Source organism: Tetrao urogallus, assembly GCF_951394365.1.
Source record: "Tetrao urogallus genome assembly, chromosome: 8".
Classification (NCBI taxonomy): Eukaryota; Metazoa; Chordata; class Aves; order Galliformes; family Phasianidae; genus Tetrao; species Tetrao urogallus.
In genome coordinates this window covers 34,582,188-35,158,903 of record NC_136821.1, presented here as the reverse complement: position 1 = coordinate 35,158,903, position 576,716 = coordinate 34,582,188, and the positions used below count along the sequence as shown (strand labels likewise).

General features: G+C 44.4%; 7 protein-coding genes across 9 annotated transcripts; 2 read left to right on the top strand and 5 right to left on the bottom strand.

Annotated features, from left to right (window-relative positions):
- Positions 1-5,028: 5,028 nt before the first annotated feature.
- On the bottom strand, positions 5,029-9,870 carry SPP2 (secreted phosphoprotein 2; the record flags this gene model as incomplete). The annotated part of the gene is made up of 6 exons (XM_079538972.1): positions 5,029-5,108; positions 5,484-5,538; positions 7,271-7,381; positions 8,916-9,038; positions 9,573-9,697; positions 9,786-9,870. 6 exons carry the CDS (start codon positions 9,868-9,870, stop codon positions 5,029-5,031), a joined length of 579 nt encoding a protein of 192 aa, XP_079395098.1.
- Positions 9,871-18,322: 8,452 nt separating this feature from the next.
- TRPM8 (transient receptor potential cation channel subfamily M member 8) lies at positions 18,323-46,945 on the bottom strand (the record flags this gene model as incomplete). Of its 2 annotated transcripts, none has more annotated exons than XM_079539335.1 (24): positions 18,323-18,373; positions 19,645-19,678; positions 20,533-20,632; positions 22,899-23,089; positions 24,276-24,453; positions 24,927-25,098; positions 25,889-26,030; positions 27,022-27,113; positions 29,907-30,123; positions 30,812-30,924; positions 31,541-31,686; positions 33,655-33,784; positions 34,551-34,646; positions 35,112-35,402; positions 35,718-35,836; positions 36,423-36,525; positions 37,531-37,728; positions 39,025-39,092; positions 40,009-40,183; positions 41,364-41,536; positions 41,878-42,055; positions 44,979-45,135; positions 46,180-46,253; positions 46,829-46,945. In XM_079539335.1, the coding sequence occupies 24 exons, from the start codon at positions 46,943-46,945 to the stop codon at positions 18,323-18,325; spliced, it is 3,315 nt and encodes a 1,104-aa protein (XP_079395461.1). The 2 variants fall into 2 exon arrangements, with proteins under 2 accessions (XP_079395461.1, XP_079395462.1); XM_079539336.1 differs by having other exon boundaries at positions 29,916-30,123; positions 46,829-46,918.
- Positions 46,946-127,372: 80,427 nt separating this feature from the next.
- On the top strand, positions 127,373-408,778 carry AGAP1 (ArfGAP with GTPase domain, ankyrin repeat and PH domain 1; the record flags this gene model as incomplete). Of its 2 annotated transcripts, XM_079538940.1 has the most annotated exons (18): positions 127,373-127,535; positions 206,043-206,101; positions 211,525-211,612; positions 222,219-222,304; positions 224,900-225,041; positions 227,073-227,207; positions 242,981-243,108; positions 253,648-253,803; positions 258,506-258,598; positions 293,038-293,142; positions 305,488-305,656; positions 319,993-320,154; positions 335,187-335,348; positions 370,220-370,374; positions 371,379-371,469; positions 376,663-376,885; positions 407,969-408,224; positions 408,575-408,778. In XM_079538940.1, 18 exons carry the CDS (start codon positions 127,373-127,375, stop codon positions 408,776-408,778), a joined length of 2,577 nt encoding a protein of 858 aa, XP_079395066.1. The 2 variants fall into 2 exon arrangements, with proteins under 2 accessions (XP_079395066.1, XP_079395067.1); XM_079538941.1 differs by lacking the exon at positions 319,993-320,154.
- Positions 408,779-423,076: 14,298 nt separating this feature from the next.
- Positions 423,077-424,549, bottom strand: GBX2 (gastrulation brain homeobox 2; the record flags this gene model as incomplete). The annotated part of the gene is made up of 2 exons (XM_079539451.1): positions 423,077-423,603; positions 424,060-424,549. The coding sequence occupies 2 exons, from the start codon at positions 424,547-424,549 to the stop codon at positions 423,077-423,079; spliced, it is 1,017 nt and encodes a 338-aa protein (XP_079395577.1).
- Positions 424,550-430,337: 5,788 nt separating this feature from the next.
- Positions 430,338-440,076, bottom strand: ASB18 (ankyrin repeat and SOCS box containing 18; the record flags this gene model as incomplete). Its single annotated transcript, XM_079538965.1, has 5 exons — positions 430,338-430,523; positions 431,234-431,347; positions 432,044-432,542; positions 438,855-439,122; positions 439,842-440,076. 5 exons carry the CDS (start codon positions 440,074-440,076, stop codon positions 430,338-430,340), a joined length of 1,302 nt encoding a protein of 433 aa, XP_079395091.1.
- A 9,728-nt stretch (positions 440,077-449,804) lies between these two features.
- Positions 449,805-572,021, bottom strand: DRC11 (dynein regulatory complex subunit 11; the record flags this gene model as incomplete). The annotated part of the gene is made up of 19 exons (XM_079538896.1): positions 449,805-449,897; positions 453,031-453,269; positions 455,057-455,234; positions 457,765-457,851; positions 463,696-463,895; positions 466,689-466,796; positions 468,919-469,001; positions 470,520-470,578; positions 474,595-474,690; positions 474,888-474,994; positions 479,918-479,993; positions 484,520-484,648; positions 490,845-490,929; positions 511,563-511,753; positions 522,112-522,183; positions 522,878-523,066; positions 525,281-525,394; positions 527,245-527,569; positions 571,534-572,021. 19 exons carry the CDS (start codon positions 572,019-572,021, stop codon positions 449,805-449,807), a joined length of 2,919 nt encoding a protein of 972 aa, XP_079395022.1.
- Positions 572,022-574,836: 2,815 nt separating this feature from the next.
- Positions 574,837-575,931, top strand: ACKR3 (atypical chemokine receptor 3; the record flags this gene model as incomplete). Its single annotated transcript, XM_079539123.1, has 1 exon — positions 574,837-575,931. One exon carries the CDS (start codon positions 574,837-574,839, stop codon positions 575,929-575,931), a length of 1,095 nt encoding a protein of 364 aa, XP_079395249.1.
- Between the last annotated feature and the right edge of the window lie 785 nt (positions 575,932-576,716).

Below are 576,716 nucleotides of genomic sequence, written 5' to 3'. Positions count from 1 at the left end.
GAAGACTTGAGTAATGCAGACAAAATATTACTCCGCAGCCCCAGAGCAACATTTGCACAGCAGATGTCACATCAGCTTCTGGCTGTGAAGGTATTTGTGTACATACAGCAAGGAGATTAAAGTACCTGTAATCCATTTTTCTGGGGAAAATAAAAAAAGTGTTTGCTTTGCAAACTTTGCAGCGAGGTGCACGTAGATGATTAGCATACGGGTGACCCATGTGCAGTGGAGAGGGGTGGCCTTTCATTGCAGTTTATAATCAGTCAAGAAGAAATATTACAGCCCCTGCATGTGCTACCATGATGCCTGACTGCAGATCCTGCCCTCGTGACCAAGAGACATGACTACAGAATCCTCCCTTCGGAGAACTTCTTGCTCACAGTGAGGTCATCGTCCCTGGAGGTGTTCAAGAACCATGGAGATGTGGCACTGAGGGATGTGGTCAGTGGGCATGGTGGGGGTGGACTGGTGGTTGGACTGGGTGATCCTTTTCCAACCTTAATGGCTTTATGACTCTATGACACCCATAACATCAATGCTAACGGATCAGAAGACCTTTCCTACTCCTTCATCATGAGGGTCACATCTGGAGGTCAAAGGCAACCCTACTTTTCATTCTTGAACATCTTGAAGGATTTTTTAGCTCAGACAATAACTGTGTATTTATAATCTAAATATCCTATGCATCGCAGTAACAGTGTACTGGCAGTATATCCCATGAGTGATGGACAAATCCCTGCCATTGATGTTTTTGTCCTAATTGTAACCAGAGAGCAAACTAGATTTTCATTCTTCATGGCAAAGACTGAAAAAAAAAAAAGAAAAAAAAAAAGCCAAGATGCACAGTCCCTTCCTAAAGGACTGCAGATGGGAGACACATGCACGGAGTGCAGAGAAAGGGACAAGACTGAAAAGACTTGTTTTCCAGAAGAGAGATACACTGGAATAATCCATGATAAGCTGCAAGCATTGCAGAAAATTATAAGTACCTGGAGAGCAATGCAGAACACAAAGATGCAACAGCGATCCTTTGATCCTTTAATATCATTGCTATGAGATAGTACAACACATACTGGACAGAGTTATATTAGGTGTCTGAGACAGTCCTTCTGATGAGCTGCAATATGTCAGAACGTTACTGACTGAGCACCCATTCAGCACCTGACGAACTCATCCAATGGCCAGTTGGCTGTAAAGGAGAAGGAGGTTTTAAGGAAAGACCCACTTCATCACAGAATAGTTTTTCCTGAAAAAGAGAAGGAAATTGCATCAGGTTTGCGTTTCACATGTTGCATCCTAGCAGGAGTTGCATTTAGCAGGGGGTCAAAACTAGATGATCATTGTGGTACTTTTCAATCCAAGCCATTCTATGATTCGTTCCATGATCCTTGAATCTTGATATTCCTCATCCTCCAATCTCATCCAAGAAAAGGAGGTGGGGGAGAAAAGTCATAGCTCAAAATTTGCTTGCTTAGCAGAATTAACCAAACAGCCCAGGAAAAAAGGATATTCAACTTTACTGAATTGCTTATTATTTATCATCACAATCACATAATGAGGAATCTGTTTTGCATACGCAAAACACCACGTGTCCAAAAAAGTCACGTTAATTGCTAATTAGCGTTTTAAAAAAAAAAGAGAGAGAGAGAGCGATAAACCCAGGCTCTGGGGTCTAGAAAAAGCACAAGCAACATAGTGGATACAAACCAACTCAGACTGGAGAGTCTCAAAAGCAGAGGTGGTTGAGGTTATAAGCAGGTGTATGGTCTTCTGAGAAATGCATTTGAATTAAACATGCACAAAGGAATCTGAGATCCGTTTTCCTAAGAGGACACATGAGCGCCTGCACTGTATCTCCATCATGTTTGTAACCATGGCAATGTGAAAATTCTCTGGAAGTCAATTCTACAGGTCAGATTGGTGCCAGAAACAAATGTTCACACATGTGATAGTGACAAAGGGTCAGAACATATGAGGGCATGCTGTCTTCTCTCCTACCGCCTGTCATAAATGCCAGATAACACCCAGAGCTCTGCAATCACAGGCTCCAAGGCAAAAGGAATACAATGGCTGCCTGTCATTGGGAGGTAAATGGGCTCTAGCTTTTGCTCTCAGAGCTGATTGGGATGTGGAGCTCATGCATTACACAAAAGATTCCCTTCTGCAGGGATTTCCCTTCCCTCTGATGGCTTTGTAATAACACGGGGCATAAAAGCTTCTAGTTTTGTGCCCCAGTAGAGCTATGCATGCTGCTGCACTGCTGCTTTTCTGGAAGTAGGAGAAACAAGGATCCAGTTCACTCTGAGACTGGGAGCCTGGATTTCTTGGGTATGAGTGGAAGAGGCCCAATATTACCAGTCATTCTTTCACTGAAAGAGCCCTAACAGCCAAGGATGACAGTCTATTGACTTTGGCTTCTGCCAGGCCAACTGCCACCATCACATTCCAGCCAGCTATGTCACATGAGAACTCAGCCAGAGGATCATTTTAAGAACATGCAGAAAACTCCAGGAAGAAATCACAGCCCTTTGTCTTTGTGCAGAAGGAATCCCGCTGTATGTTAAAACAAACAAAACACTTTCCCTGTGTGGTTAACGACAGCAAGAGAACTCTTCACAACCCACACATCTAATGCAAGCAATGACATGCTTTATTTTTCTGCTCAAGGAAACCAAGCACTGCTGGTGACTGCAGGTATAAGGCACAGGTTGGACTGCACCTTGCACTAAAGGCTCATGGCTGGCAGAGCTAGATGTGTGCTATATCTAATCAGCGACTTTAACACTTGTTGCAGGCTCGGGTTATTAAGCTGCAATAGCTTTGCACAGCAGCTGGCTCTCCTGCTGTCCCTTGCTCACGTGCCCGAGTTATTTGTTGGAGAGGCCAGTCCACAGCACGACAAGTAATATTCACAGCCTCCCCAGTTCCAGAGATGCACTAGGAAATTAATCCAGAAAATCTGATTAGCACTTGTCAATGAAATAAGCTCTTTAGTCATTGGTGTGGTTCTTTCATATGCAATTTGATAACTCCTGGCTGGCAGCAGCAGGTCGGTAGGTCTGAACACTGCAGACCTGAAAACGTCCTTTATATAACAGTTGCATTGATTTTTTTTCCTCTTGAATATTTGGCACATTCAAATAAATAGAAACAGAGACAGAAAGCACCTGTGAGACCATTACAGCCTAGCTTGCTGCGTACAATCTGACACAGGATTCTCCTGAAATAATTCCTGTAGCCAAAAAGAAGAGACGATGTACTTCAGAAAATGATAACTCCAGCTTGAAATGTTCTTTCAGCAGCTTGCCTTAGCAATTCTTGCAGCGGTCAGTTACCCACACCATTGCATAAAAAAGAATCACATTTCATTTCTTACCTGAACTTGTCTAGCTTTGCCTGTCAACAGCAGGTTTATTGAGCTAGAGATGAAAGCCTTCTATTATTAAATCCATTTCCCCAGCCTCCTCCAAAATATTCTCATCTGAGAGAACACGCCAGATGAGCTACTGCTATCTCACAGCACAGCACGTATTTCCTATGACCTAGCAAACATGGCCATCATAGATGTGCTTGCAATATTGCCTGCCATGTTCACACAGTTACTGAAACACAAGGAAAAAAGAAAAGTCATGAATAACTTCCCTTGACCTCAAACACGTGAAATAATTTTGATATGTGTTGGATGCAGAGCGTGTGCCAGAACACCACTGCATATCATCGAGGAAGTTCAAAAGCATTCAGAAAAGTCAGAGATCCCTCTAAGAGGAATAAAACCAGCACCTTTGCAGGCTCACGGCTAAACCAAAATAGCATACAGATTTAATGAAAGCATTTTTACAAAGACCTGACTTAACAAAATGACTGTGTTTTCCTTTCATGTCTATTTTCTATGAGAGTAGAGAGACGTGCCCCACGTCTCCTTCAGCACACACAGATTTGCCACAGATATGTTTATGAATAACATGCTGTTGGTGAGTCACCACTGCTAAATAACATCTAAAACTGTTGTTTCAAAGGCAGAGGGCCTGAATTGAGCTCCACACATGCAGCATTCCATTCTGTAGTCAGTTTCTACAGGGACAAACACCTGCTAGTGAGTGTGTGAAACCCTTTTGATTGCACAGACATAGTGTCCAATAATTCCTCTCCCTTTTCCAACTATTTTAAATCACCTTAGCATGCCTGAGCATGACATTCATTCTCTACTGCTAAAATGCTTTCAAAGACACTTGCCTTTTTTTTTCACTCCATAAAATGGTCGGTAACACACCAGCAGAAATGAGAGCTTCTCCCACACAGAGCTTCAGAAGTAGGTCAGCTAAAGTGGTTTCTGTAGGTTAAGCTTTGCCAGCTCCACTGAATCTAGTGTACCTTTCACTATTATTCCATTACCTGAGCTCCAAACACCTCCATCACAGCTTTTCTACAACAAACACTTGCCCTGGGCAAACTGCTTCTCTGTTCTTTTGGATACCTTACTACTAATTTTTTTTTCTTCTTTTTTTTTCTGAACTATGCAGCCTCAAGGCCCTGTTAAGTTAGTTTCAGCTCAAAGACATTTGAAGCTGGGAACAAGCTGTAGGTGGGAAGATAGTACTGGCACAAAGATGGCAAGTGACTTGCTCATCTCTATCTGTGTTAATGCCCTGTTCAAGTTCCCACTGCCAAGTGACACACCATGATTTCCCCCATAAGCAAGCCTCTGGTGCAATGGCTTTTAACATGCTCCCAGTCAAGAAGTATGTTCCCAAAGGAGTCTTTTATCCTGAGCAGTCTCCTTCCCACTCTGCCTCAAAACCTGCAAACTTAGCGTGCATAAAGTCTTCACTTGGAGCTGTACTCCAAGTGTACTGTTTTGTGGATGCCCCATCCCTGGAGGCATTCAAGGCCAGGCTGGATGTGGCTCTGGTCAGCCTGGTCTGGTGGTTGGTGACCCTGCCCGTGGCAGGGGGCTTGAAACTAGATGATCTTTGTGGTCCTTTTCTACCCAGGCCATTCTGTGATTATATGATACTCACCTAAATTGCATTATTCGATCTTGCCAGGGCTAACACGATCAGGTTTATTCCAGTCGCCATTGATGCGGCCTCTTCCCCTGGATGAGAAGGCTTCAGAAACAAAAATGGAAAGAACATGGAGACATGCATGAGTGCTGCATGCTGTCAAGCAAGTTTCTTCAGCATTCTGCACATCAAGGCAACCGTAAGTTGGCACACAAGTACAGGTTATGAAAACACAAATCCATCAATTCTGAAAACGGCTGCAAGCTTATACCTTCAGCATTGCCCTGTCTTGCAGCCCCATGCCTTCACCACTTTCTCAGTGAGAAGCACCCCTCCACAGTAACAGAAGCTGGATGTGACCTGAGCAAACAGCTGGCCTTTTGTATTTTCCTCTTTCTCAGACAGATGACCTCCACGTGGCCAATGCAAATGGCAAACCAACCTGTGCCAGGAGTGTCCAGCATGGCAGAAAGGGCTTACCTTCAGAGCGACTGCTGCCTCGCTTGCTTGGGCCCGTCATCAGCATATGCATCATCTGTAAATTAAAGCAGTTTCTTCAAAAAGAAATTGGTACCCAATACCTTACCTGACCTTTAGTGCAGATACAGCCAAGAGAACAGGACTCAGAGAGCCGAATTAGTTTGTTCTAGCTACACAAGGCATCTCTTTGACTCATCAAATTACTGTTTTTAAAGCTCTTTATATTCTTTTTGTATAGGTTCCTATCGCAGTAGTATGACCTCAACCTCAATCACAGCTCCTCTCCTGCCCAAATACCACCAGCACTACATCAACATCATTCACAGTGAGCCAACCTGAGATCTCTTCAACTGAGTTACAACCCACAGACCAAGAGCTGCAGTGCAGCCCTGTTCAGAAAGGCTTTCTTTTTCATGTGCAATAATTCTCCTTAGCATTTATTCCTTATTAAATTTGTAGGAAATACATCCCCCAGCAGGAATATTGGCAGCAGCACTGAATTTTAAGTGACAGTTAAAGAAGACTTGCAGGAAGAGCTCTGCTTATATAAGCAAGTGTTTATAGTTAGTGCCCAATTAAATGAGAGTTACGCTTAACACAGAGGACAGACTGAACATGTAAAACTGCTGTACATATTTCAGTACTTCACACACTGCCTTTCTGCTCAGCAAATCAAGAATTCCTGTGGTGCATTTACTATCTCCGTCTGAGAAGAGATTCTGAACAAAAGCTGGCAGTTCAAATAAAGAGAACATGATATGGAATCCTTCGCCACGTGCAGCTTCCAAAACTGAAAATGCTGCCCACAGATCCTCTACCACCTTGCTTGTGAAACTAGCTTCACTCCTTGAATATAATCCTCAAGCACAGTATTCATTGCAGGCCTATGTTGTAAGTGCAGGCATACAATTTCAAGAATAAGTTCAAGGAAAAATTGGATACTAGTACAATCTGAAAGCAGCTAGCAAGGATTTAGTGATTGGGTCAGCATTTAATCATATCTTAGAAACTGGATGAGAGCTCAAAAGTAAAGATGAGTGGATCATCAATCTCAGAGGAGCAAACTCTCTTCACCTATACTATGATTACATGCTCAGCTGAGTGATTTGATAACAGAGCCAGAATTTGTTTCTGTCTGTAAGATGTGCCAATCACTATTTTCCAGGCACAGGCATGGTGTATATTTCAATGGAGAAAGAGTGTCACGTTTGGTGGATGTGCCAGACTGTCACAGAGATTCATACTCCATTCAGGCATCCATCGAGCAAGGTCAAGCCTCTCACAGGAAGGAACATGAAGCATTAGAGGAGGCAGTTGGATTTCAAATGACAAACAGCTTTATGCTGTAAACTTCCAGTTGCCTCTAAATAGATGTCAGAAGCTTCCACAGCACAGAAAGCACAGAACAAGGAGGTTACCAGACATCTGAGTAAGGACAGAATAAAGACTCCGTGGCACATGCCACCATTGGGATGGAGTGTCCTCTGGCAACGTGACAGCACACAGAAAAAATACTCAAGACTTAAATGACTGCTACATTTTGGGTGGGACACAGTGATGAACTATGGGCAAATTCCATGCTCCCTCACGCCTCAGTTTTTCCACTGTCAACGTGGGAACACTGCTAAGTGATATGACATGTGAAAGTCCTTGAATTGCTGCTTCAGAGTGTCAAAGCCAGTTGTAAAGATTCACTTGACACTTAAATACCTGACTTCTCCTTGAAAGAGGATAAGCAGAATTTTTATGTTCCCAGGTAGCAAAAAAGCAGTTTTTCACTTCCTTACCTCCTCGCTGCTCATCGATTCAGAGCTGAATGTGCTCTGATGGCATCGCACAATAACATTCACAATCTGCTCACTGGAGACTTCCACAACACTTTTGCAGACTGCAGTTGGCTGTAACAGATAAAAATAGAGTGAATCTGGTGGAACAAAGCTACAGTGCAAAGCACTCCACAGGAGTTTAAGTGGGAAATCTTCACAGGGGGTTATTAATCAAATTCCAAGAAGACAAAATTGAAGCAACATGCCTAACAAATTCTGTCAGCCAGGTCAATATATTCTAGCGGTGTATAACTTCACACAATTTACTGATCCATAATTGCATATTACCTGCATGAAGCTTTGAACCTGGTAGTGTTAGGAAAAATGTTCTCCCAAACCTTTTCATGGCTGTAGCATCACCTATCACGAACAGAAAATCTACCCAGGGCGATGCTGATGGCAGCTCCACCTCTAGAAGGTGAACAACCATTAAAGAAGCTGTCTCTCTGATTTGACAGAAACTCTGGCAGAGCCTGCACCCAAGCATGGAAATCTGACATCCTCACATCTTTCATGCTGCATTGCACCAACAAGAAGAGAAACAGGACGTGTCTTCTCAATCACCCAACCGTCGTGCCTAAGGTGGGGCCACCTCCCTTTACATTCAATCTTTATGAATATGTTCAGCATACACATCAAGATGAACCAATTCCAGGCCTTCACTCAAATTTAATCTAATCTAAAACAGGTAGATCTAATCAGGTGCCCTCTGATTGGGATTTGAGGGAGCTATGGGATAGTGTCCGTTTAGGACGCAGTAATAACTTCACAGCCACCAATCCCTCTGATTTGGAAGAAAACTTAATAACATTCATCGGTTTTGTGTTGTTCCTTCTATGTACACAAAAGCCACTCAACTCAAGAGTAGTAATACCCAAAGAGACACCTGCCTCTCTCTCTGGTGCATAAACTGCCTCCAATTGCTGGTAGCACAACTCATTCTTTACCACAAAAGCCTTTATTCCACCTTTTTAGTGCCTTCCCAAAATCCTTCCTCTTCCCTAAACTCTGTGCCCAGGAAGAATAGGTGAACTTGGCAGTCATTCATAAAGTAAAAGAGACAAGAATTTGGAGAGTAAAAGAACTGTGGTTAGTCGCCAAGCCCTTCCTTGTTGCAACCTTCCAAACAGCATAACATCCCTACCTCACATCAACATGCCTTACTACATGCTGCAGCACAAAGCTGTGAGGATGCTGCACACCATCCTATACAGACTGCCAACTCTGTTCTCATCTCCTTGTTCCTGACTTCTTGCCTACATGCATGGTAGAAAATAAATCAGGTCAAGTACCAGTTTTACCATCCTCTAACTTGTAAAAGCAGCTATGCTTTCCTTACAGGATTTGTTTGCAAAGCACACAGACGCTTTTATCTCATGCCATTCTAAGGCAAGCATCCTCTTGTTTCAGCTCAGAGCAGCTCATGTATTCCTCACTGGTCAGAAATAAGAGTTTCTCAACATGGCCCTTCCCATGTAATATCCACTCTATTCTGCAGGTTGTATTTGAGCTTTTTTTTTTCTGAGAGCCAATCAGTAGTGTTTCAACCTGTCCAGAGATCACCCTGCACTGAGGGGAGTTTCCCACTTACACCAGAGACACTTACCACAAAAGGCCCTACTTTGAAGCCACATGTAAACGGGTCTCTTCCTGAAGCTTTTGTGCATTCTGTTTCACGAATACTGAGCTGCAGCTCTAGTCTATAATCATTGCTGTTCCACATGTCAACCTGGTAAGAGAAAGGCCAAATCAAGCAGAGCCTGGAAAGCAAATCACAAAACTGCAGAACATTGAGTTGGTGCAGCTTGTAGAGTCACTATTTGTCAGCTCCTTATGCAGAGTGCTCGCCCAGAGGGCAGATGTTCAGTTGCACTGAATACCTCCATCAGATGGAATCCACATTATTTTATGCCCAAAGCAAAACAGTCAGCTGGAGGTATTTGAGAAACACCAGCTCTTTTCTAAATTAATTTTTGTGCTAAATCTTTAAGGATATCCATCAAAGTCTTCTATTGTAGGGGTGGTCAATTTGAGCTCCAAACATGCTTTTGATTAAAACTGCACGTACAAAGAATATTTAAAGCCATAGCTTTGTACAGTGCCTCAGACCACACTCTTCCAAGACGCATCAGAGAACTCCAGCTAAATGTGCATTTCCAAGATTAGGCAAAAAAAAAAACAAACAAAAAACAAACCACCAACCAGTTTTCCAAGTCAGCAAAGCATATTTAAGGTAAAGGATCTCTGTTGCCTGTGCACTCACATGTCTAACGTGGCTCCTGACAACACCATACAGGTTTGGCCCCCAAGACTGAGAATTGATCCTTGCAATAGAAGCATTGAGAGCCTCTTCTGTGACAGGGAGTTCATAATCGTACACTGGAAACCCTGAGGCAGACACACAGTTCCATTAGAATTCACTGTTTTTCTTAACTAAGCCATATGAAAAAGGACTGAAAAATTCTGAACAGCTTACCTGAACATGAGAAAACGCTCAGAGTGAGGACAAAAATCAAGCTCCTCATAGTGTGCCTCTCAAAATCCTCTCGCGTTTTCCCCATCTAAGCAAGAGTGTCCACTGCATATTCCTGTCTTTATATGCATGCAGCCTTGATACTATATCTGACCTTCCTGTGTTCAAGCTCTGCTACAAACATTGCACTTTAAACAGAATTGATCTGAGAGTAAATATTTGTTGTCAGCTTTTCTCCATTTAGCAGTAGTTCTCTGATAAGAGATGGACTGCAGTATTTTTCCTTAGCACTGTGGTTAAAAAGAAGCGCTAGATACCTGATAGCTCCACAGGCAGTGGCAGATGTAGTCATTTTTTTCCACTTTTAGCCATGAGTTTTAGCCTGAAAGCGGGTGAGACAACACCTTCCTTAGTCCATTACCAACACTTTTGTGTCCCAGGCACAACAGAAAGCACTTTGGAACTGGAACCCCCTGATTTCCTAGGAACAGAATGGGAATCCACACACCAGGACATGGCTGATGCCATGACCCATCAGGACTAAGCACTGAATACATCCTCCAGTCACAAGGCACAGAGCAGACTCCAGGCCCATTTACCTTATAAGCCCTTTGCTAATTAGCACACACCTGAAGAAGTCCCACATTGCCCTGACCTCTTTTGCCAAACCAGAGCCCAGCTAACCAAACAAGTGCCTGAGACCACTTGGTTTCCCCCATCAGATCCTCCTAATGCTCAGCACTCACTCTCTGCACATAGATGAATGGGATTTTTGAAAAATCACAAAGTTTCTTCAGTGTGGAAAGCTTTGTAAAGAATCACAGGGACAGGGCAGACTTGACACCTTAGCATTTAGCTAACTAATGCCGAGCTGCAAGTTGTTCTCTGTATCCTCTCCAACACAAGGCATTCAGCACTTGCTGGTCTCACTTTCCAAGTGCAGGCAACATATCTAATGGCTCTACCAGACATTCTGTCCTCCACTGCCAACACCAATGAGAAGACTGGACAAGGCTGCTTTGGGAGCCCCACATTGGGCACCAAGAATTGTTCTTCCCAGTGGGGTTCAGGCCCAATGCACACAGTCAATAAGAAGATTCAGAATCCATGCAAAGCCTCTATTTTAATTCTGAGTGGAGTCAGGCCCTTGGTGATCCTTAACAAAGCAAGCACACCCCAAACAGAAGTGCAGTTATTTATATAGTGCTGTTTACAGAACAATTTCCCTTTTCTAATTGCTTCCTCTACTGCAACTTTGCTGCATGTGTGTATTATGGGGCTCAAAGATTCTAGATTTAGGATGAGGTTGCTGCTGTCTCATTTTAGCCTCACCTCAATACTGATGAGTGCGTTTTTTAATACGCAGTCAGGCCTTAATGAACCAAAATATCACTTATAGGGCCATTCCTCATCCTCCCTTGTTTGCTTTTTTGCTCAATTTTTCCCATATTTGTGATTGATTGCTTATACTTTCTTGACTACAGGTTGCCCCTTTGAGACTACTGCGTCTGCTTGCTTGTCCTTGGTGGACTACGTTAGGATTAAGGTAGCCTTCAGCATCCTATCAATACTCAGCAATGCCAATATCACACCTCCCTGCCATTCCTCATTGCTGCATTCATAACTTGTGCTGTAGTGGTGGCTACATATTCTTATTTTGGGGAAAAACCTCCAAGCACTTGCAGTCAAAAAAGGAAAGCTACTCCCATCTTTATTCAAAGCAAGTCATGTTCCAAGCAATGCTGAAAGAACAAGCAATTCATCTCTTCCTCAGTCTGGGCTTTGCACTCCAAAAGTGATAAATAATGATGTTGCAAAACTAAGCCAAGCAAAGTCATCAGAAGAGTTCCTCCTGTCCCTGGCTCTCACCAGGGATATCTTCCAGATGAGCCAAATGCAGTTCACAGCTGTGACAGTTCAACAGTGCTCATAATCCAACACCAGCTCTTACTTCAGAGCATTGCCACAGTTTATTCATCTTTCCTGGACGAAGGACACAGTTGTCAGGAGCTCCTTCCTTCTCACAAGAGGCCAGATTGCAGGATGGCAGACAACCGCAAGGCTGCACGCTGGAGGAATCTGACTGTTTGCATGGCAGATGGGTGGATTCTGGTAGGCAGCACTAATACTGAAAGTACTTTTGGACAAAGACCCGTAAAGGCCATGTAGTTGTAAGACATGATAATAAACAGCTGCCCACGTGTGGGCCTTGAATGTCACCGGATTCAAAAGTCATGCTACAAACAAGGAAAGGGCTCATGTGGCACTTGCTAAAAGTGCACATGAAAACAGAGACTGTGCTAGAAAAAAAAGCCATGCCTGCGTGGGGGGGGGATAAGCAGAGAGTGTAAAAAGGGAAGCTTATCAGAGCCACGTTACGGGGTAGTGCCACACCAGACGTGTGTGCCATCCCACCCAAGCTGTGATGTGAGTGCATCTTCCAAAATGAAGTTGACTTTTTTTTTGCCAGCCAACTTAAATTTCAGCATTGGGAACATGATCAAAATACTGACTGAAACTTCATCAGAAGTCAGAGCCTCCTCTGTACATCCATTCTCGTTGTTCACTGCAGCTACAGAGATTCCCTCCAAGCTCTTGGACACACTCACCTGTAGCAAAGCCTGTCCTTCCTCTTTTTCAGATCTCCTTAACTGCTCTCTGTGCCATGGGAAGGCCAATAATATTCCTCCCCCTACAGCCAGGACAAGGTACCACAATGCTGAAGATTTAAACTGAGCTGGAGATTCAAGATTCTTAAGAGAGCCTGCTGTGTCCTGTCCAACTGGGCAGAGAGTGTTGAAAACAAACTGGGCAGGGGGGTTGAAAACAGGCTGGACATATCTCCAGAGAGTAGAGATCAGTGGATGATCAGGATGATGGGATTGAGTGCACCCTCAGAAAGTTTGCAGGTGACACCAGGCTGGGAGTAATTGCCGCTCTGCCAGAAGGTAGAAAGGCCAAACAGAAGGACCTGGATAAGCTGGATTGCTGGGATGAGGTCAGCTGTGTAAGTTTCAACAAGACCAAGTGCCAGGTCCTGCACTTTGGTCACAACAACACCAGGCAATGCTACAGGCTTGCCAAGCACCTTAAGGCAGGGAGATACATCCAACTTAGCGCACACTGAAAACAGTTACGCACCATTTAAGAAAAGAGAACATCAGAGTTATTAAACTTCTCCTACACGACTGTTTTCAGACCACTTTCACTCCCAGCTGTTCCCAGACTACTGGGAGAACAATCATTCCGAAATTCTGATCATTGCAATATACATTTTCATTAAAAATGTAAATTGTGCAGCGCTGCTACATCTGTACTCTTGAAAACAGTCCAAACACCATATCAGCCACCCAGAAACTACTCCCCATGGCTTGTTTCCTGGCAGATAAAAGTTAATGATGTCTCTCTAGGTAAAAGAAAAGCTGGCTATTTGCATTTTTTTTTTTTTCCTTTCCTAGCTCTGGCATTGGCAAAATCAAAAGGCTCCCTAAAAGTTCTTCTCTGTGGTTAACTTGTTTCTCATTATGCAGAAGCCTAATTGCTGTATTGACTATAGGCGATAGCAACAGGAAAAAGTCTTCCAGATTTTGCTCAAACTAACAAAGACTTTGAGACCTGAGCCATTGTTCACAGACACCAACAGAGACTCAACTTCAACTCCCTTTGGATCTTGTTTGTCCCTGGAGAAACTAGGAGGCAATGGTACACCAGTGCACAGTCCATGGGTTGTCAGAAGTCATTCAGCTCTTGCCCACTTGGGTCAGCTGGGATGGAGGAGAACAAGTCTTTCTTTTTTCCAATTTCTCTAATTGCCCACATACTCTCCTGAAATGGTACCCTATGCCACGCTGGCTGCATTTCTCTGTGCCATTCTCAGCTTTCTCTTAAAGCACTAGCAAGACTGAAAGATTTGATGGCCAAAAGGACAGTGAAGTGAAAACAAATGAACATATTGACACCTCAGCTTCCCATACCCACAGTGGGAACGGAAAGGATGGAAACAGATCCATCTTGTATGTTCAGATTTTGCACTCTGGAAGTTTCATGTTTTGCAATATCTGCTGTAGTTCCAGGGAACTCATTGAGCTGTTCTGTCTCAGGACTGAAAGCTGTAGGAAACTGAGCTCATCACAACAATTTACAAAGATTAAATTCAATGAGCGTGTAGAGGCAGTGCCCAAACCCCTTTGCACTGTAATGCTAAGGTGCACCATCCATGCTGGTCTAAGAAATGCAGCATAAACCTGCGTGGTTCTTACTGTCGTTGCTGTGGACTTTGAGAGTGAAGCAATAGAAAGCACACATTGCAGCAAACAAAATCTCAACACTGCACACTGGGCGGCTGCTCTTAAACATCACAGCCTGCAGCAGAACTTCAGAGGTCTCTCTCTTCGTTCCCTTGAGCCTTTGAAACATTAAATATTTATATTTCCTGTTTCTGCCAGCTCAGCAGTAATAGTTCTTATGGGGTCACTGGTAAAATGCTGTAGTTGATGCAAGACAAACTTTACCTCCAGCCTCAAAGACCATTACCTGGAAAGCCAAAGAAAGAGAGATACATCTTCCTAGTTTTTGTTTTGTTTTTTACATTTTGCTGACCATACTGATAATTTTCAAGGCTTTTTTCCTTATCCCAAACATTGTACATAAGCGTTCATCTGCAAATATCTGCCCATCAGTTCACCATCAGCTTCCAGCAGAGCTGAGTAAATATTTCCAAATGAACTCTGTGTTTCATCGCTTGCAAGCTCTTCTAGGTGCATGACTATCTCATCAAGTTTATTTAAATGTGCAGCACGCTGTTCCAAATCACATCTTGCTGTACTGGGACTGTCTGAGATAGAGTTGGTGTTCTTCACTGCAGCCCACATGGTACTGTGTGTTAGTGCATTAAGTTTTGCAGTTTCACTTGAGCACAAATGCTAGGGCTTACTAAACAAGCTGTCACAGCAATTGTTTCATCCTGTGTAGGGGGGGAGACTGAAGTTTGCTTGCACTGGTCCTGTGCTGTTGTGTCCATTGAATGTATTCTCAGAAGACAACCTGCTGTTGTCACAGCAGCTGTCCCAGCTGAATCCTGGACTCTGCAGGAGAACCTTGATTTGCTGTTAATCCCTGCTCTCTCTCTTAACACTCCACAAAAAAAAACACAACCAAATGACCAACAACATAAAAAACACCAAGCCAACCCCCCCCTCTTTCTTTTCTGGAGAAGTTTAACCAGCAAGGAAGTCTACTGGGCACTGTGGCAGCCCCATTCTTGCTGCAGGGCTCCATCCATCCATGCAAAGCCCACAGACCTCTTTCAGCCACATCCATCTCCTTTCTACAAGGCAGCAGGGAGCCAGGCGGGCTCCTTCCTTCCTTCCCCTCCTGTCTCTGGAGGAGATCCCCACTCCTCCCAGTCCTCAGCTGGTGGCCATAGCTGAAGGAAGCCAAGCTCAAGGCTTGAGTTGTCCAAGGATTCATTGCCACAAAGGAAAGGCACGCACACACACAAGGTGGAGAAGCAGGAATAGGTATCCCAAGCATTTTGTTCTTTCAGACTTCATCTCGATGTTACATTCACCATTTCACAAAGGAATTATTCACTATGAGTCCTGGCATGTATCCTGCAGGTTTTATAAATTAAAGTTATGTACAGAAAGCATATTTTTCACATCCTAGATATGCAAACATCACACAAGAAATAATTTCTAGAAAGTAAATCGATGTTAATTATTTATAATGTGATTCTACATACCACAGAGTACTATGAAGGTCTTGCTAAGTTCTTCCTAATCCTTTTTACAGGAAAATACTGAAATTTCCATATATATAAAAATCAGGAACACTACTATTTGTAATGCTCTACACCCCGGGACAAAGCAGGCTGTACAGTAACATCAGGAAAGGTCAAGCAGCAAGAAATAATTAGTAACCCTTCTGTCAAGGCGTCATCAGTTTTCCCTGGAAAACTATTGCTTTTACAGAAGAAAACAGAGCAGCTTCTGCAAACAATGAAGCAGGACGATCTGGAGTGTTTTCTGATATGTAAGAAAAAGGGGTCAGATTTAAAGGTCTACCTGCAGAATGCATGCGTGTACTGGCCTCTTTGATCAGCTTGCTGTACCTCAGTCAGCTGCATCTCAGAGGTAGAAACATTCCCCCAAAACATCCATGCTTTGTATCCTTCTGTTGCCCTGTTGTGCTTTTTAGCCGGGCAGTAAATGGTTCTCTTTGCACTAGATGGGTTGATTTGCCATAGGAAATGTTCTGCTTCCAGAGAAATTCTCTCTCCACCTACCTAGCTGTTTATGTCCTGCCTTCATACATCCTGCCTGATGCCCCTCAAACCAGCTGTATGCCATGGTAAAGCACATGGACTAAAGGTGCCATAGTGAGATAAGGAAAACTAAGTCTTCAGAATCAAACGTACTGGGTGATTGCTCCTAGATGCTGGAGATGAAGATGGATACATATTGCGAGGTAAATGAGGGGCATTTGGAGTGGTTTCCCTACAGCTGGTAATGCGCCCAGTTTTATCACACAAATGCCACACAAATCAGCTGCTATTTCAGAAAGACAACAGCAAGAGCAGCCAGAGCATAGCAACTATAACAAAATTTGAAGCTAGCCAACAACCTCTTCGCAACTCGAAATCCACAATGCAGACATCTGCAAACAGATGCTTGAAAGAAAAAACAAATTACAATGCTCCAATCCCACCCATAGAAACAAGTAAGGATTATACATGAGGCGTTTCCAAAGTACTTCTGTATGAATTACATCCTTTTCACGCAGGATTGTAACAGTTGATTTTCTGCATTGCTAGCTACACATTTACAGGTAGAAGAGGGAAGTTCATCTGCAGTCCAAGGTAAGGCTGTTGGACCTGAGATGCCAGCATTACAGACTTCAGCGGATAGGCTGTACATGAAGAGATGGCTACTACATGAAGGAGAGGAAAGGGAGATTTATTCAGACAAGCAATTAGTCGCTAAAGGAAACCCATGAATAGATTCCTTCAAGTGAAATTCAAAAGCAGAGTGATTACAGCAGCAGCAGTACACTTGGAAGTAAGAGTGAATTTTAACAGAAGCTGATAAGAACTATCTTCTGTCACTGAGTTTCTGGGAAAGCAAGGGAAAATGAGCTTGAGTAATGCAGGAGTTCTGACAGGAGAGAAACAGTCTTAACGTTTTACCATCGTCATCCAACAAGGTGAAAAGGTTGTCTTGTTAAAAACAGAACTGAGACACTGACACTCTGGTGAGTTGGTGACTGTTTGCGTGGTGGTTTCTGCCAGCTTTGAGATTCTTGGTGAATCGGAACCTGTGTGAGCAAAAGGAAAATTTTAGAGTTGAGATCGTAGATTTGCTTTCACCCTCATTCTATCCACTTGGAACCTTGGATGTCTTGCAAAACACTTTGAATCAGTGAACTCTCTGCATCACCTCACATCATAGAATCATTCGATGGAAGGCACCCCTAAAGGCCACCTGGTCCAGCTCTCCTGCAGTGAACAGAAACACCCACAGCTCCATCGGGTGCTCAGAGCCCCATCCAGCCTGACCTTGGTCGTCTCCAGGGACAGGGCATCCACCAGCTCTCTGAGCAACCTGTGCCAGTGCCTCACTTGTTATGTCTTTGCAGATGCTCACATCCAGGATGTCACGTAGACATTTTAGTGGGCATGAGCTGGAAAGGGACTCCATCTTTTCAACACACTGATTAGTAACAACCAGAGGTCACTCCCATGAGGTCTGACATAAACAGGTTGGAAGGGCCTCCACAGAGACCGGTTCTGTCCACCATTCTGAAGACAAGACTAAATATACCTAAAACACTGTAGGCAGCTTTTAGCCAAACTGGGTTTCCAAAGCTCCCAAAGCAGACTGCTTCATGGCATCACAAGTGCTACTGCTCAAAAACATTTCCTGTCACTTAACTTAGAAATGCCCCGCTGTGAATTAAGCCTGTTGTGTGTATGAAGAATGTATGGTTTCCTTCCTCCTGAAACTTTGATCTGAGCTAGCCCAGTTTTAAGCAGGGTTTGGATCAAAGTGTTCCTTCCAACCACAACTATCCTATGATACTACAGCAGCTGAAGATAATGGTCATCTTCTCAGTTCTTTCCTAGGCTAATTGATTCTCTCCTTTCTAGATTATGCTGTTAAGACTTCCAGTCACTCATCACTCTTTCAAACACTCTCCCAGCCACTCTATCATCATCCTTGAAGCTTAGTGCTAGCCCTGGATGTTGTATGTATCTAATGTCCCAAACTGCAGCTAACTTTGATCTGAGCTGGTGCTGTTTGAGCAGCTTGGATGAGATGATCTCCAAAAGTCTGCTATTCTACAACCAAGAAAGCAGAATAACTACTCTAAACCTTCCCAAAAATTGTTAGAAACCATGGTAGAAAGTTATGTTTTTAATTGATTAATTCTAGTTGGACTTCCAAAAGCACATTAGTTTAATATCACAGATAAATCATTCAAGTCAGAGAATGGATTTAAAGAGGGCTTACCCTGCTCAGATAGCTGCTTTTCAGTCACGTTCATTTGATTTTGCTGGAAATCTCTTTTAGGAGGCCTTTCAAATCAGAGAGCTTAAGAATTAAAAAAACAAGTCAGTCTAATTCATTCCAGCAGATGACTGCAGCTCAGGTTGGTAGAAAGTGAACAGGAAAAGCAAGCAGTTTTAAGTACCTTTAAACAACATACAACAAACATGCCCGAGAAAATGCCATACAACATCAGCAACAACCAGCATAAAACCCCTAATCTGAACTCCTGCCTACCTGGCTACCCTGCAGGTGCCAGCCACTAGTTAGATAGCAGTAACTGACTGCTCTTCGTATTCAGTAGTCACACCATGGCAGCAAATGAAGCACTGTTAATATTGCTTTTCACACAAAAGTAATGCTAATAAGTAATATGAGATACAAGCAATTGCCTTGCAAAATATTATCTCAAATACAATAGTACTTGAAAAGACTCTTCCAATTACAGTTTTCAGCTATTCAGTTAATGCAGTGAGCCCTAATACATATGTAATTTAGTTATTTAACAAGCAGGCATCAAGCAGCTAAAAGCTCCAAACTATCTCCCATCTCCTTTTGCTCCTCCAAAGCAGAGATGGCTGATCAGTGTATTTTTGTGGACCCCAAATGGTTGTGTTTTTTTTAATATCCCTTTCCTTTAACACCTGCAATATAAATTTGCAGAGATGTCAAGCCAAGGAATAGTATCTAGCACCACAATTTAGGGAGAGTGAGATCTTATTCCTTTGGGAAGTCATTGGGATGTTTCATGGGAAAAAAAAAGTCACTTTGGAGAAAACATTCTCACACATGCAGCTGCCTTCAAATTCTACAGCAATGCAGATGCACTGTCAGAGAAACAACAGCATAAAGGCCATCTTGAACAGCCCCGGAATTGGTATTCATTAGATAACCCTGACCAAGGCCTTTGGCAGAGATCCCTGCTGCAATCTGGCCTAGAGGCTGAACTTGACAGAAGATGTATTTGAGAAGGATGTATTCTGTGTAATGCTGCTTCTTCCCATCAGTGTTTCAAGGGTCATATAAACAGCTGAATGCTGCAGTTTTGTGGACAGTTGGCTTTACTGCTGCCCATCCAATCAAAGGTACTGCAAAACACTTCTCCAACGCTATTGTAAGCATCTTTCTACTTCATTCTCCAGCACAATATGAAGCTACTACAGAATCAAGGGTAAAGGAGCAGGTTAAAAAAGCACCATGAAAATGGGATCCTGGTGGTAGCAACAAAGACGACAAATGATTCATTTTCCAAGTGAGCCGCTATCTGCTTTATCAGACACAGGCACATCCCCCAGAGCAGAATGAAAAACAAGTACCTTTGCATCCAGTTGTCTGAATCGATGCACCATCCTGAGAACAGAAAGAGACACAGAAGAGAGGGCTGAATCCAGATACTAAAGAAGTCTTGGCTAACCACCCCATCTACTCCTCACTGGCCAAAAAGTGTTTACCTACCCTTAGTAAGCGTTTACTGCAAATTATTTTACTACATTACTACTACTACTACTAAATTACTACATACAAATTATTCTTAACGCTGCACTTTTACATCTTTCTTGTCAAGACTCTTCAAATTTAAAACATGACCTGTTGTTTTTAACACATTATCCAGTGCTGAGTCTTTCTGTGTAGACTTAACATGTTCATAAATGGCAACATCCACAGCAGGGATAGAGTATGGAAGGCTCCATTTTTTCCCCATCTATTCTGTTTTTTCCCCATCTATTCTTATCAGCTCTTCTCTTACATTTGATTTGGAGAAATTCTGAAGCTCTTGGAAGCTGGCTACAAAATTAAGCCATCACACATAGCAGGTAATGTTTTCTAGCTGTTTTCTAGCTTTATCTTTCCTCTTATACTATTAGTCTGAAAATGCTGGGATTGATCCCAAAGATAATCAGTGCATCACAATTTGGTAGTCTAAGCATTTTACCAACCAGCCCAATCAACTATTTCTGAAGCCAACGTGCAGCAACTAATAGAGAGGACAAAAAAAAAAAAAAGAAAACGAAAAAGAAAAAAAAAGAATCATCTTATTAAAAAAACCAAAAGGCAGCTTCATACTGGGTTTATTTATCAAGTTCATACTGGGTTTATTCATATACACAATAGTTTGTAAAAATGTAGAGCTGCTGAAAACTTGGGATCACTAAAAATACTCAACAGAACGTTAACGGAATGAAGACAAAGGCAGCTAGACATACTCTTCTGAGGTATCGCTGGCTTTGGTATTGATTTTGACCAGGTAATTTTCCTTCATGACAGCTTCCCATGACAGAGTTTCATTGTCTTCATTTTTTGAGCCTGGGGAATGTATGTAAAAAAACAAAAATACAGAGAAAACATCAGATTCGGTCAATTTGTGTCCCTACTGGCAAGATGCACAAAGACTGGCTTAGTGCTTGCTATTACCTCCCCTGCATAGAGAACATTCACAGCCCTGTTTCCACCTCTGAGAACGTTCTGATCAACATGACCCTAATGCATTATAGTGCATGCTCCTGGCAATCACAATTGGTTAAAAACAGCAACAGCAACAAAAACAAACAAAAGTCTCTCTTATTTTTTTTTTGACTCTTTGTTAGGGCTTTGTGAAACTGCAGCCATTCCACCAGGCATAGGAAAGTTCCTACGTGGGTGTCAACTTTCTCTTTGTATTCACTGCTTCTGCATTTTCCTATAGTGGATTGTTCAGAAAACATCTGTTAGGAATGTGTATAACCTACCATTCAATTCAAACATTTCAAAATGCTGTAATACTGACTTCTCTTAAAAAGCATCTCCTGCTGATGCTGTAAATTAAACAGTGACAAAGAGCAAGACAAACTTGGAGGCATCAAAGTCCTCTAGGATAATATTTCTGCACTTTATCTTGCTCCAACTGGATTAGCCCAAACCATATGGGTCCTAATAACGACAAAATTCAGCTAAGTTTTCCCCTTCAAAAGCCAGCATAAGGCGTGTACATCAATTACAGACACCCTTATCTGTTTGCAACTCCAGACCAACTGCAGCTCTCTAAAGAAGCACCAAGGTTGATGTAACCTCAGGAGCAATTAATTCAGTCACAGAGGTGCGCAGCCAAGAGCCAACAAATGATTTCAGCCCTGATTCCTCTACACAGCGCAAGTCAATTCAGTGCTTTCTCCGTGCAGTTCTCAGTTCCCATCAACATGTCAACTAAAGTGACATTCTGGCTTTAATTAATTCTTATATTTGCTGTCACTACAAGATGCACAACTGTGCATCATCTGTGCAGAAATATCTGTTAAACAACCTTCCCAGAAAGGGAAGTGGACAGCCAAGACCATTTTAGTCAGCACTAAGGAATTTTATAGCCCTAAGATATATAGCCTTTGTCCTAATGAAGTAACAAATCCTGCCTGTGCTGCACGGCAAAAGTCAGGATGCTGATGGAGGGAAATAAGTCTGTCAATTAGCTCAACTTATCTCTCCTCTGCTTCTAAATGGCACTTAATAATTGAAGACATTCCACTAGTTGGGGGAAAAAAGCTTGTTAAAACAATTCATATCTGTGTTCTCTGATAAAGGAAATAAGGGGATTGCTAGGGGACTAAACCATTCCTCTGCTTTTGAGGTGGTTTGTCCACTTGCCAGAGGGCCAGGAAAGTCTCCGTAGTTCATTCAATCACATGCTAGCAGATGGAAGAGCCCATGAAGAAAACAGCTGTCAGGCTGCCCTTGCAGCTAGTAGCTGTTTCAGCTGGTAGATAGTAAGGGAAAAAGAAATTCCAGGAGGCAGAGTAGTAATCAGAGACTAAGGCCACCTCCTGTACAAGTTACCTCAACATTTAGAGCATACCAAGCCAGGCATCAGTGCACTTGGGAACCGTGCAGGAGGAATGCCCTACCAGAAGCTGATCAGAAAAAGTTTATTTTAATTTCTTTGTGCAGAACATGCAGATGACTTTCAGCAGCTGCAGCCTCTGAATGAATTTATTCAGTGCTCTAATACACACACACACACACACACACACAACTTTCGAAGCTAGCAAGTATCACAAGCAGTCCTAAAATGATACAAATAATTCGAAGACTTAATTGATCTTAATTGATGCACATTAAGTAATTCTGCCCCAGAAGACAGGAAAGCACTAGATAACTGCGCAGTACTCAAGCGGAGCAGGTATCATGGTAGAACTCAAAAGCTCTCTAACCAGACCAAACCCAAAGCTATTGAGGGACAGAGACTAAGAATCACAACAAAAGCAACATTTTTGAAACCTCCTGTTAGAATTTTAGCATGTTAGCAGTATAATTTCCCATATCCTAAACAGAGCACAACTTTGGGCTGAATGAAGATCAGAGTTGAGAAGAAGCTGAGGCTTTGATTTGTATCTTGGCAAAAAGATCTCCAGTGGCTTTGCATTTGATGGAGAACACAAATGAGCTGCTCTCCATTTCCACCCATCCACCTCCTCGAGGTTCTACACTGCCCTTGAGTATGTCCTGCCCAAAGTATGTGGCTTAAACACAGCACATCATGAAAGAATTGCAACGCATCTGCCCCTGAGCTGACTTTCAAGGAGGAAGAAACCGTCCTACTCACAACAAATAGATGGCTCTTTACTTTCATTCTTACAGCAGCATTTAAAACATTTCCTCATCACCATGAATATGTAGGCAAAGATGACAAAAGGGAAGGGGATGGTCAAGCGACTGCAGTACTCCTGGACCAAGAAGTAACGCTGGAACTTCCACACCTGGTCGTTGTTCTCTTGCACTGATCCAACAGTGTAACTGACAGGCAAAAGAGGAGAAAACACAGGTATCATTAGCTATTCAGCAAGGAACTCAGAGGCAAGTTACAATATTTCTCTTTATCGTACTAGGACGTGTTTTTGTAAGGTCATCCTGGAGCCAGTCATTTTCCCTGGTTACAAGTTTGTGTAATTCTTTGTTGTGTCGGCGTCCCACATTTCATTTTTCTCTCTGATATGATGTGAGAGTAGACAGCATGTATCAGAGAAGTCTACGAGGTTAGCATCATTTTCATGCAATCCTTTGTTGTGTAATCCTTCAAACGTTTAGAACTAAGAAAGTAGAGGAGGAAAAAAAAAAAGATAAAGTAAAAAATAAACTCAAAAATTAGAAAAAGGGAGAAAATACTCCATGTGTTTTCACTATCTTAGCTCCAGGCAATTTTCTTTCAGTCTAAACACATGAAACACATGAGAACAGAATGCTTCACTACAAGATACTATATCTCATCAATTCACCAGCTAACGTATTTCTAAGCAAAAAAGAAACCCCAAAAATAGGCCACTTAAAAAAAAAAAAAAAAGCTATTGAAGTTTTTGTTAGAGATATTAGAGTTTTTGGCATGGATCAGACCTACTGTACTCAAGTACTGCATAATCCCAACACAGCCAAATCCATGAGAGCAAACAATTCACAGAGTGCCTGAACTTCTATTGCTGTCATTAAATGTTAAGTGGGTGTTTTCAGAATGCCTGTGTTGAGATCCTCATGGACCCTTCCACGAGATAATGTAGGACCTTAACTGGCAAGTGTGCTGCTGAAAATTATCTGTTGTTTTACATCATAAGTGCAATCCCAAATTTCCAAACTATCAGTCGCGTTAGACCAAATTGATGACTTATTACAGCAATCTTTTTATGATAATAAAGATGTGGTTTTATTAACTGGAACTGCTGTATGATGTATGAGGAGTGCCTGAGGTCCCTTGGTTTGTTCAGCCTGGAGCAGAGGAGGCTGAGGGGAGGCTTCATGGTGACCCCTTCCAGCTGGTGATTACTAAGAGCTGTTTAATAGTTTGCAGATGACACCAAGTTATTAGGAAGGGTTGATCTGCCTGGGGGTTGCAAGGCCCTACAGAGGGATCTGGACAGGCTGGATCACTGGTCTGAAACCAGTGAGATGAGGTTCAACAAGAATGCTGGATGATCACTCCTTTATTACGTACCCAAACATGGCCACGAGTAGGTTCACAAGGAGGATGTTAGTTGAGAGCATGTATATGCACACAAGGGGAATAGTAATCCACTCTGGGAAGCGGGGTTGGTTGTTGGCATCCAGTTCCACGCACAAAGGCTTGGACTCATTCCCAGAAAAGGTGCAGCGGTCAAAGTTGTAGGTGGTACCTCAAAGGGCAAGAGAGGAGAGCAAACAGTGAAACTTCTCCCTCTGTTTCTGTTGGTTCAGTCCCAGATAGTGCAACAGAACACAACATGTGTTGCGTCCTCTTCCCCCCCCCCCAATCAAACATAAAACCTTCCTTATTGCTCTGGAGAAAAGGGGACAAAAGGGCAGATGCTGTGCCCCAAATATTACAGCTCAGCTACTATTACAGTTACTTTGGCTATCTAGGCAGAAAAGAAGGCTGGCACCTAGAGACAAAAGCGGTAGCAGAGGAGAACTGAACAGCTGGAAACTATTAGACATGGAATTAATTTCTCATATTAGGCCTTGCTTCAAAGGCCTCAGCCTGGGAAATGAGTCAGCTGCTGACCCCCTGAAGACCACAGATGACAGAATTATTCCTCTCCCACTCAAACAACGGACTGGGCAACCACTGAAAGGACAGAACCTTCCACCAATCAGAGAAGATAGCTACCATCAACATCATCAGGGTACTGGCCAAACATAGCCAGGTATGGCTCATAGATGACTGATCGAAATATCCACTCCCAGCGGTGCTCATTCTTCCTCAGGATGCCTTGCCTGGCCACACCAAAGGCCACCATCCACACAGCAAAGAGGAAGAGGAAGAAGAAGACATCTATCATCTGAAAAAGGACAACAAGCAAATGTGTCAGCGTCCCACATTTCATTTTTCTCCCTGATATGACGTGAGAGTGGAGAGCACGTATCAGAAAACTCTATGAAGTTAGCATCATTTTCATGCAAATTCACAGCCACCAACATGCACGTACAGAAATAACTGACTATTCCCACGAGGGAACTTCAAAAACATTTACAGAACCATAAAAACAAGAAATTTCTGAATACAGATTGGCCCACCATCATCAGACAGGCTCCATTACACAAGAAAACAGATCCACACATAAAAGCTATTTGTGGCACAATTACACCAGTAAGCCTTGCAGCCAAGTGCCAGGTGAAAGCAGCCACCACTTCTGTAAACGCCATGTCAGGTGGCTTAAGGCTGGCATTAATATTCCCAGCACTCAGCTAGTGGTTTCATACATTTCCAGCTTTCAGTGGCAGACAGATATGTGAAGACTAGCAATATCCTAGTTAAGCCTTCCTGTTGTTGCAGACCAACCTTCCTCCAGTGACCGAAATATGCCACTGAAACATTTGAAACACATAAGACAAAAGGCTACGAGGAAGAAAGATTTCTCTTCTGTTCTTTAATCTTTTTTTAGTCTGAAATTCAATCTTGCACAGAGGAAAAGGCCTTGCTCTTAATTAGGTCCTATTCAAATCTTAATTAATTCTGTTTAGCAGATTTAACAGAAGGAGTGAACTTGCTGCCATCAGCAGAACAGTGCTGATATGACACCTTGTCATATCATTTATTTAAACGCTCTTGAACAGCTGCCAGAATCTTACCATCCTCTGCAGCATAATAATTTTGGGTCCTAGATTCCTGCTAACGGTGAAAATATGGATCAGTCTCAGAGTAAAAACTATGTAGTCCAAACAGAAAATGACTCTCCCAGAATACCAACAGCTTTCATCAGATGAGTGAAGCCTGATGGAGACAGCAAAAGAAAGCGAAGAAGAGCATTGGCTAAAGCATACAGAAGTCAACATAAAAACACACTGGAACAACTGAAATGGGAAGTGAAAAGTGAATCACTGGAAAACAACACAGCTACCCGGAGTCTCAAGCCCACTCTGACCCAGTCCCACTTGATATTTATCATCAAACTTGTTAACTCCTGCTATGTTTACACACATTCTCTCTTGGCTATACCACTGCCTTCTCCTGTCTCTTTCTAATATTAACAGCAAGGCACCTTTAGGTAATCCTTAAGCCTCATCACAGTGCAACAACCACTCTGCTGCACTGAGGTAACAAGAACTAAGTTATAGCTGACTAAACAATTACAATACCATCATATCTTTGTCATGGTTGTTAACCCACCCATTCGTGTAAAGCAGCTTATGTGAACTGAGGACATTCTGTTACACTACTGTAAGTAAAATTACAGTTCACTCAAACACAACACACTACAGGTCAGAGTCCAGTTTACCATACTGAATAGTCAATAACAGAAGCCAGGAAAAATCCCAAAGTACTTCTGACTATCTGGGACATTCGTCATTTTATCCTGAAAGCTTACTATGCTTTGTATTGCCAGACTTGAAGGCACTGTCTTTAAATCTATGTCCATTTAAGCCATCTTCTTGTAAACATGCTTATGCAAATCCAGACTAAGAATGGTTGTCCCAACAGCCCAGAAAGATCTGAGTTTAGGGAGGTTGACTTTGATTCAAGGGAAAGACTCAACCTCCATTAAACAAAAGAGAAAATGTTTCATGCAGGTGCTCCTCCAATCACCTTATTATTTCTTTAATTGATTTTAACAATTTATAGTCAAGACGTCGTTGTATTTGTTGCCTTTGTAAAGAACAGGGAGTTTCAGGAACATGTTTGCCAAAATCTTGTGACAAGTTACAGTCAAAAGTTGGAAAGAAAGGGATGTCACAGAATGGCCACAAGAGAAGACGCCACTCACCTGAGCACAATCCCTGCTACGAAGTAGAAGATTGCTAGGGTATCCATAACATTCCACAGATCTGAGAGGTACTTACTGCCATTCATATACCACTAGAATGGAAAAAGAGCAGAAAGCAACAGTCACACAGCACTGGCCAGTTACCTGAGGTGCTCATACACGAGTACTTGCTCCCCCCATCTCTCCAACTGGATGGGTAAATCTTCTGCCAATGCAACAGTAAGGTTTGTTTCCTTGCTCAGGTAATACTTTCTAAGACACAATACATACACCAGATTGTTTCCAATTTACCCAAAGAGTTTTTTAGGAACCCAGCAATGCCAGAAGTTACTGGCAACACGTTTTTCACTGCTTACACGTCAGGATTTTCTATGTCTAGAGCTCACTGACTTAATGCTCTTGCAGTGGACCGCAGACACTGCACCACAATGTGGGTTCCTGTGCTCAGAGGACACAACCCTATCACATGGATGCTGCTACAATGAATGCTCCTGATGAAGGCTGAGACCAATGTGCTTAGGGATCACACGAATGAACACAAATGCTCCTCGGGGAGCTTTTGAGTAGATCATAGTATGCTCCAGCAGGCTGCTGCCAGTTGGGTCAAAGGAGTCTTGCTTTGACCTACCAGGAGCAGCTGAAACAATGTGGGGAGGCAGGGTCACTGCTTCAGGGCAACTGAAGTATTCAGGCTTCCCTTTCATCAGAGCCCATTCAAGTAACCTGTCCCTAGCTACATGCATGTGCTTTAGAACAAAGATGCTGATGTAATTAATTCTTCTAACTACCAGACTCTCTAATTCTAAATTACCATGCTAGTAAGAATCTCTACTGTTTCCCAGACTGAATGACTGGTAGTGCATCCTGGATTGAAAATGTGTGCAACCAACTTCTGGATTCAAATCAGAGATAGTTTGAGCCACTAGACCTGAGCTCTGATTATTAAAAAAATTCCATTACAAAGGCTCCACAGAATGTTAGCTCCATAACCTTATTCATGTTTAGAGTGATCTGACTTGTGTAATCAACAAAATCAACTCCAACCCCCTAATTCACATACAGTTGTTGAAAGTAATTCCATGCAGTGGCAGATAACTGGAGGTTCAACAAGTGCTTACAGTGCTGCAGCCTATGTGGAGCATAGTCTCCTGACTCCCGGAGGACCATCAGCCCTTCACAAGGCAGAATTCTGACACTTGGTGGCTCATGCATTGCTAAAGATAGACAAGTATTTGGCAGCTAGCAGGTTGCAAGGCTCAAGATGTTACCAGATACTATTTCAGCATCTCGGGACCCATACACACCCCTTTCTTACTATTTAAGGTACCAAAGGTTGAGTGCAGAGGGAAGACAGCAATCCTGTGACACTGGGTTGACTCTAAGAATTTCCTACACCAAACATGAGTTGCCTTGCTTTCAGTAAGGCAAAAAAAAACAACTAGAAATGACAGTGAACTGATGTTTTACATGATGCATAGGGTCCAAATGTCTTTCACAAAGAAATGAGCACAGCGCTGCCCTATAGCTGTATTAAATGTAGCAGGCTGCAGCCTGACGCCTCCATCTGCCCACTCATCTGGATGGAGGCTACATCCAGGAGGCAAAGAAGACAGCAGGAAGGGAATGTTTCTAGTAGTTGGTAACTCCATGGTCACATTACTTATCAAAGGACCAATTTTCTCCTCCATATAGTTATCTGACTGCAGCATCTACATTTGGACCACGTGCAACATTACTCTGACTTTTCCTTTGATATGAAAGCAAAATATGACACAAAACTATTTTGTAATTATTAAGGACAAAGATAATATTTTGATAGCAGAATTGGACCCATACTTGTCCACTCAATCTCAGAGGAAGCTAGGGAGAAAGTATCCCAAGAAGCCAGTAGGGCTGGGACTCTGTTCTGCCTTCTGCTCTTTAGCAAAATAGCTTTGAAGTGAGGATATGAGCTTCAAGTTTAAATCCTCAGTAAAGTCTCTGTTTTAGCTGCCTCCACTCCCATAATCAAGCTGATACAGTCTGGCTGCTAGCTATTAAAGAAATCACTGGGATCTGAAGCTGTTCTATCTGCTCAGGTTAGTGAGAAATAGTGGCATCGGGAGGAAGAAAGGTTTCTACCCCTAAGCCTTTCCCCTGGATTTTTGCTGGGTCCACACAGGAAATGCATTGACAGGTCCAGAGACACCAGAACCTAAACCAGCAGAAACAAACACCATTGGTGTTTTCATTGTGACAGTCTTTTACTTTCATCCCATTTTCCTTAGCAAGTAAAGCTGGCTTAAATAAGGTACTACCATGAGTATTAAAAAGGAAAAAGACTACATAGAAATTTAAGCATTGTAGCATCAACACTAAGTCAAGTCATTTAGGTTCATGGGAGAGATCTGGTTGGAGAGTGGTCTGATTCACACATCACTCAGAAGCTCTTGTTTGCTTCATAGGGCAAGCAGAAGGCAGCTGTACACTGAAACCACACTGACGTTTCCAGCACCTTGTGATTCAGGTCCCCACAATATTGAATTTGCTTGAAAACCAGTGTTTGTTGGTGTGTATCTAGGTCAATCTTCTGTTAAATCTAGTCTCCAAGTTCTCAACTGCTTTGGCAACCTCAATCAAGCAGCCCTTAAGAAGTATCTCCAGTGGCACCAACGTACCCACACAGCCCCAAAGCTGTGTGTAAAATAGCTCAACAGCCCCAAAGCCTGCAGCCATTGGGACGTAAACAGGAACCAGACATTGGACAGAATGCACAACCCAGGAAGCAGTTACTCTCTAACTTTAAAGCAGACTGCACTGCCTTAAGCTATGAGCGAGGGAGGAAACCGACAAGACAAGGCTTTAAATCTAGCATTAAACATTTTTGGTTTTCAAGAGCTGCCTACTTGTCTCACTTCATCACAAAGCAGGATGAAGACCAGCACATAAAGGATGATCTCCAGGATGGTAGGTTCCTTCTGAAAATCCATGAGCAACACGTAGGCGAAGAGCAACAGGAAAACGATGTAGAAGATAACATTCCATGAGAAGACTACAAAGGGCGAGGTGAAGAACGACACGTAATACAAGAAGAGTTTCTTACTCTTCTCCACAGGTTTTTTCCTGAGGAATTAAAAGAAGGAAAAGGTCTCAAAGCACAGCTTTTATGCCTGGAAATATTTGCGCTCTTTATCAAAGTGAAAATTAGAAAGCTTGCAAAGTCTAGCACAGGATAGCAGCGTCAAGGTAATCACAGAATCGCTCAGGTTGGAAAAGGCCTCTAAAATCCCCAAGTCCAACCTCAACCCACCCCACCATTCCCACTGACCACATCCCTCAGTGCCACATTTCCACGGTTTGTGAACACGTCCAGGAACGGTGACCCCCCACCCCCTGGGCAGCTGTGCCACTGCAGCACTGCTCTTTCTGAGAATAAATTGCTCCTAACATCCAACCTGAACCTCCCCTGGTGCAACTTCAGGCCATTACTTCTCGTCCTATTGCTGTTATCCAGCAGAAGAGGCCGAGCCCACCTCACCACAACCTCTTTGCAGGCAGTTGCAGAGCGATGAGGTCTCCCCTGAGCCTCCTCTCCTCCACACTGAACAACCCCAGTTCCCTCAGCCGCTCCCCATCAGACCCATGCTGCAGACCATCACAGCTCCTATTCAGTACTCAACTGGACACAATCCTGGGCAATTTGCTGTAGCAAGGGGATGATCTTGAGAGATCTCTACCAGCCTGAATTGCCCTGTGATTCTATGATCAATTGACTTGCTTTAATTCTGTTAATGAGAATCCAATTGATTACCTGAATGAAATGAAACCACAGCCTATTAAAGGGAAAAAGAATAGGCACAGTATAATCTTCCAATTCTTAGTATCTCTTGAAATCTCTCCATACCACTGCTTGGAAAGGAAATTCTGCAGGGAAAAGGAAAATACTCTCGTTTGTTTCAAGAACAACAAAATAACTTAGGAATGCTATCACAGCAAGTTTGATTTAGAAGAAAAAAACCTTCAGATTTAAAACAAAATAACAATTATTCCTATATCAACAATACAGCAGCATCAGTAACAGCGTGCTGGTTCCTTAATCCAGTCATCCTTTAGTTTATCTGACAAGGAATTGAATGTGAGCCTAAACAGGCCTTGAACTGATTTATGAGGCACTTTACACTAGGCAGTATATCCACACTGTGTGAACACAGAAGTTGTGCCAAAGAAGAAGCCACTTTGGGCAGTCTTTATCATCAGGGTTCTTTTCTTATTTTATTTTATGACCTACTGCTCTAAATAATCTTCCCCTCTCGACAATTCAGCCATTTCCAGGAGGGATGGAAGCCACAAGAAGGGATGCATTTCACAGCACTCCCGTAGGATCTGACTTGCATGAGGACAGTGCCTGAGCGGTGGAGTTTACACTGGCTATTCATGTGGATGCAGCATTTTGACAGCAAGAATATTTGCTTTTCTTCCTAAAGTCAACCAGATCACAAGAGTTACAGTGATACGTGCACCACCTTTGCACTGATACTACCTGCACCCCTGGCTGTGCAATGAATTGCTGGTCTTTTGCTTCCACTGCTAGTTCCAGGCAATTGCTCCCTCCCCAGGCTTCACAGGAATAGGTCAGCAGCTGCTCAGCTAGGTTTTCATCATTGCTGTAGCACTCGGTGAACAGCTCTGGAGGAAACAGGCAGGTCCATAAGGAGAGAAGGAACCTCTTCCAAGCCTCTTCCCCATTTGGAAACAGTTGTAAAGCTCAAAGAGCAGGAATTATCCTGTCCTGCAGCATTAACACTTGTTCATACAGCACTTGCTGCATACTTGTACATAGACTTTCCAGCACAATCACACACTGAGCTCCAACTTCAGACTCAGTATTCCACCAAATGGGATGCAATTTCCCTCACTGACTTACAAAATGGAACATTAAACCATGCAGACCGAAGACTTCTTTCCAAATTTTCAGCATGATAAAACAACATATGCATACACTTTACACATAACAGACTTGCACGCATTAAGCTTTCATGCAGAATTCGGGTTGGGATGAAAAACTGTAATATAAAAGTCACCTTACACAGGGATGGTGTTAAGGTGCATTCTACACTAAGAACTGAGGAAGTGCTCCTCTCCAGCAACATATTTCCCTAGGTGTTATTCAAACAGCTTTTAACCATAACTGCAAGGATGCATACATACAGCAATACCTTCAGCTGGTATTACCAGGCCAGTCCTGAAAACAGACTTCAGTGGTCATTTCTCTGTATCAGACCCAAGAGACCTGGATACCTTTAAGAAAGTCTAAGTGGTTTTCACCTTGTGAAGCAGAAGATACTTTCTGGTAACAAGCAAGATATTTTCAGATCTGATCTCCAGATCTGATGCACAGCAATGTTTGCATAACATGGGCTGTTACACGTTAACCATTATCTAATCTGATTTGTGGATATGACAGCAAATTGCTTGACAATGCAATTACAGACTTGCCATTTGTATAAGCAGATCAGTCAAGAGAACAAGGCCATAACCTGTAATGAAGTCTTTAAAGGCAACAGTGTATTGTATTTTGCTCCAAGTTATGGGATGATGGGCCCTACCCCAACTATCTGACACCAATTAGCCTCTTTAAATAAGAAATACTCGTTACTCCAGCTCATGAGATGCAGAACTCAATTCTGAACCACTGACAACCCTTTTAACAGGAGAAACCAAAGGTCATAAAAAGAAAAATGACTGACCTAGAATGCATGATCTAGATCTGCATTCTCAATGAGTGGCAGCAGTGCTTTTCTTCTCAGAATAACAAAGGCTTAGGATGTTGTTGTTTAGAATTCAGGAATTCAATATACTTTTTATCTGCAATTTAGTCTCACTCCTACTTTGCAGTACTACTGCAAAATGGAAGGATGACTCCTCTCAACCCAAACATTACCAGCTCTCATGAAGAAAGTTTCTCTTACTCTATATTGTCCTTGCTATTTCAGCCTTGCCATTACAGCCAGGTAACTCTTCTTCCTAAGGAAAGAAATTCTCCACCAAAAAAAAAAAAAAAGAAAAAGAAAAAATCCCTGAACACTCATATTTGGAGGCAAGCTGTTCAGACAGAACAGTTTCTAATGGGAACAGATGGTGTGGAAAACAGTTCTAAGCAGTGAAAATCACAATGCTAATGGAACAGGTGGCCCAGAGAAGTTGTGGGTGCCTCATCATTAGAAGTGTTCAAAGCCAGGTTGGGCAGGGCTCTGAGCAACCTGATCTAGTGAAAGATAGTGTGGGATGGCTCGGGCTATATGATCTTCAAAGGTCCCTTCTCCAACCCAAATCATTCTATATTTCTATGATTTCATGCTGGATAACTAGTTTTCTAAATAAAGGGTTTTTCTACTTCTTCCTGAAACGTCATACTCCTCTTTACAAATCAGGCCAGCCTTCTGGGAAGTATTGCAGCAAACTGAATGAACTACATTCCTTGCATTCTGCTTTCATTTTGCATTATGTGCACAAAATAAAAACACTGTTAGGCAAGCACTGCTGTACATCAGATCTGGAGATCGCTAAAGCCAGTAACATTCAAAGAAACGGAACAGTTTCCTGATCTCTGACCCTTCTATTAAATTTCTAAAGGGCTTAAAAGAAGGCACTTACCTACTGCTCTTGTCTCATACTCATTAGCAAGTTCCTCAGACTCACCAGCAGCATTTATATCATTCTTCACTTTCGCCATGCTTTTCAAGAGCTTGCTGGCCCCAAGAGCTGCCAAAGTACAACCTCTGGTCTGTGGAGAGAGAGTTAAGTCACGCAAACCCCTCTGAAGAGGGAAAGTGATATATTCTTTAAACATTACCCCCTTTTTTGCAGCTGCTGTGCTCCCAGTCAAGACTGGCAAATGAAGATCTAGTTCCATGACACAAATGGTAACTATCTCTGTAGTGGGTTGGTTACAACTTTGTGACCAGTCTGAAAAGTTTCTTTTGTTTTTCAGTCAGATATCAGCTTTGCATGTCTGGCTGAAGATGCACAGAAGAGGGTCTGCTCTGCCAGGAACTACAATCCTGTATTCACAGTACAGCCATCTGGACCAGTTGACTATGTTAGTATATTCCAGGGAGGAAGCGCTCTGCTTTGGAGACACAGACCAATGTGAGCAGGAGCATCCATCACCTTTGCATGCATTAGCATCACAGTTGCAGTCTGTGAATTATGCATTTGATGCAATTATATCTAAATGTCTAATCAAATTTAGAAACGGATTTCAATCAAATACTTGGGATCACAACAATTTCATATTGCAGAATGGGGGGCACTTAGCATTCAAGATTGAAAACAGACAAGAAAATGTAGCTATGTGTAAGTACTAGTTTGGACTGCTGACATGTATCCAGCATTATGGAAGGAAAGTATGAAATCCAGGCCCAAACACAAAATGGATAACAGTAAACCTACTTACTGAATCACCTTGCAATTGTCTACGGCCAACAACCTGAAGACGAGGAGCATCACTGTGCTGTTTACAAACAGGAGCTAAGAACAACTCAACTCACTTGTTCCCAGATGACTTTGGATAACTCTTTCTTATTCTGAAGAACAGACCAGATAAACAGAGCTTGCAGTGGATGTCTTGTGATAGGACACTCAGTCTGAAGGAAAAAAAAGCAACAATTCTTCAGACCAAAGTTCAACTAAACTGCTTTCTGGAACAAGTCCTTAAAGTTCTACACCATCAACTTCTTTGCTCTAGAGCAGATTGGTACAAAATACCACAGTCTGTACCAGGTTATAAGTTCTGATTACTCATGCCCAGCTAGCACCTCTGTACTGGACTCTGCATTTATGTTGGTTTCAATTATAAGCATAATTATGACATTGATATGTCATGATTATGATTGCAATAGAAATTATTTTAACTCAACATTCAAATACATCCACCCATTTTGCTCATAGCTAAACAATCCCTACATGTATTGGTAAAATGGGACCACATGTTAAGTTAAAAATAAGGCTGAGATTGTTAAAAGTAAATCCTGCTATACTAGAAATAAAACATAGCTTTTCCTTTTTCTTTTTCCCCTCCTTTTCAGGGATGCAAAATGGAAATCACTCACTGAAAGATGTATCTCCAGCTCATGCTTGTTATTTTTATCATCTCTTTTGAGACCTCTCCGAAAGTCTTCAACCATCTTCCACACAAACGTGAGGAGTGCATCATTATAGGAGTTCTTGGCGATTTGCAGGTTCTTGAACACCAAGCTGCTGAAGTTGTTGGTGTACAGCTCTCTAAGAACCTCTGTGGTAAGGAATTTCCTCAGATTCAGACCATTTTCCAGAAAGAGACGAACAAATTTGGGCCTGTCTTTCACTAGGGCTGTGAACATGACATCCTGCAGGTCAGCAGACTGGGAAGAAATGGAAGAGTAAATATCAGCAGTCGTATGGGATGTGAAAAGCTTACCTAAGGGGACTGATACCTGTAGCTAACTGCCACATTTTCCTTCAGGCTGGCACACTTTCATGAGAAACAGTTTTTCACATATGTAATTGCACTTGTTGGATGGCCTCCAATACTTCTGGCATGACCTGACTACGATACCAGTGCAAGGAGGAAAAGGTGGTCTTAAGTATCACCACAGAGGGTGGGACGCTGAGACACTGGCTGCTGTTACCATGTCTCTCTTCCCCCTTCTCCCCTGGCCCATATCACTGTACTGTACCTCCCAGTTTCGGTCATTGGTGAAGATCTCATCACTGGCCAGGTCCAACTGGTTCCACTCCAGCAGCAGCTTCAGCTGCCCATTCCAGTTATCTCTGTTATGTTCATTGGTGCTGAAAGCTGCTGAGGAGGAACAATCCTCTAGGTAAAAGACCAGAGACAGAAGAGCTTCTTGGCATACTTATTCATCTCTGATTTCACGCTCTGCTCAACAAGAGCCCTGTATCAGGCATCTTTCCCCAGACTCATCTATATCTTCCTGATTGGGTTTTAGAGGATTCTCAAAGCTTACAGACACACCTAGTGCCTCATGCATACACATCACACCTTCAGTTTCACATACCATGCAGAAAATGGTACTATTTTGTTATTTTTATTATTTGTTTTAAACTCATTTATGTCTTCAATACTAATTTCAATAGGGAATTTTGCAGGAGAAAATTAAACGAGCACAAGTAAAACCAAATGCTAAACCAAACCCATCTCCCACTGGGACAGTTACTTCAAGTTTAAGAAAATGTTGCACGCAAAAGGACTGATGGTTTCCAGGTTCAGCAGAACACTCAGTTTATGAAAATACGTTTGCACAGGGCAAAACCCCACTATTCAGAATCCCAGAGTAACCCATCTTTGTCCGCCTGTTTAAAAAGCAGCACACAAAAATACCACACACACAGAATGACAGAACAGAAAGACAATTACTTGCCTTTGTACAGAGCAAAAGAAATGGCATTGCTCACAATTTCATCTCCAGCTTCTTCTGTTTTGATAACTGTCAGTAAATGAGGGTTCTCAAGGACTTCTTTGATCTACAAAAAGAAGTTTCAACTCAAAGCAATATAGAATGTTTAGCAGCTGATCTCCTAGAGCCTCTTTAAAAGAAATCTTCCATCACACTGTAGTCAACTTCCTTCTCATCAGTCCTGTTTCCAAGTAGAGTTGTTAAATTTACACAAGTCCAGACAGGAGCAGATGAGATTTAAGCTGCCAAAGTATAAGATTAGTTCTCCTCTGAATACAGCAAACATCCCAAAAGACACAGTATCAGTAATAAGGAACTACTCTTAAAGTATGACCGACTGAATCTCTATCTGGAGCTTGCAAACAACTTACAATGGTACATACATAAAAAGTAACTAATATTAAATAAAGAGGGGGAAAAAGTGAGTGAAGGGGACTTACAAGAAGCAACCCATCATTTTCCACCCCCATTACGAACATGCAATCACTTCCCACCTTCTGCTCCCTCCCATGAAGGCAGGAGATAATTAAACAGAAAACTGAGTCAGACCCTATGATAAAGCACTGGCTTTTAATTGAGGAAGTCAATTAACCTAAGTTAACGGACTACAGGGCAGAAGTGTTGTTGGAACAAAGACTTCAGAAAAACATCAAGATTTTCCTAGAGCTCCATTTTTTCGTCCCTATTTAGGAGGGCAAAAGTATATCTAAAACCAGGTCAGTCAGAAGATCAGGTAAATGGAAAGTCAAAACAGTTTCCTGAATTTGGCCTGAGCAATATAGGAGATGCTCTCCTTAGTTCTCCAGTCTCCCCAGTCTCCAAAAAAAGCTCTTATAATAAACAGTCAGCATGGCAGCTGAATTCTGAGGGTTCCATCTGTGGTCAAAGATTTAAAAAAAAAAAAAGGCAAATGAATTTGCTGGTGTATGTGCACTGTTACATCTTCAGCTGCATTACATGTATGCAGCACATGCTGCTCCCCCAAAACCTGGCTGCTCCTAACCTTGTTTCCTTTCTACCTTTCTGCTACTTTCAGCTTCACCAGCTCTCTACAACAGCACATACTACTTACCCATTTGATCCAGCTTTCAGTCTCCTCTTCTGAGAGCCTTGAAATGGTGCGAGGCAGGTGCCTCAGCAAGCTCTCCTTGACACACGAGGAAGTAAGAGTGTCTTCTGGTTCCATCAAGCTAGCTATAACATCAGCTATCCGTCCAGAGCCTTCCACAACAACACAGGGAATTTTACTTTTGATGGCCACATGGATAGACTAGGGAGCAAAGAGGAAAGATGACGACTTGCAGCACCACTGTGCTATTCGAGAATACTATTTATTCAAGAATACTGTTCAGGAAGAAAGCCTGGTAATTTTAGTATAGACCACCCCTTCTGTGAAGATGTTTTTCTCAACATCTGACTTAAACCGACAGTCACTACTCTTCTATGGACAAGTGTTGCTTAAGTAACACTAAAGGTGAGTACAAGGGCTCCAGCTTTATTTGTTAGAGAAAAAGCCAATATTATTACACAACAGACTTCTGCAGCATGAAACCTGCTGATCACTTTGAGCTGGTCAGAGACTCAGTTTACTCCTGCAGAAGATAGGTTTTGATTTTATCTACAAATGAGCAAGAAGGCAGACAAAGATGTCTGAATGTATTATTAACACTAATGAGTAAACCCTATGGTTGGCATGAACCCATCCTTGAAGCATCATCCAGTAACATTTCAGAGGATCCTCCTTCCATGAACGAAGCATTTAATTTGACGTGGCTTTTATCATACCGATTAGATAGCTAGTAAATATGTTATGCATCATGGTGGTTTGATGTCTCTCCATACAGGCAATCACAATGCTTCTCAACCAGCTGTTCTTACACAGCATTCAGTACAACTCCTTCAGTTGTAGTAAAATCCTCTCTTAAAAGTTGGCTGTTTGAAACTAAAAGAAGATAGCAGTTACAGCAAAGCTTCACTCTAAAACTTGAATGGATGCTTTCATCTCGTCTTTATCTTTGGACTTCTGATTAGCATATTGAACTCTGCATCTGCATTCATCTACAATATGCTTGTGGGCAAAACTGAATTAATCACACAAGTAGAATCAAACACCAGGAAACTTACAGAAAGGCTAGGGTAACGATTTCACAGAGTGATACAGACTACTTGATTAATGTTAGCAATGAAATGGTAACAGAGACTGTGCTTAGAATTATTAGGAACATTTTTTGTCACCCAATTTGACTAGCCTCAGTATTAGCTCACTTGTTCAGCTCTCTAGGTTTAAACTAGATGTGGCCCATGGTTCACAGGATCAGCAATAAGGTCAGCTTTTGCAGGCTTTAAACTGGAGTATTTCCAACATAAGCTGATCTTCTCAGTGTATGAAATGAAAATACTAATCTCCACTGAACAAGTGCAAGGCAAATTTTGGCAAACCAAACCATCAGATAAACTAAAGGTCAATAGTGACATGGCTGACAAAGACTCTTCTGATATACAAGAGCAACGTTCCTATGTCACTCCTGGAAAAAGTGAAAGAAACAAATGAAAGAAGTAAACTCACTTTCAAAGTCTCTTTCCCTCCTCCTTGAGCAAAACACACAATTGGAATCTTCCCACCGTAATTTGATTCTGTGGAACAGGCCAAAAGAAAAAAAGATTCAACTTGTTAGTGCAGTTTGACCAACCTGTTTTCCTCAGTTCAACGACATCATTTCTGAGTTGTTCGTGCACTCATTTTGATACCAGTTTACTGTTGATTTTGGTAAATCTATCAATAACAACTTATTTTTAATGAAAACTCAGTTGTGCTTAACATTCTGCTAAGCTGGCATCAGCCTTCTCCAGCTTTTTTTTGTTCCTAGCAAACATAATTTTAGTAGCTCTGAAGCCCCCAAAACATCTGATTTCTCTCTATTTACCTATCGCTTTGATTATTTGGAGTCTAGATGCAAGGTTCTTATCAAAAGTTGAAGATTCAGAACTGCTGATTCCACGTTTTCAGTGGTAAAGGAAAGCTAAGAACCACATGACTCCAGCTGGTTTTTAAGAGACACAAAGTCAAGAGCAGCTGCCAAGGCCTTTGTCTTTTTCCTTCTTAGCAAAGAAGGGACAAAGAAGAAACTGTTTATAAGCAGGATGCAGATGGATCATCACTGATATTTTTTTAAAAAGCATAATATCAGCTCCTGTGTAGCTGTGCTTCAGCAACCTGGAACTCAGTGCCAGTTGGGCCACATGCAGAAGTCAGTAGTCAGCTTCCAAGAGAAGGAAGAGTAAGAAGGGCTGCATTGCTAAAGCAGATTATTTGTTGTGTCTTACAGAGGACTACTGTCACATAAAAAATGGCAGTGAGGGGAAAGAGATGGCTCTGAAGAAGACTGCTTGTTCTTGAAAGCGCTCGATATGAAATGCAGATAGCACACTCCTCCCACTTATCATTCAAGGGATGATTCTACTGCTTTTTCATTCCTTGGAATGAGCACTGAGCCCCAGAGCAAGCAAGTTCCAAGGAGGAGGAGGTCTGCAACCTGACATCCACACCTACCTGGGATGACTCGCTCCGAAATGTACTTTTCTAACTGAGTTCGTACTTCTGTCTCTATCGTTGGGTGCCCGTGGGTGCCATTGTCAACCAGTAAGAGATGGGTGTGATTATTATCCAGGCAATAGAGGGGATCTCTCTTGAGATCATCCATTATGTAATGAGCCAAGTTGTACCCCTAGAAACATAAGCACAGTGTTTAACAGAAAAGCAAGAACAAAGCATGCACAAATTTTGAAGGTCAAACCAGTGGCAGCTGAACCTCCAAACACCAGTTATTCTTTATCATTTAGGAGTCCTGACTCCAGACACTAACAGTCCCAACAGCAACAAAAGATTGTGAGAGAAACATCATAGAAGAGCACAGCAGAAATATCTTGTTTTCTTTACAAGTACAGATTTGAGATGATCTTCCCATAACTTCATTTCAGGTAATGGAACAGAAAGAAATTAGTTCAAACAGCTTAGTCCTTTCAGAAGTTCTGTCAAGCAATGCAGGAGGCAAGTATGCTTCCTTCAGCCACTGGAAACATTAAATCTGCAGAAAACTTACTTTCAACACATCAGGGAATTGCAGAATTTGAGGGACTCGAAAATTCTGGGAGGGTCCTGTTGAGATCATCTAGTCCAATCCCCAAATCATCTCGGAGCCCTCAGTATACTCATCAGTTTTCTTATCTAGCTGGATGGATTTTAGATATGCTTGTAAGAGCTAGCTTATACAAGATATAAAAGGAGATGTGCCAGTGTATCTGACTGATGGGACTGCCTCAACAGGGACAGGTGGCACAAGGTGTCTTAGTTAATGGGAATCCCCACTGTGGGCAACTACGCAAGGATTTCACAGCTAGAGTAAGTGTGGAAGAGGTATTCCATAACTGTCAGACATGAAGTTAGAGCAGCTGAATTTGCATGCAGGCATGCTAAGCCCACAGCTGGAATCACTAGATGATCCTCCCCCCCACCAGACCTGATATTTGAGACCATCTTGCATAAGAGAACACCTTAGCACCCTTCTGATTTGGAAAGAGCACTTGGTATTTCATCTCCGTGCAACGCGTGCTGAAGAAAAGCTGGACCCAAGTTGAATTGTTTCAGGTACACAAAAGCTAACTGTTGTGTTGTTAAGTTTGTTGTTGTGTTTCTACACAAACATTTCATTGGAAAAAAAAGTCCAGCAAGCTCAGGTCTACTATAACATAATAAGACTTCTTTGCTAATCGCTCAAGTCAGTCATCACATAACTGATAGCATCAGCTGAGCCCATCACTGCTCAGAGCAGCAGTCAAGGATGTAATTTGCATAATTTAGAGCAGAGCCCTGTCATTATTTCCCCACTGACTGTTCATGCTTCTTACCTCATTATCACCGCTGCGAATCAGGCTTTCTCGGTTGGAAATCATGCCCCAGGCTGCTATGCCAATAGCCACCACATTCTCCTCGGAGCTCAGACTGATGGTGTTATCTCTGACCACTTCCCCAATGTACTTCATCAGCCCGTAATGTGTGCCTCCTGTGAAAATCCAGGCCCCTGGGGACAATGTGGAGGGATAACATGGGAGGATACAGTGGAATACCTTCCCTTTCAAAGACCACAATCCCACTCCCATTCAAAACTTGACACTTTGAGGCATTTATCCTTCAGTTAAATATAAAATACATGCCACACAGCCTACCTTACGTTGCCATGGGCATCCGAAGGACTAGTTCTCAACTCTGTAACTTACAAACTGATAGATAACATTTGTCCCACATGCACCAGCCAAGCAGAAACAACACGAACACTCTGCTTCCCTGCTGACCCTCTTAGCTGCTTTCTCTCCATCAACCTTATGCAGGTGTAGCAATGCAAATCCATGTGCAGGTCTTTACCTTTGGACTGGGCAATGTAGATCAGCCTGCTGAATATCTTGCGCATTCGGGGCTTGAGCGCGAAGTTCTTTGCCCCTCCAGTGACAGAGATGACAAGGTTAGGGGTTTTCAGGTGCCAGTGCTGTGTCATGAGGTCATAGAGTGTTTCAGGGTCTGTGTCACATGACAAACGGATGTACTTCAGTGAGAAAAAATAAGAGAAAAATAACAAGAGATAAACACTGATAGCTGGAAACAGACCAGGAACTGTATTTTCTTCTCTATCGTACACTCTCATTGCAACAGCTGGTGGGCAGCGAGTGAACTGATGAAGAATCGGAGCTTAAGTATTTATTTCTTCCTCTAAGGCATCCTTATATTCTCCCTACAACCTACAGCATGGTATTTCTGAGGTACTTTCCTCTACTTGTAGATCAGGTCTAGAGATAAGGGATGGTCTTAAAGTGGAGCACTGAGTGGTAGCTTACAACCAGCAGCATAGTGAAGAACACTGCTCATCTCAAGTCTCCCAGCTCTGCCTTTTCAGTCCCAAAACTGCAACTTGGGTGAGCTGCAGTGCCGTGACTGTACCCTGTGTTCTGCCACATACATCTTCAACTGCACAGAAGATAAACTGCATGACACAGGAAACATATTTGCCACTACTAGTGAAAGTCATCGAGTTATAGAATCACCAAGGTTGGAAAAGACCTCCATGATCACCCAGTCCAACCATTCACCTACCACCAGTATTTCCCACTAAAACACCTCTGTTAGTACAACATCTAAAAGTTTCTTGAACACCTCCGGGGTTGGTGACTCCAGCACCTCCCTAGGCAGCCCATTCCAGCACCTAACCACTCTTCCAGAGAAGAAATTTCTCTAACATCCAACCTGAAGTTCACTGTCTCTGTAACGAATCGACATCCTAAGAATCAGTTTGGTGTGAACTGATTACAGCCGTGACAGCAGCCGTCTGGCAATCTGGCAAGCACTGTCTGTGTTTGTCTTAGCTTTAGCTCATAATGATGACAAGTAGCTATTCTGTGGAGACTGAACGATGTATGACCAGAATGAGGGTGGTGTGGAAGAATGCTGACACCAGATGGCACAGGTAGCAGTCTGTAAGAAGAAATCAATGGGCAATAACAATCAATGTTTGAGTGTAAATGCGTGAGGCAGGTAAAAATAGTTTTAGAAGTGAGAAACCCAATGGAAATAACTGCATAATTCAGAAGCATTGAGAAGAAAGAGCACAAGCACAAGTCTTGAAAAAGATCTACCGAAACAACTCCTAGCATCTCACGCCCAAGGAGGAAAGGATCCCCCTGACCAATACTGAAATCCTCCCTTCAGAGGCCTGAAGAGTCACTGTAAGGCTTCCCAAACCTTCCACTCATAGACCTTGGATCCACAGGATGAACACCAAGCAAGTCTGTGGTACAGCAGTTCTAACTGTAACAAAACTACATCAAACTCACAGCAAAGTCTGAACAGTCTATCAGGATGCCATAAAGAACATAGATAACTGGTTTCAGATAGTCCTACCATCTCTCCATTTATGTAAAAAAAGCTCACTGTTCTATTTTTTCTATGCTAAAAAAAAACAACTTGAAAGGCATTCAAATTGAATCAAACAACACACTCCTATGTTCTAGGAAGGTTCCCAAGCCTAGTTCCTGCAAATGGTTCAGAACAGCCAATGCAAGCTCTGCAGTAGAAGGCATTTCTCCTGTACAAGGCTCTGCACCCCACCATCCACCTGGCTCTTTCCACCTCTAGTCCATGCCAGGCTGTAACCCGCTCAGCTGAACGCAGCTTGCAATTTCCAAAATCCAACAGTGCCATCTGCCTGATGCACCCAGCTAGTGCATGCCCACAGACTCGAGGACCATCACACACAGGCAATAACAGGCATCTCTGCAGCTGAATTCAGACAGGTATTCAGCAAAGCAAGCTTTCATCCAGGCTGAAGGCCGCCAGAACATTAAATACAGAAACTGCATGTTCTTGGATGGCACAGCTTCTGAGCAATACTGCAGAAATAAACGAGCTGAAGGAGGACTTAGTAAAGGTAGACTTTTTATTGGCCTGTTCACATCTGGCATCTCTACCACAATAATGGTGTGACCTTGGGAGCGGGATGCAGAGCGTAAATCTTCCTGCCCCTCACTGAAGAGGGTCTTCAATTACCTTGGATTTGGGGGATAGGGGCAAGGAGAAAAAGGTGCAGGGGAGGAGGAAAAAAAGGAAGGGGGGGGGGGGGGGGAGAAAAAGGTGAGTGGTCAGAAAGCTCTGCAGGCAGCAACGACATGCCATGCAATGATAACGCCATTAAAAACACAAGTGATGATTTTGGAGAACACCAACCAGGTACGTGCATGCAGCTTCTGTACTGAAAAGCACAGATCCTCAGAAAAAAGGTCTTACGTCCTTCCAGATGTGAAATCTCTATATTATCTCCCGAATCCTGTTGCAGCTTCAACAGCAAAGCATGTTAGCCATGCTCCTGCCCCAGGAGTCACACTGGTGCGCAGTCTCCCACCATTTTCTTTCTAAAGTATAAGTTTATCCACACTGAAAAGGAGCAGCATTCTAAGAAACAACCCTGCCTTAATGTTAAAGTCAGAAAGTCAGGAAAAAAAGCACCTTTATCAGGAGCTCAGTCATTCAGGCACTTAAGCTTACTGTGCTGGGTTCACTAGTAAAGATGGGTAAAAGGGTGCTAAGTCGTGCCTCAACACCATCATGTTTCAGTAGCAGTGAGAAGCACAGAGTGGGCAGTGCAACAGCATGCAGATACACTCATCACAGACATCACAGGTCAAGCTGAAACTATTTCCTCCAGACCCCAAACAAATTCTTCTGTCACACCTGGAAACACCTTCACACACACATGCACACACCAGTCTATAAAGCAAATAACACAGAAGAAATTGTTCCCTGTTCCAGCTATCACAGCTAAAGAGACCATCTCAGCTCCTTTCTAGCCTAACTCTTCCAATTTCTTTATGAATAAAATCTACTTCAGCTTCACCTTCCCTGTTTTTAGGAACCCCCACTGGCACTGGATTCAGGACTCCCATGGGGCCTGACATTTGCCCTTCAAGAAGATGACTTACCTTTCCTCTCCTTTCTATATTTTCGAAGTGAACGTCCCCAAAGGCATCGGTAGGAAGTTCCTTGGTGTGCTGCTTATAATTCCACTTTTCATCATCATTGATCTGAGTGCCCTCTATATGTTGACTTTCAGGGTATCCGCACTTACACAAATTGCCCCTGGAAGAAGAGTGAATGGGCCTATGTGACTTCTTTCCTTACCTTAACCCAAGTTAAAACATCAGCAGCTTAATTTGAAAGCCTACAGGACGCTCAGAGTCAGAGCAGGTTTCAGCATCAGACACCACCAGGTGACCTCATCAGCCACTAAACTTAAGGGTACAAATAGTTTCTTCTCCTTTCTGCACTCTCAACCAGGTAGGAAAAGTAAAAAGTTACTGTTCTGTCCATTATAATCATTTTCAACGTAAATCCAGGGTCTGACTGGTCTAATATGTGGTCAAATCGAGAGGGAAAGGACATCTGCTTCTGCTCTTGCATTGCTGAGTAGCAACAAGGCAACTCAGAATCACCAACATATCCCTCCACACAATGATGAAAGTTTGGAAGCACAGGTAATACACTTCTTACTCCTCTCAGTCAAAGGTAGCACAAAAAGGAAAAGTATAGACATGGAGGCAGGGACATAAATAATAGGGGGCAGATTACAGGGATATGGGCCAGGTGTGGTCAAACACTGGAACACACTTCCTAGCAAGGTGGTGGATGCCCTGTGCCTGCCAGTGTTCAAAAGGCATTTGGATAATGCCCTCAATGACGTGCTTTCAATTTCTGATAACCCAGAAGCGGGCAGGCAGTTGGATCTGATCTTCTTTGTAGATTCCTTTCATAAAAATGAATCTTATAATGTATGTTATATTAGCACAGCATTAAATTTATGTAATTTATAAATTACAATATAGAGAGTGTGTGATCAAAACACTTTGTAGGGCTGGGAGAAGCACCCCAGGGTACCTATCCTACCATTAGAATTCCAGTTCTTCTGACCACGACTGAACAATATCCCAGACATATGCTAACAGACCAAACAAGCAATGACAACCAGAGGACTTGTACAAGCAAGACTGAGGTGAGGTTGCACTGCTAGATTCAGACTCCTGAGTCTGCTTCCCAAATAACCCCTGCCACATGGCTTAGCAAGAAGCAATACCCTCAGCTCCTGACACGCAACATCTGCAACACCAGAGGAAAATGGCTGCTTACACTGACTTGCTGTCTTTTGTAAAGAAGACACATTCTCTCTTCTTAAAGTTTTCTCGAATGAAGTTGACCAAATCCTTGGGGGGAAAAAAGAATTACTTTCAGCAGGTTATAAAACAGCACAGACTTCAGTAACAGCACAGTCAGTTCAAGCACAAAGTGAAATTGGTGTGATTTTCAAGTCTGCCTTCTCAAAGTGGTTGGCAGGGAGGAAAGAGAAAGCATTGAGGGAAACAGACAAAACACAAAAGACAGCTAAACATCACAGACAGGCACTCAAATAAAAGAGTGATATCAATACTTCTCTATCAAGCACAATATAACAGAACGTGGGGCTTCCCCCCATGAAAAACTTGAACACCAAAGCAGAATTTAAACCCTACGAATTGCTAGAGAGCTTACTTGAATTTCAGCAGTTGTAATCCAGAAGACCCACATAGAAAACATCTTACTTGAATTCAGTGGCACCATGCAGTCAGCTGTAGACTAGAGAACATCTCCATTTGCATGGATGGTTACAGAGGTTAAACCTGATGATACTTTCCAAACTCTGGTTAACTGTGGTCCGTCTGACTGGGAAACCTCCATGAAAGCAAAGCTGACACATCGATGAAACATCTCCCAAGTTTATCAGCCATGTCCTGATACTCACGCTGTCATTGCACGACACATCTATGCTGCGAGACATGCTGGAATTGAGGAGTCTGGAACTCTCAAAATTGCCATTTCTTCGGTGCCTCATGGTGCCTGCAGAAACCTGGAATGGCATGGCAGAGGGGAAAGGCTCACTGCCATGGTCATTTCCTTCAACAGATAGGATCAGCAAGGACAAGGTGTCCTGGGAGGGGGTAAAGGGAGGGCTTATTCAAATTCAACATAAAAACTTCACATTGAATTGATTGCTAAAATGTGAAACTAGCACTCAGAGGAAATCTTTTCTCCTATTTCATTCCACAAGAAGACTTTCATCTTTCTTTCCCCACTCAGAAAGAATTCCAAGTCAACATGCTTTGAGAAAGGAATGTATATTCCATCACATACATCTCACTTCATCCCAACATTTCTCTCTTTCCCTGCCATCTCAGATGGGCACGCTATGCTATTGAGTGCTCATATACAATGAGCAGCTTCTTAGTTTGGTGTGTGATACTAATAAGTAACACTTCCAATCACAGAAAATGAGCCATCATGTAAAAAAGAAGTTGGACCGGGAGGACACCAGAAACTTAGAGCAGATGCAGCACCACAGCACCTCAATTCAGAGCCCTCACATCTGTCACCTGCTCCACTAATGACAGCCAAAGGATGCAACCATAAGGACAGTAAGTAATTTAAAGTTCATTAACACGTCAGTCTCAGTACCAAACACACTGCAGTTACCCTCTAGAGCATGTAAGGGTGCTGGCTTCCCTCTGTGGAGCAGCCTCAGCTAAGGCACAGAGCTGAAATCTCACTGCTTTCAATGCTGCCTTTTCTCCTGCCTCTCCTCCCACTGTGTACACTGGGTTTGTGTCTCAGGTGATACCACACGGAGAAAAACTGCCTCCCAGGTGCAGCAGCGCTCATCCTCCAGCTCTAAAAAATCACCCCTGAGTGAGAATAGTTATTTCTGAGCACCAGAAACAACCCAGTGGAAAATAAACCATTTACTCACAGATTTTATCTAAAAGCAGAACTACCTTGACTACCAGTCAAGGACAGCTGGAAGCAGCAGTCATCATAAGAGCAACTCCCAAAGCAAGAAAAAGGCAAGTTTTCACAGAAACATTTGTACTTCACTATCATTATAAAAAAGCAGATAACCCAAAACTGGATTGTCTAAAGCAACTGCAAATGCACACCACCTCACTTATTTAGCTGTGTGCCTGAGGATTGCATTGGGAGGCATAGTTATAAAGAATCCACCGTGCAATTCTCGTTACTGCACGTGATTTATTTTTGATGAAAAATGTTTATAAGGGCAAAATTCAAGACAAAAGATCCACGGGGAGAAATGAGTGTTGGTCTGGATTTGTGAAGCATTTATTGGCCGAGCTTTACTTCACTTGTTGATTTGCCTTGTAAGTTAACATTGAAAATGGACCATGGGCATAACTGTAAGCAGAGAAGATTAAATAGAAACAAGGGCATTAAATTATTCATTCGGAGCACTAAAGAATTTCAAGTTTGTCTCGCTGCATTTGTAAATAATTGACAAGAAGGAACGCGCTGCAAACAAAGTGAGAAAAGTTAGCGATGGTGCAAAAGAACCCTGAAAACCAGAGACAAGCAAAAAGGATTTGCTTGTAAGTTTATGTACTGAAGAGCTGTGCTGATAGCACTGTGTTCAGCTGATATTTGGGAGAGAGACCTGTTAACTCCACGAGTGTCAGAAATAACAGCAGTTGTACATACTGTAAGAGATGTGACAGCTATAGCCTCTGCAACAGGCAAACACAATTCACTTTTCATCATGCTTCTAATCCACTAAATAGATAGGAAGACATTTTTTTTACAGCACAGACTACTGCATCAAAGTGTAACTGTTTGGAACCAGCACGTTCCAGAGAGTAATAGCCCTTAGATAAAAATCAGAATCATCTTCTAAGCTGTACAGCTAAGTATACGGCTTCCTTAGCACGTAAAGGAGCATTATCGAAGGAAATCTCTAGCCTGGAAGCAACCAATGGAAAAAATAGAACAGAAGTGGTAAACAATAAATTTTAATAGAGGTTTTAATAAACAGGCTTTTAAAAATATTGCCTGCAATTGAAAACACTCGCTTCCATTTTCAGAAAGGTTTCAGATCAATCTAACCACTATTTGCAGCAACAGAATCCTAACAGCAGGCTTTAAGCAAAGTCTTCCAAACAGGTAAGAGTAGTGCTGAACTTCAGAGGTGCAGCAACCTCAGTTTCAGCATACAAAAATCACACGCTCTTAAGCAAAGGAAAAACAAAGCCTCACCATGTGCAGAGTGCAGAGCACTTACCAGAGTCTCCAGAATGTGCCCCAGCAATTCTACTGAAATCATTACTCAAAGAGGAAGGTTTTGATATACTTCAGCTTGCAAAGCCCCACCTTTTTTAATCTGTGTCATGCTTTCCTTTTAAGGGAGAGCACAGACAACAAGAAAATGCATAGGAATAATCAATGGCAGGATTACTTACCTATTCATTCACCAATAAATAATGAAGAAAGGCATACTTGCAGCAGGATGCAGGAAATAAATAACTGCTGCAGGTTATTTGCAGGAAGTGGAGAGCTGTTTCTGTTCCACCTGCTGCCAATGTACTCTAGAAACTGATAACAGTACTGCAGCTGATTTATCCTACCAACAGCACTACTACAAAGCCAGAGGTGTAAGAATAAATAATCAGATGTTAGTGCATCAAAAGATAAAACACAGTTCTAAAAATCAACATCCATGAAACCATCCACTTTGGTAGAAGTCATTTCTACTGGCATGAAATTCACAGCAACTGCTTGGAAAGCCAGGATGCTCCCGATCTGCTCCCTCTGCAGAAGGCAGAGCTCCCCAGTGTGCCCATTTAACCACCCACTTAGGACAGATGTAATGGTGGGGAGCGGTCGTGTGGTGACGATGAGGATGTGCAGCAGGAGGAAGCAAACTGACTGGCAGGAGGCAGCAGCAGAAGAGGGAATGAATCTGGCTTTTCCATTCTGCTGCCTGGCCCCAGAGCAATCTGCGATGGAGATTTGTTTATCCAAAATTTCGTGTTACTTCGGCACATTTGCAGAGGTCTTCATTTAGAGGCTTAACCTCACTCTGCAGCTCCATAGAATCGTATCACAGAACAGCTTGGCTTGGAAGGGATGATCTCAAAGATGATCTCTTTCCAATCCCCCTACCATGGGCAGCATAGCTAACCACAAAATCAGGTATAGATCAGGTTTGTCCAGAGCCCCATCCAACCTGGCCTCAAACAGGCAGCTACCATGGACTTCACTGCACCATTTTCTTTCCTTCTTGACTTGGTATCCAATCAGTTCACCCACAAAACAAGGAACAAAAGAGAAGGAGAAACTAAACATTTAGACACTAAAAGCTGCTAGGATCACAAAATGATGACCACGTGGAACTCCAGGCCCTCACCAAAGCCATACAGCCTGTAATCATGACATATGCATGCTACTTCACCTCTTTTAAGACCTGTTACCCCATGAAGTCTATCCAAACCTGGTAGTAAAAAAATGATTAAGAGTTCAAACCATTGGAAGCAACTACAGTTTGCAGTTTTCTTTCTGAGCAATGTCAGACTGAAGGAAAAAGTTCCCTTTGTTTCATTTCCTCCCAGAAATGTAGGATGCAGTTTCACCATCCATGAGAGAAACTTCCCTTAGAATAGCACTGGCCACTGACCTTCTGTTCAAGTCAGGAGGGAGTTAAGGCTGCTTGCTCTATGTGTGCACTCAGCTCAAAGGCATAATTCATCATGATCCACTACCCTTCAGAAGCATAAGAAAACAAATCAAAGACTTGCAGCTAACTCTCAGAGGGAGCTACAACACTTCTGTACATCTTCTGCCTGGGAAGAATGGCTCTCAAAGCAATTCCTGGTGATGTTCTGTATCAACAATCACATTTCACAGGAACACAGTTTTCAGAGGCAAGCAGAAGCAACGTGGTCATGCACCCATAATAGGGTAGCACTGAAGATGCATCTTGACCTGTGGCTTATGCCTGCATTGAGTCCCTTAGCCACAGCCCTGAGAAAGCAGCCCAGCTGACTGATAGCTCTCGAGATGAAGAACGAATGAGCAGATAAATGGGGAGCTCAATCCTTTGTTTTAAAAAGCAACTTCAGAATTGGGAAACAAACTCTTTGGTCTGGTCCTAGGTATAGGAAAATTGGTGAAGAGGTTTTAGGAAAACTTTATGGTTCTCAAATGTAGTAAATTTATCTGTACCTTAAGTAAGGGAGCAGGCCCCAAGCATAAGACAGACAGTATTAAGCAAAGACAAGAACTACTTCCCTGACAACAATTTGTGCTTCCCAGTATTTCTGCATTCTTTATCCAAGAATACACCTCTAAATAATCTAAACCCACATCAATTATTTCAAGTGGTAGCAAATACATTAATATTTACTGTATTCCAGTAAAACAGGTCTCTATTTCCACCAGAGACTTCAATGGAAGCATGCTAAACTCCATAGAGTTTGCTGTCCTTCCCACTCCACAGAACGTACCGAGGAGTATTTCAAGATAACTCCTATTTTGGACTAAATTAAGGTATTTCTGAGCAACAAAAGAGGTGCTACTATGGATTCTTCTTCAGACCCTGGCTAAAGAACTGTGCTCCTATGACCAAAGATATAAAATCTCTCATCCTCAGGATCAGCATTTAAAGACTACCTATGCCACTATGTATGAAGGAGGCAAGCACTTAAATCACTAAAACACAAAAAGAAACAGAAGTATAAAAGTATTTTCCATTGTTCCAAAGACTGTAAAGAAGAAAGATCTCTGTACACAAATGAACCTTCTGATTCTTTAAAACAGAAAAAAAAAAGAGCAAAGTGTAAAGCAAGGAGCAGATCTAAGGCAAATGGTGCCTGAAGTGCTACAGGGATTTCTGAACCCTGCAGTCTCTATTGTGCAGAAAGTCTGGTGCTATGAGGTTCAGTAGCTCAACAGTAAATCATCTTCCAACCCAGGACCTATCAGAGCTTCATGGGGCTTTTTACTGCCCAAAGGCAGAATTGGCAATGCACCTGTGAAGCTGACCAAAATATTAATCCTATTTCTGTAGGTTTTAACACAGTTAGCCTCATTTCACCGCACAGAGTTCAATTTTTTATGTCAACAAGTATCACAGGCTGACAGCATTAAAATTACCAAGCATTGGCCATGAAAGCCACATTAGGGACAAGATTGTTTCAGCTAAGCTCTGAGCCACATGCAATCAGCACTGTTTAAGAACAATATCTCTGGAGGTTTTGACACTGGTGCTGCAGCATTCAGTGGCTACACAGACTGAGGTCACCTGTTCTCACCCAAAACTCACAGTAGAGCTCACACAACCATACAGATGGGCTTTGCAGCACTATCCAAGCACGATGGATCAAATGGACAAAAAGGTTCTATGCCATCGTCATGCTTTCCTCATCTAAATTATCCCCACGGATCAGCAGAGAGAACAAGGTGCCAGCCACTCTTGTGGAACAGCCAGGTCACTTTCTAATTACAGAAACAAAAACAAAGGGTTACATGGAGATTCACAAAATATACATCCATATATTTCTATCACAGAAATCCCCTTTGGATTTATTTTGCCTTGGCTAACGCATTTCTGCTGATACAGTTTCACATAGAAGCTCATTTACTGCGCGTGACTTGCCCTCTGCATCCCTCCCTCTTTGATGGCTTTCTATAATGACCTGCTTCTTCCCTTTTTATCCAAACAGCAGAAATTCACCTTCAGCAGGGGTAACAGCCTGCATGACTCTACCCTTTTAATAGCATGAGCCTGGAGGAGAAAACAGCCCAGTCTCCTCTGGGGAAAACAAATCTGTTTCATCACGTCTCCAATTCAGACACAGCATTTCTGAAGTGTTGTGAGAGAGGGAGAGAAAGCAATTAAAATTGTTTAATGTAAAGTATGAGACAGGACTTGAGCACTTTCTCAAAAGCATGCTGGATATAATTGGCACGAACTACACGACAGACCCGAGGAGAAAGAAGGATAAACTGTCATTTCAGTTTCATCCCCTGCACCTCTCCTACTGGTGGCTAAGGAGAACTTCTTAAGATTCTGAAAGGAGAAAGATCAATATAACAGCAACAAGTATCCCACAAATGCTTTGAAATAAAGTCAACTCTTCAGATTAAACAAATGGACAAGGATGGATTTCCCCAAAACCACGTCCCACTTGTGACCAAGAGAGATCTGAATCCTTCCTGTGTGCATGGATTGCACTTCTCTTGGCCACCAGTGCTATATAAGAGCTACAAACCTTAAGCTTCTGGATAGGAAGTCAAAACAAGTCGTGTGGAAATGAGGCACCTCCAAGCTAAGCACTTAGATGCTCTGCGCACCTACCAACCACAACCATAACTCTTTGCTTTTGGACACTGCAGGCAATTTGTTGGCTTCAATTCTTATTTATAACCAGAAATTATACTTAACTGGGTCTTACAGTCTAATTATGTTTCTTGAGGTTAAGCTTTAATTATTAAGGTTTAATATATATTAAGGCTCAGTAAAATGAGCAGCAGCAGAAGGTGGTTTTGTTCCAAGAAAAGTCAGTTAAACTATTCGAACTATCACAGGTTGGAGTCTTTACGGATCTTGGAAAGCGTAAAGAGCTGAAGCTGCCCCTGCAGAGACCATTGCTCTAGAGATACAGAATCACAGATTGGCCAGGGTTGGAAGGGACCTTAAGGATCATGAACCTCCAACCCCCCTGCCACATGCAGGGCCACCAACCTCCACATTTACTACCAGACTAGGCTGCCCAGGGCCCCATCCAAGCTGACTTTGAACACCTCCAGGGAACTGGGCATCCACAGCCTCTCTGGGCAGCTGTTCCAGCACCTCACCACTCTCATAGCAAAGAAGAAGTAGATATAGTAAAGATACAGCTCTGTGAACGAACTTGCTCATTCCTCCCTGCGTTCAGGAAGGCAAGTGCACTGTTGGAGATCACTCAAAGCTGTATAAAGGATTCGAAGCTCCAGTGATTCTTATTTCTTTCCAGCGGAAAGTCATATATCCAGCTGGCTGCTCAAGTCACTAGGATTTCATATTAATTACCAAAAACAATTTTGTTATTTTTAACCCACTGTTTTACCCAGATGCAACACAGTGGTTCATCAAGTTTACAGTGACATAAATGACACACCAGTGCAAAATTACAGTGCTGTGACAATCACAGATACTAGAGCAGCTCAAAAAGGGATTACTAATAGTGCCCAACATTATTAGAATCCCTCTTCCAAGCGTGCTGCTGGGATCACCAAAACGGGGCAGCTCTCCTGGATAACTCCAGGTGTTCCTGTGCAAGGATACAAAGACTTCTTGACAGCAGAATATGAAAATGGGGCTATGACAAAACAGAAAGCTGTAGATCTACCCTCTCTCATTACTTATTCTGTTGTTCTACAAGCATTTAAAATCCTTTTTAACAATTCCTAAATGCAGACATTGATATTTATTTATAGTGTGAGAGCGCGGCGCATTTGGAGAAAAAAATGGGTGAAATCACTGATGTGCATGCTAGCCCAGAAAGCTTTAAAAGCACATTTTTGTGTGAAATATTAATAGGTATGAACAGAACACTATCAGATTCTTTCTGTAAAAGCCTTACAAATGAAATAAATCCACAAAAAAATAATGTCATTTTCAGCTTATGAACATTCAGAGTGATTGGTGATTGTGCACCTCAGGCTTTTAGGCACTTAATTGGATAGAAATGTTGAGAAGAGGGAAAGGAGAGATTTTGCATGAGATCACATACATACAATTATACGGCATAAAGGCAAGGGGTATCACAACCTCTCTAGACTCCCTTTCCAGCATCTGAGCTCACTCACGCTGAAATTTGTTTCCTAATATCTAACTGCGACTTTGTGACTTCCAGGTTTTGTCCATTGCATTTTGCCCTGTTCCTACACACCTCGGAGAACAGCCTGGGTATGTTTCCCATTCATTCTTTCCGTGTTGGGCAGTTACAGACACTTTCAAGTGGCTCCATCACCAAGAACTAACTCTACACAGGTTTATTCAATCAATAAAAATAATCGATTCCAAGGGCAGAAGAGGCAATGTACACATTTTCCCAGGTCTAAGCACAGTTCTCGCAAGCAAAGTTTCCACAAGTCTAATGAGAAGTGATCTCTTTCTGTTGTACCAACTAATATCTACATCCCAACTGCCATCAACAAAATACAATTGTCTCTCCTACTGCCAGCTCCTAGTCAGATACAGCTAATGACACTTTCATTAACCTAGAATAAGATTTACTAGAGAAGGAGTCACAGAATCACTAAGGTTGGAAAAGACTACTAAAGATCATCTAGTCCAACCATCAACCCATGCCCACTAAACCATGACCCAGGGCAAGGACACCTTTACCTCTTGTAATATAGAAGCTGGGTTCAATCAGACCTGGTGAAATAGAAAGTCACAGAAACTCAGGTGGCACGGAACACAGAGGATGCAGGAGCTCTTGCCAAGTTCATGGAAAAAAAAGGAATAATAATAACAGCCACACTCCAGAATTGAGGTGGGAAAATCTGACTGAATTATCTGTGGCCACACGGAGGATCTGACTCCTGGAGCCCTGTAAAATACTAAAATCCTTCATTCTCTACTGTCACTGGAAAGTCAGTTTGAGAAAAGTAGGACCAATTCCTTCTCCCCACTGATGGGAGGAAACTTTTCAAGAAAATGTAGCTGAGGTCAAGCTGAGCGAGAACTGCCATCCTAGATGAGACTGCTCAGAAAAGTTTTGAGCTAAGGACGGTCATAAAATATGAAGCATTAAAGGCAGCATTAATAGAGAGAGCAACCAGCTGCGCCAAGAATTTGAGCACGCAGAGAGAGAGGCAAGGAGACAGAGACAGTTAAAGGAATGCAACTCCTTGGGGATGGTCAGACTGATCAGGACACAGTTTCAGTCATTATCCACTGAAAACCATAGCTGAAAGCAAGCAAACCCTAAAAACCCTTTTTCAGACTCCTCCAAGGAAAAGACACTCATGGAAAATATATGCAGAAGTTACCAAGTCATTATAAATTAGCAAAGATATATTTCTTTCATTGACCATAATTTTCTGTTAATTATTCATCAGCTGCCACTACCAAGCCTATGTGCTTAAAAACACCACACTGCCATCAATCCTGACAACAAATGACTCTCTAGAACATACTGGTCTTGCATACAGAATTCAAACTTCTGTTAGGTTTTGTAATCTCCCCACGACTGGGCACACTTGCATCACAACTGGTATATCTTCAGCAGTTCAGCAGCACAAGGCATGCACTCATTCTTTCCTCCAAGATGCCATATCCACAAGCTTAAAAAATGACTCAGCCCCAGAACCAGAAGCCTCTTCCTAAGAGCAGCAAGTGATGTAGTTGGGTGCTACACTTATTCTGCACTGTATCTATGTTGGATACCTTCTCCCTGGGAATGCCACGAGTCCCTGGTCCATCATTCAGCTGCAGTAATGTCAGGAACAGTTCTCCAGCTTCTGAACTCTGCCAATCTTGGTGCCAGCTGGAAGCATTCCCTACAGAAAACAGTTTCACCATACAGTCACAGTGCTGAAGGAGGTATCATTTTCTGGTAAAGAACAAGGCTAACGAAAGGCAAACATTATCTTCACACCCACTATTAAAATAACAGTCATTTCTGTCAACTACAACCTTAAAGATAACACTGTTCCCTTCATTGCCTCCTTGATGTTTCTTACCTCTGTGCCTGGAATAGACTCCAACAGAAGTTGACCACCCTCCAAGTTGAAGATATACCATTGTTTCAAGGACCTGAGCCACCTGACTGACTGCAAACCACGGAGAGTGTAGTGAGGGCATGGGGAGGTTCTCAATCCAGAAGCTGAGGGGGAAACGTGTGAGGAGGGCACTGGTGAGGAAGGTCAGCAACTGTTTGATGAGATGGCACAGAGCTCAACAGGGCTTCTAAAACTGTTTGGTTTCTCCTATTTGCAGATCAGCATCTGCCTGGGAGAGATAAGATCCACCAAAACCTGTTTTGGGAAGCCAGTATGACGGTGTCTCTTTGAACTGCACGTTCCCCAATGAACACTGCAGAGTTACGATGTTTTAAAGTGGCTGTTGTGGATTTTATGTTTTACAGAGGGTACGGGCATGGTCTTCCCTTCTTTTTCTGCAGGGAGCCAAGCATTTCAAATACAGTTTCCTCCTTGTGGAACAAGCTCTGTTTCAAACACTGCGCTCTTGGGCATTCTTTGAGAGGCTGTCATTACTCTTCCCACTGTAACACCTATTTCTTCTAAGATTTCAGTAAATGCTACAAATAAACGATGCTCTAAGAATTACAGAAGACCAGCAGCAAAGTAGTTATACAAATCAATCCCTTCCACCTGGTCCAGCCCCACAAGCCTCAAGCACAGGCTTAAGTAAAACAATTAACTGCCTCCTCATCCAAGACTTCAGCCATTCACTGACCCAGAAATGCCATATAAGAGATGAGGGAACAGATGGATCCTAACACAATCTTACCTCTCCACAACTGACTTAAAGGTCTGTAAAAGTGGAATACTTTCCCAAATAAAGAAAAGCACACAGACCAAAATGGACATAAAGACAACTTCAAACATCTAGCTTACAAATGCAGCTGCCAGCAAATTATTTTGCATCTCAAAAGAGCCTCAATCAAGCCAGCATCATTCAACCTTTCATACTGCAAATGCAAGCTTCAGAAAGATCCGTTCTAAACTTTCACATCAGCTTCAATTTTCCAGCTTCTCTGGTCTACCAGAAAGCTGAAGCCACAAAAATAAGGCATGTGTTAGGAGCTGCCACTCCCTGCTCTGTGAGAGAACACATTCTTGATCAATCGAAAAAAATCATGAAAGCATTTATGATTTCCAGCTTCTCTGGAACTGCTGAGAAAGTTTTTCACCATTAACAGTTTGTATTAGCTAGCCTGGAATCTGCAACCAACAGCATTTAAAAAGTAATTTGAAACTGAAAGCATACTTTTAGGGAAAGTGTCTCAAGTGTCAGACAGATCTATTAAAACAGCCCTTGACAGACTAATTGATAAACCCTTCTTTTTTTAGTGTGATACTCGTATCGATTTTTTAAAATAGCAATCCCATTACCACACATTATCAGCACAGAGAAGCAGCTCTCAGAGTATTTAGCATTGCAACAGAACAAAGCAAGAATAAGAGGGCAATCATTTTCCACCTCATAGAAAGCAGGGTTAAATGCGAAGGAGCTAGATCAACACTCGGTGTCAGAAAATGAAATCCATTTCTACAGCAGCAGCAGCGCTGACCTCTGTTACTCAAATCCCTTCCATGCTCTCTGCCCTCTTCCCAGCAGCCAGCTCTAAGCATCACCCTGCCCCTGGGCTGCCAGTCCTGGAAATTCCCTTTCTAATCTAACTCTAAACCAGTTCCTATTGTCACAGTGCTAAGGACAAGGGAGGAGAACCAAGAGCAAACAGACATACCCATGCGGAGCTGATTCACCATAAACACAGGGAAAGACACACCAGAAGATAGATAGGAGAGGCAGGCATTTGTCTTCGCAGGAGTTTGGATTTCCAGGACCAGAAAGACTGCTTCCTCCTCTCCCAGAGCCCTTAAGCTGCTCTACAAACCTGTCCCGTTATCAGAACTGTAGGGCTGAACAGATTTTCAACAGGGCTGTTTTTACAGTTAAAATAAATTGACTCTATTGCATCAAGTCCAACAGTTCTCCAGCCCAGGGTTTGCTCCAGCAGTTCTGAGCACGCTGCTTCATGGTTGTGTCAGAAGATAACACCTTTTCCTTCACCAGTTGCTAGAGGTGTACAAGGACAGTTGTAGGCTCAAAAGCTTTAAGGATGGGAAAAAAGAATTGTACATCAAGCCAGTCTGCAATGATTCTTCTCTATAGAAAGATGGCTATTGAAAGACATGAAGCCTTGGAAATTACACATATTTATAGGCATTACCTAGTAGATACTTTTGCAGAAAAGGAGGTGTGTAGAGGAGCAAAGATTCTTTATCCAGGCAGCGGTGTGACATTTGCTTCTGAAACATTAAAGGAGAAGACAGCCTACTCCCCTCAGAGAGGCAGAAAGCTGCTTTTATCCTAGTTTTCCTATGGACAACAGAGAGGAACAGTTCACCACAGGCTTATGAAAGGAAGAAATGCTCACTGTGAAAGTCTCAATGAAAAGAAGTGTCTCCTCTAATTCGAAGATCACTGAACCACAGCAATAAAGAATGGTTTGTGTCGGAAGGAGCCCTTAAAGCTCACCTGTGCAACCCCGAAGCCACAGGCAGGGACATCTTCAACTAGACCAGGTTGTCCCAGACAACACAGTTTAGAACACTTGGAATGATAGGACATTCCCATCTTGGCTGGGCAACCCATTCCAGGGTCTCATCATCATCCTCATCATGAAAACTTCTGCATTCTCTCCAATATGAATCTACTTTCCAACTATTGTCCCTTGTCCTGCCCCCATAGACCCTAGCAAAAAGTCTGCGAGTTGTCGTGGTTTTTTTTTTTGTTTTTAATTAGCCCTTCTTTACGTATCAGAAGACCACAGTGAGGTCTCCCCAGAGCCCTCTATTCTCTAGGCTGAACAACCCAACTGTTTCAGCTTTCCTTCATAGGAAAGGTGTTCCAGTTTTTCATATACCAGTACTGCCAACTGCTCTTGATCCACTCATCACCCCCTGTATGCTGATATTTGGAATTGCCCCAGAACCTTGCACTCGGTCCTGCTGAACTTCATGAAGTTCATGAAGTCCAACTGCTAGCTTGACCAGAAGGGCAACCCAGCTCTCTAAATATTGACAGCACTGCTCTTCCTGGTGTCATCTGCAAATTTGCTGAGGGTGCACTCAATCCCTATCCAAATTTGCTGAGGGTGCACTATCCCATGCCATAAAAAAAGAACATAAGAGAATACCCAGAAAACTACAGAGATGTTAGCTTGAGCTCTGTTCCTGGAAAAGTAATGAAGAAAACTTTCCTGAGGGATATTGAAAGATGCTTAAAGCATAAAGCTGTTATCTGGCACAGTCAATATGAGAAAGTGCCTAGTAATGTGATCTCCTTCCACAACGAGGTCACCCACTTGGCAGGTGAAGGGAAGGCAGTGGATGTAATCATTCTGGGTTTCAGCAAGGCCTTTGATACCGTCCTCCATGGCATCCACCTGGAAAAACTATCCAACTGTAATTTGAACAAATTTGTGCTGCACTGGGTGATAAACTGACTCCACAGCAGCACTCCAAGGGTTGTAGTGCATGGCTGGTGACCAGCAGCGTTCCCCAGAGGTCGATTCTAGGGCCAGTTCTGCTCAACATCTTTATCAATGATCTGGATGCAGGACTGGAGAGGTACCTCAGCAAGATTGCTGATGATACTAAACTAGAACGTGCTGCTGACTCCCTCAGAAGCCTATTCCAGTGTTTGACCATCCCCGTGATAAAAAAAAAAACAGTTCAAGTACCAGGAAGACACCTACTGAAGTAGAAATGCATTGCATAGTTCCCACATGGCCTCAAACAATTCCTTCTCTTGTGAGCCTGCTCTTTCCCCAACACACATCTTTCCTACATGCGATTTCCCCCTTTTCCCCTCAGACAACTTCCGTTCACCTCCTACAATTGCTTTCTCTAACCCCCATCTTTCAGTACAGGAATAAGGCAAGAAGAATGGACGGGCACGTAATTGTTGCTCCAACTTGTTTTGCCCATGTTCTGTCGTGTTTTGAATTTGTGTTTATAACAAACGCAGTGGTGTTGTGGCTGTCACTAAGCAGCGCTCACACAGAGTTGAGGTTTTCTCTTTTTCTGACTCCCAAGAGTACATTTGGAGCATGTAAGAGATAAGGAGGGAACACATCCAGGCCAACTGAGCTAAACTGACCCAAGGGATATACCATGCTGTGGAGTGTTGTGCTCAGTAATACAGGGGGTAGGGGTATTGGTGGGGAAAGTTATCCCTGTTGGAGACTGGCTGGGCATCTGCCTGCTTGTGGGAGATAGAGAGCGATCATTCTGAAGAGACTGCCCAGCATCTAAGTGCACATCAGCCCATGTTTAGTGGTGCTTCAGTGCTGCACGTGCTGGTTCCAAGGGGAAGAACCATAAGCTTCTTCACAGTTTGCAGTAGTGCAGACACCTACTGTGTCTGTACTTCAGCTAATCTTTCCATTACAGGATCCTATTACCTAAACCCCCAAACCTTGGGGTCAAAGGGATATCAATGTACTTTCTAAATGGATTCTGTGCTGTTAATGGAGAGGAAAAAAAAAGCACAGTGAAACAACTTGAAAGGTCATGTATCAGAAAGGTGATATAAAGCACATCATTAAAGCAGAGATTTAAAGCCAGACACATCATTCTAGAAACCTAATTCTGCTATAGAGCTGAAAACTCAGATTAGTCCTTCCAACTCCATCACAGAAGACTACCTGCATAGGGCTTCTACTCATTTAAGTAAAATAAAATTAAAAAAAAAAAAAAAAAAAAGATAAAACATCCCACTGTTGTCACAATCCTTACATAGAAAAGAAGAAGCCAAATGATGCCCAGAAACTTCTTGTTGTGCAAGACTACCATTACACCAAGCAGCTGGCTGCCAGGTCACAAACTCAGGCACACGTATCCAGGGACAGAAGCCTAATTTGGGGGGGAAAAAACTATATTCACACTGAAAACTAAAAAAGTACAATGTTTTTAAATGGCCACAAGGAGGAGCGAGGGTAGAGCTGATACTACAACTGGAGTTGCAAAAGGAGCAGATTGCCTATGTTACAAACTCCCCATCTGCACAAGGCACAAGCCTGAATTTGTTTCTGCAATAGAATCCTCAGCTGACAGCCCTAGTCACAGTGCATTAAAACAAAACACACACACACAAACCCCACCATTCAAAAGCATCTTCAATTAAGCAGCTTAGCCCTCAGAAGACCACCTATTGCTAAAACAGCAGTTTAGATCAGAGCAATCATAGATTTCACTGCTGACCTATGTGAGGAACAGAAAAGGCTGCCTGGCGTATTTTGTCTCTGCTTTTCAAAGTGATACTGGGAACTTTGCTTGAACGTGAATAGTCAGAAACCAGGACTTCGAGACCCAGTCAATATCTGCCTCTGAAAACATTTCCCGCTCTTACGAAGCTATTGCAGCAGCAAGCTTTCCAGGTAGCATCAGCATGGCGAAAAAAATCGATAAAGACACTGAGTGAAAAACAAGAAATACTAACCACAAAGTACTCGACCACAAAGACCATCATAATAAGGGCTACCAGGGCCCTGAACAGCCCTGAGCAGACCTACCAGGAGCATCCAGCTGCAGTCTCCCCCAGGGCTACGGACCCATCCTTGGACCTTGCCTATAGCCTCAAGCCTTCCAAATACTGAAATCCCTAAGGGAATCCCATCGTACCCTGTCCACAGCCAGCACAGCACCCTCCTCCTTTGCTGACATGCAAATACACTCACTGTCATCACCAAAATGCTCTCCTGAGAGCTATCTGCCAGTGTCATCGGAAGCAGCTTTGCTCATGGTTCATGCATGCCTGTTTAACTTTGCCATGTGCAGACTCTGCCTTGCCTAATGGGCAGCCATGTGCTGTATCCAGAGTTGACTGCACGTACACCACCTATGTCTGACATGACTTGCAGGTGCACTTTTCCCCCTGAAGCACAACATGAACCAGCTCACAGACCTCAACCAGCCCACAGGAGAAAGGCACAGCAGGAGGACCTCTGTATTTGTTATGCCAAAGCAGCTGCATCTGTGACAAGCATCACCTCAAGCACTTGTTAGATCATTGCCTGCCTTACAGACAAAAAAAAGTATTTAGAAAGGGGAACAGACTGAATATATATTTTGGCTTCTCTTGCCAGCTCTACAAAGTGTAAAGAGTTAGGCAATGCATATTTGGACAAATACTTGAGAGACTGTCCCAGCACAATCTGATGAAGCATTTAAACAGGAAAAAGAACTTTCCTTTATCACTTCCTTATGAATTAAAATAAGAATACAAATTGGCTTGTTGAATTATTCTGCATAGTGTTATTCAAATTAAGTACTTTGGCTAAAGTTCCAAAAGTCTTGCGTGCATTTCTCACTTCCACACACACAGACATTGTATTATAACAAAAAAATGTAATGCCTTCGGTGGATTAGTTTCCCTCCATTGATAAGAGCTGTGTGTGTCCATGTTCATTGCAGGGAGTTGGACTAGATGATCAGGGATTCTGTGATAGCACTGTGTGCTGGGGAAGGTCACCGACTTGGCAGTCCTTAAGCGTAATTCAGTTGAACCCATAAGGCCCAAATCTGTTTTTTTCTGATTTGCCCAACACCTGACTTGGCTGAGAGTCAAATTAATTTGGGGACGAGCGCTAACTTACCAGCACAGTAATTGCAAAACCTTCTACTCTGCCACCTTCAGGCAAAACACGTGCTTGCAATGCAGCTTTGGAGAATTCACACGGGGCCCCTCGATTGCCTGCTGTTTTGACTTTGGCTCGTAGTGCCATTCCTCTACTGCCATCCCACCAGCATTCACCTCTGATGTCGCGGGCTGATATCATAAAATAGGAGGCATTACTTTGGGAGCAGCCCCTCATATACACGACTGCCCTGCCTGGGGTTCTCTGTCATGCACAGCTCTGTTAGAACCTCCCTGAATTGGCTCTAGACATTATGATGAGATCCTGCAGGCAGGTGGCAATTGCTGGCTGAAGTCACTCGCTGCAATCCACGTCCCAGCAGAAATGCTAGCAGGTCTCACCTCCATAGGAAACAAGCAGAGCATTTCCACACTCACAGGTAATTAAGCAGCGGGGTTTTCTGTCCAGCAAACACGCGCTAAGCAATGCTACACGACCACTCAACTCCTAATAAACCCAAACAAGTGCTTCAGTACGTGAACCAGCAGAGGAGGGAACAGCTGACAAACAGCACAGAACAGACGTTATGTCAGCAGAATAGCAGCCTTCCTCAGGGTAAGCAAAGCAGGAGAGGGAGACCAGCCATTTATTTCACTAAAAAGAGGAAATGCACAGTTTTGCCAAAGCATTTCAGCACAGATGCAGAGATGTCAGTGTCCTCCTTAACACCTCATCCAGTGCCACAGAGAAACACTCGTGCTGATGTAGCAGCAGCAGTGACAAACATACCCTCCAGGTGGGGAAAAGAGGCAATGCAACAGATGGAGAAGTGCCAAAGAGAGCAGCATTTTGTTTTTTCTAGAAAACTCAGACTACAGCAAGATGTAATTTTGTCCATTCGGAGGCAGCTACAGCTCGAGCAATAAGAGCTCTGCGTCCATACGGAGCCAGCATCAGATTCTTTTAACTCTCCCATCTCACTCTACAGGGAGCTAATAAATAATCAAAATACCAGCGCTTAGGATGGTCACGTATAAGGCTCTGAGAGCACAACTAAGTCCTTTCCGAGCCGTTCAAGCTTGACATGGACACGTTCCAAAGCACAAAGAAGTAGTTTGACAACTGCCTCCCATCTACGTTTCTTAAATATAAGGGAATTTTCATGCATGTACGGCACCGAAAACCAAAACTAGAAGGAAAAAAAATACATGCAAAGAAGCGTAGTAGTAACCATGTCTTTGTTAGTGCTCTCCCTCTAAATCCAAAACTAAAAGCCTTCCCATCTGCTTCCATCTCTGAATGGCCAAAGGGATTTATGTAGAGCTTTCTCCTTCCATGCAGCAAGGAGTTTTTCTGCTTTGTAATTTTTTATTCCCTTTGTCTGGGATTAGGGAATAAGAAAATGTAGGTCCATACAGCCATACCCTTTCCTTAGGAGTTGCTTAAAAATCCAGTAGTAACATGACATTAGTGGAGACCAAAATAGATGCCATCACACCCGTTTTCTTTGAAGCCCATGTTACAGCTGCTCACATCAGGAGCCTGACAGTCTGAGATGAAATGAAACCAGAGCTCAGAGCTGGAAGCTCACACCCAGTGTTAGGGGATACTTCAGGCACACAGAATACAGCGAGCTGACCCTGTGGAAACAGGCACAGCTGATTTCAGCCACCCAGCACCGTATCACTTAATCTGGTCTCCTTGAGTCAGCATTCCTGGCCAGCCGTGGAGGAATTGGGCAGGTGTACAGTTACCTTCTGCCAGACCACAGGAGTCTCCATCTCAAAGAGGGAGATTTAAGAAACACAGCATTTCCAATGCTAAAAATAAGGCTTGCTTTCCACAGAGGAAATCCTCCCCTGCATACCTGGTGGCAGAGCTCCTCCATCTGTTAGAGGAGCTTTGTGCAATCAGTGCTGAATGATCCAATGCCCCATGCAGTAAGTACAAACCAAGTGCGCCATGCTCAGGACTGAACCCACCGTAACTAATGCCCACAGGGGTCTGCAATTATACACATGCCTTGGTACATAAAGAATAGCAAGCAGGGCATTCAGCATTATCACAGCTATGGTCTTCAAATGACAACAAGACGCTTTGTGGTTTCCATTCAAAACATCTTGGTTCCTGTTTTGTTGCAATGCCCAGCGACATAGAAGAGACGTATGTGCCTCAATTCTAATTATGCTACTACTTTGCCCTGGGACACTTTAGCATTTCAATTAAAGTCTTATTTAATCCATACCTTAAGTCTCATTACAGATACATAATGAAGAATGTACATTCTACTGTGGAACCTCATGCTAAGAAATCCTGGCAAGCACCACTGCAATGAGAATAAATTTCCTCCAGGACCTTGTCCAGGCAGTACTCTGCTACAGATCTCAGCCACAAAATGAAAACAGAGCCCACAGTGCTGAATGAGAAAATGTGTGCCATGGCTGTACAGAGAAAATAGAAGAAGTGGCTGCTGTAGTGCCATAGCCAAGTAATCCTTGACACAGAGCAGCAAGGACGCATTGAGCCCTCGCTCTGGGATTGAAAGCTTTCACACCTACTAGGCTTTAAGGGATATGTACTAACCATAGAAGTGTAGAACCATGAAGGCTGGAAAAGAACTCCATCCAGCCCAACTGCCAACCCATCATCATCATCACTAAGTATTAACCTAAGTGTTACAGGAGGAAGAAACATATCAATCAGAAATGATACAACCCCAACAGCTCGTGCAAAGATGCTGTGCAGTGATTGCTTTCTCCTAAACTCCTGGGTCTCTCACACACTACAAAAATTCAGGAGCACTTTGCTGGCACTCCCCTCAGCTCCCAACATTTCTGAGCTGCAAACCTTGGAAATTGCACTGGCAAGGAGCAATCCCTAGGGCTTGGGCCAATCTAAAGCTGCAAGAAGTACAGTTCAGTAAGCTGGAGTCACAATGCAGCTGTAATACAGAGAAAAAGAAACTCAAGAGGATAAGTCATAGAATGGCCTGGGTTGAAAAGGACAACAATGATTATCTGGTTCCAACCCCCTGCTATGTGCAGGTCACCAACCAGCAGACCAGGCTGCTCAGAGCCACATCCAGCCTGGCCTTGAATGCCTGCAGGGATGGGGCATCCACAGCCTCCTTGGGCAACCTGTTCCAGTGCCTCACCACCCTCTGGGTGAAAGATTTCCTCCTCATATCCAACCCAAACCTCCCCTGTCTCAGTTTAAATCCTGGCTTTTGTTGTCTAGCAGTACTTGAAGAGCAAGGAACATGTTTTCTCATGGGAAAAATAAAGATGCCACACAGAATCACCAAGGTTGGAAAAGACCTACAAGATCACTCAGTTCAACCCACCCACATCCAAACGTTTCTTGAGCTCCTCGACTTGATCCTAAAAAGGATTTGTAGCACAGATGTGTAGCAACCAGCAATGGCATGCCATTTCAGACTGCAGACATAGAACTAAGCAAACGGAATGTGAATTTGAGCTTATTTTTGTGTGCTAACAGCAACCTCAAAACTGTCCTTCTGCGTGTCCTACAGGCTGACACTTCTGCGCAGGTCTGACACAGCAGGAGCAGTCCACCTCTTCCATGGGGAGGACAGTAATCCAGAAGCGTGCCACCAAATCTCATCAACATGCAAATTTAGTTACAATGAAGAGCTGAGACCTTAATTTGGCAGTTAGCAGCCTGCTGCATTTGCTTTGGTAGTTTTCCTGTTACTGTTTTGACTGTTGTCTGTGCTTCCACATAATTAGGAGCAGCATATTGTCTACTGAGTGCTTCTAATTTATGAGGCTGCTTTTTCATGCAAGTGGAAAAAATGTAAGCAGGCATTAGCAAGCAAGGCAAATCAACACAGTGCTGGCGCGGGTAAACTTCGCTTTCTGCTCTGAGCAAAGACCTGAAATGATGAGCAAAGACCTGAAAAGACGAGCAAAACACTTTGCCATTCAGCTGTGAAGCACCTTCAGTAACCTCAAACTACACTTCGTGCCTTATCCATTTCTAATACATCATCTAGCAAAGGCCAACTAGCAGAGTCAGCAAACAAGATGTGTTGATAACATGCACACCCCACTCTCCACCAAAATATTCCAGGAAGCAAGAATTAACTGATATCAAGTTCAGCCAAATACCTACATGGAAGTATGTAATTTCTACAGTAAGTGAACTTGTTTAAATAAGATATTTCTTTGCGCTGAAAGGTGAGTCCATTCCCCATGGCCAAAGACCATCACTGCACACCACTGAAGAATCTGGTCTCATTCACTTGACTCTCATCCATTAGAAATTTATGAACAGTGATAGGACTCCACCTAATCCTTCTCTTCTCCAGACTGAACAGTCCCAGGTCACTCAGTCTTTCTTCGTTAAGAGAGATGCTCCAAGCCCTTAATCACCTTTGTGAACCTCTGCTGGGATTCTTCTAGGAAATCCCTGTCTTTTTTGAACTGGAAAGCCCAGAACTGAGCCCAGTGCTCCAGATGTGGCCTCACCAGGGCAAAGCAGAGTGGGAGGACCACCTCTCTCAATCTGCTGGCCACCCTCTTTGTAATGTGCTTCAGGATGCCATTGGCCTTCCTGGCCACAACAGCACACTGATGGCTCATGGCCAACCCGTTACCCAGCAGAACTCCAGCGCCCTTGCTCTTGGATTTCCCTATTTCACTCCCTAACCTTACATAGGGCTGCCAGGGACCTGCTAGCTCCTCAGTAGTGCTGTTAACAGGTGCGTTTGCAGATGTGCCATGTGCAGGGATTGTGGGACTCCAGCCTGCGGCTTAGGGCACAGCCTCTTTGGAGTGTTCCTTGTCTCCCAGTTCATCTCCTGCTCTCACTGAACAAACCTTTCAACCTCAGTGAGCTTCAGGCAGAATTTCTACAGTTTAAGATGCAGTTTAGTAGAACAGGCACTGCCTCACACCATCTCTAAATGAAACACTTCTGTTTGCTGCACAGAGTCATGCACAGACTAAAGCACCCATCTGAAAAATGCTAGGCTCTACTGTCAGCATCACCAAACATTTCCCCCACATGCTGGTGGGGCCAAAGTTCAGGACGGCTGCTTGAGGAACTCTTCCCAGGAAGCATTTTAGCACCTGAAGCAGAGCGTGGCTGCGTTAGCACACCTTCATGGACGCCCTTTCAGGATGAACTGCTGAACTCTGCAGCTCAATATGATCGATGTTGCCTGACAACCACTGTGGTGCCACACACAATTGAAATCCCCAAGACAGCGTTCCTTCAGGCTGGGGTCAGCTGCCAGACAAGCTGCCTGTCCAACAGGGATTTGCTGTAATATCTTGCCATCCCATTAATATGATGGCTGTGGAGCAAGAGGCACCAGTGCCAGGCTGGCTCTGATAGGCTAAGGACAAAGAAAGTGGATGTGACAGCAGACACCAGAAGAAGGGCTTTCCATCACTAAAGTGAAATAAAGCTCACTTCAATTTGGTTTCTGTAACCCCCCCACCAAACCTTTTAATAAGTTCTTTACTATACAGCACCACAAACTAAACTTAGGCAAAATTAAATCATGTTAAAGTGAAAGTAGCCACAAAACCGTCCTCCTTCTGTAACAGCAGCACCATTCAGTGTGCCCAGCACGGCTACGTCTACGGATAAAACATGCACTTCCTTAAGCTCCCTGTCTTTACACACTTAAAGCATGCACTCACCCCTGGGAAAAAGATGACAGAACAAACAGCACGTGACAGACATTCCCCACGTCACCTAACATACCGCTGGACAGTGCTGGGATACTGCAGAAGCAAGCACAGGCCAGGAATGTGTGAAACAAACAGTTTTGCTTTTCATTTCCTTCCCACGCTGTGGAAAAGATGTTTTGATCTCCAGGACTCGAATGTTTCCCTGCAGCAAAAGGTGATGAGATCAGGCACTTTGCTGGCCAAGCAATTGTGATGACTCTCCCAAAGGGAACTATTCTGTCTTCAGCCACTGCATTCAGGCACTCAGCATGCATGACAGCAATGTTCAACCAGGTAATTAGGAATCAATCTTTTAAATTACAGAGAAAACAACCTCCCTCCCCTGCCAAGCTAATAATCTTCCTTAGTCAAACATGCCTGAACTCTTATTTATGGCTTGAAAGTGCTGAGGGCACGGCTTTAGATACCACTCTTCAGGCTCTAAAGGGATGGTTTACTATTTTTCACCATTAAGTCTCTACATCTGCAAACAATTCCAGTGCAGATCTTAGGAGCCTGCTGTTTTAAGCCTTTCCTGTGCAGCCAAACAGATAAATGAAAGGGTCGCAGTGCCTTGGCTTATTGAAGCCTGACTGCAAGCCAGCTGACAACGCTGCTGTCAGCAGAGTCATCCAACTCATCAGACCTAAGACTGGAGGAAGCAAGCCTATTTCTGTAGAACACAGCAACATACAACAGACAGGCCTGAGTGAGGACTGAAGAAAGATAAAGGGAGGATTGCAACTTCAGGGAAACTGCCACTGCAGCTAGAGAGCAGCCCGGTACTTCCCACAGAACACAATATATTTGCACGGATGATCTTATCTCTTCTTTGGAAACGTGAGAAGTCAAGACCTCCTGTTTTAACACATTCCAAAAGTAAATGCAGTTTGTGGAAAATACATATTTAAGCCCAGTGCCAGGTGCATGTTTGTAGAGATTGAAATTTTATCTGTAGCATTCTGTTATTCTTCCAGAGAGCATCCTCTACAGGGCAAAGCACATCACAAGGCAGTGGCACCTCAGAAGCCCAGACCCCTCCAGGTGCATCTGCCCTCTGAGTCATATCCTCATTTGTAATTCATATCCTCATTTGCTACCTGCAATGTCATTGGCATCCTCCTACTAATGGGCTCGGTAGCTTAGACCTGATTTAAAAGAGCCTACATCTACAGAGCACTTGCACTTTCCTGGCATCACAAGGCTTCCTATGCCACTTACCTCACCGAGCTGGGCGTAGGATGGTAATTGCAGAGGATGTTACTGGCAGAGAATGGTCTTTCAGTCCAAAAAGGAGAAATCTTAGGCTCTGAGCTATTCAACACTCCGTGAGTGGATCACAACTTCAGAGCCTGCTCTGAGGCAGCAAGGGAGCCCAAAATATTTTGGATTGATATCTGCTCACATACCATCACACTGTAATGACAGGCAGCCATTAGGAAAGCCTAAATTCCCTTTCACACAGTTGCCATTCTTTGCTTTCCTTCACTGAGTTGCTGATATTTTAGCCAGTCAACATTTTGGACGAAGCACGTGCCACACATCTGCCTTAAGGAATGAGTAGCTGCCACCTATATCAATGTGCTTACAGCTTGAATTGAGAACCTGCTTACGAAGCATTGCCAGAGGCAACTTCTGAACATTCTTAAGATATTTTCTTCTCCACTGTGAGCCTTTAGGTCCAGAGTATTTACCAACAGGAAAGATGCTTACTTCGTAAATGCCAAATCCTGAATCGAGGTCTTAGAAGAGAACTTACCCCCTTGTGCCTTCACCCAGACTGCCTCCAGTTCCCCTAGCAATATAACACTCCCAGACAGGCTTTTCCTGCTTGCCTTATCCTCTGCCTTCTTTGGAAATCCAATTACATTTTTCCTCTATAAATCTTGCCAGGAACACCACACAAGCAAGCCACAATAAATCGGGATGAAAGTCCACTTGCATTTCTTTCTAATCCTCCATCTTACCCTTAGCCTTTTGGAGGACCCACTCAGCAGATGGGCAGACGTTTCATCAGATGCACACCAAACAGCACAGATTACCTAGTTGGCAGCAAGCTTGCAGTTCACCAAGACTGAACCATGCCAGCTTTATTATGACATGATTTATTGATGGTGTAGCCTTCCAGCTGCTTAGGATTCACACTCCGAGGATGGCATTCGTGGAAGCATTTGCCCGTGAGGCATCAAACCTATCGACTCTGAGTCCAGCTCACACAGCAATTACTCAGCAAAGTTGCTACATTAAAAGCAGTAAATCGTGCTTAGCCATGCCACTAGAGAGTGTGCCAAAGCTGATTAAAAACCTTGATACAACCATCCTATTCAATGCGCCCTGGTTGAAACGAGGAATTGAACTCTGCTTCTCCTACTGTAGAGACGTACACAAGGCCATTCACATTTGAAGGAAAAGAAAACTCACAAACACCCACCTTAAATCGCATGTAATTAAGTCATAGAGGACACAGTAGTCCCCATTAACCTAGCACCTATTTTATTTCAAAGCCCCCATCCCTGCAGGCATTCAAGGCCAGGCTGGATGTGGCTCTGGGCAGCCTGGTCTGCTGGTTGGTGACCTGCACACAGCAGGGGTTGGAACTGGATGAGCATTGTGGTCCTTTTCAACCCAGGCCATTCTAAGATTCTATGATCAGTCATACTGAACACTCCAGAGCTGCAGGCTGAAGGATCAAGCGTCCAATGCATACCAGGGAAAGAAGGTTAGCAACTGGTTCTTTGTTGTTTTGTTGTTTTCTTTTTATCTCTGGAACTGAACAGCCAAAAAGCAGGTTAAATGTTTTAGTTTCTCCCTGGTTTGGGCATAGCAATATTGAGTATTGCTCACTTCCCCCAGCCTGCTTTATATTATCTATTAGTGCAAGTACAAGAAAAAACTGCTCAGCTTGATCACCATTATTTATAACTATTGAAGCCCATAAAAGATAAGGAAGTGGATTTATGCTCGCCTGGGTCCAGAAGTGATGCAGTATGGAGCCCCACTCGAAGCATGTCTGACACAGCACTTAGAATCTGATTTCTTACTGCTGCACTCCAAACAAGAGCTGAGCAGTGCTGTCACAATCTTTCTGAGCCAGCTGACCCTTAGGGAAAGTCGGTCTCCAGGTTCAGCACAGGGGAGGAAGACCCAGTGAGGAATTTCAGACCCACTGAGCCACAGAAGTACCTTTGTCTGACCTAGCCCAGACATCGTTCAATACAAAAGCTGATCAAATAGCAGATGTAATATAAATCCCCAAGCAATTCTGCACAGAAAGACATGAGCTAAGGTTAGTCAGTGCCATTACCTCTGCAATCCCAGGCACAGTCTGCTTTGTTTGGCATTATAACAAGCATCCTAACCTCAAACTCCAAATATTCTCATCTCAACATTTATATGCTGATCTCATCGCAGCTCCTTCTTCAAAGCATGGCTCTCCCTGTAGGTTCTCATCTTAGCTATCCAACAAGCTATGTCTTTCCTCATGAGAAAACATAAACAAAATCCCCAAAGAACATTCAGACCATAAAAGTGAACTCACGACCACAAGTTTAAATGAAACAGCCATGTGGATTTAAAAAACAGAAGTACATCCCAACAGGGAAAGGTGACAGAGGTTAGAGCTATTTGCGTTGCCGAACGATGGGGACTCAGCTCTTCCTACTGAACTGCTGATGCTCATTTAAAATGCACTGAAACCGAGGTGATTTGGAGACCACTCGGAAGGTCTGAGTGGCTTAATCCATATTTGCAACCTGCATTTAAATCAAATTCTCACATCCATTTGCCCAAATAGCCTGTTTGAGCCAACCACACTAACTACATCGCGATGGCTGCTTTATAAAGCCACCAGTTGGCAGCCATTTGGGGTGCAGTACAGTGGAACAGCTTCTCCTGTTGGGTTCATATGGCTCATTGTAGAGTTCTGGCATCTAGCCCTAATGGCATAAAGGCCTGTTCAGAGCACACTGATGGTTATGCATCAATCCCTGGTCCAGCACCAGGAAGAGAGTGCTGTACAATCTGATTAAAGCACAGCTACTTCTATTTACAAACACCATACATCAGAACACAAGTACAGTAGATTTATTTTAATTTTTTATACCACTCTTCTAGATAGACAACTCAAGGATAATGCTTTTCGTTAAAGGATCTGTTTTGATCTCATCTTTCCTATTCTCAGGTAAAGAAAAAAAATATTTCCAGAAGTCTAACTGAGCTGCATTAACCTCAGATTTCAGACTGGTCTAGGACACTCGAGAGAACCAGGCCTCCCATGTTCTTTCTTTGCTGCCAGATTCTACATGGAGTCTTATTCTCCCCAATTATTTCACTGCAAGGCAACTACCCTCACGGTTTCCCAAAGTTAAGTATTTAAGTTATGCCAACACAGATAATATGAAATCACTAGCAACATTCTAGAAGGCTATTACAGGAACTTTTGGATACTAAGAAAGCAACCTCAGCCAGGTAAGGTACCTTGCCACTGTGGAGATAAAACTGCCTATCACCTATCATACAGAAGACAGCACCTAAGGGTAATTTCACAAGTCAAAAACGTGCTTTGAGATCCTAAATTCTACACTAAATTCTATACTTAATAGTATAAACTACAAGATTCAGAAACTGCAACTTGCAATTCTGCAAGAGGAGTAAAAGACTTCAGTTTTATAGGCTCATTCCAACATCCACAAATATTTGCAAACTACAGGGGGAATCTATTGAAATAATCTGCATGTGTGAGTCTGAGAAAGCCTGATACTTGTTTGGGAGGGGTGGGATCATGAAGAACAGCAGGATACAAGGATCAAAACGAGCACGAAAGGGCAAGTGCAAAGCCAACAGCTGTTTCTTTCCTGCTCCTCTCAACTCTATTTTTATTTCTGTGACAGATGATTGAGCTCATACTGTAAACAGAAGATTAAGACTGTTAGCAAGGAGCAGCATAGACTGCAGCCTCAATTCAAGACAGCTGACCAGAACAGTCAAGGTCCTGCAATCACAATAGCATTAGCGACCATCTCTGAAGGCATAAGATTTCATGGCATAGTATTTACTACTGCAAATATGTTGTGGGAGGGATGCTATTTAAGCCAAGTGTTCAGTTTCTAAAAGGGAACAGACAAATGATTATTTGGAAAATGCTATTTACCCCCCACCTTCCTACCCATTTCATCTCTCTGTGAAAACCTCCTTTTTCATCAACTTGAGCCCACCACTAAGACTTCTTGACACTGCAGCTGAATGGATCATCTCATGTTAAATAGCTGTTATTTTCTGCTACTCCTACACAAGCTGACATAATTGCAGCACAGAAAACAGTCATTAGGGAAGCCATGACTGTCCCAGCATTGGCAAAACATCCGCTTTACAGAAATAGAGATGACTGTAGAAGAGACAATCATCTCAGATAGAAGAACATAGAGGCATAGCATGAGGTGTTTGTGCCTGTGGGGGCTCAAAGTGGTCCTTCCTAGCAGGAAAGAATTTAAGAAACTGTTTCCATACCTTCTGACCAAGGACACGAAAAACATCCCTACCAGGATGCTACATTAATACTAAGATCAGATAGGTTAACATGGCAAGATTTTGGTGGCAAGGGAGACGCGGGGGAGATATCAGAGGATCAGAGGAGACATGCAGACCAAAGCATGATGGTAAGTGGTGAGGGATCTCCCTGTTTTTACCTTGACCAGCAAGCTTTTCCATCTTGTTTCCTCCACCTGTTCTGCTGGGGGGGAGTGAGACAGCAGGTTGGTGGCTCCTGGCAGCCAGCAGTGGTTAATGCTCCCCAAGGGAAAACAACGCTCTAGTCAGAAACAGAGAAGGCAAATATTTTAGAAGATGAATGGCTTGAAAGAAAGCAGTTTTCCCCAGGGAAGAAGGATCGCTAAAGGATTTTAAGGTTTGCTCTATTTTTAAGGATTGCCTTAATAATAAGGCACCAAATAAACAGAAGCTCAGATGGTTTTATTCTGTACTCTGCCCAGGAGGAAAGTCATGATACTGTGTACATGTAATCATAGAATGGCTTAGGTTAGAAAATACCTTAAACATCATCTAGGTACAACTCGTTGCCATGGGCAGGGTTGCCACGCACCGGATTAAGCTGCTCAGGGCCCCATCCTGGATGTAGTACTCCAGATGGGGCCTCACAAGAGCAGAGTAGAGGACAATCTTCTCCCACTCTCTGCTGTCACCCCCTCTGTTGATGCTGTTGGCCTTCTGGGCTGCAAGAGCACACACTGCTGGCTATGTCCAGCTTACTGTCCACCAGAACCCCTAAATCCTTGTCTGCAGGGCTCTCAAGGAGTTCTCCCACTCAGTGCATATATTTGGGATTGCCCCGAATCAAGTGCAACAACTTGCTCATCCAGACCCTGAATGATGTCCTTCCTTTAGTTGTATCAGCTGCACCACTCAGTTAGACGTCATCTAGCAAACTTGCTGAAGGTGCACTCAATCCCACTGCTTAGGTCATTGATAAGGATATTGAAATGCATCAATCCTAAGATGGAGCCCCGAGGGACACCATTTGTAACCTGTCTCCACCTGGACACAGAGCCATTGACAACAACCCTTTGGCTGCGACCATCCAACCAACTCCTTATTCACCTAACAGTCCAGCCTTCAAACCCATCTCTTTCCCATTAATAGAAGTCAAAAGCCTTGCACCAATCCAGGCAGAGAACATCTCCCCTGCCCTGCCTATGTAGGCTGATGCTGTTACAGCATCGTAGAAGGCACCAGATTGGCCAGGCACAATCTGCTCTCCGTGAAGCTGTGCAGACTGTCTCACCTCCTTATCTCACATGTGCACTGACATCTCTTCCAGGAGGATCTGCTCCATGATCTTCCCAAGCAAAGAATTCGTTGAGTATCTCAGTCTTCTCCATGTCTGTAGAAGCGTTTTCTCCCTTCTCATTTATCAGAGGGAATACATTTCCCTGTCTCTTCTCAACATACCCATAGAATATTTTCTTGTTATTTTTCACATAACTCACCAAGTTCAGTTCCATTTGCACTCTGGCTTTCCTGCATCCATCTCTGTACATACAGACGGCATCCCTGTATTCTTACCAGGCACCACATCCCTGTATCCACTGCCTCTACATTTCCTTCTTATCCCCCAGTCTGACCAGCAGGACTTTGTTCAGCCTCGCTGGTTTCCCAGCAAGGGAAGCCTCTTCTATGTGATTTCTTTGGTGGAAGATGGAGAGTTGCTGTGCTCTCAGAAGCATGTCCTTTAAAGAACTGCCAGCTCAATTCTGTTCCTGTGTCCCTAAGGACAGTTTTCCAAGAGATCTAAGACTAAAAGATATTAATTAACCAATCTTTGCAGTCTTATGAGAGATGAAATTGGTACAGAGAAGATGCAAGACAGACAGTAGCTGGCCTTACAGGACTAAGAGGCAGGAAAATAGTGACAATGCTGCCAAGGATCCCTTGCTATATTCTGCCCAGCTCCAAACAGGCACACAGCTGTGTGCAGCCAGCAAGACAATGAATGTCTGACTTGCATCTGCCTGGTGCCTGAACTGTGACTAGAACAGTATAAAAACAGCAGTGCAACCACACAGAAGCTTGTAATGATGTTATGACATTAATGATATTAGCTGCATGTTTGCAGAAAAGCAACTGACGCAGCTGTCTGGCCCAGGGTCAGCAAAGCCATTGCCCTTGCTGTGCAGCATCACAAAACAATCACACGTGTTTGTGACAAGCTCTTTGTCCTCTTCACAGCCAGTTTCATTCTGTCTGCATAGCGCTGAGCCAAAGCCACATACAGATGTTTAAATTCATGATAGAAATGCACTTTCTGCATGGCTCAGTCCTACTCAGTTTCATCTTCTTTGGCTCTGCACAGCTCAGAAGCAGATGAGGTTGTTTTGTCCAGTCACTTCAGTTTGGCTAAATTCAGGAATATATGGCAAGAGTAGCATTTTTTCATTAGCACAAAGACATAACTAGAGATTTATTTTTCCTAGAACATCTTCATTTACACAAGATGTGCCATGGAAATCTGGAAGGATGAAAATAAGACAGTGCAGTTCTAAATTCCAGGAACTGTGCTGCTCAGAAAGCCCTTCCCAGGCAATGCACTATCAGTCATCACATAGTAGTTGCTGCAAAAGGTCTTGGCAAATCTCCACCTCTCTTTGCAACTTATTTCTTCAGCCATGGATCTCTGGGACTCAGAGAGGACAGGACAGCAAAAGCTAGCACTGCTATCTCAATGAGCAGCACTTAGACACGCTACAGTACAGTTTCTAGTTATCTCTACAGTGCAGTGGTCCAGCAAGTCAAAAAGCACATTAAAAAGAAATGCAAATCCTCTAATGAATTAGAGGTTCTGTTTTCTGTAATACTTTTCTTTCTGTGTTACATTAAAATTCATCGCCTTCTTCACTGTAGAATCTTGCTGGTACTGCATTGCCACTATGTTCTTCTCCCAGACGCAGAGAGGCAAAGGAATTCAGCACAGAACTGTACTGAAATATGAGCATACAGAAGATGACAATACATAAGCACCTAAGCTGAATCAAGTAAGGATCACACCTGGCTCCACACCTGCACCAAAGCAGGCAGTGACACACTGCTGAGAGATAAAGCACAGAGGAAAAAAGCAATCTGCTCACCAGGAAAAGGGGCTGATATGCAACATGTTAAGAGCAGGGAAATCACATAGCAGGTTAAGCATCATGGAGGAGGGAAAAAAAAAAAAAAAAAGACAAAACTCTCCTTTAAGTCTGGCACCAAGATTAGCAATGCAAAAATTACACGTAAGGGTTTTAGTGCCACACATTTTCATCACAGCAGAGGACTGAAGAGCTCCTCCCATTGCCCCTCTGGGGTCACTGCCTATTTAGGAAAGTAATCCACACAAAGGTAATCTCCAGAGGTGCTTCATCCTTTTAGGCTAGATTTAATTTTGAGAAGTGCCCTGGCAAACCTCTCATGTAAGCCTAACAGAAGAAGCAGATTACATAAAGAGCTGCTGCTCCTGCGTGCACCGGTGGAGCTCTAACATATTTAATTGAACCTGTATCAGCTCAGTAATGGGATTACTGACAATTTCTTCTTTTAACCAACATATAGCAAACACCTTGAAGCACATTTAAGTACCAGAATGCCACTGAAGTTTTTCAGCTGGTTATTAGCGTTAGCCTTGCTTGTGCACCAGCACAATTTTATTTTGCAAGCGTGATGACAATCATTAGACACCTCACCTCAACCAGCAGTGCAATTTCCAGAAAATTAACAAGATGATTGAAGGAGTATTATGGACCTTAAGTGTATGAGAATCAAAGTAATGAATAGCTGTAAAAGACTGCTGTCATTAAAGGGATTGCTGATTCTCTGTGGAGAACATACATAACACTTACAAAATATACTGACATTACCCAAATCACAGCCCCATAATAATACATGCACGTTATATTAGAGTGTAATTACATGGCAATTTTCATACAACAGTGAAGAGGAAACCCAGTATGTCAACCAACACAGTTCCTTTGAAATCGACTTAAGTATACTTGGAAAACATAATTAAGCAACAGAAGGTGAGCTGTTTCCAGATGGTAATTATATTACTCAGTGTATATTCAAGTAGGTCACTTCTACAACAAGGAAACTGAACTCAGCCAGAATTGGGATGCCTGTGTAAATCCTATTGCACGGTGTTTGCAGCAGTGGAAACCCAATCTTTATGGGTGTACCTCCCAAGGTCATTTGTTAAAAAGCTGTAACGGCAAGAAGGAGGCTTCGCCCCTCGGCAAACCTTTGGACAGCCTAAGTTTAATATTAGACTAATACACATCAGAGTTACTACTGTAAGTAGGACTCACTCCACATTTCTCAAGAAAATACGTGGCTCCAGAGAGCTAAAGAGTAAATGCTGCTTTTGCAACTGAAGCAGAGCTGAACCTGCAGCAGAGGGTGAGCTTCAAAGCTGAGCTGTGTTCGGGGCCAGGCTTCCAAAAAGCCATACTTTCACAAACATGCTCAACTACAGAAAGCACTGTGTACTCTTTTGCTACTCCCTCTGAAGACATACACCTTCCACGATGCTCCCAAAGCAAAGCACAGCAGTATGAGCTCGGATTTACCATTTCCCAGGCTCTCTGAGACAATAAGCTGTCAAATACTGGTTGCCCTTTTCACTATATTACCTAACGTGCCACAGATGGCACAAAACATCGTTACTGCTTCTTAAATTTTGTGTCCAATCACACTGCAGTTTTATTTCCAAACTGCTTTTGTGGGGAACCAGGATCACCTTGTCACCACCTGCTTTTTGAGATCTCACGGCAAAGAACTGCAAGGCTCAGTCTCAGCTGCACACTGTATGTACCCATATTTCACAGGTCTGTACCCTCTGCCCACCTCCCATAAAGCCTCTAGTGGAATCTACCACAATCTGCTACCAACCAAGCCTGCTAACATCCGTTATCACCCACTTTCTCCATCCCAGTGTTCTATTTTGGTTGGGATTGAGCTCGTTTTCTCTGCAGTAGCTCATACAGCACCATGATTTTGATTTGTAGCGAGAACAGCGCTGCTAACACAGAAATGGTTCAGCTTTGCTGAGCAGTGCTTACACCATGCCAGTGACTTTGCTGCTTCTCATGCTGCTTTGCTAGCAAGGGGCTGGGGGTGTAAAATGGGCTGGGAAGGGACATGGCCGTGACATGGCATCGTACTGAGCAATAAAACCGGGGGAAAGAAGGAGGGAGCTGTGAGCTGCCAAAGCAAACCAAGAGATGACGCAAACCCACCTATGGCACATATTTGCAGAAACAAGAAGTCACAGGAGAGAGAACACCTCACCCAGACAATCCAGTGACTCCTGAATCCTTTTCAGTCAAATTGAATTATTGCTTTTCCCGTTCAGTACCTCTGCCTTAAAATCAGTTATTTCAGGCCCCCACAACTTCAAGAATCCACAAGGTTTCACAGATTGTTTGGGTGTGAGACTGTTTTTGCACATTAAATAAACAGAAGAAGGGGTGTAAGAGGTCAGAGTCCAGATTTCAGCAAAGGACGCGGCCTTTTCTGAACAAAAAGCCCAGATAAAACCAAAAATCTGATTATGCAGATTATTCTCTCACGTCACACTTTGATACTCTTATGGGGGCGTTTTAAGGCTTCTAACATGCCTTTCAGAGAGCAGAGTTTTCAGGAGTTCCCCAAGGAAGAGCTGGAAAGGAAAAATGGAGATTTATTCTGTAATTCCAAAAGCCACCACAACCACAGTCAGAATCCGGGAGGGCCTGGAGTCCTGCCACTAGACAAGGCAGAAAGAAAACTGTGCTGCTTTTAAGCCAGCCACATTAAAAGTAAGCCTACAGTTTCAGTATGTTGAAAGCAGATCTTACAGCTTAGTTACTCTGCTCCCAGAGACTGTAATACACAGGCTCCAGGAGGCGAGAAGAAAGCAATACGTTTCGGTTTATTGTGTCTACCACCTACCAAACAGATAAACCACAAGGGACAGCAAGCCTTTCTGAAAATAGAACTCACTGCTAAAAAGGGGAAAATATACAGCTGTACCTAGACGAAGGAACGGCTTTGCTTCCTTCTGCTCGTGCAGACATCCATCCACATTCCTCACACTCTCCAGCTGGCACCTTTGCAGTCTGGAGTCCAACCTCCCAGGACCAGCTCATAGAATCAGAGGATCACCAAGGGTGGAAAAGACCTCCAAGATCACCCAGTCCAACAATCTACCTATCACCAATATTCTCCTACTAAACCATGTCCCTCAGTACAACATCTAAACGTTTCTTAAACACCTCCAGGCAACTCCAGCACATCCCCAGGCAGTGCCACCCAACACCTGACCACTTTTTGAGAGAAGAAATTCCTCCCAGCGTCCAGCCTGAATCTCCCCTGGTGTAACTTGAGGCTATTCGTGCTCCTATTCAGATCTCCCCAGGCTCTCCCACCCCACTACCAATCTAGTAAAAAGCTAACCTTCTTCCAAAAGGATGCTCATGGCTTCGCTAGCACTGTGCACCTTAAAATCCCATTATCTTTGACTTCTCAACACTAACCTTGTCTCTCTCTACTCCTCAGTTAAAACACTAAAATAATAAGAGAGAGGTTTAGCCCCTTCCTATTAACACCTCAGGAGTACCTGCCTGACAGAACAAAATAATCCAGAGGCACATTAAATCCTCAAAATCCTTAAAGAAACATCGGTATTTTCTTTCAGTGAGTCACTGGTCTGTTGCCATTGCCAAAGGAAAGAAAGGGTAAGCAGAGCACCGTGGTTACCCAGAATTACCAAAGCAGTCATGGGCTTGGTAACCCCAGCTTGATACAGCTGGACTGGAGGGGCTGCATTCATGGCTGCTCCACAGCATGACAAGAGAATGGCCCCAGCCCCCTGAGCACTCACTTCCAACAACCACTCAACCCCAAACCTACTACTAGCCTTACAAGCATCAGATAAAAATGTCTTCGTGGTAAGATGCTGGCTGAGGCACAGGACCCCACACTGAGTGCTTGCTTCACCACCATGGAAAAGCTGAGCCAGCTGCTTCTGTGTTCCCCAGTTCCCACGGGGGCAAATACTGCTCTATGAAAAAGTAGGAGCAGGGGAGCAGTTGCCTGTATCACAGCAGCACTTCTGACAGAATGGGATTGCAGACTGGCTATGGCATTACCCTAAGAGGTAACAAGATTGCTCCTTAATTTCCATCCCCTCTGGGACTTCAGGACAAGAAGCAATCCAGTCATTTGCAGCATCTCAAAGGGAACTGACGGTTTTTACTCCGTGTATTTAAGAGATGGTTCTGATTTGTTTGCCTCAAGCTTCAACCTGAATCTCTTAAACCTAGCTAAAAGCCACATTTCTCAGCAGAAGCCAGCAGTGCTATCAAAGGTAAATGCCATCCTCTTGTCTCCAGGTTTTTGCTAAACCCATGTTCCAAAAAAAAAAAAAAAAGTAAAAAAAAGTTGTATTTGCCAGCTAGTTTCATCCTCTGAAAGACCATAATGCTTGACACTGCACTAATAGCTGCATTAGGGGTTAAGAGAAGTATTGCCAGTGAGAGCTGCACAGAGCTACACAACCAGGTTGTCACAAAATGGGACTATCGTGCCTACCATACTCTAATGTACCTCTTTATTTTTCCTTACTTCCTGCATTACGCTGGAAGATGTCAGCATTTCTTCCCACTTCACAGTCCTTGTTTGTTAAAGGTTCATATTGTAACTGGAATTTGGCACCGATTTCACTCGCTTCCTCCTTGTCCCCCTTACCTTTTGCCTTCGATTGATCCTCCAGAAAGAGAAAGGAACACAATCCCTGCCTTTGCACTGAGTGTGTTCACTCTTTAAACTCCTTGGCCCTCCCCTCTATTCAGACCTTGCTCCTCAGAGCTCACCCACACAGAGATTCAAGCATCTGTCTCTTTGCTTCTGCTTTCTCATCTTCCCATGCTGCAGGCTGCTGTTGCTAACTCCACCTCTCCTCTTCTCTCTTTCCTCTTTAGATTCACTTCAAGGCCAAACTCTCTTCCTTGCTGCTGGGCTCACACAGCTGGTAGTGTAGAAAAGCAGGGGGAGGGTAGCAGAGCAGGGAGCTTTTATTCAGCAGCACTTCCTCAGCTGAGCAGCTGCTTTGAAGCTCTGGGGTCCAATTTCAGCTGCTGAAGTTGCTAGTAATAAAAAAACAGCTACATATAACGCTGCTTTCAAACTGCAGTTTGGAAATAGCCGACTCTACCTTTAAAGCTCTGTCTCTGAGACATGATTAGAAGCCGTAAGTACATAAAAGCACTTGGCTGGGACAGGATAGCAAGAATTCAGGCTACAGCCCTCAGCCTTCAGGCCTAGCCCCTTTCTGCTGCCTTCCAGGCCGTGAGCAAGGTGCTGCCCACACCTGGCTGCAGGCAGCAAGCAGCTCTGCAAAAGGAGAGGAGCGAGGCTTTGCTCAGGAAAGCCTGCTCAACATTGCATGGTGCACATATGCCCTCCTAAGGGCTAGCACAGTGTGATTTAAGCTTCAATCCTAGCACAAATGTGTTAGTCATTGAGGCAGCCCTGTACTAACATCACTGTCTGGTACTTTCAGTGACATTACAGGTCATTAGATGTTCCATCATGCTTTTCCTCTGTGTTTTCTAGTGCCATCTGGTAGTTAACAAAGGGAAAACTGATGGGCAAGTTAAACCCCAGGAACCCACCTGTCAATGTAGGACTTGAAAGAGTTCATCAGAAGCCACCAGCTTCACAAGGAGCACAACATTTGTCACTGCACGGCAATGTCAAAACACAGTAGCTAAACAGAAATTAAAGCCTGGAGGGCTGCCAATTTACAGGCTAAGCTGATGAGAGAGCAGAGCAGGAAAGGAGAGCCTTGTCAACCAGGCAAGCAATGTTTCCTTCCCCCGCATAAAAAATATCATGGCCATCCATTGATCTTGTTTGCTGGGGAGCATAACACTTTCTTGTAGGAAAAGGCACTGGTGAGAAAGCCATTAAAAGAGGAAACAGAATGAGGAGGACACACAGAAAACCACTCTAGCGTTATCATCCTCCCAGTGACGAGACTTCCAGGTTCCTGGAGGAGGATGTTAGATCTGCAGACACAGCCCTTAAACCAACCTCATGATTTTGTCAGGTTTAATATGGAGATAAAACAGGGAAGGTTGGCTGGTTTGCAGTGCTGGGCTTTGATGCCAGGAAGGTGCATCCCAAGGGCCTTCTGCCTTATATTGACAGGATCAGCACTGTTTAGTGACCACACACAAAGATGACCATTTTTAGCAGACAGAGAAGGGTTTTGCTTTGTGCTACAGAAGCACTGCTCTCCCTTGCTGCTGCATTTCCCTGAAGCACAACCATGTTCATTACCAACTGTGTGTTTAACGTTAGCAGAACCTCGTTGCTCGTATGCTGCTACATATCAGATTTCAGATGCAAGCCCAAGTTGTGGCAAACTGTCAGGCAAAGTCCTTCTCACCCCAAAGACCTGCCTGCCGTCCCTATGAACTGCAGCTCTGCACTGCAAAGAAAGGCACTGCTCTCACAGTAGGTGCATCCTTCCCATCACTGCTCAGGGATGCACCTTTTTGTAATACAACAAGATGCACAGCAAACATCTGCATTGCTATGTGGCATCTTAATGAGCCTGCCATGTGAAATGCATAAATGCCACCAGCCACAGCCCCATTCACCTATCAAGAGGCCTTTTTTGAGGCTGCAAGCAGTAGCCAGTCTTAAAGCCTTGAGCCAAGAAATAGTCAGCTTGTCTTCTATTCTGCCCCTGTTTCTGCAGAGAGCTGTGGAGATGTATTCAATGCAAAAACAAATACAAACACAGTCCTCACTTCCTACTTGGCACCTTTATCAAAGCATTACATCGCTTCATTAGGCTGAATAATTTCACTTCAAGTTCTACATAAACCCTAAGATAAGTCAATTTTTTACGTAGATGTTTTTATACTACATTGGGTGAAATGTTTTCTAATGTCTAAACATGACTGAAGTTAATAGTTCATTGCTCTTTGCCTCTGGAAAACAGCCTTGTGACCCCCAGGAGGTGTCTGTATTTAGAAATCTAAAAAGCTATGTTATAAGGTTTATTTCTAAAATATTATTGGACAAATACAGTGACAGCTTCCCAAATTGGCTGTTCTCAGCTAAGCCCTGTCCCCTATTCAGCCTTACCCAGCTCTACTATGGGCTGCACAGCATCACTCCACCCTGTAGAAAGGCATGCCAAATGTCTCAAAGTACCCAATTGAGAGAAGATGGGATATTCCCAGTTCTTAAGGCTCTACCTCCCATGCTGGTGTATGAACCCAGTGTCAACTGAGAAAGATAAGAAACTACCTCACATTTTCCCTGCTCCCTCTTTCAGACTCAGCTGACTTCTGAACCTTCCATTGCTTCGTCTCCAGTGAAGCACACCATTTCACCAGCAGTCCAGCCTTTGAACAAGGCACCTCTCACCTGGGTCTGTGTCTAGGACTTCCATCCCCATCCATGGAGCTTTGCCATGGAGCTTACCTATTACCCGACGCCCAACCAAGTGTTCAGGTCCTCCCACACAGAATCAGAATCAGAATCAGAATCACAGAATCACAGAATCACAGAATCACCCGGGTTGGAAGGGACCTCAAGGATCATGTAGTTCCAACCCCCCTGCCTAGCAGGGCCACCAAACATACACATTTAGATCAGGTTGCCCAGGACCCCGTCCAACCTGGCCTTGAACACGTCCAAGGACGGGGCATCCACAGCCTCCCTGGGCAGCCCGTTCCAGGGCCCAACCACTCTCCTTGTAAAGAACTTCCCCTAACATCCAACCTAAATCTTCCCTCCTTCTTCCCAACTTTTTAGCCTCAAGAATATCCTGGAATATATTCATAGACTGATTTTAACTGCCTATTGCTTGAGCTTCTATCTGGTTATTTTACAAGCCACTGTAAAAGAGGCACGTGCAAGCTATTCACACACAGCAGCAATGACAAAAAGACAAACAAGCAGCAGTAATTCTCAAAAAATCAAACAGGAGGTCCAGACTCAGTATGAGGAAATTACTTGTTTTCGTAAGCAGGTTTGAGGGTATACATCACTACTTGCAAGCATCTTTTTCCTCACTCTGAAATACTCTCTGCTGTTCAGAAGCTGACGTTGCGCTTGCACAGCTTGCATATGCCTCCCCTCAGAACTTTTGAGGATACTCTAAACATGCCAAGATTTTACCTCTTGGAAATTACAAGTGAAAAACATCGGTTAAAGACACACCTGAAATTCTACTGAGAAAATAGTCTTACAACAAGGGCAGCAATAACCACAAAAATAAGTCAGTGATTAAGTTAATCTGAAGACAAAGGAGTACTGTTAAGCATTTTTGCATCTTCCAGAGCAAGAAATGCAGGGCCATATGTTGATACACTCTCACTGAAGGAAGTAAGCAGAATACACACAAATGAGATTGAAGCCCCTGTCGCATCATTTCCAAACTGCCCACAGCCTCAATAGCATGCTCTCAACATACAGTCAGAGGTGGAAAAATCACAAGGAGAGGACATCACAGCTTCTGGTGCTATGGCTGATCTCCTCAGATTCAGGTGCTGCTGGAAGCATGGTGCCTCTCCCAAGGGCAGGTTTCTGGCCAAAACATATCCCTGGCTTCAAAAAGAAACACAAGCTAAAGCCTTGAAAGGCATTTAGTAGTCTTACAGCTGTTTATTATGTCTTTAGTAGGAAAGTATCAGGAGATAAGGAGGGCTTAATGATCACTGCACCCATCACAACCACAGCAAGGACCTGTTGTAGCCTTGGGCTGGTCGCTTCATTGGAGCCTGTAGTCCCCAGCCATGAAACAGTCGAGCAGCACTGATATGTGAGCTTTGTGAATATGGCAAAGATCAGTGCTCGGCTCCCAAATCCCTTCATAAAAAAGATTATTCTGCCTCTCAGATCTAATGTGTTATTCACACAACAACTTCCTAGCTTAACTTCTTTGACAGCTTAGTTTCCAAGAAGAGTACATGAAGAGATATCCTTGGGATTATACTGAGCCATAGTAATAACTTTTCTTTATTAAATTTCCAATAGGCAGCCCTACTGCAAGCTACTTTTTATAGCTGTTCAAATTAAACATGTATGACCTGTCTCTTCAGCAGTCAGCATCCACGTTATCTCCTCGCAGAGAAATACAATGCAAGAACAACAATATTCTCTCTTCTGCAGCCAAATATTTTTTAATCACATTAGACATAGGAACCCTATTGGCAATCTTTCCTCTGGGTCCTCCCAGTTCTTAAAGCAGAGGCTGACAGAGAATTCAATTAATATTCCCCTCAAGGATAACTCGTTCAATAACAGTAAGTGACGAAAAACACGCTCGGATGAAAAACAAATCCCAGCTCCATAGTAGAAAGCTTTTGTCCCAGTAGGGAGAGTACCATTAGTTTCTGGCAGTAAGGAAAGGCTTTGTGTCTTCACCTTGTCAATAGAACAGCTGGGTTTGCAAGCTCTGTTGTTGCTGAGGGCTTTTCCCTTCTAGGATGAGTTACCATCCTAATCCAAGGAAGCTCAAAGGAGTTCCCAGGGTCAAACCTTCAGAAAATCAGTGTTTGGTCTGTTGCACTGCCTCACTTTCCACCGTCTGTAACAGCTAACGGCTGATGACTGTAAATCCTGTGCATCTCCAGTTCTACCACTCAGATTGTCAGAGTCTAGAATGTTAGTTAATTAGAATGAAACAAGTGTGGATTAAATTCTGATCCTTCCTGAAGGGCACTTCAAGATGTTCTCAAAGGAAAATGGTTTTCAGACTAAGGCTAACCTTAACCCTAACCTACTGCAATTAGAGACTTAGCTCAGCTTCACCATGTCATCTTCAGATGGAAAATGAAATCCAAGTTGTAAGCACTGTAAGAGTCAGCATCTGCCAAGACCTAGCCAGGCAGACCTCGAGCAAAAATGACCACTAGTTCACTCCCATAGCGGAAAGCGCCCATCAGCTGGCCTTAACTAAGTATTGCACAGGCACAACATCAGAGAAATGCTAACACCCAACAGCTGGTGTTTGCTTTGCATTCTTATCTGAAGGAAAACTAGCCAAGTGCTGACTACCTTGTGGAAAATGAATGGCAATACACACGGAGCCAGGAGAAACAACCCTACTCCAGGCATGGTCAGCTGTTCTCTGAAGTTGTTGCAGCCTCCAAAGCACCAGCAGCACTTGGTCCTGTGATGCCATGGCACGTTTTGCAGGGATGTCTCCCTTCAGAGCTGACCTTTACTGAAGAATTTACAACACACTTCCATCTCTCACTCCTCACACATATTCAAAACCAACTTGGAGATCACATCTACAGCTTTTAATTCGTTTGCTCTCCACATCACAGCAGCCTTATCTCTTTGTTTCCATTAGAGCAGAAGTTACTCTGTGGCTGAGAAGACTCCAGCTTTAATAACACGCATTTAAAGTAAGTTTTCCACATATCCTGTCACAGCAAGCTGAAATATGCTGGCACTGCATAGAGACGCAGCTTCCTAAACCACTGCACTCCACTGTCAGCAGCTTGAATGCTGCACAAACACATCAGCAGCAGCTGCTGAGTCACAGCAGCAGCAGTTCCCTGCTGCACGAGATTATCCGAAGTCTGAGAAATCCAATTTCAGAACAGAAACCACTGCCATTCCCATCAGCTAGCAGTGAAACAGAACACAGCGCTGGGGAGAATAAAAAAGGAAAACAAAGCTAAACTGTTGGCTGTGTTGGGTAACTTTCCTAGTCTTACCAGCTTGTGACAGTGGCAGATGGCCCAGTCTGTAAATTAGCAACTAGCAGATGGGCCCACTAAGTAGCTTACTGCAGCAAATTGATTTGTTCGTGGATTTGGTATTAAAATGTCCTTCACCGTCTGGGTACCATTTGACCACAGAGTGGCAACTCCTAGTTGACTGCCAGGGAAAGCCAAAACCCCAAGTGCTCTGGCAGGGCAGCTACTTCTGCAACACACAGGACTACAGAGGCACCTCCCCATTCCCAAGTCCCATAGGCACGCAGGAGATATTTGGCTCTGACAGCCAGCAGTAGGTAAGCACTGAGAACAGATGATGGAAATTAATTCTGGCAACGGACGCTAAATACAAGAAAAACTTTCCAATGAGCAGCTAGGGAAGGGCACCATGACCTAGGGAAATATCCTTCTGGCTCCTCAAGGACAAGGCACTCAACATTGTGGCTGAAGATATCAGCAGGGAAGGGGTGGCAGCTGACCTCTGCTGACATCCCTCTGCTGCTCTTTCTTTCCTTTTCAACTTTGTCCTTTCTTTCAACCAATTTGGCCCCAGCTCGCTCTTCTGCAGAAATTTCTTATGCTTTGCAGTTGCAGTTTGGTCCCTTTTTTGTATATTTTGCCATTGACCATCTGTAGAAAAGATTCTGTGGCACTGTACATTATCTCGGGGTTTAGGGTGAGGTTTGGACTATGAAAGGCTAAGTCACCTTTATCTTATACTACTAACCAGTTTATCTCAAAGATGATGGAATTTCTAGGAAGAAAAAACAACACATAACATCATGACAGAGGCTGAGAGCCAACATTTGCTAGTTTGGTTGCTATCCTGCCAGACTTCTGCTCAGGTTGGAGGAAATTGTTGGGAGCTGGCAGCTGGAGACTGACATTAATCGAAGCGAAATACTCCACATTCCTTACGTTTCTTCATGAAACCACAAGTATTTTCATCTTTCTTAGAGCTCCTTTGTCCTGGCATGACACCCTTTAAGCCTCAATCCCAAAAGTCATACATTTTAGGTTGGGTCCAAAGATTGGCAAATCAAGATGCAGTCCTCCCAGTGTCACACCATGACTGCAAAGGCTATAAAGTCACCAAAACTGACCGGCAAAGAGAAATGACTCAACATTTCTGTAAGTCACACAATGTTTTGCATCTGTAATATACAGATAGCTGGCAAAGCAGAACAAACAGCCCTCTGTCTAAAGGGCAGATAGTTAAATCATTTGTCAGCCTGGGAGTTCAAGTGTCCTTATTTTACATTAGTGACAACAACCAAATGGGTAAAGGAGGCTTGACCCACTACGTGAGTCGCTCCCTTTCTCCAGAAGCAAATCTTGAAACAAAAAGGAGTCACCTACCAGCAAGTATATCAACCTTGTCAAGGCAAAGCTTGACTTGGCAAAGCTTTCAGAGCCTTTAAGTCTTGCCATGACCATATTACATAGTATGAATTACTGGTTCTACTTCTTATTAAATCCACCAGAACATCTTCGCACACAAACCTCAGTCCCTAATCCAACACTGTGATCAAAATGTAATCCTTACAACTCATGGGAAGACCATCAAAGCCCATGCTAAGACATCAGTTGTCTCAGTCCCTTTGAATGAAAGAAAGCATTTAGCACGAAGCCAGGCAGTGTCTAAAAACACTGCTGTGCTATAAATCATTACTGCTGAATCTTGTGTTTTTCCTGCTGTAAGTGAGGTAACAAGGTCATTTCTGAAAAGTTCTTAGAATTGGAATGTGGAGTTTAAAGGGCTTTGTGCTCCAGCTGACAAGGCTGTTAAAATCCACTGAGCCGTTACTATTGTGTTATACACAAACTAACACATAACTATTTATTCCCCAGAAAGGCATATGTTGCACCAAAACCAGCCCAAGGAAACCACAGGGCTGCTACATCAAGACAGGAAGCAAGTAAACCTCAGTCTCAAGAGAGCTGTGGGAACTACCAGCAGTTCTCTCACTCTTCAGCTTCATGACTGTATTCCTCTAGCAAGTATTTTCCTTCTGAGTGCACACAGGGATAGTTCTTGCTACGAGATGCACATCTGGGGGAAGCAAATGCTGTTCTCTGTATAACCGAGCCTGCAGAACAGTGCGTGCAAAGGGGGCTGGGCTCCAGCCTATCCAGCTTCACAGGCATAGGGCAGTGACTAGCATATCCTTTTGTCTGCAGAAATCATTTATTACCTCAGATCTTTAGTCCCAGAAATCTAACTTTCACGTATGCTAAATCTGACTTCAGCAGGATGAGCACAGCACTTCACCAGCATCTGGACATCTGGCACGTCTCATTTTCCCCAGTGAACTAGCTGTTTTCTCTACTATCCCACCAAATGAAGTCCTACCCTGAGAACGGAGACAGATATTCTTTCTGGAATGAAAAACAATCTGGCATTTTTCAGGATAAGGTTTATTGTTGTAGCTTCATTTCCTGTTGGTTGTTCTCTTTTCCCCGGCTCTCCTCTGCTCAGTCTCAGTCGGTCTGCAGATTTTACCCATGACCTGCTCTGACCTGCCTTCCATCCTCTGTCCCTCAAACTGCTTTACAGTCATCTCCTCCTCCTGTCCAGAAAAAAAAGCCTGTAACAACCAAACTGATCTCTCAGCAGCAAAGCATGCAAATTTGCATTTAGCAAAGCCACATAAGTCCGCAGTTCAGGAAACCCATCTCTGCTGCTTGTCTGCCATCCTCATACCGATGATTCTCTGCCTGCCCTTATCCTCCAGCTACACCTCTGCCTTCTGCTACCTCCCATACCATGGAAATCTTTTTCACAGAAGCCTAAATTGATTTTTCTAGATACATCTTCTGTCACTCAGGAGGCTAATTAGTGTGCTCTTACCAACCCACGCACTGGCCCTGGGGTCACTTAGGGCAAGCAGCATGGGGACATGTTCCAGCCACTCCTCATTGCAACTGAACTGGTTTTTAGTGCAATCAACTGATATATACAGTTAAAATAACCATTTCTGTTCAAAAAGGAAAATTTCCCCTCTAAACCTGATCTGCTCACTGCAAGGCTACTTAGCTCACTACTAATAACTACCTATTTTTGCCTCCCCAGACACAAAAAGCACAGTGTGCCCTTCCTAGATCTGTTTTCTGAGTTGTTGATATATCTGGACTAGAAGACAAAAGCAAAAACTTGGACCACAGCCCAACCTGGACAACTCTGTTTAGTTTCATTTGGGGTTTTTCCCTCCATTTACTGTCCATTCCAGTTTAAAGAGTTGGTGGCTTCACTTTAGCAAGTTCCATTCCTGGTTCACACTTGAGATCCCAGCTAGCCTTCTTTGAGAACAAGCAGAAGAATCTCATGCTTCTGTTCTGGCATTTTTTCTTGCCATCCCAGCTGCAGCACACACTGTTGATTCCATATTATCTTATGGAAGCCATGCAGGCTAGTTACCTTCCATTTCAGAGGACAATAGTTACCTAACATTTCCTTTTCCCCATTTGCTGTCATCATCCTTTACTACACTTCTTCTTTTGTCTTTCTTTCCTTCTTTCCCTTATTTTCCTTTTTAAAACCTAACGCCCACAGATGGGAAAAGATTCACAATGCAAGCTGTACCATAGGCAGTGCAGACTCATGCAGTGGATGCACTCAACTGATGGAATGCATCACCAGAGCACATCATCCAAGGACAGCCAGAAAGTCACACACATTGCATGGATGGAGAACGAGACAGAAGCAGGTCAGATGTTGGGACTATGAGCTGTGGCACTTTCTCATCCTAGGGTCACCTTAACCTGTGTTGTTCATGGCTCAGCAGCTTCTTTGAAGCCCAGAGAGAGGGAGCTGCCCTGAGAGCCTGAGCTGTAACAAGAGCCTCTTTATGAGGCAGGGGAAGGCAGCAGCTCTGTGTGTGCAGTGAGTGCTTTCTTACAACACAGATCATGACAGCCCCATGTATTATTTTCACTACAAAAATTTTATAGCTTCTCTTCCGCACTCTGAACTGACAATAAAAGTCTTGCTCCCCTTCCCTGGCCATAGATCAAAGCCAGGATAAGTGTTTTTATTTGCTTGTGCTTCTACCTGGCTGCTGGGAGCCATAGAGACCCACAGAGACCCTACACCTGTATGAAGTCCAACTGCACTCAGGGGCCCGGCCATTGGCACAGCAGTGCCCTGTGTGCCCCATTGGTGCCAGCTGCCATGCTGAAGTCTATGCAGATTCGATCAAATTTAGACATGGAGCAAGAACCCAGAGTATCCGGGGATCTCTTGCTGCCAAGGTGTTTGGCAATAAAGAACAATAACTGAGCTACTGATTCTTTTCCCACCCAGTCCACAAATTGCTCGATTCCATTCTCTGAATGCCAAAAAAAGAGAATACACCAGCTTAACCTCTTCTGAGAGAAGAGACAAAACACAAGTTAGGAAATGAGCCAGGCTTGAACTTTGTTGAGCCATAGACTGAGCACTGCAGCTCAATGGTCCCACTGTCTATAGCTACACTTCTGCACAGTTTAGCTCACTTCTTTTTTTAAATAGCGAGGCAGCAAAGTCTTGAAGAAGGCCTATGAACTGATTCCCATAGCAGTACAATGTAACCTCACTCTTCAGCAAGGCCTGAATTGGCCTTCATCTTGTGACAGGGCACTGGTGCTACCTCTCAGATTTATGGATGCTGCCCCAGCTGCCCCTCTGACACGGCCTCTCTGCTTGCCTGCTCTGCCACCAGCAGGCTCAGGCCACAGCCCTGAGAATCTCCTCACCCAGCAGCAGCACATTTAACACCATTCTGTCGTGGCAGCAAAGAAGCACCGACGCTCACCCTACAGCCATGCCCCTCTGCCAGCTGGTAGGACTAATGCAAAATAAAAAAGCATGTTGTGTATTTATACATGAACAAGAAATACCACATTGCAATAAGCGGGTGTGGGAAATTCCTGAAGCATATTGGAGAGTATTTCCTGTCACAAGTACTGAGCAAGACAACTAGGAAAGGTGCTCTCCTAGTACTGTTGTTTGAGAACTGGGATGGCCTTGTGGGACAGGTGGTGGTCCCAGGCACAGTGATTGTGAAATAGTGGAGCTCAAAATTTCAGCTGTGAAAGCAGAAAAGGTCAGCAGAGTAAACATGTTGGACTTTGAGAGCAAACAGGGAGCTGGTTAGCAGTGTCCCTTGGGAATCAGGTTTAGAGGTCCCTGAGAGCTGGTCACTTCAAGAACTACCTTCTGAATAGGAAATTCCTGGTAGAAGTAGGGCTGAAAGAGAAAATATGATCTCCAGAAGCAAGGTCAGACTTGACAGGAAGAATACAGAGCTGCAGTTTGCACCTGCTGTGAGAAAACCAGAAAAGCCAGAGCTCAGCTGGCAAGGAATGTATGTAATGACATAGGATGTCCACGACGAGTAGAGCAGTGACTTTCCATCACTGGTTGCTGTTGTGAGAGAGCAGCTGTATTGTACACATTATTTAAGAAGCCCACAGGGCATTCATGCCACAGTACTAAAGGATTTCATAGATGTTATAGCTGGACACCTCTCAACAATTTACCAAGTATTTTAGGAGTTATTGGAGGTCCTTGCTGACTAGAAGCTAGGCAGCATTACTCTCATCCACAAGAAGGGCACGTAGACAACCCAAGAAACAACAAACACGTCAGTTTAATCTCAGTCCCTGGACACATCACAGAAATTATCCTGAGGAATACTAAAAGCTTTGTTCTCTGCGTGCCTTTTATCAGGGTTCATGAAATGAAAGTCTTGCCTTAGTAAGGTTATCTCCTTCTGTGATAAGGGCACCATCTAGGTGGATAAAGGGCAAGAGGTGGGTGTAATCATTTTGGATTTCAGGGAGGCCTTTGGTACAATCCCTCACAGCATCCCTCTTGCCAAATTGACCAACTGTGAGATAAATAGGCCCACACTATACTGGCTCAACAGTAGCCCTCAAAAGCTTGTAGTCTGCAGGGCTACATCTAGTTAGCAATGTTCCCCAGGCTCTATCCTAGAGCCAGTTCTGTTCAACACCGTTATAAAATATCTGGATACAGGACCAGAGTGCTTCCTTCAGAAGTTTGCCAATGATACTGAACTGCGATGTGCTGCCCAGACCGTGGAGGGAAGAGAGCTTGCAGAGACCTTGATTAGATGATTACCTACAGAAGCATTGGGTAATCACCAATGGTATGAAGTTCCAACAGGGGTAAATGTCAGGGTCCACATCTGGAACCAATGCCAGATGAGAGATATTTGGGTAATGTCCTTAATAATATGCTTTCCACTTTTGGTTAGCCCTAAAGACATCAGGCAGCTGAACTTGATGATCCTTGCAGGTCCTCTCCAACTGAATATATTCTAAACGTTGAAATCCTTGGAAATTTAGAGCAAAGCAAGTGCAAATCCTCAGCCACAAACACATAGTGAGTCCTGCTCAAAGTGCCTCTACAAAGTAGGCCTGGGGCTTAGTTCTCAGCTGGCTCACAGGAAAGCATACCTTTATGTAAGGATCAGAGAATGCGAGACAGGAGGTTGGTCTTTAAGAACTTCAAGATAACAGTCCTGCAGTTAAATCAGCACTTCCAAGATTGGTATATTGATAGTCTCTTCTGTCAAGGAAATTATTCAAGTAAAGTAGTGCAGTAGAGTCAGCACTACTCTGAGGGACAATCACACGCTGTAGGGGTTCATATGACATCATGTTGAAATACCACCTCCATTTCCTGTTATCCCTTTCTCTAATGTTTTCTTCCAGCCTACAAACAGTTAAAGGCCTGCCTTTACTTGGTTGCCTTTACCACCTGAAGCATTACTTTGGCTTTTGGAGAGACCAGTTCCATTCCTCAAGCTGTCAGCTAAGCAAACAATTACCCCGCTTCCTTGAATTATTTGGAACAGTTCTATGTGGCAGCGTAGACTATTTTTCTTCTGTACCAATTAAAAGCTCAACAATCTCTGCAGGGGAACAAAAAAAAAAAAAAAAAAAAAAAAAAGACAATCCCCTAATTAAGTTTCCAGTTCCAACCAAAAAAGAGGCAAAAAGCACAAGAATATTGGAATAACACAGAAGAATACTTTTTCCTTTCTGATAACATTTGGACAAGTACAATGTCACTGTCTGTTTCTGGAGGCAGCTAATTGTCCCTAATATGAACCATTCAACATCATAGAGCTGATAAGTTACTTAACCTCTCAGGCATTTACAAGCAGCTTTAATTTGTCATTGGTAATGGTTAGGAAACATCAGCTGCTAGTACAAGCCTTCTCCTTTCCATCAAGTGATAACTTAACAGCATGGGCTGGATAGATTACAGATAACCACTTTCACTTTAATTCACTTACATTTCCGCTGGAAAACAGAACTATGAGTTGTCTGATGATGCCTGCCCCGGGCTCCTCCACACATCTTCAGTGTGATTCAGAAAGGGAACATTTCATAGCTTCCTCTTCAGAGGGAATAAACAAGTTGCAGTCCTCTTGCATGTTTATGCAGTCCAAACCAATTCAGACTGGGGTTAAACAGGGCAAATAACAGTAGTTATCTAAAGCTGACACTGAGATGCTTCTCCTCCGCAGAAGACAGCTAAAGTTCGGATTTATATTTAGCAGCATTCTGGTTTCCACTGAAACCAGAATGAGCCTTAATTTTCTCCTGTCAGATTGGGTAAGAAAGACCCACTGCTTCTTGAACAAGGCATTCATGCTGCCAGATTTAAGCTTTTCTTAATCTCCTCGGAGAAGTAATTATACAGAGGAACCACTTGAACTCCTCTGAAACCATGAGGTCCTTCGGTGGCACACAGCCAAATTCTATAAAACCTATCACTACAAAGACAAATGTATTTGGTGAAGGCTCCCGCTGATATCAACATGAGACACCAGAGAGGCTGGGGGGCAAAAACTGCATGTGCAGCTAGAATTAAAGCCAGCTCCATGTGGGAGGAGTGTAATAAAGCATGAAATACTGCCAGCTCCTGTGTCCTGTTTGCATCACTGTACGTTTCCACATAACACACTGACATGGTTAGCTCCAAAGCAGTTTACATCAGCATTACAAATTTGTCACTGCCTTGTTTTGTTTGGAGCTGTTAGCTCCTCGCTCTCAGGACTGACACAGCATCGCTTGGTGTGGATTGACAGACATCTCCCAGCACTTCGGGTAAGGGAAGTTTGAGTACCATTTATGTGGTACCAACTTTCTTCTGGTCTTGAAAGAAGGAAATACCTAGTAGATAAATGGGGATTAGAAGCCTTACTTCTCATGCTGACCATCAGAGCAATGGCTTCGCAGATCAAGCTTTGTCTGGAGTCAGGGATTCATCAGTGCAGACATCACAAGTAAGGTCTGCTTATGACAGGGTTTGTCTACAGCAGCCAGTGCTTCCCAGTGGCTTTTTAGCAATGAAGACATCTACAGCTCCAGTTCTTCTTGCTGAAATAAGGCTGAATCATGTCCTCAAAGAGGCTTAAGAGACCACATAGCCCCCAGTCTACATCAAAACCAAAATAAATCACAGCGTTGATGCTTTACAGCCCAACAATCTGGCAGCAGGGTTTGCAGGCTCTTGTGAACATTTCAGTCGGGCTCATTCAAATGGGAGATAATAGCACAGGGTTCTCAGGTTCATGAATCACATCTCTTTTTGAGAGATACGCTGACACAAACCTTAGGCACTGTAGTGCATGTTTAGGTGAACTGCTGTGGTTACATGAATCACAGTGCTGCATCACCAGCAAAGAACTCGAGTTAACCTCAGCTTCCTTAAGGGCTCCCTAGAATGCCAGTTAGCATATGCAATAGAAGAAAAATGCACCCTCCAGAGTCCTGAGCAGCAGTTAACACTAACCAGTGACAGTAAATGAGTGGCATTCTAGAGGTTTTGGTAAGGGAGCCCAACTAATGACTTTAACCACAGCAAACAGAGATTGCTATGAGCTGAACTGGAGGAGAGCCTGCTGTGACATCGCACCTTCTGGAAGGGCTAATTGGATTCTTCTGTTCAGTACAATTCAGCACAACAGCTGGTGCCCAGTACAGGATTCCTGGTGCCCTCAATACAACCTCATCTTTCTGGTTATAGAGGTACTGAAACCCTGAGGCATGTCCTCCCCGAGAGGGTTGCACTGTTTGGAGCCCAGGACTTGGTGCTGAAGCATGCACTGCTGTTCTGGAAGCCAGGCTTTGCTGCCAGGTGTTGACTTTTCTTGCTTAGCACAGCAGTTGCTTGCCCACACAGAGCTGAGCAGCTGCAGTATCCGTCAGACTGGTTAGCAAATCAAAAGCCACATGTAATATAGCATTCCAAATACCACTCTATTTCTCCTGTTTTAGTTCCTAGAACTGCTAGGCTGCTTTTCTACTGCTAGCTGGCAGTGCCCGGCAAGCCTCCTGAGACCAGGCTTCCTTCTGAATTACATCTGGTATTTACAAACAGTAGCAAAATGGCTCCAAAGCTTTGGTGCATTGGAGGCTAAGTAGCCAGACGTGCAGCCAACTGTGACAGCTTTGGGGACCCAGACTACAAGTGTTCCTCCTTGGTAACTGGAAATCTACGCGTGGTTCCAGCCTTACCTATCAGGCACACCCTCAGGGTTAGGAGGTCTCACCTATCTGTGCCTGCATCTGCCACTGCATTTAGCAGGGAGGCACTGATACCTCTTTTCAGGAGATGCTGGAGGAAGGCAGATATCACTGACCTAAGGCCTTCCTCTAAGTCAAGCCTCACCAGGATACCTAAAGGAGCCAGCAGATAGGAAGTTGAAGCAGAGCTCTAAAGCTAGAATTAGGATGGAAGAATCAAGTTTTTGCAAGATGCTTCCGAAAAACAAGCTAAGGATTCAGGAAGGAGGTTCTGCATGCACAGAAACCCACCAAAATCCATCTAGGCCTAAATTCACATTTGTGAACATACACAGTCACAATTGTATTTTATTTCCTCTGTGACTACAGGCTTGCTGCATGTCACTGATGCATAAGCAGGCTTTCCGCTGCTATTACAAAACAAATTATTTCATGCATGAACAGCCTTAAATATCAGTTTATGCTCTGAGCCATTCTCCTCTGCTGACATATGGACAGCCCAGTCATTCTGCATTGCAAAAGGAATATCTGCTCCACCAACCACCAATCAGATAAAGCAGTAAATGGATGAGAAAATAACATACACAACATCAGCACTGATAGATTTCCCATTACCCTGCACCCTTTGCCATGGGAACCCCCTGCTTTGCTGCTCAGTGTAAATATAGGGTTACTGGGCAAGCAAGAGGGCTTCAATCTCTCTCTTCACTTGCATCCCAGCCTCACAGGGCACGTGTTTCTCCACCTGGCATAGCCATGGAGCTCTTTCCCCATTAAGACAGTTATGTAAAAAGGAATGAATTTTGACCTGAGCTGTGCTGGCCACCTCGACTAGTAAATATCCATAGAAGCATCATCTACTGACATAAGAATATTATAAATAGAAATATTCCCTATAAGCAGCTTGTGACTAAGCTCACTTTTGAGCTAATAACTTCCCATGGAGATAAACTCGGCAGGAAAGCTTGCAGAGCTATAAATACCCAGAATTCATTAACAGATCTTTTTTGCTGCAAAAATTCTTTTCCGGCTGTGCCTCATGACACTGGTGCTCCCAACCCATTCTATTTTCAAAAGCTGCAATTGTTTTATGTCCAGATCCAGCTGCTCTCAGAAATCCACAGGAAGAAAACATTGGGGCAGTTTTGGAGAATAAGACATTATTTCAGTGCCAAAAGAAAATACCACAAGGAACATATACTATGTTGTGAACATTACTTAAGTTTCATACTCTGGAAGCTTTAACGTTTCAGTAATCAACCACTGAAAAATACAGTGAAAAATAAAATATTTTAAGGACCTATGAATTTGTTCTGTGGGTATTGCTGTAATGAGAATCAAGGTTTTATACTCAATTCCTAGTATCCTTGTATCTGCTCTGCCCAGATCTGTTTCCCCACATTGCTCTGCTGAAATGGATGAATACTGACCGATGGGGATCACTGCAACAGCACACCTATGCAGATGTGTGTTTGCTTCCCAGTGCTGACCCTACACCAGAGCTGCACGCCACAGTTTTATTTTTCAGGAGTTTGCAACACACAGCATTGTTTGCAAGAAAACAATCTCTCACTTAAAGGTATTCTCCTGTTCATGCACTGTGATGATCCCTTGAGCAAAAGTTTATCACATCTAGTCCAGCTCGAATTCTTTTTCCTACATAGGCACAACCCACAGGAACCCAAAACATTTTATTATGTTGAAAGCCAAAACCAGAGCCGATCATTATGCTTTCACCTAACCATCTGCACTGGTTTGGCCTGGGATGGAATACATTTTCTTCATAATAACTGTATGGTGCTGTGCTTTGCATTTGTGAATAAAGCAGTGCTGCTAATACACGGATGGTTTCGTTGGTGCTGAGTACGCACTGACAGATGTCCAACTGTTGCCTTGGGTAGATCTCATGCTGAGTTCCTATCACTAGTTCAGAGCTACAAGGGCAGCAAGTTAGCCCAGGTGACTCACACTCAACTTCTAGTAATCCATCTTGTTCACTATTCTCTTTAGTCCTTAGTTGAGGTTATTAAAGCACCATTACCCAAATACTGAATTCACTACAAGCCAGCTGCCCACAGCCCTTTGGTTTAGGGCTGGCAACTTTTCTACATTAAATTCACTATTGCAATGCCTTTCAGACACTCAAGATTTCACTTCACAAGTCACGCTTAGCAACAAGGATTTACAAATATTTTGTGGTGAAGGTTTAACAAAAGCCTCAACTCTATCCATCCCTAATAAGGTTTTGATAAGGTTTACAGGAGAACTGTATTTCAGGAGTTAGAAGCAGCTTTTGAATTACCTTTTTACAGCATAAAGAAAGCCCAAAACATTCCCACTTATTTCACTACAGAGGACTTCATTTACATTCCATGTAGCTGAATCATCTCCAAGCCTTCCACCCACACCGGGCATGCAGCCTACACAATTTACATGTGTGGTGGTAAAAGGTGAAAAAACGCTTTGCCAGACGAGTTTCCTAATTCATTGCTCATAATCTCTTCCCCATGTGCCCAATTTTATTATGACATGCTGAAGATAAAAAGGCATGTTTAGAACTACATCTCATGAAGACTTAGCTAAATGCAGTCAAACCATGTTTTTGTTGATTTTTTTTTTTTTTTTTATTTTCCCCCTGGAAAAATGAGTATCTTTACTCATTATGGTTTGACTGAGTACAGAAGCACTTTGCAAAAGTGCTCATCTACTAACTGCATGCATTTATTCATTTAATTCTCTTCCAGTGACAATCATTCCAACAGGGCAATGGTTACTTGCTGCATTTTTCCTATCTAATTGAAGCACCTGAGTTGCAAGCATACAGAGCTGTGTATATGTCAGACCCCAATATTAAAGATGCAGCAGTTGTCTCCAAGTCCTGTTCTGCAAAAGGCCCTCAGCGATCATACAAAAGCAGTTGTCTGATAGCACAAGTGAAATCAAGTTATTTCTTTCTGGCCTCTGACTATCTTCCATCAATGCCTCCTGTGTGAGGCTTAGGAGATGAGCTTATCAGTAAGACCAAAGAATGACATTTTATTTTACCTGCAGTGCTTGCTGTACAAGTACCTAAAGCCAATGGCTTTAACAGCTGCAAGAAACCCATAACACAAATGAATTCATTGTTAGGTTCCAAAGAACAGCATCCTTTTTCCAGCAAGATATCTAAGAATATAGCAAGGCATTTGTTCACAGCAGCCCAGCTGATAATTTGCATGCTACCTGCTTTGCATTCACATTTGCTGATGGCTGAGTAAGCGTTTCCAGAGCTCTGCTCACACTAGTTCTCTGAAGGGTTAAACACATTACTCTTCATCCTAACCAACCCCCTCCTTTCCACATTATTTCCCCTACCAGCAGTCTATTCACAGCCTAGAGTAATTCTGCATGCCACGTCTAGGCTGGTGCCATTCTTTGGCATTTAGAGTCACTTAACTCTCCATCTATATTCAAAAACACTCATTTCATCAACACAAAACAGTACTGCAAGACAGGCACTGGGACAAGGCGAAAGAGGCAGGTACTCTTTAGAAAGCAAGTTCTGTTACCAACTCATATTCTTTACCTCTAAGTTGACAATCTTAAAAGCATTTGTAGCCAAGCACTGGCAATTAACTTCCCAAAGCAGTCATATCTACTTCAGCATTTTGTAATTATGGTTAGTTTCACATTGCCACTCTAGCTTTTATCTGTCATCTCACAGGAAACCGAAAGGTCAGACCCATCTGCTTCTTTCGATTTTTTTTTTTCCTGTCTCTTATAAGGGAAGGAGTGAATATTCAAGTTGCCCCATGCTGTGCTACTCATGGCATACCCACCTCTTGTAACACTCCCACTTGCTTCAGTTTCACACTTCACTTGTTCTCCTGGCTGTTGTCCTATGCTCACGGGCACTTTCACAGCTGAGCTGCGTCCGCACTGAAATCACTCACTGCTCTCAGCTGCTGCACAGGACCAGGATCACTTCCACAGTCTCCTACAATTACAGAAGCTTAAGTTGAAGTAGCAAGTCAAACAGCTGCGCTACAGAAGGAAGTTCTGGATACCTGGTAATCTTGAAGAATGGTATCTATCATATTCTGAACACCTACTGCATGAGTTGCCAAGAGGCAGCAATGCAGCCAGCACCCCGTTCACTCCCACTCCCAGATCTACCTCCCTAAACCACTGTGGTTTAAAGGAGGACCTTAAAAAAAAAAAAAGTCATCAAGCTCAAGTCAGCAAACAAATGGTCTAGAATAGTTGGATTCCATTTCAACTAAGTGTTGCAGCAGTATTAGTCCTTCAGACAGTTGTCAGAAAATTCACATCAACCACTGCAAGGCAGATTGCTTTCTAACAGCGCTGCTATAAAGGAAATATATTTGAAATCTTCATAGTTTGTTTTTTGACCCCAAACTTCTACCACAAAGCTGGAAGTGAGTGATGCAACTGAGCTGACAAGGATAGCAGCCCACTGCACCATTATACAGACAGTAGTTGAAGTGAGCTAGCTGAAAGCCGTACCAGCTGCAGCATGCTCCAGGTGAAGTCTTTAGAGATATATCTAGAGGTTTTGTTCTCACTTAAAGTAAGAAGCATATCCAGAGAGAGATCTGTCAGGAAAACAGGCTGGACTTTTAGAGACCATCAAGGATCTATTCCCGAATCAGGACTAGAAACACATGCTTGTCATGTTACTTTGCACCCCATACTTAACTCACAACTGGATGACCCTCCTGCCATGTCAAATGAGGAAATAAAGCAACCTATGGTTAACAGCTCCTACAAATACCCTCCATCATCCCAAGTTAACAACCACTGCACTAAAGAGCCTCAAGAGTCAGCTGCCAGCTAAGGTTCAAAGCTTCGCCCAGGTTATGCAGCAAGACCTCCTACCCCAGGTCTGGGAAGCCCTCTCTCTCAGTCAGGGCTTGCTCTCCACACCACTCCTTACTTACAAGCAACCAGTGCCTCATGGAGAAGTTACTAAAGGCCATCTGTCTAAAGAATTCTTGTTTACATCCCTCTCACTTTATCCTTAGGAAAAAAACAGTTGCATAAAGGCAGAGGTATTTAAAGCCTGACCCATCTTCCATCATCCTGCTGGAAGCTATAATCTGCCCGTGCTATCTCAACTGATATTTGTGCAACTGATTACGTTGTCCAAACAAGGGATTATGATCCTGGTTTGGGGGATAAGCAGCGTGAACAGAGGATGTCTGAACAGATGAGGCTTTTTTTTTATTCTTCAAGTAAGATTCCTCGAACAGAAGGGGAAGAGAAGAAATGTGTCTTACATAAAGGGCAGTTGTTTCCAAATGGAACATTTCATGTTTTCCCATTAAGTATGAGCTGCTCTAGCTGTTACAGAATATTTTATTGACAGGTTTGTTAATGCAAAGCCCAGTTCCAGCAATGACCGCATGAGGAAAATAAGGCCAGCACAAACCACCCTTTTGTCTTTTGATTTTCTCCTTCCACACACATAGGATGAATCAGAATATTCTCTTCCAGTTTTTATGAATATTGGATGAATATTCCTGTGTCTCTCACATAAAAGACAATTCCTCTTACTAACTTCTCCATTTCTTCATCCAAATTAAGGGCAGGATGTGCCAGACTTGGCTTCCTGGGCACTGACCCAAGAAATACATTTGGTCCATGACATAACCTTTGTCACACAGTTTTAGAGCCTTCAGAAGACCAGACAGAATCAGGAAAACAACTGCACAATGCGTCTCACAGGGCAATTAAGATAAAAGATTAACAAGCTCTGGCCATTTTACCTGAGGGTCTGGCCAACTGAAGAGAGCTATCATCATCGATGGCAAGTTTTAAACCATTCAGTGCAAGCGAGGACAAGCTGTGCTGTTCAGATAGCCAAGAACACCAAGTTACTTTGGGATGCACAACCCGAGCAAGTTGTCTGCTTATTTACAGTGTGCCAGGCCTCTGAGGACAGTAAGAAGGATTACACAGCTCTGCCCGAGGCCCAGCTTTCTCATTCTATCAAGTCGCAGAGTTTCAGCTCCAGAAACCCAAACCAAGAGCAAAGATTGCTAAGCTCTCAGACTGCTTTGTATTTTTCACTTATTTATCTGGCCCATCCTTGTCCTGTCCGGACAGCAAAAATACACCTTCTCACCCCTTTCTGAAATATACTTCTAAAGTTGGATCGTGGACTGCATTATATTTTGAAGTGTGGAAGAAACATAACTACTATAGAAAAGTGACTAAGAAATCCTGTTGACACAGATAAGGAGGAAGTTGAATGCCACAATTTAACAGATTTTTAAAAGGTCTCTCTGAACACAGCTGGAACACAAGAAGATTATTTGAGAGCAGCATCTGATCTCAGGTTTAGATGGTAGCAGAACGCTGAGAAAGGTTAGATTCCATTTCCCTTTTCTATATGGGGTGGTTTAATGCCAATGGGTGGCCAAGCTCCACCACACCACACTCTTACTTCCCATCCTCAAAAGGATAAGGAAAAAACAGAATGAAAAAGGCTCGTAGATTAAGAATAGAGAAATCACTCATCAGTTGCCATCACGAGGCAACAGACTCAGCACAGGGAGATTAATGTAATTTATTGCCTATTACTACCAGGCTAGAGCAGTAAGAGCTAAAAGCAGACTACAACACCTTCACACCACCCACCAGCAAAAAAGACTTGTTACTAAAGCTGATTAAGCAGTTTCCTGGGAAAGAAAGGTCATGAAAAGTCTAGTTTTTCAATGATTGCATCAGAAGATACAAAAATAAACATATCGTGAACAACTGCCACAAATTCATTGTTAATGATCTATGTTTAAGCTGTGGTTTTCTGCAGATCCACCCACAAGGGTAGTTATAAATACTTTTGAAATCTGCACAGCAGTAATGGAGGTACTCAACAACTGAGATGGCAGTCTTATAATTTTTGTTTAAAGACTTGGATTACTTGAGGACTTCCTAACATGACCAATTCAAAGCACGAACACGTGAACCATTATTCATAATTCCAAGCCTGATGGACAAAGTCTTTTGCTCACACTCTAAGGCCAAATAAGGTTTGAACACCTCGAGCACACGGAAGTTGCAGAACAGACTTGCCAGATATGGCCATCTTAAGCTTCCAATCTGCCCACCACAGCAGGAAAGTGAGAAGTATCCTGAGAGCATCACAGCTGGGACTGAAAAACAGCTTGAGGTGTCCAATTGCTTCACCCACACCAGCACACCGTGTTTGCAGAGGCAGTTCTGGCCCGGCCCACGGGCACACCGAGTTATGAGTGTGCCTCATGCATCTACATGACCAGATCATGTATCTGTATCACAGCAATAGCATAAGGGCAGATGGAAAAAAACATTGTCAGGAGGAGCTAAGAGCAACATCTCACAGGGATCATCTCCCATCCAGAAGGCAACAGGAAGGAGTGGGCAGAGGAATTTCTTTGCAGCGACCGACTACACTGAACTACTTATTGTAGATACGCTTTCCAAGCCCATGAACTGCGGCTGCACCTCCTGCAGCTCAGCTCCACAGGGCTACGAAGGCAAGAATCACGAGTTATCATGAACAGTGCTGATTTCTTATAGCAATTTGTATTGTGTCACACCTAACTACTTCAGCCTTTTAAGTGACAATCAAAGCAAAGCCAACAGATCTTTCTAGCATACCTTTACTTTCCTATGAAGATGGACAGTATAATTCTGCTTAATTAAGTCTCAAGAGAAAAGCTAGTGAGGAACACCAAGAGCAGCTGAAGAGTAGCACTACTATTTCAAATCTGAAAATTATTTATCATGCTGTTCCCTTGTGTAAAATACTATGCTTACACACATCTGAAGTCAAATTTTCTAATGAAGGCAACACAAAATGGGTGCTCAGATGATTTCTTTTTCAATCTAACCAGTGTTGTTTGGTTATTCTTAAATTTAAGTTTCAATAACACATTTATTCTGTCCTGAATCCTAGTTGTGATTCAGTTCCCAACTGATATTATAGTTGACATTGGTTTTGTAGAATTGGTATGGTTCAAAAAGCCAATTGCAAAGAATTCGGAGCCATAAAGGAGAAGTTTTCATTATTATCTTGCAACACTGGAACCCATGTTAATTAGCAAAGATTGAATTCAAGTTATAATTAGCAGCAAGCTTCTTGATGTGAGATAGTAACAAAGAGAAAAATAGCCCAGGGAAGCTGAGCTGCTCTATTTCCTCTAAGGCAGAGTCTTAGGTGTTCTGCTACATCTTCTGATAGAATTTGCCTTCTTAATAAGTATGGTGCAATTCAGTGGGCCATCTCTACTTCGACCTTCCTAGTCCATATCTTACATACCATTTTCTCTGCAAGTGGCAGATCCTGCTGTACAGCACAAGTACCAACAAGCAGCTCTTTCCAGCATTCGCTTGACTTTGAACAAAGTCAACACGAAATCACTTGAAGCAGGTCCCCAGCACAGTAGCAACAGGAGTCACGTGTCACTATCAAAAAATAAATGTGCACAAACATACACTTATACACACATAGGGGAACCCCAACAGGGAAAATAATTTCCAACACAAGAAAGAAATTACTAGAACAAACTCAAGCATTACTTCATCTTTGTCTCTGCAAAAGCGCTGTGGAAAGCTTAAAAAACAGAACAATTAAGTGCTGTTGAATAGTACAGCTTTCCTACATCAAGTGCCTTCTGGATAGTTGCTTTCTTGCCTTGACAGTTGCATGTGGCTGTATATCATGCTTGCTCTTGTCTTGGACAATAAAATTTAAACTGCAGGAAGTCACTGGTAAAAGCTTGGCCTGCTCTTCTTGCTGCTAGCCTCTGGTGTGACATCTAGGATCATCTCACACTCAAGGCTACCATTTGATCAGTAAATAACTTGTGTTATCAGTAAATACGCAGTGAGCAAACACCACAGTTGATAGGTAACATATGGCATTCTCCACTCACATGCTGCTCTCACTCCTCCCAGCCCATATAAGTGATGCAGACAAAGCAGAACGCTGTTGTGTTATACAGTGCCAGCACTTAGCTGGGTTCCGCCTGAACCTAAACCCAAAGTTGTGTGGCTTCTTTTACAGCACAGCTACGTGGCAACAACGATAGCTGCAAAATGACTCAGAAACTTCTTACAACTCACTGACTTCCAACACTAAGGAAAACCTGCTACATAAAACCTAGATTAGTGCTGCCTTTCCTTAAGCAGTACTAGCCTTGTAGCATTCTGTACCAGTGCAGTTCACTAATTACAGAGCTCTCAGAGGTATGACACCCCTACTTGGCAGTACACTCAAAGCCTCCTGCTGTACTACAGCCCCAAACAGAGGGAAGAATATTCCTTAGTGCCATCCCAGCGTGAGGGTTACCTAACAAACATATGCCTGAAGAGTTAAAGGTATAAAACGACTTATCTCTGCCTCAAGCCCCCACTACAGTGGCTAAAGCTCAGCTATCAGCATGCAGAGTTGTACCGTGATAATGCTCTTTAAAAATGATATGGAACTGTAAGAAACTAGATAGCAGCAGATCCAGGGTACTACGATGCATTTGACTTCATACATTGGAGCCACTCGTTACAGTAGTTACTGACCAGTATTTCCACCACTGATTGAAAAGCCTCATTGCTCTTGCCAAGAGATGCATTTCAGTTTTCTTCTGAAACCTTTTGCTGTTTTCCACAAGCTGTAGTTAGTCTTTTAGTCAGCTCATTTCTGAGAAATCAGCCTGCACCTTCTCTGATATTAGGAAGATGTGGTTGTTTTGTTGGCCTGCATAGCAGACAGCAAGCTTCTCTTCAGCCCGTGGAAGTGAAAGCGCAACTGAGTACAGAGCTTAAAGCCTCCAGACAGCCATATGGTTGTGGGAAGTGAGTTAGAAGCATTTCAAGAGCACTGAAGAGATAGCACAGGCAGGGCTGTCAGCTGGGATGGTTCCATTCGGAGAAGAATCGTTGATTCAAAGATGATGTCAGGGGAAAGAAAGCTGGAAAAGGAAGAGTTTTGTGCTCAGATTCCTAAGTGCACCAAAACTTAGAACCAATCCATTTTGTTCACTGTCTTTTTAATGCAGTAAAAAAAGGGTCCAAATGAAGCTGTGAGTAGATGCTGATAACTGTGAAATACTTTCAGCATTCAGTTAGACTGAAGTTGACATGCCCACTGCAAGCAAAGTTGGTTAAAAATAGGTACAGCCAAAGAAAAGGCAACTTCAGTCAGGCAGACTGGCCAACCAATGTGGATAACAGATGTATTCTTTAGACACAGACATTTCTCAGACAGTTTTGAGCATTTTATAAACCCTTAGTAGTTTCACTTACTAATCCCTCTTGAAAGGAAACTCGTGATGCGGTTATGAGACAGGCCTGCCAGCCAGATTTAAGCTATGCTACCACCATAGCATTCCTATACAGGAGATTAGATTCTCTGCTCACATCACTCAAGCATCTTTATGGGAGATTAAGTTGTTTCCTGACTGAGTAATAAACATTACTTCCCTTAGTGTAAGTGAACCCCTATAAGCCACGGCAGAATCCTACTTAGAATAGCCTCTATTCAATGATTATGAAAATGAATGGAAGAAGTTAATTTCTTGGGTGCCCCCAAGCAAGAAAATTCCCTCTGCCAAAAGCATACAGCTCCACTACAAGTCAGCCTATCCAGAACACAGCTATTATTAACAGTTCAGGGAATACAGCTGGAACACAAAACTCAAGCTGAAGTGGAGCTAGGCTCACTGAAAATAGTGGAAGCAATTAATGGGGGCAGAGGCTGAAGGAACCCATAGCTGAGTATCAAGTAATATAACATGTTAACACCTACAAGTGAGGTCAGTTGGCATCTCGCATGACAGATCCTTAATACAGAGCCCATGCAAGGAAATGGACAGAAAGTTTCAATGAGAGATACAGAACAGACAACATGACAAGCTTCTCAGCTCAGCATGTCATTTCATTTAGGTCAGGCTGCTGCATTCCTGTGCCTGTATTGCACTATGGCAATAACTAAAGTTATTGTTTAGGTTTACTTTCTCTGTACTCAAGTAGTAGTTTTCTTTTTGGGTAAGGATAGTGGAATGCTCTTAGTAGAACACTTTTTAGTTGTGTATGAAACCTGATCATCTACTTGCAGCGCACAGTATCTGGTGCCATCTTCCAATTGAATGCTTCAGCAAGCCAAGCTGTCCCCTACACCAACTCTGCATTCAGCCATCATTTATGCTAACGCTGGCAGAGTCTGTCAGGGGCAGAAACTAAGACCTAAATAGGATTGTTGCCTTAGCTAGCTGTAAGCAGGGCATCAAAGCAATAGACGTAAGGCATGGCAAAACATATTGGTGAAGTCTGGTGTTTGCTCTCACACCTACAAAACACTTCATGCACCAGATTGGAGAAGGCTGACACAAACAGTGGAACTGAGAGGGAAAAGAGCAAGACAGCTGCACAGCTATGAGACTATGCTCGTGTTTGTGCTGTCACCCCAACGCAGTATGTGTACCTTAATGCCGGGTATCACATTTTTCTGAACTCTCCTTCTGTTTTGTTTCCAAGTTAAGTCCAAGAACATTTACAGTAATAGAAGTAGAATCCGCACTTAGAGCAGTCATTCAAACAAATATGTTCAAGGGATCCACTGTGCTTTTATTTTGAAAACTTTAGTTACCTCCCCATGTAGTGCACCGCTTTAGAAGCATACCAAGCCTGCTGTAATCTTGGACATCTTTACCTTTTATCAAATGACACAACCTTGTAAAACCTTCAAGTGTGTTGGATGTAGAACTCTTAACTACAAGGCAGTCTGGGAAAAAAATCACACACATGCTGCAAGAAGAGTTAGAACATCTCACAGCCAGTGCCTTGAGAATACCTTAGCATTTGCCTAGCTGTCTAGACAGCTAGAAACAAAAACAAGCTATTTACATACAGTAACCCTTTGGTCATCCTTCTTCTATTTTGCCTTCCTGTGCCAGCAAATAAGGTTTGGGTGCTGGATGAATTTTGACCTCTGTATTATCACACTACTTGGAGTGTTCAGCTTCCATAAACACCAGCATAATGAAACCTTCAACATCCCTGCACTACAGTTAAAGCTACTTAGGAGCTGCATTAAGGGCTCGGTGCCTCAATCTGGTCTGCATATCTGAGACAGCGAGGTGACAGGGACATGCAACTAGATCTATTAATTACTGACTAGGCTGCTGCTCACTTGATGCTATGCTCATTTAGAAGTCACTGGAAACTCCATCTGAAGCAAGAAGCACCTATCTAACCTTACAGGGCAAAGGTGACTTAGTTTCTAGGCTAGAATTTGTAAAAAGACTTTTTGTTACAAAAAGATTTGTACCATGCTTACATTCTTGTCAGTCTCTTGCAACCCTGTGCTATTATATCACACTTCTCATCCAAGCGATGAGTGGCTGATTGCATTTACGAACATCACTTTATTGCATTCATTTACCTGGATTAGATCATCATTAGCAGTCCCAGTCAGGAAGAAAAAGATAATTTGAAAGCAGAAACCCAGTTTTTAAAGAGAAAAGGCAACTATGCTTCTCTGAAGGACTCTAAGTTAGTTAGTACAACTAAATACTAATTAAACTCCTACAGAGATCTACATCCACAACTTACTTTTTCCTCAGGGTCCTTTCTCAGAAGCAGGTTATTACACTGAGGCATGCTTTCAGTGAGAGTTGATTACTGTTTCTCCTCAGTTTGTTCTTACCTGGGTAGCACTACACCTGCACTGAGCCCGCTACCTTCCTCAAGCCTAGCATCAGGCAGTCTCATTCAATCAGATGCAGTGTTTGATTATGCACAACAGCTGCATGCCACTGCCCACATTCAGAGCATTGTCATTTAGCTAAGGAGCAGGTTACAGTACCTTCAAGACAGCAACTGTACGATTGGGATGCAGAACCCAGACAGGGATGATCTTGAGCTGCAGCAATCCATGGCACGTTAAGGAATGCCATCAGCTACTGGCCATAACATACAGGGGAAATCCTTGCTCTGTAGGGACCCACATTACTTGCACTGCATCACATTCTGAAACTGACAGAAAGAGGCAGCCCTTTGGAAAGGAGCTTTAAGTGGATTCAAATAACAAGAATCATTGCATCTCCTGAAACCCTCAGAGGGATGGATATTTCTCTACAGAGACCAAGTCATCCAGCAAATGGAAAGGATGACTGATACTGACTTCCAATCCAATGTATTAAATATGTTCAGTTCAGAGACTTAAATCTCCTTTATTCTATCCACTCACCCCTCCAGCAGACAAGGTCAGTCAAATGTTTCTGTATGCTTAATCAGCCTGGATGAGTTTATCAGGGCATTACTAAGTACATACATTTTCATACAGGGCATGTTTCTCTTGGTGCATGGCTGTAGTGCCACCCCCTTCTCCCAAGTCTGCAGAGAATGAGCATGTCCTTTTAGCTAGTGATGGCAAGCTGCATCTTGCTTGGTTTTAAATAGGCATGACTGCTATTCCTTTAGCCAACCCAATTTAGTCAATACCCAACCTAACACCAACACCAAAGAGTTATTGTTTTAAACCCTTAGATGTGCACTCAAGAATATATCATTGCATCACTGTCCACACCTGCCAGGCCACAGAAAAGGTCACTGTTTCTAACATCCAAGTTCATTGATGCCAAAAGCAGTTGCCTAGGGAAGAACACAAAGAAATTACATCACGACTCCCCCATCATCCAGTTTCAGTTCAGATATGGTTTTCTGTATTTAGTAACTTACATAAGTCCCAACTTAAAAAAAAAAACAAACAAACTCATATTGAAGTAGATTAACAGCTCCATTCATTGAGCAACTTCTCTTCCTGTCTCAAGATGCAGTACTGAAGTGCACACACACAATGATTTATGCAAAGCAGTATGATTCTCCATTCAGTTCCTTTTTGCTTGGTTGCCAGAGAGCTAGTGTTTCCATAGAACTAACCATAAGCTCAATTCAGAATGCTAAATCATCTGAAGAGAGCTCCTTGCACATGGAAACTAAAACTGAGTGAAGTAGGTAACCACACTGCATTGCTTTGTCTGTTTTCCTGTTCATGCAGCATGGCTGCAAACCTGGCTCTTCAGCTGTTAACCTCAGTTCTCACACTCCCAATCTCATAAGTGATCTGAAGCAAGTAGAAAAAAAATACAGTGATAAACTTCACTAACAGAACTGCAAATTCGTCACTCTGGCTTCTTGATTTACACGTGTCAAGAATCTTTAAGCAGGAAGGACATCAAGCCAGATTTGAAAAGCAAAATAACTGCAGTAGAATATGGCAATCTCCACACTGGGGTCAAAGCTCTGTGATCAGCACTGTACCAGCTCAGCTCAGCAGGCTCCTGGCCTGATGGCTGCTGAATGCCTTCAGTATCAACCAGTGCCACTGAGGCCTAACAGCAGTACAGTTGCCAGGGACAGGCACAGAATAATGCCTAAACTAAAACCAGTGAGGACCTCCTCCAAGGTTCTGCTATATTCAGAGAGCTTCCTGACAAAGCTTTGGTATTCTCCAAATCTGCTCCTTCCAGTTGTAAAGTTATATCCTCACAACAGACTTACTGGCAATAAAATCTACCCATAGAAAACATCAAAACACGTTGAACTCCAAACTGACTTTTCCAAGTAACTCTATTCTTCTGGTCTTTGCAAAGATGTTTATCATTAGAAAGCAGAAAGTCTCAAAGCAAGAGCTCAGGTAAAGTATAGAGATGCTTTCTTTCAATTGAATCAAGTGTAAACTACTTCAGGGGGATAAGTACTCTCTTGAAAGATCTCATCAGCTCACCTAGAAGTGGCCCCATCACCTTTTAACACACTTATACCCTTCACTCCAAAGAAACAAGCACTGAATTGAATATCACTGCCAGAACTCCGCAGAAGGCAGCCCACTGACCAGACACCCTACTGAAGCTTGTACCACACAGTGACAGCTGACACTCCTTACTTAGAGCCACACAAGGAGTTTGACAAGACACAAAAGCTGCTCTTCTCTCACACACATTATGGCAACTCATTACAATTGCACAGTTGATTAATCTGCAGTCTCAAATATCTGACAAACTCATAGTTTTGTTAAAGCTCATTGGGTCACGAATAAAAGAGTTGGCCATTACCTTAACATCAGCCTTAACTTGAGTCACAGAAGACCCCACACAGTCTCTTAAGGCCAATTGTCAGGAGGCCAGTAACCTCTTGGAGCAGAATTAATTTCTTCAGGGTGAAGAGGTCATGTGGATGCTATTCCCCACTTTGCACCTTTTTTTATATATATTCTTCTCGTTACCAGCCATGTTTTGGTCACTGCTGGGGAGATTTCCTCCACAACAAAGCCATGTTTCTATCGCTACTACACACATACTTTGAAGCAGCTGAGAGCAGCTTTCAACACTTCTGGCTGGTTTACAGGTTATTCTTTCACATTGTGTCAATTTATAACACCCAGGTGCCACACAACTTGGACATTGAGCCCTTTATACACCTCCAAAAAGCATTTCATTAACCATTTCCAGACAATTGTCCTAGTAGACAGGTGAAAGCTGGAAGCAAGCTTGTTGGTGTTCGCCCTTGGATAACACTCCAGTTTGTTTCATGCCTTATATTGCCCATTCCCATGCCACGTTTCTATATATATATATCAAATATGATAGGTGCTATTAAAACCATACCTGCAAACTACATTGTACAGCAAGAAGTCAGGTGCACTTTAAAACACTCTGTAAGCATTTCAACATCCCCTGTGTTGAAAGGAAATAACAGCAATTCACTTGCTGCCACTCAGCTGTCCAGTGACAGAAGTCACCTTCCCCTCCAAAGGTAAACACCATCCAGAGCTCCGTCCAAGGGACCACGGCAGCTCAGACTTCTTTCCCAGCACACTTGTGCCAGGGGATCCATGAGACATGCATTGCAGTTGAGGATTCATAGTCACAAGAACACTGCCATGCTTTTTTATGGACCAAGCTTTTTCCTTACAGAGCCAGCACAGATCCATGTATTACACAGCTGTCACTTCGTTTTGTGAGTGATGCCCACAAATACCTAAACACAGAACCAGAAGTCTGGATCAAATTTTGATCGTCTCTCCAGACCTGGTAGAGTCTCAACCAAAAAGCAGTTACAGTTACACACAGCCCCATGCTACCAGTTACCACAATTAGCTCCAGATCCCAAATACCACACTTCCAACTTGATTCTAACTTTGCTTATAAGGTCAGAGATAGCAGGGATTCCCCTACTGCAACACAATGGAAAAATGCCTTTGAAAGGTTTCTAAGCAGACTATTTAGAGGAAGCAGAAACACTACTTTATCTTAGCTTTGGTTACTTTGACAGGGGAAGCTTCAAGTCAATCTAAGATTACGCACTCCTGTAAAAGGCCTGACTGCCTCAAAGGGAATTCCTTTCTGGGAAGTGGCTTCCCACTTCCCTTTATTTCTTCACAACGCTGCCATTTTGAAGTTGCTTTGCTCTGCTTTGTCTTCCCCCAGCTATTTCCCTATTTTCATTTAGAGGCATGTTTCACAGAATTGAAGGGGCTGGAAAGGACTTTTTGGTACCTTTTCAAAAGACTTAAGATGCAGAGTTGGTGCATCATGCTTTCTTCTTGAGGTTTGGCACCTGAAAAACAGTGTGCTGCCATGAGTTCTGTAACAGATGATGAATCCCAGCAACAAACCTACAGATAATACTCATGCAGGAACAGTTGATTCAGTCTAAGAACCCAGGATACCATGCATCTGTAACCGCCACTGAAGAAGTGCTCTTCATTTTCCTTCACTTTAGCACACCTTGACATCTTGCAGAGATCCTTGCTGAGCAATCATACTCCTGAAGCAGTAACTCAGAAATCAGTGTATTTGCAGCACAGTGTGCCCCCTAGGCTTTATAACACAAGGGGTCTCTGATTCACACCATATGCCCACTCCAATCAGTCACACTTCTACTGAAGCTAAGGAACGCTAGAAAATAGCAACCTTCTTGTCCTTCTGAGCAGTATACTACTAACAAAAGCATTTACTTCCAATAAAGCTATTTATCTTAAAACTGAAATTAAGTTTTGAGACTTCAATCAAGTATCTTACATAAGATTACCATTCACCATCCAGATTAAACATTCTCAAGACAACAGCAATTTCAGGTCTGTTTAGCATGCACAGTTCCTGCAAACGTGCAAGTGTTTACCAGCTCTAAGACTGGGTTTCCAATCCCATCTTCCAGTCTTAAAAACTAGAAGAATTACTGCATTATCTAATCTCATATTTAATGACTTTGTCCCAGGTTTCTTACATATGGCTTAACATTACAGTCATCTCTAAAAAAAAATATTGGCTCAGGGAATACCAAAAGGTCCCCCCCACCTTTGAAAATCAAATATTGACTAGATAAATTAAGTGTTTACAGTTCTTATGACAGTACACCTGAAGCTATTAGACACCACAAGAGATATTTTTCTCTTTAAGTTTTATGGTGGCTGATTTGACTTCAAGCCTTTCTGATCCAGGACTTGCAGCCTTGTTAGGAGCTTTGAGGAGCCCGCAGTGATAGCTTCAAACTTTCCCTATGGAGGTCATCAGAATTCAACTGTTATCACATTGCCGTCCTTGGGCTATCTGTAAGTTAAGATGACTGAAAAAAGTAATAATCCACAACATACTTTTCTCTTACTTCATCCCATCTACTGTCCTGAGAACTACTACCAGAATTCCACTGGTTTTCAGCCTTAAGATCTGAGTCAATAGAAGCCTGATGCATTCTACTTTGAAGTAAGGGCAAATGGCACAGACACATCTGTCCTGAGCCCCTCACCTACAAAATACAACTCCATTTTGTCAGTAGTTTCCTGAAGCCAGTTGAGTTCAAGGAGACCGGGTCTACACTTGATCTTTCATTTCAGAGTAGTAGCACAAATTAAAACTGTAGACAAGACGACGCTAAGAAAGCTAGGAAGCCAGGATAAGACACAGCTAGGAAGTTTCATAAGAAATATCAGGAGAGACTTCACATCAGATGGGAATAGCCAGAAGGCTTCAGAAGCACAGGAAGCATTCTCCTCAGCCTCTCTGGAAACTGGGATCCAGGCAGAAGCAGAACAGATCAGTTAAATGAATGGCTGCATTAGTAGTGTTACACCTGGAGCTTTGGCTTCTACGATCCAAAACACAACAGATAACATAGGAAGGCTAACACAGGATGGGGCAGAACTGAACAGGAGGAGCAGGAATATACTGGGCAGCAAGCTGGCAGGGCTCATCACTAGGGCTTTGAGGTAGATTTGGTGGGGGATGGGGATATACTGCTAAGGAACAGAAAAGAGCCAGGGAACACTGGTACTTTAGGAAAGCTTCAGATTTGTCCCAGAGGTTTTTGTGAGGGCTCCTCCAAGAAGACAGCGAGGCTGAAAGCCCACCAATGCACGCAGCACAGGTAAGCAGGAAGAACTGGAAACTGTGGTGCACTTGGAAAACTATGATCCTAAGCTACCACAGAAACATGGTGGGATGACATTCATAACTAGAAGACCATGATTAAAGGCTAGGAGATATTTGGAAGAGACAGACAAGGCAGAAAGGGTGAGGGAGTTGTCCTCTATGTTAAGAAGGGAGTAAATTGCAAGGAGCTACCTTTAAGAAACAGTTGTGAAAGGCTAGGAGCACCTAGGTTGAAATTAGGAACTGGAACAATAAAGGACATCTGGCAGTTTGGGTCTACTACAGCCCACCTGATATCAAGGGACACTGTTGCAAGGGACACTGTTGATGAGCTTCAGCTGCAAGAGGAGATACAATCAGGCTCTCATCCTAGCAGGGGGTTTCCAGCCACACACATACCTGCCAGGAAAGCAAGAAAACAATCTGTAAATAATCTAGGAGACTCCTAGAATCCCCTGATGACTGGTTCAGGTGTTGGACAGACCACTAGACTGATAGTTTGCTGGACCTTGTTCTCACCAACACAGAAAAGATCATAGAAGAGGTTAAGATTAGAAACAGCCTAGGCTGCAGCAGCACCTTGGTTGAGTTTGTGACCTCAAGGAACATACACCTAGCAAAGAATATTGTCAGGACCCTGAACTTCAGGCTGTTTAAGGAATAGGTGAATGAGAGCCCCCAGGAAACCATCCTCAAAGAAGAAGGAACTGAACAGAGCTAGTAATTCTCCAAGGATAGTTTTCTGAAAGCACAAGAGTTCTCTACCCCCAGAATAAGAAATTAGACAGATAAAGCATGAAACTGCTGCAATTAAGTGGTAGCTAAAAGAAGAAAAGGAAAAGCAAAACAGTGGAAACAAGGAAGGTGGCCTAGAAAGGATACAGCGATAGCATCATGGTAGGCAAGAACAGAATCAAGAAAGCTAACCCTCTAAGTGCATTGTACTTGCAAAGAAACAAAATTGCTTCTAACAAATTCTTAGCAGCCCTAAAGCATTCATAAACCAATAACTACATACAGAAACAAAAGTTAAACTCAGCCAGCTGGTGAAGAAGTTCCTAAGCCACAAAACACTCCCTCACAAGAAGCAGCCCAGCTCTACAAGATACTCTTCCTTCAGTGGCTGGCTCTTATATGAGCTCAGGGTAGCTTCCCTCTGGGTCCACCCCTTGTGGTCAGGTGGGGAGCACAGGTGCAAATAATTTGCCTGTACTCCCTGGGCCAGCCACTCCCCTTCAGCAGGTGTTTCATCACCAGTTCTAGCCATGGCCTAACAGTTCCCCAACAAGCTGGATAAAGAATCGATTGGATGGTTGCAGCTTGAGGGTGGTTTTCAATGGCTTTACGTTCAGGTGGAAGCTGGTGATGAATGATGTCCCTCAAGGGTCTGTCTTGGGACCAGTGCTCTTCAATATATTTATCAACAACCAAGTTGTTAGGATCAAGTGTACCCTCAGCAGTTTTGCTGATGACACCAGTCTGAGTGGTGCAGTTGACAAAACAGAAAGAAGGGATGCCATCCAAAAGGACCTGGATGTGCTTGAAAAGTGGGCACGTGAGAATCTAAGGCTTAACAAGGCTAAGTTTAACAAGGTTGGATGGGGTCCTGGTCAGCCTGATCCGGTGGGTGGCAGCCCAGTCCATGGCAGCAGTTTGGAACTAGGTGATCTTTCAGGTCCCCTCCAAATTAAGCTTTGAGGTCTTTCAGCTTTGTATTGCCTTAAAACCATTTCACTCTGTGGTTATGTAGTAGTTTTGTCACCTTAGGAACACTTTGAAGACCATAGAGCCACGGGAGCTGCTCTAAAATTAACAACTCTGCTTTCTTTGAAGGCTGTAACACATGTTTTTTGACTTTAACTGAAGCATTGTGCCCAAAATACCTAAGACCTCTTTCGGCAGCTACTGGACTACAGTTGAGCTCTCTTTTTAATTCACCAGCCACCTTCAGATGCAGACAAAGGAGACAAGTCCTTCCTTCTCTAAGTGTCAGGAAACTAAGGCAGTCCTTGCAAACAACTGAAGGGCAGCTAAAATGACCGAGTCAGCCCCTACAAAGGAGTGGAAACGTTTATCAGCACAGAGAATACATCTGAATCTGTACATCCGAATTCTGACAAATTACTGTATTTGATTATTGTAGCATTTACAGAAACTCCCTGTGAGCAACGTTCATCTTTTGGGAGATTTCTTTTTCAAATTCAGAGTGTTAGTAGTTTTTTCAATTGCTAACAGTTCTTTAAGTACCTAATTCTGTTTATTTTTCAAACTTTTCTATTCCTCTTTACTTCTGGAGTGGCAATGCTAAGTCACAGCCTGAATCAGTGATTGAGCACCTGGTGGGAAGGCAGGGCCAACCCAAGGGAGCTCAGGTGCATGCAGTGTACCTGTGTGATCAGAAGGGGTAGAACCAGGATCCACCTCTTCCTAGCCCTCATTTAAGGGTTAGCATTGGAGATGAGGGTATCTTGCTAGAGATCCCTGTGTTCCTGTAGCCTTCTAAGGGTAAGCAGGTTGTTTTGGTTTGTTTGTTTAACTTTGTTTTTGTGCCTATAGGTGCTGTACTTGAGCTCATCCTCACTTGCTGCAGCCTGGGGCTCTGCTATTCTACCGTTGTTGCTGTCCTTACCACTGCATTATTGTGTTACAACTTCTAACAAGTTTGTTTCTCTTAACACATGTTCAATCCAAGTAGAAGATCCTTCTGAGTACTCTGTTAGGTCATTTGTATTTTTTGCCTTTCTGTTAGGAGCTAGCTAGCAGTACAACTCCATTTTACACAGGACCTCTCTGGTGAAGGATGTCTGGTGCCCCTTGGCACAATGAGGCAGAGCTCTGACCTTCTCAAAAAAAAAAAAAAAAGCTGTCTTATAGCTAATGCTGTCTTTTATAACACTAGGCTTTAAAATTTCATTTTGAAGCTTACTGCTTTGATTCTACACAAGCAAACAATTGGGAAGGAAATAATTTGGTTTCTGAGAGGCTAGGCCAGGGCATTAAGGAAATTAAGCTGTTTGATTCCAAGAAAGGGATGTAAACTATGAAGGGAAGGATTTATTGTGACTTCTTAAGCAAATAATTATCTCAGTCCTGGTCTCTTCGCAGATAAAGAAGCACTCGTTACACAGGTTTTCTGGCATTTGCTGTGAAGCCAGGCACTGCACTGATTGAGTTGCTCTTCCATTATACCAAACACACATCTCAGGTTGTGCACCTCAGCTAGGAGCAACTGACCTTCCTCAAAATGCAAGTGTCAGAAAATCAACCCTCACCAGGGCAGGTAACCAGCAGCTCCAGTCTGAACGCTGTGCCAGCTTGTGGTATTGGCTCTGTGGTTGTTAGTAAGTTGGAACCAAGGACAGCTGATGCAGTTCGGGTCCAGGAAAGTCTCCAAGGAACCATCAGGGGACCTACAGAGCCAAGAGGAGTTCCCCTGTGGTTCAGTTCTCTGGTAGCTAATTTAAGCATACATGCTCCAGTAGAATTTCATTGGCAAACCTCTAGCTATTTATAATGCAGTAGAATCAATAGGTGTTAGAGTAGCATCCTGCTGTCTGTTAAGGATGTGTGTAATAAATGGCATACTGAGATGGTTCACCTATTAAGAGGAATCGCAGAACGTTTTAAATTGCAGGTTGAATATTCTTAACAGCAAGAGCAATGTGAAAACCTGGGTTGTAAACTGTAAGAGCAAGGGACTGTCAAAGTTTAGGACCTGAGGTCCCTTGTGTAGTTTGAACTTACTGAAAGTTGTATGGGTCTGGATAAAGCCAACGCTACGTCGAAAACAGGGCATTTCTGTAGTACATCCTTTACGTGATTTAGATCTAATGATTGTGATTTAGGTACCCTTAGTTCCAAGCAAAGTTTCCTTCTTTGCTAGTTGTTTCGTACTGATGAACCTTCTTATCTGTAATAATTGCTAAGCACTCTGCAGGAGTGTCATGGTTTTTAAGTTATTACTGTGTATGTGTTTCAATTCATTTTATTTTTTCCCAAATAATTTTGCTGTAAATGATGGCAAGTTACACTAGAATGAAAAATCTTGCCCAGCTGATGAAAAACGATGTGAGGCTTCCTTCTATCCTGTGATAACGTTCAGTAATGGGTACACAGGAAACAGATTTTTCCAGTTCACTATGTACTTAGTGGGAAGAAACCAACAACCAGGGTCCAATGGTGCCATTGTGAATCTAAGTCCTGCTGCCATAAGGAGCTTGCTCAAATGTAGGATGCTCAAATCTTAGAATCACAGAGAACGTGTTTTTTATGTTAATGTTATGATACATGGCTGGTGAAGGACTTTTGAACTGCAATTAATTACTGCTGAAGGAATAGCTTGACTTGAGCAGCTGGGAACGTTTCCAGGACTCCACTGTTAAGCCCAGAACTAGGTCAGACAAACCTGCTCAAACCATAAGCAAAATGTGACGGTGAAAACGTGCCAACAGCCCTTCCTTGTATCTAGATAAATAGCCAAGACATTTTTATTGTGTCTTTCTGAGAAAAAGATAGGTACTGAAAGGGGGGCACGTAAGGTGGTGCACACAAGCAGTGAATACCAGCCCCCTCTCAGGGAATTCTTCCCAGGATCTTTGCACAGACCGCACTGCAGTGCAAACAAGCCACAGGAGCCCTGTCTCTGCTAAGACACTCTTTCACAGCCAAAATGTGAGTAGTTACCACTGAGCCGTTAATCAGCTCAGAGAACTTAGACAGACACACAGTAAATCCCATCAGTTTTTGTGGCAACTGCATCCTAGATTACAGCTGATGGCCCTGGAGGGACCGCTCTGTGATTCTGATTCCCAGTTGAGTGCTGGGAAGGAGGTGCCGCTTGCAGAGCATTGCAGGTCATTCCATGAAGGAGTTTCTCAAGTTTAAAAGCTAGAAAACTGGAATTATTTTGCCAGGGTAGATTTCGAAGGGCAAGTTCCACATAAAGACTATTGCAAGTTATGCTGATGTCAAATACATACATCAAGTACAGGAATAAATACCATCAAAAGAATTAAAAGGCTGAGGGATGTGGGCTTTTTTTTTAAACTTGTAGAAGAGAAGATTCCAGGAGAGACCTCTCTACAACATTCCAGTGCTTGAAGGGAGCTTATAGGCAGGAGGAAGGCTGACCAGTAGTGATAGGACAAAGGAATTGCTTTAAACTAAAAGAGGGGCAATTTAGGTTAGATGTTAGGAAGAAATTCTTTACTCAGAGAGCAGCAAGGCCCTGGCATTGCTGCGCAGAGCTGTTGGTGCTCCATCCCTGGAGGTGTTCAAAGCTGGATGGGGCTCTGGGTAACCTGATCTGGTGGGGGGCAACCAGCCCACAGCTGGAATTGAATGAGCTTTAAGGTCCCTTCCAACCTAAGCCATTCTATAAATTACTGCTTTTCATACAGGGCCAAACCCATCTGTGACAAGCAGCAGGGTGGACTTCTGGTGTTGTTGCTCAGAGTCCATAGCCACCCTGAGAGCACAAGCACCAAGGTGGGTGTCTCTGCTCATCTATCGTGATTTCCCATGGAACCTGGGGTTGCCTGACACAGAGCTCTTCTTGGCCAGGCAGCCCGTTGTACAGCTGCAGCCAAGTGCCTGATAATTTCAGTTCATTGCTGGCTGTTTTTCTGGTATTAATATTGATGAGCAGCACACGCAAGTATCTAGGGCAGAAAGAAAATGACAAATGCTGAGAGGCATAGCTGTGTTCTGCAGCTGTATGTTTCAAGTTAGTATCTAAAATGTGCAATCTGTCACCTGGGCTTCACATTAAGCAATACTGAGTTAGCCACTTTCGTAGCGTCATGCTCTATAGGCTAAATCACATGTGATCTTCACTGGCAAGAAAGCACGCGGTTCTGAGTTCTCTCATGTCCTCAGACCAAAATAAATACTTGTGGTAGCAGAAAGACTGCGAAGACTCTTGTGCTACTGTCCTTTCTGGAAAGGGATGGGAGCACGGGGGTAGATAGCCAGGGAGACCTTATCACATGATGTTACAGCCCTACGCACGTACATGCTACTCAAAATCAAGGAAAGCTTTCTAATAGATCATAGGGAGTGACCTCCCTCCTGTTGGCTCTGCATGAAGTCAGTAGCGTGTTTGAAAGTTCAAAGGTAACAGCTGAGCCTACAGTTTCCCTAACATTTAAAGCCCTGTCAGCATATACACCACTGAAGTGAGATCTGAGCGTAACATGGAATTATGCGGTGAATCAAATATTGATTGTCTGTCAAGAAATGTGACAGCAGGAACAAACTCGGACACTTCCAGAGTAATCATATTTAGCCACGATAAGAGCTCAATAAAGTGATGAAAGCTCTATGGTGTGCTGAGTATCCTGGAACTGGGACGTGAGGCTGTCACTGAAACCATCCTAGTATAAAACTCAGGACATTGATGGAGCCCTGACTAAAAGGTATCAATAGCATTTGATACATAACCTGCAATTGAACAAGTCTTTTGCTGCGTGCGATTTAAGTCTTTGCTAAAATGAAGCTGTCTATGCTTTAGATAGCATGGGTAGAACTTAGCTCTTATAAACATCTTTCTTTATCTGAAGACATCATTTATTTTCACCGTGAACGCTTTAAGTCCTTGCTTTAAGACAGAGATCATCAGCCTGAGCGAAGCTACAGCACAGTTCCAGATCAGATTAATGTCTTTGATTTGTTGCAGATAATAGTTGTGTAAACTTGTAAATACTGCAGCTAATTTTACAATGAAACTTAGGTTAACGAGAATCATAGTCACAACCTCATGACGAACAACATGAGGTTGGTAGGAACCTCTGGATCCATCTGGCCAGCAGAGAATCCCAGAGCAGGGTGCCCAGCACCACATCCAGGTGGCTCTTGAACATGTCCAAGGAGGAGACTGCATAGATCTCTGGGCAGCCAGAGATCGATCTGGCTCTGCCACTGCTCTGTCACCAGCACAGAAGTGCTGGCTGATGGTCAGATGGAACCTTCTGCACTCCAATTTGTGCCCAGTGCCTCTGGTACTGGCACTGAGCACATCTGACAGGAGCCTGGCTCTGTCCTGTCTGATTTGATTCCTGCTCCAACTTTCAGAAATGCAGGTTACGTTTGCCATCCCATCTTTATTTTTATTTTTTCCAAGCAGATTTAGTGTAGAATAGCATTTTCCCCTTTATGACAGGAACATTGAGGAATGAGCTACTGCTTTGAAACATGCTTGTTGTTGCTACCCCATAATTAGTATTGTTTGAACTAGTTGGCAATTATCCTAGAATAGATTTTGCACGCTGAATGAGGTTAATTCATTAGTTACATTTGTTTCAAAGCCTCCTGAGCAATCTAATCACTCTGTAATAGTAACTGACTAACCCAAATCTTCACCCAGTAAAATAACATAATTTACTACCAGAGGATGCTTAACCTATTTAAGTTTCATACTGACATTTCACTGTGGAATATGACAAAAATAATTCTGGAAAACTTGACGTTTCCATATTTGCTTTCTGTTTGGTTTTGATTTCAGTCTTTGTGGCAGCATCAGTGTTAGCAGGCACAATGATGCATCTCTAACACCCTATCTCCCATACTTTTCCTGACACACCCTGCATACTGAAAACAACACTGCTCATGCCTATGGTCATCACGTGAATGGTGAGGGTGTATGACCGTGAGCCAGCTGTGAAACTGTCCAAATTAACTGAAATGTTGCTTCTGACTGCCAGCTAGGATCTCTTACAGCCACTCTCCCTCAGATGATCTGGGAGTTCTCATGTTCTCCATTTATCAGTAAATCCCCTTCAGCTGGGTCTGCAAACAGCCCTGTCTCTATTTATTTGTGATTTTTGAGTGTATGTACTTTAAATCCTGTTACAGACCAGATCAGGATGCTTCAACTCTTTTCAGTTAACATGTAACAGTGTGCCATAAGAAATGCCATGAGAATTCTTCATTACATGTACATAAATATCAGCTTCATGGATTGTGAGCCCAATTTGTAACTTCTCTACAGAGGCTTCCTACAGCCATACTTTCATTAAGGTCCCACTGCTGCTTTTTTTTACTAACATGTTTGGGCTCCTTTCCAAAAGCCAAATTTAATTGTGCACAAGTTTTAAGACCAGGTTTACTAATTGCATCTCCTCAACATTTTTCCTATATTTTTTGTAGAGTTAGACTGCAGGGAATAGAATGAGGTGGGTAAACAAAATCATCTGAGAGGAGTGAGATCTGTTTGAGATGTTGATTCAATGCTGCTTTCCGCTTATTGTTATTCTTTGAAGGTATTCAGCACTGAAATCATAACGAAACCATGCAATTTAGCCTTCTGTAGTCACGGCAATGACTGGATTTGTCAGATAGGGAGGAGGAGTAGGAGGTTGGCACAGATGGCACTTGCTTATGTATCTAACCACAAAGCCAGCTCTGTGGGAGCATGGTGCAATGGGAAGACCATCCTTGGGAAGCTTTCACGCTCAGAGAGGAAAGCTGGGCCCTGCCCCACCTCCAGCACGTAGTACTGATCTGCCTTGGAAGTGTACCCTGTACTCTTTACACAAAGCCCATTGGCCTTTCTACACGTGTAAGAAAAAAAACTATTTGGGTTTCACGATCTCCACAGATTAAGAGATGAGCCCCAGTTTCAGTGGTTATATTGCCTTTGGCAAAAGCAGGGAAGGAAAAGCTGTCAAGTACCCAAGCTAGCCTTGGCCCAGACCAAAGGAAAACATCTAGATTTATTAATGTTCACACAGTGTTGCCAAAGCCCAGCCCACATTGAAGGATGATGGAGAACTTCTAATGCCAGACTCCCTAAAGCAGAGTTTTATGGCTAAGGAAAGTATCCAGCATCACTCTGCGCAACACAAGCAGCATTTAAAGCTAAACAAGCTACAAGCATAGGAAAATATCACTTACTGTCATGGCATTCTTACCGAGTAAACTGCAGTAGTAGCTTGATTGCTTTAATTTTACACAGACTATATGCAAGCTATTATTCTGCAGCAAAAAAGAAAAAATCAGGATAAATAAAACTTTGTAGAAGGTCTATGAATCAGGTTGGATATTAGGAACAATTTCTTCCCAGAAAGAGCAGTGATGCAGTGGCACAGCTGCCCAGGGAGGTGGTAGGGCCACCTTGGAGGTGTTCCAGAACAGTGGAGAGGTGGCACTGACAGACGTGGTCAGAGGGAACAGTGGGATGGGTTGACAGTTGGACTAGGTGATCTTAGAGGTCTTTTCCAACCTGAATGATTCTATGACCTTCGTAGTACCCACTGCTTTATACAATTAGAAAACTGATATTAACACAGGATTCTCATGTTTCAATTATTTGTGTGTAATCGTTGCATTTGTTTATAGTCAAGTCTTAGACTATCATACACTTTAGAGCTGTTAGAACACATATATGGTCGCGGTGGAAATGGTCAGCCTCACATGCAATGGAAGCTGCTGTCTCTGCTCTCTGGCATTTTCTCTGCTCTCTGGCATTTCTGGAAGCACCAGGAGATAAGAGGTAATGCTTCTGCTCCAGAACTGGACAGAGGGAAGCAAATGAGTGTTACAGCTTGCATTTAGTAGCTTTTTGCAAACCATTAACTGATTGAAATAGTGGGAGTTTCCTACCAGGATTAGAAAACAGAGCCAAGAAAGCTAACAAGAATTATACTAATCTCTATTGAGAAAGAAGAGGGAAGAGAACACAGATAGCTATGAACATATGCTCTCTCTCCCCCAGTTATTCAAATGAGCAGAAGACAACTCATGCAGCAGCGAACACACCCTCATCTTGAATTTAAGACTTCCCTATTTGGGTATCAGAATGAGAAAACTGGCAGTATATAATGGTTTGAGGGAAACCAAGTTTTCTTTGGTAACGAAAACATTGGTTTAAATTACCAAACCAGCTTGCTGGTTGCTGCTTCCTCACCCACCGTGTACCAGGGACAAGGCCTCTCCTCTCTGTCCCCAACCCTGTCCTCTTCACTGGTTGCTGACATAAGGGCAGTTTGTGTCGTATTCATGCAAGGGAGACACCAAAGACACTAGCAATTCTCAGTGTTTCATTGCACTACATCCAGAGCGGTTTCAGAAGTACCAGGTTCAGCCCAAATTCACAGATGGTTCCAAAGACAAAAAACTCTTCTTGAAAACCTGAACAGCTCTGCAAGGCTGTTGTTACAGAGTCGTGTCTGCAAATAATTTGCTCAAGCACTTGGAGTAAAACAAGTCTGTTATAGATGTTACTCAGTTAACTGCTGGTGAAACAGGCGGATAGTTGTACTTTCCATTTTTACAGCTTTGGGACTGAAATCCATCAAATATTGATTGCAGAAATGAACTCCCTGAGGTGTGTTCCCAACTGCGCGTACAGCCTGTGTGAAAGTAATACTGCTTGTTTTACTTAAAGCTCGTTAGCGCTAATGACAGCAGTGTTTTGTTACCTCGGAATTGATCCTGACTGGATATTTATTACTATTACAGGGCGATTTTGACTGAGCGCACTGTTGTTTTGAACATCGCTCTCTCTTTTGCTGGGGCCGAGACGAAGCTTTTGGTGCAATATAGCATCTTGTGTGAGGATAATTTTGCAAGCGCGTCAATTAGCGCCTCGCCAGCGGGGAAACAATTACTGTAACTATCAGTAATTAGGCCAACGCGCTTTTTGGGCCAACTTTGACGCTTCTCAGGGCGGCCCCGCGGCAGAGGGGGGGAGGCCAAGATGGCGGCTGCCGCCTACATTTCCCAGAGCCACCTACCTTCACTCCGCGCGCGCGGGGCGGTGCGGCCAGCGCGGTGAGGTAAGGCGAGGGGTGCGGCTTGCGTGAGCGTGAGGCAGGCGGAGGAGAAAGACGTAGGGGGCGGCGGAGCGAGAGCGGGGGGGGTGGGGGAACCGGTCCCGGAGAGAGAGCGCGCCGTTGCCGCCGTTCTCCGGCGCCGCGCACGAAGGCGAGGCTGGGAGGGGAGTTGGAGGAGGAGGCGGCCGGCCCGGAGCCGCGAGGCGCCCCACCCCGCCGCCGCCGTCGTCCATGGGGCCGGGGGCTGCCGGCTCGCCCTGCCCCGCCGCCGCCGTGAAGTGACAGGGGGCGGGGCGCGGCGGCGCGCGCGGCCCCGGAGCCCCTCGGCGGGGCGCGAGGCGGAGGGCGCAGCCCGAGCGGAGGTCTGGCGCGGGGAGGGGAGGGAAAAAAGAAAGGAAAGGAAGGGAAGGGGGGACCATGAACTACCAGCAGCAGCTGGCCAACTCGGCAGCCATCCGCGCCGAGATCCAGCGCTTCGAATCGGTGCACCCCAACATCTACTCCATCTACGAGCTGCTGGAGCGCGTCGAGGAGCCCGTGCTGCAGAACCAGATCCGCGAGCACGTCATCGCCATCGAGGGTGAGTCGGGGGGCGGCCGGGCCGTGCGCCCTCCTGCCGCCTTCCCTCGGGGCCCTCGGCCTGCTGGGGATGGGCAGCGCGAAGTTGTTGGGATGGTGCGGAAGGCGCTGAGAAAACGGGGGCCGTCGGGTGCTGGGCTCTGAGCCGCGCGCCGCGGTTCGGTCGGTTGGGTAAACGAGGTGTGCGGCTGCTTTGCAGAGCGCAAAACGGCGGCTGTGGAAGCGGGAGGCAGACAACAGCCTCGTGAGCTCAGGTCTGCGTGCGTCTGTCCCCAAAGAACTGCTCAGCGTGTGCGAAATAAATCGCCTGCGTTGTGCAGTGTGCGGGTGTCTTCCTGAACTACAGCTGCAGGTAAAAAGAGTGGACGAGGTTGGCTAGGAGCACGTGTTTTAAAAAGGGATTGGAGTTGTTTTGCATAGTAATGTAAAGCTGCGCGTTGTGTGTGGAGGTAGCCTGCCGCTGCTTGGAAGGGATTCACAGAACTAAGAATGGCCTGGGTTGGAAGGGACCACAAGGATCGTGAATCTCCAACCCCCCTGCCATAGGCAGGGCCACCAACCTCCACATTTAATACCAGACCAGCTTGCCCAGCTCTGGTGTTCGAGCTAGCAGGCGTCGTTCAAGATGCACAGCATCTGAAATGGAGAGCCGGTTAAAGCGATCTTGGTTTGTTGGCCTGTCTTGTCCTTAGAGCATATGTCACGAAAAAGTGGCTGAGATTGTTGCTTGAAAGACTGCTTTATTCATCCTGGTGGTAAGCAGCGCAGCACGAACAAACAGACAGCGTGGTATTAAACATTAATACCATCAACAACGTTTTGTGGAGGGGGGAGGGGGGCTGAAATCCTCTTTAGCATCGCACACAGCGGGTCAGCAGGGCTGGCAGTGCCTGTCACACATTGAACAGCAGCGCTGGAGGCACGCTGCGCTGGGACTGAATGGGCATTGGAGGCTTATGCAGGTTGCCTATGTACTTTTACTTCCTCGAAACGATGGTGAGCGGCTGTCAGCTCCTGGGAGCCATTCCTGCCCCTCTCCTCTTTCACTGAGGAGCTGGAAACTTTATATTGTGGGAAGTACAACACAGGTACTGCTGTTCCTTTCTTAGCATCCCTGGTGTTTGGGTTTCTGTAGGCTAAAGGATGTCCTTCAGCAAAAAACCAAAACTGTTTAGTGGTAATTAATGCCTGTTCTTGTGCTTGTAGATGTGCTGGTGCATGGGATATAGTGGTGCAGCCAGGTTTGTGTTGAAGTGGGAGGAGAATGTGAAGCATTGTGTGTAGTTATCTTCACAGCATGTGACTGCTGTCAGCCTTGTCATGTATTGCTGATTTGTTACCTAACCGTAACTTGGTTCCTTTGTCAGTTTCAGAGGCTGTAAAACCAAAATAGCAGCCTGTAAATGTGTTTCAAAGGCAAAGCTGATGAGTAAAATTTCTGTAGACAATTTGCTGTCAAACTTGCGTTGTACACTGAGTCATGGAACCAGTAGATCTGATTCATGGGAAAGATTTATCTAGAAAAAGTGTCTATTTTAGATCTCTTTTTTTTTGTTTTGTTTTGTTCTGAGAGCTCTTCAAGTAACTCTGTATACGTGAAAATTGCGTATATTCAACAACAAGCGCCCAGAAATCCTCTTCGCTCCTGGGTTGTAACTCCACCAAGTTGAACGCTGTGCTAAACCTCTTTGTTATTGCATGTGAGAAGAACTTGGGAGTTAGGGTTTGTTTTGCCTGGGAAGTCCTTGCTGATTTGCAGAGTTTGATGTTGCAGTGATGGTTCCCAAGCAGTGCAAAGCCCTTTAAGCTCAGGGCATTGCTCTTTTTTCACTGATAGTGAGGAGTTGCGGTGTAGTTGGCACAGGCTGAGATGAGAAAATACGAAGTGCTGAAGCAGTTTTTTCCAGTGGGGAAAAAAACCCGTACCCTTTAAAGAATGTAGCCTCATTAGTTCAGGCTGCTTTAAGCTGTAACTCCGACCAACATATGCTCCTTGATCAGCTCATGTAATAGTTCGGTGCTTGAGAGACGTTTTACAGATCTGGAAGAGTACATGCTTGGAATCTAAAGCAGTTTGAGACTTCTGGTGAAGGAAAGACATTACTTATTTACTGCCTTTCTTTTTCATTATGGTGTCATCGACTTATTTGGCCTTCCATTAAAAAAAGAAAAGAAGTTTCATTGGCAGTGCAAACTCCTTTCTAGGATTTGAGCTCTGTCAGAGAAGTGTTTGGGCACGCTGGCTGGATCAGTGGCAGTTGAAATACTACAACATTAAATGGGTCTTACAACAGCAGTGGTTCTTTCTGTTCAAATACAGGAGTTGTAGGTAATAATCTTAAAAGAGCAGCTGCTGCCAACTGTTCCTAAATTGGGTCCTGAATGGACACCTGAGTATTTTTTATTTGTTATTTTTTGCGCAGAGGTTTCTTTCCTTGTGTTATTCTGACTTAGGTGTGATGATTGGTAAAAGCACATATGAAGTGTGGGGCTGCTTCACTAGTTGTTCCACGTATAAGAATTCTGAAATCAGTTACTTTCAGGCTTTTGCATTTCAGAGCTGCAAAATCAAATAGAAAAACGGGTTCCTTTGTATGAAACGTGTAATAAGTGGTTGAAACATTTTAGATGCTGTCAGTTAGGCTGTTGCCTTTAAGTGAAAACTGCCTTCGTGCGTTCTGTGGCTTGTGAGTTGAATTCCACAAATAGATGCATCAACACTTGATCAGAATTTGATGCTTCTTATATCAAATATGTATTGTACTTAAGAACGGAGAGGAAGAAGAAACCGTGTAAAACAAACACATGAATAGACTTCAGCGGTCTTCAAACTGACAGAAACCTCTTGGGTTTTCAAGATGCTGCATTGTTGGTTTGTGCATATAGATGTGTAAGGGCAGGTTGTAGATAGAGCTGTGCTGTTGTGAGGTTCAAAGAATGATGCAAACCCAGAGAAAGGAAGTGAAGCGCCGCAAAAACTTGATTTCTAATCCTTCACAAGGGGGCTTTAAAACAGTTGAAGTGTCAACATTTTCTTGTCTGAGAGTCCATCAAAATACTTTTGCTGATATACTTGTTACTAACAGATACTGATACCTCGGGCTTTGAGCAAGGATAGTTTGCATCCTTTCACACAGGGGTGAGCCCAGCAAAGCAGATCCTGCTGCAGTGTGGGGTCAGAGCAGATCTCTCTAACTAGAGAGAGGGCAAGTAGTATCTCAGATCTCTACTACTAAAACAAAACCTCAGCAACCAGACTCAGGATAACTCTTTTGAGAGTGCCCTGAAAACGATTTGAAGATCTCCTTTGTGGTCTGTGGGTTGTGGGTTGTTTGGTTTTTCTTTTCTTTTTTTCTTGAGGCTTTTTTGGGGGGATTGTTGCTTTGAAACTTCAGGAAGTCATAGCAAGCAGCATGCAGCCTAGAAGAGCTGTGTTCCAGAGATTTCTGCTAACTTTCCTGTTAAATAAATGATAAATGTTCTGTGAATGGTAATTAGCATCTGCCACTGACTGGCATGGGACTCCAGTCTGGTTTTGTTACCCACCAAGGCCATGCTTTCCTTGCAGCCTTTTGACTTGGTGGTATTTTCTCTGCAGTATGGCTGTGATGGAGTCCTCATTGCCAGAGGTGTCTGAGATGTGTGGATGCGGCACTTGGGGACATGGTTGGGTGGTGGGGTTCAGTAGGTCAGACTGATGGTTGGACTTGTGATCTCTGAGGTCTTTTCCATCCTAGATAATGCTATGATTCTGATTATTTATTGAAAATACGGACTCTCTTCATTAACTTACCAACTTGGTGATAAGGAGAGGTGAATTGCTGCTGTAAAGTCTACTCTCTTTAATAAACTGAGCCTTCCAGCAGGCCTACGAATAGCTGGTGGGAAGCTGCCAAGGCTTGTACTACAATCAGCTTTTGCTAAGAGCTGTAGCAAAGCTGCAGCTTGAAAACAATTATGGTCATGCTCAAAACTAAATACCAGTCACTGCTTTTACTTAGCTATTTTGTTGAAACAGACTTAAGAGATGTTGTATCCATGGATCTCCATGCAAGCAAATAATTAAGCCTGGGGAAGAGAGTATTATGTAAGACAGTGCCACCTTTAAACCTCAGTAGCACTCACAGGGTTGAAGAGTTTTTATTGTTGTGACTTTTCAAACTGTGAATCGCTCCACGGGATTTGAAGTGATAAAAGGAATGCTTCAAACGTTCCAATCAATGATACAAAATCACTTCACTTGGGGTCTGAAACATTTAAGAATGGTTTTGGAGGCTGATGATGACATGAGGGTAACTTCTTGAGACAGTGTCTGGGGAACAGTTTCACAGCACAGCGATCTTTTCTTCAGATTTGTGAGAGCAAGGGCAAGGGCTTTGTTGTTGTGCTGAGGGATTAAATTAATGTGATTAAATCAGATGAATGAGACGTAGGGAATCTGGTGAGACTGCACCTCGAATATTGTGTTCAGTTTTGGCTTTTCACTGCAGGAAGGATGAGTTCAGACTAGGTCTGTGAAGCTGAAGAAGGGACTGGAAAACAACACTTTCTATTTTGGAGAATGATGGAGTTTGGGAACAGTGCCTGAGAAGTAGTAAAATAAAATAAAAATTCTCCAAATCTCAACAATATTCAGTTTTCTATGGCATTGCAACAGAGAATTTCTGTCTTTACCCATGAGAAAAGTACATGACTGTAGTGGAAATAGTAAGCCGCAGCTTGAAGTGGTGATTGAGCACCTGGTGGGAAGGCAGGGCCAACCCAAGGGAGCTCAGGTGCGAGCAATGTACCTGAGTGATTGGAAGGGTTGTAGCCAGGATCCACCCTTCCCAGCCCTCATTTAAGGGTTGGCAGTGGAGGTGAGGGTATCTTTTGCTGGGGGTCCCTGCCTACCTGTGGCCTTCTGAAGGTAAGCAAGCTTTCTTCCTTTGTTTCTGTGTTGATAGCTGCTCTATTTGGGCTTGTTTTCACTTGCTGCAGTGTAGGCCTTTGCTGCTTCACTATTATTGCTGTGCTTTCCATTGCGTTGTAGCATTACGCTGATATCGAGCCTTTTTGCTGTCCTGTAAAATGTGGTGTTTAAATGTGATGAGCAGGTAAAGTTCAGCTGTATTTGTGAACTCTCCAGCCTGTGAGCGGAGTGTGATGAACAGCTTTTAGAGTTAAAAGGTTTAAACTGAATTTAAAGGCTCTTAACATTGAGGATATATATGGAATGACTTTGCCAACAACTTCTTAGGCTTCTGGGTGGCTCTTGAACCAGAGTTGTTGGTAGTGAATGTGTAGTTCTGATTTAATTGTGGTAAGAATATAGATGTAGCGTGAATCTTGTGATGAACGTTAGGAATAAAATAACAACAGGCTCTTACTTTGACACGTTTGGGCTACTGTGGGAATGTGATATACCTGGAGCCTGTCTAATGCCACAAATGAAGGGTTATTAAAATGACAGTGCATTTCTAACACTGAGTAACTTGGTGGGTTTTTCTTCCCTCCCCTGTTGCTTCAGTGCTTGTGGAAGCGAGTATGGAAACGCAGGGTGGGTATGAATGAGCTGTATAAATTGTCCTGTTTAGCAGCTTTATTTGCTTACGTAGTCAGATAATGAATGTAAGCCTAATCATTAGACAGCTATTTTATTTGCTAATTTCTCCTCCTTTACTTAAGAAAGTAAATACAGGCAAGGAAAGTGACTCTTAGCACTACTGGAATTGAATGTGTAGCTTTGGCTGTATTGCAGTATGTCTGTGGGCTTTTTATTTGTTTATGAGAAGCTTCTGACTCATACTGGATGATTGTTTGTTGTGTTTTTTTTTGGTTTTTTTTTTTTTTTTTTTTTTTTTTGCATTATTTTAAGGGCTGTTTACAGCCTGGACCAAATCTGTTTGGTGTAATTTAACAGTAAAACCTGGAGAAAAATCCATTTTGCCTTTAAGTTGGTAGTGCTTATGTTCTGTTAAATTCAACTATTCTTCCTGCTAGGATGTTTTCTATGAATTTTTACCTCTGTCTGTATTTTGCATCCGCACTTGAATGTGCGGCCAAGAAGGCTGATGGCATCTCAGCTTGTATCCAAAACCACACGGCCAGCAGCAAGATGTTTAGGAGATGTATGATATGGTGCTGAGGAATGTGTGTTAGTAATGGGGCTTGGTAAGTCAGATTGATGTTGGACTTGGTGATCTTGAAGTTCTTTTCTGTTTGAAGTCACTCTGATTCTATGTTTCCCAGTAACATAACCAGCAGGAGAGCAGACACAGCAAGATAGTCGTTGTTGCAGAATTTTCTGGTAGCTGGTAGTGTGAGAATGTACAAATCCTGTTATTTCACTGCTTCCGCTTAGCATGCTCAGAAGAAAAGCCAGGAAGCCTGTCTTTTAGGTATCACAGCAACTGTCTTCTCCAGGGGAAATATGCTAAAAGCATGGCACTGGCTGCCAAGGCAGCAGCCATTTAAATCTATGCCACTTATCTTCACAAGTTCTTGTATCTGAGTTAACTAATTGTGAACCTTGGCTGACCGTGAGCCAGCAGTGCCCAGGTGGCCAAGAAGGATGACCAGTGCCGTCCCAGCTTGTATGCTCACTAGTGCAACCAGCAGGAGGTGACCTCCCCTTGTGGAGTGCTGTGCTCAGTGTTGGGCCCCTCGCTGCAAGAAGGATGCTGAGACCTGGAGTGTGTCCAGAGAAAGGCAACAAAGCTGTGATGGTCTGCAGCACGGGTCTGATGGGGAGCGGCTGAGGGAACTGGGGTTGTTCAGTGGGGAGGAGAGGAGGCTCAGGGGAGACCTCATCGCTCTGCAACTGCCTGCAAAGAGGTTGTGGTGAGCTGGGGTTGCATCTTCTCCCATGTAACAAGCAATAGGAAGAGAGGATATGGCCTCGACTTGCACCAGGAGTTGTTCAAGTTGGGTATTGGGAAACATTTCTCAGGATGGGTGGTGATTGGAACAGGTTGCCCAGGGAGGTGGTGGTGTCAGCATCTCTGGAAGTGTTCAGGAGAAGGGCAGATGTTGCTCTGAGTGCTGTGGTGTGGGGGTCACTGGCATGGGTTGACGGTTGGACTAGATGATCTTGTTGGTCTGTCCTACCTTAATGATTCTATGAAAAGCAAGGCATCACCTGGTCAGTAATTCAAAAAAGATGTCCTAGGTTCTTAAATAAGATGAGGACTGACATTTGTACTAATTAATGTTGAAAATAAGTGTAGTGGAAAAACAATGAGACAAATTAGTTAGACTTCAGCTGCCTTATCTGAGTTGTTCATATTATTGTTTATATTTTATATGCAGAATAGTAGTTCTTGGATAACTGGACAGCAGATGTCATCCCTCATTACTGACACATAAAAGTAGTTGCCTTTGAGTGCGAAATTGTTTTTGTTGTCATCAGAGTCTAAAAAGAATGAATCTGGTGATTTTAGGATACTGAAATGATAGTCTGGCACTAGGAATAAATGGTAGTGATGGAAAACAGACCTTGTGGGCAGCAAGGAAGGTAAGGGGATGACAAGTGTAGCGTGGGTGAGTGCTGAAGCAGTTGTGAGATTGGTCATTTGTTGGTAATTGGGTGCCTCCATAGCAAAAGCCTGGAATGGTTGTGTCACCCAGTATGACCTCCTACTACTGCAGTTGCAATGTTCTGTTCTGCTCGCTTAATGTGTTGTTCTTGAGATCCATAATTGATGACACTAAGACTTTCTCTGGGTTTGTAAGTGAGACACAAGGAGACATTTCAGATATTATTTGAAAGTGCTTGGCTCTTGGAAGCATCATTTAATGCAGGGGATTACCCTGGGACAGAGGATAGAAGCTCAGCTCCTTGCAATGCTTGTCCTGAAGGACAGATGGGTGGAACTGGGGACTAAAGATTTGCACTAAGATAGAAAATGATCTAAAAAGGCAATGGATGGTGCTCTCTGGAGATGATACTAACTGAATTTAGCTGTAAAGCAGGGGCTTTGCTGTCTTAATTACTATTGTTCAAACTGCACGAATGCTAAGAATGCAAAATCAGTCATGGAGATGGAAAAAAACAACACAGAAAAGATCTCTTGAAAACAAAACCTTTTAGGTATTCTGAAAGGGTGTGAAGGGGTAGTTCAGCTGATGTGATGTTCTGCTTAAATACTGATAGATCTTCTCTTTAAGCTTAATGTAATGTTATGAGTTAGGTGTGGGTGCTTCACAAAGATGAGATAACTAATATTTCTGTAAGCTCCTGTGGTCTTTGTACTGCTGGGAGCACCAATAGAGCTGGTGGGTGCTTATGGTCAGGCAAAGGTGGGATGCTCTTGGAAAACCCTCCTATCTTAGTCCCGGTAAGAACCGGGTAGGAGCTGTGTGATCACTAGGTGATGCATCCAGCTTTGTAACTTTGGTAGTATTTCCAGGGTACCCTCAAGTCTTACAGTAGGGTTTTTCCTTTTGTTTTGGTTGCAATGAAAGAAGCCTCTGGAGAATTTGTGTGTCTGTTGCTTGAGTTTGGGGTTGAAAGGCTCTGTGGGTTCCTGGGCAAGCATCAGATCCTTTTGCATAGGATGCTAACAGCGCATAGCTGCTTTGCCTTGTGTGAAATGGTCAAAATCAACAATGTTACTGCAGTTCTCAAAGTATCAGGAGAAGCTGATACACACTGAACCTGCATTTACAGCTTTCCTATGGATGTTTATCATCTTCCTGTGGCAGTTCTGTGACTTTGGTGTGAATCTGCAGGCTCACCATTGGAGGTGAGTATGTGAAGGCAGATTGTGGGAAGCTGTTCCTGCACCTTGCTGGCCTCTCATCTGCGTCATTACTTTCTGATGCTACTTCACTGCTACGGGATTGCAGCCTTTAATAGCGTTGAGATGTACAACAATGCACTGGCTTATGGATGGGACTTGTCTTGCTAAACTGTGTTGTAAGGTGGAGCTGACTAAAAGGGCACAACTTGCTTGAGGCTAGAGATGTATTGGGTACACAGGTGCATGACCTTGTGCTCTCTGCCAGGGAAGGGAGGTGGGAAGTGATGTGCATTAATCCACTGAGTAACAGTGCTAGCCTGGGTAGAGGCACAAATATTTACAGGTGACACCTGCTGTGATAAGTGTGTAATGCCATTTCAAGCTGGTATTTAAGCTGACACCAGGAGACCTAGATAAGACTATTTTGCATGTATGAAATGATGAAACTTCTCCGGCTATGTTTTGCTTACTGGAACATCTTGCTTCCTGCATAATGGAGTGAATTCAGTTAGAGGGTTGCTGGTTGCTTTATTATGCTAATTGAGGAGAGAGTTGATGTGAACTGCATGTACGTAATACTCGCTTGCTGGTCAACTCCAAATTATTGTGTAAAAGCTTTTAAAGTGAGGCGTTACCTGTGTTGTAAATCTGGTCAGTGTACAAACATGAGCAAGACAAAAACCACCAGCTGTTAAATGCCGAAATGTGGTCCATTTTAGTCATTGTAGCATTTCAGGGAAAGCAAAGTGGTTTTGCAGCCTCACAGTAGAGGTTGTTTAAACAGCATGAAGAACTGGAAGTCTTTTTGTACCTTTTTTCGACTTGTCTATTTGTGTTCTCCTTACAGTAAAGATAGAATGCACATGGTACACAATTATGCATTTTTGGGTAGCAAGAGACAAGATGTTGTATTTGAATTTGTTTTCAGGCAAATAGGGCAGTCAGTACAGCAGAAACTGCAGTGGGTAAAACATGGGAATAAAACAAGGCTCATTTATTTAGTGGTGTCGAGGCAATCAGAATGTGTTGGCTGTGTCTGATTCTGGTAAAGGAAGTGTGTGCTAACTGTTCACTAGGCAAATCAATCAGCTCTTAAGCTGAAAGGTCTTTGCATTTCTAGGCCAGTGGGGGAATTTGAATGTTCACAGAATGGCTTGGGTTGGAAGGGGCTTCAAGGATCATGAATCTCCAACCCCCTGCTGCATGAAGGGCCACCAACCTCCACATTTAACAGCAGCCCAGGCTGCCCAGGGCCCCATCCAACCTGGCCTTGAACACCTCCAGGGATGGACGGGGCATCCACAGCTCTCTGGGCAGCTGTTCCAGCACCTCACCACTCTCTCTGTAAAGAACTTCCCCCTGACATCCAACCTCAATCTTCCCTCCTTCAACTTAAAACCATTTCCAATGTTAAATTGGTTAGTGGGAGTCTAGAGACAATCTAGAGACAACTCTCACCTAAATAAGGAAAGACCTGGTTGAGGAGAGCAGTGCAGTAGCTGGTTCTTTAGTGTCAAGAGTTGCACACGCTGCTGGCTGTGTGTATGGGATAGCTGGACAGAATCTCCTTTCTTCTGCACCTGTAGTTCTGTCAGATAATGTGGTGCAATCAAAATATCTTGATGTGTTTGCTGAAAATCCCTGACTGATCTGTTTGACAAAACATATCACATCTACCTTGAACTTTAATATTCCAAGGTGATTTAGACACTAATGAGTATGAAGTTTTCTAATTTGAGGCTTGCTGTGGGAACAAGCCAGTAATCACTAAAATGAGACTGCAGACAGCTGAAACTACTTAATTGGAAGGAAAAATAATGCACTTAAATACTGCTGTTTGACTGTAATTTGAATGGGGGCTGTCAGCAGCAAGAGACAAAGCACCTCAGTGACCTAAAAAGTGCAAGTATGCTCCACTAGGGATTACTTGATGTTAGGTAATGGCATGCTACTAGAATTAAAGTACTAATATATGTATCCCTTGATTTGCTCACTAGGCCAGTCCAATAGGTGGTGTCTTTTTTTTTTTTTTTAAAGCACTTTGGTAGGCAAATGGGAGAAATCAGTTTTGCCAGGGTTTGTAAAGAGCCTGGAGCAGCAAGGTAGCCTATGGGCTTTGTGTCAACTTCTTTTTGGGGGAGGAGCAGAATTAGTGTGTGGGTAGGAAGGTTTGCTCAGTGGCTCTTCATTGGAAGCTTGGGTATGGCTATGCTATCATCTTGGGAGGAGGTGGCACTGAGTTTTGGGGAGTCCCTGGCCCTAAGAGCAGTGCTTACAAACAGGTGATAGCACAGCTGTGTACATTTGTAAGGCTCTTCCTGGCTTGTGTATTTTCATTTAGGTTTGTTTAATTCTAGTCAGTGGATGAGGCCAGATGTTGTTTTACTTGCTGTAATAAATCAGAGGTACTCAAACCAGTGTGCTTCACAAATTGCTTTAAAAGATTTGGTGACTTTGGGTGTGATGCAACTTCTGGGGGAAGAAAAACAGCAATTTATGCTGTATTGAAGTGAAAGGTGACAGGCATATTTGCATGAAGAGCTGTGTAAAGTACCTAGCTAATGACAAGCAGCAGGGGAGTCTGCTGCAGCCTGGGTGAAGCGTTGTCCGTGCTGTGGAGCAGTGCACTTTGTAGGCCTGTGCTGTCAGACCAGCCTGAAAGTGAGCAGAGAAGTCGGTGCTTACTTGGATATAAGACTCTTTCGTGGTAACTTATGAAGTTTACCTTAACGTGGTGGCTTTCATGCAGTGGCCAAGCTGACTCGCATAAAAAGGAATTAACCAAATTAACTTAGTCTGTGTTTACTCTTGCAAAGGTTAAAGCTTTAATGTGAAAAATGGTGAGCTTCAGAGCTATTGCAGGTGTGGGATCACATAGCAAGGTTTGGGATAGCATTTTGTGGTGTTGGAGAGCTGCTGGATCTGTTCAGTTTGTTATTAGCCTACACCTATGCCTCGTTTTCCTTAAGCAGCAGTGGGGAAGGAAGCTGAATGCTACACAGAAGCTATTGCCACTGAGCTGATCTACAGGCTACAAAATAACTTGTAATAAATAATTTGTGTGTTTTGTGACTAATCATGTGTTGAACCAGAGTTGCCTGTATAACTAACAGTCTAAAGTTTCAATTTATCTTCCCAAAGGCTAGTATGTTATGTATCATCCTTATGATGATGCTAAGTCATGCAGCTGAACAGTTTTTCTTTCAGCAAGAAGAGCTCTAACATTCAGGAGAGTGCCAAGAAAACAGTAAAACACACACCTAGATACTTAACATATTGAGCTGAACACAATGGGGCATGGCTGAAGTTATTGCTAACTTGAGCATCTGCTGCCTTCATTAAGTATCTGCTAATGTTTGTAAATATTAAGGAACAGTGGTCTTCAGTACTTCTGGGTTGTTGTGAATTCTTGGTGGACCTTGGTGATCTGCAGCTGTTTGTCTGGGATGTGTGAGCTGGGAGCGGGCCCCTTCAGAAGGCAGGGTGTACAAACTTGATGCCTGCTGCAATGAAGAACAGAAGGTCTCTAAAACTTGGTGAATATGTACTGTGTACTCGTGCATTTTGCAAGTACAAGCTTGAATGAAGCAAGAGACGCTTTTCTGAAGTTGAACTGTTATCTTATGAAAACACTGCTTGTTGCTGACTACTTTGTGTAGCATAATGCAGGCTGGCTTCTGTGTGATGGGTGACTGTAGTAAACCATGCAGTGCTTTTAACAGCCATCAGGAGTAACTGTTGGGCAGAGCTTTCAGTTGTAATGCATTGGACTGTTAGCATTTCATGGGAAATGCTTATTTATCCCAAAGTGGGGGAGTGACTGAGTACCAGGTGCGTTAGTCTTGGTCTCCTTGCACACAGCCCCTCCTCTGCCCCCATCTCTTTTTACTACAGAACTAGCTTGCTGTGGAACTGCTGTTTTTTTTTTTTGTTTTTTTTTTTTTTTCCCCTGCAAATTAGCATGGAAGGGCATAGCATGTTTTAGACAAGAGTTCTGCCAACGTATGCATTACGTGCAACAATTTGCCAAAAAAAAACCCACAAAACTTTACTGGCTGAAAAAAGATAAGGGTCCAGCTTAGACCAGCCTTCTTGATGTAATACTTTTTAGTTATCCAGTCAGTGTTTTGGCAGAGTCACATCAAATCAGAACAAGCAAGAAATCAAAGTTCCATCCAATCTAATTTGTGTTGTCTGAAATGATTTCTTATAGACAAAATGCCTGCTTTTCTTCTGAAGTAAGTCGGAAGAGTTCCGAGTGTTCTTATTGGCATCAGTCAGACTGCGTTCATGTGACACACGGTGATTTCAGATGTGGCAGTGATTGTGTTGTGGAAGACCATAGGATGGCCTGGGTTGAAAAGGACCACAATGCTCATCCAGTTCCAACCCCCTGCTGTGTGCAGGGTCACCAATCAGCAGCCCAGGCTGCCCAGAGCCACATCCAGCCTGGCCTTGAATGCCTGCAGGGATGGGGCATCCACAGCCTCCTTGGGCAACCTGTTCCAGTGCATCCAAGATAGTTAAAGGCTGGATAAATTCTAGTTTTGCCTTTCCTTCCACTCCATGAGAAACCTGGGCATGCTGGATCAGCTGGGGAAGGATGGCATCTGTGGGCCTTCTTTAAATGCATGTTATTCACTTCTGCTAATTTTAGAATGTGTGTTCTTGAAATTCCAGCAGTAGCTACATAGTAAACTGAAAATAAATGCACTTTTCACTCCCTGGACGCTTGGTGTGGGGTTGTTTCGGTTTGGTTTTGCGTGTGTATGTGTTGAATTGCTTAATTCTATCTTGGTTGATGCTCAGGAATTCTTGACAGCGTTGCTGTTAGGTTTCTGTGCAGCACGAAGGCAACACAACTGTGTGAATGTGCAGCAGATGCCAGAACTGATCCTGGGAGACAAGGGTTCAGTGTGTCAAACGAGTTTTGTGTCGGCAATCTCAATGAGAATGCAGTAGGAATTAGTATATGTGCATATGTTCTGAAAGATGAGCTAGCATATTGTAAACTTACTTTGATTTCACAACTTGTGTTGTTTGCACTAAAAGAATTGGAATTCTATTTGTCATGAGCAGCAATGGAAAAACTGATGGCAGGTTGCTGCTGTCTTAGTTTGTAAATAAGAGTGATGGTACTGCTGGGTTTCTGTGTGTGCTGGCTGTAGCAGTTCGCCTGTTTTGCTGCCTTTATGGGATTCTGAGGCATTGCAGGAGGTTTGTTTAATATGCCTCACGTGGTGTAAGAGTGAGAGCACCATGAGGTGAGATGAAAACAGTGGTTTTTGTGTGGGTTTTTTTGGTTGCGCTATGCCTGGGAGCTGGTGATGTTTGCAGAATGAACTTGTGTGCTGCTGTCCCACAGTGGGTGAACAGCTGGGCATGCGGTCTATGATCTTGCTATCGAGGGTCAAGAGCAGTTCAGTGAGACCAGAGACAGGTGGCTGTCTGCTCTGGTGTCTGCATGCCGCTGTAAGAGGGAGCTGTAGCACCTTGCATGTGCTCAGCTCCTTGGAAGCCCTGCCCTGAGGCTGGTGCTTCGTGCCGCCGGTTGCAGACACCGTAGTTAGCCCTGGTGGGAGTTTATTGATCTTGGGCTTTAGAACAGTGTGAATTGGTCTCTGCTGTTTTACAGCCCCTTGCTGCTGTTGTGCAGGCTCTGAGCAGTGTTGTTTCCACCAAGCTCTCCCGTCTGCAGTGTGCTGTTGCTACATGCGGGCTTCTGGCTGTGGGAGGAATGAATGGAAGTCCTGCATGCCCTGCTTTGGTTAGGAGCTGGAAGGGTGTAGCAGCTGCTTTCAGGAAGCCTTGGAAATGGGATCGCTTTCGTAATGACACGATCTGAAGGGTAAACAATTCTCCTGGCTTAAATGTGAACTGAGCAGCAGCTAAGCTGTGTGAGAGAATGGCAGGCAGAAGCAGCAGCATTTTCTAGTGGAGGTATTTCATTCAGAGCTGGAACTCTGACTCTGCTTTGGTTCTGGACTGGGCAGATTGGATAGGGAACAGTAGTGAATTATCACCTATCTATAAACTGAAATACCACCACTACAGGCATTCACCAGGTTCTGCCATTCAAAGCCATAACTTACTTGGAAACATTCAGACCCTTTTTAGCCTGTGATTACAGGTCTGTGTGTGGATCACACAAGCAAATCAGAGGCAGCCATCGCTGTGACCCTACTGCTGCCTGCTGCTCAGAGCTATTCTTTTTCATTAGGTTCTGCAAATCCAGAGAACTCCTTTGCTTGTTGAGAGAGAGATGTCTAAGGATGATTGCTTGTGACTGAGCAGCTTGCAGGAGGAGGTTGTAAGCAAAACAGTGATACGTTCTGAGCCTTTGTTAGAGGCACGCTTGGCTGTAACTGCTGGCAATAAAAGCTGCAATAATAAATATCTCAAAGCAACCGGATCCCTTTACGTTCTCTGAGCAGTTGGTATGTGATGTATTGAATTCATAGCGTTCTGGGAGAGGCATGAAGAACAAGTTATTGTGACAGAGCAGGAAGAAGAAGAGTTTTATTATTGGATTAGTAATTGTGCAGTGGAAAGAGCTTACATTGACTTTTAACAGCTCAGTTAGGTTGCTCAAACTCAAGATATCAGGAGACTCCTGTACTGCCATAACTAATGGGAACTTCATGGCTGTGTTATTTTCTTTCAGGAATGACAGAATTGGGCTAATAATTAAGCATTTCCTTAAGTTTAATAATAATAATTGCTGTGGGGGAATGTCAGATTGTTATTTTTAAGCACTGGTAAAGACAACCTAAGAGAAATGCCAATGTACCGAAGCTCCACTTTGAGTTTGTGTTTTCAACTTGTGTTTGGTATTAAAAGCAGTGCACTAATTGGTTCTAAGGTGGTTAGTAAGAATTTGATGTCTTGGGTTATTTTTAGGCTTAGGTATAACCTTGAGACCTTTTCCTAAGGGACTGGTGTGGTGTGCCTTTTTGCTGTTAGTGATTCTTCCTGTTGTGAAGGGTGAAGCAACCAATTGCCATGTTATTGTATTGATCCACCCACCTCTCAGAATGAGTTTCATTTGATGTGGCTTTTTTGTGCTGTAGCTAATGAAGATGGGTGGGCGGAATGGGAAGTATGGAAGCTTGTGAGATCTTAAAAATGGATTATTGAAGACAAATGTTCTGTAGTGGCAATGCTAAGTCATGGTTTGAAGCAGTGATTAAACACCTGGTGGGAAGGCAGAGCCAACCCAGGGGAGCTCAGGTGCATGCAGTGCATTTGAGTGATTGGAAGGGCTTGGGCCAGGTTCCACCCCTTCCCAGACCTCATTTAAGGGTTGGTAGTGGATGCAAGGGCATCTTGCTGGAGATCCTGGTCTACCTCAGGCCTTCTAAAGGTAAGCAAATTTTCTTCCTTTGTTTCTGCATCCATGGCTGCTGCATTTGGGCTTATCTTCATTTGCTGCAGTTTAGGATTGTACCACCCTGCCATTATTGCTCTACTTTCCATCACATTATAGCATTACACGTGCTAAGTGTGTTGTTTTCTATCTGTAGCTCTGCACTAGTAGAAGAGGTAGTGAATTGGTTGTTAGCTAGGGAGCAAATGCAGAAATAAATAACTGAAACTCTAGGAATTGTTGCTGTTAAGAGCAGGTTTCAGTAGGGAATGGAGTAATTGAACAGCTCAACTTAGCCTAAATTGAACAGCCCCCTTGAAGATAGGCTTTGCTTGTCCAGGTCTGGATCCTCTTGTCTACTTTGCCTGATCTGAGATGTGCAAGAGGCCAGGACTGAAAAAAAAAAAAAAACACACACATAAAAGTGGCTCTAAACTTCTCTGTCAAGGATATAGGTGGTGAAACATAAAAGCTAACAGATCAGAACAGGAATTGGCTTGACCTGTATTAAGAAGCTCAAGCAGTGGCGATGAGTGCTTATGAAATATCCCTATTACACTTAGTAAAGACTGGTTAAACAACAGTAAGCCTCGGTGGTGCTGGCTGTATATACCTTTTAACTTTGCTGTTTGTGAAATTGTGAACACCGAGGAACCTGATAGGCTTCAGAAGTTTGAGACTTGGCAGTATCAGTTGCTGTTCCAGAGAGGAAGAAGCTGTAATGACTTGAATGAAGCATAACCAACATCTGAACAAAGTAGATGCTGAAGGCTTATTGCCAAATGTGGATTTCTGCTTAAGCAGATGTAATGACCTGGACTTTGTACTGGATTGTTTGGCAGATTAAATGTGCAAGATAACAGTAGGTCACAGTCCAAATGTAAGGTTCCTAAGACTGTATATTCACAGCTGTGGTGATAAGTCTGGTTAATTGAAAACTAAATTCACAACTTCAGGTTATAGGTGTAAAAACATCAATTTGAGTTGTCAACCAATGATTTTATGTGAAGTCAGTGTGAGGACTGTGCAGCGATGATAACCTTTGGCAGCGATGTGGGTGGTATTTGAGTGGAACCTGCACCTTTTTTAACCTGTGAGGCTGCTTCTGGAAGCCTGACGCAGTTTTCTTCCCTCTGAAGTTTGAGGTAGAGACAAGTGGGATGCAGTGCTGTGCTGAGAAGCGTTTTTCATACCGGTCATCGGGCTGAGTACTACACTGATAGTAGGCAGCTGTTCTCCAAGAGGTATTGACTGCAATGTAAAGCTGGCTTATCACTGGATTAAGTAAATAGGAGGCCTTTTGTGGGGCTTGTGCTCAATACCCAGTGTCGCTGATCATGGATACCAATAGCAGTTTGTGTTCTGTTTTCAAAACCCCCTGGAGAGCCTTGGTCTGAAAGCTGCTGAGCTTTTAGGTCAGTTTGTGTGAGCCACTGTGGGCATGCAGCAAGGCTGCAGAGCACCTGGCTGACTGACTGCATGGGCAGGAACTGTGATAACTTGGAGTTTTTTTCTTATGCAAGAGGAAAATGCGAAAGAAGCTGCATATATTGGGTGGCTGAAGTTGCAATCTAGAAGAGCTCTGTGTTTCTCTGACAGCATCATTTGTAGTCTTTGCAATGTGTTTGAAGCAGCATTGTGTGCATGCGGATAATGAACAAGATGACTTCTGCAGCTCTTATTGGGAAGGATGCAACTCTGTGCAAAGGGATTTCAAGAGGATAGCAAATCAAATACATGCAGTGCATGTAATTTTATGTTTGTATTGAGGCTTTTGGTTATGGAAGTGACAACCTGAAGATGTGGCTGATGTCTAGAGGCCTTCAGGAATGCTTTGTTGGGATACATCTATTGCTTAAGATTGTGCAGAGAGCAGTGGATTTCTGTGAAGCTTGGGTTGAGCTTTTTCTTTTGAAAGTCTGGACAATAAATGCATTGTTAGCAGTTTTAAAAGAGCTCTGAGCTTAAAAACTCAGGAGAAACGCACTTATTTTCAGTTAAAAACATCTGGAGAAAAGTAAATGGAGCGTTTGGAAGCAGTTGATGTAATTTATGTGTCCTTGTTGCTTGTCTGGAAGAAGCTTTTAGAAATGACTGCAGACATCTGCAGTGCCCTTTAATATTTGATGGGCTTGTACAATTCAGTTTACAGAAAACTCATGGCCTGCCCTATTTCTGTGAGCCTGGTTTGAGAGGGCAGGTTAGGGGGATTCCTTATCTTCTTACTACAGTAAAGCTCTGTGTCCAACAGATGATTTTTAGGGATTTGAAATGGAATCGTGTTCTGCCCAGGTGCTTGTTTTGCTCATATTTGGAAGAAAAGAAGCAGAGAGATTTGCTTCTCAATGCTATTGAGATTCTTATTGCCAGAGAAGTTATTTTTACAGCTTTAGGAAGAGCAAGTGCTGAAATGTGTTCAGACCACCTCAGCATGACTTTACATACAAAAAGGCTTTTAGCACAGGCAGATGCCAGCCAAGGTGGGGACCAAAGTAGTTTTCAAAGCATGATACTTTCAGAGGAAATCATGGCATCATGAGCTTGTGTTCAGACTCTGGATGCCTTAAGCTTCCTGTTTGATGCTCCTTAACCTTTTCTCTCCTTATTCTGGCAAAATAAAATTGATGCTTGGCTTCATCGCGTTGTGTGGACAGCTTGGGAAGTACTCAGACCTCTGGTAAGAAAGAGCTGCACAAAGATATGGAAGTCAATTTTCTCATCAAACTTGAGAAAAAGTACAGAATTTGGTGAAATGTTTCAGAAGTGCCATTTGTTCACAGCATTTCTTTCTGAGGTAATGAAAAGAATATTGGTTTTACATGGCAAGATTTCCTCCTCTTAAAGCCCCGTTAAGACGTACCCTGTGCATGCTGTGTCCAGGTAGAGCCAGTTGTAGGGAGGGGTTGATTTTTGGTATTGCAGGTGGCTGTGATGTGTATTAGCTAAACTTTACCCAAACATGGAGTCATGATTGTGTAGCAGAGTCTCTCTGCTGTGGGTAGCTCTGATAACCAGCTGGTTGTCTGTAGTGTGTCGTGCAGAACAGTGGAAGTAGGATGTTTCTGTTCAGGTTGGCAGCTAAAAGGTCCTTGTTCTTCCAAGTTACTGGAAGATGTTACTGAAACCTAGACTGTCAATGATTGCTACCAAAGAAAGAGAACAGTCAGACTCTGATCTGTTGAGGAGCGAGGGGAAATCGCCAGCACTGGATTCCTTGTGAAATGACGTGTGGAAGATTTGTTTGTTTCTACCTGGCTGGCCCAGTCTAATTTAATGCTAAAAAATGGGATGTTTGTAAGGAGTAGTGTGGTAGGAGAGCAGCACTGCAATTAGAGATAAGATTCTCCTGAAAATATTTGAAGGAAAAAACGGAAAGTTGTTTTTGCTGTCCCCTCCCTGGGTCTTCTACATATTTCAGTGGTTGTATCACAAAGGAATGTTTCTGTAAATGAGGTAGAGCAGGTTATGCAACAGTCAGCAGCAGGGTATTTGTACTTGCTGTCAAGAGTTACCCAAGTCAGCGTGTTAGTTTGGTACCTTTTTGGTATCAAAGGACGTGCCCTGTAAGCCTCACGTGCAGAGGTTCTTCACAGCACAGCACTGACTGGTGGGAGTAAATGTAGGGGTAGTAAGGATGGAACAGCACTCCCAGCCTGCTGCAGGACCTGCTAATGCACCACTTCTCGTGGTATTTTCTTCGAGTCATCTCTGTGACAACAAACATGGAAACTTTAGAAATAAGCATGCCAAAGAAATCCAAAACCTGACCTTTCACATTTTTCTGCTGTTGGCAGAAATAAGCACTGATTACCATCCGCACAGCGCGCCCTTGGCCGCATTGGTCAAAACAACATGTTTGTGTGGTACAGTGCGAGAGAAAAAGGGAGATTTGAACCCATCAGTGCTCTAATGCTGTTATCAGTTCTTTGCTGAGCTGTGGATGAATGTAAGTACTTGCTGATGCTATTTACTCTGTTTGGTAGTGTGGCTAGATAATCTGATTGTGTCAGCTGGTGTGTCACTGTGATATGGAATGAAAGATTTTGTTGATTTTTTTTTTTTTTTTTTTTTTTATATCAGTTTTTTGGCGCTGCAGCTCTCAGCAGCATCGCTACCTCCTATCTTGATGATGAATCAGTTCAACAGCCAGAGTTCTTTACACTTCTAAGGAATTTCTTCGCTTTCAGAAGCTTAGATGATGAGACAGCAATATAAAAGTTATATAGTTTTTTTTCATTTGTTTTCTTGTGCAGATTACAAATGCCTGCTAGGATTGAAAGCATGAGGCGGTGTTAAGGGCTGGTCTCAAGTATAAATAGTGGATTTACGAATGAATTTTGAGGTTTGTTGTATCAAAAGGAATATTGTCAAGCTGCTAGAAGCATCCTGTCTCTGGGAACGGGGAGAGGAATTTTGATGAACTTCTGGATGTTCAGGCTATTCAGAAGAATTGGAGCATTTCATTTCTGCAGGAACTTCCGTGATTAATTGGGGGTACTTGTATACTAGTATCTGCACAGTAAACTAAGGGAAGAGGGAGCTCTAATGAGCAGCAGAGCATTACAGTATTGTCAGAGTTTTTTAATGTAGAGCTTTAATGCAATTTTCTATGTTTAATGCTTTAAAAAAACTCATTGCTCGTGTTAATTACAGATGAAATGTGGCACTTAAAGGTGGGATGGAGTTATCTACTGTGATTAGCAATATTTCTAATATTCTTGTTGTAAGGATACTGCTAACAAAATGTCATCCTGCTCTTTTTGTTATTTAATTGGACAATATATAAGTAATGTCTAGTGGTACAACAGAGGCAAGATGTATGATGTGCTGAAGGCAGGTCAGACTGCTTTAATAGATTGTGTGCCTGTGCAGTTAGGAAGGCAGATGTGTCTCGTTATCTTTCATGGTGAAATATTGATTCCTCTTATGTGAGGAAGAGCTACGATAGGGTGAGAATCCTTGTCTAAATAGCAGTTACCACTGCTTCTGTTGGAACATGTGCTAATTATGCAGTTAAGAAAGTGAACAGAAGGGCTCATGCATCTATTTTCAGTTGAACTTTGTGTACTCATATTATTCCAGTATCCTCAGGCATGAACTTCTATAAATAGGGATAATTAGCAGTAATCATTGGTATGTTAGCAAATGCAGAAAGACTGCATCTGGGTTGTCCAAGAGGAGCTGCTGTACCAAGAATACTGATGTCGTTTGGAAGCAGGCGAATGTTCAGGTGAGAGTCTTTCTTTGTTGAATGACTGTAGTAGAGCTCTAAAAGTAACTAGCAGTTGAGGTTAAGGTCTTCTTCCAGCAACATGCTATTGGGGAACATAATCTGCTAATGGGTGTCTGTGGGGTGGGACTCCCCCAGCCCTCTCTGTTGGCTCCAGGCCTCATAATCTTTTTTACAAGTTTTTCTGATCCAGATAGGATCATTAATGTTGGTAAAGATCACTAAGATTATCTAGTTCAGCCGTGATTAAAACACAGTGGATCAAGAATGCCTAGCTACCCACTTCTGAATCATTTCTCAAGGTCATTATTTTCAGTGTACAGATCCATACAGGTGAGAACTCAAAGCACCATGCTGTTCAACCAAGGACTGGCTGTGTGGGGCTGTCGTTGTGCTCATCCTTTCAACCAGGTGTTTGAGGTTGGATGCTCCTACAGGTATTGTGCTGCTAATGACAAAACTGGCACAAAATAACTTAAGAATATTGAGAAAGACAAAACAAGTCATTGTTTAAAGGGAGGTATAGCATAATAAAACCAACATCTATGGTGGCTCTCCTAATCTACGCTCTCCAAAACAGACATTTAAGTTTAGTGATTTCTAGCAGGTTAGATACATATGATGTAGAATAACTTTGCTGCGTTAGTGTAGCATAACCCAGTATGGTAAGAGTATGGCTTTCTTGAGGGGGAGGGCTTTTAAGCATGTACTCCAGGGAGATACTCAGTAGTTAGTGTTCAAGAATGACCTTTCTAAGCTCAGGAGTAGTCTGTCCCTGCGTTAGAGGAGGTCCAACAAAAATACTGGGTGCCATCCTGTTTAAAATGATCATGATGTGGATGGTGAGGCAGATTGTACCCTCAGTCAGTCAGCAGGTGACACCCAAATGAGAGCACAGGAGGTTCTCTTTTACCATCAGGCAGCTCTTTTTTGCTGTACAAATGATGGAGCTTTGGCACAGATTGCCTGGAGACTTGTGCGGTCTCATCCTTGGAGATCTTCCAGAGCCACCTGGATTGGTGCTGGGCACCCTGCTTGGGTTGTCTCTGCTGAAGTGAGTTAGGACAAGGTAGATCAAGAGCCACATCTTGTGTCTGTGCCTGGGAATAACATGGAGCACGTCTTCATGGAATAGATGTTAAGGCACATGTGAGGAGAAGAGATGGTCTGCCCTTGGTAAAGCCATGCTGGCTGACTCAGATCATGTCTGACCCATCTGGTGGCCTTCTGTGATAGGCAACAGACAATCAGTAGACAAAAGAAGAGCAACTGATGTCATCTATTAGGACATGTGTAAGGCCTTTGACATGGTTCTTCACCATGTCCTCGTCTCTGAACTGGACAGATACAGATTTGAGGAGTTGCCAATCTGGTTGATAAAGAATTAGATGGTTGCAGTCAATGGCTCTGCATCCAGATGGAGGCTGCTGATGAGTGATGTTCCCTGGGGTCCGTCTTGGGACCGGTGCTCTTCAAGCATCTTTATCAATGACAAAGATAATGGGATTGAGTGTGCCCTCAGCGAGCTTGCTATTCTGTGATTAAAAGCTGGTTCTGATGACCTCTTAGAGCTTTAGTTTACGCTGTGTTTGGTGGAGCTGGGAACTTCAGCCTTTGAACAGGGTGTTGTGAGCGGTGGTGCTGGGCTTCCAGCAGAGCATCCATTTCTCATCCTGGAGAATTCCTTTGAACTACTGGAGGTGGGTCTCTAGGGAAAAGTTTGTTCCCTCAGAGTGAGTTGTTCAGTGTACTCCAGCATTACTCTCTTTAAGGTTTGTGTGACCAAAAACCTCAATCTAAATTGAATTGCTCACAAACTTCAGGTGTGTATCACAATGCAAACTGATCATATAGCTACAGGATGGCTGGTTCTACAGCTGATGCAAACTGTAGATGCTGAGTTTTTTGGTGAAGCTGAATATTGACGTTCATTTGAATTCATTTTTTTTAGAAAGGAAATTCATTTCTTAGCACTGGTTTTGTAACTTATGGCGGCTACTCTTAGTAGGCTTTTGTTTTACTTTGATGAACTCTCGGCCAAAAGAAGCAGAAGATAATATCAATACTTCAATTAAAAAGGAATAATAATATATAGAACTGGTGGATAGTGAGAACTGCAAAATTCAAATTAGTGGAGGACTCTTTAAGTCAAGATTGATGTCTGACGTAGCAATATTTATGGAACAACTTATTTTATTGTTGACACAGCGCTGTTTGCAGGAGAAAATTGCTGGGGAATGTGGCAGCTGTATGATGAAGCTGTTAGGGAGTGTTGGCTTCATTTCGAACATCCCCTGTGTCTGTCTGACATGCTGCTTGTGCTGAAAATAATGACTGTAGTTTAGCATTCAATATGATAGATATTACATTTATGATAGATGATGCTGTGCTTGATATTTCCTTAACAGTCTCTTGCTGCTCTTGGTTGTAAGTGTATGTGCAGTTTGCAGCAGAACTGCAGCTCTGTCAGAACAGCTGGAAGGGATCATAGAAATACACCACTGTGATGTTCTGATCTTAGTTTTGGTTCGTGATGTTTTTATTCCCTAAAAGAGCTGTCTCCTTATCAGCCTTAAGGGACATCTTATGCAGACACACCGGAAAATGTGAGTTCACGTCCTCAGCTTCTGGTGCTTTTGAACTGGTGTAATGCCAGAAAGGAAGAGGACAGTTTGTATTCTGAATTTCTTAGCGGATCAGTGGGGAGAGATGAAAGTAGGACTAGAGCATCCACACCAGCAGTAGGAAATCGGCGTGGCCTGTTTGCTTCAGCTTCTGACCTCATTTGGTGCCTCCTTCTTTCCCCTGTGCCAGGAGAAGAACTTTGAGCTCTAGAAACATGGATTGCTTCCCTGGCATGTTGGCTTATGTTCTGAGTATGAAATGAAATTCATGTTTTCTTATGATGCACCTTAAAAATAGTTCTTTGGGAAGGGTTAAAACTCAGTATATCTGTTTTCCTTCCTTCTCACACCATTATCAGCTGATGCAAGCATTACTGAATGCATCCAGCCTCTTGCCTAGCACAGGTCCCAATTCCAAATGGTCAGAGTTTCTCCTAGATTGCAGTTATCCCGTGAGCCTTGAGAAACTCACTTCATTCTGCTGCTCTGCTGTGTGCTGTCACAGCTGCCACCAGCTGGGTGGTGCTGGAGTCCTGAAGCTGGGCTCCTCTGCGGCTCTGGCAGAGCCGTAGTTCATGGGCGCAGGTTTGTTCTTAGGCGTGGGGAGTAGCTTGAAACAGTCACTGATTAACATCGGTGTGTGCTGTGGTATTCTTGCCTTCAAAAGTGAACACTGTGCTCCATTGCAAGTTCTCAGTTGCCGTTTATCATGCTTTCTAAAATTGAAGGTGAAAGAGTAAAGCCTGATTAATTTTTTGGGTAAGTGGGGGGGAGGGGGAAGGTACAAGGAACATAACATGATGAACCCTAGCTTAAAGTCTGTGATAGTGTTCAAATTCTTTGTGCCTGTAGATTCTGAAACTCCACTGTCCTTTTGCCGTCACTTCACTTTCCTATTTCAAATCCATGAAACTATTTGCAAACCAGGGCAGCTTCTCACCATTGTTCTCTGCAGTGTTTTGCTGGGCATTTGGGCACCAGGAACATAACCATTGCAGTGTTCTGGTGACCTTTGCAGCTCAGCTGGTGAATCAGCCAAAGGTACCATCCTGAAATGGTTTGGGCAGAGCATGACGTACAAAGATAAATAAGCTGAAGGAGCTGCTCATAAGACAGCAAGGTTCTGCCTTTGTTGGTTTCCATAGGTGGTAGTTTCTGACTTTGCTGTGGAAGTTGAAACACTTCTGCTTGGAAAAATGCACGTTCTGTGAGTGTTCATTGAGAAAATGGGTGTTTTTTCATATACTGTTTGAAATGTTGCCCCCTTCTGGTTAGTGACAGCACTGGGAATTGGTTGTGGATGGGAGGAGGGTGAATTAGGAGTCGGCAATACTGGAAATATAAAGAAATGTTTCAGGTGCACAGGAGGATTGGGTCTGATAGGTCTCATCCTGAGGCTCTGCATGTGTTTTGAATATTTCCATTCAGTTTTGTAGAAAGAAACCACTACAAATGGATATTCTGAGCATAATCTAGCATTTGAATTCAGAGTAAGTAAATATGATAACTGCTTATAACTTAGCACTACTTAACAAAATAATGGTTATGACTTTTTTTTTTTACAGTGGTGAAGTTGTCCATCATTTTAGTATGGTACTGCTGGATTACCAGCACATTAGTGTATTCTGTTGCATTAAATGTGGGCATGAGTTTAAAAAAAAGTAGGATTTGGAGCTGAAGCAATGAAATATGTGTGGGTTATCACAGAAAAATAAGGTGTAAGAATACTGAAGGCTAATGGTACTTTCTTGAGTAAAAAGAACCACGTCATTAGTGGCATTATATGGAGAGGAACACATCTAATGTGTTACTGGTAAAGGCTGCAAAGCTGAATGCTGAATGATATCTCTTAAATCAAGGTGTGCATTAACTGTGGAACAAACAGAATCAGCATCTGGCTGATCCCTGCTGTTAAGCTTCAACTGAGAAATTTCCTGCACTGGTAGCAGTGAGTGGATCCTACGCATCAGAAAGGTGTGTTGTGAGCTGTATCAGCGTGCATCTCATCATATCACAGGATCACAGAACGGCCTGAGTTGCAAAGGAGCACAGTGCTCATCCAGTTCCAACCCCTGCTGTGTGCAGGGTCACCAACCAGCAGCCCAGGCTGCCCAGAGCCACATCCAGCCTGGCCTTGAATGCCTGCAGATGCAGAGGGGCATCCACAACCTCTCTGGGTCTTCATTTTTTTTTATTTCAATTTCTGCCTTCTCCTCTTTTACTACGTTCACTGTCGATTTTTTTTTTCTGAACTTAGAAAGTTTTTTAAAAAAAATGAAATAGCGCTTTTAATTTTTGTTGTTGTTGTTTTCTGTTGTTAGTGCCGCAGTCTTTTTTCTTACTCGAGTGACGAGTCCTACCAGCAGGTGGAGGTAATGAGATATTTAAATCAAACCAGTCCCGTGGGATGGGAGTAGGAGGGAAGCAGTGTATGTGCAGCAGGCATGGGAACTGGCACTCTGCATTTCACTGGACTCGGAGAAGAAATTGAGGCTTGTTTTTAGTAGGGCTTGATCTCGACCCGCTGTGTGTGTGGATTTTTATAGGTTTTCTTCTGCTTCTTTCCTGGTTTATGCAGGTCATTAAGATGCTGTAATTCTGTTTTGGAGCTCTTTGAACTCTGAGTCATGGTGAGAGTTGGTTCTTGTACAGCAATTTTCTAGCATGCCTCTTGGTTTGTAACGTTTTGTCCAGCTGCTTAAAATTAGATAACAGGAAGGAACTGGGTTCAGCAGAGTTGAGGCTCTTAGGCTGCATGTCTGAGTATGAAGAGGCTGAGCTTGTGGGACAAGACTTTGTGACTGGTTTACAGCACAAAATCCTCTCATTTACTTAAAAACCATCAAATTATGGCCCCGTTTCTCTCTGATAGCTGGACATTCTTAATCTCGGGGATGACAGCAGCTGTGCCGCTGTAGTGTTGCTGGTTTTATTTAAAGGGCATCAGGACAATCTTTGTAAGTCATTTTTGCAGATGACCCTGTAAATTAAGCTGGTGTGTTGCAGTTCCGTGGCTGCTTTCTGTCTTGGGGAGATGCTTTCAATTGATTCTGCAAGAACCAATTAACTTGCATAGTTTTGTGAAGGCTTTCAGAGGACTGTAGGATACCTTAATGCATAAAACTCTTTCTTGTGCCACACTGATTTCCTATTTGAAAATCTGAGGTTATTCTGAACTCCCTGTGTGTAATTGTACAGGGTGAGGTTTCAGCTACTGGAAAATGACCAAGAGGTATGAAAAGTAATGGCATTAAGTACAGCACTGATGTCCTGCAACAGATGCTGATTTATGCTTTGGAGGGACATTCCAGTGCCATCTCCAACTATTAAAACTGTTTCCATGAGAGTCGTTATGGAATGTATGACTTACTGTTAGAGGGCAAGGCTTTAGAGGGATTTCAGACAGCAAGTGAGCTGTATGTTTAAGGAATTGAATGTTCCCAGACCAGTTTTAATTAGCGAGATGCTTGTGAGTGTGACTTCAGAGACTTTCTGTGAAGAAAAAGTGCATGCCTGAAAAGGAAATGGTATTTGCCTAAAATTGTCATGGATTACATTGGTCGGTACTAACTCTCGGTATGTAAAAGTAGAACTGTCATCCATCTATCTGGTTTACATGGTCCTGTGACTTGCATGACTTGTACATGGCTTTGTGGAAAGTTCCCATTGGAGATGAGCCATGGTAACAGTGCAAGCAGCATCTGGGTGTGTTTTTGCAAATGAATTTCACTCTACAGGGAAAGATGAGATTCTAACTTAGGGATGCAGCTCTCAGCATGCTGATGTGTGGCAGGGTACACGTGTGTGGATGGGTATCTTGATGTGGAATTCACTTATGTCCTGGCTGTCCCAAGAGGAGTCTCAAGGGAAACACTTCCCATGTTGGCACTTGAGCTATTTAAAATGAGCCTGAATGGTAGAAATAAACGAATGCTGTTGCCATAAAAATACAAGAGATAATTAGTCTTTCTCACCAAGTCTTTTCTCTTTAACGTTGTACCAAATAGTGCACGCAGTAGCAGCTTAATGCATGGAAGTTTCTGAACACTGAACTCAAACTGGCATAGAAATTCCAGTTTCAAACTTCAGTAGCTTTATTAGCTCATTTGTGTTTGTTTTGCCTCTTAGGGCTTGGAGGTTTGCTGGTAAGGGAAAAGTAGTCCCCAGTGATAACAGACACCTGAATGTGGTGTGGGTTTGTGTTGGTGGTCTGATAAGGGGAGCTTCTATGTGGAACCAGCCTGTGTGTGTCTCAGCTGTGGATTTTGATGTGGTCAGAGGAACCTCAAGTTCTACTTCCTGCTTGTGTAAACTTTGTATGGAAAGCAATGGTATTTCTGAGAGTTCTGTTTTAATAGCACTTGTTCAATCTGTTTGTCAACTTGCAGTAATAGATGAGGAAAAACTCTCTGTCCTGGCTTGGCTCAGGAGCTCAGTAACAGAATCATATTTCTCATTAACGTGTAGCAATGCTGAGAAGCTCAATGAAAGTCACTTGAATCACAGGGTGTTCTTAACATTGACCAAGGCTAATAGTTCACTGTGGAAATACAGCTGTTACAGATGCAGTAGCTGAGCTCAGCAGTCTCCTCCTTTCCTGTAGAGCTGGGGCAGAGACAGCCCGTGCCTCACATATGAACAGTTGTGGCAGTGTACCTTCCAGATGTGCTCGAGTGTGAGCTGGCTGCTAATTGAACCTGCTGGGAGGAGGCTTGAAGGAAACAGTTGGTGACTGTAGCAGGAGAGGATGGGATGCCAGCCTCTAAAGGGAAAGTGCTTGACATGGGGCTGTTAGCTGCTGTTCGGGGGGGGGCTTTCAAAAGTGAATGGTAGGAACTAGAAGAGACAAAAATAAAAAAAGATGATTGTTCCTTGTTGTGTTATGGTTGTAAATATCTCAGCTGTGGTAAGGAGCTGTGAGGGAGTAACCAGATGTTCCTTCTGGGGTCCTCCTGGCTCAGCTGTGGTGTGGCCAGTGCTGGCTTCCTTTTTCTCCTCCTGATCTCCTGTGCTACAGCTCTGGGCATTTGCTGAGAAGAGCAAGGGGAATGGATGGATACGCTGGCAAAAAGAAGTCTGAATTCTGTGAAATGCAGGGTTAATCTGCTTCATTTCTTCAAATCTCACATGCTATCTAAACAATATTCTCTTCCTAGGACCAGGTTTTGATGCAGGGAGGTAGAGGTCACCTCTCCTCTACTTGGTTTTGCTTGGTTCTCATTTCTTTTGCTTATTACTATAACTCATGAGACTTTCTTCAGTGAACTCAGTTGTATGGCCATTTAGCTTCTGGTACCTTAAGTCTACGTAACAAAGTAATTGGAACAAGCACCCTGGTATTGATGTGATTGATAATTGTTATCCGTTTCTCACATTGCGTCCGTATATACTTGAGTTGTTTTGGCATCGCAAGTATTCTACCATGCGTTAGGTGAAATTAGTGGCTCTATCTAAGCTGAGGACATGGATTTAATACTAAAATGGAAGATAGGAAATTCATACGCGTTGATCACCTTGATGGCTGTTACAGGCATGAAGGTGCGCTATGAAGACACCCAAAATTGCCCTGTTGGTGTTGCAGTGCTGCAGCCCACGAACTGTCAGTGTCTGTCTGTAACAGGCAGATTTTCTTCTGAAGTCATGCTTTAGTGGGGAGAAGCAGGTGAGCATGATGAGAATGAGTGCATTTTAATGACTGTCTCCCTGCAAGCTGTGACTCAGATAAGTGAAACATTGCCCCATGCTTTGGGTACCTGTGCTTACAACCGTGAATTCTGCTTTCTGTCAATGCATCAAGAGAAAAGGAGAAAGTATGCTGGTATCTTCCAGCCTATTGCTGTTTAACCTCGGGTTGTATTGAAAGCATCTGTTACTATCACACGTAAACTTAGCTTATCAGCCAAGAGCATCATTTTGCTTTGTGGAAGGAATGTTGTATTTTAGTTTGGTTTCTGGCTGTTTTCACATGACTGTTTTAAAACTGGGGCACAGATGCACCTTCAGCATGTAATGCATGTGCATAATCAAAAGCATGGCTTTGCAGTAAATAATTCATGTCAGCTGGGGCACTCAGTCCTGATAATGAGATCTCAGGGGCTTGGCTCTTTCCAGATGATATGCGAAATATTCTTTGCTGTTAGTCATTTAATCTGACAAGTATTTAGTAGGTAATAGGATTTGTGTGCTGAGAGAGAGGACATTCCTTAAGTTTTTTGGTTGCTTCTCTAGTTTCTCAGTGCCTTTCCCAGGTGCCTCGGCTTTGAAACAGCCTTGGCTGTTGCAGCTTGGTAGAGCAAGTGAGTACTGCTCCTGGGTTAGCATTCGTAACCCAGGAACTGACATAGGGAGAGATACACAGCTGAATTGTGGTTTTGGAACAGCTAATGAAAATGAAAATCTTCTTAGAAGGGGAGAGGAAGACTCACAAGTATATGGGAAGTGATGGACTTTCTATGACTTCAGAAGGGTGAGGAAAGTGTTGATGAAAAAGGTCGCATCTGTTTCTGTAGCCATTACATGTTTAGCAGTGCAGTGCTGGTTAGTTTTGGTTCTGCCTTTAGGCAAACTGTGGGAAGAGAAATGAAGTAACCTGTGTTAGGTTCGACAACCAACACGGCGTAGAGGTAAGGAGTTGTGAAGTAAGTTTTGTTTCCACCTGTTGGCATGCTTTTCTTATGAGCTTGTGTGCAGGAGAAGTGATGAGCAACTACTTTTGCTCAAAGTCTGTTGCTGATTGTGAGCTTTCCAGTCAGCAAGGTGAAGTGTTCATAACAGAGAGCAGTACTGCTTGTGTGTAGGCCATGGGAAGTGTTCCATCCTAAAGCAGTGGCGACTGGCTCGAGGGTTTGTGCTGGTGCTGGCATGTCTCTTGGGTAATGTTGTGTTCATGTGTGTGATGATAGGTTTCTGTTGAGAACGGTATGCTTGGGTGCTCTGAAGTTGAGTTCCCAATTACCCTTTCATACAGATGGTTAGAATGCTTTCAGGGATATATAAACACAAACACATCTACACTTACAGCACAGTGTATGTGAAGGGAGGGGAGACCCAGGGAAGTTTCTTTGGTCATCAGTTTAGATGAGGGATGGAGTTTCTGCTCAGTTGTCTGTATGTGTTGAGTCTTCGGGTCAGCAGAGGACAGAACAGGGAAAGCAGTTCTGGCTTTTGACCTTAAAAGAGTCAGGCTTTAAATCTTCTGAGACAGAAGAAAGCTCTGGTACGAATGCAAGGTATTTAAAGGGTGTGTGTGTCTCAGCATCTGTAATCTGAAAGAGCAGAGTAGAATTGTTACTTAGTACTATTAGGTTTTACAAAGATGAAATGTTTGCCTTGAATGCTGAGCTACTTGTTGCTTGTGTCGGTAGCTCCTTGCTGTTGTAATTAAATAAAAACGCTGCAGTTTGTGTTGCTGAAAGAATAAGGACAAAGCTGGATGCAAAGAAAGGGTAAATAGATGTAAGTACCTTGCCTTTCCTATTGTAATTTAGTTAATCTGATAATTTCTTCTGAGAATATGAAAGCTTAGCAGCACTCCATGTGTATGCTGGTGCTTACTCGTGTTACTTCTGCAGCGCAGTAACTCTGGGGATGGCACAGACACTGCTGTTAGCAGGGATTGTACCTACCAGCCTTGACTGAAAGTCAGTTCTGAGTGTTATTATCATTATTCTTCCAGGCTCTTCTAGTAAAACGTGTGGTGGTACTTCTTGTCTGCTCGCACCACTGATCTTAAAGCATTTTGTCAGAACTGACTTCTTTGAGTGTATATGGCGTGTGAGAATTGAAAACCAACTGTGTTCTGCAGAAATGAATTAACAGAACAGGACTGCATTCTGTTTTTGCGAGCCTCAGCCATGGGTTGGCTATATTGGTTTCCACAGAAGTGGGTCAGGGCATTTCCCCTTCTTGCCTCCAGCCATAAAGAGAAGAATGGGATACCTGGCTTTCAAACGTGCCAGGCATTTTCTGTCTGCTTTAGCATCCTTCAGCGTAAAATATATTTCTTCCTGCTTATGTTCTCACTCAAGAATTACACAAAATTGATAAATTTTTTTTAAAGACCTGATTGGTTAATGCTGCAAATAAATCCTACTGCAAAAGAGTAAATGAAGTCTTAATTCTTCCTCCAACAAAACAAAGCCAAACAACAACAGACATCCCAGGGACTTAAAACTGCTCTTTAAATAGAATACACAGCTGTGATTGTGGAACAGGCAGACATGACTTCACATGGAGCTGGGGGAGCCTAAGCCAGCAGTTGACTGATAGAGCATCATTTTGTTGGGATTTTGTTCTGGTAGCTTAAATATATATTAATAATATATATGTTAAAATAAAATATATATATAGGCTTTTTGTTTCTTGCTGTCTGAATGCATTGAAACCACACTTGTTGCTGTGAGAAGCTGTATAGCCCAGCTGCCTTGTGTGCAGCGTGGGGCTGGGGAAGGTGCAAGGTGAGCAGTACCCAGCGTGGCTCAGATGCAGGCTCTGAGGTTGGGCACAGCTGCTCTTAGTGCTTCCTGTAGTTGTGAGTTCAGTATTGCTTCATGAAGTAAGAAGGGATTTATTTTGAAGCCGTTGTTGTGGACTGATTCTGCGCTAGCTTTTTGTACAACCATAGGGTTTTGGTGGTTTTTTTTTTTTTTTTTTTTTTTTTTTTTTTTAAAACCATTTCAGGAAGGAGTTGGCTTGAACCATGTTTCCTCTGTTCTTAGCAAGTACTACTTCATCTGTTTTCCACAGCGGGAAATGCTTAAGTAGTATTAGGCTAAGGAGAGTGTTGTGTTTAAAACCCATCTGGTGCCTGTGAGTGTGGTAGGAGAGGTCATCCCAGGTAACAGTGTGCGCATCCTACTTATGATAAATGCTACTGGTGACATGTTTTTTCCTTGTTGCTAGTACTACATCCTGAAAAGATACTGCTTGTTGGCTGGGAAGTGGAAGCATGCATGTGACTGAGATCCAAAGGCATTGCAGCTGCATAAGCATTCTGGGTTGCCAGGTGAATGTAATGTTAGGAAGTCGTGTGTCTTCTGTGAGGTGATCACGGTTTGCTGCTTTGGGCCATGTATCTGCTCAGTGTTCTTAGTAAAGGCTAGGGGCTGAACGAGAGCCAGGTGTTACATCAGTATTACTTCAGGTTTCGGAAGGACTGGCTTCAGTAAGCCTTCAGCACATCGTGGCTGTCTGTAAGCAGGGATTTTTGCATAGTGCTGCCTGGTAAGATGGAGCCAGGTGTTGTAGTGAAGGCTCAGGCATTGGCATCCTGCTGTTGATGGAGCAGGGGAGGCAGGGTGCGTCAGCTGAGCCTCTGGGAGCTGGCAGAATCTGCACAGCTCTTCGACAGCGGAGGCTGGATGGGGGTGCTTTTTCTCATCTAAAAGACACCGAGAAGTAGTAAAATACAAAGTTGTATGAGGTCAAATGTAGTCTCTCTGAAGCACTGATCCAAATTCTAATAAAACACATTTGCATGGAGATACACAGATGTTCTGTATAATGCACTTGTGACAGTTGTGGCTTGTTTGACCAGCATCTTGCTGAAATGTAACACAAACTGCTGTTATGCGCACGCAGCGCTGTCAGAGAAGCAGCTGTTTAAAGTCAGCCAGCATTATTTGAGAATGGCTTTTGAAATGTGACGCTTTTGTTTCTTATCCTTAAGTAGGCGAGCTTGGTTTGACCATAATGCCTCTAACATTAATGCCTGCTACGTTTGCAGCGTGTTGTTGGGGGATTGTAAATAATTTTGAGGCAGCAGGATTGACCTACTTCTTAGAAGCATTTGCCTTCTGGCTATTTTGTGTGCTCTGTGGATTCCTAGATCCCTTACATGTAAAGGCAATCTTCTTTCATTTTTAATTCTCTATGAAAGTAAACAGAAGTTTAATTTTGAATATGGAGCTAAAATACTACTTGTCTATACAGTAGCTGCTGTACTTGAAGTGTGTTCAGGACTGAAGCAAACACAGTGTGAATAACGATGCTTCACATCCAGGATGATGGGGGGGGGGGGATTCCCATCCCTTCAGTGGTATTTTTGTGCAGTGTTATGGGTATTTGTTGAGTTTGAGATGGTGGAACTTTATTTTTTGCAAAAAAAAAAAAAAAAAAAAAAATGTTATCTACCAAGTTATACGAGTCCAAGGTTTGGAATGAGGGTAAGGGGTGTTGTCTGTCATAAAATGATGCGGATGAGCTAAAAATGTACAGCATGCTAGCGATCTAATTTTACAGAAGGGGAATGGGAAATGTTTCATAGCACGGCATCATCTAGGTTGGAAAAGACTTCAAGAACACGCAGTCCAACCACTGATCTGACCTCCTGACCTCCACCAAAGCACATCCGCACTCCTGTTAAGCAACTGGAATCATAGAATATCCTAATATGTGTAGGAAAGCAAATGCATGCTTTCTGCAACCAGAACTGCCATCTGCTTGATTTTGGGACCGTTGCTGTTGTTGTATGGCCTGAACTTCTGTCAGGCTTTGGGAGCCTACACGTGAGTACAGCAGAGCAGCTGCCTGGCAATGGGCTCCCTTCCAGCACTGTCAGAATCACTAGTGGGCTCTGCTCAGTGGAGATGAGGCCTGCAGAAAGATGAGATGAGTGGCAATTTAATATTTGAAATTATATGTTTCTGTATTTTCTGCTGCCTTAAATGGCTTTTGGGAAATGGAGTGAGTGTATTTACTGCTCGCTGGAATTGCTCTGGGAAAATAAATCCTAAGTGCAACTTGTTATCTCATCAGTGTGCCTCAGCAGGCACCTTTGGTCCTAGCGGTGGGCAGGGGATGAGAGTTAATTTTCCTGCCTCGGTAGCAGAGCTTACAGCCAGCCTTGTAGCACGATCTGTGCTTGTTCTCTCTCCGTAGCCTTCTGAAGGTGTTCCTTGTTGGGCTGAAAGCTGGAGTCACTTCAGATTCTTGAGTGCAGAGCGTGATCTTATCGGCTGCCTGCTTTACTTCCTTCCCTCTGCGCCCCTCCTGCATCCCCTCTGTGCAGGCTGACCCGGCTCCTGCAGCCTTCGCCTTGTTTCCCCCCCCAGTGCTCAGTGCAGAGCTGTGCATTACTCTGCTTTGTATTTGCTCCTCATGCCTCCCTGTGTTTCTGTAGTAAGCAGTGAGAAAATCAATTTGTCAAGTTCTTGGTTTAATGATACAAACTGCATCGTATTGGCAAAGCGAACAAAAAACACAACCCAAAAGCCTGTATTTGGAATTCTGCTGAGCTTGTGCTCTGTCAGCTTTCTTGCTTAGATAGCCTTTGCTATCCAGGAACCTCAAACCCTTTCTTGCCTAAGAAGCAGTTCTCCTCACGATGCAGGAGGACCCAAGGCTGCTACCCATTGTTCAGCATCTGCTGTTGGCATTTGTTCCTCCATGGGCATGCATTAATGTTTATTTTGGCCGATGTCCTCACGTTTGCCTTCCAGCAAGCACGTGGCTTTCAGCAAGCTTTCTCTTCTTGTTCAGTGGTTATCAACGTGCAGCAAAGCGAACTGTGTTTCCTGTAGACAGTGGAAGAGTGTTGCTTTTGTCCCTTGTGGCTGGCGAAAAGAGCCATTGTTTGGCTTAGTAGTATTTCTTCTTTTTTTCTTTTTTCTTTTTTTTTTGCATTTGAATGCTGAGGATTTTTTAATTTCAAGGAAGGTGGAAAAATATCTTTTTTCTTTTTCTTTTTCTTTTTTTTTTTTCCCTCTGGATGCTTTTGAAAGCTTGTTGTGGTGGGGCTGATGGTCTTGGGGGGGGGGGGGGGAAGAAAACCATACTGGGTTAATGTTTCCTTTATCTGCTATCATGGTCAAAATGGGAAATCTTTCCATCAAGCTCCATGAAGGGGAAAAAAAAAAAAATAGCTACAAGGAGGGAAATGTGCAGATGTTCCCATCAGAAATTCAGTGCAGAAGTGCAGTCTTCTGATTTGCTCATGAGAAGGACAGAGAACAGTTAATTTGCTGAAAATAAGATTAATGCTCCCGGACTGCAGAGGGGGATGAAGTGAGGAATTGCTTTCTGGTTGAATAATGGGTAGGGAACTGAGAAAGCAATTTTAGGTAGCTGATGTATTTCTCTGAACTTCATAGCCCTGAATGCTCAGCTGTTGGAATGCAGTTACAAAATGCTACTTTCTTATTCTAGGATGTGTGCACGTCAGTGCATCCTTTTCCCTGATGCTCCGTGTAGCAATGTTAGGACTAAAGGAGAATATCAATTACCTGCAGTGTTCTGGTATGGCAAAAACCTGACTGATAATGCAAAGGGAAATGCAGGTCTTGTCCTGCCTGTGTGAAGTAATTGCATAAGTCTAGAAATATTCTGTTGTGTGCATGGCGTGAAAAAAGTCCTCAGGGTGCTGGGTAATATTGTGATAATGATAAATGAAGGTCGGATGGCTGTAACAAAGTTGAAGATGGCTTAATTGAGTATTGTGACAAACGTGGGGAAATGTATGTGTGGGTGTTGCCACGGTGAGAGAGTGTACAAGACTGGGATCTTGGGAATTAAGCTCTACAGCTTCAAATGGACATATCTAAAAGCTGGGCTGGCGGAGGAGACCATGGTGTCTTCAGTGATAGTGCTATTGGTGGCAATCTTTTAGCTGCATGGACTTGGCATTTTGCTGCAGTAGTGGATTGTTTCAGTGCTTGCAGCTGCCTTAAGCTGATCCCGTGGCTGCAAAACATTCTTGTCTCCTAGTCAGGTCTGCTCATCTTTCCTTATGGCCCTGTCCTCCCGCTGGTGGATTTACAAAGCATAAAACTGTTGTTTAGACTGAAAACTGTCTAGAAATAAACCAAGTCAAGCTTTTGGGTAGGCTTATTACCAACAGTGCTAATACTATTACCAGTGTTAATTTATCCAGAGTCTGTCTAAGGCTGGTGTCTCCAAAATACAGTGTGTTAGCCAAAAAGTCGTATCTGGGAGCTATCCGTGCCACAGGATTCCCCTTCTCTAAGTCCAGAATACCTGAGGTATTAGCTAATGCCAACAGTAAGTATGATGAAAGTGGTTTTTCCTTTTGTGCTTTTGCCTCGAATCTTCTTTATTCCTGAATCCAGAACCTTAAGGCTGACCTTGAGTCTTCCCTGGGGCTTTCTGCCAGAGGCTTTAGGTGGGACCGTTCTCTTCATTCTATCTTGTCCTGCCCATGCAGGCCCAAAGGCTGCTGCATGAGCGGTCTGTTGAGTTTGTTTGAGGGCTTGTTGTTGCTCAGGGCTCCATGTGAGATCGTTCTTCTGGGTCACTTGATAGAGAGGGTTTGCAATCAGACTGCAATCCGGAATATGCGTTTTCCAGAAACCCACGATGTCTAAGAAAGCTTGTTTCATTTTTTCTAGTTGAGAGGGAATGGGAAAGTCTCATCCCCTGTGCTTCCATAGGCTTCCATAGGAGCAAGCTAAAAAGCATACTTGCTTTTAAGAGATGGTTCTCAAAATGCAGGGATGATGGCTGCACTGAGCACAGATGTGAATAGTGCTTCTGTCATGTCCTACACGAGTGTCAAACAGCATGCAGCAAGGGAGTGGAAGCAGAAGCAACCTTTAACCAGCCCCCAAGATGATAAATAGCAAAGCAGGGAGCACACACAGCAAGGAAGGGTCTACCTAAATCAAATCTGAGAGCAAATAAATCAGCTTCATGACAAGCAACTATTAAATGTCATTACTACAAATGATAAACAGCTCTCCCAGTTTTACAGTTCAGTGTGGTGCCATTCAGTATGTGACATCCCTTTGGCCAGTCCGGGTCAGCTGTCATGGTTCTGTCCATTTTTGTTTTACAGTATAGAAGTGAAATACAAAAGAACTTCCAAGCTTACTTGATTCTACTTAAAATTATTCTGCAAATAATTATCCTTTTCAAGGAAATTTTGTGCCACTGGGTACTGCCTGGCTGAGCATCAGGAGTCGAGTATGTGTTGCATAATTAGCCACAAACTTTATATCTCTTGCTCATATATTGTCCTCTTCAACTCTTGTTTTAAGCACCTGAAAACACACTGCTGATAATGCAGCTTGCTGAAGAGCTCTTCTGTTCTGCTGGGTTGCAAAAGATCTTGGAAGCAGGACGTGTTACAGCTGCAGAGGGGTTTAGGACTGTTTGAGCGGGCAGTCCATCTCAGATCAGGCTTTGATCCAAGAAACCCTAGCTGAATTCCTAATGCTCTTAGTTCTGGTGATGTTTTACCTTCATTTTGAAACATAGCTTTCTATTACCACATGTAACTGAAACCACTATTTGCAGCTGCAATTGGATGCTTGCCAAGCAAGATATCCTGATATGTATTTCATTTTGGCGATGGAAAACCACTAAACATGAGCCAGAGATAACTTCCGAGTGTTTACAAGCGAGTAATGTGTGTTACAAGAACGTTATGGTATTGTGGGTTTACCTTACTATTTTATTTCTCATGCTGAATGAAGAAAAGTCTGGCAAGTGTAAGAGATGAAATTTGGCACACAAACGTCCTGCTAGATGTAAAAAAAAAAAAAAAAAGTAGAAAGAAATGCAGTATAGCAGTGCTTGATTTAGCTTTAGCCTTAGGTTATTTTTAATGATTACTGTGGCTGTCAGCATTGAAAGGCCCAAGCTCATTTCTTTCTCTAGGAGGCTGGGAGTGGTGAGCCATCTCTGCTCAGCACTGGTGAGGCCATATCTGGAGTCCTAGTATTAATGCTGGGCAAGAAAGGTAGGAATTCACTTCTGCGGATCCAGAAGATGATTCAGGACCTGGAGCATCTTTTGTAGGGGTAGAGGCTGAGAGAGCTGAGCCTCTTCAGCCTGGAGAAGGGAAGGCTCTTTGGCCCTCCCCAGTATGTCTGAAGTACCTGATGGGTGGAGATTGATAGAGGCACACCCCTTCCATTAGTGCCTGCTGGTGGGACAGCAGGTAGTCTGAACACAAGAAGATACTTCTTGGCCGTGATCAGGTACTGGAATGGGATGCCCAGGTGGTGGAGCCTTCACTGGAAGGGTGCTCAGAACCCAAACAGTCCCAGGCCTGGGATACCTGATTTTAGTCACCTCCTTGGACTAGATCACCTGTGGAGGTTCCTGCTGACCTGAACCATTCTGATGATCTGCAAATGGAGGAAAAGAGGATTCCTGTATCTGATAAATGCAGTGGGAACTTGTGGTGTATTTTATTTGTCTAGGTAATTCAGCTGCAGATGTCTAACTTGCTATCGTGAGGGCCATTTTCCATGCTTCTCCAATGGAATTTAACTTACCAGTGGAAAGTTATGCTGTTTAGAAGCACAGCAGTACTGTGATTGTCATTTCAGTTTGAGAAGTTCAATAGCCTTGATTTTGGACACCCGAAAGCTGGATTTCAAGCTTGTAAATCAAGTTGGTATGCCGAATATAAAGCACTTCCATGAGAATCATAACGTTACGAGTGACAGCGCTGGAGTCCTCAGAGCTGGTATTTCTGTTACATCCAGTTCAGTTGGAGGCTGCTGTAGATTTCCCAGTTGTATAAGCGTGGTGGGAAATTCTGTGGGCTGGAGCATGTTGGAAAGACAAACTTCCTGGGTATCTCCTCTTGAGAAAAATTGCCTTTGGACTGAACATCTGTTTTGCTGTCTTAAGAATAACCTTTAGCATTATATTTGCCTAACAGAGTAAATTGTGAATGCGTGCAAAACTGCTTGGTTGTTTTTCTCTCCATTGTGCGTATAAATATGTAAAGATAGATAAGCAAGACTGTAAAAATCAGAATGTACATATTTGGCAATATTTAAGCTAGGATTGTATTGGAAAAGGCATGAGCTTTTGAAATGAACAACAAACATTTCATCTGTAAGTATCTGCGTGAAACCCTTCATGAGCTGAGATGCTTTGGTGTGTGAAAACAGCAGGTATGAGCATCGGCATCTCACTTTATCAGTGGGTCGTTTTGAGGCCTGTGAGAAGAAGGAAGTGTTTGTAGAATGAAGTGTCTGTGTGTGTTAAAGAGTAGAAAGAATGTAAATATTTAGATCACTTCTTATTTTGCCTCTAGTTCTGTAAGCTCCCTAAAATGTGAATGTACTCGTTTTCACTCCCTGAAATTACACTGCTGAAAGCAAGAATACTTGTTTGCTTGGCAGAGCGAATTGAGGTCAGTTTGGCAGCAGAGGTTCTCTGTCAGCTACGTCTGGCCCAACGAGATGCTTCTGAGAATGCTGAGGAGTGTCCTGTGTAATTGTAGAGCTGTGGTCTGTCTTGGAAGGTCGTGGCAGCTGGGGAAGCTCCTAGTGATGGCTCCTTTGGGAGGTACCCTGCCAGGCTGAGGAAATGTGCAGCAGAAGGGCGAGAGGCAAGAGCAAGCTGGAAAAGGAGAGGTTCTGATCAGATACCAAGAAAAGCTTTGAGCAGCGAATTAGAGTAGGTAATCTTTAGAAGCCATATAGGACCTGAGGTCTTACGTATGACTGGGGAGAGCAGAGGTAAGGTTTATACAACTTCTTCATGTTTCCAATTGGATCCTTGTGCATTCAAATATTTAAGGTAGTAAGCTAGCATGACGTCTTTAATGGTAAGAAGAGAAACATTTGTGCGCAGGCAGAAACTGCTGAGTATCTTGGATGTATTTCTGCTTTGAGAGTCTGCTTGATCACTGTTAGCCTGTTTGTAGAAGGTGAAGTTGCATCTTGGTTTGGGTGGCAATTCCAGTTGCATTCAGCTCTCAAACTCACGTTCCCCACTGGGAAGTCATTACTGGGTTCTTGGCTGCTGTGCTGGATCTGATAACTGAGGCTCAGTGATGAGTGGTAGGATGGCTTTGAGCAACCCGAGCTTCTAGCATGGCTTTTAAGTGTTGTGTATCTTGATGTTAATTGCAGAATACTCTGAAATTATCTCGAAGCTTGTTGCTAGCTCCAGCTTTGAGAATCCTTTTGCTTTTGAAATTACTTGTTTGAATACCAACATGGGGTACTGTGCACATCCATTGCTCTCTACAGCCGTTGTTTTTACTTGGTGCAGTGCATTGAGCCTGTCTCCTCCAACCTCCTCCAAGTAATACAAGATTGCACATGCAACTTTAAGTGGAATCAAGAAGGTGACTTTTTGCTAGCGTGCCTGTGTAAATATTTGAGTGATTAGGAATATGTTGGCAATAGTAGATCGATACTGATTGATTAAGCTTGTAGAAAGAACTGTATTAGTTCATTTCAGAAGCTTTGTGCCTTTTTTGTACTTGGAAGGAGTGCTAACAAGGCTTAGCTTCATATACGTCTGTTTAAGTCAGTGTGCTCTTCTGCTGTACTTAGAAAATAGTAAGAGGAGTGACTTGAAAGTGCTGGAAATCATGTGAAGATGAGTTCTGATGTATGATCATGGGTAAAGAGCACGGTATATGGCATGGGAAGCACCTCCATGCAAACTGGAAAGGCTTCAGGGTGAAACATTGTCTTGGTGTGGGTGTAGTACTGCTGTTCCACTGAGCAGTGCTCTGGCTGGGAAGTAATGGGAACTCAGCCTAGCAGCCTTTCACATGGTGGCCGCGTTACTGAATGACCTCTATTTCCACCCCGTCATATCTGGTGCTTGGTGTAAAGTCCTCGTAGTTCTGATACTGAGCGTTTGTTTGTTTTCACTTCCATAATGTTTGAAAAAGAGTCTTGTAAAGAATGCCAATTTGGACACGGTGCTTCTTCTGTAAATGATATTCCAAAATTAGCTTATTTAGGCTTATTAATTTTTAATTACATCAAGACACAGTATTGCGCTATCAGTGTGACTTCAAAGAGATTTTCTTTTCGCGTTACAGAAATGTTTTAAATAGTCCTCATCGTATTTTCTTGTTTGTAGGCTCTCTGTACTATTGCTTTGCTTCCCAGGAATAACAAGATTTTGCACACGTTCTTTCATTTGAAGTGCAATGAAATGCACGGTAGTTGCAGGTAGCCCCGGTCAGCAATTGGAAATGCTTCAGCATAAGCTACCTGAGACTCAGTCTGAGCTGCCAGGTCTGACAATAAAGGACTTCTAAGGCAGCAGTCTGTTTTCCCAAAGGGAATTGTCACAAGTTCTGTTGCTTTAGTATGGGCAGCCTGGTCTGGTGGTTGGTGACCCTGTATTTTGAAACTAGATGAGCGCTGTGGTCCTTTCCAACCCAGGCCATTCTAGGATTCTAATATATTGAAGGAGTGAGGGCTGTAGTGTGTGCACGTTGTTCGCCTTTGTTGTTCACCAATGTTGCAATGGAACATTGATTTTTGGCGTGGGAAATTTTTCTCCTTGATGGAAGGGAAGCTTATATGATGAGTGTTAATAAAGAGGTCGAGATATCGAATGCTTTCTTAGCCTCAGCTTCACCACCGCCTCTGGAATGCCAGGTTCCAGAAACCAGGCTAGAAGGTGAAGTAAGGAAGATGCATCTTTTGTGGATGAGAATCAAGTTGGAGAGTACGTGTGCAATCTGACATCCAGCAGTCCATGGGTCCTGTTGGAATGCACTGACGAGCTCTGAGGGAGCTGGCAGATGTCGTGGTGAGGCTGCTCTGTAATCTTTGCTTGACCACAGCAATTGGGAGAAGTGCCCCAAGACAATGAAAATGTGATGAAACACATCCTAGGAACCAGGCACATGCGAAAGAAAAATAGCAGGAGCGGTCATACCTGCCCAACCTGATGAGCTCTGTTGGCTAGCCTGGTGAATGAGGAAAGCAGTGGATATTCCCAGGCTGTCACCCTTGAGATCCTCATAGTGAAGCTGTTGAGGTATGGGCTAATATTAGAACTGCTTTGCCAAGTATATTAAGCTTCTACAAATTTTTTTAGAGAAAGAATATAGGAAAGGGGCTGAAAAACAAAATGTACCAGCAGTCTCTAAAAGAAACTCTTGGTTGAAATGAGCATCCATCCTCTGTCTGATGATGTCGTTGACTGCTCTCTTAGTATGAACTGTTCCCTCGGCTAAACTAGTCTCCCTATGGCTGTGAAAGATTCATTTATGGTAGCTGCTGCTCTCTAATAGCAGGTAATGTTTTGATGAAGGAAGGAAGCCTGGAAATAGTATTTTAAAGACAACAAGGCAAAGTGTGGAGATGGCACTTTTCTCACGAATGGGTTTGTCATCAGCTTGGCTTTCTCCTTAGTCAGAGCCAGGACTTAGTGGTCGCAGCATAAATACAGTTCCACCTGTATTTTGGTTTATGTGGCACAATTACAAATTTGATTCATCTGATTTTTCTTACAGTAATGAGCTGTTTCCAACTTGAAATTAAAAAAAAAAAAAAATGGTGCTAACAGTAGATTTTTCTACAGAGTAATGAAAAAACAGATATTGCAAATTACATCTTCCTCTTCCCCACCGCAAGAAAGTACATAGAAAACCACCACCACTAAAAGCAACAGCACCACCAACAAACAAAACAAGTAACTTTTTCTAGAGGGGAATACTTTTAGCTGGTTTTGTCTGCTTCAGTTATTTCCTCTATCTATTAGCAGTACAGAATGTGCTGGTGGGCAGAAGCTCAGCATTGGGATGAGGTGTGACTCGAGGTGCCTACCTGATGGCAGAGGCACTGTGTTGGAGCAGAGAATCTACCCCAAGAGCTGGGGTCTGCTGTCTGGGGAATGTGTTGCACAACTCGTGTGCTTCCTGGATGCTTGACCTTGCTGGATGAACTTGAAAAATTGCAATTGCATCAAGAGAATTAGGTAATAGAATGACTTTTGTTTCTACACGTGCTTTGCTTACAATAACAAAGCTGTTGTAGGACAGAACGTGGCAGGAGTAAAGCCTTGTCATTGGCAAGTGTATTTTTTTTATGTTAGTTGGCAACGAGAGATCCTCATCTGTCCTGAATAAAATCTGAAAATGCACAGTTGATGACATTAGCGAGGAACTCCCCAAAAGCAATGCTGCAGAACTGTCTGTGCATCTGTTGCCCCTTCCTTGTACTGCTGATAAAACGAGCAGTTGTAGACAAAGATGGAGCATGCCAGTGGTTCCGTGGCGTTCTTTCCATTTATGTCATGTTCCACCTCTTGCTTCATGTTCACCTTTGATTCCTAAACACGAATAGCAGGAATAGGTGATGTTTTCTCAGCTTCTCATGCTGTGGAATAATTGGGTATTGCCTGCGTTGACAGAATTATTTGGCGTCCTAGTTTAGGTCTGTTGGGATAGTTGGCATCTCATGAGGCTTTTTAATGGCTGATGTAGAAGGCTGTGCTTTTATGGTGTTTTAAGGGATTCAAATATCTGTATTTAGAGATCATCTTTCTATAAGCTGCTCTTCAAGCACCTGTTAGGTCACAAAGCTCCTGTGATGAGAAAATGGTTATCTGCTTTTAAGCATGGATTCCGTGGAATCAAAAAGCCCACTGACTTGACTTAATTGTTACAGTGGCATTAGTTGAGATTAAGTGAGCAAATGGATGAGATACCAATGTGTGGTGGAGTTTAAAGGCTGGAGGTGTCTGTTTTAACATGAATTTGGTGTGGCAGCTCATCAAAAACAGTTTAAGCAGAGAGTTTGGGGCAACGAGAGAGAAGCAGAGAGCACCAAAGGCTCTCTGGTATATTTTTGGGTTTATGTGAGACTTCCTTTTTTCTTGATGCTGTTGTCAAGCAGGAAGATGAGAGTAAGTACTTGAGGGTGCTTTGTTCAAGTACAGGTGAGTAATTAGCCACACAAGATACACTAAATAAATTAGGCCCCCCAGAAATTGCAAGATTAAATGTTGCAGTACTAGCTTCCATAAGATGATGATGAATTGTAGTTGATCAATAGGATGAAAAATGGAAAAGCGAGTAAAATGTTGTTACTTCAGCTTAGTAATTGAAGAATGTGTAGTCTACAGGGCAAGTTCACTTGCAAAGCATCCTTTGTGTTGCAAGATCTAGGCTGTAGGACATGCCTGGATGGATATGCCATGAAGGACAACAAAATGAAAGCAATAGCAACTCTGAAGATTTGCTTGGGAAAGGAGTTCTGCATCAGTTGTGCTCCATCTGCTCTTGCAAGGAAGCAGAGTCTTGCTGGAGATGTGTTCATCAGAGTGGTACATCACTGTGAAAAGCAAAGCAAAGCCATGAGCTAGCCAGCCTGAAAGCAGGATGTGTGAAATTGGTTATTTTGCGTGCAGAGTGGGAGAAATTGTAATTGGGAGCTCCATGGTGCAGCCCTCATGGCAGGCAGAGCTTCCTCTGCACGTGGAGCACATGGAAGCTTCCCAGTTCTTTCCCTGGTCACATTAGTAGAATCACCCACGTGTGCCTGTTGAAATGGCTGTAATCGAGTTTTTACAGGGCCTTTTTTAAAAGGAATTTGAATCATGTGCCTTAGTCTCGAAAGATGAAGTTGTTAAACATGGCAGCGAATTATTTTGGAAGAGCCATCTGATTTCTGGCCTGTTAGCCGCACGTGAAATTTTTGACAGAAATCTCGATAGGTTCTTCCATGTTCAATAATGTGTTCATTACAATGGTATTTCCTGAGCAGCTGTGCTTGCTTAGCTTTGGAGCTAAAACAGCAAAAGCAAGGAAGTGATTTTTCCAGCCCCCATTCTTTTTTTTTTCTTTTTTGCATGTAAGAAAATTGTTGGATTTTTTTTTTTTATCCTGTTAATGGCATGGAAACTAGTTGACAAATGGTGGAGGGCAGGAGTAGAGGAAGGGGAGGTGGGGGGAAATGACCAGTTGCTGTGGTCTTGTAGAGTGACAGGCTCAGAGAACTTGCTTACCCTTTCAGAACTGGTCTACTCAAAGTCCATAGGCAGAGTGGCATTTCCACGTGGTTAGTAAGAAGTGCTTCTATTTCATGCAGATCTGAAGTGATCAAAGATGAGCCTTTCGTGTTAAAAGTACCTGGTAGATACTGAGCTGGTAGATGGTGTCCATCTTTGTGTTTCCTATCAGTGATGTGGTGTAAGAGTATGTGGAATGGTGCCCATCTCTAGTAGGGGAGTGTTGTACCTTTCTACTGCACTGGAGCACAGCTGCCAACTGCGTTGTGATAGCTCAGCTTTACACACACAGTCACTCCTCTGGCCTCTTTAGATGTTGCAGCAAAATCTGTGTCTCAGTGTAGCTCTGTATGTACTCAGTGCTGGAGACGATTGAAGTGGATGCTTGTGATGACTCAGTTTGCTTCTCACCTCTGTCTTTGCTTTGTTGCTGAGAAAACTGGCCCGATTTTCACACAGCGAGATCTGTGCTTCCGAGAGACAAAGCCTGTAAGTAATTCACAAGGATTCCACTGCATGTTGTGTTCTTGGCTGAAGCCAAAGGGACTGCGGTGCAGCACAGGGGCTCCTGTGCCCCTTCAGGATGCTCTTGAAACAGCAGAACCAGGCTGGAGCTACAGAAAGTGGCCAAGCTGTGGAGGTAGAGTTAGGAGATAGGATGGAGTTGCTGGGTAAATGGAGACTTAGCAAGTTATATATGAATTGAAGTGTTTGGGATTGCTGGCTTTGCATGGTCAGTTTCACCACTTCTAGGCACTTACGTACCTCTTGGCTTGGTCTGGTGCTTTCAATACCTATCACAGACATCTTTGTGTCTGTTAGCCCCAGAGTGGCTTGAAAACCCTACTGTGTTCATTTTCTATTGAATTCTTTTCTACTGCACTAGATTGCTTGAAAATGGGGGCTTTAAACAGCTTCTACAGATGCTGTGATCTGCTCAGTTACAGAACAGCATTAAGCAAGCTTTTAATGCGAGTCCTCTGTAATGCACAGGTGGCTTATTGAATCCAGTAACTGGAGGGCCAGGGGTCTGGGCCATTTCCATCCATCTGCCTTTGTATGGAAGCAGAAGGGGTGCTTGTGTAATTGTGTGCAAATCATAGGCTTAGCATGCAGATGTTTGTGCAGAGTAAACAAAATGTGTGGGTATGTGTTCAGAGTGGACTTGAGTTTGAATCTGAAACAGCACTTTTCTGAAGTTGTGAGAAGATGCATCACAAGCCTCTGTTCCCTGAGTGCCCTTTGGCCTGGGAATATGGAACAGCAGTACTGAGAATGATAGCTGTGCTACAGATGCTGTAGCTGAGAGGTTGCCTATTCCTCATCTTAGTACATTTTCATACCATCTGAAGCCTCTGGATTTATAGGATTTGAAAAAGTCTGTCTAGGCTTCATGCAGAGAGTAAGTTGACCTTTGCCCAGAGAGGCTGTGGATGCCCCAACCTGGAGGTGTTCAAGGCCAGGTTAGATGGGGCCCTGGGCATCCTGGTCCGGTATTAAATGATATGGAGGTTGGTGGCCCTGCATGCAGCAGGGGATTGGAGCTTCAGGATCCTCGAGGTCCCTTCCAACCCAAGCCATTCTATGGTCTTCAGTACTGAATTGGGTTGTGCCATTAATGAACAATTCACATGCTTCCAACCCTTGTTAGCTTAAATTTTAGTTTGAGTTCTGATAGGTTTTTTCCTCACCGCAGTACAATCTCTTCGAAGTATGTAAATGACTGGAGGTGAAAAGTGGCCTGCCTAAAAATGAGTAACACTTGATAGCTAGCAGGAACGTTTTCCCATTTCCTGAGAGATTTTTTTCCTGCTGCTTGCACCAAATGTAACAAGCAGGAGTCGGTCCTGAGTGTGAGCAGTTGGAACTGCGTGTTGATGCTGCCTGTCGGAATATTTTACTGGGTGTGATGAGGGTTAAAGGCACTGAGTGGGCTGAAAAGCACTTGATTTTAACAAAAGCAATATCCAAAATAAGGTAGAAAGGTTTTTGGAACTTACAGAGGTGTGTTTTTGTGTGTGGCTTTTACCTTCACAAACTGTGTACTTAAACTGACGTTTTGAAGTGACATTGTATGTGAACTTTCATTGTTAACAGCCTGATAAGGGAGCACAGGGTGTGTAAAAAAGGTGAGTTATCTTGTTTGTTCATGGAAGCTCTGGAATCTTTGCCTACCTGTGGCTGAAGGGCACCAGACAAACAGGGCAGTCCCTTCAGCCCCTCTTGGATGCTGATAAGACTAGAGGGAATGGCTTTAAACTAAAGCAGGGGAGGTTTAGGTTGGATATCAGGAGGAAATTTTTCACCCAGAGGGTGGTGAGGCACTGGAACAGGTTGCCCAAGGAGGCTGTGGATGCCCCATCCCTGCAGGCATTCAAGGCCAGGCTGGATGTGGCTCTGGGCAGCCTGGCTGCTGGTTGGTGACCCTGCACACAGCAGGGGGTTGGAACTGGATGAGCATTGTGGTCCTTTTCAACCCAGGTCATTCTGTGATTCATGCTGCCCTCCGTGCTTTCTGAGCATCAGTAACAGAGGATGCCTTGCTGTGTTGGTATCTGAGAAGTGTCAGTGCTGACTTGTGTCTTGTCTTAAAGCTGGAAAGAATGGTGAGCAGAATTGTGTAGGTTATGTTGCCAGCATGCGTGGAAGCAAATCATAGAACTCATATTTCTTAAGGGCAGACGATACAGGTTGGCAGCCTTGATTAAAAAACAAAAAACAACATGAAGTGGAAGCCAAATTCTGGGATCATCTCAGAGCAGATAGCAAGGCTGCAGGGAGCCAATAATTTGCTGCTTTTGCAGAAGAGCTGGTGGTACCAGCAGAAGAAGAGCAGGTAACTCAGCATTAGCATTGCAGGGAGAACTGGGAGCAGTTTTCCTTCTCTCCTGGTAACAAAGAGTTGTGTTGCATTTTCAGTGCACATCCCATCAGCCTGTTTCCATTTCCTGCTTGGCACCCAATGTTTTCAGGGCAGGAATGTGATTCCATGGTGCTGACAGTAAGGCTGTTATTGACAGAAGTACTGACATCTCGCTGGTAGCTCCTCTTGTGGGATGCCTCTGTTCTTTGTCTTAGCAAAAAAATTGCCTGCGGTGAATTGGGGCAGATTTTAATGGACAAGTGCGTAGTGACAGAAGAACACAGATCAGTGGTTTAATGTAATAACCCCATGGCCTGAGAGAGACCTGGAGTTTGGTCTCTGTGTTGCCAGTACCCTCCAGCAGAATGCTGTTCTCATCCAGATGCCTCCTCTCATTTCCTCGTTGAGCACTGATCTGTAATGACAAACAGCGGATGGAACGCAATATTTCTAGAAGAGAGAAGTGAAATCACGTTAAAATAGGGGTGAGAATTGTTCAGGTGACCTAATTTCATCTTCCATGAAGAATTTGTTAAAGGAACGCATACTTGGAATCATACTGTGTGTCTAGAGGCGAACTTGCTTTGAAACCCGTGACATTGGGTGGTTGGAAAAGACAGCATGGTGATGATTTGAATGGCTGGAAGTTATCAAAAAAAGAAAGTGAAGTGTGGGCACGTAAGCAAAACAGCATCACAGGAGTTGAGCTTGCAGCGAAACAGGGAAACCCATCACATTGTTTTTGGGACTGAAACTAGGCATCAGGTGCTGCTGCTGCAGAAGCCACATTTTGTCTGGGCTCCCGGTAACGTTACTCGCTGGCAGTAGACTTGCCTTAATGACGCTTTTCCTCCCCTTTGCGTTCTGCTGTAGGTGAGCGGTCAGTGGCCCGGCTGGCAGCCACGTGGAATTGAATTCCAGGGCATCCTCCTGCATGGGGACGGTGGTTGCACACGGCTGCCTCTGCGCTAGAGTTGCAGAGCCTTTCGGGGCACGGCGTGGCTGGGGGGCGGGTCGCTGCGATGGGTGCAGCATGAGGTCCGTGCTGGCAACAGCACAGCGACCAAAGCACAGCCTCGGTAGGAAAAAGGGGGTTTGGGAGAACCGAGGAGGTGCTTTGCTTAACAGGAGCCTGCCCGCCTCCCATCCCACGGCACGTCCATCCTTTCGTTACACCGCGGCCACGAGCGGCAGGACGAGGCTGCGAGCGGAGCTGGAGGAACGTGCCTCTGCGTCCGTGCCTCGGAGCGGCTCCTCACGGCTCTGCCGTGCAGGGCGGCTGAAAAATGGTTGGCTCGGCTGGGAGCGGGGAGCCTGCGCCTGGCTGCTGCAAAACGTGGCGTGGAGCGGGCGGCGGCTCCGCATGCGTCCCAGCCTGTGGTACCCTAAGCGCGGCATCTCCGCTCGGTGAAGGGTCTGGGGTGAGAACGCAGCCACCCGGCCGGCAGTGACCTTGACATCGCCACCCCTTGTGCCGTGTGTGTCTTGCGGTCAGGCTGCTTGGCTGCTTTGCTTGAGGCAAAGCTTTTCTTCTTCTCCTTATTCTGAAGCTCTTCCTGCCTATCATTGCCTTGACAGCATTGGGCTTCGGTTCTGATCAGTTACCTTCTCCCTTTCCTTCATCTTTGTTTTTAGAGCTGGGTTAATTCTGAGTCTTCGGTGTCAAAAAGGCAGTGTTGCTCTCAGTTCGCCCCGCACCTGAGATATCAGGATGTGCATCAGTTCAGCAGCAGTGCAACCCGGCGGGAGGCTCCGGGCAGCATTTGCCTTCTCCTGTGCGGCTCTAGCACAGCAGAATTGCAGCTTAGGGCCGGGCCCGCTGCCTGGCGCTCGGAACGGCCGCTCCGCTCCCGGCAGCGCAACTCCACCCCGGCTCTTGGTGTCGCCCGGCCGGAGGCTGCCGGGGCCGCGGCTTCCTGGGCTGGGGCCGGGCTGCCGCCGCCCGGTGCCGCCGCCGGAGCGGGAACGGCAGCGGTGCGGAGCGGCCGCGTCCCCTGGCAGCGCCCTGCCCGCGCAGCCGGCGCTAAGCGGATTTACTCGGCCGCGAGAAAAGACAAGGCAGCCCAGGGGCGCAAAATACGCAAACGCGCGGTCCGCCGTAAACAATGAAACCGAAGGCTGCCGCCGCTCTAATCCTTTGAAAACCGGACCTGGCTGCTGGCGGCGCGCGTCGCGATCTGCAGGGCGGTGCGTGCGGGCGGTGAACGGCCGTGAGCCGCGCCGCCCCCCGCGCCGAGCCGGCGATGCGGGAACGCCGCGGCTGAGCGCCGGGAGCCTCGCTGCGGCGGGGGCGTGACGCGGGGCTCGCCCCGCAGAGTTCCGATCCGCGCTTCGGTCGGCATGGGGCTGGAGCCGCGCGGCTGAAAGCAGCCATGTATCTGCTGGACAGCAGCGAGCCGCCCGCCGCCGCCGCCGCCTCTCCCGAGAGGATGCAGCGGGGCACCCCGCAGAGGAAGACCGTCTACCGCATCTCCGTGACCATGGTGAAGAAGGAGCTGCTGGGGCCCGACGGCGGCGCGGAGCCGGCTCGGCGCGGACGGCGGGGAGGCGGGCAGCCGGGCTCCCGCAGCCTTCCCCGCGCCGGGCTGCTGCTGGTGGAAGAGGAGGAGGGCGAGGAGCGGGAGGAGGAGGGCGGCGAGGAGAAGGACCGCGTGCCCAGCCCCCGCGGCTTCCGCAACTTCAGGACCCTCAGCACCGGGCAGCTGGAGCTGGGCCGCCTCAAGGTGCCGCGGAGGAGCGCGCGGCCCCCCGCAGAGCCGCCCTTCGGCTGGCCGCGGCACCCCGGCGACCGGCAGGAGGCCGCCGCTGCTCCCGCCGAGGCCGCCGGGCCGGAGGCCGCGGGTCCGGGGCGCAGCCCGCGGAGGCAGCCGGGCGTGCTGCGGCGCAGCTTCAGCTTCAGGCAGTGGAGCGGCTCGGAGCTGCTGCGGGCGCGGGCGCCGGGCCGGGTGCGGAGGCACAGCAGCTCCGGCTGCCTGCCGGCGCCGGCCGCGCGGAGCGAGGAGGCCGCGGCGCCCGGCTCTCTGCCCGCGGAGACGCCCGCCGCCGAGAAGCGTAACACGCTGGACGTGGGTGAGGTGCTGAGCAAGGCCGAGCCGCTCTCCGAGCTGGAGCGTTGGGAGCGGAGCAAGAGCAAGAACCGCACGCTGGATAACAGCGACCTGCAGCGGCTGTCAGAACGCCTGGGGCGGGAGGGCGCGCCCGGTGGGCCCGTGGCACACGAGCACCGCTTGCTGCGCTTCTTCAGCGGCATCTTCGCCCGCAAGGACGGCGCCTCCACGCTCTTCGGCGGCCCCCACGGCCGCTCCCCGCGCGGCAGCTTCTCCAGGTCCAGGGCGTATTTCAGCAGCCTCCGCAGAGCCGCCGCTGACATCGAGTCCAGCTCGGAGAGCATCGATGGGTCCCCCCGCAAAGGTGCCTGCTCCTGAGGCTGGGTGTTAAGGGGCCTTTGTGCGTGAGGACAGGGAAACGCAGCTCTGGGAGCACGGGGCTGCGAGCGGACGGTGCTTTATGCTGTACTGCTCATTTTTAAGTGCTTGGTTGTGTTTTCTCCTTAGATGCGCAGCATGGTTCTGAGGAGAACACGTTAGGTGTGTCTTGCACTTCGTGGATTCCCCGTGTTCGGGGATGGCAGGGTGAGAGAAGCACAGCCTGCTCAATTATGCTGTGGAAGCTGAGCTGCTGGCTGGCAGTATGTAGGTCACTGGGTGACCCAGTGCCATGCTGCGCTGGGCCTCCCTCCTTCTGTATGGACCTCTGGAATCCTAAAGATGAGTGATGGTGGCTAGAAATGTCTGCTGATGTGAGGGAGTAGGTGAACGTTGATGTAAATGCGTTGTAAGTCCTGCACTTCTGTTCCAAAGTATTTCGGTTGAGCTTGGTGTTTTTAAGAGCACGAGCTCAGAAGCTCTTTCAATTATCTTCTTCTTTCCGCTAAGTACTTAACCAGCCAGTTGCTGCTAATGGCAGGTGGAGTCAGGCTGGGGTTTGTGTGTCCCTAGGATGCAGGAAGAACTTGGAAAATTTTCCATCCTGCTTGCTGTAGGATGGAAGTCAGGGTGACTGTCTGCGCTCTGCGAGGCACTGAAGGTATCCTGGTGGTGGTGGCTGGGACGTGTCAGACCAGAAATGCTGGTTGTGGAGCCTGTGACGCTACTTGCGCTTTAAAAATCTTTATAAGGTCTCTGGGATGAAGCATTTAACTATGGTACTTGTACCTTGAGTGCTAAGAGCTGATCAAAGCTGTCAGTGATCTGCAGGTTGCTGCTTCTCTAAGCGTAAAACTATCAGTTCAGCAGGTGGAGCATCCCTTGGAGCACAGGTACAGCAGAGAGCTTCACCTAGGGAACTTCAAAGAATGGCTTGATGGAAGGAACCTTAAAACCCATCCAGTGCCAACCCCCGTGCCGTGGGCTGGGTGCACCCCACCAGCTCGGGCTGCCCAGGGTTCCATCCAGCCTGGCCTTGAAGGTCTCCATGCAGCACTCATGGCTTCTTTGGGCAGCAGTGCCAGGGCTTCACTGCACCCTGAGTACATGGGGTGAGACTGGAGCAAGAGCTGCTTCCCAGCTCTGCCAGCCCACTCAGCCCACTGGTGCTGCTCGGAGCGTGTCCAGGGATGAAGTGTGGGGAGCAAAGCTGTGTATTTAGAGCCAGTAACTGAGGAGTGTAAGGTTTTATTGATGTAGAGGCATTTATGTGGGTTCATAGTAGTCTTGGTGGAAATTGTGGTCTGACCTTGGTTCAAGTTTGAGGTAACCACAAGAGAGAGTTGCTTCATATGGCTGTGCTTGCCTGTCCCGTGCCGTTGCACTTAAACTGTTAAAGGGGAAAACACAGCTATATATCCACAGAACACAGTCCTGTCAGTCTGGGGTAAGTTTAAGACTTGAGTTAACCAGTAACCAGTGATCTTCAGCGCCAAGACGTTCCGGAAGGGTTTTTGTGGATGTGCCAGTGTCATGTCTATCTGCTGGAAGCGAGCTTTCAGTTGTGTTTTCCAGAAGGCATATGTGTGTCCCAGGAGCAGCGATGCAGTCCCATGTGCTGCAGAGGGCAAACAGGGCTCCTGTCTGCCCAGCATCTTCTGCTGCTTTTTTTCCAGACAAGTGCAGCTAAGGCTTCTGCTATTAGAAAAACGTCATCCTGTTGCAGAAGGCAAAATCATGCAGAGCCCTCTGTGCAAAGTTTCAGCTGTTACTTATTGGTGACTTTCCAGAAAGCTTCAGTTATTTTGTCCTTAATTTCCCCTGGTATTTCTTAAGAAGAAAAAGTCTCATGACATGCTATGATTTGCGTGCCAGATGTATTTTAGTGTTTTAAATTTGGAATGAGCTGCTGTTCAGTAAAGTCTTGTTGTGTCAACAGTATGGCTTCTTTTAGCTGAAGCAAAATTGGTGTGTTGCTGGCAGGGTTGTGCCTGGATTTTAAAGTAATGGTGGAGGAATCCTTAATTAAATGTTTTGTTGTCCTGTGTCACCAGTTGTAAAGAGTTTATTACTTGAGACTTGCTTCCCACGTGACGTTGTGTGGTGCTGTGCGAGTTATATGACTTTGTACTTGCTCTCTACCACCTACCCAAGGTCCATAGAGAACGTACAAATTGAAAAGCACGCCTTTGACATTTTCAACTTGAAATAATCGCTCAGATATCCCAGTGCTGCCTGCGTGATGCATGTTGCAAATCTGTTCCTAATTACCTTGGTCATGTAATACTGTTCAGAACAAGCTGAAGCTCCAGATTTGTGAAGCGAGAGCGAGGAATATTTAAATCTGTGCATTTTTTCTTGTTGCTATGAAATGGGTGGAGGTAGATTTGAGGCGAATTATTCTTGATACGGCCATTAAACTGTCTTTAAAAGCGTTGATCAGATTTCTTTCTAAGAGTTACTTTTGGGAAGGAAAGCTCAAGTGTGGGGAAGCATCTTCTGGTGGGAGCAGGAGCGTGGCACAGACCTACCATGTGTTGGGATTAAGCACTTACCTTGTGTTCTCTGCAGTTGATGGTTGTGGGAAGGAGAAGGAAACTGAGGAGTGACCAGCTGGAGGCCTCCAGTCTCGATGCAGAGCTTCATTTGAGAATTCTTGTGAGCTCTGCAACGTCTCCTTGCTGCCCTGCTGTGGTTTTACATGTGCGTGCTGCTGGTGCTTTCTGTGCCAGCCCTGTGAGCTCATGGATGAGCAGGCTGAGCTTCAGCGCGTGTGGAATTTGAACTGTATGGTGGAAACGTGTTGGAATGGGTTCCTTCCAGCTTCCCATGTCGTAGCTGAAGGTTTTTGGTGATGTGCTTCTCTTTTAACGCTGGGAAGGCCTTTCATTAAGTGGTCTGGAAGTCTTCTGGTGCTCATCTTACTTTTTCAGTTACTGTGAATGAGTGCTGTGTAGGTGTTGTTATGAAAGTAAGATCTAGAAGGTGAAGGAATTGCATTTTGGTTAAGCTTTGTCAAGTGCTGGCTGAAGGGGTTTTCATTATAATTTATTGGGCAGGTCCCGTGTCGAGCAGAATGGTTGCCAGCTGCACTGACACAACCAGATGATTAAGATCTGAACTGGTATTAAGGTCACTGGCTGAATTAAAGAATGAGATGGATTGATGTTTGCACAATATTAAGGGGTGTGCCAGATGCTAGCAGTCATTGTGTTAAAATTAAAAAGAAATATGGAATTTCTATGTTAGTCTGTAACAAGTTGTTGGTTGGGTTCCCAATGGCAGTAATGGATGGCTTTCTTGTGTTATATCAATGAATACTTCTGTAAAACTGTTGGAGAGGCATTCATTTCCACTCCCATAACTGGGCTGTGTAAATTAGGTTTCCATATGTATTTATCTCTGCCTGCTGCTTGGGTTACCAGTGTTGGTAAGTTGTATTGGTGTAATGGAGCTCACGTGTAGGTGACTAAAGCACAATTTGTGCAAGGAAAAGGGCAATTAAAACGTGATATTCTTGTAGTCTTCATTGCTGTTATTCGTCCTGAATTTGAGGATGCTCAGCGTGACTGGAAAGGTAAATTTAATCTGAAATTGTTAACTAATGCTAGTGAGCGTCAAGCTAAGGAAGGAATGTTTGATTTTCCTGAAGCAGAGTAGCACATGGGCTCTTTTGAGACCCAGGGAAAGGTTGAAATTACTCATAAGTGCTGCTTACTGAGGGGAGCTCCAGATTTCTCTATTTCAACCATTGGCAATGATGTAGTAGATTTAACAGTTCTTTTGCATGAGAAAAATGGAATTGCTTGTATCAGCTGTCAAACCACTGTACTTTTCAGGAGTTCAGTAGACAGCTCTCAGTGGCTGCATTTGGTTCCATAGCACGATGTTGTCTGTTGCAGAGTGCAAGCTCGTTAGTAGAGTTGCATTCAGATCTTGACTTCGTAGGTCAGCACAGAGGAATGAGCTGGGGGCGTTTGAATGAACGGTTTGGGTCTGCTCTGCAGACCGCAGCCACTCTTGATGTTGCCGTATCAATTAATTTAATGCTGATTACTGAATTTACAACCTCCAGGTTACAAACTGATCTGTGAGAGGGTGCTGAAATAACATAATAGTGTTTTCTTTGGCACGGCTTTTTGGAAAAGGGAGAGTGCAGATCTGCTTCTAGGGTGTATGTGTGTTTGTGTTCACTTTGAGCCACGTAGGGTTAAAAAAAAAAAAAAAAGCCATTAATGCAGGCTGTTAATGTAATAGTGTTGCTTTTGATAATTGGTGTTAGGATTTCCCCTAGGCAACTGCAGTAAACACAGCGAAAGGCGGCTTCTGCCAAAAAAGCAGAATGGGTTTCCAACGTCTGAGGAAAGAGAAATGTCAGTGTATTGAACTTGAGAAATGATAATCTGTTCTGTTCATGAAAAGCATGCAACATAAGCTATTATCTTGATGGAATTTTTAGAATGGAGCATTGAATGATTTTGATGTTTCTGACATATGTAATGACAGTGTTTGACATAATACTTCTGCTTTATTGACAAAACAGTACCAAATGTTTCCTTACAACAACACGGGCAGCGAGTGCCGTTAAAATAACAAGCGTGCAGTGCATTGGAGCTCTGTGCAGTTTTATTTATCTCTGAGTACACCAATAAGACTTAAGCTGTGGCCCTTGTTCTCTGTTGAGGTTCTCCTTGATGGGGAGGTTCTGCTTTCTGGGGCATGCGGCTGCTCCCAGCCTTGCCAGCCTCTGTTCCACCTGCAGCCTGCACAGACTCATTGCTCTGAGAGGGTTTCACACTGGCTTTCTTCTCAATTAAAACTTCAGGTCTTTACTGTGCTGTAAGTGAGCCTTAGTTTGTAGCCCAGCCTGGCTTGCTGTTTCTCCCCAGCCTGGGTTGCAAAGGTGCACAATGATCACCCAGCTCCAACCCCCTGCTATGTGCAGGTCACCAACCAGCAGCCCAGGCTGCCCAGAGCCACATCCAGCCTGGCCTTGAATGCCTGCAGGGATGGGGCATCCACAGCCTCCTTGGGCAACCTGTGCCAGTGCCTCACCACCCTCTGTGTGAAAAACTGCCTCCTCATATCCAACCTAAACCTCCCCTGTCTCAGTTTAAAACCATTCCCCCTTGTCCTATCTCTATCTACCCTCGTAAACAGCCGCTCCCCCTCCTGTTTATAGGCTCCCTTCAAGCACTGGAAGGATCTTCATGGATAGTGTTTGTTTCTGTTTTGACTTCCATCTTGCACAGACAAAGATGTAAAGGTCAGTCATCTGAAGTTATAAAGCAGGGTAAATCTCAATATTAAGACTGTAGAAAAGTCTTTATGAAGTCTTTCCCATGTGATCTGGCTATAATGTCAGCTGTGGAAACTGACGTTTACGAGTTAGGTACATTATTCCTGTGCTTCCTGGTTGTAACTGTTCCACCTGGGGAGTATAGAGTTGTATCTAATGAATACAGGTGCCGTTACTTGTTGATTAACCAAGACCTTTTACCTGTAACTTTATTTTCCAATAGGAAAATATGGATAGAAGGAGCTACTAAGTTAAAGAACATCTGAAGGCAATGTTTAGCTCCCTCAGTTCTAGCTGCACCAAGCAAGACTTTATTTTTGGATAAACGGGTAAACGTGCCCTCACTTCTGGACTTGAACTTAATTTCAGCTTTGTACGTGCTTCCTAACAAGTAATCATCACAATTGTTGGATAGACTTTGCAATTCCTCCTTTTCTAGTGTTAGCAGGGGGTTCTTGTTCTTTGCAATGAAATTTGAATGTCTGTAAGCGAAGCTTTCATTTTTGAGAGAAAACCCCATTGCAGATCTTCCCTTGCTGGAAGCTGTAAATGCCAGTTTTTGCAATCAGATTTGAAGGGGAACTAAAATATTGTGCTGACTGCTGCCAGCTCCTGGCATTTCCAAGTTATTTATAATGGCTCTCTCTTTGTTTGCATGTGTTTGGTAGTAGGCTTGTCTGGCTGGTTGGCTAGAGAATATGGATTCCAGAAATACTGTTATACTTGTGCTGGGCTTCTTGTGTATATACATGCATGCATGTGCATTTTAAGCAGAAGATTGCAATACCATCACGTGATATTTTTTTCCCCTGCCTATTCCCATGTGAGCAGTGTCTTTATGGCAGTGCTTATGCTTAAGGCACAAGGGAGAACTGTTTTGAAACACAGGTACTAAACCACTTAGTGCAGCTGTATTGGAGGGGTGTGTGATGCCTCTGTCAGGGGGCACGGAGCCCTTACACAGCTTCCCTGCATCTTGCTGTGGGTGCACACATTCGGGTCTGAGGAGCACGATGTTTGGCATGGTATGATGTTGTGTTGCCCCTTACTGTCACTATAAAGTGGCACTTCTACTTAGAATGAATGCTGTAAGAATCAGGGACCCTCAGCTCCCCTAGTGCTGCAGAGCACTTTCAGAATGGAGATGCTCTCCCTGTGGCTCCTGAGAACTGAAGCCTTCTTTGGGATGAGCACCAGAATTACCAACTGTCTGAAACATCTGCCTTTCCAGGACTGGGACTGCATTTGTGTCAGGTTAAGCTGCCTGGGAAACTGCAGTGTTGGCCTAACTGTTCCTTATGCAACATCCTCATTCAGAAGCTCTTCTGTGGAGCGATACAGAAATATTTATGTTGGCAAGGCAACAGCTTTTCTGCCTCAATCTCAAAGTCCTGCACTGAAAAATCTTACTTTGCGCTCACGGAGGACAGCAGGTTCAAATGCTCAAGTACTGCTTAAGTAGAAAATAAATGAACTTTTACTAGCCAATCCGTAGTCTTGCACACTGACATCCATGTGCATTCTGTATTGCTTGAAGTTGAAGGTGTTTTTTTTCCCCTGAATAGCTAAAAGGGGTGAAGACTTCTTATGTTGTGGCAGTGCTTAGGTGAGAGACAAATCCATCTGTGTCCTGAATTGTCATGGTGTGAAGGGACAGCAGTCTGTCCTTCCTGTTGCTGGAAGTGCCTTCAGACTTCTATGGCCCCAGATGCAGGGCAGTAAAGATGATAGAATCGTGTGGGTTGGAAGGGACACTTAAAGGTCATCTAGTCCAACTCCCCTGCAAGGAGCAGGAAAAACCTGTATGGGAATGCTTTTCCCCTTTGAAAAAGGTACTCTGCTTTAAGCTTTTTGATTAATTTTAGGGTAAACTGAGTAATAACATATATTTTAAAACATACATGACATCTGTTGTCAAGTAATCCATTAGCTGTATTTGATAGGCTCTTTTGTGTAGTGGGTGCTGTGTTTTAATCGCAGTGAATGTCCACCTGTCACTTTCAAGGTGATTTTTTTCTTAGGGAAATCAAGGTGTTAGGGATGTTAAGTTGGGCATGAATTCAGCATCTGTTAGCTGCTTCTGAACCTCACCAAACCCTTTCCCTGAGACATACCGGTACGTGATGTGACTGTGTTTCAAAATCTGTTTGTATGGTTCTGTTTGCTGAAATGTGTTCCCATCTCCCTTCTTTCTCATGTGGTCTGTGTATCTTGTTAATGTTCTGTGTTACCCATTTCTTTTTTTGCTTCAGAACACACGGTAAGCTGTGCTGCACTGGCTGAGCATCAGTGTTTTGTTCCGTAGGTAAGCCTTCCTTGTGCCATTCTGCAGTGTGACTGCAACGACTGTTGTCTCTGCAAAGGCTGAGATGTGGGAATCCTTCCCTTTCCTTTTCCCTTCTCATCTCGTGGTGTGAACATAATGGGTGGGAAGAACAAAAGCAAAGTTGCTTTGGTTTGCATTATGTTCAGTCTTAGAAGTGTGCCTGAGATCCCTGCAGGAAATGGGTGCTGTGCCTCTCGGCTTGGCGGAGGTCCTCCTGGTGTGTGTGTGTAAGTGCATTACCTGCTAGCCTCCAGCCCTTCATATTTGCCTATTTTTAACCTGAAGCATGGAGGAGACTTTATGATAAGTAGAGGCTTATTACAGGGCGTTGCAGTCATCTTAAGGCTTGTAATTCCGCCAGTAAACAAGGCTGATAAGTAGGTTAAACTTCACGCGGTGCTGAATTTCTTTTCCCTCTTAAGTGATTTCTAAATAAAGATGAACGGAGCAGCGATGGAGCAAATCCTGCGGGCAGCCAGGTATGTGTACCATGCTGTTCTGCAGGGGTTCCCGTGTCAGTGGGCAACGGGCAGGGGTCAGGAGAGGGCGAGTAGGCTGCAGGGAAGAACATGTTAAGAAAAATGGGTATCTGTGTGGTCTCCTCTGTGGAGATTCCCAAAGCCACCTGGACGTGGTGCTGGGCACCTGCTGTGGGAGTCCCTGCAGGAACAGAAGTGGCCCAGGGGGACCTGGAGGTCCTGCCAGCCTCAGCCTCGTTCTGTGAAGCGTTGACTTGGAGGGACACTTTTGTACATCTCAACATCAGAATCAAATCACAAGGTCTGCAAGGAGTGAGCTGATGATTTCTAACCGGAGATTTTAAAGCCTGTTGGTTACTTTTGTGAGTGTTTCATTTTCTACTCCCTTGCTACCAGACAGTTCCATAAATTCCTGTTTGCCTGTGAATCCATGTCGGTGGCAGGAAGCGGGTGATGCTGCCCAGCCAGGTGGTGTAACTGCCTTCCAGCATCTGCCTCCACTGTGCACGAGTGTTGGAACATCTGCAAGCCTTGTGATTGTTGCTCGTGTCCTGAGACCTCCAGGATGCTCCAGGGAAGGAGGTCTTCTCTGGGGTTAGGCTGGTAGGGAAGCAGAAACCTGCATTCGGGTATCCAGAATGAAGAGGGATTTAGTTGCTTTGCTAATTACAGTTTTAAATAATTGCTTGTGTGAGGCCACGTTATCTCCCTGCTGTGCCTGTATGTTTTTTTCCCATTAAAATTGAGGTTCAGTTGTGCTTGTGGACTGTGCTTTCAGACCTGTGTTAGTATTTAATGTGAGCATCTGATACCATTCAAACTTGATTATGAAATCCCTGCTGGTCTTTAATGTGCCTGTGGACACAGTGTGAGCCTTGACCTAGGAATACCTTTATTCAGCTCAGTTAGAAAAGGAATGAGCAACGGAGGAAGCTGTTTTTCCAGTCGCTTCTAGAAATGTTGTCAGAAGTGTAGGCAACATGCCTCAGGGTTTTCTGCAGTAACTGCTGTGCCTTCTATCTGCAGGAAGGTGTTGGGACTGGGCTCCTTTTCTTTATCCTTACAGAACACACGTATCTCAGCTTGCCTTAACCTCTACCCTTGCAAAGTATGCGAGGAATTGACTGATAAGAAATCCTTTTCCATCCCCGAATAAAGAAGCGTAGTGTTTCAAGCAGGCATGCTGGTTTATATTTTTAGGGCCCCAGGCTGAAACACCATCTACAGTGAATTTAATGTTGCCCGTGTATAGCGTGGATGAATTGTGAGCAGGGCAGAACACCTACTTCACGTGGAGCTGCTGCCGATGGAAGCAGTTCCAAGCTGAGGGCTCAGTGTTGCTCAGTGCTGGGTGGTGGAGCTGCTTACTGCATACTGCTGACTTACAGGAACCTTACTTAATCCTGTTTCATGAGCACGAGATGGAACCAAAGCTTGTTTTCTAGCTCCCTTCAAAGCCAGTGCCCTGTCCCTACGTGCCCTGCTTCTAGTGCGTAACTGTGTTCCTAAAATCATTCCCTGTGCCTGGTTCTGGGGGCTGCTGTGTGGGAGCTCCTCCCTGGGTGGGATGTGTTCATTCCCACTGAAACCCAGAACGTGTGAAGCAAGGGTTTGCGGCTCAAATCAGTGGGCTCATTCTTTGTATACAGCTTCTACAAAGGAGCCCTCTGGTAATCCCAACACTCTGCTGGAATTCAGCTTATCTGTCAGCTTGTATCTTTTCCAACCTGGCTGAAGAGTACTTTTAAATTCCCTTCTACCTTTTTTCATGGCTAAGCACTGTCATCTGTCTTTTCTTTATGTATTATATGCTACTTTATGTGCTGTATAAACACGTGTAAAATTAAACTCTAGCTGCAGTGTGTTAATTTCAAGCAAGCCCCTGTGCTTATTAAATAATGTGTGTGTGTCCAGGCTAGCGAGCTGCCCGATGGGATCGTGGAGTCAGGCAGTGCCTTGTCCCTTTGCTCCCGTGCTCTCTTTTTTTTTCTATGCTTTGGAGCTAAGAAAGCTTTGAGTTCTAAAAACCCTTCTGTTATACTCCAGAGCATGAAATCACTTAAGTCAGTTTTACCACCATCATATTTGCTTAGTGGAACATGCACCCAACAGGGTAACGCTAGGAAAATATGATAGTGGGTCCAATAAAATCAGCTGCAGATGCAGAGGTGCTGAAACAAGCAGTCTTTTGGCACTGTGCATTTTTCACTCTTGATGTCTTGTTTTTTCCAGTCAGACGTGCTGGGAGCAGTTGTGAGGCACATCTCAGAGATGCAGACTGGAGCTGAGACAGTTCATGCAGATACACTCTGAACTGCAGTACAGCTGTAGAGGTCTTCAGGTTCTTGGTCAGGTAGAAGCTTCAGGAGTAAGAGGGTCATTTAATTTGTATTTCTCTGTATATTTTAAATGGCTGATGTAGGAGGCAGCCTGCACCGTTTTTTTTTTTTCCCCTTGTCTTTGGTTGTATATATGCTGTAGCTATTTAGAAACTGGTAATACAAACTATTATTGATATGTGTATGGGGTAGAACAGGCAAGGTTGAACATACGTCATCTGTAATGATGAATATCTAATTAATTATCTAATGAGAAGTAGCACAACAAAGCATCTGGCTGGCAGGGAGGCAGAATTCACGGGGCCTGAAGGCATCTGCTGCAGGCTGTCTGTGTGGAGTGATGTGAAAGTTGACAGAGGAGAGCAAGCTGACCTGCATGGTAGGTAATGCTTCAAGTTGTAATCGTCTGATATCCAGTTATTTTGTGTAAACAGTAGGCTGCTGTTCACTAGTCAGTTTTGTAATGCAGCCTAGCAAAGTGACCCAGCATAAGATTGCTACGTGCCTTTTCACCTTTTTTTGTGACTCAGTTTATATCTATCGACTTATTCAGTCAATATCAATGTATTCAGCTTTATATCTATCAGCTTCAACTGGTCCTAGAGGAGGCAGCATTGTCCATAGCCCTGGTGATCTGGCCTGAGCTGAGCAGTGTTCTGCAACGAGTTCCCAGCACCAAGTGGATAGGAGGGCACTTGGTAGATAAGCTCAGCACGTTGAGCCACGTGGACTGGAAGCATGCAATACAGATTATCTGAAAGTCCTTATATTTTGCTGTTTTCATAGTACATTATACTAACTGGGAAAAAAATAAAAAAAAAAAATGGGGTTGTAACACAAGTACAAGCTCCTAGAACTGTTCCTTGTGATTTGATTGTGTAACAGATATTCTGGCGTGTAACTGTATGTATTGCCAAGTCAGTGCTGAATGCTGTCTGCATATATAGAAGAGCACCACCCTTTCCAGCCCGATTTAATACTGGGGTGAGTCAGCAGAGGCATGGGTAATGGGTGGTTCTCAGCCCATAAGGAAATTCTTCTGCAGGTGATAAAGGTGCAGTGCTAATTGGAGCCAGCTGACTGCAGTGCTGCTGCCTTCCAGCGACTTGCCTTTCAAATTTTGTGATTCCCCCACTTGTTACAAAATGGCTTAGGTTTCCTTTGCTAGTTCTGGCGTGTTTTATTTATTTATCCGTCAGCACGGAAGAACATTGCAATTGTGAAGAGTGAGAGATTTCACTAGTGAGAATGCTTTGCTGCTAGGATTATAACTGGAGTTCTGCCCATTTATTCTCCTTCGTGTATGGTCAACAAGCACATCTAGTTAATGAGCTCTGGAGGTGAAAGACATCTGGAATGGAGTTTGAACAACCTTACAGGAATTACTGAGGCAGAGTTTTGAGGTGAAAAGTAAAAGCCCAACCTGTAAGGCTGCAGTTTCACTACATGAGATTGCCACTTCAGGGCTCTAGCTGGGGCAGTTTTTAGGCTCATTTTCCAGTGTGCTTTGGGTGCTAGATTGGAAATTTGGTTGGCTTTGTGGGTTTTTTTTCTTCATCTCCCCCAGGCTGCACTGAGGAATTTGTAGTTGAGTACACTTACATGCAACAGTGGACCGAAAATCTTCAGAACAGATTTGACAAATGGATGTTTCAGAGTTACCTATTAAAAGCACAAACTCCTACGGAACGGCTGTGGCTTCAGTTATGCCCTTAATAAGGTATTTGTACTTGGGTTGTTATCAGGCCTTTGAAAGCTTGGCTTTTGTGTACCTAAGATTGCTTCCTCCAGCTGAAATTGCTTTTTGTTGGTTCAACTTCTGCATGAATGTAGGGAAAAATAGTATCTTATGCAATTTAGGGTTGGTTCCCTTTGTTGCTGTACTGGTCAGGAGTAGCCTGGTGCAGTCAGCTTGCCTTTTCTGTTGCTTGGAGTGTCTTGGAGGTAATTACATTGTGTATGTAAACTTTATTTCCTATTTGGTTTTATTGTATGCTTTTTTCAGTCTTTCTGATCAGGTTTTCTTTCTGCAAATGTGAGTTTGTGTTCTTTGTACCCATAAAGTAGTGTCTGGCAGGTCAGCCTGGAGCTGTGTACTTAGCCCTGTGCAGAATGCTGTGTGATGGCCTAGCATCCTTGCCATGCCTAGCTCCAGCTCCTGGTGGTGTCAGCAACTTTGAGCCTTTCTTACTGAGCTGGCTTCCAGCTAATGCTTAGCAGGTAGCTCTTGCTTGTGAGATGGAATTTCCTTACTCCACACCATAGTGAACACAATTTCCTAGAGCGAGGTGAAGACCTTTAACTTGGAAATACCTTTTCTTCCTTCCGTTCCAAAATCTTTCCCTCCTCGTTCCTGCCCAAGCCTTTCACTGTCAAGACCAGGCTTTGTTTTCTTGTAAATGATGTGATATTACCCTTGTGGTACACCGTGTGCAGTAAGCAATGTTTTCTGTGAGTCTCGTAGTGGCAGAAAGCTAGATTTCATGTAATTTGCATTTCAGATGCATCTCGCTGCTGCCGTGTGGCAGACCCCGCAGTTCACATTCATTATCAGAGTATTAAATCTCCAGCTGAAAATTATGAAGCAGGAACCCTTCTTAGCTGGTGGCTGATACGTTTGTGCCTGTTAAGCTTCTTGTCACGTAGGGTGTCGGCGCCTGACCCAGCACAGCAAGGCAGCCCTGAGACCTGCTCACAGCAAAGGGCGATGCAGTTGAATACAGCTGCGAGCATTTACTGGCAGCAGAACGAGGGATGAAAACCCTGGTACTGGAGAAGAAGAAATCCTGTGTTGTCAAGGTTTAGTGCGTTACACAGCTGCCCCATGGCATTGCAGATGAACTTACATGATGGCCCACTTCCTGGGTGTTTCATGAGGTTGCATGGATGGTCAGGCTCTGGCTTGCTCCTCCTGCCCCTGTGAAATGTTGGAGGAACGGAGCGCTAAAAATACTCCTGTAACCCCACAGCAGTGGTTTATGTCAGCCTTCCTGAGAGAATGGATCCCTCTAATTAGTAAGGCAGTGAAGTTTATTTTGGGGGCTTGCTTTGTGTTTGGTTTGGGATGTGAACTCTTAGGCACTGCAGTTCAAAACTAAAGTTTAAAAAAAGAACCCCAAAGAAGATCTGGTACAGCTGTTGGCAGCAGCTGCAGCGTGCACTGTGGTTGTCCTGTTGTCTGTCCTTGCCTGGGAAAAAAGGAATCCTTTTTTACAGGGAGGAGCCAACAATTTTGATCTGCAACAGTAGCTGACTTGATGTGATAACCGCTTCGGTTGACTCTGCATTTGCTATCATAAAGGCAGTTTCTAGTTTCCCTTTCTTTGTACACATTTCCCTTTCGTAGCACTGTGGAAAGTTGAACTAAAATTGTTTTAACTGCAAAAAATCAGCACACGTAGTCAGGTAAGTGTGTCAAACCCAGTCTCATCACTGCCATCCTTGGGAGCAGGGCTGTCAAAATACTGGGAGCCTGGCAGGCCGGTTCATTGTGTCCTCCAGTTGCCTTTCCTAGACCTGGTTTAGGTCTCGCTCAAATGCTGTGAAATATTGGATGCTAAAAGCATGAGAGCAGGTTTGTAAGTAAGCTACAGGTCCCTGAGGTGTAGCTGAGATGTTTCCTGCTGCAAACTCTGCCTAGGCTTCTTTAAAGGCAGCATTCCTAGTATAGTAACGTGAGTCAAAGTGCATGCCTCAGGTGATGGGACTTGCTAGGCTCAGGAAGCAAGCTGGAGTTTTTTGGCATCGCCCAGGAAACACAAATGAGAACGTAGCCACAGGGGGAGATTTCTCTGAAGACTAAGGAACAGTTTAATTCCTGCTTGAATGTTGTTCTAAGAAAGGAAGTATTGCCACTTACAGGCTAAAATTCAGCTTCATAAACATCGAGTGGAGAAGTACTAGTAAGCTGATGTTTGTGCATAGCCTGGATTTTTTTGATTCCAATGAAAAGCCATAACAGCATCAGAGACCTCTGTGGGTCTGCGCTGACGTAGATCCGGGTGATCCAAGCCGTTGCACTGATTCTTCACACAGGGCGAAGGGGGGTTGTGAGCAGGGTGTGCACAGAGCTGATAAGCAGCGAGGGGATGCTGCTCTCCCTTCCCTTCACAGATCTGATGTGACATGGCAGGCCTTCCGAGCTGCGTGTGCAGCAGCTGCTGAGGCTTGTGAGGAGCTGAATTTAACGTGAGCAAGCGTGATGCTCACAGCAGCGTTTTCCACAGATTTTCCTGCTCCTGTTCCAGACTTGTGAGCAACTCAAGGATGAGACAGGGTGGTGGGGAGGAGGTGGAGTTGCAGCTGCTGGTTGGAGATCCAGGGGTTTGGGCAATTGGTTTGCTTTCTTTGGGTTTCCTACAAACCTGATGTTTGATCCGTGAGTGGAAGATGAAAGGCTTTGTTCCACGAATAGTCACTGAGTCGAACCCTCATCTGACAGATGCTTTGTTTCCAAAATAAATATTTCCTATTTATGTAAGGCTGTTTTCTGAGTGTCCTGTGACAGCAGGTGCATTTAAAGAGGAAGCCGGTTGAGGAAGCCGCTTTTCTAATGGGCTGTTTTAGCTTTAACTTTTTTAACATTTGCTGTATGTACTTCTAAGGCAAAAGATAATGGTAGCCCCGAGTCCTTTTTCCTCTCATCTGCTTTCTGCCTTCAGGACCATTTCTCCTGCTCAGCTGCATGGGGCACTTAAGAGATGCACAGGTCTTTTTAATGATACTTTGATTTTGTGGTGGTTCAGTGTTTCTGGTCTTCTCTTAGGCAGAACAGTAGTGAGATAGACATAAGTGGACGTGATCCTTATTCTGGGGGGGAAAGAAAGCAAAACCTAGTAAGGCATCTGAAGGAGCACCTGAGGTGAGCATTTGCACTGCTTCCCCAAGCTGCTGAAGCTGAGTGCAGCTTCACAATCACTATGCAGGCGATGGAGATCAGAGGGGAGCACTGAGGTGCTGCTTTGTCCCATGAGCATTAGGGTGTCTTTGACCTCACACTGATGTGTTTCAAATACGTGTCCTAACCCCGATTTCCTGCTTTAAGCTCCCTGTAACAGCTCTTGGTAAGTAAACCTTTCTATCTTAGCAGATCTATTTGCAGTTGGGAAGAGGGGCCCCCCTTCAGTGTTTCCTTGTGGCTGAAGCTAAGGCTTGCAAGTTGGTTCCAGCTCAGCATAAATTCCCCTTGAGAGCATGCCTTGGATTGCATTAACATTTTTTTTGACATTTGACAAAAGCCTTGTTTAAACAAGTTAGATGTGCATCAGGCTAATAAATAGAAGAACTTAAGATTGTTCCTGCTATGCTGCTCTCTGGAGAACAGTGTCTCATTTGTGTATTTTCCACTAATCATCTCCAAATCTTGCATGGGTGATATCAAGTTAGGGAAAGTGGACTTAGCATTACATATGGTGGAGTCAGGGAAAAAAATACTCTGTTTTGACAACCAGCATAGCAATCTTTGAGACATGACTCGAGTTCTAAAAAATGTTTTCAGAAATGTGTTGCATAAACAAGTCATAATTTCCCTTGTGGAGAAGGGGAATGTTTTTCTAGATGTACTTCTGTACGAATATGCTATCTGTAGCCACAATTGAAAGAAGTGAGAAGGTGAATCTGAATGCTTCTGTGATTCTGGAGCACAGACTTGAAGTGGTGAGCAGAGAGGTTGGGGTGAGAGAGATTTGGAAGTAATTGAACCTGATACTGTGAGTTTTTGCATCCCAGTGCTGTGATTTCACCAGCTGGTACAGGACAGCACTGGTACTTGGTAGAAGAATGAAGCATCCTAGATTGCACCAGTGCTGGTTGTACAGTTTGTTCCGCTTCCTCGGGGGTGACTTGAAAGGAAGGAGCATTTTGATAAGCAGGCGTGTAGCAGAGTCTTGGTTTGTGGGCTGAGAGGCTGGATCACACCCCTGTAACCACACTGACCTGATTGTGGCTGCATGGGTGTGCCTGTGGTAGGAATTGCCTCGGTGTGCTTTAATCACGCTGAGCATGTGGCCATCAGGTTGGCAGAGGCTGTTCAGAAGCCTGAGTGCTATGGATAAATGATGTAGTGGGGAAGGGCGAGCTTGGCTTCTATAGGGGAAATCACAGCTCACAAATTTGCTGGAGTTCTTGAGAGGAGGACATGGGAAATTTGTTAAGTACGGTTCATTTGAAGACTGGAGGAGCTGCTCTCACTGGAGGCGTGAGTTAAGCTGCCATCAGATAAAAGGGAGGTTTCTCTTGTGTGTATAGTTATGGAAAAAGTGGGAAATCTGGAAATAAGTAGTTCCCTTAGAAAAAATCATCAGCAAACCCATGTTCTACAACAGTTTTGGGTTAAGATACTGGCAAACCTCCTGGGTGAGGTATAGGGGGTGAACCAGGGAGATGGTTTCCTGTTTGTTTGTTTGTTTTTCAAGGTCAAAAAATGAGCTGCGGAAAGACCTTGGGATGGTTAATGGTGGATAAACTGGCAGATTAAACTTAAATGTGGCAGAGTGCAAAGAGCTGCATGGGAATAGAGCAGTCCTAAATAATTCATCAAAGGCTCTGCATCTTTGCATCTGTGAGAGCTTTGTGGGAAGCATGAATGGAGCGCTCTGCAGAGCTGAAAGCAAGTAGTGTTAGGGGCAGAAAACAGAGCACCTTGTCATGCTGCCATTGAAAGAGAGCAGCGTGCCCATGGCTGGGGCTCTGGGGGGTGGTGGTGGTCCTTGCATCTGGAAATGAATATAGGAGAAGGAAGTGCATGAGAACAGCAGGAAGTTCAATCCATGCAAGGGCCAAGCGAGCTGAGTGGAGGAACTGTGCTGTGTAGGAAGGGGAAGACAAAGAGGTTACAGCATCCTGGGAGAGGAGGAGGGCAGAGATGGACTTGCTCTTGGTGAGCCCTTCTTGATGACAACTGGGAAACAGGAGGCAGGTTCAAAACCAGCCAAATGCTGTTCTCTTTTGTTCTGCTATCCAAGAGGTAACTGAGCTGTGAGCCCCTGTAGGACTGTGTGAGATTCAGTACTTAAGGGCTCGGCTATTAGCTGATGGATAAAATATGTGTCGGGTTGCTTTTATTTGAAGAGGGTTCTTTTAGTTGAGCTGCGTGTTGATGCAAGTTGGAGGAGCACGTGGGGAGGAGGTGTGGTAACACCTTGTAATTCCCAGCTGCCAACCTGGGTCAGAATAGGAATGCAGATCATCTGTGAGTTACATTATAGTGTTGGCTGTAATTTAAATAATAATATCTTATTGAAAACTGTTGTTGTTTTACATATAAAAACCTATTTTCTTCTCTACCAAGTAGTCATCGGTTTTCTGTGGTTCCTTTTTTTTTTCTTTTTTGCTTTGTCTTTTATTCTTACCTATTTGGAAAACGTAAAACTGTGCCAAGCAGTTTCTCAGTTGTACTTGGCATCTCCGTGTTGGCTTTCTTTCTGGCTTGCCAAATAAAAGCCTTTTCTATGTTCATTTAAAACCTGCTTCATGTTTCTCCCACTTCATCTTTTTTTAATTTATATTTTGACATTGATTCTTCTTTTGTTTACTGTGTAATCTGTCCCTCTTCAGCTTTGTCACCCGCTGTAAGGAAGTCTCGTTTATATTCAGACACGAAGGTTAATTCCTTGTTTATGTCTTTAGTCACAAAACGTAACCTAGAGTTAACCACCACCCATTTGGGTGCTGTGGGCATCTTTGCTCCTCCAACATGGGTTTATAAAATGCTTATGACTCCCGTGATGTCTCGAGCGTGGCTTTTTGCAGCTTAAAATCTCATCACCGGGTTTTCATTCGTTACAATTGATGTAATCTTTCCTGTGCTGGCGCTGGCTTTCCCCAAAGATACGGTGTAAAACAGAGCTCACCTCTGACACTGACCTGCTTTCTGATGAGCAAAACAAGGCATTTCCCAGGCGTTTCATCTGCATTGGCTTTGTTTGTTTTCCTGGAGTCGAGCTGTGCTCTGGTTAATTGTTCGGCTGCATTCTCTGGGGTTTTGGTGTTTAAAGCAACGCTCTGTATTGCCTGAAAATAGCGATAGAGTTTCATGGCAGGACTCAGACCTACCTTGAGGCACCCCCACAACCCAGAGCCCTACGTGGAGGGGGGAGTGCTGTTTTCTGTCCTGTCGCAGGTAATAAGCATTTGAAGCGATGTAGTTTTTAGCCACGCATGGTGAGGAGGTTGTTCTAGCCACTTAATTGCAGAAATGTTCTTACTTCACCCCACTTCTGATCATTTACACAGCAGCATCGCTTGGTCTGCGCAGCGTGTGCATGGTGGTTGCAGAGGCTCTGCTCTAAATGCCTGCCAGAGGGGTCAGGTAAAAAAGAGAGGCTAAGGACTTTGAAAATAAATAAAAAGACAAGGAGTGCTGCTACGATGTCTTTTGTTTTGAAGCGATCGTTGCCTTTCCTGCTGTTAACGTGCTTGGGACTGGCCTTACTGTGACGTTACTTTAATTTTCTGTTTCTGTCTGCTTTTATGTTCCTTTCAGTTTCTTCTTGTGGTTGTCATTGCCCGTCTCTGAAAGGGACTGCTAGTTTTGTGCCACATTTCCTCAGAGGAACGGTGCTGAGCGTAAAGGAATTTGCATTTCTTTGGAATTTCTGTCTAATCCTGACAGTCTTTGCTCTTCGCTCTCTGAAGTGTGCTGCTGTTATCTGATGGCAGTTACCTCAGGAGAAAACCCTGATTTTAGCGGTGGGATTTTCCTGTTTCCTTAAAGGGGCTGCAGAGCCCTGCCTCTTGAAGCACTTTGTGGTCCTCGTGTTTCCACACTGTGTATGTCATTTAGGGAGGCTGCAAGCTCTTCGTGATGAGAAATATCCTGGCTCTCAGACTGCTAGGAGAAAGGCCTCGGTCAGAGCTGTTCCATCTAAGGACAAAGCAGGCAGAGGAGAGCTGCTCAATTGGTGAGCCCAAAGGTGTATATTAGACAAGGCTGACTTGCTGTCCGCTAGGGTTGCACAGCTCTTTCCATTGCCAGAGCTCCTCTTGTTTCCATGGCAGCACGCAGGCAGTGTGCTGCAGCTGTCGGCTGCTGGGGGAAGATGGATTTGGGCTTTGACCTAAATATCCATTTAATATAGTTCTTAGTTACAGGGCATGTTTTTTCAGATCACTGGGGGCCGAGGTGCCCATCTGATAATTAGTAAGCAGTGGTAAGCCTGACCGCTGTAAAGCATTTGTATTTGTGTTCGTTCCGGCAGATGGAACAGGCGAAGGCTTTGAAATTGACAGTTGGTGAAAACCTCTCATTTTCGGGCTGTAAGTGGATTGGTTTGTTGCAGTTGTCACGACTTCTTCTGCAAGATGCTCATAAGCTGATCAGTGAGGTGTGGGCAGGAGGGTGAGAGCTGGGCTGCTGCCTTGGGCCTGCGCTGTTAAAACACACAGAAAGGAATAAATGACAGCTTGGGAAGGAAGAGGAGCCTGGGGCTTTACGCTGCGGGGAGAGTAATTCACCAGTTGTGTGGGTGCAGTGGTAATTTCTAGTCAGGATACAAAGGCGAGCGATGGAGTGCTGCGGCTGTCGCACTGTCAGGCTGAGAGGGAGGAGCAAAAGCAGCTTCAGCATGCTGGTCTTCAAACATTTCTTACTGCTTCATGTTGCTGTTTGTAGTTTTGTTATAGAATTGAGTGCATAAGCAGAGAGGATCAGTACCAAAAGGAGAGTGGTACTGTGCTGGAGCTGAAGGTGCTTTGACCTGAAGTGCTGGGGGCTGAGCTGGAGAGATTGCCCCGTTCTCAACAATTCGTGTTGCATTAATATCAGAACCCTCATCCCAGAAGTTGTGTGTTTTCTTCTTTGTTGAGAGAATTTGCACGCAAGCTTGGGGAAATACGTTCTAAAAGTGCTCCTTTGATAAGACTCCAGAAAAGAGGTGTGTGGATTCATCTCCATCTCTGCGGGCAAGCAGGAACTTGCATGCATATTCTTTCTACCTGTTTGTTCTCTAATTCTTACACTTCAGTGTAGAAATTAACTCTTAAAATATTGCCTGTGATGCAGGAGCTGTCAGGGGGTAGGATCAGGCCATCACGCAGTCGGTGCTTCGCTCTGTGTTTTTGGCAGCTCCTGTTCTTCTCGAATAGAAAAGGATCTTTTGCTGAGGGTTTCCACAGAAATCCCTCTTTTTTTTTTTTTTTTTTTTTTTTTTGATAGATTTTCCTAATTTAAAAGGAGAGCAAAGGAGCTTTGGGATAGCCTGAGGGAAACTCTTATTAAGAAGCTTTCCAAGAATCATTGCAGATTTGAGTCTTTTTATGTCATACTGTAAAGACTTCTGCCAGCTCTCCGCTCAGCTCTCCTTTTGGATGGGTTTGTCACTAGGTTTTCATCTCGATGAGATGAAAAGAAATCTGTGAGCTTCTCAGGCTTTGGTTTAAATTACCAGTCAAGGGTGAGATGTTTCAGTGATAATAAAGGACAAACCAAGGTTAGCAGAGCAGTGAATGGGGCAGAGACTCCTGTGCTGGTTCTGGGGAGGCAGGCTGCAGGGGATCACGATGGCATTTGGTTTTCCCAAAGTATTAATCAGCAGATCTGGTTGGCTTTTGTTGTTGTTTATTTCATATGTGTCATTGTTGATTTCTGTAATGGGATTGACAAGGATGGTGAGGGTGGTATAAATCTGATCAGCTCCAGCTGTCGTTATTAATAATGTGGTCTATTTGTGGTCTTGATACTGTGTCCTTTAGTAGTAAATGGGATTCACCTAGATTTCCTTGTATCAAATAATTCCTTTGGGTTCTTTTGTAAGTTTGGCTTTGAGTTGTTGCTAACAGGTCTGTCTGACCTGTATCTTATTTTCTTGTTGCACCCCCTGAGGCAGTGTGTCTTCTTCTGGAAGAAAGTTCCCTGGTCTCAGCTTGTCTTACTGGAATACTAGGGAAGCATGGTGTCTGCAGGGAGAAAAAAGGGAGAGGAAAAAAGCCCACCCTTTTTTAGCTTATAGCTATTTCAGATATTAGCCTGGAAGAGCCAAGTAGCTCTTGTGTGTAATGCAGTTCAGGCAGTGAGCTGGAGCCTTCTTACATGTCTAAAGCAGGAAGACAGGCAGTCTGAGCTGGGAACGGCTGACCTCAGTTGACACACTTTTTTCTTGCTCTTTAAGGACACAGTGACTCCTTTCTAAATGGAAATAACTTCAGGTTTGCCGTAGGAGCTGTAATCTTAGTGATATCTGGTCCATGCATTCCAGGCTCCCACGTCCCTGCTGGAATGGAGTGATGACTAGATGAAGTAGTTGAGGACCATGCTTGTCTTCTGTGCAATGAGACTGCAGAGCTCAAGGTTGATTGGTATCAGTGAGCCAAAGTCTGCTGTGGCATTAGTGTGGTGGATTAGAAATGCTGTTATGCTGGAAGAAAGCAAGCAGGCAGCAGAAGTGTGAATGTGGCCAGCTTGCTGTGCAAGAGATTTATCTCATTTTGGTATTGGCAGCTGTATGTTGCAGGTCTGTGGTGCTTGGAGAGGAGTAAGTACCTGCAGGAGGTGGTTTGTTGTCTTCCCTTGCCACCTTCATGGGATGTATTGAGTCGGATCAGTGTTGGGAGGCAATGATGTATGGCTGCTGAAGGAGCTAAGAATTTCGGTAGGAAAAAAAGATAATTTAGAGGTTTTCTTTTATCTCTTTTAATAGATAAAATGCTTGAAAATTGTCTCCCAACCCCTCATGCTGAATCTTTCATCCACAGCCCAAATGTGGCCATCTCCCCATTTATAGCCCCTTCAATCATGGGCCACTGAGTTGTTGATCCTGTCATCTCCTAATATTCATTGTGCCCAATTGCACTTCTTAAATATTTGCAAATAATGGAACGTTTTGTATTTTTACATCAGTTAGGATTGGATGATGCAAGATTCAAACTGCTTGCTTTGGGAGTAAAGTTAACAAACTGAGACTGGATTTTGCTGGTGCTTTGGTTTTTTAGTGATTATTCGTGGCCCTAAAAGCAGAAAGATGTTTCTCTTTTTGAAAGGATATTCTAAGCAGGACTGGAAGTCTGCCGTTGGACTAAGCCATGGAGAACATAAATCTTGCCAAGAATCATCATCAGAGCCCAGTGTTTCTCCACAACGCTGTGTTAATGCAGAAGCAAAATAGCACGTGCACCTGGGTCTGAGTTTTGGGGTCTAGTAGGGAAGGTTCCTCTGGCTGGAGCTGAGTTCCTGCATAGAGGCTTCAAACCAGCTGAGAATATTGCTGTAATTTGTGTTTCAGCACAGTGATGTGTGAGTGGAGCGGAGAACCTGCATGTAGTAGGAATACTCGAAGGTGGGCTAGGGAATAACAAGGGAAAATGAAGGCTATGATGTGGGAAGGAAAGCTTGGCTAAGAAACTGCAACATAAGTTATCTTCTTGGTGCACGTTTTAAAAGTAGCTGATTGGCACCTGTGCATTTTGAAGCTTTTGATCACCGATGCAGCAGTTAAATGAAGGGGACATACAGCTGTGATTAATTATTGACAGAAGTCATTCCTTTTGTATGTACAGCCTGTAGTTGGACGCGAAGGTTGAGTTCACTTCAATTCTTGAGTTGGAAAGCAATGCAAACAAGGCACTTGATCAACTTCATACATGTGGTTCTATTCATTATGCAAATCTGTTCCAGTATACTTAAATCAGCATTTGGTGGTGGGCTTTTATTTAGCAGGATAAGATCGTGAACTACCCAATAAATGCTCTGTGTTGTGCAGTTGGCTGCGTCCAATGGTTCATTCTCATGCTGTAGTTTAGTCTTAGTTAAAAAAAAATAAAAAATAAATTTAAAAAATCCCCCACCCCCAAATAGCCCTTGGAAGGGAAAAAGAGCAAAACCTCAGGCTTGTTTGTCTTGTTCTATCTGCAGGTATTTGACCTTTTCACCTTAACTTCCATGGGTTTGGGGATTAACTCGGAGTAAATCACTACTGTGAGGCATTTGTTCTAGAGGAAAATTCGTTAGCTTGGTTCATCAGCATTCATACAAATATGGCACGTTAATCTCTTTTTTGCTAAAACCAGATACTCCTTCCTGACTCGTTCTTTTTTTAACTGTAATTCATTATTCCTTGTAAAAATGCCACTGTAAATCACTCTTTGTGAGTCTACCCCTCAGCTTGACAGGTCGGCTTATTTGCAGGCCTCTGCAGGAGCAGTTGTGGGGATCTGCTTGCTTTTTCTAATCGTACGTGGAGCTAAAATACAATGCTGCTTTTTGCCAAAGCTTGTTGACGTTTATTCCAGAATCCCCTTTCTCTGTAAAGACAGGCATAATATTTGCCTGAGATAGGTTTTCTCTGATACCTGAGATTCTGGAGGTCACAGAACCCCCTTGTGTTGTACAGGTTTGGCTAGTTCTTCTTGCTGAGCTGCTGCAGTCTTGCACGTGAAATGGTGAACTTTGTGGGTAGGAATGGAGAAAGTAAGAATGCATACTCAGCTATGGGGAAAGGGGCAACAGGCATGTCATCCTTCATCCCTGCCAAAAAGTTGGCTTGCTAAACACAGGGGAAGAAACACACCAATTTCTGTGTGAAGTCCTTTGAATCTATTGGGCCGTGTTACCGTCCAGTACCAGTGGCTATTTGGGGGTGGGGGATTTTTTAAATTTATTTTTTATTTTTTTTTTAACTAAGACTAAACTACAGCATGAGAATGAACCATTGGACACAGCCAACTGCACAACACAGAGCATTTATTGGGTAGTTCACAGTTCCAGTGAACAGTAGTTTGTAGGAGAGATCCTCCTGGTTTGTCAGGCTATCTTATAAACTGCAAACATGAATATATCTTAAGAGGTGGTCTGAGCTTAATTTTTATTTAATCTTAGTTCTAAAAGGTGGAGGTGAATTAGATGTTGAGTGACTCTGAGACCGGTGTGACAAATTAGGTGTGTAGATCTGGAATTGATTGCATCCATCCAGCCTGGCCCTGAGTGCCTCCAGGGATGCAGCACCTTCTCTGGGCAGCAGTGCCAGGCCCTCACAATGTGCTCTATAGAGAGGTCTATGTTGCATCTGGCCTGACAGGAATATTTACTTGTTTCTAGCTTTCAAATTGTGTTCTGTATGCCAGAAAATAGGACTCGAGGCACATACTTCCCCTGACACACATGGAGGGACGCACATGACTCAGGATGTCATCAAACTAAATTGCCAGCAGCCTGCATGAACAACATGTTATTTTCTAAATATCGTAATTCTTACTGCAGTATCTGCTCTTGGGCTGTGCTGCAGTAACAGGATACTGCCAGAGCTGGATCTTTGGCCTGACCCCCTACAGCCTTTTTATATGCTAATGTGGTAGTTTCCAAGCAATGCAGTAAATATGTATTCCAGCTGTACCAAATTACTTAAAAGCGAGGAATGTTTTGGAGTAGGCTGTTTTGTGATGGCTCTTGAGACTTGCATTTATTTCTCTCCATCCAGCCTCTCAAAGCTCTGTTCCCTTGTTACCCTGTCCTCATCTGGGCCTGCAGTTTGGTCTGAGGCTGAGATGAGATCATGTTTGACGAATGCTCACCTACTGCTTGATACAAATAGCTCATTCTGAGTTCAAGATGAGGTGATAACTACAATGTGCTGTTCATTTTTCACCCTGTCATGCTGCTTCAACACATTGCTAACCCGATAATTGAAACCGTTGTGTTTAAACTCAGAAACGCTTGGTTTGCTTAACCAAAATGCACTTGGGAGTTGGACTAGATGACCTTTAAAGGTCCCTTCCAACTTAAATGATTCTGTGATATTTAGTAATAATTGGTGTTCTTTCTTTCGTAACCGAAGCTTTGTTGTCATAAATGATATGAAGGATAAAACAGTAACTATTAAAGCTTGCTTTAATAGTTGAAGCAGTATCTGCAAGCATCGTGTTGCAGTGATCTTGTTGCAGTGATGCATTAAAGATGGGGAAAGCTTCCAAGTTCACGTCAAATGCATCTTTGTCATATTGAGCAAGAGTAACGTGTATAGTGAGCAACGGAGATGTGATGCAAAGTACAAGTTTGCTTTGAGATTACTTCTATTTAAGCAGTGGGAAAGTTTGTTTGCAACTCACGGTTTCTTAAACCAGTAAGGATTCCATTTAGGGTAGAAAGTTGCTTCCAGATACTCCATGTTCTGGATTCAGAGGGAGAATGCAATTGCCTTCTTCTGCAGGTTGGTGTATCAGTCCCAAAATAGCTGTGTTCAAAGCTTTTGCATGCTTATGGGTAATGTAGGCAGGCATAACTTTTCACCTGTTATTTCTTGTAACGCCGAGAATTGCATCTGTTACACTGGTACTTCTTCAGTGCTCTTTAATTACTGTAGAGTTGAATCTAATCTGCTGGGTGGGAGTAGTCTGTGACACACAGTAATGTAATCAGTTTTGCATTGCTTTGGAAAATGTTAACTCATCTTTCAGAATAATGCTGCTTGAATTCCGAACTGAAACGCGTTTGTGTTTTTCCCTTTAGTTGTCTGGGCCTTTACAGAAGGAACGAAATGAGAACAACTTTTGGTTGTTGAAGAGCCTTCTTCCTCTCTTTTGTGTGTGAGAACCTCAGTGCGGTGCAGCGCTGGCTTTCTTTTGGGATCAGTGATGGAACTTCACTTGCTGATTTACCAGAAATCAGTTCTTTCTGCCCTAAGAGATATAGTTAATGTTGTAGCAAATGTCTCTGTGTGTTATTGAAGTCTAGATGGCTGCTCTTTAGTGCAGTCCTTAGTGAATTTTTCAGATCTTTTTCCAATCTTTTGTCTCATGACCACAAGTCGTAATCTAATCACTGATGGTGATTCATCATTCATTTAGCTGCTGTTGATGTAGAACATGACAAGCCATCCAAGGCTTTCCTTGTAGAGGAGAACTTGTAGCATGGTGGATGGGAAGCAGCTGGACTAGGTACACACTGGGAGATCCTTTCTGTAACACAGGACTGGAGTTAGCACTGGTCATCTTCATTCCAACTGAGGTGGTACAGCTGGACTTGCTGCAGGCAGTGCATCCATTCTGCATAACATTTAGTTGCAGATTCTTGAGGTTTTGTATGATTTCTCAAAACTCAATGTGTTGGCCTATCAGTCTTGTGATCTCTGGAATGTCCAAGGCCTTAATGTGGAATTTGGGGTGGCAGACCATTAAATGTCACTGCACTGACTGGGTGACTGTTTTTCTGCTTTTACAGATGCCTTTGTAAATAGCCAGGAATGGACACTAAGCCGATCCGTACCAGAGCTGAAAGTGGTGAGTTTTGTATTTACTTCTTTCTCTGAAAACCATTCTGAAAATGCTGTGCAGGAGTGAAAAGTCTTCTGAGGTTCATTAAATTTACCATAAGCATAGAAGGTGATTTTAAGAAGTGAAGTATTTGCTTCAAAATAAAACTCTGAAGCGAATGTGTTTTTTTGGTTCAGCTAGCATGCTTCAAAGATCCACTTGTGTGTTTTATTTCTGTTTGAACTTATGTGCCTACTAGCACCAGCTTCGTGGTGTGATCTTCTGGACAGGGAGGTCTTACACTTCTACAAGAGGGCGAACTGAATGCTAGCAGGTGATATCTAAAGCTCCTTTTATCTTGCTTGCACAGTTTTTTCAAGGACCAAATGCCTTCTCTCCCTGTCTTAAAGGAACTTAAAAATAAATGTTCTGTCTGGTGGTTTGTTTGCTTATATTTCTCAAAGCTTTTTATTATACTTAATGAAAAGAGAAATATTTGGGACTTTCATTTAAGGAATTAAAAACGTTTTAGTTAAAAGAGTGAAGAATGATTCAATAGCTGCTTAAGATAGTTTTTCCTTTGGCTGAGCAGTTTCACAAATAAATGGAAGTAAAGGTAAAAGAACACAGAAAATTGGGGGGATTTCCCGAATTTCCTTTTTAAAGTTATAAACACGGAGGCTGGAGATGAAGGCTGAAATCATCTACTTGTTGACATCAAACATCACTGTGATGTTTACCCTATGAAAGTCCAGATTTAATTAAATACGATGAATTTCTCAGTCTATAAAAAGTGCTGTGGTATTTCAGATACTGTAGTTGGTAATAACACAGACACCTGTGATCTGCTTCTGATGGTCTTAAGGCTGGATCAGTTTGTGCTTGAATCACTCCTGTCTTGTTTTAAATGCCTGAGCTGCTCCAACTTAAGCATCTGCTTGCCGAGTGGCAAAGTGAATTGGACAAAAACACATCAATTCAAGAATGGACAGCTGGAGCTATGCTTCATTAGTCGAGCTCTCACATGGCAAATTTCTCTTTCCAAATTGGAATTGATGATAATGCTTATGGAGAAAGCTTAGGTTAAAGTTAACATGACAAATGCCCTAGCTTGCAATGGCATTCCAATGGAAACAGCTTCCTCCCGCCTGGAGTTACATTCCTGTTTTAATTCCACTGGTGCACAGGGTGAGCAGAAGAGAATTGGTTGGTGCGTAAAACTCTGCTATTAGAAGACAATTATCTCCTAAAATATCTGGCAGAAGAAAATAAAAAGAATTTAGGACTGAGAAGTGTTGGATGGAGTCCAGCGCACGGTGGTAATAGCTAGTTTATGCTGCGCAGGATCTGCAGAGAGTTTCTTTGTTCATCCCACCCCCTTCCTGGCCCTGCCAATTCCTAACACCTGGAAATAAACTTGTGGCTTGCAGGTGAGTCCAAAGCTGTAGTTCCTGTGCTATAATACAGAATGCAAACAATCTCAGAGCATTAGAGTCTTGGTATCACAAGAACTAACTGTGCCCTAAGGCTGCGTTGTGTGAACGCTTTCATCTTGAATCTCTTGCCCCAACGTTGTGTAAGCAGCCGTATGAAAATAAACTGCTGTGCAGCTGCTGTAGAGAATTGATTTTCAGTGGTCAGCATGCGTGAGCCTCAAGATTGCTGTCTGAGGCTTTAGTTTGTGTAATACTGATAAAAGCAGAACTCTTACCGTTGCAGAGATGATAATTTGATTATACTGCAGCAAATTATTGAAGCTAATTGCACCAACGGGGGCTGTGAACTTGTGCTCTGGCAGAAAGGGCAAACTAGGTCTGAAGTCTGCTCCCCCTTTCCTGTAAATCTGCCCTTGGGAAGGAGGTCTGCGTAGTGAGTCCAGAGTAATCATCAGCTCCTGTCTGTGTGAGAGGAATTAAAAGGTAGTATTGAAGCCTGACTGCTCTCTTCTGCTGCAGCACTGTCACTGTGTTGTGTCTGTGCTGGGCATGTCAGAGAGGTACAAGAAGTGAGAAGTGTTTGCTCCCATCAGCATTGAGTGCAGCAGTGCAGAGTCTTAATGCTGCTGGTTTAAGAAGGAACCCCTGCTGGAGTGGACTGTGCTCTGTAGGAAGAGATGGTCTGGGGCTTGCTGGGAGAGGTTGCTTACTGCAGTGTCTGGGCAGTCCTTACATTGGAGTTGACATTTCATTTCTGTAGCAGGTGGTTATACCTTCAGGATCTACGGACGTTTAAAGGGAGCACAAATTGAGTCTAGAGGGGCAGGGAAAATGCAGGATTGAGGAAAAAAGGCTCGTAAAAATAACACCAGAATATGAACAAAAAAGCGAATGGGTGGATATATTTTGCAACATATTTTTCAGAAAGAATAATGGTCCTCCCTCCTGTCTCCCCTTCCCCTTCTAATGTGTATCGGGCTGGATTTCTTTCATGCGTTATATTTGTTTCTGCTAGCCAAATACTGCAACAGAACTGATTGTGAGACTTCTGTTATTGTCAGCAGTGTGTTAGCTGGCTGGGTGAGACGTGTCAATTTCTGGAGCATCGCTGATGTTCCTGGATCCTGTTTATGGAGCTCTAAAGTAAGCACCCGGGTTTTCTGCAGGCTGTAGCAATCTGCATGGCGTGAGTGGCTGTGCTGCTCAGTGCTGTCAGGCCTCTTCAGCCACTTTAGGGGGAAAAAAAATCCAAACCTGCTGTATTTTTGTTCTGATGTCTGAGGTGAGTTTGTGTGACTCTAACAGTCAAATGGATTCACAGATGCCTTGTGGCTACACTGGCTACAAGGCAGGTCAGAAGTAGCTTCAATATGCCATTTCCAAAGGTCTAGAGCTTCTTGTTCTAAAGTGAAAACACAAAACGCTCCTTGCTATCATGATTTTCCTAGCAAAACCATGCAGAATTTGTGTTCTTTCCAGTTCTTCAGAAGTTGTGTTACTCAGCAAGAGCTTTAGCCTGACTGTTTATCTGCAGAGGAGGCAATGTAAGTGGTATGTCTGATCTGCTGACTTAGAGATGGGGTTTGGGGTTTGATTGCCATTTTTGGTTTGTTCTGTTGTGATACAAAGCTAATGGGGAGGGAGAGGGGGAAGCTTGCATTGAGAATATGAAGTCAGCTTCTTCTAAGAAGTGAAGCTACTGCTTCAGTGAATATAGCATTCTGGTCAGCCACTTGCTGAAGACAACAGACTAACCAGCAATAACAAACTAGCAAGCAGCTTAATTCCTTCTTAGTTTTTGGTGTTGCTCTTTAAGTTGCTTAGGAGACTGAAACTTTCTCATACCCCAAGTCTTGATTTGCTTAAATCAAGAGACCTTCTTTCTAGACTCTTCCACAACCTTTGATTTTAGCAGGTAAGCGTGAGCATCTTGCAGGCTTTGCAGGTCCGACCTGCTTGTGGAGCAGATCATGTGGAGTGTACCAATAATTAGGAATTTTGAGGTATCAGCTGTATCCTTTTCTTGTCGGCATTTATCCTCCCATGTGATGAGATTTACAGGCAGATGAAGTCATGCCCCTGTAGAAGTTAGCCTCCTTCACTAAAGTTTATTGGCCACTTTTTCTTTTCTACGAGGTTTCAAAAGTACATCTTAGGACGAGGGGATCCTCTGTAACGCAGAACAGTGATGTTCCAGGTAAACAATGTTGTTACAGCCTGGATTTAAGCCAGCCTGTGAGTCGGGAGCTTCAGTGAAAATGCTCTTAGCATGTGTACATGCATGAAGTCAGAGTTTCAGGGATTATTTTGGAATTCCAGCAATGAAAGCTGGCAGTGTTGCAGTTGTTCACGTAACGTATAATTCGCTGGAATAAGTTGTTCCTTAGCCTTGAAGGGGAAGGTAGATCTGATAAAAGGCTTTGTCATGGCCAGATGTGAATGCAACTCTGCTTCGTTCCCAGAGAGCGTTGCTCCACGGAAGCAGCGTCTGAGAATGCAGGGTTAGTCATCTGCAGAGGTGGCATTTGCACTGCTTTTTAGATGTAGGCATTTGGCATACGTTTGCATGGCTTGCAATTTCTTAGATGTAAATTAAATTAAAAACATCCAGTCTGCTCATTTAAACGCTCTTCAAAGTCAGCTCAAAGCCCAGCAGGCAGATGTCCGTCGTCCAGGGCTGTGGATTCCTTTTCATTTTGGTGGGGCTGCTCCTTGGTACCAGCTGCACTTACGGTGGGATTCTTGTGCCACATTTCTTCCTGTGCCTCTTTTTTTTTAATTACAGTCCATTTTCTGCCTGTTCAAGCTCTTTTTCTCTAGCTGAGAGTGTGAAGCTTCCTATAGCATTAGGTCAGAATGGGGATCTGGTTCTTCCCTCTCCTTTTCTCACCCCCCAACTTAGATCATGTGTTTCTCTTGTTTGCCATTACTTCTGAAATCCTTTGGGATTCTTGGTTGTTTTTCTTTCACTGTAGCCCATACCATTCATTACATTTAAAGCTTGTGCTATCACAAGTGATGCAAAATTGTCTTCCACTTGCTCTCTGCCTCAGCTCCTGCTTTATCTGAGCTGACCTTTCATGTCAGCTGTAGAGTGATGGACATCCTCCACACTACTCTTTTATTAGTCTTAATTGAAGGTTGATCACAGCAGTAAAGAATAAATGATGGTCTTTGCTGCTCCCTCCCCAACCCACAGACTCTGAGGCTGTCATTGGGTCATTTTAAGGTGACATCGCCCTGTTGGTTTAAGCAGTTTCTAATGAGGAGGATAGCTTCTCACCAATTAGGATTAAGAAAGTGAAACAGAGACTGTGTGTTAATGTGTAACCTGTTCATCCTGCCTGTGTTCAGCAACCACAGGCAGATCAACAGAGAGTTGGTCCTGTCTGCAGGGAGCTTCTTCAGACTTGCTTAGGGTCAAGATAGACAAGTAGGGTAGAGCAGGACTGGGTTTGTTTAAAAGAGGAAATTAGTTCCCTTCTTCTCTCTTAAAAGCTGAGGGTGTGTGATGTCTGCAGAATTCTGTTTCATAGGGAGAGGTGAATAAGTGGGTGGACGATAGCTGAGCAAGAACAAAAGGCACTTCTGAAACACAAAGGAAATGCATTCTGCAGACCCACCTGCCCCCAGCTGCGCAGAGCAGGATGACCAGGCTTGTATCTGCCTTGCTGTGTGTATCACTGCACTTGTGGCTGGTGGTCATATAGGCCAGGGACAAAGCAGCAGCAGTCGTTTTGGTGGGACACGTATGCTTTCAGATGTCCTTACATTAGATGGCCAGGCATTGCCTAAAAGACATTTGATGTGGCACTTGGGGGTATGGCTTAGTGATGGGACTGGGCAGGTCGTGTTGATGGTGGGATTCCATGGTCTTTGATGGTCTTCTCCAACCTAAATAATGCAGTGTCTCCATGCTGTGCTTTGAATTGTAAGCTGTGTTAAGATTTTACTTAAACATACTGCTTTTTCTTGGAGGTGATTGCAGTTGAACTTTTCTCCTTTTTTCCCCAGGGGATCGTAGGAAACCTAGCTAGTGGCAAGTCTGCACTTGTGCACCGCTATCTGACTGGCACGTATGTCCAGGAGGAATCACCCGAAGGTATGTGGATGTGCAAATCCTTTTTCTTCCCAGACTGCATCTTTATTCATTTTTAATCATGCAAAAATGAATCAGTTAAGAATCCAGTTTGCTTTTTTCACTGTTCACTGAGAATATTCCCTTATCGTTCTCCAACCTGAAATAAGTAGGTGAAATAAGTTAACTTTACCTTTTTTTGTAACCTCTTAGTACCCCTCAATGCTTTTGCATCAGTTATTTGTCCATGTGGGAAACTGTAGCCTTGTACTGAGTAGAGTTTACTGCCCTGGGTAGTGCTCTTAGATGCCAGAGTTACTGTATCTGGTGTTTGCTTTCTGCAGACCTGGGCCGGTCGCCTTGGGAAAGTAAAAAATGTAACAAGCTAAATTAAAGATGTAATTTTTCCCTTGTTTAATATATTAAATCTTTGGATTTGAAGGTTTAAAAAGAGGGAAAAAACGAAACCCCTGAAACTTCTTGTTATGCCACAGAATATTAATTAGTTCCTGAAAAGTAGTGTTTAGCAATAATCCTCGTTTGTAGTTTGAAATCATAAATATCGTAATACCTTACAGTAGTGTCGTTCGCTAAATACTTTTAAATTTTTCTTTATTTATTCTCCTTATGAACTTTTAAAATCCATCTCTGAGACACTGAATTTCTGGTTCCTTCTTTTCCTTACTGGCTGTTCCATTCTTTGCAGATATGGATGCAGGTAACTATACATTGTCTTCATGGCAGCTCTTGTTTCGAAGAGACAGAAGGCAGTTTTTGTACCGTAGCATTTTCCCTTTGTTTTGTGTATCATTTTGTTTTCTTTTGATTTCAAGTCTTCAGTACATCTCACTGTTTTTGTCCCTTGCTGTAGTTGTCTTCTCAGCAGTAGTAGGTAGCTTCATGCATCTCTGATAACATCTGTTTTGAATTAACTCTTACCAAAGGTAGCAATTAAGCGTTTTGCTCCATTTTCTAACAGTCTCTAATTGCAGTAAAAATGGGAGAGGGAAAAGGAGTGGCTGACTGACAGGGCTGCTGTTGTGTCATCGCAGGGACAGCGATAGAGGCCGGTCTGTAACCTTGCCTTACACGTTTTTGCTAGGATGGATGAGTGATAATTCAGCCTTGCAGCAGAGCTGCGTTTCGGTGACATTGAGGCTTGCTGCTTTTAGATGCTGATAGAGAGAAACATGCAGCATGTAGTTCTGCTAACAGCAAGCATTCGTAGAATAACGAGCCATCTCTGCTTTTTTTTTTTTTTTTACTCATTTCACAAGCAGAAAGAGAAGAAAATCTTGCAAAATGTAACTGCATTGATTAATCACAGGGGTAGCACTCTTCTCTCGAACTATGAATGTTTTAGGCAGCGTTCCTTGAGAGCATTGCCAGCTGTCCTCTTTGTCTTGAAGGGTTTTTATATGCAGTGCTTGAGTGACGTTGGGGCTGTTTCTCCCGAAAGGATTAGGTTTCAAAAGCACTGTCAAATCATTTCTTTGCTCATAAGTGTAGCTGACAAGCCTCGCTAATGACACCATTTCATTAACAGCAGAAAAACTGAAATAATTAAAGGTCTCTAATTCACCTTGTAAGCAACAGGGTCAAGATTTCAAATCGAGTTAGCATTAAAGAAAAACATACAGTTTCTCCTTTGTAAACATTAAACATTTGTTAAAGTGTTCTATTGCTGTCTTACCTAGTCATAAGTCCATACAATCAGTGCAGTCCTTCTATTTATCCTTCTCTGTGGTCTTTATAACATGTTGGTTTGTTGAATTGGATAAAAAAATATGATGTATACCAGGCATTAAAGTCTCAGCTACCTGACTGGTTATGAGAGGAAGTTAATGACTGGCTGGATTACAAACAGCAAAACATATCAGGCATCATACAAGTGGTATCCAATTAGTGAAGTGAATGATGCGTACTTGGTATGAAAATGATGATTACAGCAAGGGACCTCTATCTCTGCTATCCTTTGCCTTCTCAACTGCTACAATTACTCTGAAACCTGCCCTAAATTAGATGAGTGCCAGGTCTCCCCTAGGCTTTTAAGGTAGCTTCAGCATTCCAGTCAATGGGCATTCAGTATGTAAAGATGGGTTCATGATTCCTTCAGCTCTTTTGCTGCCCCAAACCTCCCCACCAAGAGGAGGAGCGATGCAACATCATGGAGCTGTGTTCTCTCCTTGTTTAGCCTCACTTTTACTTCTGTTTGGAATTGATTTCAGTCTGTAGTGTAACATGAAAACCGTTTTTCTCAAAGTAAATCTTAGGGAGAAATTTGACTTTTAGATTCCTTGTATGTTTAATATGGATGTAACTATGTTGCTGTGAGGCAGCTTTTTAAGTCAGATGTATTTTGTAAGAGAACAAATGATGTGTTGCTCTACAGCATGTTTTTTCAGTGTCCATCTGTTTCTTCCTTCCCGTTTCCTTTAATGGTAGCCTGTTTTAGTTCCTGTTTGTATTGGTAGGATGGGTTGGAAGTTCTTCATTAGGTACTGTGCCAGTTGGCATATGGTGATTGCAGTGACGCTGCAACGCACGTGAGGCGCGGTGCTTTGTTTGGTTTTCTTGTGTAGCTTCTTTATTAATTTAATTAATGATGTTTTTAAAGCTCCAAGCAAGATAGATGGGCTGCAGTGGGACAGGCTGCTCCACCGTAGCTGTAGGAAGTTCTGTTTTGTGCCTGGAGCACCTCCTGCCATCCTTCTCACTGACCTTGGGGGCTGCAGGGCTGCTTCTCTCACATTTCTCACTCCTCCTGTGAGCAATTAGGTTTTGAACTTGACGAATCTCTTTAAGCTCAAATCAATGGCTGTTTTTATCTGGTTAATTTTTTTCCAGCTATGTAGGAATCTGGAGGCCATATTTACTAAACAACCTGATTTATATTCCACATTTAACAGAGGAGGATGCGTCCTAGGCTAAGCTGTGTTTGTTCCTGGTGAGCAAGCCAGCTGAAATGTAAATGAAAAGCCATGTCATTTGCTGTCAGAGTGTGTACTTGCATGCTTTTTGTGAAGAGAAAATGTCGTGCAGTTTGTGAAGAGAAACACTTGCAGTTTACTGGAATTCCTTAAAATCATCATCGTGCTCGTCCTTACACATGTAGCCTATATAGTGAGACTTGGCAGGAATTCCACGTGTGAATTTGATGGCAGAGTCCTGTTCCTTTCAAGTAACTGGGGATTGCATCCATTAGAATTCCCAGGTTGGAAACATAGTGAAGCTGCAGTGTTTTATGTTGAATTCAAATCCTTGTTGCGATGTTTCACAAGGTTTACACAGCACTCAGGGCAGCCAGAGCTATCAGAGTCCTTTTTCATCTCTTCATCACCAACTCTATCACTGACTGTGATAGCTTTAGACGTGGATTTCAAGATTGTCTCCTTTCAGTTCTTTTCCTGTATTTCATTGTATCAGCTAATTATTTTTGTTTGGCGTTTCATGCTGACAGCCAGAGACACAATGACACTTGTCTTTTTTGATGATTTTTAAGTATTGCTGCACATGGCTCTCTTGGGCCTTTGGAGCCTTTCAGGCTTAGCATAAAAGAGTGCATTTATGTATTCTGAGATCTCCGTTCCATAGCCCTCCTCTTCGTCCCCCTGAGACGAGCAGTGTGGTTTAGAGACTCCTTTGAAAGGCTCTGTTCCGGCAGGCTGCTCAGCTGCTGCTTTAAGCGTTACACAAATAAGGAACGATGGTGATTTAAGGAAGAGGTTGGTGTTTGTTCTTTTCCTGGGGAGAAGATGCTGAGGAAGCGGTTTCCTGGAAGGGACTTCCTTTTTAGGCTGTGTGCCTTGAGGACAGGGTGATCTCTGAGATGGTGTCTTTCATGCACTGCAGCCTGACGACTCAAAAGGTTCTGATGACTTATGTCTGAGGGGTTTGTGCCCTTGTAATAACAGGCTTCTCTCAAGGTTCCTTCCCAGGTAAAAACTGGAATTTAGATTTATAGCTGCCGTTGTAACTTCAGGCTCTTAATAACAGTAGAAGTGGCTATTAAGCAGAAGTCAGCTTGAAGTGGCTGCTGCTGGAAAAAGGGGCTGTCTTTCTTCTTCCTTGTTAAATTTGGATTCTGGATGTAATCTTTAAACCACAGCCCAACATTTAGCTCTTAAAGCAAAATACAAACTTTGCAAACTGCTGCTCCTTTTTTCCAGCTTGTATTCTTTTACTTATTTGGAACATTCTGGGAGACAATTAAACAACAAAAACACCCAAACCTTAGACCAGAGATGATGATTGGTGGCTTGGCCAGGTTTCCTTAACACATCTCACTGTTGTGTTTCTTTTTTTGGGTTCAGACATATAGTAGCATGATCTAATTTTAGTTTCAGGGTTTTACTTCTTACTGTTTTTACACATGCACTATTTGCATTGCAGTACTGTAGTGAAAGGACAGCTATCAAGAAAGCTGGCTGTAACCCACGTATAAAAAGCCAAGGAGCACTGAGGAAGGACAGAAACTAAACCAACAACAACAATTAAACTTGCACACAGAAACTTTGAGCAGATGCTGGCTGGAGATAATTTGTTAGATTGAAAAGTAGTGCCCGAATATTTGGTTATTAACGCCTGAATTCAGGCTGGTGTCTGAAAGGTGGAAGGTACAGCAGGCTCGTTTAATTCGTAAGGAATTGCAGTAAAGGAGGGCTAAGTTATTTAAGTTGTGGACTTACATTTGGAAAGCGGTATTTTGGGTGTACTTAAAATGACAAAAAAAAGTGCTTGATGGAAACAGGTAGGTAGGAGTGTGCTAAAGCAGTGTTACATCCTGCTCAAAGAAGTAGATTGCTGCTTTTTGTTATTTGTCTCCAGCAGGCTTGAAAAAACCAGGTTTTTAAAATTAGATTTGCAGCATCTATGCAATTAGTGGGTGTGTTGTGTTCAAGTGACTGTCTGCACCTGCTGTCAATGAAGTAAAACCAAAGAAATCAAAAGCAGAGACTTTCGGAGAAGCCTGCTTTTAAGCAGAAATGGAACCGTTAGCTTAATCATACCCATATAGATGTATAGGTATCTTCTTTGCTTTACATTTTAGTACTCAATTTGGTAGAACTCCTGAAGCCCCTCAGCGCCTTCGTCTGAAGAGTGTTACTGCCTGATTCATCTCGAACACGTGGCAGTCGTGGCTGTGCCTTGTTGGGCTAAGTTCAGAATCCGTGGTGTTGAGAAATGTGGAATACAGGAGCAGCTAGGCAGGAAGCTGTAGTGAGCCAGTCTTAGGGTCCTTCGAGCTGCAATCACAGGGCTTAGCATACAGAGAAAGTGCTGCAGGTGCCGTGGTGGCAGAGGTGTTGCTGACAGCTCTGTTGGCACTTGGGAGCTGGGGGTGAGCACCAGGGATCTGTGTGAGTGCTGGCAGAGGGAGCTCCTTGCAGGTTACTGCTGTTTGTTTTCCCCCGATAAACTGTCAGAAGTGTTTTTTCACTCGGATGAACTGTGAAAAGAGGGCATCCTTACCAAGTAAAATGTATTCAGCTGTTATTTGCTCAGTGCCAAAGTTTTTGTCTGTGCAGTAAATGTTGGATGAAAACATGTTACTTCATCGCGGCAGTCAGATGGGTGTCTGATCTTGCTAGCAATTTTAAAAGTCTGTGTGCTCACTTGCAGCACGCAGGTACTTTTTTACCTCTGTTTCAGAATATTGAATGATGTTAAAATCTCAAGCCTATTTGTTATAATGAACAATCCTATGTAGGTTGGTGGTGTTCCTTCCTTAGGAGGAGAGACAACCATAAGTTCTTCTCAGGCGTGTGTAACGTGGCAGGCGTAGTTCTGGTGGACTAGCTAAGAATTAGTGTTCCAGATACAGACACTTATCTCTGAGGGCTAAAGACTTATATCTATAAGGCAGCAGATAACTAAGATGAAGAAGGGCCAATTAATGTTTTCTCCTTTGGTTCAGCACAGCAGAGGCAGCTAGAGAGTGTTCCCTGTAGCTGCCTAGGATGGATCTTTTCCAGTTCTACCCTGACAGGTGGCTTTTTCTCATTTGGTTAATTTGCAACTTTGCAGTTCAGGACTGCTCTACTCTAATAGTTAAATTCATTGCCTCTTGGGAATGAGACTAGTACCTCTGCAGAGCTGTCTTTCAGCATAAGTGTCTCTGTTTGCTGTCAAGATGAACACACACACCTGGTTTCTATCTAACCGTATTACATAGCATGAATTGCAGTCTCTGACTCTGTGCAACTCGGGTAGTTAATATTGCTTAGAAGCATAAGCTCTATTTTTCTGAATGCTTTAAAATCAGTTCATCTTCACTCACGTTGCTGCCTGCTTTTGTGGACCTGTTAGATAAAGCCTTCTCTACAAGTACTGCAAGTGTGTCAGTGAATGCCTCTCAGAATTACACTGCTGAGTGTCATTGCAGCTACAAAGGCCTCCAAACCTTGCCTTGTGGAAGAGCAAGATGATACATTAGTGCTTCATTGGCAGTTTTTCTGACATTTTTAAATTGTCAGTATAATGTGATAATGCATGCCTTGTGCCCTGTGGGGGTGCCTGGCTTTAACTGTAAAAGTGGGCAAGATGGGATGAAGATCAGCAACAGGAGTTACAAAGGAATCCATCTACGTGAGTCATTACTGCCCACCAAAACAGCTTATTTTGGTGGCAGCGTGCTGCAGTCTGAATTACTTCTCATCTTCCTGGCTACAGCAAGGTATGAGGAGTTGGGCAGCAGCCCTTCTAGGGGCTCTGGTTAGGAAGGAGGGAAAAAAAGGAGTGCTGATGGAAGTAGGAACATTGTTTGGTACTTCAAGGAGAATGCTGATATTCTAGCCAGCAAATGAATCCGTGCGTTTCCTAAATCACATCTGAAATCTGCATTTCAGGAGAAACAGATGGTGGGTTTTGAAAAGCCCAGACTTGGTTGCTTTGCTGTTGTATTTTATTGGAAAGCTCATGCAGTTAACTGCTTGTGGCTCTTGATGTGAGAGAAAGCAATACTTCCAATCTTTGTACTTCTATGGTTATTCGGTCACCCCAGCTCAACCACATTTGGTTTTTTAAGTATTATCTAGCACAATTTTTTGGCACTAAGGAAATTCCCAAAAGCAAACTTCACGTGTGGCTGAATAATGGCTTCTCAGCTGCTAATATGAATCGACATCAATCGCTGAGCTCAACTTGATGCGAATGAAAATTAATTTTAATGCCTTGTGTATGCTTTACTAGCTTAATTGGGAGTTGCAGAGAAAACATCTCTGAAGTATGCCCTTCTTGAAATAATCTGCATTCTTGCTGTGGTCTTTAATCTTCAGAAAAAAGACAATCTCTGCTTATAACACAACCACATTTGTTGGAAGGTGGTGTTATTGGGCATAGGCTGCTGCAGCTGGCTAGGCTGGATGTGGCTCTGGGCAGCCTGGTCTGGTGTTTGTTGACCCTGCACGTAGCAGGGGCATTGAAACTAGATGGTCATTGGGGTCCTTTTCAACCCAGGCCATTCTGTGATTCTGTGCTCTCTCCTCATGCCCCCTGCCCTGCCCCCACGGCTGTGACAGTCAGCTGCTGCATGGGTTTGTCAGACGGCCTGCTCCCCAAGATTTATCTTTCTCATATGGCCAAATAACTCCATTCCTGTGGCAATTTGCTTGAATAAAGAGTCTGGCAACTGAAGTTGAGCCTGGGGACATAGCATGAAAATCAGTGGTTGCTTCAGTGAGCAATTGCTCAGTGAAACGGTTAGCAGCTAGAGGAAGAGGTGCCCAGGCCTTCCAAACGGGGTGAAAACCTGACCCTGTGGAATTCCCCGTGTGGTAGGAAGACTTTACAATGTAGAGCATCTTCCATCACAAACGTGTGCTCTATTTGGAATGAGCATTAATTTCTGCAGAGGGGTGGGTTTTATCCTTGCTGCCAATTCGAACCGTCAGCCTTTGTGGGAGTGACACGCATAGAAATGAGATTAAGGAGCTTTTGTTGATTCCTTGGGCCCAGCCTTCTGCCTAGTGCAAGGTCTCTAGCCATGGCTGCAAATTGCTGATGCACAGACTTTGTTTAGCTTTGCGTACATCAAAGCTGGGTTTTCATCTGGAGCATTTCACGTTTGGAATCTGACCTAATAAGACACGTAGAACACAGCGGGTGTTTTTGTTGCATCCCAAGCGCTGCTCTTGTGTCTTCTAGTAGGTATTTGTGTGCTTCCTATGGAGAAATTGTATTTGCTTCCTGATGCAAAATTGGGAGCACGTCTGAAAATTGGCTTGTATGAATTGATACTGATCTTGCCTGGGAAAACTGAGAACAACACAGCAATTTTTAGTCTAGAGATGTAGAGAGAAAATAAACCACGTAGTAGCATCCTCCCAAATAAAAACCTCTGTGCAGCTTGAGTAATTTCTTTATGTGAATGGCTGTATCTCGTGGAAATATTTCCCAGGATGTAGGGCAGTAGGCATCCTCTTGCTTGGCTTTTCTGTGATTTTAAAGGTGGAACTGGGGGTGTGAGTGGATGTAGTTGAGCTGTTGATGGCCTGTCTTTCACTCTGTGCTTTGCCATGGCTGTTAGGGCATCACAGGAGTGATGGTTGTGTTCCTTGAAGCTGGCCCAGGCTGCTCATCTTTTTATGCCAGTGACCTCTTTTGGCAGGTACATATGGGAGCTGAGAGATTTCCTCATTAAAAAGCTGCACGTGTCATAATACTAATGCAACTGGAACAAAGCTAGCTACCTCCTTTGGGACTACCTGACATGATTTTTCATGGTTTTGAGCCTTATTCATTCATGCATTTATTTATTATTCTTTTTGAAGGTCATTTCTCTGTTTGAATCGCTTTAGATGGTCTCTTCTCCCTGGTGGTAGGGCAGACAGCAACGATGGAATGCTGCACCAGAGGTGTTCGGGCTGAGCATCAGGAAACATTTCTTTCCTGCTGAGTGTGCTCAGACACTGGGACAGGCTCCATGAAGAGCTGTTCGGTGCCCATGGCTGTCAGTGTGCAGGAGGCATTTGGGCAGTGCTGAAGCTCTTGGTTAGCCCCAAAGTGATCAGCTGGACCTGGTGAGCCCTGTGGTCTCCTTCCAACTGAACTTTTCCATTCTAGGGCATCCTTTTAAACACTTGGGAAAGGCCAGGATCAGGTGCAAGCAAGCTAGTCCCCTAAGGTGGGTTCCTACAGGGAGGGAGGCCTTGAATAACTTTGTGCTATCTTAGTTAAACATGGTGTGCTTCTCAGTGCTGCTCCCTTAGAATAAATGAAAATTGTATTGGCCCTGAATTGGCTCTCGAGCAAATTCCGTATCATTGCTCACATGTGATCTGTAAGCATTTTAATGCTACTCCTATGGTTGTTTTTTTCCCCAGTGTTCTATTTAAGCTTTCCGTTTCACTTTTTCTGTACATTCTTAATGCCCCTGTGTTTGAAGATGTAGTGAGATTTGAAAGGCATCCTGTTGGCAAGAGGGGAATAATGAGTTGGTTCTTAAATGCATTTGGTTCACGGTATTTTATAATTAGCTGGGTGAGCTTTCAGTGTTTAGATAGAGGAACCAGGAGATGATGATTATGCAGAGCTTTTCCTCTTCAATCACATATATGCTGCATTTACTTAAAGATTTGAAGTATCCCTCTGCAGGGCTGTGTATTAAGTAATTCGTTTTAACTCTTCGTTATGAAGCCTGTACAATTAATTGACAACATAGAGAAATAACGAACTCTTGGGTGATGGTGGTCTGAAACCTGCTCTGAAGTGCTGGGAATTGGCAGGTCTCAGGCTGCTTACTGCTGTGAGTGCTGCGAGGGTCAGAGTCAGCCTGTGTGTGCTTGCTGAGTTGCTGGAAGGGCTGATGTGTAAAACAGGCGAGTTGTTCACTCACCCATCGAGTATTTAAACAGACCTAGTGTGGCAGGGTGAGAAATTTGATGTGGTTGTTGGGAAATAGAATTGAAACGTGAAGGTAACTCCAATTATAAAGTGACAGCGAGGAAATAATTTTATCGCAGCAGGTATGTTTTACCTTAGCCTGCTAAGTTCAGAAGTACGACAGCTGGGGGAGCGTGGGGGACCTTTGTGGCATAGTGGGTGACCTGAGTCCTTTCAGGAGTCAGAATGCATCCCAGATCCTGAAGCACCCTGAGCTTGCTAATCCTGGCTTAGGCTCTGTCACACCAGAAACCCCAATCCCTGCTAGGAAGGAGCGCATCATTCTCTGTCAGATAGTACGTCTCTATCAGGTACCACCATTGTAGCTTTTTGTCTAACATGTGTCTACTCTTTTCCCCTAACTGTGATCTGTGACAATAGAAGTACCATTTTCATAACACTGTGTGTGTACTGTAAGAACTGGGCTTCTCTTGAGGAAAAGTTAAGACCTATGGGAAACTTATTTGAATGCTAATGGATGGTCTTTCTGCTTACAACCGTGACGAATTTGCCCTTTTTGGAGATGCATTTCTCACAGTTACATAAAAAAGACTACTTTCTTTTACCTGGCTATATCAAAAGCAAGCACATCTAATGTGAGAGTTAACGTTTATAATGCAGTTTTGGCTTTCTTTCCCTATTATCCTTAAAGCACACGACTTAGATATCCTTTTTTCCACAAGCGAAGCCTTTTTCTGTTTTGCTCTCATACCTTTTCTCTTCTGTAATGAGCTGCTTTGTGTAACAGGTGGGAGATTCAAGAAAGAGATAGTAGTTGATGGACAGAGCTATCTGCTGCTGATTAGAGATGAAGGTGGCCCTCCAGAGGCACAGGTGAGCATTGCACATGGAGCTTCATCGTGGCTTCCCATTTCTTCTGTTGCCATCTCCTATAAGAGAGCTTGCTTTACTTTGTCCTTTTCTGTGTCCTGCTCATTTTTCTGCTGCTAAAATGCTTATGTTATTCTCGGGTGAAAAGTACTGTGTTTACAAAGTACTTGTGATTTGAAGAACGGTGTGAAATCCTGTAGCAATATGGGTAAGTTATACTGAATACCTAACCATTATGGTTGCACAAAATTTCGTTTCCATTTCTAGATTCTAATTCAGGATAAATATTCATGAAAGACAGGTAAAATAGGTGCATACTTAGTAGTGTTCATACTTGTGTACAAATCTGTATTCCTTACTGCTTCCACGTTTTCCTCCCTGAGCCACTGTAAGACTCACTTTTCCACATTCTGGGTCACTGTTGAGTTCTCAGGTTTTTACCTGGTTTCTGTATAACTGGGTGTCACCTCCTTGCCCTGTGGAAGGCAGCTGGTTCATCGGAAGAAGGCAGCTGGGGATTTGTGTCCCTAGCACTGTCGTGCTATTGTAACAAAGTCTTTGCTTGTTGCTTGTATCATTCTGAAACCAGAGAAGTTTCTGCCCACCTGGCTGCAGGCAGCATCCTTGCCTTCAGTCATCCTCCAGCTCTCCCCCTACCTTTTCCTAGGTAGGACCAGCAGGGTTTCTCAAGTGCACAGTCTGTGCTGGCCTTGCTTTGCTCAGCTGTTCAGTAGCAGCTCAGCAGCAGGAGCTGCACCACTGCCAAACAGCTGAATGGGAGCCATGCCAGCGGCAGCAGCTTGAATTTCAGAGCTCCACTGTTGCTGATGAACTACAGGAGGATGGGAGCGTGGGGGAAAGTGTCTGGGCAAAGGAGAAGAGAAAGGAGGTATGGGAAACGGAGACCGGAAGGGACATCCTGGAAGGAAGTGTGGCTCATACATCTGCAGCCTCAATGAAGTTCTCTGTTTTAGCCTGTGAATAATTTGGCTGACGTACACAGCAGTTGCCAGGCCTTGATTCTCAGAGAGCATTCACTCATTAAAAAAGACAAAAAAATTAATACTGCGATTGTGTAAGTACACACAGCCATCTAACAGACATTTTGGTACCTGGAGAATTGCTTTCCCAGAGTGTATCTGAACTGTTTGCAGACTCATGAGCAGGCACGGCGTTGCCTTTGATCCCTGCTAGGTAAATTGGGGTGTTTAATTCCCGCTGTGGCTCTTCAGAGAAGTAATGAAAGGCCTGAGGTCTTAGTGCTGGTGTGCTTTTCAGAAGACACGTTTTACTTGTCAGTTCTCTTTATTGTGTCATGGGCATAATTTCAAGTTGCACATATATTTAATATCTTTAATCTCCTTATTAATTCCTACCATAGAAAGTTTACCTTTGGGCTACTGAATATTTATAACAGAAGTGGAACATTATCTGGAGAAAAATGTTTACATCTCAATCTTCCCTTATAATTTAGACAGGACTAGTTATTTTAGCCTCAAGGTTCTGCATTTTGCAACGGTGCAGTATAATTCTGTGGATAATTAGGATAGAATTTTGACCTCAGTAAGTAAAGAGCTGAACTGCAGTCAGCAGAGCAGGAAAAACCTGCACGAGCTGCTGGCGCTGAAGTAAGTGCTTACAAACCCAGAAAGCTTGCTAAATGTACATAAACATTTCCCAAATGAATCTGCTTGCAGCTCTCTGTGTGCTCAGTGTGTCCCTAACCTAACTGGCATGTTGTAGTAGCAATGTAACAAGAGGCATGAGTACTGCTGGCTAAAACTTGTTTCCGTTGGTCTAAATTTGGGTAGGAATGGAATCACTTAGGGAAAAATAAAGGCAGTGAGGTAAGCTGCAGTTTCTTTTCTGTGCTGTACACACTTACTGCTATGTTAAATGTGTCTAGATTGTCTTATTTCACCTGTAAGCTGAAACTTGCATGGTCACTAACCCAGCACCTTGCCTTGAGCTGTGTGTGCATGTCTTCTAGTGGGGTTCTGATGCCAGGAGAGAGCAGTTGGCTTTCACACAGAAAGCTGAATGAGACAGCTGGTTCTGGTTGTCCAATTCATGGGTCTCTACAGAAAGTAATTGGGGGGCTGAAGTTAATATTTTTGGACGCAGAGATGAGAGAATTATTAGCATTGCTTGTAAATCCACAGCCATGTTTGCCCACAGAAACAGCAGCATGAAGCATGCCAAGCACAGAGCGGGGAAAATAACACGCTCCATGGGGCAGTCAGGTGCTTAGGGAGATATAATCCACAAATACAGAAAACTGAGACTGTGATGTTATCTCTGTTAATGAAAATCAGCGTGCACTGATAGCGGTTGTGATCACAAGGGATTCCCTTGTGAGCATCGGGGAAAATCTTTGTGCATCCCAGATACTTGCATATTGATGCGAGTTGTGATGAACGTTGACTCATCATCTTTTAAATACTGCACCACATATTTTTTCTTAAGACCTGATTATAGTCACTGCATTTTTCTACTTCCGGTTTCCTGCTATGTAAGATAAGATTGGGTAAAAATTGGGTTTTTTCCCTCTTTCCACTGCATTGCTCTCAATGTGCTTTTTCCATTTTTATTCTGCAGTTTGCCATGTGGGTGGATGCTGTTATATTTGTCTTCAGCTTGGAAGATGAAGTTAGCTTCCAGACTGTTTACCACTACTACAGCCGTATGGCTAACTATCGTAACACTAGTGAAATTCCAATGGTACTGGTGGGAACACAGGGTAAGTGCATTCTTTATTACATGCAAACACATGCAGGCTGTTCCAAGCTGGTAGTGCCACGTCCTGTCCTTTCCCATCAGTGCTGCCCCACTCATCTGATTGTGAGAGCTTGTGTTGAGCTGACAGGTATTCAGCAAGGTGACTTGCTGACATCTGGCTTTCCTTGGCTGGCTTGCAACAGAGCTTTGGCACTGCAGGGACTGGTTTCAGAGGGGAGGCAAATGGCCACGTGGTGGCCTTGGGATGCAGTAGGTCCCTGTATCTAGTGGGTGTCCTGCAATAAATTCTGATCAAATAGGACTTCCTGCATATGGGTGCTATGCTTCAGACGTCTCACTTCAGAGAGCTGCTGTTTTGGGAGTGTAGCACAAGTTGTTTTTTGAGTTCCTTCATAGTGAAGCATTGCTTGCTGTGTAGTGCAATTTTGGTTTTGGGCTTCTTCCCTTTTAGTGCTGCCAAAGCTTTTCATTGCTTTCTTAGCTTTCTTCTTGTCCATCTTACAGTCAGTGATTTGCTTTCAGCTGCGTGCCTGCAGAGCTGTGAAACCAGCACTGTGCTGCAGGAAGCAAGGGGAAGTGTGGGGAGCAAAGAAGGAAGTAGAGCAGCAAAGCCTTAGGGTGGAAACAGATGATGAAAACACAAAAAGGGAAGTAGGTACAAAAAAATTCCTAGGACAGCAGAAATTACAGACAAAAGCAGAAATGAACTGCTCTAGAGAGCATCATGGTCCTGAAATTGGAGCTGAAAAATAGGAAGGGGAAGCTGAGATATTTTTCCAACACATTTCTGTCACCTGGGGGTGAGGTCTTTCATCTTAGAGCCGCCTGCCAGTTCCTCCTACAGGAAAGCTGGGGAGGGACTTTTTATAAGGGCAGGGAGCGGCAGGACGGGGGAAAATGGCTTTGAACTGGAAGAGGGGAAATTGAGACCGGATTTCAGGAAGAAATTCTTTACAGTGAGGGAGGTGAGACATTGGAACAGGATGCCCCAGTGAGGTTGTGGATGCCCTCCTCCCTGGGAGCGTTGCAGGCCACGCTGGATGGAGCTGTGAGCAACCTGGTCTAGAAGGAGGTGTCCCTGCCTATAGCAGGGGGTTGGGATGAGATGGTCTTAAAGGTCTCTTCCGACCCAAAATGTGTTTGTTTTACAAAGGTCGTTTTTTGTTGCAGCACCGATGCAAGGGGAATTTTTAAAATGTGGCTAAAAATGGAAATGCTGGTATATGGAATAAGCGTGAGAATAAAACAAAGCCTTGTGGCTACACTGACCATCAAACTGTGCAGAGGTTGATTCTGGAATTGACCCGTTTGATACCAGCTTTGTGTTTGAAATGCTCTTTGAAATGAGGGCTCTCCCAAAGAAATCAGCCCAGGCTGCAGCTCAGCCCGGCATTTGCTTTGCAGAGTTGGTGGGTCTCAGTTAATTTCTGCTTAAATGTTGTTAGCGCCCTCTGCTGCCTAAGAAAAGAAGTCTGCGGTTCAGATTTGATTGTAGATCACTTCAGAGATTTCCCCAGCTGTTTGCTAGTGTTTGAAGAACACTGTGTGTGTGTGTGTGTGTGTGTGTGTGTGTGTGTGCAAATCTAACACTCTTTCTAGGTGTTACAGTACTGCATGGTTCTGTTTCTTCCTTCCATTCCATTGATTCCCTGCTGAAAGCATTCTGTTCTTACAAACTTGAGATGCTTCACGCTCCAGGTGAAGTTTACTTGTAAGCCAGTGTTGCTGTTTTAGGAGGCTTAAAAGTCATTTGAGGTGTTTATATTTACCAGCCACTTGTTTTCCTCACTAGTCTTACTTCAAACCTCATGTCTTTTTGTGTGAGAATGTATTTTTTTTTTTTTAACTGGTGGCCCAAATACATTCAAGGTAGTAACAAAGTATAAAGTTAGATTGATGTCCTCTGTTTTCTACAAAAAATTTTGGAAGTTATGTTTATTGTAGTTCAACTGTATTGGCAGTGGTAATTATGAGCCAAAGTCATCAAGTTATAATAAAATCTATTTATCTTCTTCTATTCCTGTTGCTGCAGATGCTATAAGTTCCAGTAACCCACGTGTCATAGATGATTCCAGAGCAAGGAAGTTATCAAACGACCTCAAGAGATGCACTTACTATGAAACCTGTGCCACCTATGGGCTCAACGTGGAGAGAGTCTTTCAAGATGGTAAAGATGACTTTTTCTCATCCGTATCCTGCAGTGTGGTTGACTAATTGTTGACTAATAACTCTTTTAGTCTCAAGCATTTTGAGCTTCTTAATTCAGCCTTGTTTTTCTGTTTGCTTTGGTGCTAGTTTGATATCAGCAAAGTTTTCTTTGCTTTAGTGCTCACGGAGACACTAAGGGCATTTTAGACAAGTAGTTGTAAATTGTGTCTTCCATGATCTAGAAATGAGAAGTAAACCAAGACAATTGATAGGGGCACAGTAGTCATTAGAAGTAATGCATGGCATTCTTGGAGTGTTTAAAGCTGGCAGTTTTGTGTAGGTATTCAGAAGTAAAGTTGGCTGCTTAAGGGTAATTTAACAGGTGAAGAGTGGCAATGTTCTAGTTTGTCTCGTGAAAGGTCTCACTGTGTGCCATCTAAAAAAGGAGTAACAAGTAACCTATTTTGGGCAGTTAACTTAGTGGCAGAACTGTGGCTGGAGAAGCTATGCTAAATCTTTCATTTGTGAAAGTGGTGCACCCTCTAGTGGAAATTCAGCCACGTGTCTTGGGATTTTATTGCCTCCTGTTCCAGTGATGGCAGTGTACTGCCGAGCATATTGCTTCTGCGTTTAGAAACCTAAATTACATTGAACAGCTTCTCCAGAGTCTTTGGTTCTGGAGATGTTGCCGTGTTTAGTTTTGTTGTTCGCCTACAAAGGCCCGCAGCTTTATGAGCATCACATTGGTGTGTATCTGAGCACAGAGGTGTTCTGTATCTGCCAAGATGACTTACGAAAAAAGATACAGAAAATTCTAGTTTTTAAATGGAAAATAATGCCATGCTTAAGTCCAAATAAGAGTGTGTGTAGCCAGCCTACTGCTAGGATCTCAGAGAAGACTATTTAAAGCTGTAGCTGTAATTTGCTTGCTGCTTTCTGTTGAAAGGCTTGCAGGAATTGCTGTTTTCACTGCCAAAACTTTCTGCACTGAATATGACTTTCAAAAATCCATTTGGGATTTTTTGTTGGTATGTTTATTTTTGAGTGCTAGCAATAGTTAAATTTTTATTGGAGTATTCAGAGTGTACGTTCTACTTTTCTTTCTCAAGGAGCTTTTGAGAGAGAACTGTCTTTGGGAAAAGGTGAGGTGATAGATTTGTAAGGTTTTAGGGAGCTTATTTGTGTCTCTACTAAATTTCAGTAGTAAATTCAGTAGTAGAGAGAATCAACAAACCTGTTCAAGAAATTCCAAGTTCTATTCCACTGACATGAAATCAAACTATAAGTTAATATTTACCAACTAGTGGAATTAAGAATGCTTCTGTAGAGATGTGCTACAGTTTCCAGGCACGTCTGGGGTCAAATCTAATTCCTGATCATTATTGCTGTTCATCTCAGCCTTTGACCAGTGAGAATAAGTTGTTTATTGAATAGAAAGTAAGGGCTAGCATCCTGAAATGTATGCCAGTTTTACACACGTCCTCCAGTTTTGTTTCAACCTTGTATGTTCACAGGCATTAACTGCCCGTGTGGAGGTGGCACAGCAGTTAGGCAAAGGTTTAGCTCTTAGTGATTCTTTGTGCAGCCAGTCTGGTGCCCTGCTGGGTTATCTTATCTTCTAGGAAGCTGGTGTGACACTGGAGTGCCTATTCTTCCTTGTAGTCTAAAGGAATCAGGCCTCCTCCTCATCAGGCCGTTGGTACTTGAATGGACAAGACAGGTTTCTAGGTTTGTTCTGCTTTGTTTGCTCATAGCTGAGAAAGAAAAAGCTGTTGATCGCTTTGTTTGTAGTGCCTGCCTATCATCTCCCACAAATATGGCTGTATGAAGACATGGATTTGCTGCCATACTTATGAAGAGCACGTTCTGTGCATTGGAATTATTTCCACGCTTTGCTTGTGTCTGGATGGATATTCATTTGCTCTCGGAATTTGGGTTTAGGATTTAATCACTTTGTATTGCAATTCCAGGTGAGCTCATGCTCAGGGTTGGAGTGCTCCAAGGTGTTTGCTTTGGTAGCTCTGTAAAGGCATTTCACCTGGCAAGGGCCCGCTAATTTTGCTGGCTCACAGTTTTGATGAACTTACTGATGGCAATAGGTGCTTTTCTATTGAATATTGGTGGAGTGGGAGATGAAATGGGAGAGATTGGTTTTGATTTACTCATTTTAGCTTTAGTGTCTCGTTTTGCATAATTTGAGTCCCATTTTAGTCAAGTCCAACACTATGCAATGATTTGTGTCAGCTGTGATTGACGTGTACAGTCGAGACTCCTAATGACCGTACATCCAACACTGCCAACCCCAATTCCAGCTTCTGTTGTTGAGGAAGTTTGAATTGCTGGTAGGGTGTTAAATCTGTGACTAATAAACCTCAGGTGTCCAAACCCTTTTTATAATTTCTAGTTAAAGTAAATTTCTCTCTAAGAGGATTTGCCAGGATGTTTGTTCTTAGTTGTTTGAGATGTATGAAGTGTTCTTTCAGGAGTTTGAATGCTGAAGTCAGAGGAGTTTGGAACATTTCAGAGGGGTCTTTGTAGCCTTTAGAGTTGTCCCATTCAGGTCTCATTTCTGATGCTGTTTGAAGTTGGAGCTGCACGAGCAGGCTTTGAATTTCACTCTTAAAACAAAGGAAATGGAGAATTCCAGCTCAGTAATGTGCTTGTAGCTCTTGGTGTTTGCAACTTGAGACTGTTGGATGGGAGAATTAAGCTTTAAAGATGGGTCTGATTAGTATTTGATCTTGCTTCAGATTGCCTCGTTAAGAATTAGGGGTTTTTCCTGCTTATCAAAACAGATTTTATCAATGACATTGGAAATGATTATCTTAATATTTCTTGTCAGCGCAATACAGCAGTGACTGTACTGCCCCAGGATGCCTTTTTAATGACTTTAGCCTTCTTGAATTAGCTTGATGTACCATTAATGCATAAGAATTGCTTTTATTTTTGTTCACGATGTATTCATAATTGCATGGCTTTCCCTGGTTCATGTTCAGCTTTTTTTGACCCATTTAATTATGTGCTATGCAGCTCTCTTATATTACAGAGGGAAAGGCAAACGTGATTTCAGTTCAATATTGAGTCTGTTACTGAAGCTTAGCAGTTTCCATTTATCCACTTGCGAGTGATGAAAGTGGAAAATAGTTCCTTTTTAGCGTGAAGTTTCAACATGGGGATCTTTGACGTTGCTTTGTCTCACTACTACAACACTGCAAGATGCTGACAATCTGCCAGGTAGTCACACTTGCACTATAACTCCCAAATCTCTTAACATGGGGCAGGAATTGTCATACTGTGCCATTAGTCTGAAGCAGGCCAGTGCTGCTTCAATATTTGGACCATTATTGGTATTGTGCAGTCTTTTATTACCTATTTTCTCTGCGAATTAAGCTACTATTTAAATGGTATGTCTGCTTATGAGCATGATCAGGTATTTCATTCCCAAGTCCTGTGCTTGGGATATTCTGCAACCAACTAGTGTTGGCACTGTTTTGTGGAACAGCTGTGCCTGGAAGGTGTACCTTGAAGTAGAAATTCTCCATTACAGGATGGAAGATGACAAATTAATCCTTGCAGGCCTGGGTTGCGGGGAACGGCTGTCGCTTGTGATCAGTATTAACAAGTCGGTTTTTATGGATGTATTTTCATTAAGAAACATTAATCAGTCTAATGGGAGGTAAGTAAAGCCTGAGTGCTATGAGGCTGACAGATTTTTAGGCAGAGCAGTATTCACTCGTACACTCGATACGGCCCTGGGGGTGCTTCAGTTCTGAAGTCAGAGGCTGAAGCTGTGTGCACCCAAAGTGCTGTGCAGAGCTTGGGAGCAGGTCCTCTGGCTTCTGTAATTACTCTGATTTCAGGAACATCCAGCTGTGACCTTTCTGCAGAGTGCTTATGGCTGCAGCTCGGCATCAGAAGTGACAGGCGGCCCTGATGACTCATTAGTTGGACTTGTCAAAGATGGACTGGATCAGCCTAGTAAAACTTTGAGGTTTTTTCTTGCTTTCACGTGTGCTCACTGCTTGCAGAACAGCAGAAACCTTGTTGTGCCCTCAGCCTTGTTTCTGCTATGGCTGTGCAATGTTCGTAGGCTCACTCTTGAATCTGAACGTCAGTGAAATTTCAACTCTCACTGCTCAAAGTCTCCAAACTTCAGTTATTCTTTATTCCTTATTTTAGCCTTTATTCCTTATTTAGGCCTTGTGTGCATCCTGATTTAAAAATGCCAGCAGCACGTCATGGTTTTGTGATTTTGGGGGATTCTTTTATCTTTTCACAGTAATGGGACTTTGCAGTTCAATGGTGCAACTGTAATTTGTATTGCTAATAAAGTTCCAGAGAAGGTTAGTTCTCAGCTGCAGTGTGTCATCCATTAGGTTATATGGAGTAAACAGCAACCTCTGAAAAACTTCTCGTGTGCTTAATCTTATTGGGCACATATATATGGCTTTTTTTTTTTTTTTTGTAACTCAAATATATGTAGCAAGGCTACTTGAAGCCTTGGATGCTGTGGTGATGCAGAGTTATGATGTTCTGCAGCGGGTAGAATAGATGGACTTAGTTCACCACAAGATCTTCTCTAAATGGAAACAATGTTGGTATATTTCATTAAAGTATGAGAGAACAAGGTTTCTATTAGTGAAGATGGAGGATTGGTCCAGTAGTTTTATATATTTTAATGCAAATATGAGAAGAAGTTCTGGGGCAGGAAGCATGATGGTTGTTTGGTGGTCAATTGCCTTTTATTGGCAATAGACCCGAGGGTGAGAGGCATAAACAGTGTGTTTTATAGGTTCATGTAAATTTTATTTGAGATATAAAACGGTACAAGCAGGTTTGTGTAACGTCTGCAAACAGATCAGGGCTGTTTTCCATTAACATGAGAAAATGACATGAATGCAAATTCTGAAAGGAGGAGAAAGTTTGAAAATTCCTGTTGGGCTACAGCTGAGCGTTTCAATCTTTGCTGTTTTGTTCCTGGATCTGTTCTGTCTCATTTGCTTATCCCTGCACAAATTGGGACTTTTGTTCTTGTCCCTCCATGTTAATTTGTCCTCCAGCACATGTTTAAAAACTACTGTGTGTGTGAGCAATGTCTGTGTCTGATGGGTGGATGGTTGCACTGGGTGATCCTGTGGGTCTTTTCCAGCCTCAGTGCTTCTGTGATTCTGATTCTATGATTCTAAATTCCAGCTGAGGTCAGTTAAGCGTGCTGATGTGGGTTAATCTGCAGCAGTGCCACTGTTCAGAGGTAGGGATTGCATTCTATGAGCACATCTGAAGAAATGACAGCATCTTCTGCTCTCAGTTTTTGTTAACTTCTAATCTGATAGTGATCAACTGCTTCTTAGATTCGTACTGACAAATTTTGAGGCAGTGTATTAACACCTTTTCTGCCATCTGACACCTGGTATTCTGTACAGCTTGACTCTGTACGTTGTCCCTTGGTCATTAGTTTTAACTTTGGTGGATTGAGCTGTAAATTTAGCTGGTACAAAATGACTCTGATGCAGTGCAGCCACAGGACACCCGGAAATGCCATCGGTACCCAGGGCAGAACTGTCAGCTTTGTGAGCAAAGGCAGCACCACGCCTGGGCAGGCTGCTGGGATCTCCCAGAGAATCGCTGTGGTTCTGATGTATTCATCGTTTCTAGCATGTAGCATGCTGAAGCTCTTTCATCTCAAGTTGCAAAACCACAAAAATCTGTCAAAATGCCAATACTGCGTTAATATGGCTCTTAGTTTCTATAGCTTTTGTCTATCCCTGCCTGTATATTTATCTCACTTAATAGCACTTACTGTAGCAATAGTACTTTTTTTTTTTTTTCTCTTGTCAGAGCAATCAAACACTTCAAACTTGTGTAATCAACATCCCTTTGTAATGTTTTCTGTTGTGTAGTAAACATCTTAAACTTCAAAGTTTGTTATTAGCATTGATTGTTCTTCAAAGGGGATTTCTGAAATGCATTGCAAATCATTCCCTTTCAACTAATCCGTATGCATATGCAAATCCTATTGAAACTCTGCTTCTCTGGGCTGAGCACATGTGTAGTCAGAATTTAAAAGCCTGAATGAATACATGGGGGTGGTGTGTGTATGTAGTGAGGCACAATGGTTGTGGCATCAGCCTTTCTGAACTGCCTATGCCAGAGAGCACCAGCACTGCTGCCAGATTGTAAAGCCGCGTGGTTTTTTCGTGTTGTACAGAAAGAGAATTCTCAAGACTGCTTGCCTCTAAATTCAGTCTTGAAATTAGTGTTTGATTGGATGGGATGGCTTGCAGTGGCACGCTGTGGTGTTGCAGGAGGGGACGTGGATTAGTGGTTGGATTTTGGTTGTAGGTGGACAGTTGGTTGGACTGGGTGATCTTGGAGGTCATTTCCAGCTTTGGTGATTCTATGATTCTGTGGCAGTGCAGTACTAAAACCATGCTCCACACGAGTGCTGTTTGCTTATCATACAGACTCGTAGAATGGCCTGGGTTGAAAAGGACCACAATGCTCATCCAGTTCCAACCCCCTGCTGTGTGCAGGGCTGCCAGCCACCAGACCAGGCTGCCCAGAGCCACATCCAGCCTGGCCTTGAATGCCTGCAGGGATGGGGCATCCACAGCCTCCTCGGGCTTATATCAATCTCTTTTGTGTCTTTTCCTTACACCAACAGCATTTTGCTAATAAACACGTAAATGTATTCTTTTCAGTGTCAGTGCAGCAGAATTTGAGGTATCTGGGCACACAGCGTGCTGCTCTGTTCAGTACCTTCTGGGCTATGTCCTCTGGATAGGTTGAAAATGGTTTTCATTGCTGCTAAAACCATTCTGAAGGGAGAGCTTCAAAGCCCCTTGCCTATCTGTAGTTATTGAAGGAATGTTATTGGCAGATGCTGAGAAATTTTTTCCATAGAAGGTTGGATTTGGGGCATAACACTTTTTAATATTAGTAAAGGCACAGATCATTACTGGCTTCAAGTTTGTGTATGCAAGCTCCAGGAGTTGGGAGCATGCAGGTGATGCCTCTGTTGGTGATACTTCTGTATTGAAAAGATAATTATAACTGAGGAGTAAATCAGCTTCAGTTTACCATAGGTACAATTGACTTGCTGCCATCATTTATGTCTCTTCTGATGGCTGGTACGGTTGCTTGTGTCTTAGGCTTCATAATTTACAGTCTCACAGAAATGTATGTTTGTATTTAAGCTGAGCAATAGCGCAACTAATGAGAAATACAGGAAATTTACAGCACTTGGTGACTGATTGGATAAGTATCTAGACATTAATTGAAACCTGAGGACTCCCAGCTGTCTTTCAATTAAAAATAAATAAATAAAAAGGTAGCATTTTGGACAAAGAAAACTCTTTGCTACGTGGTATTTTGTAAGCACTCTTCGTATTTATGAAAAATGTGGTTGTAATGAAGAGGTGGAAGGCTGGAAGTCTTTTTTTAATCTCTATCGAGGATGCCGTTGAGTCGGTCATCTCTAGAGAGATGGCATAGTGTGCTTCTGTGCTGTCACTTTGTAAATGTACCCTTCTTGCCCAAGCTTGGTCTTGTGAAAATGTCTAAATTTTCCCATTATGTGCTTAGAAAGTAATAAAACCAAAGCCATTAGCCTTCACTTGTCAGATCTGTATCAAGAGAAATATTCTTCGGCGCAATAAATCTGATCGAGTGTTCGACGTTTATATCATTTGAATTCATTCTCTGGAAATGGACCTTTGAAGGTAAATTGCGTTAAGTAGGGCAGTTTAAATTTTTAATACAACCTTATTGTAACAGTTAGCAAATGATTAAGGTGCCAAGGGGTGCGGGGGGCAAAGTGCAAAGGCATGTTTTGTGAGATCCGTGCTACGTGCTGCACGATGCCTGTGCTCTGGACTGTTGACTTTGACAGCTGAATGTGCATAACAGCCACAAAGCAAAGTCGTTAGCCTTTGGTATGGAGCATATGGCTTTATATCTCATTTTGGATTGTGGCATTGATTCTGGAAAGGTGTTGCTTCATCTGAGAGTTTAGCAGGCATCTTAGTAACGATATATTTAACTGAGAAAGCAACAAATGCAAGGCAAAAGGTCGTATTTGTGTTTGCCTTAATAAATCTTCAAGCCATATGCTTCTGCTTGCAACACAGTTTGTGTAGTGAGTAAAACTTAAGTTTGTTTTTTAATTTCCTTAGATGCCAGATGCTTTCCAGATTGTCTAGCAGATTTATTGGTGTATTTGCTTACCTAATCCTGAGAGACAGAGATTTGCATCAAAGTTAGGAATAAGAGAGATGCGGTGTAAATCATAGTTACCTATGTAAATAAAAAATGTATGCATTGGTATTGATTAGAGATATTAAATGCTGAGCCTTATTTCTGTGACTGTTTTTAGTCCTGATAAAACAGGAGCGGTTCCTCTGAGAGCCAAAGTAAAAACGTGATTTCAGTGGAAGTATCACAAAAATATCAAAGGTAGCATTAAATTGCAATTTTATTTTTATTTTAATGGGAATTTGATTTAAAATATTGCATAAAAATTAGCACTAAGCTTGCTCATTATAGTGGAGCTTAATTATAACTGAAGCAGTGTTTCATAGTTGAGAATTCATGTGGTTGTATGTATGCATCCTGTTCACTTGCATGATGAAATAGCCCTGTAGTTCTTGAAAACTCTTTGAATCTCCAGTTATAAGATCAGTTTAATAGGGTGAGAGAGTTGTGTTCGTGTGTAATAAGTTATGACTTCAAGATCTCTTGAGGAGTTCTTTCCTATGAGAGCGGTGAGCTGCTGGAACAGCCATCCAGAGAGGCTGTGATGCCCCGTCCATCCCTGGAGGTGTTCAAGGCCAGGTTGGATGGGGCCCTGGGCAGCCTGGGCTGCTATGAAATGTGGAGGTTGGTGGCCGCACGTGTGGCAGGGGGTTGGAGCTTCGTGATCCTTGAGGTCCCTTCCAACCCAGGCCATCCTGTGAGCCAGTGTAATGTATGCAGTGAAACTTTCAACTTTGTGCTGTTTCCCTATGTTTGTGTCATTTCTAAAGAGCCTTGCTCAGTTCCTCCTGGTTTTCTAGCTTCTAGCTCCTTATTGCATGATTTCTTATGGTTGGGGTGTGAAGGATGAGTTTAGGCTGCATGTAGAGCTCTGTAGGGCGCTGAGGCACTGGCTTTTGGGCTATTCCAGCAGTTGGAGTTACTGTGTCCGAAGTTTCTTGGTAAATGCAGACCACTGTGCTTTATCTCATGGCTTTGGTACTAGACAGGTGAGTGCACACACATCTCTGTGATGTGGGTGGCCAGACAAGCTCAGTCATGTTTGAAAAGTCATAGCAGTTAGGTGAAATGCCTGGTGACTGGAAAAAAAAGGCTGTGTTGCATGTGTTTTTGAGGTAGAAAGGATGTCCTAGGGAAATACTGACCTGCCAGCTTCACCTCAGGGCCAGGGAAGATCAGGGAGTGATCCTTCTGGAAGTTATGCTAAGGCACATGGAGGAGAGGGAGATGATGTGGGATAACCAGCATGGCTTCACCAAGGCATGACCTGCCTGACCTAACTGATGGCCTTCAGTGATGGCGTAACTGCATTAGAGGACAAGGGAAGACCACTGAGGCCATCTGCCTGGACTTAGTAAGGCCTTTGACGTTGTCCCCTACAACATCCTTCTCTCCAAATTGGGAAGATGTGGATTTGATGGACTGTTCAGTGGGCGAGGAACTGGTTGTGAGATTGTACCCAGAAAGAGGTGATCAATGACTCCATGTCTGGATGAAGATCAGTGACAAGTGGTGTCCCCCAGAAGTCGGTGCTCTTTAGTGTCTTTATCAGTGACTTTGGCAGTGGGATCGAGCGCGCCCTCAGCAAACCCAAGTTGAGGGGTGAGGTCAGCATGCCTGGGATGGGATGTCATCCAGAGAGACCTGGACAAGCTGAGCAGTGGGCCCAGGAGTGGCTCTGAGGTTCAGCAAATCCAAATGGAAGTTCTTGCACCTGGGTTGTTTGCTTTTATTCAGTAAATAACTTGCATAATTGTTACGTTAAATCCCAATACAAGAACAGCCCCGACGGCTTTAGAAGTGGATGCTTACATTAATGCTTCCCATTGAAAAGCATTTGTGGTTAGTGCTTGCTCCTACAGCTATTACTGCTGTCCTGTTATTGTGGAATAAATTTATTTTTATTGAAGGCAGTTATTACAGGCATGAAATATTAAGCTAAAATACAGCGCTCTGAGTAGGTATGCTGCTTGGTGCCTTAACTTCCCACAGCATGCAGATGGGCAGCACAGCATTCAGCAGGGCAGAAGCAGATCATTTTTTTCATCTGATGAAACGTGAAGTTGTTGATGTATCAGTGGCAGCAGTGTGTTGGGCTTACATGGCAAGGTTTTGGTAGCAGGATGAAGCCAATGAGATGAGACTACCAATGGTTAGTGGGTGATGTGAACGGAGCAGAGACTTTCTGTCAAGGCATTGTGGTGATCCATGAATGTGTGCATGAAGGGGAGGGATTGCATTAAGATGGAGGTAATCTTTGTGTAAACTTGGTTTTTCCCAGTAGTTTAAAAAAAAAAAAAAAAAGAAAAAGCATTGGTGATTTTTGTCTCTTCTGTTGTTTTTCAGTCATCCATGAGCTGAAAGCTAGTTTTTCTGTAAGTGGAACAAAATTTAGTGCACGTCATTTGCACTGTTCAGGTCTGAACTGAATCCAGTGTTTTCTCTTACTCAGATGCAGTGAAAAATAAATAGTTCTTGGATGTGATTTTATGGGAAACCAATTTTTATTTAAATTAGCGGTAATTCGAGAAGGCAGTTTTCATCTCCTTTAAAGCCGTGCTGCTCTCTTAGCAGTAATAAATGAGAAGTATCACCAAATTTCAGAGGGATTGTATGGCCTTCCATTATTTGAAGTGCTCCTCAGTGAAAAGCAGCGTAAAAGGCGCAGCGGTAACCCTATTCATCGCCTTCGGGGAAGGAGAGCAGTGATGAAGTTGTTGGTCACTCTGGACGTTTTCCAGGACATGCCTGAAAAACAGGGAGTGCATTTCTCAGGCGAGGTGAGATTTCCCTAAATGAAGCCGTTGTGCGGCGCAGAGGTACCTTTGGATTTGGGGTTTGGGAAGGTGGATGGAGATGAGGCTGCCTTACCTTGTGCCTCAAACTTCTTGGAAGGAGTGGTTTCCCCTCAGGCCTCTGACTTTCTTGTCAGAGTACAGACTTGAATGAAGCTGCGCTAATGAGATTTTAGAGACCCAGCTGCCCCTGCCAAAGCAGCCTGATGCTTCTGCACCAGAAGTTGACATATGAACAGCCCTTTGAACCGCTGAAAGACAACTCTGTCAGATCAGTTACTCTGGCAACAGCGTTTCTAATGGTGATTAGCTCTGAAATTGCACACAATGAGGAGTTGGTTCATTAGGGAGGCCTTGTTCTTGGTTTCAGGGAGAGGGTTGACCTGATATCCCCACCTCGAGCGCGTTCAGACTTGGGGAAAGGCAGCCCATTTCCTCCGAGCTGCTGAGAGGGGAACAGGAAAGCTTTGTTTGTCATCTGTGGAAATCGGCACAGATTTTCACTGCCAACAGTTAACTGAATGGGTCTGTGAAGAGCCGTGGTGGTTTGCATACAGATCTGACGAGCCATGGGAAGCACTGCAAGGGCAAGCAAGCGCTGCGAGGCCGCTTACAGGCTGCTAGACCACCAAGCCTTCCTGCTTTACTTTGCTTTGTTTTACTTTGCTTCCAATCCAGAGGGAATCAAGTTAGTCGGACCGCATACAAACAGCAGTTTTCTTAACGAAAAGTCATATTATGATGAAAGTGGCAGAGGGTGGGAGATTGGTTTTGTTGTGGTGAGCTGGGTCAGGCGGGGAAGAAGAGACGTTCAAGTGAAGAGCTTCCTATCCCAACGTGCACATTTTATTCGTCCTCCAGAAGAGGAATTTCACACGCTTTTGATTAATGAGACCTTAAAGCAAAACGTATTTTCTCGTTATTGTAGTTTGTGAAATTAAATTTGCACGTACAGCAAAGAGACATCAGTCTTCCCCAAAGACCAAATATTTGCTAAACGTAAATATGCCTGGTTTATAACTCTGAATATTCTTGGCATATTTCCATTTATTTTCAGAAGAGTTCCTAACTTTGGAAATAAGTCGTATTTGCTTTATAACTTTATGTAGATGGCTTATAGTAAAAATCTCTGTTAGTTTGAATGTGAAAGCAGAGAGAATGCAGTTTGTGTTTTTTTCCAGAATAGCTAAAATATCTGTCTCTTGCTTGATTATTTCTGATACTTGCCACACAGATTAAGTTGGCATTCATCTGTTCTAGAAGCATACCTTAGCAAATATATTTATACTAAATTCAGAAGCACAGAATAATGGTTCGGATGAGATGACACCCAGTATCTGCAGGCCTAAAGTATTTCTGCTTTCCTTTCTTTGTTCACTTTATAGAACAGCATTTACTTTGCTTGCATAGCTTTCTCTGGAGTGATGTTTCAATTTCAAACGCACATTAATCTAAAGCTTTTGACTCTAAGCAGTCTTAAATTGGCCAATGAAATACACTGGCTAGCTTTTATTACCAGAAATACAGAAGGATTTGCATGTACCACAGCTCACAAGAGGCATACCTGAACTTACTGATCTGTGTTTGTCACAGAGGTCCCACGCAGCCGCTTGCTTGTCTGAACTGTTCTGTTGTTGCTGCTGCAGTTGGGAAAACAGTATTCATGCTGATCTAGTAAGACTGTGACAGAGATGCTTGTAACTCCAGAGTGAACCTGGATGTGCTGTTTAAGGATTTTTCCTAACGCAGAGTGGTTAACGAGTTGTTGCTTTGAGACATGACAGAGGTGTAATAACAGAAACAGGCTTGGGGGCTGAATGAGAAGTATAGCTGGTCTCTGGTGTTCTTACAATTACGGTGTATTTTTCTTTTGCTACACAACCATTTAACTGTGTATTTTTCCTCCCTAACTACTGCGTCTGAAGATCTCAGCAGCAGGAGTTAGCAGGTCCGTGGGGTTTTTACTGCCAGCCATTTTAAGTTTTGTGTATTTCGGGGCTTTTTTCTCTGGAATAGAAGGTGTAGAAAATGTGATTTTGCAGCAGCACTGCTGAGGAGAGATATGCTGAACCCCTTTTATTGACTTCTGATAGGCAAGATTTAGGTTTCATCTCTTCTCTCAAGGTAGCTTTAGAAAGAGCACAGTGGGTCTTTTGACAGTCCGGCGATTGCCCCGCAGATGATCAGTCACATCTTTCATATGTCGCAAACTTTGAAGGGTCACCGTACTCCTTTAGGCACTTCAGAAGCTCGAATCCCCTTAATATCCAAGGGCAAGTAGCCCCGAGCACTTGAATATTGAATGCAGTCTAATTATGGAGTGAGAGCTCCATGACTGCAATGAAAGAAGCAAAAACTGCTTGGTGTCTGAAAGGAGAGCAGGTCGCCTAATGAAGGAGGGGGAGAGGCAGGAAGGATCGTGCTCTGGTGGGGCTCATTGCCGAAATGGAGGAGGAATTGGGAAGGTTTGGCAGCTCAGATGGGGAGTTCCATTAGGGGGTATGTCATCTTTCTGACTGAGGGAAAGGCTGTGAAATTTGAGGATAGGAATGGTCTCTTTTCAAGTTTGAAACCCAATTTTAAGAAGGTAACGTTAGATCTGCTGTGATTTTTTACCATTTTTGCAGTTGGCAGGATCATTTACCCTTGGTGCTGCTCTGTTATCTTTGGAGTAGAATTTCCAGCTACCTTGTGGCTCACCCTTCACGTTCCTAGCTATGTACGTATTTATATGGATTTATGTGGACATTTTGCTTTATTACAAATCTTGGCTTGGATGTTGAGCTTGTCCTTTGTGGTTGCATCTACAACACTTGCAGTTTGAGCACTGCGGCCGAGCATCCCATCCTCCTCCTGTTCTCATCTCCAAGAAGCAGGAACACCCCTTGGCAGTTAAAGTCTGTGCATTTCTGTGCAAATGGCACTGAAGTGGGCTAATAAAACCATGCCTGCTTTTGTAGTGCTTCAGCTGGTATTCAAGTAATCCATTTGAGTAGCTAAGTTCAGACTGCCTTGGGAATGCTTTTTTTTTTTTGGTGAATTCCTGGAGAGATGTTTGGGCAGGACTGCATGATGTTAGTTAACATAATGTAGGCTACAAGCACCTACACTCAGACTCAAGGAAAGAAATAAGTGTTTTCCTCAACTAATTACCCCTCCTCCCCCCCTCGTGGAGAGTGGAAGATTTTGCTGAGAAGGTAGTGTGGTTTTAATTCAGTTTTGGTCTTAATTTGGGTCTTTACAACGTGATGAAGACAAATCCGTTCACGTATGTTAAAGTCTGACCTTAGGTTTGCTCTCTACGTTCACTAATGTGGCTTAAAATATTTTAATATATGGCTTTCTAGAGTCCAGATCGATAAACCAATGGTTCTGAAATGACAGAGTGCTACGATATTCCTCTGTAATTTAAACATGATTAGCTGATGAAGGTTATGATCAATATGGCAGGGGAAAATAAATTAATTGATATCATCCTTTCAGGATGATAAGGGGCCTATTGGAGGTGGAATGTAAGTAATGAAGCTGCTGCTTCTTATATACAAGCCATTTTTTATACAATATATTCTCACTAAATCATGGTCGTGCCATCATTCATTTACATGAAGAACATAAGCCATGGACCAGTTTGTTATTAAAAATGCATTTGAGGAGAAACTGTATGCTTACTCTGCTAAACAGTACCTGCCTGTTTTGCACTGCGTCGAGGCATTTACATCATTATCTTTTGATGTTCTCTGAATAATACAGATTGAATGCTGTTAGTTTAATCACAGCAAGTTTCTGTGCGACTTCTTAAGTAGATGCCAGTCATCATTGCAGTTCTGACTGGTTTGGCAGAGACAAAGCAAGTGGCTGTAGCCTCCGTTGCAAAGTGTCAGGGCAGTTTCTTGATTTTTGGAGTAAGAAATAAGTATTGATGTGATCCAGCATGAGTTTGTATGCTCAGTGGAGTTTGAAAGCTGGGGTCTGCATTAATTTGTGTATTTGGTTTAAAGTTAAGCTGTGCCTAGTATAAATTGACATTTCAGTAGACTCCAGCATACTTGAAATTCTGTAGTATCTGAAATGGTGTGACTTTTTAAAATGGAAAAGTTGCAGGAGATGTGTGGATGCTGCTGTGTTTCAGATGGGCTCTGTTTCCTTTTAGATATACGCATATAAAATATTTATGTATATATATATTTTTAAACAGTCTGTTAACTTGTAGGTGGAGATATTAATGACAATAATTACATGAACTAGAAATCACACTATAGCTTCTTTTTGCAAATGGAGAGGCTGCTCTGAAAGTAGTGCCTCCTATTTTATTACCTGGGCCCATGATGTCAGAGGCAGATGTTGGTGATACGACTGCAGAGGTTGAACTTCCCTGCCAATATTCTGTTACGTTTTGTTGCTGTGCACCTGATTATTTTGGGTGAATTCCTGGGAGTATTTTTTCTAACTTTTCACACCAGAATTATCCCCTTCTGTTTGAGTCTTACTGGTTTAGGTGTACTTATCTGGTGGGCTGGGACAATTTCATCCACATGGAGAACAGAGCTCTTGGCTCCCGTGAAGCATCTGTCATCTTCATTGGATGCACTGTGCTCAGTTTTTGAAGCAGCCTGCAACAATGGGAAAAATTATGCTGTGCCCTCTTTTGTATTTTGTATATTCTGCATATTTTTGACTTGCCATATTTTTCAGTGTTGTCTGTAGCTTATCTGCCTGTATGTTTTGTTTTTGTTTTGTTTTTTAGTTGCTCAGAAGATCGTTGCAACGAGGAAGAAACAGCAGCTCTCAATCGGACCCTGCAAATCCCTACCAAACTCTCCAAGTCACTCATCTGTGTGTTCTGCCCAGGTTTCTGCTGTACATATCAGCCAGGTACAGCCTAAAATCAGTGCTTGCCTTAAAAATGAGCTAATAGGTTGCTTTTCATCTTGTGTGTGTAATGTCACCGCTCATTTTCCTGCTTGATGTAGGTAGCTGGCACTTCTTGAGAGGTATCAGTGATCTGTAGTTTAAAGCAGTGTTTTTAATTGTCTTTACTTTGTTTCACGTAACTGTGGTGGTGACTTACTTTGGCTTTAAACCACTTTTCATGGTACTGATTATGCCCAGCAGCCTGCTGCTCTGAGCAGACCAGTTGTCACAGTAGCAGGATTTGCTGTATGGCTTTTTAAAATCACCTCACAGTGTTTGTGGTTAATGGTCTCATTCAGTAGTATGAGCAGTAGTACCTGCTGTATCTGAGTGCTTGGCACTAGAATTTTACTATGGTTACCACTGCGTGCAGTTGTAATTGCCTGTCTCTGCTGATGCTCAGTTGAAATGATTCCACCTAACGGCCTGGCAGTGTATATCACTAATGAGATGATAGATAGAGGAAAGCGAAACAGAAAGCTGCCTTTATTTATGGCAGGAAAACACGCTGGCCTTGAAGCCAAAGTGCTGTGTTTTTGGGAACATTTGGCTAATACTAAAATTTTTCAGCGTGCACAATTTTTACCCACGTGCATTAATATTGACTTCTGTATTTCTGCTGTGACATCTTCCCTCATTGTCTTTTTCTACTGACAACTGATAATCTGTGTATATTCACAAGGTGGATAAATACAAGCTCCAGTGTTCACATACAAGGCTTCTGCAGACAGAAGAATTGTTTCCCACTGTGCTCTTTCACTCTTGATAGTTAGATTTATAGGCCATCTTGGTGTATGACCAGAACTGTGCCCTACTGTCCTGATTTTCACTGGAGCAGTTGGAAATGTCTGGTACCTACCATCTCTCCTGGCAGATTTTTAAGTCTTAAATGCCAGTAATGTCTTCTGGTGTTACATAGCAGTCCTGAGCAACCCATTTCACATTTTGTTCTATCAACCCTTCTGCTTTTTAGCAAAACCAGCATAGTAAGAATTACGCTCTCTTTGTGAGAGAGAATTTGTTTCTCTCACTTGCCATGTCAGCGTCTTTTAGAAGCGCTCTTTTAAAATTTGGGCCACTGGATGAAGGTCCTGGTTCTCCTGGTCTCCTTTTGTACCCCAATGGAAGCCTCCACCATCAAGTTAACTCTGCAGGTGTGGATGCCAGTTTAGCTATAGAGTTCTTTGCATTGCCGTGTTCAACCCAAGTACCAGCCTTACATTGTGACTCTTCTGAAGAACTGTTCATGGTGAAATATGTTCCTCATATGGAAGAACTTCTTCAGATTCTTGACGTATCAATGACATTCAGCCACTTTCTGACCGGGTCATTTCCCTTAGCACTTTGAAGTAGCCCACTGTGTAAAATGCTTTTCTCCTGATCCAGTTCCTCCAGACAGTTCTATAAGCTGATACTTTTAGACCAAGATGAATTATGCTGTATAGAACTTCAGTACTGAGACCCATCCTGTTTGGTGGTTGAAGAGGAAAGTTGCTGTAATGGAAGTGTGTTACAATGTATTTGAATGGCACAGATTCCAGTTGTGATCTTATTCTTGTATCTGATCAGGACCTCTTTTCCTCTGCTGGCTGTCGTATAGTTTTCCAAGACATCCTACAGAGGATAGGTGATGATACTTTTTACAGCCCAATTTTAGCCAAATACATCCCTGTTCTGCATTTTCTTAAAACAGTTGTGATTAATCTTCTTGTTGATAAAGCCTGTTTGGTTAAAAACATGAAATATCTCTGTTCTTAACAGTTTCCCACTCAAGGACAGTTTGGACAGTGGCAGCAAATACCAAATTCTAGACAAGTATTTCACCTACTTCTTGGCAGGAATAAGAACTGTTTGGGAAAATCAAGGTAACTTATGTGATAAGGATCCCTGAAATCTATTCCTATGATCTTGAAATAATGTTCTTTACCACATTTGTTGGCTGACATAATTAACAGAAGTAATAGCAGCTCTGCCCAAAGATGCCTGTCTTCTGAGACTATGTTTGGATCATAAACCTGCTTCACATCTTACTGTCTTGATGCGGCACTTAATGGCAGTAGGACCTTGGTTAGAGTGAGTCCTTATCCTAGACTTAAAAGAATATTACAGATGCAGTTCCAAGTTCCAGGTGGTTTTGAGGAGAATTGACCATCTCTGATCCTCACAAGAGGATTGACTCGTGTTCTTTAGAACATCTCTTTGGACGTGATGATGCTTCACTGAGGTTTCCCAGAAATGCTGTCTTTAGAAGGCACTGCCACCCGCATTCTCCACAGGAGTTAAGATCTTCACAAGTAGTGGTTACAGATCACTGCAGATAAGATGATTTTCCTTCTATAGTTAGATTGCTTTGGCAGTCCAACTTTGTCAAACTCTATGATGATTCTGTGTTCAAGAGCTTGACCTTCAGAGGAGAAAGAGTACAGTATCACCATACCCAGGCTAGCCCTTGGGGTAAATTCTAAAGCTTAATTCATGCAAGGACTTCTACACAGAGTAGTTTCTGTTTTCAAAGTGTGGAAAGCTTGTGTGTTTGGATGTGTATCTACACTTATGTTAGTAGTCCTAGTTAGTGAGCATCTAGGTCACATTTCTGGCCAGAAAATACTCTTAGGTATGCCTATGCTTGAGTGCATATGTATTTTCAGACTGCTGTCTCAGGGAATGTGAGATGCTTCCTATCCCAGTGACAGAACTCTGCTTCTATTTGCAGTAGGTACTGCTTTTGTTTTTCTCCAGCTTTTTTTTATATCGTGAAGGTGAGGGTTTTACCTGCAAGCCTTTGATAGCCAGGGTCAGTAACCTTTGGTGCAAGCAATTCACATCCATTCATGGGCTTTCAGGGCAGTACAGAATTCATGCATAGTATTTTTTTTCTCAAATTCAAGGATATCATTCACGATTTTTCACATTCTGGTCTTTCTGAACACTTCAAGGACTAGATTGAGTTGTAAGGCAAGGAAGAGCTGCTATTTGTTGAAGACATTTAGTCTTTGATGTATTCTACCAAGGATCAAGGTGTATCAGAAACTGTCATGTGAAGTGACCCCATACCTGATAACCCATCGAGTGGTTACCCAAAGATGTGTCTGTACTTTCTGCATAGTTTGTTGATAAAACATGTGAAAATCACATGACATTTGATACCCTTCTGTATTTTGTGGACTTTGCCTGTTTAAGCTCTCTGGGAGAGAACTGAAATGACAACGTCCTTGCCATGTGTGCCAGCACTTTTCCACACATGCCTGTAGTACATGACAGAGAGGGGGCCTTAAATGCCGCACTCTCCATGCTCTGAATTTAAGAATATTGCCTGAGAATTGAGTGCTGTCTTGTAGGCCCCCCCCAGCATCATTATTCATGCAGAGTATTCATGCACACTGCTTACTGGTCAGCAGTGTGGCATTCCCAGGAGATCAGCATTGCATCTCTGAAAGGTATGGGGTATATATACATACATACTGCTGAACTGCAGCTCAGGCACGGCTAGCATTTGAGCTTGCTACCTGCTGCAATCTCATAAAGATGCATTACTTATGGCTTACATCAGGCTTCCAAAAAGTTTTTTACAGCAACGGTCTAAATACATAAATTAAACTGTTGCAAGAAAAGTGCAGTCTGCTTAATCGTCCATTATTTTTCTGTTTGTGAGACCTGATTGTGGTAAGTAGTAACTAACAGGGCACCATTATCTTATTTACAGTGGGGATCACTTGGGAGAAATGTTGTGTTATAATTTGCACAATCAAATAGAGAAGTGCAAATTGCATTTAGTGCACTGCAGCATTCATCAGAATGTTTTGTATGTGCAAGATTAATTTTAAGTAATCTCTAATGTTCATTTAAAATAAATGTAAGTAGATGTATTCCCCTTTATTCACATGCACAGAGCACATGTGCAGGGAAGTGTGTTCTGCAGGACTAGGATCAGGTCACATTTCAGTTCATCTATTGGGGCACTTTTTCTTCCTTTCTTTGTCCTCGCAAGACCGTATTCATATTCCTATTAGTTTTTGTAAAGTCTACTTGCCTCTTTTCCTTTCTGAGGTCAGTTTAAATTTCAGGCTCTGACTTGATCTTCTTTTAGTTCATGAAACAGTGCAGTATTGAAGCCTGTTGCCACGTGCTGTTAATTGAAAGTCATTGGTAGTTTCACTGGTAACTTTTTTTGGATGTGCCAGCTTACTTTAGCCAAGCTGTCTTAAGTTCTCTTGGTACTCAGTCTTGAGCTCTATCAGTCTGATAGGTCTGACAGGAGAAATCTAATCTTTCCTCTGCCTTTTCATTACAAGAAAAGGCAAATGCTCCTTGGATTAACAAGTCCTAATATGTCCCAAAGGATAAGGTTGAACTGTACTGATTTCCTGTATTTGGTCTTAGTGCAGAGGGTGAGACGTACTGAAATCTCAGCACTTGTTATCTGTGTGTAGGTTTGAAATCCAGTGTGAAATTCGTATTCCGTGGCAACACAATCAAAGCTTTCTGGCTTTTGCTGAGGCAAGGACTAAACAGTTTCATCATCAATCCATCTTTGGATGTGTCCCTGTGTTTGACCAAAATCCCTTGAATAAATTGGACCCCCACCTATAATGTTGTCAGATAAAAGACAGAGCTAATGGGGCTTTCAAGAGCAACACTGTACACAAGTGTGCAGAGAAAAAATGTCCTGACTAGGGAATTTCCTGTATTTCTGCAGAAATGCACTTTTCCTTCCTCTTCCCCAAGAACAGAAGGTGCAGAAACCAAATGAACACAAATGTGTTCTGTCATAGAGCATGGGATCTCTGCCTTTGATCAAGGTTTGCTTTATTCCAACTGCTTCTAGGCTCCCTGAAGCTCTGGCAATCTTATCTGTTTTAGATGTAGAACCTGCTGCCTTCATGTTCTCCTCGAGCAGTTGAGATGATTTTTCTTTGGTGGGTGTCCCGTTATATTTGGAGAGCAGAAAAACATTGATTGCATTCCTTTGGGGTAATTTGATAAGACGAAAAAGTTCAACTTTATTCTTCCTTTGCTGTCATTCATTGGTTTTGCCTGATGGTTTTTACTGTATGCTTTCTGAATTTCTTGGCACTGCCAGATTTATACAAGTTAGAAGGTGAATATTTTGCAGCCTTTGTGTAGTTGGCTGCATAGGAACGTGTCCCAAAGATAAGTCCAACCTTCTGCTAATGCAAATCTGGCGTGCAAGGTGAACTCACTGGTTTATTTACTGGTGATGCTGAGATAAGTAAAAGCTAACATACGTTTATGAAAGTGTGCCATTTGGATTGGTTTGATCCCTTCTTAGCACAGAACTGTGACAGTGTTCTATTTTTTTTTTTTTTAAAAAAAAAAAAAAAAAAAAAAAGGTGTCACCAGGAATCTCATTTTACAGGTTTTTAAAGTCTAGCAGTCGCTATTGGCAGTGTTTACCTGTGAGGTAACTCAACTGACAGAATTGGGCACATGGATACCAGAGTGAGATTCATCCGAGTTGCTTTTGTCTTGTAACGGTGTAGTGACAAATATCTGCTCAGTATGTGCTCGTTGCCTTGACCTTGAGGTTCTTATAGCATTGGTCCACGTGCTGATAAAGATTTATATGTGTCTAGGTGCTAGAGGTATTCTGTAAATGGAGTATTGGCCATTCATGCAAGATGCATTCTAGAAATAACACATCCATGGAATGAAAGACTTTTAGGCTTTTCTGCAACAACTTGTACAGGCTCATTGGACACCATCAAGCTCTGTGTTTCCTAGCAGGAGAAAAAGATCGTGTTGCATTATGTACATCCAAAAGCCTGGCACATCTGAGAGTGAATGTGCTGCCTTGCTACAGGCAGAAACGTAAAGCCATCAGCCAAGGTAGCTGAAAGGGGAAGATAAATGTTTCTGCTGAGGCTGATAGTTTTCCCACCTAGGTCCATCTGGTTGACCAAGACCAAGTTAAAGCTGCAATGCAGAGCAGTGGCTCTTGTGCTGATTTCTCAGGTATCTTCATGTCTTGAGAGCAGCTTAGTGGAAAAACTCCATTGCAAAGGTAATGTTAAGGTGTGTAACGTCCCCGTGGGCTTTAGAGTACTTACTGGGTTGGTTCTGACTGCCACAAATTTGGCCAGTGTGTCTCCAGTTAGCAGATGTGTTTATATTTGATGCGCGTTGGGTTTCGTGTGTCATAAGCGAGACTGTTCTTCAGATTCACTGACTTTTTTTATGGCTTTGGATGCTAAATTCTGTGAGTTATATTTATTTGCCATGTGTCCTAAATTCAGTGCTCGGCTCCAGTGAAAACATGGTGCATTTTGAACCAGCATCAGAATCTTATTCAGACTGTTGGCAGCCAAGTGGAGGTAGGTGTGCGTGAAGGGAAACGTTGCCAGCAGGACTTTATGGAAGAAGCCTGTGTAGGATTACTGTGTCTGGGTGAACTAGAATGCCCAAAGTATGTTATCATTGAGGATTTATTCCTGGAAAGCAAATCACCTCAAAATCCATGAGACTGTACATCCATGCAGTAAGTATAAAATGATCCTGTAGGATGAGAAAATAGTAAAAAGGTAGCATTCTACAGAATCCTTACTGTGCTTAGGATAGAAATCTTTGCTGTGGCATTTGATTCCTGTGACAAGGTCCTGCTGAGGAGGAGAAATGGGAGAGCTGAGCTGCCCATGGATGTGAAGCTGCCATGCCCAGCTGGGGCACCTGAGGGATTGGAGGCGAGGATGGTGACTGGGAGAGGTAATGGGCAAAACCTGGACTGGATGATGCCAGATGTTGTAGCAGTTGTGGAGAATTTGTGGTGCAGTGAAGGGACAAATGGTGGGGAGTAAGTTATTCTTTGTTGGCATGGAGGTGACGTTGTATGGATCTTTGTGGAGAATTGTCTTTGTTGATGGAAGTAAAGTTTGTGAGGGTTGTGTTGTTAACGTGATGAATATTTATTTTAATCACGATTATTAAATATGTTCCTCATAGAAGTGGGTGGTGTAAGGTGCTGGGGTCAGATGCTGAGGTTTTGGTGGCTGGAATGGCAGAGCCTAGCACTGCTCTGGGTCGGATCAGAAGCAGCTCCAACTGCTCTGGAAGGGACCTGCTGCTGACCAGAGTTGGTCTGTGAGTTATGCTGGGGTGGGCCTCTGTGAGAGCAGGTCTAAAGAAGGGGAAAGTGCTTTGTAACAGCAGCTGGAAGAAAGGAGTGAGAGAAGCAGCCCTGCAGCCACCAAGGAGAGTGCAGGAGGTGCTTCAGGCATGCAGCGGCAGTTCCCTGCAGCCCAGGAGAGACCTGTGATGGAGCAGGCTGTCCCCTGCAGCCCATGGGGACCATCTGGAACACGTCTCCCCATGCAGCTGCGGAGGAACCTGCAGTGCAGCAGGAGGCCCGTGGCTGCTGCTGCCCTTGGAACTGTGCTGGAGCAGTGCCTGAGGGGTGGCCCTATGGTTTGGAGCAGTGTTGGAGCTGTGCTTGGAGAGCTGCAGCCTCTGCATCCCACACAGGATCAGCTGGGGAAGGACAGCATGCATGGGAGAGGCCCGCATGGGGCAGGGGAAGGGAGTGACCACGCAGGAGCAGCAGAGATGGAGCAATATGAGCTGCCCACAGCCGCGTTCTCCCTTGCCACTTGGGGGGAGAAGGCAGGAGAGAGTGAGTGGAGGAAGGTGGTGGTGTTTGCTTCAGTCTGTTAGCAGAAGGCAGTGCATTAAGTTCATCTCCTTGTACTGAGTCTGTTTTGCCCATGACAGCAATTGGTGAGGGATCTCCCTGTCCTTTGATCAACCAGTGAGCCTTGTTCATTGTATTTTCTCTCCCTCTTCTTTTGAAGACAAGGAGTAAGAGCAGTGTAGTGTTGATGAGCTGCTTTGTTAAATTACCACAGTTACCTTGTTTTAGCACAAAAAGGCACAAATGCATTGTTGTCAAGATTTTCAGTAATATGAAGCATGCATAGCATATATAGCTACATCCTTTTGTTTCCAAGAAATTGTGGTTCACATCCTGTGATCACCGTAGAATATTTTAGTCCTTCCTTTGTACTATTGAATGTTCTTTCTCATACAGAAAGAACAGGCTTCTTAATTCTTCAGGCATGATCGTTCTTCTTTTCTTCCACCATCTTCATCACTTGTTCTCATCTTTTTTTCCCTCCTGTGTTGAGCCTTTCAGCTGCATGGTTCTAATCTTAGATGTGTTCTGCACCTTCAGTTCCTGTTATTCATTACTTGCTTAAATTTCCTTCTTTTTCCTCCTCAGTTTGGCAAAAAGGACCAAACAGCAGGTCCTTACCACTGTGGTCCAAAAGCCATTCCTTCAGACCAGTTACTTGTTTCAGCATCTTTGGTCTCCTTTTCTAATTTCTAAGCCATTTCATAGCTGCTGAGTTTTCAGATGTTCTCCTCCTAAACCTTCCTTTGTCTGCCACAGCCCTTCCTGTGATTCTTTGGAGGAGTGATCTCTGATTTTCGCAGGTTTGTTGTGTGTTTTCCTGCAGGTTATTTACTGCCCTGCCCATTTGACCTTTTACTTGCTATCTCAGCAAGGCACCATACAGAAAGGAGAGAGAGGAAAGTGAATGTGGGGTAGATTGAGGTCAGTTCTTCACAGGTAGTTCTTCTCGTTCATTATCGCTTGCTGATAGAACTAAAGTGATCAGGACTAAAAATGATAATTCCAGCTCTTACTCTTGTATCGGCTTTGTTTTAGTCACTTGGGCCACTTCCAAATTCTGCTTGCTACTTTGTCTCTGTACCTGAAAACACTGTAGGAAAACCTCAGTCAGATCCTCTGTTAGTTCCAGTACCCCCGTACCTCTGGCTTCCTGGCAGCAGCCCTTCTCTAACTCAGAAGGAAGGGCAGATAACATCTCATATCCTTTTCTTAAAGGGAAAACAGGACACTTTTCTCCATCAGAAAGTTTGTTTCATGAGTTGTAATTCCTAACCTGTAGGACAGAGTATGAGGAACGTTGGCATGTATTGACTTTTGGAAGCGATACTCCTGGATTTGTGGCTGCATTGATTGACCCTTTAGTGCAAGCAGGAGCTTTGGACTCATGCCTCTTTGTTTTAACCTTTCTCTTCTTGAATTTTGAAAGAAAAGAAAGGAATTAAACACCGAAGAAAAACTTGAAATTTCTGAAAGAAATGTTCAGTGGATGATGCAAAGAATTGTCTCCTGCTTGGTTCTCCTTCAGGGGTTTTCCCTTCCACTTGAGATCCTGATCCTTGCTCTGACCTCTGAGGGTTGTGTTACGGAAGTGCTTGTATTGCTGTGCCTTCCAAGCAGGTTACGGCAGCTCCCTGTGTCACTAGCAAAGGGCAGTGCTGAACAGCAAACACTGGACTGCCTTCTTTACCTCTGAAGCAACCTGGTGAATTCCTAGCTTAAGCAATTAAAATGAATTGCCTCATGTGAAGTGCTGTGGGAAAATCCTGCTTAGGCATCCCATAAGTACCCTATTTTACCTTCTCTCCTTGCTTCTTATAGGAAACTCAATAGCTTCAAAGATATCTTTTCACCTTCTGATGAGCATTGCAGATCATTTCCCCTCCCATAAGTTACCTTGGAGTTGTTGTCCAGTACTTCTGCTTCTCTTCCATTGAGCTTTTCTCCAAAAGCCTCTGGAATTGTCCATCTTTGCCTTGCCTCAGTCCCCACTCACCATACATAGCATGCATGTCCTCAGAGGATGCACGTGTACCTCACAGACAAAAAAAACAAACCTGTAAATTATCTCTGCATCCTTCTTAATGATGTTTTTAATACTCGTTTGTTATGTCTAATAAAAAAATCAAAACATTAATCACATTTTGGTACTTTTCCAGTCTGTTTTCCTTGCCTTTCTGCTATTAGTCACTTGTGGCATCAGTTCATTAATAGCTCTGTGGACTCACTGAGTGACTGAATTTCTTAGGAGTCTATGATGTAACTTTACGTTTGGGCTGCTTTGATTAAATTGGAATGTCTTTTAAGCTCTGTATCCCTGTGCCAATGGTTTTCATGGCTTCAGCAAATGTCTTAAGAGCTACCTATTGCTACAGGAGCCATTTTACAGCCTTGGTGGATTGTTTTTTCATTTCCTTGATTAGCTCTCAGCGGGCTGATGATTCCAGACTAGGATTAAGTCCAGCTATGCAGTTCTGTTGCTCTAGATATTTTTTCTAGGTTTGGAGGCAGAATTGAAGTAGAAAAGTAAAACGTACAGCCTTTCCCCAGTGTTTTGCTTGCTCTTACGCTAATACAACAAATGAAATTGTTTATATCCATCTAGGGGTATATTGTGTAGAATGCCAATGTGCCTGAAATATTCGGGTTTAGAAAAAATAAATAAATGAAGGCACGGAAAAAATATTTAAAGCCTTGCCGTGGAAATGCATGGAAAAGTGGCAGTAGGGGCAGGCCTGCTGTGTTTCTGAGCTTAGGCTGCTATTCTCAGGTGCCAGGACTAAATAAGATGCAGCTGAGGATTGCAATTTCTTGAAAGCAGTGTTACCGCTGTTTAAAACTGACTTTAATCCTTGCAGACCAGTAATGGAGGAGGGAGTTTAAGTGATTATTCCTCCTCTGTCCCATCAACTCCAAGCACCAGCCAGAAGGAGCTACGGATTGATGTTCCTCCCACTGCCAACACACCAACTCCTGTCCGTAAACAGTCCAAGCGCCGATCCAACCTCTTCACGGTGAGTGAGCCAAGGAAGAGACTGTTGCTGTGTTTCTAGTCGTGCTCTGTGACCATGGCCTGAGCTTCAACCCGCTTGACTTGAGCTGGTCTAATCCAGACAGGAGTGGTGAGGTGGATCTTGAAAACAAAAGCACTTTAGAATGACAGTAGGGCTGTTCTCTTTGAGGATGTAAAGCAGTGAAGTCACCACGCTGGGAAATCCAGCGGATGAATTCTGGAGCCTTAGTGTGACTTTGATTATAAGATCTGCCCAGGTTCCTTAGGTTCCCACCTTCAGTGACCGAAGACAAAGCTGAGCCTCTGCTCCTAAACCCTGTCCTTGTTCTGAATAATTCTGCTGGCTCGGGGCTTCTTTGTAAGGTATCCAGTGTTTGTAGAGAGCTGTTGGCCATGGGAATTCTGTGGGGTACTGGAAAGCAGTTGCCCTGTGAGCCCTTTGATTACTGCTTTCCCAGAGTTAAAAGGTATGATGGAGATGAAAATGACTTCTTACTTTCTTCCTTCCTAGAATATCTGGGTTTTGCTTCATTGAGAGACAAAAAAAAAAAAAACACCAACCAAAACACTTCAACTGGTCCATAGTGATTGAACCTTTGCTATGCACAAGTGCTCTGGGAAACAAGAATGAAGCTTTGAGTGATGGTTCCCTTATTTTAGCAGTCTCGCTGTAAGCTTTGGGATTGTGTGTAATTGTGGTTTTATAATCAGTTTTTTGACACTTCTAACCGTGCTTTCTAACAAACACTCTTGTGCAAGCTCTTTGGTGACTGCAGCTATGCAGGAGTTGCATTTGGCAAGCCACGTTCTCCCTGTTCTCATCAAAAGTTTGTATTTTGTATTCCAAAGCTGATGTCCTGCTCACTTCCCAGCGCTGGTCGGCTGCTCGCTCCTATCCAGGGAAGCACTATGGGAAATGCTGGAAACTTCTAAACAAGGTCTGATTCCTCAGCCCTCAGCAAGTCAAAAGTTTTGTCCTGGTTTTGGAGTGCTGAGTGGCAGCACAGTCTCACAGGTCATATTTGATGTGCCCATCTTGCCAGTGGTATTTTGATTTAGATCTTCAGCCTCCTAGAAAGGAATGCAAATGATGAATTTTCGTTGAGGTAGTTTGAAAAATGCAAGTTGAGTGTCTGATGAGAACTTGCCATGTTTTGACACCGAGGTTTTATAGCAAGCGCGTGTGCATCTCCCTGCTGCTCGCAGGGCTTGTGCTGAGGAGCACTCGTGAGTTATTAACTCCACTAGATGTCAGTGTCATCCTGGAAACCGAGAGCGCAGCCATAAATCTGGGAGCCGAGCCGAGACCACCAGAGCTCGGTGGGAGCGTGTGCCGACCATTTCCTGCCTCGAGTGTGCATCAGGCGCTGAGAGGGCTGTTCAGATGCTGTTGACATTTGGAAAACTGTGGGTGATTTATATTGGAGTAGGTGTAAATTTGAGAAAGCGAATGAAGAGAAACATACGCGTCTGCAGTCGAGGAAGAGCTCTGAGAGGAATATGAAATCAGCTGCGTGTTACCAACAGATTGAACAGACAGGTTTGCAGTAACTAACAGCACAGGGAGAACCGTCTTGCCTCGCACAAGAGGATGTTGATAGTTGTCTTAATGCCAGATAACCTGGGGAAGAATCAAGTGCTGTGGGGAAAAAAAAATAATGTCCTTTCAGAATTAGTTTTGTCTTTTATGTTGTGACCATATTGAACACAGTGTAATCCCTGTCCTGGAGTTTGCTGACCCTGCTCCTAACGCTGCTCTCATGCCATGTCAGCCAAGCTGTAATCTGGAATTACCAGACTGAACAAATAGGTGAGATGTCTATAAAGAAATAGATGGCCTGTCTGCTAAGAGCAAAACGTGAAGCTGTGTCAGTTAGCTGTGTTTAGTTTGCTGTGCTTCTTTCCTGGACTGTTACTTGCATACGATTAGTACCGCTTGCATTTGTCTAATTGCAAACTGACCCTTGTTACATCCCGTAGGTAATACGTTTAGTTTCTTCCATTAAGTTCTTGTAGCACTGGAAGAAAATTGGGTTAAGCAGAAAGAAGATGTGATTTTTTTTTTAAAAACCTCTTACAGCTTTTGATTTGGAATAGGACCGAGCATTTTAACCATGTTAACCATTTTAAACATGTGCTTGCTGAAGCACATTATGGTGGTATGTGATCGTTACGACTTGGGTGGATATTAATGTTTTCTGCAATAGGAGGCTACCTACTTCGGCTTCAAAATAAAGCAGAAGGGTAAATGTCTTTTGTTTTTGCACAGTACAACTAGGGGTGATTAAACTACTGTGCAGCACAGGTGAGGATTTACACTTCAGCAAAGCACTGGTTGTTACTTCTTGTTGGATTTCTTGTGGGCTGAATGAGCTTCAGGTACAGTGAGAGGCAGCTCCGTTCACATGTCAGTATTACCTGTCTTACGTGATTGCAGATTTGCAGTCATGACCTTTTAAAAAGTTAAATAAACCTCTAGTTCAGTGTATTAGAGACCAGTACTGGTACTTCTTGGGCTGTGGGTGCAGGATTCTGGTTGTGCCCGAGCTCAGCTGCTGTTTTTTCCTGGGTTGAAAGCAATCTCGTTTCTAGGCTCTGATTTGGGAAAGGTTTAGTGTTGACGTAAGGCTGCATATGACTTCTGGTGCAAAGGGAAAATAGGTCAAATGGCATTCAGGCAGGTTTTGTTTTTGTTTTGTATTTTGATTTTTTGGGACCTTCTCTGGTTTGCTGTAAAGTTTTAAATAGGATTGCTGGAAGCATTAACGTGACGTCAGAGAAAGTCCTAGCAAATGTTGATCCAGTGTGGTTTGGTGTCTGTTTTTTTAATTTATATGATCTAAAATGAAATGGATGCATTATAAATACAAAAGCATGAAAGTCTGGGGTACCTCTCTATTTGGCTACATGGTATAAACAGTGGAGCCTGATAGAATTCTCCCTTTGAAAACTGCGTGTACTCTTATTACCAGTAGCCAGAAGGGATTTGACTAACATCCCTTCCTAGATTTCTATGCTTGAAGCATTTGGCAACGTTTTGCTTTGTAGCATTTCCCTGCTATGTGCAGCGTTCGTTTCTGCTGCAGTCACTTTTCTGCAAGAGAAGATGTGATGATTTAAAAATAAATAAATGAGTGCATAGTATTTAGATTGCTTTTCAGAGACGGGATCCTTTCTTTTAAAACAAGACAAAAAGAAACATTCAAGTTGACAACTTCCCTCCCAAGGATTTGGCTACCTTCATTGAGTTCCTTTAAAATGTCACTTAGGGCCGCTTTGCGCCATTGAAGCATTGTTTTGTGTTTTATTATTGGGAAGTGGCACTTTCAGATTCAGAAATCTGTCTTGAAGGAAGAGGAACAATAGTGATCTTGAACATTGGATTTCATCCCTCCCACTTGTTTTGCTTTCTTTCATTTATTCTTTGTTTAATTCCCTGCCATGTCATTCCATTGCCCCTAACCATAGTAACTAGTGATAGGAGCCTGCTCCCGGCAGAGCCGGGAAAAGCACAGCCTCCCCGCTGGGTAAATGTGCTGCTTAGGATGCTGTTACTTGAAGTCTTCCTCCGTGGGCTTTTTCCCTCCCCTTGCCTCCTTCCCCTCGTCCCCTAAAGCAACGCTTGGGGCATTTTCTTCCTTCCATCCCTCTGCCTGCTGAATGGGGGAATATGGAAAATGGGTATTAAGTCCCGATGTCACTGCCTTTCAGTCATGCCTTTATGCCAAAAATCAAACTCGGTGTCTTGTACTGCTCTGGTTCTCATTGGCTTTCCGTTGTGGCACTGGACACCGCAAATGCACTCGTTTCATACATCATCTGTGATTTGAAAAGCGCATGAAAATGTTTTCCCATTTCCAATATTGTGTGAGTAATGTTCCTATTGAAAAGTAATGGAGTGAAGTTGTCACTTGTCAGATCAGTTATTAAGGAGGATGACTTTCAGCTCTTCCTTTTCTTTCTCTTTCTTTTTTAAAATAAAATAAATCTGTCAAAATGAATATACTTGTGTGTTCTTTCACAGTAATCGACCAGGATCTGAATGACTTCTTAAAACTCCTCTAGTCACGAAGGGAGCTCTGTGAGCTCACTCCATAGGGCAGTTCTCCTCAGAGAAAGCCAGGTCAAGTTTTAAACGTTGATTTAATTTTTCTCTTGTTGATGTTTCTTCCCTCTGTTCACGAGAGTGTTTTTCAACCTCAGCAGGTACCTATTCTTGAAATTCCAACTTTCTCAGTGTGGAAAAGTAGGGGAAGAAGAACTGTAAATTTCAAAGATCAAAGATCAAAGTTAAATGAATGCAATCAGAGGCAGTGTCATGGTTGATGATCTTTCTAAAAACCTACAGATATTAGTTATATTACCCATATGGGTACATATTTATGTATATATGTCAGATTTTCTCAACAAGAAGCTGCAGCCTTCTTCAAGTAGCGCTATAAACTTCAGCAATGTGATCTGCTGGCTGTTCAGGCAGCGAGGCTGGAACTCTTTGAAACCCAAATCCCATTTCAAACAAGTGGAGGGCTGCAAATTGGAAACGGTAATTAGGTATTCAAATTCATTCAAATGTAGGGACTGTCGTGTACTTTTGTAGGTTTTCCCCCTCTTGCTTTGAGTATGTTTATATGTCAAAATACTTCTTTATAAAAAAAAAAAAACAAACAATAATAACTAACACCAACTTTGTTTTTGCTCTGCAGTCTCGGAAAGGGAGCGACCCAGACAAAGAGAAGAAGGTCCTGGAGAGCAGAACGGACAGCATCGGGAGCGGCCGTGCGATCCCAATTAAGCAGGTATGCAACCAGCTTTCTGCTTGCCGTGCTCAGAGATGCACTTCGGGTCTGCAGCGCCGCGAGGCCGGCCCGCGCTCCAAGGCTTGTTTGATGTGCTCCAGTGATGAATGTGGAAGTCACTCACTTGACATCAATTAGGAGAGGTTCCTATGTGTATTAAAATAGGATCATTAGAATAAGAAGAGGGAAAATGTGACAACAGGCCTAATGAAGTGCAGTCTGCCGGCCTGCATATGGAGCGCGTTTCTCGGCTGCGCTGGCTTCAAAGGCTGCCTTTGTAGAGCCGGCTTTGATTGGGCTGTGCACTGCCCATTTGACGGGGGAAAATCAGCGTGCTGCACAAGAGCCCCTTGTGATGGCAGGAATAGCCTGATGTGGCCCTAATTTGCTATCGCAGACGGACATCTGAACACAGTTTCAGGCTGGTTTGTAACAACAAGGCAATTAGTTGTGATAATCATAGCCGGTGTGTCAGCTGTGCACTCTTGTTTGTAATTTGCTAATGAAGGAATTGTAACTTTGATTAGGTTCAGTTTCATTTAGACCTTATTATATAAGAGAACATTTACAGCTGTAATGTGTGGCCTTAATTAAACTTCCTCATTACACAACAGGACTTGAATTCACGGATTTGTTTTGGTCTGTTTTACTAGCCTAGATGCACTTTCATTAGCCCGGAAACTGAATGCTGAATTGTAGCTCAGAACGCACTTTGAAAGGCAAAAGCAATACTGGAATCTAATGCAAAGTGTTTGGGTAAATGAGATCATTTACTTTTCCAAATTAAATTACGCTGAATTCATGCAGTTAAGAACACTGCGCTAAGCATTTGCATGGGGTGCTTTACAAACGGTTTCTGCAGTAGTGTTTGCAAGTATTTGCTTTCATGCGAGCTACCATGCTGCAGGCAGCACCAGTGCCAAGTGAAGCAGCTTATTTTCTTCCCATGCAGTTCTTTTCCAGTTTCTTTTGGTTGCTTTGCTGCTTTTCAGATTCTCCCTTCCCTCTTCCCATGTGCTTCCGAACCTTACCTGGCTCCCGGCTCAGCTTGTGGAGGAGTCCACCATCTCCTGTTTGGTGCTGCTGTTGTGGAGGTTCTTTGTGTATTGTTTTATGCTGGGGTGAGGAAGAGGGGAGATGGCTTTGTACTCACGCTTGTAGTGATTTCCTTTCTCAAAGCAGTTAGACTTGTTGGGGCCATCGGGCCGCAGAAGCCTAGTCGTGTCTGTGAATCTTTAGGAGACAAATTTTAATCAAACACAGCAGTGTGACACCAGATAAGCTCCGTGTTTGGCTCAGTGTTCAGAGGAGGAGATTGCAGGCACCTGAAACAAGCTACGTTTTTTTTCTCCAGCTTTTGTGTGCTATGAGATGGGTTAAACCGACCGGATTCTTTCAGGTAATGCTAATTAAACAAAACAGACTGTGAGTGCAGCTGAGAATAAAAAATGCATTGGGAAACATGCCTCTCCCAGTGTTTATTTGATGGGTGCATACTCTTCTAAATGGCACTGCATGAAATTAATTTGTGTAAAAATACATGTTTAGGACAGGTGAGATAAGATTTTAAGTGGGATCACGCTGCAGCACAATTAAGGCATCCTCTACAATCACTTGGAATTTCTGTATTGAAAATTTCATCCTCCCACCCCTGCTTTATTTGTGAAGTAAAAGAAGATGGAGCAGGGGGAAAAACAAAACTTTTTTTTTAATTAGAAACATAGAACTTCCAGAGGAAATGGAAATGTGTTTGTGTACTGACAGAGTTCAATGGCAGTTGAAATACACGTATTAGTTTGAAGTGGCTTTTGATTACAAATTGTACTGTTCTGAGTTAGTGTAAATCTTTCACCATCAGACAAGGCTCTGAAATGAGGCACTGGGGAAGCTTTCTCCTGTCCACTGTTCAGATAGCTCTTACTTAGAGGTGGTGCTAAGTTACATTGCTGATCTGACTGTTATTGGTGCGTTCTACAGGTGTGAGACACTTGGAGCTCTCTCTGAGGAAGTAGAAATTCCTGCTAGAAAAGATGATCTCTGTTGCATTTAATGCATTAACTGTGAATAAGACAGAGGGATGTGAAAAGGAACATTCAGACCTAAAAACTTCAGTAATATGTCATGCTACTGTGCTGCTTTCAATGAGAAACCCCTTCCATCAGGATGTTTCAGTGACAAATGGTCAGTGAATAGAAAGAGAAATCTCCTTTCAGGAAGCTGAATGCAGATTGTAGTATTCACAGAGTTGCTGTGGAAAAGCTTTCTTATTATATTCTTAAAAGAGTCTTTTTAATCTTTGTCCCCGTGTTTTCCAGTCTTTCCTCCCATTAGCCCAAAAGTCACATTGCTGCACCATCCCAGCCTGCAATTACCAGTCACCTCCAGTTACATTAAACGTCCCACGACTTCTTGAAGCTGCTCTTGAGCAAGGTGCCTTTGCCAGCTTCGTGCACATACCCTCATCTTCCAAGGGAGTCAATGACCAGACCTTTTTAATCCCACTGTCAGTACTTTGTTTTTCCCTTTGGAGGTGCTTTGGGTTTGTGCATGGCAGTAATACTTATGAGCTGTGGCGATGTGCCTCTGGTTGTAGGGAGTAAATCTGAGCTTGCTCTTGCAGCTTGCTGCCTCTCTTCTGTTGATTGAGCTTGTTAGCACATTTAAATAATTATTTTTTAAAAAGCCATGGGAAGGTTCGGGTTGAAATTCAGAGAGCGTTCCGTGTTCCTTGGTACTTGAAAAAAGGGTTATTCAAGAACAGCTAATAGAGAAGTCTTAACGTTGAGATGGTGGACTCAGAGGCTTAGTTATGTGATAGATTTTGTGCTGCCTCACTGTAGGTTCCTCTTATCTACCCAGGGTGTCCCAGAAATCAGAAGCAATGTCTCCCAACTTGAAGGAAAGTTAATTGGAGATTGGAGATGTTCTCTTTTCAAAAAGAAAGAAAGACAGAAAGAAAACTCATCTGAGCTCGAGGGGTATGCAGAAGTGGAGGGGAAGAACTGGTATTGGGCAGGTGTGCTTCTGTGCTTCTTCCAGTCCGAAGAAGCAGAGCTGAACCTGCTCCTTCTTTCCCCTTATGGACCCCTGAGTTCCTGAGGGCCTGGAGGAAGTAGGCACAGTTATAAAAGGAGTTTGCTTCCTTGCAAGGGAACACCTCGCTCCTTACTGACTTTAATTTGAAGCAATGGAGTTGAAAGGAGATGATTTTCTTATTTTTTCTTCTTTTTTTTTTTTTTTTTTCTGAGTGCTATAATTTCCCTATGCTGCTAAACATGGTTTTATTCAGCTAAGCCATTTAAAACTGTTTTGAAGAACCCTACAGTTTTTCAGCAGAAGCCCAAAATGTAAGCAACAAAAAGTTGGCGTGTTGTCAAAATGTGAGTGGTAGCTTTTTGCAAAGCTACTCTAAGGTGAATTACATTTAGGAGGTTCAGTGTAAGGGAGAAATAGAAGAAAACTGCTCAAAAGTGAGAGGCTGGGTTTTGCTTACGTGGCAGCATCAATGTGCCATCCAGTCCCTGCTCCCAGCTTCCTCAGAGGACTTGGGCTGTGCCATAACTTTCCAACAAGAACGCTGAGGTTGCGTTTAACACCTTTTGTGTTAGGGAGAAGATTAGGCTGAATGGTTTCCTCGATATGAAATGTCCTCTGCTCAAAACCACATAGGCTGAAAATGAAGGCTGGTATCTTGATAGCCTGAGTTGAATGCTCTGAGGTGTGTGTTAGGCTCTGTGTCAGAGTGACATACTTTCCAGCATGTTTGGGTTTTTGCAGCGTTTTGGGAAGATTACTTTGTTTTCTGCAGTCTTGCAGTAGAGCATATTCAAATAATAATAATAAAAAAAAAATGACAACAAGAGAAATAAAAGCAAGAAGCTCAGCTCAGCGGTGAGTGGGCTTGTCATGTATTAATTTTTCATTGCTGTGGAGAATTGTACATACATAATCACTTGATTGCAGTGGGAGTTAGCGAGCTCCTATGGTGTCATTTGCATAAATCTTGTTAAGTCAATGGCAGTTAATGAAGTACAAATGAGCCTGGAGAAGGTGACATGCAAATCGTGGGTGGCAGATGGGAGGTCTGTTTTTGGGATGGCAGCTGTGTGCTTTTTCTTTTTTTTTTTTTTTTCCTCCCTCCTCTCCCCCCTCCCTCCCAGACTGGAGCGTAAATAAATACGCAGGAGCTTGCCTCGACTTTCTGCTTCCAGATTCTCATCTTTGGCATTTGCACTTATCACAGGTGCCCATGTTATTGTATAGCTGAACTATGTCACCTCGACTGCTCTTTTACCAAAAGCCATCCCACCAAAGGGGTTTGCATTTTGACAGGTGACCCAAACCTTGCTCACAGTGAGCAGTGCTGTGCTTCTTGTGCCCCCGGATTCCAGCGCAGCTCCCGAGTGCATCGTTTAGGGACAGCAAACATGAAACCCTGGCTTGAGCAGAAATGTTCTCATGTTTCATATTAGCTGATGGCATAGCGAAAAATTTGCCATCCATGACTTGCAAAGGTGAACTTCAGAATCCATTCACTTCTCTGTTTGCAAATGGCTGTGTTAATGGAGAAAGCTGAATATCTTATTCAGTCTTTACTTTTAGGTGATATTTCAGATGACCTTCTTTGCCCACTAGCGTGGCACATTTAAATACATTAAAATAATCCTTGAATGAAATTAAGCATTTTGTCTTTTTTACTCCGAAATAAAAATGGTAAACATTTTTAGGGCTGAGATATTGGTGGGGTTCTACCAGCAAACTGGGTGGGAGTTTTGCTTTTAGGAAGAAGAGCTTTTGATGCCTGAGTGGCACTTTTGTCCTTAAGATGAGCACGGAGAAAAACAGAACTTCCTATTTTATAAAAGGTCACGGTAAACTTGGGAAAAATAATGTTAAAATGCTTTCAACAAATGTCAGAGTTTGTATGAAAAATGTCACCGGTCCCATAACGTCTGCAGTATTTGAGGTGTTGTGTTTTGCAATCCTTTATCAGCAATTCTTTCAAGTGACTTTTAAGTCAAGTTGTGCACTCCCAAGAGTTTCAGCTTTCGTTTGAAGCCTAGCCATTGTATTGTCAATTTTCAGTGCTTTCACGTGTGTCCTTGTCTTTGAGTGTCTCTGAAGCAACGTTCCAAACATTTCCTAACCAGGAAAAAAAATCCGTGTTGTTTCTAAGATGTTCTTAGAAAAGCCATGGTACAGAATTTGTGTTTAATTCAGGTGTTTGCTAGTGAACTCTCCTAGATAATCTGTGTACTACTCCACAGAAAGAGTCGTGGGGCAACCAGGCAGTGCTTCATAGGTGTCTGGAGAGAAACTTTGCTGGTAAACTCCAGCAGCTTGCCTCCTGCAGCCCACCAAGCACACGTCCTGTGGTGAGTGAGTGGTGCAGAGGTAGGAGGGGGCAGCTTCTTGTCACCCTTAAGCACGTTCAGGCTTAGGCAGTGTTTAGTCTGCGTTTCCTTCTGTGTTACTTCTCACTGAATCCCCAGTTATCGGTTTGTAAGCTTTTAGCTCAGGTAGGTGGGACAAACGCCTTTATTCCTTATGATTGTCATTCCGTTGAGGATGGCATTTTTGCCTAGTGTAATTGTTCTGATCTCCTGCCTGTCTGCTGCTCTGTGCCCCTCAGCTCCCTTCCTTTCCTCTCTTCAGCACTCTCAGTCCTGCTGTCTCCTCTCGATTACTATTTTTCCCCTTCCTAACCTCATTTTCCTTTAAGCTTTAGCTCTAGATGGGATGTTTCTGTGTAGAGTCAAGCATGCATGGTTTTCTGCAGAATAACAGCGCTTCAGAGTCCTTTATTTTGGCAAGTCTGGTAGTGACTTTGAAATAGGACTTGAGAAGTGACGGTGTGCCACATCCAGTCAGTCAAACTGATTTGCTTAATCCTTCTCACTAGCCGAAGAGCTCCGCAGTGCTGCAGGCAAGTGTCAGACCTGAGAGCCACCATCGACATGAACAACAAATGCTTTTTGCAGCAGGTTTTGTAAATGTTTACTTTGAGTCGACCAAAAGAGAGTACAAATAAGCAACCTTCTTAGTGTCTCCTCCTGCTGAATTCATCTGACTTGACAGGGTGAAGGAAGCTGGTATAGTGAGAGCAGGGTGCGCCCCCCTGCAGCAGCTTGCATGTAAGCAGGCCTGGGCTGGTGCTGAGCTCCGCAGCTCACCCTATTGCTCTTCCATCTGCATGCAGCATCAAACTCTGTTCTGGAGTAATGCATTTCAAAAGAAAGCCAACAGCAGATGTCTGGAGGACCTGTACTTCTCCAGGATGCTTTAAATGGCACACGTGTCCTCGGTAACCTGACCTGCAGCCTGAGCTCGTGGCTCCTCCACACAGAGCCCCAGGGCACTGCCATGTGCTGCTGCTCTGTTCTCTGCCCCAGAGGACTTACCAGGTTCCCGGAGGCTTTAAAGAGCTCTTTGCCATCCAGGATTGGTGACTCCAGAGGGTGGCTTTCCAAAATTTAGAAATGACACGACTGACAAGGCACTGGCAAATGGCAGACTTTCATTTATTTATGTCTACCGTGAGGTGTAATTTACCCTGTCACGCTTCTGTCTAATCACAGTAATCAGGATCCAGATATGCTTGTACAAACACAAGAGTATGGGTGTTAGCCAAATAACTCTTAGTGCTGAAATCTTCTGTGTAATTCCTCTGCAATTGTTTATAATCAGAACATACACATTTTTGCCGTGTTTTTAATTAGTTGATTACTAGTTATAAAATGTTTTGTGCTCACTGTGGTTCTGTAAATTGTTAACTGGTAGCGACCAGTATAATTAAATATTTCAGAACACTTGGCTATGGTTGCATTGAACTGTGAAGAAATAATGTTATATAGCCAATCAAAAAGAGATACTTGTAAACTCATTTAAAGCGTCAGAGTGTGTTAGGACTATCATGGTGATGCTTATTGCAGGAGAAATTAAAGATACAGTTTTGTGCTAAGAGGCAATACAGAAATTAGTTCCTGAATTAGTTGTTAATTGATTTGGTAATTCCCTCGGGTCTGCATGCTCTTTTTTCCTTTTTCATTGTTGCATTCAGTTAACAGTGACTATTCCCAGTGCACTTGAAATATTTTTTCCAATTAGATCAAATGTGCCCTTACGTCAGAAGAAGAGCTCCAGCTTTGCATTCACCTGCTTGGAACAGCATTTCATTTGATTGTGAAAGCTGTTTCGTTGTGCTGGTGGTGGTTTCCAGACACCGTCCCAAGAAAAGCAGTTGTGCTGACTATGTGAAATGAAATAGCACGTAAAGGTTCCTGGATTTCTTTTAGAATGAAGATCCTGTCATTAATGATTACTTTTTCTTCAATTTTCTTCAATTACCTCAGTTGCAATGGATTTGTCACCCGTAAAGCCCAACGCCTGCTATTTTGTAGGTATCCTCAGTGAATCTGTGCAGTCCAGCTCGGTGCACTGCTCTGCTGAAAACCCAACACAACCCTCAAAGCTCCGAGCGTTAAACCCTCCCTGCCTGAAGTTAAGGTTCCTACCTGTGTCAGTCCAGGGGAGTTTTGCCCCATTGGGTTTTAGCCAAAGGAGGCATGCACAGGTAGGAACCCCAGCACCCCTCAGACTGGGACAGTTTCTCTCCTCCCACCACCCAGTCCCACTGAGGCACCTACTTCTTCCCCCTGTCTGGGTTCTACCGTTTTCCCTTCATGAGTTGTCCAAAGGTTGCAGAAGAAAGCTGGGATTTGGGTGTTTCTGTTATGAGGACTGAATTTCTTCAGTGTTTCTTTTAATTGATGTCCACCTGGTATTTAAGAGGCCCTAAAATGCAAGTTTTCTGTCTCCCATCCTATGAATTGCTCTTGATACAGCTCTTACTCCCTGCGAAATTGTACTGGCAGTCTCAAGCATGCATAGACAAAGTGAGCAGCACGTATAGTTAGTCCTTATTTTATCAGTTTCCAATTAATGTCTGGTAGGGGTTGAGGTGATGTTCGAGAGTTATGGAAGCCTTACAGTAATATTATTTTCCGAAAATTGAATTCTATAGTGATGTGCATATGGCTTTCATACCTCTGAGGATCTATAAATGAGACATTAGTAATACAGTTTTTAGAGAAATTATCTTCCTATCAATGTTTTAACTGCCTCTCACCCTAAGAAGCTACAACTGTCAGTGGGAGCCTCTTGGATTTTCCTAACAGAATCAAGCTGTGGTAGAGAGGCACTGACTTACTCATAACTTTTCCCAGCTTACAAATCTGTCTTTATGGTGCATTACATTATAAACATGATTACTCAGTGTACTTAATAAAGAATTACGTTTGAATGTTTATCACTGTCACTTGTGGCAGTGGACACAATTTCAAAGGTAACATTCAGCTTAGATGACCAAACTTCAAGAAGTGAGCAAAAGTAAGGCAAGGGTAAGAAGAAAAGTAACAAAGAACTTAAGGAAGAAGTGGGGCTGCGTGCCTGCAAAAGGAAAACCAAGCATTGTATTCCAAACCTGTGTGCATTGTGTTCAAAACCTGTGTGCGTTGGAAGCAAGAGCAGAACACGGTGGAGAGGTGTCAGAGTGCTTTGGAGGAGAGGAGGAGGGAATGATCGAAAGCAATATAGGTATAAAAGAGAACATCAATAAAAAAAGCCATAATACGACTTTAAAAAATTTATTAGAATTTTCCAGTGCTGAAATGGTGTCATATATCAAGGTGGCATCTCAATGTGACATGCAGAGATTGGCAGGAAGGAGGTCACTAAGGTATCTTCACTGTTGCCCTTAGGCTAAGAGCTGGCCCTTAGCCAGAAGCCTTGACTGAGCTTGTTGTACATAGAGGCTGCTTTAATAGTTTATCTCCATATCACAGAAATGCTTACAAGAGGCATTCTTCTTTATTTGAGCCATCTGTAGCTCTCCTTGAGAATTAAAAAAAGAAGAAGAATGAAAAAAAAGCAACTTACTGAAACTGTGGAATGACCCAGTGGCTTATTGAGTGCATCATTTTATAAATGGTGGGTGGAAATAATTGACCTTACGTTATTTTTAGTACACGAGATCTGCTGATGCCTTCGTACTAGTGATCTCTCATTGAGTGATAATGGGGATAAAGAAAATTGCTGCAAATCCTTCAGGACCGAGATTTGCTTTCAAAGCCGTGCTCGTTGTGTGTTGGTTCTTCTTTCATGGAAGCTGGTTGACACAAATGTCTTTGTTTCGAGGAGCTGCTCTCTATTGGAGGTGAGCCTGTATGTGTCTGTGCTAACTTGGGTGGCTGCAGCTCTTCCTCTGAGGGCACGAGTGAGGAATTAGGAGGAAGAAGTGACATAACAAGATTAAGTGGAGCGCTTATGACAGTTACCAAGTGAGACTGCCTGATAGACTTTGGTTGACACGATGATTATTAATATGTTGTAAAGATGTTTTGGGGATTCCGCCATATTTGTATGGTTGCCAGCAAAATGTTGACAGTTGCATTGTGGTTAATAAATTCATTTAGATTTATAAGCATTGTTTACAGAACCTGTTCGCCTGCTGAAACTCTAACAGCATCTGTTCCTTCTTACTAATTAACTGCTAATTACGAATGAGCTTTGTGTGTTTGTCAGTATAACTGGCTCATGCATTTTGTAAGGAACATTAACAAATTGATTTACATAGTGGTAAAGCAATCAAAAGAGTAAACTGAACAGCACGCATTTAAAGCCCTTTAGCCTAATTTTTTGAACGAGGCAAACCTTGGGCATCCGAAATATTTTCATAATTCTTTTGCTACCCTTTAATTTTGAGGTAATTGCGTGTAAGTCTGAATCGGGGGCTGTTGGTCCACCATCCCTCGTTGTGTTTTCATTCAAAAAGTAAAAGCTTTGGCACTACTGGTGTTTCACGTTTGTGGACCCATTTATGCAGAGTGTAAATAGCGATGGCTAATGGCAAACGGCAGTGGGGTGAAGAAGGGGCATTGCTGGTGGTGGGGGCAGTAGGCTCTGTGGAACGTAGGTACTCTGTGCAGTCTCTGACATGGCAGCTGTGGTGCTCACTGCCTTTTTGTTAGAATGCCCTTCTCTCTAAACCTACTTCTATTCTTCGAAACCCTTCTGACTCCGGTGATTAGCAGCGCATCTCGGCAGATGGGCCAGATGTTGGCACTTAAATATTTTGAATTTAAATGGAATAATTCAGCAGCGCAACTCTTGAAAATAAAGCTAACCAAAATCATTAATTTATTTTGCTCGGGTTCGGATAAGGAGAAAAATCAGAGAACTGCACCTTGTGTTTGTCAGAATCCTTTTCTTGATGATAAATTTGAGGTCATCAGATGACATGGGGATATTTCAGATACAGTTGTCCCAGAGTTGTAAAGCTGGAAATGAAGACTGCAGTAACACAAACATACAGCTGCAGGACTGAGCTTTCCTGAGTGGCTTAATGTAAGTGTGAGAAATAGCGTGGTGTATATATAGAATAAAACTTGCCAGAAAAGCTTGATTGCTTTTTTGATAGAAATTCAGAATAAGTGGATGAAGCAAACATAACAGATGCAAAATGTTTGGATTTTAGTAAAGCATTTTGAAAATGCCTTGCTGACTCTTAATTGAAAATGTATTCAGATTCATTTGGCTAAAAACTGTGATGTGGATTGAAAACAGTCTGCATGATCGTAAACAAGTTGGAGCTGGAGCACAGTTGGGGCTGGCTGGAAGCAAGACAACAGGGCTTGGTTGAGCACCAGGCCTGCTTCCATGCAGCAGTACCATCAGTGTTGGGGTTGTGAGTGGAAGCAAACAGACAGCAACCGCAGTTGTGATCTGTATTATAAACAGTAGAGAGAGGCACGTCTTGAAGGTTACAAGGACCAGAGATGGTGATAAATTGAACCAGGTTTGATGCAAACAGATGCAGATCTGTTAACAGAAGCGTAATAATCTTATTCTGTCCAAACCGGTTGCATGTCAGACTGTTCTTCTCGTTTCGTTGTTGCTTGTGGTATGTGCCACTGCTGTCTGCCTGCTTGAAGAAGTCTGTTTCTATCCTCCTTTAGACTCACGGTGAAATCAAAAGCAATATGGTAGAGTAATCTCTCTACCATATCTACCAATCTACTCAGGGTGATGGGAGATGAACCGAAACTGCTAATTTGAATTGAAACCCAGCTGCCCTCATTTTTGTTATTTCAACCCAGTTTTGGAGCGTGTTCTGTACGAAGACACTTCTCTAACAACCCTCATTGGCATAGAGCTGTTGATGTGCCTGGAATGGGCACTCCCAGTGCAGTGCTAGTCAGGTTTTGCAGTACAACGCACACAGAAAACCAAGTGGATTAAGTTCTCCAAAGTCAGTAGCTTCTCTTCCAAACATGAACAACTGGGTTTTCAGTCTTGTGCTCCAAACCAGGCCCCGAAGTGACATGTGCGTGGAAGTTCAGTGTGGTTTCAGATTTGGGAATTGAGTGCAAGAAAAGGTGGATGCGCTTTGAGAATAAAACAGCATTGCGTCGCAGGAGAAAAGGGATCTGACTCGAGCATCAGGAATGGCCATTTAAGAAGCATAATCTAAGATGCATGCAGCTTTTTTTTTAATGTTAAGCTGAGTGATGAGGCAAAGTGCTCAAGGTGGTACTGGAGGGAGAATCCCAGCTCTGTGGCTCTGCTGGCAGATGGGTCTGTCCGAAGGTCTCTGGAACTTCCCATGGCAGCACTAATCAGTGTATGTTTGCACTAGTAATGTGGGTTCTTGTATCTCACGACTGCTTAGAAGATGAGAGGGGAAATGACTTCTAATTGTAAAATTATATGTAGGGATTTGGAGTGTTTGCCAGGAAAAGAACTGCAGCTGATCTACTGTGAGACACAAGCACACAGCTGTGGATGGTTATAAGGAGCTTATTTCAGGCTTAATTCTAAGCGAAACTTACTGGGCTTTGGGGGCTGTCAGACTCTAAAATTCTTTTTTTAAAGGAACGGTATGGAAAAAAAAAAGTAATAACATGGACTTTCATGGGGGGGAAAAAAGGGAGTGGGGAGAGCTATTGAGACGTGTAAACAGATTGTGTGAGCCCGATCACAGAGTTCATTTCTTTCCCCTTTGTGGCGAGTATGATTCTTTGTCACAAAAGAAAAATACCAAGACGTACCATTTGCAGAATGGTTTATAGTACAGTATATCACCCTATTATGAGTGACAGTATTTAAATGGTTGGGTAGAGAGCTGGAGAACTGCAAATCAAGCTGCTAGGTTAACGTCTAATGCTCTCTTCTCTTGTGTGAATATTTCAGGAGGGAAAAATTAAGAAATCTTTGAGTGCAGCAGGTATCGGAAGGGAAAATCAATTAAAATAGCAGGGCAAGTGGTTGAATTGTTTAGAAATTCTGAAGGTGAGTTACAGAACAGAAGAGAACAGGGAATGGTTAAGAAGCAGGTATCATCGCTTATAGAATCAATTTTAAAAGCTGCTCCCTGACCAAATTCAAAAAGGACAGTGGGCAAAGTGATGCTCTGAGAATTGTAGGAGAGAGAAAAGGAGAGGAGGGAGCTCTGAGCGTACTGGGTGAGGAAGAAAAGAATTACTGGGATGCAAACTGAGTAAGTATAGAAATACATGGTTGGTGTATTTCCTGTCTGACAAACACTCAGCTCTTGCTATTAAAAATGAAAATGAAGAAAAAAAAACCACCAAAAACCCAGCAGGGCACGTTGTGTGTGTTAGGTCTCCTGAAATATGTATTTTTTTTTTTGGATTTCCAATGCTGTGTGTGGCAGCTGAGCTGCACAAACCCGTTCTGGTGCTGTAAGAGGGCAGTGCATCCCAGTGTTACTGCTGGTACTGAGCAGTACTGAGGTTAATGGCATGGCAAGGAACTTCAGAATGCTTTCTGAATCATCCTTTTGTATGGTAAATGTTGCTCTCTGTTTTTAAGTGTGGATGAGAAACAAAAAGTGCATGATCATAGTTGTTAGTGCTTTAATCTTGCAGCCTAGTGATTCCTGATACAGACTAAGTGACACTTAATTCAGATTCAGTGACGTTTCTTATTGTCAGTGTGATGTGGTGAAGAAATAGGTTTATTGAATCTTACGGAGCACAAAGGTGGCAAACTCTCTGCTTCTGTAGAAGGGGAGGCGGCAGACAAAAGCATTGGGCTATAAAGGTAAGAGGAGGATAGGAGAGCATGCCAATATGATGGATAACAGAAATAGAGAAGCAGAACTCACACGGAAAATAGTGCTGCTGTGAGAGCTCAGGTGAAAATGAAAGGGAAACAAAATCTATAGTAAACAGGTAAGAGGAAGGAGGAGAAATATTGAACGATGGCTGTTGAACAAAGATAGGAAGCAAAAACAAGAAAACAGGTGACGTTCAATAACATCTAAAAATCTTAAGCATCTTTCAGAAAGTAGCACTGCAGTCCCTAGAGGTGCCTGGTTCCTAAGGTGCCTAAGCATGAAGCACGGTGATTGATTGCCAACTTGAAGCAATGCATCGGTGCTCCTGGTGCTCTGCTATTTCGGCACATTGTCAATGCCTCTGAGCTGTTTCCAATTGAACGGTCTTAAGAGCTTTCAGTCTATAGATTTTGGTAACAAACGCATTGGAGTTGATACATGCAAGCTGTCAGAGTGCAAGTTTCCCCACTGTTGAAATCTGAAGGCAAAATATCAGCATCTGTCCGGAACAGTTCTGATGTTGTGAAAATAATTACCTAAAATACGTAAGATGGAGGTTTCTTTTTCTGGAGGAGGAACAAAGTGTCTTAAGAGAGTCTGTCTAGAGCATTATGTGGGCCAGGACTACCTTCCAGAGCAGGATGAGCGTGCAGAAATACTGACCTGCAGTGCTAAGCAGAGGGGTTTGATGAGGTTGGTTATGCCAGGCAAAGGCTTCAAAAAGCAGTCAGTCTTCCCTATGTAATACAGATGTGTTTGGAGAAGGTCTGAGAGAGAAAACTCATTTCTGGATCGTGGCAGATAGAGCCTCCCTTTGTTCAGGGATTGGAATATCATGCTTCTTTTAGTTTTAGTCTCCTGCAGGAATATTTTTTTGTAGGTCATTTCTGTACTGTCAGAATGCTGCTGATGTGCTGCTCCCAGAGAGATCACTGTTGTGGGCTGGGCAGATGTGGCACGAGTTTACTCCTGTGTAACACAGCAGTGCTTGGGCACATGATTTGCTTTCCTTGTTTGTAGCTTTTGGCTTCTCCTACTGCAACTCTGAAACAGACAGCTCCTGTTTTTACTTACCTCTGAGATCCCAAAAGATTAAGCTGACCCAGCTGGTTGAAAACTCATATTTCCAGATAGTTTGCATTTCTGTGCACGTTTTAAGAACAAATTTCAATAGGTGGTGTATATAAAGTAAGGTTCTGTGTGTCCTCAGCAAAGCTGGGTTTTAAGAGCTTGCGATTAATTACTTCCATGATTTTGAATAATTTGTTACCACAGATATTTTTGTGTGCTTTGTATTGTGGGAGAAATAGCAGTGACTGTTGTATCTTTATTTGAAGTAGCAACAATATGATGCAGAAATTCTTGTGGTTTTTCTGACAGCAGGGCATCAATCAATAGGCGAATGCATTCTCCAAAGGATTCTCCTGTGCAGTTATTCATGTTTACTCATAATTGTTTTAATTTTTATCGACATGCTTTGAGATTTTGAATTTTAGATATTTTCTTTGGGAAGACGCACCGATGTCTCTTGGGATTTTGTTTGTTTGTTTTTGTTACAAATAGAACTTGAATTTGAGACACGTACATCCTCAAGGTAGATAATAATCGTAATCATCAAGATAAGCAGTGAAACCCTGACAGGCAAGTGTTTCCCCATGTGATGCATCTCTCTCTCCACCATGTTGATCTGAGCTCCGATGAGCTCAGCCCTCCTCACTCCATCTCCAGCCTTCCCACCATCACACTGCCTAAACCCTCTGTGGCCAGTTAGGTTTATATATCACCTAAGGAGCTATACCTTAAGAACCTGCTGAAAACCTAACTCGAAAAACCATTCTAAAAATGCTTTAATTTGTGTACAGCAGATACGATTGCGGTACATTTCCCAAAATGAGTTAGTAATCAGCCCTTGTAATAACGTGGGATTTCTCTTTCCCTAGGTCCTTTCCTTGCAAATGCCACAGGTATTATAGCAGCCTTAAGTCCGTCCCCAAGAGATGGAGACAGCTATGCTGACACACACCATTCTGTGCTCAGGTCCAGCTGCTCCCCAGCTAACACAATCCCTCACATTGCTCCTTACCTCAGCAGGAAACGTAATCCTTGGGTTACAGAGCCTTAGTTTGAAATGAAGTGTGTATTTACACCTCTGTTTGGACTCTGAGCAGGGGCAGAGGAAGCATAGCCAGGGGTTCTGTGCAGAGAAAATGTGTTGAGAAGTTTAGAAGGACAGATGTAGAAAATGGAACATAAGTAGCTACGGCTTGGTTTTGGTTTTCTTTAATTATCTGTCTGTCCTGTACAAGCACTTTCCAACACCTCATTAATAGGGATTTTGTCTGGTCCTGTCTGTGAAGAGTTGTCACCATTAAGCTAGTTATAATAGTGACAAATTAATGCACATCTGCACTTTTCCCTATGGTGTGCAAAGAATAATGTACTACACAAACTGCTTGGAGAAACCACGGTTTAAATATTTTAGTGATGTGATATCTAACACTGACCTGACAGATCTCTAATAACTTATTGGTAGTGTTCACTTTATAATGTTGCTGCACAATAAATGTGGTTTTTCCCTGGTTATTTAGTTTGGAGGATCCCTGAATTGGTCTCCCTTCATCTGAAAGGTATCCTGGAGATGGTGTTTGCCAGAGCTCTAAGTAAAAATGACTTTGTTCTCTGCTATGTTAAATTGGCTGGTTAATTCTCGTGTTATTTACCCTGTAATTCATTAGTTTTACTCTACCATTGGCAGCTGACAGGCTGTAATTTCATGCCTTGCAATAAAAGATGTCTCATAATCTGCTTCATTTAGCAGCAAGAGAATTTAATGAAATTAACTGCAGCCCTAATTATGCTAGTGAATACTAAAGACTGCTATCAAGTTTCCTCAGAAAAGGACAAGGTCCACCTCATGAAGGATTTAGAATATAATTTCCTGGGAAAAGTTGCAAATGTCTCCTTCTATTGGCCAACAAGGGCCAATTACAAGTGCTGATATGACTTTAATGAACTAGTTTATTCTGAGTATCTCTCAAGGAATTCTTTTACTATTATTTTCTAAATATTTGAGCAAATTTTAGCGGGTTCTCTGCTTTGCAATAACTGATCTGTGAACGTTTGTTTTACTCAGATTTCAAGGAACTTATCTACCTTGTTGTGGGACCTTATTGATGAATGCATCATGAATGTTGGCCTTTTCCAGCCAACAAGGTAGCCCAAATACTGCCTACTTTTTAGAGTTATCTTGGGAGTTCTAAATCCCAGGGAATAACAAATACTCTTTCTGCCATGATTCATTAGAATTTCATAGCTAAATTACACGGAAACAAGAATTGAAAAGAAATATCAAGATTCAAAAGGAAGAGTAGTGCAGTCGTGTGACTGCGAAAGGAGAATAGATGCTGAGGAGTGTTCCTGGGGTGATGGAAGCAAGGAGGTTGTTCTTCACGGTTTTGTCAAGTACGTGATTTTTGTGTCTATTTTCAGCTTCGTATTTGAAAGGCCTTATTTTATTTGTGGCACGATTTTGTTGATTTCCATTTGGAGGCGTTGGTTGATGTATTTTTGCCAAATGCGTGCTAACTGCTCGCTGAGCGCTGCCACGCTTAAACAACACGATGTGAAATGTAACCACCATTTTATGGCTTAAACGATGTTAAATGTAGTTAATTGGAAAAACTTTTAACTGCAGAGAATTTCCCTATGAATAGCCTTCATAATAACCATCTCACTATAAAACGCAAAATGCTTTGCTCACAAGGACAACTGTACTATAAAGGTGAAGTGTATTGATCAAATTACCTGAGATAATAAACTTCGGATGAATAACTTCTATATTGATGAATGGGAGAAGTCTTCCTTTTTGCCTGATACTGTTGGTGTGATGGGAAGGCTATTGAGAGAACAGTGTTATACTGTGTGTGAATGTTTCAATCAATGTTTATATTTTTAAGTTAAATAGCAGTGTGAAATTGTTGGTGGAAAATTGCTTTGGAGTTTTTACTGTTTCTGTTCCAGTTTCTTTTATTCTAATCTTTCACTCGTTGTGAGTACAATTGTCTCCCTTTGGTTAAAAAGTTATAGGACTACATAAAACTGAGTGTTTATGGGGGAAAGACTTAAATTGGTTTGTATTTGCAACAGCTTGTAAAGCTAAATAAAGAAACAATAATGACCTTCTTCATATGCGTTAGGGAAAAGTGAGGGCAGAACACAACTGGACTCGAGTGCTGTCAAAGGGTTTTGGGCCTACAAAAGAGGAAGAAACACTGTGGAGCAGAGCAGAGAAACAAATGGGATGTTCTGTTTTTTGTGAAGAGCTGCTCAGAACGTGCTGTTCCTTTACTTTCTGATGAATGAGGATTTCATAAACTTGTTAGATCCATCTTGCTCTTCTCTCTCATAATTGTATCTACCATTCATAACACCTTGAGTTTCAGATGTGACCACAGGCGTACCTTGATGCCTTCAGGTATATAACTTGCAATAAACCTAATCCAGCCCTTTTTTTTATTTTAGCCTTTCAGAATACAAGAACAAAGCCTTTTGTTTTAATTCAGTCTATAGTAATTGCACATTGTAACGTTTATGGGTGAATAAGTTAAGAGTGCTGCACTGATTGAACATTTCGGAATATCTTCAGAATCCTCGCGTAGAATGGAGGCAATACAGAGTATTTAATATTTCTTTTGATGTCTGCAAAATATATAAAAAACTGACCTGAGATTGAAATGCACCACGATGTAGTTGTATAAATGTACTGCACAACAATTTGAAACAGACATAAAGCGGGATTCCTTTGTTCTACATGTTGGAAGAAATTATTGTTAGGGAAAAGTTTTGAGACAATGTGAAGTAATGTATGGATGTGATCACCTTGTTACATACATGTGCGTATAAATGCGTGTGTTTTCATAAGTACATGAATATGTGTGTATGTAAAATCCCCGTACAAAAAGGTAACAAACATTCTGTAGAAAGGGAAAAGCTGGAGCAGAGGGCAGCCAGAGCGAAGCAGAGATTTGAGAATCGCAGTTTATTCCAAAAAGGTGAGAAAGACAAGTCTGCTGCAGTCTTTGGAAGGAGATTAAGAGGCACTTTCTTTTATTGGCAAGGCTTGATTCTGCAAGGTGTTTGAGCTTGTGTCAAGTGCAACCTGAGGGGGCAAGAACTTCAGCTGGAGGAGAGGCCGCGCACCACAGGAATGGAGACTGGATGGAATGGAATCTGAATAGCAATAAAACAGGAACTTTTAAAGCGTTACATGCAAAATTCAGTTTGGGTTATTGGCAGCCCTTAGCTTGGTTAAGAGATTTTAGAGCTTGTTCCTTAAGCAGGATTCATTTTTGCTGGCTACCTTCGAGCTTTCGGTGAATAATGTTTAGTTGATACCTGTGAGCTACGCTGCCCAACTTTTAGCACCCAAAATTAAAAGCTCCATTTGAAATGTGAAATAGATCAGAAGCCCGTGGAGGCAGAAACTTGGCTGTGAAAGGGGGCTTTGATGTCCGTAATGTCTATTGTTTAATGTCTGGTTTTTGCTTTTAAATGCCAAGGCACAGCATGGAGGCCAGGCCCTCCCATGGTGCCACACAGGGTGCTTTGGGTGGTAGGGGGAAAAAAAGAGAAATGTTCCGTACTGTGAGGACAAGGTTGACAAGTACGAACGCTTTTGGAGATCTTTTTAAAGGAATTGTGCTATAAAGTGTGCAAATTCATGGTGAGCGTGCCGGGTGCGTGCATGTGTGCAAGAGAAAGTTAGCAGTCAGTCAGGTTTTTATCTCTTAATGAATAGAGACTGCTGAAGTAAGGGTTAGGTAATTGAGTTTATAATTAATTAGCCATAACCCTCATCAGATAAAGCAGTTGTCGAGATTTTTTTTTTTTTTTTTTTTTTTTATCTCCTTTCTCTCCCCAGGGCCTGCCCTTCTTTGTCCTTGCTCTGACAGCCAGCACTTATCTTGGGCCTAGGCCAGCCCCGCGCCCGCCATGCCCTCCCCCTGCAGCCGCGCGGTGGTCAGCCGCAGCCCGCATTGTCCTGCGTGGCTCCCAATCAGCCGGCTGTCGGGCGCAGGATGATGAATTAGCAGGAGGAGTGGACGCAGAGGTGAGGTCCAGATTGGGCTCCCGATAGCTGTGTTGGGCAGTCACTGAGAGCGGTCCTGACGTGCTGCTGACACGTCGCGACAAAAAGGGGAAGGAGGGAGACGCGGCGCGTGCCTCCAGAAAGTTAGGGTGCTACAAAGAGCCCTTAATTTCTCCTGCCGTGCAATTCGCCCAAACAATGCGGAGGAAATAAATTAGATTCTTTTGGGCGCCTTATCTCCCTTGCGTAGTGGGCTGACCTGCTCTGCCTGCAGTAGGGGCACACGCTTCAGATCCGTATCTTGAGAGCATCAAGGTGGTGAAAGGTGTCACGTCTCCGCTTGCTGAGCTAGATTAAGGGCATTCCGATGCCGAATTTATCCTCAAAGCGCTCTCCTTTTGTGGATGCGTTGGAGAAAAGGAGCTTTCTTGCTGTGTTTACAGTAGGTTGTGGTGTTCAGCTGGGTTTTTTTTAGATGGGTTTACCTGCTGGAGGAGAAAAAAATTTCAGGAACAAGTCTGTGGGTTTCCTCTTCATCTGGAGTTTTTGAATTAGAGATGAAGACGCTCTGTCTTATATTGATTTTGGGCTTCAAATGAGCACTGTTTCTTCTTAATCTGAGTGGAGAATGTAGCTAAGTCTCTTGATGTAGGATAGGATTGAATCTTTTAGAAACCGTATAAAACGTTTTTCACCTGCAGTCACCTTAATTTTCAAGTAGACTGGTACAGTTTTCCTTTTCCTTCTCATTTTGGTGGCAGTATTTGTTTTCAGTTTGACTGTGTGGATTTGAGCAACGGAAGTTTCCCTGGGCGTATGTATGTAACCCCCTAGGATCTTTTTGAAAGTTAATTTAGTAATATATTAGTTAGCCTCCATTTAAGATGGCAGTTCTAAGTACATGAGAGATGATACCGATGTCAGAACAAACCTGTTCCATCCTGGAATAACAGCAGAGCGGTTGTCCTTGTGTGCCTTGCAGTGCTGCAGTGCTTGTGGTTTGTGAAGCACCGCAGTTTCACAAAATGTGTATTTAATCCAAGCAAGGGAAAGCAAAATTTCATGTACCCCCCTGCTAAATGACTGAACGGAGGAGTAGAGGAAACACTGAATTGTGATTCTTGACGTGTGCTGTCGTGGAAAATTCCAATCAGAAACAGCATTTTTCACCACGATGACATTTGCTAGGACGAGGTGCTGAGATGCCTGACCGAGGTGCTTTGTCCAACATCTCTGGCTCGTTTTTGCTAAATCTGTAAAGAAAAAGTGAAAACTTGCATTGGCATTCAGTTATCTTTCTGCTGGTGATGAGCCATCTTCATGTCTTCTTTCAGTACAGCCAGAGGAACTTCTTAGGACATATATGGGTTTTCCTCTGTGCTGCTCTTAGCGGTTGGTCAACATGGTTGGGTTTGAATCTTGCAGCTTAGAGTGAATTGAATGGAGCTAAGAGCCTTCTCATCCCCCACAAGCGTTCAGTTGTGTTTTATGCTTGTGGAAGACAAAGCACGACTACACTGGAGGAAGGTAATGATCATCAGTAAGAACTGCTCCAATTATTTTTTTTCCCCAAGTTTGAGAACTTGCACTTCAAATGAAGTGCCGATGCAGATACCTTGTATTATGTTATCTCATGCAGAAGGATAACTGAGCTTGCACTACATTTAACTCAAGGGAACCGATGAGGACTGGAGTAAACGACACATTTTGCTTTAAATTTGAGTCTGAAGCATAGGATGTTGGAAAGTATCTCTGAAGAATATTTTTATAACAAAGCTGTGGAAAACAGGTTTGGATTGAAAACATTGGTTCAGTGTAGATGCGTCTAGTGTTTACATAGAATCTGTGTTTTTTGGTAAAATAACATCCTTAATGTTTTTCACATCCTTAACTGGGCTTTTTGTTATCAACTGCTTTTTGTAAAAAATACAGGTATCATGGAATCATAAATACATGTGACTAATAACGATGCTGCATTAATATGCATATCACTACTGGAAGTCTTTGGAGTAGAACACACAGAATAAGGCAATGATTTGGGTTGGATGGGACCTTAAATATCTAGTCCAAACCCTCTGCCATGGGCAGGGGTATCTTTATCACTAGCTCAGGTTGCTCAAAGCTCCATGCAGCGTGTTCTTCTCTACTACTCCTTTACTGTGCAATCAGAGAAGACTGGATGTGTAGGAGATCAGCTCAACTCAAGGGTTCTCAGTTGCTTGTGGTGAGGGAAAACAGCATTCTTTGTTCCTCAGAAAAAGTTTAATGCCACCCCTACCTGAATTCATCTCGTCCTGGTGATGTGGCACTGAACTAATGCACTTACTGCAAAATTAAGCTGCACTTTGGGCTGGTCTGGTCTCACATCCATCTAGAATCCTTACACCTGTTGTGCATCACTCTGCCATTTGTTCACTGTGGTGATACACTCTGGTGAAGCTTCAAAACATTGAGATGCTTGAAGAGCAAAACTGCAAAGAAAGCAGAGAAAACAAGGCCTTGAGGTGGATGGAGTAACTGCTTGTGGCTTTGCTGCTTTCAAACAAGTATTTCCTTTTCTGTTCTAATTCGTGATAGCAGTCTGTGACCATTGTTTCTGTGCTGTGTTTAGCTGCAGTATTTGGCAGATAGGAAAATGTTTCTGCATGACTGGGTAAAACAGTGATGAGTGCGAGCAAACATCTTCGTGGTAACAGCAAACAGGAGGGGAGCAGTTGCCCAGTGCACACAGTCCTGCTGTACTGGAGGGCTGCACTGCCTCTCTGGAAGCAGGCAGGTTTCTGCTATTCTGGAATACTGTTTCTAAAACTCTAGAATTAGGTATCCAGGTATTCTCCTGGACTGTGCAAGAGATAGTGATGGAAGTTTTCAAACACCGAAAGGTTTTCAAAACTTCTTTTAAACAGCAAACTTGAGATAATAAGGCGAAAGTTGGAACGAGTGGAGCCGAGATTTGCCCCTTTGGAGCTGCAGATTGTTCTGAGTGCCTTTGAGGCATTCAGACTTTCAAGGAGGCTGTTTGAGGAAGCCAGCTGTAAGATGGCGAAAGTTTCTCTTTGCGCTAAGCAGTCCAGATAAAGTTGCAAGGATAATTTAATTTGACATACTTGCAAATACGTTCTGTTAGTGGAAAACAAAGGGAGCATTTTCTCCCAGGAGGGTACCTTGCAGAGAAAGCTGTGGTTTCCTGGGGGACTTTGGTGCTTTCTTCCCCACTGGAGGTCTCACAGCATGCATGGAGGGCACTGACGAACTCCTCTCCCTTAACGAGTTTTCTAAACTGATTTGCTCCTTCCTTTTTGTCACTTTTGCAGAACTAGCATTGAAATGCAGAGAAATAGTCCATCTGACATACCGGAGCACGGGGTGTTGGACTTGGTAGTACCAACTATCAGCAGCAGCCATAATTGACAAATAATATCCCTCATAAATACTGCCAGGCTTTTCAATTAGTTTTCATCTCAAATTCGGGATGCAAAATGATGGCCTGTCAACTGACAATGGATGACAAAAATTAATAAATTGTCTTCTAAATAGTATGGACACTTAAGAAAAATTGGGCAGCCAATTTAGCACAGCATGAACCAGGGGGAACCTTTTGTACTGTTGCCGTGCCACTAATGTTGTCTGGGTCTTTATTAATGGTGCTTGGCTGCTGCTGACAGTTTTGTTGCTACTGGCAACTTTCTTCATTAAAATTAAAGCCAGCGTCAAATCCCATTAGCCGCACTCTGTGTACCTTGCATTTTTATTTATACAATCTTTTTCTTTACAAACATACTCTTTATCTATAGGAAGCTGGAAAAGGTGGTTGAAAATTAGTCTTGTCGGTGGCTGATTACTTACCCAAATAACAGACTGTGTTTTGTGAGGGATAACATTTCCAACATGTTTTACTCAGCCTACAGTCCAGTAACCGTGCACAGAAATCCACCAGTGATCTTTATAAATTGCCTTTTGTTAACATGGTCTTCTTCTGTATCACCTGCCAGCTAGCTGGTTTCCAGGTACTCTTCATAAAACAGTGATAGCCTGTGAAGGAGAGCAGTTCAGTTGTATGATCTTCTAGATCTCAGTTGCCTGTGAAACCAAAATATTGATGCATGCTTACATGCTTAAAATTGAGTGATCAACTCGTATTTAATGGCTCTTCTTACAGGAAAAAGATGCTGTGGGCATCTTGACTTTTTTTTTTTTTCTTTTTTTTTTTTTAAGTGAATGTTACTGGTTTTGGAAATATCTTTTGGTTTTCTGTAGGAAATCTTGGATTGGCTCCTGAATTTTCATTGATAGACGTATACAGCACAGGATAAATCTTGTATCTGCTGAGTATTGTAGAACATGGAAATGTTGAGTGTTGCATGAAAGACTTGAGGTATGACAAAGCAGTTTGTACTCTGCATTACAGACTGCACAGAAAGAGTTGGTATCAACTCAAGGCTTTGTATGAAAAATCTGATAGCACCAGGAATGTCTCAACCAGATGGACTCCCAGAAATGTTTGCAGCAGACCATTGGCCTTGTGCTGTTGCTAATAGGATGCTGTTTATGGAGCATTATCCAGCCTTTGTGCATGCCAACTGATTCTAGGTGTGGAAGCTTCCAAAAGAATTTGGTCACTGGCGTCTTTGTTATTATAGCGATCAAGAATATCTTCTGCTGGTTAGAGTTGAGTTGGCCAAAGGGTAAGGCACAGCTGACGAGTGCTTTCAGAATGCTGGTGAAGGGCCCTGCTGCCCTGTTTTCCTATCAGTATAAATTCAGCAAGTGCTGTGTGCAAAAGACCCATTTAAGCATTTTCTTAAATGGTTACGTTTGGAAGTGATCTCATATGGTAAACAAAAATGAAGAACAATTAATGGTTAAAATTGTGTTTTAAACTGATGCGTGTAGGGCAGTTTTGAACTAAAGTATGTGCTGTGTGGCTCAAATGAGAATTTCAATTCAGCTGAAATTAAATGACCCTATCATTCTCGAGGATGGATGTGCCCTACAAAGCAAATAAACTGGCAGCACTGAATTAGCATCGATCTAATAAATCCAAGTTGTGCCTGAGTTTATCTGCTGAATCTTCTTGGTTTAAAAAAGAAAAAAAAAGCGTCAGTAGTTAATTGTTGACTGAAGCTTAATATCTGTTAAAGTAAATGAGGCATGAAATATACTACATAGGAAGTATTATATCCGGAGTGATTTTAACATTAAAACAATATTAAATTTTTTAACTTTGACACAATAACAGAATTCTTTATTTTGAAATTACATTGATTAATGTTAAGCTTGGTTCCTGTGGGAAAGGAGAAGCGATCAAATGAGTCTGCAGCAGCCATGTTATATGGTTGCTCACTTGTGTCTTGGGATATCCTATTTTTATCTGCAGGCTTTTGTCCTCTCTCCTGAGAGAAAACTGAAAGTGCAAGCATTTCAAGATGTTCATGTGAATGCTGGTGTTAGTTGGTAGTTCATAATGTCCATCACATTGGATCATAGAATAGCCTGGGTTGCAAAGGACCATAGTGCTCATCTAGCTTCAACCCCCTGCTATGTGCAGGGTCGCCAACCAGCAGACCAGGCTGCCCAGAGCCACGTCCAGCTTGGCCTTGAATGCCTGCAGGGGTTATCACAAATTGATTCCTTCACTCTTCCTCCCATGTCCTCTTAAACATCAGGACAGCCCCCATGTATCCTGCTTGGACATCTCTATGTGGAGTATGGGTAGGCTTTAAATTTGTTCCTCTTTTCACAAAACATGAAAAATGGTAATAGAGTCCATTCTATGGGGGAAAAAAAAAAAGTTTGCATATGAGTTTCAGTTACGTACAATTATCCTTCCTGAAGCTATCCCTGTGGTAGATCATGCTTCAGATGATCCAGGTTATACAAGAAACGTAGCTGTGACTAAATGGGATTTCCCATTTTCTATTTGTGACCTTTTCAGAATGTGAAATATGGTTTTATGAACTTTAGAAGTAGGATGCAGTTTAAAACCAGCAGCGCTGTGTCTGACCGGAGCATTTTAGTAGGTAACCCTGTTATACCCAGGCCTGTTGGCACGCATACTCTTACGACTGTTCTTTCTGATTTGCCTTTCATTCACTTCTAAATCTCTGCAGGTGTGTACATGCCTCAAATGAGCTATAAAGTTTCTGAAGTAATTTCCTGAGACAGACCTAGCACTTGTGATCCATCTCCAAAGCGAGCAGAATTGCCACCGCTTGATTTTGGGATCTGTTTTGGCAGTTAGCGTGCAAAGACATTGCCAAGCCTTCTCCTCAGAATCCCACCATGCGTGCCAGTTTCTGTGAGGCCAGCATGGAAGCCTGCCTGGTGTGGAGCAGGACATCAGGGATGTGCTTCTGGAATTAGGGGTACGTTCTGTAACTCATCAGTGATCGCAGCAGCTCTGCGTCTGGGAGATGTGAATTCAGTTAGTACAATTTCCATCAGCAGATCAAGTGAGTCACTTGAAGGAATGTTTTCTCACTGGCTTTCGTAGTGTTTTGCCTGCTGCAATGATGAGAGGATACCAATTATCTACCATTCTGGCTGTATCTCTGAAGGAGCCGTCTTCATTCCCGTTTCTCTGAGTGGAACACATGGATGTATACACGTGCGTGCACACATGTGTTTCTCTCTTTGGTTTTAGGAGGCATTTGAGGGGAAAACATTTGGGGTAGGGGGGAGGAAGAGTGATGGAGGATCTCAGTGCCCTTGAACCACCTCACTGAGTCCTGCAGCGATGGCTACATCATGAAGCAGCCCGAGGAGCATCGCTGCCTGCCCAGCGAGCAGTGAGCAATACCAAGGATCCTGTGAGTAAAGGGCAGGGTGTAGAAGCAAGGAAAACTGAGACATCGGGAAATGTTGTTAAGGAGAAGGAAGAAGGTACGCTTCTGCTGTAGGACAAAGAGTATTTTTATCTTACCCAACGAAAGAGTAAGGACCAGAGGTATAGCCACCCCACAAAATTATGTTTTCTAAACGCAGGACACTCCTTTGGATTTAAAAACAAACAAACAAAGCCACAAACAAAACCTCGCCTTGTAGCACAGACTTTCAGAGGGTTGCTCACGAAGACCTTTGTGGTCCCAAAATTTCGCAGTCTAAAGTGCAGATCTTTTCTGCACAATGATATGGAACAAGGTTTAAAAAAAAAAAAAAGAGAGAGAAGAAAAAGCCCACCACTTTTTTTTTTTTTCTGGTGACGTTCTTGGTTTTGTTATTCAGGAGATGCTGCATTAAATTGGATTTTGTGTCCATCATTATTAAAATGTGAAGTGTGTCGGTCACAAAGCATACATTTCAGGGCAGTTAGCTGAATAATTCTTTTCTTTATTATCCCAAATTACTGCTGAGCTCTGGAGAGGTGAGCAGTTTAGCCAATTATTGCCATTTGAGCTGGATTTGTGGGTGATTAGCTCCTGGTCGAATTCAGTCCTGGCAAGGGCTTTGAAGCCTTCGCTTGTGTGATTTTCACAGCGGTGAGGTAGGAATAGACGCGGCTAATGACAGGAAGGTCGCGTGGGTTATGTGACCTGTGAGGGGGGGGCTCGGGTTTAGCAAATAGGGCATCCACAATAACAAGTGTGTCACTAACCCTGCCGTGCATAATCGGAGTTTTATAGGATTGTTGGAGATGCTGACAGCTCAATTAAAGTGTAACCCTTTGTACCATATACCCTGGCAGAATGACAGAAATATTACCAACAAAAAAGGGAGGGTGCCACAAGGGAACTGGTTAAGGATCCAGTATTCTTTTTCTTCCCCCCTTCATCGGAGCCTGCACAGAACAAGCTGCAGAAAGCATCCATTTGTGAAATAATAGGTTGTCCAGGGGAGGGGTATGGTGCCAAACATGGCTACAAAAAAAAAAGCTTCTCTTAAGTGGTCTTCCTGATGTTTCTATGGAAACACTATAGTATCAGGATAGAAAGTTAAAATTGGTTTTTAAGCTTTTCATGGCTTTCTCCCATGGACCCCCCTCCCCCTAACAAAGCTCTACTTTATATAAAATATGGTAAAGAGAATTTCAGGGCTCAGGAGACGAAGCGCTGCTGTAACAAGAGCTGTGCCAGCTACCCAGAAGTTGCACTGTGTGCACAATGAATCCCGTTTTGATTTCATTCCCCTTCGGTGCTGCGTTTGTTTCTTCTGGGAGGAAAAAAAAAAACAACAACAACAAAAATGGAATGTTATTCTGCTTCTTTCTCACGCCTGGCCATGCAGCTGTTTCGTACAGCCGTGAACAGTTCTGCTCTCCGAGCTCCTTCCAAATTAGCCGTGCCATGCTGTAACCTGTGCTCGCATTAAAGGAGGTTCCCAAAATTGTTTTTTTTCCCTTTAATTCTAGCCTAGGTAGCAGCGTTTTCAGCACGCTGATTTGTGTAGATGCTAACTCCATTTGTGTCCAGCGTCGTTAGAGCACAGTGTGTGATGCTGAGCCACAGCAAGAGGTAACAGTTCAAACAGAGCTGCTGGCTGCTGTACTACTGACTCAGACCCCTTGGCATCAGCTGTCGGGATTCTCGCACACTAAGGTAATGATTTGCATCGCAGTGCATTGCACATCAGCACTCTGACGCTGGTGTCAGGATAAACCACAACTGCCAGTGCCAAGGGGTTAATAAACCGACCACTTGAGATTATTAAGGGCTGTGATTTTTTTTTATTATTTTATTTTTTTTATTTTTTTTTTCACAGTCCAGCAAATGGAAGAACCCTTAGAAGGCAACAGAGCTTCTGTGTACTGTAGGGTGGAAAAATATTGTGACTTGTTAAGGAGCATGTCTCATTCAGAGTGATAACTGGGTTTAGAGGAAGTGATGTGCCCTAAATATATAGCTGTCTAAATATAATTGTATGCAGTTTGTACTACTCTCGTGTTTTCTACAAAGTTTAGTATTCCTATCCCTTGTGCAAGCAGGCATTCCTTTGGACCTGCTGTGCTCTGTACTCTGCTTATTACTCTGTACACTGTGCCTATTGCTCCTTCAGGATGCTACAGCAGGGCTGGTTCTTCAGCTTTCCATTCAAATTCTTTGGACACAGGCATGACTGCTCTTCCAAGATCATCTGTTTGCCTCATGAAAGTAGAAAGTTCCTAGTTAGGTGAGTGTGGTGTGCCAGTTGGTGGCTTCCTGTTCTCTAGTCCATGGATTGCAGTGTGATCATCTCTTTTCCATCACTTGCAAGACATGAGTTGCTTCCTGCACTCAGCCAAATCCTCAGGAGTGTTTGGCCATGCCATGTTGGAAATACGTACCCTGCCCTTTAAAAAGCAGCCCTGCAGCTGCAGCCTGCAAGATTGTGCCTTAAAATTATTGGCTGCATATTAGAGGAACTCATCCATTACCTGCAGCTAGCAGATTAAGTCACAGAATCACATAATGGCCCAGGTTAGAAGGGACCTCAAGGATCATGGATCTCTAACCCCCCCGCTGCATGCAGGGCCACCAACCTCCACATTTCATAGCAGCCCAGGCTGCCCAGGGCCCCATCCAACCTGGCCTTGAACACCTCCAGGGATGGATGGGGCATCCACAGCCTCTCTGGGCAGCTGTTCCAGCACCTCACCACTCTCATAGCAAAGAACTTCCCCCTGACATCCAACCTAAATCTTCCCTCCCTCAACTTCAAACCATTTCCCCTTGTCCTGCAGTTATCTGCCCTTTCAAAGAGTTGGTTCCCCTCCTGTTTGCAGGCTCCCTTTAGGTACTGCAGGCTGCAATGAGGTCACCCCGCAGCCTTCTTTTCTCCATGCTGAACAAGCCCAGCTCCCTCAGCCTGTCTTCGTAGGGAGGTGCTCCAGTCCCCTGATCATCTTTGTGGCTCTCCTCTGGACCCTCTCCAGCAGCTCCCTGTCTTTCTTGTACCGGGGGCTCCTTTGGGTTACATTGCTGGACCAGGCATTAGAAGTACAAACACAACGATGGTAAGGGTTGTGCTTTTTCTTCTGATTTGTTGTGTCTTTAGTGCTGAGGAATTCATTCTTTGCTGGCAGTACCACTCCTCACTGCTGGAGCTGCAGTGAACTGTAACACTCGCTTGTCTGCATTTGGATGATTTTCTTAGTGAAGGTTTTTAATTTTTGTTGTAGTAGCCAGTGTACCAGGAGCTTGGAAACTTCTGTGCTGCAGGTTCTTCATATTACAGCAAAAGTAGTGCCTTTTGCTCCAAGTCAGAGCTGTGGCTCCACTGAGCCCTACTGCCCTGTTACTGTTCAGATACATTTACTACAGGTTTCCAATTTTAAAAAGTTTAAGCAGTTTCATAGCTAGTCATTCATAAGACCAACCTCCTTTCCCTGAAATGCCTGGGAAGAGAAGACTTAAATCTGGGAAATCAGGAGAGGAAAAAAGAACAGTTGCTTTCCTACCTAAGGATTCCAAAGGCATTTATATCCCAGAGGTTTGGTTGCATGCCCACGTTGTTGGAGAGAGTAGCAGCTGCTGTGATCTTGCATCTGTAGTGTGCAAGTATTTGAGCTGGTGCCAACTGTATGGTGAAGTTTGAGCTCTAAGACTCTGAAGCTGTTGAAGTTAAATATTCTAGAAGCAAAAATCATCAGGTAGGAAATAATCTCATGTTTTATGACAAGCTACATTGGTCCCATTTCTTCCAGCTGGCTAACAGTGTTGGTTAGTAATGCAAACCTGGATGGTTTGCCAGCATTTGTTTATGATGTTAAGCAATTTAAAAGAAGGGAGTGCTGTATTAACCAGAATTTGTACGTAGCCATTGCTTGTGATCATGACTGTGAATGGTTGCTAACCCAATTATTTGGGTGAGGATGTTGTTTTTTTATGACAAGGATGTTGTTTTTCTTCTGCGAATGCAATGCAAATGATAGAAAATTCATGTAGAAAATTCATAGCACTGAGTGGAAAATGAAGAGTTTATGCTGTTAATGATTAAGAGTAAGATTGCATATTTCATTCTGTCAAAACAGCATCAGGGTAACAGTATGGGGTTGGCTTAAAATTAAGGAGGAAAAAATAGGCTGTGTGATGCTTGTACCTCAGCTGTGGCAGTGCTGTAAGTTCCCACAAGAAAATAGAAGTGTAAGTATTGCTCTTTTTCAGCAGGTACAATCTTGGCTGTGCCTACAGACTTCTAGAGGGTCCTGACGTTACGACTTGGCATGCCAGGAAAAGTCAGATGTACCAAGCCCTCCTTAAAATCACTACACAAAGTCACGTGCTGTGGCTGGAGCCAATGCAGAAGAAACCTGCAGTCAGTTAAACACAACACAAATGTTTGTGAAACGTTTTTCATTTCTTGTGGCCCCTGGGAAATCCAAAATACACGAGAAAGTTAGGGAAACGCAATGGAGCACAGCAGGGAACTCAGAAGAGGTTTTTTGCCAACCAGTGTTGGTTCTGCAGGCTCCCTTGCCAGCATCTTTGATGCAGTGTGTTATACAACCTTCAGAGGTCATTTTTAAATGCTGATAATTTGCTGCTTAGAAAGATATTCCCATGAAACAAATAGCAAATCATTTCCCCATTCGCCTATCCTTTGTAAGCAAGGTTTGCAGCTCGCAGGAGGCGTCTGGGGCACTGAGCTGCTCACCCCACATCCAGGTGATGTGTGTGTGCTACGAGCAGTGGTCCCTTGGCCAGTGGTCTGGTGCCACCAGAGCAAGTGATCCCACGCTGGGGGCCCTTCATTAGCTGCTTGTAGTCCCAGTAATGATCTGGCTGCAGAGCCTGACGGCAGCCTGCAACTTCTGGTGCCCTGAAGCTCAACAACGTGAGCTGATTGACTCAGTTAGGGCCCCAGTCTCTAACAGCAAATGCAATCAATAAATCTTTGTTGGTAAATAATTGCTATTGAACAGAGTTTTAATATAAATTTATGAGTGGTGTTTTATCACAGCTTGAGGCTACAGCAAGCCACTGAGTGATGGATTTCAGATAACACTTACATTCATTACATTAACTTTGTAAGTTATTTAAAGCTTGTACACTTAACATTGCTTTTGGCTTGCAATGACCTCCTGGGACTAGACGTGGCATACACATTACTAATAAAGAGATTGCCATACACACAGGCAGTTCTCTGTTTTCTTTGTAGAGCGGTGCCATTCGCTGGGAAAAGTCAAGGAGTGAAGTTGGTGCTCTCTACTGGAGCGTGTATCTTGTCACTCATTAGAAATACAGCTAGCACTGGCTGTTAGGAGCTGCGTTGCTCTGTTAGAGTCAGAATTGCAGTTTTGGAGAGAAGGTGGTAAGATTTGATTTGAAGTGTTAAATTCTTCTCAGTTTCTGAGCAAATCGGAGGTGTTACATTTGTAGTGTTGAATCTCGAGGGCTGAATGTAGTGATAGAAGCGCAGATGGAGGAACGGAAGCAAAGGTTTTGTACAGATTAGGAGAAATAATGTTATCTGATTGATAATAATATGAGAAGCAACGTAGAATTCTGAACGTGGAGTTGATTCCCTTAATCCCTTTCTGCCTAGCTGTAAGGCAAAATGGGATTTTTGCTGTGTGCTGGGGCTGGGGCTTGCCAAAGGCACCAAGAGTCAGTGTGAACCAAGGTCCCTCTCGCTTCATAGACTTGCAGAATCACTCAGATTGGAAAAGATCTCTAAGATCTCCAAGTCCAACCCCAGCCCACCCCACCGTGCCCTCTGCCCACATCCCCCAGTGCCACATCTCCACAGTTCTGGAACACCTGCAGGGAGCCCCAGCACTCCTTGGGCAGCAGTGCCACTGCAGCACTGCTCTTTCTGGGAAGAAATTGTTTCTAATAGCCAACTCTGCTTCCAGGCAGAGAATCTGATGCAGCTTAAAAGTGGACATAATGTGACAGAAGGTGTTTTTTTGTTGTTGTTTTGTTTTTGTGCTTCTTTTCTATCAGTAGCATTTCTTGTTGTACTTAGGCCATTTTTCTTTCCTTTTTTTTTTTTCTTTTTTTTTTTTAAGTTTAGTGTAAGTGCATTTACAGCAGATCTAAACTCCGATACTAAGAGCATTTCTCCAGACCATTCTATGTAATTATCGCAGACAAAGTGGCAGTTCTGGCCTTGGGGGGATAAAGGAAGAAGTGTGGCTGATGTGCTCCTCTGCTTCATAACACTTTGTTAGCTCCATGTATTCACAGTGCTTTTCTTCACAGATATTGGAAGATATATTTTGGTTCTCAGATAATACAAAAATTATATTATTTTATGCATCCTTAAGAAACAGATCAGGAAGTCTAATTGGTTAGGTTGATACAGATAGTAGATGGTGCATATTTAACAGTGAGTCAGTTTTTACATGAGAGCACCAAACTGCACTTCAGAAGTGAGATGGAAACCCCATTCTGAGTAACTAGCTCCTTATTTAGTTCACAAACCAGAATTTCATAATTCACACCTAGGTACAGAATCACAGAATGGCCAGGGTTGGAAGGGACCTCAAGGATCATGGATCTCCAACCCCCTGCTGCATGCAGGGCCACCAACCTCCAGATGTAATAGCAGCCCAGGCTGCCCAGGACCCCATCCAACCTTCCCTCAAACACCTCCAGGGATGGACGGGGCATCCACAGCTTTCTGGGCAGCTGTTCCAGCACCTCACCACTCTCATAGCAAAGAACATCCCCCTGACATCCAACCTCAATCTTCCCTTCCTCAACTTAAAACCGTTTCCCCTAACAAAATCACCGTGTAGTAAAAATCATTACGAATTTTCTATGTGAATATCCTGTTATTTGCATCCTGTATACAGCTGGAAAAAAAAACGTATTTGTCAAAAAAACATCCTCCTGCAAACAGTGGGGATGGCAGCCATTCATTTAGGTGGTTTCTTCTGCAGTGTGTGGAGTTTGTAATTGGCATGAACTCCAAATTACATAAGTAGTGATATGTTTTCTTTATAGCACTGAGCGGTAAAAAGGTGTGAAATACATTTCTACTTTCTTCAAGACTTCAAAAAAACAACAACAAAAAAAGAAAAGGCAAGGAAAAAGGAAAGACAGTCGTGATTCTTATGGCTTTTTCCCCATTAAAAGGTCTGAAGAACAAACGCGCCAGAACCGGCACAGGGAAGCAGCTTTGGGAGAGTAATTTTTGATCCATATAGCATGGCTATAACTAAAATTGGGTGCCCCTACATGTGAGCGACTGTGCTATAGGTGAGGTTTGAAAGATGGGAAAGGTGAAGTGACAGATCACCTACTATAGACAAACATAGGAGTCAAAGGCAGAAATAAGCTTTCATTTTTAATGGAAGAAAACAACGTCTCCAAGCACGAGAAGGCAGTAATTGGAATGTGTAACTCACACTTGCAGAAGCTTTTGTGAGAAACAGTTTCAGAAGCCCCGCTCTGTTTTTGTAAAAGTTTGAGGTTGAGCCACCTAGATGTAGCAAAGAACGGCACACAAAAAGGAACCTGACCCCCAGATGGCCAGAAAGTTCGGGGTTTGTAATTCAGTCCTCTGACACAAGCTTTTATTTACAGTCCTATCTGCAGATCGCTTTGAGTTGAGAAGGGCTGCTCACTGAAGTTCTGTTCCAAGCCTGTGTCCAGGAAAAGGCGGTTGTGAGCTTTGATTTCCCTTAGGGATCATCTCCGTGGTTGCAGAAGGAGAGTTATTAGTTCCTATGGGCTGTGGCAAGGGACTTCAGCTGAAATTTGCAACAGCTGGCATTGAGGGAGGGAAAAATGTGCTCGGGGAGAGCTCTCATCGTGCGAAGGCACAGAAGTGCCCCTTGTCCACTTGGCCTTGGGACGTGCATTTATGAAACAGATGCAAGCAAACGCTTTTATGCAAACCTGATCTGTCAGAGTGCTTCTTGTGGCAGTACCGTGTGTGCTGAGATGTCCTGGTGCCCACAACACTAGGCTTCCCACAGCAGCTTACTGCATGAGTTCATCAGAGAGCTGCCTTCTCACGTGGTTTTGGAAACACAGATTGTTTGGTTTACCATCACTTTGTGCTGTAAGAAGCTACATTTTGCTTTTCTAAGTGAATTTCTGCTTTTAAGCTGGCAACAGTTTGGTACACACACTAGTCCTTGTCTGTTTAAACACAGTGATGACTTTTACTCTCAAATACTGATGGTTGAAATTCATCACCGATGTGTGGGTTGAATATTATCTATGGAACAGTGAGGCATCTTGTCGTGTTAAAATCTGCCTTCCTGAGGAACGCACAAGGATTTAGCTCTTTTCTGTGTATGAAATAATGGTTAATGGTTTTTTTTTTAATTTTTTCTTGCAACAGGGTATGCTGCTAAAGCGAAGTGGCAAGTCATTGAATAAAGAGTGGAAGAAGAAATACGTGACGTTGTGCGACAACGGCGTGCTGACCTATCATCCTAGTTTACATGTAAGTACTCCGTGCTCTCTGTACCTTCAACAACTGTCCAGCTCAGGTGAAGCAGTGTTAGCAAGTTCATTTGGGTATGTTTTTGTTGAGTCCAGTTTGGTGGAGAGAGTTCTTTCTCTTACTTTATTCCATTCCCATCCCCTCAGAACTGGGTAACTGGAAATCAAATTCTGCGGTGAAACTCTGTGTGCACAGTTCCTCCAAGTGCCCTGTTTAAGCCTTTGTTTTGTGCTGATGTCCTTATGGACTTGCTGTCAATTAAGAAAACTATGGAAGCATTTTATAAGGAAGAATGTTCTAGACATAGTTAAGACTAAGTACGTTTTCTGGTATTTGTCAGTGTGCAATGGTTGTGGTTTATTCAGAAAGTAATCCTGAACAGCCTTTTGAAGGTGACAAAGCTATTAAAATGTGCCATAGAGCGTTTCCACATTAAGGTCTCTGTTGTTGTCTCTGCCCAAGGATCCTGTCTGTGTGTAGAACACCATCTGTGGGTTTGGTCTGGGGGAAAAGGAAGAAGCACAGGTGTCTGACTCAAGACTAGCCCAGCCCGTGAGTCCCAGCCATGTCAGCAGGAGAAGGGATGTGATTTGTCAGAGCTCCTTCCATTCCACAGCAGTTCAGAAGACAGAACGGACAACCAGGATTTTGAGCTGGGGGTTTCCCAGCTCTTTCACTTGCTTGGTATTGCAGGCAAGAGTAGAACTCAGGAAGCATAGGAAGAGCATAGTATGGCCTTCACCAAGATCTTTGGGATTGTCCTGTGTTTTATATTTCATCACCATGTCCCCTATGGAAATCAGAGGGTGACCAGGTGTAACATTTTAGGGCCATTTGACACCAATTGCTGTCATTTTGAGTTCCTAGGCAATTTTACTTTGGTTTTTTTTTTTTTCAGTAAGGAGGTAAATTCAAGGTTTTGGATGGATGTATTTCTGTGGGTACGTTCTTGAGTTTGCATGTGTGGATCTGTCAGAAAGCTGCTTCAGGTAGATGATGTCTCAGGAGCGTGGCTGTGCTGATGCTGTGCTTGCACCAACTTGCTGTTTCCTGAGGGATGAATATTAGGATTTTCTCTGGCTTACCGCAAGAATTCAGTCTCACTTCTTGCCATAATTACAGTTTCTCATGTTATTTCCTTATTTCCTAAAAATTAGTAAGTGATACAACTAGCAATTCAAGCAATTGCTACTTCCCTTCTGAAATGTTGCCCCTCAGCTTGTGTAGTCCAGGGCAAGTTATTGTTGAGTTTCTCTTTTCTCCCTTTCACAAACCTGGACAGGACTGTCTGGCCGTTGTGGCCATCCTTACCCCGTTTAATCTGGGGGAATGCTGCTGAGAAGCAACCCTGAAATACCTGAGTCGCCTATGGGTATTGCTGGCAGCACGGACACCGCGTGCCTTTGAGGCAGCCCACATGGATCCTCCAGATGCGCTCCCTTGAGGCTGTGATGGCCACTCCGGGGCAGAGCAGGGAGCAGGCAGGCTGCCTTGTCTGTGCCCACATCCCCTCTGTGCTCTGTAAGTGCTCTATTGTTCCTGAGCTTCCTGGGAACATATGTTAGTTTTTCATTGCTTCTCGCAGACAATAGAGTACTTCTCTTTAGGCTTTGCTGGAGCTGCTTAGTCTTCCCCTGAGTGAGAATCCATTGAGATTAGAGGTAATTACTTTGAGATTAGAGGTAAATCCATTGGAGATTAGAGAGAATCCATTTAAAGAAGAAGTAATTACTAGCCTGTAATTGTTTCCCTCTATCCCCCACTGTGCCCCCCCCACTCCCAAGAAAAAGGTACACATCTCTGTATTTCCAGTTGCTCAGACCTTTCTTAGATCAGAGGGGTTTGTAACACACTGTTTTTCCCTGGGCTGTATTTTGGTGGGTAGTAGTGGGGGATCGTACAGCTCCTAGCTGACAGGATGCTGCTGCGGACAGCCTAGTGCTTGTTCTGAGTCTTCTGCAGACACCTGTGCTGAACTCACACTCTAGGAATATCTGTGCTTCTGCTCATTCATGTTACAGTCTTCCTGTGATGTGATTTGTATTATAAATGATGCGTCTTAATGTTTTAATTCCATTGATTTTAGCCTTCCAAGAGTCACTGTGCTACTTGAGTGCATTTCATTACTGCCAGTGAACTACTTTGTGTCGGATAGCTGTCGTTAATATACCCTGCAGAGCATTCTTTATGCATTGGGCAATTTGTACATCCATCAGTTACCGTATTTCCCTTTTGCACCTTGCAGTTCCTGATACTGTTGCTGCTTGCTTTGACTTGTCCTTATGAGTTAGAAGCCTCCACCTGAAAAACAGTGTAGGGCTGACCTGGCAATTTTGTCTTAGTATCACCTTATTGCTTCTCTGTCAGCCTCCTCTGCTGGGGCTGGAAGCACGAGTAGCTTTTTCCCTGTCCTGGGCAAACTGCAGTGGAATGAAGATGCTGCAAGTCAGTTGGACTCCCAGTACAACTTGTACAAAGCTTTGTGGGTAAGGGAGCAGGAAAGTCAGGATTTTTGCTTGGAGATTACCCAGCGTTTGGCTTTCCTCAAACAAAGCTCTGATAAGGTGTTTTTGGCTTGATTTTGCTAGGTTTTGCTGAACTCTCTCTACTTGTTACATTTGTTCACACTGAACTCAATAAGCTGATGAATTTCTAATGCTGTGGTTGCATTGCTGTTTGCTTTTTGACAAATAAGACCTTATTCCTACCAACCTTCCATCAGATAGGATGAAATGAAGAGTTAGCCATTCTAGCTTTTGTTAGCCATCCATCTAAACTCATGAAGAGTCGTGGTGCTAATCTCATCCTGTGAGATAGATAGGCGTTATTTCAGGTCTGCAGCTAACGTTGGTTGTTCAACATTTGGCAGCTGTAAATCTGCGAAGTGAGTGGTGGATCTGGCTTCTAGTGGTGGTAGGAAGGAATAAATTTAAAACATAATTTAGTCTTCCCAAATCGTAGCTTGAGTCAGAATGCAGAATTTTACTGAACCCCAACGTTGGAAGAAGCTTTTACAATATTTAATAGCTGTTAGTGGGTACTGTACTTAGATACTGCTTGAGACTTGGCCACCAGCGTGTCAGTTTTCTGTTGGGTGTGTTCCACAGCACGTCACGCACGAAGACAGTGGCTTTTAATACAGCAAATAGTCTGCGTTGCAAAAATCAGTGCTGTTGTCCTCTTAACTCAAGGATTGGCTTCAGAATGAAAGGATTTGGGATGGGGTGTGGAAATCAAACTGGTATCCTACTTACAGAGGAGGTATCTGTGGAAGGGTCAGGCCTGCTTGGCAGCACAGCGTGTAGAAATGAGTGCTGTGTTGTGCCTGCTAAATAAGTACGAGTGCTGCCAGGTTGACGTTTTACACAATAGCTAAATTCGTATTCCTTCTTCTTAAGAAAGCGGGGGAAGAGAAGAATGGGGAAAGAAAATATATGTACATAAGCACCCTACTGTTTCCTGACTTGGTCATGTCGGTTTTTTTCAAGAGCCTTAAACCTTCCCTTCCCTTGGGATGCTGAGGAGCTGTGCCAATAGAAAATGGTGGGGATAATGAGAGAGAACTTTGACCCGCAGGCTTCAAAGTTCACCATAGCTACCTATTCATCATACACTTCTGGAGTATAGCCATTGAGTGGATGACTAAAATTCTGGCTGACAGATTCAGCGTCAGCCTACCCAAAGGGACCCATGGGAATTTGCCTAGGCATCTCTTGGCTTTTAATGGCAGAATGCCATGTGTAAGGGCTCCTGAAATGTATTCGCCAGGATACCTGCTGGGCAGTGCTGCACTCAGCTTCTTTATCTAAGCCTCATCCTGATGAATAGATGGTGTTTCACCACTGTCTGTCTCCCGGACGCTTGCCACCATGCCACAGGTCAGTAGATGACAAAAGCTTTAGCTGTGGACGTCCATTTTCTGCTGCTGCATCCTCATCATCATCGCTGCCCCTTTTTTTATTTGGGGGGGGAACTGCCACTGCCAGGGGGTGTAAATTGGTAGCAGTGATTGAGGGGGAAAATCTGTCCTTCATCTCTGTGAGAAGGATGTGAATTCACACACGTCATTCTGCTCAATTAGTCTGACAGTAGCCACAGTTTTAAAACTCTTCACAGCAGCGCTGACTGGGTGGGCAGCCCAGGTACGCCGCCTCACAGGTCACATTAGTGGCTTTTTGCAGTCAGATAAAGTGAATGTACTTCAACCAAACAAAAGAAATTTCAGCCTGGCAAATAGACTGTACTTTGCACAAGGGCTCCAACAGTATGCAATAAGGACACGTCTTCTTAGAAGTTGATGAAGCCCAGGCCCAGCTCCAGGCTTGCAAAAAGCTTTGGAGCTGTGTGGTGAGGTCTGGCCTTTCAGTAGAGCTTTCTTGCTTGGACACTTCCTTAAAGAAGAGTAACCTTGCTGAGAAATAGAAGGCGGGTTAAAATGCCCTGTGCATAGGTGTCTTGTTGTTTCTCACCGTGTTCAGTCCTTACAATTTTCCTGAACAAATTGAGGGTCGGGAGCTTGCTTGCAAATCGGGTCATACGTGTGACACTTAGAGGTTGGTCCTTTACCTTGTAGCTTCCTGGCAAACTCTTTTCTTTCAAGTTTGAGAGAAGGTTTATAAATATAGATGGGAAAAATACAAGCTAGAATGTGTTTGTGGTCCTTAAGTGAGATGTATAACTGGGGATCGCTGTCAAGGCAAATTATTCTGACCCCCTGGCTTTGTGTCCTCGGACTAGAAACTGTCTTGCTTGGAAGTGCCGTTGCACCACTGGTATTCAGTGGGAATAAAACTAGTTAGGGATGGTCAGCAGTGTGAGGTAATCCTAAAATATGCAATCCCTGTCTGCGCTAAAAGAGAGGAAAACTGGTTGTTCAGAGCGGCTTACAGTCACATCTGTGATTCATTGCAGATGTTCACAGGTCGGTAAATGCAAGGAGAGTGTGAAGCACTTGTCCTTAAGTCCGTTCGATTCAGAGGGCAAGATTTGTCGCATCATCAGCATGGCATATCATAGCAAACAGTGCTGCTGCTTGCAGAGCTGTGCAGACTTGCAGTAGAGCAGCAAGCATGTATTTATTTTGCTCTTGTGCTTCCCTCCCACCTCCAAAAAAGGAGAAAAAAGACAAACAGGGAAAAACTTTGGCATCTGAATGAGCTGCAAACGAATGGCAAAAGCCAAGCTATTAATTAATCACAAGGTTTTATTAAATGAGAGCTTCCTGTCCAGCAGAGCTAACTGCTGTGGATATAAATGCTTCATAAATTACTCACGATGGTAAAACTCCAATTTGTCTTTTACGGCAGTACTTGTTACAAAGTCTGAATGAGGAGTGAAGTGCAGAGTTTTGTTAACGTTTCATAGAAATGAGCACTCCATTAAAAAATAAATAGATTGTTTTGGAGCTGCTTCTGTGTTCAAAGTGTTGCTGCTGCCCCTAGATGGCTGATTGGACTGATTGATATTGTAGTATGCATACAGTCAATGCTTTTTATTACTGAAATGTAATGTTCTTGACTCCCAGTTTGAAGAAAAGAGATTCAAGATGACCTTCTGTTTGTCAGGACAAGTGCTTTAGTGATCAATGTTTCCCAGAATGCATTCTCATTTCTGTGCTCTTCTCAGAAAACGGCATTTTTTGTTGTTTTTCTTAAGCTTAACTATATATTGTGAAGCAGAATGATATTATGCCCGTGTTTATGTGCACGAGGGGAGGAAGGCTACATTAGCAGGAAAATCTGATGAATATATTCCATGGGGCTCATAACCGGATCAGATAGGTTTGTTGCTGCGGTCCGTGCGGGGAAAGGTGGAGAGAGGAGTTGGAGATTTTTGTTTCTTCTTAGGTGTGCCTGTGGCCCCAAATGGAAACCAATCAAGGAGCGATTTATGTTCATTAAGTGCTTGTCAAAACTGAAAAATTTTCTAATCAACAGCAATCTAGCTGAGGCCCCTCAATGGCTGGGAGTGTCGCCTCCGCAGTATCGGCTATTTGCCTGTTACAACTCTAGGCTAGAAATCCACTGATGATTACATTAGGCTAAGCTGCGAAGTAAATGAACCATGTCTTATTTAGGTGCAACTAGCTTCAGTGTAGTCCTGCCCCGCAGGGCACTTTATAGCGTTTTATGGCTTTAAAATTAGTGTAGCTTCCCATTTGCTGCAGGGTGCTGCATGTTATGCCTTTGAACTCAATAAGCAAAGGGAAGGGGGCCTTTTGTTCCCCACCCTTCCCCCCCCCCCCCCCCCCCTTTTCTTCTTTTTGCAGTGTAGCAATTTTGTTTTGCATCTTTTCCAGACAGCATTTTGCAATAAAAATGTCTGACTGCCCTGTACACACACACAAGTGAGGGCTTCAGCCCTCCGCTGGTCTGCCTGTGCTTTGGGGTTGGCTGTGGGCTGCAGGAAGGGCTCGGGTTTTGTTTTCCCAGGCAGTTTGTTGCTGGCGGTGAACAATGGGTTGTGTGGGTCGCTGCTTGCCCTCAGCTCACAAAACAGAAGCTGCGTGCAAAACGCATGCTGCCCTCAGATTTTAGGAGGATTTCCCAAAAGGGTCTCTAGTTTTGTTCTACCTCTGATCAGGAAACACTATGTCAACCACAGCACGCTGAGCCTGGGGGCTGCGTTCTACAACTTGAGGATGGGAACCGGCAGAAAATGCTGTTTTTCTCATGTTGAGGTAAAGCATTGGCAGATCAGAGAAGGAATGTCTAGCTTTCTGTTCAGTTGGACTCGTTCCTAGCATTGCAAAAACAGGCTTGTTATTTTCATAACTCAAAAGGAGAAAAAGTCTCATATTCTTACTTTGGTACCATTAAATACTGTTTGGAAGAGGGTCTCGTTTGGTACATCGTGCACTGGAAAAGTGTGGCAGTGGGACAAGTATGTGAAGGCTCCCTTGGAGGGAGATTCTTTTAGAACAAGTTAATGATGTGACACAAGACAAGCCTGAGATGAGGGGTGAACTTTGAGTCGTATTCACCTGGTGCCAGGATGCAGAAATACAACTCCAGTGGAAGGGATTTCCCTGCAAGATAGCTCCATTTACTGAGCCCAGCCAGAAGAGGTCCTAGTTTCTGCAACTGATCCTTCAGTCTTCTTGGTGAGGTTCCTTGGCCAAGAAGAAGAGTTTGCAGCACTGCATTAGTGTTTTCACTGCAATCCCATGACAAAAGTGTGGTCAGAAAGGGTCAGTCACAGCCTTCACCAGAGTGGAACACAATTTACCTGCTCAAAACCTGACCACGTGGGTGTTTCGGTGCAGGAGAATCCTGCCTGAGTAAAGCGGTTCAGCTCTTACTGTTCAGATGCTTGTTTTGTGGTACCCTGTAGGAGGTGTTTTGTAGTTCTGCACATCCAGAAGATAATACCTACTCTAAAGAACTGGGGGACTTCTACTCCCACTTTATATAGCTCCATAGAAAAACATGGGGGTGTTTAATCCTCAGAGTACTGATTGGTAAGTACTATAGTCAGAAATTCAGTACTCTTGCTCTCAGTGCAATGAAGTGCTTTGGGGTTTAAATACAAGACTAAATGATCTCCAGAGGTCCCTTCTGAACCTAGTGATTGTGTGGTCCGTCTCTTGTATTAGAGCCATCTGAAAATTCTCATACTTTGATATTGAGTGTTACAAACGTAATGTGAGCCCTGTATTTAAAGTGACTTGAGGCTCATTCTGGAGAGGAACTGTGCTGTTGCACTCTCTGATGTCCTTTTGTAAAGTACTGAGGTCAGCGTGGTAGACTTGGATGGGGGTGAGTTTGAGTCCCAGCTTCCCCGTGTTCCATCTGCCTTTCCCTTCATCTGGTCCGTGCAAACTTCCTCCCCTGAGAAAGGGGCCACACATGCATTGAACATAGCTGCGGAAAGGCGGATGTTTGGCTTTTTGGTGGGTGCTGCTGCTCAAACAGCTTTTCCCCTTTCTTAACTGGGAGAAGGAGGGCAGCTAAACGGGCTCATCACGTAGCCAAGGTTTAGCCTGCATTGGTGGTGGAGAGTTGTCTTGGGCAATCAGAAGCCATTGCAATGCCTGGCACCTAGTTTAACAGCTGCTGGCAATGAAAACAGGACAGCTCCACACTAGCAGTGTTTATTTTTGGTATGTCTGTTCAGAAAATGTAATACCTGTTTGCTCCCTATGGATGTCTGAAAGGCTTCTATTCACTGAGTTGGTTAAATCAATTTCTGCTGTTGTAAATGGAAAGCTGTATTAAGACCAGAACTAAAGTACTTTACATTCTTCTGTGTCGTGGCATATCATTCTTTTTTACTCAAGGCAATTCATTTTGTAGTGCCGTCAGATAATATTTTGTGTTATCTTCAGTCAATGCAGCTTTTATGACTTTCAGTGATACTTTAACAGTTTATTTAGTCCTAAAGATAATGGTCAATGGCCTTGAGTAGTCAAATTAACACCTCAGCAAGCCAGTATTTGAGCAAACCGCTAACAGTAACCTCGGGATGAAAAGCAATGAGAATCAATATAGCGAGTGTATTTTTAGGGGTTATTGATTGATTGATGCGTTCTGGCCTTAGTGGAGCAGCAGCATCGCCCCACAGCTGACTAAGATGAAGCTGCCAGTCGCTGATAACTGCAGGCCATCACCTGTGCAGTGTTTCACAGGCTCGGAGATGAGATGGCAGCCTCCTACAGGCCTGGGATAAAGAAACTGTGGTTCGCGATGCCAAGCCGTAGGAAGATGCTGAGTGCTTCCCTGCTGCCAGCCATCGTGGTGAGGGTCAGTGACAACGTGATGCCATGCGGTGCCGCCCTCGCCCCCGTGGGGACACCGAGGCACCCCGCTCCTTCTGCACTGAGCAGCCTGCCATGTTGAGCCGGGTTCTGTCAGCAGCCTGGGTCTCCCCGCCGCAGCTCTCAATTGCTAGCAGGTTTCTCTCATTGCACCTCATTTGCATCTGGGACATCAATTAGCATGTTTGTTGAGGCTAATTGAATGAAACTCAATCATAGCTCTTAATTGCTTGACTATGTGAAAAGAAATCACATTAATGCAGCTAATTAAGTGTATGGCAATAGATGCAACATAATTAGGAGCGAAATGTAAAAAACAAGCGCAGGCGAAGGTGCGGGAGCAGGGCGTGGGGACGCGGCTCGCCGTGCTGCTGCCATGTCTGGGGAGGGTTCCCTCCGTGGTGCTGCTTGCTTTTTTTCTGCCTTGCTGAATGATGAACGTGGACAACTTGAGAAGAAAAATGCAAATGGCTTTGCAATTACTACTTTTTCAAGCTGTTGAGGGGCAGAAGATGGCACTTCTGGGGTGGCCCGCTGTTGAGTAGGCTCTAGGGACTTGTTAAGTGCTGTTTAAAAGTACTTGGCTTTGAATTACCCTCATGCCTTGTTAAAGGGTTTTTTCCCCTTTTTTCTTGGATCAGCATTTTCCACAACTAACATCTAGGGGAGTTATATCTGTAACATTTGCATATCAAAATCAGGCTTGCTGTCTTCTCTTTAACACGGCATATTCCAGATGACAGCAAGACCCTCATCTGTTCTAATCTGATCAAACCATACATTGCACTTCTGAGGCCGCCACATTATTCTGTAGTTTTCACTTCTATTCCCCGAATGCAGATCTGAAGGAGCATGTGCAAGGGTGGATGGTGAGCTGGCTGCAGACTTGGTGCTTTCCTCTGCTCCTCCTCAGGGAACGCAGAGATTATCGCTGTGCATCTTGCACACAATGAGGGAGTCTTTATTGTTTACATTTGATATATCCCTATAAATATTTAAGCTGACGTTAATACCTGCATGGCATCTGCTCTGTTTGGGCACTTCCATATAACAGTGATGTGGCTGCAGCGCGTTTGTTTCCTGCTTGCCAGCACTGACTGACTCTCCTAAATTGTTCATAGCTCACCTAAGCCCGTTTTACTCTCAATTGGAAGTGCTTTAATCACACCCTGTCACATCTCACCGGTTGTAGCAGGGAAATTCATCTGAAGAACTTGGGCAAAAGTCTTCATTATGAAATTTGTATCAAATACAGCGTGGTTGTTGCATGTTAAACAAGAAGTGTCTATTTGAGGAAGTGCACGCTGAGGTTTGGTCACTATCTGATCTTGATCCAGCCTCGTTGTAGAGTCCATAAACCATAAATGCTCAGTTACATTCTGGTCATTGCATTTTAATTTGTAAAGAACTGACAGCGCACTAGAAAGTTCATCAACTTGGTAATTTATAGATGAATCTGCTTTGTTCATTTCTATCTAGCAACTACCTAAAGGGGTTATTTTACTGAGTTGCTTTTGATTCTTGTAGAAGCAGAGCTCTGCTTTCCTCACCCAGTGAACTGCTTGGACTTCCCTTTTTCATTCTTAATTCCCAAACAGCTGGGGAAAAGAAAAAAAAAGAAAAGCTCATTTCTATTTTGTACCACGGATTGATGTTAGGTGTGAAGAAATGAGCACCACTTGAGCAGTAGGTTTTGATTTGTTTTGAACAGAGTTTATAATTTGTATTGTAAAAACTGTCAGAGGTGGAGGGATTTTTATGAGGGAGCTGATTGCTCCCTGTGTTGTGCCAGTAGTGATTTAGATCTGGAGTCTGCTTTTAGTCCATGCTGGTATTTACTTGTAGAATTGGCGCTGTGGTCATACACAGAGGCCTGTAAGCTGCAGATTTGGATCTGTTCTAATTAATATCTGTGATCTTCTGTATAATACTGTGTAGTCTGACTAAATTTTGCCCTGGACACTTAAGGAACTGAAAGAAATATCACTGTCAGCAAGTCTTTGCTTGTGCAGCCACAGAGCATCACCTGGTTCTCTGGAAACCAATCAACTTCTACCTGCAAAGAAACGAGGCTTTTTGCTACAGAACACTGTTCAAGAGGAACATTCCCTCGGTTTCCAGTTCAATTCAAGAGTTTATGCCAATTTCTTTTCCCAGTCATTGGTTCACATTGCCATTTTCTTCTTGGGGCGCATCCACCCACACTGTATTTTGTACCATATTTTTTATGTAGCGTTTGTCCTTCATTTTGGCGTCTTCTATGACCTGTCCTGCATTTCCTCTCAAAGCATGCAGTCTCTTTCTTTCTGTGGTTCTCCTTGTGTTTGTTCCAGCTTCACTTATTTGTCTTCTGAAATGTCAGTAGCCGCAATAGCATGTACTGGGAGGTGAAAATTTTGTGTTCTGGCTTTAAAATTCACCATCTCTACTGGCAGCATCTCTTCTGGTGTACCACAGGATTGCAGATTCAGTGGCTGTCTTACCTTAATGAACTGTCATTTGTCCTCTGATTAAAAAAAAAAAAAAAAAAAAAAAAAAAACAGAGGCTCATTTGCTTCTCTGTGTTCATCTGAAGAAGCCCACAGGCAATTTAGAGTGTGCAGCTGAAGCTGGAATGCAGAATCCTGAGCATATTCTTCCAGTATAGAGATCAGCACGGCTCACTTTCTCCCAGGTTTCTTGGAAAATAGCAGCTGCAGCCAGTTGGCCATTTCCTTGACACGAGTTATTGGATTTGCTTATTCCCTCTTTGTGTGCCTTTCAAACAAGAATTAGGAAAAGCCTTTTCCACTTCTGGCTTCCAACTTTTACTGTGTTTTCTCTAATCAGACCTGATTTACATAATTTTCTTCCTGCTGTGATTTTTTTTTTTTTTTCCATGTACGGAGGAAGGCTCATAATCTAAAGAGACAATGTTGTAATTTCAGAAACCTTACCAGTCAGCCAGTGCCCTTTAATAACTTTGTCAATGTTTGTCAATGAACTTCTGCCAAATTTTATGGAGAAAGAAATAACTGCGTGAAACATTGGTGAAATAGAGAGGATACACAAGCAAACGTGTTCATGAGAGGCAGTCAATCTAATCTTGTCATTGGCTTTGGGCCTGGCAAAGTTGCATGTGTGGCTCAAAAGCAGCCACGCTGTGACTTGCCACTCACCCTGCTAGTTGTTGGAGGGTGCAGCAGCTCAAGGCTTTGAATCACAGAATCATTAAGGTTGGAAAAGAGCAATAAAATTAATCTTGTCCAATCCCAACCCACTCCACCATGCCCACTGCCCACGTCCCTCAGTGCCACATCCCCACTGTTCTGGAACACCTCCAGGGTTGGTGACCCCACCACCTCCCTGGGCAGCTGTGCCACTGCAGCACTGCTCTCTTGAGAAGAAATTCTTCCTAATATCCAGCCTGAATTTTGCGTTACTAATGTGGACTGTATTACCTAGAAGATGGAAGGAAAGAGAAAACAGCGTAGTGGATGATAGCAGATACAGGACTGCATTCTTACTAAGCAGTGTTCTAGTTGATCTAATGCTTACAGAACTACCTGTTTGATTCTGTTTCTTTGTGTTGTTTCTTTCCCTCTTACCAGGACTACATGCAGAACGTTCACGGGAAAGAAATTGACTTGCTGAGAACCACTGTGAAAGTTCCTGGAAAGAGGCCGCCTCGAGCTACGTCAGCTTGTGCCCCCATCTCCAGTCCCAAAACAAATGGCCTTTCCAAGGACATGAGCAGTTTACACATCTCACCGAATTCAGGTAATACCAGCCAAACAAGCGAAGAGCTGTTTTTCCAATTGTGTGTAGGCAGTTGTCATTTATCACTGGGATGGGAATGAGATTAATTAATTAAAAATCTCAGTGACGGCTACTGTGAAGCTTTTTTAGCCTTCTCTGGCTAGTGATCTGGCCTCCACAAGTGATTCTGCATTTTAAAGTAACCTTCAACATCCATCTTCTGTATTTGGTACGTTATACTTGCCAAAAGCTGACGTAATTTCACCAAGGCTAGAACTGATGTGACCTTACTACTGACTCATTAAGTCTAATACTGTGGAAAAGCAGGAGATGTCACTTGAAAGGTCTGCTGTGGCTTCTTGGTGGCACCCGCACTGCTTGCTTCCACCATTAGAAGGATGCATAATTTTTGGACTTTCCAGCAGTGAGATTCTTCTATAGAAGGCCATTTTATTTTCTTTATGGAAGGAGTTTATAGCTCTTTGTGAGCTCTAAACAAAGAATTTTATTGTTCGCTCAAGTACTTGTCCATGCAGCTAAATGGATTTTAAAAATTGCTTTGAGAAAAACCATTTAAGACCATTTTATTTTACAAAGCACACGGCTTATGCAAAACACATAACAGTATAGCGTCGGTATAGAAGTTTTGTCAGCATGTTTGGGATGACGTCCATAAAGAGCCAAGTGCCTTTTCCAGTTACGACTAACATAGGCATCTCCAGCACAGGCTGACAAAGGTGTCCAAGCACACTTCTATCTCTGTACAGTCCATGCTTGTAGGTACAGTGAGCAACTGTAGGAAAGAACGTGGCAAGAGGAGACCCGTTCAAGGATCTGCTCCTGTGTAGTAATGGTTATTTGTGCTTCAGGCCACGGTGTGATCTGCCTTTCTATAGGGCAAATTACCCTACTTCAGGAGCAGGGAGGATTTTCCATCCAACTTCTGATGCTGCTCTTTGAGGTGAAACGTTTAAATAAAAAAGAATAACAATAAAAAAGCCTTTTATCTTTTCTGTGCTGCCACAGAGTAGACATCCCTGTGGATAAACAACAGTTCTTGCATTGCACGTTCTATTAGTCGGGCTTGGGACTTGATATGTCTGAAAGTGATTTCATCAGCCTTTTTCAAGTTGTGGCCTGTGCCTCTAGAGGTGGGGAGCTGGCATTGTCATTGGAAGAGTTCATAGGAGAAAGTAATTCGTGGTTGGTTCATGTTTTACATTTTGTTTTCTAATCAAGATGACTGGGAGAGCAGGTTGTTTTTCAGCATATCCCGTTATTTTGGGAAGAGAAGTGCTGGTCTTAGTCAATATATCAGCAAAAGGACTTCTGTTTTTAAGACAGTTGAATGGCTTGAAACAGGCAGAAATTATTTATTCCTCCAGAGAAGTAAGTTTTAGAAAACATATGCAGGAGTACATGGTAATAGAAGTTTTTAATATGGTATTTACATATTAAAGTTCTAAACTAATTACTGCTTTCCAAGCATATAAGAGTGTAACCAGGGAAAGGAGAACCCGATTCTTTATTGTTACCCACTTGAATACCTTTGCCTCTTGTCTCGTGCAGCTGATCTTCAACCTTAAGCAAGATTCTGTCCTGCTTGTCTTTACATTGCCTTCTTCCCATAGATAAAGCAAATATCAATGCATTAATGATGCTTCCAACCGACTATAGGGGTGGCGTGACTGTCTGGATACATCTTTGTAAGTTCCTGGGGGGAGCAGTGAAGATGGGCTGGATGATGGGTTCCTACCTGCTGCTTTGTGCCCACTTTGGGTGTCAGAGGGCGTGGAGGTTGCTAAGATTTTGGTGAGATGGAAGGATTGGTTCTGGTCTGTCTGGTGGTTGCATTTCTGTGCAGATGATCAGCATCAAGAGAGGAGCTTTATTGAGAAAGCCAAGTCGTGTTTTCCAGGCTGTACTGAAATCAGTCAACAGCTGATGGATCGAAGCAGTGATCACTGGAGGTATTAGAGCAGATCAGGAGTATACCCAGCAGCAGCTCAGCTGTGTGTCAGTCCTTACATCATTCTCAATGCTCTCATATTCAGTTAAGATTGAAGAAAGAGCTGCATTGCACTCAGTGATTTTAGAATATATTTGGAGTGTTAGTATTGTAAAAAGGCAAAGTCACAAGCTGTGCCTGGCTTGGCAGTGTGAACCTTCTTTTTCTCACATGTACTGGCAGTGCTTTGTATGCAGTGGGGTCATGGCTTCTGTTCAGTGGGATGCCCGGGAGTACGGCTCAGCTCCTGGTATGCCAGGAGGAGCCCTGGCATCCGTACTCATCTGTCGTGCAGCTAAAAATATTTGCAAATTATGCCTTGTTCTGTCTGTCATGCTGTCTCAGAGCGTTTTCTCAGTTGCCTAGCACTGGCAAAACGTTGTCTTCATTGTAAGTGATATTTTAAAACTGATGGCAGGACTGAAATTGTCTGGTTTTGCTGTTGACAAGTTTATGTACACAGATGTGCTGTGCCAAGGAGACTCGGGCCAAGCCCAGGAGAAAATCAACATTTGCTCTTTTTATTAGCAAATACGCCATGTTCTCACTGCATCACATTGCACCTCACCCCTGGAACAGTGATGCTTTGTATTCTTATGTGCTTTTGCCAGTGCAGACTTGGGATGTGGAAATATTCTCCATGCTTAGGAGTGAGTTGTTCGATGTGGTCCAGATTTTCCTTCTGCTGTTATGAGATTGTGGATGGGTAAAAAGATGCGATGTTGGAAGAGTACCAGCACTCACTTAGAATGTCTGATGGTCTGGTGGAAATCAAGCTCTTAGCACATAGGCAGTGATAAGCACAGGCCCACTAGGAGCATTTCCCTGATGAAATTCCTCAGTGTTTCAGCCCACTGAGGACCTTTCTCAAGGAGCTTCCCAGCAGTGCTGTGTGACAGGAGCTTGGCCATGCTGTTTGCATCTTGTGAGTGGCAGAACTTCAGCTGAGAACCAAATGTGGAGTAACACGAGGAGGTTTGGATACTCTGCTTTTGAGTCTCAGGTTGACCATTGTATGCAGGAATTCATACAAGACGAATAGTAGACAGAATTAAGCTGATTAGGGAGACATTACCATTGGATTCAAAAGGGATCTACCCATTTTTGAGGCGAAAGGATTTATAATGGTCAAGTAGCAAGGGAAGGTTTGTCTCTTAAATCTGTTAGCATAGCTGTCATGTGCAAAAGCAGTTTAAGAGCATGTCCTTCCTAGCACATGGAGCTTAGTGCTGCTTTGTGGCACCTCTCCGAACAGGATTGTTTTCATGGTTTGAAGACTATTTGATAAACACAGGCATATAACAGCCACCTCAGTGACAGCAGCCTGATCTGTGAGTGTGTTTACATCCCAAACATCTGGAAGCAGCTCTCTCTGGGAGGCAGTCAACAACAAAAGCCAGGTTGCATCCCTTCCTGCAAGTTTCCACTTCAGAGGTGGAAGGGAAAAAAATGCCCATTAGGAGGGTGTATGAAGGAGAAGCCAGGATGAGTGTTTTTCTGCTCTATGCTGGCACAAGAGCTGTGATGAGTATAAATAAGGTGTTCCTGTCACTGCAGAGCCAAGCAACTAGCTCACAAAAAGGTGCATTTACTCTGTCTGAATGTTTGGCCGTGACACAGTGAAAGCAAAAGCTGGCCTCTGGGCTTTCTTGCTTTTTTGTGTTTGGGCTCTGACAGATTTTGGACTCTGAGATTCTGTGTGCCCACTGCTCCTAAGTCAGTACACAGGGGTGGGGGCTGTCCCACGTTTGTTATATGCAAGTTTGAAATAGGGAGTATTGAACTGGGGCTTTATGAAAGGTGCCTGTCTCTGTTAACTTGGGAGAAGTCTGTGAGCTGGGAAAATGAAAGCTTGTTTCCTTTAGTGCATGTTTCTAAATATGTTTTACTTTTAAATCAAAGTTGTTGGATGTTGCTTAAGTAAATTACTATAAATTTAACTTAAATGATTTAGGTGCTGCTGACCATCATTCTGCGGGTGTATCTCTCTTGAAGCACTTTAGAAGGGGATATAAGCAGTGGACTCGCTCAGTTCCAGATGCAGCCAGCAGTTGGCAGTTCATCACGGCCGTATTAGAGCCAGCACCATGCAGTTCAGCCTCTGGGCAATTCCCTGTGCCATGTGGTCACTCCCTTCCCCTGCTCCACATGGGTCCCTCCCGTGGATGCTGTCCTTCCCAACAGATTCTGTGTGTGCTTCCCACAGGCTGCAGCTCTCCAAGCACAGCTCCAAACCGTAGGGCCACCCTCCATCCCATAAGCCCGGTGTACCCAAAGCCAGAGCCACAGCAGGAGCTGCTGGTGTAGAAAGTTCACATCTAAAAATAGCATAGACATAAATTGCTTCCTGATTAACAGTTCGTTTAAATAATTTGCTGCTATTAAACTTACTTACAGTAGCGAGTGTATTTTCAGCATCCTAAAATGTGTTAGCTGCATAGCCATCATTAAAGGTTGTTATCTGCTAAGTATGTGTGGCACCTCAGGCATGCTGAAAGAACCACGTGTTCACATTTTTATAAATGGAGGAATTTCCATTTGTTATTAATTGTGGCCATCTATCAAATCGATACAGCGGTCATTAGGAAATCTTACTGTACACCAAAGTGCTTGGAATCAGGCTGAGTTGGAGTGGACTGCCTTCCAGGTTTTTCATAGAAAACCTGTGATTGTTGGTTGGTGCTTTGTAGTAATTTTTGCAGTATGAGCTTAACCTGAAATGTTTTGTGTGCTTTAAACGGAGCATGAGCTTTTACAGTTCTACCACAGCTCACAAGCACAGGTTCGTGGCTTAGTTTTGGCATTAAGTCATCCAAGTCAGGCTTCCGTTTTGCTTTGCTGTAAGTTCAGTGATATAAGCTGTAGTGAATGGAAGGAGAAATTGTTGCTTGCCGTGTTTGGATGGGGAAAAAAGCCAGACTGTAAGCGTGTTGGAGATTTCCCTCTCATCCCACTAGAGGGTGATCCCTCAAGGTCGTCTTGCCCAGTTTGTTCGTGCCAGGATTTGTGCTTTCCAGAAGCAGAGACAAACTTGCACTTCTAGTTATGTCTGTTCCATCATATGAGGAAAAGGGAGCGGGGCAAACAGTCCTAAGTGAGTATTTGGTAAAAACACCACCTTTGTTAAACCTCAGACACACTGAGTTTGCTTGGGTTTTCAGGGCAGTAGAGAAGGAAGGAGCCAAGGAGCTGTGTTACGATCCCTGCTTTCTGCAGCGGGTGTGTGGTGTCCATCTCCTGGTGATGAGCAGGAACGTGTCGTAAACCTTTGTGAGGATGCCAGCCTGGAGGCAGGCGTTGCTCAGGCCATGCCTGCTCCACTCTGGTTGCTTTTGTGCTTCTGCTGCAGCGGATCTGGAATAAAAACCACAGCCCCGTCTTGTCCATCGGATGCAATCTCGACGAGTTTTGATGGTTACACGTTGTAATGCTAACCAGTTGGATGTTAAGACCTTTGCGAAATTGCTCATTCTTTTTCCTCCAGTGATTTTAAAATATTAAAGCCATCAGGAGGGTTGAAGCTGATTTACCAAAAGGGAAAAAAAATTCACAAATGTGTTTTGAGTATTGAACTGCCGTTGACATCTAAAGTCCCAACCATGCTGTTTTCCTCCACACTCGAGCAATCAGGACATCCAGCAAACCCATAAAAAACCAAACTAATAGCATGAATATTCAGTGACCTAGAATACTAATTATTGTCATGAATATTAATGCGATCGGACTTGCTTTTTCCTCTTCTCTTTCTCTCTGGCTCTTTTTTTTTTTTTTTTTCCCACTCAGCCGGCTCTAAAGATGGGCCATAATGAGAGCATTTAGGAGAGAGAGCGCTCTCCGCCGTGACAGGGACCGGGGTAATAAGGAGAGCTTGATTAACGCCGCGCACTTGGGGGAGAGATGAGAAGATTCACGTGGGCCTGTTGTGGGGGAGGCAATGAGGCACCGGCGGCTGTGTTGCTGCTCCCTCAGATTAATGAGGCCTAAGAGTGCATTAGGAACAGTGACAAAGGTTTGATCTAATGGGCTCAGTCATTTTTCCTTTGAGTGACAGACGCACAGAAGTAATTGGCTGTGCAGAATGGCAGCTCATTGGCAGTACTTAAGGATACATTATCCCCGTTGTGTGGCCCGCAGAGGCTGTTTATCAAAACTGCTCACACTGCAGACATGCATTCACTTAGCTGCTGTTACAGCGGCGAGAGCTGTATGGAAAAAAAAGAGTGATGTCACGTATCTATTGTCTCGTTTCCGAAAACAAAGTTTCTTTGTTCCAGTTTCGTAAGACTCCAGAAGACACTTGGGTACTCCCAGTCTTCCCTCCACCTGAAGGAGGATCCACGTGCTGCTCCCAGGATGAGGGCTGGACCTTCAGCCCTCTGGGAAGGTTCCAGAGTTGCTTGGGTTAATCATACTCAGCTTCCAGGTACATCTGTTGGCAGGCGAGGTCCCCACGCGCTTCCCAATTCCATTATTAACTTCCATGCATAGTCAAAGGTACAGAGAACTGTGGTGTCTCTGCCTCAGGCCCTGTGCATGGTTGGCTTTACATGCAAGCAACATAACATCTCAGAATTCACTGGTGTTCTGTTATTTTTGCAAAGTCAAATTCACAGTTATTAACAGGATATAACAAGCAAATAACAGCAACACAAAGTAAACCATTTATCAACGTGAAATGGTCACCTCTGGGTCTTAAAGTCGCAGTCTTTTAGCAAGCAAGTAACCCCAAGCCAGACCCCGGAAAGTGATACATCTTATTTATTACTCCTATTTGTTGAAAGTGCTGAAAAAAATAGCATTGTGCCTGCTGGGAAGGGGAAACTTCCTGCCTACAAGACAGGTCTGGCACCTTGAGCAGGAGCATTTTGTGGAGATGTTGGGTTTAACTTCTTTTAGAAGAGAGATCTCCTCAGATGACTTAATTTTCCCCACTTGCTGCATTGGCTTGGCGTGCTCTGAGAATAATAGTTTTTCTCGTTATACTCCCAGCACCATTCCCTTCACTGCCAGGATGTTTCTTGGCATCGCCTTGTTTGTTCATTAGTAGTGACCCTTCTCGGTTTGCATGCTACTAATCAAGCCTGCTTCTCAGAGGCTGCCCTGCCGGGCTGTGGCATGGAAGGTCTTCCTGCATTAATAGCTGCTTATCTTTTTGGGGACTCGCAGAGAAAATCAGCACTTCTGAAAAATGGTAACAGTGAGTGAAACCCATAAGCGAGTCATTCGCTGTCAGCGTATTGAAGCTTTCAGTACTGCAACCAGGGAATGTGTTTTGGAAAGATACCATCATCTCACTCTTCTCAGTCACCATGTGAGTTGCCTCAAATTATTTTAGGTCCCCGACGAGCCCAACGCAGAAACAGCGTGCTGTTTGAACACTGCAGTCAGAGGGAAGCAGAAGCCGTGGCAACACTTGAGCAATCTATCCCACATTAATAACCTCACTCAAGAGTATGATTAGAGAAGTTTGATCTCTCTGGCACTCTGCTGCTCTCCTTGAAATCATGGCTTCTTACTTGCCTTTCCATGCTGCTTAGCTCAATGGGAAAAGAAGGATCTGTTGGGAGAGGGAAGTAGTGGTTTAACCATTTCTCAGTGCTGGGCAGGAGAAGAAGGATGTGTGTTCAAGAGATGGATGCTGGGATCTGAGATAGCAAACCCAAAAGAGCCATTCCCAAATTTTCCACAGTAAAAGCAGTTGTTGTTCCAACATTCATATTTGTTGGGAAGCAAAAGGCAGGAAGGTAGAAGTGTCACCTCTTACAGTTTAAGCTACTTCTTGTGAAAGTTTTGTTCGCTGGAAAGATTTCTGCACAGCTTTGGCAATTAATTCAGAAACTTAACACAGAATTGAAGAGGGGGGTAGGGGAATACTCTTCATGTTTCTGCAGCTAGCAAAATGGCCTCTTTCACTTTTCTTTTTTACCCTGATGCCTGAAGAAACTTCAGGGAGCACTGTTGGGTCTGGTTTTCTATCAAGCAACCAACTGCTGGTCTAATCTACTTGCAGGGCCTTTTATGAATTAGAGGGCATTTCAAGAATATGCAGTGTACTTGCAACATAAATTGACCCAACGTGATTTGAAACAATTAACCCTCTGATATCAAGAGTCAGGATTTCCTGACCCACAACTCTAATGTATTTTTCATTAGTTCTAACAGCTGGTGAACAGAGCCCTCTGGCCTTAAGAGGTTTCTTTCTTTTTTGGAAGAGAAGCTCATAGCGAACACGAAGAGCATTACACAAATAAAACGTGGTCACAGTGAAAGCATAGCGATAGCACAGTTCATCCAATCCAGTCTTTTTGTGCTTCTGTGCAGCCATTCTCTGCAGGTCTCATGTGCTGCTGCTTCAAGAAAAAAATACAGTTCTGCCCCACATCTCCTGCGGTGTCGTCTTGTCTCATAAACTCACAAGCATGTTGGTTGCATATCTGAACAAACTTCTTGCAGCTGAGCAGTTTGGTGGGAGTTCACAGGTGGGCATGCAGCAGTGAATGGAGGCAGTGTGCATGTTGTTTCTCTCAGTTGTTGTTGTACAGTTGTACAAGTGGGCAGCATAGTTGGTGATGCGTCCATTAAAATGCCTGCTGCCCGGTGGTGGTTCACTGTATTATTTTTGTTATGTGGAAATACACCGAGAGGATTTGCTGAAATGCTGTTCTCTGTCCTGTTCTGCTACGAGAAGAACATGACAAAAGCCCAGAATGCTTTGTTGTTCTCGTTAAGCAGGTTGCCAAAAATGTTCATCCTGAAAATGTCCCCCACTGTGACGACAGGCTGGTGGAACAGGGCTTGTTCAGCCTGGAAAAGAGAAGGCTGTGGGGACACCTCATTGCGGCCTTCCAGTACTTGAAGGGAGTTTCCAAGCAGGAGGGAGGCTGAGTTTTTATGTGGTCTGATAGTGATAGGAAGAGGGGGTATCAGGTTAGATGTAAGGAGGAAATTACATGCTCAGAATGCAGTGAGGCGCTGGCACTGCTGCCCAGAGCTGGGGATGCCCCATCCCTGGAGGTGCTGAGGGCCATGTGAGATGGGGCCCTGGGCAGCCTGAGCTGGTGGGGGGCAACCAGCCCATTCCAGGGTGTTGGAACTGGATGATCTTTAAGGTCCCTTCCAGCCAAAGCCATTCTACAATTATGTGATTCTGTGATAAGAAAAGCTGAAGTCGTTCCTTCTGTGCACAGGAAATGGAGATATGCTCAGCCCTGTGTGTGTGTTAGCAGAAGCCTCTTGATATATGTGCATGTATGCATTCTTCTACTTAATTCTTCTTATGTTGAATCCATTGGTTTTACTTACTGTTTGTGGCTATTTGCACTGAATAGATGGATTTTTTTTTTTTTTTTTTTTTTTTGTATGAACACCCTGACTTTCTTCAAAGGCTCTTCTATTGCCCAAACCTGGAAATTACCATGGATCTTAATTTGGGTAGTTTTAATAGAGCTTAATTGTTTGAACGTTTTTGTGAGCATGATCATAACAGGGTATTTTATAATATCAGAAAATATAGTTTTAATAAAGCTGTCTAGAGCTAGAAAGAGGAACTCTTCCTTTGATGCTCCTTTGGTAGATGAAAACATTTTTGTTCAATAGGAGACCAGCATCTTTTTTTTTTTGCTCATTTGAGACCAGTTCTGGCAACATACTGATATTCATTCAAATATAAATGCCATATTCACTTTGAAATGCAAATTGTTTAAAGAAAAATAGCATATGGTAGAGGTAAGTACCTTTTCAAATCAGCTCCTACACTTTAGGGATGTGAGTACAGCTAAAATTATTCTTTGGAAAGAATCTGGAGCCTTTGACACATTGAAGCTTGAACTAATCAAGGCCTCCCAGTAAGCATATACACATATCCATATCAAGGAAACAGTGCTGAGAATACATGGATTAGCATAGTAATTTAACTGCCCCCTGCTAATCAACTTAAGCGACCAGCTGATGCATATATGATGTATTTGAAGAGGCACTCTTTCAGAACTCCAGAGTGGGCCAAGTAGCTGGCCGTGGATTTCACGGTAATGTTGACTTATGTATTTATATCTCTCTATCTACATACGGATAGATATTAATAGGCTGGGAGATGTGTGTGTATACAGGTACAGCTGGGGCAGACAGCAGATGCAGGATGCATAGTTACTTGTATTACTGCTTAATAGGAAGGCTTTGTACACCTCCCTGAACGTAGAAGGTTTGCTTTTCATTAAGTGGTGTTGGCTTGCTATTTTTATCTGTCTGGCTTGTCTGCTAAAAGACTGAGATGATTTCTGCTGCTGAGGTTTCATCTTTGAGCAAAAATGAAGTACTGTTGCACTGTGGAGGTGAGGAGGTCACCCAGAGGGTGGTGAGGCACTGGAACAGGTTGCCCAAGGAGACTGTGGATGCCCCGTCCCTGCGGGCATCCAAGGCCAGGCTGGATGTGGCTCTGGGCAGCCTGGGCTGCTGGTTGGAGACTCTGCACACAGCAGGGGGTTGGAACCAGAGGAGCATTATGCTCCTTTTCAACCCAGGCCATTCTACGGTTCATTCTATGACTGGAAAAAACATAGAGCTGTTTGGTAGAAGCAGCAAGTGTGCCAGAGCAGCAGGTGGCTTCCAATTTTACTGTGGCAACACTGCTGCATGCTGTTGCAGTGCGATGCATGTCTTGAGTTTGCTGCAATTAGATTGAGAAGCGGGGAAAAGACAGCAGTGGGTACAGAGATTGAGGTTTTTAAATAAAGCTGTGTCTAACAGCTTTGTGGTGGAGCGTGTCCATTCCTACTACACCAGTGCAGGTCGTACTGTGCGTTGTGTAGGTCAGCCCTTCTGATGTCTACCTGTAGATCATAGAATCATAGAATGGCTTGGGTTGGGAGGGACCTCATGGATCATGAAGCCACATACAGGCCACATGCAGGACCACCAACCTCCCCATTTAATACCAGCCCAGGCTGCCCAGGGCCCCATCCAACCTGGCCTTGAACACCTCCAGGGATGGACGGGGCATCACAGCCTCTCCGGGCAGCTGTTCCACCACTCTCATAGTAAAAAACTTCCCCCTGACTTGCATGCTCTGATGCACTGAGAAAATCATACAGCATCTGAAAAAAAGTGGAATGTAACCTTGAGTTGATGGTATCACAAAGGGGCAAACTGGTAGCAGAGTTATCAAACTGGCAGCAGAAAGAGCTGAGTTGGGTTGCATTGTGGATCAGTAAAGTATAAAAAATGGGACTTGGCAGCTATTTGTTGCTAACAGCCCAGAGCTTTCACAAATATGAATTGGAAGAAGGATTCCTATTTGGTTTACGCTTCCTCAACAGATGAATGTCATAACCTGGGCTGCAGAGCTTCAGAAGACAGCATTAAGCTGACAGCAACGCCTTTGGTGCTGACATGATGATGTCGAAGTCTAGATGTTATGCCTGGTGTCCTATTAAAATTTGGGGTTTCTATCCTGGTTGGAAAGTGACCAGACACCTCTGTTAGAAAATTAAAAAAAAAATAATAATAATTGTGAACTGGACAAAAGCTGTCAACATACAAACATTGGTCTTAGCAATTCAGCCACCCAGCACAGGGTAGTGGGGACACGTCAGGCAGAGATGTCCTGTGATTGTTTTCCATTTTCCCATAATAGCTGGGAAATGCTACGTCTCAGCTTTCACATACCAGGCTTTCTCCTTCGTGATCCTTGTTACAAAGAGTCTCCTGCAGGAATTCATCAGCTGTAGCTTCCCGTTTTACACAGCACAGAGTGAAAGATAGCTACAGGCTGGAAGTGCGTGTTTGTGGCTTTACTCTTGTGTCAGGCAGGGTGGATGCCATTTGTCAGGAGCATGATGGGGGGAGGAGGCTTGTGTGTATTTCCCAATAGGAAACCTAATTGTTTGTGAAAAGTAAGTTGCTTCTGAAGCCATTCACTGGTGATATTCTCAAGGTGCTGCAGCAGAAAGAAAGCAAAGCGAAGAGTTTAGATTGATCTGTCATGTAATTGTCACCTGTGAGTTTGATTTGATAAATTCAGTCAGCTGAGTTAATTGCAAGCTTAAAGGCTAATATACAAATTTGGAAGCAAGACTAGAAAAGGGTTGTTAACTTTTCTGTAAGCTCATTTAAAAAGAAATAAAGGACCTGTAGGGATCTCTTTAGTTTCCATCACAAGCCCATAAGCCATCCGGGTAAGAAAAAGAAGCCATTTTTCTGCTTTAATGTATCAAGGTGTAAATTGTTGAAAATATTTTGAATGGAATGGGAATGCGATGTAGCTTCTCAGCTCAGAAAGCTCAGTGTGATTTTGCTTTGAGATGGAGGAAAAAAAGAAAATACAGTCATCGGCAGCGCTCTAGAAGTGCTGGTTGAAAGGGAGCTCTGGAGGTACATCTGCCATCCTCATGCTTGGAGCAGGGCTATGACCACAGCTGGGTGAGTCAGCCACTGTCCTGCTGCTCACCAGACTGAGCCAGCACTCAGAAACCTTCTGTTAGTAGAACTTGGACCATCTTGGCAGTTCTTCACTGGGTCTTTTCTTGTTCCCCAAAAACCTTAGCACTTTGTGCCGAACCACATGGTGTTTGTGTTGGCCTAAATCCCAAAGTCTTGGGCTCAGGATCTGTCATTCACATCAGCCACTCTCTTCATCAAAATAACGTATTCGTGTTCATGGGTTTTCTGGGCTGTGAGAAGTAGAGGGAAATTCTGTTGCTGAGTATTAGCAGCACCACTGAAATTTGTTTGGTGGGAGGTTTGTCTTAGAAGAGAACTGAAAATATGAAATGTTAGCTTGTGTTTTCGTGTAGCCTATTGCAACTTCAGAATGCTAGGCCACAACTTCAAGCCTCGATTACTTCCTTTGCTTCTGTGGGCCTGATTTCCTTGCTAAACTTCTTAAACTTCTTTTTTGGATAACGTCTTTAGAAAGTGCTAAAACAGCAGCTGGTGCAAATGGCTTTCAGCTGATGGGTCCAGCACACAGCATCGTGAAGGGGAGTGGTGGTTGGAGACAGGGATTTTTTCAGCAGCTTGGAAGGTGATACTCTGATCGTGGACTTCTCATGGACAAAAAGAGTTGCCCAGGGAAAGTGATTAGAGAGGAAAGATGCCAGTGGCTAAAGCCCTGCCTTGGGACTGCCCAGCACAGCTTGTAAAGCATACCTCAGACTTTGTGTAATTGAGCAAATCTACTTAGTTTCTCTGTCTGTTTCACATCTACGAAGCAGAGATTGCCAAACAGAAGTTCATGAGACTGAGTATGTTCAACACCAGGCAGACAGATGCAGTGCGAGATGGATCCGTGTTAAGGACTAAAGATGAGATTCAGTCTTGGGAAAAGAAGGGAGAAAAAGGGACAATTATGCCAACTCTAATAAACACAAAGTAGTTCACTGAGCTCCGCTGTCTTCCCAAAGGCTGCTCTGGGAAAAGACATAATGATAGAACTGGGAGTCAGGAGATCTGGGTTTTATTTTCATGTCTGCCACTATCTTCCTTTGTGGCCCAGGGTCATTTAACCTCTGAAAAATGGGGGAAATGATAGCAGATAATTAACAACCTCACAGGAGCATTGAAAATTAATTCATTAATTTTTCTGAACTCATCACTAGAAGGTACAATGGAAATCCAAAGTGTTATCGTATCTTACAAAATTACGTCTGTTTCTTTGCATATGCTTTTAAAGAGTGTTCTTAAAGCCATGGAAGGCCTCTGGGTTGCCTTTCAAGAGCAGTCAGAAAGTCAGCAGTGCCTGCTGCCCTTAGGAAGAGCCTGCCACGAAGAATGAAACCAGCATTATAAAATATGTTTGTATCATGTGCAAATCCTGTGCCAGGATTGGAGCAAAATATGGTCAGAAACAGAAACTCCAAAGCAGACTCTTTTGGCCCATCTCAAGTTGTGGACGTAATTATTTTAAGTTTTGTTTGGACGTAGATTATTTTAAGCACCTTGGGTTGGCTGTCTCACCTTGGTTGCTCGTGTCAGCAGTATATAAATAAATACATCAAGGATGTATTTATTTTTTTTTCATGCTCAGTTTGTCTTTTGTGTCATAGCTGTAACAGTGCAGAACCTGTACAAAATGTTCCTGGTAGCTGGGTTGTTGAGGCTCAAGCTTTCCAGGAGGCGAATGAACAGGATGAGCTGAAATATGGCAAATTTAGGCTGTTTTGTTGGAAGCCCCTAATGAGGTTGGAGTGGGCTGCTGAAATCTGTAGCCTTTAGGGTTTCAGAGAGGGCTGCGTTGCTTTTTCTGTTGGTCAAATACTTTCTTTTTCTGCTCTGTTAAGATCTTCATGCCATCCATCTTCATGTCAATCAATTTTATCTTCTCTATTGACACAATTTGTTTTCCATTTATGTCTAGGGAACGTGACTACTAGCACATCTGTGTCTCAGATGGCAAGTGGGATCAGTCTAGTCTCCTTCAACAGCCGTCCGGACGGTATGCATCAGCGCTCTTACTCGGTCTCCAGTGCAGATCAGTGGAGTGAGGCAACAGTCATTGCAAACTCTGGCATTAGCAGTGGTAAGAAACTTGGAGCTGGGGGGGGTGACCTGCATTGGGGTGAAAAGGGAATTTGGTGTTGTGTGGTTAAAGTGAAAATACGACTGGATGTTATTCACCCAGATATTCTGTTGGAAGCCAAACTTCCAGCATCCGAGGGAAAAAGGAGGCATCTTATGAAAGAACAGATTAATACAATGTTTTCTCAGTGGGAAGAGCTGATGTATGATACTACTGCTTAATTTGAATGTCAGGTTCATAATGTAGGTTGTTCGCTTTGTATTCTTATTTTCTTATTCTGTGTGGTTGGTATTAGCAGTAAATTGCCCTGCAGACCTATTCAGTGGCGTGCCCTTTCTTCATTGTGGCCTTGCTTTGAAGGATGCACGCTGCTGGCATACCTGTTTTTTTTTCTCTTCTAGTATTTAGACTATTTAACAGTGTTGAAAGGAGCGAAGGCTATTCCAGATGGTGTTTTGTATTGAGAGTAACAGCAAAACAGCTTGTTGCTTTTAAAGGGTGGGCAAGATAGCAGGAAAACATTGCACAGGGGAGGATTATGGCGCATTGGGGCAGCCATGGCGCTCATGGGGGATAAGAGTGGAGGGCTGTGTCATAGTGAGCTGCAGGTCAGGTTGGTACTGGGGAAACATGGGTCTGGGGCATGCAGGTTGTGCCAGCTGACTGGGGAAACCATGGGAAGCTCCTGAAACGGAGGGCAGCAAGTGAAAAGGAGATATGTGTGAAAGAGAGCTCTGCACAGAAGTAAAATAGGATTGTGGATAGCATGAACAAGTATGTGCGTAAGAGAGGAGAAAGGGAGGACTGTTTCTGATGGCTGTTTCAAACAACAGGGAGAATGGCAGGAGCATAAAGACTATTTTGTGTGTCCCACGTGTTTCTGTTCACTGTTCTGAGTCTGGAGTTTTCAGGCAGCTGTGGATAGATTTTCAATGCTACCTTACGGAAAAGGAGAGTTCAAATCAGTCACCTCAGCAGTGGCTGATTCATGCTCAAGTTTATGGTTGCTTAAGCACATCCATTTCTGCAGCTCTGAACTTGCAGGCAGCACCTTCAGCAGTGTGATATTTGCATCAAAATGATGCAGGTTTGGATCAAGAATTTTCTGAAGCAGGCAGAATGGTGAAGTTCTTCAGCACTGTTCTCTTCAGTGTCAGCCCAGCTTACTTGCTTCTTTGGGACCTGGTTAGTCTCTCGGGACAGTCAGCATTCTCCTCCTCCTGCTTGTTTTCCTTCCAGCAAGGAGAGTATTTTCATTCACCCCTTGCATTGCTAATGTAGCGGTTCCTTTGGACCGAACTAGTTTCACAGTTAAGCCTGCATGCTCTTCTCTCTTCTGAGCTGCTCTGTTATTTCCATCCACCCTGATTCTACTTTGCTTTTAAAAGCTTGTACCGGAGCTTCTGCTTTCCAGTGCCCTTCTTTTACACTGTAGCTCTTCAAAGGGAAGTTGGAGAACATTGCGTGTTCTCGCTGGAATGAAGGCAAGTGAAAGTCAAGGCATAGCCAGTGCCTGGTCCCTGCACCTGCCAGACCTGCAGACGGCTGAGCCGTGCCTTTAACAGATGAGAAAACCAAGGCTGCAATGGAACAACATCTTCAAATGCAAAACTCAATGAGTCCCTAAAAGTGGCATGTAATTTATGTGCTGAAAACTAGAAACAGAGCCTAACTTCCTTCTCCTTCCCCTTGACCTTGAGGTGCTGCTTCTGCACTGGAGTTGCGGTGGCTCCTGGTTCTGCACTGCAGCTAGTTCTAAATTATTGGGGAAGGGAACCTTTCCTCCTGCACAACCTCTGTACTCCTTTTTTTGACTTGACATTCACATGTGATTACTTCTGGATCAAAAGAGATGACAGCTAGAATTATCTATGAAATATTTATTAAAGAGCTGAAGTTGACTGGTGGGTGGTTCTGGATCAGCCTGACTTAATTTCTCGCAGAGGTTCTGCTTTTCTGAAACAATAAGAAATCGCTTTAATATGTGAGGAGAATGGATAGTGGCCATTTTTAGCCAACGGAATGTCAGGGTAAACAGAGGTATTGTGATAAAACGGCTGCAAAGCATCAAGAACATTCCTTTCCATCAGCGTATCGTCTTTCGGGAAGCTCATAGATGTGTCCTTTATGCCAGCAAGTTGACGCATGAAAAACCCTTTTTAATTTCAGGGTTTTTTCTCTCCATTAAAAGATTTTGAATTTTAGTCATAAAAAGGTAATACTGTGAAAGCAGCAGGTACGGAGAGAAGCTAAGCATCTTTTGGAATTCAAATGCCAATGTACTGGAGAATATGTCTGCTTATTGTCAAACGGTTTTATTGTAGACAAAATAACATATTGGGATTCAATTTTTCTCTGCACCTTTTTTTCACATTAAATTAATACTTTGTGTGGCTCTGGAGAACTTTTCAAAGTCTTCCGAAGCAGACCTTTGGTTTCCTGGGGCTTCTGTCTTTCAAGCAGCTGTGAACATCTCCTAATTAGATAAATTACTTTGTAGTGGGCAGAGCCACAAAACAGGAGGTGCTGGATAAATTAAAGGGGAAAAATAGAAAAATCCATTCTCTGAAATGGAATGCCCCACTGCTTTATGACTATTACTGTTGTAAGGTTTTACATTTAAGTACCTGAGGTTTAAAATTAAATGTCTAATATAATTTGGCACTGGTAACATGAAGCCTGTGACTGCCCTCAGAGAAAATCCAGACAGCTTAGTTCAGTGTTTCAAATTGCTGTCTGCCAGATAGTGAGCGGCCCGCGCCAATGGCTCACAATTTAGCTAGATACCGCCCGCTGCTCCGTGTGATTTTAAATTCACCAACATATTTGTCTTAAAACTTGGAAATGTAAAGAGGCTGCTCCAGAAGTACATGAAAAATTAATGCTTTTTACATTTTTTCTTACTCTTGTAAGTACTTGACAGGAGTAATTTTAGCAGCAAGCGAGAATAAAAACTGGGGGCAGTAAATCCCTGTCCAGGAACCCCTTGTGTGGATTCTTTATGGACCCAGAATTGATCTACATGTCAGATCCTGATGTAGTTTAAACTGTTTATCATCCTAATGGCAGCGGAGAGACCGTGAACACCAACTTATAATCCTCGGCGAAAGAAATTGGTGTTTGCAGTCAGTGAAGGAGCAGTTCAGTGTTATGGATAGATTTAAAACGATTACTGCCACCACCACTATTGGCTGAGAGGTTCCCCTGGATCGGGTCGGGAGGAAGGCTGCGGGTTGGTTGGGTTCTTGTATTTGGTACATCTTGATGGACAATGCTGTGATGCATCTCAAGCTTGAGTAGGAAGCAGCTTTCCAGTGGAAAGAAGACCCAGCAATTGATATTAACTAGCAGCGTTGCTATCGTTAATGAAAGATAAGGCTGGCTGTTGTGCAGCCCTTACAGTTTGTACATCGCATCGCTTGAGAGGCACCCTCAAGCTTAGCAGCAGTGGTAGAGACTGCAGCCAGCTCTGTGAGGTTACCAAAATCCAGTTTGGGAGTCTTAACCCCAAGAAAATGGAGGGCGTTATTTCCTACCCCACATTGAGGAAGCAGCACATCTGCTTTTACCTCTTCTGTCAATATTAGAGTTTTTGCTTTGCTTCTAAGGCTGTGTCCAGAGGGAAGCATTTCTTTAGTTAGTCCCAGTAATAAGCGTGTCTGACACAGTGCTTCAAACAGTAGTTTGTGTGGGGTGGGGATTTCTTTATTCTTGATTTCCAAACTGTCTTGTGAATTCTGGCTGGATGGAAAATTCCACAGATAGAAAATAAATCAAATATCTGTTTAAATACCATCCACTTAGGTTTTATCGCTGTACGATTGCTTCTACAGGCCATTTGATCCCTGCTGTAATTTATATAAATTGTAATACCTGGTGTCTTTTCAGTTTCTAACGGTTTGATTTTAGGGTTTGTTAATGTGAAATTGAGTTTTCACTGTGCCATGGGGTACGAGAGGTCATCGGGGTGTTTATATTAATGCAGACCTTACAACTTGCCTTACTTTTCTGATCATAAGCACTCGGAATGATTAAACGGCGGAGTCTTGTGCTGTACGTTGTCATAACACTTTCATCTCAGAAACGAAGCCGAAAGCGTGTTTGAGAGGGCTTTGAATTCAATAGGCAGCTCTTGACAAGGATAAATTATGTAATTTCAAATAAATTTACGGAATTTCAGAGTTGTGGTGTAAGTGTATATAAATGGTTTAGGCTGGAAAAGCTATTTCTTCCTTTTTCAAGAAGGAAGTAGTTAACCAAGGAGCAAATATGAAGTCACTTTCTTGTTTTCTAGCCGCTCTTGTGTTTCCTGCAGTTGCCAATGGGTGAACTCCTTTAGTTAGACTGTAAGAATCTCAGGTGAATGGGGGAGCTGATGGCAGCTCTCCCCACCCCAAGTAGTGCCCTTCTCACAGAGCTTCCCATCAGTGTCACAGAATGTAGGCTCTTACTTTGTATTCTCTGGATGTTTATTTGTTGCCCATATGTTGGGGAAAATCTATCCTGACATACAGACGAAGAACACGGTCAGAAGACCTCTGCAATCCCCTACTCATGCAGTAGGGTTCAGACAGGGCTAGCTTACTTCCTGCCCTGACAGAGTGCCTTTTACCACGGGATCCAGGCTGGGGTTGGGGTTATTGTAGTGCCTTGGGCTTGGAGCCGTTGGTGAGACATCGCCATTGGATCCCACCAGGGCTGGCATCTGGCAAGGCATGTATGACCACCAGAGAGAGGATTTAAAAGAACGAAATACGTGGGAGCAGATCTTCAGTTGCTCTGTCTGTGCTGAAGGGGGAGAGATGGTGCTTACGTACTCAGAGCCAATGGCAGTGAGCTGCTGCCTGCAAAAAACTTCAATCTCCGTGCAGCTCAGTTTGAGGTTAAGAAGGGCTTTGGAAGCATGGGCAGCCCTGCCCAACTTTTCTGGTTTTCAGCTAAATATTTCTGTATTTGCTGAGTGCTGCTGTTGAAATACTGAGTTATATGGATTTTTACTGTTCTGCTGTTCTCCAGAAACCCATCTGCTTTTCCTGGTTAAGATCCTCTTCTTTCTGACCCCTCCCAGCCCCTGCTTAAAACTTAAAGAATCGCTGCATTCAGCAATTACATCCCGTGCTTGGTTCCGAAATGGTAAAGAATGTGAGTTTTCATCTCGTGCTAATTTGACATTGGCAACCTCAAACCTCATGCTCATCTTAATCTCATTCACAGTCCCCAGTGCCAAATGTCTGTCAATAAATTGTTTATGTGACTCAGTTAACGTGGTGAGTGGAGCTATGAAGCTTTGCTTTCTGCATTGGCTTACTGACGCTTAAATGTGTTTTGTGCAGTTTAGCTCTGAGTTTAAGCTGAAACAGGACTGTGGATGTCTATTAGGAAAAATAATCTGACTTGACTGTCTGGCTTTGTTTAATAAATGGGTGCTTTGCTGCCTCTGGCCAGGATTGATTGTCACACCTTCTCCTTTTGTCCCCAGTCACTCCCGACCCAAGAGAAAAGAAAAACACCCCAAACCAAAGGGGTTCTTTTTATTCTGGAGCATAAACTTAAGCCTGACAGGATTGTGAGAATAGGAAGGTCATTTCTGACCTTCCAGGTGCAGGGTTAGTGCCTTGCAGTCCCCAGAAATCAGTACTTCCAAAGCAGGGAAAGCAGATCCCTGCCATTGATAGCAGTGGAAGCATGGGGCACTTCTGACTTCAGGTTGGTTTAGTATCTGTCTCTAACAGCAGCTGCAGGCTGCCTCTCTGGAGCACAGATGTTTAACAGGCACAGCACTGAAAAATCTGCAAAATATTCTGTTCTCTGATTCTCTGCATCGGTATCTGGCCAAGTGGAAGGGTTAATATTGCAGATGAGCACACTTACAGGCAGTGAGTTGTTCACCAGGAAGGCAGCCCTGTATTCTCATTTGTATAAAGAGTGCTCAACCTTCCAAAGACTTTTTTTGTTTGTTTCTTGTTTAACGTTGCTTTAATCTTCAATGTTTGTAGTTTTGGAATGAGTTTTGCTGTGATCTTTCTTGGCAGGTGAGTCACCAGATGGTCTGAGAGGTACCATCAGCTGTGATTATTTCTCCCCGTGTCTCAGAAATAAATGTGACCCGTGGCATAGATTGCTGCAAATAGAGGCAGAGGCATCAATGCGTTGCCTAAATTCAGGTGGACTTGGCTTGAGCTATTTGAGCTGCATTTGATTTGAGGATACCTGAAGTGATATTTATCTAAATTTTAATAGTCCTACGTTGATGTAATAACAATAATGAAAATGTTAAACTGAAGTGAAATTTTGGAATGTTGAAAATACAAAGTTGGGAGGGCTGAAAGTTACATATAGTTACCATTGAAGTAATTCCAAGTTTCAGAACTTTTTTGTCCACACTTTTGAAGTCCAAACAGATGCTTGTAGTAATTAAACTCCTCGTTTAATGTATGTTCAGAAGCACGCTGCTTTGTTTGGCCTGTTTCTGGGTGAAGTGTGTGCAAGAAACTCACATGATGCTTTTATTTCTTCTCAGGCTTAATGAAGTTTCTGTTCCAATTAACATGAGTGCTTGCCTCATCAAGCATGTCTGTTTGCAGTCTCGGTTTCTTTCCAGTCCAGATCACAGAGCATTGGGTACGGGGATGTTGTGTATACTTTACCTATGGAATCCAACACTTCAAAGCCTCTTCACAGCATCTGCAGTTCAAGGAGTGAAAGAAGCCTCTGTGTTAAACCCGATCCGCATCTCTTTCACAGCCTGCTGATTGTTGGGGAGCAGTTGAAGCTCGGCGCTCGGCTTCCCACAGGTGGAAGAGCATCTCCTTTCAAGTCCCCGGGCCGTGCATTCGTTACAGTCGATACAGCTCCTTAATTCAGTGGCAGTGTGTGCCACCCACAGCCCAGGCTGGCAAGGAGTATCCAGTTTACACGAGGCCGCACGCGAGTGGCTTTTCCTGATGCATGCATTCAGTGAGAGCAGGAGAAGAAGGGCCCTGACTTCAGCTTTCCCAGACCCTCAGAACAGCTGGGGAAACCTGGAAGGAGTGCTCGGTAACGTTTAAAAAAGACAGCAACAGAGTTTGTCAGTGACATTTGCATTATCTGGTGCCCACATAAGGCACCAGGGCCATTGCTTCATGTGAAGAGCAAGGTGTGTTTTATATTTCAGCTATATGCTGCTGTAGTTTTTGCCTTTCCTTAAGAGTATCGTGGGTGTTGCTTTCACAGTTTGCTTTCCTTTCTGCTGCTGGTGCTCGTGGCAGGCGTTACCAGGAAAGCCTGAGCCTTTTCCTAGTGTGATGTGCATCACTGCCTGTTTAATAAACAGCAGTCATTCATCTTTAATTGGAAAATGTTAAGAGTCTCTTGGTTTCTCCAAAATGCTGATCTTCAGGCTTGCTGCTGAAGTCCTGTGAACTGATTGTTGAGAGTTTCCCAACCTCTTCTCAATTACCGGAGAGTGGGTTTGATGCTTGAAGTTATCCACAGGTTATACAGACTGAAGGTTAAAGTACGAGACTAGAGACAGGCTACATGGCTCTTTTCCTGGCTCTGAGCGTTTCTTTGAAGAGAGTCAGTTCTTCCTTTGTGTCTTATTTTGCTTAAGTTGAAATACAAGGTAAATATTTTAGGAGGAAATGGTTCAGCAAGGCATACATTCATTATTTTCCAAGTGCCTTGAGACCTCAAGGCTGTGTTTCAAAGCGAAATGTTGATGCGTGAGATTTTTTTTTGCAATCAGAAGACAATGCTGATTGTTAGATCAGGGCAGAGCTCTGACCCTCTCCTTGTAGTTGAGTGAGTTTATTATTCACATCGATTTGATTGAGTATATAAATTAGTATATTTCACACGGTCTTGTGTGTACTCGATCATTATCTAGCTCGCTCATCCAGGATGTATTATTTTAGTGGTACTCCAAGTGCTTATTTTCCTGCCAGTCACCATTAATTGGGCTGGTCTTGCTGGGGTTGCTAGGTACCACAAACAGCAGTCGGTAATTATGGCTGGGTGCACAGTTATCTACCTGCCTTCAGTGGTTTCAGGGCCATAGAGGCGCAGGGTGGCAGGCAGCACACGGCTCAAACCAGGAGGTGCTGCCCTGGTTGCCTGTAGTGTTTGTCTTCCATCCATCTTCCTCATTGTGATGGCCAGGAACTAGTTAGCCTGTGTAAATGTAAATAAACTAGTCCCCGTGGCAGTTATCTTCTGCAACACTGTTTGCCTCTTCTTTTTGTGTCAAGGTGACGGACAGGAGAAGCAACACCCATAACATCATCCGTGCCATTCAGAGCAATTCGGGGTGACACCACATAAGAACCACATCTCTCTCCTCAACAGATCCGATGCTGCCCAGCAAAAACATTGCACTGGAGAATCAGACATCCCTTATAGATGTAGACTGTAGATGTGCTCGGTGAGAGCCACGGAGGTAGTTTGCCTTGGGACGTGGTGCCATCCTGCAGCATCCACGACTCGCCTTCTAATTTGTTGTCCTTCCGCATTCGCACAACTTGTCACATTTGATCTTTCCCCAGGGCACATTCAGCATACCATACAGATGAGGGAAGCACGAAGATGCATCAGTGTAGTGGAGGATGAGACAAATTAGAACGCTGTGTTAACTCAGGAAGCAGTTAATGTCTCTGCACCTGACCTCAACCTGCTTCAGGCGGGACGTGCAGGGGAAGGGCTCGCATCCCATTCCCAGGTCAGGATCTGAGACCTGCAGGTCCTCTCATGCAATAGTCTTTGCTGCTTATGCTCATCACCGTGTTGGCAACATAGCAGGAATAGATGCTGTCTGCATCAGATCTTCAGTTTCTGGAGGATACAAGGAGCTTACTTTGTAAGACAGCTTTGAAAGGAAGCTAAATGGAAAGGTTTTTTTTCTTTTCTTCCTAGCAGAGTGTAATGTAAACTTCTAGGGAGCAAATGTGCTTTGCTAGCACAGCAGTACGTTGCTCCTTAGGAGGGAAAATGTAGTGAGCAACATACTTTTCCTTTCTCTTTCATTCTCTCTCTTTTTTTATTTTTTTTCTAAAGTGCTGTGTTGCGTTCCTTGCTTTCATCCTTCCTTTATGCTGGCCAGATACCGTGCGTTAGTAGGAAGTGAACTAGAGGTAACTTTGTCTTTCCTTTAGATGAGAAAGATTGTAACAAGTGTCTTACTATCCTGGAAATTATTGAAGCCAGTCCTTCCGATACATATGCCACAGTGTCATGAGACTAACTTTCCCTCTCAAGTCTCTGGATAATGTCCCTTGCTCGTCACAAAGTGGCTTATTAGGCTTCCAAGTGGAAACGATCCTTTCATGCCAAACATGCCTTCAGGTCTGCTTTGCTTGAAGCACGCTAAGATGTATCAAAAGGCAGAACCTCCAAAAGTCGGGGGATCTTTTTTTGTCGAGAAGGAACCTTTGTTTTTCTTATTTAATTGAAATTGCCATTAGAGGAAAGGAGACGGTAACTTGGGCATTCAGTGGGGCTTTCTGTACATGACAGGATAGCTTTGTGATTTACAGGCTCTAGACATAAGGCTGGAAAAATGGTAGACGCCGTGGAAAGAGAATACTCCTGAGGCTCTTTCATCTCCATCCCACGGTTCGGCTCAGAGCTTCCTTTTAATTTCTTTCAGTGCAGCAGGTTAATTTAAGCCCTCAATAGCTTGAATGTCCAAGCTAAATTCAGCTGATCAATGACCGGATGGGCCCGCTTTCTATCGAAGGGACGAGCTGAGTGTGTGTTGGAAATGTTTGTGCTTTTTTTCCTGCGCGCTGAAGTCTTGTTGCCAGCCCTTCTCCCCACTCACAAATGTTTATCACTGTCGGCAGGCTTCTGCCGAGCTGCGGCTTTGACAGGTTTTTAATGTCTGTCCTGTACATCCATGCCTTACGCAGTCATTGTGCAATTGCAGCATCCCTTTAACTTCAGTTTGAGGCGGAGGAGGAATATAAAGAACTTGATAGAACGTTTATGGTAATAGCTGTAAAGAGAAGCTGCAGAGCATTGGATTTCACAGCCAGAAAAATTTCAGCTCAGGGAAATGGGTCTGAAATACAACTACAGATGGTTTTAGTCTACTGCTTCCCCTGCTTAAATAAAAGGATTGCTTTTCTCGCCTCTATTTAAAACACATGTGTAGAAGATGAAAGTGTCCAGCTATTTTTTTTATTATCCAGTCCACCGGCTACCGACATCTTTGGCTTGTTTCATTTCTCCGCTAATGGCACAGTGAAAGTTCTGAAACGCACCCGTTGGGTTCAGCCTTCCTCGGGCCGTGGCAAAGATTCCTGCTGCAGTTGGAGCTGTTGCTGTTGTTTTCGTCATCGGCTCTTTCTCTTCCCATTGAACCTGGAGGTATTAATTGTGTTGCCGCTTCTGCTCTTTAATTGATCCCGTGCGCCGCTCCTGCTTTTGTGCAGAGTCTGACTTCGTGTCACTTCAGAAAATCAAACACCCAAATTAATCAATCCCTGGGCTCTTGGGAGGAAGGCTGCGTCAGGGAGCTGGGCTCCACAAAAAGTCTAATTTCACTTTGAAAGCCAGTTGGAAAATTTTAACGAGAAGATGCAAGAAAAATGTAAACCAGATCAAGCCCGTCTTTGGTCTGCAGAGAATAGCGTCACCTGTTGAGTTTGTTTCAAGTTTTTGTAAATAGGTGATTTGACAAAAATATAAAATAAATCAAAAGGCACAAAGGTAGAGGAGGTCAGAACGGCCTTGTTTCCGCTTCAAATCGTTACACAGGAGAGAAAGGGTTGTGTGCGTGACAGAGAACAGGAGCTGTGGGCCAAAGAACGGGGCACGTTCTCGGGTTTGTGCATTTCAGCTCAGCCTTTGTGCTGTGCTATTCCCGTGCATCACGTGTTGCTGTCTCCTCCTACTTCAGCCCCCATCTGGGTGTCTTGGCATGGGGCACTCCCTCCTGCTTCTGGGCCCTACTTTTCTTCCCCCCCCCCCCTTGATTCCTATGTTGGTATTTGCAGCTACTCCACGAGGCGTGCGTGGCGAGCAGAGAAGGGAGGATGTCTCAAATGCTTCCACCCAGCTTGCTTTGAGCAGATGCAGGAGTGCTGAGGGTTGGGATGGCATTTTTTACCCTTTTCAAACCCTCTACTTCTCCTGCAACGTTGTTTGTGGGATGTGTTCCAAAAGATGAAACTATGAGGTTGAATATTAAGCTTTATGAACGTGTAATTCTGAGAGAGGATATCAGATGTGTTTCAAGTGGCAAATACGGTGCAGTGCAACAGCACAGCCCTTGAGACTCTTCAGAGGATTGGTTGATTTCTTTCCTCATTTAATGTTCCATCTCAATTCTGGGTGTTGCTTTAGACAATCTGTTTTTCCCCTTCTGCCTCTCGTTTCTCCTATTAATATGCGTCATAATCGAAAGGAGTTTCTTCTATGACTGTAATTATGAAATGCATCTAGGAGCAGGGGCAGCCTTGGAAGTTGGCTTGCATATCAACAGCTGCATTGGCTTTTTTAGGTTCTGTGATTTCTGCCTAATGCACAGGGAGAGGCAGAGAGGAGAAGGGACAGCTGTGTGCTACGAGGAGGCGCGTGCATTCGCAAGGAACTTCCATCCCCTGCCGTCAGCAGCACAGGCTGCAGCCAGCAGTGCTCTCCTGGCAGGAGAAGGCATTTTGCTGCGGTGCTGCTGCACGTCATTGACAAACCTGGCTCTGCAGTTCCAGAGCAGAGCATGTGCTGGGCAGGATAACTCTGTGGCAAGGAGAGAATGGCGTCCTTAATACAGATATACACCCTGCAAATGATGACCGTCATCAAGTAGAGCTTGCCCGTACAGTCCATCAAAAACTGCAAAGCTAATGATGGGCTGGGCAGATAATCGCGGGAGAGTTAATTGTAAGGTTCGATATGCCATCTTGTCAGCAGAGATAAGTTGTCACGTTTTCCACTTGAGCTGAAACTAAATGATTGTAAAATAAGTTATGAGTGTCCTTGGGCCTGTCTGCCAGAATGATGGCTAAGAATACATTCCTGGCCCATCAGTCTCAAGCAGCCTGCTTGATATTTATGCGAACTGAATGTTATTTTATTCCCCCTCTAGTCATGCTTGTCAGCTTCCCGAGTGAAAAGTGAAACTGCTTCTTTGACTCATACTTCAAGTATTGAAGCTCGGAGAGGCTGCAGATTGTTATTATTATTGCTAGTATTATATATTTTTTTGGGTGTGCGTTGAACGTTGATGCCCGATTGGGAAGAACTAATGGCTAACATTGAACGTGCGGGATGGCTGCAAAACAGCCCATCCCAGCCCAGCGAGACGCGTCTTATGAGTTCCCGTGCCTCCGTCAGAGCTGCTTTAGATGTGGAGTAATGAGGCGCTGGCTTTTTTAATTTGGCATGCCTTTTTCTTTGCCTCTTTTTTTTTTTTTTTCTTTCTTTTTTTTTTTTTATATCTATCTAATAGCGCCGGCAGTGGTCGTCTGTTCTCACGCGTGGTAATTGATACCAAATAAAATGCATTATTTGTATTCAGTCAGGAGTATGAAATTGCATTCAGCGGGCTGAAGCCTGAACTCATTTACAGTTTTCTGAAGCAGGGCTTTCAGGAGCCCTCTTTTCAATTTGAAGAATACCTTGTCAGGCACGAGGAGTAGCTGGAAATGGGAAAGCACGGCGCGTGAGCCTGGCGCCCTTCCATCGCTCATATTTTAAAGCAGAGCAATGGTTTACAACTTCCATCTTAAAGGGGTGCTCTCGAAAACCAGAGCATGCCCTATCGCAATAGTCAGGTGCTCTGTCATAACCATAACTGTGCCCTGTGATAACGACGACGACGTGCCCTATAGAAATAACAACGCGCCCTACGACATCAGCATCCTTTTCCAGGAGCCTTGCAGTTCTTTGCTGCTGCAGGGGGAGGGAATCCCTCGGGCTCTCCCCCTGGGAGCAGTGTGACCCCAGGGCAGCTCCTCATTGCCCACAGGGGCCGTGGCTCAGCAGGATTTACCGCAGCAGGTTCATTCTTTGGGGCGAGCGGTGGTGCAGTGCGTTTGTAAGTCTCATCATTTTTCAGAATTCACAAACAGGTTTTGTTTGTGTAATTTACAGCCTAGAAATGGGACTGACCTGCAGCAAGCGTGTAGCTTTGCATTTGTATTTATTTATTTTTTTGACAAGGGAAGGTTTTGGAGAATTCCCCTTTCACTTGCCAAATGGCTTGCAGCTGTTAAGAATTTGCAGTTTTTCATAGAATCATAGAATGGCTCGGGTTGGAAGGGACCTTTCTCTGCTCAGGGCACTGTGTCTGACATCCAGGCAGTGGTGCAGCGATGAGCACAGCTCTCATACTCCAGCCCTGTGGGTTGCAGCAGACTCAGGCGTGCATCACACTTCTTTGCAAGCAGCCTATTGAAGGGCATGGATCAAGCTGGCTGCTTCTGCGTGGTTTTTTTTTTTCCTCCCCTTGAGTAAAATGGAATAATTCTTTTTAGGGTGAAAGCTGAGAGTTAGAGGCCTGCCCACGTGCTACAGCCCTCATATTTTCTGAGGGGAAAAAGTGAAGCATTTTGAGGAATGGCATTGTATGTGAGGAAGCCTTTCTGGCTGGCATGCTTTCTGTGATATTTATGAATTGCAGTTTCCTGGTGAGTGAGCAAACAGAAAGCAACGAGATGCTGTCCTTACCCCATGGCCTCAGTAGCTTGCTCCATTGCAGAGCAGGTGGGCATCTGTCTGGTGCTGCCTGCCCCAGTACAAGGATCTGCATTTCACTGTTCTGTCCAGTTGTTTCATGTTCCCAACGTAGGAAACCTTCCTAAGCCCGTAGCTGGAGGAAAGTATTCAGGAGTGGAAGTGACGGGCTTGCATTCTTGGCCATGCCTCTGCTGTCGTCCTCTTTTTAATCTTCTTTTCTTCCAGTGTCAGAGATTTTAAAAGGCACCAATATCCCCTTTGCCAAGTGCCTGCTGAGCATCAGCTTGGCTTCTTGTCAGGGTTTGCCTTCCTCTGCACATGGAGAGGCAGTAAGCCCTTACAGGATAACTCTCCTGTTCAGATACAGGGAAACCTCCTGTACTCTACACAGTGTGCTAAACGCATTCTTACAGTTCCCTTTGTGGGTTAATGCTTGATCATTGTTTTCAAAATAGGGGGCATAGGAGAAAAAAAAGAACAAAAATCCTTAAAGGTTGCAGTTGGAGTTTGGTTTGGTCTCCACTGGCAGCCAATTAATGCCATAATTGGTCCCTCACCACTAACTTGGGGAACAACTGTGCTTAGCAGGCAATTAGTAAGTAAACTTTATAACAATAAATAAATGTTTCTTTGTCAAATAGGCATTTGTGCAGAAATTGTACTACTCAAAAAGAAATCAAAAGCTCCTTTTTAGATGCTCTCTGACTTGATGTTTTTCTAACATAGCAATTTGTCTTGAGTGCAGCCCTGGGTTGGTATCTAACCAATGTTCTGGACATAGCTTCACTTCTATTTCAGGCACTCCAAATGTAGGAAGTTATTCTGGATTGGGACAAAGAAAAAAAAAGTGCATTTATCATGAATCATAGCCAGAAAAATCGGTTTCTGTTAAACTAAAATCATGTTGGCAACTTTGGGTGAAAATAGTAGCTGAAGATTGCTGGAGTACTTGTATTCGCAACTAAACAGGCAGATAAAATTCAGTGGATGTTAGGCTATCTCTCTGTTCTGTATTAAAACACCCTATGAATAAATTTGAGGATAAGTAAGAATTTTATAAGAGTGAGCAATTGGAAATCATAGTGATTTCCTTTCCTCTTCGGTCGGTTCCAGCTGGCCTGGCTTCTAAAGCTGATGGAGAGTCCTGTCCATTTGGCAGGACCTGAGTCAGAGCTTGATCCCAGTCACTGATTTGCACCCTTTGGAAAATGTAAGTGATGCTGTTAGGAGGCTGTCCCGTATTTCCATGAGCTCAAGAGGCTAGTTGCTAGCAGGCACTGAAGGGTTATATCTTGGATTCTAGCAATCATTAGTTTAAATTATGCAGTGTTTTTATTTTTTTCCCCTTTTTTTTTTTTTTTCCCAAACTACAGATACCGGGTTAGGAGATTCAGTGTGCTCAAGCCCAAGTATATCCAGTACAACCAGCCCCAAACTCGACCCGCCTCCTTCGCCTCATGCCAACAGAAAGAAGCATCGCAGGAAGAAAAGCACCAGCAATTTCAAAGCCGATGGCATCTCAGGCACAGCTGAAGGTAAACCTGCTCCGTGGTGGAGTTTAGAGGCTGTTTTATCGTTGTGAGCTGGTGACTCAACTTCGTTGTTGGCTGTGAACAGAATTGCAGAGAAATTAGAAAGGAGAGAAATTAATGGTGTGATCTTCCTCACGATGGAGCTGAGTGATGCGAGGCATGGCATGACAGCGAATTGTACTGTCTGAAACGTGTTTGGAACCGGTTGTTTAATTAAAATAAGGGTCCCCAAGGTGATACAGAGCGGTGGTAGTGGGGAAGTTAAGGTGCAGGCATACTCATACTTGTTTAAAAAGAAAGGGAAGCTGGGTTCACTCAGTAGCTTGTACATCACATCAGAATTTGTGTGTTTGCTCAGTGTTAATAAATCTAGCACTCTCTCTTCTGCTTAGACTTATCTTCTGCTCTAGAATCATCTGATGCCTGTTATTCTTTGAATATTCAGCTGCTTGGGGAAAGATGCTGTTATCCGAGGACAAAAAGGAAAGGGGAGAGTTTAAATGCTTGGGTTCTTTTGTAAGAACCAGAAAGCAAAAGCCAAAAAGGACTTCTTTTTCTCCTTAGTTTAGCTTACCGTTTCCAACGTGAGCACTGCTGTAGCTGTTCAATGCCTTTCTGAAGGGGTAACAATGTGTACGGTGGCCAGATATGATATAAAACATGCTTGTATCTTTAGAAAAGAAGAAAAGAAACATGCTAGGATTCAGCCAAAAGAGCTCCAGAAAAAAAGATGAACAAGGGTAGTTGGAAAGCTCAGAAACTGGGGAGTCAACATAGAAGGGGAGATGAAAAAAGGAGACAATGGAATAACATTGTTGGGAAAAGGGAGTGTTTAGCAAGAAAAAGATGTGGTTGTAAGCATTGGAGAGTGAAAAAAAAAAACAGCTAATTCAGTATCAAAGAGTGTTGGAACAGGTTCTGAGAAAAGGATGACAATTGCAGACAGCTGAAGAGGCATTAAAAATAGATGTGATAATAGTATACAACTGAGAAAGGGCATGTTAACTACTACTTAGTCATCCTTATTTTCCATTTATTTAATTTCTCAATTGCACTTCTGTCACATACGGAATTTATTTCCTCAGCTATCTATACAAATCCTTTTTAGAAAGCCATCAGCTTTTCTTTTTTTTCATAATAGCTCCTGTTGTGTTCTGTTTCCAGTCATTTAACTATCTTTACTGTTAGTTTCCCCCTAGTTTATGGCCTGCAGCCAAATTTTATTTTAAACTTTCATTTTTAATTTGTCTCTCTCTCTTTTTTTTTTTCTTTTCCCCTTAACAATCCTTTTTACACCACTTATTTTCATACCTCAGTGGGAAGTTACAGAGGGGATTTTTCAGAGAGCTCACCATTTGTCCACAAGCATTTTGTGGAAGTCAATATAAATCAAGACCAGCTGGGTATCAAAAGCCTTTGAAAATCTCTTTGTAAGTAGTTAATACGTGTATGTTTTCTTTCTCCTGGTGAGCTTATTTTCACAAGTCACTGGAGCTGGAGCCTGTGTGGTCCTGGTCTGCAGGGAGACTTTTGAAGTGCAGCAAGCAGGCAGGGATTTGCAGTTGTTGTGCACCTTGCCCTGAAATCTTGCTATTAACTGGAGAGGAGACCGCGTGGCTCCTTTATCCTTCTCTGTTTTCTCTTGCTCTTCTCCTTGTCTTGCAGCATCTTAGCATGCCAGTCCAAAAACCCTTTACAATGACTTAACAAAACTGTCCCACTTCATAGAAATGTGCCTGCAGGAGCATCAGGCCTAACTGTAGAGCAGCACCAAGTGATACCTAGGCAGCCTTAAAAGTAGCAGCGAGTGCTGGCATCTGCTTGCACGGTCTTTGTAGCTCTGCATCAGCAGGCGAGCTTTCTTTGACCTGCCCCTTCTTCCAAGTCTTCTGACACAGGCACCCTTTTCTGCTTTGAGCTTTGAGTGGGCCGGCAGTGGTTGTAAATTCTTGATTTTTAAAACATTTATCTGGGAGCGCAACCCAGTGAAATGCAGCTGTTGGCCGTGAGGCAGATGGAATTGCATCTGTCTGTACTGCGTTGTTGTCATGCTTGAGGAACTCTGGGCTAATCTTAGCGGCCCTTGAGTTCTTAGCAAAGTTAGGAGAGGCACGTGGCTGCCTCACCTCTCTGCAGCGAGGAGGAGCAAGGAAACTTGCTTGACTTTCCCATGCCTTTTAGGAGACAGGTAATGCAGGGGAAAAAAAACTAGAGTTCCTTGGAGATGAGTGTTTTGTAGGTTCTGTGGCTGAGCACACTGGAAGCGTTTATCTTGCTGAGATGCTGAGCACTGGGGATGCTTCCATCCCTGGGACAAGCTCTGTCATAAGTTGGTCTGCTCCAAGTGCAAGGAGTGTCTGAGGTGCTTTGGGTTGTTAAGTGTTTTTCTCCTGTGCCTGGAATTTCAATTTCAAGAGTGTTTTCTGATTTAAAGTAGTTCTTAGCTTAGTAATTTAGACTTTTATCAGGAAAAGTTGAACTCCTGTTCTGTCCAGTGACCCAAAAGATTTCCTTTTTGCTTTTTCCTCCTGACTTGCAATAAGCACAGATCTAAACTCTTACAGGTGTTCAGCTAGATTGCTGCAACTGGAGATTCAGTCCAAATTAAGCAGTCAAAAGCAGAGTATTTCAAGAGATGCACGCTTAGCCTTGGCAGCTTGGACTAGGTGTTTGAGATAAGGCAGGTGACTTAGTGAACCTGGGGTACAGAAGACTGTGTTGATAGCTGTGTGAGAGCTGTATCTTCCTTCTTCCCTTCTTCTGCAAATCTTGAGCTCACTGTGACTAGGAGGAGGAATGTTCTGCTGCAGAAGGTGCAGTGGATCATTAAATGATTTAGGTAAATCTAGACTTTATGTTGGTTTCCTTTGGATCCAGGCATGTCTGAAGTGTCAGCTTTCAAACAGAAATCTTGGCTTCCTGCATTTCTGTCTGTAGAAAAGCTGAGGTGTTCAGTGAGGTTTAAATCTGGTCTTCAACAAACTCTAGCAACTTTACTACATTTTTCAGTCTATTTCTCCTTGAACATGCCTGCTTTGATCATTGACCTCTGCCCAAGTATTCAGACATCACGATGATGGACACCAGTGGGCCCAGGGTGATGCTAGTAACTCCAAGGACTGATGCTCATCTCTTTTATACATTCCAGAAAGATCATGCTGATTCTTCTTTCTCCGCACCATCTGCAGATGCACAGCTCTCTCTTTCTGGGATTGATTCTTTCATGTTGCTGGATTTGTCTTCCTACTGGTTTTCTAAGACAATGGCCGCAGCAACGAAAATGCTAAAGCAGCTGCGCTGCAGTTGGGTGCAAATTAAAATTCAGTTTCTATTTTGGAAGATCAGATTCTTGTGAAATTTTCACAAGTGCAATAATACCCAGAGAGAAGGTTTTTTAGTTCTCTCTCTGTACAGGACTTGTCACTGCAAAAAATTCCCCGGTTTTGAGGGTAAAACAGCAGGAATGCTTACATTAGGCAAGGTGCCAGAAACCAGCAGTGTTTTTCCCACCATGTTATCTGTACTTGCTTGGAGCAGGATGATACGGTGCTGTGTTTCAAAGAGGAGTAGCTGCACACTGCCTGGCCTGGTTTGGTACCCATGTGCTACTGCACGTAGTGGAGCGGCCAGTGATAATTGGAAGGTTTTTCAGCTTGAAAACAAGTAGAAAAATTAAGAAGCTTTCCTGTAAATACCCTTCACAGGGAGGTCTTTCCCAGCGTTTTATTTTTCTCGCTCTTGTTCAGACCTGGCTTTTAGACCTTCAATCCAAGTAGAGCTGCAGAAAGCTCATTTTAAGAAGCTGTAAAAAGCTCAAGGTATGACCGTCCTCTCAGTATCAAATGATCAGTGCTTTGCAGTGTCATTGTTGGAGCACCCTGGCCAACAGGACCAACTCTGCTTTTGATGGTAGGATCAGCATGTGTCCAGGTGGAAGGGCAGATGTGTTCCTTGGGTCACGGATGCGAGTCAGCTGCAGCAGGGTGCTGTTTTATGTTCTCTCCCAGCAGTGCAGGTGAAACCAGTATAGCCCTCATGCTCCTGTCTGTGCCAGTGGGCGCTGAGAAACAGGAGCTGATTATAGGGTAATGGATGCGATTAGCAACTCAGTAAAGTGCATTTTCTCTCCAAATCCGTGTTCCCGTTCTTCTTTATCACTGGTTTCTAAAGAACTTTTGAAGGGCACGGAAGGTTCTTTCATGTTTCTTTTTAGAACTGTCTTCCTGACACAAAGGTAGTTTGTTCTCTTGTTTCTCAGCCAAGTGGGGATGAAGTCCAGGAGGGCAGGACAATGTGCACAGAGTTGGGGGACATAACAGTTTGTTCCTGAGACTGCTTGTCCTGTTCCAGGCATTCCAAAACCAGAATGGCAAAGCAAAATACAGAAACGCAGCTCTTGGTGTTTGTCTCTGGAAACTGTATAATAGCTGAAAGAAATTGACGTTTTGTATAAATTGAAAGCAATATAGCAGTTAACTGGCTGTGTAGTATATGATGCATGAAAAAAAAACTGCATCTTACCTGCAGCTTCTCACCCTAAGCTTTCCTTAGTGAAATCCCTCCCATTTCCCCATGATTTACCTGCTGGTATTGTATGTTGAAATGTATACAGAAGTGTTAGGTAAGAAGTTCAGGAGCACCTCTGCATGGAACAGATGAAAGCAATGAGCTGTAGTGTTGGTGGGAGAGTAGCTCCTTCATTTGACAGCTGGACGTGACGTTGTTAATGCTGATGCTTCTTTGTAATCCACTGAGTTAGGCACCGTGATGAAGGAATTTGTTTTTGCTTGTTGTTTTTTTTAACGGTGGGGCTTTTTATGGTGTGGAAGAAACCTTCTGCCACTGTCAGAGGACAGCGTGTTCAGAAACCTTTCCAGCACAAAAAGTCACTTCCTTTTTTCTGGAAGATGTGAAATATAATATCTTGACCTGCAGCTGCAACGAGGGCAGAGCTACTCACCTGCTAAAGAGTTTGTAACCTTTGGAATCGTATCTGTGGGATGGATTGTGTTGCTTCAAGTAATGCTGCCACCGAAACTTCAAGTTAAAGCTCTTTGGAGTCTGCAAAAAGGTACTTAGGCGTACTGCTGAGGTTGTACAAGTAAACAGACAGTGCCACATAAGAACTACATGGAAGTTATTGCTGATGATCATGTCATCCTTGTTAACTTAGATAGTTCCTAGACATTGGATGTCAATAATTATATCTTACTGCACGGTGCGAGTAGCTGTGGAGGCATTTTGGAACAACGTCTGTTATTTCAGTAGAGGGAAAGGTTTTGATACTTGTCTGGAGGTACTGAGATAGGGAAACCTGGAAATGAAATGAAGCTTTGGTGCTGTGTGGCATTAGGGGAGAGTTTGCATCACTGCAGTGCAGATATTCCAGGAGCCCATGTGAGGAGGTTGCTGGCTGAGCACTTGGCCTGTGATGGGGAGAGTTTGCAAAGTGTTCTGGAGATTTCCAAAACAACACAGTATTTCAAGTGAGATTGGTACAAAAAAGGGCGTTGTGACTGTGGTGTTGGGTAAAGGAAAGTAGCATTTATGTGGAGCTGGACGGGCTTCCCTGATAAGCAGTAATGGAATGAAAAAAACAAACAGATTTTACTTAGCATTCAAATGATGACCAAAAAAAAAAGCCAGCAAAATGAGTAACTGTGTTTTCTTCCTTTGTCTGCGTGGCAACTTAACCTGCAGGATGTGACCAGATTTGTTGTCTGCAGTGCCACGTGCTCCTCTTAAGTGTACTGCACAGGTTAGCACCTATTCACTGTCAGAGCACTCTTCAGTTGTAATTACACTATTCGTCAGTAACTTCATTCACTGCTTTGCAGAAGATACAGTGCTGGACAATTGCTACACACCTGAGAAACAGGAGGGCAGAAATTAATAAAATCTGAACCGAATCTTCAGAGGCTTGCTTTCAACCAAGGCATAAAGGTCACTTGTTGGGAAACCTTCAGCCTCAGTCGTCACAGCCTATTTGACATGAAAGGTTTGCTGCTGAAAGACATTTATGTTGATGCCGAGGAGTGAAAGACAAGGGAGGTGAAGCTCATCTATTGTTTTAACCTACTTCATTGCAGGCTAAACAAGTTGAAAGATCCCTTCTTCTCTTTCAAAGTGCTGCTAGCTCGGGGTCGGAAGAGGCTAGGTGTTCCGCCTACCCGCTTGAAAGAAGTCTCGCAGTGGTGGTCAGCAGCAAAGAGGATTCTGGGCTTAAGGTCCAGAAAGAGTTGGTGGTTGGTGTACACACTGGTACACCTGGATATCTAGAGGAAGATAAAGCTTATTTTTTTCCATACATACTGATGAAAAGCAGTCCCACTCTTAGTGCAGTACGCGTGCTATGTGTTGTGAGTGGGAGCTGTATGCTGTGTATTCTTAGCATGAGTGCTGTGGTGAGATGTGGCTTGATTTCTTTGGAAAAGAAAGACGTTTTAAGTAGCTTTATAAGTGAAAGAAAACAGGTGACACCCTGGTGTCTTTCTGGGTTCAGGTAATGAGCGTCTTCCTTAGAACTGTGCTGTCAGCTTTAGACAGAGACCATGGGTTAGGAAAAAGGTTCACAAAATGGCAAGAAGTACCTGTGAGATACTAATGCTATTACAGAAGTTCCATTCTCTTACTTAGGTGCTTACTTTACATGTTATTTGCCCATTTTTCCAAAGTGCAAGACCACGGGATTTCATGATGAATCTGTACAGCTAACTTAAAATACCCAAAGGATGAACAGAGGTGATTATGCCCTAGGAAGCTGCAGTAAAAATTTAAAAACATAAAGTGAAATGAAGTCATTGTAGATGTAACTTTGTTCTCCTGGTTGCCATGTATATGAAGTCCTGAACCAAGGTGCTCATGCTGGTGCAGTGTGGCATTCTCACCTTAGCCCAAGGAGGCGGCTCCAAATGGCACATATTGGAAAGGTGACAAATTGGTGCTGGACAGTGAGGTTCTGGTAGGTGAAATGCCAGCTGGAGAGTCATGATGCAGGATTTACTTGCTTTAGGTGTACCCTTTTGTGCAATCATAGCAGCCTCATCCATTTAGAAAGCATAGAACTGGAGCAGTTCCACTTTTCATGGTCTGTGGTGTCAGTGGCACGCATTTGCAAGACCATCCTTAATGGTAACGTAGACCTCTGTGTTTCCAACTCTCAACTGGTTAGTCACTTCAATCCTGTGTTGCTTCTTCAGCTTTTAATTAAATATTTGCCTTAAATTAGCTGCCAAACTCAGTGAGCAAATACTTTCTGTCTTTGTAGTCTGTACTGCAGATGCACAAGCTGTGCATGAGATCTTAGTTAGCTTGCTGCATGTTTGTTTTCCATACTCTGGGCTTTAATCTACTGTTTCCAATCCCTTCACTTTTCTCTTTATAGAGATGGGTTACTTCTGAGAGCTGTTATGCATTGCATGTAGTCTGCAACTCCAGTGAAAGGAGTAGGTAAAAAGAAGACTTCAGCAGTCCTCATCATTGACGTTTTCCACCACTCCCACCCCCCCCCCAACACACAAAAAATTGATAAAGGCTTCTTGTGTGAGTGCGAGATGGAGAAAATTGGCCATTTGTCTGTGAGGTAATAGGCTTTGGTGTAGTATGAAAATCTATCAAATGATTAAATTCAATGACATTAAATCACAATTCATGAAAGGATGCCGCACAGTTTAATTCTATTTAATTTTTTGAGAGAGGGGAGAGAGAAAAAAAAAAAAAAAAAAAAGTTTGAGTTTCTCTTAAGCTGATATCTCTGTGCTCTTTCTTAAAAGTGCCTTTCTAGTTGCCACACAGTGATGTGATCATTATCTGTCACCTCGTCGCCTTGCTGCCTCAACACGCAGTAAAATACAAAAAAAAAAGAGAGAGAGAGACCAGAGGAGCTTGTGAAGTATGACTTCCTATCCCAAGACTCATTGCCTGCGATTCGTACCGCTTGACAGTAATGATCTTATTACAGTACTCTGGACCTTGAAGAGATTTCATGAGGAGAGTGAAAGGACGTGCCTCCATGTAATCAAGTGGCGCTGAATATTCCACGCGTTTTTGATCACACACTGATTGGGCACAGTTTTAGCCCATCTTCTAGTCAATTATGCATGGCCCCTTGTGCTCCTGTGATAGTCAGAAACATTGATAGCTGTTGTCTGGGCTTTGGCAGCCAGCCAGAGGTTTGAAGTGCCTTACGCACAGTCATTCCAGGATAAGTGCTTTTTAGTTGGAATTGATTACCTTTCTTTAGGTTTTGCTTAATAGCAAAACGGTATTGGAGAGGGCTTCAGGTGAAAAATGGACATATTAGCCATTTAGAGTATCTGAACTCCTAGTCAATTTTTAGCTTTCCCCCGTTTCCATCTAATTTATATTTAATGATGTAACGTTTGATAATGTTTAAGATATTTCATTTCAGTTGCTGCTGAGCACACATGTTGAGCACATGTTAAATGACGGTGTATCAATTTTCAGGTTTTCTAAATTAATCCAGTTTAACCTTCAGACTGCAGGAACGTGGCTTTTTTGGTGCCTGATCTAGCGAGCATTCGGTTTATCTGCAGATGTTACAAGGATGACATTACGAAGCAGAGCCAGCGCTGTTTCTAATCCCGTAATGAGGATAAATCTGCATCCTTTAAAAGAAGCGAGGGAAAGGGTCAGTAGCTGGCTGCATGGTTTAGATTTTCTCCTCTTAGAAGCTAATGAGGCTTCCGTTAATTTCTCACCTATAAAAATGCCACAGATTTCTTAATTCAAATTTCTATTAAAACGAGGAAAAAGAAGTCACTAAAGACATGTGCATCAAACACACAGCGCTCTATGAGAAAATACATCATCCTAAGTGCTGCTTATTGTTCCAGCACTGCAAATCTTTTCTCTTATTTGAATTTTCTATGGCATATGGAATTTAGGGAATAAAGCATGCTTTTTGCCAGGACTCTTCACCCAGTAGCTTCTGCACATCAACACATGTGTGGCTTGGGGAGATGGGGGAGGACCTCACAGCAGGCTGAACACTGCATTAGCCACGTGCCAGATGAAGAGCTCATGCTTCCCCTTGTTGGTTTTTTTCCTTCCCCCTGTAGAAGACAAATCTGCCCTCTGAATCCATGCGTTTGGTGTCTTCTGATTGCTCGACCCCTGTGCTGTGCACTCATCTCCAGCCTGTGCTGAGAGGGCTCTTTGGGTTGTGTGCTTCCTGCTTGCCGAGGTTCGGATTCCCATCATGAAACCAAGCCTTTAGATCCCCAGCTGTAATAAAACAGAAGGCCCAGTTAGATTAGCTCCTAACTGTAGAACCACAGAGTGGTTTGGGTTGGAAGAGACCTTTAGGATCATTCATGTCCGTCTTCACTGAGGAGATGCCTTTCTCCATCAGGAGACATAGGTCGCAGGGACATCTGTCAGAGCCTGGTAAGCCTCACACTACTTAACAGTTTAGTTATTACCACGGCCACGTACCTAATGCAGCTGTGACTAACTGATTCCCAGCCTCTTGGTGTTTGCTAGTCAGGCTCTGCAAGTCCAGAGGGTCAGCTTGCTTAGATGGATTTAAAACAACACACGTCATGGGGTTTGAGCAGCTTGGCGTGGTGGGAGGCGCCACTGCCCGCTGCAGGAGGCTGGAAATGGATGGGCTTTGAGGTGCCTTTAAACCCAGGTCTTCTCTAATGCTGTGATTGCTGTCTGAATACGGAAAACTCATCCTTCTGTTGTGATATGACAAGATACACCCTCCCTTCTGCTTGATATAACCCCCACAGACAGCAGGCATGGCAGCAGAGGGTTGTTAGTCTACTTAAAGCTTGCTAAAGGATGGAAGCTTCAGAAAGATAAACTTCTTTTCTGGGAAGAAGCTCTGTATCTTTGGCCTTGATGACGTAGAGTTGTAGAATGTCCCAAATTGAAAGGGAACCACGAGGATCAGATGGAACAGGTTCCTCAGTAGTATTTTGCAGGCATCTCATCACATATACAGGATCATGATGAATACAGTAACATCAGCATCCGTGGAAGGCTTCATATTGAACATGATGCTGAAATGTGCAAAAAATCTGTTAAAAAATAAAAGGGAAGGGAGCCATGTGTTGATTCTCTCTGGTAGAGTTGAATTTTCAGGGTACATCCCAGGGGAGGATGTGTTGGACACAAGCAGGCATAAAGCTTGTCAGCTTCTACCGTTGCATGCACGTCGTCTTCATTGGTAATCTCTAACTGATATGGCATTGACTTGACTTTGACTTCCCTTTTACTTCCTTCCCCAGTGCTTTGAATCTGTCTTTTTAATCTGGGGAGGAAGTGCTGCAGTTCATGGTGATGGATTACAAAACCAGGCTGGAGTATTTCTGACTCTGCTTCATTTGACAAAGAATTGGCAGCTCGCTCCGAGCTCCCTCCTTATTTCTTCTTTCCAGAGCTCCTCCTCTTGGGACTTCAGTGCCTGTGCGCATAGAAAGCAATTGTCATGCAAGGTAGTATTTCAAGGGGGAAAAAAAAAAAGATGTTGTAGTTTTTAAATTATTATTGAAAAATTGAGGTGGTGACTGGTTTGTAGTCATCCCAAATTGTCCCAAATGTTTGTGCTTTTCAGCCAAGGTAATACTTTGTAGTGGTAAACAAAACACCGAAGAGAACGTGCCTATTTCCAGACAACTGGAATGCTTTAGCCAACGTGTTTGTACATAAAAGTACAGTTCATGATTTACTTAGCCTTAAAACTGGAAGCTATCCTATTACTTTGGGCTTAATATCATCATTGTCACACACATAATTACTTTGTGGTTGGGTGGCTGCCAGTCAGTAGGCTGTGAATGGTCAGTTGTAAATAACTTTTTTTGAACAACCAGTTCAGGTTTTATGGTGAAACATGCTGTTTATCACATGAATGTTGCAGCTATCTGAGCTTAGAAAGGTGAATTTAGTGGAGGAAACCAGGCAATACTTAGCCAGCAACAAATAAATATTTTTCTGCTCATTGCAGGTTGTAAACATTATTTCTGCAGCCTTTGTAGATGTCTCCCAGCCAGCAGTGTTAATTGGGTGACAACTTCAGTGTTTTTTTCTTGACACACTTGATTTGCATCTTGTTTGGTTAAAGGATACGGAGGGTTCCAACTTATTGAAAATAAATAACTAAATAATTTGAATGAGAAGCTGTCAAGTGGATTTTACATTTCCAGTAACTCGTTACCTTAAGTCTCACAGTGTGTCCTTGCTGTGTATCCAGGAGATGGACTCCTATAGAACTGTTGATCCCACACTGATGAAAAATGATAGCAAAGAAGTATAGAAAATACATAGAAAACAAGATGTGAAGGCAGCTTTGCCTGTAAAGGTTTTTGCATGTTTTCTGTACAGCTCCCCAAGCAGAAGAGTGGGTATGACCTTGACATGCTAAGCATCTTCTACGTGGTGCAACAGGTGAAATGGTCACTGTACAGGGGACTCTTGGTTCATCAGAGGACTAATTAACTCATGATTGATCAAAGGATTTCTCTGTCTGCAATTCTTTATACCAGTGAAGAGGAAGAATTCCCTTGCTTTGCTTCCCCTTGCTTCCCCTTGCTTCCCCTTGCTTCCCCTTGCTTCCCCTTGCTTCCCCTTGCTTCCCCTTGCTTCCCCTTGCTTCCCCTTGCTTCCCCTTGCTTCCCCTTGCTTCCCCTTGCTTTCCCTTGCTTTCCCTTGCTTTCCCTTGCTTTCCCTTGCTTTCCCTTGCTTTCCCTTGCTTTCCCTTGCTTTCCCTTGCTTTCCCTTGCTTTCCCTTGCTTTCCCTTGCTTTCCCTTGCTTTCCCTTGCTTTCCCTTGCTTTCCCTTGCTTTCCCTTGCTTTCCCTTGCTTTCCCTTGCTTTCCCTTGCTTTCCCTTGCTTTCCCTTGCTTTCCCTTGCTTTCCCTTGCTTTCCCTTGCTTTCCCTTGCTTTCCCTTGCTTTCCCTTGCTTTCCCTTGCTTTCCCTTGCTTTCCCTTGCTTTCCCTTGCTTTCCCTTGCTTTCCCTTGCTTTCCCTTGCTTTCCCTTGCTTTCCCTTGCTTTCCCTTGCTTTCCCTTGCTTTCCCTTGCTTTCCCTTGCTTTCCCTTGCTTTCCCTTGCTTTCCCTTGCTTTCCCTTGCTTTCCCCCTTCCAGAAATACTTCTTTTAGGCTTTTATTTTATCTGCAGCCTTTGGCTGGCATAGATTTTCTGGTTACATATCATTGGGTCCCATAATTTGTCATAATGCTATTCAATGGCTTGTCGAAAAAATGTAAAGGGACGTTGTCAAGGTTGTTAGGCCTCAAGTTTAACCTGCAATACTTTTGAGAAAAGAAGAAAAGATGGACATAAACTGTCCCCCAGAGCCCGAACATTCTCACTGCTTCCAAAAAGAAAGAGGCACTTGAGAGAAAGCCCTAAATGTTTTTTTGAGCAACACAGAAGCCCATGTGTTTATCTCTGAGGTTCTGCTTGTGAAAATCCTTCTGTGCTTTAGCCCTGCTTGTAGGAGAGCACTCAAACAGCAGGAAACTCACTGTGAAGTGCACAAGGACAGGATTCGTTCCAGGTATCATGCTGGAACGAAGCAGGCTGCAGAGACCCAGTGGAGTACAGGGAACTGTTATCATTTGAAGGGCACCTGCCCTCTTCAGCTTCTCGGAGTTGTCCCTTCCCAGTTCTTACAACCCCTACCACATATTCATTTCTCAGTGCACTGTAGTTCTGTCCTAATGCATCAACCACTGCAGCACACGGAAGCTCGAGTTCTTGATTAACAAACCCAAAATGAACACTTTCTACCTTTGGGGTAGGAGATGAGGACATTTTATCTGCAAGTAAAAGGGACTGCTAAATGCTGTGCAGTCTCTAGAACAATAATACAAGATGCCCAGCCACTTTTGCAAGAGGATGGAAGGAGTGGACTGGGTTGAAATCAGAACCCGTGGAAAGGATGAGAGATTCATATAGAAAAATTTCACTTTAAATCCTTGTTTATGTCCCTGGGGAATAGGATCCCTTCCTGGTTTTAGGCAAGCAAGCAGTCCTCAACTTGTGTATCCATACACGTAGGCACGGTAGAAGAAAGAATCTGCTAGTCCATCAGCCTTTATTATATTTGATTGCACAGTATTTTGACAGTAATGTTGTACTGCTGTGTGTCATGGTTTTTCTGTTGCTATCAATTACAGAGATTACCTGCATGTTAACTCTGTGTAGAAGGTCAAGAGCCTCTGCTTTCTTTTAGAGGACTGATTGATGGTTTAGAAGAATACAGTTGGGTCATGCTAATACCTTAGGATGCCTGGGAGATGGAGAGTAAATAACAACATTGTTAGTCCCACCCCACCTGGGCAATAAGGATACTGAAGGCAGCAGCAGTGAATGAGTCAGTTGATACAGAAAATCAAAGCTGTTAGAAAGAATAGAAGGTCTGTAGAACGGGATGCCTAAGGATGACAGAAGAGGGATTTCATAAATTCATCAGCAGTGCGTTGTATCTGTGTAATGAACTTACACTTGGGTTGGAGGAGACCTTAAAAGATCTTCTAGCTGAGATGATTGACAAAGGAATGCGATAATAAATCTTGAATTCAGGAAAAAAAAAGCTAAAAATGCCTATTTGTAGGAAATAATTTTACCTTAAATTTGTACTTCTAATCAGCGGTTAAGCGACTGCTAAGAAGCTTCTACAGTGCTTTTAATTTATGTACTTATTTGCACAACCAGTTGGTAGACTCAGGAGTGTTACAGAGTTGGCTTAGATGCTCTCCAATCAGTTGTCATTTAATTTTAGGGGATCTTGTAGCAGTGAGAGTGGTTTAGAGAACTAGAATAAAATGGATGCTGTGCTTACTATGCTGTGCTTAAGAAAGGGATTCTGAAGAATCTGTGTATTATTTAATCTCGCACTGATCCTGGGCAAATCCATGGGAAAGCTGATACGTGATATAATCAGAAAATAATTTCCATTGATGGAGTAAGTAACAGAGTTATCTGAATGCCTCACAGGAGGTTGTGAAGGGGTAACAAGCTCTGAGCAGTTTTTAATGCTGTGCTGTCACAAATATCTTTGAAGAACAAATATATTGAGTTAGTCCTGCGTGATAATAATAAATATAAAACTGATTTATTTTTTTTTTGAAAGTTTTACAATTGCTAGAAAATGACCGATGTAATTTAAATTGAAAGTATTGAAATAGTGAACCTGTAATACTTCACCTCTCTAGGAATCTTTTACAGCTTTCGGAGAAAATATTTGTAGCTGCTTCCCATGCTCTGCATGCAGCCCTTCTCCTCCTCTTGGCTGTGTTCTCTCAGGATGATTCCTGTGATCAGAGTGTGGCTATCAGTGACTACAAGCTGTTCAGAATGGGCAGGCAAGGAAGGAAAGGAGAGGCTGGCAAATCTTGAAGGAAGCTTTCCTCGGAGTGCAAGACCCCTGCGTCCCCAGGTGTAGCAAGTCAGGAGAGGCAGGCAAGAAATCAGCATGGCTGAACTGGGACCTGCTGGTCAAACTGAAGAGCAAGAAGCAGGTGCACAGGCAGTGGAAGCAGGGACAGGTAGCTTACCTAGTGTTGTGGTAGATGTCCCGTCCCTGGACATTTTCAGGGTGAGGTTGGATCAGGCATTGGCAACCTGCTCTAGCTGTGCATGTCCCTGTTTATTGCAGAGGAGCTAGACTGGATGACCTCTGAAGGTCCCTTCCAACTGGAAGGATTCTGTGATTCTGTGCTCCTGCAGTTGAACAGTAGTGGGCATCTTTTTTATTTTTAACTGAAAAGTTAAAACTTCCGGTTGCAAAGTTGAAAAATGACAGAAGGATGGAAGCTCGGCACTTGGAGAGGTTTGATGCTTTTGAAAGACTTGCTCGATGAAGTACATTTGACTTAGGCAGGAAGTAGGATGTCACTAACAGCCAGTGAGATCAAGCTGCTGTTGATGAACTGCTCATAAATACAAAGCTTCATTTGTTTCTCAAGAGAGGGAGAAAGCCCTGTCTCATACTGCCTCAAAAGAAGCCGCATCCCTCTCCTGCCTGAGTGGGGAATGGGATTCACTGTCCCCAGCGGGCAATACAGTATTCCACTGCAACATAACAAGCAGTCTTGACAGCTCCCTGTGATGCCGCAGTTCAGATTTTACCATCAAGCAAATCCATAAACTATACACAGCTTTCTGAAATCATTAACGCCTTAGTTGTATTGATGATTTCATTTCGGTGCCCCAGGAGCGTGGCCTATCTGCCTCGCTGCAAGCTGTGGCTTATCGTTTTTATGATGCGTGGCAAGTAAGCTTGCCACGTGCTCCCTCCCCCCACCAAAAAAAAAAGAAAAAAAAAAAAATCCATTGCGTAAATTGATTTGGGGATCAGCCTTGATAAAATGCCAGCATTCAGCCCCTCGCGACAGCGCGGCTGTATTGTTAGCTGTGCTTGATTATTTGGATGCTCCGGCAGAAGCTGCCACATCAGAGTTGGAGGTGTGCAGAGATTAACTGGTGTCTGTCCAACCATTTGTCATACAAATAACAGTGCCAGTAGAGTGAAATACTATAAATCACTTTTTCCCAGGATTGAAACCTTTTATCAGTTGTGTCAGTTTCATTATTCAATAAGCGATTAGTAACAGCCATTGTCATTTACCCATTTAGTAGTTAACAACTCAGATCTTCAGCTAGTGAGGAGGCATGTGACACCAGCATCTGATGTAAATGCAGGATTTAATATTTATCTTTCTGGACGAAATGCAGTTGTTACTCAGCGCTGCACTGGGGGTGAAAGGCAGTGCCGCTGAGACAGGAGTCTCTTCATTTGGGTCTCTTCGTTTGGTTTTGCTTTATCGTGCTGTCACGCCATCATTGCGTACGCGCTGACAACATGTGCAGTGTTTAAAACATGCAAACACAAAATGGCACCCTCCTTTCTCAGACTTTAAAACTCCAACCGCAGCATCTCGCAGGGGATTGGGAAATTGCAAATACAGCTTCAGGAATAAGTCAAATTACAGAAATGTGGTAACTTGCATGCAAGAGCAGCTGCAGGAGTTAACCTTCCTCTTGCTGGATTTGTTCAAAACAGCATCTGGGCAGTTGTTGGATAATACCACACCAGGAGCATCTCCATTTCATTATCTTTTTCACTTTTAAGTTAAAATGAACAGCTTTCTGTAAATCTGAAGATCCCAATCTAGTACAACTAACAGTAGTGTCCTGCACATCATACCCTTGAAATCCAGATGCCATCCGTGGAGAAGAGACAAAATGATGAATCTTCCACTGGGAAGAATTCTTCTGTTCCCACAGCAAGTTTAAAATGGAAGAATCTTAATAGCTGCCTTCTCCCTAGCAGACCTGGGTTGAGAGACCTGCCCAAAGAGACCTCCGCGTCCCATTGTAGGTCACTGTGGCAACCACTGGTTGCACTATCAGTTCTGAAAGTTAAGTTGGCAGGTGCATGAACTGCTTGTGAAAGGTCCGAGGTTCTTTGTCCCGTTGCTGATTTTGAGCTAGGAGCTTAGAGTTAGCAATTTAATTTTGTATGTTTTGTCCCAGAATACAAATGATGATTAGGTGTCCTGCTAGCACGCCTAGATGCAGGCTTTGAGGTTGTGCTGGAGAGAGGAACTTTGCATGGGATTAACCCTCAGGTCATCCTCCTTGTAGGGCAGGGCCCAGATCTATGGGTCTGTATTTTCTAAATGAAGCCAGGTGAAGGGGGGTGAGTTGAAAGCTGTCTCTCGTGTCAGCGCAGTCAATAGGGGAGCTGGTGACCTTCCTGTTTGAGCACAGGCATTCAGGTTTGTAGAGAAATAATCATTACAGATGGGCTGGTAGTTTGTAGGGAAAGACCTTGACACAATAAATCTCTCCAACTTGAATATCTCTAGTGAGGAATCCCTGTGCTAACGTGGAAGGTTTCACCAGAAGCAGAGTAACGTGCTGAACTATTAAATGCCTAACACAGACTCACATTAGTTTTACTGTGTGGTGGGGTGTACTTCATGGGTACCCTTTTCTAACGTGTTATTTGCACAACTTTGAAGTTGCTTGTGTTGCTGAGCAAGATTTAGATCTCTAGCAAAGTTGTCTTGCCTCTGTTTTACACAGGGTGCATACGTAGAAAATAGCTAGGCTGTGTATCTCATGGCCCGTAGGAACTGATGTGAGCAACGATTGCTTTTCAGAAGAGTGGTCTGCTTGTGAAACCTTATTGCAGACTTACTGTCTTCTATTCACGTTTCTATTTCCATAGTGCCAACTTCTGTTTCATAGCAGTGCGGGTGACACGGATTAAATGCAATGAAAAGTTGTCCAATTGTAGGGGTTTACATTGAGATTTCCATTCAATTCTGCAGTTGCTTTAAATTTCAGAATAGGTAAAAGGTGGAACTCGCACCATGACTCCAATGCCTAATCTGTCTTAATTTTACCTTAAAAGGTTTCTATGGACAGCTTACATTCTTCCTATGATAGCAGTGAGTATAGTGGGAAGTCTCCCTTTATTGTTAAGATCATCTTATTAAACACAGAAGGAAATAAATCCAAGATGAGCCATGAAAATATCGCTCCTTTGAGCAGAAACAGCTCTTCCTCTTGTTTTGTAACTGTTTTCTTGACAGTAATTGCTTGGGCTATCAACAGAAGGGGGCTTCTATGCAGTCAGAGAGGGAGAAGGGTGTAGAGCAGCGCATCTTTGGTTAGTGGATTTAAATGCTGCTTGTTCTCCAGCCCCAGACAGGATTCTCATCTCCCTGTCCATAGATGAAACTGATGGTCCAAAGCAGGAATAAATCCATCCTGCCATAAAACCAGTGGTTCCCTATGGGGTTGGCAGGGGAGCATTTTCTCTTCCCACTGAGTCGATGCTGTGTCTAAGGAGCAGAAAGAGGGTAGGCTGCTTGCAGGCAGCACGTGTTCCCCACATGTCCCACACTACTTACAGGGGATTAATATGGACAATAAACAGAAAACTGTCACGTGTCCTTAAAAATGACACAGATCAATGATGATTTTGACAAATAGCATTTTGTCAGGGTAATATTTTTGCATGCTCTCAGGTGCTTTATGTTCCTCTGCCATTTTTAGCACAAAAACAAATGGAGGCAGAGTGACAAAGTGATTATCTCATCCTGTAATAAGTCAGCCTGCTTTGTGAAGTCAACCCAATTGGAGAAACTAACCTCAGAAATTGGTCGATCAAATGCTACAAGCAAAGTACTTGTTTTCCAGTATTGAGGCTGGTGGTCTAGTGATCACAGCCAAGCAATTATGGCCCTGTTAGATAGCATGAGTAGTAGTCATTAAATAATTATACCTTTGATTAGCTGCTTTAACTGTTCGTTGCCTTTGAAATATGATAGTATAATTTAAAGCTTTTATTAAAAGATAATTTTTCTAGGTGGTTGAAAAGGATTTTGTGTGTGTGTATAAAAGACCCATAATTTTCTGCTCAGATAATGAAAAACTGAGAAAAATGTTTCCAATTAACATTTGCTTTTGTCGATTTGGATCTGGTATATTTATGGTGTATTGGAAATGCACTGAATAGTTTAGTTAGCCTTTGCATGCTGCAGAAGTTTCTGTAGAGCAATGCGGCAGAGTTAAATTAGAGACAAAGGAGAGAGAAGGAATTTAAAACATTTTTTAGAAGCGTTTAATTAAAGTAACTTTCTTCCCTGCCATGAGTAGGAGCATGGATGCGTTTCCATTTTTTTCCTTGGTTTCAAATGTTCCACGCAAAAGCTAAGCCAAATGTGATGAAGTATTAATGTGAATGGAAGTATTGCTGTTGGAATGTTTTGTGGCTTTAAAGCAGAGCGCTGGAAAGGATTTTAATTTGGGAGAGGCCTAAAGTGGGTTAGTGGGATGTGAGCTACTTCAACTTGGCATTTTGAGTCATTTCCATTGATGCCCATCAGCTTCCTTCTCTCAGTATCCTGGTTTCCAATTTAATGCATTATGGGCGATTACTGTCCGATTTTGGCTTCTGTTTTTATGGAATAATAATGCAGTGGTTATACGTTCTGCATTTCAGCTCCATTTTGGTGTCCATAGGGTAACATGTCCTGTTAACATCAGTACAGAGGACAAACATTTGGAAACCTCAGAGTAGCACTGAAGCGTTTAAAGGTGTTTTACTTCAAAAGCCTGATGTGCTCAGAGCTGCATGCAGCAGATCTGTTACTTGTCAATACAGAAGAGCAGCATATATATTGATCCTTATGGCCGTATAGAAACAAAATGAGATTATTTAACATTCTCTATGTTTTGTACACATACCCTTTTTTTTTTTTTTCCTAACCTTTTTTGGGGCGTTTTCCTCATTGCTGCTTCTGTGCTGGGTGAAGGAGGCTGTGTCAGCTTCTATTCTGTGTCAGGCCCCTTCACAGTTGAAGAAACAAGTTTAAGTAGCATAAGAATCTCCTGGGCTGCATCTCAGTGAAGTAATTTCAGCCCTCTTACGAAAGAGCGGCATCTTGTTGAGCAAATTGCCGTTCTGCTGGCCACCAAAAAAAAGGAAAGTCCCCAATCTGCAGCCGATTGACACCACTCGTGGTGCAGAATGAGTTGAAAATGAGCCTGAGGAGGGCTGAAGTGTGGACTCTTTCCCCCAGTGTGGTGGCAACTTTATGTAAATCATCCTAGAGCTTATCCTTAAATACCCCTCTGGGTTTGCCTCTTAATCAGGACTTAAATGCCTCTGGTTTTCTAGGTAGATGTCACACGAGTATTGTATGTAAAAGTTCACCTGGCACAGGCTTTGGGAGAAGGTTTTTCCTCATACATCTTCTCAGTCTTTATTGTTACACAATGAAAATAAACAAATGTCCTTAGGTGAATGAGCAGCGTTATTATTTTGTGCTTATGATGATGAGATATTCTGAGAAATGAGTGGCATGCTGACTCCATCCCCAGCCCCCTTCCTCCAGTGTAGGTGAAAAGATCCTATTATTTCTGATAATTGATGCTGAGGGCTGTGGCGTGCCTCATTTAATCAGCACTGTTCAGCACACTCCAGGGATGTAATTCATGCACACTTTAACATCCAACATGGCTGACAAGGCTTGGACACACAACCTAACGGCTACATCATTTTTTAATCAGCTATCTGAGGACTATTTATCTAATCAACAAAGAGCTCTGTCACGTGGAGACCAGAGGTGACATTAACAAGTCTGTAGTTTCTCAGTACTGCGGTGGAGGAGGATTTGTAGGGTGAGACTGGAGATAGCCAGAGTCTCCTCAGAACAAAAGCATATTCCTACTTAGCAGCGTGCACAAATAATTTAATTTGAGCAACTTGAAGGGGATTAATGTGGTGTTTAGGTGACTGGTATCTGGAGCATCCTTAGAAAATGGTACAGGTATGAAACAGATGGACCATCAGAGACACACATCAGTAATACAGTAGGTGCTTTTAGAAATAATGATGTCTGATCGTAGGGTGGTAAACATATTTACTGCAGTACCTAACTAATCAAAATTAGATGGGAAAAGTAGATTCATTAGCGCAGTACAAATAACATCTCTATTAAAGAAAGCAAACACTGAAATTTTGTCTGCAAGGGGTTGGTCACAGATGTAAAGTTATTGCCTGAACAAATACGAAGATGTGTGGTAATTGGGAGTCATTAAGCTTAATTGATTCCCAGTTACTCCGTATCTTAACAAAAGGCTGTTCCAAAGCCTAATTCTCTTCATCTGCTGGCATGCCAGCTCTCTCTTTCGGATGTGCACACTTAAACATACGTGTTCGAGCTAATTTTGCATGCAGCATGTTTGTTAAGTAAGTGTAATTCAGCTCACGAAATAAAATGCTCAGAGTTGTCAGCAAATGGAGGATTGCCTGTGCCTCCAGGTACAGCTGGATGTCATCCCAGAGCTTTAGCTGAAATGGCAAACTGTTGCCACTATTTCATCATCAGGTTTCACTGTAATGGACGGAGACCCAACACGTCATCATATCCCACTAGTTTAAAGTCTTTTCTGCTTAGAGTCATTTTGTAAAGCTCTATTTCGATGCTGTTTGGATGTTCAAAGGCCTGTTAAGCTATTAAATAGCCTGTACAGCTTCCATTTCAGTGGGTGTGGATTGCAGTATATGCCTTACAAACTGCAGTCGTGAAGATAAGGACCTGGAAGACAAATAACAGTGGGATTGCCTCTGGTCATCCACCCTGAATCCATTCAGTACTTACAGAGTCATAGCAAGGTCATCCTGGCTCCCTTGGTCTCTTACAGGCACAGATACCTTCTGTCCATTAGCAGTTTCCAAGCTGTAGCATTTCTTCACATTAAGCCACAGGTATCCTGTGTTGTGTTTGATTTGTTGAGGCTTTTCATAGAAAACCCAGATTTTTATTGGTTTTGAAGCCCAGGTTGTAGATCTGGAAGCTTTATGTCATTCCTGCAGCTGGTGAAACAGAAAGACGAACTGGTGGAGGTCATTTCTTTTACAAAAGAAGCTGGAAAAGCTTATTTAGAACCAAAAAAAAAAAAAAAAAAGGGGGGGGAGTCTTGCTTGCCAAAATTTTATAAGACTGATCGATGCAGTTGATTCTAGTCTCTTTACTGGTATACTCAAGCTAGATGTGTGAGCGTGCCATCTGAGTGACGCATCAAGTCACAGAGGGGAAATGGAGAGCAGCATCTCTGTAAGAGCTCAAGAAATCATTTTGAGCCTTCATCATAAAACCACACGTCAGCCTCCAAGAGTCAAAGCTTTCCCAGTTTTTTCTTAGTGATTTCTTCCTGTGGTAACTACTGGGAGGAGCTGCCAGGCGATGGCGTGCGCAGTTGGACGTTGCAACAATTAAGGTGTTGTTTTGCAGGGTTGTTAAAAGCAGAGCTCGGAGTCGTTGGGTGTCGGATAATGACTTATTGTGCTAGTCCAGATTGAGAGTTTGGAGCACAAATTAATTTGTCTGGCAAAGGTAAAAGCTTAATCTTGGTGATCTGTATTCTGGAGTTAATGAGCTTGGTGAAGATCAGAAACTGTGCTTCCACTTCATGCCTACACGCTAGTCAGGATGGGGGAACGCTTTGATTGCTGCTAGATGTTGTTTTGCTGTCGATGGTGAAGCCAGAGATCAGGGCAAGTGTCGATGTTAATCAGATTTTTCTCAAAACGTTATTAAAATCCATTAGTCATTCAGATTGTAGGAGTGTAGCATAGCAGGCGTGAGCTGCAATTTCAGGACAAGGTGAATCAGACACCTGGTGTCTTCTGAGGCACAGGCACCTACGTTCCGGGTATTTGACATTTGGGAGAGGTGTTTGGGTTCCTTTGGAACTCTAACTAGGGATGCTTCTTGGTATCTTTGTAAAGAAGATAGGCTTCCAGAAAATGGAATCATAGAACCGTAGAATGGCCTGGGTTGAAAAAGACCACAATGCTCATCTGGTTCCAACCCCCTGCTGTGTGCAGGGTCACCAACCAGCAGACCAGGCTGCCCAGAGCCACATCCAGCCTGGCCTTGAATGCCTGCAGGGCTGGGGCGTCCACAGCCTCCTTGGGCAGCCTGTTCCAGTGCCTCTCCACTCTCTGGGTGAAAAATGCTTCAACAAATCAATCTACCATAAAGATCTTTCTAATTACGAAGCTTTGTTTCTGTTAAATAATGAAGCATTTTTAATAGATTTTTATTGGAATCCAGTTCTGTCTTCCTTGGTTTTGTTTGTATATACACATGTACATGGAACAGAATATTCTGGTATATAAGCCAATGACAGATCAAGCAAATAACAACATCTAGTGCCTGCTTAGGCCTTGTTTGTAGGCAGCAGAAATTTATAGTTAGGCTGTAATTCTGAAGGCAGTCAGGATAGGATGGCTGGGCCAGGCCCTGCTGGTCACACATACATCAATCACCCCACAGAAGCTGCATTTGGCACTGTCCAAGCCCTAATGGTGATAATATTATTGGATTCTCAGAGATAGCAGAGCACCACAAGGAAGCAGGCCGGAGTCTAATCAGTGCTAAAGGACGCACTGGGATGTATCAGGACCTCAGCATCACTGAAAAAAGAGTCCATTCCTTTAAAAAGAGGAAAAAGGCATGACACTTAACACATTAAAATGGATTATTTCATCAATAGGTTAATGGGAAACCAGGCTGCAAGTTCACTTCCTGCTTATATATCCATACCTGAACATGTGATTAAAATATGAAAAATGAAAACAGACTAGGAGGAGGTCTTTGTATACTGGAAACAGTCTTCCTTTTCTAAGCATGCCAAACCTCGATTTTGCCTATTTATATGTAAATTTCTTTTTTTTTTTTTTTTTTTTTTTTTTTTTTTTTCTTTCTTTCTTTTTTTTCAGGAAAAACAAGGTTTCAGCTGGGAAATGGTGCCTCTCTGGTTGCTGGTACCTGCTGGGACTTGTTAAACATTTCTAAAACGGAAGGCTTTTCATATTGAAGAATGCGTATAATGAAAATATTTTTAGATTTGATGAGCCTTAATTTGTAGACAGATCTAATGTAGCCTTTCTTTGATGGGAGCAATGAGGCCCTGGCCCGGGCTGCCTGGATTGCTGTGAATGCCCAGGGCCAGGTTGGATGGGGCTTTGGGCAGCTTGGTCTGTGGGAACCAGATGTGCAGCCTGAGTTCTTTGGGACATTAAAAAAAATATCTGTTAAATTTAGAAAGAAAATTCTGACAATATTTTCTCACACTGCTGGCTACGTTACGTGATGTTCCACTAGGATGAGGTGCTGATGGGGTCTTATTCCAGACTTACCGTGGGTTTCTTTGTAATAAGCTGAATTAGAGTGGAGGAATGTTGAGGGAGAAAATATGGCTGAGAAATTAATCATAATTAATAGCAGTGTAAGTGGCACTGTCTTCCTTAGAAGCCTCATATCTGAGCTCAAGGCTCTCCCCGGTCTGTGGGCAGAACTTCTTTATCAAGAGAGTGGTGAGGTGCTGGAACAGCTGCCCAGAGAGCTGTGGATGCCCCATCCATCCCTGGAGGTGTTCAAGGCCAGGTTGGATGGGGCCCTGGGCAGCCTGGGCTGCTGTTAAATGTGGAGGTTGGTGGCCCTGCATGTGGCAGAGGGGTTGGAGCTTCATGATCCATGAGATCCCTTCCAACCCAACTGTTCTGTGATGACTCTCTGATGAAGGTCCTTGCGAGCTGCTGAGAAGGAGATCTGAATATTCATCCAGTTCTTGCTGGTCACAGAGATCTCTTCCTTGATGCTGCAGAACAGATTTTACAAGGTGAGGTGACTGGAAGGCTTGCAGAGGTATCACTTAGCAGATACATCATTCCCTCCTTGTATGTGGGATGGCCCAGGGTAAAGGAGCAACTCATCTGGCTGATTCTCCCTCTTAAACGGCACCGTACTGCAGTTGTTTTGTCTGGTTATGTGTCCCTTGTACAAACACATTGTGCCTTTTTATTTCTGCTGCTCTTTTTGTCTGTTCCAATAGCAGGTCCATCTGGTCTTGCCAGATCTTGTCACCTTTTAGAGATCTAAAAATCATTCCCAAGAAAGAAGAAGCCTTCCATACGGTGTGAGGATTTGAGAGGCTGTTTAGTCCTGTGTGCACTTTGTGTGTAGCTCTTCACACGTAACAGGCTTGTGCTCGTATTTTACTTCACATGCTATTTTGATGTTTCTTTTCTCCCCTTTTTTCATATATTTTTTTTTTTCCTTTTTCTTTATTTTTATTCTATTCTCTTTGTTTTCTCTCCCCCTTCTGCTCTCTGGATGCAGCCAAACGCAAAGCTTGGAAACTTAACCGTGTTGGTAGCCTGCGAAATATATACAGCAGCAGCAGCACCAACACTGAAGGTAACAAAACCACACGTTGTAGATGAACAACCCCTCTCTAACCTTTTTTTTTACCCCGCTTCTCTGGAAGTTGTCCTCCTTGCGTCTCCCACCAAATGCAGGAATGGAAATCAAATTTGCCCAAAGCATGTGTGCTTTCATCTTATGTTTGCAGAGTCATTCCAGCGGTCTTTTCATCTTTCTGTTTGCCCATTTTATTTTACCATTCATGTTCCTTTCAGCTTACTTAAATTCTGACCTTTCCCTCTAGTCGTGGAGTGGTGATGTTTAAATTACTTCAAGAACCCATTTTCTTCCTTTATTTATTTATTTCTTGATTTCCCCTTTCTACATGTGGCCACTCGATGTAATATTTCCGAAGTTATTACAGTTTTTAAAAGTGTTAGTATCAGGTGTAATGATCTGTAGCCTAATACAATGGTGTGCCGTGACATTTAAGCAACAGTCTTAATTTGTTTTGTGAAAGCGTTCTCCATAATGCTCTTTGCAGCTCTAATCCAAAGGCGAGACAGTGCCGGGTCATTTGCATGTGCTGCTCTTGCTTGTAAATTCTGTATATTGTTGTATTTCTAAAGGTCGTGCGGTGCCAAAGTTCACAAATTGACTTACGTTGCTCTTTTTTTTTCCCGCCGAAGACAGCCAGCGTGGCTTTTGTATGAGAGCACATTGGATTTTTCTTCCCCCCTCCACCACCTCCGTTTGAACAACATAATTATAAACTTCCTCCTTTTTATTTTTATTTTTTTTCCTCTCTTTTTTTGTTACTGTTACAAACGTCAAAAGGTCAGAATGAGTCGGAAGCCGGGAGAGGAGAAAAACCCTCTGCCACCATCTCCAGCAGCATGTAAGAGGGACGGTGTAAGAAATACAGAATGCAAAATAGGTCACAACTCAGTACTCTCCATACGATGTTGGGAGAGGGGGGAGATATATATTTTTTTTCTTCACTTAAGTGCAAACCAAATGGGTCAAGTAATCGCGAGCGCATGCCCTAACACTAATTGACTTATTTTGGAATGATTATAACTGTAATATTTTTCTTAATGTCACTGTTTTCTGGGCTGTTGGTTTTAGTGATTGCCAAGCAGTGGCATTAAATCTCTTGTAAATTTTAAATTGCATGCTATTTCTGTAAACAAGTCCCTCTGTTCACATCCTGATCATTAACCTTTGGTGATTTATATCACCGTCCTTTTTTTTGCACAATTACTGCTGGATTGCTGCTGGATGCCATGCTCTCACTGCCAAATAAAGTGTACGTGGGAAACAAAAGTGGGATTTTACGGCGGCTTGTTAAGGAGGCTTTTTTAATTATAATTTTGTTTTATTCCTCGTCGTAAATGGAAAATTATTACCTTTCAAGCAACAGTTGCAAATGCGGTCTGTTTTGATCATGTTGTTGTCTCTTCCAAGTGCAGAATGAGAGAAGAAGGTGATTGGACATTAATACTTTGCTTTCTTTTACTATTTAATACAAAAATAAGTAGGTTGTTTGTTTAATTAATGTATCGTTTTGTATTTGTATGCTGGCTTTTGTTTCTTCTTTAAATCAGTGTGCAGGCACGCTTGCTGTTACAGGGTTACTCCTGGAGAAACTTGGGGGTTTATGTGCACCTGTCATTAAAGTGTAAGCTTGATATGTGTGTAAAGATACCCCTTGTGTAGCACAGACTAAAATCTTGGGGTTTAAGGCCTGTCTAGTCTGAAGAATCTTCCATTGCACTAATCCAAGCATCTATGGAAGGCATGTTGAATAAACAACCTTATGGGAACGGGTTCCTGATAACCCTGATCCAAAGGGATTTGGGAGATGCCATCAAAGCAAAATTCTGGAGTTTGGCAAGTGTATCTCTTTTGGAAGTCTTACCCCTACTGAAAATGGAAGGGTCTGATGTTCTCCATAATCCTGCATCTCTGGGCCCGCGTGCTTCCCCTCAGTGCCATAGCTGCAGTTGTGAGACTGGCAAATGCAGAGTTAATGAGCAGTGTAAGTATTAAAAGCCACATGTTTAGATAATTATGCCTTCAAAAAAGAAAACGTTGATAGGAAATGACAGTCCAGAATAACAAATCTGCTTTAGTTTTTAGCACGTGCTCGCTCAGTTGCACTTCTGCATTGTTACGAAGCAAAGGTATTACCATCATGCACCATTTTCAGAAGCTTTTCTTGGCTGCTTTGTAATTCTGGCACTGTGATGTAGGTCTTTAGCCTGTTCCCACGTAGGAAAACCTCTGGTGAAGATGGAGAAGGCACAGATGTGCGTGCTGCAACTGTTCCATAGGTGCTTAGCAGAGGGGAGCATCTGCACGGGCCTCAGTCTGGTGGGTCACTCGTGCTTTCTGCCTGCACAAGGTCACCTTTTGCTCCATGCCGTGCTGAGCTGAGTGTCCTCCCTGAAAGTGGCCACTCTGTTTAAAAGCTGTTGATGCTCTCGCAGCGATGCTGCACCTGTGCAGAAAGTTCACGTTGGCTTAAGCCCTGCAGATGGGGAGGAAGATGGCTGTTAGAGCACTAAAGATAAGCTCTGCCTGGTCGGCTTAGCCAAGAAAGGTCTTTATCTTTGAAACACGTATGGTTTAAAAAGTGAACTGCAGGCTTGAAGCACACTAGGAAACACCTATTGCAAGTACAGACTTGCATGCTGCATGAACTGAATGTAAAAATGACTTCACGGTGCTCTTTGAACCATGTTGTCTTGGCATCCAAATAAAGTAAGTGCGTATGGTGGGGGGAGAGCGTCTGTCCCTTGAGCTAGAAACAAGCCTTTCATCATCAGTTTGTCATTGATGGGCAGTGATACAAAACACTGCTACTGAAACATTCTTCCAGTGGAACACAACCTTTATCAAGAGCTGTGGGCAACTGCTAGCAGAGCTATATTGTCCTGATAGGGTTGATTTTCAGAATTAATTAGATTTAGACACTGGGTTTGGAAAGGGGAGAAGAAGTATTAGCATAGTCATGCCCAGTGGGACGTGGCACAAATATTTCTTTAATTGATGCTGCTAATAAACATACTTATCTTCCAACTTACAGGGATAATTTACACCAAGTGGCAAAAGGTAGTGATAGTTGTCATGATGTAGTACATAAATAACACTTTTGTTGTGGACAAACTGTATGTTGTAAACATCCAATGTTGATTGCTAGGGAAGTTTTTTGTTATCATCTTCAAGAACAAAAGGCTGTGGGTTATTAAGGAAGGATGCTGGCATGGAATGAGTGTCAGTGTTACTTCAGACAGGACTGGATGGGTTTGAAGCTGCAACCTCAACTACAGAAGACGCTTGATGGGTGTTTGAAACACGCCATTGAGCCTTCAGGTTCTATACTTATTGTTTCTGGTATCATGCACCAGATGTGCACAGCGACTTGCTATTAATTTACCAAGGTAGCATTGATGACAACTGCATCGTGCAGATGCACAAGCTGGCATGAAAGGGGCTGGTTGTAAGCCACTGCCTCAGAAGTCAGAACTCCAGTTCTGTTTCTGACTGCCAAAATAGTGGGCCCAGGAGAAACGCCCTAATCCTGGCAAGTCTTTTTTACACCCATGGAAAAGCAGCAGTAGTTTCACTGAAAAGCAAACCTTTGGGATGGGTGCAGTCTCTGGCTGCAGGGTGCCTGGCAGAATGGCACCCATACCTTCTGCTGGCATGAGGCTGTGCCCATGGCTCCACACCAGAGTTGCACGGTGTCTGCAGCTACTTGTGCAGTTCCTAACAGTGAGAATGAAAGGAATGGGAAGGGGAAACAGCAAACACGTATGGCCAGCATTTAGAACTGCTCTTATTGGTCTGCCAAGACGCGTGCTGCTGCTGGATGTGTGCTTTGCTGTGTTTCAGCAGACTTAACCCAGCTCTCTGAAACAAGTTACAGGCTGAATGTATCCTGTGATTATTTTGTGTCCTTTTCTAACAGAGTGCCTGTTTGTTTCCCCTGCAGAATGCCCCCAAGGAATTGCGTATGGTGTTCCACAAGCAGGTGGGCTGTAGCAGCACACTTTGGCAGAGGACAGTAAATGTTGACTTGGGTTGAACACAGTAACCTTCCTTCAGAGGGATAACAGTGAGAGCAGCGTGTGCAGCACAGAGTAGCACCATCTACTCCCTTCAGGGTGGCTCCCGTGCCTCTCTATGCAATCTGGTGTAGTCTTCCTGGTTGCACATCCTCTAGTAGAAGAAAAGCTCACCGATGCTTTGGGTTCCGTATCACATTCTTAACGCTTCCAGCTCATTTCTCATTTCAGCCACCTCTCTCCTCGCTCACGCAGCAGCCCCACAACGCAACATTTGAGACATCTCCTGTCCTGTAATAACTTCCAAATGTAAATCAGTTGCAGCTGTTTCTTAGCACTTTAACCCTTTGTCTGCTGAGCCTCCAGGAAATAATTGATGACTGATTGGCCCATTAACCTTTTTAAAAAAAGTTTGACAGCCTGGACTTGTGTAATGAGGAGGGATTCCTGGTGAAATCAGCTTGATGGCTGAGTTGCTTGCCCCTGAGGATGAAAAATTAGCCCCACAGGACCTCGTCTGCATAGAAACTGGACACAATTAGTGTAATATCCGGTGTTATTAATGTAGTTTGGAGTAATTGGGCAGGTTGATTTCGACAGGTTGATGGTGCTAAAATACTATTACAGTGGACCTTTCTATGAATGACCGTTAAACATGGAAAACCGTTTAATAAAATGTTGTGATTGGGCTCCTAGGGATTTAAATAGCACTACCTGTAATTTTACTAAAGGCTAAAACTGACCAATTCCACTCTGCTGCCTGGCTTTTTCTGTTTGCTTTTGTGATGGGTCCGGATTTACAGATCACTACCTGCGTGGCACGTCTGGTTTGCTCATTGCTCTCTAGGTGATGTGATGTGGGTTGTGCTGCTTTGTTTCCCAGAGCAGGGAACTCCTGCAAACTTGTTCTGTTGTCAGCAGTGTTGTCAGCCAACTTGCTGATGAAGTGAAGGCGTCCTTCCAGCCCAGCCCTAACACATCCCCACCGTACTGGGACAAACTCATTGACGTGTGGACTTGGCCATCCCCAGTAACCACAGCTGCAAGGTTTTCCAGCTTTTGTCACTTTGTCATCTGGTCACAGCAGCAAAGGTCAGGAGATTAAACGGGAGCCTTCCCTTTGGGATAAGGATGCTTTGTGTGCAGGATAACCAGGAAATGGCTGATGGTGGTCCCAAATGTGTGTCTCCATTGGGCAGTAGGTCTTCCATGAGCAGAGGAATGACTTCGGTGCAGCATTTTGTGCAAAGCTTGCAGGGATACTGTTTGAGGATGGGATTTCAAACCTCCCTTACAGGCTAGGCTGGATTGCAGAATTTGTTGCTCATAACCAATTCCTAGGTATGTGATCAGGATTACTAGGTGGGAGAATTCAGTCATGCTGTATCTTGGATCTGTACACTTCTTTCAGGTCCTGAAACTGTAAATCTGGGAAATCACTGCGTACTTGGATGCTGAAATTTTGGGCCAAGCTGTGACAGGATTACTGTAGAGATTAAATATGTGCTTGTTGATTATTAGACACATTAGCTCTGTCCATGCTGATGTCTCCTCTTGTTATGCATCCCAACAGGGTGTTCTTGCTTTTTGCACACTGAGGGCTCCTGGCCACCGTACTGATGCACTCACCTCAGTAGCACCTGCAATGAGTAATTGCTGTGAAAATCTTTGAGCTTAACATTTCTGTTTCTTTTGCTGTTCCTGGGTTTCTTCCTCCTGGTATGCACTTTATTGAAAACTTTGCATTCCTCTTCATGCCTCTAATCGCATACCAGCACAGGGAAGCACTGTGTATGGAAGAGGTTGCACTCTATACAGAAGATTGCTCTGAGCTGGAGGATTCAGTGGCAGCATTTGTTGCTGCTGTATAAACAACTGCAGGTCGTCGTAGCAAAGTGAATATGACACATTGAATAATTTAAAGTAATTTAATGTAATTGAACATAAGATAACATAAAATATCATAACATAATGTAACGGCGTCCCACGCTGTCCCAGTCCAAGGTGTTGTTGGTGGACAGCCCAGGTTTGGAGGGGTTGGGCTGGGGCCGGTGCGCCTGGAGCACTGCCACTGCTCTGTGTGAGGGCTGGTGAGGAGCCCAGGGCTACAGGTAGCCTGATTTGTTGGCTGTGGCCGTGTCTCCTGCTGCACCACATGAGCTGGTTTCTGCAGATGCTCCCGTTTTTGCTGAGCCCAGCCAGCTTCGCCTAGCGCGAGCGCTTTTGTTCTGGAGCATCCTGGCTCTGTGGCAGCTTCCTCTTGATGGCTTGGGTGCTGCCAGTGCTCTGCTGGTGTCCGCTGGTGGTGCAGGCAGGGGCTGGGCACTCGGCTGAGTGATCATCCATGCCCGGGATGTCATCCAGGACTTCTTTGGGTGCCACTTCTGGAAGAGGAAGAAGATCGCCACAGGGTTAAGGCCAGCTTTCCCACACCAAATAGGTGCAAACACTCCCCCGCCAGCTCTGCTGCCCCCAAACTCACCGCTGTTCATCCAAGCCAGGAGGTCACTGATGTTGGTGATGTCCTCCGGGATATCTGAGCTGGTTGTTGATGCTGGAAAAGCAAGAAAATCCGCAGTGAGAAAATGCCATCTTTCCCACAGCCACCCGGTGCAGCCAGCCTGCCGCCCGCTCTGCAGCCCCCAAACTCACCACCTGATTCCAGCGCTGCGATGCTGCAGGTGAGCGGAGCCGTGGTGGGATGGGGGCACATGCTGATGGATGCTGGCTGCCCCTGGTCCTCCGTGTGCACCACGGCGTCTCCAAAGGGCTCCTCCTCCTGCTCTAAGATGGTGGGCAGGGTGCCGGGCACGAAGAGCACCTGCTGCTGCACTGGAGGTCCTTGGAGGACAGTTGAGGGGCCGGGCTGGCTGGGAGCCTGCAGCGGGCAGCTGCCTGCGGGCTGCGGGGGCTGCCCATGCAATGCGGCCCCGGGCTGCAGCCCCATCGGCTGCTGGGGCTGCATCGTCCCTGCCACTGGGGGGTGATCCCAGCAGTGGGCAGGGGCGTTGGGGGGAGGCATACCCGGCTTCATGCCCCCGGGTAGGAGCAAGAGCAGGGGTAACTCCTGCTGCCCAGGTTGCAGTTGACCCACAACTATGGGCAGCCCCTCAGGAGTGAGGTGAACCACAATGGGAGGCACCCCCTGAGGTGGGAGCTGACCCACGGTTGGAGGCTTCCTCCCACGTGGCCGCTTACCCACAGCTGGGGGCTTCCTCCCATGTGGTCGCTTACCCACAGTTGGGGGCTTCCCCCCAGGTGGGAGCTGACCCACAACTTGGGGCACCCCTCCAGGTGGGAGCTGACCCACAACTTGGGTTATCACCCCAGGTGGGAGCTGACCCACAACCTGGGGGACCCCCCCAGGTGGGAGCTGAACCACTGTTGGAGCCATTCCCCCAGGTGGGAGCTGACCCACAACTTGGGTTCCCATTACCCCAGGTGGGAGCTGACCCACAACCTGGGGAACCCCCCCAGGTGGGAGCTGTCCCACAGCTTGGGGCATCACCCCAGAGGGCAGCTGACCCACAACTTGCGGGACCGCCCCAGGTGGCAGCTGAACCACTGTTGGGGCCATTCCCCCAGGTGGGAGCTGACCCACAACTTGGGGCATCACCCCAGGTGGGAGCTGACCCACAACTTGGGGCATCACCCCAGAGGGCAGCTGAACCACTTGGGAGACCCCTGCAGGTGGCAGCTGAACCACTGCTGGGAGCATCCCCCCAGGTGGGAGCTGCACTCCCTGTCCTTGGACACCTGGTACCCCAGGCCAAACAGAAGCCTGAGGCACCACGTAGGTGACGTTGGGGACAGGGAGGGGTTGGGTCGACACTGGCCCTGCTCCGCTGCTGTTGGTCTGCATTGCAGCAGTGGTCAGTGGAGGCACAAAGGATCCAGGGATAATCGCGTCGGGTGTCGGAAGCACCGTCGGCATCCGTGGAGAAATTCTCTCTGTGGAGAAATGCCCAGATGGGCGCTGGGGTGAGATCTGGGGCACTGGCATCCCCTGGAGGGCCACAGTGCCAGGAGCAGAGGGAGCCTGCTGCCTTACCTGCCAAGGTAGCTCGAGAGTGACAGTGGGGGGTTCCGTGACCGCTGGGGTCAGCCCCCCTCCCCTGAGGTCACAGTGCACCTCTGTGATACGGTCCCATGGTGACACAGGCATTGCTCTGTGCCTGCCCTGCTTGCTGTAGTTGCTCAATGCAGCCTTCCATTGTTTCAAAGGAGATTATAAAGAGAAGGGAAACGAACTTTTTGTGCGGTGATGGTGATTGGACAAAGGGGGAATGGTTCTAACGTAAAGGAGGGGAGATTTGAGTTAGGCGTGGGGTGGGATTCTGTACCACTGCAACGGTGGAACAAAGCCGAGTCCTCCTGGTGTAATTGAATGCATATAAATCCATGGGACGGGATGATATCCATGCTGGGGCTCTGAGAGAGATGGCTGATGTGGCTGCCAAGCCACTCTCCATCATATTTTAACAATAACGGCTGTCCGGTGAAGCCCCTGGTGACTGGAAAAAGGGAAACGTTGCTCCCATGTTTAAGAAAGGGTGAGGCCGGTGAGCCTCAGCTCTGTGCCTGGGAAGATCATGGAGCAGATCATTTCCATCCTTCCTCTCCTAGCAGAGATGGCTGTGAGGTCCTGGGCGATGCGTTGGACTGCAGTGAGGGCAGTGATGGGCAGCTCTGGCTGCAGGGCCACTGCTGGGGAGCAGGTCAGGAGAAACGTGAGGAGCAGAAGAGAAATATGTGCATCTTGTTCAGATTGCTTACCCCAGCATTAAAACATTAATACTTTACTTTCCTATTTAATACGAAAATCTCTTATTTATTAAGACTCTGGAAGTACAAAGATTTTATCATTTAGAAGCCACTAAAAAGCCTAAGAATGACGCATCTCCTAAACTGGACTCTACAGGGAGCTGCTGCATGTGAGATTCACTTTTCCACGTCCCCCTCTGCCAGTGTTCTCTGGTCTTTGTGAGGCCTCTCTTCCCTTCAACAAAGCTTTCTGGAGGTGCTTCAGTTGTTGTTCTGCAATGCTGTGTTATCCTACAGTAGTAAGACAGGCAGCACATGGGACTGTGAAGGCAGGAAAACTAATTATCCCACAGGCTGAAAAAATGACTTCCATTGAGCAGCAGTACTGCATTTAAAGCCAGCTCTAGATTTGTCACATCTTTACATGCTTATAGGTGACAAGGTAATGCAGGAGTTCCGTGGCCCTGAATGTCTGATAAGTCATCAGTAGACAAGTGAATGCTTTTTGTAAAGCCCATTATGTCTGATGCTCACCAGAACTTTGTGCTCTGTTGTAATCTTCCTTCCATGCTTCATGCCTGCCCTTCCTGATTCCACCATCTCAGCCTCCTTGACTTTTCTTAATTTGATTTTGGTATCCCATGTGTAGGTAGAGCATGTCCGTTTAGTTTAGGTTTGTTGGTGTTTTCATACGCTGCAGTGCTTTGGCCTGAATACTTGTCCTTATTCCGTAGTGGCCCTGAGGGGTTTTCACTGACCCTTTCTGCTAGCTTCTTAGATCATTTTCTCATCTCTCCCAATGTGAATAGGTTGAATTGATTTTAATCCTGTGTTATAATCTAGTGTATTTGTGCTGCAGACCGAAAATGCACGTATCTGCTTTCAATCACATCTCTGCACGTACAGACGTGGTGGAAGGAAGAGTGTAAACTCTTAAACTTTGTATTGTCAACTCTCTATAATGCATTCATCCTTTTAGTTATTTTGTGGCACACTTTGTGGGTTGTATTTTTTTACAGTGTGTAGCTCTGAACATGTCAGGTTGAAGTCTAAATGATGCCTCTTAGCCACTTTGTGACTGGATAGGCTCAACACTGAACAGGCAAATGCACACAAGAACTGTATATTTGAACAAAATAGTACTTTATTCGTGTAATGTTTTGAGTCAAAAATGCTGGCTCTGTGAGTTGTTTTTGATGCATTGTGCGGCTTCAGGGTTGGACGTACTTAGCCTAAAATCTCCAACATTCAGACTTGCACTTGCTTAGGCCTGTTTGTTGATATCCTTAAACTTAAACCTTTCTCCTATTGCATGTCTTTTTTCAGAACAAGAAGAAAACTTTGAGTTTATCATTGTCTCTCTCACTGGCCAGACTTGGCACTTTGAAGCTACCACATACGAAGAAAGAGATGCGTGGGTACAAGCCATAGAGAGTCAGATCTTGGCCAGTTTACAGTCCTGTGAGAGCAGCAAGAACAAGGTATGGCACATGGAGTAACACTGAGAATAAGTAATAGGTGATCATCGAGCAAAGCAAAATCAAGAACACTGAGCTTGAAACCTTATCTCCTAGAGAAAAACATGTGTTAGAGCTGCACACTATCCATCTAAGCAATGTCTTTGCAAGAGGGAAACTCAGGTTTTACAATGAATGCCTGCTTTCATTACCCCATCCTACCAGCATGGGTGTTTTGCTTGTTTCCAGTGTATGTTTCCAATAATAATTGGGATAATAATGTTTGATTCCATTACACATTTCTGAGATGGTGAAAAATCATAACCTATTTGGTTTTGTGTCTGACTTCCATGGATTTACGTGTACCTTAATGTTTACATTAAGGGAGCACAACAGAGAAATCTGTATGCTAACACCTGTGTTTAGAGCACTTACACAAAGTGAGGCAAAGAATGGCTGGCAGCAGTCACTATCCAGTACCTACAGAGAAGATTGGCTTTTGTATAAAAGTAGAATCAATTGTTAAGATTCTGATTGTAGAGGGGACTTTTCTGATTATATATATTCAATATAAGTATACTTAAGCATACTCAACCTGCTACAGAGGTTTTCTTCTGTAAGGTAGGTCCACGGTCTCAAAACATGTCAAAAGAACTAACTGAAATACTGTAAGTACAGCAAGTAGGGGTGCAGTAGATGTTGTTGTGATGGAATATCTCCACATGGCCTTTTTTTTTTTTTTTGTCATTTGAAAATTATGTTCATAGAGCCCCTAGTTTGTTAAAGCTGTCGATTTTATTCTCAGAAAGCCCCCCAGATGGTTTAATTGGGAAGAGCTGAACTAGCACATGGTGACAGACCCTGTGGATCCGAGCAAAGAGCATTGGCCAAGGACTTCAGGATCCTTGTTCGTTCAGACCTGACCTGAGCTCTGTGTTGTTTTTGTTTCCCATTTGCTGACGGTGGTGCTGACTAACCCTGTTTATTGCTCTCTTGTTCGTTCCGTACGCCTTTCTTCACATTTCCAGTCGCGCCTGACAAGTCAGAATGAGGCCATGGCCCTGCAGTCGATAAGGAACATCAGAGGCAATTCCCACTGCGTGGACTGTGAAGCACAGAGTAAGTACAGCTGCTTCTGGAGGCAGCGTGGTGTGTTGTGCTTCAGAAAGCTGCCCTCCTTGGTTCCTTGGCCAAGAGATAGGTGAACGTCCACCATGGGCTTTGTCTTTTTTGGCATTACCTTCCATATGTCATGTTCACCTCTCTTCTTCATTGTGGAGTTTGCTTAATCAGATTGATTTCATGTTAATTTATATTTAACATACACTCTGTCAGATAAGTCTAATTTGTTTTCTTCCCTCTTGTACTTACCTCTTCAAACGTGAGCATGTCTTCGCTTTCCTGTGAAGAAAAGGAAAAAGGAGTTTGTTCTTTGACATCAGCTACTTCCATTTTCTTCCTGCTTTGGGTGGAGAAGACACGTGTACGGTGGTCATATTTTCAGAGAATTAAAGCTTAATTTGTGAGGTGTTTTTGTTTGTTGGTTGGTTTTAGAATTACTCATCAGAAGAAACAAAGGTTATTCCTTGTTGTATGTGGATACCAGAAAACTGATTTGAGAGTTATTTCCTTTCTATGTCTCTTTCCCCCCCTTTTTTTTTTAAACACATATCTAATGTTCAGAAATGTTCTCAAGAATACTTTGAGCTGCTCTTCACCTCACTAACCCCAGCTGAGGTCATTATTCTGTTGCTCTTTAGTTCCAGAGGTTTGTAACAAAGCCATAAAAAGGAAGTACTCTTGCTCTAAAGCAATTAGTTGTAGGAGCAGAAGGACTGAGAACTCCTGCATTTTTACTTCTTTGATATCTGTAAGTCAGAACTTTTCTTGTGATTTTACATGTGCTTAAAATGGAAAAATATTCATTTATTTTTCTTTGAGTACTTTTTTTTTTTAAGATGTACTGTTTAAGATTTTGACTCCTTGTCTCAAGCCATTTAAACTTCCTAGTTAAATTTAAAATGAACATTCATACAGATGTGCAAGTGCTTTTGCACGATTAATTTCCTGTCTCCATAGCTAGCAATTTAGCTGATTCAGTCATCCACAGAGCAAACAAACCTATTGTGCCCTGCTTCAACTTCAAAAGGTCTGAAGGAAGGTGGTTAGCACATTCACAGACATTTCCAGTCCATGCCATCAAAATGTTCTTCGCACATAGATTGATTTTAATTGATTCTTTTGAAAATTGTCAGATATTCATATTCTGATGGCTCAGGAACAAAGGCAGCTGCTCTGTCCCCAGCAGTTCAGCCTGCAGGGATATGAGCTTGGCTGGACTAGTCTTTGAGCACCAGTCTCAGACTCTGTCAGAACAGCTTGTTGACCTGCTTGGAGGAGATCACTGGTGGAAATACCACAGGTTTACCAACACTGATGAATTAAGGACTTTATGTTCCACTGGCTGGTAAACCAAGGTGTGTTAAGCAAGGAAAAAACGTTAGTTTGGCTGGTATTTTAACATGTGTAGACCACCAAAAAGATGTGTATTTCTTCACATTCTTTCCTATTAAGCTGTAGTCACTCAGATTTATTCCAAGGTTTTGGTATAGCACAGGGAATAGCTGTATAAGATGCTGTGCTTTGTTTGATGAGGATGAGGTCTTCAAGTGACCAAGACGTACGTTTTGTTTCTCTGAAGTATCTGAACAGACCAATGGCAGTGTGACTGATTCCTGCTCCAGCCTTTGCAGATGTGGGTAGCATTTTCCTAAACCCTGCTAACTGGTTACCCAAGCAGAGTAGAAAAGTGTGATTCATTTACTGCAAACATGTCCTTCCAATCGTTTTTTTTCTCCTTTTCCTGTCAGCCTAGGTGTTCCTCATCCAGATTGCTCCTTGGGGCCAGCTGGCCAGCAGAAAGGATGTGCTAGGAGCACACTGCAGAGGGCAGGATGGGCATGCGCTTTTTGCCAGGGCTTGGTTGTACGGCTTCGGGGTTGGAAGGTGATTTTGGAACCTCAGCTGGAAACTGAATTTGTAGTTCGTATTCCTGGAAATGATTCAAACCTTCAGTCCCCCTTGCCTTTTGGCCTCCCTACTTTTAAAGCTTCTGTATTTCCCTTGAAAAATCTGGGCTGGTTCCGAAGCAATGTGCATTAGAACGTAAAGCTGTGCTCGCTGTGAGCCTCAGCCGGCTCCTCTCGTTGCCAGCATTTGCTTTTTTCCCCTTTCTGCCTTACCCCAGAGCGCTTTGCATCACAAACACCGGCGCTGCTGTGGAAAGCTGACATAATTTGCATCCTCACAAAGCCAGATGTTTGACAGCAAAGGAATACGAGATGTTGCTGTCCCTCGGTTCTATTCAAGAGCCATCAATCTTCCACTTCAGAAGTCTCATTCTTCCTCTTTCTAGAGCTGTTTGGCTTTTTAGCACTTCATTACAGCGCTTTGTTTCACTGGGGAATTGCTGCTTTGTTGTACTGGCGTGCTGCAGGCTGCTGGCCCTTTAGCCGCCCTGAGCTGAGCTTTGTCAAACTCCTGTCCTAACTTTCCTGTCCCGGGGCTGAATTTCTGCCCACAGCTCCATTTCTGCCTCCTCCCGTTGTAATGACGCCAGAGAATAAACTTGGCTCTCTCCTCTGAGGTGCCCCATCAGTTTTCTTGCTTTCCTCTAAAAACAAGAGTCTCATCATGGCTTTTCCATGCCAACGGTCTGTCTAGTGGTACTTTTTGGATTTGACAGCCAAACACTGAAGCGCTGATTTCAGCAGCCTGTCAGACCCATCACCAGAATTCCTTTTTTTTTCTGTACGTAGAATAAAATTCTGAAAGGATTGAAAAGCTAGGCCTTTTTCTCACTCTTTGCTCCAGCTCTGCAAGATGCTGCTCCTCCTTTCCCAACCAACTGCTGCTCCTCCTTTCCCTGCTCTTCTGCTCCTCTCTTCAGAGATGCCCCTGCTCAGGTTGGCACTCTTTGCCATGCTGAATCCAGATGAGTTTAGCACGGGTGACTCTTCCATCAGCCTCCTCGTGTCCGCAGCGATGAAGGAGATGGAGGGGGTTATTCTCCCAAAATAGTTGTCTCCGAAGCTTCCTCCTTCAAGTGATTCCATTTGATCAAAATTAAAGCCAAAATGGGAGGAAGTTTTTAGAGGAGAAAATGAAGCATTTAATCAGGGAGTATTCAACAATGTAAAAATGCCCCTATTTTACCAGTTACAGCTTGTGTTGTTAGACAGGAGCACTGAATTTCACAAGGAGCCATCCCTGGTCATCTACGAAGGCTGCTCCAAAAGTAGTGCCTCCTGTTTTATGGTCTGCAACATCAGAGGCAGAATTGGAGGTACAGCAGGCTGAACCTTGCCACCGTGTCCCATTATGTTTTGTTGCTGTGTGACAGATGGCAGCTGAGGGGCAGGCTGACAGAATGGCATCAGACATGGAAGGGCATATGAAGCAAAAAAGTGCAGTTGAATTCCTCCATGAAGAAAAGATAACACCCATGGAGTACCAACACTTGCTGAACGTTGATGGAGACCAAACAGTGGATGTTAACACAGTGTGGGGCAGTGGTGGAATAATTGCAAAAATATTAATCAGTAATTTTTCTCTTGCTTCATTCCGAATTGGTGCTTCTTTCAGCTCCTGACACCTTTTGTGTCTGTGAAGATAACCCTGATCTTTGCAGGTCAGGGGCAGACATTTCATTCTAAGCCTCAGTTTATCAATTTAAACCAAATACCTGCCCCATTTAAGCTTTTACACACAAATTAGCATGTTAGTGTATTTCACACATACTGCTCGAGTTCCCCTTCTGTCTGCAAGACACGGCAAGTAACTCATGGAGGTGACCTGGACAAATATGCAAGAAAGGAATGTTTAATGCTTGTCTTCCCAAGGACTTGTAAAGCATGGCAGACGTTTTGTCTTCTGTATTTCTGGAGATCTGAAATGCTTGCTGTCTCTTCCTAGGGTAAGACTTACCTTAGACAGAAACTTTTTAAACAAAAGATCTGTTTTTCTGCTTAACTGAAATAAGGTGGTGGGTTTTCTTGTGGTGTAGGTTATTTTTTTTTTTTCTCTTCTAATTTCTATAATTTTTTTTTTTCCATTTCAATTTCTGAAGACTGACGAGAGAACATTTGCTTTTTCAATGAAATCTTATGCTTATCTTCTATCTTAGGGGTACATTTGAAGTGTCCTTTCTGTCCACTTGTGACATGGCAGAAAACTAAGAAACATATTCCTTGCTCATATTTTGGTTGCCAAAAATGATTTTTTAATGTTGAGTGACACAAACTGGAAATATCGCCAAAGTCCTCTGATGACATTTGCACGAATAGAAGGGGACATTGGAAATGTATTTCCTGTCGGCTCAGAATTTTGTTTAGATTTGAATGAAAATTGTGCCTACCCTCTCAATTAATGGTGATTTTCCTGCTTGTCATTTGTGATAGTCTCCTCATTCTTTGGGAGGCCCAGTGTAAAGAGAGAAGAAAAGATCTGACAGCAGGTGGGAAAAAAGCCACCAAAAATTCCTCCCATAAAGTCTTTCATTGCATTTGTTGAAGTGAATGTTTGTTGAAGAGGGATATTCATACAAACCTAGATTTAAATAACACAGGACAGTGACAAAAAGTGAACCATCTTGGGAAATGACTTTGAATTTCCCGGCTTTTGTCAGGTTTGTCGCTGCCTCATCATTTGCAGGGTTATTTTTTTTTTTGTCTGTGGAATCCTTCTGGCTAGTACACTAAAACTGGGACTGTTCAAAGCATCACATTTTCATCTTAGTACTTATCTCCCTGATCTTAGAGATGAAAACATACCCCATAGTGTGTTAGATGTAAAAGCCATATGTAGGTGATGATATAGATGGTTATTAAGGGAGTTGATATAGTTAGCAACAGAGACATTGTGTCTACTCTTTTTTTTTTTCTTCTTTTTCTCTTGTAATTGGCTACGAGTGACTCTAGATTCCCAAGGAGGGACTTTTTCTACTACTTCTTCATAAGCTGCCTGCTTATATTTTCTTTGTTTCTTCTTTTCTTTCTTATTCACCTTTTCCTTTTGACTGAAGCTGGGCTGCATCTCTTGTGATCCCTCCCCCCTTAGGGTTTCTCATTAGTGCCTTAAGAAGGCAAAATAGAGCCTTCTGCTAGACTTCCCAGCTGTGCTGTGAACGAGGACGCCGGAATATTTTTTTTCCCATTGTGTTTGGAGGCAAAATCTTTATCCACAAATATTAACCAGAAAGTTTTGTTTGGTGTTTTATTGCGCTGATGATGGCCTTTGTCCTTTCTTCTGCAGACCCTGACTGGGCCAGCTTGAATCTGGGAGCCCTCATATGTATCGAATGCTCAGGTATACACCGAAACCTTGGCACACACCTCTCCCGAGTCCGCTCTCTTGACCTGGATGACTGGCCTATAGAGCTCATCAAGGTGATGTCTTCAATTGGGAATGAGCTGGCAAACAGCGTTTGGGAGGAGAGCAGCCAAGGCCATATGAAACCTTCATCAGATTCCACAAGGTATGGTTTCTTTCTCCATGACTGTAGCATGCAGTGGTCGGGCAGTGTGTAATTGTATAGGTGGCAAAGACTGTAAACTGTAAACCATGAGCCTCAGCAATTAATCCCTTATTTTGGCATCTCAGTCACAGGTGGTAGGACAAGGGGGAATGCTTTTAAACCGAGACAGGGGAGGTTTAGGTTGGATATTAGAAGGAAGTTTTTCACACAGAGGGTGGTGAGGCACTGGCACAGGCTGCCCAAGGAGGCTGTGGATGCCCCATCCCTGCAGGCATTCAAGGCCAGGCTGGATGTGGCTCTGGGCAGCCTGGTCTGCTGGTTGGTGACCCTGCACCCAGCAGGGGGTTGGAACCAGATGAGCATTGTGCTCCTTTTCAACCCAGGTCATTCTACGATTTACAACATAGACTTAAATTCTTCCTTCAAGTACCCCTTGTAAAAATCTTTGGGTAAATGTCTTCACTGCAAGTCCAGGTAGAATGTACATCGAATGAGATACGTGTCAGAACTAGGTGACCCTCATGCTCATTCATGCCTGTGAAGGCTTTCTGAGCAGCTCTCCAGTTTTTTATACAATTCACTGACTGACAAAACAGTGGGAGTTTTAACCTCCCACTTGGTTATACTTCAATCTAAATTATACTGTCATAAGTTTCTTAGTTTTGTTAAGCCAAGTTCTGGCTCTTGGACTATCAGTTTATGATTAATAATCTGCCTTCAGTAGCTCAGCCAGGACACCGCCATGCAGTTTGCATCTGGCTGTCAGGTCTTTGGGTTCTCATCACAGCTGTGGTGAAAGTCCTGCTCAGCTGGACTTGCTTACTTTCTTTAGGTGATATATACGAAGGCGTAAGTTGATGGGGGAATGCGTGTTTCCTGTGAGAACAATTTTACCTACCAGTCTTAGCTCAGCACGGTGAAAATCTTTCATGATGTATTATCCCACTGAAGTCTGAAGGTTTTTTATGCTTAATTTATCTGATCGCTGTCAAAGAAAGGAAGACTTGCTGATTTTAGTGGATTTGAAGTGTAGGTTCTAATAGTTCTAACTAACATATCGCCTGGGAGATGCAGAGTGACTTCTGGCAGACTGTATTTCAGAGGAAGGGAGGAAGACCTGGACTACCTCACCCAGCTGGGCCAATCTTCTCAGTTGTCTTTAGAAGTGTGTTGTAATTGTCTGAGTGTGAGCTCTGGGGCAGCAGCCTGTGTCTGAGCACCGTTCAGTCCCTAGGCAGCAAATGGACAGAGGTTAGGCTTTCAGTGTTTGCTTCCTTCATATAAAAGAAGTCAGAGGGAATTGTATCCCTATTTTGCTTATGTATGGATGGGTTTTGCTTTTTCCCGTGCTGGATCAAGTGGAATTATAACCTGGGGGTTTGTAGCAGTGCCACCTCTTGCTGTGCAGAAGTAGGGTTGTGCTGTTGTCTGCAATAAAGTCAACTGTTTCTTATTGCATTATTTCGTTAGCACTGAAAAATGAATTTGTGGTGCCACCTTTGGTTCGTCTTCGAGAATGAAGCAAAGTACATTAATCAGGCTACTTGGGGGAATGGCTATGCATATAAATACGTTCAAAGAGACCTACACAGACTTCACCCATACATAAACTGTGTGTCTGCTAACATACACGTGTGCTATTATACAGTAAATGCAGTCATTTCATCAGTTAGGTTGAAATGAACTTCTTATTGCCTTTCTGTCATTAGTATTGCTTTCTGCCTGATCCAAAAATGCCTTACACTGCTGCACTTAACAAATGTATCCTGGTCCTTACTATTGAGGTGAGCAGAAAATATACATCAAAAAGAAAGGCATACACTTAATTGGGTATTTTTAAATAGCACCGTGTTAGGATTCATCTGTAAATTAAAAGACATTATCGTGATACATTGACACCACGTGTGATGAAGATTAAATAACTCAGTTTTTCATATTTGGAGGTGAGTCTTACTTATATAAAATCAACTCTTGCATTTCTTGCTCAGAGCTTATTTTAATTCTTTGTTTCTGTACGACATGTTTATATTTTGCTGTTAAAGTTTGTCAGTGATGTAATTTTTCTTTCTTTCTTTCTGGACTGTTATAGGCACAAAAGATATAAAGATTAATTTTGTATTTCCAATTATGTGTTCAAGTGCATACTTACGTACTGGAAAAGATAGATGATAGAGAAAATAAAGCTAAGATTATGTGAAAATTTGCCCACAGAACAATTTTAATCTTGTTCTCCTCACTCCATCTTTTTCCTGCTGTTCGGAGCAGGACATGAATGATACTTTGCAGAGGAATATCTGAAATTCCGCCTTTTCAAAGCGTGTGCTTCCCTTTGTACTTTACTTTGGTCTTCTATTAGCCTGATAATCCTTCTGCCCAAGACAGGACAAGAAAATAAGGCCAGCATCTCAGACTGCGTTCAGCTTTTTCTTTTGCTTTGAGTTTTGCGTGAGGATTCCTGTTAGGAGCAGCGAAAATAGATTTTAGGTGGGGTTAGCAAAAAAAAGTGAGGAGGCAAGAAAGTACCTCAGAGATCAGTGGATGCCGTCCTGTTTAACGTATTTCATCATGATGTGGATGATGGGTACCCTCAGTCAGCCTGCAGGTGACACCCAAATGATGCCCCAGAGGGATGCAAGGAGGCTGAGACACGGCTTGGGAGGAACCTTGTGGAGTCCTCTGCTGTGAGGAGAGGTTGAGAGAGCTGAGGCTGCTCAGGCTGAGGGAGAGGAGGCTCAGGGGAGTCCCAGCAGTGTCTGTAAGTACCTGAAGGAGAGTGCAGACAGGATGGAGCTAGGCTCCTGTCAGTGGTGCCCAGTGCTAGGAGCAGAGGCACTGGGCACAAACTGGAGCACAGGAGGTTCCATCTGACCATCAGGCTTGTGTGCAGTGACAGAGCACAGGTACACAAAGGCTGTATGGTCTCCTTGGAAATCTTCAGACCCACCTTGACGTGGTGCTGGGCACCGTGCTCTGGGTATCTCTGCTGGAGCAGGGGTTGGGCCAGAAGGACCCAGAGGTCCCTAGCAGCCTCAGCCCATCTGTCATTCTTTTGTGTGAAAGTAAGCAAGCAGAAATACGTCTGGGGAGCTGAGATATTTGGAGAGCCTGAGGATATGTGGAGATCAGGAAGGAAGGGAGCATTCAGCAAAACAACTTCTGATGGGTGAGAGAGCTGATACGTGCTCTTGGGGAGTTGTTCCTACCCACGCTGCTGAGCCGCTGGGTCAGCCAGAGTCTGAGAGCTGCTGTGTGAGGAGGCAGTAACTCAGTGTGTTCCTGCTTTAATGATTTCCCACCGAAGCCCCATCAGACTGAGCAGAGAAGTAATTCTGTTTTCTTCAGTTTCTCCTGAACTTGATGGAATCTCTGTTCCCTTCTGCATCCCCTCATTACACATCTCTCACGGTACCGCCCTTTTCAGTTGCACTACGTATACTCGTTAATCTAACCTCCATAGTTTTCCACATGCTTGCTCAGACTTTGAGTCAGTGCCTACAAAGTATTGGGAATGCAAGAACCTTCTTAACCTTTCTCCCAACTGATTGAAAGGCCTTAATGCAAAGCATCTGTAAAAGACCTTAAACAAACACAGCCTTCATGTATTTCTTTATGATAAGCACGTATTTTAGCTCTTCTTTTGTCTGCTGTGCCCCCCCTCCCCACAAAACCACCAGAACTTGTCTGCACAATGATGGACCCTCTGTTAGTAGACATTTGTAGAGAGAACCAGGCAATTTAGGGTTTCATTATTTCACGTTGTCTCTTTCTATTGGAGATGAAGCCATCAGCACAAATGAACAGGCTTTCAAGGGCAGGGAAGGACTCTTGACTGCTCCACAAATATTGTATCTGTTGGCCTGGCAAGCTCAAGGAGTATTCACATGTCAGACTGAGGGGAACCCAAAAATATTGATGAGCGTGGTTTCAAAAGCAGCCCTTTCTGCTTGTGAGAACTCAGCACAGAATCACTGCAGTGGAATTCCATGTGTTCTTGTTGAGTAGAGGGAAGTGTGAAGGACTACTGAATGACTGACTCTAGGCCACAGCACAATTGAGGCATCTTCCCCAGGCAAATGGCACCAGTGTGTATAAAAATTGACCTACGCCAATCTTTGAGTGCAGCTTACTTTATTTTGTACACCCAGAAGTAAGTCCAACCAACAATCAGGCTTGAACCACATCAAACACACCGTACTGCTGTCCTTTCCTAGTGCGTTCATATTCACCTAAAACTCTTTCTCTGAGAAAATCATGGGAAACCTGAAAGCGTATTTTGAAGGTCAGAAAGGCTCTCGTGTTGGAATTTATGAACTCAAAGCCTGAAAGTTTTGTAGCAGAAGTCCTGGCTCCCACAACTTTCATCAAGGATATTGGCCAGGTGCATTCTCTAATGTTAACTTGCACCAGATCTCGTAAGAGTCTGAGAGACAGTTTATAAAATAATCAGATCTCTGGGTCATTCACTGCCTCTGAATCAAAAGCAACACCTTGGATTGCATCTAGCATTAAACTGGAAGATAATGAGAGCACAGGTGCAAAAGGATCCCCCAAGGAAGAGGCATAATGTAAAGCAGTAGCATGAGCCAAAGTTCAGATTGCGGGTGTTCGCATGGCTACAGCAAGGAAGGAGGAATTAACATGAGCTCCTGGTGGGTAAGAAAAGTTGGCAAAGCAGCAGAAAAACCTAGCACAGGAGAATATGTGAATGTAGAAGGAAAAGGGGACCAGCTGGCCTGTGAGTGTTGTCCGTGGGCTTCTGATTAGGTCAGCTTTAGAAGGCTGGTAATTGGTTCCAGCAATTACCAGCAGCCCTGAGAACCACCACTCAAACTTCGGGAGCCCTGTGACAAATTGAAGCTGACTGCTGGTGAAGGAGTATTGACTTCCCATTTCTAAACAGGGGGATCATTAGTCAAGAAAAGCATCTTTTAATTACTCGCAGGAAGGAGAAAAAAAAAAAAAAAGAAAAAAAAAAGAGATCTTTCAGTATGGATCCTGCAACAACTGCCATTTTTTCAAGTGTATTCAATATTAAATTTATTGTCTTGGACAGGAGGGGGTCAATGAGGAGAGTTAGCCTGTAGTCCTTCCTTCAGTAATGTGGGTTTAATTTGGAGTGAGAAGTCAAATTAGAGTAAATCAATGTTGCAACAATTAACTGAGTCCTGGGATGAGAATCAAGATTTTCCCCTGTAATTGCTATTGATACTATTTAAGCACACTCTTAAAACATTGATCTTGAGTAGTGTGGCACAGGAGTAGTTTGGGCAGCTCAGTGGGGCCGAGATGGAGCTTGCTGCATGGAGGAATGCCGGAGATGATGCGAGGCTCTGAAGATCAGCTTTTGGGCTGTCTTTGCCTTGTTTTGCCTGGGCCTTTTGGACTAGTGTGTAGACCTCCTGCCAGATACTAGCTTTCTTTTGGACATTCCTCATATGCTTTGCTTTCTCTGTATACTGTTCTTGCCCATATGGTTTCTAGATTGCAGTCTCATTGGCGCCGTTGGGTTTCTAAGGCGATGGTGGCCTTTCCTAAAGGATATGAGCTGTCACCATCCCTCTGCCCACTCCATGAGGAGCTTATCTGCTTCCTGGTCCTCGCCCTCTTTCTCTGAGCTCTCTGTCTCCATCTTCTTGGGAGTGCTGGGTTACACAAGCAGCAAGACTGCCTCCACCTCCATCTGGAAGCTTCTGCCCAGGAGGATAGGGAAGGGGCAGCGTGACACCCAGTGCCATATCCCAGCCATGCTTTTTGTTCTTCTGCTGGAGTGATGCTCAAAATTTGCATTAGCTCTCTGCAGACTTGGAAGTTGAAGGGCTCCCCACAGTTTCAGCATCTTTTTGGGAGTAAGTAGAAAGAAACCTCTGACTCGGTTGTTAGCTGCCCTTGCATCAGGCATGGTTTTAAGCTCTGCTGAGGCAGCCTCATCCAGCACTTCAGATGGAGCTTGGATGTTGTGGTTTGCATTGCAGTCAACTCTGCAGCCTGGTTTTTGTATTCTGGTTGATACAGCTCATGCAGTAAAAACAAATGCGCTTGAAAACGTAGAGTTTCTGTTTAGTATGGATGTCAGGAGAAGAAAAAAAGATGGAGATGTAAAGATTTCTAGTATTAAAAATCCAAGATGTATGTAATGCTTCCATTCCAGAGCTTCCTGTTGTTAAGAAGTGGGCTGGATGGACAATACAACTTCCCAGTCACTGCAGGCTCCTGCCACAGCATCCTTGTGATTTTGCGCAGGTGGTTTGTTTACATAGCAGTTATTGTGTTTATTCTGGTTAACAAAGGTCATAAGAAAACAGAAGGGCTCTTAACACTGTATGGGAAGCCTTGAGCTGGGAGCTGGCGGTGTTAGGAATTGACTTTGACCCTAAGATGTGAGATCCAGTTTGATCCCTCACTCGCTAATGAACGGAATTTAATGGTGTCAGAAGAAACATTATGCAGTTGGACTATATTTAGCAGACTTTTGCAGTTCTAAGCTGAAGTCTGGCTTGCTGTTTCAAGGCTAACGTCCATTATGCTGGTGAGCAACTTCTATGAAAAGAATTAAGCTGTGCTTTCCGTTTTTTTTTTTTTTCTTCCATAAAAATAATTATTCCTTCATTATTTGTACTCACAGTGAATTTTGATAAAGGGCAAGCACGGAGCTGCTGACTTTGTTAGATCCCTGCTTTGTAGGATACAAGGACTCTTGTAAAGAGCCTCCATTTCGCCTCCCTCCCATTTGGTGCCGTTTTGGCCATGGGGCTGCTGTTGGTCTCCAGTTCCTGGCAGCGTTACACAGTAATACCTCTCCACCTACGGCTGCCAGGTCTGGTTCCGTAGCAGTTCTTGGCCTGATGAGGTCAGTGTTTTGTCCCTTTTGAATGCTCCTCTGTGCCTGACACCTTTCCCATTTTAGAGCTGGGGGAAGGGTGTTTTTTTTTTAAAAAAAAAAAAAAAAAAAAAAAGAAAATTTTATTGTGAAGGGCTGACCAGAACCCATCTGCAGTTGGGTGGCATCTGCTCCCCACATGTCACTTCCCTCATTAACAAGCAATTGAATTAATTAAATGCTACTCAGAACACGCATAACAAGCTACCGGCAGTGTCCAAATTAGCACTGATAATCAAGGATGATTTCCTTTATTATCCTGCTAAGTGGTGTGCAGGCTCTGATCTCCCTGTCTGCCCTCATCTATTTACATACCCCCAGCTTCTGCCTTTAGAAGCTGAGGTTATCTTACCTAGTTAATTTGCCACGATCACCAAGCATGGCGGATTGATATTCCTGCCTCTGCTGAAGCGGCCCCCCCCTCCTCCCCCTTTCCTTCCTCCCCAAGCCTGGTCCTTTGTATCTCAAGCTCACTGATAAATTAAAAGCCACCCCTGTGGTCTCTCAAGTGAGTAATAGAGGCAGAAATTTCATTTTGCAACTGGCTGATTTAATGATCCAAAGGGTAATTAATGGCCTGATTATCTTAATGTTAAATATGTCCGGCAGCAATTACTGTGACCTCCCGCTTGTCAAGGTCCAGGCTATGCTCTTCTTTCAATTAAGTTCTCTGGGGCTTAATGGTATGAATAAACTCCTCTGATTCTATCATTCCGGACTCTGAGATTTAAGCGAGCTAGGGGCTCGTTTGGAGTTTTAATCAGCCCATCTTCTACTTCAGCGATCAGAGTTAACAATTATAACAAGGACAGTTTAACTTTCTCCCCCCTACAACCCAGTCCCCCTTTCTACTTCTTTATATATATATTTTTCCCTTTATTTTTTTAAGCCCTCGGAGGGGATTTTGTTGGCTGCAGCAGCAGATTTGCTAGGCTAGTCTCTCCCTATATAAATTATCATGTGAATGCTGCTGTTTTTCCATTTGACAGGCTTAATTAATTGGCAGGAGCGCCCAAAAATGACAGTGCCACTAATTGCAACTCAAAGTAAATTTCTGTCATTGCAGCACGCTTGTCAGCGGGCATGCCCCAGTCCTCACCACGGCCAGAGTTTGTTGACGTTTTCCATTTCAGTTTTCACATCTCGTCAGGGAATGTGATCATATGTGATAGCACTAACGGACCAAGATGTGCCTTTGGGTTTTCCAGGCATGCAGTTTGTGTGCAAGAATGACATTTACTGCCAATAAAGTTTAGACAGCTGTGCTTCTGCCGACCAAACAGCTGCTAGGGGACCTAAGATTTTACTTAAGATATTTCAGGAGATCCTATTAACAGGGAATCTCTGGGAAGGAGCGAAAAAAAAACCCACCGACAAGCCCTGAGAGTTGTAACTCACTCCTGTCTTCTTCCTGGTTGAGCTACACTAAATAGCGTGTCTCCCAGTCAGCTGGAGTTATATTAGCCCTGTTTTGGACAGCAGATATTTCATATAGATAATGAGGAAAATGTATAAGTTATTAGTACAACAGTATCACATTTCCAAACACACACACATAAATAAGAAGGCTGAATCACCGCTGCCAGTAAGCTAAAGCCTTTCCCCATATTACTGCAGAAATGAACCGATTCTGACATGGTAGATTGCATGCTTTCAGATTAGAGTAATTGTAATTGTTTTAAAATTAAATTTAAAAAAAAATTGTCACTTACCAGTAGCTTCCAGGAAATGCATATAATAACAATAACTAACCGAGCCAAATGAAATGTCAGCTTGGGTGGTGGCTGTTCGTATTTCACCATTTGGAGGCCTCTGAAGCTAAAATGAAATTCTCAGGAGATGAAGGTTAGTGGTACAGTGTACTTTATTGTCCCTGTAGCTGCTTGGCAGACCTTGCAATCCAGAGTCTGATCCAGCAAAGCACTGGTGCCTATATAGCAGCCTGGGAGATGCCTGGATGATTAAAACTAAAAACAAAGCAGCAGCAAGAAAAAATAACGACCCCAGTTGTCCAAGTTAATGAGCACTTTAGATAAAATGCTCCCTAGTTCACTTTTCTTATGTGCAAATCTGTCTTTGATAAAAACTGGAGCACTTTGCAAACAGAAGCCTGGTTTGCAATCATTATTACAGTCATCGTTCTCTTCGTTGTAAGTTAAACCTGCAAAGGAAATGTTTTTGTGTGTTGGAGCACTTGTTAGAAACTGGAGGTGAAAGAGGCACAATCTGAATTTCAAGGCCAGGTTGGATGGGCCCTGGGCAGCCTGGTCTGCTATGAAATGTTGAGGTTGGTGGCCCTGCGTGCAGCAGGGGGTTGGAGATGCATGGTCCTTGAGGTCCCTTCCAACCCTGGCCATTCTGTGATTCTATGAACAGCGTATGAGATTTCCAGTTACACTCAGGTGTCCTCCTCATTCTGTTTACAAGCTGCCTTCTGGAAGGTCTGCCCAAGGATTGCTGGTGTTATCTGAAGTTCTTGGAGAGAAAAGACAAAGAAATTATCATTTTCTGGTTTTGTTTTGTTTTTAATCCTTTTCCCACTTTCTCAGAAGTGGATTTTAGATTAGATTCAAGGCCAGGCTGGATGTGGCTCTGGGCAGCCTGGTCTGCTGGTTGGCGACCCTGCACATAGCAGGAGGTTGGAACTGAATGGGCATTGTGGTCCTTTTCAACCCAGGCCATTCTATGATTCTGTGATTATCTATACATCCATTCATTGTTTTTCCTTTTAAAAATATCTTTGAAGAGGACAGGGGAAATCAATAAGCTACAGCCGTTATTTGGCTGCCTGTGAGTTAAGATAACAAGATACTGAGTGTTTTGATGATGCAAAAATGAAGATTTGAATGAAAATGAAAAAGTGTTGAGACCAAGTCGTGTTAATATTGCACTGATGAAGAGGTCGTAGCTTCCAAAAGCAGAACTCATCTTCTCACGTGGCAAAGAGTTAGACCAAAAATATTTTGCTCTGAAACCCTTGTGAATTCCATAATTTCTAGGCAGCAGTGGCTTCATGACATTGTGTCTCTGTTAAAGAAAGATGAGGAAGCTGCAGTGATGTCCTCAGCTCAAGGGTTAAGTACCATACCATTACATATCCCAGAGTTCCCAATAGCTGTCCCAAGTAATTTGGTTAGCATGGTAGTAGAAAACATTTGCACTGGCAAAGCATTTGGGAACCTTGGTCATAGCTCACAACAAACCATGCTGAGAAAGGCTGTGTGCATCCTGCCTCCTGAGGGATTAATACAGAGAGTTCTGTTTTAAACATATCGAGGCACAGGAAAATGTGATAGAGGAATTAAATATAGTGTGTAAAGCATTGGGCAGCCTTAGCAAGGAGATCCTTGCCCTCGCTGTCTTTAATAATAGCTATCTAATCAATTGTTTCCAAAAGGAAAATCATTTACCTACTTGCATTGCTTTCTAAATTCAGACTTTGTAGGGCGGAAGCTTGTAATAATAAAAAGGTTAAAAAAAAAAAAAAAAAAAGAAAGAAAAAAAAGCAATTGGGGGAAAAAATGCCAAATGCCAAACATGAGCTGTTATGAGGTCCATGGGGTCAGATCCAGATCTGTGAGATGTGTTTGGTTTAGGGAAGACTGGAAGTTGAGTGTGCTTAGTGCTACTGAGCAGACAGCTGTACGTATCAGGAGCTCAACAGAGCTGGCGGGGAAATTACCCAGCGTATTAAAAAAGTACATATTTGGTTAGAAGTCGGTTTTATGCAAAACGTTTTATTCGTAACGTTTCCGTGCACGTGGTGCTTAACCTGTTCTTTTTGTTTCTCCTGCCTGCAGGTAGGGCTCTCTCTGTCAGGTCTTACAAACGCGAGGTTGTTTCCACATGCAACTCAACTTGGTTGCTGTGTCTAACATAGAAGAGAAGTTACTCTGAAGCCAGTTCATTTCTGATTGAAGCTCCGTTCAAACACAGTAGCTTTTTACTCTTAAAGGAAAGGGATAAATATAATCAGTTGTGGCTAAACACACAGGGCAGGCTGTCCCTGGTTGAGCTGAGCACATCACAATTGATCCTCACATTGTCTCTCTCTTGGGCTTAACGCAGTATTACCAGGAGCTTGGGTACATTGCAGAAACTATACTAAAGCAAATCCTAAAGCTTTCAATAGTGTTCACTGTTGCTGGTGGAAGTGATGTTAATTCAGCTTCCTGCGTGGCTTTTGGCCATTTCTGCTTTCGTAGGTTGTTTGGCTAGTAGCTAGCTTTGTTTGAGCTCGTGGTGTAGCAAAGAAAAGAGCAGGCCTAAAAACAGCAGTGGTGATGCTGAGCAGTACTTTAAAAAAGGCAGTGCCTTGCCGTGCTACTGGGGGCTGTGCTGGCCGGTGACACTAGGTACAGAAGCAGCAGCATGCCTTTGCTTTGGTCGTGGCTACAGAACCTGCAGGGCTCCATAACAGTAACTGTGACCAACTTTCTCTCTTTTGTGATTTTTTTCCTTTTTTTGCCTTTGTTTAAGACTGAGCTTTGTTTCTGGCTCTGCAGGAAGCTGGTAGCCTATGGCAAGGGACTGGGGAGATAAGACTTCAGTAAGATAACTAAATGAAAAGGGCAGCAGTGAAAAGATGGTGCTGGCTTTTGACTGGACTGAAACTTGATATACACATCAGCCCAAATGCAGTTTCCCCACGGTTCTAAAATAGGCATTTGTCAGAGGCAGAGCTCTCACTGCTGCATCTCAGATGTGCGGGTGCTGAAGGGGAGTCAGCAGTGAACCCCTGAAAAAGAGAAGTGACCAGGAGAACTGAGACCACCATCACTCGAGCTTTAAAGTAATTAAATAGCAGACTCGAATGTGTTGAGGTGAACACAGGTGACGAATTGGAGCCTTTAGAGAATCGGAATTACAGTGGAATGAGATGCCTGGCTGTGCCTATTAACTAGATTGTGCAGACAGTGCAAAGTCCTGTAGCTGAGGCATTTTTGTGCGAGTCTGCAGAGATGAACAGTAGTGAGAAGAAGCCATCTCTAATGATTGGTAACCCTCAAAAGGTACGGACGGGTTGTGCTTCAAAAAATCTTCATGCTGAACAAATGATTGGCCTAGAAATCTGCCAGCTAACTTTTCTTTTTCCCCAAAAAAAGATTTAAATTTCTTTCTGGTCTCATCCAGGTCAGAATTTCTAAGTGGCAGTTTTGTTGTGTTTTCACTTCACTGCAACACCAGCCGAACTCGGGGACCTGTGGTGCATGCACAATTAAATCACAGCCTCCATTAGCACTTGCAAGGCTGCTCCACGAGTTCAAATAATCTACAGGTAGGCTGCTGCCTTAATGGGAGTGGCCAGTGATTTCCAGTGAAATCTGTGCTAGATGTCAGGTTTTCTGACTGTGGAGACAGATAGACCATGACCTGCCAAATGCTGATGAGCTGTGGTGGCTTTAAGAGCTGTCCACGTTGTGGTCAAAATTGGGCCCTTTTTAGACCTTTCCTTCTGTAGTGTATTGCAAGACTTCTGTTGGATTATAGCATAGCTGGATCTTTCTATGATGGCTTTCTTATTAAAACAGACACCCAATGGCAGTAGGATTTTGCAGGCAGGATATAGATTTTTCTCCTTGAAGTCAAACTGTAAAATATTGCTTAGTTTACATGTTAAAGAACCTTGTTAAGAAAGAAACAAGAAAGGAAGGGAAGAAAGAAGGAAAACAAAAACGAGAACTGCCTGTAGTTTCAAATGTTAATGGAGTAGGATCTGTGTAGAAACAACTTGCTTTATGCTTGTAAGAGTTCACCAACCTCTTTGCTGGGTTTATTGCCCTAGGGCAAATTAATTAAAGTCAATGGAGAATTTAAAAATGGGGAAGGGGAACAAAGCAAGGGGGGACATTTCTTAATTACGTTACAGAATTTTTCTCTAATTCTTGGCCTTTCCTTAGTTAAGCACCTGCCTGTGGCATCCCAAACAGATCAGCACCAGGACTCTTATGGCAGCATGCAGCTGGCACACAGGGTTGCTGGTGATGCAGTGAGGCATATTTGGAGGCTAGATAAACTGAGCTGTGTAAGGATCCTTTTAAATGCAAAGTACCCCTTTGGTATGGCTGAGTACAGTTCTGTTACCAACTCCTCTACCTGCCTTTTGAAATATCACCCTCTAAAAATACATCTGCCGCAGGCATTTCTACTGCTGAAATGAAACATGGGATAACGTGTGATTTAAATGGACCTCACATGCCTAAAAAACAGTTCATCTCCAATGGATTGTGGTTTTATACAAGCGTTCCCTCAGAAGCACACTGGGCTTAGGGCTGTGAAGGATGAGCAAAGGAAACTCTCAAATAAATGGGAGAAGAGTTTGATCTCGGAAGTGACTCCTCTAAAAAAGTTTTGGGACTCGAGAAATTAAGAGGTACTTTAAAATTGTCCAAGGCTGATGTGTTAGCATCATGCATTTGTATGGAGCCAGGCAGCTCAGTGGATACCAAAAGATGTTAAAATGCAAAATATGAGCTGCCGCTGTGTGAATTTGACCATAAGCTTCAGAAGGGATGTTCTAATAGTATAAGGAAATGACCAAAACAGAAAGTGACCAAACATCTCACGTGATATTAAGTGAAAAAGTAAGTGCATGGGACATCCCAAAGGGAGTTGGTTGGGTTTGTATTTTTGACAGCCAAGAGGTAATAAGATCATCTCACAGTCATGGTGGGACATAGAGGAATCAGCCTATAGGGAAAGCTTTCGGGATAAAGCAAAAAAGATCACCGACAGCCAAAGAAATAGGCGTGTAATGAAAAAGAAGCTGGTCTTCTTATCCCCCAGGTCTGAGACAATATTTAAAGCAACAGAGCTTCTGGTAGTGCCAGAAAGGAAAATAAAGCATCGTAGGTCGCGATCTCATAGCAAAAGGCAGGACTGCTAAGTCAGAAATCAGCCAAAGCCTACTGTGAATTTAGGAGTGAGGAGGGGAGTAGGAAGCAGCGCCTGGCTCCTGCGCGAGGAGAGTGGTTGAGTCTCAAGTTAATCAGGAGAACAATTTGTCAAGCAGTATTTAATGGACTGCTTCTAAGTGTGTATGTGGGCAGGGTGGCTTGTAAATTTGAATGTGCCTTTTTTTCTTTGACAGCAATCAATAAATGTGCTATTTATTAATGTATTTTGAGAGGTCTTCTCAGACTTTTATGGTTGTTCTGCGCTCTCTCAGATCAGTCAAAAAGAAATGAGAGAGCAGAGCAGGATTTTTGTGTTTATAATCAATATTGCACTTTTCTTTGCTTTTCATGCAAATAGGGGAATTGTAATGCGTTCTGCATTGGTGCATTTATTACCTCTTCCTGCAAGGGAGCAGACTTGGTGAGGAAGTTTTCCATCCAATGTGGTATGTTGAATTATGCAGCCTGGCCCAAACCTGGCAGTCATCTCTCATTTGGACTGACAGCTCCACTGCTTAGATAAACACAGAACAACAACAACAAAAAAAAGAAAATATTTTCTGGAATGTGCCATTTCTGTCCAGAAGTACATTTGGTAACAGTTCACAAAGCTTGTAAATTAAACTTGGCTCATGTGTCGGGTTTGTGCCTCTCAGGCATCAGTGAAAAGGTGAGCTTCCTTTTAGCCAGAGCTACATCAGCAGTGAAAGCTAAGAATCACAGCATGATAGAGGGGTTGAGATCAGTGCATGATGTGACCAGGGCCTTCTAAAATGAAAGGGAAGTTCAGAGAAGAGCTGTAAGGAAGGTTTCAAGTCTTCAGTGAGTAGTTTTGGGAGGAGATGCTGAAGGGGCCAGTGAAATGATTGTGAAGGGTTGTAGAAATTCAAGAACATTGTGAGGTGGAAAATAGGTTCTTGTGGTCCAAGACAGTGCTCGTAAGAGGACAGGGTGAAAGTGGGAAGAAATGTTGAGGCTGGTTATGGGGCGAATTGTTCTGCCAGCAAGCTCTCTTGAACTGTGCATTTATCTCCCAGGGTACAGCAATAAATCTCGTCGGTGTTAAACACAAGGCAAGGGGCTGGATGATCTAGAAAGCCTTTTGCTTTCTGGATTCACTGAATCTCTTAAGCATTCAGCAGCTGTAGGTGCTGAATTTTTAGATTTCTCTCTGTTTTATGTTGAGTCCACCGCCACACCAGAAGACTACAGAAATCAGCTCTTGGCTGAAATAGAGAACCTAATTCCAGTGCTCTTTCCTCCGTATCCCCTGCTCCCCTTTTGCATCCGCTGGATGTCCATTTCTGTAAGTTTTCCCTTCAGAACAAACCTATCATTTTTCACCACAGGATATTTACAGCTTCAATCAGTGCCAAATTCAATTGGCTTCTGATCTCATCGCTGGAAGTTATAGATGCAGATATTATTTGCACTGCGGTTAATTATGGAGCAATCAAACTTTGGCTTTTCCACTGTAATTTCCTCTGCCAGCTAATTTAATTAATCACCCCCAGCTCAGCTCTTCCAGCTGCGACTGGCAGGGTCATTAATTAGACATGTGGTGGTAGCTCATAGACCAGTTCCTGTTAAGGGGCCGCTGCCCACTTGATCTCTAAGGGAACGATAGCATTTTCTAAGCATCCAGGCAGGATTAGAGGTAGCTGCCACGCTATTGTATTCCTCAGAAGCAAAAGCGATTCCCAAAAAATGTACTGCAAGCAAACAGCATGATTGCTGTGACTGCTGGCACTTAGCACACCAGGCGTGGTTCGGTGAGGCAGGAGCACCATCAGATCACCGCTAAGCTGCAGTATTTAGAGTCTGATTCCTGATTCTGCAGCTCACACAAGCTGCTTCCTTAGCTTGTTTTTTAGTGCTGAGTAAATGCAGATTCCCACTGCACACACGCTGTGGGATGGGGTCTGCCAGCCAGATCTGGAATTTCTCAGTCGTCCATCCTTTCTGGCCTGATCCGTGAGCTAAAAATTAAAAAAAAAGCTCAGAAAGTGGCCAGGCATCCTTCTGACTCTTTCTGAGAGCTGAATGGCTTTTGTCAGATGGAAAATCATAAAATCATGGAATCATAGAATGGCCTGAGTTGAAAAGGCCCACAATGCTCATCTAGTTTCAAGCCCCCTACTACGTGCAGGGTCGCCAACCAGCACACATCCAGCCTGAGCATGCATTCTCAACGTCAAATCACATCCGTAATAGTAATGTAAAGTAATAGAAATGTTTTCATTTTGGGTTTGTTTGTTTGTTTGTTTCACTATAAAACCTGTATGAAATAACCAGCTAGGTCAATCATACTGTTTGATCTCATAAAAATCCATTTGGGATGGATTGGGCATTTGTTTGTAGGGAAGAAACTTTTATCATACACAAAATAGTTTGGTTACATCCTGCTTAAGAATCTCACCCGGGATATTAATGGTAGAGAGCAGGTGATTTGGGATGTGTGATGGCCTAACCTAATAGCCCTGAGAAGTCTATTTGTGGAGGAAGACCTTAGTCATCATTCTTGCCTTGGTCTGACTTGGTACTCAGCAGTAACAAACCCTGCCACTGGGTTCTGCTCTCCATCCCAAATACCAAAGCAACATCCAAAGCTGTTGTGTTCTCCACTTGAAATTCAGTTGTGAGCATATCCAGGATCTTCTGTATTCTTCCTCAGAGTACCAGCAAAGTGTGTTCCCATCACACCACATACAAGAGCCAGAGAGTTGTAGTACAGGTTGGTTTTGAACCTGTTGCAAAGCCGTCATTTCTAATCAGTGCATCTGTCTGCCAGAGGTGGATTGCTGGTGGATTAGTTGGAGTCTTCCCTGCTTCTTTTCAGAATAGACAAACTCCACTTGAGACAACTGTTTTAATCTCGGGTCACAAGGTCTCCCTTCAGATTCTTCTGTCCAAAACGTCCAACAACTCCACCTGGTAACAGTAAACTGAAATTAAATTATTTAATAAAAAAAAAAAAGTTCTTACTATGGAACAGTGCCTTTCTGTAGTGGCAAAACATTGCTGTGAACTTGTGTGAGCTTTCTTTTCTGAAGGAAGAGAAGGTGTTCTGATGCAACCCTTCCTTCGAATGCATCATACTCTGCACTACTCTTCTTCTTTGTATCTCTCAGAAGATTCCTGTAGCCTGAACTGTTTGGGGAAGATGCTTTCAGTACAGAGTCCCTCCCTTACTCACAGTCAGAGCGATCTCTAGGAATTTTCACAGAGATGCAGTTCAGCAAATGTTTGAGAGTGAAGGGATCACATTTGCTTTTACCATCACTGGTACACAAGGACAATTGTTGACACAGTATTGCCATCAAAGCCCTGACTAGGAAAGATGTGTAGTTGATAAGAAAGCAGCTTGTCTCTTGACAGAGGCTCTATACCTTTCCTTGGAGCAAAAGTTAGACATCAGAGTGTATCAACCTGAGTAGGTAGGTAAGCGCTCTCTTTTTTGGAAAACCTTTCTCAGCTTGAAGCTGGTAGTCTCATAGCTGGAAACGATGCCGCTGGAAGGAGCAGAGCCCACACGGATGTCGGTGCTGCAGTTCTTACTGGATGTCCACAAAGTCATGCATCAGAAATTCTCCACTTGTTCGGAGGGAGGGCAGGCAGCACGTTGCAGAATTATACTTTCTTTGACTGAGCTGATAAATACCATCAATTACAGTGTCTCATCAAAAACAGAGGTATAGCAATGAAACGATCTGGTGCTATAGACCCTAAAATACCAGAAGAATTGGCCAAGAAGCACCCTTGTTGATCCATCCTGACAAATTCCAAAAACTAGGCGACAGATTGTTTCAAAACAGGCATATCACAAAATGCAAGTAACTTACATCTTTATCTGTGAAATGTACAGCTGATGAATTTACATCCTAAAAGCGGAACAACTGCAAGAGTTAACTGAAGATAATCTGCTATGAAGACTTGAATCTAGAATGGTCTTTGCTGGAGAAAGGCAGTACCTGAAATTCCTAAAATAACCTTCAGTGTTCTTCTATAGGGAAGCTGGCAAATGAGTTTGTTTTTGCTCTGCGAAAATCAGAGTTAAATTTGGTTTGATCAGCAGATTGCAATCACCCTGTGCTTCTTCACCTACTCATCTCACTTGGTTTTGTTTTATTTGAGCAATAAATATCCTAAATCTTCTCAGAGCTATTGCGTGTCTTCTGTGGAGACTCATCATAGTCCTGCCAGGCATTCATCAAGGCTTCCAATGAACCACTGCATTAAGTATTCCTCTTCTCCTTATCAATCAAAACAGTTTACTTCTAACTTTACTTTTTCTTCCTGAAGTAATCAAAATCTGATATTCTACAGATTGCAGAAAATTGTCACTCCCATATTTTGCGCTAATCCATCACACGAAACAGCTGTAATTTGGGCATCAGAAGAGCATTAAATTTTTAAATAAGCAAGAGACAGTCAATGAGAGAGTCCATTAACCGCTCCAGATGACAGGGCAGAAGAATGTTTGGATCGCAGGTATTTGGGGAATTGCAGTGCAGACATTACAGAGCAATGGGGCATCTACGTTCTGCAACAGGCAAAATGTTTTCTGTGTGTTTTCATGATTTTGCTGAAGTATTCAAAAGAGTACATAAGCAAACAGCATTGCCTGAATTGTCCTTAGCTCGAGCTGCGTTACCAAGCTCATTCAGCAATTTGTGGCCATTGTAGACACGTATGTAAGGTGTTCCACAAGTTCTGGAGAAGTGTTGGGTGACTAAAATGATGAAAATCAGTGAGGAGACTTTCTCACCGATGCTTCTTCACCGCTCAGCCTGAGGGCATCTGCAGTGTTGTTCTCTAAAATGGCAGTTGCAATGGGTCTGCAGGAAGGTTCTCTACGGAGAGGCTGTGGATGTGGAATTTCTGGTACCTTTGATCAAGGGCAGAGCACACCACCCACAGATCTCCTTGCTGGAGGAATGGTGGTCTTCTAATCAGTATTAGGATCTTGTGACCTGGCAAAGTAGACGTTCTAGCACTGCATCTAGGATATGCGCTGTGTGTACTCGCTGTCCTCAGTTCTTCTGTCCTACCCTATTTGACTCAAGTTGCGTATTAAACTAGTTTCCCCTTCTAGTAGTAATTAAGTGCATACCATTTTTCTTCACTTGGCGCTGTAAACTAAGCTCTTCCTTTCCGAGGGGAATAAATACTGGGTACAACCAACTGCGTTCTGCAGCACGAGGGTATTTTTCACCTATCCAGGGGCACCTCTTATCATCAAAACAAAAAAGACCTATTGTAATTAGAGCGTAAGCCTTCGTTTAAAAGGGTGACTGGCAAGAGGAAATTATAAAGACTTGAGACAGTAATTATCAGCCACTGAAACAGCAAATCAAGCTGTCTATACCAATATCCCAAAGCAACGCACTGCAGAAGCCATGGAGAGAGGTTAGATTAGAGCCGCCTGGGTGCGAGCTGTCTGAGCAGCGGAAGGTGCTGATTGTAGTTGTCAGTTTGCTGCTGCTATAAGCTCTCCTGTTATAAATATACCCCAGCCTCTGTCATCTGAAAAGGATCCTTAAACCTTTCTTTTCTCCCCTTCCACTGCTTAAAAACCACAGCGGCTGACAGTCCAAATGTTTGAAATAATTGGATTCTGCATTCTAATTCATCTGTAAAGTATTCGTTGATTAAATTAGCCTAATAGGTATTATTTCTTACATGACTGCATAATTTCATCCTGATTGGATCACTATGGCACTAACGAGTCCTCCCGTTTGCTATTGACTCGAGAGTCACAGAAGGCTGCAGATAACTATCATCTTGTTTCCATTTTTCCCTTTACCAGGCTAGAAGTTAAAGTGATGTGTACTAAAGGGCACATAGCTAACGCTCAGGTACAGTTGCACAGTGTATTACGGCCTTCAGGACCAGCATTAGAATGAAAGAATATCGGTTTATATAATCTGGAGCCCTCTTTTATTTACTCAGTGGGTTGTTCTGAAGCAGAAAGATTAACTGACCATTTAAATTCCTTGGGGGGAGGGGAGGGTATGGGAATATTCTTAAATAAAATACATTTTATTATCTCGTCAAAGCAGACGTACACGTTGCAAATGAACCTCATAAGGAATGCACACATCCAGGGAAACGAAAATGCTCCTTTCAAGCTAACGTTTCAACTAAAGTGGTTTTATCTCCTATTAGTAAGATTTTCTTTGGGCTGCAATTTGAGTGTAACCAAGGGAAAGAGAAGGGGACTGCAAAATTCTCTTCCGTTTCATGCAAACCAAGAGCAGATCTTTGTTCTGTTGGGTGGCAGCGTGCACCAAGAGCCTCGGAGCCCCGAAGGTCATGGCAGCAGTGCAGCCCAGCGCCGGGCCCGAGCCTGCCGCCAACTCACAGAAGGGGTTAATGTTAATTCCTGCCCTGACCCAGGGCTGCTAACAGCCGGTAGGTTTTGTTTTGTATCGCGCCGGTGAACTGAGCAGTCAGAAAAAAAACGTTTTTGGCAAGCCCTGGGCCTGCCCAGGACAGAAGAGGTGGGTCGGCTTGGGAAACTGTTTGCATGAGGAAAAAGGGAAACAATGGCCGCTCAGCAGGAGCAGAAGGGAGACCCGCTCCCACTGAATAGCTCCCCGAAAAACCCTGCTCAAAAGGAAGAGGGCCCGCTGGTGTTTGGGAATCCAATAAATTGTTTCAGGAAGTGAAAGTCTGTCCAGGCTAATGGAGCCGTGATTGACAGGTGGTTCTCATTACGGTGCCCATCAGGGGACAGAGTGAATTCCAGTGTTATTTAAGAGGCTAAGGAGAAATAAGATGCAGGTGACAGCCCAAGGCTGAGGCGTCTTGCATCGCTGTTCTTAAGGTTGCTTTTTCTGTGAAAGGTCTACAGAATGTAAAGCGAGCCGAGGGCGATAGTTTGGCAAACAGCAGTCAGTCTCTGCAACTGAAACTCAGCTCACCAGGTGCACGTGAGAGGAAGCAGGGAGATGGTCTGCTTCCAGGACTGAATATTGCTTTGGTGCATTTCTTGTGTCAGAGTTAGCTTTCTTCAGCCGTAGGATGGGACGTTCTGTCTGTCGAGCAGGCAGAGTGCAGCAGCCACGTACCGGTGCTCTTGGGCATCCCAGTGCAGGGTGAGGAGGATGGAGCAAGTGGAAGCCATCACTCCCCTTGTTGCTCTTGGCATGAGCTTAGGACCCTTCTCCTGAGCCACACGGGGATATTGCATCAGTTGCTCAGCACCAAAATGACCACAGTCACTACTTTTATCTCCTCCTGGTGCTCTTACTGTGGCAGCTGACAAGAGCAAATCACAAAGCATTTAGCTCAATCAGAACAAATTTGATCAACTGCTGGCACAAATGCAAAATACTTTTGAAGAGGCCACCTAGGGTTGGGTCAGATTTCTGAAGTGTGATTCTCTGAGGTCTGAGCCTAGCTTGAGAAAGAAGGAGTTACCAAAAGAAAAATGCATCGCTGGTGATTCAGATTGCCTCACGTCCCTAACTGATAGGCATCTTTGTGCTGCAAAGCTGAAACCAAGTCTATTTCCATCCTTATTCAGCTTGCTTTGCAAAGCATCCAAACCACAACGTTACTTGCATAGGCTGTAGCCACCAAGTGTGTGTCTGTACGCTGCAACCAGAGTTTTAAGGTAGATCTGTATGTACTCTGAGCGTATAAAACTATGCAGATCACTTTTTTTTTCCCTCTGCTTCTGTATTTTTCCTTTTTCTGTCTGTGTTGGCCAGATAAACAGAACCAGGAGTCTTCACACTTGTGGATGTCATGGGGGGGGAAGCTGAGAGATCTGCTCTGAGTCACCGTATTGATAGAATATTGCATGGTGCATGGTCAGATACAAGGATGTAATTTAACCAACAGATTCACGGATGGCTTGTGAATGACGGTGAAACTCCCGAGTATGACGCGTGTAATAAATCTGGTTCGACACAGAATTAATGTGGTATTCAGAATGATTATTTACCATTTGAAGTTCAGACGTGACTGTGTGCAAGAAGTAAATAGCTGTGCACAGGGCACTGGGGAAGGACGCTTGGAGGGGAGAAGAAAAATACCTTCTTGCATTGTTTCACAAGTGCATTCCTCAGTAATACTAATGAGAATTGCACTCTAAATGCAGGATTGATTTGTGATGAGATCAGCTCTAAAGAGTACATTTGTGGAGTGATAACCTGATTGGTGGCACTGCCTCTTGAATGGCTGAAGGGGTCTAATTGGCATATAACGCACTATAAATTTATTAGCAGGTTCTGCTTTCTCATTGGCAGACCTTCTCCTGCTAACCACCAGGAAATTACCAATTTTCAGGAGGTAGTCACTCAAGTCGCACTGTGTCAGGGTTTTAAAAAGAAACCTCCATCGATACCATTATAAATCCTGGCTTAGAGCTTGTAGTTCAAAAGCCAGCTGAAAATTGGTCGCTTCTGTAGTGGACGACTTGACCAGAGCAAAGAGCCCTGTGTTTACTATTCAACTTTTTATCCTCCTTCAGTCATTCCTCCTTCCCACCCCCTTGTTGCAAATCCAAGTTGCACGAAGACCATTAGGAGAGGACTAATCAGTTTGGCAGCCCTTGGGCTGCAGCTGCCACAAACTGGCGTACACGCTTCATAGAAATTACAGTGTTTTGGCAGTTCACATTCAGGGCTTTGATGTACTTATTGATACACGCAGCCCTGGGGCACATCAGGCAGAGGAGGACATACCCACATTGGGGATTTTTCAGGAGCATAATAGAAATATTCAGGAGTCAATGTAATTGTTTCAGTTACTCTGCTTTTAAGAGGCACGTTGGAGCCACAAATTAGAAAATAATATTCACGTGTCTTCTAATTGGTAACAGATACAGGATATTTTATCTTTTTAAAATAATTTCCAAATGTGTCCTGAAGAGGGATTGCAAGGAAATGGCTGAAAGAGAGAGGGCACGTACAGGCACAGCGCTTTGGCAGGCGGCAAAGAGGCTTTCATTTTGGCACACTGCTTTTAATTCCTGCACCTTGAAGTGGAATTGCTGTCACTTTTGACAGACATCTCCTATGCATATTTTCTTTGCTGTTGGGTTTTATCTGGGTTTCCCTTTGTTAAGCACTAACCATATGGCTGGTAAATCATAAAAGCCAAAAGGTTTGCGAGCGATTAATAGAAGTAGGTGTGCAATTAGAAATGCTTCAGCAGTACTTGAGCACTCAAGTATCTTCTGAAAGCTGAGCCCATTTCAAGTCTCTCCTCTTTGGACACCTTGGTGTTGTGTAACCCTTCTGGCAGCCTTATCCACTGGTGATATTCTAACTCAGTAGAAGGTGTGTTTGTCTTTTGTTTCGTTTCCCCGCTCCCTTTGGCATCATTGTGACAGGAATGGCATTTCATCCCTTAAAAAAAAATTAAACCATCAAAAACAAACAAAGAAACAAAAAAAGAGCTCTGTGATTTCACCAAATTGCAGAACCACAGGGGGTGGAAGGGACCTCAAGAGATCATTGAGTCCAACCCCCTGCCAAAGCTTGTACCCTACAGTAGGTCACACAGTTAGGTGTCCAGATGGGTCATGAGTGCCTCCATAGAAGAAGACTCCACCACATCTCTGGGCATCTTCTTCTAGTGCTCCATCACCCTTACCATAAAGAAGCTCTTCCACATGTGGGTTCGGCACTTTCATTTCTTAGGTACAAAGGAAACCTCAAGGATTTCTGTGAATGCTAAGGGCTGGTGATCAGCAAGAGTTAAGAGGAGGCCAAGGCAGCTGATGAACTAATGATTAGAGGTAGTGCAGAAGAACGGGCAAAGATGTATTGCAGAGGAAGAAAAAGCTCTGGGATACTTTAGAAATGCCGACGTGGAGAATTTGGGAGGTAATTACAAGTGTAAGCAGAAGGGAGACCTCCAAGTGAGTAGGGAAGATTTGGACAGCTGGCAGGGCCCTGTGGTGTCTGAAGAACATGGGTCAAGGAAAATGCCCTCCAGGGTGGTTGGGTGCAGGTTCTTCCCAACCTTTAGCTGCAAACATGCCACCCTTCCATCGCTGACTTGCACTGAAAGAGCGCTTGTTTTTATTTGCTTGCTGTTCCAAATGTGTTTTTCTTCACAGTCTATGTTCAAGTACAGTGTTTATTACTTGTATTTTCTCTTTTATGTCTTATATAAATTTGGTGTAGTGTTTTGTGGGGTTTTTTTCCCAAATTCTCCAAAAAGTGTCTTCTTACTGCTTCTGCTGAATTAAGATAATATTAAAACCCCCTCAAAGGGTTTTTGTTTTGTAAACCAAACTATAGTGTTGCTTGGGAGTTACTGGCAACAAAGGATCAAAACTGTCAAGAAAATTTTTGAACGTCTCTGAGAAGTACTGTATTAGGCTATCCTCTCTCAGTTCCTGACCCTCAGGTAAAGATTACGTTCACATTCTGCAGCCCAGAATGTGCTTTTACATTTCAGGTCATTGAAGCCACCTTGATATACTAAGCAAGTTGGCATTTAAGATGTCTTTAATGTCTACACAGCAAGTTCATCAGGCCTTTGGGTAGACCTCAGAGGTTCCTTCCCATCTCATTATTTATAAAGCATTGGTGCACTCCTAGTTATGATACTTATCCACTTTACAGCATTATGAGCAGAGGAAAGGCTCCATTTCTCTTCTTTCATCTGTTTATGATGTGATACGTTCCAAAGCAGATCACATCAGCGACTGTTATGGTATCCTTAATGCACTGTGATAGTCGCATCACGGGAGGAGCTGCTGTAGAGCATATCGCTGATGTACGTCCCTGTTATATGCCACATTACTCTGAGTCTGTGGGAACCTTACTTGGCTCCCTCGCTCTGTCTCTCAGCTGGCACAGATTATTGAAATTTATGCATTGAAATATTTGTATGTCACTTTCTCTTATTTTTTTTTTAATGCTGTACAGGAGCTTCCTCTCGATGCGAACATAAAAAGCAGGAGCCTGGTTTTAGGTGAAAACAGCTACATATATAACCAAGATAACAGTCTGCCTTCATTTTCTCCCTAATCATCCATTGTAGTTGAGTTATCTATTCTGAGCTACTGCCATGTTTTGTGTGAAAATTTATTTCACGTGCAGTTTTCACAGTATTCCCTGAAAGAGGGGAGAAAAAAAGTCTGTTACGATTTCTTGAGCTCTATTTAAAACAATATTGCGTTTGGTATATCTGTAACACAGGAGAAAATCAGTGTTAACAAACTGCAAATTAATGGAATCTTTTAACCCGAGTGATTGTGTATCAGATTGCAAATTGAAATTTGCAGTCTGCATGTAGGTACTGGCACAGTGCAACGTGGTTTTACGCTGAAGACATCGAGATGAATGTGGTTACACATGAATAATGAAATCCGTTAGATGTATGTTTGCTATTCTCAGCATATCTGTAGATATTGGTGTCAAGTAAACAAGCAAATGTACTCTTGGTTTAATATTTTCATTTAGCTGTTCTAAAACAGCTGTTGGCATTGATAGGTAATCATTGTAGGTAATATTTTTTTCCCTACATGTTGACACTGACCACTGAAGAAAGGGGAGTGGGCTGTGTGTGATTCATGCAAAGTCTAGAAGCACACAGTGAAAGCTCACCTTCTGTTTGGCAGTCAGCACAGTGAGAGATTTTGATTTAACTTTTGCAAGGATATTGACGTGCCTCTTCATCAGTGTATAGGTAGAAGTAACGAGGCTGTGAACACAACACTTTTGCAGTGGTCAGTAAACAGCTGGTGAAAGGTGGTGCTCATCCATTGCTGTTTTATTTGGGATGCTCATAAGGTCTCTCCTTGCACATCTTGACAGGAACCCATCCTCGTCTGCTGTTTGCAGTGCTTTTTTGATTGGCTTTTGGATTTGGCAGAGAAGAAAATTTCTGGAGTCCTTAAAATTTTGTCTTCAATCTCAGGGGGCTGTTTTCATTTCGTACTGTTGCACAGAACAAAAAGGCTTGGATTTGTATCGAGGAAAGACTCAACCATCCTGCAGATCTTACAGTTGGCCCCGCACTATCTGCTTTCTCAACAAACCTTTTCTTAGCATCTGCAGTGTTCCCCACAGCTGTGTGTCACATAGCTTTTCCTTAGCTTAACATGGAGTAATCTCAGAGTTGATACTTTTATCAAATGTACCTTAAAAATTATTATATTGAGTGTCGTGCAATGAGAACAAAAGTTTGCCATAATTTATGATATTTAGAGTCAGAGCCTACAGTTGCAGGATAATTATCTAGAAAGCCTTAAGTCAGTAAGCTTAGGCTGGCCATTAATGTTTTACAGTAGTAAATCCTGCAGTGTCTTAACACCTGAAGGGGAAATGCTGCTTGCTCTGTGGCATCACTGAAAAGCTGACCGAGATGTGCGAAAACAGCATCTGTTTTGGAGTTCACTTGAGCAGGCCCAAAGTTAGAAGAAACTTGAGCTCAGAATGCTTTTGTGGCATTCAATTGTTCATCCTCGGCGGATAACTTTAGTGACAAAGATGAGAGCAAACTGTTTCCCAGCCGAGCTGCCTGCCTTGCCAGACCTGAGGACCCCAGGCTGGAGCTGTAGGGCAGCCGTGCTGCCAGGCAGTCATGGTGGCTGTGCTGCGGCTGTGCCATAGGGCCACTCGCATCCGTTGGGGTTGTTTAACTTGTAAAGAAGTAATAAGCTTAATAGGTTGACTTTATTTAATTATTAATGATCCCTTTCTGTCCTTACAGCTCATAAAACACCCTGTAGGTTGGCAAAACACTCATAATATTGATCAGGAGCCAGGGAGATATTTATTTCCTCTTTGCCCCGGTGCACATAAATCTTGGTTCTTTCCCTCCTTCTCTCGGTACGCGGGATTTACAGTGGCCTGCTTCTTGAAAGCTTTCTGTAATTAAGGAATAAATAGCCATCGGTCTTTGTTTGCTGTCTGGAGCCCTCTTGTTTGCCAGGGCCCTACATATCCCTCGTGGGCCCGTGCGCCTTCCCCCTTAGCAACGCAGCCTGGGAGAGAAGGCATGCATGCTAGGAAGCAGTCAACTGCTAAGCACTCCCTTTGCAATAGAGTGGGGTCTTCTCCTGCAGAGAGAGGAAGCCCCTGTGTTTTCTCAGCATATTGTTCCCAACTCCTCTTCCATGCCTCTCCTCCCAGTTCCTGCTTTGCTTGGGACAGGAAGACACTTTGGAAATTCCTTGCTGCTAGCCCTTTCTTCCCTTTGCAAGTTGCAATTAAAAGCATCATGAACCTTCCCAAACTTTTCAGTTCTTTCCCCCACAAATGTTTCGCTTCCCTTTTACCCATCACAACGCTGCATCGCCAACTCTTACCAAAGTGATGCTGTTTATCAGACATCTGTGGGATCATTGCAAAGGGTTTTCCTTAAATGGCAAGCCCTGCCACAACCAGCCACCCAGTCCTGACAGCAGGGCTGCACCGGTCATTAGGTGATGTATGCTTCTTGCATGCTGGACCACAAAGCTAATGACATACTCTGGGACGCTCCCAGAGTTTGGGAGCTATGGGAGTTAGATTTACTTCATTTTGTTGGAACAGACACATTAACTTTGTCAGCTGTCCAACAGCAGAGAAAATCTGGCAGTTCTCCTGCTGAGCCGGCCAGGTTATTGCCGCGTTAAATGTTGCACTTCAGTAAGCATCCAGAAATGGCAGCACACGAGCATGGCACCCACACGGCACAGACGTTTGGGTGAATGGCAGTAGAGAGAGCATTTAGAGGCCTCCTCTGTTGCAGAATAGTTCTTTTTAGTAAGAGAGAAGAAAATATTTAACGCTTCTCATCAAGATGGGTGAGCCAGGCACCGCTCTGGACTGAGCTGCACAGGGCCAAGCTCCTAAATGAGCATCTCTGGTGCAAGCTCACAAGCAAAGAGTGAAGAGTAGTCTGAAAGGAAACTGTGCTCTGAGCAAATCTGCCTTTTATATTCTCTCATGCTACCTAGTTAACCCTCCCCCTCACAGTGCCCAGTATTTATGTTTCAAGATAATAATGATGTGATGTGGCTGGCAGAGTAATTTAAATAATTGGACATTATCTTGAGAAGCAAGCACCTAATGAGATGAAAATAAACTGAGAAGTGAAATTTTCATCTGTTTCTAATAACTCTCACCTATGTACAGTATCACTGCTCTATCAGGGCTTTCATTATTCGTACCAGTGATGGAGACTTGGCAGAGCTCAGTGATGGTTTTAGGCCAGGGCTTAGTGAATTGTATTCCTTTCCTGCAGGATGTTTTGCAGTCTTACCCTGTTGTATTTGGCCCTTGTATAGCCAGAAAGTTTGTAAGCTTTTCTCAGAAGTCTGAGTTTGAATGGACAGCTTCAGAAAGAGAAAGCTCAAACAAAGCCCAATCTGACTTTCATTCTTCTTTCTATAAATTTGTCATCTGTTACTCTGGAGTTCCTCTAATTCACCTGCGCATTTGCATTAAAAAACTGGCAGCTCACACATTCTCTAGCATTAGGTGTCATAGGTGCCATCCGAGCACCTGATGATGGTGCTTCTCCAATACACTGACTTTAATTTGATCTTGAAAAAGGGATTCTGCTGAATTTTAGTAGCTCAGTAAGTGGAGTAGTTTTGTTCTGGCTTATGGATGTCACGTGAAGACAGCTAGAACTGAGACTGTATTTTTGAGGGTGTTGTTTAGAGTGAAAGTTACCAGAATTACAAGAAAAGGAGGAAAATGAGAGAAATATTTACTAGGAGGCGTTTAATCATACATTCCCTTTATTTTTGGAGATTGGTTCAGTATCTGCTGATTAGTTGCTCTTCCTCTCATTTCCTTGTACTCTTATTCAGTTGATTTATTTAAAGGTATGTCAGTGCTGGCTGAAGCGAAACACTGTGCCTCCTCTTCCTTCTTATTGCTGACCGCTCCAATAATTCATTTTTTAGCTCATTAGCTAACAGGGGATGTGAACGGTGGTCCTCCAGGGGACTGGAATGAGGCCAAGTGATCTACTGCTGACAACTCTGCTCTTGGACTGGCCTTCCTATGGGGATATGAAACCTCAACCAAGGCGGGCTGTGGACCCCAGGAGTGAGATTGTGGCATCAGACTGCATTTATGTTGTGTTGTCAGGTTCTAAGATGGATGCATGCGGTGGAGCTGAAGCTGTTGTCCAAGAAAGTCCCCTAGTCATTTGAAATGAAATGGTTTGTGCCAGAAATGGAGAGGGGAGGTCTGTGGGTGTTGGCTTTCTAGAATATGTTTCAGAGCTGGTCCTTCTGAATTTCTGTTGTATCAGCCCACAATGTATGGGCAAGCATGCTCCTCCTCCTACCTCCAGCTACCTCCTCCTGTCATTCAGTGTAATTGTCTGTGAGAAAATCCCAACAACTTATCTTTCCTTGTACCCAGTTTGAACAGTTGAATAGAATCTAAATCTCATTCCATAGACAATGTCAGTGACATGCTGCCCCCAAATGTCTGAGACTTTTAAAACATCTCTGTTTTTGTTGGCAGCGTTCACTGTGTTCCCATCACAGCACTGGAATCTGGGGGATGCTCACCCCACCACTTGGTCTGGCTTGCCTTTGCACTGCTCCCATGAAGCACAGGGCAGGTGTGCTGCAACGAATTTGTAAAACAACAGCCTAAAACTCTAAAAGCTCCACCTGAAGTCTCTGTTTCCACAGAGTAGTTTATGATGAATAGTTTGTGATGGATAGTGATTAGAGGTGGGAGACTGGTGTCACACAGCTTGAGTTTAAACAGAAGGGACTTCTCTTCCAGCCATGGTCATATGGCAGCTGGAAGCTAAAGCTGCTCAGAGGTGGTCTGTGAAGATGGGGGGGGGGATTCGTTTGCAGACTCAACAGCACTAAAAAGATTGTGGTAGTTGCGATACAGGCAGAAAATGAAGTATATTCTGCCTTTTGGGTCTGTGGGCATATGAGAAATAAATCCCCTCAGCCCAGATGTGTGCCTCTGGTGTGAAACAGGGCTGACTCAGTCGCTTCATTTTTCAGTCTGGCGTGTTTAAATGTGGAGTGGGTGTATTGGTTACACTCTCAAAACCTCAATACGTACTTAAAAAACTGACAAGAGCTTTATTAAACGCTGTCTGGGTACTGGTCCTAGAGGTGCTGTGATGCTGCAGGAGTGCACATTTTATTGTGAGTAACTGTAAGTGTGTCACTTCAACCTCCTCGAAGCGCTGCCACTGTATTTTTACCTTAAAACAGCACAGCTAACAGAGGAGTTAAGGATCACAGTGGTAACAGAAGTCATTTTCTTTCTCCTCTCCATCTTGAGTATCTGAACTGATCCTGTTTATCAGATCCTGCCATCAAAGGTTAATTTGCGGTCCCCTAAATGTTTTCTTTTCTGTGTGTGCCTTTTAGCTTGCAGGAGTCATTCAAAGGTTTAATTTAAGCGCAGTGCTTTTTGTGTTAATTATCTGTTTGCACTTTTTCTCTGAAAAAAACCTGTACCTGTCTGTAGGGTGGATTGTCATTGGTGCAGAGAAGAGCATGCTTTGGGAAGCTCTGCATGAGAGCATCCAGAGAGGTCACAGTAAGGTCGCTCCGCATGTACCAGGAAATGATGCAAAACTAATCCAGATTTGCTGTTGGAAGGATCTGTTTACATAAGTATTTAAAAACAGATTAGGGCAAACCTGACACTAGATTACTGGGAGTAGTGTAAACAGTGCTGAAAGGCGTAAACAGAGCTTTTCCTTTTGTGCTCCGGAGGAAAAAATATGTCACCAGTAACAAGTTGCCTTGCTAGATGATGTATATGGTTTTCAGAGGCTGGACAGGTACCTTTAAATGGGGCTTTGTCTAGGGCTAGATCTCTTAGATCATATAATTGTATGTTAATTTTTGAAACGGGGAGTGGAGACGGTTGTTTGTAGTCCTCCTTATCCTGTAACATAATAGCATCCAGAAAGCTTTTGATAGTTATTTGACGTTTCAGGAGGAAACGGCGGCTTCAAAGTACTGTTCTGATAGTTTGCATTTTGGAAAAACAAACAGAAGAATCCTCCATATGTCTTTTGCATTGGAAACATGACTCAGTTTTTGATAGAGGGAGCACCTCTGCAAGCAAGGCTGTGCCTTGCAGGGGTTGTTCTGCTGTGTGAAATGCAAGCCCAGGTGCAGGAGGGGTGGCTGGGAGTTGTCAGTGCCGTGCTGGTCACTTCAGGTTTCAAACACGGACATTTTGTACATTTTCTGTACTGTGTTTTGCTGCACACCTTAACTCCAACGTGGACACCAACTGCCTGATTTATTTTCTTGCTTTCTTTTTGTTGATGGCTATTTGCTAGCATGCTGGTAGGCAGCAAAGCCAGGCCGGAGTGACGTATTCCCTTTGGCTTCTCTAGGGAGGAAAAAGAGCGCTGGATACGTGCAAAATACGAGCAGAAGCTCTTCCTTGCCCCGCTGCAGTGCCTGGAACTTTCTCTTGGCCAACACCTCCTGAGGGCTACAGCCGAGGAAGATCTGCGCACGGTCATCCTGCTCCTCGCCCACGGCACGCGGGAGGAGGTGAATGAGACCTGCGGAGACGGAGATGGGCGCACGGCCCTGCACCTGGCCTGCAGGAAGGGAAACGTGGTGTTGGTGCAGCTCCTGATCTGGGTGAGTGCTTGCTCATCGCACGCTCTGTAAGGATGGTAACTTACCCCCCCCTTTCGTCTGTTGCCATTGGTAGAAAGTAAACAACAGAATGAGGAAGGAGAGATTTCCTTAGCACCTATTGGAAATGCCATTTGAAATACCTCGGTGACAAATTTTGTTCCAGCTGTAAGACCCTCCCCGTAGAAACCTTTCTGTGTGTAAGTCACCAACTTTCTGCTCACGTCCCTCTCTCTCCCTTCCCTTTCACCAACCCTCAGCTCAGTTCCAGCCTTCCTGGCCTGAGCTCGCTCCCTCTGCTGTAACTCTCTGTTCCGCATCAGAGCTTCAGGTGGCGTCTCTTCTTTCTCCAGTACGGCGTTGACGTGATGGCACGCGATGCCCATGGGAACACCGCGTTGGCCTACGCCAGGCAGGCTTCGAGCCAGGAGTGCATTGATGTTCTCCTCCAGTACGGCTGCCCCGACGAGCGCTTCGTCCTCATGGCCACTCCGAATCTGTCCAGGAAGAACAACAACCGGAACAACAGCAGTGGAAGGATGCCCACCATCATCTGAGGAGCTCACTCGTGTGTTCGCTGACCTGAATTACATCCGCGGCCTCATATTCCTCCATTCCCATCACGGCTCTGCTCTGTGAGTCCAATAACTTCCCTTTTCCCTTTACCCTTCGGTGCATCCCTGTCCCATCCAGAACCAGCACGTCTGGATAGCACGAGGGGATGAGAAGGAGCGAAAGGGGCTGCAGAGAAAGCAGTTGTTTCAGTGACAGCTCTCGAACGATGGAAACGGGACAGCAGAAGCGTGCGAGAGCACGTGGGTTCTGTAGGACACGGCGCGTGGCACGGGACCATGGGGACAGTTGTCCCTGGGCACAGGCTCTACAAGTGCAGAAGGCAGGGGTGGAGGGAGGTGAGAGCGGGAGCGAGAGGAGAAGAAAGAAGAAATGGTAACTTTCCATAACTGACAGTTAAGCACATCAGTACATTTCACCTCTACCAAACGGAACGGCTGGATTTCATTCTCTTCTCTGAAGAGCTTGACGGCATAAATCAGAAGCAAGCACAGAGTTTGTCAGGTTTGAAGCTCCTATGATGGTATGTGTCAAATCAGTTGTAGCTAATCTGTCCAGGGAGAATACTGGCTTCATTACACTTGTATAGTTGAGTTCTTCCAGCATTACCGCTGTTTAATAGAACATGATTAGTCATCACGGAGAAAAAAGCATATTAGCTGAGGAGGTAGTTACATGGCACGCTTCGGTGATTGCTTGGATGTGATTGCAATATTCTTAGAAGCATCATATTATCTCAGACATGTTCTTTTGAGCCCTTGGAGCCCTCCTTTCTAAATTCACTGTCATAATTTAGTATCTGTTTAATTTTTCAGTCCAAAGAGAGGAAATGAGTTGCTGAGTGTTATTTGACTGCAGTCTCCTTGGTGTAAAAACAAAATGGAAAAAATAAATAAGAGTAACTATGAAACACAAAAAGGAATAATGAATACTGCTAAGGAAAAGCATTTCAAGTACGTTTAGTAAAATTAATAAATGCATTAAAGGCTAATATTTTTCCAGCCAGCAGAAATACGTTCTGTCATTTTGCCAAGGTAAACGTGTTGAGTTTTTGGTCACTCCTGTGATGCATTGCCTAACTTATACAGATTTTGTATTGTGTCTTTAGATTATATGTATGTAAAATCTATTTGAATAAAAAAATCATAAATATGCATTGATTTTTTTTTTGTACAGAAAATGACACCTCTGTTAATTTATAAACTGTAATGGATGTGAACTAAATAATGTGCAACTAGTTAGGATCTGTGGATTCCGGATCACTGTGTGTTGAAAATATCCCCAGCAGTGAACTCTGTTTCCATTGCAAGCCTTTGAGGAACATATCAGAATGAGATTATGGCACGCTTGGCATGAAAAAAGTATGTATATATATATATGAGACCGTTTAGAAAGGAAAAGAGGCTGTTTCTCAGCACTGTAAATATATTTTACTTCAGAAGTCACGACGCTTTCACAAGCCAAGACGAAAAGCCATAGTCTGGATGCGTGCAGATCAGATTGGGTTAGTTTCAGGATTGATAGCCTTCACTGAGGCGGGCAGGGCATGGCTGCCCTACCTCTGAACCTGGCTGCTTTCTGGGAGAAAAAGGGCTTGTTGAAAGGAGCCTAGGCAGTTCATTTGAGTTCCAGGTTTTACTACTTGACTTGATTTTTATTGTTTTATTATTATTATTATTGTTTGTATTACCAGACTGATCCTGGCTTGTGCCATTTGCTTCAAAACCAGGTTTCTGGCACAGGGAAGCAGGCTGTACGATTTTTTGGCAGACCGAAAAGTAGTTTTTAAGTGGCATATGGCAATGTGGAGATGGGGGAAGGGTGTATCACAGAGAAAGTTGAAAACTCAAATGAATTAGATGGCAAAGGAGCAATTATGTGAAGTCAGTGAGGTGCACACAGCATAGTGATTTGGAAATCTACCTGCTCCTTATGTATTTCCCAAGCCTTCAGCGTTGTTTTTCCTTGGGGCTCTGTATTTCGCTTGACATACGAATGGGAGGACGATAGCAATTGCTAAACAAAATATAGGTCGATGCAAAATGAGGAGGAGAAAAATTATTCTGAGTATCTTAAGGAAGAGAGAGAAAATTACAGGTTGGGTATCAAATCATAAAGCTTGAGAATACTGACTGGCTTTCCCTGTTCTGTGCTGTTGTCGTTCCGTACTTCGATACTGTACTGACCTCTGACCATAGAGGGGGTCTTTCTCCATCCAGCTTAGACTGGCTGCATCAGATTAATGCTACATCTGATTCTGTGCACGCTAGGATTTTTTTTATTTTTTATTTTTGTATAACTTTTGAGGGATAATTGCTATTTCTCCATCGTTCCCATGCAGCTCTGATAGTGATGGGTGGTCCCTCGGTGACAGGACGGCCCGTTGAAGGTTCAGCTGAGTCGGATGCTGCAAGCCCCCGTGTCTTGGTGCTCACAAGCTTTCCACCCGTTCCAGGGGGCATGGTGTGAACTGGGGAAGTGCAGCACATGTTCCCAGAGGTGCAGGCTGCCTGCTGTTCCCCTGGGAACAGCCAGCGTGTTTCTCTTGGAAAATCAAGTCCTATGTTTCAAATACGTTGTAGGCAAATTTTGCCGCGGTTAAGTTCTCAATGCTTCTTCCATTTCAGAGCTTATTTTTTGTCCTGATTGAAAATATTTTCTGTACATAGGTGAAGTGTTCTCTTTAGGCCACCTTTCTGAGTGTAAGATGTGAGAAACAAGGACAGCAGCCAGGCTGTCGTGCAGGCTTCGGGTAGAAGAATTGTGTGCTCCTTTCATTAGAAGAATTCTGCAGGTGAACCTTGGAAAACAGGATTTTTTTAGGAAAGGAACTTCCGCTGTATTATAGGAAAAATGATGTATCAAGCCTAGCCAACTAATAACCTCATACTTTAGCTAATCCGTGACACAGTTGCTTTTAACTTAAACATAGCTTTTCCTTGGACGTATCAGCATTGGCAGTGATGATGTCAAAGCAGTGCTCTCATGGGCCGTGCTTGGCTTCCCCAGGGAAAAACTCCATCAGCCAAGCCCCGCTGTCCTTGGCTTCGTGCCGTGAGGTTTAGGGACTCCGTGCTCTTTCCAGGCGGATGCGTTTGTGCTTTGCAAAGGGTGTTCTTGAAGCCATCCAGGTGCAGAGACAGGCAGGCTTTGAGAACCTGCAGGAGTTGTTCTGTCTTCTAACCTGTCCATTTTCAGGTCTTCGTTTTGCCTTCAGCCCCCCTCTTGTTGCTTTTACGGAACCCTCTTGTCGGACTGCTTACGCCCCTTCGAGCACGTGAGGAGCAAATTAAAAACGAATTGAAATCCAGTCAGTAAGAAATCCCAGCAGAAATGCACTGACTAAATCCGTTAGCGTTATCTGAGGGAATGGAGATTGTGGCCGTGTTTCTCACCGTTGAACCCTCTTTGTGATCCCACATCCTTTTAAATCCCACTTCCTCTGCACTTTATCCACCGTGACTAAAACACTAGATGGAAGTGTTTGCTGTTAACGTCAGCACTTTTCTTCTATTGGCATCGGGCTAATTGCTGTTGAAGAGCAGAGGTGAGCCAAATGCGTTGAATCTGGCAACTGAACCTTCACCTGCCAGGAGTTCAGGAGGGTTTTACTTATTCCTCACTATTTTCTTGGGAAAATGTAGTCTTGCCAGTTCAGAGATTTGGCCAAGGGTTCCCATTGCCAGATTTCTGGTTTCATTGCTAAAAGGGAGCAGAAGGAAAGCTGTTTCTGGAGAATCTTGGTATACCCCAAGCTGAGGAGACCAAAAGAGCTAGTTGAAAGGAGGAGAGGGTTTGTAAGCATTTCTACTTGGGTGTAGTGTATAATAACCGTGTAAACATGAATACTGTTTACTCTGCTGTCTTTCCCCATTTCCTTAAATTATGTGTGTTAGTGCACGGAGCTTTAGCTGCACTTGGAGATTTCCCCTGGCAAGAAGAAGCTGTGTAATGTAAAGAAGGGAATAGAGGTGTGAGTGCAGATACATTCTTAGCAATGATCTCCAGCACTGTAATGTAGTATAATTAGATGATACGGTTTTCAGATAGCTTCATCTTTTATATTTGTATGGAGATCGGGAAAAATGAAGTAATTTGTAGTTTCTAGTGTAAAGTAGTAATAGTGGAGACAAGCACAGATTTCACAGAGGGTTCCTTAGGGCCCTTCACAAATGTCTCGGGGAGCCGTGTTTGCACCTTAACAGGGAACGGGTGTTGGTTGTACTTGGAGGTACCCAAGGGGAAGAAGGAGAGTGCTGGGGACCAAACGTGGGGCACTTGGTCTGGATGCGTGAGGACTTGCCCGTTCACATTTCATCATCAGGACGCTTTGTTTTACCCTTCCTACAGCTGTTAGCACACGGGAGATCTCTGTCTGTTAGTCTCAGATCCTCTGTTGAACATCTTCCATTTCAGCCCATTCGTGGGTAGGATTTCTTGTAGGACGTTTTTGGCTATTCTTGTGTTTGCTGCATTGCAAACTCAGTGCCGCAGATTAAAAGGTTCTGCAAAGAATTTTGACTTCTAAGTTACCAAAACCAACAGTGGTTTAAATGGTTTTATTAGAAGGACATCTCCTGTTTGAACAAGTATGGAAGAGAGCAAACAATCCAAAGCTGTAGGTAGGTAAATCTGTTCTAGTTTTTGTTTGCTTTTTTTATCGTGGGCCAGTTTTTAAAGTGAATATTTGGTGATTTCATCTCATAGCGGTTCCTTTGAGTTGGCTGAATATGTCCTGCATTTTAAACAGAGGGTAGGAGAGTTTTGGCTGAGATTCTCAGAGCTGTCAGTAGGTCTCATTCTGAGGGAAGGGTTGCATGATCTCTGAAAACAAGATGGCTTTTTTCAGTGCCACCCTCAGCCCCAAACCACTACTCATGCTTTTGGTGATCTTGGCCCCTGTGTTTCATTTCAGGCTGAATAAACTCCCGCAGTTTGCTCTTGTTCCCTGAGTGCTTGGGGGACGTTTCTTGGGGGCAGACAGAGGAAAGATCTTTCCATCTTCATGCTTTTCACCTCTCTCAATCCCTGCAACGTATTCAGGCAGTAGCGGTCGGTCCTGCTGACGTGCAGTGCTTCAGCTTTCTCTTGGCCATGAACTTTGGGGCGTGTATTTGCTTCCAGTCCTAAGAGTTGCCTATTTTGCGATGCTTTGGAGCTAGTAATGTTTACCTGTGTGTTATGTACAAAGCGTGAAGGGGGGTGGGGGGCTTATCAAGGTCTAATGGCATGCCTTTGGGATGACCGTGTTGCTTGCTGGCAGTTGAATGCACCATCCGCTCTTTTGTGTGTGCCACGTTCTGCAGAACTGATCAGTGTGTTTTGCTTCTGAGAACTCATCCTTCTGTCCTTCCCACCTCCCTCTGCCTGTTGTTAGGGTAGCTAAATAGTGTGAGGGCAACTGAGTGGGAATCTCAGAGCAGCCCTGGTGCCTCGTAGGAAGCTGGAAGCGCTTCCGTGGTCTCTGATTGCCAGATGGAGGGAGTGATGCTGTGCTGAAGGCAAGCCCCATGCCTGGGCAGTACTGAGGAAGGCTCTGGGTGCAGTTTGTCGGGTAGTTCCCACATCTAGAAGCTCGGTGATGGAGCTGAGTTGGTCATCAAGTGCAGTGAAGTCCTAAGGTAAAGCAGTGTATTGCATGGATGTCGCTAACCAGATTAACTAAAAGTGCTTTGCATTTGTGTGTGTGTGTATGTATACACATATGTGCTCAACGTACCTCTATCAGCCATCCTCTAAGTGTCCACGCACACATTTACACATCAGTCACAGCCTGAAGCTGGAGCCAGTTTTTCAGTTTGGTGTTTATAAATGGGCACATTTCCCAATTTGGCTCAGGCCAGCCATTTCCAGGAGTGCAGGAGGGCTGCATGGTGCCACAGGGGGCAGGGAGATGCAGGAGCTGGCTCTGGAAAGCTTGGGGTTCACAAAGATACCTGGCTCAGAGCAAAAATTGAGCTCATTCAAATGGCAACAACTCAAATTCTGAAAGTGGGACTGAACTGGCCGCTTTGCCTGGGATGGGAACTGCAGCCCAGCAGCCTGTGGGCACGGGGAGGAGACGTGGATGGGGCTAAAGGACATAAGACTTACTTCCCAGAGGCCCTATCTTTTTTATAGGTTTGCTCAAATTTGCGGCTGAATTTAAGTGTGGGCCCAGCGACTGCCCTCCTGCAGCAGATCCAATGGTGTTTTGGGTCCTTCCTGCACCCACAGCATTACAGGGGAAGGAGACGTGGTTGGTGAGGAGCAGGGTACCTCTTCATCCTTACCCAGGTGTCTGTGGCCATGGTGCTTTGAGGGAGCCATAACCATCAGCTGACATGTGCTAAGCCCTCATGAGTACCGACAGCGCAGGGAAGCCTGTGTGCTCACAGCATCTCTACTCCTGCTTTCAGTTATGCTCATACTGGTAGGCAGCTTGGGCCAGGGTTCAGCACATCCTTACGGGCGCTACCAAATCCAGGGCTGATCGGGAGAGGCAGAACTGGGCTCAGATGCACAAAGGTCACGGTTGGGTGTCAGCCATCACTACCAGGACGTGTGCCCCATTTCTCCCCTTACACCCACGACTGATGCAAAGGCCAGACTCGGTGTTTAGGGGTGCTCAGCCCAGTGTCGTTGCGTCCTTTTTGCTTTGTGATGCTTGTGTTTCTGGTTAGGACAGGGAGGAAGGGCACCCAGGTGAGTAGGGTCACCTGAGAACTGCGTTTGGGGTAGAGGCAGAGATACCTAGCACATGGCAGGCTTTAGAGCAAGGTTTGTTTGGGTTGGGTTGGGTTTTTTTTTCTGTTTCTGTAAATAGTAATGTATAAATGATGACGAGACAGTGTGGAAATTATTAAAAAATACGTCTTTTGTTGTTGTTTTTATATTACCTCATTCAGCAAGTTTGTTTTACAATGACTCGATGCTTTATTTATATTGTTTGTACTGTAATTAAAACGATTGATAAACATTTCACTTTGCTTGTTGTTTCATATGATTTTGTTTTGATTACGTATGCCGGTTTGTATTATGTTTCCCTTTCCTCTCTCTTCGCATTGAGGTTTTTGTGTCAGCTGTACAGTATTCCGAATTAAACAACAACAAAAAAAGCAATTAAAAACAAACAAGTTGTAAAGTACCACAGAGGGAGACTGCTATACTGTATGGTCTCTTTCTAATAAAGACAAGAAAACTTGATCGTCACAGCTCTGTTCTTTGCAGTGTTATTGAGGGACACCTGCCCCAGCCCTGCTCCACCAGTATTAATGATGAGATACTGTCACTCCTCGCCAGCAATAAAGATGAAGTATGATCCGAGACCTGGGATGTCAGAAGAGCTGGGAATGGTGCAAATTGATAAATTAAAAAGCAATAAGTCACCGGACTGTAATGGTGTATATCTAAGAGTTCTGAAAGCGCTTATGAACTAAGTGACAGATCTCCCAGCAAAAATACGTGGGCTTTCATTAAAAACAGCCCTTCTCCCCGAGGAGGGGAGAGCAGTAAACGTTGCACCTCGGCTTTAAGAGTCTCTGGAGGAGATCCAAGGAATTAGGCCAGTAACGGTTACATCTGTATCTGCTAAATTGGTTGAAATGATCATTTAAAATAAGAATAATAAAGCATCTTTAAGGTCATGGTATGGTATGGTCTAATCACTTCTTTGAAGGAAAATCACGGCTCTCCATTACGATTCCGTGAGCGCCGAGCCAAGGGCAACCGGTTGACTTTTATTTACATTTGCAAAGATCTCTGCCCGTGCACCATGAGAGGAGATACAGGGAATCTCAGCAGGCCCGAAGGGTGCTCTATAACAGCCCTTGTGCAAGAAGGCTGTGACCAGAGCTGCTCTGGGACGGAGGGAATAGCGAGTAACATCCAGTCTTTTCTTCTTCAGCCCATTAATGGGATAAAAGAGGTGGCTTCACATGCAGTGGGGATGAAGAAAAATGGAGGAGCTGAAGATCCGTGAGGATGCCGTGAAGAAGTTGGGGATGTTCAGAAATGAGGTTGGAGGAGCGGGGAAATTCCTTCTAGATGAGATGTAATGAGGGGGATGTGGCAGCTAGGGAATAAACCGTGGAGAGGAGCAGATGGGGAACATTCCAGGTTAGATATTAGGGGATATCTCAGTAGGAGCAGTGCTGCAGTGGCACAGCTGCCCATGGAGTGGTGGAATCACCGTTCCTGGAGGTGTTTGATAACAGTGAGGGATGTAGGACCTTTTCCTAATCCAATGACCAACACTGGGGTTTGGTGACGTTTCCTCTTTCCTGCTTTTTAATTCTCAGTGCTTCTAGGAGGCCGCACCAGCAGTGGTGGGATGAAAAACAGCAGGACGGCTTGTGGTTTGGGTTTTTTTTTTCCCCTTTTCTGTGTATTTTGGGTCTACATCACTGTTCTGTCACGCAGCAACTGTCCCGCTTTGTTCTTGCGAGGTTTTCCACCATGTTTAACCCCATCATGTGTCAAACCATCACCCAAGCAGGAAGTGGGTGCTTTTTGCATTCTACCTTTCAATGAAGGGACTTGGAATTTTGGATTCCTCAGTGTGTAAAGCTGTGGAGCCTCTTCTCTCAGCCATCACCAGTCCTCCCCTTGTAAGGGGTGCAGTGTTTCATTTGGTGATGGGCATGGCTGCCTGTTCCTGCTAACCACCTCCTGGGACCCGGCTGCCCACGGGAGATGCAGACACTGGAGGGGGGGGGGGATGCTGAGCAGCATTACAGCTCTTTCATTTCATTTCTCACCTACCCCAAACCCACCCCCACGCACCCCTGGAACATTCTCAGCTGGTGGCATTCACAGATGCCTGAGAAGAAAAGGAAATATTCTACTAGAAGGCAACAGAGGTCGGAAAGAGATTTTGAAGGTAAACTATTGCCTCCATTAATAGGAGCAGGGGGACCCCCCCTTTTCTTTTCTTTTTTCTTTTTTCTTTTTTTTTTCTCTCTCTTTTTTTTTTCAAAGAACAAAGCAGTAATTACTGTGGGGACCAGACTGCCATAAGGCCTTGCTGTGTGTTTCCACCCATGCCTACAAAGGCTTTGCTTTGATGGATCCTGGGAGCAGTCACTCAAGAAACCTGTTCCGGAGCCCAAAGACTCCTACATCGGAGGTACTGCATGCTGTTAGCTCTCATTTAAAACCATCCCCTTGTCTGTTGTGCTGTTTCTTACTCATTTTTGGCCACGCACCACCCACCGCCTCACCGCATCAACATCCACTGTTTGGCCTCCATCAAGCAGTGGTGGTCAGCAGGTGCCATTTGTTTCTGCATGGAGGAATTCAGTGACACACCTTCGCTTCCCGTGCATTTCCATGTCAGGTGCCATTCTGTCAGCCTCTGCTGCCATCAGTCACACGGCAACAAAACATCATGGGTTGCAGTGGGAAGGTTCAGCCTCTACTGCTGTACAACCAGCATCCACCTCTGACGCTGTGGGCTGACACCATAAAACGGGAGGCATTATTTCCAGAGCAGCCCTTGTAGTCGCATAAAATCAGGTAGAGGAGCCTCAAATCAATCAGAGATCCTCACCATGAGGTACTTTCCTCCAGATGTTGCCCCCCACCAGCTCAGGCTGCCCGGGGCCCTATCCATGGCCTTGGGCACCTCCAGGGTAACCCACAGCTCTCTGGGCAGCAGTGCTGGGGCCTCACCGCCCTCTGAGTGAAGGATTTCCCCCAGAAGGTGGCTTTGCAGTGCACAGCTTGCACGATTTACCAGCAAGGGACTGCATGGCGTCCGAGGGAAATGCAATTACTGCTGGGGAAACCTCCAGACGTGCCGTAGGAAAACCACAAACCACTTTGTATCAGCAATAGGACTGGAAAACCCACCAGGCAGTAATTTATCTCGCCTAATGTCCAGTAAAGCCCTTAATTGGCCAATAAATGTGGCCGCAATAACTGCACTTGACATGCAACGCTGCTGCCAGCAATTAGCACGTATTTATTTGCATACTGCCCTGACCAATCTGCGCTCCTCCATTTCCGGATCTGTTTGTTTTTAAGCCAGAGAGGCTCCTTGTGTTGGCCAAAGAGAGGATGAGGAGAGCCAAAGGGATCGGAGGAGCAGGCCCACTGCCCACATCCCTCAGTGCCACGTCCCCGTGGTTCCTGAACACCCCCATGGATGGTGATCCCATCACCACTCCCTGGGCAGCTGTGCCACTGCATCACGGCTCTTTCTGAGAAGAAATTCTTCCTAATATCCAACCTGAGCCTTCCTTTGCACGAGCACGGGTAGCTGCATCCCCATGGGGACACAGAGGCTGTCAGCTGCCCCATCTGAGTGAGCTCCTCTGGGTGCTGTGAGAGCAGATTTTGGTGCAGCCCTTCCTCCGTACCTCTCCTATTGCTCCGCACATCCACCTGGTAACGGGCAGGCTGATGGACTGCCGATTTCCCTGTAACTGAGCTTAATTAGCAAGCTAATCAGGTCTGGAGATGGTTCCAATTTATTTATTGGCTGCCGTGCTGAGGTTCATGCCAGGTGAACAAATATGATGGGATTTTCCCCATCTCCAGCACCCGGAGCATCCCCTTCTCAGCTCCCTCCAGCCGCTCGAAGGCATTACAAAGGGGGGGTATCTATTTTGCCAAAGTGTGGGGTGAGATGAAAGGGAAGAAATGGCAAAGCAACCGGAGAAGGCTCTGAGCGTGGCCAAACCCACTCTTGGCTGCAGCATCCCTCCCTGCAGCCCCACAGGGGTGTGCAGCCCCAGGACTGAGCATCCCACCCACTGGGTGTGAGAGCTGAGCTACGCAGGGAGAAGGGGAACACGGGGCATGAGGGCCTGGAAGACCTCAAATAAGGCAGCACTACGGGAGAGGGGCTTTTCTGCACCGTCCCTCGGAGACCGCTCACCGAATGGAGACAGTTATTAGAGGGAGTAATTGGGATCAGCTCGCTTTACAAATGTTACTTTGCAGAATGAGGCAGGAAGACAGATCGATCTCAACTATTATTCATTAAGGAAAGTCCTTTATAAATCCCAAATTAACAATTTCTCTTAGAGAGCCTTCCTATTACCCTTCTTTCGCAGGAACTTATTGCCGCTTTGGAAATGTTGAAATATGAAAATAATTGGGGAGGGGGAGAAAGAGCAGTTGTGGGCTTCAGAGCTCATTCATCGGTGGGAAAAATAAAGAATATAGCCGTGTGCCTTAAAATCAGCCCTTATTCAGGGTGGTAACATCCTGATAGATGGCATCAGACCACAGCCGCAGCATCGCTCGGAAGAGCCCAAGCCCCGAGTTCTCCTTTCGCTCTGTTAATTGATGGGATGGGAGCATCACAAACTCTCCATCCCTCCGTCCTTTAGGAACGCAGCCCCTTGGTGCAGCTCCTGAGCCCGAACGGGGCTGCTCAGAGCCGGAGGAAAGTTCTGCGAGCGGCTTTGCAGAGCCGGAGGGAGGGCGCGATGGGATCGGGTCAGTGTAATCCTGTTTTATCCATTGTAATTCAGGCAGGCAAGGAGACCTCAAACTATAGGGGAAGGGGCTTTGAGAACCTCAGCGGCCCTGCCACAAAGCCGGAGGCTGAGGCCGGGACAAAAGCTGGAGAGAGGATGAAGTGGCTCGAAATAAATAGATTAAGGCTCTCTATGGGCCGGGCGTAGCAGGAGGGAGAAAAGAGCAAGCGAGGGGCGGCCGGGGGGCAGGAGGGGACATGGGGGCTCGGCTGCAGGACCCCAACCTCTAGGAGGGAATTTGTCCTGGGCCCGGTGGGATTTCCCCATCTCTGCGCTGCTGCATCCCGTGCACAAACAGTTCTGAGTGTTTTGGAGCAGCAATCGGGCTTTGCGAGGCAATTTATAATTCATACAGGTTGTCTTCCTGCATACGGTGTTGCTTTGGCACGTTGGGGTGCCGGCTGCTTTACGAGGGAGACGGAGTGCTTTGCATCCACTGCTGCTTGCCGGCCCGAAAGCGGTGTGGGTGAGGATGGGACTGAGCCCCATTCATGGTAGCTGACCCCACAGGGGGATCCCCCATAGGGCACATTGCGTACCTCCTGGGGATGGAGCGGGGGTTGCTCAGCTCTGATGCCCTAAGCAGCTTCTGCAGCACCATGTGGGCACCCGGGGGCTCCTGCAGGCTGGATAGGCCCCCCCCATCCTGCACACCGAGGCAGCAGACAGAAGGCGCAGAGCCCCAACTGAAACAGCAACACCAATTAGGTCCATGCAAAGAAACACAAGAAGGGAGGCAGCCGGGCACCCCAAAAGAGTTGAGGACCCCCTCCTGGTTTGAGGAAGAAGGGGAGGGTGTAGCAGCGAAAAGCAGTGACGGCTTCGTTAAGGGAGAACAGCAGAGAGGGCATCCTCCTGCTGATGGATGCAGCATAAATACGATATAAAATCTATAATATGGCAGGTATAGGGGGGGTCCTACAGTCCTGCTCTCGGGGCAGCGGCTCTCCTTCCCTCTGTATCGGGGCCGTGGGGCAGCGCTCCCCGCACGGCACAATTATTTGATCTGCAGATGCGAGAGGAATTTATTGGAACAACAAATAGAGTGATGTCAAAGCCCAACCTTGGATTAAAGCCGGCAGCCAAAGGGGAAGTGTATTAATTTCAAACAGCATCAGAGGCCAGCGCCTATTAGGACGAGCTATTCTTCAGACCCCCCCATCAGAATTAATCATTGGGAGTTAATTTGAAGCTCAGACAAGTTGCTGTTAATTTAGTGCGGGGAGGACGGGATGGAATAAAAAGCCGAGGTGCTGGCCGGGCCTCCTGGGTCTCATTAATCAGCGAGCTGAGACGGCCTGGCTTGATTACAATTTGCAAAAAAATTCATTAGAGCCCGGGCGATTGACAATTTTTCTCTCTGCCCGCGCTCTGACTCATTAGGCAGCCAAATGAAACCGCGATGATGGCGATGATGACAGCCATCAGCCCCGCGTTGTTTATCTCCTACCTCCCCCGGCCCGGCCCGGGGCTGCCCCTCCGCCCCCAGCCCCGCTCCCATGCGAAAGGACCCCCCCCCCCTCGCAACCCCCTCACCGCTGCCCAAAGTGCCCCCACACCCCCGGGGGGGGGGGGGGGGCCGCGATTCCCTTCCGTCCATTCTCGGTAACAACGACGGTACGGAATGAATTGAAAGGAAGAGCGGAGGGGACCCGCGAGGGGATCTCACGCGCGTCCCGACCCCGCACGGGAACGATCCCAAAATGAAGGGAAAGAAGCGAAGTGCTGCGGCCGTCCCGTTAAAAAAGGGAAAAAAAATAGGAAAACAAAACAAAACACAACACAACAAAATAAAATGAAGTGCGCGATGCCGCCGCAGAACCCCGTTTCTCTCCCGTGCTCCCTCCTCACCGAGCTGCTTTATTAATTTTTCCTCAATTTTTTTCCCGTTTTCTCACTTTTTTTTTTTTTTTCCCCCAGCAAATCCTCTCTCTTTTCCATCCCCCCAAAAAAGGCGAAATAGGGATAAAAGCGCATCCCCCCCCCCCCCCCCCGATTCCCCCCCACCTCCGAGGTCGCAACGAACCCCGCAGGGAGGTGGAGGGGGAGGCGTCTCCGTCCGGCGCTCCGGGAGGACCCGAAAAGAAAAGGCGAAAAGCCGAAAAACCCAACAACCGCCGCACGCTGCGCCCGAGCCGGGGCGAAGGATGAGGTTGGGGGAGGCACGAGGGGAGGTGTGCGGGTATTTTGTGCGTGTGTGTGTGCGCGTGTGTCCCTTTTTTTGTTTCTTTCTCGGCTTTTATTCACAAGACGGGAGTTGGCTCCTTAAATTTCATAACTTAGAAGGAAACGGGCTACATCGAAATAAATTAAACCACAACGCTTGAATTCGTGCTTTCCTCGGTGTCCGTCTGTCCGTCCGTCTGTCCGTCCGTTCTCCTCCCCCTCCCCCCCCCCTCCCCTCTCTCTCTCTCTCTCTTTTTCCCCCTCTCAAAACGGCTTTGCGAGGGGCGGCCCCGCACCGACGGCTCCCCCAGCGCCGTTACCCCGGGGCGGTGCGGGGCGGTGCGGTCCCGGTCCCCGCTCCGTACGGCGTTCCGCCTTCAGTTCTGCCGCTCGCTGCCGCCGTATCACTCGTGGGTCGCCGGTGGGGTCGCGTCGCTTCTAGATTTATTTTAAGGGGGGAGGCAGGGAGGTGTTTGTTTGGGTCGTTTTGTTTTGTTGGCTGTTATTTTTTTTTCGGGGGGGGGGGGGAGGGGGGAATGTGTGTGGGGGGGATGTGGGGGGGAGGGTTGGCTTCCGTCGTTCGTTTCGCTTTTCATTGCGGGTCCGGCGAAAACCCCGTTTGTCAACTTTTTGCCCCCCCAGCGGCGCTCAGGGCCGCGCCTGCTCCAGCTGCTGGTGCTGACTCCTGATGGCGAAGCGGCTGACGTGCACCGGGATGGGTACCACGATTTTGGGGTTCCGCGAGGGCTCCCCCGCCTTGGAGCTGGCGTTGCCCGCTTTCACCCGCTTCCATTTGGCTCGCCGGTTCTGGAACCAGATCTTCACCTGCACCTCGCTCAGCTTCAAGGCGTGAGCGATCTGCGAGCGCTCCGTCAGCGAGAGGTACTTCTTGCAGTGGAACTCCTTCTCCAGCTCCAACAGCTGCTCGCTGGTAAACGCCGTCCGTCGCCGTCGGTTCTTCCCAGTGGCCGCGGCGTTGGCGGCGGCGTTGGCGGCGCTGGGGGGGTTTTCCTCCAACGCGGTACCACAGTCCTCCTCCCGCGGGGCCGCCGGCGCGGGGCCGTTCTCGTCGGAGCTGTAGTCGAGGTCGCTGTCCATGGAGAAGTTCTCCTCGCGGCCCTTCGCCTCCTCCTCCGCTTTGGGATCGTCTTTGGGGCCGCCGCGGAGGGCCCCGGCTGCAACCGAGCACAGAGCCCCGTTAGGGCCAGGACCCAAAGCCCCGTGTCCGGAGTTTAGATGTCACCGAGGGCTGAGAACCCCCCGGCCCCAGGAACCCGAATTCCAACGGCTGTACTGAACCGAGGGGCTCCGAAGCCCCGTTCCAGGCACCCGACGATTATGAAGCCTGAATCGAAACGCGGGCAGCGAACCACCGGGCCCGGACACCCGATTCAGATGCTCCAATTTATTAATAGAGAGCCGCCGACCCCCGGCCTCAGAGCGCCGAATTCCAACGGCTCAGTCAAAGCGAGGGGCTCCGAACCTCCCTTCTCCGGGCCGGGAGAAGTGAGAAAATTAAGAAGTCTCGTCGCCCTCGCACCCCGAGCCCCTGCAGCCCGGTCCCCCCCCAGCCCAGGGGTCATCCCCACACGTCCCCGTCCCCCCCCCCCCCCCCCTCGGCCCGCACTCACCCAGCGATGCGTGCACGGCGTCGGCAGCGGGGAAGGGCAGCAGTCCCCCCCCGGTTTTGCCGTCGTCTCCGCCGCCGCCGTCCGGGGGGGGCAATCCCTCGGCCTTGTCGAAGTTCCCCGGGGGGGCGAACTTCCTGGCGGCCTCGGGGCGCGGCGGGGAGGCGGGGAAGGAGCCGGGCAGCGCGGCCATCAGCGTGGAGGTGAGGGCCATGCCCTGCGCCAGCCCAGGGCAGAAGGCTCCGGGCAATGCGGGCAGCGGCGGGGGCGGCGCGGGGGGCAGCGGAGGCTGCAGGGCGGCCTGCGGCAGGGCGGGCGGCGGGGGGGGCAGCACGACGGGCCGGTACGGCATGAACATGGGGTAGCCGGTGTAGACGAAGTGGCCGGGGGCGGGCGGCGGGGGGCTGCCGATGAGCGAATCGATGCTGAAGGCCGTGCTGCTTCCCAGCGGGCGCTGCATCATCATCAGCGAGGGCTGGAAAGCCGCGCTCATGCCGGGCCGGCGGAGGAGCAGCGGCGACCACCTTCTTCCTCCTCCTCCTCCTCTTCCTCCTCTTCCTCCTCCTCTTGCTCGGGCTCGGGCTCCGGCTCCCGCAGCTCAGCGCCGCGCAGCGCCCACGCGTGGGGCCGAGCCGGGGCGGAGCGGGGCCGCCGCCGCCCGCACATCGGGGCCGGCCGCCCCCCGCCGCCCCGCGCCGCGCTGCCTCTGCCCGCCCGCTCCCCCGCGCCCATTCACATTTTGCCCGGCTGGGAACACGGCCCGCCCCACGTGCCCGCCGAGAGCGCCGCCCATTGGGCAGGCGGCTCTGAGAGGCGGGGCCTAACGCGGAGGCCACGCCCATTATTCCCACGGCCCCTCCTCTCCGCCTCCGGACGGGGCGTTCCCATTGAGCGCGGCGGGTCGGCCCCCGGCACCGGACCCCCCCCTCCTTTTCCATTCATTCTTATTTTCTGTTATTTCATGTTATTATTATTTTTTTTTTAATCTGAATTGTTCGTTTGAATTGTCTGTTTCTATTTCTTCCGATTTCTCATATTTATTTTTCCTTTCTTCCCGCTTTTCTCCTTTTTCTTCTTATTTTTTTTTTTCACTTTTATCAGTTTTTTCACACACACACACACACACACACACCCCGGCTCCGAAGCTGTCCGTCGTCGTCGTTTCCCCCCCTCCATTATGCGAAGCTCCATTCATCGCCGCGGCGGAATTACGGCCCCGCGGCCGCCGCCTTCATCGCAGCCTCTCGGAGCGCGGGGACAAAAGGAGGGACGCGAACACAAAAAGAAGGGAAAGGGGGGCTGGGGGGGGAGAGGAAAAAGCCCCAAACTTGGAAATTGAACGTGAAGGGAACTTTGCGCAACTCCAAAAGGCCGTAAATAACGATAACGAGAGAGGAGAAGAGGCAAAGCACGGCAATTACGGGGTGTTCCCAGCAAGGATGGAGCGGTTCGGGAAATAAAATTTAAAAGGAAAAAAAAAAAAGAAGAGAGAGAAAAAATAAGGGGACGGACCGTCCCCGACCTGGGGGGGTCGCAGCCTTCGGCCGCCCTCCCTCTTGTTTTGGGGGTCCACGCTCGGTGTGTGCCGGGGATGAGCCGTACCCCACAGCTGCCTTCCCGGAGCTGGGAGTCCTGGCAGCCTCCCCCCACCGCTGTGGGGCCGTGCTCCTCCAACCAGCCCCTGAACGGGTTTTGAGCCCAAGCCCCATTTATGGGGTCGGTGGGAGTTCGGCCCCAGTGACCTTGCTATGGAGTTTATCGCTGTTGGGGTGCAGGCCCTCCCCCCTTTCCCCCTCCAATGCGCGCTCCTTTGGGGGCTTTGAGGTCTTCTATGGGGGCTTTGGGGCCCAGCTCCGTCTTCCGTGGGCCGGGAAAACTCATCCGCTCTCTTCATCCCCGCCTCGGGCGCTCCGTTGCCGTCCTTTTGGCACTGTCCCCCCCCCCCCCACTGCCGTTTCCGTGGGGCTGCGGGGCTCCAGCGCGGGGGGACGAGGGCAAAATCCCCTTCCTCCCACGGTGCCCCGCTCCTTCCACCCGAATGCCATCGGAGGAGCGGGTTTCGGCCGTCCGCTGAGCGCTCAGAATTGAATATCCTCATCCTTTTTACCCTCCTTCCCCGTATCGCTGTGCCGCTGCGTCCCGCCGCCCCGCGCCCGCTGCCCTCGTTTGTCGTCGGCCCCCTACAAAAAAAAAATTCCACCACCACCACCACCCCCCCCTCCGGACAAAAGTGACTTTTTCTACCGCCGGAGATGGGCTTTGTTCGGCTCTGCGGCGGCCGATCGCGCTCCGTTAGGAAACACCGCCGGGTGCCCGGGGTGCAGAGCAGCACTGCGGCCGGGAGCGGCGGGCGGGGAACCCCGGCGGGACGGCACCGAGGGGTGGGAGCCAAAAAATCCCCTCTCTTCGGTTGTCCCCGCATCGCTGAGCTGTCACGGGGGCTCTGAGTTCGCCCCGAAATCCTTTCTAGGGATGGAGCTTTGGAGTCGTGTTTTAAGAGGGAGAATTGGGGTTGGTTGCTGGAGGGGAGAGACCGTGTGCGCTAAAGCGGTAGAAGGTGTTTTTGGCCGATCATCTCCCAAAAAACGAACAACCAAGCAGAAATAACTCGGGTTTTGGAGAAAAAAAAGAGAGGAAAAAAAAAAAAAAAAAAAAGGAAAAAAAAAAAAAAAGCGAATATACACGATGTACGGATATGGGTATAAGATGCGAGGTACACGGGTACACGGCATGGGGGTATATGGTGTGTGGTATGCATGGTATGGAGGGTGCCTGGTGATGCGCGTACGGGGCTCGGCTTCGTTCTGCTCCTGACAGCCCAACCGATGACTTTATCAAAAGCAAAACTCGGCTTCGGGGAGAACCCGGCGAGATGATTCCCATCAGATCCGGCACACCGGGGATATGTTCAACACACGCACACACACACACACACACACACACACACACACACCCCTCCGCTGCGTTGGTCGGGGCTGAGCCGCCCCAAGGGCACCGATCGGGTAGAGATGCGGCTGTGGGGCTGCGGGCAGCGGTACCGGGAGCGGCACCGACTGCTCCGAACGGGGGATGAGTCGGGGCAGCCCCTGCAGAGCCCTCATGATGGGGGGTTGGGGGCTCCTCCTCGTCGCTCTGCATCCGGCACTTTGGGCTGTTCTCCTTGGTGCGCTTTTTTTTTCATCCTTTCCCCAATCTCCCCCCGCTTCCCCCCCCCCCCCTACCCCCCCCCCTTTTTTTTTTCTTTTTTCTTTTAATTTACTATTTTTGTTTCCTTAACAAACTCCCCTCCCTTCCCTCTCCCCTCCTCCCCCCCAACCCTTCCCCCCCCTCAGCCCCCCCATCCCGCAATCTTTTCTTCACTGCATTTTCGGGCTGGGAAAGAGGAGGCAAAAAGGACGAATGTCCCCCCACCCCACCCCCCCCGTCGCCCCGATCCTCTGCGTGCATGCGGACGGCTTTATCAGGAAGGAGAGAGGCTCCGGCAGCACCGTTGAACGCCCCGAATTCGTTCGGACGTGAGCGGTGGGGAATGGGATCTGATTCTTTTTTCGGATGTAGAAAACTGCAGGCAAAATATCTGGGGAGCGGCGAAGGAGCGGAGCGGAGAACGGCGCTCGGAGGGACAGAAGCGGATCGGGGGGACCCACACGGACACATATGGGGGAATTCCGCCGCCTCCAATCCCGGAGAAAAGTCTCAAATATTCCCGGGTCAGGGGGCACCGGCTCATTAAAACCACCGCGGTCCTGGAACAGCACCGCAGACATTAAAGCGCAGTATTTTTCAATTAGAGCTGACGAATTCAATCAAAATTCCATAGATTAGGATGAAATGAGGCATGGGTCATTTACAGGGGAATTTAATTGCAGAGCCATTAGACAAATAGTATATTTGCCATTCTCACATTATCCATCATTTCAGACATCAATAGAAGGAACAGCATCTTTACTAATACAGCAGCACTTCCCAATCTCTGCCTGTAAACACTCCCTTTCCCCATAGCTCCTGATTATATCTGATTTCATTTAAAGCCATGGGGGATTATAAATGCTCATGCAATCAGGTTCATTAGGACTTCAAAATCTCATTTCTGATTCGTATCGCTTTGCGCATCGCCCGCCCCGGCGCGCTGCCACCGCTCTGCAAACCCAACGCCGGGGCCGGGTCGGGGCTGGGGGGACTCCGATAGGAGCACGGGACCCCCCCGGGGCTTCTGGGCCGGCTCCTGCCGGGGGTGGGGGGATCAGGACCCCGCAGGGGTCTCGATGGAAGACTTCGGGATCTCCTTTGGGGTCTCCGTTGGATTTTCCATCGCGGTCCCATTTGGGATCGTTCTCGGAGTCCCCTTCGGGGTCTCCTCTGGTCTCTTTTAGGTGTCCCCTCCCCTTTGAGGTCCGGTCCGGTCTCTCCCTGCCCCGTTCCATTCCCAGCCCCCTGGGAAAGCGCAGCCCACGGCCGCCTTCGTTCCCACCATTTGGGGGTTTTTGGGGACGGAAGCTGCCGCGCGGGGCTCTCGGCATCCCCTACGGCTGCGGGGAGTGGGGAGCAGAGCCGGACCCGACCCCCCGGGGCAGGGCGAGGAGCGGAGGCTCCGACATTCCGCCTTAATAGCGACTTAATAGGAACCGCGTTCCATAAACCACGCGCATCCAGAGAGACCGACAAAAGCCTCCCGGAAAGCCTTCATTTCACCCAAATGTATCGTGTGTTAGCTGCCTCAGTAATTTAATTGGAATGAAACGTGAAAAATGTGTCATTTTTGAAGAATTTATGCATCGCTTCCCGGAAATCTCATTGTCTTAACTAGCAGCCTACTGCGTTCTGTTTAGCAGTCATAATCGCATTTTTATGTGGCTCCGTATTACAAGTTAATGCGACCTCCCGCCTCCGGCTGCCGTTCAGCCCCCGCCCGCTCACTGCCCTCCGCGGCTGCGGAGAACTGCGCGGCCGCGCAACTTTGCAACTTTGCGGAGCCGAAGCCGTGAGAAAAGGGCCAAAACCAACAAAAGCAGAGCAAAACTATTTTGTTTTTATTATTGTTTTTGTCCTTTTTATCGATTTATCTTTTTTTTTTTTTTTTTTCCCGGTCGGGATTTGGATTTTTTTTTTTTTTCAATTTTGCCTTCTTTCTTTCCTTCGCTCTTTCCTTCTCTTTCAGTTGGCTTTTACGGCTTCCTGACAGTTCTTTTTTTATCTTTATTTTTTGTTTTACCTTTCCTCTCTCTCTCTTCTTTCGCTTTCTATCTCACCTTTCCCTCCCTTCCCACCGGCCGCGCTCCGCCGTTCCCACGGCGCCCCCTGCGGGACGCGCGCAGCCACGCAGCCGCCGCTTCCCACGCGTGTCCGCGGATCCCCCCCCCCGCGAGCTTCCCGCTGTCTCCTAACACAGCCCAGCTCGGGCACGGCTGCTCTCCTCCCAGCAGCTTCCAATTCCCCACTGAAACCCCGAAACAAACGTGCAAAGCAACCAAGCAGCGTGTCACACGTGCTTTGCAGCGGGGTAATTCCCGCGGCCCAGGAGGCGGAGTCAAGAGGCACGGATGGCACATCTGTGCACATCTGGCAGGGATCACTTCCAGAACTCCAGCGAGGAACTTCTTTCTCTTCACCATCTCCATGCTCAGCACCGGCTGTGGGAATCAGGGCCTCCATCCTGTACCCATCACTGTAGTGAATAGAGGAGGGCTGCGTGGGTGCAGAGCTCTGAGCTCTGTGCAGCCCAACATGAAAAAAAGGCTGATTCTCCCCCTCTCCTTTATTTTATTTGATAGTGAGTGTCACTGAGCAGTGAAACACTTGGGTGAGTGCTTCCAAGGGGTGTGTTTGCACACGTGCTTTGCTTCAGCAGTCAATCATGTGGGGATCCAAATGCTCCCTGCTGTTTTGTGCCAAGGCAGCACAGGCAAAGACAGCCCAAAGGGCTGCACGCCCACCATCCTCCGTGCCTGTTGACAACGATAGGCAGAATGGGCATAGGAGATGGCACCGCAGCCAGGGGAGTGGGTGAGAATCCTTGTGAGCTCCTTGGTCCTGAATGTCACCCACACCTGCAGCACACCTGTAGCAGCCACTCCTCATTTTATTACTCCTTACAATCCATGGAAAGCACAATTAGAAAAGAAAGAAACAAACAAATCCATACCAAATTACAGCTGAAAGCACATTTTGGTTATGCTCGAAGTCCCAGAAAAGCACTGGTCTGTCATGACGACGGTGGCTCCTCTGCTTGGCCAGCAGCAATGGATGCTGCCACGGGGAAGATACAGAGGATGGCTGTGCATTCAGAGCAGGACACCCTCGGGTTCCAGCAGCAGATAATCCAGCAGTGGTTTGGGCACGGGAAGTGATGGGATGAGGCAGTGGCACCGGCTGCCAAATTTCTTCCGAATGGTGGAACGGCACAGGTGCTGTAGGGACCGGACTGCGCCTGCCAGCCGGAACAAGGACTCATAGAATGGCTGGTGCTGCTGCAAAGAGAGGCAGGGGAAATAAATGAGCACCTTATTATTATTATTATTACTGTTATTTAGTTAAGCCAAGCAAGCCAGAGATGGAGATCTAAGGGGTGGAGGTATGAAATCTGCCGTCCGTGTTTGGTGATGCAAAGCTGAGATGGCTCTGTTAAAATGGGCTCCAATGCTTACAGCTACACTTATTTCTGTTTTCTGTTTTCATTCTTTTTTCCTCCTGTAGTGGCAATGCTAAGTCATGGCCTGAAGCAGTGATTGAGCACCTGGTGGGAAGGCAGGGCCAACCCAAGGGAGCTCAGGTACAAACAATGTACCCGAGTGATTGGAAGGGCTGGAGCCAGGATCCACCCCTTCCCAGACCTTATTTAAGAGTTGGCAGTGGAGGTGAGGGCCTCTCTTGCTGGAGATCCCTGTCTAGCTGAGGTCTTCTAAAGGAAAGATCCATCTATCCTCTTTCTCTCTCATTTGCTGTAGCCAAAGACTTTGCCACTCTGCTTTTGTGGCATCCATTATAGCACTACACCTCTCAAAGGAAGCTTCAAGTGTTTTAATTTCTTTCTGGGACCCTGTTTGGTTTGTCTGGTCACCTGGAAGCTACCTGCTTGTGACAGCATTTTGGTTTATTTTCTTGCTGGCACCGGTCCCTGTTGTGGCACAGCATGGGGGTGGGCTGTGCTGTACAGCTGGCCCTTTTGCTCTAGCCTTACCTGCAGGACCTCCTCTGGCACAGCCTCCACCCACTTCTCAGAGATGGGGATTTGTGAGTAGGAGTTGATGAGGATTTCAATGATCTCTGGCACAGCTGCACAGGACCTCAGCACCTACTCATGGGCAAAGAGGGAACAGGTGATTGGGGGGTTAGATGGCATTTCCCAGAGTGGAATGTTCTCTGTGTTTTCTGTAAGCTGTCGATGAGGCTCATCCCTCCCTTCTGCCCTCTTAGAGGGTGACTGGGGTGGTCCCTTATGGATCTGAGTTGCTGTCTGCCTCTGTGTATTTTGGACACGTACTTGAAGGCAACAACTGCCTTGTTGTGGCAGTGTTTCGTCTGGATGTGGCTCTTGCCTCCTGTTTACATTTTTGGCTTGTGAGTGTTAAGCCTGGGTAATATTTTCTTGATTGTTTGATGTAAAATCAATGAGACGCACAGCCATAACAAGACTGCACTGATGGCTGCTGTGCCAAGCCCAGTGATATTAGGATGCGTGGAAATGGCCTCAAGTTGCAGCAGGGGAGGTTTAGATTGATTATGGGGAAGAATTAATGCTTGGACTGAGGGATCAAGCGTTGGAAGGGGCTTCCCAGGGCAGTGATGGAGACCCTATTGCTGGAGGTATTCAGGAGGTGTGTGGATGTGGCACTGAGGAACACCAATTACTGGTGCCAGGTGATGGTTGGGCTTGATGGACATAACAAAACCAAGCAGAGGGGATCCTGATTTCAAACCCCCACACGCCACGCTATGCTAGCCCACCCACAGCCCAACCTGCTTCCACACCACCTGTGCCCACCAATACCTTGGCAAAGGCGTGGGGCCATATTTTTTGGGATCCGTAGTTGAGCAGCAGCTGCACGACCAGGTGAGGCCTCAGCTCCTGCTTGAAGGCAGCTGCCTGCAGCACACAGCCCAGCGGGGAGATGCCGTTGTAGTCAATGGCATTGACATCTGCCCCACGCCTCAGCAGGAACTTCACCAGCACGTTGTTGGCTGCCCCACAGGCTTCGTGCAGAGGGCTCCTCTGCAGCTCGTCGCGTGCGTCCAGCTTGGCTCCGTGCACCACAAGCAGCCTGCACAGCTGCAGGGCATCCTCAACAGCATCCGGGGCCTGCCTGCAGACTAACCCCAAAGCTGTCTCACCCCGGGTGCTGCGGGCATCCACATCTGCCCCGTGCCTTAGGTAGAGGTGGGCATGGTCATAGAGGCCGTGCTTGGCTGCCACGTGCAGTGCTGTCTCCCCGCTGTCCTCGCTGGGCAGGTCAATGGTGGCTCCATGTTTCAGCAGCAGCTCGGCGCATCTGTAAAGCCATGGTATGTGTGTGTGTTGGGGGGTCTGCAGAGAGGATGGGGAAAGGTTGGGATCCCACAGGGCCGTGGTGCAACCATTGATTTCAGGGTGCAACAGAGGGCTGCTCTGCACTTTGGTGCCATGTTTCCACTCTGGTGGTGGTTTGGACAACGTTTCCCTCATGCCTTAGAGCAATTTCATTCGTTTTTTGACTGCTATGACAACCGAGCTCATGCTGTCCTTACACCACTGGTGGATGAGGGTTCTCAGCCTGGCTGTGCCCATGCTCGTGCAGATGCCCTCAGCTGGCTGTGGGCTGGGTTCTGTCTCAACTGAAGGGCCACAATGAGGACACATAGAGAGATGGGCTCCTTCATGCTGTCCCTCTGCTGGCTGCAGTTTCATCTCCTGGGGTACTTTGGAGAAGATCTACATAACCCAAAGCCTCAGCTGACATTCATGCCTTGGGGTCAAGTGGTCTCTGGAGCACCACTTGGGACATCCTCTTCCACCTGAGGTCAGGAATCCTTCTGACAACAGATAGAGGCTGAAGGAGCTGGGTATGCTGCCATGGGTTTTGCGTATATATGTGTCTGAGTAAGCTGATGTGATCAGCCAGTCCTAATGAATCAGGATGGCTGCTATGTTTCCAGGACTGGGTGCTGTGGGGACAGGGAGGCACGCAGCTGTAGGGGCTGAGCTTTGTGGCACCAAGCACTTGTGTTTTTAGCTATTTCAGGTGTTTTCTGGGGCCTTCTGTGGGGTCAGGTAGCGATGCAGAAGCAAAATGAGGAGAACCTGAGTGGGAACAGAGAGGGATGGGGAAGAAGAGGAGCCCTGGGGAAGAAGCACGGTGCCAGAGCAGTGCTTGTTTTGTCTGGCCCAGATGAATGGTAACATACCTAGGGATAATAATGCAGAAGTATTAATAATAATAAATAAAATAAAGGTTACTTGAGGCTGGTTTCTGCAGCAGCACTCCTTCTTGAGGCTTGCTAAGAACTTGCTGTCCTTGGCAGTGCAGGACCCGACAGCACCTCCCTGGTCTGCTCTCCTGTGCATGTCAAGCCCCAGTTTGCTGGGGAAGCTGCTGCAGAACAGTGTGGCCAGAATATTTCTTCAGCCTTTGTTGGTGTAGTGCTTCCAGACCCTGCCAGACTGCACTGGATCTGCTGCCAGTGTTTCAACAAGACATTAAAAGAACCCCTAGGTCTAGTTTTTTAATTGGTCTTTTTAGTTCTGAGGCTGCAGCTTGCACAGGAATCTTACACTGAATACTTTCTCTGTGCTCTGTGTCCATTGTTCCTTAATTGATGTTTGATACTATGGACCTAAAATAGTCCTCTGAACTTAGGCTTTGCAAAAGACATAATCTGACAGTGCAGGTGATAAGCTCAGGGCTGGCTGTCATGCATGTTGGTCTCTGCATTTCCTTCTGGAAAGGAATGAATTTACCCCAGAACTGTTGCATGTACTGGGCAGGTCCCACTTTAAAACGCACGTGACCCCTGTTTCAAGCAATGACTTGTGCTGTCGTACCAGTGGAAAAAGATATTTCTGCCTTAGGTGGGAGCATGCAGCAGCACAGTCCTTGCTAGGAGGTGTGGAGGGGAGTCTGGGGGAAGAGGCCGTGCTGCAGCGGTCACATCCCATGGAGCAGGAATGTATTGCAGGACAGCTGACACTGCAGGGAGTCAAACTCCTCTCAACATCCCAAATATTCCTCCATGCACACCAGTCTGGAAACCCCACCTTTCCCAGATGCTGTTTTTGTTATTGAGTTCTATGGCTTCATCTCATCCAACTTGCTGGAGGAAACCCAAGTGGTTTGGTGGTGGATTTTTCCCTCTGTAATGTCAGTGAGGGGCTATAAATAAGGGGTGATCTCCTGTGGAAATTGTGGGCCCTGAGGAGGACCACGTGCCTCCTGTTTCAATGTGTGGGGCAAAAGCAGGTGCTGGTTAGCAGCCAGCCTGGGGCTGTAGATGGGGTAGATGCCATTCATGTTTGCTAGCTATTTGCTCTTATTTTAGCATCTAATCTCTGTTGATGAACTCATGCACTCTAACACTTTTCCAGCTTGTCTGTCATCTCGTTTTTCTATTCATATCTTGTTGTTTACCATCAAGGTAGGCTGAAGTCCCATTGAACAAGGCTGGGTTAAACTTGCTGGTTTTTTTGAGTCTCCTCTGCTTTGGTTTTCTGGGAGTACTGCAAGAAGTCAAGGGCTTAGTGCAGCCAAACTTAAGGTGTGAGGTGGCAAAAGAAACCACCAGCCTGGTGCTGTCATCTGGTGCATGCGTTGGTGCCATGGGTGCTTTCTAAAGGGCAAAGTGCCCTCAGCTCTGTCCCCTTTGGCCTATAGCCCTGCCCACAGCTCACAGTGCCTCGTGAAGGTGCCATGGAGATGAATGGTAGTCAGAAATTGGTGTGAAACATCATATCCAGGCTAGGAAAGTGAGCTTTGGTTTGAAATGGGATGCAATGAGCAGCCAGCAGGAGGAGCAGAAGGCTGGGGCGGTCTCAGGGAAATTTCTGTCCCAAAACCAGAGTGAGCCCTCAATATTTGTAATGAAAATCTGTTTGTTTTGCTGCTGCTGCTTTTTCCCTCCCTAGGGTTGAAGTGAGGCTTTCCTGTCCTCTACTTGCTTGTTTTTCATGGCAAAGGCTGCTCAGAGTGAACTGCTCTTGATCTTGTCTGTCATTTCCTGCAGCTTGAGGAACACTCACAAGCCTGAATGCGAGGACAACTTTTGCTAATATCATTAGAAAAGAGACTAGGAAGGTGCTTTTCTGTAATATCAAATTTCACCCATTAGGTAGGGAAAGCCCATTGGAGAATGATGGTGATGCTTGAGCTGTGGGCAGGTGGCTGGATGTGTAGGGATGCTGCCCAGGGCCTGAGCGCGTCTTTGCCAAATCTTCACAAGCAGTGGGTGTGCAGCTGTCCTGCACCTCAGCTTGGCATGTTCTTGTTACACCTCATCCTTTGACTTCTTGAAAGTCCTATTCTTTTCCAAAGAAGACTCCTGTTGAGTTGTGCTTACTGTCTGTTCTGAGTGTGTTCTTTCCTGCCCAAGGTCCGTCACAGAGGTGGCCTTCCTTGGGTGAGGAACAAATTTCCAAAGCAGCGGCTCTGAATGCTCTGAGTTTTGTATTCCAGCAATGCCAAAAGGAGCAGAGGACTTGATATAGCACTAGATGATGCTAAATGCTGGCTCTTAAAATCCATGCTCTTTTTTTTGTTTGTTTGTTTGCAGCAACCTCTCTCTGGCTGCACCTGGTGAGGGGGGGCCGATAGTTGGACTGGATTGATCTTAAAGGTCTCTTCCAACCTTAATGATTCTATGATTCTACAATTCTGGGAGAGGGAGACCATTCTTGCTCCTGTTTTCTGCTGGCTTCTTCCAGACTTGTCTTTACTTGAGCTACCCTCACTTAAAAGCACCTCCCTGAGCTCCAGTGCTTGCCCCTTGCCTCACTTTATATTGCTGGGAGTCCCAAGGACACAAAATCCCCTCTTCACTGATTCTTCTCATGTTTTACCTCCTGTCCCTAAAGCTAGAGGGTCAGAGCAAGAAGACAGTTTATCTTCCACCTCTCAGGGTGGAGAAAAGTAAAAAAGTGAGCACAAAGATCCGAGTCAGGCATGAAAAAACTCTTTCCAAAGGTGCCAGGTACTCCAGAAACACAATTCTGAAGGGGTTTGGGTGGCATTAGCACAACAAAGGAGAGAAAGAGTTGATGACCGAGGGCTTTTTTCACGCCAGCAGGTGGCTCTGGCTGGAGGGACAGCCTAACAGATGTGTCAGATTGCTGGAAGCCCTCACTGTCAGCACAATTTTCCTAGTTGCGTTGCTCGACATGGCACAGGGCAACAGGGAGTCGTTAAGCCAAGGGCAGCAGCAGTGCCATCTGTTCCCACCCTTAGCATGGCAAGCCCCCTTCTGCAAGGGAGAGCCTGGGGATGGGGAGCTCTGGGGGCCTTTCTCTCCAGAGAGGCCCATTGGGAAGCTCCAAGGAATCCTGTGCTCTTTGGACAGCGTTTCTAACCTGGCAGATCTGGAGGACAGCAGAGCAGAGGCTCAGTTGGTGCCTGTCGTTCAATTCCCCATCCCTTCTGCTGGGGTACTGCTGTGGGATGGGGGAGAACACGTCCTGTTCTCCACTGAAACCACCCTGTGCCTGCTTGCCGTCCTGATGCAGAGAGCAGAGCCTCTTCCTCTCCCCCTCAATTATTTTTATTTTATTTTTTGGGGTGCCAAAGAAGGCGCTCTCCTTTAATCATCCCGGCTTGAGAGGGAAACGAGAGAGAGCCAGGGAGAGAGTGCAGTGAATTTAGAGACTCATCTTACCCCACCATGTTAATTATCTCTGCTGTAAAAAAGAGGTCAAGGAGAGGAACTCTACTAAATAGGGCGACGTTGGCATGAACAGCTCCTAAAGTGAAGAAGGTAAGACTGAACTTTACTGGAACTTTTTTTTTTTAAATCTCTTCAAAAAGCTCCTAGATTAAAGCTCTGATATCCTTTTTGTTGAAATCTCATGGATTCTGAAGCTCAAATGGCTGGAAGGAAGCCCAGATAATTTTTTTTATCCCAGTCACTGAGAGGCTCAAAGGTTTTAAGTCCTGCCCCCATGGTGAATTGCCGAGTATATGGGAATATAGAAGAACCCAGCACATTGGTGTTCTGGCCATTGTTATCAAGAGGGAGAAAAATAAAATAGCTCTCTATGTAGGTCAATGACCTGCTCTTTATTGTCAGTAAAAAATTAAGGATGACCTAAAATCTACTACTTTAAAAAAAAAAAAAAGACAGGGTAAAGTAGTCTCCCCCTAATCAAAGAGTAAATGTTTGTGTTACCTCAAGCTTGACCTCCTCAGTCTCTAACTTTAGCAAAGTCTTTGCGATTGAAAAGCAGTGGTCGAAACCTCAAAACCTGTCTGAAATGTCTATTAATTTTTGATCTTTCAAGGGAGTTGGCTTAGTTATTGTAGAAGCCCCCGTAGCGCCGGGTAGCGTAGTTAAGGGTCTCTCAGCATTTCCATTATAAAGCCCCAATATTCAAGGGCTTATCACTCAGCTGTTTCCACGTTGCACCTGCCTGGTCCCTGTGTTGTCTTTTTGCTGGCTCACCCGCCATCCCCCTCCACTTCTTTGGGGGGAATAGCGTGCAGATTGGTGATGGCTCTAATATTGGGATCTCTCTTATGTTTTGCTCAGACCTCTGTGGGATGAGGGATGTGCTGGTTGGCGGCCACATCCTGAGCCCCTTCCTCACTGTCTCTGGACTGAGGGGCTTAAAACACACCAAGGTGGGGCTCTGGGGAATGCTGGTGAGATGGTTTGGGGGCTGATGGATCGGCAGTGTATCACCAGAAGGGCTGTCCAGGGGAGCCCAGGGGAAGGAAGGAGAAGCAGCTTGTTATTAATGACAAGGGCTGTTGGTGCCATCCTCCCTCACCCTTCCAGCCTGGGAAGTAATTTGTGTTGTGGGCGCCGACACAGCCCTCATCGCATCAAGGCTGTTTGATTAATACAGGGATTTTGGCTGAATGGTTTGTGTCTTCTGCTCTATTGCAGAGGCTCTTATTTATATGACGGGTTTGAGATATTTATGTCTGAAAACCTTTTCCTCTCCGGCTGCCTTTCTTTTGCCGAGCTTTTGCTTGAACAGATCTCTGACATCTGGCCCACAATACATTGGATCTGTAGTGGGTACCTTGCCTTCAACACCTACTTCTATTTAAGCTCGCTGCCTGCCTTAAGGGGAGAGGTTTGAAGCCAGGGTGGCTTTTGACTGAAGCTGGCAGGCAATGAAATTCGCTGCAGCCCTAAGCGGTTTCATCAGGATATCAAGGGGCCGAGCTCTTTTTAAAATCCTGATTCCCCAGGCCTAATGATTCAGGCACTTAAAGTCCTACTGGGCTGAAACTAGACACACACACGCACACACAAAGCCCACGGAGAGGGCAAACACATGTATTTCTAAAATGCAACATCCGTGCCTGTGTCTGAAGCACTGAGACTGATGCAGCTGTAGAGGAGAGCGGATGCACGCGGCTGAGCCTCATAAACCAGGATAAACTGAGATAATCCTAATTGGGATGGATCCACCCATGGGACAAGGGTGCAGGGCATCAGATTAGGAAGAGCGAGCGCGCTAAATGGCACTGATATCTCATGTGGATGGGGCTGAGGGTCAGGGAAGAAAACCCCAGGCATCTCCCAGGAGGAAGCATGGCAGCTGTGCGAACCTGGGCCGGGGATCTTTGCAAGGACAGAGGTAGGGCAGGTTTGGGGGAAGGCCCTCTCCTTACCGCAGCGAGTTGCGGGTGGTGCAGAGATGCAGCGGGGCCAGCCCCTCGTCGCTCTGGAGGTTGGGATCAGCCTGGTGCTCCAGCAGTAGCTCGACGCAGGCAGCGTGCCCCCCACGGCAGGCTTCATGCAGAGGGGCCCAGCCCCCCGGTGCCAGGTCGGGGTCAGCCTGACGATGCAGGAGGTGCCGCAGGCAGGCGGTGTGGCCCCGGCTGGCAGCGATGCACAGCGGTGTGCTCAGCTCCTGCTTGTATTCCAGCGACCACAGCCCTGCAGGGGCAAGGGAGGTGAGTGAGGATGGCCTAGGGAAGTGGAGAAGCGCTCAACCTTGCAGGTATTTATGTGGTTGTGGTACTGAGGGGTATAGCTTGGTGATGGGAGTCAGTAAGTCAAGTTTAATGGTTGGTTATCCTGAAGTTTTTGTTCCAACCAAGGTAATGCTATGATTCTGTGGCACGGTATGAGAAGACACTCGTGCCAAGTAGATAAATACCCTTGCTGCAGGTTCTGTTCCTTCCCTTCTCCTGTGGGCAGCTGCTGAAAGCCAGCCAAGGGGTTCCTGCCTGCAGCAGAGCAGGAGGAACTGTTCTTGCTGGTACAAAGCCAGCCCAGCATCTCATTACTGCCAGACAGGAGCGAGGTGACCTCTCCCAGCTGCCACCAAGGAATCTGGGCTGCAAGCCCTCTTGCAAGCATGCCTGACCTACAGGGTGCCCCATCCCAGCCTGGAAAATGATGCGAGCACACACTTCTTGCACTTTCCAGCCCCTCTGTGTTAGTAGTACGTACAGAACAGAAGAAAGCAACCAAAGTGCAGAGTGTTTCTGGTTAAGGCAAAAGGGTTCAACCCTTTAGCCAAAAAGGAGGCATCTCAGGAACAGGTTACAGTGAAGGCAGCACCAGGCACTTCGGTGCACTGTGCAACTCCCATTTGGTTAGGTTAGTAAATAGCTGGGGTTGATCTGGGCTGGTTTTTAAAGAAAAAGTACCTGAGAGTCCATAAAATGCTTGGCTTTTCACCTGCCACTCCATCTCGTTTTTACTGATCTCAAAAACCAGGTTGACATCTTCATAGTATCTGTCTGTCAGCACCTGCAGGCTCCTCAGGTTCCCTGTGACCAGGGCTTGGTAGTACTTCTCTGCAGGAGATGTCAGTGGATGCTGTGAATCCAGTTTGGGAGAAATCTGCAGCCTCTCTGTCACTGGTCCTGGTAACTTGTCCATGCCAGTGCTTCCCCTGCAGCCGGGAGGGCAGAGGGGCTTTTATAGGTCATTGTTTCCATTGTCCTGTCCTCATTGTCTAATTATAATCCAGTTAAGGCTCTATTGTTGTGGTATTTATAACTCCAGAGGGGTCAGATGATAATGGATACCCGATACAAAGAGGGTCAGGTGGTCCCTGGGCTGTGCACGTTAGCACCTCTTTGATTCAATGGCTGTTCTAATTGCCGCTGGCAGATTGATCCCAATGCCCTTGTTTCAGGCTGGGAAATGTAACCAGCTCCCATCCGACCAACCCCATATAAACATTCATGAGCTCTGTATAAGAGAGTACCCGAATGAGAAAGCATTTTTCCCTCCGACACTTTTCCATACCTGTTGGCATCTCGCCACAGCTGCACAGAGAGATTCCGTGCATTGCATCAGGGGACAGCACCGTGCAGCTGGCGTGTCAGCAAGTCTTCTCAAGGATGCAAAGCACTTGGCAAAGCCCACTGAGGTAAAAACCCTCCAGAGCCTTTGGCAGGGAGAACTGCTTCTCCTGCAATGCCTTGTATAGGAGAGAAAGGAGCCAGGCTGCACCAAGGAGGGCGCTTGCAGCCATCGGCTCCCTCAAGGTCATGGGAGAAGTCCATGGTGGGGCCAAGAATAGAGCTGGTATCTCGTGACTTGTGTCTCGTGGCTCTCAGTTACAAAAAGCTCCATGTCTTCACCTGCCAGCCCTTCCTCATGTGCTTGGGTCCTTCCTGCAGCCCTCTGCAAGGAGAGGTCTTTGGGGCTGCTGCTTAGAGAACCTGTGCGTGCCCTGGCTCAGTGCACCCATGCTGTTAGCTTTGCTTGGTGAGGCTGCAGTGACGTCAGACTCTTTGGCCCTGGAAGAGCAGGGTGCTGAGGAGGCCTGGCTGTGAGTGCCCTGTTGTCACCACCTGCCCAACAGCAGCAGCCTTCCAGAGCATCTCCTTCCCCAGACCACTCTCTGCGTGTGCTGGGAAGCTCCGATATTCTCAGACAGACATGGGCTAATTTTGCAAGGGGTGTCTGTGTATGTTTGCATCTCGGGCATTAAATGCTGCCAACACACTGAAATGCTTCGTGACCCCTTCTTGTGAGCCTTGTAATCAGCATCTATTTGCACGTAGCACTCACTTCTTGGGTCATGCTAATGACAGGTTCAACAGCAGCACTTGCAGGGAGTTAAAAATAGTCAGGAGTGGTGAGAGCAGAAGAAAAAATCCTTTTGTATCTGAGTGGCACGAGCACATGAGCCTCTCCCAGTTTCCTCATGCAGGACCCAGCTAAGCCTGGTGCTTTTTCCACTGATGTGGGTAGAGAAAGCTGTCAGGATGAAATGGTATTTCCATGTATCTATATTGTTATCTTAGAAACAAAAATGATTTACTGGAGAGAGGATTTGGCAGGCAGAACACCTGCAGAGCATCTTGAAGCTGACTGGAAGTGGGGAAGTCATCCCTGGTCGGGTGTCTAAGGGTAATTATAAAACCATGATGTGGTTTGTGTTGCCAGGGACCCTAGAGCCCACCCAGCTCCAACCCCTGCCATGGGCAGGGACATCTCCCAGACTAGGCTGCTCAGAGCCCCATGCAGCCTGGCCTTGAGCACTGCCAGGGGTAGGGCATCCACAGCTTCTCTGGGCAGCTGTGTCAGGGCATTGCCACCCCCAGGGTGAGGAATTTCTTCCAAATGTCTGCAATCAAAATCTACCACCTGTGACCCACGCTTTGCAGTGATATGTTAGAAGCCCTGGGCAAGCTTCCATTTTGAGTGGTGGAGGGCTGAGATCCCATGGTGTGCTGTGAAGCTTCAGGTTGTGCCATCCATTCAGCTATCAAGGTCTCTGTGCAAATGCTGCTCTGAGGGTCTGGGCCTGCCCCAAATTTAACCTGGGATCACCTTATGTGTCCAAAATTCCAAATGCTGGTGAGAAAAGGGTGATCACCCCATCAGCAATAGGCTTGCAACCATTAATCTCTAACGTGGGGCAGCATCTTCACCATCTCCTCGAATATGAGCATTTGCAGAGTACACCTCATTTAACAAAACATTAAGCATTTTACTTCCCCAGATCAAGCATATCTATTAATAATGACTTAAATTGTCTGCACCAGCTTCACATTACAAGGAAAACTCATCGCTGTCACACGGAAGAGCACAACATGCAAAATCAAAACGACTAAAGCAAGAGCTTGTTTCCTAAGCCGTTGCCATGAGCTGCCTCATAGCAACTTTGCCATAGCACTGCGGAGACTTCAGATCATGGTTGCTTCTTCTGCCAACCCCAAAGCTTCAACACACAGTCTCTAGACGGGGTAAAAATCATCGGTGTCCAGACCCAGTGATTTAAAGCTGCCCTCCGGGAGCAGGAAAACAAGTTGTTGTATGGTTTTTTTTTTTTTTTCCCAATGAAATTTCAGCTGTGTGTGCACGCAGGACCCCCTGATGCGAAGGTGGCTGGCCAGCTGCTCCTGGCTTCAAGCTGAATCCATGATGGATTTAAGGTTTGCACCCTCCCAGCACCAAAGAAACAGAGATGATTAAGCCAGGTGGGGCTGCCCCACAGCATTATGTGACAACCCGCCTGCTGTCCCACCTACCTCGGGAGGCTGGTTGTGCAAGGCTGGCTCTGCCAGGCTGGGCTCTACAGGTCCCTGTGAGACTGGCATGGGCATCCCCAGCTCCTGCTGCAGGGCTGGGTGCTCCTGGCGTGGGGACAGCCTGCTGGGCACGCGTCACCACATTTATATTTCCTGCACTGCTCAGCCCCGTGTGACAGCACCGTGCCCCCAGCCGAGCCTCTATGGCTGAGCTGCTGGGCAGGAGGACAAAGCACAGCGGGGATGCAGCAGGGAGGTGGGCATCACGCCAGCAGCCCCCATAAAAGTCCTGTGGGTGGGAGCCTTGCAGGACAGGCCTCCTGCTGAAACACGCACTCGTCAGGAGGCTGCATCAATTTTCTCTAGCCTTTATTGGGAATTAACCTTTTTTTTTTTTTCTCTTCAGGATTGTCAATTAATGTGCAGACAGGAATAAAACCCTACAGCTATTAGCTGCACTAAAAATACAACGTGCAGGCTTTCCCTGTCCCCTCCCTGCCCTAGCAGCACACGGCGTTAATTACCGTGTGTGAATTCAGCCTGGGTGTGCATCCTGTTTTAGGGGGAATCACGTTTCCATCGGCTGGGGGCTGGCTGGCACAGTGCTACCGATTATTTAACCCCTCAGCAATGTTGTGAGATGTCACGTGGAGGGATAAGAGGGAAAGCTGTCTCCAACTGACCTTGCGTCACGTGGCCGTGGATCAGTGCAGGGCTGCTAATGGCATTTGCTAATTAGCAGTCACGCAGCGGTCCTGTCTCTCTTCCCAGCAGTGTGGTCTCCTGCTTGCCTTACGTGCCTCCTAGCACATGCTGGCTTGCTCACGTCCACCAGGTCTTCTTAGTCCTTCTTGGAAGAGCTGTTCCCAATGAGCACTTCTCTCATTCTGTACAAGTATGTGGGATTGCCTCCACCCAATTGCAACACCTTGCACCTTGCTGAACCCCATTAGCTCCACAAGGGCCCACTTTTCAAGCCTGTCCAGTTCTCTCTGGAGGGCGTCCCTTTCTTCTGTTGTATCAAAATACGAGGCCAGAAGGAAGACATTGAGGATCCCAGGATGAATTCCTGGGCCACAGCATCACCACGGAGCAGGAGAGGTTCTGGTTTTGCTCTGAGGCTAGGTTAGCTTCCAGCACCTGGAAGCATCACGAATTTGGGAAGGGCATATATTTACAGGATGGAAAGAGTGTTTCCCAAGCACGCTGTAATGAAAAAGTTAAGGGGATGATAACTTGCCCTCTGGGATGCAGAGGAACAAACTCAACTATCCCTTTCTGTACGTATGCATTTCTGAGGGATTGATTTATTCCTTATCAGTGAGCACCTCTGAACTTCACCTGACAGCATTAATTAGTGAGGACCAGGCCCAGTTCATTACCGGTATGACCTCTCCTTAGCACAGCTGTGGCTTACCAAGGTGGCCATCTGGTTTGTATGCTAGTTCACACCCATCAGGTTGTACTCCTGCAATGGGTGAGGAGCTCCCTTCCATCCCTCGCCCACTTGGGAAATTACAGGTTGGGGAAGCATCAGGATGGAGTGGCTGATCCTTGGGGCTGGCCGGCACCTGGTCCATCCATCATGTGGGGTGAGCTGTCAGCAGGTACCAGTGCAAAGGTACGTGAGTCTGTCAGAGTGCCTCTGGCCTCAATCGGGGCTGATTTGGGTTAAAAGCAGCAGTTTTACCTGCAGGATTGAGTTCGTCTGGATTAAAGTGATAAGGAGATGGTTATCCTTCTACTCAGGCGTCTGTTTGTCTTTGGGACCAATGTGCCATGCAGAAGTGCATTGATGTGCTGGCACACCTGTGCTGGGAGTGGAGAAAGGAGAAGATGCTGGTCGGAGCAGGGCTGAGCCTGGGGCAGTGGGAACCCAGAGGATGGCTGCTTTGGGGTGGCAGGGAGGGGCCTGTCCTGTCAGTGACTGATAGAAGCGTGCTCAGCATCCTGCCCGCCTGATTGAGGGGCAAGAGGAATTTTCCCCAGGCAAAGTGTTGTCGGAGCAGGAGGCGTGTTGCTCTTGCTTCCCCTCCAGAGTTAATTATACCTAATTAAGCGCTTGCCTTCCCCAATACATTGGCCCCCAGCAGCATGGTGTGGTTTCAGCCAGGCTGTGCAGCAGAAGAGCTCCTTGTCTCCTGCTGTTGGGACACTCTAGCCTGTGGTACGGGGCCTGCTGTGGTCTTGGATCGGTCTTTCTGCTAATCAGATGGCAACTTTCAGCCCACATGAATGTATTTTGGCTTTCTGAGAGCTGAATGAACAGTGGTAATTTTGATGGAGAGGACAGGATTGTACTCAGCCCTTAAGCCCTCTTAACAAGGCTGGGCTGATCCCACCAGCTGAATAACAAATACTCAGATTCTCTTGTGCTTTCCAATCTCTCTTGGTGTCTTTCATAGAATCTTAGACTCATAGGATGGTTTGGGTTGGAAGGGACCTTGAAGGTGATCCAACCTGGCCTTGAATGCCTCCAGGGATGGAAGCATTCTCTTTCTTCATGGCATTCTCCTTCCCTCCACCCTTCTTCTTTTTAGAATTTAATTATGATTAATTATTTACTTAGGAAGCAATTGTCCTACTCCATTAAATGGCCCCTAGGTGGTTTCTCCTCGTTTCCCATTGTGTATCAGGACACAGGGAGCTGGAACAAATGATGATCTAGCTGGGATTGAAAAACAGTCCCAGTTACTCCTGGGACCTGGGTTCTTTTGTTAATGATGGGATCAGTATTTTTAAGGAGAAATGGTAGACCTATGGGAAGCCATACAGCACTGGCATTGCAGGAAGCCTTGCAGAGATCAGAAACGCTTTGAGCCTCTTTTGAGACAAGGAAGATGTAAAAAGGCAGATGTTGCTCTTCTTCCAAGGTGAGGGGGTGTCTGCAGGTGGGTGAATGTGGGTATCCCATCCCTGCAGGCACTCAAGGCCAGGTTGGATGGGACTCTGGGCAGGCTCAATCTGGTGGGAGGCAACCAGCCCACGTTTGGTTGGGGCTGTATGATCTTTAAGGTCCCTTTCTACCCAAACTATTCTGTGTTCTATGCTTTGCTCTTGCTTTGTCACTACCATTGCCCATGTAAAAAGTCAGTAGATGCAATGGGTTGTCCAGCCAGAGTAAGCCTTGTGCTTGGAGGAGCACAGATGCTGAGAGCGTGCAAAGCTCAACAAGAGCCCTAAATGATTTGGGGATCTTGTGCAGCTTGTTATCTTCAGTGTTTTATTATTTTTTTTTTTCAAATCCCAGCAAGAAGTAATACTCTTTCTGTTCAGAATAGAAATGGCTTGATGCCATGAGGAAAAATAAAAGGAAGCTCTACCTGGTGCTGTGATGATTTGCAAGGCTAGTGAGAGACTACATAAGGCGTTTTCAAATAGACTCTGATATTTTCAGTGCTTAAAGAGGGCCAACTACGTGACACTCTTTTTGAAGTCCTGATTTACAATGGGCCCAGGCTGAGTGCATTATAATTTGCTGCCAGAAGTTCCAAAGTCGCAGTACTTTCAATAATGAGGAGAGAAACCCTAATATGATGAGACTTTTTGTATTGTGTTTAATGAAAAGCTAAAAATGTGCTAATTTGTAAGTCCTGTTGTGGTAGTGGCATCAGAAGCTTTTGAAATGCATTACTGACTTAGGAAGTATTAAGAAAAAATGACATTTTGCTACTAGCAGAAAAGTCAATTATAACGTTTCCACACTTTAGAAAATTGCTGATGCAGGATGGGAGTTAATAGAACAGTCAGTTTCACTTTGTATTACAGGATTTGGGGGGTTTTGCTGAGAAATGTCTTTAAAAAAAAAAAAATCTAACATTATCTTAAACAATAAACTCCCACCATGCTGGTGGGTCGCTGGTGGATGGATGCGTTCCCCATTGATGGATCCAAAATGTCGTGCTGCTCCCCTTGGGGTGGGTTGTGTCAATCACCACCAATATGGCCCTGCTTTGTTCTGCACAGGCTGATTTCTGCCTGATGGTGGAGGACTATGTGCCAAAGCATCAAGCTCTCTGCAAGGCTGCACTTCCCATCTCCTTGAGGGGAAAGCAGCGTTAAGTATTTCCTAAGCTGCTGGGAGCGGATGCTCACAGAGACTCATTGCCATTGACTGCAAGGTTCAGTGCTGGGTGCAACAACCCCCATGCTGGGGGGATGCTTCTCCCCATAACCCTGCTTCTGGATCACTTCATGCAGGCTGGCAGGGAAAAACAGTTCCCATGAAATTGGCAGGGATCACCAACAAGTGTTGGTACTGCTTTTAACAGGCCCTGCGGCACCTGATTAAAGGGCTTTGGCCACAGAGGCATAACCTGAGCTCTCAACATAAGCCAGGGGGGCTAATAATACCCGAGCACATTGTGAAAGCATGACCTCATGGTGCTGGCAGCCTCTGTTCCCAGCAAGGGCCGTCTGGGAGATTTATGGGGCAGGGATAGTGCCTAGGGTTTGTAACCTGCACCTGGGTGCTCCCAGCTGCTTAGGGGTTTGCCCAGGGTGGTGGTGGGTTCCCAACCCTGGAGGTGTTTAAGGGATGTGGCACTTGGTGGGCATGGTGTCCAGTTTGATGGTTGGTAGCCTGTTCCAACCTAGGTGATGTTGTGATTCTGTGCCTGTTGACAGTTTCTTTCTTTAATTGCCCAAGGTGAGGGGGTGTCTGCAGGTGGGTGAATGTGGGTGTCCCATCCCTGCAGGCACTCAAGGCCAGGTTGGATGGGACTCTGAGCAGGCTCAATCTGGTGGGAGGCAGAGGTTTTTGAAGAGAACAAGGATTTCTTAGGAACATCCCTTCCTTAGAACCAGAGTTTTTTTGGGGGGGAAGGGTCCTACTTGCTGAGTTACAGCAAAAAGGCAGGGAGTGAGCACGAGCACTTTTTAAAAGTCATGTCATATGTACTTTTCCCGGGTTTGGAGGAAGCAATTAAGCCAATTAATTTATTGGTAAATTATCTGATGATGAAGTACAAAATAACTGCAATGAAACGCTGACATTCACATTAATACCAAATTAGTTACTGTATTATGACTGTTCATACAATGAATGCCCAGTAATTTAATAGTAATGGGACATTTAAATAATTCAGTTGATAATTCTCTAGATCACTTACATATATAAATGGGCATGACAGATTCGTTGCTCAACTTTGCTGTGGATTGCCTCCCACAAGGCAGCCTAGTGCCCAGCCTGCTTGAGGTGCTGGCCCCAGAACAACCTGGCCTCTTGCTGGGGGCTGTGCAGAGGATGGGGTGTGCTTCACCAGCCAGAATGTGGGGGGGTTACCATCCAATTCGAGAGCTGTGGAGATGTGGCACTGAGGGATGTGGTCAATGGGCATGGTGGGGTGGGCTTGGGGATCTGAGAGGTCTTTTCCAATTGGAATGATTGTGTGATTCTACGAAAGAGGATTTTTCTTCCTCGCCGGGTGTTAGGGCTGCCATGCAAGGAAGCTGCACCTGCAAAGAGCTGTGCAATGCCTGCAGTGGGCTTTGCCATGCTTTTCTCTGCAGCACCTTGGCATAGCAGCACTGTATGTGGGAGACCGGTTAGCCTCATGGCATGGTTAGGCTCTGCAGCAGATCCAGCCGGGGAGACTTAATTCAATACTTCATCCACTGACATTGAAATTACTGTGGGCTGGCTCTGCTTGTTGCAACAGCTTCATTTTCAAGTAGCTGCACTTTCTGCAATAACAATTATAAACAGCATTACAATTGCTCCTTGGCCCCCTAAGAGGACTAAAGGAGGGCTCAAGCTTGACTAAAGGCAGCCAAACATGGCAGAGTTTCCTGCTCTCTGCTGGCTTTGCCCTGGAAGCCGACCTCCTGCCTGCTTTGTCCCCTCCTCATCACACCATGCACGCATCAGCCTGCTGCAAGTCACCAAGAAGAAGGTTGCAAAGACAGAGTCTGCAAAGAAGGAGTAAAGAAAGGGAAGCCAAATGTTGAGGCTGTTCTGTTGGAAATGATTAAATCGGGGCCTGGAAACTTGTACTCAGCAGTCCCTTGTGTAGGTCACGATGAGGCTCCAGCAGCTGGATTGCTGCTGGATGGCTGGAGGCTGCTGGAAGACTCACACAGCCTCACAAAACCCTGGGGCTTTGCACAGGGATCTGGCAAACATTTCCTCTCTTGTAATATGGGTCCCCCAGGGGATGCAGCCTCAAGGCAGGAGGGCTGAAATTCAGGAGAGCCCTGTGCCAGGTGGCCGAAGGGGCTGGCCAATGAGGACCACAAGAAAAGGGAGTTTGCTGTGTTAGCACAGCAGCCTGCTCCTCCTTTGAGGAGAAAACTCACTTTATTAACCAGAGCCAGCCAGACCCTTCTGCTGTGCTCAGTGATATGATTACCTGAACTGTTTTCTGTACCTACAGGAATCTTTCCAGGCTTATGTTCTGCCTACCTCTTCCAGGAGCATCTTTTTCCAGCTGATTTCTCTCTGAGAGCAGGAAAGGCTCAGTTCCATCCCCCCCTCTTCCACCAACCTGAACATTGCCCTTTGCTTTGGCTCTGCTTTTGGTGTTGTTTTCTGTGAATGCATGCATTAATCTATCCACACCGATGCATCAAAAGGTGAAGAAGTGCATGGCTATGTAAATAGATGGCGTTAAGTGTCTTATAATCCATCCCAATTAAAAAGCAGTCTTTACGGCCGTAATAGTTTTATCGAGAACTGTAACACATTAGACTTACAGATATATAAAGCAGTTAGTTTTATAAAGCATATAGGGTATTAAAGTAATGAAAGACATTAACGTGACATCAATTTTTAAGGAGAGTTACTTGCTGAAATAAATGAGGGTAGCCTAAAAGTTGATGGCATGTTACAGTTCTGAGTAATGAACCCCTCTGCCCCCTAAAACCTCTCGGAATAAATAATGCTTGAGCAAGTCGATGGCCATTAACTCTTTATCCTCTGAGAGCTACTCGTCACACTGATGTCTCATCCTATTCTTTAACATTTAAGAATACATTCAGAAATGAGTTCTCTTTCTTTCAACTTGTGGTGCTTTATTCCAGAATGCCTGCTTTCCTAACATCTCCCCCTTGTCCAGCGATGGCCATTGCTGGACACAGAATTCTGGAGGAAGTTGGTGTTGTCTCTTTTCCTTCATCTTCTTATTTCTTTTTCCCTTTTCCTTTTCCTGCTTTCTCGCTCTTCGCCACTGCTTTGCTTCGTGCTCGACCCAGCGGTGTCTTGGCATACCAAGCCTGGAGAACCAGAAAGCATAGGTATGTTTTAATAATACTAAAAAAAATAATAATAATGAACAGTTAAGAGACCTTTTACTGCTGCAATGGAGCACTCCGTACAAAATTCTTAAAACCTTGGCCGGTTTGTGGAGCAGCAGAAATAAAACCCTTAGATCTCTTGAGGACATCATTATAACAAGAAGTATGGTGATTGCCTGCGTGAAGTGTGTCTCATTAACAGGAATACTTAGCCGGGCCATTTGTGTTGCTATAGTTATGGAAATGTTAGAACTTCTCCGATCAACCCTATTTCCAAGGCGTATAGCTCTTGTCAAAACCCTTTCTGGTCTGAAACTTGGCAGCAGACAAAGCATATGCTTCTCATGGTTCTGCAAATCGACCCAGACAGTTTTTATTTCAATGAGAGAGCTTAAGAAACCAAACAAACCCCGAACATTAAAAACCTGTTTATTGCTTTCAGATGCCTGTTCACAGTCCTGTGACTTGTAAATGGTTTTGGTATGGTCGCTCCGCACACTTGCCAAGCTCCTGGGCTGTAATGTCAACAAGGCCACGTTAAAATAATGTAAAATGAAAGAGAGGGCAGTGCTTTAAAATGAGAACTGTGTGGGAATTAGTCAATCCTCATATGTATATGCAGAACTTTATCAGCAAGGCCTGCCCACACCAGAGATTAACGTGCCACTAGGTGCTGACATGATGGATAAAACGCATTTGTTCTCATTTGGCTGTACTCTTCCATCTGAAATTGAAGTCTTCCCTCTGGCCACAAACCACTGTTTAATGCCACGGCTCTGTCTCCTCTGGTGCACGTTGGATATTAAGAACCATTTATTCTCAGAAAATTCTCAGTGCTGCAGTGGCACAGCTGCTCACAGAGGTCTTGGGGTCACCGTCCCTGGAGGTGTTCCATAACCATGGGGATGTGGCACTGAGGGCCATGGGCATTGGACATGGTGTGGTGGAGTTGGGCTTGAGGATCTGAGAGGACTTTTCCCAACTGAATGAATCTGTGATTCTATGAGTCTATGTTTTCAAATGCAACAAACTGCCTGCTAATGGGCATGCAAGGCTGTCTGCTTTTGACTTTTTGATTAGCAAAGCAGCTACCTGGTTACCAGGACAGCTATATGCTTTAGGGAAACTCCTGGGAAAGATCCAATGGAACAGGTTGCCCAAGGAGGCTGTGGATGCCCCATCCCTGCAGGCATTCAAGGCCAGGCTGGATGTGGCTCTGGGCAGCCTGGTCTGCTGGTTGGTGACCCTGCACACAGCAGGGGGTTGGAACCAGATGATCACTGTGGTCTTTTTCAACCCAGGCCATTCTATGATTCTACCTGGTCTTAATGAAGCCAGCTCCTCAGATACGGCTAAAAGAAAAGGCGTATCACTGTAGGCCACCAGCACCTGAGCTGGGGATGTAAGTGATGGACGGTATGTGACAGATCAGAGTTAAAAACCTTCAGGAATGACATCCGCAGCTCTTTGGTATGGGTTTTCCTACATCTTACACGTGTTTCATATCAGCCACTGCCAGGCAGAGCTGGAGTGCTGGCTGAGCACCCGTTGCTCTGTAGGACTGCTGTTATTTCTGTGCGAGGATTTGTATCAGTCCCACTGGGGCGATGATTTTTAATTTCAGGAACGTGGCGGATGGATAATTGGGCCAGAAATTGGAGTAAATTGGACAAAGAAATCACGTTATCACAAAATTTTTGCATTATTTATATTCATTTCGGAACGCTGGCGGAATATAAATGTCAAACAGGGAGATTCATGTTTCCAGAGAATAGAAATCAAAGATTCATCACAGCGCTAATCTTCACTTTGAATGCTGCTTTAAGTTTTAGCCACCCCGCTTCAAAAGGGACAAAGCAAAGCAACAGAAGAGGTCCAGCAATGGCAATGATTAGAGGCTCAGGAAAAGGTCCTTCTGTGTGCGGAGAGATGAGGATACTGAGTTAATTGATGCACGAGGCCATTTTGACGGTCCTCATCCCCTGTGTCATATTACAGGTGCCAGGTTCCGTGACATTTAAAGGGAAACAAATTGAACGCAGATAAAAGGAAACACTTTCTTAAGGGCTGTAATTAACGCAAGGAAACGACGGCCGTGGGGCGCTGAGGGCGATAGCAGCAGTGTTCAAAATGAAGTGCTGCCTGCGTGCTCCTTGCTGTACAAAACAGGCACGGCTGAGGGAAGTGGAACAGCATTCGTGAGTTAGACTTGTGCTAAATGCTAGCTCTTGTGTTACAGGGCACAAATGGATTACAACTCGGAGCTGGGAATGATAGGAGGTTTTTTTCTGCGCTGCAACACTGAACCATTAGCCTCTCCCTGAGGAAAGATATTGGTTTAGATAGGAAGCACGAGGAAAACAAGAGTAATTTGCCAAATATCACAAATGCTGCCTATGCTGAGTGAGCCAAATGGCTCAAAGTGGAAATTGGACAGCATTCAGCGGAGCTGGGAGAAATATCCACTATCATTAGGGTAGCAGTGAAGGTGGTTTGCACCAGGCTGCTAGGGACTGCATCCTATTTATTTGCAAGGTGCTATGGGGATGCAGAGCCAAGGGATGTGCAAAGAGCAGAACGGAAAGGAAACCTCTTGGTGGGAGACCTCCGTGGTCTGCAAGCATGTCCATGGAATCATTGAACCATGTTAAGCTTGGAAAAGCTTAACATTTCAGATCATCTGTAGCTCAATCCCAGCCCACCATGCCCGCTGACCATCTCTTTGCAGCATGACCCATGTGTATTTGAGGTGCGTGCAGCACACCAGTGTTTGCCTTAAATATTTTATGGCCCTGGGAGTGGAAACTCACTTTTTGAATCCCACAGACAAAAACTCGTGTGAGAAAATTCTCATTTGAGAAAACGTTAAGAAAAGGACTTAGAATTTGACCCCGAGGGTCCTGGATGTCCAAGCTCTCTGCCTCCTGAAGAAAATACAGCCAGGCTTACACTTGGCAGCTCCCACCAAGCAAAGATGGGTGCACCACACTCATGGCACACATTTATCCATGCATGCAAGGGCACCAGCAGAATGAGCAGATCCCCAGGTCAAATATGCCCAGACAACAGGGGATGAGAAGAGACAGCCAGTTAGCACAGCTCCTAGCATCACCTTAAACGTTTCCTCCTCCTCATTGTACACGGGGTTCTGGCTGGCCAGCGGGGTGAGGAACTCAGCAGTGCACAAGGGCTTCCTGGCCATCTGTAGGAGGCGCAGCTCGCTCAGCACTGCCTGCACTGCCCTCACGATGCAGCCCTGGGTGAAGCCATCCGACAGCTTGGCCAGGCAGCTGATGCTCAGCAGCTTGGTGATCTCTCCACCACGCTGTGTGATGGCATGTTTCCATAACACTGCTCAGCAGAGTCCAAAATAGAAAGAGAGAGAATGCCAAAGACACGTGTTAAGGAAAGCAGGAGAAACAGTTCTGCGTTATGGGCACACAAGGTAAAAATGGAAAGGGCTGCTTAAATAAATGAGTATACATGGAAAGGAAGCCAGTATTTCCCCATTTGGGGGTGCAGAGTTAAGCACCTCCATTAACAGCCTGGCTTTATTTGGGTGACCTGATGGGTCACCCTAAGGACAGAGTTAGGGTTAGGGTTCCTCCATGCGCATAGGGCTGGCATGGGGACTTGAAGTCTGGTTTTGAAGCCCAGTGCCTCCAGCTATGCAGGCACATGTTGTATGCAGGTGTAAATGTCTCCGTGATTGGCATTTTGCTTCTTGAATAATGGTGGACCTGCTTGTTTCTTGTAGCTGCAAGCTCAGACCAGTGATACCCGAACTGCCTGAGATTTTGCTGACAAAAATGAAGTTATCAGAGCAATAGTTTGTTGCTGTTGATGTGTAATTTGCAATCAAGTGGACTATCTCAGAGAGATATGAAAAAGCTGGGTGGAAAGCTGGTGTTACCAGCCTAATGCTTTCCACTGCACGTTTGCCACCATGCACAGAATGGAGTTTTCTGGTCTGTAGCAAAAGGAAGGTTGTAGTGAATGGGTAAAGTCTGTGCACTGTGGCTGTTTGTGGTTGTTATGCCATGGCCAAAAAAGGTTTTCATCAGTTCTCAGACTGGCTGTCAGGCACTGGAGTTTGCCATGATGGGAAGATGAGTGCTCTGTGCTGTAACGACCTTGTTTCTATTGAACTCCAGGGCAGGTACTGCCTTAAATGGGACAACATCAAAGAATTAAAACTAGAAATTTAATCTCCTTCAATATGTCAAGAGTTAACTTTTTGGGGCATTCTGAGGTTTGCAAGCTGAAATCCCTTCGGCTGGCCCTTCTGACTCCAAATTAGTGGTGAGAATCCCAGAATGTGACAGGTTCAGTCCCCAGGAGTGAACGTAGCTAAATTCAGCTGCTATCACCTCCTTTCTCTAGGTCTTATTCAAGTCCCTTATCTGTTAGCAATTAATCAGAGCTGTAACCTAACATGAAACACATGTTAGCCTGCTTAAGGACCGTTTCCCATCCACACTGAAAATTATTGAATGTGGGAGAGATTTACAACGTGCTAGACAGTCAAAATCTGTCTTGAGCTTGCCCAAACATGCATCATCTCAGTACCTTGGCTGCCTCTTTGAAAGGCAGCGCAGAAATGGACTTCAAAACACAGTTGCATCATTTTGTAACGAGATGAAGATGTGGAGCAATATTGTCTGGTTTACTCAGAGCACAGTTGTGTAGCAAGTTCTCCGGACTGAATGTGGCTTCTTTTCATTCTGTATTCTTCTGGGATATGATCCACCCAGTGGCATGGAAGGAGTCTGTTCTCCTTGATGTGGTGATCAATAGGGATATTCATGCTAGGAGCTTCCAATGGGAGAAATGTACCATTCAGAGTCCTGGCTTAGAAGTGTTTGGTGTCACTGTGAATAGTCCTAAATCTTTCTTCCACATCATCTTTAGACTGAACCTCAACGGCCCTTCTGCTTATGAGTCACCACATCCAGACTACACAGTACCCAGAAAAGTGTATTAAACCACATGATACAATCAGGAGAAAATGATACCTCTGGGAACAAAAGCCCATCTACCAGCCACTTCTGAAGGACGTGAACAAACCACCACTTTTCTTGCAGTAATTCACATTATTAAGTGCATCAGTAGTTGTCAGAAAGACTCGAGGTACTTGCCGAATCTTGAAGCATAGTCAGGCCGAGGGATCAGGATGATTTTTTGGTAAACTTTGCAGAAAGGTTTGATCTTGGCATCAAAGGGCCGGCTGGTGGTCCCCACCAGCAGCACTCTGTCCTCTGCTTTCAAAGCCTTCAGGAATTTGGGGAGAATCTTTTCCAGACGTTTCGGATTCATCTTCAGAGAGCGCATGTGAATGCAAGGGGGAAAGAGTTCTTATCAGTACTGACAATTTAGAGTTAATGAGGTGAAGCAACGACTGTAGATATGAATAATGTAGGTATGTGTGTTATACATAGACATGCTATCTGCAATGGGATTTGGGTTTTTTTTCACTAGTTTCTTTGCAACTTAGTACAAACAGGCTAGATGCTCAACCTGAGTAGAAAGCCCTTATCTTCTGCAAACTGATTTCTGCCCAGGGATTCGTGGGTTTGAGTGCTCGTGTTTTTTATTAGAGCATTTGTTGGCTCTCTCCTGGAAAGCAGGAAGGAAGCAACAACTCGTTTAAAGTAGGAAATCCTCATTTTTCAGTTCAAGAAATATTGCTTGGACCTGCGCACTTGGTGATCCCTAATGGATAGAAAGAACACATGGGTATGTAACCTGGCCTGGAATTCTCATAGTTCAGGAAGGTTCTCGTCTACCAACCCCTGCTGGTATTTTCAATATGAAAAACACACTCCCTGATTTCTTCTTTGATTTCACCTTGCTGGGAATCTCAGCTCTTTGAACTCGGGACTCAGATCTTTGTGATGATTGCTGTTAGACCTTATTATGAATATTCAACTCTTATCAACAGAACAGATGTCTGTCGAGCAGAACTTTTCACTGGCTACTTAAGTTTGATGAGGATCAAGTGAAAATTGGTTGGGAAAACTTCATCAAATTGCTGAGGTGTTATTCTGCAAATGAATAACTGGGTTAGGGATCCAGTGTTAGATGTGAAGGTTGGTGGCCCTGCATGTTGCAGGGGAGTTGGAGCTTGATGATCCTTGAGGTCCATTCCAACCCAAGCCATTCTACGATTTTACGTATTCAGAAAAGTCTGATGACTTAGAAGCCTCTCCAGAAATAACTGAGGCTTAACACCCCAGTCAATCACACTCAATGGAGAGCCTTACTCTAGGTGTGCGTTTTTTGCTATGCAGTTGGCAGCTGCCTCAATTTCAGACCAGCCTTTCTTATACTAATAAAGTGTCTTTTGCTTGGAAAATGTGATCTGTCAGAAGATGCAGAGAATTTTTAAAGCAATTGACTCCTGCCTCACAAAAATAAGCCCCAGTTTATCCCCTGCATTTAGAGCACTTAGAGTTTTTTGGGGGTGATGTGATATTCACGGATACCCATTAGTCCCTCTTTTGTTATGGGTGCTCATTGCTTAGCCTGTAGGAATCTTTATTTTCAAATCATAAACGTACTGGTGCTAGAGACAAGGGAAAGATTCCACTCTTGTGTCAAGCCTACTGACTGGCATTTGTGTGTCAGCAGCTCCTGCTACACTTTTGAAGGTAATGTGTGTCCAGAGTGCACGCAGTTAATGGATATGTACTGAAAGCTAACATTACCTCCTCCACCTTGAAAGAAATATATCAGTAGCAAGAGAACCTGTCACAGAGGCAAGCTAGGATCTCAGCCATCACGTGCACCTGAGCTGGAGAAAAGTGGGGTGAATGGTGAAGGTGACCCCTATTTGTTTGAGTGGCTTAACTGCTTGCATGTCATCCATGGCAGCTGGGTTACCATAACGTATTTGATATCTGACTGCTCTGCACCCTTTACAGAGGATTGGACAGAGACTGCTTTTTTTATTTTTCCTTTCAAAGCAGATAAAGCTCACGAGTGCTCCAGGCAACCTTTGGCCTCTAGTCTTCCTTTTAATCCCCATTTGCACTTGAACGTTCACTCCCAGTATAAGAACCACTAGAGGGCATCAAGCCCTGCACACCCATGAGCTCACGCAGCCCTCTCAGCACTCAGTGGCCTCATCCAACATGATACAGTCTTCCAAATCACCAGGCTCGTGTCCATCACACAGCCCAAACACGAAGCACATGCCTTAGGAAAAAAAGAAAGCTTTGATTTTGTGGACTATTTTGCAAGCAGCATGAATCTAATCAGGACTTCAGGTGAACGGCTCTCTGCTGCAGTGGCTGAGTTGCTGTGCCTATTGGGCAGTGTTTTAATTTTCTTTCTGATGGGGAAGCTGCACAAGGCAGGAAGGAATGGAAGCTAACAGGACTCCGGGGAGCCCAAAGAAAATAATCTGTAAACATAAGTGTTTAATATATGCTCTTCTCTTTCACAGTGGAAATTTATCCTCGTTACTTTATTGTTCACTTTGGCTCCATCCAATTTCTCAAATTAATAGACCCGAACAGTTTAAGCTCATCTTAACTTTTAGCTTCTTGCCTCGCGTTTTGAAATTCTCCATTATTCTCTCCTGCTTTTCAGTGCACTGATGAGCAGTGGCTGGACTATTTTTAAATACAGCAAATACGGCTGGGTAGGAGAGAAATGTGACTTCTTAAGAGCCCCTGAGAGGTCACAAGACTCTCTTAAAAGAAAAAAAACACATTAGTGAGACAAGCGATGATCAAGCAAGCTTCGGCGGGTCCGGTCATACCAGTATGTGCTGAGCTGAGAGATACACCTGCTCCTTTGTGTTGGAAATTATCAGCACCAAAATAAGAAAGGAGCACCTCACCTGTTCTTCAGCCTTGGGCACTGCTTTGTAGAACGTTTTCTCCGTGTCTCCGATCCACACGACTGAAGGCTGCAGCTGCTTGGCCACCTAAGAGAAAATGGGAGAGGGAATGCGAGAAGTTGATTAAAATGGCCATAATTTCATACCTGGGTGCCTATAATCACGCTTCTGAATCCATATTTCGGCAATTACAATTAGCTGGGTTTATTTTTTTCCCCCAGAAATGAGCAGCACTCGTGAGCAGCGTTGGCTCTGCTCGGTAGCGTTGGCACATCAAACGGATTCTGTTTAGGAAGCTAAAGGTGAGAACTCATCCCAAATTGGATCATTCTGACTGCTGTGCTTATGCTGCACCTCCCAACCCGAATTCGGCTGTGGTTCTGCAAAAAGGAACCCTTAAGGAAAATAAGCTGGCAGGCAATCTGGCTTACAGCATAACATTTAATCCGCAGTCAGCCCGAGAATTAAAATGGAGCCTGTTAAATTGGAAGGGGGGGGGGGGGTCAATAGAAACAGGCTTTCTGGCTCCAAAGTCAGAGCACTATACCTCTGGTTCACAGCAGGATGGCAGCAATGCTACAGGCTTCTTCACATCTTGCACTCTCCCTATTGCTATAGAAACGCCAGTGGTTTAGACATTCTGCTGCCAAATTTTAATCACTTTCCAGTGGCTCTCAGAGCTGTGCTGCTTTGCTCAGCAACAAAAGTGATGGCTTGAGGAATCAGTGGGTAACAAGAAAGCATTCTTCTGTCCTGCTTATTTTTTTTTTTTTCCTTCCCCCAGTTGAAGCTGCTGCTTCCAGGAAGGAAGCTTACAAAACCACTAAGTTGTATACATCATAAGCTCAGTGCCTGACTGACAGCTGGAGCAGGAAGAATTAAGATGTGAACATCTTCCTTCAAAGCACCACAGTTCATTTTTATGGCCAAGAGCACGGCTGCATCCGTGCAGTAAAAATGCATTGAAGAGAAGGGAGAAGAATGGCAGAGGAAAGCTGTGAGGCTTGTTTGCTCCGCTGTGCTGCTGATGGGTGAAGTGCAAACAATGCCATCTTTGGCACGTGGCACGTTATTTGCAGGAACGTGTCAGCCCTAGAATACATCAAGTGGTACCTCCAAGTTCATTGAGGAAAACAGAGCTTTCTCCTTTGTTGGAAGGCAGAGCTATTCAGCATTAATAATGAAACCCATAGGTGGTGTCGTGAGGAACACGATGAAAATCTTGCAGAAATGAATATGTGGGCCTTAGCAGTAATGTGAATGTTTATACATACAACCTAAGGGGTAACTTCTCAGCCCAGCAGAGCAGTGAGCAAGCAAGCTGGAGCAAAAGGACAGACTGAAATAGCACAGCTGCCCATCTAAGGTCAGACACTTCTTATCTACCTTTTATTTATCTATTTTCAGAGGTGTGTTTTACATATTCCTACACCACAGTCACTTTGCAAGGCACATCAGAGGGGACAGGTTTGCAGTTACACTGAGCAGAGCTGTATAGCAGCACCTCAGGGCTTTCTACTGAGCATCCTGTTAGTCCAGAGCTCACACACCTGCAAGAAATGCAAGCAGCCCTGCTGATTTGCACTTGCAGGTGAAGTCAATTAGCTCCTAGCTGCTTATAAGCAGTCTCGAAGGCAGGTGGAAGAATGCTGTGGTAGTGATCCTGTGCTGGAGCTGAAATGGGAGGATTCTTTGGATAACTCAGACTCACAAGGATCAGAAAGGTAGGTTGTTGTTTCTTTTAGGATGATATTTGCATTTTACGTGTTATGGAGTCTGTTTTGACACATGGAAGCTCTGAGTTAGAGACCTTCCCCAAACTCAGCACTGCTAAGGGGAGCTTTCTAACAGTGGCTGACCCGCATGCTGATGTGGGCTGCTTTTCTGCTAAAGCTGATGCAAAGCAATGCTGTGTGTTTTCTTTCTTTAGAGAACAGTCCTGTCCTGGTGGTTTTGCTCTGTATGGTGCCATAGTTGCATGAAGATAGAGAGCAATGCAGCTTTCCTGCAGTATTTCCTATATACCTGTATGTCTGATGCTGCAGCCCTATCTGATATAGGGAATGAGGCTGGGGAAGGTTATTAAGCTGTTAGCAGTAGCTGAGCTCTGCTTATGCGCTTCAAAGGGAGTTGTGATGTCTCCTCAGCAGGGCTGCTACAGCCTGGAGGGATCTTCCCCATTTGGCTCAGAGGTGGTTCTGTGGTTAGCAGCTTTCTCAAACAGCCTGAAGGCTTCAACCAACCTAGGGTTTCATTTTAACTCCTAAGGAAGAGCTCTTACCATTTTCACACCTGTGCTCTTCTTTTTTTTGTCTCTAGTTAAGAACACGCTCAGTGCCAGCTGCCTCTTAAATAGATGCTTCCCTGTGTGTTCTGGTTGGGGCAATGATTTGGATGCAGGCTGGATGTGGCTCTGGGCAGCCTGGTCTGGTGGCTGGTGATCCTGCACATAGCAGGGGGGTTGAAACTGGATGAGCACTGTGGGCCTTTTCAACCCAGGCCGTTTTATGGATGCAGGCTGCTTCATGCCTTTGTCTTTCCAGTGTTGGTAGGCAGTGATCTAGCAGCCCAAACACAGTGCATTGAGTTCTGTTGTCTTCTCCAGATGACAGATCAGGCTGCCAGGAGCATCTCGTTCACACTGCTGGCAGATATGCTGTACGTCCCCATGGAAGCGCTTAATCTGAATTATCCACAGACAGTTCGAATCCATGGATAATTAAACGTGCTGTACGTAATTAATTTGTAGCTGATGTGTTCTTAGCTTTGCTGCATTCTCCCTGGTTTGGAGGAGCTGCCAGCAGATGGCTCCTTCACCCTTCTAATCCTGCCCAGTGTCAGCAGCTGGTGATATTTATCACCCTAGGGTTTGGGTTTCTAGCAGGCTGTGCTGCAGCAAGATAATAATTGCTCCTGGAGAGCTTGAGGCAAGGCTGATAGTGCTGTTCCCACGTATCAGCTGTGATGGGAGTCCCTTTTGATGGTGAAATACTCAGTGCCCTAATGTAAACCATTCCTGATACTTCAGATTGTCTTAAAAATGACCGGCCCAAAGGGACAGTACAGCAGTGGTTACAAATGAATGAACTTGATTCCGTGGGGGGGGGGGGGGGGGGGGAACCTGGCAAAGTTTTGTTGCCTCTCAATGCAAGGATTATACCATTTAATCTTAAATCAACTCAACCACTCTTCTTTTTTTTTTTTTTTTTTTTTGTGTAAGATATTTGCCTCTGATGTCCTATATAGCATAATTAAAGAGCCTGATAACGCAGTCTACTGACAGTGATGGTGATGAAACACCTGCAGCCTGCTTGCACTGCAGAACTGGTCAGTGGAACTTGTGCACAGAGCTGCTAATCCCCACACTTCTGTGCTGCTATTTCCTCCTGACCAGCTTCCCCAACCTTTTCACCTGGTCAGTGCTGTGTCATTCTGGTAGTGATTAACCTGGTGGCTGCTAATGGGGGACCTCTTTGTGCCTTGATGAGAGAGCTAACCCTTGGTTGGTACAAGCTGGCAGAAAACTCCATTTGAATTCAAGCTGCCTCAATGTATTGGAAATGTGATTTTAACTGAAATGTTCCAGAATGCTTTGGTTTGAGCTTTGCGTCTCTGTTTGAGACAGATCCTCTCTTCCCAGTAGAAGAGCTGACTTGGTAGGTTTTGAGTCTTTATGGAGAATGCAATTGCTGGAGCTTGGTGTTCCCAGCTTTTTTTTAATAGCTTTCCCATTCAGGATTAACCTTCCTTCTGTTTCTTTTAAATAGGCAGATTGAAATGTGGGGGTTTTCCTGCTCTGGTATGAGAAGTCATTACCCTCATGTGACATCTCAAATGCATGCTTTGAGCAACACACACGTCTCTCTTTTGGATCAGGGCTGGTATGTCTCTTGTTGTCTCCTCCCAGAAATAACAGAGGAAAAAAGAAACAGATTTGGCTCTTGAATCTGAAATGAACGAGATCTTCATTTTTTCCAGTGCTATTCACTGGTTCAGGGCGTCTCTATGAAACAACTGCCAGCAGCCAGCAAACAACTACAGAAGTTGAAGAAAGGGGTAGGGTTCCAAGCTGCCAAGGACAGCTTAATCAGCTCTGAATGATGGCAGCTGGAAATGTAGATCAGAACAAAGATGGGAGCTGACCTGGTAGTACTGACCAAGCTGGCTTCCATCCTGGCTCTGAGAACCTGTGCAATCCAGAATAGTGAGGGGATTAGACAAATGAGCAACGCAGCCATGGGGATGGCGGTGGTGGGGAGAGGTCAAGCTGCCAATGGAATTGGGAATAAAAATTAAATGTAGCTGACTTGAATGATGCTGAGGCAGGTGTTCTGACATTATGAATTGGTAGGGGAATTAAAATGCAGATGAAGTATCCTCTGGGAAGAGGGAGTGTGCTGTGCTATTTTCTGTTCTTAGAGGAGTGGAGTTTGGGGCAGTGCTGCTGCAGTTGGAACAAGTCACCTTTTGGTAAGCAAGTGCCTGGAAGCTTATTCCAAGTGACTGACTGTGAGCAACTTCCATCGTGGTGCTCTGTGGAGGAGCCCCAAAGTATCATCCCTACTTCAGGAGGGTCTGCAGTAGAGAAATAAATTTGGGTTGTTTCTCCCTGATTTTGGGGATTTTTGGACAATGCTCCTGTTTGATTTCGTACAATCTGGAAAAACTAAGGGTTTTTTAACAGATAAACATGGATGCAAACTTGTGTGTATATGTATATAATGTGTGCCTACATGTGTACACATGCTATATATACTGGTTGGAACATATATATTAAAAAAAAAAAAAACAAACCCAAAAACCTCCTTAATTCACTCTGCTGGAACCTTCTGTAGGATGCTGCCCTCCTTTCTCCTGTGTTTAACAGCTCTGTGCTCCAGCAGGGACTGGATGGTGTGTGTGCTGTGCCTGCAGTCAGATGTGTGCTTTGCTAGTGATAAGGGCACAGAAAGTCAGCAGAGAAGGGTGAAAAGTGGGGAGGGAGTACTAGCTGAGCCTGGTGACACAGGGAATGCTAGATCCAGTGTTAGTGTTATAGCCTCAAAGGGCAGCTTTTCCCCAGGCACTGCTCTGACCAGCAAGAAATGGGCTCCTTGGGGATTGCATTGCTTTTAATTGTGAAACCTGTCTCCTGTGGTGAAAAAGGCACCTGCCACAAAGCCTGCTCTAAAACTGGTTTCAATAAAGTACATCTGATTGAATCCCAAGGAAAGCCCATTTGAATTCAGTCTTTTAGCAGGCCTTTGGTGGGGGAGAAATGCTGCATTGGGCTGTTCCTAGTATATATGCTGTGTTTCTTTTTCCTAAGTGCATTTCTTCTGGAAATGTTTACCAGCTTCCTTCCTTAGCAGAAATCCTGCCAGGGTAGCATCTCTTCTTACTATGAGGATTTGGAATATGTTCCTCACAGCTCATATGCTTTCTTTCATTTCCAGACTTCTTGTGTGTTTCTGTTAATGTAATCTTGAACTGAGATTCTCTCTTTTCAAAAGCTTGCTGATAGGTAAACAGAGAGCAGTACAGGAGAGAGCTGCTTTGCAGCAACAGTCCCAGGGAGGAAATTTGTGACCACCTCCAGTCTGGTATTTGATTAAATGCTGCATGGAATGCATTCCTGACTGACGTGCATATAAACAGAAAACTTTTTATCTGATGCTTTTCATATTCGAGGTAACATAAAGCTTGTAGAAATGTTGATGTGAAAAATATGGCCACTACAGGGGATTTCTCAAGGGGCATTTCATCCTTGGCTGTCAGCAAGTGGTTTGGGAGGCATGAAAGCAAGATGGGAATTTCAAATCTGGATTTGCACTCTTTTTATGGACCTGGTGTAGCTGGTGTACCTGCTGAAACAAAACTCGGGACCAGGAATCCATCACAAGGTTGTTTTCTGATTATTGCATCTTTGGTAGCAGTAAACAAGCACAGTACCTTGAGAACCATGTGGAGCATCATCTGCAGGCCGTTCTTGCCTGGGTACTTCCTAGTGATGTTGGAAGGGGAAAGGTTGAAGAGGTTGGCTCCTGTTTCTGTGCAGATAGCATGGACCAGCATCTTCTTTCCAACACCAGCAGGGCCAGCTAGTAGCAAGGCTTTCACCAAAGGAGCCTTCTCGTGGACAGTTTGGGAGCCTGTAAAAAGTCATACGGTGCTGTTATTGCTTTCATTTAAGTCTTGCCATAAAGGTAATGAAACAACTCTACCTCTTCTCTTCACATGAAATATTTTATAATGCAAATTCATTGTTTCATTAATATAGCACAAGAGCTGCGGAGTTGATTTCTGTGTAACCAGAGCTGTGGCAACAGCACACTTGAGTGTACAGTTGCTAACTGATGTCGAGTGAAGGCCTAGATAGAGGCATACCCATGGCTTTAAGCTTAGCATTTGTCAGAGCAAGTCTTCCTGCACTTGGACAAAGGTGTAGATTCATGCTGCACGCAGGACTAGCAGAACTGCTTGCTGCTGTCTGAAATGAAGCTTTCCAGCTTCCCCAGCTTTAGAGAAAACAAGCTAATGGGACTGTCTATTACTGCTGCATTTGTCAGTGATTTTGAAACCAGATGTTACCATTGCACTTGTTTACTTTCTATCTGCACCTCCGTTTTTAGGGCACTTTTCCTCTCCACTGAAAATGAGTAACGTTTCAAACTGACCACCCCACTTAGGTTAGCCCTGCTCCAAAATCTTTCATTGCTTATATTCCCCCCGTGCACTGCTGCTGCTGGGTGGCATCAGCTCATCTGCAGAGCAGCACATGTTATCCTGCAGCCTGGAACATGGTAGCTGCATGCTGCAAAGCAAGTGAAATGTCTGCTTGCAGAAAGTGGATCCATCTTCTGTTCCCTTCATTTCATTTGGGTGAGCATTTCTGGTTGCTCTGCTTTGCTTGCAATGGGTGCTCAGTACTTCCAAGTGTGCCTCGTTGCCTGCTGTAGGTAAGTTCAGTCTGAGCTGTAAGATATCTGCTCCATCACCTGGGAAAGCCTGGCAGAAATGCTTGTAGCATAGTTCAGGTGCTTGATGGTGATCGAAACTCAAGTTTTAAGAACTTCCTTTCAAAGAAGGGTTTCTGATGAGGCAGACAGGCAGGCAGGAGTGGTACTGAACAACAAATCCAGTGAGGCTCCTTATCTGTGTCCTGAAGGCTGAACACTCTGCCATGGATGTCAGTGATAAGTGCCATTACTTCAGCACTGTGCAGGATCCAGAGAAGTTGTCAGGCACCCAGCCTTTGGTACAAAATGACCAAATATTAATAATCTATTACTCTTATACATGGATGTGTTATGGAGGGGAGTAGTGAACTCCTCTGTGGTTGAAGATGAAGTGTATCCTCTACCACCGTCTCCTGCTTATTTCAGCTGCTTGTGTTCTCAGTGCTGTTTCAGCTGGAACTTTCCTTGCTATCAGGTGAAAATCTCAAGAATAAACTGTACACAGTGATATAATGATTAACTAGTTCTGAGACCAATTAAGTGAAATGTCATCCATAACGGATTGCCCAGAAGGTGAAACCGTTCCTGAGACTTTCTTGGCTTGGGAAATATTTTTTTTTTTTTTATTCAAAGACATTTTTCAAACTCCTATTTCAAGTATGCTGTTTGCTTAACTAGTCCAGAGTCTCTTCTCTTTAGATGTTTTTGCCAGTTTCATAAATGGTAGAAAATTTACAGGCTTTCTTCCCCCCCCGCTTTGGGAGTGTCTTGAGGCTTGATTTCACTCGATTAGATGGTGTTAAAACATAACCTTGGAGTTATCTGATATGTGAAAAACCACATGGAGTCAGTGAGAAGAGGGATAACAGCTCAAGTCTCCCAGCTGACTGCAGTCATGCCTGTGGCCAACCCCTGAGCGTTACCCCGAACCAGATGGGAAGACTTTGGCTAGGGAGAACAGTGCTGGTGCTGGTAGCATCATGTTCCAATAACTTGACTCTTCAGATTGAGCTGATAAGCAGAATGAACACTTCTCTTGGGGATAAGAGATGTTTCTCCCAAATCTCAGATGAAGAAGGGCTGTTGCACTGAACTTTGGGGCACGCTGAGCTCCTCTGGTGGGCACTGGGTCCTCTGGTGCGTGCATCCCAAACAGCCCAAGTGATAGTCTTTCTGGAAGGCATGCAAAGGGTGGGGAGAAGCAGAAGGCTGTGTCATCTTTGCTCCATTTGACAGAATGGGAAGCACTGAGAAGCTGTTTTGCCCATATTAAGGGGATGAGCAGACAATGACACGGCCTGGGGGTGGATAAGGCCAGTTAAAATCTTCCCCAAAATCAAACCACAAATCGAAAATGATGCGAATGAAGTATAGGAGGCCCTTGAGGCAGGCACTTCTTGCAATCAGTGGAGCTTGGCTTCGTGCCATTCCCAAGCAAAATATGAAGCAGACTTTGCATTAAAAATGAACAACCTAACCCAGCAAAGCTTTGCTGGATGCTGCTTAAGTCTGGCGTTAAAACTGCAAGGGCATATTTAAGTGTTCTCTCAGATGTCCAAAACATGCTCAGACTAATTCCTTAAATGATTGCATTGTTTGGTACTGAGTAACATTAGCCAGCTTGTAAAAGGTAAATTGCAACCTTGGCCCTTCCCTTAACTTGATTAATTTTGATCACTGGAGCTTGTTTTAGCTATTATCTTTCCCAAGTGATTTCTTTTTATGTGCTGCCATTCACAAACTGTTAACATGAGAACAGAGATGGTATGGAAAGGCAATACCTGACAATAGCATGTGCAAGCTCCTCGATGCACTATTAAAATGATACGGTCTTCACTTGGAATGCCTAATTGAAAAACAATTACCCTGCAAAATGCTTTAGATTACCATTAATCAAGCGCTGTCAAAGCCAGTAAAAATGCATGTTAGCAACAGGAAGCAAAGCTATCATAGCCTGCCTTGCAGTGATTGCTGCAGTGCTCTTACCTAATGGCAGTATTCCATACAGTGCTATTAGCTGTCTGATATCGGCAAGAGAGGGCATGGGCTCTAGGTCCACCTGATGCAGAGTGGTCCCCAGATAGCTGTATTCGCCTGTGGGGAGGAAGCATGGGATTAATCAACGTGACACTGCATTTTTATAAGAAGTATAACTCGAGGAACGTGGAACTGCCATGGGAAATGCTGAGCCATCATGGGATGGGTTCTCAGATGGGGGCAGTATTGGGAGTGTGACCCTGAGGCATTGGAAAGGGGAATGGAATGAGGAACACTGAACGCACTGTGTGTTCTCCCTGCTAACTGGGCTGTAGGTGTTCAGTCAGTCTTGAACAACCTTTTCAAGAAACGTTGTGAGGAAGAAGAATTAATAGTGCTGCAAATCACACCGCTGGCAAGTGGCTTCCAGACTTGGGGTTTTGCAGAGCTGGGATGCTGGTGAACTACACTCTACCAGAAGGATTTTGGAAAAGCAGGAAGAAACTAACACCTTTTCTCCTGACTGTGGCTCATCTCAGCTTCGTGCCATGTGAGACATTTAAGTGCTTCTCCTCATTTGGTGGGGATTTCACTTTGAACAAAAAAGGTGAACTACAAAGCCAACCCCAAGGAAGCGAAAAATCACTGACATTTACTGAAGTGATCTAATCTTGCCTCAGCTCTTGTTACAGAGCTGTGCTCGCATTGCTTGACCTGTCAAAGTCCATCTGGAAGGTGTGTTGGAAACCAAAGAGCCAAAAGGACAGGAATACTTGTGATAACTGAGTTGGTGATTGTTTCTTAGTGTAAGTTGTGTAATCATGATGAATACTGGTGAAGAATAGCAGCATTTATGTTCTATTGGAGATAAAAAGGGGAAGCACGAGGGCTTTCAGAACTGGTAGGTCAACATTGGCCATATGAGAGAAGTAGTGATTTGGGGCAAAAAGGCAGATGAGTTGTGGTGCAACTGCCCCTCCCTTCCGAAGGATGAAATTCACTTCAGGTTTTATCTTTTATTTAAGGAGAAATCAAAAGAACCGGATAGGAATTAATCTTCACAGATTTAATTAGAAGGCATCAAAGGGTTTAATTGCAACTGAACATAAATCACAGCGGATATTCTCTGACTAATTTAGATAAGGTCACCAAGAAAATTAGTTCAGCGATGTCGGTTTGTCATAGAGAGGGACGTTTTGGTGTCTTTACTCGCTGCGCAGCACAATTCCACCCTTTGTCCTTTTCCTGGGAGCTGGGAGTGAGTGACCTTCCTTGGGCTGCAGCCCTGTAGGAGCAGAGCAGGTGAGGACTGATTTTTCTGCAGGCTTTGTGCCCTTGGATATTTAAAGGGAGAAATGCAGCATTAAGAAATTACTTTAAAGTCCAAACCTTGCCCAACTTCAAACACTTTCTGTTTCTTGTTCTGGCAGCTTAAGCAGCATGACTGCTGTTTGGAAAGGCTACACAGCCTGAGACACCTTGGTACTATGATGCGATGGGGACCTGTCATAAGTGTGGGCAACCAGATGGGCATTGCTATACTCTGCATTTTTGTGCCCAGGATCTTCTGCTGGCAAGGAGTGTTATTGATGTGACTTAGAGTAGACTTTGCATAGCCAAGAAGCCAAGATTCAAACCTCCCTTGACCTTGAAGATGGCCCAAGTTCACCCCAGCTCGCTTCCCAGTCTGATATTGTCTGCTCTTAATCGTTATCTGTTGGCTAAGACATGCTCTCCAAACAACTGTACTTGGGATGTCTGCTGGATAGAAGCGAGTTTGGGAAGGACAGACAATACTGGTTGGGCAAGAGGATTCTGAAGTGCAGAACTAGGCAGAGGGCCTTCCATTTAAACCAAGGCCCAGATACATCTCAAGGTTCAGGCAGGTGGAGGGAAGGGGCTGAGTTCTTTCTACCTACTGTGTGCTCCTGAGAGGGCACCCTGGTTACACCTCAGATGGCTTGTGCCATCACACGCCACCCAAAGCCTCCAGGTGCTTGGAAAGAGCACCAGCTCTACAAGCAGACCCAGGCTTCAGGAGCAGAAGTGAAAAGCATGAGGCACCCCTAAGGAGCAGACATGATTTGCATACGTTGCTTTAAGGTATTCAAGTAGGAAAGTCCTGAAATTGTAATTACTCTTGAACTCATTCTTGACAGGAAACAGAGGTTGGTGAACCTTGAACGGCTGAGGTTTGGTCAGATTAAACATCGTATTAGCTGTAAAAGGTATACTTTACCAACATAGTCGGAGAGATTCACTAGCTTGGCTTTTATTAGTACTCCTTCTTCTGCCAGTTCCCTGTACAGAGAATCGATGGTCCTGTGGGCAAGAGGCATCACTCAGAAGTTCTGGGGCACTGTAAATAGAACCTCAGTCCTTCAGCAGCTGAGCTAGCTTCACAGTTATTAATGCTTCCCCTGCTTTATAAATGTACCTTGAAGCCCAGAGTTTGAGGTGATCAGCTCCATCAATATGCAATCAATAAGCATCGCTTCGTACGTTACAGCAAAGAGTGCTTTGCTCCCTCTTGCACACTCCTGCACTGCTCCCATTACCCACTGCCAGGTGATGTGAGATCAGTTATGACTCATGTAATAGACTTGTTCATTAATATCAATTACTGGGAAATTATTTTTAAATTATACAATAATAGCAATCCTAACACTACTATACCTATTCACTTAGCTCTCCAATTAGTAGTAATTCATTAATTCTTCCTGGAATTTATTCTGTTTGCAATAGAGTCACCTCCAGTCAGGAACATACTGGCAATGACTCAAGCAATCAGTGATCCATCTACTGCAGTGTTTGGGTGAAGATGGCCAGAGGGTTGGGGGAAGCCATACAGTAGAAACTGTGACATAACTTGTCAAGGGAAGGGTTTCTTCCTGTCTCTGCCACTGGTTGGTAAGATTCAACATGCTTCATGTCTGTAGTCAGTTTCCTCCTTGGCCTCTCTTTTGGAGATCCATCTGAATATTAACTTCAGTGACATTTTTTGGCCTTAGATTTTACGCATTGACACTGATGCAAGGACTTTATGCAATGATTGCAGCTATCTGAAGTTCTTGTTATACTCTTAGTGTAAATAATATAGATCTGAGCCTTTTTAGGTCTCTTACCATATCTGTGCTTTTCACATTCTCTCATTTCAATATCTAAGCTTTTTCTTTCTGCTGCCCATCTCATTGGTATGTCTTGGTATTGCTGCAGTAAGAATACGTAATAGAAGCTCTCAGCTGGACAATAATATTGTCCCTATATGTATTTGAGGACTGTAGCCATTTTCCATTTCAGCTGGGAGGCTTTATGCTTATGCATGCTAGCAGCACAATTGATATGGCAGTAGTAATAAGCAAACACAAAACCTCAAATCCTCCCAGTAAAACAAGGTTGTTCAAGAGAGCAAGGATACACAGAAGGCTGTGAAGTCCTCTAGAACTGTTACTGATAAGACTGATTTACACAATGTGTTTTACCTCTGAAGTGTGACTTGCAGAGCACAGGGCTGTCTGCAGCCTCCCTTATCAGACTGCAGCTGAGAGGGGAAATCTGCCAGCCAGCCCAACCACCAGGTGCTTCTGCAATTGTTAATAGCCTTGGGAGGCCCATACTCTGTTCTGTACCTGTGACTCTACAGACTGGGAACAACCACAATGAAGTTAACAGAGACTAGCTCAAGTTGCAGAATGCACCTTAATTTGTGTGTGGTGCTGGAGGCAGGCTGTGTACCCTTAAAGCAGTGTTCTTTGCTCCTTTATTTGGGGAACTGTCCTTTCTGGAGGGCAGTGGAGAGGTAGTGGTGGTCTCAGGTAGAAAGGTCCTATCTTTATTTACCTGTCAGGAGTTAGATCTTCCTCCAGCTCAGATATTTTCCTCTTCCCCGCCTTCTTTTTCTGAAGACCACAGTGAGAGGCAGGAATTAGTGGCATTAGTACAGATATAGATATATCTACTTGAACCTACTCAAGTAACATGAGGACCGCATCCGTTATTTGGACATGATCTTCATTACCAAAGAACCCCAAAGGAACAATCATATCCTTGGATGCTATTAGGTGAGGAAGTCAAAGTCGTACCCCTGTGTATAAAAACACAGGGCATGTTCTCATTTGGAAGTGCCTCACTCACAGGAGAGGTGAAGCAGCTCTGGCTTTACCCGTAGGAACTTCTCTCCCTCGTTCCTGGAGCGGGCATAGCCTTAACCTACAGAAGAAGAAGGGTGTGGGATCCCATCTGCTTCTGCAGACACTGCTCAAGTTTTTCATGTGGTGTTAAAATACACGTGCAAGTAGCATCCCTAAGGTTCCTCTGTGTGATCAGGACCTGGAGACAATCCTCCACCCCATCCAGCTGACTTCCCAACCTGTAGGCATCCCTTCTGCCCTTGCCTTCCTAATGCCTTGGAAAAGAATCTCGAGGGGGTCAGAAGAACATGACCTGCTCTTCTCTTGACATTTTCAACATGCTTTCACTATGGGAAGATGCTATGTCTTAGGTGGCTGCATTCTTTATATGCTGATGGGGAGGAGGAGGAAATAAGAGAAGGAAAACATAGTAAGATGTGAATCAGTAGCATCAAGCTCCTCCATTAATTACGGCTTAGGGGATATAAAATACAGTTAGGGGTAATTAGCAGTGGAGAGCATCATTAATCCTTGTGCCATATATCAGCACCCAACACTGGTGTGCATGCAAAGTGCTTCAGTGGCACTACACACACAGGACTTGTTCTGCAGCTTAAATCTAGGCATGCACTTAAATGGGTAGTAGGTCAAGACAAATTTTTTTTTCTCCTTAGAGTGTGCAAATGGGCTTTTCTCCTAAAGAAAAGAAGCAGGAAGGACAAGGCATGTGCAATGCTGCTTTAACGACTGAGGAAGTACTGAGATGCCAGCAGTTTATTTCTGTGCTCCTCCAGCTTTGCCTCTTTTAACCTTTCTTCCAGCAAATCAGAAGCTGCTTATCGTGGGGTCTGACTGGGAGGAAAAGCAATTTCTACCTATGCGAAGACACTAAGCATATGGTGAATTTATTGGCCAACTGGTGGTGTCCTCAAGGCAGCTTCACCAATAAATGCAAGGCAAAACTGTACTGTGCAGTGGAAAAATGTGTTTTCCTAATCACATCAGCATTTAGGGGGAATTTGGCAAACACTGAGATGTGATAAAGGGAAATATGAATTGTAGACAATGGCTTCCCTCCAAAATGCCTTGCTGGGAGCTGCTTTTACTTAGGAAATGATAATGTTTAATGAATGTGAACATGCTCGTCGCTTATAATGGAAATCTCCTTGTTCCTATCTCTGAAATGTCAGTCTAGTTTCTGTTTAGCCATCCGTTCACTCGGTTATTTTCTGCTTTGACACATCACTGTTTAGTGAACTGCGTTTGTCATTACTTGGCAGATGACAGAAGACTCTTCTGTGCTCAATGTGGTGTCTTGTCTTGCTGTGTGGGCTCAGGAGAATGTTTTCAGTAGCTCAGAGGTTGCCATGAGCAAACACGGCCCTGGTTTGAGACTGCTGCCAACTGGGGGGGGGGAAGCAAAGAGAAGAGAGTGCTCTTGTTGTTCATGGGAAATGAGTGTCCCAGTCTGTGAAGTGTTGGGAGTGGGTCCCTTGGATCACTTGTGATGCTTGGATAGGAGGCTGAGCTTCACTGGCTACAAAAAATCCAATGGGCGTTGTGAATCAATGTCCTCAGACCTGTCCTGTCTTCAATTCTGGCCTTATTGCAGTTTTGCCCTTACCAAGTCTTACCAAGAGTCATGTCAAACTCTTTGTAGCAGGTGCTACAGTCAATCTTTCCTGGATTGAATCATAGAATCCTAGTATGGCCTGAGTTGAAAAGGACCACAGTGATCATCTGGTTCCAACCCCCTGCTGTGTGCAGGTCACCAACCAGCAGACCAGGCTGCCCAGAGCCACATCCAGCCTGGCCTTGAATGCCTGCAGGGCTGGGGCATCCACAGCCTCCTTGGGCAACCTGTTCCAGTGCCTCACCACCCTCTGTGTGGAAAAACTTCCTCATAATATCTAATCTAAACCTCCTCTGTCTCAGTTTAAAAACATTCCCCCTTGTAATTGCTTTGCTTCTGCCTGGCTGCATCCAAGTGGACATCCAAAGCTTCGGTGGGATGCTAGCAAGGCATGGGCTGCTTTACCTGCAGTTGGATCCGAATCCAGTCCTTAATTCCTTTGGGGATTAGAGCAGGAAAAGCAATGTAATAGATGAGAGAGCACTCAAATGCAACTTCCATGTCAGTGGCTGCAGACAGCTATTTGTTATCTCCTACGATGGGTGCAAAGGCAATGTAAAGACAGCAGGTCTGCAGCAGCGTATGAGTCTTACACCTTCAGCCCGCTGATCCACGGCCTGCAGACAGTGAGCTGCCACTGCATCATGCAGAGATGCACCTTTGTTTCTGTTGCGTATTCATTCCCTCCCCTGTGAGTGTCTGAGGATCAGGAGCTGCCTGGAGCACGTCCTGCTCAGTCACAGTGCACCTCTGAAGGAGGACATCTGTCTCTGGGCCATAATGACAATTAGCAGCAGAACTGTCAGTAGGGTGGGATGCTTCCAGCATGGGCAGGAGCACGTAGGCTCTGCCTCAAATGACAGTAGTTGGGCCGTTGCAAATCAGGTGCAGTCTAATTAGGTGTTTCCAGGCTACCTTAATGATCTAGAGACCCGTTCATAATGAGCAGAGCAATCTGCCTTTCTGCACGAGCTTATCGTTCCAGAGGTGGCAAATGGGCTTTTTATCTTCAGGTGCTGAGAGAGTAACTCTCGATAGGATGAAGTGTCTGCTTTTAAAGTTAAGTGGTGTTTGATGGTTTGGGAGATTGTAAATCCAAAGTTTCCCTGTGTGAAGCTGTTTGAAAAACATGTTTTGAATTGGAGAGCTCCTTACAATCCCCACCACTTCTTTTTAAAGCTATCTGAACCAATATTTTTCAGAGAAAATCTTTTGGGAACTTATTTAATTAGCACCGCTTTTCCTTCTTCCCCTCTCCCCTTCTCTCTGGCTACTGGCACAACATGGGAAAACAAAAGTTAAATAAACTCTCACCACCCAAAACCGCCCCAACACCACTGAAGAAACAAACTGACTTCAAGCTTCGAAATCACGATGTGACGTTTTGAAGCAGGGTTTTGTCCAGCTGATCTGAAGCAGCCCAACCTGTCTGCCCAGAACAGCTCACAGATTGCTGCAATATTCAGTCTGGGCATCTTAAGCCTCGCTATTTTTGAAACTGACCTAGAAACCTAATCAGTATCACTTTTCAGAGTCGCTCCAGTCTTTCATTATTGAATTGCCCTTGCGCCTTCATCAGGTGAAAGAGCATTTCTCAAGATAATTCGAGTAGAAGTGCTGCAAAATCAAATATTTGCACGCTAAAAGGATTACAGAAAAGGAACACAACACGAGATTAGGGTTGGCTATTTGCCCTGCGCCTTTTAAATGGAACTGCTGATTGAATGGTAGGGTCTGTAAGCTCCCAGTTATTTTTGTACTGACGTGATCTCAAGTTTAAATGCTTGGGTAAGGAATTCTGGGAACCCTGGGCTATGGTATTTTGTATATGGCAATGCTGTGCAAATAGATGTGAACGTGATGTGTGGGTAACGCATTAAAATGATGGATGTCTTGATTTGTTTAAATAAACTTGGCTTAGTCATGCATTCCCAGCTCCTTCCATAGGAAGAAGCAATGTAGTTAAATAAGGTGCACCTGGCTGTATGTTGCTGTAGGTAAGTGAAAGGTTTCACCAAGACATTGGAAGTGGTTGTTTGATGTACAGTTACCATCTTGCAATTGGTATCCATGAGTCTAACTCTTGCACTGATCACACTGTGGGTAGAAAATTAGTGTTTACCCCCAAACTCTCACAATTCGCTGCTCTTACCTTTTCACTTTTTTTCCCCTTTTTCTTTTTGCTACTCTTCTCCCCATCCACGGCCAGCTTGAGATCCTCCAGCTTTTGTTGCATCAATTCATCCACCTGTCCAGACAGACACAATTAAATCTTTCTAAGTCTTCTGTTCTGCTACCAGCTTGCAATGAAGCGTGGAAGCAGAGAACAGGTAGTGGGCACTCTGGAAGGAGGTAAGGTCAATGCCAGGACTGGTTCTTCCATGTTCAGAGAAATACACGCAAGCAATGCACATTATTAGAGTCCCCTCGCTGTTGTCAGCTCACCTGCACTCTGATCTCTTCTTCCACTTCTTCCCGCTTCTCTGCTTTGATCAGCTCTGGGTCGTGATCCTGGAGGAAATCCCTTCCTTCGTCTCTGTTCTGCCAAATGGCTGTTATCCAAAAGAGAGAAAAAAAGGGGGGGGGAAACTTACAGAAATCGTTGATTTCTCCAATTGCTTCTGGAGGCTTAAAAATAAAACAGTTAGTTGTAGGCAGCTCTTATTAAATTATTAGTGGTATGAAAGAAGCAGACTCGAGGGACCCTTACCAAGTTCAGAGCCCTGTTGTGGTAGGATCTGCAAATCTTGAGGTTAACTGTTGCTTTTTTTTTGTTTTTGCCTTGGGCTGTAAATTGGTATTGGGTATCAGGAGGATAATAATGGGACATTGAGGCTGTCATGTGCTGGTTGTAGAGCTGAATGCCTGGAGTGTTGCTCACTACCTGCTTTGGACAGTGCAGTGTTGCTTAGCCATGCCATGTCTCATTTTGGCAACTTTTTCTCTCTGCTTACCAGCATTATGCTCAATTCTTTATCAAAAAACAGTTGCAAAGGCAGCTCCTGCCTTGAGGGATATGCTTGCTATGTGGCTCTTGGCTGGCACAAAGCAGGGAACCAGAGTAAAGTGTTGTTTATTCCAGGCATTTTTCCTTGTTCTCTCCTGGTCAATTCTTTAATGCTTAGTTAAAGAGGACTTCAGCTGTTGCAAACATGTGTAGGAATTCACATGGAGTTGGAATGTGGGCCAGAAGCACTGGGATATGCAATAGACATAGAAATGAGATGGGGCGACAAGTCTGACAAAGCAATATCATGCATCCACCCATGAATGACATAGAGTTCATTTGGGGAGTTCTCAGCTTCATGGGCTGAAAGGTGGCTGAAGTCCTTCCCCAAAAGACACAGGATCCATCTGATAAGGCACCTTCATCTCTTAGTGTTCTCCAAAGCAGAAGTAATAAGGAGGCCAAACTCCAGGTTCAAAGCAAGCTGGTGTAGGTCAATGATCAAAAGAGCCCCTTATCTATAATAAAGTAATTAATGATGTGGAGGTATGCTTTCTTTTTTTTTTTTTTTTTTTTTTTTGTTGGTGCGAACTGTAGTTTGGTCTTCAGAAAGAAAACTGAATGAAGTCTGGCAAGCTCTGTACATGTCTGAATTCTTGCTATTAGCAGAAAGTACCTTTTTAATGGAAACGCCTCTCCTCTTTCTACATTTTTTTTTTTTTTTTTTTTTTTTTAAAGCTAATTTAAAGGAGGACAATCCATAACTTTCACTTCCTTGCATTTCAAGCCCCGGCAGTATCTCTATAAATGACAGCTAATCTCCAGCAGTATGCACTAATTCAATTTCCAGATGATTTAAAATGACAGCTTTCTACTTTAAGACATAGGCTCCTTTATGAATCCGTTTTGTAAAGGGGACTCTTTCCTGTACCTACTGCCATTTCTAAGGCACTATAAATTCACAAAGGTTTTCACAGTACCCATAGGAGATCATTCTGGTTTTAGCCCCGCTAATATAATACTGGCTGCTATTTCCATCCTCGACGAATTTTTCAGAGCCCAATTAAGTGCAGAGTATTTGCAACTTTACACGTGGGGAACAGTTTTTGCAGGTGAGTAGCTTTAGTTCCATCACAAAACGTGGTCAAGATGGAGAAGGACAGCAGGTTTTAGGGAACGAGGAAAGAAACTCAAAGGTATAGACATAAATTTCTTTCAATTACTCATGGGTCATCAGGCAGCATGACAGATGTCACATAATATTTCAAGAAGGAGAGCTGACTTGCCCTCGTTACAAGGTACCTCCTTCAGGGTTACCAGTTTGGAATTTCAGCCTTGGGGAAAGGGAATGTTACACGGGAGTGATGTGAATTGTTAAACACTTTCTTGCTTGGGTCAACAGGTTGCAGGTGTTTTGTTTTCACAGGAGTGCTAAGGTTTAGGTGTTTATTTTTCATGGAGGGGTCCGCTGATTTTTTTTTTCTTTTTTTCTTTATTCTGTTCTTTCCATGATTGTTTGTTGTCATTTTGTAAATAGATTAGCAGTTAATAGCCATGGCAGACAAAGCAGTGATGCTCCTTGGAGCTGTCTTTGCTATTACCTGGCAGTGAGTTCTCTGCATTATATTAGCAGTCTCAGGAGATGCATAGCTCATAGACATCAGATGCTATGTTGTTCTTTCACACATCAACAAAACACCTCAAAGTTATTTTTAAAGCGAGGTCAGAAGGCTGAGGATGTTGTCTGCAATGGTCAGTCTGGTGTTTTGTTACAGACAGTCATGCAGCTATGAAGCTATTTTTGTGAGTGTGTGCAGTGCAGTTTTATATCACCTCTTCTAAAGCAGTGCAAGCTTATATTTGGATTGCTTTATATGCAGACCTCTCCTAGCTAGCCAAAAGACAGCCAGTGCTGACATCTCTTCAGCAGCATTAGTTTTCCTTTTGCAGACTAGCAGGTAATTCAAACCTGCTGAATATGTTTTTCACTCAGAGGGTGGTGAGGCACTGGAACAGGTTGCCCAAGGAGGCTGTGGATGCCCCAGCCCTGCAGGCATTCAAGGCCAGGCTGGATGTGGCTCTGGGCAGCCTGGGCTGCTGGTTGGTGACCCTGCACACAGCAGGGGTTGGAACCAGATGATCATTATGGTCCTTTTCAACCCAGGCCATTCTAGGATTCTATAAATTTCAGAGCAGCTTGCAACTATTAATTAAAACACTTCTATTTTGAAGCGTGATGCTTCTCTTCTTAATGTGACTGCTTTCTGGCAAAAGGGTTCACAGCTTTTGACAGGAGGCAAAACCACACAGTGTCACCCCACATTAAAGTGGGTGTTTGGGTGGAACTCCAGTTCCAACACCAAGCAAGTTAAGGACCAACTGGCTGCTGTAAAATGGGGTAATAGTGCTTTGCTGCCTTACAGCATGACGGGTTGCAAAAATGAAACCTAAGAAAGCTGAGGGGGTGATTCAGGCTACTTACATTTGCTCCACGTACGCTTTTGCTATTCCCCTGTAAAAGCAGATGTTGCTTGCACAGGAATTGCCTGTTTCCAGCAACACTATGTAAAGTAAGTGTTTGAGATAGGGCTTGGCAAATGTAGCTTAGCAACTAGTAAAACTGACAAATACAGTTTTGGGAGAACAGAAGTGTTCCTGAGTTCCACTGAGGTTTGTTTAATGGTTTTAGCTTGGTAGAGAAGGGGGGGGGGGGGGGGGGGGGAAGTGGAATGGAGATGCCTGTAAATGAAATGCTTAGAACTTGAAGCAAACTGTTCTGCCTCTTTTTAAATGCTTAAGCAACCTAAGAATGCATCGGCCAGTCTCAAAGGATGGGAAGACTTTCTTAATTCTAAGAGCTGGGAGAGAGGTGACAGAACAAAAACATTCAGTGTTTGGACAGCTATCGTTTCAGCAGGCTGCAGCCTCATCCAGAAGGCTCTTGAAATAAATTGATTGCAGGCACCTGGTATAAATCTTACTTAACTCAGCTTCCTTACTTCAGTGACGCTTTCAAGATTTATGCAGTAATAAACTTGAACTTCTGTGAAGATTGCGACAGTAACTGAGCTATTTTGATATAACAATAGAGAAAAGCCCCAGTGTGGAAAGACCAAACTCAAGCTGCTTTTTCAAAAGAATTCTGCTGCGGAAATGAAAGCAGGCTGAAATTAAAAATACAAGAGATGGCTTGCACTGCCCTTGTCAGATGTTGCAACAGATTTCCTTCTGGGAGCCTTGAAAACCTGAACCTCATCCATGACATTTTGTTGAACAGCCAGCAGGTAGAATTGCAATGAAGGGTGTGATAGCTGTGTGATCAGGCAGGACATAAGCATCAAGTGCTGGTGAAGGGGGCAGGAGATGGCTGCACGGAGGAATTAATAGCTGTTAACTGAGAATAAATATGGTGTTGAATAGCTTAACTGGAGGGCTACAGGCTCTTACTGTGTGTAAGACAAAACTGCAGCTACTATTTGAAGCTTGTATGAGGAGCTCATTCTGTCAGCCTCCAAAGGATGCTGCCTGTGCCTGAGCACAAGACTGTGGTGTGCCTGCAAGTGCTGTCAGTACCTAATGGGGTGGTAGAGCTATTCACACTCTAGGGACTCGATCCAGGTGCCTGAATGGGAGCGTCAGCTCCCCAGACAGCTAATGTGCTGCTATAATGTCCCTGGGAGGCTTTGTGAGATGCAACACCCTCAGAACAGCTCTCCTGCTTGTACAAAAAGTTAGTGTGAGTAACCTCAACAAGTGTTATATCTCCACAGTGCTCAAAGGATGTATCTTGATAGAGGTGACTGCATATGAGCTAGGATTCAATTACAGTTTGGGTGACAAACACGTTTCTCTTCCCCTCATAAGCCCCCTGACTTGTTACTTGAGGTAGCTGTGGAGTATCAATCCTATCACAGGAACTTACCAGCCTCTGTGGTGCTTCTGTTGCTAACACTTACACCCAGTGCCAAGTCACTGTGTAAAGCCCCTGTGAGGTTTTCCATAGCCTGCAGGAGCATGACGTGGACAAACACAAGGATTTTGTGAGTTCCCAGCTCAGCACTGCAATGAGGAGCACTAGATGCTGCAGGGGTTCAGCAGAAGCAGCACTGTGGAGCACTGGGCAGCTGAGCTGCTATAGAATCGTTAAGCTTGGAAAAGACCTCTAAGATCACTTAGTCCTCTCTGACAGGGCTTTTAAATGACATTACTATTGAAATGTCACTTCTGTTGCCCTCAGAAAATCTAAGAGAGCCTCTGTACGTGCAGTGAAGCTCTTTGGTTCTACTTGGGCCACTTTTGTTCAGAAATGTACCATCGTGCATGATTAGCACAATGATTTTGAGAGACCTCTAGGAAGACTTGAAGTATCGAGGGACTCCCTTCCTAAATACCAGTTAAACTAATGTCTCCATTTCTATAACGTTTCACAGTTCAGGCAGCTGCACGGTTTGACCTTATAGGAATGACATTCAGATTGAGCTGAATGAGGAGAGCATTCCAGCTGTAATTGTTATCTTTTTGCACTGACCTTTGTATTGACTGTTTCCTTCCTCCAATATTGGAAGGAAATTACTCGGAGCCATTTTCCAGCCCTCATCCTCTTCCTAGGTTTGTGAAAGGTGAAACAAAAAACAGACTGTTAGTATATGGAAACATATGTATAAGAAATTCATAATCTTCATTGGACTTTTAAAGAATTGATGCAGTTTGAAGGAATAAGACACACTGTTTTATCACACCACCATGAAGCGTTTCAACTACAGTTCTCCAAGCAGGCTCTAAAGGAATCCTCTTCAGAAGAAGAAGAGGGCAGAGTTTTAGTTTATCAGCTGATCTACTGAGGTTTCAAGAATTAAATTTAGGTTTGTTGGTTGCTTGCAACATGTAATTTAAATTACCTTGCTATTTTTTCAGTTACTCTTGGGTCGCTTCACTTCTCTCCCCAAGGAATTCCCAACTTGGCGTTAACTCCGAATGGTTGAAACCTCATTTTAATCCATAATTAGAAAAATATTGAACTTGGTGTAGTTTGAAAAACAAAATATTTTGTTTCAACTCCAGCAAAACATATGGATGTTTTCGAGCCTAAAGTAAACAATGTTGACATGTTCCTCAAATAGCTTATTTTCATTGAATTGGTATTTCAAGTTGATAACGTTCTGGCAGGATTTTCCAAGTTTCTTCATGCTGAATCAGTCGTGAGTCCTCAAAATGTTAGTAAGGAAATAGATATATGGGAAATGGTATGGGAAATGGAGGAAGAGCCAAATGTGGATTCACCCAAGATAATATAGGTTGCATGTGGCTTTGCTAATCAATCCGTAGCGTGTGAGTTCCTGGGATAACTAAAAGAAGCCAAAAGCAAGAACTATACATGTGCTTCTGTATCTAGGTGCCATTACATCAGCAGATACAGTTGCAGACAGGTCATGTTAATTATTAAATATGTTTTTAATTAAAAAGTATTACAGTAATTAGTCTGGGCCAGGGAGGACACGCAAAAGCATTCACCATTTCTATCCTATGATCCATAGCTATACTTGAAAGAGGTTCAGGAGTTTCTTATCACTAACAATCTGAGTTAGATATAAGCAAGTATTGGAGGATTTGACACTTGGAGCTCAAATTCCCAGTTGCTCTGCTGTATTCCCAGCTTCTCCAGGGTAGCATTTTCAGATGCATTCTTAGATCTGCAGTAGGCATGCTCCAACTCTGCAGCCTTCTTTCAACTTTTTTTGTTATGTCTTTTAGCAAATCATTAAAATGCGCTGGTCTAAAAGAAATACTTCACTGCTAAGTGTTAAAAATAAAAATTAAAAAAACCGAAGAGACAGCCTTAAATTAGACTTAGTCATTTTTAACCTCAATAAAGGGAGGATGCATATTTTATTGCTAAAAATGTGACAAGTTGTTTTAACTACTAGTTGAACTGATTTTATACACCAATGTAAATAACATTGTTGCATTGGTTTCAACGAGCTGAATCAAAACCACTGCATGTCCAACCACTGTTGGAAAATGCTGCTCTGAATTCCCTCTTCCTATGCTGACAGCATAGGAGTCAAAGTAAAACAAAGGAATTCTTTTCCTTTGAAGCCAGTTGATGCATTTTTCTGTGTTTGGTGGTGGGTGGATGGCTGGATAGCATGATCTTGAAGGTCTTTCCCAACCTTGGTGATTCTATGATGGAATCCATGCTTATTCCCTGTTACGTGCTAAAGCCCCTCAAACCAGAAAAGCACATTCTGATTTAAGCACGAGCGTGGAAATAAGTGTTTTCATTTTCGAGGCTTTCTTCAGTTTAGCCCAAGTCAGATGGCTCTGTGGCTTTATATTCTCATTCAGGATGGTGAACTGACTCCGTGCTGAGCTTCTGCTATGGAGGTTTTGCTAATGGACTTCACGAAGGACAGAATATCTCACTGTATATCTCACTGTTCAACGCTTGAGGATGAAATCTAGGGATTGCTCAGCTGCACTCACATTTGGTGAGAGAGACAAAGTGCATTACTGGGTGAAGCAGCTCAGGCTGGTCTAGCATGTGGAAGAGGGATCACACGGTGCAAAAGTTGCTTTTGTTCTTAGGTGCCCCATGGGAAATCAGATCAACACCTTCCAGAGAAGAAAATGAAGTTGCTCTGATATCAAATATGCTTCTTTAGAGATTGCTATCAGGCTTCAGAAATATTTGAGTTTCCTTCTGGGATCAAACTTTTGTTTTCTTAAAGAACTGAAGTTAGGAGCAAGGCTTTTTTTCTGACTGCCCCACTATGACTTATAGCCTATACTTATTTTAATAAGAGTCCTGCTGTTAGAACTTTTCCATGTACTTCCCAACTGCTCTTAATATCTACTTTTCCCTGTCAGTATTATAACCTTGGAGAGAATGTTCCCTTTGTTCTTTCTCAATGAACCATAGAGAGCCTGATATAATGGCTCAGAATTTTACTTGACAGGACTTGTGATGGCTGAAGAGATGAGAAAGACATTGAGTTGTAAAGCCTCAGAGCTTTATGCTGTTATTTCACCCAGTTTCAAAACAACCTTGCAGAGGCTATGAGAAGAGATTCATTTCTGGCACTGTGTTGATTCTTAGCTAATAAAAGGTGAAAGAAACACAACAAAGAATCAAATGTATCCTGTGAAAGTGCTGGTTTTAAGCAGGTGAGTTAGCTGACATCCAGCTTTAGGAGCTCAGGTTGGTTTTGGTGTTTTTAGCACATACACCTCACTGACTTGGACTGTCTGGAACAGCCTTCTCCATTGCCTTTGCAAGACCAGATGCTTTGTTTTGGGCCAGCAAAGCTGAGAGGGCATAGGACAAAGAAAAGCTATTGGAGAACACCCTTGTGCAAGCATCTCCTTTCTGTGTAGCTGTGAATAGCAATGCTCTTGCAAGTCTGTAATTTCAAAAGCTTTTCGAAGCAATAGCTTTCATCGCACATACTTTTATTTGATCTTCCTCAGAGATCTGCAATGCCTGTGCTGATTTAAGGGGTCACGGTAGGAAGTGACCCAGCAGGACCAAACTTGGCACTAGCGTAAGTGTCTTGAAATCTTATGGATAACTTGGTATCAATATTATTTGGCTTAGGTCTGAAGGCGTTATGCTCCTCTTCCTTCCTTCCTTCCACTTGGGCTGGCTCAGGTCTGCCAGCTAAGGCATCACTATTCCACTTCCCACTCCTTGGAGTTTGGTGCCTTTGCTATTGCTGTCACCCTGATGGAAAGCGAACATCTGTAGATGTGTGACCAGAACTTAAAAAGCTTCCAGTTCTCCACATTCTATACTGGACTGATCACTGCCTCTTCTAGCTGGCGAAGCAGCATCAGGCTCAGAGCTTGGAAAACACATTTATGCATGCTTCTCCTTCAGCCTGCTGTACATCTTCATTTATGAAGGAAAATAAATCCCATATTCTGTTTGGAATGACCCAATCAGCATCTTTACAAGTTGAAAACAGTTAACTAAGCTGCAAGTTAAGACTTTGGATATCCTCATCCAAATTAGTTTGGTTCTTTCTAAGTTGATGTTGTTCAGTTTCCTGGCTAGCTGTTATGAGATCTGTCTAGACTGATGGTTGATGATCTTCTTTTCTTTTTTTTTGTCGTGGTTTTTCCAGGGTTAAGACTTAAATTCTGTAAAATTTGCATAGAGGAGTAAGCTTTGTGCCAGAACAATCTGACATCTCCATGTACTCAATGAGAGATTAATGACCCATATTAAAATAATATATATTCAGATATATATATATATATATATATATATCACTTCAACTTTGTTTATACTACAGTAAGCAGAAGTAGTTGCTTGAGTGAAAACCTACAATCTTTGTTGTGTGGCTTGCTTATGAAGATGCCCCTAGTCACTGCACTGTTGTTTCATAGGTTCCTTCCTCAGTAAAGCTGCTTCTGAAACAACCTGGAAGCACACCTTTGGGGTAACCAGAGCCTGAGTGTAACAAAGACTTCAGGGAACTTCTCATACATTAAGTGGTGTCCACTGTGACTTGAAGCAGAAAAGAATTCATACCCTAAGAATGTAAACTGAAAATGCATGACTGCAATTTACAGGCGTACAAAATATTGGCTTGCAGTACAAAAGGCACAGCTGGCCATTAGCAAACTGTACTTAAATTTAAGCTGGATGTCCCAGCAAGCTTGGAAATGGGTATCTGTAAGAGATAAAGGTTCTTATTTCTTGAGTTGCTATGTAAAGGGGTGGTGATAACCAATTTAACCATACTCCACACTGAAAGTGTAGATGCTTGGTTATGAAACTGGCCACCATTTTGTCTGCACAAAAGGAAACAATGCCAAAGCCATAAAGTGTGTTGTTCCTCTCATCTGTGTCTCTGGCAGTCTGTCCGCCTAAGTCAGCTCTCCCCACTGAGCTGAGCTGCAGCCATGCAAACTCCTTTCCTAAAACAGGAGAGGTAAACTGGAGTTCCCTGGGACTGTGTTTGAGGACTGGACCCAAACATTCCCTGGGTCTCCTGAACCTAAAGCTGAAACCCCAGTGATTATCAGTATCAGTATGATACGCATTCATATCCTCTGTCCACTTACAGCTGAGTAGACTCTACTACATCTCATTTTCACAAACGAGTTTTCCTATGTGAAGCCTTACCTTCTTTCCTGTTTTCTGTGTCTTCTTGCCTTTTCCTTTTTCCTTTCCTTTCTCTTCTTTTTCCTTTTTTCCCTTTTCGGATTTTTTCTGCAAAGCCATTTCCCTTTGGTCAGCCAGCTCTGCAGCAACCTGAAAGAGAGGAGTGTCAGAATGTTCACATGCAAGCTGTGTTAGGCATGCTGTAAGAGTTGTGGGTTTTTTTTTTTTCCCCTTGGTTTTGCCTTTCCTACATGGAGGAAATCCAGTATCCAGTACATTGCTTGGTAGTCCTCTATTGTGATGTACTTACTGCTTTTTTTTCCTCCCCCCCTTGTAATTTGGATGGTGATGGAAACTCCAAATAGCCTCTCTGTATTATGAGGCATAGATGAGTGGGCCTGTGTAGCTCTGCACTGCTTTAGAGGTGAAAAAGAGAGGAAGGAAGGTCCTGAATTGTGCTCATGAGTCTACGAATCTGCATTTCAGCAGATCCTGGGCATGGCATGAAGAATTTTAGAGCTGATCCATTACAGAGAGACCCCTTTCATTTGTGCTGACAGGCAAACCTCAGCATGACTATTCTAATACATCTTTCAGAAAGTGATGATTTTCATGTCCCAAACCACCAGGGCTTTTATGCAGTATGAACGGTTCCCAAAACCACCCAGAAGCACAGTATCCTAATGATATACAACTGAAAGTTCCCTCTGGGTTTAGGGCTGGGTTATGGATTCGCCTTAGCGTTTTTAAGGCAGATTGATTTTATAGAGGGAGATTTTGAGAGATGGCCTCAAGGCATGTCTAATTTCAATATTTGGCTAAAGACTGAAAGTGTTCTTGTGGATGAGATTGGATAGAGATACTGCGATGAGCTCTGACAGATATGCAGATAGCCCAGCATCTTTATCCCAGCAAGCTATCAGCAGCTGATAACCAGGCAGGGCTGTATCAGCTCACTTCCTGGCTATTTACACATTACTATTTGCTTTTTCTATTATTTCCTTCTTCCTGGATGCCTCTGATTCTCTCATGCCAGAGATGAAATCTAAGATTGTATACTGATGAGTAGATCTGTGGTCAATGCAACTTAATATATCATTAATACTGGCAGTACTGTGAAAGCATACAAAATAGATTTCCAAGTTTAAGACAAACGTTTCCTCTAACAGTAGAAATATTTGTTTTCTATGAAATGCATTTTAATGCATTGAAGATTGGACAGGGGAAGTGGAGGGGCAACACTGGCTATACTTTGCAGTCGGTGAAATTTCATTACTGGATCTCCCCAAGCATTCCAGTGTTGCACATTTAATTAAATATGGTAATTTAAACCCCAAGCACCGTTCCGACGTATCTTGCGGCGATGAGCAGTGAAGCATTTCATCCTCTTGGATAGATTAATAGATTGACTAGTGTCAAAATAGGATTGTAGTGTCCCAGCAGGCCTACTGTATCCGAAACCAACAGAGCTGCCCAGAGTGTATCCTATAGTGTAGTGCTGATACCCAGCCAGAAATCCAACCTGGTCCCTTCTGCATCCAACCTCTGCTCTGCATGCCCACCAAAGGGCAGCCATAACCACTTCCAGCATCTCAGTGCTGGGCTGATCCAGCAGGAATCCTGTAAGCACGCATGTGATCAGCAAATGGCTTTTGTTTTAGGCAGTGCTACCAAGTTTTACTGGCAGTGCTTTAAGCCTATGCAGAGTCTGATTGCAACAATTTGTTGTTGTGTTTTTATACAGATGAATAGGGTTAGACCAAGCTTCTGTGCTTATTAACCCACTATAATGGGGTGCAACTGTTGAACTGCCCTTATCCTTTTGTCTTGCAGAACATGTAACCATGTGCAGGTCTGAGATGCTGAGGCACCACGTGGCTGGCAGCTTGGCCAGCATGTGAAGCCTAACTTCTCTGAAGTCTCTGCTTCCCAAAAGAGCATGACAGGGCAAATATAATTTTGCCTTTTCTGCATCAGATACACCTTCTCTTCTATGTTCCTTTAGTGCAGATTTTGCAGCTCTGCTTGCTCCTCTGCTCTAAGCAGCTTCATAATTGCAGAGGACTGGGAGCTGGGGTGAAACCAGCTGTGTATCTAACCTCGAATGGTTCATACTCTTCTATACAGAACAATTTCCTCTCCAGCTACAAGAAGAAGCCTGAAGAATCTGACAATAGAACAGGAATGAAAGGAAAGGACAAGCAAAGGTTAGTTTGAGATACTAAGCAATCCACCTGCATTATAATACCTTTTTTTTTTTTTTTTCCCCACTGAAAGAAAACTTCATGGTGGAAATAAAAGCAGGTGTCTTCCTAAATTATTTTAGACTTCCCTTTCTTTGCTAGGTTGCCTCTTTTTGAAATGAGGCTGAAAGTGCTTTGAGAACTCTTAATGATGGGGAAGAGAATGCATATCAGTGAGGGTGGATGAATTTTAGCTGCGCTTTTTCCTAGTCTTGCTGTAGGAGCCCTGCTGGCCAGGTGATTACTTCTACCCTGTAACTTTTCTTCTTTTGAGGACGAAAAGACATATTTTTCTCTAAACTGATCTTCCACAAAAGCCAAATCAAATTTTCTACTCGTACATCAGCTTGAGTGTTCCCAAACTTTCTTCAATGCAAATTCTCTTTATTGGGAAAGGAAGAGGCAATGGAACTGAGTGTCACCTATGGATGGAAATGCATTATGTTGGAGTTATGAGCCAAGTATCTGAGACTCCCTAGCTGCCCGCAGGGCTTCCTTGTGTTCTCTGTTCCTCAACCACAGAAAGCTTGGCATTGGCTCAGGCAAGCAGATACTTGGGGTAAACGTTCTTCCTCAAGAATAAGCCCTTCCTTCATCTCTTGAAAGAATTCCTTTGTTGAGCTTTTTGCCTCTATTAGTGTTGTAGACATAAATAAATAGAGCTTGGGAATTTCAGATCCGCAGCCATAGTGGGTGTGAGACAGCCTCGGAGCCTTGCAGTTCTGGCTCTAAGACCATTTTGAACAGAAACACTTAATTGGCACGTAGCTTGTGGTCTCTGGAGAGAAAATTTGCTCTCTTTGAGAACTGTGTAGAGGAAGAAGCTATTTTGATGTCTAAGACAAAACAAAAAACGTTTCTTCTCCCAAGACCATCTGAGATGGGAAGAAATGCCATCCCCATGTTCCAGAGAAGCATACCAAACAGCAATCTGTGCACTTACATTGCCTGTACATCTCTCTTTCTCCCAGCTTGAGGATGCTCAAGGGGTTGTTGATGCTGCCTGGCTTTAGGCACACAACCTAGATTGTCTCTGCTGGCTAGAAAACAAGTTCATCACACCCAAGAGGCAGTGAAGAACCAGCTTGGATCTGGCACTGCCATTCACAATCCCACTGATTACTGGGATTCGTGAGGACCTTTAGCTGTCGGCAGTAATGAATAGTAATTAGTGCCACTAATAGCTCACAGACTGCCAAATGAGGCTCAGGATCAGCAGCTAATGCCTGCTTTTTCTCACCCCTTCTCTAGATGCTGCCGGATTAAATACTGAGATTATGGTAACATAGAAATGACTTTGAGCTCCAAGCAGCAATTTGAACGTGTAACCAAAATCTCAGTCTTATTTTGATAAGCTACTTAATAATGTTGGTAATGAAGGGGGTTTGGGAGCGAGGGAATGACTGCTAAATGACAGCTCTCTTGGCATACTTTCACGGTGATGAGGCTTAATGAACTACAGGAAGAGATTATCGTTCTGTTGGCAGCAGTGTGGGGGCAAAGCCAAAAATTGTCACATCTGATGATTATCTCTGGAGCAAAACATAAAAAGCCATTAGGGACAGACGTCTGGAACAGACGCAGGGAGATTACACTCCTTCAGGAGATTCTGCTCCTGAAAAGTGCGTAGGAAGTGGAGGAAAAACTCATGTTCAGTTGAGACAGCACATTTTTCTGACTGAATGGCTGAGTATCTTGCATTGGGATCTCTCTGGCTTACCTTTTCGAAAAGCATTTGCAAAATGTCTTGAAAGCAGATTGTGCAGAGGAGGCATTACAAAGTCAAGTAAGGTCAGAGTTGTCAAAAGGTAAAGAAATATAGAATGTATAGTAATGCAGCAATGGTTCGTGAAGTGATTAATTTGTATTTTATTTTCCCCAAAGTGTCTTTACTTAAGCCTTATAAAATGCTCACTTGTTAAATACAGTTCTGCCCTGGTTTTCTATGGAGTTTAACTTGGGAGCAACCAACCCATCCTAGGAAGGTAATAGATATAAGATGTGAAACCTTCCGTCTCCCCTGAATTCAAGGGCAAAAGTCCCATTAACTTCAATGGGGCCAGGATTTCATTTATAATGCTACACAGTAGACCAAAGTGAAACAAAACCAGTTAGCCTTGGGATTTTTAAAACGTAGGCTGGCTCAGATGAACACACAATATTTTGTTTTTCTGGCATTCAGGTAAAAGCATGAAACTTCCTTTTGACAGCTGCATTCTGGATGCCTGTAAAGGGCATGTGAAGCACCTCCTGCTCTCAGCTGTGCTGGATGGAAAGGGAGGAAAAAAATGGCTCTGGGGATTTCTTCAAAATCACATAATTGCTAGTGAAAATTTGCAAGAAAACTGCCTTTTTTTTTTTTTTCCTTACAAGTATTTTTCCTTTTATGCAGGGGAAAAAAAAAACAGGCAGCAGAACAATCTCCGCAGGCTTTTGGCTTCCTTTATATTTTATGCAAAGAGAAAGCAGATGCACAGGAACCACAGCAAAATGGCTGAAGGTGGAAGTTCAAAGCTGGGAGTAGGACGGGGAAAACATTTCTCCAGTGCATGCTACCATCCCGTTTTGCTCAGTGTAATTCCTTGCAATGCTTTTTATTTTTTTATTTTTCCCCTCTCTGAATTGTGCTTATCCTTGTTGCTTGCACCTCTAATTACCATCATGTCCCCAAGGCCTTCTCCAGCAACAAGCCATGCTTGCTGGGCAGCTTCCCTGCTGCTCAGGGCAGCCAACAATGCCTTCTTGATTCCGGCATGTGTTTCTACTTTAGAAGCTGGAAACTGAATGGACTGGTCTCCTTCACTCTGGGACTGAACAACAGAGTGACTGAGTTGCAGAGGCCCGCGGGGTTGACCTTGTTGTACTCTGAACTTGATGGAAACAGGAGCATGCTCTGAGCTTGGTTTCAGCGAGACACAGAGAGCTGTTTGTTGCAGTGTTCTTGTGTATTTTTAAAGCAAAGTAACTACTGGTTAGAGTACTGTGCTTTATGCTGGGTTACCGTGTATTTACATCTCCCAGCACCACGCGGATGCTGCTAGTATGCCCCAGGCTTTTCCCAATGATTCCAGGGACTGAATCCAAAATATTGTTTTACCATAGTTGTATAAGATCATTGGTGGCAGGCAGCTAATGAACAGCCTTTCTCAACAGGGGAACTTTTAAGGACTGCAGAGGTCAATCAGTGGCTGTTTGGTTTTCCTAGCGTGTTGGTAGCCACCACGACTGGTTCACTTAGGGGCCAAATCCTGCTCCTGTGTGCAGGGTTTATAACTTCCCTCAGCAGACTCTTTGTCCTGCAAAGATCATTCTGGATAGTGGAAGAGGTTCAGAGTGCCAACTGCTGCTTTCACTTCTTTGGCTGCTCTTAATCACCTTCCCTGTGTGACAGAGAAAGATTACCAGCCACTTCCACTAGCAGAGAAATCAGAAGAGCTCTCTGTTTGTTTCCCACTGGGAAAAGCAACTGAGATCATTACAAGGATGGCATAGGATGAGCCAAGATAATTTCAAATTCAAACTCAGCAGCAAATCAAGGCCTAGGTCTACGTGCATAAGAAACTCTTCTCTGTTTAAACTCATTAATGGTAGATTATGCTGACATGGAATGCAGACACAGTAGAACCAATCTCAAAATGTACTTTGTAAACATGGCAGCCCTGGGTGCCAATTTAAATCAAAGCTTTCTAGATGAGGATTACATTCTTTGATATATACCTCCATTAGCACCAGTATGGGTACCATACAAATCCCAGCTAGCACCAATTGAACCGTGTGGATTTTGCTATAGGAGAGTGGCTCTTTGTAGCTGAGCCCATTGCTGCTGGCTTCCTCAGACATCTGTCTGTGTAATCTGCATGGCTGGGTGTCTTCCACTATGACTAAGTGGGTACATAGTCTGAAAGGGAACTAATTTTGGTAGTCAAGCTTTGTGGTTTACCTTGGAAGAAAACAACTGTTTCTTTTTCATTGTGAAGCCATTTAGCCACAAGATTCCTGAAGAACTAGAGGACTTTGTTCAGAAAAATTGCAACTTAAAGCATGTTTTATAGAGATTTCTTCCCCCATCCCATCAGCCTTTTGAATTAGAGGAATGACAGTACCTGCTCTGGAGTTTTTTGAGAAAAAATAGCCATTGAACCTCCTGCTTCTTTTGCTGGATAATCAGGAAACCTGCCTATGATATGCCTGCAAGAGAAAAGATGGAAAAGAAGTTAAAATCCGTATTTCTTCACCTGTTACTGCCTCCTGGGGCGGTGGCTTTTTGTACCATTATGTGACCCATCGAGCATCAAAACTTCTTAAGGAATTTCTTAGGATTTACTTCATAGCCAAGAGATGCAGCTTGAAGTGCTTACATTTCTAGCTCTGCTGCTGTGCTTTCAATATCTAGCTTTAGAAAAAGGATCATTGGGTTTAAATCAGTTTTTGATCTGTAAATTGATTACAGATTGTATGTCTACATGATTTCCCCCCCCAATGTTTCCAATGGACAGACAGTTGGGTAGTGAAGGGGGAAATTGAGAGGCTTTGTGTTTGGTTGATAGTAAGGAGAGCATTGGTGTGCCCAGATCTTTTGTAAGGATTAAAATATGTGATTACAGTCCAAAGGCCGTTTGCACTGATAAGAATCTGTTACTTTCTTCACGTCAATAGCTTTTTGGATTGCAGCAGGAAGACTTTCTGTTTGGTAATATCAGGACAATTTTCTGTTCCAAATTCTGACACTTAAAAAAGTACCTGTGCTGCTTTCAAATCAAATAGTTATGTTTCCTCTAAGTGAAATTTCCCTTGAGGAGAGAAAGTAACTCAGAAAGGTTGACATGATTCATAAAAATTGCATTCATTCTTCTAAAACAACTGGTACCTTAAGGGACTTTCCTAGCCCACCGTTAAGCAGTAGACTCAATTTTGAGCTGAGACCAGTGTGTGTGCTTTGGATCTCTAGCTGTTATTAATGTAGTACCAATTAGAGAAGAATAAACATACATTCATCTGTGATTGTGAGCTTTGACTTGCATCTTCTGCAATTACTAGTTCTGTAGGCAAGCAGGTTTAGAACTTTATTCATTGTATTCCCAGAAACTGCTCTGCATGAATGAAAGGGTGCCCTTGTTAGTGTGGGTCTTTTTTTTTTTTTTTCCCCTTAATAACAGGCTTTTGGCCTCAAAAAGCCAGCATCATCAGTTTACTGGATGGTAGATCGTGCTTTGTTTTCAGTCTAAGCAGCCAGAAAATAGCTCGATTTTTGTATTAAATGTGACATTATTTTAAACGTTGCTGCAAATCTGGCTTACAGCAGCAAGAAATCTCAAAATCTGATATTAAGGCTGTTGCTACTTTACTGATGCCAGCTGGGAGGAAGGAAAGGCAATATGCACTGTGGGTGAAGAATCATTTTGGAGTCCACCACCCACTGGATGTAGCAGTAGTGCCAGCTTTCAATATTTACTAGCGTTACATTTAGTATTTGCACTAGCTCTTCATTTTTAAAAATATTTACAGTCTTTGCAGACAGAAACATTTACCTTTTGGATACACATGATGAGCGTATATCTGAGTGCTGATGAAATTCCATCAGGTTCTTCCCATTTGGTTTGTTTATAACCTATATTCTTGTGTGATCTTTCAGCTCATAGTTGGTGCAGCTCTTTGGGATGGCACGACTCATCTTTTTGTGGCAGCTACTTTGCAAGAGCTTACGTTGCAAAATAAGTTGATGTTAATAGAAGTTAATGTCAGTCTTCTGAAGTGATAGGAAAAAGATTGTCAGCTATTTACTATCCTGTCAGCTGTTTGGGGGCTGGGTCTTTAGTCAAGGATCATGCAGAATGTAAGTTCCCATGGTCATCTGTGACCTGAGAGCAGGCAGCTACTGCACATTTCAGTCATGCTGATTCTTCAGGGACATCTGTTTGTTCCTTCTGAACTTCATCTTTTCATACGTATCAACTGCTGCCCAGCAGACATGAAGCACTGTTCTCATCTCACTTCCCTGTCTGACCTCCTGTGGGTTTTACTCTTGCTTCTCTAGGTTTTAATGCCTACGTCTTCGGTCTTGTAATGCCTGGACATTGTGCACATGCACGACCCTTACAACCAAATTCCTTTTCTTATGAAACCCTCTGAGTTCAGATGTTAAACCAGGGATTCACTTGACCTGTAAATCTGTACAGAAAAACTCAGCCACTGATTTTCCTGGTCTGTAGTCCACTTCAAACACAATAAGTCACAATTTTCTTCCCCATTTTCTTTTTGGCAGCAGCCTACTCAAAATGCCACCGCAATGGTTCATCTCATGCATTTCTTGTAAGCCATTATTTTGGATTCAATTGGACCCAAAGTTGTACTTTGTGTAAGCTTGCTTTATGGTTGCTAGTAATGACAAAGCATCAGGCTGAAATAAGTGACCAGTAGGCACTTTGCAAATAGCAAGGCTGTTCCTATATCCTTGCTCCATCAGATGTGCTACCTGTTGCCCAGGAAGATTTCACGTCTGTTCTGCATCAAAGAGAGAACGCTCCTTGAACAAAGAGGATCTTCCAAACACTTGGACTGATTTTGAGGTTGCTTCAGAGTGACAACTGTTCAAGTATTTTTAAACTGTGCTCCCTTTTAGAAACTTCCTACAACCAGTGAAGCTCTCGTGATTAGAGCCAGTTCTCAGGCAGTAACACTGCAAAAAACAAAACCAGATGATGTAGGAACTTCTCCAAATTAGAGAAAGCAGTTCTGTTTTATGGAGCCAGGAGGGTGAGGTGTAGGAGGAAGGCTCGACAGTTGAAACCCTTCTCGGTTCCAACTCTGAAAATGGAACAACCATACAGAAAACCCAAACTTGCACAAGGTGGAGCTGTGTATGTCAGCAACATACCTGAAAATCCATACCACAGTTAGCAACAAGCCTGAAAATCAAAGTGGAATGAGGAGCATTATATATGCACCTTCATTGCTTGTTAATTCTGAGAGGTGAGGTGTAAGAACACTCACTGTAAAGCCTTAGACCATGAGAGATCAGTAGGTGAGAATTTCAGGCTGGTTGTTTAGGTTGCTCTCTCAGTTGAGTGAAAAAGGAGACTCCTCCCATCTGCTCAGTTGATTTTTTTGGTATTCAGAGCACCTTGATGCTTCCTTTGTGTAGGTCGCTATACCTAGCTGACAGATAACCCTCAAAGGCCCTCATGCTTTTTCTGCATGTCATTGCAAAGAGAATAGTATGCAAAAACTAAACTGTCAGTCAAAGTCTGAAAGTCTGGTTGCACATTGACAAGCAGTGGAGAATACAGAAACAATTTAAGCTCTGGGTGAGAAGGCCATCGGAGTATGTAATGTATGAGCATACAGCACATGTCAGAAATGCCTGGTTCCAAGGCAAGTCAAAACTCAGTGGATCTGTTATTTATTATTGTCTCAAGACTTGCAGGAAAATAATCTAACTGTGCTTTTCCAGCGTCACATAAAACTGTGCAAATGCCAGAACTGGAAGACACAACTCTTATTTTCAACGTGTTTGCTTCAGTGGGAGTGCTGACAACATGTTTAGGACAAGAATCAAAAGCAGGAACAAATTCTCCTGTAGCCATCAGACTTCATACAGAGGGTACAGTTCTAAAAGAACAGATGAAATATGTGAGAAGTCTGGCTGCTCACTTAAACTCAAGTGGCTGCACAGAAGCAAACAAGGCGAGACTAAAGACTCAGGGCTGGGAGGCAAATTTCAGCAGTAGCATAGGGAAGCCTGCAGGCAAGGAGTTGAGGATGGCTCCTGCGGGTGACCTGCTCCCTGCTGTGCATCCACAAGCTGCTCAACAGAAACTTGTTTGGGAACCGTGCCTGCAGTGCTGCAAGTCAGACCAGTAAGTGCCAAACAGAGATCGTGGCAGGCAAAATATCTTTCTTTGGGTCAGAGCCACTGGCTTACCAGAACGACTGTGTGTCTGCTGCAGAGAACGTTGCTGGAAAACTGTGGAGAAGGGATGTTTTGAAACTGTGGAATGGGAGAAATCAGTTCTCTCTCAAGAAAGCGGTGCAATCCTTTTAAAGGGAGCATAGTATGGGTTTGGTAAGCAGCTTTACAGAAAAGCCATTTAATTGGAGTGAATGGAAGCCCTGAATCTAAATCAAAACAGCTCAACTGGAAGAATAGGGGGATGAACAAAGATGGAGGAGTGAAAAGAGACGCTCTTCTATGTCCAGCTAAGAAAGAAAGGGTCTAATGAGATTCTTGTGTTGCTGCTCTAGATACATCCTGCTCTCTTCTCTGGTTCAGTTACTGCCCTCCCCATTTCCAAAGTTACTCCTCTTACGATAACTTAGATCTGTCAACTGTAATTGAAAAAGAATGATCTTTTATGGTCTGCAATGTAAAATCTTTTGTCTCTGATCACAGCATAGATTTCTGGCACTTCTGGGCTCAATTTTCTTTTAGCGCACAGCCCAGGTTTTAATGAGGTTTGAATGGTTCTTCAACATCTCCAAATCACCCCCAGATTTGGTATGAGTCAGTGTGATCGGCAGTCTCCTGCTGAAGTCTTTGCTAGGCACTGAAATGCCGCGGCACCCCAGTTCCGACCTGGCAAATAAATTCCTTGCCTGGACAACGGCCGTGCATTGTGCTCATCACATCTGGTGCTTCTACCCCTGCTCATTTCAGGAACATCACTGTTTTTCCTTGCATCTCTTCTCTCTGTTCCACATTGCTCAGGAATGGTTGTAGTTAAGGCTAAATATGGCCGTTGATTTATGAGAACATACTGTTGATTTAAACAATTTGTCTGGTAATAGACTCAACAAGTTACTACCTACTTTATTCTCTGGCGTGATTTTACGTGTGTTATTCTTTCTTTTTGGCCACCACTTCTCTGGCTAATTGCGTGAAAGGCCTTGTCACGAAAAATAAAAAATGGTTCTTTGGAGAAAAGAAGAGCATTCAACTCTTTTCAGGTTAAGAAAAGATGTGGGCCGTGCACAGAAGAGAAGGCATGAATGATGGTTGTCCTTTCTAGGCAGAGGAACAGCAGAGTGTTCTGCACAGAAAAGGAACAAAAACAAAGGGTGAGGGCTCTGTAGAGAAATAAACCCCTCTTTAGTTTGTAATTCTTGCCTGTTCCTGTAATCTGACTCAATATGGGTTCTCTTAAATGGAAACATTAGTTTATTTTAAGTATCTTTGCTGCAGTATTTTCTTTCCTTTTGTGTGTGTGCTTCTGTTAGTTCTTCAAGAAAAAATAACCTACACAAATATAGAATTACTTATATAGCAAGATTGCTTTCCACAGGCTCCTTGTCATCTTTAATGGGTTTGGACAGACATATTACAACTGATGTTTTATCTATGGTTCCGATCCTCCGAGCAGTTGCTTGAGGATTATGCAGAGAAGTAATTCAGTGGGGTGACCTGCAGGGAGAAAGTGTTTGGAGGATTGGAACCCTTATTGTTCTGGCTAAATATTTGGCTTTAAGTTTAAGATCAAGTGTTGTGAGGCCAGCAGTGTGCGAGAAGAAACATTCCCATGGAGGACCAAGTGTGGGAAAGGTGATATTCTCTATTATAGTAACTATCATAATGAGAAACAATAGATGGTCTTTGGGGTACACAGTGATTTTCTTAGATCTGAAATGGCAGAACCGAGCTTCAAAGACAAGTAAGAGTTGGGAACAGTTGTTGGGGGATGCAGCTCTAAATGTGGAATGTGGTAATTCTTTGTGATAGTTTTATTACACGTAGTTTTTATTGGCCAGGAAAGGTAGACCTTTGGCTGACCCAGTACAGCTGTTCTCAAGCTTCTTGAGTTCCCAAAGAACAGTTCTTACATTGAAATAAATAGGCTCTTCTTTGTCAAGAAGTTGTTTTACGTCTTCCAGAATCCTCCTGGTCTTTTAAGGATAGCATTGGGTAATTAGTGGACCAGGAAAAAAAGAGAATTTCTGCTCCTGTTCAGATGGTCTCATCGTAAGTTTTCTGTGCCACAACTTCTGTCTATCCTGCCTCCTGCCATAAAAGGATTTTTTGACCTATTGGTTACTTCAGAATTCTGACCAAATATTCTTGGCTTGAGTTTTCTCTTTGAAATTTATCAGAAACATGGGAAGGTAGCTCTGCGAGTACTGCTGGGGTTTTTGAAAGGGAATAAAAGGCAACATGAGCACGATTACTACTAAGGGGAAACAAAAAGTCTTATTTAACACCTTCAATAATTCAGCTTACATCTCAAAAAAAAAAAATCAGATTAAAAAAGTTGGCAATATCAACACTACCAGAATGTCTCGGTGCCGGTGATTTTGCATGCCCCTGCCTGCACCCCCAAAAAAGATTGCCAGTAATTTTCTTGGAGCTCAGATCTGAATTAATTCAGGACTGAGAGTCAGTCAGACCCTGCCCTAAGTAAATGAACTTGCTTGCAAGAGTTAGTAATAACATCCAACCCATACCAAAAGCTTAGGCAATCCTAGAGAAGTTGGATATTAAATTTACCCACCATGGCACAGAAATGGAAATAAAATTAAAGCGACTGGGAAGTAAATTCTTATGATTCAACATATTTTCCTTGACTTGACTGCAAGGCAAAACAGTAACAGTCTTGGGCAGGATTGCTATGAGCCTGCGTGAAGCGAAAGCATCTCCTGAAGGACTCAGGGACATCTGGATCCCATCATTGCCCTTGCAGGGAATGGTTTCTGAATGAGGAGCAGGGCATGTAATGCTTGTCACGTGGTAGTCTAGTCTGCAGTATTTCTACTGCTGTTGGCCCTACCAGGCCTGTCAGTAGATGCCTTATTAGTGAAGAATTCATGTAATTGACTGTGTGCAATTGGGGTAAAATTTTGATTATCAGTAACAGGCCCTAGAGAACCAGAACTCCTCTGGTTTTACTTCTCTGAAAACTACAGAAGGAAGAATTAGCAATCTATTAGTGTTGAAATACCAAGAACATATAAGGCAGATCTAAAAGCAAAATATAAGCTCGATCAATCTGACTGATAACTCTAGAAACAGAGTATGGTGCATCACAGCTGTTGGAATGACCTGCAGGCACAGATGTCCAATGTGTTTTGTTTCTTAAGGTTACACTTTTCTTTGGTTCCTCATTCTATTTTGGACGTTTCCGTGACCCAGTATTTACTGGAGCCAGATTGCAGGCTATGATTCCTCAGTGGTTTGTCTCATTAGGTGAAGGGCTGCTCATCACCTTCCACAGATAGATGTCCCTAGGCTTATTTCCACTGTCACCTTCCTGATGACAGCCTACAGCCTTCTGAAGAATGCAATTCTGTCAGCCATGCTGTAATGGGACTGCACTGTGCAATCCTTACGTGGAGAAGAGAAAAGTCCCTCAGGGCCTGGCACCACATTTGGGGAACTTGGCCACTGGAATAATGGGTACACTGGAGAGCTCAAAAGTTCTCATTAAACTCTCATCTGTTTTATTTCTGTACATCTTCCTGCTCTTTCCAGAGTGAGGTCAAAAATACAGAAGCTGACTCAAAGAAAGGCCAGGTCAAATTCCCCATGCATTTACTGAATTCCTTACCTTTGGTCAGCTTATCCCGCCTTCAGAGAATGTCAAATCCTGACTCAAATTGGCAATATTTCCTGTGCTTAGTATTAAACTTAAGAGACTGAAACAATTATGGCCGGTTTTAAGCAAGATTACTTTAACTCAGACTAGAAGCTTTGCAAGAATAGCTTTCCTGCAGAGTCAGCCAGAGGGAGTCAACAGTACTTTATTAACACAATATGAAATCTGCAAAGAGGGAAGTAAAGTATGCAATTTTGTAGCAAGGGCAGCCAAAAGAAATAACCTGCCCTCCAACATCACCAAATCACTTGGGAAGTGGAGTGAAACAGAGTGCACTGAACGTTTCGTCTTATCGGATTTGCTGGTGAAATATTTGAGCCATCACTTTTGCTTCTAGAAGCCATGGCGCCAGGGAAGCAAAATGCACCTCTTTTGGAGAAGAATGAAGGTGCAGACTGGGCAACTTTGAGTTGGGCCACAGCAAAACATCACTAACCTGTGCTTTAAGCTGTAGATAATATTTAGCCGAGGGCTGAGCTGCTGCAAAAATGCTGCTCGTGTATGAGCATTGCGTTGGCTCTCTATGGACTTTGTGATGCTTTTGTGTGTGCTGTATGTCTTCTGCCACCACTTGACTGTGAAAGGCACTTGAAGTATTTAAAGAGTATTAGAGGTATTAGCTGACTAAAAACTGAGATGACTGTGTTCTCCATGTGCTGGATGGATAGTTGGATGTGTGCATAACAAATGCACCACACCTGGGGCACATCAAGCTCCCTGCATTCACTGCACAGCGTTTGCATCCTGGGAAACTGTGGATGAATAGCTTGAAAACAGAGAATCCTTGTGCTTTGATCTACCCTGTTTTTAAACACTTGAAGAAATACAGCATGTAAGAGTAATAGTTATCCTTTTGTGTCAGTGGTTAAAATGAGCAAGGCTGCCTGAGGCCATGTCTAAAACCATGTGATTTCTGTCTGGTTTATAACTGATTGCATCATTTTGCAGTATGGGGAAGATGGGTAAATCTGAAGGTAGTACCTGGTGTGTTTCAGTGGTTCATTTCCCTCTTCTGAGTCTGCCTTACGTGCACGGCATCAGTGTAGAAATACAACTCAGTCTGATTTCACTGATGTAGTTTTTGCCTCCTTGTGCTGAAATGATCTGCACGTGCATATTGTCCTGTTCCCCCCCCTGCACTGCAGCCATCCTGTTCATGGATCACTGTGCTGCTGACCTGCTGTGTAGCCACGGCTTGTCTTCAAGCCTTTGTCAAGGGCAGTGTGCAATCAGCATCTGTCTGATGTCACATTACTGCTTGCTGCTTCATTTCAGACCAAGAGTGTAGTGCTGTGTGAATAGGGCTGCTCATAGCTAAGATGGTGCTTTCTTTATGAGTCTTCTGATGTGGGAGTACTTCAGTGGGGAGTGAGAAGCTGAAAATGTGGCAAGTTATATTCCCAAGTTAAGAAAGCAACCAAATATGATGATGCCTGTTTTACTTCTGCTAACACTGTTGTCCACCTCAAGCACTCCTCCTGGTCCCTAATGCTTGTGGTCAATGCTGATAACTAAATGGCTCGATAGCACCAAAAATAATTCAGAAGCTGGTGAAAAAAGACAAGGAAAAACATAAGATCATAGGATGGCTTGAATTGGAAGGACCTCCAAGACCATCTAGTTCCAACCCTCCTGCCTTGGGCAGGGTTGCCAACCAGCAGATCATGTACATTGATGTTGGAAGTGCAATTTGAAAAGAAGGATTGAGACTTAAAGGCCAAACTGTTTACTCACTTATTAATCCTAGAAGGTTTTTTTCTTCTCTCTCTCTCTTTCTGTTTTTTAATACTGGAAATCAAACTGCGTTGCTTTATGGGCCTATAGACCGTATCAGTTGTTTGGAATGGCCTTTGTTATAGGAAAGCAGAGCTCCCCAGGGGGAGGAATGTAAAGATTAGTTTAGGACAGGAAAGAAATATAGGCATTATGTGGGAGAGGCTACAGTCAGCTTCTCCCACCTTGGCTCCCATGAGTTCCCAGGCCTCCCACAACTGCAGACCTTGCAATCCATAAAGAATAAAGCCTGTGTTATATAGAATTTCCCAGCAGAGGATGAAGGTGAAATGATACGTTGGGCACAGCACTGCCCTGTCTGCGGCAGCTCTCAGGGCTGAGCCAGTGATGGGAAGCACATGGACTCAATGTGAAAGATGGCAGAGCTCCGGCTCTGGAATTTGCTCCCTTGGAGCAATTGTATTTTGACTTGGAATACTTTGAGGACTCCTGCAGCTACACAGACTGCAAGCTTTAACTTTCAGCCACTCTTTAAACCAATATCTTCAAAATTACTTGCTGGATTACATGCTTTCCAGAAAAAAATCTGCAGGAAAGACCCAGTCTCCTTGTGAGATGGGCAGCATGAAACAAGAAAGTAAATTTCCTTTCCAAGCCACCTAAGGATTAGTGCGTCAGTAAAGGCACTCTGAGAGGACAGAGGGGAGTATGAGAGCAGATTTTATTTAGGAGTGATGCAGTTTCCTGATGTTATATAAATATCTTAGTAAGCACTGAACCCTTTTGTGTAATACTGAGCGCACTTTTATGCAAGCATTAAGCTCTTCTATGATTCTACACTTCTTTCCCAAGTGAACCAATGTTGTATTTCTAAGGTATCACACCAAATTGGACTGTGTTGAAATTATTAATTTGTACAAGCCTAACAAGAGCAAGCAAACCCCTTGTAAGCACCGTAAAATCTCCCTCACTCAGCCTAGGATGGTGACTCTTAATACTGCAGTTGCCTAAGTCCTAAGGATGCCTGACACAGCAGACAAAACATAATTGGTGATGCTAATAGCTGGGTGTGTTTGGAGAAAATGACTGTAAATAATTAGATTTTCTGTTGTAAATGTTCCGGGCTGAAACACAGCCTGACTTTAAAGCCCTGGACCCTGACCTGGATAATAAAAACAACCTGCTTGGTGAGGTCTGACCAATCACCCCTACGCTGAAATATTCAGTAAAACTGAAACATATTGATTCTGGAAGGAATGGGTGAGACTCAGGTTTCAGGCAAGTTCTCATCCCACCCACAGAAATACTACCTCAAAACCTTTTCAGTGTTGAGGTTCCAAAGGAATATAGGTTTGGATGGACCAGCTTTCATGCTGACTTTGCATGGGGAGGAGTCTACCTGCATGCTCGGCCTGTGGGTTTCCTACATGCTTGTGTAGCAAATGTGCTGCTTGCTGCTCTGAAGGGAAATAGCCAGAGGTGCTACAATAGAACCACAGACTAGAGACATAGAATCAGTAAGGTTGGAAAAGATCTAAGAGCTGAGTACAGAGGGAAGGGGAAAGAATTGAGACAGGGGAGGTTTAGGTTGGATATGAGGAGGAAGTTTTTCACACAGAGGGTGGTGAGGCACTGGAACAGGTTGCCCAAGGAGGCTGTGGATGCCCCATCCCTGCAGGCATTCAAGGCCAGGCTGGATGTGGCTCTGGGCAGCCTGGTCTGCTGGTTGGTGACCCTGCACACAGCAGGGGGTTGGAAGGAGATGATCATGTGGTCCTTTTCAACCCAGGCCATTCTAGGAGTCTATGAATGAGTCTCACCTGCCCTGGGCATACTACCAATCCTGGGATCGCAGTGAGTGCAGCTGTCAACCACAGCTCATTTGCTATAGGGACATGGAGGTGGATGGATGCAATCTCCTGCTGTGTACACCTCTTCTGTTTTAGCCCTGCTGGAATTTGTCTTCTGCCCCAAATGGGAGGGCATAATCTTATTTTAACTAAATGCATCTAGATATTTTATGAACCACCTAAGAATCTGCTTTCACTGAAGCTGTGCTCTCCACCCCCGTGGAAGACCCCAGTGGAAGCCTGGATCTTCTATGCTGGATGATGCAAATCCCCTGTGTGAGGGATTCATTTAAAATTCAGCACTTAAGTAACTTGTCAGCAGCTCGTTAAATAAACATGCTGGCATATTGTGAAAGCGCGTTGGCCACATTCAGCCTCATGTTCCATCAGACATTCTGCCGCTATCGTCCTCAGTATGTAAACTCCCAAAAAGCCACTGTCAGTGAAAAGGGCGAAACAACCGCCTTTCAGAACTAAATATATCCCTCTCATCCTGTGAGAAAGAATAACAGGCTGTCATTCACAGCCCCATTCCCAACCATAACTCGCATGCCTTCATCCTCTCCATACTCAAAATCAGACTTCCTGGCTGGAGACAATCCTGTCTCCTTTTTTTTATGTACCCACCTGAGCTCCCTTACTGACGTTTGGAGACTGCTTTTTTGTCTCTGCATTGGACATGCTTCATATTTTCCATCAGTCTTTGGTTCTGGCTGTACCTGTTTTTCAGATTGGTACCTTATGGGCTTTTTTCCCCCCAGTTATATGCCTCTTTCATCCCTCCTTTTCTGATTTTGCTTCTCTAGCTCCTTGTGACTGTTTCTGCTCCCTTTTTGCTCTGCTTCTTGTTACAGTCCACGCCACGTTTCTTTTTTCCCCACTTGCCTCCTTTCTTCTTTGCATTCTACAGAGCTAAGGCTGAAAATGTCTTTTCTACCTCCTTTGCTTGCTTTTCCAAAGAGATCTTTCTGTGGAGCAAGTTTGGGAACCACTGCTCTGTGCTTCCTGTTCGTTTTTATTCTCCTGACTTCTGAGCTCTTCCTTAGTCTTTCTTTTCCCAGAATATCTTCTAAACACCTCTCCTCTGCCAGACACTGACTCCCCAGTACCTGTCTGCCCTTCCATCAGGCACCAGTGGGACTCCTGATTCTTTTTTCTTTGCCTGTTCCTTGTTCCTGTATCCCAGCACATCTTCACTCTGCTGCTGGAAAGGGAAGAAGTGGGAAAATTGGTTCCTTCACCTGCACTGCATTAACTTGCTGGAGAAGATACCTCTCTCCACTAGTGAAGTGAAAAATTTGCTGGGCTGGATCCTTTCCTCTTCCTGCTGGGATTCACTCCCTTCCTCCTTTCTCATGGTTCAGTGCTATGCTGGTCAAACCAAGAACAGGTCAGGTGGTAGAGCAGACCCCTCTGGGGCAGTCACAGTGAGTAATGAGTTGGGCTGCTGAATCAGAAACCAGCTCTGAGGTGGAAATCTGGCCCCAGCTATCAATGCCAAATACCCCATTTGCCTGTTCCTGCCTTCAGAAATCCAGTCTGCTGTGTGGGGACTCTGCTTGAGAAAGGAATAAAGAAACAGCAGTGTGGGAGAACTGAGACCTAATAGACGCAGGAAAAGCCAGATTTCTCAGAAAAAGCCTAATCCAACCTTTAAAACATGGACAGCAGTGTTGTAATAAACTGCTGGCAAGCGTGAGCCCTGAATCTTACTGATGTTTGTGTCTGCACGAGTATCTATGACAACAAATAAATCTACTGTTTGGGAAGCGTCCTTGAGAACATCGGTGGGGGGGCTGTGCATGATGTTGGTATCACTTAGCATTTCCAAGCTGTTAATTCCTAAGTATTACTGTAGATGGGTATGACTACATTAGGAAAATGAACTAATTAGTTACAAGGTTTTTTTTCTTGCTTGTAAGTGGGACCGGCTCAGAGTAATGCTATTTACTTTAGCTGATTCCAGACTTTTTAGGCATAGGAAGGAATAAATATTTTTAGGAGCTTTAATACTAATGCAGGAGGTTTAAACTCGAGGTCAGTGGACTTTGTGAGTCCCTTTCAGACATTTAAGGAAGGTAGGAAAGTGAATCTAACCTGAACTTGCTATAATGGTCAGTTTTCACTCTGCAGTGCTACAAATCCAAAAGCAGAAAGCAAACGAAACCTGACAGTTTAGATGCTGAGCGTTCAGCTTACAATATGTAGCTCTGAAAATGCCAGTCCAACTGATTCAGGTTTTTCCAATAAGCAGACAAGCTGAAGACATCATTTTGCCTGTGCAAAACAAAGGTGCAACTGGACCTATCCTTCTGATCCCAAGACACAGCACAAGGAGCTGCAGTGTGACAGTGATGGGTCACTACCGTGGGTCCTTTGGAACATGGTGGTGATGGGTCAGTGGTTGGACTAGGTGATCTCTCTGGTCTTTTGTAACCTTTATGACTCTATGGTTCTATATATCTGAGCTGTTCCTGTTTTATGTATCCTGCTGTTCTGCCTCCACAGGCTGAGCCAGTAGGCTCTAGACAATTTTGCTTGTAGCCTACGGTTCCTTGAATGTTTAGAGTTTTACAATTGAAAAGGCAGAAACTGGGGTTGTGAAATGGAGTGGGGAAAAGGTTAAGTCTGTCTGGACAAAGTATTTGAGAAGCGAGCAAGTTGAGGAGAAAAGTGGAAGAGCAGAGATTGGTCTGAAGAAGAACCTTGCTCATTATGGCTCTGTAATGTGTGACTGTTAAATCTGAACGAGCGTTTAATGCCACTAATGAATAATTTATATGCAAGCACGGTAAGAGGTGTGCAGTGCAAATCATGCCACAGTGAGAAGATGAATATGTGTCTGCAGATGCTAGAAGCCTGGAATGCTCCTGCAAGAAGCCCCTGATCTTGCACTGGTGGCAAACTGGTTGGAGAGCAAGTCTTTGTGGTGGAAGAGTACGTACCTCTGCCTGTAACAGCCTCTAAGCAGCTCTGATTCTGACAAACTTGCTCATTAAGTACATGGACCCCTCTCTAGGAGCTAACGGGAAGCTTAGAAAATGACCAAGCAGTGCTAAAAAATATTGGGATCTGACCGCATATTTGGTAACAAGAAGTCAGTCAGCAAACTGTCAGTCCAAGGAGAGGTGGTCCAGAGAAGGTTGTTAACAATGTAGTGATTTAAGATATCTGAATGTCTATCTGGAAGGGAATAGGAGAGTTCGGAGAGCTGGTGCAGATATGTTTATGTGCAGCATTGGTGAGTAAATCACAGGCATGAGGATGATTTGTTATGCTGGGACTGGGAAACTTGACTTGTACCTGAGATGCTTTAAGAATCTTATTTTTCTTCCTTGATCATTGCAAACTTTTGATAGTTCACTGAACAAAATGAGGAATTAAGGCACAGCAGCAGAGTCCTTTGCATATGTTTTTAATCACTGTGTAGATCTGGTAACCATTATAAATTTAAGTGTAAATTCAAGGAGCCTTATGAGAAAGGGAAGGCGACGTATTTCAGAGTTCGTGATGATTTAGAAAGCAGAGCTAGCGGTACTATCGAGGCCTCTCTGGAGGCCTGACATTGGGGTTCAACTGGTCTTACTGTTTCAGATACCCGCCGCCAAGATTTATCTGTGTTTCACCAAGTATGAGAAATATACGGACACAGGGGCTTCCGCCTGTTCCCCCCAAAAGCCGTCAAGCCGCCTCCATTAATGTCAGTGCACTCGTAAATCGTTTGCTTGCACCAAAGTAGGCAACTCCTGCCACTGCACAGAAGCTCCCAGAGGTGTCCCATGCCTCCTGTAAATCCACGGGCATCCAATAAAGTAGATTCACTGCAGATGGACTTAATCAGTTGCCTCCCCTCCTTTGGAATTAGAGGGGATCACACTTTTAAAAGCAGAGTTCTCACAAGCGAGAAGGAACAAGGGTTGTTTTTATTAATGGCTATCAGATCTGGATAGTTGATTCCACTCAAAGGGAACACAGGTTGCAGAACCGTGGGCTGCGCTGGCCTTGTCGACATCCTGTTCCTCTGCTATTTAATCCTTAGCACGCACTCTCTGCTCTCCCCCTCATGCACAAACAATCCTCTTGTTTATGATAACTTATTTTCCCTCTGTGCAAAGAAACCTGGTGGGTTATTTGTTCTGGTACTCCTCCGGTAAGCCAGTGATGCATTTGCATTCCATTCCCCTCCAGCCGGGGTGATGTGTGCCAAAATTAGTCAATAGACAACAACACAGTGGAAGCTTTAAGAACATGTCAGAGAAGGCTTGAACATTACCCATTAATGTTTACAGCTCCTAATTATGTTAATTAATCACTCCTAGAGGTTGCCTCACCCGGAGCCCAAAGGCAGGAGTTTAGTTCTCACAGATACGCACTCAGATTTGGATAGCAGGATGGCAGCTTGCAACAAGGAGCTCAGCAAGGATGAGCTGCCACATTATTTATGTGGGGTGGACAGGTTCAGCTGCCTGAGCGATGTGCTGTCGTGGCTGCCTTGCTCCTGTTGGATCATGAAGGTTGCTTTGGCTGTCTACACAGAGAACAGCCAAGTATCTGGGTGCAGGCTCAGCCATGGCCGGAAAGATTGATGTTGTATTCAAGCTGTTGCTGAAGAATGGCCTTTTGGCACTGGAGAAGAGAGCACTTTGTACTGGCACTAATTATTACAGAGCAGAGATTACTGCCTTTGCAAAATCTGAAGTTGTTACTTCTGTCAGAAAACAGATGTTACTGATGGAAAAAACAGGTGTCTCTTCTATCTCTTGCTTGAAGGATTTGTTAACGATAGGTCTTGTCCCAACGTGAAATATGCTGCAAATTGTATTGAATTGAAATTCTGTATTAGTTGATGTAGAGACAACAAAAATATCAACTTCCTGCAGGAGAGATTTTGGCCGCTTTTTTGGGGGGGGGGCATTTTTTTTTGGCTTTTCCTGAGACTTCTCTCTTGTTTGCAGCAGGCTTGACGTAAGAACTACTTAGAAGTTTTAGTAATAAGCCAAAATTTAGCAAATGGGCCCACTTACTGTAGCACTGATGTCTCTGTAGTTCTGTAGGTAGACAAAGCATAGGAACAGAAGGGAGCAGCCAAGCCCCTGCCATTCTTTTTCAGAAATTCATCTTCACAGTTCAGAGCTTGTCTTCACTCTCTGAGCAAAAGGAGAGAGCTGAGAGGAGACAATGCATGCTAGATGGCGAGTGATTCAAAAGCAGCTTCAACATGTTTCGTGACATTCTCTAAAGAACTCACTTTGGGCAGGCTTTCGGTACAGTTTAGTGGGGAAACATCCATGGTAGGTGGACAGTTGGGCTGGGTGATCTTTGAGGTCTTGTTCAAATTTGGTAGGTGGACAACTAAATTGGGTGATCTTGGAAGTCTTGTCCAACCTTGGTAGGTGGACAGTTGGGCTGGGTGATCTTGGAGGTCTTGTCCAACCTTCATGATTCTGTGGTAGGTTTCTCCAGGAGAAATGCCTTTGCATAGGTGGCAGAGAAGGAGGAAATGCATTTCCAAGAGTAGCAGGGCATAATAATGGCAGAAGACTGTGATTAAGGGTCTGGTGATATCTCTGGTTGGTTGTGTTCCAAGGATTTCCAGACTGGAGCTTGCTCTTTGAAAGAACTGTCTGCCTTTGTGGCTCATTACACAAAACCTAGTTATGTGAAGCAATTTTCCAATACAGCTGCTTGTGAACTGCTGCCATATTGTGTTGGGACTGCGTTCCGTACTCATTGGTTACTTGGAAAGCACTGCTAGCAGGCCAAGGCCATGCACGTACCATAAGGCAGATAGGGCTGATGGATGCAACGTCAGCTCCTGCAACCCAGAGCTGAGGGAGCGTGGCGGTGAGGCCAGTGCTTGGCACAGCTGAGGTGTGATCTGTCTCTGTCCTGTTGGCAGGACCTGAGCACTGATGAATTGCCAGGCAACTTTCACACACGTCAGGATTGACTTCACGAGGAGCAGCGCGTGCAGGGTGTGAAATGCGATACGAGCAGATCCTGACACAAATACTTTCCCCATTATGCGGGGTTTCAGAGCAAAACCTTTCTCTCCATTCATCTTCCTCCTGTCTCCTCATTGCTCACCCCTGCTGCCCGGGGAGTCCCGTGAACGGACCCGTTGGCAGCACATTCAGCTCAACAAAACAGCCTTGTGAAAAAGGGAAATATAACACGATCGCTTCCTATTTCTTTCTCCTTTCCTCTGCATCAAAGGGCCGGGCCGGCTGTCAGGAATGTTCAAAATGAATAAATAAAGCACAGGAACCCCCTGCTTCAGACAGAGTCTCTTTCAGTCACCGTGAAGCCCGGCCAATTCCTTTGCTGACAGTGCTCGAGTCAGCAGGCAGAGCAAGAAGATCATTCAAAGCTAATCAGTAAAGTGTAAACCTATTAAGAAAGCGTGTTTACCCCTCGCCTCCTCTTTCCTCTAGAAAACCAATCCCCAAATTTGTGGGAATAACACGCCACGTACATAAAAGTTGCTATTACTCAGATCCCCTGTTATTAGGTCAGTGATGCCACTGATGAAATGCTCCCCAGAGCCCCGAGCAGAGGCGCATAAATCCCGCAAGAAATTCACGACGTAATTTGTTACAGCTAGAGGGCATAAGATGCATTACAGCAAAGCCTGCGTGTTGGGCTCTCCCCTGTGATTCTCGAGGCTATCTCTGGTAATAAAAACCTCATCTTGATTTCTGATCCTTCATATTGATTTCTGTCAAAGGCTTTTCTTGGAGAAAGACGCCACAGCATTTTTTTCCATGTAATCAGGGGATCCTTCTGTGCTCTTCCCTCCGCCCCCTGTTTTTAATATAGAGATGAATCCAAGAAAGATTCGTTACCTGGGGACTGTGGTTAGATGCAGTGGAGAAGACAGTGAGGACAGGTTTTGCATATGCAGTGCAACACCCTGAATGTGAAATTAGAGAGAAATATTTCTGGTCTGCAATACTGCAGGAAATTGAAACTAAAGCCCCAGCTATGCAATTGCTGTATTTTTAATATAACCCCCTGTTATTAATATAACGAGTAGAGTCTGTGGGAGTCCTTTGATTAAAATCCAGGCTCAGAGGTGTCTAATCACAGCAACTATTAATTTTTGGAGTATTTGCACTCCGTCTTGGGTTGTGAAATGTCCGACTCTGCTCCTTTTCCCTGGTGCAAAGCAAGTGGTAAATATTTATAGCAGTCATCCTTACAAGAGGAGAAACTTTATACGTGCTCGTTGCTTTTGTAACTTGATAGCAGTTGTGCTGAAAGACAACACCTGCTAATTGTATTTCCCATCACATGCTTTTCCTCTTGAAGGATAAAATATGGGAGTTTGGGTTTATTTTTCTAGCACATACAGCAAAATTCACTCAAAAGAATCTTTGTTCCCTTTTAGCTATCTGTTTATTTAATAGACTATGGAAAATGTTAAGCTCTGTCAAAAAGCCTCATTAAAGAATAATTTATAAGCTACATTTAGATGTTCATCTTGTAGGCTAGCTTAATGGAGAGCCAAAGTACATCCTGGCAGGTAATAATTAATGTAAACCTTGACACTTCAGATCTGTTCTGCCATTCACTGGGCCAGGCAGGAGCAAGTCACAGCCAGTCCTGCTAGTTCTGCAGTGTCTCTGGCATTCACCATGCTGAAAGCTTGGCTGTGTGTGACACACGTGCTTCCCATGTGCTGATCTTTTACCTATTTTGGATGCAAGCAAACGTGTCTGCTGGGAGAACTATTTTGATCACCTAAATGGAGGCCTCCCATGAAGAGGAGCTTCATAGCAGGCAGTTCTCTAACTTCTCTCTGTGCCAGGAAGACCTCATCACTCAGCCAAATTCAAATGAACTGAAATATTGGGCGATGTCCAGCCTTTGCTGAAGCTGATGGCAGCTCTCCCACTGGCTTCAATAGGGGCAGGATTCTATCTGCCACGTTGTTAAGTCATCAGAGTGGATTTTATCAGTGAGATCTGTCTAGTCTTGGCTGAAAAATGCCTTACTGATTTTTAGAGAAGATGAGGGACAGCTCATTTAAAAGCAGAGTAACAGGGATTATGATCAAACATGCCATGCTGACTGCCACAGGTCTGTCACCCTCCCTGTGCCTTCAGAGCTGACCCCACATGTGAGCACACCGCATAATTGCCATAATTGGATACACAGCTTCTCTTTAACTCTGCTCCATTAAAATGATCTGATTTGGGTTAATTTTTACAAGCAGATTGCTTTGGGTGGGTGGAGGAGCAGTTCTGACTGTGGTCATAATGCAGGACTGAAGGGGAGTTGTTTTCTCAGCCTTGCCCAGTTGCAGTAGAACAACTTGCCTGTCTAAAGGCTTGTGTACAAGCAGCACTGTCACTGATTAACTCTGCATGCCTGTGTATCTTAATCCCATTTAATAGGATCACTTGCTCTGGAAAAGCATACCCATAAAGCTATCCAAGAGCAGTTAATGTGGTGCTTGTATTTAAACACCAGCTTTAATCTTTGTTAATTTTCAAGTCTAGATGAGATTCAGGACTACTGAACCTGACTAGATCAGACCAGACAACCTACAGGGTAGTTAAAGAACTCCTTTAATCATGTATTTATATGCTGGGATACTGACTATGTCCTCCTACAGTCTTGAAGCCTCATCTGAAGTTGAGCCCCTGGGTGCATCTGGGATATAAATTTAACAACAGGGTCCCACTTTGCCTGTAAGACTTACTGAATAAGAAGGATCAGCATGCAAACTCCATCTTACATCTTGGGAGTATTCCACAGGTGCACCTATTTTTGATGAACAGCTCTTTCAGTCATTCCTCACTGTCTCCCTCCATCTAGCATTTGCTTCAGCTTCCTCCAAATGACTGTCTGGATTGGTTAGGCTCTCTGGCATCGTTTGCTGTTACTGTCTTAATAGGGAGGATTTTACTTTTAATATCTTTTAACTGTCTTTAAAGAGGTTTATCCTTGAAATTTGGGGCCCTGCTTCTCAATTTGCGCATACATAGTGACCCATTGGATGGTATAAATCCTAGAGAAAATTACTTGCATCATAAAAACAGTCTATATTCCTTAGCACAAGGCCTTACAGTACTGCCCTATTAAAGCTGCCCATCTCCAACTTCAGCTAAAGTAAACTTCCTGAGAAACCGTAGGTGTCAGCACTCGGTGTAGAAAGGTGTAAGTATGTGCCTAACTCTGCTGAGACATGAAGTTTCACTGAGATCAGCAGCACTGCTAAATCAAGCTTCGTTTGGGGGAGCGTCTTTGAGGTCAGGCCTCAATTACAAAGGTCCTTCAGGTTGGCACAGGATGCTTGATAATGCTGACAGCAGGCACCTGGGCTGCAGCATACGTGATTTGCTATACAAAGAATTGTATTTGTGTCATGGCAGACTGCATTATCAGTGAAACTTTATGTAAAAAGCCAGTGTGCCTAAACTGTATACATGCTTCATATAATTACAAAGCTAGACTGTGTGAGGAGTTGCACACTGGTCTGGTTTCCCCACTTACGAGCCCTGCTGCTCAGGATCTCAGTTCTGCAGGCGCTGCTTGCAGCAGAACAAAGATCACTGCTGTAAAATGGATTTGTGCAGCCTGTAAGAATGATACAACCATGCTCCCTGGAGCAAATGGTGTCCTTGAGGGCTGAGTGTTTATCTCTGCTCACCGACACTCGATGAAGCACTGGCCGATCTGATCCTGGAGGGTTTCCCTGATGTCGAGCCCCTCTGTTTCTCGCAGCTGATCCTTGATGAATTCCTCCTCGTGTCTCCCCTGGACCTCACCTTGCAGGGCATCTTCTTGCTTGGTGTGCATCTGTGGGGTACTGTGAAGGGCCCTCAAGTGAGGAGGGAAGCTCTGAAAACGAGAGGAGAAAAGAAAAGGTGCGGTGAGAAGAAACTTAATACACACCAGAATGCCAGGTTGACAGTGATTCTGAGCTTAGGACTGAATTCATTTACGGGAAGGCAGGAAAAAGCCCTGCTCTCATAAGAAGTGCCTGGATGCACACAATGGCCTATTGTTAGTGTTTCAGCATTAATTAACAACGTTGCAATGTACAAAAACAGCCCTTTCAGCTGTGGGATCCCGGTATCTCAATGAGACAGGTGAGAAAGCTGCTGTTCTGCAAATGCCAGCTTTATCCGTGTCAGAAGGGTGCCAGAGGTTTTTAATTGAGTTTTCAAATGTTTGGACTTCCCAGTGGTACTTTTTAATTAGCCGGTATTGTTTTTAATTTGTTCACTTAAAGTTTCATATGCTTGGTCATCGGTTTCCTGGTATTTTGTTGCAGCTGATAATATTCCTTTAGGAAATCAACTTCCTTTGAGGAACAAACAAACAACACAAAAAGAATAAACAGCCTCCCAAATGCTGCAATAAAAATCATGGCTCCCCAAGTTTCCCATGATTTGATAACCTTGGCAAGAAGGACTTCTAAACCAGCCTTACAATAATAATTTCTGCTCCGTGATTGATTTTACATGTGTGCTTTAAGAGAGATAAAAATGAAAGTCTCTCTGGTATGCAAATACAGAAGCATGAAAAATACCATCTGTGTGGGTGGCCCGAAACTTTGCAGTTTTCAGTTTGCAATGGTTGATAAAGTTAATGTATTCCCAGTGTTTTATGAGCCATTCTCACCTTGGAAGGTAAAGAGAAGTGGATATTTTTTTTAACAACATAAATTAGCTTTGAGTTTTTCAGTAATTCCAGAACAAAATAATTCCCACTTACCCAGGGTGGACTGATGTTATAAGACAGTGTGTGTGCCCAACTGAAGAATGGGAAAGAGGAGAAAATGTGATAAGCTGTTCTTGTGACGCTGTGTTCTGTCCTCTTCAAAGGCTGTGGCTCACGTATAGGTGGCAGCAGATGTGAACAAAAGCCCACGTCTGCATTTCTGTCCTGGCTTCCCACCTTCAGAGCGTGTCTTTAACTCAACAGATCTCAGACTGACTCAGTAACACTTTCTCCTCACTCTGACTCTGGAAATGTGTTTTCTACTGTGCTGCAAGTCCTAATTCCAGAGGACTCCCGCAAAGACAAGAAAGCTTCTATCAAAGGTTTGGCCTGCTTACAATTAAGATCGGTTATTCGGTGTTTTTCCATGCTTCAACCAGCTTCCAAAAATCACTAACGAGTGCCAAGCAAATTTGGTTTCAGAAAGTATACAGCGGGTTTGCACACCGTCCAAAGAAAGCGTTAGAGGCCCCGTTCAGGAAAGCAATTTACTGCCTTCCCTGCATCTGCAGTGTGTGGAAAAGGAATTGGTCAAGGCCATCTCTGAGAAAATATTTAGACGGAAACAAGAAGAGCAGCACGCTTCAGAACGGCAGCTGCACTTGCTCTCTGTCTGAATATATGACCCGAAGATGTTTGCCTCTCACCCTGAGATGTTATCTTCACTCATTTGTCACTTTCTATAGCCATCAAGTGTTTCCAATTCTTCCCTTTCAACAGCAGCTCTTTGAAAGGACAGCACAGCTACTGTGAGCACTACTGATTTGTATTTTACTTGCAACGTTAAATGAACTTCTGAACAGCCAGCTCTAGCAAAGCGGACCCATAGGGCTTGCTTTCTAGATTATAATTTAGAAGCAAGATTCACTTCCCTTCCATAGTTCCACGCTCAACTTTTAGCTTCACTGGTGTAATGCTTAAGGAACTGTGCATTCCCAGCAGAGTGCTATGGCCCAGAGGTCCCAAAGCTGCTAATGAAGAGATGAGCCAGCTAAAGCCAACACAGCTATTGCATGTCTTTCTGCACTGCTATGGCACAGTCTGAACAGACACTGTGTTATGCTCAGACAACCTACTGTTTTTTTCTAACTAGCTGCTCGCTGGGGAAAGTGGAGGGAAAGGCTGTTTATTTAGAAGTATGTTTTCCAGCATTTCCTGCGGAAGGCGTGTGAGAAGAACGTGGATAAGGGAAAGAAATCTGGGAATGGAAGAAAGGGACTCAGTATTTCCATGAGCACAGGTAGCTGTGATGAATGCTGGAGGTGTGCTCAGTGATCCTATCCTGTCCTATCTCCTTTGGGAGGCTGGAAGAAACAGAACCAGTGATCAGGTGGAGGCAACTCAGTGCAAGAGGCACAAGGGTATCCTCAGCTTTAGGCTGACTTGCAGGTGGTAGAGAAAGACGGGCTTCTCTGCATGAGTTATGTGACCTCTTCAGGGTGAATTTTCATGAGATGGTTCATTGCTTGAACAGCTGATTGGCCCTGAAAAGGGCCAGTTCCCCTTCCCCCCCGTCTGCTGGCTGTGTGGCCCTTGCCTTCTCCTTTTTGGGCTCTGGCACTCCGCTGACCTTGCAGTGAACCAGACCAGCTCTCTAAGAAATAGGAAATAATCTCCTTTATCTTTTCTCTCCCCCAGGTTAATTCTCTCTCATTATAATGAGGTGAATCAGTCAACCAAGGAGGCAGCTGAGAGCCAGAGCCGTCGCAAGGGAAGCGGTGGGCAAGCATGGAACAATGTGCTGAGCAGGACAGTCGTGCAGCAGCACAGACAGGAGAGCATCTGTTTTCATCCACCTCTGAGCCTCTTCTTCACTCAGCTTCTCTTCTCAGCTGCTCTCCAGTCAGCCCAGAGGGAGCCTTTGATGGCTAGCTGCTCATCACTGCAAGTTTACTGCCCACGTGTCTTTCATCAGTGCCAATGTTAGATGAGGTAAGAACTATTCAAATTGGCAAGAACATACCTATGTGAGCAAGACCAGAAGCAGGGGATTCTTATCTCCCAGTAAACTAATACAGACCACACCTACGCTTGAGTCCGAAGTCACGAAGCTGGTGTGGACACAGTCCAGCTAACTCTAAACCAGCTGACTCAGATGCTGATGGCAACAGAGCTACAGCACATGCTCTAGTCTCCAAAATCCATGCAAGGCCTCTACCTTTCCAGAATGGCTTATGAAGAGATGCTCTGTTGTATTTGCCCTTCATCTTTTTCTTTTCCTTGCTTTGTTTTGCTATTATAAGGCAAACTAAACCACTTCTATCAATGAGAGTCCAGCTAACCATCTTCAATAACTCATTAAAGAACAGGAGGATTGATATAGCCTCATTCTCATTCAACCGTTCTTTCTTCCAGTCCTATTCCTTCCCTGTTGTTAGTATTTTCTAAATTAGGGTATGCTCACTGCTCGCTTATTTACATGGACAAAAAGGCTGCTTCTGATGTGAAATGTGCTGCTGCTTGATTGCTTCCATTGCTGGGAGAGTGGAATTTATCTAAGCTGGGTTCATGGGGAGGAGGCTATGGAAAGGAGCCAACAAGATAGTGAGAGATGGCAGGTACAAAAAGACACTTGATCTGAGTGGGAATCAGTTCTGGCAGGCGAGCTGTTGTGAGTAATGATAGAGAGAGACGTCCATAACAGATGGCACCATTTGAAGTAGGCCTAGCGATGGACATCCAGTTGCCCAATGGGGGTCCTCCCTTGGTGCAAAGCTCTGGAAATAGCACACACTGAGTCAGATGGATGAGGGAGAGCATGGAAAGAAGAGCAGATCTGGTCATGACAAATGAGTCCTGAAGGATTCATGGTGGTGTAATGGAGAACACATGCAGTGCACTGTGCTTACGAGTGGAGAATGGGAGGCCTGCGCATGTAAAGAACCAAGAGCTGGTTTCCTTTCTAGGGAAGGAGGAGGAAAGCACTGAACAGCTGTGAGGAAATCATGCTACAGCTATCTGATTTTAAGGGCAGCTTTACAGGTGAACATTCAACTGGTCTGACTCTTCCTTCAGTTACTTTGAAATCAATGAGTTATGCCAACAAACTTGGTGTCTCTCCGGATCTTCCCAAGCAAACTCCAGCTGGTGGGGTATGAAAATGGACTGAAGAACTGACAGAAAACGGGGACAGGAAAAGTATCATTTTCATTTAGTAACAGGAGGAGAAAGGCGTTGACACGTGAGGAAACATCAAAAGAACTTACGTACACGTGGCCTAGGAAGTAAAATTGGTAATGTCTTAAAAACTGCTTCCTTGACCTGTAAGAACTGATCCAAGATTACATCAGGGTGTGGAAGACCAAGAAACTGAATCAGCGTTAGACTATTACCTACATTCTAACCAGAAGGTGAAATAGATAAAATTGGAGTGAATTGAATGATATCACCTAAAAATAGAGACTCCAGCTGCAGGAGCGGCTGAAGAGATATAACAAGATGTCCAGATGATATCAGTTTTAAAATGATGTAATTGTACCATTGTTTTAGCTGTCAGTTCTCTGCCATCTGTTGTGCATTTGCAGCGCGTTTTCATAGAAAAGCTTTTTTTCTGTTGTCAGATAGACTCAAACCAAGGAAAGAAAACCAAGCCCATCCGGGAGCTTATGTATGAGAAAACACAGTTTCCATTTTCTTGCTTTGCAGTTAAAGAAGGAAAATGTGCTAAGCTTGCTTTCTTTTCACCACAGTTCTTGTGCTGATCACAAAAGTATACGTCACCCTAAACTCCTGCCCAGTTGCGAGGAGGCAACTGCAAAAGGGGGGGCACTGTGTTCTCTCGTCAAGGAGCAGACTTCAGAAGGAAGTATATCTGAAAAACATTGGTCCATCCAATAATGGAAGAAATAGGTACTGAAAGGGCAGAAGCTGTGCCAAGACAGGTGGTCAGTGCAAAAGGACGGCTCCAACAGCTCCATCAGGAGTGTTTTCCTGCTGACCAGTCTCTGACCTGTGCCTTGCAGCATTGCAGACCCACTCTCCATGTGCCCACATACTTGATCTGGAATTCTGAAGTGTTGTAATGAGACAATTTGATGAGAGCAACTTTGCAGCTCTCTCTACTTAATGTGAACGTTAAGGAAGACAAAAGGCAATTTATTTCTAACATCGCTTCTCTCAGCGCCTCTAATGTTTCTGCTTCTGAATCAAAGGGAGGCATTCTATAGTAAGACACTAATAAATAGCTTTTCCTTGGGGGAAGAAGTATTTTCCCATCTTTAAGAAATTTCTTTGGCCATGTGAAATTCAAATTCGTTAACTTGCCCTGCAAACAGCGACTCATTTAGAAACAAATTACAAATATTAGATGGAGACAGTGAACTTGATAATGCAGTGCTGCCACATCAGTTGTAGAATAATGCATCTTAATGAAGGCTTCCCATGTGAATAAACCATTATATTTACAAGCTTTTCACAGTTAATGACCCAGAACTGGATAACGAAACTCACATTTTTAGTGTGGTCCTCTGTCAGCAAAAGTATACATATTAATAATTGATGTTGCTGTGAAAATAGGGCATAATAGGAAGATTCTTGAGTTTCTGGGAAAATAGGACTACATGGTCCATTAACTTAAAATGCTTATCTAATGCTTGATGGGCTTTGTCTTTAAAATCCTTGTTCAAATTAATAAGGCAAAATGGACGTTTGTCTAAAAGAGAATTTTATTTCCAACTCATCAGTCACAAGTACACTGATGAGAGAGCTGTTTGATCTTCTGCTCTTTATTCCTTCTCCTCTACAGAGAAGAGTGAAAGGACCAAAGTGAAAGGACCCACCAGCAGAGGGAAGGAGCAGTTCCAGGTAAGCCTACGTGATGAAAGCCTCTGTGCATACTCTCCTTCACACTTAGGAGCCCAATTGCGGAGATCATTCTTTCCTAGCTTGAAATGTCTGCCTTTCTGCTTAGTCAGCTCAACAACTTTTCCCAACACAGACTGCTTTATTGTTCATTATAAAACACTTAGAGGTGTGCAGGCTGGCTGAACATGCTTAAGGCTAGAGTTCCACATCTAGGAGGCCCCATACTGTGGAACTAACTGCTCTTCAATTGTTCCATTACAGCTGCACTTACAAGGGAAGATAGTCTTCGTTCCAGTGAAATAAATACATTTCATTCCATTTCACGTTTCAAGGCTAACACTCATACGATGCCTGAAAGGTGGATTTACTGCAGCTTTTATTACTGGGTACTTAATTTAGAATGGTTTCTTTTCTTAGATCTGAAACGGCACAGCTGAAAGATGCACTGCGTGGTTTTAAGGGACTTTTTCACTCATTGTTTTGCTACAGACAGCATTGTCCAAGACTGTAATCCTTCAACAGATGTAGTGATTGAGTAGCATTTTGTTGCTTCAAACGTAGCAGAGTTTGTTTCTCCAGAGGGCTTTATTTTCCAAGCAAAGCAAGTATTTTTAATGGTCATTTATATTCATGAGCAGCGAAAGCGAGATTTTTTTTACATTTGAACTACACAGACAAGAACTCCTCACTAGCAGATGAAAGGAATATTCTACCTAAGCAGCTGGGGTCTTGCTCTTTGCTAATTTATCCTGCTGAATTTTAAGCTGTGATCCAAAAATCTCTGTGGAAGTTTAATAGATGAGTTAGCTGTGCTCTTCCTTTCTTGTTTTCTTGTTTTGCCTGGCTGCAGGAAGGATGTGTTTCAAAGAGTTCTCTTGTCTGATGGAGATTGTGTTCGTATAGGTTCCATGCTACACGAATGGTGATAGCCACATCAATTATATGGCTGAATTCCTAAATTAGGCGCAAAAGAGGAACAACTAAACAAAATGTATTGCATTCATTAAAGCTTCCCTACTATACGATTCACTTCAATGGCTTTCCCAATTAAAGTAATTGTCATATGCATTCAAACAGAGCATTTTGTAGTAAGAGGCCTTGTTAGAAAAATATTGAAAAAGGCTGCTTCGTAGATTTATGCAATCTATAAATAAATATTGACATGTGACAAGTTTCCATAAGCTCAAAGAGAATTGGAGGTGGAAAATGCCATCTATATTCATGGCCGCATAGGTTTATGTAATTGCAGTTATGTTTATTTAGATCATATACATGGGCATGCTGTCAAACCTCTACTAAAACTGGCAAGTAGGTTTTGGACTCTGAAAGGCAGTGTGACTCCAGTCAATGAAAGCCAAATTTTTCAGTGGGATTCTTGCTTGCTTGCACCGTTAGATAGACTAGTTATCACCCTTTAGATGTATCTGCGTGCCTGGCTAAATAACAGTGGCTTTTGCTGACATCTAAGCATCCTCTAGGCTGCAAGTATAACAGAAATCATTGTAATCTTAAGCCTGATAAAAACAGGCCTGGTGTGTAATGCTACCGTGTTTGCCTACTTCCAGGAACTGAAGAAATATTTCAAATGTTATGTATTTATGGAGCTTGCAGTTTGTCCAGTCCCATATAATATTTATTTAGCCATAGGCTTGAATGTTTACACTGAAGGCTATTCCAGGAAACACTGAGTTGTTTCTAACTGGGTGAAATGAATTATATTTATCAGGAATTCGAAGAACAAGCAATGTTTGGCAGGCTCTTTTCTCAGATATAAATAAAAGCATTAGCCAAGAAAACATGCCTAAATTAGGGTATGCTTAAAAGAGGTAAGCAGGAGAAAACAGTTATTTAAGACCACATTTGTCCGCTCATATATGAAGGATACAGAAGGAGGAAAAGCAGTGGAAATGTTTTGTGAGAAAGCACAGATAAGCAAATGTTGTGCCACTAACTCCTTGGTAAGGGCTGAAATGATGCAATGGAACAGTGTGAGAGCTGTGTATATCAGTAGGTGTGTGTCTGAGATGACAAGGAGCTTGTGTGGGTGCACATCCAAAGCATCCAGGGCTCAGTCCTATGAACTGCCTAAGCATGCGGAGCACTTGGCTCCAGTGAGGTTGATTGCTTGTGCTCCTTCCATGAAAACATGGGCACAGGGGATTTACAAGCCAAAAACGGACAAGTAGAAGTCTGCTAGTTTAAAAACCACAATAATGGCACACTGAATTGGCCTGCAATGGTAAAATAGAGCAAGAAAATACAGGTTGGTTTGTAGAGCATATGAATGTTTTCAAGACAATATGATTGTTTTCAAGATGGTGTGTCTTGCAGCATCCTTCAGCAGTGTGGCTTAAGGACATGTTTTGCAGCATTGGTTATGGTGGTGGTGCTGGGGGTAAACAGCAGTATGGCAGCAATGTCAGGAAGATCAGGAAATAGGTCAGGATACAGTTATCAAGATATATGTGCTCCTAGTGAGGCTTGCTTCTCTTTCCAAATTAGACTGGTATTGCAAATTGTGATTTATCGGAGATTTAGAAAAACATGTGCTGAGGGAATCATGCTGTTTCTGCAATTAAGCTTTAATAAATAATAATAATAATGAGGCCTTAGTTGTGAGCCAAGAAAAATCTCTGGAAGACAGACTTCTACTCTGTCATCGGGCAAAAGAAATAGAATCAAATTCCAGAAAACAAACGTAAATTTTTCTGAAGTGAGGAGACAGTAAGGAAAATAATACCGAGTTAAGCAAAAGGTTGAACTCTCCTTGTTGCATGTATTTGCAGACTTTTGAGATGAACGTGACTGAATTTTTCCACAAATCGTTATTCAGAACATCAAATGGTCTAGCTGTTTTTGTCAAGCACTCTTTACATGAAAGCAACACCCACATTTTAAAAATAACTATAATTACAAGAGAAATTACATTTATCGCAGTAAAAGTCAGGTCTCCTTTGGGATGGACTTGGAGTAATGGATGGCTAGAGCTTCTAATTTATCTGTGTCGTGCAGCATTAGAAAAGCAAATTCAACATATTTACACATGAAGATCTGTGGTCATTTTTTAGAGGGCTGACATGATCATACATCAAAGAGACTTGACCTTTGGAGCTCGCTGCCTATCTATCAGTGGGAACCCATGCTTCCTTGCCGTTCATTTCCTTTGGAGAGCATGGATGGGAATGTGGCATGAAAAGTAAAAGTGGAACACAACGGGGAAATATAAAAATACCAGCAATATGAACAGATTATTTTTATTTAGAGGTGTTCTTCCCCCCTCTCCCGCTTATTTTGATTATGTACTTGATAAAGAGTAATGAGTCTGAGTGCAGAACTGAAAACATCAATTCTCTCGCTCCTAACTGGAGGTCAGGAAATGAATTCAATCCATGTGTTTGGTTTGAATTCCCTTCATCCCTGTGATCAAATAGATCTTCCTTCTCATAAAATGCAGTAGGTGGCTATTTATGCCCTAGTTATCTGTTACTCCTTCCATTGGCCACTGCGAGAGGAGTGCTTGGCTGTGAAGACTTGTGAGAAACTGTTATGGGATTTGATAGGAAATGATCCCTTGTTTTGCAGAAGGTATATTGTCTAACATATATTTTCAGTACATTCCAAACATTCCTCATTTAGTCTATGCCACTTTAAATCTTTGTCTTAAAGAGAGTCAGAATCAGCAGACAAGCTCTGGTTACCTAAGCTGGCCACGCTTACTGTTAATGACTAGCAGATACGAAAGGCAATAATCCATAACAGTGTATCTGTATTTAACTTGGTGAAACTCAGATAAATGCACATGCTACTTCCTACGGATAAGATTTCATGGTCATTCTTAACTGATGACATGTGTTTGGCAGATGTCTGCTGCAGGTACAACTAGCTTTCATAAGAGCCATAACCTACCGAAGTGTAATCCCATTGCTGGCTAAGGAAACCTTTCAAACTCTCTGGGAAAGCATATTTTCATTGAAAATTAAATCATTGTTTTTCAAATGATCATTTAAGAACTATAATAAATAAACCAAATGAAAAGCAAGGATGGATCCTCTGCGAGGCAGGTGCTCAGAAGCAGCTTCACGAGGACTTGAAGGAAGGGTGATGGTGGGAGGAGATGTGCGTTCTGGGTTGGGGGAGATTCCTCTCTCCGTCTGCCTTGTCAGAAGGGTCATTTTCATTTCACTCTCACCCTATGCAATCTACCTGACCGCAGACTTCCCGATACTTTGCAATATTTAGGTTCTCTGTTTCTACACTGACATTGCAGTGTGGTAATTCTAATGTCCCTTTCCCTTCTTTTGCCATACGCACACACTAGGTTGCAAAAGGTTGTGAGAAGACACTGCTCTTTTAATTCTTCGATTGTCTTGGCCCCCTGAATTAAAAACTGATAATAGAATTCCCTTTCTCTGTCACGCCTGCATCACATTCCTGGGGCAAACTCTAAACTGTCCCCTTCTGCCATGTGCACTGTGTACACAAAGCACAAGAGCTTAAGACAAATTGAGGTACTTCTGTGCCATCTATCATTTCTGTTTAGTTCTGCATTCCTTAGAGACTCCTTTTAAGAAGGACTCTTAGAAATTAATTTCTTGTCTTGTGTTAAATTAGGAAAGTCTGAAGAACGAACAGGCTACGGTACTTTATGTTCTCTAGACAGCACCACTTACCATCCCCAGAAATATCATTTCCTCTTCTCTCATTTTCTCTGTTTTCTTGCGCTGGATATATCCTCGCCAAACCTGAATTGTAAACAAAACTCTAATGAGATAAATGGGCCTTGTTACAGCTTCCTTTGCTGTGGCAGACAGAGGAAAAAACAAATAGAGGAAGGAAAGGCACAATATACAATTGAAACTATTACTCTTTAACAGGTTAGCAGCTGCTATGTTCTTTAAAAAAGAAATTCTTAAGTTTGTTATCCTCTTGCACTGGCAGACCTATCTTCTAGCACAACAACATCAGGGTTCAGAAAGCGTTTAAGGATTCAGAGTGAATTCCTGTTCTCATCAGGCTGAATTATTCCAAATTACTCATGCATAAGGAATTTTTCTGGAATTTAGCATTCTCATTTTTCTCAAGATATGAAATGAACTCTTTCCCCAGAGACCACAGGAAAAGGCACTGCATTTCAAGGTGATGCCAGAAAGAGCAATTGAGGTCATAAAAATCAGAGCAGAAAAACAACATGTAGGTTATAGAGTCATCCTGCACCGCCGGAGCAGGGCTGTTTCCATTGATCTCACCTCTAGGGTTATGGCTCATTTTTTTAAGCGGCTTAAATGATGTATTTCACCTTGCTAAACACCCTGAGAGCAATCCATTCAGAGTGTTTCCCACCCCATGAGCTGTGTTGCTCTCTCTACCGCTGTTCTTCTGAATAAAACATATTGTCCCTTGCTCTCAGCAGAACTCTCGTTACATCAAAGCTCTCACCTTTTGAATGCAGGTGGCGGCGTCATCTGGATTTGGACCAGCCTGTTCCCGAAGTTTGGTATGTCTTTTTCTCTTCTCTTCAAGGTAGATTTGCTTCATGAATAATGCTCGACGCCGGCCTTGGCGAGCCCGCTCTGCCACCTGGATCATTTTAATGGCTTCTTCAAATGTCATGGCCTTGACAGGTTTCTTCAGCAGCGCAGCCAAAGAGGAAAGGACAAAGCAGAGCGGTTTTGTTAACTGCCTACCTCAGTTAGCAGATGAGACAGTGAATTAACCTTTAGTGGAAACCTTCTAAGACAAAACATCTCTGCTACAAACAGCAGAGACTCTTCTTGCAGGGCCATCATGTGGTATTTTTGAAATTTGCTATCTCCAGAGACAATTTTTAAGGAGAAAGTGAGCCTGACACATTGCTGTCGTTTCTGTGGCATCCCAGGTAGGTAGGTGACGAGACTGGACATAGCAGAATGAATGGGTGGAAGATGGAGAGAAAAGAGATGCTAAAACTCTGGGGCACACCTCTGAGCAGCAAGGAACTCCTGATCCTATAGTGGGAAACACAAATGGTTTATGCTACCTGCTAAGCGTTACGCATTTGGGAAAAAAGGCATCATAGAGCTTTCTCCCACTAAAAGAAAAACTCCTTGGGCTGTGCAATGTCTTTTTTTTTATTATTTTATTTTTCCTCTGGTTTCTGTAGGGATGGGTTCTTGGATGGGCTGCTGGATCCTCAGCTCTTTTGCTGAGTGAAACAACAGGCTGATTTGAGCTAGCCAGACCTGGTCAGAAGGTCTGACTTAGGGAAAAAAGCATGTCAGAACAGGGCAGCTGGAGAGAATTCCTCCTTCCTACTTCTGAGAACTCATCAATGCCTCGTGTTCCCCATGGAAAGGCTGAATTACTGTCCTTTCCTGACATTAATCCCCCTATTGGAGACAGTTCACATTCAGTGCTTCTATATATATTGTGTGGAGCTCGCTATACAACATTTTCAGCAGGGCTTTCTACAATGGAAATACACAGGAGAACAAATGGTCTGTGCAGCAGATTCCTTTAATAAGCCCACGTCCTCTGATAAAACTCCAGAGTTTTGTGTGTACTCTCAGCTGTTTGTAACAGTGCTGCCATGGACACTCAGCAGCACAGTGCTCTGCTGCACAGCAGTCAGGATTTTCTGAGCGTACACAGCTTGCTGTGATGCATACAGAGGTGCTAACAACCCTCCAGCAATCGCAGCAGTGGTGGGAGTAAAGCACAAGGCATGGGATTCACAGTGGGTTCATATGAGATTGTTTTCTTGATGTTTATTGAATCTTGTTGTGACATCCTGGCAAAGGGGACCTGGACCCTGCCAGAGCTTGGTGCTCGCAGGTGAGCTGGCAGCACGCTGGAAAGGCTCACCTGTTCATGGCTGCCATGCTGAAAAGGAATGAGAACAGAACTGTGGGAAACAAAAAGACTCCAAGAAGTAACAGAGGATTTCCACAGACCAACATCAGACCATTACAGAATTTACCCATAAATTTACTGTGGAGGCCAGCGGGGCTGCAGCTGCCCATCAAAGTAATCTGTGCTCTGCCTCTGCACGCTGCTTCTTTCTGCGCCTGGGAACCTTCCCTCGGTCGCTTTGTGGGATCAATGCTACCACATACCCAGCAGGGAAGCAGACTTCCCCCAGCAGCACAATTACTGCAGAGGATTCGGTGGCTGTGGGTCTGATCAGGACCGTCTCTTATGGCTGCAGCATCTACAAACCTCACTCTGCAGACACAGCAGCCCAGTTGTTTATTTCAGTAGGTGAGAGGGCTGCTTGTGGGCAGCGGGCCATTTCCAAGAGGTCAGAAGTATATCAAATCCAGAACAGTCTTCACCAGAGCACTCATGTACTTCTCCATAATGACTTCTGCTCTGCCAAAACCCAATTTTCTACTCCTCCTAGCAGCTGCAGCTCGATGGCTGTACGGAAGAGACTGCAGTCATTGTTTGGAGGTTAGAAACAACTGAATGCTGCTGTGCTGACCTGAACTCTGATTTTTGCCCATTCCAGCCAGAAACCCTGGCTCAGTAAAACTGAAGCCCACCTTGATTTCAGTAGGACTGATTATGGGAGGAGAGTTAGCTGGGTAAATAAAGCAGCTTCTAAGCTTGAGCCAAGCGCTGCCCTTTCTCTGACACTCGCACACACGGAGTCAATTCATTTCTGCAGTCTTAGGCTCGAGATGTGACTGGGTATTGTTAGGCAGAAAAACTCAATGCTACTTTCTGTTTGAGCCTCATCTGCAAATGGACTTAACTACCATAAAAATACTTACTTCTTACTTCAGTGGCTCACGCTCAGGCATGCATGGCTATAAGCTACAAAATTAAGCATGCTATTGTGTAGGTACATGGCATGCTTACCTGTGTTGCCAATCCGGCATTCAACAAAATCTCATCCAGAGTTTTCTCTCTCTGCTGCAAGCCTTCCAGATTCTCCTTAATAAAATACTTTGGGATAGGTATTTCTGTGTCTTCCTATAGGAAAAAAATAGTTGTGAGGTGCTTTTTAAAACTGCGTGAAAATCATATGACTTATTAGCTGCACACCTTTACGAAGCAATGAAATGGCAGTGAGATTATTGAATTTTTTTGGAGTGTTAGGGAACCTGACCTCTGTTACAGCTGCCGAGCTGTTACTTTGCAATTACTTAAGGCCTAATTCAACAACAACAAATAAATCAGCCCAGTTTCTGAACCAGAGCAGACCAGAAATCTTTCTTTCGATAATGGCTCAATTATATTATGAAACTGTTAAAACATTTGGCAGGGCTGCCAGTAATTTAAACATGATTTCTGTGGAATGGAATACCTCTGGCTGTGTGATCATCCCACTACTTTTTCTAATCAGCATGAAAAATAGATCAGTTCTCCTGCATTTTTTGGAACCTTTACAAGGAACCAAAGCATATAATTCAGTTTGCCTTCAGGTATTTTTACACTGCCAATGACTGGGATATCTCAGTTACTACTCGCAATCAGGCCTGATTAGAAGAGGTTGTCTTTATTCATTTCCATCATTGATAGGATGTAAACAATTCACATTTCTACCAACTCTTCTCCTACAGAATGTCACTCTTGAGATTTGGAATAAGACTTTGGACAGGCAGACAGAAATGCCCCAGAAGTGAAGATGCTGCAGTGGCATAACCTGTTCTTTGTATTGTATTGAATCATAGAATGGCCTGGCTTGAAAAGAACCTCCAAGATCGTCTAGTTTCAACCCCCTGCTGTGTTGCAGGGTCACCAACCACCAGACCAGGCTGCCCAGAGCAAGTGGTTTGTCTGGATGACCTTGTATATGATGAGTGCAGGGATGAGGAGCTGCTCAGCTGCCTAACCTGGGCTTTAATCACCAGAAATTCTGGGCTGTGACTTTTACTGAATGCAAAGATGAAATCCAAGCCATAATACCGAGACAGGCAGGAGTGGGGAGCACACGGACAGCTTCTCTTCATAATCTCTTTTTGAGGCCCAACACTGAAAGATCAGATTTAAGATGTTTATCCTCACGTCAAATTTGCAGCCTTTTAGGCAACACCCAGCTCCGTATGGGATGTGTGTATCCAAATACCTTTATAATTACCCTAGTAAATGGAGTCACTGAGTGCTGGAAGGCAATTGTACAAAAATCAGAGGAAGATGAAACTTGGCCCTGCCTCTCCTTAGCAATATAGCAAAAAGGAGAGGAAACACGGTACAAAACTTCTTCAGCTCTTTTTATTTTGTTTTTACTTTTATTTTTGTAGTAGCTAGGCACTTCATGCCTTCCTAAAACAAAGGTGTGGCACAGGGATTTGAATTCGTGCTTGGCTTTTACTAGATGTCAAGCATTGCTTTTCAGGCTTGCCAACTCTCCCCTGCAGGTGGATTTACTGATAAGTCATGAAAAGAGCAACGCTTAATGATTTCAGAATACCACTTGAAGGATCAGTTCCCCCACAGGTGTGTTTATACTCTCCAGCATGCCTTCTCATAGCTCAAAATAATGCTCTGCTGTGCTTAAAAGTGAAGGGATGGTTGAAATTCTTGGCAATTGCTAGCCTAAGTTTGCAGCGTGAACTACGCATGCAATTTCAGCCAGTACTATGGCTGCGTATCTCAGATTAATGCTACATAGGAGGCAATTTATCTCGAGTTATAGCTGAAATCCAGAAAGCAGCTGTACTTGAAGCTTCAATTATTTAAGAGCTGTTATCAGTGGTACCTAAACGTGACAATAGGTGGAGCTGTCTGCGAGAGAAGTAACTAGCTGTTAACAGCTCGTTTCTCACGCTGCTTTTACAGCACAACCTCAAGATTTTGCCTTATAATCGAGGCAGACCTACCGGGAGAAGCTTTAGATCTTCAATGATATTATCAGTGTAATGAAACTCCGAGTTCTCCAGCTCCACCATCTCTTTCTTCACTTCCAGGATCCGGCCAATCACTCCATCCAGCACTTGCCGAATCGCTGCCCGTTTTTGCTGGTGAATGAGGTGGCTGTGGGCCTCCTCCAGGTGATGGAAGATCTGTAGGTACTCGATGTAGGAAGCAGACAGCATCCTGAATGCTTTCACACGGTCCTTCTCCGGCTGGAGGAAATGTTCTCTCTCTGTCTGGAGTTGGGTGTCAAGGTCTTTCTGGGCGTTTGTCCATATCTTATTGTAGGTGCTGACAGAAAAGAGACCATCTTAATGAGACATAACAGCTAGCACACAGGGATGTCAGGACTCCACACGCCTGGTAGTGCAAACTATAATATTTCCAAAGGGAAAGGGCTGTGCTGGTGCCAATGACAGAGTATATCTGCGTGTGCTATTTCAGAAGTGAAGGATTATTCTTTTCATTGCACTCTAACCAGCTGCTGAGCATGTGGTCCAGAGGCTGAAGGGCTATGCGACATGGAAGATGTCACCTAACACCAGATTTGTTTGCTGAAATGGCAGTGCCATTTATCCAAAGACTTCTGCACTTTTGGTGGGAATGGGCTGAGCTCTGATGAATTGGCCATCAGTGGCTTTTCATTCTAAAAGCAGATTGATGCTGAATAAAGAAACAAACCAAAGCAATTACTTGTGTTCAGACACAAGCCCAAACAGCAGGTTTGTCATTTGATGGTGGTAACACCCACGGTAATGAAAGATCCTTTCAGCTGGTCCTGTTCTGCTTCACAAACTCTCTTCTAACAGAGAAAGCTGACTTGTTTCTTACACCTAGAAAGAAGGCTGCTGAGCTCTGTGGTAAAATCTAGACCCATCCACGCACTCAACCTGGCCATTGCTTGCAGCTCTGACAACCTCTCAGAGTAGCATGAAGACAATAAAACACTCTGCCTTCATTAAGTGAGCTTTCAGGGCAGGTCTCTTGCTGTTCCGAGCAGCACTTGTGTATTCATTCTGACAAGAAAGCTGGGCAGCTGTTAACATTGCTTGTGTGATAAAAAACGCCTGAGAAGGAGCTCTATCAGCTGATCTTATCATTCCCTGTACTCTGAAAGTACAGAATGACCCACTTCCATTGCAAGAGAGACCGAGGGGTGGCAGGACAACGCTCTAGCCCACAGGCTCATGTGCTCATAACACGGGCGTGCTGCATGGCCAGGATGCTGACAGAGCTGCCAGGACTCACCGGAGCAGCGAGCAAAAACATCAACAATCCCACCTCTGCTATTGAATTTGCTCCATTAACTTTTTCAAGTGCGTACTATACTTTTCAGCTGACCTGCATTTATGCAGGATGCAGCTGGTCCTGCTTTTCCTACTGCCTCTGCAGCCCACCCAGTTCTTTCCCCTTCCTTTTTTCCTGCTTCATTTACATCCCTTAGCAGCAAGTGAATCACTCAATTGCAGCAATTAAGCCAGGTGTGGGAGATAAACAAAATAAAGCCAGCAGAGTGGTCAAGCTGGCCACAAACAAGTGCACCGTTAGGTTTGACCTCGTGGCTTGGCTGGTTGGTCAATGGCAGTTTTGTGCTCTGTCTCTGAGGCCAGGAGGGTGTCTGCTGATGAGATTCGTTACCACAGAAGGAAACAACGTGGTATTGTACTCGCTTAGCTTTTGCCTACCCGCAGACAACTTGGTAGTGGAAAGGTTATAAGCCTTTGAGGAAGCTTGGCTCTGTAGGCTGTCTGTGCTGCTATGCGGATAACTTACGGTCAGCAGGTATCTTCAGGACAGAGCCTTTCTAATGCAGCCTATTGCATGGAGACAACAGGTTTGTACCGAAACAACCGATTCTGCAATTATCCGCTCCAAGTTACAATAACCTCTTTTTGTCCCTCCTCTTAAGCAAAGAATGTTGAGTGGTTCCCCCTGCTGAGCCAGCTAATATCCAGTTTCTTTTTCTGTTTTGAATGACTTCTTGATGGAGGTGGGGGGAAGAGAGCCTTAGCCCTTCAGAGTATGGTAATGTAAGGCAATACAAATAGGACGTAATTGTTTCCATAAAGCATTTGCTTATCAGATAAGCATGAAGATGGCCGCAAGCACGTTGCTACCAGCCTAATGGTAAAACTATGGGTGTTACGTTTGCAGCTTTCATCAGTGCGGATGTTCTGAGAAAACGTGGGCGAAAGAAGAGCCAGACTGAAACGAAGCATAGAAGGATAGATGCAGAACTGCTAGATCTTCAGCTGTGGTAAGTGGGCAGTGCTGTCAGGGTGAGTTATATACCCCTGGAGGGTCTGGCCCTGGAGCCCCTGTGTGGTTAGCTAGGTGTCTGGGAACAGCACATGCTCCATAGCTGGCTGCTGCCAGCAGAAATGCGCCTTGAGTGTCTCTTTGGATCACCCTGATTAGAAACCAGAGGGCACACATACAGCCGATTGTTTCTCCTCTTCAAGCAGGATTAAAATAATTACTTCAGGTTTTGCTAGTGACTGAAAAGAAGCCTTTCTGGGCTAGTTTGAAGGATCAGATGTAGGTGGTGTTAATAGCTTTTTTTTTTTTTTTTGGAGGACTTGGCTCTTGAGGAGCAGCTTAATTCTGGAGGAGCGACTGAAGGGAGTGCGTGTGTGCAACTCACATCCACAAGATGATGCATTTAAAGCAAAGGACAGGCCTGACTCTTCTTGTCTCTTTATCAGACAGCACGTGATCCTGAAACCCCTGTTTGAATCTTTCCCTCTTTGCTCAGTCTCCTTCTGCATTAAGTTGTAAACTCCCTCAAATTGCTTCCACATGCTGAGGGGGGGATACAACACAGCCTTGGGTGCACTGGCTTTTTATTTAGTGTTACTGGTTCACCTTGTAGGTTTGCTAGGTTGTGAGCTATATGTGTGCACTGGGATGATACTGCACCAGAGATGGATTAGAGCATCTAACTAGCCCACTAGTACAGGTAGTCAGCAGGACTGAACGTGGTTTTCCTACTCAAGGCCTGAGTTTATTAAAACCCAGAGAAGAAGTCTGTCTCTTGATCTCTGCATACAGTCTGTGTATAGCAAAGTAATGCTGCAAATTGTCATAGCGACTACAAAATAAGAGTGCTGTGGGGGAAATAAGGAACGTTGTAATGGGATGAGGAAAAAGCACATTAAGTGACTTAACTCCAGAGCCCCCAGAGCACTTATCTGGCAGCTTACAGCATGGAGTGAAGGTCAGGCCTTTCCTCCCAGCCAGCATCCCTTCTCTTTGCTCCCACAAAGTAGAAACAGGGTGTAACACAAGTAGATAAGAACACTCCCTTGCTGTAGCATGACTTCTAGCACAAGCCCCGCTTCTAGTGCTCCAAATGAAGTCTGATCTGCATATTAAATGAAGCTTAGAAATAAGACTTTCTTGTTTAAGTTAAGAAATGTTTTAAATATTGCCAAATGATAGGGCTCTGGAATATTAAGGCAATGCATAACTTCACATGTTTGTTTGACCCATCTCTTATAAATAAGAGAAATCTGCTGGTGCTTAGTACAGCTGAGATTAGCCTGCCTGCTTGCCTACAACTGGTTTTGAGACTTGAAGCACAGCCTCCTGGAAGGATTTGTGCTGAGCATGCAGACTGTCCTCAGCCCACTCTTGAGCCAGGACTGGAATCTGGCATCAGTGGGGTTTCTTTTGTGAGGCTCCCCCCCCCGCCCTCAAGTTGTCCTGTTCTTATTTAGCAGCCAAAGGGAATGCTTTGGACAATGCCAAAGGACACAGTACAGTTTGTGCTCCAAGCTGTTGGCTTATGGACTCGTGTATGGGCTGCGCCCAGGCTTCCTTGATGCCTGGCTTTTCTGGGCTGTCCTCTGAGAGCAGAAATAGCTCTAGATCCAAGCATGGACATGCACAATATAGCACTGCATGGGCCCTGCTGTATTTTTTTGATAGATGGCCAAATGTAAAGAGATGGAAGGGAAACAACTCCAAACTGGTGTCTCTCTTCACCTAACGTAGAAGCTCCCTTGTTTGATTATACTGAGGGTTGTCTTAGCTATTTTAGAAGATGCATTTGAAGCATCTATACTGCTGTTGAAAACAACTTGACTGTCAGCTCTCCTGAAAGCGAGACTGTCCTGTACAAAAGGGAATGGAGGAAGGACCAGCAGAACTTCTGAACTGAATATGGCCCAGGAATCTGTGTGCTGGAGCAGGGTCCTCTGGGCACTGACATGTGCTCACCACAGAATGGATCAAAGCAGCAGGATGTTTAACTGCATCAGTGGAAAAGGGAAGAGCTGCTGATGTCATCTGTGTAGATTTTAGTAAGGTGTTTGATACAGCCCCCCATAACATGTATAACACATCAGAGGGATGGTATGCCATCCAGAGGGAGCTAGACAGGCTGAGCAGTGGGCACAGGTGAACCTCGTGAGGTTCAGCAAACCCAAATGAAAAGGTTTGCACCTGGATTGTGGCAGCCCCTGCTACAGTGCAAGCTGGGGGATGTAAGGATGGAGCACAGCCCTGCTGGAAAAAGAAAGGGAAACGGTTTCAAACTAAAAGAGGGGGATTTAGGTTGAATATAATGAAGTTTTTTAAAATAAGGGTGGTGAGGCATGGGAACAAGGTTGCCCAGAGAGGAAGTGGATGCTCTGGAGATACCCAAGGTGAGGCTGGACGGCGCTCTGAGCACCTAATAGAGCTGTAGGTGTCTTGTTCTCTGCAGGGGAGTTGGACCAGATGGCCTTTAAAGGTCCCTTCCAACTCAACTGAATGTAGGTATGCAGCGTCAAGGTGTCCGTGCAGGGCTGCAGGCGACTGAGATGTGGGCCAAGCAACAAGGAAGCGTGTGCAGGGGCCAGCCCTCAAGTCTCCTGTAGATGCTTGAGGCTTGACAGACCAGCCATTGTGCTAAGCCCTGGGCAAACAGGAGGCAGGGAAACCCTGCCCTGCAGTGTTTGTGAAAATAAAGAATCAGGAGACAAAGGTTGGAGGGGAAAGTGAGGCCCCGAGAGGAAGAGAGGCTCGCACAAATGCAGCTGCTTTGCTTCTACCTAAAAATCACCAGACTTGAGCTGACTGCTGGTCTGTTGCAGTCAGCAGAGTGCCTGTTCCACCAAGACAAACTGCTCAGGTGACTGCTGGGCTCCATATATTATAGGACAGAAGCAGAGATCATCATGGCTTGTAAGAATGAAAAGAAATAGGTGTGAACATTGTTCGAATCAATTCCTGCTTTAAAAGCATTTAGCCTGTGGTCTGGAGCACTGCTGACTCATGGAATAGAACTTGGTCAAGCCTTGTTCCTAATACAACAACAGCCCAATAATTGTGCCAAAATTCTTTGCTGTTGGTAGGGATAATGCTACTAGACATCTTCCCCTCAGCTTGCTTCTGCTAGCCAGGATGTCATACAGAATCAAGTATTTGGGGAACTAAAGCACAGACCTAAAGCTCAAGGCAGTTATACACCACAGCTTATTGGTGTGGCAATGAAGTTTATTTCTCTATTCATGATCCTTTTTTCTTTCTTTCCGTTCCTTAGCAAAGGAAAGGTCCATCTAGCTGCCTGTGGTTACATGCATAAAACACAGATGCTCTGTCTGGGTGCTGCTCTACCTCTGCTAGGCTCTGTGCTCATTTAAAGTTAATGCTGTCTCCTTGGTTTCTTGGAAATTGTGGCCTCTTCTTTCAACTGTTTTCTAGCACAAGTGCTGCTGGGATATTTCCACTGACAATACTTTTTCCCAAAGGAGGAAATGTCTGAGCAACGCATGAGATCTTTCCCTGCCTGCTCATTACAGATGAAGGGAGGCATGGGAAGGAGTTGCAGCTTTGAGAATAGTTATGGTCGTTTTGATTCCGTCTCTTTTTCTGCTGCTTTAATATAAGGGGGATGACACACTGATGCTCACCAGGGGTGGAAAAAGGGGGTGAAGATGAATCTGTGGGTGTTTGGGAGAGAATATGATAGGAATGCCCAGAGGAAGTTAATAATTGTGGTGTTTGAATGGAATTTGAAGAATATGGCCTGGGGGCCACAGGGTGAATGAAGGGGAAAAAAAAGAAATGTTCAACAACAGCCCAATCACTGAATGAACCTTGGGCCCAGCGGGAAGAAAATAGGATGTGATCACAGAATGAGAAGCAGCATCATAGTACAGCCACCTAAAGCAGAGAGGAAAAGGGGATGAAAAGTTGTTCTTTCTCTTACCTTTTCAGTTCTTGGTTTTGCAACCTTAATTGTCTTTAACCAGGCTTTGGGGGTGTAATATAATACATGTAGCTTTCCTTTGGTTGCTCGTCAGAAGCAAAAGTGGCGACTCTAAAATGTCTTATGTTAATATTTAACCATTGGCTTTATTATGTAAGTTCTATTTGTGACGTGAGATTAAATTTTTAGAGCTTTTTGATTGCTTAAAGCTCCTCGGTGGCAGTGGCAAATGTCTTACAGCCGATTAAAGTCTGGTACAAAAGGGAGCAGTGCCAGGGCTCAGCTTTGAACATGTCTAGACTGGGGCTGGTAGGGCAAGTTAAGGTCAAGATTCTATCGGTCAACTAAATGGTAAGCAAATTCATGAAAGAGGAGGAAACCCAGCAGGAAAACATAAACGCAATAACATCAATGCAAATCTCCTGTTCAGTATCTGGAACAAAATGTACATCTGTATGCAAATGCTGGGGCTTTGAGTACTTTAGGAAGCGGGATATATTGCTTCTTAATCAACCTTACAACAAACGTAGTGGGCGTGCTTTCTCGTGAGTGCTACAACTGTACTTAGAAAATGTCAAGCCTTTCTGCACGTGCCAACTTTTCTTTTAGCTGGCTGATGGAGCACGTAGGCCCTAAGAGAATGCAGCTGAGTGCTTTGGGTGTCCCGCCTATAACTTGATATCAAGCTCCCATGAGCTGCAGACCACGCTTCCATTAAAAGCAATAAACTCACAGTGCCTTGAGGATGGCAGCGCTCCTCAAGAAGGGGCTGGAAATGCTGTGAAAGCTGTGTGCGGTGTAATGCTGTGCTGCAGGCGTTGCCAACGTGTCCGCTTAGAGATGCAGTGCATGCAGGACAACTGCCCTGTGCACATGCTTAGTAAATCCAGCACGTCCGACTGGCTGCACCAGGCGTGTGCAATTCCTCTCTGTGCTGCAGCAGCTGTTTTTTCCAGATGTCTGAAAAGCAGCCTGGAACTCAAGAAAAAGCCGTGTGCTGTGTAGCATTTCTATCCAGGACACAGGATGTGGCTGCACAGCATTGAAATATCCGTACTGCAGGCTCGGCTGTGGCTCACTGCTGTGCCTGCCTCTTTGTTGCATGGAGTCTGTGCCTTGATGTGGCAGCCGTTCCTGCTTCCACCGCCTGACAAATAACGCTCGACATCCCTTTAAGCGTCTCTGCCCCGTGTACCAAAGCTCCCCATGCTTTCCACGTCCCCGTGCTACTCACGCCTGCGACATGCCGGCCGCTCCCAGGGCTCAGGGCTGCGGATGCGGTGCTGCGCTGCTCCGCCGCGCCGTTGCCATGGAGACGGGGCGGGACGCGGCCTGGCCGAGGCGTGGGGCGCCCTGGAGACGGGGCCGTTCTCAAACTCTCTCTCGTCCCTTTCCTTTCTTCTCGCTTCTCTTTTTTGCTTTCTGCTGTTTTCCTTCTCTCCTCATTTGCTCTCTTTTCCCCCAAAACAAAAAGCTCAGCAGCTGCATTCATATCCCCTTCAGTTTCACCTTTGCACGTCTGCAGGCAGAGGGCTGTGAGGAAGTTTGGTGTGTTTGCTTTTCCTCCCAGTCACGCAGCGCACACCTACTGGTGCTCTCCCAGCGGGTGGACATGGCTCTGATGGCACCTAATGGAGCTGTAGGTGTCCCTGCTGATCACAGATAACCTTTAAGGGCCCTTCCAGTCTCAGCAACTCCACGATTCAGTGGCACATTGCAATGCTGTACCATCGCAGCCATCATTTGGGAGCCCTGGTGTAAGAAGCTGGTGGTGAGGGCTGCACATATGTTTCATTTCCTTGCAAACAATGGCTCAAGCTGCTCGCACGGTGGTGAAGCTGGAGCCTTTGGAAAAAAAATTAATTCTGTTTTAATTTATTGCATGTATACGGAACGAGGAGCATCCATTACAGAACATTAAAGGCTGCCTCCTTTAAAAGGGGGAAAAATAAAAGCTAGGAAGGGAGGATTACAGCACATCATTCCGGGGGAAAAATGCACTCCTCCGCAGAGCGGGTAGGGAATGAAAAAAGAAAGAAGCTTGGGACAACGAGCGTTTGGCAGCGAGCACATTTTTGGCCATAAATCTCTGCATGTCTGTGTTCCTTCTTTTGTTGTTGCTTTTTTTTTTGTTCTTTCCTCTTGAAGCCCTTGCTCCTATAAGTAGGTGACAATCTTGGCTATAGGGTTTTTTGAAACAAAGCTCCTAGCTCCTCTGGTTTTGGAGAAAAGCTTGAAAATGTAAACCTTGAAGAACCGAGATCATAATGAAAAGCCTCTAAGATGTATTGGTTTTCAGGCAGCATGATGGCTGTGCCTATCTCATGTGTTTGGCGTTTTGGTTCCTGTTTCTTTCTTTTTGTCTTTTTTTTTTTTTTTTTTTTTTGCCAGGGGTTCTGTAAAATCAGTTTGTAATTAGCAGCATTCATGTGAAAGCTGGTGTGATTTCCATCAGAAATCTGTCGGCTTCCTTTCACTGTCTGTGATTCTTACCCACTTGCAGGTTGGAAGTCCTCCACAGCAAAGACTTTGAGAGAGTTCCGCTCTCCGTGAACGCCTTCATCAAGGTAACTGGTCTGCATGGGAACCTTATGTTTTCATTGCCATTAACACGGGCATTTGGACGGCACTTTTTTGCTGAACTATTTTTTTCAGCCAAGGGTTTTACCCGCAGAGTCCCTGCAGTACTGTTTCCACAAGTGCATGTGGTTTTAAGGAGTGATTTAGCCATAACCCCTAAGCAATATACCTTTTCCCATCGGCCTTAAAATACCTTCCATTCATTTGCTTGGTTCCCACGTCTCCAAGAGAAAGTGAAAAGCGCTCATGATTCAATAAGTAAGTTCAAGAACTAGACTGCTAATAGGAAATTGCTTGAGTTCTTCCACTCTGCAATGTGTTGCTCAAAGGTAGCTTCTTAAATTAATAGCCGTGCAACCCGTTGCATGTGCATGAGATTAAAAGGTGTGAAGCTTTCAGCTTTTTAGCTGGAATGAGAGTAGCGTTCAGCTGAGAGTAAATAATTGATTTAGGGTAAGAAAATGCACATCTATGATGAGAGGGACTGAAGAGTGTGAGATATTCTGTTTTGCTGTAGATTTCCTGTTGAATCTTTGAGCTTTCATGTGAAGATTTGAAGTGAAACGGCGCAGGTTTGCCTGGGCTGTTCTGACAGTGCTTTCCTCAAATGGTTGCCCTGAGGTGTATCTTCTGCTGTGGCTGCATCTCCACCCGGGGCTGTCTCAGCTGCTCCCCATCCCCTTCTCCAAGCTTTCTTCTCCTTTTCCTGCCTTCATCTCCCATCTTGTCTCTTCACCTGGAGCTGCCGCAGCCTGCTTTCATGTTTTATGCCTCTTTCCGAGCTTCCTTCATGTCGTGTGAGCTGAGAGCCTTCTGTGGCAGGGCAGGTCCTCCTCTCTGATCCATTTCTGCAGGAAAGATCTAGGCACGTAGCGAGCCGCCACTGAAGTCCAGCCAACCGTTGACAATCTGTCGATGCTGTGAAGTGTCTCAGTCTTTCCAGTTTGGGATCACGCTTCTCCAGCAATTCCTCCAGGCAGCTGGCTGATACCTCTGGTTCCTACCAGAGATTAAAGGGATTTGTAGCTGTTATTCCACGCATTGTGTGCTTTCACGCAGCGTTGATAGAGACTCGCTTGTCCCCATCACGCCGCATTAAAAAATAATGCCGTGTTATTTAATCTACCCAGCAGGAATAGGTGATGGTTTTTCTATGGCGCATTCCTTTTGGCATCAGTAATTCCTTAGGCTCTTGCAAATGCAGGTTTAAAAATTCTGCTGCCTTGGAAACTAGGTGCCATCATTTTTTCTTTTAAAAAAAAAAACCCTTTTATTACAAGCTTAATAGGCGACTAGTGAGCTTACGGGAGGGTAACTTAAAAACTGAGGGCCTTGTTCCTCTAAATTCAGGTCCCTGGCAAAGAGCTTAGTACACCTGTCTCTTATTGAGTAGGGGCTTAACGTGAAGCGAGGAACATAATAGAAAAAATGTTATGCCTTTGCAACTCCTATTTCAAAGCGTTTCCAGAGCTCTGGATTGTGCCTCGAGGTGCAGTGCTGAGGGAGGAGTGCTTTTGTGCACGCTGTTGCCCCAGGGAGCGTGCAGCACGGTGGGATATGGTCAAAAGGGCATTTCTCAACAACGTGAAGGGTGGTGGAAGGGGCCTGGGTGAGGCTGGGGCTGTGAAGGAGTGCTGGGAGGATGCATGTTGCTGAATGCCTCAGCCACCTTCCCCTGGAGTCCTGCAATAAACACCGATACCTTCCCCATCCCAGAGGACTCGACACAGGACCCCTTTTGCAAGAGGTGGTGGCTGTGAGTGCACACGCAGCAGGGCTGTGTGTCTGGTGGGGATTGTCCCCAAATGTGGACCTGCCTATCATTCAGCTGCATGGTGCAGCTGTGAGCCTGCAAAATGGGAAGTAGGATCTCCTAGGGTCAAGCCTGGGGAACCATTGGTCTAGGCTTCTGTGCAGGTAGAGGTTTGGTTTCCCTTTTGGCTCTGACTGTGTGTGTAAAGGGGCTCTGGACATCATTCCCCTGCACCATGGAGGCTACACCTGTGTTACTGCTTCAGGACCAACTTCTAGCTCGCAGCAACGCGTGCTCTGAAATCTAGGAGGAATGACACTGCCACTAAGGCTGTGCTGGCCAGTTCATTTAGTTGTGTGATGAGCCTCTGAGCTGTTTGCCAGCTAGCATTAACCACCATCTACAGGAGGTTTGCTGCTTACTTCAAGGCTAAGTGAAGGGGTTTTGTCAGTAGTCAAGTCTATTAGACTTTGATATAGCACCAGCATGTTCATCAGGCCCGAGCACGGTGCGTGGAGGAGGAGGACTGGAGCAGAATTAGAAGGTATAAAGTTCAATTCTAATTTGAAGAATTTTCCTCTACCACTTAAATGTGGGAAATGTTCCTGTGGTTTCAGGTATAAAATGTCATACTTCATAAGGAGTGTGCGTTTTAAATCTCAGCCAGATATTAAATGCCATGCCACACTCCACTTCTCTCTTTGTTAAAAAGTAAAATCCCAAATCATCCCTCGTGGAATGATGTTGTTCAGTAAAATTAAAGCTTTCAAAAGAGCCAGTTCCAATAGTGCCAGCTCTCTTAGCATTAGGAAACATCTGGTAGTGTATTGATTTTATTCTATATTGACAACTGTTCCTCAGCATTCAGCCTTTTAATTATCGATGATGTTGTTCTTCAGGTTGTCTACTAGAATAAATCTTGCCATCAATACAGACCAACAAGTAACGTGCACCAGATGTTTTTTTGGTGAGAAAGAAGCAGAAAAAGGGGGTGGACTCGAGCTCCTGGTGATTATCCAAGTAATTTGTTAGCAGAGGTTTTAGGAAACTAGCTGGCTTTAAAGTTTGGCTTCAGCTTGCAAATTTTGAATAAATTAATGCAAACTCTGTCAAGCTTTAATCACTTAGGAGGCTAAAGGCCACTTCTATTATTTTCTGGAAAACAAATGCTGGAAAAAAAGCAGCATTTCTTTTGGTCTTGTAATGTGAAGATGTATTCATTGTCAAATGTGACATGGCACTTCTGGACAGGCCCACTTTGGTTCTTTCAAGATATAGGGTACAAGGGTGGATGGCAATAGGGGGAATGGTTTTAAACTGAGACGGGGGGGGTTTAGGTTGGATTTTAGGAGGAAGTTTTCCAGCCAGAGGGTGGTGAGGCACTGGAACAGATTGCCCAAGGAGGCTGTGGATGCCCCATCCCTGCAGGCATTCAAGGCCAGGCTGCATTTCAGAAATAATCATGGTGAGTATCCATGACTTGTTTCTCGGGGTGGCCTCTGACCAAAATTTATGGAGAGGCAAAATGGTGATAGGTCTGTGTGCTGCTATAGAAAGGAAAGCTTTGCTTCACGTAGAGGGCTTCAGAAGAGCTGAAATGGGATTTAGGAGGCAACGACAGTTTGTACACGTCTCTTAGTCCCTGTGAATTACATAAGTGTAATTTTTAGCAGCTGTCTCAGTGACGTTTTTCCAGCTGAAAGCCCAAATGTGGGTGGTTTGCAGGGAAAATGCCGTGAGCTCTTCAGAGACCTTATGGGTAGGATGTTTTGGCAGTTTTTGAAGCTGTTCCAGTGATGTTGGACTCAAGCTGCCTCATCCCATCCTTGGTCAAAAGGCTCATGCAGAGAAAGCAGCAGAGAGTTGGTATTTTCTGGTGGCTGCAGTTGTGGGGATGGTTTGGAGGCTTCAGGAAAGTGATCCCTGTTTCTCATGCTAGGTGAGGCCCCAGGCTGCTCCCATCTTTGAGCTGCCTGTGGTCGTTTCAGTTTCTATTTTGCATAGACTCATAGAATGGGTGGGGTTGGAAGGGGCCTCAACGATCATCAAGCTCCAACCCCCCATCTTCAGCTTTATTTTCCTCCCTCAAATTCTAGCATGCATTGCCTCACTGCTTTTGCCACCAAGGGAGAAAAGGCCAAGCCCGAATTCTGAAATATTTTCCAGAGCCAAAAACAAACTCATGATTCTGATGGGGAAAAATGGCAGAAAGTTTGACTTCCAGCACTAGCTACTTCTGCACGTTGTGTTCCTTTCACTTGCTCAAGCTGTTATCCATTCCTTTCAACTGCATTTATTGTCTGTGGGATTGTAGTTGAGCCGAGTCACTGTGTCTCACGCTGCCTAACACAGGCAGGAGATGTGGTGTGGCTGGCCTCCTGGAGAACCCTGGGTTGGAGAGAGCTCAGAACAGTGAGAGGCTGCTTGCTTTCCATGAAAAGAGGCAGAAAAGGGTCAAAGACGTAGGTCAATTCAACGGTCACTTCATCAGTGTGCTGCTTTGATGAGTCGTGGAAAAAATAGCTGTTTTACCCAGTTGAGGTAATTAAGTAATTATATATATTTGCAGCGAGCCATTAACGTGAATTTATGGGGCAGCAGCCTTGGCTTCAGCTGTCCTATGGAGATGGAGATGCAGAGATTGCTGGAAAATGGCTCATCTAGGGCAAGATGTTGTGTATATGACTAATGCACCTTCGTGGTAGAGCTGGTGTCTCATGGGATGACCAGGATAGAGAAGACAGCCCAACCTTACAGGGGTCACATCTGGATCAGTAAGATCCCCTTCCAGACACACCATCAGATTGAAGGGAAGTGTTTGACCTCTGGGACTTGATGTCTCTAAAGCCAGCAACTGAAAGTGAGGTGGGTCTAAAGGGGAAGCTGCTGTAAGCCATCTGCTTTAGCAGTTCCTCACCCAGAAGAGGAGTTCATCTGTTGTTTGTGCACGTAGGCTGTTGTTTCAGTGTGTTTTGTTTTGTTTTCCCTGCCACTCTCCAGTAAAGCACCTGTTGAGTTAATCCTCTTTGATTCATCTCAAAAGTAAGGAAGTCAGACTCCTTGGGAGGCTGGGCAGCCCAGCTCTCACCTCTTTGGGTTTCTGTGGGGGAGTTCTGGCTAGCATGGTTTGAAGGCTTCCAGAAGCAGGGAGTGAGGAAGCTATAAGGGGATGGAATGGGGAAATGCCTTGGAGCTTCCAAAGTCATTGCTCCCCATCCTCAACAATGCCTTGTGCATTCCAATTTCGGACACCGAAGGCTGGACATCTGGTGTCACCTATGGAGGGAAGGAGATTCTTCCAGGAGGCTCATTCTCTGTCCCTTCCAAGAAGAAGAGCCTCCATCACTCTGCTGGCCATAAAGATCCAAACACAAGTGCTGAAGGCTAAGATGGATGAGCATTTTCCGTGATCCCTCCCCCATAATTGCCCATCTCTTTGTGTTTAGGCTCCAGGGACGTTACAGTCGGTACGTGTCAACTGAATATCCAGCTGGAGTGTCCCAGAGAGCAAGAGAGCTTCAACTTGATAGGCTGTGTGCATGAAGCAAAAACAACTTATGCCCAGTTAATTCATTAGTCACGGCAAGAGCTCAAGGGTTAATATCCTACCTAGGAGGAAGGAACAATGCAAACCCAGTGCATGGTGCCCAGTCCCTTTTGCATTGCATGTGCGTCACTTCTGCATGGAAATGAGTGTGAAACTTTTTTTTTCCCCCCCTCGTGCTATTAATAAAGCTGTACACTGTGAGAGAAAAATGAATAACAAGAGGCTGTAGTTTTTAGGTGCCTCGACAGGATGTTTTCTTGATTATCCTGTTTCTTGTAAACACTGGGATGGCTTTTGTAGCCCAGATGTAAAGGCAGCCTGGATTCATTGTTCTAACACCTGCTGTCCTTTAAAACGCACCCAGCACAACCCATTGATAAAATTCAGGCTCAGAAACCTGCAGCACCAGACTGAGCTCCGGTAGATGGCTCAAAAAAAAAAAACACAAACCTTTGAGAATCTGACATCCGCCCGATTTTTTTTTTTTCCCCCCATTATATTTGATTCGGAGCAGGGAGGGGAAGGGAAGCTCAAGATTATTTTTTCCCTGCTCTTGTTCCCACAATAGCAATAAAAAACAATGCTTTCTGGCTACAAGGTGGTAAATTGTGAGAAATAACCATAACAGCTCCCTTTTGCAGTGCAAGGGAGGGAGCTGGATTTATGAATGAAACTGGTGGCTGTGGTTTTATTTCCAGGCCTGTCCCTGCTCTCAGTATGATGAGATGAAATAAAAAAAGCCAGAGAGAAAACAGCTCCTAACTATCGCAGTCAGGGGAAAGGCACAGCATAGATTTGAGTGCTACCAGTCCTTGTAAGGGAGGGGTGAATGTTAGACTGTGGGTACCATAGACACTCTCCTTTTGACAGACAACTGTGTGTGCAGGTGGAAAAGGTTTATGTGCCTTATGTTTACTGGAATGTTTCTCTAGGTAGGACTCAAGCCTGCTGTTCAGGGAGAACCTCTTTAAAACATGTCCTAGAGCTGTATTTCCTTGAGCCTCCTCTCACACAGGAGCTTCATCCCATTTGCCTGAGCTTGTGTTTGCACTTGAACTGCAGTTTGCACTGTTGATGAAGAAACCTGTGTGCTTCCTGCGTGGAACTTGGATCTGCATCCCTACAGATGCTTCCAGCATGAGATGGAATTGCTGTAAAAGCTGTCCTATAGCCATATGGGTTGTAGTGGAGATGCTAAGTCATGGCTTGAAGCAGTGGTTGAGCACCTGGTGGGAAGGCAGGGCCAACCCAGAGGAACTCAGGTGTATGCAGTGTACCTGAGTGATTGGAAGGGCTGGAGCCAGGATCCATCCCTTCCCAGACCTCATTTAAGGGATGGCAGTGGAGGTGAGGGCATCTCTTGCTGGAGATCCCTGTCTACCTGAGACCTTCTATGGGTAAGTAAGTTCTTTCCTTTGTTTCTGTGCCCATGGCTGCTGCATTTGGGCTTGTTCTTTCTTGCTGTAGCCTGGGACATTGTTACCCTGCTATCATTGCTATGTTTTCCGTTGCTTTTTAGTGTTACATCAGTATAATTCAAAATGTCATTAGGGCTTGACAGTTCCTGTGGCAGAGTAGCAGGGTTGTGATGAGCTGGAGTGCTGAGTTGCTTCCTGCAGCACTGTAAGTTGCTGGGTGGGACTACGTGCTTTCAGTATTGGATTTTATGGGCCAAAGCATGAGATTCAGTGTCAACATCTTCCCTTAGCATGTGCCCATTGCTAGTGAGGTACTGCTTTTTGCATTGTGTCACGTGCTATGGGGAAAAGAAGGCCTCACCAGGCTTTGGAGCAAGACATTGAAGACTTGAGATATTTAACTAGGTCTAGAAGGTGGTTCAGCAGCATCTTCTCAGAGAAGAGACCGTTTTCTGCAATGCTTTTCAGAGGAGGAAGGGTTGCCCTTATGCTGAGGTCACTTGCATGCTTCTTTGCTCCTCATGCGCTGTGCTGTGCAAGCAAAGGAAGCACGCTGCTACTTATTTACTGCTGCTATGGGCAGGGGATTGGACCAGATGGTCTCCAAAGGTCCCCTCCAACCCGAATGACTGCACTTTTATCATGCTGTGACAGTGAGATGCTAACACTGATTCCTTCTTCATCTCATATGGCAGCATTTTGGTGCTAAAAGAGCTGTATGAACCATGGAAAATGCATCAATTTTTCTTGCTTGTAGAGAGAGAGGTACTTAATAACTGTTCTCTGTAATTACAGCAGATGGGAGATGCTTGCCCCAGGTATGGTAGGTGTGCTCCTCAGGTCTTTGTGAGCTTTATTTTGAATTTCCCCTTCCGTATTATGCTGTGGCCCCTGATGTATTCATCTTCCCCTAAAATCTATCAATTGCTCTCTGGAGGCAGTGAAAGCTGCTAGGTATTCTTACAAAGAATTCCAGTACGGTTCTAAGGAAGCATTTATATTTCCTATAAGTGTTCTGCTTTTAGACTCTGGCTTCCAGAAACCCTTTTTTGACCAAGAAAACACAAGAAAATCGGACTACAGTTTTCTGAATCAGGTAAAAGGTGGAGGATGAACATCCGTGGCTGGCAAATTGCCTTTCAAGAGATTCTGAGCAAAACGGAAGCCTTCTTGAAGTGGTTTGCTCTAATTGCATTTTTTTTTTTCCTTGCTTCCTGTTCGTACTGTCTGCTATTTATTTCTTGGGCACACCTACCAGCACTTTGTGTGTGGTTACAGGCAGCGTAGGAAGCTAGAAGGCCAACAAGAGGCAAGGGGGTTTTAAAACCTTGTTGCTTAGGATGCTGCTAATGAGATGTTGCCTTTATTCCTTCGTACCATCGAGGCCTGCTGTAGCCCCCCAAAATCAGCGCTGGTTGAGGCGACGAGGGATGTGAGAGAAATGGGAATAACAGATTTCATGCTGTGTAACTCTCCAATTAGGGATCCAGACTGTGGGCAGCAGGAAAACCTTTGTTTAGTCTGCAGTCAGTAGCTGGTGGCTGCTCTTCATTTCTGCTCCAGGCACCAAATTGGGAAGCTGGGTCTCCTTCACAGGGAGATTTGAGCTGGTGCCATTTACAGCATTGGAATACAGCTGCGATGCATTGGTGGTAAAGGCAGAGCCCAAACTGAGGGAGATGTGTGCTGGAAGCTCCTCTCAGCATCGGTGGAACAGAGCTGTGCTGATGGTTGCAGGGATGCTTGTTTTGATAGCTGGGTCTTACTGCCTGCTGCTGTTTCTGGAACGTTTCTGGTCCACGGCTGTGCTGTGCAGAGCTGTTTATGGGACCTTGGGATGAACTGGATGAGGATTAAGGAAGCTTAAAGATGGCTTTTCCCCAGAGAGGGCTTCTCCATCTGTCACAAGATGGAGGCCATAAGGCTGGTGAACACGCGTGCTGGGTGCTGCTTTACGGGGATGGGAAGGCAGGCTGAGGCCATCCTTGCTGCCGTGTGCAATGTGGCAGGTTGCTATCAGCTCCTCGTGTTTTGGCTCTGTGGAGCTATGGCTCGGTTAGATGTGGTTACCTCACTGCATCGCTTGTCCTGTGAGCAAGGCTCTGCTTTCAATTACAGCCCAGAGTTTGAGTCTACTAGCACGGCAAAAACGCAAATCCATGTGTATAATTGTGGGGATTAAGTGGGGAAAAGCAAGCAACAAATGTTGGGACTAATTTGAAAAACGTTCTGGTGTTTGCTTAACCTCATGCATTCTTGCTTTTTTTTTTTTTTTTTTACCCTCCAAATTTAATTTTGCACACAGTTAACCTTTTTTTGAGAGGCAACGTTGCTACAATGGATTTCTGTCTTTGAACAGGCTGCTATGGAGTGGAGCTGGCAGCTCCTCATAACAGCATGTTTTTGTACAGGTTGGGCAGGAGGAGGCTTGGTGTAGCAGCACATCTGGAAGATGTGTTTTGGTTGGGCAGGTCAACTGCTTTCTAGCTGACATGGTGCTATGGGCTGATTTACTCCAGCATAGAGATCTCAGCATCTGGAATGCTTCCCTGCAAGAAGGGCAAGAGGAGGCAGAGCTACAGCGAAGGCAGCTTCATGAGGCTTTAGGGTGTCTGGCCCTATTGCGTTTCCACCAGCAGTTACAACAGCAATGAATTCAGTTTTGGGCTGTTTAAAATGCACTGTAAAAGCTCTGCTCATCTTTCAGTCCAGGTCTTGACTCCTTTGATCAAGAATGACTTGGATGATGTGACATAGATGGATTTGTGGGGTTGGGATTCCCTTGCCCAGCCCTTCAGCTCCCTGTGGCTCTGGTAGGGATTTAGCTGAGTGAGAATTATAGTCGTAGAGCCATTCAGGCTGGAAAAGATCACTGATTCCATCTAGTCCAACCATCACCCCCCTGAACCACATCCCTCACTGCCACAAAGAAGAGCAGCCCTGATCCAAACCTCCCTCAAGGCAGTTTTCCCACTGACTCAGGTTTTTGCCCACTGTTTCCATTCAGAGGTTGCCTATGGGCAATCTGAGGCACTATGCAGTCTGAGCATAAAAAGACAGCCTGTGTCCTAAAGGGCTCACACATTGCACATGGGCTTTGGCTGCAAACCCAGAGATTAGCAAGGAGCATATGGTCCCTAAGAGGTGTGGCTTGCATTGTTAAAAGCGCCTGGAAAACTGGAAACCAAAGGCATTCTGCATTTTCCCCCTTCCCTCCTGTGAAAATTCCTGTCAGTGCGAGCTGTAATCAGAAATTTAGAGCAGCTCCACAAAAAGTGGGGGAAAAGGGAGTCCCTTATTGGCCACAGTTGTACAGGCAGTGGTGCCTGTGTTTTCTACCCTTAGCAGTCCTCGTCCAGGGATGCTGATGTTGTGGACTGATCCATACCACATGATGGCCGTCGTGGGGCCATATTTTTTTACAGCCTTGTGTTTCCACGTTCTTAAATTTCAGAATGTGCTTGAGTCTCGTCCTAAATGGAGACCATCTCAAGCTTTTGCTGAAGTGCTTTCCTGAAGCAGGGCCAAAGGCTGTGGAAATTCTCTTGCCTTTTCTGCTGTGTGTATGCTCACAGTGGCTGGCTTGGTATTTACTGCAAGGGGAAAACATCACTTTATTGAGTTACAGCTGGCTAAGTGACTGAGAATAGGCAGGTTAGGAGAGCGTGCGTATCTGACCGTATCTGACCGTGCCCTCTCTCTTGTTTCCATGATCCTAATTCTGCTCTAAATTAATTCTTTTGTTTAGCTGTTGGGTTTTGTGTGGGTTGTTTTTTTTTTTTTCCCCTCTCCTTTTTGTTTTCGCATGAATGCTTGTCTCTATATTTAGGTCTGCTGGGACGGGATGTTACAAATAATTGTTGATTTGATATTATTAAACACTAACACGCTTGGCTGTGTTGCACTAATGACGGGGCTTTGGGGATATGCAAATCAATTAATTGCAGTAATTGCTGTAAGCTGGTTTGGAGGAGGCTGTTGAAGAGCCCTCGGGATGATGAGCAAAGGGGCATTTGGAAGTGCAAAGGAAGAGGGGTGCTTCAGAGTAGCTGAAGGCTGCTACTTCAAGCTGCTACTTGCCAAGTTGTGTCTGTGGTGTTCTTGCAGGGTCTGTGAAAAGAGTAGGATGTGGGGTATGATAAGGATGGGAGGAAAAGGTCTCTTCTGGCTTCTGCCCCACCTTACATGTGCTCTCCTTGCCTGGGTGCATTGTTGTATGCTCTTTTGTCTCGGTTTCTATACGCATCGTGCTTTAGTCCCTGCACTCTGGGTTGAGTTTTCAATGTGGCGCACAGATGGTGCTCCCAGAAATCCTGTTATTTGCTAACGGGATTTTGTGCAAGGCTCTTCCACTGTTCATTTTCTATTTAAAAAAAAAAAAAAAAGTGTGTGTGGGTCAATACATCCAGACCCCCGTCCAGCTGAAACATGCCCTCCCATGCAGCTGAGAACACAGCTTTATTTCTTATTTATCTGTTTGTTAATCCCTGAGAACAATGTCAGAGCAGCTTCTGTGAGGGGCTGCAGGAGGAAGCACCAGGGGCTGTACTTGTGCACTGCACTGTGCAGGAGCAGCCCCGCCAGCTCTGCCAGATGTCACAGCACTGCCAGGTGGCCTGGCCACTTCCCTCCTGCTCTTCTTGCCTTGCATGTTGTCCCGCTCTCACATTTTGCACTGGCACATGGCGGAAATACACTTATCTACTTAGCAGCTTCCCTCTACTTTAGCAGCATTTCTCTAATGCAAAGTTCAGCTATTATGGAGCTGCACCCCTCTGTGCCTTCCATTCTTCATATAGTGCCCAAAATTACGATATAAATAGCAGAGACCCAGCGTATGTGGCTTTTATCAGCAAAGGCCTTTCAGAATAGGTTAGGCAGGTGCCTGACGATGATAATACAGCTCTGACACTTCCTTGCAGCACAGAGCTGGGCGAGGTGGCCTCCTGAGGTCTTTTCCAACCCCTGTTTTTTCCATCGCTGCGTGACATGTGTCAAGATCAGACAGTGGGGCTTGGTTTTGCGTCACGCTTGCTGGAGAGAGGTCAGGGTTTGGCAGCTGTCCTGGCTAACAGGCAGTTATGGGATGTGCTTCAGGAAGTTGGCTGTCCGTCTGGACGCTCCTCATCCTGCAAAGTGCTCTTCCCCGAAATGCTTCTCAGGCTTCTCTGCAGTGGGAAGGTGAGTCATGCCAGGGCAGTGGTTCTCCTTGGCCTGGCCAAGGACTCCAGGTGGTTCCTCCGGGGCTGATCTTAGCCAGAAAAATCCCCTACTCGTTGTGACTCCGATGATGGGCAAGCCAAGGACTGTTCCCATTGGGGTATTGTGCTGCTGAGCTGGCTGGTTTGGGATCTGGGGATGGGGTTGACTTGATCAATGGGAATACGTGCATCAGTGCTAGTGCCAGAGGGAAAACTGGGATTCTCTTCCAGATAGCACAAGTGTGAGCCCCTTTAATTGCATATAGGCTCACAGCTTACAGCCCTGCTGTGCTTCTCTGAACAGCCAGGACTGTACTGCCCTACAAAGCAGGATCCAGCAGGAAAACCCTCATCCTCAGTCCTTGTGCCCCCACAAGGGTTTGGTTCTAGTCTGGGGAGGGGTGCTAACAAAATCAGCCTGCTGTTGCTATGAAGTCCATGCTATCTAGATTCGGATCTGTTTTATTTGGACATCACTGCACCTATTTAACATCTGGCTCATGCAGCGTTAGGCCATTTACAATGGTTTTGTGACCTTGTTGTCCAAAATTTAGGAGCTGCAGGGGATCCTGGAAATTGCTGTTTTTTGCATCCTATCTTTCTTGGGATGTAGCATCTCTTTAGGTCTGTAAAATTTGGCAGAGAGCCTGCCCAGACACTGATCTTCAGCAGCGCCCCATCGTGATCTTCAGATGTCCTCTGCAGTGCAGGATCTCTACAAAGAAAGCATCTTGTCAGAGGTGTCAGCTTTCTGTGCCCATCACCAAACAGGGCTGCTGCCTGTGCTTTCATAGCCTCTCAGTTGTGCTGATTTCATCACCCCTTCCAATAAAATGATTGGATCTGATTTGTTTGAATTACAGCCTGACAGCTTCCATCTCTTGCAGACACAACACCGCGTTGCACGGCGTGAGGGAATGTGCTGGGCTCACAGCAGCCTGCATCCAAGAGAAAGCAAGAAAGGGAGCCTTCCCAGTGCTCTGATACCTAGCAGATGTGATGTCACCAGGTCAAGGATTTGAGAGGATCAGGCAATGGAAAAAGCTGTACTCAGATGATGCTTTAAAGCTGTAAAGAGGTGGATGTGATGGACTGAATCATCCTGTGCTCAGCAGCAGGTCTGAGCACTGCTGCACAGCTTTTTTCAAGCTGTGTTGTGTTTGAGTGGTCCTTCATTGGCTCCTGAAGCTATTTCTTAGGGCCACACTGAGCTTTACGTTCATGAAAATCAAATCTGTTCGTGGCTTGTTTATGGATTGGGCACCATTTGCAGTGTTTCAGTGTCCCGTTTCTAGGGAGTTGTGATTCTTCTTTTTCATCTTCAGAAGCTTCTGGCCCACTAGAAAGGCTTTCCCCCCTCTAACTGGCTTCTGTCAAGGTCGGTGACCTGCTATGAGCTTGACTATGATGCGTGCAATATTAAAACCTGGCTCTTCAGCTATGCTGGGAGGATTTTTTTTTTTTCTAAAGCACTTGCAGTTCAAAAAATCTGGGGCAAGCCGGACTGCCAATTATTGCTGTGCCTTTGTCCTGTGATCTGTTGACTGAAAATCTGAAGTAAGATGTGATCCAGCTGTGGTTTTGGTGCTGTTTTGGACTCTGTAAGGGAGGGTGAGCCCTGTCTGTAGGTGCATCCTTTCTGCAGAGCTGGGCAGGGTGCATCCCTCCTCTTCCCCCAATTAGCTGTGGCATGTGATTTTTTTTTAAACCACAGCAGCAGATCCTGGTAGGAATGATATTTAGAGGACGGGCTGTGCTTTAACTTTGGCTGGTGATCTCAGCAATTTGGCTTGAAAGCTGTGTAACAGTCTTGGGCTCTGTACGACCCTCAGGACGAACTTCCTGGCCTGATGTTGCTATCAGAGCAAGCGGTGGCTCCTGGTATGAGGCCAGAAAGCTGTGGGATTTTTTAAGCAGAGAATGGAGTGTGCAAGCAGCATGCCAACATGTCATAAAATAGGTGAAAGTACTGGAAAAAGCCTTGAAGAGTTATTCTGGAGGTACTGAAAGGACTGGGGAACTGAGCTTTTCCTAAAAGTGGTGATTTGCTCTTTAAGAGGGCTTCTGTAGAGAGGTGTGATGGGCTGGGGGGGATCATGCAACAGCAAAGCAGTCTGGCAGCATCCTCTTAACATGGAGGAGTGTGCTGGGGGGAACAGCTCAGCCTAGGCCTTCTTTTCATCACTGGTATGGCTATTATAGGCTCTTGTGATGACTTCATGGCAAAAAATGTGTCTCTGATTCCTCTGTTTTTATCCCTCTGCTCTCCTTGATTGCAGCTAAGTGTCCTCCAAGTTATCTTTAGGACTCTGGGAGGAAAGTCTATGTGTTTAAATTCATGACTGATTTCGGTACGTGCTGTGTGAATGCAAAGCAGTGCTTGAAAGTACAGCCAAGAAAATACCAAGGGGATATAAATGTGTGTATTTAGATGCGTTACACTGAGGCTTGCTTTCCTCTTTGGCTGATGTCGCGTTTTCTGGATGCCTCGTCCTACTGTATGATGTACTGAGAGCATTTGTGAACTCTTATGCCTCTGCTGATTTGCCATCCAGTGGACATGGGGAAGAAAATGGAAACACTTCCAGCATGCTTGCTCTCTCCCACTTCCCCCCTACATCTCCTTCCCCATCTGATTTGTCCAGGTCGGTCCCCATCTTTGCTCCTTCCCTATAATTGAAGACCACCAGTGGCCGCTTTGTCTGGAACAGCTCTGGTAGAGGCTTCTTCCTCAAAGTCACACCTTGATGGATGAGCTCCACGTGGTTGAATGCAAGCCTTGCCAAGCACGAAGGACTATCAGCAATGTTACGGATGACTGTAGACTTCCAGCTGAAAAGCACGTAAAGATCTGTTGGCTTCTCATTGTCAGTCTGCTAAAAGAGTGCTCGTGTAACAACTTTTGGCTTTCCTTAAATCCTAATGAGTTCTTCTTCCTTTTCCAAAAAGCCTGAGATAAGTCGTTCCTAAGCTATCCATCGCCTCTATTTGTCTGGTCTCCTCCTTTTCTGGACGTGTATCAGCTGAGTGCTGTTGGGTGGAGGTTGGTTGGACTTCGGCCATCCTTTGGCTTCTGCCGTGAGTTCAAAGGCTTTTATCTTTTCACTGTGACCATTAAGCAAAAAAAAAAAAAGCAACCCCCAAAAACGGAAATTAAATCACAAACGACTTCATTAAAATAATAATCAAAGCCTCATGAAAGCATACAGAAACCCTGTAAGCTCTCTCTTCTTTGAAACTTGAATCTTATCTACCCCTGTCAAGGTTAATTGTTGCTGGGTTCAAAGCATGGACAAGCTTTCATTAAGACTGGAGTGCTGAGCAGTGGCTGGGCCGGGTTTATCTGCTGGGTTTTTTGATCAGGGTCGAATTCAGTCCAGTATGTTATGGAGTTTAATCTGTAACTGCATTTCATCATACGTGTGGGTTTAGATCTGACTTTTAGTATTTCTTGAGGGTCTTCTCCCAAGGTTATAATCTGTGGAGCAGTTATAGAGGTGGTTGCTTGACGTTGTTTCCCTCCATATTGCTTTGAAGACAACAGTATGGCGATGTTATCGGATCTGGAGTGCAGGAGCAGCTGTTAGAAAGTCACCCGAACATAAAAGAACATCCTTGTTTATCTGTTGAGAAGCAAACGTTCTGTCCTGGGAGGCAAATCTTAACTCTCTAGTTAGTTAACCTATGAAGAACCAAGGCTGATTTTGTTTTTTGACCCTGGTTTGAATCACTGTAAGAGCCCAACCTGTGCGTTGCAGTTGGGCTTGATGATCTTGAAGACCTTTTCCACCCTGAGCAACTCTATGATTCTATGTGCCTTCAGGATCACAGCTCTGTTGGCCGATGTTTTTATTCCTGTAGCTCATGTTCTGCTGCATCGATAAGAGGGGCTATAAAGAACGTTAGCAATGAAAAAAATAACAAACTACATCAGTGTTGAAGAAAATAATAATGAAATGGGCATAATGAGTACTAGAAATAGCCTTATAACCTCTGAGCTGGGAAATATAAATACATATTCTAAATGACAGTTCCCATCCACTGCCCTGAGCTTCTATTTTAATCAGTCGTGTTCAACTGGCGAGGTTAATATGGGAGACAGTATTTCACAGGCATATGAGTTAAGATTATGGTTCTGCTTGGGTAAATCACAGAAACTCTTCAATGCCTCCATTTACTCAACCTCAAAATGGGGCTAATGGCGTTCTCCTCACCCCTGTTCTGTCCCTTGAGAGCCTCAAGCTCAAAAGGGCGCTGATGAGATACAGGAAGAGGAGTGCGATGAGCGAGGTCAGGTTGATGGTTGGGCTTGAGGATTGTGGAGGTCTTTTCCATCCTGGATGATCCTACGATTCTGCATTATTTTCTAACGTTCTGTAATTTGTATGAAGTGGCAAAGAGGCTTGCTTATATTAGTGCTGGAATCCTTCCTGGTAATTGTGTTAGAATTGGCAGTGGGGAAAGTAAACTTGTTTTGGAAACAGTTCTTGATTATTTTTTTTTATTTTTTTTAACAGGAATTTTCATAACTTTATCAAAACTTTCCAAATCTTTTCATACCAAATTCCTGAATTCCTATTAAATGCAACTCGATGTGATTGATTAGCATTACATCTCCAGCTTTTCCTTCAGCCCACTCCTTTCCTGTGGCCTGTTTTCATTTCCTTGCTAATCCAAGCGTGTCTAATGTGCCTGGTTAGCCTGGGGAGGCTTTTTTTATGGTACAGATATGTGAGAGAGATCTGGCTAAGATTGTGTCTAACAGTTGGCATCCATAAATATAGGTGGGGGGAGAAGGATAACAGAAAGGTCAGGGAGAGATGCTGTTGGTAAAAAGAGATGGTGGGGAGGTAAAACGTGTAACTTTGGCAACGCTGGATGAAAAATACATGCGAATGGATCCAGGTGCAGGAACTGCAATCCCATTGGGCTTGTATTGCTTTCTGCTGTCATGTTAGTTGCTCAAAGAAATGTGAGCACCCGCTCCCTGTCTGTGTCCAGTAGCCCTTGCCTTCAGCTGCAGGGCTTTGGCTCTGTGCACTGTCACGTTCCTCCTTTGGCGAGCTCAGAAGTGCTGGTGATAAGCAAGCATCCTTTGCTGGTGTGCTGAAAGAAAGGCCACCTTGCCTTGCAAGTGCTTTCTCTGAAGACAGCTTTGGTGATTGCATTTAGGGAGGTGAGTCCATTTGTTCTTGCTGTGAATTACAGAAACCAGACCTCTCATTTTCATACGGTCTATATCCACTAGCAACCAGCTGGTGCTAGTATTGCTATCAGCTGGGAGCCTGCTCAGGAAGCTTTCATTTACTAACTATTTTTAAAATTCATTTCTTAATCTCCGCTGCCTTTTCAGTGTTTCTCTCTACCTTCTTGACCTGTCTCATTCACCACTTATACAAGCCCCAGCAGTGTGCTGTGGGTAGGTGTGAGTTTCTTGGTGCAGTGACCAGACGGTGTCTTGCAATAAGACCATGCTGGAGACTTCCCTCGTCTCACTTCAGCACTCTGGGAAGTATGAACTCAGCATGATCTCTATGAAGCTGGAGTAAATGACTATGCAGCTCTGGAACAATCTTCTGCAGTCTAGTGCATTTCCATGTGTGAAAATGGGTAGGCGTGCAATTTATTAGGCTAAGAAAGCAAAGGGCTGTGGCTTTTAAATGATTTGTGTGTTTATTTTTATGCACAAATCCCACACTTCCTTCATTAACAGCAAGTATTTACTTTTTAGGTACGGCACAAATCTGATGTTGAGTTTAAGATTAAATAAATCCCCATTTATGGAAAAGCTAAGTTCCTGTGCTTCCAAGTCTCTAAACAGTAAGTTTGGGTTCTGTGTCTGTGTTGGAGACTTGAAGTTGAGCAGCCAGAGCTGCAACCAAGCAGGAAGGGTCAGATTTTAGGCTGTGTTAAAGGCTGGGGCCATTGAATAGCATGAAAATCCTTTCATGTGGCTGGGGGGATCCTCTGGAGACAGGCAGAGGCCAGCCTTGGAGGAAAGACTGGGAGCAAGGTGAGGACAGGAATCCAGCCTGTCTGAGGCACAGGATAAGGTTTCGCTTCTGGGGTTTGGTTCATTTGCTAAAGCAAACAAAACCTTGGTTTTGACTTTGCTCGTTTGTTTCTCTTTTTTTTTTTTTTTTTTTCTCCTGGAAATGTATTCCTTCATCAAGAGGTGCAGGAAGCTTCACAAAACTCGATTGGCAATGAGACGCTCTCAAGCAATTTCATTTCTTCTTTCTGAAAGGTTTCCAGGTGTGGGTTCCAGTCAGCCGAGCACGGGACACCCAGGCTCTCTTACAGGTTTGGTGCCAGGGTTTTTAGTCACCAGTGTGATTCTGCAATATGCTGTAATGGTGGCTTATTGCTGTATGAAGCAGCGTGTTTTGTTTCCGTGGCATCAGACAGCTTTTTGAGGTTTGAACACGTTTGTTAGAGACTCGGAGGTCTCTGGGTGATGAAGCTTACAGAGGAGCTAGCATCTGTCTTTGGTGCCAGTGTTGGTGTGCCTTGCAGCAAGGGTCGTTAGCAGACGATTGTCTAGGCTTTGCCTTGATTTGCCCTGTGTTGGAGGAGCGCTGTAAGGCTCTCTGTCCTCCTGCCCAGAGGTTCACAGTCACCTCAGGTGTGATAGGTTAACAGGCACCACAAAAATCATAGAATGGCCGGAGTTGAAAAGGACCACGATGCTCATCTAGTTTCAATCCCTCTGCTGTGTGCAGTGTCACCAACCAGCAGGCCAGGCTGCCCAGGCAAATCATAGAATCAGTAAGGTTGGCAAAGACCTTTAAGGTCACCTAATCCATTTGTCAACTCATCACCATCTTACCCTTGCCAAGAGCTCCATGCTGAATCATTTTGTAGAAGCAGATCTGCTGTGCTCTGAATTCCTCTATCAGAGCCATGGGTGATGACCGCCAGGAGCTCTGCCCTCTGCTCTCACACATGGAAACCAATCTGCAAGTGATCTGCCACCTAAAGCCACTGCTAATGATAGGCATTAGCATAAGCAAAGCTAATTCACTGACTTCTCTCCAGTGCACCATATAATTGATTTCATCAAATGAAGTCTATGCGATAAAGCTCTGGAAGTGAAGGGAGATCTACAACTCAATTGTAGTTCAGCCACAAATCTATTTATGTTTTATTTTTTGACAGCTTCAGCTTGCTGGGGAGGCCAGAAAGAACGGAGGTTTTACGAGGGTTGATATGCTCTTTATCACTGACATTTCATACCCTGGCTGAAAATGAAATGAAAACGTTGCAGGTATTTTTTGGATTAGTCACGGGAGGGAGAAGTCTGGGTCAAGACAGTTGTCTGGCTATGAAGAGCTTTAGCCCTGCATAAACCTAAGTATGCATTTTATCTGGAAGTTTTGTTGTTGCTCCGCAGAATGCAGAACTGGGGAGAGACGAATGTGTATTCATTCAAACTGACAGGCATTCAGCTTTTGGTGATTCTTATTCTCTTTAGCAAAGTCATTGCAAGTCAAGGGTAGCTCTGCACTTGGGCTGTGCTGGTGTACGTAGCAATAGTGGGCTGGTTTCCAGCAGTCAGAAATGGAGAACTGACCTTTAAATATGCCTTCCAGCTCAAGTGATTCCATGGTTCTGTGAACTGCCATGGTCCTGTCCCAGCTTTTTCCCATGACTTCAGCAAGTCTCTCCACGATTGAGGATAGTAGGTTCAGCCTGTCATTGAGCTGGTGACCCCAGTATGTTCCAGCTGCCCTGTCTTTCCTGGGTGCTCATGTTTTCCTAGCATCACTCCCTACTGAGGCAACCACACCACTGTACACAGTGGTTTTATATTTCTCTCCATGCAGAGCGATTTATGAGGTTGTGATATTGGCACTCGACTGTGTATTTACCTTTTCTTTTTTACTGCTGCCTGCAGCTCTAGAGGAAAAGCTGAAAACGTTACTGAAAGAGAGCTGATCCAACTCCTGTCTGTGCTGTGATCCCATGGGAATGTGGTGGTCACCCAGGATGTATTCCGTAGCAGGACGTCCTTGCACTGAGCTTCTAAGGGAAGTGCTGGAAGGCAGTGGCAATTGGCAAAAGGGATCAGTGCATCCCAGTGCATCAGTGGGAGCTGCTAACATGCAGCTTGGCAAAAGCAAGCTTTAAGGATGGATCTGTAAATGGAGAAGGCATCAGGGTGCAAGGTAATGCTTGCTGTCTGGGTAGAGGAAAGGAAAACTGGGGGAGGGGGGAAGTATCTTCAGAGAAGCAACAGTAATCCATGAGAAACCAGCTGAGAAATAGAAGCAATAAACATAGTGAACTTTGAAGAGACACTGCAATCTCTTTTTTTTTCTTTTTATTTTTTTCCTGTCTGCTGCTCTGTTTCCTATTCACGATAAACACCATGTCCAGGAGCAAAAAGGAGAAATTAGACCACATCTTCTGGAATGCTTGTGTAACTGGAGGAATGATGGATACTTTCTGTGAATGGCCACCGTGCAGAAATAGCTTGTGCAATACGTGCTGTGGGAGTACAGCCCATCCAAAATATACTAGTTAGCTTTTTTTTTCTATAGATGGAACTGTTTTCCCTTGGGGTGCCTTTTTAAGAATGGCTTGGATCTATCCAGTGGATATGTCTGCTACAGCTTTTGAAGGCTTCACGGTGGATCTTTTGGGAAACTTTGATTCTCTTTTGTTCAGTTGCCGCTGATTTTCATGGCTGCAGTGGATGCAGGATTGGTTTAGGCCAAGCAATAGGCCTTAGGCTCTTCAGAGAGAGATATTAAGGGAGTGGTCAAGTGAGAACTGGTGTCTCCTATCACTGATCTCGTCAGCCTCATGGTTTCCATGAAGTTGTATGAGATGTGACTGCATCATACAGATTGCTTGGGTGCTAGCTTATGTCCAGGTAGGTTGAAAGTGCCAGAAAAAGCAGTTTTGTGGGTTCGCTAGCTTTAAAGTAGTCATGTCACTATAATCTTTTTATGTCAAGGTTGCTCCCTTGTGAAAGGAGCTAAGATCACACAGATCAGAGAGGTTCAGAAATTGAAGGAGCAGAAAAACTGAGCACACGATCCAGAACCCTAAATTTCCCTGTGCGCCATCACCTTATTCTTGAACTGACCTGCAGACTGTGTCCTGCAGAGCTGTGCTTCACCAGCAATCCTTGTCCCTTTTCGCTTTGCTTACACAGCTGGTTTTCAAGTACTCTTGGAAAAACATACATTCAATACAAATATTATCCCTGTACATCCTCCCTCTGTTATTTCTTGTGTGCGGGATCAGCAGTTTGCAGAGCGTACCTCGAATCCCATCAGGGGCCAGAGCTGCCCACAGCCTATGAGAAATATTGCCTTACAAACTCCTTCACCCGGTCGGTCCAAAGAAGTGCAAGTGGTGACTGGGAAAGGTATAGCAGCCCTGGGATGGGTTGTGTTCAGTCAGGCTGTAAAAAAAGGCACCGGGTTCTGAGAGAGGCTTCAGTCCACGGGGAGAGATTGCGAGGTGTGAGGTTGTTGGCTTTGTGCAGGTTATTACACTTCCATTGCTGATTTCTAAATGGAGTCCTGTTGCTGAGAGAGACCAGGTTTGTCTTTACTAAAAACTTAGGGGTGGGTTTTTTCTGTTCCAAGGCATGTATGTAACTTTAGATGGCCATCTCTGTGCCTCATCACCTCTGAGATTTTTCCACTGACATTCACCTTGAGAAGCTACAAAGAGGTAAAAACTACAGTGGCTTGCCGTGTTTTTGCTACAGTGGCTCGCTTTGATGTAAATCCTCAGGGTAAAAAACACCTTCCTTTTGCAGCGAAAGCAAAGGCTTGAGGGATCTTTCATGAAACAGGCTTAGTTCCTCTGGAGGACTGACATCCCCATTTTTAAGGCCTAATTGCATGAAGTCTCCTGTGATAATTTCTTAGTCAGCAAGGGGAAGCTGTTGGAGCCAGCCTCCAGCATCGAGAGGCTCGAGCCCAGCGGGTCGGTGTGGTGGCTCGATAGGGCAACAAAGAGATCCAAAGAACTGAGCAACAGCGGTCCTGTCCTACGTGCTTAGAGCTTTGATTTCTCATCCATTACTAACACAAATTCCTCGGGTTGATCAATATTAAAACGGCTCACTTAAAGGCGCGTTTCCTTTTGCGACTCGCCTCTATTTTTGTAACGTTCTCGTGATAAGGGAATGCTCTGTAGCATCAAGTTATCACTGCTTGAGAGCGGAGGCAGCGCTCATAAAAAGAAAAAGGCATTGGTCTGGCACGTGTTGTCCAACACTTTGCATTCTGGGCTCAACCAAGGCTGGACTTCATACCTTCGTGTTGGAGCTGCCGACGTACGCTTTCCTTCTCAGCTTTGTGCCCCATAAAATGTCACAGCCCTCTGGTTCCACTTGTTGCCACGTGGGTTCTTGTTTCCCAAGATGACAGCCATCAAAGGATGGCTGGGCAGCTGCTCAGATCTCCCTGCCATTGGGAGCTGGAGCCTTGTGTGCATTAAAGCTTTCCTGCTCCTCGGTAGTTCAGATGGCTTTGTGTCTGTCAGAGCAGGTAAAAATTTCTCAGGTTCTCCATCTTCTAAACCTTTATTTTTTATTTTTTATTTTTAAAAAGCTACTTCAGTTGGATTTGACAGCCCAAAGCCTGCAGAATGCTGGTTTGTAGGATTTCAGCCCCCCACGCTTAACCTGACCATCACAGCCCCCTCATAAACCTTAAGTAACAGCAATTTTAAAGCCCTTTGCAGCATTGATTTATACATTTTTCTGCAGTATCAGCATTGCTTTAAAGGACAAAGGTTTTTATAATACAGTTGTAAATTATTTTTCTTAGTGTCTTAAGTGCCTCCTGGGAACGCCTGATCACTTGAGATGCTTCATAATTTATTTCTTCTCATGTTTTTCAGCAAGTGCAATAAAACACTTGTAAATACCCCAGAATGAGGATCGTTACAGATGGCACTGACAAGCACCAGGTTCACGTGGAAGTCCTTGTATCACTGCATGAAGGAAAAAGAAGATAGGAATGATAAGCCTGAAGTTTTCCTGAGCTGTGTGACAGGTGTGAGCAGATGAAGTTTCTAAGAAGTTTATAAGCATGGTAATTTTGCTTTCTGAATCATCTTCTTGGGGTTCCCACTGGCATCTTTCTTTGCTGCATTCTGGTTTGGGCTCTGGAGGCCAGCTGCTCATGTGAATTGGTTAAAAACAACAACAACAAAAAAACCAAACCAACAATAACAAAACACCACAGCCAAACCTGTGAAGAGCAGTCAGCATCAGTGCTTACGTACCCTAATATGTGCCCAGGTGAAAGGTGTTATCGCCCCATTGCTACTCTGAGAAGCAGAAGGATGTTGGGAGTGGGATGGTCCCTACTGGTGGGACTCTCAGCTACAAAAGCAAGTTTTTAGTGTGTGAGGTTCCAGTGAGCCATCTGTTTTCTCAAACAGTGTAATTCTTGGCACACACAGTTTTATTTCAGAACTGTGCAGTTGGCAGTAAGTGCTTTTGTCCAGATCTGAACCTGGATGGCTGGGGCATGCATCATTTGTATTCTCTTGAGCCAAGCCATGTTTTGGCTTTCAGTAGTGCTGTTTTACCCTCCTTCTGATGAGTGCCCCATGGGCTGTTTCATGTTGAACTGGTAAATCAGGTCTGAAAGGACATCGAAAGTCTAACTCTGAAGCTTCAGGTGTCACTCAAAAAGCTCAATAAATGTATGAAAGAGATGAAAAGCCTCCCTTTTCTTGGGTGCTTCTTGCTGCTGAGGAAGGCTTATGCTATTTCCAGCCATCTCAAACCAAACGTGAATAAATTACATTGCTTTCCATCACTTGAGACAGTTCTTCTCTCCCCAGCATTGACTTTGCTTAAAGCATTCTCAGCTGATTACTGAGAAGTGTTTAAAGGGAGTTTACTGTGCAAGAGCCTCCAAGCTCAGCAGCTATGTGTAGCAGCTCCCTGAGCTACTGACCACCCGATGCTCTGAATGACAGCATCAGATGTGTATTTTCTCTAAGAGGCCTTTTTGCTTTCCCAGTGCTCTATATCTCTTTCATGTAGTTTTTACCCGTAATGGCCTCAAACACTTGTAGCCACTCAATCTGGCTGTATTCCCCAGTCAAAGTGCTGTGCTAATCTGTGTGATTTGTTACAGGGATGTAAATGCTGGTTGAAATACTACGAGTGCTTGTTTTCCTTTGGTGAGAAGGCCAAGAAGATTGCTGATCAGTAAGTAAACATAGAGGAATGGCCTTTATTTCTCGCTTGATGCTGGGATTTCTGGCTAGCTGCACCTCCAGGCACGCTTACAGAATGCCAACAGCCTCTTGTGGTAAGGCAGGGCGTGCTGGTCCTTTGACAAAACAGATCCAGAGGGCTTGAGATATCATCAGCACACCCCGTCTGCTCCTGTTAGCTCATGCAGAACCAGCAGTGGTTGTATTGCTCACGGCATGGAGTGTAAATACCAGTCGCTGAAGAGCATTGATCTTTGTAGCAGAGGAATTGGTCGTGGCATATTGACCTGCCCTGAGCTCCTGGTAAATCACAAAGCGTTATTGACCAGTGCAGTACAGATGTAATAAGTGTGTTTTGCTCTGTGTAAACATACAGGGCCTGCTTGTGAGATCAGTTATGAGCCCCGTCCCAGTGACTGCCCTAAACTCATTCTCCTTTTGCTCATGACCTTCCCTGTGTTCTTCATTCAAGAACAATTCTGCAGCAGCTGGTCTTTGGTCCAGATGTTTGCCTGACTGTGGCTGCCTGCCCCTGCTAACCAACCACCTGCCCATGCGAATGCATAGCTTGTGCCTGAATCCTGAGGGATGGAAATGCCTGCCTAGGAAGCTAGGACAGCCCCTGAAGTGTGCCTAATGTCAGCTTCGTAGACCAATCTTGATGTGTGGGCCTCTTTCCTGAGCAATTAACTGCTTGGTGAGGATCTCACAGGCTTGTTGGAAGTGCCTTTTGACCTTGCTTTCATTCATCTGGCCACTAATAGCTTGTTCAGGGATCCAGAGGGTTTAACCCAACCAGCAGACATCGCAGCTGGCCCGGTTGTGTCCTGTTGCTCACAGCTCAGATTCCTGGCTTCGTGCAGTAATTCATAAATAAATCTCCCTTCTTCCCAATGCTACTGGAGCCAGCTCTGGGTGTGTGCTGATTACGCCGTGGTGGTTGACATCAGTATCTTAACTCTCTTCATTGCAGCCCCCTCAAAAAAGCAAATGTATCTTTTCTTTGTTGTGTCAAGAATGAGATTAACTCTTGTTGCTGTGCGAGAAACATGACAGGCCCCTGCAAGAAAAAGCAATCAGCTTGGAGCAGCTGCCTTGTTTTCTTTTTCGCTGGGCTGTGTTTCTCAAGATACAACAGCAGTGCCAATGATGCAACGTCTCCCTTGGGAGAGGGTTGGATGAAGCATGCTGGTGGAGCTCCAGCAGAAAGCTTCACCCACAGAGGGTGGGGAGCTGATTTAGACCGAACGATGACTTAACCTTGCCTTAAAATGAAGCAGCTTCTCCTTTTTTTTTTTCCTGTTGGAAAATTGATTTTTGTATTCTGCGAAACCCAACTTTTTCTTCCTGCAGTGCTTTTCTCTACCCAAAGGTTGCCTGTTGGAAGGCTCTCCACCAGCTCTATTGGTGGGCCAGGGAATTTTCCAGGGCTAGCTTGACGTTTCCATTAGGCAATGTGAGGCAATTTTCTTTCTGCTTTCTTTTCGCCTATTTTTAAAGACAGCCAAGCAAAACAATTGCTGGTGAGAACTTCAGTACCTGATTTGTCTCTATAAAACTTGCTACAATGCGAGAGGGCTTTTCCAGAGCTATCTGCAACTTACTTTTGAAAGTGCCTTTTCTCTAATGCTGCAAGCAGGAGTTAATAAAATGGCTCAGGAATCTGGTTCATTTTGGATGCCTAATTGGGTTTTGATTTGTTTCAGTTGAGACTTGTTAAATTTATTCCATGACCCTGTAAATATAATCTGCCTTTTCATCCCTTAAATAGTCACCATCTCCTTTCAAATGTTATTTTGTGTTCGCCTTTCTGGCTTTCCAGCTTTAAGTGCTATAAACTCCGAGGAGCTTGGCTCTCTGCTTTCCGCTCTCCTGTCTGTGCTGAGGGCTGCAAGGACTTCACTTATCTGCACCGGTGGACTTGAAATCAGCTCCAAATTTATTTCTTGCTTTTCACTTGAAAGCTGTTCAGGTGATGAGCAACTTTTTGGCTACTGAAAGAATGGAAAGAGGCCTCGAGGAATCTGCTTTTTCTCTCTGACAAATGCCAGTGGAATTACGGCGGTTGCTTTTATGTTTCTTTCCTGCCTTGTGGAATTCAGTGCCACAGGAAGGTGCTGGTGTGGACCCTCAAAAGCAGAGGTCCTCCAGGAGGAAAGAAGGGGCCATCCTGCCTGGAAAAAAGGCAAAGGTGGAGCAGGTTCTGTGTTAAATCCTGTGCCTTCCTCTCCCATAGCGTGACACCCATCCGCCTCTGCCCTCAGCACACTCTGTGTGCATGACTTCATACTGGCGTGGGGATGAAACACCACCAAGAGATATTTTACTTGTGTTTTTAAAGCTCTAGGCTTCAGTATGAGTCCATCCGGTAGCACAGGGAAGCTTATAACAGAGCTCATTGCTTTTTCCTTTGACGTTTGCTTGGCTTTCACCGCTCTGCAGGCGTTTCTTATGTGCTTTGGAATGTGATTATTTGTGAAATAGTGTCATGGATTGCTTTTTGTGGGTTTTTCTATTTTTTTTTTCCTCTCTCCTAGTCTTTAGTGACTACCCCTCCTTGCATTTTGTCTGAACCGGAGGACTGACTGACTTAACCTGGTGAGGAGAGATGGAATTAGCATGGCTGCAGCTTTACTCTGCAAACTGGTGCACTCAAACAAGAGCTGAACTTCTTCCACATCAAATTCATAATCAGTAATTCTGCCTTTCTTCCCGTTATTTTTGTAGGTGCTGTCTGTCAAGCCATACTAGAAGGGCTCAGAGTGCTTCACTTTGCACTTGATACCCGAGCAGAGAAGGGGCAGGTAGAAGCTAAAAGGGTGCAGGTCCCCTAGGCACCCACCTGTAAAGACACTCCTGGCAGACCAATCCATGCCTTTCTTCTCTCATTCCTGCTCTGGAGGACAGATCTTTACCAGGAGCCTACTGTCAAACAGCGTTGGATGGCTGAATGTTCATGTGCAGCCTGTTTTTGGAGCCAGCGTGAGCGGAGCTGTTGAACTGCTAATGGCAGTTGAAGGTGTTAATTTTCACACTGAGGTAAAACATCCCAAATTTTGGAGATTTCGCTGGAGTCAGGGCCGAAGTTCCCAACAGCTTTAAAGTGTGCAGATGTGAAATGCTGAGTTTGAACATTAAGCCCCTCTTAAAATGCTTTATTTCATCTGAAAAGGTCTCAGACTTGGTGTTGCTTTGTCAAACTCAACTTTTTTTTCCCCTCTTAGAGAGCTTGACTTCCTATTGCAGCTTTGTTTAGTTGAGTTTATGCATTCTTAGGTCTAACATTATACAGTCCGACTGGGAATCGTGCAGTCACAGTGGGAGATGGGAAGGAGCAGAGTAATTTATTCTTTAAACAATGGGATCATCTGCATTTGAGTGCAAGTTAGTTAATAAAAGGGGTTTTAGTGGAATAATAATAATAAGAGGAATTTTGCCTGGGTTTTGCTTGGAAATAGTTGCACTCAGATGGGGAATGTGGCCCTCAAGTTGTGCCACAGAGAGTAGCTTCATCTCCTGTAAGCAGCTACCCTGGTTACTCTTGCATCCTTGATGGATGCATCCTTAGTGCCCTAACTCCTGTCACGTCCTCTGTGCTGCAATGAACTGGGCTGCTCTGCTTCTTCCCTGGCAAAGCAAAGGGAAGGGTCTGTCTCTGCGTGCTTGAAAGAAGAGTGGAGTAGAAACAGACTGGGAAGGCCAGAGGGCTTTGACCAGATCCTAGAGCAAAACGGAGTTTTGCTGGCAAAAAGACTGAACCACATGATACTGTTTAACCTGAGATGAGCCCATGCTAGGACAAGCAGCAATTCCAGCCGTGTTTAGAAGCCAAATTAGGTATTGAGTGGTGCCTGGTAGAGAAATGCTAGGTGCAGGGAAATTAGTGGTCTGACTCCCCTTAGCATGAGCTGGGGCAGGATTTGACCTTGGACCTGCAGCGAGTACTGTGAGAGTTTCTCCTGGCCTGTAAACCAAGTAACTGAGTGTTATTACGTACACGTGCACACAATAGTGCTTAGAGCCTTTCTGCTGAAGTCTTTCCTTGGGGATCCATATAAAATACTTCTCACAAAAGCTGCCCTGTGCGCAAACAGAGGAAACTCCATCTAGTGACGTAAAAAGAAAAGCCAACAAAACCTTTTCACACGTGTATGTGTATTACCTCTTATCTTACTGCCAGTCTGTTGAAGATATCAGTCCAGCTACGCGGCGCTCACCATATGTGAGAATTAAAGTGCTGCCTGGGAAGCACTTCCAGGCCCTGTTCTGTATTCTGCCAGTGCAAGCAAAAATGTCCCCTTTGTCGTGTCAGTGAATGAATATTCTTGTTCCCCTTTCTCCTTGGATTTATGTCAACCCTGAGTTTCAACCAAGTTTGATCTCCTTGCTTTATTGTATTGCAAACAGTAGTCAATAGCTCTTCGGCTTGAGATTGCCTGGATTTATTTTCAGGTCAAGTCAACTCTCCTTGACCCACATCTGAACCAAAATACGTTCCCAGAAGATTCCCCCACAGGATATCGGTTCCAAAGACAGAGTGACATTGTAATGAGTTCAAGGTTTCTGTTCAGTACAACAGAGTCCCTGTTGGTGTGGGGAAGGCAAGCAAGCCATCCTTCTTGTCTCAGAGCTGAGACCTCTCCCGGGGCTTTTCAGAGCAGATTTTGTCATCCACTGGTTACTGCTCTTCATAGGGCGATGCCATTGATTGCATCCCTAGTATTTGCAGTCTCCTGACTGGTCTCAGTTCTGTGCACGTGTGTATTCATGGCTATAATGTGTGTGTGTGTGGGGAATTTGGTGTGCAGGCTTTAAACAACTGATGGGTTGCTCTACATTCATGATTTTTTTTTTTTTTTTTTTATTCATTTTTCTTAAAGAGAACAAAAAATGGCATCTCCTTTGGGGAACTGTCTGGCACACGGGCAAAACCAAATGATATTGCATCATAAAGTAAAAACACTGCTTTGAAGAGCTGGGACAAAAATGGAATGAACTCATGAATTTATCCTGGATGATAAATCTTCCTTCAAAAGAAAGCAGCCTTATGTTTAGTACAAAAGACTGTTTATTTCTTCTATGGAAAAAAAGAAGTGGTGTAATCGGATAGGATTAACTTTCCAAGGGGCCCTGGACAGAAGCTGAAGTATGGGCTGCCTTCTTGTGCTCACATTGGATAATTTGAGCTCTGGAGTAGTCTAAGACCCCTCTGGCTTCCTACAGCATTTGGCTGTGACCAGCTGCCAGCATGACTTGCACCTATAGCCAGCATTAAGAACCCCAGCAACAAGAATTTCTAGAGGCAAAAGAAATCCAAAGTGCTTGGCTGGTATAAGCAGCTTGTCTCAGCTGGGAACCTGACCCAGGTGTGGGTAGAAATACAGCCTTATTGGTGTTCTTCATCTCAAGCAGCAGTTAAATACGTTTTTAGCAAATACCAATAATGTACGGCTGACTTAATGTTGCATTAAGAATCTTTGTGGGCTGTGTGTTCTGACTTTGTTGTTTTGACCGTTGGTGGTTGATATTGCATTAGCCTTCTTAATTTCATCTACTCAATTACCTAGGAACAGTCTTGTGCGTGCTTTTGTCAGTGGGAGCAATGATGCTTCCAATTTCACACCTCAGTGGAATGGATGGGAAAGTTTTGACTGAGATAGCTGTGTAGGCAAAAGCAAAGAGGAAAGTGAGAGCCCAGTTTGCATGTGTGCGTGCTTTTATTTTTGCTAGAAGTCCCAGGCAGTCTGAGTGATAAGCAAGCCCCTTCATTAAACCTTTCTGATGGACCAAGTTGAGTTCCCTGTGCTTGAGCTGGTTAAGGTTCTGACTTGCCTATGTTGAATTATTGTGTGAGAACTGTTCAACGGTCATTGTTACTTTGTGTTGGTAAGTTTGGCTGTTTTACCCTTGTTCCTCCAGGTAGAATAATTTTGATAGAATTTGCTTTGATAGAATAATTTGCACGGCAATTTTTTGCAGATAAAGGTCGTGGTCACGAACAGTTACTGTATGTTAATTTGTATGCACCTTGAAGACCTTCCCATAGCTATTGTGAGAGCAGCTGTACAGCAGAACAACACTGAACCCGTTTGGGATGATTGGACTTGTGCTTACGGAGCTGTGTGAAGTTGATCTGAGCCAGTCTTGAAAATAGAGGCATGTGAATTGGAGATATTTGTGAGAGCAGCTTTGCTTCTTGGCTAATGCAGGCAATTACATTTAGGTGCCTAGGGGTGAAAGGAACATCCCTTCCCAGGTATGAGGATCCTATGGTTCCCCCATGGGAGGTCCTCTAGGTTACAAGAAATTGGTTACAACCAGCATGGGAAAATTTACCACTGCTGAAAAAGTTTACAGCTTTACTGATAATTTTCCACTAGGTTTTTGATTCACTGGAGTGCCTGGCACCATCTTGTTTCAGTCTTGTGCATCTGATGCAATACAAAATGAAGATACTTGTAGGATTCTGAGAGGGAGCTGTCATCTGGAGAGGAAATGCGCATAGCAGTGGATTCCAGTGTTCTCCATGCTTCAAGCCAACCTGGGGGAAATTGGAACCTGCATCTCCTATGCAGCTGCCCTAAAGGTAGGGAGAAAGGGAAGATTAGGTCCCATTTGAAAGGAGTGGAAGACGTGTGCAGCTGAAGCAGGGCTATAGTGAGCCCTTATTTTGCAGCTGGCCTTCCAGTTCTACCCAAACCCTGAGAGCCTGGCAATTTCTAGTGCTGAGCCCAGCAGCAGTCAGAGTTCCAAAGGAGCGTGCCAGATAATTCCCACCCGACAAACATCAAACCTGTGGAGAACTTAGTTGTAATGCATTCGTTGTCTCACCTGCCGTCAGCATTTGCTAGCAGGCTAGACAGCGTTCATAACGGGCCCAGTAAAAAATTACCCTTGGTGTTCATGTAATATTTCAAGGAACTGTGGCTCAATTGGGGTGACCTTCATTCTCAGCTCCCATGCGTGGGCTTAGCTCCAGTAACTCCGGTCAGGCTATGCTGACTTTCAGCAGCTGGGACTTGGGCCTTGCTTTTTATGTCCCTTATTCTACGTTCATGTAGTCAGTTTCCCTTGCCAAGATTATATTTGCTTTCCTTCCTAAAGGACTGCTCTAAATATCGTGCTTTAAAACAATGTGTCTTTTCTCCCCACAAAGAACAATATGATATGCCACTGTTGAATTAATATGTCTATGAAAAGTGAATATAATCTCCCCAGTAGATCCCCTTTCCAAAAGATTTATGATTTAATGAATTTTTTATTTCTTACCGGTGTGTAGCATTCAGTCATTTTACACCTAGCAGGAGTTTTTCCCAAGGAAGCAAGGCAAGGTAGAGAGGGGGGTTCCACCATCCTGATTCAAATCCTTTTTTTCCCCTCTCTGCTCTGCTGTGCCACTTGTAACACTCATTGCTGCTGCAGATTCTGTCAGAATCTACCCTTAAAATGTGCAGGTTGTGATGCTGGGCTGAGACAGTGCAATATGGAGAGAAGTTTGGAGCAGTGCTTATATAAAAATCAATGCCTCTGAAGTCTTCGTTGCTCTCTGCTTGACTGCTCTAGGCAGGATTTCTTGCTCATAGTCCTGCTCTATCTTCCTTGTGGTCATGGTCCAGTGCGTTTTCAAATAAATTGCTATAATGCCTCTGACAGTAGATTATGAAGCCACAAATAACATCCGCAGGTAACACCTTTATTTAGTGGAAGAGGAGTTAAAGCAGAAGTGAGCTGTGAAGAAGAGAGCTGTTACAGATAATTATTAGCTATGTGGGTAATATTCCTAATTAAGCCACCAATTGATTTCTCTCTCTTAGCCTTGAAAACGGCAAATTGATTGCTCTGCTGGCCCTTCCCTTGGCTGCTAGGATGCGTGCTGTACCTATGCTTGGCTTTTGGGAAACTTGCTGGGATCAGCGGCTGCAGATCCTGCTGGGATGGACAGAAAGTGCTGGCAGGGTGACTGGGCAAGGGGCACTGGCATTAACCTCTCTTATGGTGTGTCTTCAGAGGAGAAAGACAAAGAGCAGCTACAATCCTGGGTGGCCCCATTGATTGAGACGCATGTGAAGCGGTGCGTGCTTTATATTGTCTCCCTGAATCAGCACTGTTCATCATCACTTGTCAAGAGGTAAATGCTACAGGCAGTATCCTCTCTGCCTGGAAAACACCAATCTCCAGCTGCAGGTTCTCACAGGCCTATTGGCATGTGGTACCTCAGATGCTGAAGCCCTGTGACGTCCCAAGAAGCTCAGTGTGAGCACAACATCCCAGCCTGTCCCACCCAGCACCACCAGCCCATGTCTGGGTGGGCATTAAACGACTTAATTGTTTTCTGTTGAAGGGGAAGTGAAACTGGACTGTGCCACAGTCACGGCCTGCTGGACGTTCCTTGTTTCCTGCCATTTCTCAGAGGTGTCTCCAGATGTCTTACAGAGCGAGGAACGTGACTGGCAGAGGACAGAGAACCTTCATGAAGGAGAGAGGAAGTGAGTGCTGCGTTTCCATCTAGCGGCCCGCTGGCACTGACTCCCAGGACTGCAGGAAGCTTTTTACCTTTGTACACTTCATGTATCACAGCCTGATTTCCTGCAGGCGCCTGTCTGTTCAGCTATCCCTGGCTTTGTCATCTCAACGTGGGTGTTTGCACTCCTGGCCAGCACATTGTTCTCTGCCTGTGCATCATGCTGCTGCCTTCAGACACGCTCGGTGATGCTGCTTCCGTCTTCTGCTGCTGCATGCATATCCTCTCTTATGCAATGGAGAAATGTTTCCCTTTGTCCCCTTTTGATATGTGCCATGCAATTCTAATGCCCCCCCTCCCAACGCACACACATGTAATTTGCCATATTGGTTTTCTCTCACTCCCCCCCCACCCCCCAAATGTTTCTAACACTTAAAGCTGCCAAATTGCATTCTTTTTTTTCTTCTTAATCTATTGACTTAAGTGGGCAGGGCTTGGTGTTAGCTTCCATCTGCCTCACAGTTGGAAAAGGAAGCCTTAAGAGAAAGCGAGGGGGCTTTCAGCTCTCATTTCAGCAGGGAGAGGCTGCAAGGGAAGCTGTGGAATCCTGGATTTTCTATTTCTGCCCGTTGCCCTGTTAGTGTAAGCACTAAGAACTTGTGCTTTTGAGGGAAAAGAAAGATACTGCTTTAATTCAGGCTTATTGGGCAGGCAGTTAAAGTAATAAACCAGCTTTCCACACTGTGTTGTGCCAAATATGCTGGGTCAAGTCATTCAGCTGTGTTTTCTTTTCATTGACTTTTCTCTCATAGGTATGACAGTTCTCTCTATCTCCACTGGTCAGAGCTCACCCCTATGTGTGTTTATCTTCAGCGCCGAGCACAGCAGAGTGTTGATTTCATGCAAAGCCCTATGCTGCCCACGGACATGGATAGCAGAGGCTTGTGCTGGGAGAATCCTGCTGCTGAAGACAGCCTGCTTGCTGTCACCCTTCAAAACAAAAAGCGCAGCTGTGGAGCTGGAGGCTGGGGCTGCTGGCTTTGTCAAGCAGTTGCCTGATGTTCAGGATTCAGCCTTTAGAGTTTCTCTGCACTGCCTGCAGTCTGGGATGGCAAACTCCAGGTGTGAAGCCACGTTACAACTGCTGAACAAGTTCTTGCTCAGTTCTCATGGCGTAAATCCACGTCCCAGGAGAGAAGGAAACTTGGATGGGTAAGAACTCATCTTGCTGCATCTGTGCAGGGAGTTCCTGCTTGATGAGCTGCCTCAGAGCTCGCATCTCCTGGAGGCTGTGGTTGGACTGCCTTTTTAACAGTGGTTATAGAGCAGAACTAATCTCACTGAGCAAGTAGCATTGGCCCTGTGCTGATCTTATCTGGGGTGCCCAGCTTTTCCGCAGCTCTGCTTGCTGTGTTGTAGGGGGATGGTTTTTTGTTGTGCAATTCTTTGAGACAGTGTTATTTTGCTTACTGCTCAAGCATTTTATCCCTGAGCACCGAGCAAAATCTGGCTTTCATAATGGAAAGGGAATGGGCTCGTCCCTTCTGCGTGTGGAACGTGTTCCCTGTAAAAGATAGCTGGAGGGAGGACCTGGAAGGGGAGCGAGGGCAGCGAGGGCTTTGCTCCTGCTCTCAGCAGATGCAAGAGAGGAGGCTGCCTGCAACTCCTGGACAGCAAGCAGCCTTGTGGTTGCTGATGCGGGATGGTATTTTTGGAGAGGCTGTAATCCTTGATGTTATTTTCTGGTGCACCAAGTAAAGAAAAACTGCTTGCTTTTTTGACCAAGGGACTCTGGGCTTCTGCAACAGTACTTTTTTTTTCGCTTAGGATTTTCAGAGCCTGATTTAGCCAAGGGCACGCACTTATTTTTAAACTGAAGCCTGTCATTGTCTGAACTCATCATACTTCAATTCCGCCAGCATTCGCGGGCTTCAGCGAGCATGCAGAATTTAAGCGAATGCCAAAATGCTTTGCTCATTGACAGCTGTGAAGTTGGGAGGATCTAACTATCCTCATCTGGGGAAGGGAACGAGGTACATTTCATCTCACCTGCTCCATCTGTGGGACAGCGAGGGGCTCATCCTTCTGTCCTTCTCCTTCCTGGCACCTAAAACACGGTGGGATAGGCTAAAATCAGTGCATCCTTTCAGCTGTGGGAGGTATCATGTCCACAGCTTAATCATCTCCCCCTTGCTAGCAGAGAAACTGAGTCTGATTAACGCTCTTTGCATGCAGGATGCAAATCTGATGCATCCGTGGACTCTGCTGCTTGGTGATGTTTGAATGGAAGCTTTTGATTGCCCACGGAAATAAGTTTAAGTATTGTTGGGTAAACAAAATGCATACTTTTTAATGGTGTTTCTCTCCCTCGCTGTAGTGTGCCCAGAGAAGGGCAACAGAGTTGTGATGGGCTGGAGCACAAGTCTTACGGGGAGCAGCTGAGGGAACTGGGGTTGTTCAGCGTGGAGGAAGCCCAGGGGAAACCTCGTTGCTCTCTACAGCTCCCTGATGGGAAGCTGTGGTGAGGTGGCAGTACCAGCAATTGTATGAGAGGTGATGGCCTCAGGTTGCACCAGGGAAGGTTCGGGTTGGATACCGGGAAGCATTTCTTCTCAGCAAGAGCAGTGATGCAGTGGCACAGCTGCCCAGGGAGGTGGCGGGGGACCCTGGGGCTGTTCCGTAACCGTGCGGATGTGGCACTGAGGGATGTGGGCATGGTGGGATGGGCTGGGGTTGGACTGGGTGGTCTTTCAAGTCTTTCCAAACGGAACGGTTGTGTGGTTCCTTCACAGGGCAGGTGCTCAGATAGCTTTCCTTTAACGAGGAGAGATGCAGCGGGGATTTCAGCTGTAGCAGGCACGTCTCTGACACCCTCTCACTTTTCCTTGGCGTTACTTTTTCTCCGCTTTGCGAGGGAGCAGAGGTGAGATTCCCTCCCTGCTGCTGACCGAGGCTCTCTCCACTTGACCCAGCCCGGTGTATGCCGAAGGCATAAGAACAGCCGGGCGAGCCCTCCGAGCTGTCCCGGGCCGGGGGCGGGCGGCGGGGCCGGGCAGGGCCGCCCTCCGGAGGCGGTCTCCCGTTGCCGCTATAAGGGCCGACGGCGGCGGGCGGCGCTCAGTGGCTCGGAGCGGGAGGCGCGCAGGCTGTGAGGTAATCATGGCGGGAGGCCGCGGGGGGAGCCGGGCCGGGGCTGAGGTGGCGGAGTGTCCCGCGATGGCAGGGTTGGCTCTGCGGTATGGGGTGACGCGGCTGTTCCTGGCACGGCTCGGGAGTGCGGAGTGTCGGAGATGGGGCTTGAAGCGGAGCGGGAGGTCGGGCTGTGCTGCCCTGCGTGCCCGCGGAGAGCAAAGCGTGCCGAGCGGGATCTGCCCGCTGAACATCGCTCTGCTCCCCTGGGCTCGGTGCTCGCAGGTGGCAGGGAGACGTGGGCTGTCCGCCTCTTTCCCTCGCTAGCCGGCGAGGCTTGAGCCTGTGAACGCAGAGCATCTCATTTCCCTTTGCTGGCTGTAGGGGGAAGCGGCGATCTCTCGCATGCAGCCCCCTGAACTTAGTTGGGGTTGCGCAGGTTCAGATCGCAGCCTGTGCTTTGCAGAACCTCGTGCATTTCTGCTGGCCGATTAACCCCTGGCTGAGTCTGATCCCAGCTGCTCAGTGGGTCTCCCAGCGTCCCGACCCAACTGAAACCTGTGTCTTCCACTGGAGAAAGTGATGGGGGACGTCTCAGGTCTGTGTTGGGATGGTGTTCCCTGTGACAGCTCTTTGGGAGCAGCGCAGATGTCAGCCTTGCCCTTGCGCGGGGCTCTGTGCTGGCAGGGAGAGCTCAGGTTGCTTTGAGTGCGTTGAGGCGAGGTGAGAGGACTTAGCCAAACAGGCAGTTAATTTGGTTTGAATCTCAGCCTTGTCTTTCAGCGTGCCGGTGAGATGAAAGACTGGAAGGCTGGATAGGTTTGCAGCAGTGAGCTAGGTGCCCTCACGGGGCCAATTTGGGCCCTGTTTGTGGAGAGATTTGATCTCTCCTGGCTGTGTGCATGGCCCTCCTCATTGTTAGTGCCACCAGCTTCCCCTTCCAGAGGGACAATAGTGCCTTGAATCTTCTCCTGTAATCTCCCCCCCCCCAGCCCCTTATCTCCCTTTTCTTCCTCAGTTTGTCTCTGTGGCAAAGCCTGGCTGTGGCGAGGCAGGATGGGTGGGAGCTTTGGGAAGAGCTGATTATGCAGACAGAGGGCTAAGAGGTGCTTTGTGAACCCTTTTCAGAGGCATGAAGTTTCCCCAGCCCAGGTGCCAGTCCCCTGTGGGGACAAGAAGAGACTGCTTAGTGCAGAAGCACGTCCCAACTCTTCCTTGCTCTGTTGTCTCCAACATTTTAGAACTGATCCTAGAACATCCTGGAGCTGAGTGTTCCCTGTGAGTTTCCATAATGCAGGCTATCTCATAAGTCCTACTAAAACCTGCATCCCATCCAAGAGATCCTTTGGGGAGGTAAGGACATTGAGAGATACAGGTGGTTGAGTAAGTTGTTTCCCTGTGTGCTCTCCTTGGCTTGTTTCAGTCACTTGGTTGTTGAGTGCAAGCTTGCCCTGGGATTGGGAGCAGGAAGCAGAAGGATGCTCTCAGTTACAGGATTTACATCTTAATTGTGGAGAAGAATGAGGCTTCTGGCTATGTTTCAGGACGTTAAAGTGTCTAAAGGATTTTATATCTGAAAGAGGGGGATTGATGAGAGAAAAGCAAGCTGAAGCTATCAGCTAACAAGGGCAGCGAGTGAGAAATGCTTTTCTTGACAGATCCTTTACTTACTGTATCCCTTGACAGCTTGCTCAGGCTGTCCGCCTTGTAGTGGCCAGACAGCAGAGTAAGAGAAAGCTACTTGTTGCAATTAAGCTGGGAGGAAGGATGGGCTGCAAAGCCTGCTGGTGTTACTGCTGTGTGTTGGAAGAGATACAGCTGCCGCACAGCCTGTGCTGCAGATGCGGCTCCAGGGCCTTCAGAGCTCTGCAGGGCGATCCACCTGTGCCATCACTGGACTCCAGCTGTCCTCCCAGATTGGGTGGCACAAACGGGACAGTTCCTCCTTTGCAACCTGGCCTGGTGCTCCAGGGGAATGAGAGGAATGCATCCCCTGGTGTGGAAGAAGGAAGAAACTCTGGCTGGCAGGTGTCCGACTAGCCCAGGAGCAGCCTTGGGTGGTATTGTTGGCCCAGCGGGGCAGGAGGCCTTTTACGCTGCCCCAAAAGCACAATGGTAATTAGCAGTCCAGCTTGGATTTTGTGTGAGCCGTGTGGGTCTGCTGGGTCCCTTCTTTCTGCTGGCAAGGAACTGAACAAGTAGCCCAGTGCTTTGTCTGCTGTCTGCCAATGGGGGAAGGGGCTGAAGAGGCAAGAAAGTAGGTTTAGAAAAGAGAGAGGGTGGGGAGGAAGCAGTTGTTGTGGAGCCAGCTGTGATGGGGGAGTATTTTGTAAATCAAAGCTCTCTTCTAAAAGGAAAACTTAAGCCCGGCAGATCTACTCAGCGGTCAAGCTCTGATTCTTTTTCCTCAGAGCTACGTGATAATCGTTAAACACAGGGGATGCTTTGTAAAATAGAATTGAAGGGAAGGAGGGAGAATGGAGCAGGATTTAAATTTAAAATTGGATGAGGGTACAAAGCCCCTTAGTTCCCCATTTCTGCTTAATGCAGCTGGAGCTGGACTTGACAAGATGCTTAGCAGAACTTGTGGTAAATGTTTTACAGTACCGTGTATCAGCCAGATCAATTCTACTATGCTTGAGGGAGTGCAGATAAAATGGCTTAAAGATTCCCCTGCTGAAAGCGATAGTATCATCATTTATGCTGGAGAAGACAGATTTAGTTGCCTGACATTTATTTGGCCACGGCGTACTTTGCGGATTTCACACCCGGGGATGATAGCCAACCTGATGATGTCAGACACGAGCTGCAGGAAAGAATCCCACACAAAGCTAGCGCTGTTCCTCTTTCGTGGACCAGATGAGTTTTGCTGTGTGTCTGTTCTGCTTCCTTTACTCCACAGACCTCTTTTATGAAAACGTATTAGCAGAGCAGGACATCACTAAAGCAACGTGTCTCGCATGCGCTTTTTGGTATGAAGAAGACAGCAGAAATACACCCATTAACCTCAGATCTTTTCTTTCGATCCCGCTTGTTCCGTAGGTCACTCGAAACCTGAAGTAAGCAAACATGAATGCACTTGATTTGACTTCAATCTTTGATTTTCTGGAAAAGGCCAACTTAACGGAGATCAACTGGATGTGCAACAACAGCGACTGCATCACAGTCGATGCGACGGCATGCCCCGGCACGCTCAACAAAAGTGCCCTGCTCTACACCCTGTCCTTCTTCTGCATCTTTATCTTTGTCATAGGGCTGGTGGCCAACTCCGTCGTGGTGTGGGTCAATCTCCAAGCCAAAATGACTGGCTATGAAACCCACCTCTACATCTTCAACCTGGCCGTCGCCGATCTGTGCGTTGTCATCACTCTTCCTGTTTGGGTTGTCTCCCTCGTCCAGCATAACCAGTGGCACATGGGAGAAATCACGTGCAAAATAACTCACCTTATATTTTCCATCAACTTGTACGGCAGCATCTTCTTCCTGGCATGCATGAGCGTGGACCGCTACCTCTCAGTTGCCTATTTCACCAATTCTAGTAATCGCAAGAAGAAGATAATCCGCCGCTGCATCTGCATCCTGGTGTGGCTTCTTGCCTTTTCTGCATCTCTGCCAGACACCTATTTCCTTAAGACAGTCTCTACCAGCAATGAAACCTACTGCCGTCCCTTGTATCCCGAGGAGAGCTTCAAAGAGTGGTTGATCGGCATGGAGCTCATCTCTGTCGTTTTGGGCTTCCTTATCCCTTTTCCAGTCATTGCTCTCTTTTACTTCCTCCTTGCGAAGGCCATCTCTGCCTCCAGCGACCAAGAGAGGAAGAGCAGTGGGAAGATCATTTTCTCCTACGTGGTGGTGTTTCTTGTCTGCTGGCTACCCTACCATACAACTGTCCTTCTCGACATCTTCTACAGTCTTCATTTCATACCCTTCAGTTGTCAAATGGAGAACTTCTTGTACGCCACGCTTCACATCACTCAGTGTTTCTCTCTAGTCCATTGCTGCGTCAACCCCATCCTCTATAGCTTCATTAATCGCAATTACAGATACGAGCTCATGAAAGCCTTTATTTTCAAGTACTCTGCCAAAACTGGTCTCACTAAGCTTATTGACGCTTCCAGAGTGTCAGAAGCGGAATATTCTGCTCTGGAGCAAAATACCAAATGACTGCAACTCCAGCAAGAGCCCTCCTTGACTCTCTGACTTTTTTTCCCCCCTTTCCTTATGCTTGTTATGAACGGGGCATGAATTACAGCCTACAAAAGAGAAATAGCAAACTGTAATTTAAGAGTAGAATCAGGCACAATATGGAAGTGGTACCAAAACTAAGCGTTTTGTTTGTGTGTTTTGTTCCTCCTCCTAGCCCAGTCTGGACTTCTTGACAATGCTATGCAAATGGAACCGACTTCCTAGCAGACAAAGCCATTGTGTACCATAGATAACATTCGTTTTCAGAATAAGCTTTTTCCTTCCATGTGTAGATTCCCTCTTGTCTCATTGTATATGTTATTATATATAGTGTGTTGTATTTAAAAGCTCGAGACTTTATTTTCTGGCTATCGGTGTACCTTATACAATTGTATTTGAAAATGAAATATATTTTTATCATGTATTTGAAGTATATTGCTGTTGAGTGTATCCAGAGTGCTGTAGTCTGAGTGTTAGGCTGCCATTTGGTTTTAACTGTCCTTGCTAAGAGGATGACAATAAAAGGCAGTGTGGCAATGATCTCTGATGTGCATCCTTGCTGGCTGGCACGGTTCATTGACCATAGCTTTACGTGGTGGTCGTAGCCGTGTGTCTGGAGCATGAAATGTATGTGCTGTAATATAGCTACCATCATGTTAAAATTAACAGTATTGTAAGAGTTGTTAACTCTTATGCCCGGACTTCACAAACCTGTATCTTTATGCACAGAATGAATGATCTTGCTTCTGAGAGTTGTCTCTATT